The sequence below is a fragment of the Pagrus major genome, chromosome 15 (genome assembly GCF_040436345.1).
Source record: "Pagrus major chromosome 15, Pma_NU_1.0".
NCBI classification, from domain to species: Eukaryota; Metazoa; Chordata; class Actinopteri; order Spariformes; family Sparidae; genus Pagrus; species Pagrus major.
The window spans coordinates 25,846,260-26,387,484 of record NC_133229.1 but is presented as its reverse complement, the minus strand read 5'-3'; the positions used below and the strand labels follow the sequence as shown (position 1 = coordinate 26,387,484).

Here is a 541,225-nt window from a genome sequence, read left to right as displayed (position 1 = left end):
GTAACTTTTTGGATAACTTGTACTTTTAAGAGCATAATTATGAATACAATAATGCAGTATAGTAACTGTAACGGATTGCCTTTACATTCTGCATAACATTCTCTGTGTTTGCCAGGTGCATGTACAGTGAATTTGGTCAATATCACTGTGTCACACCCTGTAACTCTGGATTGGGAGGGGTTACATTCTCTGTCTTTTCAGCATTAATAGTAGAGGAAACCAGGTGCATGTACAGTGAATTTGGTCAATATCACTCCTTGCAATCCAGAGTTACAGGGTGCAGTCACTTTTCGGCAGGCCCTGCCGAAAAGTGACTGCAACCTGTAACTCTGGATTGTGAGGGGTTACATTCTCTGTCTTTTCAGCATTAATAGTAGAGGAAACCAGGTGCATGTACAGTGAATTTGGTCAATATCACTCCTTGCAATAAGGACTTACAGGGTGCAGTCACTTTTCGGCAGGGCCTGCTGAAAAGTAACTGCACCCTGTAACTCTGGATTGGGAGGGGTTACATTCTCTGTCTTTTCAGCATTAATAGTAGAGGAAACCAGGTGCATGTACAGTGAATTTGGTCAATATCACTCCTTGCAATCCAGAGTTACAGGGTGCAGTCACTTTTCGGCAGGCCCTGCCGAAAAGTGACTGCACCCTGTAAGTCCTTACTGTGCAGTCTGTGTCACTGTGCAGTCACTTTTCGGCTACAGGACTGCACAGTAAAAAAAACATTTCTCTCGGTGCTGCCAGCTGACCCGTAGTAGACCTACGCCCACTTCCTCTGAACTGATGCGCGTTCCCGTCGGGGGCAGTCGTTTTTCGGCAAGCAGTCTCTTCTCAGCACTACAACGGCAAAAAAGGAAGAACGTCTGCCATTGCACAACCCAAACAGGAGGAGACGTTGTTTTCCCCGGGCATAATCCCCAGGTAACAGAGAAACTCTACACTGTGAAAGAAAAGGAACCACGCTGATGGAGGAGGCAAAGACAATGAAGAACGGACGGGCATTCACTCGATGGAGAGCACCGGTGTTGTGTCAAATCTGTTCCCCATGTTGATACAGTATGTGTTCCCTCTTGCTACCGAGACATGAGATGGTTTAAAGGTGCAATTTTTAAGAAAAGTTGATTTTTGAGTCTCATTCCCAAACAGGGAAATGGGGGGTGTTCATGGTTGGTCAACCAATCAGGAGTCTCTCCTCTCCTTTCATTGTTTGAGACGGTAACTCTCGAAACTTAGATTATTAAAACACTGAGTTTTTCCTGCTGAAAACACATATATGTCATCCACCATGACCCATTATAGAGTCAAATATAAGCAATATGTGTCGAAGCATATAGACAAAAAGAAAAAGGAACACAGGAAGAACAATTCCATGCAAATAATTGTTAAACAAAGAGCAAATAACTCTTAATTATATTGCTAAATAAATCAGAATGTGATGGGCAGAATGGAAGATGAATAAAACAGCTACTTCAAACTGTGTGCTGCAAAGGTAGAAGCATTTCATGTTCAGTCGACTCGCTATGCAGGCAGATTTACGATCCCTGTTGTCATCTGCCAGGCTTCTGAGCTGAAAAAAGGGGGTTTTCAAAATCCATGCGTGGGTGTCGGGGCTGTTCTTCTTCAGCTCTGAACTCTTGGATGAGAGGAGAAACATCTTCAAGAAACTGAAACAAGTCTCCTCTGCTGCCAAGGATCGTGCCCCTGTTGATATATACATTTCCAAATTGCACAATTCCTGTTCACCTCAGATAAAGTAACGCTGCTGATCTCTTCACCATAAACCTTCCCTCTATTATGAATTTCTTGGCACTGTATATGTGTTGGATCCTGTCAGTGTGCCATAATGTTGATGCACTGCTTCCATTTGGTGAGGAAGAGCGAGTGGTTAAAGTGCCAAAAGACGGTGACAACACTGGTTTTGTCACAGGTTCATCTTTAAACCACAGCTTCCTCCTTCTCACTTCACTGTGAGACTGCTTTATCTTGATTTTTTTTTTTACTTCACTGTCTCAACATCCTGTTTCCATTGACCTTGATTGTACTTTGATCACAGCTACAGCTCAGTTTTGCATTTGCGGTCAGCTGCAGCAAGAATGTGTCACATAGTTGTTAAGTCGTAAAAATATCTAAAATCCTTCTGCACGCTCTGTAACTTTAAAGGAACAGTAGGTCTTTCCTTCACATGCAGGGAAGCAGAATAATGTGTTTGTGTTTCTGGACTTTCTTCCACTTTCTTGCATTTCTTTCGTATGTAAATGCATTTCCATGCATGCGCACGTTGCTTCAATTGTTGATACCAGTGGTAATGAACTAAACATAGACAGGTACGAGAGGCTAACTGAAAATAAATCTGTGTAACTGATGGTGATGAATCGATATCTCGTCCTCTTTCTCCTCGGCTGATTTCCATCTGTTTCCATCTTTTGTAAAGACATCAGCAAGTTAAAACAGCAGCATCCCATTAATCCCATTAATCAGCTGAGAGCTGCTCCTCATCTGGGGATATTAGCGAGTGAGCGGCTGATTAGCTTGGAGTAATGCGGCGTTCAGGAGGCTCTGGGGAAACAGATTGTTTCCCCTCTGTGTGAAGCTCGTCTCTACAGCCACCGTTGAGGCGAATACAGAGCTGTTTTATGTTCTCGACAAGCTCTCAGTAAAGGCTTTTGTCAGTTTGTACAGCACACGCTGACGTACACGCGACCAGACAAGCATGAAATGTGAACACACACGAGCAGAATTCATAGAAACCGAGACAAGCACTTACAGAAAACAGATTTAATTTGATCCGGTTCATTTGGACGTGGATTATAAATAAAAAACAGCTTTACAGCACATTTCCTGGTATTTCATGTTATGTATAAACACTTACATAAACACATATATAAATACTGAGGGCTATATTCACACTCATGACTATACAGAGAGGCATAAAGGTAAATGCTACAGTCATGGTGAGGCATCTGCTTCTCTGCTCTGGATCATAATTTTGGCTCACCACATGTATAGAGGTGCTACAGTGCATGGAGTGAAAAATGAAATGGATAATAAGATTCAACTAATCCTCTTGAAAGGATTTGCAGTCAGTACACTGGAGGTCTTTGCACTTGAAGGGTCAAAATCTGCAGCAAAATTTTAAAAAATCAGTAATTTCTTTCACTTACAGAATACGTAAATAAGCTGAGCAAAGTATTTACAGACAGATGTCCAAAGGCGTAATATAAGAGCACGATGTGGGCTGTACCACGAGACAAGTGCGAGTCCCACACCGCATAACAGTCTTTTTCTTTTTTTAAATCAGTCACAAGGGAAACCACAATATTGTCGTCAAGACCACCTAAACCGAGAGCGTGTAGAGACTGAGACGAGATCAACACTTTAAGGGATTAAGACCAGGTCAAGACCAAGCCACAACAAAGTCCGCCAGGGGAAACAGGAAATCAGATAAAAGAACTCAGAAAGTCACTGAACTTCTGGTGAACTGGGGCAGAGGGGACGCACGGTGGAGCAGGTCTGGTGGTGGACGAATCAGAAGCAGAAGTGAAACCTCTCTGGAGGTATTCAGAGTGCTGCATCAGAGGCTGGCGACAGGACGGCAGGACTGGGGCGTGAGGCACGGCCGGAGACGGGCAGCTGGAGGTGGATTACCAAGAGTCACCATCACCTAGCTAACATGCTAACAAGCATGAGTGAACTACATCCAAGGTCCTGAAGGAGATCAGTGTAATGCAAAATTAAAAGCATGCAGTATGTTTCATTTCAGAGTCGAGGTCACGGTTGTTGCTCTCTCTTGCAGTCTGTTTTGGGATTGAAGCCGGTCCTGTTTTTAATTATAAATCTGATGCTCGAGGGGCCAACACAGTTATCATGCTGCTGGAAAGTGTGAAGACAAGACAGAGCTGCCAGGAGGAGCAGAGATGAACAGGAGAGGAGGACACTTACTACAAATGAATCAAAACAAGGAGAATAAATGTGATCCCGCATAAAAAACATGTCTCTTGTTTTGACCCGAAGTCCTTTTCAGACATCAGATACCTAATGAAGAGCGCACGCTGAAACGCTGTAGAGCTGCATATATTTCTGGCAGCTTTAAAAGCAGCGTCGGCGGCGCTCTTCTTGTTTTCGTGCTCTCAGAAGAAAGGCAGCCGTGACGAGAAGGACGGAGACAGACAGTAAAGGTGAAAGAAGAAAAGTTTGTTTGTTCTTTCTTCCCTTTGTCTCGCTTGACAACTCTGATCTCCTCCTCTCTCTCCCTGTCGCCGTCTGTCTGCCTCTTTATCGTCACTTTCTCTTTGGTCTAATTTCACCACAGAGAGAGTCCCTGGTGGTGATTCTGACTCCTGATTCTCTTTAAATTACCTGCCGTCTGTTTCACATCCTGCAAATTCTCGTTCCTTTTCGTCCGGTCCATTTGTGTTTGTTTGGTGCGTTGGGTTTTTTTTCTTTTCATCTCATCATCTCCCTCTCTGATCCACGGCATAATTGTCGATTCGAGTCTCGTATGAATAATGTAAATGTTGTTTCTATCAGAAGTGCTGGAAAGTATTGTATAAGATGCAGCATCACAACTTCAGTATCTAATAGGGCTCCAGCAGAGATGTGGACTAGAATCAACTCGTGTTACTTGACCTGAAAATAAATGACTTGAGACCTCGTGACTTGACTTAAAGGGGCAATATGGTGTTTTGGAGACGACATTTAAACTCAGAATTTTAATATTTACATCTATAAATAAGGTAATAAAACAAACTCTGCTGCTGGTGAGACTGGACCTGACTTCACTTGACTTACATGGGACTTGGAATACATTATTCACCTGTCTGGACCCAAGACAGGTAAAAAAAAGTTGGGCTGTGCTACTCGGTTCGTACAAAACAGCCACCATATGGTGAAACTACTGTTCCATCAGACAGGCTGGCAGCTCCTCTTGTAATTTAAACAGATGATTTCTGGTATCTGTTTCTGTATTTAATTTAAAAAAAAAGTGGCATTTAAAGAGAATAAATGGTGAAAATGCTTCTTATAATGAGGCAACAGGCAAAGTTTGGTTATTAGCCTCACCTTTACTGCATATATAACGTTTCCGCTGGATTGCTCACACGGCGTTATCATGTGTATTATTAACAGCGTATCAATATTTTGAGGTAAAGTAAAAACTGATACCATCAGCGGTGAATCAAAGGCTCTTTGATGGAGTTTCCCTTCGTGCAGGGAAATTACTAAAAATAGATTTATGCTCACTGAATCCGCTGAAACCTGAGCAGAGCGTAGGAACAGCATCATCACAACTTAATATAGAGAACTGAACCGGAAGACACCTAAAGTTTCAACATATCTTAGTCGGATGAATATCAGTTTTGCAGAAGTGAAATACAGTCCACAGTCCAGTGTCTCCTTGATTTGATGGCTAACGGGTCCAACAGCAGTTTGTCAGTGTCCATCGCATTAAATGACTTCCAGTAATCGTTTTGGTCACCTAGAAATGTCTCCCTTCCCTTTTTTAAATACGCTGACAGGCTTTCTGATCCTTATCCTTCAGCCTGTCGTCGGACCTCGGCTAAAGATGATATTAGATGCCTTCAGCTGCAGAGTCGCCGAGCACTCAGCTCCCTTGCTAAATTACCACGCCGTTATCACAAACTATCACCATGAACTTTTCCTTACCACTCATAACCACGGAGCTGTCAAAATGATATAGATATCAGAGAGTGTCCGAGCTGATACAATTTGTTTCCAGACACTCTGAATGACCTCCGGGCCTCCGTATCTCAGAGCAATGACCCCGTCCATCGTCTCCTGACGCTGCCCGGATGTGTGGTTTGTCAGACAAACAGAAAGCAACACAGAGGGAGAAAACAAAACATATTGATGCCGGTGATCAACACTCCCACTCAGCCCTTTTGAAATTAAAATGTTCCCACAAAGCACACAGATAGGTTGGCCTTAATTACCAGCTTGTCTGACAACAAAAACAGGAGTGGGAACTTCTGATGAGATGATTCAGACGTTAGATCATGATGTTCTCTGTTGTTACAAACTGTATTGCATTTTGTCCATGGAAACTAATCACAGCAGCTACAGTAACCTTGTTCTGTCAGCCAAATGCAAAAAACACGCAGTGACTCATCAGGAGAACAACAAACAACATTTTAAAGAGAAGAGAAAGTCTAATGGCTTGGTTTCATCTGGGCTGCAGTATTTATGTTAGTATGTCCACATCTGGAAAATGTAGTCAGTAAACATCACACAAACATGTCAATTGGAGAGGAACACAAACAGACTCTTAAAAAATCGAGGACAGGGAGTTTACTGTTCATTTTCCACAAAACGCTGAAGCACAAAAAAACATTTTTGTATCTCAGAAAATCTCTCCGCTTGCCCTGAGAAGCTGTGGGTCAATGGTGGAGATTGTTTTGTGGTCCCAGACACAGGGAAATAAAAACAGAGCTCAGGAGTTTAGGGAGCAGGTCTCTGCTTTTACTATCGGAGACTAATTGGTTTTGCTGCCTGAGGCGGAGTGATGAGGAAGCTGAGGCGGGCGAAGGGCCAGACAGCCAGAGCCGGACCGAGCCCCCGAGGTGATTGACGGGCAGCAGGGAGGAGATGATGCAACGGGCGAGAGGTCTGCAGGACGGGGCTGAGAAGAATATTATAGCAGCTATTTAACAAAGTTTATTTAAGAGGTCTTCTGCTTGCTGCATACTTCTGTACTTGGGGAAACTCCCAACATTAAACCCTGGATTATAATGTTTACTTTCTTTTTTGTGAGGATTTGTGTGCGTGTTCTTGTACTTTGACACAGTTTTAGACCTTTTAAAGTGAGGACATTTTAGGAAAGTGGAAATTTTGGCCGAGCACAAACAGAAAACAGATGGAAATCTATTCAAATCCCCAAACAGAGAATATTACACTAAAGTTTAAGGGCAAACGGTGCCTTTACTTTCTTTGAAAGCTGCACTAAAAAAGTTTATTTCAAAGATTTTTCCTATATTTTTAAAAACACATAAAATATCCATAAAAATAAAACACGTCCAATGTAAAGTATGTAACGTGTGTTTGCACATGTTAGAAGATTTAGTGTTTTAAATGTGCGTGTTACATGTGAACACAGCAGATTTTATTCATGAAGGTTGTGTAAAATATTGAGGATGTGTTGAGAAGTGTGGTTCAGAACTACAATCTGTGTGTTAAGCAGGAAATGTGCTTGTATTTTACCGAAACTGGTCGAGCGCGTTGTGGTCAAGTATTAATGTGAAGACGTTACTGTAACACACATGACACGAGTTTAGCGCTAAAGGTCACAACGCAGAGACCACAGAGCTCGGAAAGGGCAGCTTCCCTTGGTTTTCACTGCTAAAGGGGAACCGTTTCTCTAAACTCCCTTTAAATTTGTTTGGAAGTTAGTCATGACTCATGTGTGATGTGGAAACCTGCCACATCTGGCACACAGGCGATGAGAATGGACTTTCCCCAATGAAAGAGGCGATGGCAACCGAGATCTCTTTAAGACATTCTGACAATGCAATTAAACTTTTTTGTGGAAAATCCATCTCAAACACAAAAGATTATTCGAAGCAGAATATTTTTTATCTGTCTTCAAACTGAAAAAAAACAAAACATAAGTTCATTTACTTTCAGTTGTGTCATCCACAGGTTTATCATTGTTAGACAGACCAAACAGGAGTTTATGCAGGAGTGTGTGGATCTCAACCATGTATAATTTTGTGTTTGGGATGTTTTATATTTAAAAGTTATAAAAGTAAATTGAATTATTTTTAAAAAATAATTTAGCGTCTCACAATAATGAAGCTACTAGACGTTATCCAGGTTTGCTGCTGTTTATAGCATCATACAGCCATACACAGGCTACTGTAGGCTGTATCCAACACCGTCTTTCTTTTGTTAACCACAAAACCAGGCGTTAACAGTTAGCTTCGACTCCCACGCTCGTAGACTGACACATCTCATCACCAAGCCGGAAGAGAGAACAACCAGACTCTGTCTTACCTACATCACTGTCTTGTGGCGGTACTGGCAGTAAAACGCTTACGGACCAGCCCAACCTACATACAAATATAAACAAAAAACATGAAAATCTACAGTGGGATGCCCAATGTCCGCTACTTGGACAATAAATCAATAAACAAATGCCTCTTCCAAGGAAATAAAATGTCAAACTGAAAGTGTATGGGGCCTTGGGTTTTAAGGGGTTTCCAAATAAACACAGTTTCCTCACGAGAAAGATGTGGGCAGCCAAGAAGACCCTATAGGGCCTAAACAGACGAGTCCCCTGTGTGCCATTCCCCACCACATCTAAGCCTTCACAAAAAGGGTGTCATCACACCCTGATTGGAGTCAGTCTCCCCACCCTGAGCACAGGTGATCTGAATCCCCTGCAATTAGGGAGGGGGGATTTTTTTAGAGGGGAAATCAACCCAAAACAAAAAAAGACAGCGAGACTCAAACAATATGACTCCTACAGTCTCTTAGCTAATGGTGTTTCTGAGAAATCTCACACTACACCCTCGGTTCCATCTAACACCTTCACCGCATCCAGGAAGCTTGGTAACCCAGAAAAGAGCCCTTTTCTTAACTGAACATAAGAGACCCAGCACAGCAACACTATGGCATAACAATTAACATCATATAAGCATTTCACTCAGTCTGTTATAATATTTAGAAATATAAATATTATGCTATTTATGCTGTATAAAAATGCCCTTTAAAAAAGTAAGAATGTAAGTAGCAGCTTGCTGTGCGGCAGCTGGTTTCAGTCTGGGGGGATTTTCTCAGTTTTACAGGACATGTAAAAGTTTCCTATTGCACTGACTCCTCCTCACTGTGCCACACACCACCCCCCACTCTTTGCTAAGTCATCGTGATGAATCAGAACCAATACAAAACAAGGCAGTGAAAGCATGCAACACATAAACAAACTGTAACAGCTGAGAAAATTATTCAAGCATGTATCGTGGTTTTTCACACAAAAAAGTGTGAGCCTACTTTCTTTCGTAAAGGCCAAAAAATGATTTACGAACTGTTAAACTTCTGTGTGGGGGAATTCAGTGAATGGAGACAAACTTTCCAACATGGAAAATGTCCGTTGGTCCGTGCTGCTTTTATGTCCTCACACTGTCACACTTTCAAACACATTTATGTTGCTTCCTCATAACATTTATTTTATTTTCTAAGTCATACTTTGAAAATAAAAAGAAGCAGTTTTTCAGGCCTCATCGTGTGAATTGTGACTGTGGCTTTGCTGACATCTGGTGGTTTCTGTTTCTCTTTTATGCTTTTGCAGTCGTTCTGGCATTTAACTGGCATAAAAGATACCAATTGAACGAACAGACAGAGTCATGTTGCTCTACTCTTCAGGCAAAGTAAACAAAGAATCGTACATCCTCTTATTCTTATCATGGTTTGGTCGAGAGGGTTGATGAAGTCCAAGAGGGGTTTTCCACGGTGTTCGTTTGAACCATAACGGACTGTTTGGAGAGTGAGAGGAAGCTATTAAAGAGGAGATCTCAATCAAACACCTGTTGCATTGTTCTGTTATAAAACGACTAGGGTATTGTGTTTTATTCCATTTGTAACCGCAACTAAACACACTTTTCCCTCCTGTCGTGTCCTCGTCTCTCCTCTCTCATGCTGAGCTCTTGAAATGGATACATGAAGGTACGTTCATTTGCACTGAATCTTGACAATGAAGGGAAACTAATATGAAAGCTGGCTGCTCAGATTGCCTTTTCAGTTACCTTTTAATTAACATGGTAAACTTCACTAAACAGTAAAATGAACTTTAAGTGGCTGCATAGCTATCTTTCTATCTGCCCTGGTGTGTGTGCGTGACGCTCACGGCCACGGACCACGTCATGAGGTGATGTCACTTGTAATCCCAGACTTCCTTAACAAATGGCAGGATTTTAAGAGTCGTTGCATCATAACAAACTTTGTGAAACCGCTGCAGCAAACTTTAAATCATTTGTTCCTTCTTGTAAACAGAAAAGGAGTTGTATGTGTCTGAGGTGGAGGTTGGAAAACACTTGTTATTCATTCTTCCATTCACGTTGTCCTTTAACAGTGCGAGGACAGTGAAAGTCCAGGCATCCATCAGCATTACGCACAGGTATCAGTGGTATCAGTGGTGTCAGTGGTGTCAGTGGTGTCAGTGGTATCCCTCAGCCTGGGATGTCATTTGAAAATGGAAGTTTGGATACGTGAACGTCAATAAATCAATAAACATATAGTATGTTTATTGATTTACTGAAGTGTAGTTACGGTGAACTCGGCCTGCATCATGATCAGGACTCACAGTGAGCACATGGAGTAACGAGCGGTCACTGACTTTATTTACAGGCTTTGATAAAGCTGTATGATCTCTGTATGTGCAGGTGGTGAGGATGTACCAGGTGAGCTGACTGGAGAAGGCAGAGAGTGTGTGTGTCAGGTCCTCTCTGTTGAGGAGGGAATGTGATGGTGGGACAACGCTGACTAAGGACATATTGATTTAAGATTTGAGTTGGCTGATATTTTTATGACTGGTTCGAATGTTTATGACATCGTGGATGTTTAATTAATGTTTTCATTGATTTTGAACGCATCTGTTCTCAGTGTGTGCAAGATTCATAGATGTAATGTCCCTTACTTCTTTTAAAAGTTCCTTGTGTACGATGGCATTGTGCATGCCCAGTGTAAGAGAATGGGTATTTAGATATCTTTGTTGTATATGGACCGAGAAATTTTGTCTTTCCAAAAAATATCCATGACTGGGCCTAACACGGATTTAACTAGTTTTCCCTCAAAATTTGAGAGAAAAAATGTTTTTTGTGTTTGCAGTGTTTACTTCAACTTTCACATAAACAAAAGTGTTGTAGCCTTTTTTTGTATTTTTGTTGAGTATAAATAATATAAAAGGTATAAAAACTAATATAATAAGATGAGGAGTGAAAATAAAAACACCACAAGAGCGACTTAAGGCAAAATTATGAGGTAAACTGACAGTGATGTGGTTATAAGCAGTTGCTAAATATGACACAAATATAATGTATTACTCTTTTCACCCACACACCCACACACACACACACACTACATCATGGTAATGCCACCGTGTAGGGAAAACCACCACAGCCTCATGATGTTGGTACTTTCCGTTTGTTGGTGCAGCCTTATGAACAGACAGAGCTGGTGTTAGTTGTTACCTGGAGGCCACACACGAGCCCTCAGGTTACTAAATTCTCCACAACATGATGAGACACATTTCAACAATCTAATCCTATTTCTACAAAGTCTTCATTAAGATGCATTTAAAGCTAGTAAAAAGGTCAAAAGGTCAAAAAACAACGGCAGCGCCTCAGCTTCACATTTCTAAGGCGTGCGTTGTGCTATGGTGGGCTGGTATTTGTTGTTTGGAGGAGCAGTTCAGGGGGAAATCCAAACTCACTAGGAAAAGGGCAAAAGAGCAAGGTTGTTTTTTTATCATTACACAATCTCGGCAAGTGCAGGGCTTCTCTCATCGTGTCTATTAAAAGTGAAAATGCTGAACTAAAAGCAGACATGTCTCAGAAGAAACCCCCATAAATGGATGAAAGACTTTCTGAAAAACACGTCAATCACAGAAACATCATCGTATGTTCCCAATGCGTAGTTCTCTAGTTGATGTCCCGGTTTGACACGTTTGTGTCTGGCCATAGCGTGAGACAAATCTTCTGTCTTCTTCCCTTCATCCCTTTCTTTTTCTCCATCTCTGTTTGTCTCACTTGCCATCTTATTTTTCTTCATCTGTCAAGTTTCACATCTTCATGCCTCGTATGCTAAAGGATTTTTGTGGTGCCAGTGTGTGACCCACCGTAACTCAGCTACCTGGTATTCATGACTAAGGTATGTGTGTGTGCTATGTGATGTATCTGCCTGGGCGCAAGGTAGCAGTAAAGATGTTGTTTGTAATTGTATTGATTGATTGTATTGAGTACTAGTTATTATCATTTGAAAGAATAACTACAATAATCAGTAGTGTGCCCTTGTGGTGTGGCATAGCAGTCATACTACATACTAGGCTTCTGCTGCAAATGATTTTGAAAAAGAGATCGAGAGCAACCGATTTAAACCTTCACAATGTGGAAGTGGTCTTTACTTTCTGTCCTTTACTGGTCCAAGCCAGGGCAAAATCTCCTGAACTAATATTTCTCCTCTCTAAGTAGCTTTGTCATGTTCACCACGATCACACCATGTAGTTGCCTTCTTCACAACAGACCACACATTATCAACCAATCACAGTGTGTGATTCCACCTCATCTCTCGCATAATCTTCAGTGAAGTCATCTAGAGGAACTGACTTCTTAATGTGATGGAGCATTTCTCTGAAAAGTTTGTAAGTATGGAAAGAGTCTCCGACCACAGCTGTTAAAATTCCACTCACACAGTTTGTGAGTGTCGTGGAAGCAGAAATAGACGAAGTGTTTTGCAGTAAATTAAGCTCATCAGTGAAATGATTTGAATATAATAAAGGGGAATGACAGAGCAACACAACAGATTTCTGAGGTGACGTGGGTGTCATTAGCGTATTTAATCACAGTTAGTGTGTTTGAGTCACTCCACATATCAGTGGACCTTGAGTGGTGGGTGTTTCTGTGTTACTATTTCCATTACAGTAACACGTGTGGTTGGAGACCACAAGGTGTCCATTTTGTGTCCTGGTAGTGGCAGGTCACTTGTGTTGGGTCTGTGTGTGCTGCTGTTAGTGGATGGCAGAAATGCTGTAATTTAACTACTTGTTGTGACGCTTTGTTTTGTGGCTGTTGCACTCCACTGTTGTGTTGGTCACCTGTTGCTGTTTTGTGGTGTTCTCTCCTCGTGGTGGTAGCCATTTTGTTAGTGGGACCGGCACCCACTGATTTTGGTCCTGTGCAGAAGATGAAGTGACAGAGGGGGACGAACTTGTGATAACTCGACACCGTATTGTATCTCTGGTATTGCACATTTCTTTAGGGGAGAAATGTTCGGGGGGGGGTAGACATTTCTAGTGTGTGTGTGTGTGTGTGTGCTTTAATTGCTCTGTGCTTTAATGAACCTCTGTGTTGTGTGTCTGTGTGTTTGGTTGACTGCGTGAGTGTAGGTTGTCCAGGGAGCTGATTGGTTCATGCCTCAAAGCCAGAAGTTTAAAGGCCAGCTCTTCACAGTCCCTGGAGGCTCTCCTTTCTCAACCAAACTGTCAGCATGTCTGTTTGTGTGTCAGACGTGTTTATAAATAAAACTTTCGCTGCTGGTGGTGCTTAGAGAAGTTTCATTTTGATGTTGCGCCAGGGGTTTCCCCTAGGCCCTGCTTGTACAAAGGAATGAGTCTGCAATCGCGGCTTACTTAATGCCTGCGAGTTACTTGACTTGTGTATTTGCTTATGATGTGTAAAGTCAGATTCCTTTTAAAAGCCTTTTGAGGTTTTCTAAATCTAACCTGTCTCTTCTGCTGATGTGTTTCAGCTGATGTGTTTCACTGTGCAAAATAAATACACATGTGATGTCTTTGGTAATGTGAGAATAGTTTGGATACAAAGACAGATTGTGAAAAATGTGTCCTTGATCTTCAAGGTTACTAGCTGTCAAATGAATCAAATGGCGTAAAAAGTACAATATTTTTCTCTTAGATGGAGTGAAAGTACAAAGTTGCATAAATACTTTGCACCACTGATAATGACTGTCTTTATGTCTGCCACTCAGTGTAGCCTTTGTGTAGAAACTGTAGAGAGTGTTTGAATGGAAACATATTGTCACGATGGGGGTTTTTCTTCGGACCCAAATGCAGAGGTCGGAGACAGGAAGATAGTGAGCCGGCATGGAGGAACACAGGAGAGCAGGCAAGCTGGAAGTAAAGCAGAACAATGCTGGAGATTTCTGCAGGAGCCAAAGACAAGGGCATTAGCGCAAAGGCAAAAATACTGAAAACACAAAATACTCTGAGTGTATAGAAAACACTAAATAGCACCACTCTGAAACCACTGTATGGGATGTAATAATCTAGTGCCGAAGTGGTGGAGAGACCAGGGTAATAAAGCCGGAGGGTGATGAGTTGATCTGAGACAGGTGTGCCACTCTGCTGCTGCCACCACGCCCACAGACACACACACACAAGCTGTGTCCAAATTCAGGGGCTGCATCCTTCACAGGGCGCATTTAAAAGCCAATTACGTCACAGAGCCGTGCGAAGGCCGTCCCAATTTGAAGGCTCCTCCAAATGCACCCCACAAATGCAGCCTTCTTTTCCCTCTTTTTGGAGGACGCACCGCTACTATCCTTCGCGGCCTCCCATTTCCCTAGATCCTTTGCGCGGCCCATTTAACAATGGTGGACGCGGCTTTCGAAGGTGGCAAAGGCCACATCCTTCGAAGGATGCAGCCCCTGAATTGAGACACAGCTACAGGTGAAGGAGCAGGTGAGGGAGAAACGAGGGGGGAATGTTGTGGCTTGATATTTGGTGTTATGTTTTGGTTTGCTTAACATCTCTCTCTCTCTCTCTCTGTCATACAGAGTGCACCAAGGGGCGGGGCAATCTCCTGGAGCACAGAGCACCTGGCACACCTGCAGCTCATTCTGCCCTAATTGGTTGGCTTCTTAAGCCACTCTCCCTTTGTCTCCTGTGCCGGATTATTCATTTGCCTTGCAGTGTCAAGCCTGTGCATCGTGTGACTCCAGCTGATCGCCTCGCCTCGAGTTATTCCTTCTGTGTCCCTTTGTATCGTGAGTTTTGTGCCTCGACACCATTTCAGTTGTACTTTTGTTCTTGAGTCTTTTCCCATTTCTATGGAGATTTTTAGTTGCTACTTTTCCTAGAGAGCTTTTGCGTTGTTACTTTATTTTTGAGTATTTTCCTGAGGAACTGTCCTCCCTCCTTTTGTTTAATAAACTCTTTTGTTGAACTCTGCAACTGGGTCCTGACTTCCCTGACTAGCCCATAACAGGGAAAGCAGATCACAGAACACAGAAAAACACAGAAAAACAACCAGACTGCCACAGTAGCACCGTGACGTAAGGGGACTTTTATGAAACGTGAAGGGATGAATGATATTCCTATACGTAATCAAAAGTATTTTTAAAATGACCCTTCTGGTAAGGTCTGAGTTTCAGTCATTAGTCATGGCATTAGTCATTTACACAGATGAAATTCCCGTGTGCATGTACTGTTCATGTGACTCAACACCTGGTTTCAGGTTGACTCAGAAAAATGCGTTGCCGCTTCTTTTGTATTTTTTCTCCAGTTTTTCACATGTTGAAGTTAAAGATTTAAGACTTTTTAAGATTCTTCTTAAAATTCATGTGAGTGAGCATGTCATGAACTGGGATGTTTTCAGTTTTTATGAATTGTGTACAGATCCTTGTGACATGGGGCCGTGCATTATCATGCTGCAACGAGGCGGTGGGTAAATGGCACGACAGTGGGCCTCAGAATGGATCAGAATCAGAAATGACGCTGGAGATGACTTCTGTGGCATTGTGTTGTGATCAAGATAAAACTGCACATTTTCAAGTGGCCTTTTTACTGCAGCCAGTCCAAAGCACACCTGTGCATCTTGATATGGTACACATGCCAGGTGGATGGACAGATTTGTGCTCAAAATAGGCTTCATATTTCATGCCTCAACAGCACCTGTGAGAAGGATGGTCATTACATGAAAACATTTGCATTATGTGGGACAACATTTTTGGTCTGCGCACAAGGGGAAAGTCGAGCACATTTGCGTACTTCTGCTATATTTAACCACACATACACTTATAATTACACACAGATGGATAGATAACTAGAAAGTCATAACATGACTTCCTTCCCTCTTTGAATTTCAGGCTAATATTAGAAGTGGACTAATGTATTTGTAGTAGTTGAGTTTCCTGAACTGTCTGCTGGAACACATGGTTGGCTGCTTATTTAATAAAACTTTCTTAACATTTTTCTCAGTCAGTAAAAAGAAAACTGCAGCAGACAGTTAAGGTATTTTGTACAATATATGAGACATGAGAACTTAAGAGAAAAAAGGGGAACTGTCATCAGTTCACGGTTTAGTTTGTGGCTAACCTGCAGAGCATGCAGTCATCCTTCCTCGTGAAGCAGCTTATGGGAAACGATATTTTTATTTTTTTTCTTTCTTTAACACTTCCTATGCTCACATGGCATTTGCATGTTTATTTGTGCTGTTCTGTCTTGTGAACAAATGTTGAGCCTTGTCTCAAGTACAAAAGGTACATCGGCTTTCTGCCAGCACACATCTGTCTGACACACTTCCTGTCATCACGCCACAAGTACGCCTGATCTTTAGCGGTGGAGAGAAATCATCAGATAACACAGACTTCCACAACAAATAAGAGCAGTAGTTTTCAAGCAGGAGAAGTTTAGTCTTTATTTATAAAAGCTAAATCAAATCACAGTGGAAGAGCTGAAAGAGAGTTCTGACACAGTGAATGCTAGATGCAGTTTTATAAAATATACATTTTATCAGTCAGAGTTAACAGATGGACTTATGACATTATTTAAGAGTTAGAGACATACGATGGCTGGAGAGCCCCTCACAGTGCAATGCATGATGGGTATATAGTGTTTGGTTAGTGACCATCAGTTGTACACTACTTTCCATAAAGCACTGTGGGACCTTCTTTGAGTCAACTACATCGAGTATAATCAATCTCACTATGCACTCGGTCAGCTCACTATATAGTCCACTACATGGTGGGCAGTGAGTGATTTCAGCCCGAGAGAAGTAAGCGTTTGTTTGAACACAACAACGGTGACTAATTTGCTAAAATTAACTGTCTATTAATAGGAAAAAGAGACACAAGGCTTTCTAATGATGTATGGCATGACTATACACTCGAATTAAGGTGTTAGTGTTAAATTTGGCTCATCATTATTATGATAAATAATAAGATCCAATTTACATTAGATCACCTCGGGGCACGACCCTTGAAGGGAAAGATAAACCAAATCACTCTCATAAAAAAGGTTTTAAACCGTCAGTTTGTAACTCTGATTAATAACTACAAGCAAAATTACCATAACAGCTGTAAGGATTTTGTCCTTGACAGAGTGGCAACATTCACTGTAGTACAATATTAAATAGACAGCATGTAGGTTCAAAGTGTAAGTCTTTTATTTAACACAAAGATGAAAACATACACAGTACATACACCGATCAGCCACAACATTAAAACCACTGACAGCTGACGTGAATAACATTGATCATCTCATCACAATGCGATGTTCTGCTGGGAAACCTTGGGTGCTGGTATTTATGTGAATGCCACACGACATGCACCACCCGTCCAAACACTGTTGTGGACCAAAGTACAAAGTGGCAGTGGCCCCCCAGCAGGACAATGTGCCCTGACACACCGCAAACGCTGCTCAGAAACAGCTCGGGGAACATAATAAAGGTGTTGACCGGGCCTCCAAATTCTCCAATTCTCTGAAATACATAGTTTGAATAAACAGAGACAGCATTAGATTGGTTGGTTGTATAAACCCTTAATAATCGGGTATATTAATAGATGTTTTGCAAAGCGCAGTGCATGACAAAATGCTAAACGTAACATAAACTCCAAATCAGATATGGAATAAAAATGTGCAACAAATATGTAGAGAAAAAACTGTAAAAAGCTAAAAATCTGTTTAAGTGCATATCCAATGTTAAATTAATGAATTAACATGTTGACGTCACTGTAACAGATCAAATGAATGGATTCCATTCATGAAATTATTTCATCTCTTGTAGAAAAAAAAACAAAAAACTTCTTCCTATCCATGTTGTGCCTCCACATCAGCAACACTGTGTCGGCGGTTCTGCATCGTCAGTGTAAGGCACTGCCGTTTTCTGCAGCAACAAATCCACAATAACAACACGGCATTAAAAACATTCTGGATGAGGACAGAAAGTATCATTTTATATAATGACATGCAAATGTGATTTACCAACTTGTAGCACAGGAGAATCACCGACAGCACGACAAGGATACCAACAGGAAGGATATACCAGTGATGGCGGGTAGTCCCTTTAAAAAACACATGACATTGCTATTTTCTGTATATTATATAGTTATCAGGCTTTCCAAAATGAATGCTGGTCAAATAAAGATGTTTATATTTATAAATAGCCTCTCTGGAGTTGCCTTTTAAACTTTTTGAATGGCAGCCTCTAAAATCTCTCTCACAAATGTATGAATGAAAAGTGGTTTGAGACAGACAGGAAGTGGATGTAACCCGTATCTTATACAAACAGAAACTAGTTTGCCGTTACCTTTACAGCCCCGATGTTCAGCATTTCCACTGCAGCTGGCTGTGAAAAGGACATATTCTTACATCAGAACACTGAGTAAAAGAAAATCAACATTTAAAAAACTACTCACATACTGTATGAGGCAAAATCTGACGTGTGATGAAACTCACTGGTACAGTTCGCCTCCATTTCTATCCCCTAAACAGAAAGAACAGACAACAGAGATTACTTATCGGTAAGATTATAATTGTCTGGAGCTCAACAGAGGGAAAATACAATTCTTGTCATCACACATAAGCAATATTATTAGAAATTAAACAGTTTATCCAGAGTATCCAGCTCTACTTTATGTGTTGTAGTGTGCAGTCCCTGTTTTTCACATCTAAACAGTTTAATACCTCAGAGGTGCAGCTTCGCACGTAGAGGATCTCCTCCAAACACTGATTTATAACGAGGTTCCTGTTGGTATTCTGCAACACGAGTGTATCCAGTTTGCTGATGTGGTTTGCCAGCACATGGTCCTTAAGTAGACACATAAAAAACAATAAAATCGTGACAGATATACAAACTAGTTCAGATTAGGTTTAAACACTGCCCCGCCAAAAAAAAGTCACATTCTAATATTTTGTTTGACCTCCTTTAGTTTTAATTACGGCACGCATTCGCTCAAGCAGCATCTTCATCGACACAAGCCAACGTAAAAAACCATCAACTACTGCTGAGGCTTTGCAGGCAGGATATAATGTGAGCAGTTAACGTTTCTGCAAACCACAGATACTTCCAAGGTTGACATTTGCACCACACGTGGCATTAAGTTTAAATGCTTATTACTTGGCTTTCACATGAACAGGTGGAAGGGCCTTAATACAGCGAACAAAGCAGCCAACACGCTATTTTAATGGGACATGATCGTATGATGTGATTGTGGCAAACGTAACAGGTATTTTAAGCCAAACCACAACGTTTTTCTAACCACAACCAAGTGTTATTTGTGCATAAACCTAACCAGAGCATAAGTACACAAACGTGGAGTTGAAACATAAAGAAACATTAGCTTATCTGTGGTTTTGCAGAAACAGATAACACTGTTCAGGCGACTGCGATGGATTTGTGTGATGTCTGCCATGAGAAAGGTCTATATACAGTTATACAGTATGAGATATTAGTGTTGTGGGATCTTTTCAACACGTCTGAAAACACAGAACAAAGCAGTTCTGGCTTGTGTAACTTACAGAGCCGTTGGTCCACCAGTAATAGCAGTTTGTCTCCTTGAACTCTGGGACAGAGTAACGTGTCTCTCCTCCATTCTGAGTCACGTTGCACTTGATGCCATGTGCACTGCAAGAAATACTCAGCAATCCCACTGTGGGGGAAAAAAGAAACATCTTGGTCTTTATTCTAGATATAATATTAGAATCTGACCTGGTTATGATGGTGATCCCTCACTTTTACAGCTTGAAATAAAACATATTCAAAAAGCAAAATGTGTCCTTGAAATCACAAGATTGGTAAGGGAGTCTGGGATAGTGACTTCACAAGCATTATTTTAATCACAACTGATTAATTGCTCTTTGAGTATTTTTAAGATTAATATTATAAATAGGTCAAAACTTTCCAGAGGAACTAAACACTGTGTTCTCTCGTTAATGACAATAAAGATGAGCACAAGTCTCTTTCTCTGGTGTGTGTGCTGTCACCTTTTCTTATTCAAATTTAATAACTGTTGTTGTGAGCTAGCGCAGTCAATAGTCACTAGTAACGGCAATATCCCAGACTCCATTAACAAATCGCGTGATTTTAGGAGTTGTTGCATCACAAGGGAAAACTTAACACACTTTGTGAAACGGCTGAAACAGATTTTAAATAATGTATTCCTGCTTGTTAATTCGGCATTAAATAAAAAACACTGAGATGTTTCTTTCCTTGTAAAAAAGTGCCCGTTTGTCGCGCATCACTGCTGAACTAAGCCTGCCGGTTTTTGCGTTTAAAGTGCGTCGTGCCTCCCTGCAGCTGTTTGAACTAATTTCCCGATTTACTCCAAATGTATTAAAGAATATAAGATATTTAAGATTAACATGTGAAATGTTGCAATTCCAGTAACTAATATAGGCTATTTCTTGTGGAGAAAGTCACCAGACTCCCTTAAAAAAACGCTCTTTTTTAGACTTACTGCGTTAGGAGGAACCGTATAAACTTAGTGAAACAATGTCTACAACACATTTTAATTATTTTGACCTACTTGTTCATTCGGCAAATGTTTTACATGAAGATATTTCTTTCTTTGTGTGGAAAAACGTTGTTTACTATCTCTATCTCCGCCCCGCATAGTGACGCAAAAAAACAACACGGCTCGATATTAAATAACATCCACTTTTCCAGTTTGTAATTTCATGAATGAATGAATGAACTTTAAGTGAGTGTGTGTCTGTCAAAGTTTTGTCCCGTTGATATTTGATATCATTGCTTTCTCAATTCAATTCTCACTCCACGTTGATAACTTGTGATGCAGCAGCAGGTTTCGGACTTTATGTTTAAATTATTCAGTACTTACAGAAGAAAATCACTCGCTGCATCGCACCTCTCGTTACTTCTGCCAGCTCTAGTTCCTTGAAGATGCCATGTTAGATAGCCGGGGGTGGGGGGGGTTGGTCAGCGGCTTCCCCCTGATACAACTACGTGCTGCGTGTTTCATATCAGTGTCAAACCCAGTGTCATCAGGAAGAGCAGATTTGGCGCCTTAAAGAGGAGGAAGTCACCAGACTCCCTTAAAAAAACGCTCATTTCTGAGACTTACTGCTTCAGGAGGAATCTGCAAACAAATAACATCCGCATTTCCAGTTATTAATTTTATGAATGAATGAATAACGGCTCGTCTTCAGAGACTCCTTTAATAGTCGTGTGTCTGTCCAGGTTTTGTCGCGTTGATATTTCATATAGGTCTTCCTTTCTGAATTAAATTCGCGCTCCAGCTTGTGATGCATCAAACAATGCAGGTCAGTGAAACAACAGCATGCAGGCTTCGGACTATTTGTTAGTTATTCAGTACTTACAGAAGAAAGTCACACGCAGCATCCTCTCAGCATTGCACCTCTCGTTGCATCTGCCAGCTCTGGTATCTTGAAGATGCCCCGCACATTTACAGTAAACGGTCCGGCTTTATTCTAATAACTCTCACGCCTGCGTAGCCACTTCCTGTCATTATCAGCGCAGTGTCACCAGCCAGACATTTGTCTCTCGTGAGTTTGTGGTTGTGATTTTCACTCTAACCTTATTAGAGACAGAGAGAATCTGTGATAGCACCTTTACTTTATCACATTATCCATGTGCATGACTTTCACACAGTCCGAGTTATGGGAGCCAATGAAAGCAGTAAAATCTGACGGACACACTTGAGTCAGCACTGATACATTTCTCTGGTAAAAAGACAAATGTTTTCCAGAGGAAATGAGCACTGTCTTTTCCCGTTAATGACAATGAAAAGAAGACTTTCAAGTCTCTTTATACGGTTGTTGCAAGAAGCGTGCATGTGTGTGAATTTTGGCATTTGCATGTTTTATTTGTGCTGTTCTGTCTTGTGAACAAATGTTGAGCCTTGTCTCAAGTACAAAAGGTACATCGGCTTTCTGCCAGCACACATCTGTCTGACACACTTCCTGTCATCACGCCACAAGTACGCCTGATCTTTAGCGGTGGAGAGAAATCATCAGATAACACAGACCTCCACAACAAATAAGAGCGGTAGTTTTCAAGCAGGAGAAGTTTAGTCTTATATTTTATTTATAAAAGCTAAATCAAATCACAGTGGAAGAGCTGAAAGAGAGTTCTGACACAGTGAATGCTAGATGCAACAGTTTTATAAAATATACATTTTATAAGTCAGAGTTAACAGATGGACTTATGACATTATTTAAGAGTTAGAAACATACAATGGCTGGAGAGCCCCTCACAGTGCAATGCATGATGGGTATATAGTGTTTGGTTAGTGACCATCAGTTGTACACTACTTTCCATAAAGCACTGTGGGACCTTCTTTGAGTCAACTACATCGAGTATAATCAATCTCACTATGCACTCGGTCAGCTCACTATATAGTCCACTACATGGTGGGCAGTGAGTGATTTCAGCCCGAGAGAAGTAAGCGTTTGATTGAACACAACAACGGTGACTAATTTGCTAAAATTAATTATTTCTGTTCATGAAGTCAACTGTCTGGTAATAGGAAAAAGAGACACAAGGCTTTCTAATGATGTATGGCATGACTGTGCACTCGAATTAAGGTGTTAGTGTTAAATTTGGCTCATCATTATTATGATAAATAATAAGATCCAATTTACATTAGATCACCTCGGGGCACGACCCTTGAAGGGAAAGATAGCCGATTCACCAAATCACTCTCATAAAAAAGGTTTTATTCCAAGTCCAAACTAATTATTATACACAGTACATACACCGATCAGCCACAACATTAAAACCACTGACAGCTGACGTGAATAACATTGATCATCTCATCACAATGCGATGTTCTGCTGGGAAACCTTGGGTGCTGGTATTCATGTGAATGTCACTCGACACGCACCACCCGTCCAAACACTGTTGTGGACCAAGTACACCCCCTCATCACAACAACACTATCTGATGGCAGTGGCCCCCCAGCAGGACAATGTGCCCTGACACACCGCAAACACTGCTCAGAAACAGCTGGAGGAACATAATAAAGGGCCCAAGGTGTTGACTGGGCCTCCAAATTCTCCAATTCTCTGAAATACATAGTTTGAATAAACAGAGACAGCATTACATTGGTTGGTTGTATAAACCCTTAATAATCGGGTATATTAATAGTTGTTTTGCAAAGCGCGGTGCATGACAAAATGCTGACCGTAACATAAACTCCAAATCAGATATGGAATAAAAATGTACAACAAATGTGTAGAGAAAACACTGTAAAAAGCTAAAAATCTGTTTAAGTGCATATCCAATGTTAAATTAATGAATTAACATGTTGACGTCTAACAGATCAAATGAATGGATTCCATTCATGAAATTATTTCATCTCTTGTAGAAAAAAAAACAAAAAACTTCTTCCTATCCATGTTGTGCCTCCACATCAGCAACACTGGGTCGGCGGTTCTGCATCGTCAGTGTAAGGCACTGCCGTTTTCTGCAGCGACAAATCCACAATAACAACACGGCATTAAAAACATTCTGGATGAGGACAGAAAGTATCATTTTATTTAATGACATGCAAATGTGATTTACCAACTTGTAGCACAGGAGAATCACCGACAGCACGACAAGGAAACCAACAGGAAGGATATACCAGTGATGGCGGGTAGTCCCTTTAAAAAACACATGACATTGCTATTTTCTGTATATTACATAGTTATCAGGCTTTCCAAAATGAATGCTGGTCAAATAAAGATGTTTATATTTATAAATAGCCTCTCTGGAGTTGCCTTTTAAACTTTTTGAATGGCAGCCTCTAAAATCTCTCTCACAAATGTATGAATGAAAAGTGGTTTGAGACAGACAGGAAGTGGACACACGTTAAACTTACAGTGTCTCTGTCACGGTCATGGTATCTTAGTCTCGTTGGTTAAATCCTCTCGTTAGTTTGGTTTGTATTTAAGTCCAGTCTTTGGATCAGTCACTGTCGAGTAACTTCCTGTTTCTGAGGACCTGCTGTTCCTGTTCCTGTGGGCTCCACCCTCAGTCGCCAAACCACAAAAAAGTGACAGACTAAATGATTTGAGCGGTGCAGGACGTGTGAATGAGATCAGTGTCAGTTATCACTCAGTCTGGTTTTTTTCGTTCTGTTCGTTAACTGTTCATACGTCTTCTGGGATGTAACCCGTATCTTATACAAACAGAAACTAGTTTGCCGTTACCTTTCCAGCCCCGATGTTCAGCATTTCCACTGCAGCTGGCTGTGAAAAGGACATATTCTTACATCAGAACACTGAGTAAGAGAAAAACAACATTTAAAAAACTACTCACATACTGTATGAGGCAAAATCTGACATGTGATGAAACTCACTGGTACAGTTCGCCTCCATTTCTATCCCCTAAACAGAAAGAACAGACAACAGAGATTACTTATCGGTAAGATTATAATTGTCTGGAGCTCAACAGAGGGAAAATACAATTCTTGTCATCACACATAAGCAATATTATTAGAAATTAAACAGTTTATCCAGAGTATCCAGCTCTACTTTATGTGTTGTAGTGTGCAGTTCCTGTTTTTCACATCTAAACAGTTTAATACCTCAGAGGTGCAGCTTCGCACGTAGAGGATCTCCTCCAAACACTGATTTATAACGAGATTCCTGTTGGTATTCTGCAACACGAGTGTATCCAGTTTGCTGATGTGGTTTGCCAGCACATGGTCCTTAAGTAAACACATAAAAAACAATAAAATCGTGACAGATATACAAACTAGTTCAGATTAGGTTTAAACACTGCCCCGCCAAAAAAAAGTCACATTCTAATATTTTGTTGGACCTCCTTTAGTTTTAATTACGGCACGCATTCGCTCAAGCAGCATCTTCATCGACACAAGCCAACGTAAAAAACCATCAACTACTGCTGAGGCTTTGCAGGCAGGATATAATGTGAGCAGTTAACGTTTCTGCAAACCACAGATACTTCCAAGGTTGACATTTGCACCACACGTGGCATTAAGTTTAAATGCTTATTACCTGGCTTTCACATGAACAGGTGGAAGGGCCTTAATACAGCGAACAAAGCAGCCAACACGCTATTTTAATGGGACATGATCGTATGATGTGATTGTGGCAAACGTAACAGGTATTTTAAGCCATACCACAACGTTTTTCTAACCACAACCAAGTGTTATTTGTGCATAAACCCAACCAGAGCATAAGTACACAAACGTGGAGTTGAAACATAAAGAAACATTAGCTTATCTGTGGTTTTGCAGAAACAGATAACACTGTTCAGGCGACTGCGATGGATTTGTGTGATGTCTGCCATGAGAAAGGTCTATATACAGTTATACAGTGTGAGATATTAGTGTTGTGGGATCTTTTCAACACGTCTGAAAACACAGAACAAAGCAGTTCTGGCTTGTGTAACTTACAGAGCCGTTGGTCCACCAGTAATAGCAGTTTGTCTCCTTGAACTCTGGGACAGAGTAACGTGTCTCTCCACCATTCTGAGTTACGGTGCACTTGATGCCATGTGCACTGTAAGAAATACTCAGCAATCCCACTGTGGGGGGAAAAGAAACATCTTGGTCTTTATTCTAGATATAATATTAGAATCTGACCTGGTTATGATGGTGATCCCTCACTTTTACAGCTTGAAATAAAACATATTCAAAAAGCAAAATGTGTCCTTGAAATCACAAGATTGGTAAGGGAGTCTGGGATAGTGACTTCACAACCATTATTTTAATCACAACTGATTAATTGCTCTGTGAGTATTTTTAAGATTAATATTATAAATAGGTCAAAACTTTCCAGAGGAACTAAACACTGTGTTCTCTCGTTAATGACAATGAAGATGAGCACAAGTCTGTCTCTCTGGTGTGTGTGCTGTCACCTTTTCTTATTCAATTTTAATAACTGTTGTTGTGAGCTAGCGCAGTCAATAGTCACTAGTAACGGCAATATCCCAGACTCCCTTAACAAATCGCGTGATTTTAGGAGTTGTTGCATCACAAGGGAAAACTTAACACACTTTGTGAAACGGCTGAAACAGATTTTAAATAATGCATTCCTGCTTGTTAATTCGGCATTAAATAAAAAACACTGAGATGTTTCTTTCCTTGTAAAAAAGTGCCCGTTTGTCGCGCATCACTGCTGAACTAAGCCTGCCGGTTTTTGCGTTTAAAGTGCGTCGTGCCTCCCTGCAGCTGTTTGAACACACTGTTTCAACCGATTTCCCGATTTACTCCAAATGTATTAAAGAATATAAGATATTTAAGATTAACATGTGAAATGTTGCAATTCCAGTAACTAATATAGGCTATTTCTTGTGGAGAAAGTCACCAGACTCCCTTAAAAAAACGCTCTTTTTTAGACTAACTGCGTTAGGAGGAACCGTATAAACTTAGTGAAACAATGTCTACAACGAATTTTAATTGTTTTGACCTACTTGTTCATTCGGCAAATGTTTTACATGGAGATATTTCTTTCTTTGTGTGGAAAAACGTTGTTTACTATCTCTATCTCCGTCCCGCATAGTGACGCAAAAAAACAACACGGCTCGATATTAAATAACGTACTTTTCCAGTTTGTAATTTTATGAATGAATGAATGAATGAATGAATGAATGAATGAATGAATGAATGAATGCCGGCTCATCTTTAAAGACTACTTTAAGTGAGTGTGTGTCTGTCAAAGTTTTGTCCCGTTGATATTTTATATCATTCCTTTCTCAATTCAATTCTCACTCCACGTTGATAACTTGTGATGCAGCAGCAGGTTTCGGACTATATGTTTAAATTATTCAGTACTTACAGACGAAAATCACTCGCAGCACCTCTCTCTTCCTTGAAGATGCCATCTTGGAAAGCCGGGGGGGGGGGTTGGTCTGCGGCTCCCCCTGATACAACTACGTGCTGCGTGTTTCATATCAGTGTCAAACCCAGTGTCACCAGGAAGAGTAGATTTGGCGCCTTAATGCGCTTTATTAAAGTGGTGCTGGATCCCCACCTAATGGTCTTTTGAAGTAATTACTATTACATTATTATTGTATTGACAGCTATGATGTGCCTGCATGCAACTTTCTTCACCCATCATCCCCAGAAAGAAAGAAAGAAAGAAAGAAAGAAAGAAAGAAGGACAGAAAGAAAGAAAGAAAGAAAGAAAGAAAGAAAGAGAAAGAAAGAGAAAGAAAGAAAGAAAGAAAGAAAGAAAGAAAGAAAGAAAGAAAGAAAGAAGCTGCAGCATGGGACAGGTAGCAAGATCTGATCTCACTTCCCCATTCCATTATCTAATGCAAACATTCACCTATACCACTGGAAGAAACAAATAGCCTACGTTTATTACACAAAGAAAGAGATCTCTTCATGTTTGCCGAATGAACAAGTAGGTCTAAACTGTTATGAATATGTTGTAAACAGAGTTTCACTAAGTTTATGTAGTTCCTCCTGACGCAACAAGTCTCAAAATTGAGCGTTTTTTTAAGGGGGTCTGGTGACTTTCTCCACTTTCTCCTTTCTCACAACTGTTAATCACAACTGTTTAATTTCTCTGTGAGTATTTTTTACATTAATGATATAAACAGGTAGAGTGTGTGTGAGAAAGAGAGAGACATTCATGGACATAGACATAGTAATGAGGCGCAGTCAATCAATCAATTCAATCAATTAACAAATCGCGTGGTTTTAGGAGTTGTTTCGTCACAAGGGGAAAACTAACACTCTTTATGAAACAGATGCAACAGATTTTAATTCATTTCTTCCTGTTTCCAGCTGTTTGAACGCGCTGTTTCACCCGATTTCCCCATTTACTCCAAATGTAGTAGCTCAGTGTCAGAGACTTTGGCTTGGGGACCGGAGGCTGGCCGGTTCAAGTCCAGCTGGAGATCACAATATAGAAGCGGACTCATAGCTGAAGAGGTGCCATGTCACCTCCTGTGTTACTGCCGAGGTGCCCATGATCAAAGCATCGAAACCCCCATGTGCTCCCGCGCGTGTGCCATGGCAGCCCACCGCTCCTAGTTTGCAGTGAGTGAGTGTGTGTGTAGCTAGATATGGGTCAGGTGTGTTTGCATGTAAAGATCCTACTCCTTTATAAGCTATTGGAAATTGAACTTTTACAATTCCAGTAAACAGTGACTAATATAGGCTACTTTTTAAGAAAGAGGAGAAAGTCACCAGACTCCCTTTAAAAAACGCTCATTTCTGAGACTTACTGCTTCAGGAGGAATCTGCAAACAAATAACATCCGCATTTACAGTTATTAATTTTATGAATGAATGAATAACGACTCGTCTTCAAAGACTCCTTTAATAGCCGTGTTTCTGTCCAGGTTTTGTCGCGTTGATATTTCATATAGGTCTTCCTTTCTGAATTAAATTCGCACTCCAGCTTGTGATGCATCAAACAATGCAGGTCAGTGAAACAACAGCATGCAGGCTTCGGACTATTTGTTAGTTATTCAGTACTTACAGAAGAAAGTCACACGCAGCATCCTCTCAGCATTGCACCTCTCGTTGCATCTGCCAGCTCTGGTATCTTGAAGATGCCCCGCACATTTACAGTAAACGGTCCGGCTTTATTCTAATAACACTCACGCCTGCGTAGCCCACTTCCTGCTACTATCAGCGCAGCGTCACCAGGAGCAAGACATTTGGCTCTCATGAGTTTGTGGTTGTGATTTTCACTCTAACCTTATTAGAGACAGAGAGAATCTGTGATAGCACTTTTACTTCATCACATAATCCATGTGCATGAGTCCGAGTTATGGGAGCCAATGAAAGCAGTAAAATCTGACGGACACACTTGAGTCAGCACTGGTGAATTTCTCTGGTAAAAAGACAAATGTTTTCCAGAGGAAATGCGCACTGTCTTTTCCCGTTAATGACAATGAAAAGAAGACTTTCAAGTCTCTTTATACGGTTGTTGCAAGAAGTGTGTGTGTGCGTGCGTGCGTGCGTGCGTGCGTGCATGTGTGTGTGAATTTTTTTAAAAGCATATATAACGTATTAACGGCAAACGTGAGATTTGACAAGTCCAGTTAACAGTAACTAATATAGGATACTTCTTTTGAGGAAGGAGAAAGTGGTCACCAGACTCCCTTTAAAAAACGCTCAATTTTGAGAGTCGTTGCGTCAGGGGAAACTGTACGAACTTTGTGAAACGCTTTCTTCAGCAGATTCTTAACTGTTCAGGCCTGCTTGCTCATTCGGCATATGTTTTACATAAAGATATTTCTTTCTTTGTGTAAAAAACGTTGTTTATCTTTAGTCTTTAGTCTCTCTCTCTTTTAGGACGCTCTATGTATCTCCGTCCTAATCATACGCGATCAAACCACTGAAGGGCTGAGTATGAGGAGCAGTGTGCACGTAGTGACGAACTGGACTTGTTTCAGTTTCTCGAAAATGCAGAATCCATCTACTTGAAACTGAAACGACCGTTTTTCAACAGATGAAGTGGCACACCACACTAATTATCACCCATATACAATGCAGTCCTCAAATCCCTCCACAGATAGCTCAGCACCTTTCACATCTCTTCTCACCTAGCCCCAATGACGCACTTAACCCAGTCCAAGTCAACAACTTAGAGTTCAGAAGTCTGCAAGTTGCCTACGATACAGTTCAAAGCTTCAGTATGTGACAGCGAGCAACCCCCTGCAAGTGGATGACAGTGAAAGCATCACTTTGAAAGCTCATCAGGGTCTATTTAATGTCTGCAAGATTAACTGCTCCATATGACGCTGAAACATGGCGGACGAAAGTAAACACTGGGTTGATGGTTAGAGACTTTTACCATGGTTAGTTAGTATTGTTTCCCTTCCTCTCTCTTGTCACTCAAATGCGGGAAACAGCTGTCAATGTGTTGCTTTAATGCTCTGAGTGATAAAATGCAAAACAACTTCTTTTTGGCGGCCATGTTGCTCCCACACACCGAAGTCGGAAGAGCAGCTTCCCAACTGGAGAAGTGGGATCATCGTTTCAAATTCTTCCAAGAATGAATCACGAATGTTTTTAGGTGAAGTAATTCAAAACTTTAATAAGACACACACAACATGTTTTAGTGAGAAACAGTATGTCATTTTGTTTACAAGAATGCAGTCGCTGTGTGAGCGTGAGTACAGAGCTGCGTACGTTTTCCATTTACTTTTAAGAGTTTGATGAAAACAACACGTGCTACAGAAGATAAAGGCTGAGACTTAAACCTTCCTGCTGTTTGGTAAAGAGTAACTCTACCCTAAGCTGTGACTAGCTGTGTCGCAGAATTAAACTTATATACAAGACTTTAGGTGGAGCTGATGGTTTTCCTCCTTCTTTGCTGTCTTTCTTTGATTCATGAACACCGTCTCTCACACACTGATGCAGTCACTCTTGTCTTTGAGCGGGTCGGAGCAGGACCACTCCCTCTCCTTCACCATCTCGATCGACAGCTCTATCTGCTTCTTCGCTGGCTTGGACGACGGACATCTCTGAGGTCTACAGGAGTCAGGGGAGGTGTCTGACTTGAGCACATCCGACTCCAGGTCGGAGTTTGGATCGCTCTGGCCCTCCGTGGCCTCCCTCTCCAGAGTGCTGATGGAGAGAAACCGTGGTCGGCGGTTTGTGGTCTTGGTGTCTGCTTTGTGTCTGGTGCTGTACACCGAGCTGGGCATGGGCCTGGCTTTGAAGGCCTGTCGTTCCTCTTTCGATCCAAGCGTCCCCAGCTCGGCCACAATCTTCGCCTCCCTCTTCCTCCTCTCTCTCTCCAGGAAATGGAAAGGCTGTGGTGAAGCAGCAGCAGAGGGCCGGCTTCTTTTGGTGTCACGCTTGCTGTTGTTACTGATGCTTCTGTTGGGTCGCTGAGTGGAGCGACGGCTGATGATTTCGTAGAGAGGCAGGTGTATGTGCGCCGGTGCCGGTGATGCTCTGAATTTTTTCTGGCACTCTTGGAGCTCCTCCAGCTCCCGTCTCAGCAAAGTGTTCTCCAGCTCGATCTCCGAGCGCGTCCGGACCTTGTGCTTCTTCCTCTGCTCCTCTCTCAGCATCATCTGAAAGGGTTTGGGCACGGTGACCTTGGAGGTCGACTTGTACCTGACCCCACTTTGACGGGACAGTCTTCCCTGCGGTTTCGGATAGTGGGCCTTGGGCTGGAATCGAAACTGCTTCTGTGTTGTCATTTCTTCTGGGCTCAGCAGGATGTCTCTGGGGAAAAAAAGTGGTGAATGAAATGTGACAGTGAAGTTCAACTCATGAAACTCAAGATAACGTCCTCTCTGCTTCCTCATATTAGATTCAAGAATGTGTCTGCTACAACTTCACAAACCTCCGAAAGGTTCGGTCATGGACCGTCCTTCTGGGATTGTCCACCTCCAGTTCCCCCATGCTGTCCGCTCCATAGAGCTCTGATTGGTCAGAACCACTCGATGTGTCATGGAAGTCCAGCTCCTCCTGGGAGTTGATCCTCTGGAGTTTCCTGGCAGGGCCACTACTGCAACGCGCAGAGATTTATAATTTAGGGAGGAAGAGGCAAAACAACCACTAATGATTACACATCTGCAGAGCATCTAGCCCACTTCGGTTTGAACAGCTGTTCAGCAGCTGCATGAAAAGCACTACTTCTTTAATATTATAACTAATCTGGACGAAAGTATGGGTGCACATGTTGACTGTACATTATTGCTAATTCTGAACACCAGTCTTGACCTTTTAAAGGTACTTTTGCCAGAGAAAAGTTGATTTTTGAGTCTCATTCCCAACTTTTCTTACTAATAGCGACGTTAAAACTATACAACATATTTAATGCAAAGTGCCATTAAATTGAAGACCAGCCCTCCAAACAAATGACTGAGTGGATGTGTGGAAATTAACACAACAGATAAAAATTACAGTGAAAAAGGTGTTCTTTTGATGACTCATCTGGAGGCAGGGTAGTTTCGAGACAATGCACAAGATTAAAGGAGATGTGGACTTTTTGGTTTTGAATATAATACACAGCAGGATAAGAATTAGTCACCCACAACCAATTTCCAACCGAGAGAGCTGCACGCCGCACGATATGGCAATTTTGCAATATGAATCACTTCTGCATGTCAATGTGGGCTAAAGGTTTTTTTACATCAAGGTTACAAATACCAGCAAAAAAACTGTCCAGTCATGATTCTTCCTAATAACAACCGTCTACCATCCAGACTCAAACCAGTGCTGTCACCCTCTGACCTGGGAAAAGTCATTGGATTGGCTCAATCCAAAGAACTGATGTTAATATTTTACCGATCACTTTTAACGCTCGTCTGGGTCTTACCCTGAGCAGCCTTCGATCCTCAGGTTCTGGTTCCAGAGTCGAGGCTTTAATTTAAAGGTGATCGCGCTTTTGCCATCAGGGCCCTCGACTTTGAAACAAACCTACCTGAGGAGATGAGGCTCTCAAGATCAGTCCCTTCTTTTAAATCACATCTTAAAACCCACTTTTACAGACTAGCTTTTTATGTGAAGCCATCCTTGTTTAATTCATTTTAGTCTTTCTATCCATTTTACTGTTCTTCATTTATTATCTGCTTCTAATTCCTCTTATGTGACATCGTCTTAGCGTCTTTTATTGCTTTGATTCCCTTTATTTCTATTGCTCTTATGTGATTTTTCCCTTTTTATTGACTTTTGTTTATTCATACTGACAGTTGTGCTTTCCCTTCCTGCTTTTAGTTCTCTTTAGTCTGGGCTTCTCTCTGTTTGTCTTGCCTGTTAAGAGTTTATTCCTTTATCTTGTCAAACCAAGATTCCTGCTTTTGCTTTGTCTGTCAAAACACGTTGTAAACTCTGATATTAAAGGTGCTATATAAATAAAATGCTGATGATTATTATCACTCAAACAGTCGAGCAGCTTCATATGAAAGTCCTAACATCAGGAACTTTTGCCTGTTTATTAATAGATCATGTCCAACCTGATCGACAGCCTGGCCTCTCTGTTCTCTCCTCTCCCCAGGCCTCCGTCTTCCTCCTCTCCTCGCCTCTCTCCGCCCTGGCTGATGTACATCCTCTCCAGCTCGGCCATGTTCCTCAGGTGGGCGCTCTTCAGCTCCTCCAGCCTCCTGTAGTACTCCTGGTTGGAGAAGTAAACGTGCTGCTCCCTCTGCAAGCCGTAGATCTCCATGGACAGAGAGCTGCGAACGCTCCTGCCACCTTTACCCTCCTCGCTGCACTCTGAGTCCAGATCATAGTCCTGAAAAGGTTGGAGGCTGTAAACATGCGGTGGATGCATCCAGTTTCATCAACATATAGGGCTGCAATTAATTGCAACTGATTCTTTTTGAATATTATTTTTAATTGTCATCCTTGAAAATGTCAAAAAAATATGATCAATGCTCATCGTGATTTCCCAGAACCAAAACGGACTTCTTCAGATTGCTTCTTTTGTTCAACCAACAGCCCAAAACCCAAATATTTATTTTCCTAAATGGAAAAGGAAAGCAGCAAATCCTTACGTTCAAGAAGCTGATGTCAACAAATGTCAGAGTCAGTTGATTGCTTAGTCTTTGCAGCTTTATCAACATAATAAACAATAAACACTTTTCTTTTTGGAGTCAGCTTATTGCATATTAACTTTTCTGAAAGGCTGTGATAAAAGAATGAGGGAGCCATAAAGGAAGTATGGAGGTGGTGTTCTTCAGCTCACAAAATAATAATTATTCAAACATGACATAATACAGGTTGTGGTTTCTGCACCAACACCAGCCTCAGAATGTTCTGCAGGCGTCTACTTCACATAATCACTGTTACATTTCCTAAAAGATCGAGGTTAACGACCTCAAGTAAGGATGTGGGCAGGTTGAATCAATTTATGGGGGGTTTCCATTTTCATTAAAATAAGTATGTGCATGTTAAAATACATTGTGACATAAATATCTGTTGATCTAAATCTGTTTTTTTAATAAATTAGTCAAATGACAGAGGTGTGTGTTGTGTCTGGATAAGAAATGTTTTTTATTTAACCATTTATCATATTAAAAACTGAACAGTTTGGATTTATGTAAATATGTTGCTGCACACTTATATATTAAATGATCCTACTTTGCATGAAACAGTAAGTTTTTAATAACATAAAAGACTGAAGGATTAGTAAGAAGTCTCACTTGCTTGGATTATTAGTTTAAACACTGCAAAAACTCAAAATCGTACATGTGTATTTGTCTAATTTCTCAACATAATATTTTACTTTTTATCTATTTATCTGCAGATTGTGTTTACTTACTACAAGCAAGAAACAAAGAAAGTGATCACCTGTATTAACTGTGTTATCCTCCATGAGGGGCAGTAGACCTCCCGTAGTTTGCAGCAGTGATGGAATGTAACTAAATACATTTACTCAAGTACTGTGCTTAACTGTAGTTTTTGTGGTCAGAGTACTTTACTTAAGTATTTCCATTTCCTGCTACTTTATACTTCCACTCCACCACATTTTGGAAGCAAATATTGTACTTTTTACTCCACTGCATTCATTTGATAACTTTAGTTACTAGTTACTTTAAAGATTACATGCTGCATCAGAGCTGTAGTAGTTCACTTTTAAATGAATATATTAAACAAAATACAAAAAAAAAGCACAGATTCTGAAAATCATATAAAATACTGAATATCAGATCAGCCAGTTAACCAGTTGATATACAAACATGTACAAATATGTAGCCTATAATTTACTTTTACTTGTACTTTTGAAACTTTGGTACATTTATTGTCAGATACCTTAAGACTTCTACTCAAGTACCTTTCATATGGGTGACTGACACTTTTATAAAAGTAACATTTCAATATAATATCTTTACTTTTACTAAAGTATGACTTTAGGGTACTTTTTACAACACTGGTTTGCAGTTTTTATATAGTTTACTATCTTTAAATCACAAAAATGTCATTATTCAAACAGGACATAATACAGGTTTTGGTTTCTGCACCAACACCAGCCTCAGAATGTTCTGCAGGCGTCTATTTCACATAATCACTGTTACGTTTCCTAAAAGATCTAGGTTAACGACCTCAAGTAAGGATGTGGGCAGAGTGAATCAATTCATGGGGGGTTTCCATCTTCATTAAAATAAGTATGTGCATGTTTAAAATACATTGTGACATAAATATCTGTTGATTTAAATCTGTTTTTGAATAAATTAGTCAAATGACAGAGGTGTGTGTTGTGTCTGGATAAGAAAATATATTGTTTAACCATAAAAACTAAACAGTTTGGATTGATGTAAATATATTGCTGCACACATATATTAAATGATCCTACTTTGCATGAAACAGTAAGTTTTTAATAACATAGAAGACTGAAGGATTAGTAAGAAGTCTCACTTGGATTATTAGTTCAAACACTGCAAAACTCAAAATCTTACATGTGTATTTGTCTAATTTCTCAACAAAATATTTTATTAAACTTGAGACACCAAGAAAGTAACATCAGTGAGATTTAGGAAACTCGTTTTTCTACAATTTTAACTTCGTCCATCTGCAGATTGTGTTTACTTACTACAAGCAAGAAACAAAGAAAGTGATCACCTGTATTAACTGCGTTATCCTCCATGAGGGACAGTAGACCTCCCGTAGTTTGCAGCAGTGATGGAGTGTAACTAAATACATTTACTCAAGTACTGTGCTTAACTGTAGTTTTTGTGGTCAGTGTACTTTACTTAAGTATTTCCATTTCCTGCAACTTTATACTTCCACTCCACCACATTTTGGAGGCAAATATTATACTTTTTACTTCACTGCATTCATTTGATAAGTTTAGTTACTAGTTACTTTATAGATTACATGCTACATCAGAGCTATAGTAGTACACTTTTAAATCAATGTATTAAACAAAATACAAAAAAGAAACACTGATTCTGAAAATTTAAAAAAAATGTTGAATATCAGATCAGCCAGTTAACCAGTTCATATACAAACATGTACAAATATGTAGCCTATAATTTACTTTTACTTGTACTTTTGATACTTTGGTACATTAATTGTCAGATACCTTAAGACTTAAGCAGTTTTTTTATATAGTTTACTATCTTTAAATCTTTAACTGAGGAATCTTGCAGGAGCCTCACCTCACTGGTACTGTCCTCATCTCTGACAAAGTAATGGTCTCTTTCTTCTCCGTACAGAGCCATTAATTCCTTGTTTTCCAGAGAGACTGATCGATACATCGCTGCTCGTCCTTCTTATTCTCCAAAAAGCAGACACTCGTCGACCCGTCTGAAGCAGATTTGTCCTCTCTGCACACTGACCCGCTGAGCAGATAGGACGGGTAAGTCAGAGCGGGACACCAGCGAAGATTAGCACAAACTTTACTGACACACACACGCACACACACACAAAGACTGAAAGCTTTATCCTCTTATCATCAGGAGGAGGTCGTGATTTTACAGTCATCAGCCAGATGGTCCATATGGTCCTGTGGCTTTTTCACTTGAAGACATGATTCAAAGTCAGATAGATGTCTGTGTGGATGCCCTCAATCTGATTTACAGATTAACTTTCTTAAATACAGCACAGTGCTGGTGTACAGCCTCCTGCACCTGTCACAGTTCGGTCTGCAGGAGTGAAGGTGAACAAGTTAAAGGACACAACAATGGTTAATTACATTAAACAAGACATCATATGAATATCTGCAGAGTTTTACTGGAAACTAATGAATTATATGAAATGTCTGGCACAAATAAACTTACAGCTATCAGCATTTTCTAAGATGATATTTGGATGTTTCACACAGTAGTTCAGGTTAGGCAACATATGTTTCTTAATGCATCTATGAATGCTCTCCCTGCATTTGTATTTCATTTGATTCTTGTCACTGATGATCTACAGAAACATTTATCTCAGGTAAAGAGTAGAGATGTTGTACCAGACACTCGTTTCTGCAGCACCTGGGCAGGTAAACACAAACACTACAGAGCACAATAAATATTAAATTTGATGTACAATGACTCTTGTATTCTCGTTTGTAATATATTTCTGAAATCTTCACTGTAGCAGTCTGAAGTGGGTGCACAAGCTCAACCGTGCATGTAAGGTGTAAATATTGTCTTTTCAAAACAGTTTTTTGTATTTTTTTTTTTTTTTTACATTTTTAACCAAGTCCCCATCTACTTCAGTTGTTGAGGAGAATGCTGCTACACTGTTTTGCTGTGAAGCTCCAGAAATGTTTTGTGGGCTATGAAACTTCACCTGACTTTCTATCAGCATGAGGGCGAGGGGATAATGATTTTGGGTGAATTTATCCTTTAAGTATTTTAATTACATGTACATTTTCCATCTAATTTTACTACACAAGTTCAGTGTTAAGGGTCTCATTTAATGCAATTTTTTTTTAGATCATCTTGAGTCAATGTGTATAAATGAAATAGCTACATGTGTGATTTAGTACAAGAGTCAAAATAAAGTGTTTTACTTTTATGAATAATGTTCATGTATTGTATGCATAAAACTTGATACTAAACACCTCAAGTTCCCCTCAACTTTAACTGTAATAATTGAATAAACACATAAAGTTTATGTATAAATCTGCTTTAAAGTCGGCAAATGATTATTTAAGCTTGATTTGCTAATCCTTTTTGACATATACTCAATTGAAAACAATAAAAAGACAATATTTTTTTTGTAAATATATGATTATTTTGAATTTGAAGCCAGCAACATGTGTCAAACTAGTTGGGACAGGAGTAACAAAAGACTTGGAAAGTTGAAGAAAGCTCCAAAAACACCTGTTTGGATTATTCCACAGGTAAACTGGTAAAAGGTGATGGCATCATGACTGGCTATGAAAGGGGCGTCCTCAAAAGGCTCAGTCGTTCACAAGCAAGGGTGGCCGTTGTCTGTAAACACAGGTCGTTCACAAACAGTCGGGTCCAGTCAGAATATCATAGTGATGACCCATCAGTGTCCACTTGCACTGGTGACCTTCTGGTCCAGTAGCACACATTGAACGCTCCCAAACCTTTGCCATCAAGTGAAGTGAAGCCTGGCCTCGGCTCAGCTGTGGGATTTTTGGGATTTGACAGATGAGGCTGTAGAGGGAGGAGACACACCAGGGCCGACTGTCTTAATCTGTTTACTGAGGTTTATCACCACTGTCATTACAAGTGTACAAGTCTTCACCTCGAGCTGCAACACTTCTCCCCATCTGTCTCCTGTCTCCCTCCATCTCATCTCCTGTCCATCTACCTAAGAGCCTGAGACAGCAGGGGACAGAGAGAGAGAGCTGTGTCATTAAAGCAAAATATCATCACATAATGGATGGTTTACAATAAGTCAGGAACACAATATTATTTTCATCATATATATGAATATTTTGGTTGATCTTTTAAGCATCCCAATGTTTCTTTACTTTGTGATTTGTATTGTGTTGATTATATATTTATTTGTCTCGTTTATATTTGCTGGTTGCTGCAATATGATTAGAAACATGTTCTTTGTGAAAAACATGCCAGTCATATTATTACTGGCTTTTAATCCTGAGGAAGGCGAGATGTGTCAAAACCTAAAACCTAAAGGATCTGAGTTATGAGTGAAGCCTGACTGTCACTGATACATCACTGTGATCCAGCACCTCATGAGAATGAAACTTTTTGTGTTCATGTCTTGTTGAAAACATCAAAATCCCAATTTTTTTTAATCATAATGCAACAAAGACAGATAAAATACATATAATAATGCTAATGACTTATTTAAAGAGTTGATATATGTGTATATGAGTTCAAGAACATTGGTTAGTTAAAGATATAATATATTTGAACATAGCATAATATTATTTGTTTTTTATGTAGGATACAAAAAATAGTTCACATTTACTGGACACAAACTAAAACTAATTAATGAGTTGATGTATACGTCTCTGTACATATGTGTGTATATATGTGTATGTATATAATATAATGAGATAAATGTTAAGTAAACATTTTGTAATCAATGAGGTACAGGTTTCCTACTTTTTGGTCTTTTATTGAAAATGTCTTTATTGAGTTTGTTATAAAGTTTTTCTTTTCTTTCCTTTTTAATTTTGTAATCCTTAATTTATGAATCAAGCTTTTATTTGACTGTTTTCTTTTGTTTTTACACAGAAAAATATATCAGTCAATAAATAAAATCATACACTTATCAATATTTTAGTCCTACAGGATCCATACATCCATATTCCCATAGAATAATAACACTATGTGGCCACTGATCAGTTCAAGGCAGCAACAACGTTGCAGTTCATACATTTGTCCTCACGGCAGAGCTGTTGTACTTTTTGTATATTCATCATTGTGATCGCAAATCTACAGTTTTCAGGCTGTAGATAACTTTGGGCTGTTTCAACCTAAGAATTTAAGTTCAATTGCTGCCTTAAATATTTGAGTTGACTTTACTTAGGTTGAATTATTAGTTTAAAGTCTTCTCTTAAGTTTGTGAAACACAGTTTTAAGCTTTCTGAACTTGGGAACACGTGTTTGATAAACTTACAACATTAAGTTGAATCAACAACTGCTCAGTCACACCGACAAATAACACAAATAAACTTTATTTCCTTTTACATTTTCCCAGTTTATAGAATAAGTTCTTCGTCCCACACAACGACCTGCTCCAGCTGATCCTATTGGAGATACTTAGTGTCAGCATCAGTAGAAATACATTACATGAAACTGCTCTCAACTGTGTGACGGTGCCAAGAATTAATTCAGTATGAACCTTTAAAAAACAGTATTAAAAACAAACAGCAAGTTTCCAAGAGAAAGGCCTCAGGAGAGTTTAAACTCTCAAACAGTGCATGCTGGGAAGTCTGCCAACATGCTAACTATGTTTCTTTAGAAACTTTTAATTAGTTGATTGAACTCTGTAGAGTACATCCATCCTACTCAGTCAAGACACTTCAAGTTAGAAAACTGAAGTGGTCTAAAAATCTAAACTAGAAAGTTTAAGTTAAATCAACATTAAATAATTAAAACTTTTATATTTATGTTAATTTGAAAAGAGAAGTCCACTAAATTGCATAATGACTTTTTACAGTGTAGATGAATAATGTGATCCTGCTGAACCATCTTAAAGAAATGTCACATTTTGTGGTTACAGTTTTTTAAAGTTGTGGTTTTCTGGAATTTTGGTGTTTTTTGTTTTTTTCTACTTTTCTTTTGTAACGTACCTGCAGTTCTCAGAACATCCTGATCTCAAAGTGCACAACAGTTGTCCACCGCATCCTCCCACAGACTCGTGTGTGTGTGTGTGTGTGTGTGTGTGTGTGTGTGTGTGTGTGTGTGTGTGTGTGTGAGTAAGAGTGAGAGAGAGTGAGAGAGAGAGCGAGAGAGAGTGTCAGAGTGAAAATGGCTGAATGGCAATGAGAGGACTGAGTATATCCCAGCATGCATTGGGCACCCACCAGCCTATTGGAGGGTTTGGGACTCAGGTCAGTAACTTAAATCTCAAGAAGAGGAACACTTGATTTATGTACAATAAACTTCCGCTGTGCATCAAATGTCTGGTTCCTTTCTCCCTCGACAGACGCGACACCACCGTGTACAGTGAACCGCACAGATTTCTGACACTGTGTAGTGTTTCTGTACGTCTGCTGTATGTGTGTGTCCAGTTTTTCCTCCGGGCTCCTCAGTGTGTTGGCGTGGGATGAATAGTGGCAGTGTTCAGTCAGAGTGGGGCTGAGTAAACAGTCATCACAAGCTTGGCGCGGCCGTCCTCCGCCACACGGAGCAGAGCGACTGCACCAAGCCGCAGCTCTGCTCTGCTGTTTGTGGGAGAAACGGCGGTTTTACTACACCACCAAATATCTGACGGCTTTGTGAATTTCATTCTGAAACACCCTGCATATTAAAATTCTCTTCAGCTGGTTTTGTTTTGTTCTGACTGCTGTTGTGACTGTTTGTAGGGCATCCACAAGATCACACAGTAACAACACACTTAAAGGAACAGTTCTCAAAAAAATTAAAATTCAGTCATCATCTCCTCACTCTCATGCTGATGGAAAGTCAGGTGAAGTTTTGTAGTCCACAAAACATTTCTGGAGCTTCACAGCAAAACGGAAGCCAGAAGCCCCGAGATCACAAACGGATTTGAAGAGATCTAAATCTTCCCTGTAGTGGCTGAGCTAAGAGCGTAAGTCCCCATCTACTTGGTTGGGGCGTGTGCTCCTGCCCCAAGCCAAGGAGTTTAAGTATCTCTGGGTCTTATTCACGAGTGATGGGAAAGTGTAGCATGAGATGGACAGGCGGTTCGGGGCGGAGTCAGCAGTATTGTATTCTTGGTCAGGATGCCTCCTTGGCGCCTCCCTTTGGAGGTTTTCCAGCCACATCCAACTGGAAGGAGGTCCCGGGGGAAAACCCAGAACTCACTGGAGAGATTATAAGTACTGTATCTCATCTAGGCCGGGGAACGCCTCTGGATCCCCCCAGGAGGAGCTGGAAAGGATGTCTGGAGCACCTTTCTGAGCCTGCTGCCACGGCAACTCGACCCCGGATAAGCAGATGAAGATGATGATGATGATATTTTGGTCGATGTTGGAGTTAAATTACTGCGTGTTCGAGTCCATTAGGGTGTGTGTGCAAACAAAATCACTGCTCATTTATAAAAAGCTTTTCATACTTTCATACTTTTTCTATATCTTTGTAGTTTTTTTGGTCTAGAAGCCATGTTTCCATGCTTTACACTGATGCTGATTATTCACTCTTTCACTCTTTGATATGGTTCGTATGTGATTTGTGCAACATCATATGATAAAGATTTATCTGGACAAGTCTTTGTACATGTACACCAGTCCATGTTTGACATATAAGAGTGTTCTTGGCTTAATTTGATTCATCAGATGCATAAAGTGGTTGAAATTCACCTTTTCGCTGTATAATCTCTGGGGTTTTTATGAATTCCAACGTAAAACAGAAGGGCACGACTTTTCAAGACGTTTGTGTGATTCTTAAGACACAATATCAGCATCAGAAGTGAAAATAAGATATGACTAAAACAGGTTTACTGTTTACTGTTAATCGTCTCATGGATTCATTCTGCAAAAAGATAAAATACTTTCATAAACATCACTTGGACTGCCTCGGTTATCTTTCGTGGTTATGGATGTGATTTCAGTTTTCAACAGAAATTCATTATCTTTCCTCGGAAGAGGCAGAAATGAGAATTAACTTGTTGTGATCAGATAAGCCGACTCCATACTCACAGTAGATTCAAACATCTGATTTTACCGGGGCTCTGGAGGTCAAACTAAAAGGATATTTTTCCTGTCGGGACCCTCGCAGCCACAACGCTTTCACACAGAAGCGGCACGACCACGACTGTCACGGAAAAAGGCCTGTGATGAGGAGGAAATCCCCCTAACCTCACCTCATCTGACCTCAAGTCACACACACACAATGACAAGTTCACTTGACTACGCAGAAACATAAGTAGGAGCACTTATGAAGTACCTGCACTCAGAAAACCACGTGGGCGCAGACGGACACATTTTGTCCTCCACGGGGACAAACACTGACTTGGAGAGGCCTCGGGGAGTGGAGCGTCTGCTCACCTCCCACTTCACAGCAGCTCTTCACAACCTGTTTGTTTTTTGAGAGGGATACTCCACCCTCCTGTCAACAAGCCCCACTCATTACGTTCCTCAAACCACTTCTGTTACACAGACTGGGCTTTGACTGTGAGACTGATTGCAGGCTGAATATAAGCTCAGGAAAAACATGGCAGCCGCCCTAAAAAAAGTAATGACATGCAATGATATGTAAAGTTAAATGAAGCTGTTGTTCTCTACTCGCTTTTTTAAAATCCCTGACAAGAAATAAATAATTCACTGTGACGTTTTAGGTGGTGTAGAAACTCTTTAACATACATCAAACTGCTTCTCTGACGTCACGTGAAGCTGAAATGTCTCTGAGTTGTGGCCACGTCGGTTATGTAACCGAAAATAACTAAATAAAGCAACTTTGAATCATTTAAATGAGACTAAAATACACAACATGTGTGTTTAATAACAAGCATGTTAATTCCTGAAAAACTGGCATTTTAAATCCATGTAATCCAACGTTTTATTCATGGACACACTATTATTGACGATCACAGAAGTACAGAACCTCCAAACAACAACATGAAAGTGCATTTGCGCACATGACTTTGTTTGTTTGGGTGACTTCACAGTTGATCCACTTGATGTTGAAAGATTTCTTCATATATGTGCTGAACATCTCACTCAGGATCAGACAATAATATCACTTTACTTGTACAATATTGGTGCATATAGTCTGTTAAACCCGCAACACGTCTCACCTGCCTGACCTTCTGTAGAGGAAGTGACCATCATTCATCTTCAGTCATGTAGTAAAACACAGAAGGTTGTTTCACACTGTTACTGTTTCACTGCTGCAATTTTAACACTAAATCAGTTGCTCAAGTGTTTCCTGTTTCCTGGCAGGCAGCAACGATGCCACTGAGCTTTGTTGAATCAGAGTGAGAAGTTGTGCTGCAGTTACGGTGACCTCAGCGGACCAGAATGCACTGCAGCTACGAGATTTTCTGCTTTTGTGTCATTATCACTCATTCATGTGTAACCAACTGAGATTCCAGCGGGGTGATATTGGCTCTCTGAGGGTGGTCAAAAGGCATTCTGGGAAATGTGGGAAATAGCCTTCAAACATATAGAAGAGATGGATGCAGATAAAGCAGGATCTGCAAACACTTCCTCCCAAAAAGAATTCCTGGAATGAATTTATCATCACAGATAACAACGCCATAAATAGATGCCCAATACAATCAGCTTCCCTCAAATACTTAAAAAATGTACGCGGTAGATTACATTTCTGTTTCCTGTCCTAAATACACAGGCAGCTTTCAAGTGAAAATGTTTCATCAGACTTGATTGGAGCTACATTTTCCTTCTACAAGTGATAATTTATACTTCATCACCATTGTCACTGAATCAGAAGCTTTTAGCAGCAGAGCTCCTCACTAAAAGACATCGTCACTCTCTGTTTCAAGGTTCAGATTTTTTTTTTTATCTGATTGCCGATGAAAAAAATTAAAAGGGGAATTCTGGTATTTTCACACCTGGGCCCTGTATTTACATATTTTCTTGTGTAAATGATTCATACTCACGAAAAGCTTTCAGATCAGTTCTGTAGATCGCCTCAGACTCTGACTGTCAGAGTTACGTCCACTAAAAGAGCTTGTTTTTGCCACTGACAGGCTGAGGTTGTTTATCTAAGTGTCTCGTAACATTTAGGAAATGATTGCTGCAGAGATTCTTGTTCAAGATTAAGGCTCAGAAAAACAAGGCTCATTCAAGGAAGAGGTCTCGCTCTGAAAATCTCTCGAGAGGTGAGATGCAGCAGGAGGACGACGGTGGAAACCTGAAGTCAGAGATGGAGAGAGGAGGTTGGAGTTCACCTTAAGGAACTGCCAGCGAGAATCTCTTTCCAAAGTCATGGCTGACTACTTAACTGATCTTGACAATCCAGATGAGGCAACAACTGTAAAAACTCCCCTTGCAAGATTTCAGAGCGAGGGTTGTCTCCTTAAAACGAGACTTGTGTTTCTGGTTACACAAAGGATCTTCCTCTTTTACAAGAAGGTCTATCTCAGTAGGAATCATTTCTGTTATCTGTGACAGACACTTTGAATAACACCCTGGACGTAACTTTAACGGTCGGGGTTGCCCCAAAGGATCACGTTGCAGCCGTGTCGCAGCCAACAGCTGAGGCAAACCTGCTGGAACAATTCCAACACTTTTGATAAGTATAAATCATTTACACATGTAAACAACATGTACACATCGAGCCAAGGTTTAAAAATACTTGAAATTCCCTTGAATTTAATTTACTTCCAACTTCTACTAAAATAACTAGTAATTAAAGTTACCAAATAAATGTAGAGGAACAAAAAGTGCAACATTTGCCTCCAAAATGTGGTGAAGCTGAAGCTGAAAGTAGCAGAAAATTGAAACATTCAAGTTAAAAGTACTTATTTATATTATACTATTACACAGCACACTTGAACAGAGATGCAGTCGCTCAGATGAAACAATACAGAGTCAGTTTGGAAACGTTAGGAACGCACTGTAGCTGCAAGCTGCAACAGTTTCTTCTTTTCCTGTTTGTGGTTTTGGTGTTTCTTTAACCTACATTTACAGGTTTCCATTGTGTCCAATGCAAAGAAACCCCCTGATCTAAAGAGCTCAGTAGACAGCAGTATGTGTCCCGTTTGTCAGCGTGTGAAAGTCAGCAGCTTCTTCGGCAGACATAGCACTTGCTCATGTTGGTCAGCTTTCAGCAGACGTATGTGCTTGTGGTTTTTATTTTCAGCTCTTACACTTCTTTCACAGATCACGGCGAGGGGAAATGACCTGAGTTCAGCTTTGTGTGTCCTGTAGTGATTTCACTGGATTTATTTTATTCCTGTGTGTTCATGTGCAGCATGTTCTGTCAAATCATCTGCAGTGAAACCAGAAGTAACAGTTTCTCACCAGAGTCACCACAGAGATGTGCTAATAGCAGGCAGTGATGTGGGATGATGCCACCAACAGCACACAGGAACGCTCACTAATGTAATTATAGTTTGAAGAAAGTCACCATGAAGCTTCACTCTTAGATTGTATCTTACACTTTAAAAAAAAACTTTTTTTCCAAATGAACCCCACACATTATTTAAAATATTTTGAAATAAGTTTTTACCGTGTTTCATGCTCCCCGTTCTCCTCCAGCTCTCCTCCAGCTCTCTCAGGTGCTGCTCATCAGGCAATTAGCCCCGCCCCATATTTAAGGGAGGGTGGAGGGTTGTGTAGTCTTTTCTCAGTTTAGGGAGGGAAGTTCTGCTCAGCTGGCCCAGACTTCCTTCATCTTTTTGTTCATTTTGGCCGGGCCTCCGGACTCAAGTACTTTTTTGGTTAATTTTGGTATTATTTGTAAATAAACATTCGCTTTCTTTTGCAAATTTGTTCTCTGGTATGGCATCCTGCTGGTCACAAGGTAGAGCCAACTGTTGGTTTTGTTGTGGCCGTAACAAGTCCCCATATATCCAAAACACAACTCAACACAGGTTAAAATGTACCATATTCGCAGGCGAGAAGGGTGCCAAGCCAGTGACCACTGCTCGAGACTTCAACATTTGCAAGCATGATATCACTACATGATTTTAAGGAGACTTACGGACAATTTACCACCGTGTTTGTGGCGACCAAAACATGTATTTTAAGCCAAAACATGATCCTTTCCTAACAAAGTAGTGTTAGTGCTTAAACCAGCCCAATCACCAGGATATAATGTGAACAGTTAACGTTTCTGCAAACCACAGATAAGTCCAGAGGTGGCGTATCATGTGCACATTAAATGCTTATTAGCATCAGGAGGTGGAGGGGACAGAAGTTTTGGTGGCGACCAAAACTGGGTGTTTTTCAGAGGAAGGCAGACCATCTCCAGATGTTTTTATGACAACCAAAACAGATATTGAGATGTTTTTCTGACCCTAACCAAGTGGTTATTGCGCATAAACCCAACCAGAGCATAAGCACAGCGTTGCGACCAGAGAGAAACATTTATTCTGACGATTTGGTTCAGTTTGAGATATGAATGCGTTTACTGACACAATCATCAGTTTTAAATCTGATTAGCAGCCATCTTAAACAAATGAAAGAGAGAGACAAAGGCTTCTCTGTCACTGTGGTTGGTCTGCAGAGAGAGACAGAGAGGGAGGGAGGCTCTGCTTGGCCTTTACAGAGAAGAAAGCGACTGATTCCTTTTCCCATTTATAGGCATCACAGTAGCTCGTCCAAACAAGCGGGGGTCAGATACAAACGTTTCAGGCAGCAGTGCGGTCTATCCTCTCAGCCCCATACTTTTCTCCTCTCCATATTTCACAGGAATGTTCGCTCTGCACAGCTTTTGTTTATAAATCTTGAATTTGCCTCCGTCCTCGGATGGCCCTCGCCGATGCACCGACAGATCGAGTGCAGCAGAAGTTCAAGAGTGTGCACAGTGTTTATACTTTTTTCTTTCCCCTTCCTCCAAACCAGACCATGTGAAGGGTCACGGTGATGACTTTTAGGGATATTTACTCATAAATCAGCGCTAATAATAACCGTGTAATAACAATTCTTTCTTGTGTTTAAGCAAATGCTTAAAGACTAAGTGTAGTGACAAAAAACAGCAATGAACTGCTGCTACTGAGAGGTAATGTCTGCGTATCCAAAGACTGATTTAGCTTATTTCTCATTTACTCTTGTGTCAGTAATACTTGCTAAAAATTAAGGAGAGTCAGTGATAGGATAGGGAAGTCAGAAAGTACTGAGAGATGAACAAACACGTTGGTTTTGGTATTTTCATTTGATACTTTAACAATAAGAAAAATATAGATCAACACCAGCTATTGATAAAAAACACTTTGAATTTAATTTAGCTTCAGTAGCTAGTCTGTGCTACTTCATTTTTCAAGATCGCGCCTTGTTTACAGGAGGTTTAAGAATACTATTAGTGAATGCATCGCGGATGGTTAGCGCAGCTTAGCATAAAGACTGGAAGTATGGCAGCTGGCTCTGTCCAAAGTTAACAAAATCCACCTACCAGCACATCAAAGGGCCCTGACACACCTTAACGGATGAAAATGGAAAAGGAAAGCCCCTCTTGGTGCGGTTCCTTCCACAGCTTGTATATCCACAGTTTCCCTTTTTGAATGACGAATAAAGATGTGGTATTTATGGTGTGTTCAGGTGCAGACTTTTGGCAGAGACACAGGCGAAGTGAGGTGACGCAACAGTCTGCCTTTGTGGCTACTCGTTCTTAGACAGTTTGCTGTGTCTGGGCCCTTCATCTCACTCAGGACGTTACTGCTCCCGACCAGTAGTAGTAACATCAGTCACATCACTCAAAACGGTTTCGCAGTGAGTGCACCATTATAAAACTCCAAACAAGTAGCATTGTGTTACACTAACCAGAACGTTGCTGACAGAAACATCTTCTTCTCTCGGTACTGAGCGTGATGTTCTGTGAGCTCTGATACTGTGAACACGGAGACAGCGTATCTCCTCCTGTGATGTCCCTCCATAGATACACTCTGTTCAGACACACCCACAGAAGTGTTGATAACAGCCTGAGAGCCAGAGAGAGAGAGAGGAAGTGGCCTATTAGAGGCAGTGGTTGAACTTGAAAATGTTTGTGCGTTAATGTTTGGGAATGTGCGTTTGTGTGACTCAGTGTATGTGCGTTGGGAATGTTAACGTTTCCCAGTGTGTGTGTGTGTGTGTGTGCGTCCACGGCCACACAGTATTCCCCCAGCAGCTCTGTTGTGATTGTGGGCTCTTGACAAAAGGACCTTGATGCCGTTCCAGCGTTGTTTCACGCTGCGGTCCAGTCGTGCTGCTCCTCTCATCTCTTCCCCTAATCTCCAAAACACAATCTGACTGCTCTGTTCCTGCTCTGATTAGACTGCCTGGCTCCTTGTTTTGTGTTGCTGGCAGAGCCACAAAGTCTGCGCCGACGCATGATCACACTGGACGTTTAAAAAATCTATTACACGCAGTACCTACGTCTGTGGTGCCTGGCTTGTGTCATCCTGTGTTTACTGACCATCACTTAAGGGCCATTTCACCCAAATAACTGATATTTTCTCATCCGCAGCTCACGGTATTTGTCCTCACTGATAGTTTTGGTCCGACTAGTTATGTTTGTGTACGCCTTCTAGATTAACACACAGAGCAGGACAGTCTGTAACACACATCACTTGACTTGTCATAAATACTGCAGCCACTCGATGGCTAACGTAAACAAATGCTCCAGTGACCATTTCTGCAAACCGCGGATACGTAAAATTTGCATGTTTCAGATGATGCGTATCAGATCAACATTTTTACGACACGTGTCAAATGATATTCAGGAAATATACCGTATGAATGAGCTGACTGTCGTGTCAGGAGGCAAAGGGCCAGTGTACACTGTTCAACCACTGGATCATTAATAATACATTCATTTTCACTAGTAATTGAGTTTAATTGTTGTTTTTCTAGTTTTTGTTTACAGTTATGTAACACACTCGTACTTAGAGGGAATGTATGTGCCGAAAAAGAGACAAAACGCTGCGTTGACAAAGTTAAAGATGAATTTGATTGCGAGCATTTCTTTTTTTTAAATTCCTTTAGATAGCGTGGTGATAGCATTACCATGAATTATTTTGTTTACGATAATCGTTTAGCAAAAATCTGATATCGTGGCAGCCCCAGGCTTAACTTAACTCGATCACAAGCACAGTGTTTCATGTCACATTTAAATTGAAGAATAAAAAAATACAGTGAAGGTGGATGGAATTAAACCTTATCTACCAAAAGCTTTGAAAAGGGAGGTGGTTCCCTGCTGCACTGCCCTCCTGATAAACACTCGGCTGCAATAAGTAGAATAAGTTGGGAAAAAAAGGAGACGGGAGCAGATTTTGTTGCATGAGATGATGTTTTGGAAGCAACAACACAGCATCCAGCATTTCTTGCGATGCTAATCTGAAACTAACAAAGTTTATCTGTAATAAATAAATTAACAAATTTGTTCTGGTCACTTTGGATAATCCAATTTTTATTGTATAAAAGGAGTTCCAATACACTTGATAAAATAAACTTTATTCATATATTTATATGTCAACAGTTAACGTGACAACATAAAGAAACGTAAAGTTTGAACTTATCTGTAGTTTTGCAGAAACGTACTTTGCCAACATTTATTCTGGAACATATCAGTGGTTGACTTTTTATAAACCCGGGTTACAAAGTGCATCACATCAACAACAATAGAGAATAAAAATACTGTACAAGAGAACTGACATATCACTCACAGAGCACATAAGATAATAGTACATACAAAGACAGCAGATGTACACACTCAGAGCACACAAAACCCATAATACACCTTTGTTGATCAAAGGGACATTCTTCTGGAAAGACACGTTTCCTATTGAATTTTCAAAATGTAATTTTTCTGTACTTTCTGCACCACAAAGGAAATTCCATTAATCTCCACTTTATCAGAGCGGAGGCAGTGAGGTATCACCTGATAAAACCCAAACCACCAACATAACTTGATACTGCTTTTTGTGATTTGAATTAAGATTTCTGGGGGATTTTTAGGGTAAAATCTGGCACTAACAGGTGCAGTATGTCAAATATATCAAAGGCAAGACAGAAGATTGGAGGCATGAAAGGGAGGAAGAAGCAGAAGTGGAGGTGGGTTTTGAGTAAAATTAAAATACTCTAATAAAACTATTTACTATTTAGAAATGAATCCTTCTGCTGCTCTCACAATATCAAGGGGTGACACAAAAATACATCTGTGTGTGAATTCAAGTAAAACTGTCAGTCATGCCATTCATAAAACCTCAACCACAGAAAGCATAAGTGAGCACAGAAGCTCACGCTCCAGGCAACACACCCACAATTTACAGTAAATCAAATTTCATTTCTGGGTAAAAACAAGATGTGATGAAAACATTACTTTGAAAGTGAAAGTGAATCTCCTCCTGCGGTAGTCGATCACAGAGACCATTTACTCCACTGTGCTGGTGTGTTTCTGTTTCCTGAGAAGTAGAGCCAGAGAGTTATGTCAACACACAAGCCTCACTCACTGGTAAATCGTCAGTGCCAGTAACCTGCCGCAGATGTTATGACATCTGTATGTACAGTGTTTGCTGTAAAAGAGCTGGTTTCATGCCAGCATATGAACTCATTGTCGAAGGCCAGTTTCTGGGAAATGTCTTGACTCTCCCAGCATACAGTGGGGTTAATTATGAAATGGAAATGCAAAATACTGACTAAGGTGTTTTTTTCCTCTGGTGATTAATCAAGAAAATGTCAGGTCTCTGGTTTTTATTCATGATGGATTGAAATAAAAAGGCCGTTTATTTGAATTAACAGAAAGAGTTTTTCAGAGCAGATGTTTTATGTTTCTCTCACTTCTGAGGCTTTGAGATAATGCTAACATCGCCATGCCATATATCTTCATCCCCACACTCCGAGATTGGGTACCAAGCCCCAATAACAACAAGGCCCAACACAGATACGCTTAACAGGAGGGCAGCTGACCTGAGACTGAAGATCATTAGAAAGCTGGAAACCTGGAACCTCCGGTGCCGACTACCATGGCTAAGTGAAAGTCTGCTAGAGGATGTGAATGCAGCACATGGTCCTACCATACCTACTAAATCCATAAATGAAACCAACAGGCTGATATACACCTCAGCAATGCTTGGCTACAAAAGAACAACAGGCAAAGGTCAAGAGAAGTTAGCCAGAAAGGTGTGTTGAAGAAAAGGCTACCAAGAAAGCCGATGACTCGATGCCACACACACTTGTAACTGTATAACTGTGGAAGACAAGTCTAGAGGCCATACCACGAAGATGCTCTGTCCCCTACAGCTAGCTCAGCCTCCATGACCTCCATGTCAGGGGAGGGCAGGCAGCACCTCACCAGCTGGATATATACTACGCAGCATTATAGCAGGTGATTCTCTCTTGCATTACCCGTGTTCCCTCGGAGTCAGCATTTTCTTGAAAAACATGCAGCACCTTTCTGCACCTCAGAGCAGTTTCATGTTTCTGTTTAGAGTCAGGCAGATATGGACCAGGTGATAAAAACACGTTGGTTTGCTTTTTTTTTTAAATACTCATCTGTTTATTCCTTATTATTTGCTTTGTCTTCTCCTTTTGAATAAGACATTCCTGTCTGGTAGATGGTACATTGCACGACCGGTTGGAATGGTCCTCTCATTCAGCATGGATTCACACCAGATTTAAAGGCAGAGCTGGGCGTTTCCCTGACAGGTGAAAGCACACAGGATGCAGTGTGATGTAATATGACCATGGCACCATGCATGATCCACCTGCATCATATTACCTCCACTGAGTGCCTACAGCTAAAGGAAATATGAAGTCGTGCAGGAATCAGTTGAAATGGTAAAACGATACAAGGATATGGCTAAAACCCAACCACTCCTCACACACACACACACACACACACACACACACACACACACACACACACACAGGGGACACAGAAAGTTGTTGTGTGAACGTCAGGTGGTTACACCTGACCTCAGGTGTCTCAGGAGCACAGGGTGGTGCTGATTTGTTTTGTTATTCGCGTGAGAGTCTGTATCACAGACAACAGCAGGAACACCAACACAAACTGAAGCACTCGGAGCAACACACCAACATTCATGACTGTGACATGTGATTTCATTTCCTTCATTATAGTGAAATACTTCAATTATTCCATTATTTTAATTAGATATTTTACTTTACGTCATTATAGAAAATCTTGTTTGAAAATGCTCCTTTTGAAAAGTCTGTTTTTATTTTTTTATAATGCAGTCGGTAAGAGTTTCATTTACCAACTGGCTCTGCAGGTTGTAGCGATCCCCTGCTGCTGATCTGATTTGTTGAAGTTACCAGGTAAAAGACAGATGGTTCGACCAATCACCTGTATTTTTTTGAAAGAGCCTAAGCCTTTTCTAAACAGTGTCTAGCAGCATCTTTTCCAGGTGTCAAGTTACTAGTTTGTAACCAAAAAACCATTGCCATTTCCAGCTAAACTTAATTCTCTCAATCGCTTGAGAGATGGAAACAGTTTAGTTGAATTTTGGGGAAAGAAAATATAACACTGCAAAAACTCAAAATTTCGAGTCAAATTCGAGTCTAATTTCAAGTCAAAAATATCACTAATACAAACAAAGCAAAATAAAGGGACAAAACATTGTTGTTTTTTTCCCTTTTTTTCACGCAGGAAACACTTTGTATTCATTGTTTGTGTACTTATTTTTGAAGTGGCATGTTTCTTTCCTGTGTCAATGTCTTGCTGAATGCTGAGATGTGATGGTGTCGCTATAAAAACATTTTGAGTTCTGCATTTTGTCCGTGTAAACCAGATACCATAATGATTTCCCTAACTTTCAAATGTCCTAAAGACGTATTAAAGTAGTTAAGAAATACACACAACATGCAGTGTTATAGGTAGACATGTATGACACTGAAGCTCTTCTTCACTTCTGACTCCATACTGCAACTTTTGATTGTTAACCAACACTCCTAAAAATTCACATTTTTTAGGCCGACACTGAATTTCAAGATATGAAAATTGTCTGTCTCCATTTCACCCCCTCTCTGTCTCCAGATTGCATTCCAAAAACATATGTGATAACCGTGGTTGAAGGCCCATCATGGATAATTGCATAGCCTCCAGGAGAGTGGGAAGACCGCAGATGCAAACAGTGATGTGAAGCGTGGTGGTGGTAATAGGAGGTGGTTTGCTAGGTGGTGTCTGAGGCATTTCCTCCATGAGGAGGAACTCTAATGGCAGCAAAGGTTTAAAATGTATGTTTGTTTACTTGTTTCCTTAAATGTCCATGTTTAAAAAACTGGGGGAAAAAAGTGAACTGAGTCTACAATGTAATGTAGAAGAAAGAACAAGAAATAAAAAAAATAATCTGTACTTGCCTCCCTGTTTGGTACATATCCTCTTTCTGGAGAGGATGTATTTGAAAATCCTGCAATATCAGTTTATGAGTTGTAGATATAGATCCTTCTAGACTCGATAAAAATAACCGTGTGTACTGTAATTCAGCTGTAACATTGAATTCAGTCATATATTGTCAGACACTTTCAGAGAACACAAAGCTGCAGGGAATGAAATGACAGTTTTAGCTACTAATTAATAAACTGAAAGTCAAGTATGCTCATGCCCTCACCTTTAACATCCTTTCCACGGCCAAGTTAGCAATTATAAATGATATGCAACGTCTGGTTAGACGTTGAAAATAAAGCATTTATTTATTCTAACCTACCAGGTACACGCACAAACATTTCATTTACAATGCACAGAAGGGAACCTGTTTTTTTATTGCTGATTGTATCTTGTATCTATTATTACTGTGTTTAGCCACTGTTACGGTAACAATTGAGTTTATGGTCCTGTTACCATAAACTCAATGATGCTGCAGCACGACTGAGATAAAGTTTAACTAATGTCTGTCCACTCAGTAACGAGACAACGACCTGCTGCTGACACAGTAACCCTCCGTTAACCCTCAATGAATTACAAAATCGCTATGGAAATGTTTTTTTCCCCTGCCAGAACTGAAAACAGAAAGCATTGCAGACATGCAAACACTCAAACGTTTTACATGCTTTAAGCTGGGATCTAATGAAATACATACACATACATTTTCCTATCCAAATCAAGGTCATTTGTGTGCTCTAAATCAGGCACACTGGACCAGGAGAAAAAGGTCAAGTTGATTTGCATCAACATGTTTATAAAACTAAACTAACCAGATTGAAAACGCTAAAGTGTTTCATATCTAGAAGGAATTAGATGAGTTGTTAGTCACATAAAACCTATCAAACTCACTTTCTATATTTAATTTCAGAATGTTTGGCTTTATTGTTTGCATATATTTCAGTTTCATCAGGACTAATCCTTTTTAAAGCATTTGCAATTTAAGTAAACCATCAAGTATATGTTTCATGCCTGGCACTGCAGCAGGCTAATGTAAACTATAAACGTATGAGTCACTGTTGTTCAATGAGCCGTGACTCATTGTGTGGTCTCCTCTAATCCTTCCAACTTTGTCCGTGTGTAATATGAGAACAGGCATCATTTACAGCGTCACTGAACGCTCTCCTTTCAGAGCTTCTCCCAGGTTAGTCCGGATAACAGGATCTGACGGGATGAGTCATTAATGACTGCAGGTTAAAGGAGGGTTTTTTATGCTGGTTTTTTTTGTGTGCCATGTTTGCTCTTTTTGTCACATGAATAGAATAAGCTTCATAGAAAGACGACTCGGTATTAAAACGTAAGGCAGAAAGTCAGAGACCATGTCAGTTTTGAGCAGGAAAGAGTCAAATAGGAAGAAAATCCCATTTAGATTAAAATGTTTTATTAGTGGAATATAAACATTATTTTCTTTGTTATATAAAGCACTTTGAATTGCCTCCGTGTATGAAATGTGCTATATAAACAAACTTGACTTGCCTTTCCTTAACTATTGTCATCATGTTTAGAAGGAGACTTATATTATGCTCATTTTCAGGTTCATAATTTTGTTTTGGGCTACTAATAGAATAGGTTTACATGCTTTTAGCTCAAAAAAACATCAGTTTTCTCATACAGCTGCACTGTGTTCCCCCTCTTTAAGGGCCCCCCCCTCCTGAATACCCAGTCTGCTCTGATTGGTCAGCTCACACACGCCTGAGCCAGTGTCTCCAGTCGCCTCTGTTGTGTTTTCAGCCTACAGTTAGCTTCACTTTTACCATGAATATAGGCATATATTATGCAAATGTGTGACATGGTGATGCAGTGTGATTTCACAAAGTCACAGAACTAAAGGCGGGTGTACTGACGAGGCGTTTCAGGAATAGTGTTTTCTGTGGGAGAGAGGAGCTCCTGTTGGTGTGGACTTGTGGGCTTTTCACTTTTTAAGAGCTTTCACATGCACAAGAACCTAAATAACAGGGAAGGAAACAAACAAAAAAGCAAAATAGGTCTCCTTTAATAGATGATATCTCATTTTAGAAATGAAACTCTACAGTGCAGTATCATTATTACTGGAGAACTTAACTGAGTGTTGCTCAATGTTAGTCATCCATGTTTCATCTGCGCATGGTAACATCGTGACTCACTGTCTCGGTACACTGCATATCAGTGTGTTTCATAGGGCAACTTGCGTGTTGCAGTCAAAGACGGTTTGGGAAAGTCCAGGTTTCAGCAAAGGTAAGTATCTACCACTATAATGAAGGGATGACTGACGGTACACTGTCAAATAAATCTTCCATCTAGAGTTCTATACCAGAGGTTTTGTGTCTCCTCATCTACCACTTCTTTGTCAAAATCCGGTGCCTACATTACCCACAATGCAGCTCAACAGCAACAGCTCAGTCTGAGAATCAGTGTGTTATGCTAGTAGCAGTAGCCTGAAGTCTTAAACCTTCACTAACTCTGAAGTATGATGCTTGATGAACTTTTTTCACATATGCAAAATCAGTAGTTCCCCTTTCCTTAAAACAGAAGATGTGACGTTGCGACAGACATCTGCACGTTGTGAGGTGTTCATGTGAGTCTTCACTCGCTGTGAATGGAAATTAATACTTTCATTTCTGCCTACTCAGGTGTACCTCGTGCTTGACTTGATCCTGTGGTTTCGACAAAGAGGATGTGTGCAACGATGTGGGGGGAGACAGACACACGCACTTCCACATGCAGCACATCAAAACTAGTCATGAGTTCCACACATTGAGATATCTGATCGTGTCCCATGACCCTTTAGGTCAAAGGCAAAAGAAACAATCAGAGGAGTTTATTCATCTTTACGCTCAGCATCTGAAACTGGCAGCAAAAACTAGCTTTGTTCTCTGTTTGTCTGCTGTGAAAACATATGATAATAATAATAATCTTTAACCAGCATGGAAAAACATCCTGTGCAGTGCTCTTAGGATGTGCAGTAGCTACTGTCACAGCTAATGATTAACTCCAGCTCTGGGAACATGCTTGGATAATAATCTGCTCACCATCATGCACACACAGTCCATCTGAGCAACATGTTCATAACAGCATGTCCACTACGAGACTGACCTCCTCCTCCTGCTCAGTTAATCTAAATAAGTCGTCATTTAAACGCTTAGATTGTGATATTTTTACTGTAATGCATGTTAAAGGTTCTCACGACACACTTATCTTCATGTGAGTCATATTATTGCAAAACAGCCATTTTGTCATCACTATTTAAAGGAAGTGTGTCAATGAAAAGAATTACTTTTTTTTTTTTTAGAGCAGAAGTTGAATTAGAAAGATCTTCTATATCTCTTTGCCTTTTTAGGCTTCTGGTGAATTTCTCTTATCCTCATTAATTTGCCGTCTGTATCAAACTTTCTCTCTCTCTCGCAATTTTTATGCAGCTTTCTTCACTTTATCTATTAATCAGTTATTGAACGCTGACCCTGTACAACCTTCCACTTCCCCGTTCAGCTCCAAAAGCCAATTCTCAGAGATTCAAACACATTTGTAGTACCTTAAAGAGGGAAGGAAGAAGTGCTCAGGTCCTAAAAAGGGACAATATCACAGTCTCAAAGCACTCTCTCTAGTATTGGAAGTTTTACTTGAGTAAAAGTGCTTAAAGTACTTTCAAAAGTAAAAGTGCTTATTAATTTTGTTCTCTTCTCTTCTCTTCTTCATATGACTAACAGGAGTGATGACATTTTATATCTAAAGGGTCAAAGGTCAACTCTCCTGTGACATCATCATGTTCTGAATGTTCCTCCAGCTGTACGTGCGTGGAGAGTGTTACAGGTATCATATGTAGTGAATGACAGAGAGTTGATGGTGTATTAACATTAACATTTATTTCCAGCTGGACGCTCTGATCAGTGATATGTTTTATCAGTCGTCCGTGGTCAGACGGCCTTCTGATGTGCCCGCACCAATCGGAGCAAAAGAGGGCTTGGATTGTGTTAGAGGAGCGACCAGACGGACACCCGGGACCCAAAGTCACAGGACCCAAGGACATCGCTGCCAGGATCTGGGCAAAGAGCTACAAGGCTGCTATTGTTGGTCGGAGAGGAACCTCGAGCAGACAAATGACAAAGAATTTCAACCAGCCCTCCCCTTACATCCAACTGGAGTTACTGTAGAGGAAAAATACAACAACGATTGTCTTTTTATTAATTAAATCATAACTTTTCCTACGAGCATTTAACTAGTCCGCATGTGTTGTTTCTCTGCAGCACTATGCCTCTGTGTTTCACTGTTGATTTTTACTGATATGTTTGTTGTGCCATTTGTCACACAGTACTTACCAAAGTATTTTCCCATGACAACATCTGTCTATCCGTGCATGTCTGTGACCGCACAGGTGTCATAGTTGATGAAGACTCTGACCCAGAACAGTCTCTGCTGCACAGAGTCGTCTCTGGAATTTCCCATCATGAGATTGGATGGATAATTCAGTTTAACAGCGATTTTTGTGGTTTAGATGACCTATATCGCTCTGTGTCATGCACTGATTTCCTGTGTTTATAGGTCATTTTAAAGGATAAGTTCACTCAAAAATGAAAATTCAGTCATTATTTCCTCACCTCCATGTGGATGGAAAGTCAGGTGTGACAAGTTTTGTCGTCCAGAAAACATTTCTGGAGCTTCGCAGCAAAACAGTGCTACAGCATTCTCCTAAACAACTGAAATAGATGGGGACTTGTTTGAATAAATAAATCAATAAACATAAAATGGCTCCATATAGCTCGTCCGGCGTAATCCAAGTGTCCGGAAACCCCAAGATCCAAAACCAATTTGAAAAGACATTTTACGTTTTAAAACAAGACCCCATACCCAGTATTTACAGTAAGAAATTGTCTATTGCCAGTGTATATTTAACACTTGCTGCTCCGCTCATATTTTCTATAAATACACTGCAATAAAGCTTTAATGTGAGACACTGCTGTATATTTGTGGAGCATGCTAATGTGATATATGTGGTCAGGATACATCTCACAAAGATTACCATGTGCTCAGCATGTGTCTACTCTGCGCAGCCTCAAATAGCCCCATTAAAAGCGTCTACGAGTTTCACTTCTCAGCAACTGCATCTTGATTTCCTTTCTCAGGAAGTTCACACTTTGACTCATGATGTCAGACGACATTCTTAGTATTCAGAGGCAGAATCGTGAGCCAGGAGTTTGAAGTGTTTCTTCGTGGGTCCGTGCAGGGCTGGTTTTTGGCACGGAAACATTTCACTGCACTGAGGTGTAGCACTTTACATTGTTACCATATGTTGTCACAACAATCATTTTTATTTCGTAAACACACTAGATGAGGGCAGTCAGACACACCTTTGCTCTACATTAGTTCAGTGCTTATCAGGATGATTTTTATAATGAGCACCTTCAGCATTAGTAATCTATTCTTTATCAGCGTGTCAATTAACTCACTGTAACGATGAGTCTGTTAAACTTTCACCCACTTCAGTGAATACTGAACTTACGTGTTTGTTTTTGTAAGACATTTAAAGGACATGTTGTCCAAACCAAACATGGCCTCTTGTCCTGAACAGTGTGTGCTTGTAAATTATTTTTTAAAATCTCAGACTGCAGATAGTGTGCAGGTGTTTTCTTTATTTCAATAGATTTAGAGTAATACCCTGTTAGACACTGATACAGGTAGACATCAGAGGGCAGCTCAGGATGCATTCTTCTGTCAGAACCCGACCAAGTCCATGAGAACCAAGCCTGATTTGAACTTGGTGGTTTTTTTATGCCCGAACCCGACTTGAGCCTGACACATTTAAGGTAAGATTATTTAATATAACATTTAGTATTTATATATATATATATTTTTATATTTATTTATTGCTATATTTATTTGTTTATTATACAGTATTTATTTATTTTTACACTATATTTATTTGTATGCTACATTTATTAATTTTTATATTATATGTATCTATTTTCAACTATATTTAGTTATTTTTATACTGTATTTATTTTTATATTTTTATTTTTTTATACTATATTCATTTTTAGACTAAAGTTTTTACACTATAATTATTTATTTATTATACTATATTTATTTATTTTTACACTATATTTTCACTAAAATAACTTGAAAGAACCATGTCATTGACGAGATCAAACTTAGACATCATTTCCAAAGTTTTGTCCGAACCCGGCCCGGCCTGGCCCATCGGGTCCCGAAAGGGTCGTGAAAGGTTCAGGTAGAGCAGGTATAGACTGACTCTCTAGTTCAGGACTAGTAAATTCCATAATTTCTGTTCCTATTTCATGATCTATATTTGAAAGTGAGTTTGTTTACTTTTTGATGAGAAGATAAGGTGTGTGTGTGTGTGTGTGTGTGTGTGTGTGTGTGTGTGTGTGTGTGTGTGTGTGTGTGTGTGTGTGTGTGTGTGTGTGTGTGTGTGTGTGTAAACATGCATTGTGTTGGGCCTTGGCTCAGTTACCCTGCAGGCTTTAATCACCCACACCATCTAGAGCAGAGCAGCATCTCATTCATTATATATACAGCCAAATGGTGACGAATAAAGTCTCATAAAGACGATGAATGTGGAGAAAATATGTCTTCACACAGAAGATAAATGAAGAGTTTTGTGCCAAAATGAAAGAAAATGAAGGATTCTTCCTCAGACTGACAGCTGGAATCGAAGTGGAACACATTATTTCATTACCACTGACGTTAAAAGTAATTTGCATTTCCTTGAATTGATCTCTAACTGCATTTTTGTCCAGTTGTGACAATAAATAAGGTTGTATTTGGGGTTATGCTGGGGCAGTCTATGTGGCTGAAACATCCTCATTGTTGCTGCTGAATAAAAGTCCAGTCTTTCTTATGCTAATCATCAGTCCAGCTCACATCATTTGTTCCATGTTGTATCAAGTATCAACAAAGCTAAGGAGTCTTCTTGTGAGTCACTGTAATGATGTGAGCAAACTCTAAGTGAGTTACCTCGATACACCTTAAAAACCCAGATGTTTGACCTGTCATATCATTTTTTTTTTTTTAATCAGTTGTTTCGTCAGACCCTTTTTATTCCTCACTCTCCTTCCCGGCACCTCATTAACATCAGCGTGCTTTAGCCCCATCTTGATTAAACCTGATACATGAGCAGCTGGGTGGCAGCAGTGGTAGAACTGCCAGGGTGTGCTCCGCAGACACCCTTGAGTGATCACATACACAGAAAACAACGCCTCACTGGCCACCTGAGACTCTGGGAGGAGGATGGAAGAGACACCTGAGTCCTGGCGGTCTGTGGGCTCCTTCACAGCTCTGCTCCGTGGTCATCCTATCCTGTCTAGTTAACGTAGTTAGCCAGGATTAGCTCTGATGACACTGTGATTGGTGCAGTGCTCTATTGTACGTGCAGCAATTAACCCTGGCCCACAGCAGGGTGTGGACCGTATGTATGCACATGAATGACAGTAATGTGAGAAAAAAATGAGGCAATTCCAACTGGGAGGGAATTACATTCAAGACTGCTGTAACTGGAATAATTTTCTTTTGAGGAGAATGACAGTAATCCATCATATCAACATTAATCCTATTTGGGACAAATATATTAGCTTGCTCCTGAAAGCATTAAAGAAAGAGCATGGTGTTATTTTAATTTTTTTTATATATTCCATGAAAAGACCAAAACCGCATTAGTCCATCTCACAAGACTTTCTGAGTTCCTTGTCCTGTGACAGGCAGCCCTAAGCCAACTGGTTGTTGTTGACGATGTACATCTTTAAAAACAGCTGTTCACTGTTTTTTAATAAACAGGAGGAAATAGTGCGCTTGTTAGGTATAATTCTCAACCACAGTTCATTTCAAAGTTGGCAAAGTTGTTTTTCTTGCTGTTCTGATACAACGGTTTATGAGCTATAGTTTCCACACTGCAGCAACAGTCAAAGGGGTTGGTGTGTTTACCGGGAAAACTACATCTCACAATCCGCTGTATCAGCTCTGCCATTGGCTTTTTGTTGTTCAAAACAACCGCGAGAAAAACACAGGCACAACCCGTTAACACCAGACAACCACTGAACATACAGTTGGGAAATAGCTTGCTATTTAGCTAGCTAATTCTTCTCTCTTTTGCGGTGTGGTTAAACAGTAAATCCATCGTTGCACACTGAACTCCTTGCTGTCCTCTGATTGTCCTGTGGACTTTGGGGGAAACCCAGGGGTGTGTGGACACGGGACGACAGCCGAGAACAAGCACGGCCACACCGATTTCCCTCTTCGTTGTTGTCCAGCAGACTACCAGGGCCATTAAAAGTCTCTCAACAGATTTTTGTCTGTTTTTTTTGATGGGAGAAGGCCGCCTGACAGTTGAACTTTACTACTTTTCTTGCTTTTTTTTCATCAAAAAACTAAATGGATGTATTTAGCATGGAGTACCACAACCACAAAGCCGTCGAGTCTTGGGCGGAACTTAGAAGAAAACAAGTGCGATCCACAACAAAATGAAATGAAATATCAATATAATTTTTGAAAACTGTCCCCTGTAATCCACTGAGGAGCAACCCTATATATGGCATTAATAACCAATGAGGTGAAATGCGTAACAGTTAACTTGACTTTACAAACATTTCAATTAGTTGCTTTGTTTCAGATTTCAGATTCTGACTGCAAACCAGCTCCATGTTTGGCTTAGGTTACTGCTAACTATCAGACTTTTTATTTGTTTGCTGCACCACAACATATTCATGCTTTGAACTACGTCATGTGACTGGAGCCGAAAAAACAAAACTACTGTATGTGAATTTCTTGGGGAATGCAATACCATCATATCACAGTTTGATTGCTTTGTTAGGTAGTTTGGAGAGAGCAGAGAACATTCATGACCTCACACAGAGAAACAACATCACCTCAAACAGACAGAAAAGTGAAAATACAACTTTCAGATTTCAGAGTGAGTTCAAGGATTGTATAATAACGTGTGAACCTCAGGATTATTATTGATGAGCACAGGCTTGGGTGTCCATTGTTTCCATGGGGTGGCCAGCTGTGAGTCTGTTCCATAGAAAAGACGTAAAGCCTCCAGTCCTTCACACAGCAGACCCCCTTTGTCCTGTACTGGGTCATTAGACAGCCTGGGGACTGGCCCCCTGCTGTTTGGAGACCCCACACCCATCAGAGACATACCTCCAAATTCCAACTGCCATCTGGGTGCCTCTTGTTTGGACCCTTCAGAGATTTTGACGACAAGTTCTGATGAAAAACACAAACCAACAAGAAAAAACAGAGACAATACACAAGCATTTTAATGGGGATGCAGCTTGAGTGTGATCTGTGAGATGAGATATAAAGCACTTCTCAATTTATGGATATAAAAGAAGAAAATACACGTAAATAAATAAACATATGGTTAAACATAACTTTAAATCATAATGATAGTAAACCAAAAGTGTTGTGGTTTATTTAAACAAACAAGCCTTCATATAAAATTTGCATCTCATACTGGACCGTAGCAGGTGTAACCGGATGTCTCAGTTTACAGTTGGTAACAGTCACTGTGTCTGTTTGTAATTTAGCAAACACAGAGACAAAAGAAATGTCAGCCTGATCACTGTTGTGACTAATAATCCTTGATGACTAGAGGGATACTCCTCTCCAGCCTTAATTACCTCCCGGCTTTTAGCTCCATAGTTAATGCAGAGAGATGAGAGTGGTATTGATCTTCTCATCCTGCTCTGCCAAGGAAAAGTGAATTAAGCGTATTTCCCAAAATGTCCAACTATTCCTTTCAGGGAAGATTGATTATGTTTGCCCAAAAGATACCCTAGATTTGTGGCTGGCCTCCTCAGAGAAGCTGCCAAAGGGGTGACACAGCTAACTCCTCCTTCAAAGGGTTGTGAGGTTGTGCGTCCATAAGCACATGTCACAGGCCATGTGGACATTTCTACAAAACCTGTCATGTCATGTTCACATCACATATACATTAACTGACTTTCAAATCGGGAGGTTCAACCAGACGTTGTTGGGATTTCAGGGGAGGAGGCTGCAGTACAGTTCAAGTCTGCGATGGTCATTTGTAAGCATGACACCTCGGGAAAATTTCCAGCCATTTTTGCGGCAAGAAATACCAGATATACTCGACGGGACGTTGAGACATCTCCAGTCGTGTTTGTGCCAACATAACCAGGTGTTTTTAATGAGACCTTGGGACATCTCCAGCCAGTTTGTTGGGGCCAGAACAGGTATTTTGAGCCAAAGCAAAGTGTTTTTTGTGCCTAAACCCAACCAGAACATAAGCATTATGTTGAGACAAGAAAGAAATAGAAAATCGGACCTAAAGACAGTTGCAACATAAAGAAACTTAGAGTTTTAACTTGTACTTTGAGGCAGGCCGAATGCAGTTGAGCTTTTTTGGCTTCAAAGCGCCACTGAAGCTGTATCTAGATATTTATTGTCAAAGCGCCCATGCCATTAATTTTGCAGGATTTTGAAGGTCCCATTTGTAAGAAAAGTAGATTTTTGAGTCTCATTCCTAACGGTTTGGGGTTTTAGGTCATACAATTTGCAAAATAAGGTCCAAGGGGTCCACCGGAAGGCCCGTGACTCAGTTCTACAAGTCGCAGAACTTGTTTGACAGACCTCCGGAAAAAAGAAATTTGACTTGTAAAATATGTTCAGAATCCAAACAGGTTTTCATTCGCTAACTAAAAGTCATTAGCCTTAAGCTAGCTCCTTGTCTTTGAGTACGTGGTGGGCGTGGCATGCGAAAAGTACGTCATCGCCATAGAAACGAGCCAGGTTGAGAACCAGGAAGTGTTTCAGTGAAACGAAGCTGAAATTTAAACTGGATATGAGCAACATTGATAAAATATAATATTTTATAATGACGCATCTGTGTGTGTGTGTGTGTGTGTGCGTGTGTGTGTGTGTGTGCGTGTGCGCGTGGCCCCGCCCCGCCAGCAGGCAGCGTCATCGCCGCTGCCTGGAGCCGTTGAAAGAAGAAGTCGGTCCAACAGTCTCCTGCGGTCGGCGGACTGAAAACACCAGACACTGACGGCGAAAACACGACGTTTACCCGCCGAATGACACACATGGATTAAATAACTTACCCCCCCCAGGTTGCTGGAGCGACTTTGGACCGACGAGGACGTCTGAAAACAAGTGAGTTGTTTTTTTAACCCGGTCCGGAGGAGTTTTTTCTGTCAGGAGTGACTACTGTTCATATCAGAGGCGACCATCTCACCGCTCCGAGACGTGAGTTGCCGTGTGTTAAGCCTGGGAACAAGGCTTACATGTGTGTTTAAAGAGCGGGGGACGTGTGGTTTAAACTTTTATATTTCCATTAGGAAGACGGGCAAAACTCAGGAATAAGTAGCTGCCGAACTCCTGAGGGGGAAACATGATACGCTGGAGCGATGTTTACAGCGTTATCCAAACCTGTGCTGAAGTCTGGAGGTGGGGAAAAAAAAGGATTAAAGGGTCGATAGAAAGTTAATCAACACTTAAAAAGGCAAAGAAAACACCAAACAATCACTGGTTTCAGGTTCTTTAATCTGACTACCTGCGACTTTTCTCTGTTTCTGTGTGATTTAAAGTTAGAAGTGATGATCTTCAGGTTATGCGACAACAAAATGGGATGGCAGGCATTTTTTTTTTTTCAGGCTGTTCGTGGTAAATAAATGAATACATGGGCAATTTATCACACACACGAAGCGTCCCTGAAACCTTAGAGACACAAACATCAACACATGGCGACGCTAATCCAATATTTGAATGAGATAACACAGAGTCAACTCTGAGCTGAGCCTTTGTCTGCTGTCGTTTTATACAATCTGAATATATCTATTAACTCAACTCCTATTCCTCTGTCTGTCCTCTGCTCCCTCTCTGAAGCCACGATAAAAGTTTCTGATCATATGAGCAACATTTTCCAGAGGTTTGCTGAACAGATGTGTGTGTGTGTGTGTGTGTGTGTGTGTGTGTGTGTGTGTGTGTGTGTGTGTGTGTGTGTGTGTGTGTGAAGTAGCTTGCTATGTTTAGACTGAAGAGCCCAAACCACACTTTGGATGAGTCGTCCTCATCCAGTGTGGGGTAAGTTTCTGTGTGGCTGGAGCTAAATCACGACCAGACACCAGAGACTTCATAAAGAAAAATACTAATTTTTGGATTAAATGATCGGCCTCTTTGGTTGTTTGTCTCCGATTTACGTCTCCGATCATGTTTATATCGTCTTGGATTCATAAGTCGCTGCATCTTAAAGCTTCCTCTTCTGCTCTCCAGGTTGTAGTCACGATAATGACTCCATTACTGGTATTTTCCTTTGACTCTCAGATGTGGCTAATCTGTTTACTCTGCATCTAATCCCTGCCCCTGCATGGTTAGTAGCTGGGATACAAGTAGACCGATACAGAACAGTATGTACATGGAGATCTTTTGTGACTACAAGAAAGAGATTCCAGGGAAGAGCATGTTTGCAGTATCAAGTTGCTGTGGTAGAGATAACTGTGTTTTTATTTCATTATCACCAAGCACAAACAATAGCAGCCAGCGCTGTGCTGTATTTCGTGATTATTCCATTTTAAATTCAGACAGCGTTGGTCAACTGGTTTAACAGAGGCTCTGTGGTCATGTCAAAGCCATTTACATTCAGCACTCTGCATAAAAAGCCATTAATTTCTCCACAGTGTATAAAGAGTGCTTAGTTTTAGATATTTTCTGACGGTCTCTCTAGCTCAGTGGCACTCAGTGAGCAGCTCCAGTTTCCAGCTCAAGGACACTTTGACCGTCACAGGATGTGCATTCACCTGTTGGTTAAATCAAACCTGCAACCTTTTTACATACAGGCCATTTTCTTTATCCAGTCTCATGTATGTCCCTCCACATTAGTATTCCAAACATTCTTTCTGCAGAGAGGAAGATCCGTTCTGGTGTACCACACTCGCTCAGATTGATATCATTCTTGCTGAAGATTTCAGGCAAACACTTAACATGGGATGGGATTAATAGGGTCTGGTGTTTTCACACGACACCAAATTTAATTGGTACAGCTCCGTGACATGCACGAAAGTGGTGTCACGTCATGCATTCCTCTTCCTCGTTGGATATTTTATCTCTTTTGGCACGTGTTCGATCAGCTCCATGTCCTGAAGATGGATATCTACCATCGACTATTTTAAGTTCTCCAAGAGTTCACATTAGAGGCCGCTATCTTTGGGATGTGGAGGAACATACGCCACTACGCATTTATGTCTAGATGGAGGGCATGCATAGAAAGATTGTGGCCGGAAAATAATCAGGCTATATAGTTTACGTGGGATAGTTTTGATTTTGACTTTTTGCAAAAGTTTAAACTCTGCATCCGACTGACTGAGGTGTTTATGGGGAGCATTTGTTAATCTGTTCGGGCTTTCAAACCAATTCTTTTCGGCTCCATGTAAAGAGAGGCTTTGTTCAAACAACAACATTTTTTAGTGAGCATTTAAAGGAGGAACCTGTAAAAGAAATACAATCTTCAAAAGTGTGGACAAGGTCTCATTCAGACCAAATCAGTCCTCCCATTCATTTTAAGTGTGGGTAGAGTGCTTAGGCTGCGGAGGTGTGAACAGTGACCCTGCACCATCAAACTGCAGTGGCCAGTCATATGAGTCAGCAATCAGACTGGCTGGTCAAAAACATTTTTAAAGACCAGGTGAAAAAAGGTTGAATTTATGAGTACCTCTCCATCGTGGACTGCCTGTGGGTTATCTTGAGATTTAGCAGCAGATGTAGATGGACGTGACTGATGACTTGTTGTGTGGTTGGAAACAACTAAGGAGGTAAAATAAGTATGTTGTCTTACCGATCTTGGTCAAGACGGACTTCCTGCGCAGTGTACACACAAGTGTTCAACATTTATTTTTGCCTGACATATATATTTGTCCGACTTTAAGGTGAAACTATCAAGCATTATATCAAACTGTTTCCTTATTACTATTGATGACATGCAAAAAAAATGTGTTTCTCTATATATTCTGTGTATATAAGAATATCAGGTTGTTTTTTATACACTCTAACATCAGTATCTGCCCCCACAAATTGAGTATTGGTCAGGCTGTAGTGAGATGACACAACACAAATAGGCCAAAACAAACCACATGCTCAAACATTTAGAGAAATGGCCCTGAGTTTCTGTAATGTTGCCCCAAACAACATTGAGCTGCCAGGAGATTGCACCAATAGGGAGGGGAGACAAACTCTGTAAACTCGTTGAAGATGGACAATGCCTCTCTGAAGGCGTTGTTGCTCTTCAGCCAGAAACTGGGTGCTTTCCAGGCGGGGTTCAAGGACCAACCGATGATACTTTCTCAGTTTCTGTAGTGCCTGATTTGGTCTGAATACCCCAGCACAGCTTCTAACGATCAGTCTCTTCACTAGTCTTCCTTTCAATTCAAGGTCATTAAATGTAGCACATCCTCAAATAGGAGATGTGGAGATTCCCAGGGGTTCTGCTAATTATGGGGACATCCCATCAGGTCTGTACTATAACCAGTAACCACACTGTCGTCATTCATGTTGACATAGAAATCTACACTGTCCTGTTTGGATAGACTGTCACCCAGTCCCTAATAGTAGTTTGAATTGTACATTGTGTAGTGAATGTGTTTAACTGGCTGGTAGCCCAAGCTCCTTATCACTTCCACCTTTCAGTAAGCTTACCTAACACATCTGCAAACAAGACAGGCTTTGTCTGTACATTTATAGTACGGAGCAACACAAATATGTTGACAGTTGAGCAGATGGGAAGGCTACAGTAATATAATGAACTTCCCCTTGTTAACTCCATCTGCATGTATTTTATTACATTTAGCAATAACATGAGCAGATGAAAAGTTATTGCACATCCGGCTGTGTACAGATACAGCTTTGGTTTACAGAAACACTCAGCAGTCTAACCAGCTCTCATGTTCCTCTGGGTATTGATTGCTTCCTTTGGTTAATCTTTGAAGGAATTTTCATTTCCTGTGTTTCCCACCAACACTATGTGTTTGTCGATGAAGCTCGGCATAATAACTCGGTTTCAGCTAATTCTAGTGGGCATCCAGAGCAGAGATACTCTTATTTGGCTCGCTGGGTTTGTCCAGCTTGTGTAAATGCTGCTATGACACCAGCAGACCAATAATCAGGAGGTAACACAACCAGCAGTGTTGTGAGCCCCTGATTATTCTTTGTTGCATTTTTTTTTTTAATAGCGGGTTATTGTCAAATGAAGTCAAGTCAACTTTATTTAGAAAGCCCAAAATCACATTCCCATTGCCTCAGTGGGCTTTTCAATCTGTACCGTGAACAACATCCTCTGTCCTCGATTCGAGTAAAGAAAAACTCCCCAAAAGAAAAACCTTTGCTCTCCAGACTTAACAAGAAGATTGATATCAGTTTTGTCTCTGTACAGTGAGTCAGTAGGGTTAGAGTGTATCTTAGCTGAGCACTCACTGAAAACAGAGGAAAACTGCTGACCTCCTCTAATGATTAAAAAATATTCCTCCCAGTAACTTTAAAGCTGTTTTTATTAGGCTGTTTTATCATTTTAGACCTTAAGATGGTCACCAATATACCCAAGAGTCACCTGGCCGCATCGGACTCGGTGTGCAAGGCCTCTGTGTATTAAGTTTTTTAAGGGATGACGGATTGAAAAAAAAAGGCTTGATGTGCAAAGGTCTTTACTACTTGCTTGCATTTGTATTGATCCATAATGTAGATAAGCAGATGAGTGTATTTCCATTATCTTTGTTGATGCAGCCTAGCCTGGAACGTAAACATGAGGCACATTACATCTGCTACATTTAAATTATTTCTGCTGTAAGGAACGTATAACCCAGTGTCATATTTTTCCCTACCCCTAATAGCAGCAGATAAAGTTGACAGAGGTCTGGAGCAATACTTCAGGATGCACTATTACCCTGCTTCCTGTCAAGATGTGAAACGGGCTTATTCATAATTTCACCCACGCTCTCCCCCTCTAACTCCATTCATTAACATCTCTTCTGGCTAAAGTTTACCAAGAAGGATGCAGAAGTCAGGATTGTCTCTTGTGATAGACTTTGGCCACTGTGATCTCGGAAAAAGACTTATCAAAATAACATAGAAGTTGTTAAGGGACTCGTCCAAGTTAATCCTGAATAGAGAGCCAGGCCAGGGAGGGCAGTTTTTGTTTCTTCTCTATCACTAATAGTGCCTTCAAGGAGTCTGAACCCAAGCGTGTGTTTCCCAAAGTCGAAGGCAGCTGCTGCTGTTAAAGTGCTTGGCTGCCACTGTTTTCCGAGATCCATTAAAAAGGGCTTACAGGGATATACTGCTGCATAGACACAACTAAACCGTAATGTTGCAGTCATTTTGCCGACAGCAGTAGCTCCTGACTATGGCAAACACATCAGTGGGTTTAAACTCTGTGTAGGCATTAATGACGAGGGAGAAAAAAAAAACTGATACTGGTATCTTGCATGTATTCAGCACATTGAGTGCTAAGTGCATTTAGGACAGTGACACTTGTTTGTTGTGTTGCGTCTGTGACCCAGCGTGCCATGAGGTTAAAGTGGTTTTAAAGTTTGGGTGTATCATTTTCTATGGGTAAACGTGTTCAACACACAGACTCTGCCAGGTCTACACTGGAAACTACCTTCACTTCTTGCATGTTTCCGTCTTTTCCACATTTTCCATTAATTGTACCTTTTTAAGATCATTGTCCTGCTGGGCATTGTGTGTCAAACTGGCCAAAAGTCCTACATTACTCACCCAATTTGGATGTGAACACCCTTAAAGTTCAAGGACAGCACTTAAACTTCATAGTCGTTATTTTATATTTCACATGTGTTGAGAACAATTCAAAACAATAAAAAACTAGAGCTGGGTATCGCCACTGATTTCCAGTTTTAGTTTGATTCGATTTTGATTTTGTTTTGAGGTATTTCAGGTACAATACTAATTTTGCTTGAATATCAACGACATTCTGAGAAAGCAGCTGTAAATTGTACAAGTTGGACTGGATATTGAACTTTGATACTTTATGGCACCGACCGAATTGCCTCGATACTATAGAGTTTTGAAAAATGTCTTTTGATACAAAATTTCAATACCTAAGGAGTTAATCTCATCAGCATCATGGAGCCAATAAGCATGCAAGCATGCTTGTTGTGCCAAGATCTAATAGTACTGGTGACTGGCAGTCTGGAGGCAAACAGGAAAAACACTTGGCTACGCCAAGAGACACAGCTCACCACGTGTTTGTGTGATGTAATCTTTTGTTAAAATGTATTTCCTAAAATTGGCATTGACAAAAGTATCGTTCAGGAGCCAGTATTAAAGTCAAGGTATCTGTGCTGGTATCAAGTTTTTTTTTTTAATGATACCTAGTCCTATGTACAAGTAACCCTCTAACATGTTGCATTATTAAAAATATTAATGTTTACACTGAGAATTTAATCAAAAGATTTGGTAAAAATCTGAAAAATTAATAGATACTGTTATGATTTTAGCAGCTAATTATTAGAAGTGCTGTGGTGTCAGAACAAGAAAGTAATGACATGTTGGCCTTTGTATTTGTAAGAAGAGAAAGAAAAATATAGAAACTTTACTTTAACAGCCTTCAAGGCATTCATAGTTTTCTGAGTTTACAAGATGTACCTGAATGCACCATGAAGTCCCGATCCCTGTTAGTGTTACACAGAGAGCAGGTCACAGAGACTGTCAGCATAGTTTTTATAACATGACTTATTTGGTCCAACATTTACTCACCCCCGTGGTGGAATGCCTCTCCAGGATTTACTCACCAAACAGGATATCTGCCTACTTGGTGAGTGTTAATTTCCAACCCTGTCACGCATGCACAGGGAAATATTAAAAGATCTATCTCTGGCTTTTATGAACCAATATTGGATCATTCAAATGAAGATCTGAATATCTTTCATGTCACTATTCTAACTCAGCATAGTTGTTGTATCATATAACTTCTTAGATGTCACGGGTCTGCAGCTGGTATCTTCCCGTTGAGTGTCCCTGGTACTTCTCTCTTCTGTGTGCATATGTGTGTAGTCACTTTCCAGCACACATGCAGAATGAGTGGAAAGGAAATGAGGAAATGTACTTCGGGCAGATTATCTCGGGGAGTAGGAACATTTGATGAGGAATAATAAACTGTAGGGGTGTTTGGCACAGTGTGACACAAATATGACAACAAGAAATCCCTCAGCAGAGCAGTCTTGAAGGAAACAATGACCATGTCTATAGGACACTGAATGAACATACTCTCTCCTGCGCAACTGGATTGGTCACAGTCCGATGGGAAAACTAAAGAACCTTTAATTTCAAGTGTAGCCATTGTCACCTGTTCCGCTTTTTGTTTCCACTGTTCTCCGCTGTCTTTGGGGACACTTTTCTGGAATTATATTTCAGCTCTCCTCAGGAAACGATACTAAATCTAGCTTCCATGCTCTCATTGAAAGGAGGGCGTACGTGCAACACCACAAATAATAATGCAGGACATGCGTATGGTTGCTGTGGTATAACTGTTAGATGATATGAAAATTGATGGTTATCATAACATTAGTGTTCAATTTGCGATATTATTTGTATTTTTAAAAGATTTGGAATTCCAGAGGGCAGTTTTTGACAGAAGTGTATTATATGAGAAGCATTGTGGTGCTACAGAGATCTCGGTCTACTAACCACGTTCTCTAGACATAAAGGGAACATGATTGTTTGGTACAGACCCTATTCATCATCATCATTTTTATATTTTTATCAATGAAGATGACACAAAAAGTACCATTCCTACTAAAACAGTGACTCGTATCACAATATCTGTTGAACTAACTGGGATATGATTTTTCTTGCATATAGTTTGGAGCTGCAAATACTTTTTTAATAATTGTTTTATTGGTTTGAGTAATTTCCTAAGAAAGAAAGGTCAAAATTCTCTGATCCCAGCGTCTTAAATGTGAATATTTTCTTGTTTCTTTTCTCCTCTATGTGAAAACTGACCATCTTTGGGGTGTGGAAAAAACAAGACATTTAAGGACGTCATCCTGGACTGATTTAAAATATCATAGGTAATAGATGTTTCAGCAATAAAGCAGATTAAAAACAAAAATGCAGCAAAGCTTGGAGATTCATGAAACAACCTATCCATTAGACGATAAACAGAGAATTTCAACTTTGGATTATTGTTATTTTTTAAGCATTAATGCTAACAAAAGCAGACACTCTTGTCTCCTCTAACGTTGATATAAGCTGGTTTTCATAGTCTCCTTTGATACAAAACTAGATATTGATTGATTTTGGACTGTTAGACAAAACAAGACACTTGAGTTTGATGTGAAGGTCACAAGTTCAGGTTATGGGCAGCTCCAGATTTAAAATTCAATTCCGTTAAATTTAGAGGAAACATGCTTCGTGAGAATAAAGATTTGTCACCCTTTTGTTGGGAGGCTTGTGATTTGTTAGCTGTTAGTCAGGGATGACAAAGTTTGGTTGATGAGGCAGCATACGGTGCTTGGGCAACAGGATGTGACTGCTGAGAGTTAGGCAAAATGCACAAGGATACAGCAGTCACAGAGGAACTAGTTTTACATCCAGCAATGTCACAAGCACAGTTTGTCTTTGAAACTTTGCAATCAAATAACAGACACTTGAAAGTTTTCTTTACGGTGAAAGTAGAAATCAAGGTTAAACATGTACAGAAATAAGTTCTTGCTGCTCGTGCCAGAAAGTAGGACACGCCAGTTCCCCGTTAGGTTGCAACCTTGTCTGCACCATTGTCTGCGCTCTTCCTCTCTCTGTCCTGTACACTCTTCCTGCCCTCAGTCCCTGAGGATGTGCAACATACTTATCTGTTTACAGTTCATAATCCAGATGTGACGACAGATATACAAGTTTTCTAATGTTTGCACAGGAACCATTAAGAACTCCTTAACTTCCGAATATTGAAAGGTTATCCAAGGCTCCAGCGTCATTATGTCTGACTTATGGTGGCTGTCTCCTGTACTTAATTACCTTGTTAATGCACAGGAAAAATCATAATCTGATCATCTTAATATCATTTTAATCTTAGTGGAGTGGCAGCAACACAATGGGGTAGACACTAGTGGTTCAACATATAGACACTTCAGTATCCTGTTTTGAAATGTGGTCATGTGTGCAGCTCATTGTGTCGTGTCAGAAGAAGGGAAGTGTGCTGGGTGGGTGTGACTCGCTCCGTTTGATGACGTGAAAATAGATTATTATATATTTTGAAATGTGGTCATGTGTGCAGCTCATTGTGTCGTGTCAAAAGAAGGGAAGTGTGCTGGGAGGGTGTGACTCGCTCCGTTTGATGACGTGAAAATAGATTATTATCTGGAAAAGCGAAGAAGGGCAGATTTTCAACAAGAGCTGAGGAAGTTTCAGGTGTTTCTGACTTGTTGGATATTTACTGAACTAGTTTCAGAATAAAATTATTTTAAGCAGCTGCAAAATTATCTGGGGAGTTGTCCAAATGTTCCAACCCTTCAACAGCTTAATGAGACTGTTGCCTCCCTCAGTCCATTAGTGTTAGTCGCATTATTACTGTGAACATCAGCACTGTGTGTTATTTTCCTGACGTGCACTTCATAGACTGCCTCGCATTATCTTATAAGCTGTCTGTTTTGATATTTTCTTGTGGTACTGTTTTGTTTTTTGTCCAGATGTACTCAGTATTACCCAGAGACAGTATTTTTCTGGTAGTCACTTTGCCTTCCTGTAATAACTGCTGTCATTAGTTGCCATTTTCCAAAGGCTGACGACCGCTTCCACCACAGCTGCAGTGAGGCTTTCTGTCAGTCTGTATTTAATGGATAAAATTAATGACTGCGGAAAATCAGCAAGAGTAAAGCCAGAAATCTCTATTTTTTTACTCTTAGATATGTGCTTTATCATCCCAAACAGCACACAGAAAGGCTGCATAAACCTTTACATTACAATTTTGACGTCCTAAGATCAGATTGCATTTTTACCACAATTGTGCCGGTTATCAAATTAATTGCCTTTTTAATATTATTTTGGGGGTAAAGGACGTCCAGTTAACACCAGAATCTGCAGTTCCCCTCAGCACCCTGGACCTCTACAGGCTCCAGGGGGCAACGATTTTGGTCCCAAACCCATAAATTGGTCAAAGCCGACTAGAGATTTTCATTGGTAGCTCAAGTGTGGCCTAAATTTATCAGGTCTGAGTATGCTCGGTGTTTTCCACACTAAGTTTAAACTTCTATATCACTGAATGTTTTTATAATACCCCAATAATATTTTGGACCTGTTGCAGGTTTAAAGGAAACTTCAAACAAAGTAACACTAAAATCCAGCCAACACAGTGGAGCAGAGTTTTGTTTGCGGTGACCACAGCATTGAAAAACAGGATTTCACAGAATAATCTGACAGTTTTCACTATTTTCAACAATGGCTGAGAAGTAGTTGCTGTTAATGCAGCTCCTGATTAGTAGATTATTTTAAGCAGCTGTTTATGTCTCATATCATGTCTCATACAGGGTGGTTGTACATTATAAACTGTTTGGATTTCTCAATAATGCAACTCATATCATAAATGTAATGCTGCTTTTATGATACCATAAATGGTAATCCTGACTATTTTTTGTATACTGCTCAAGTTATTAATCTTTGAAACTATTTTTACTATATAATCAAGACATTATACAGCACATGATTATTTCTGCAGCCGGAGATATCTACACACTGTCTTTGCTCATCAGGTCACACTGTGAGTCGTGTGACAGAAATACACTTGGCATGTTTGTGTAATGCATTAGCTGAGCATTGACATGAACAGACACACACACGTGTATGTACACACAGCTTTACGTTTAGATTACGTTAAGTGTGAGTGAACGAGTCGCGCCAGAGGGAGAGCTGACCTTTAGCTTGCAGAGTCAGAGTGACAAGTATTTGTTGATAATTAGAAATTCCTTTCTATTTTAAAGTGTGTGTGTGAGTGTGTCGTAGGATGGAAGGTTTTCCTTTTTTGCACCACCATTTTGTAATTTTCCCTTTAAAGACCTGTGTTTATTTAGAAGATTGAGTGATACTGAGTGAGAAGTGACCCAGGTGCAAACTCTGGTGTTATGTTCAGGAATCTCTCACGTGCTGAAGGCTGAGCCAGACACAATCAGCTGTAGGCGCACTGAGTCATCGCTAACCAGACCTCCACAATCAGCCAATGCCCTGTCAAAGCAACTGAATATTTTGGTTTCAAAGAGATCCATTATCCAGAAAAAAGAGACAATTATGTTAATTTTTTAAAAACTTATCGAACAAATTATGCCCTTGTTAAAGATGCCGTGGATCCTCATGCATTAAATGTTCAGACAGACCCTCTTGTGCTTTTATCTTGTAGTCTGCTGACTAATAATTAGCACTTAAAACGACAGAGACAGTTTCAGAAGCTAAAGATATCATCAGTCAAGCCCACGTGTCTGTTATAGCTGATGTGCGACCTTTAGCCCTTTGTGAATACTTGTGTTGACTGTCGATATTTAGTGGGCAGACTCCAGCTCTCTCCACTCCAGCCCTCAGGCTATTTATGGCGCTCTCTCTTTGCACCGTGTCGCTATTAGGCCCACATTCCCTCATGCCGTAACATCCTCTTATATTCTTCCGACCCGGGCCAAGTGGTGCTCAAAAATATCTCTTTGGTAGTTGTAATCTAGACAGGCGTAGGTTGGAGGACTATCTGCAACACATTACAACACAGGGGAAAGGGAAAGATAAATTGTGATATGACATGAGTGTTGTCTTTTTCTGGTTTTAATGGCTGCAGTACAGTAAAGTGATGTCATTTTCTGAACTTACCAGACTGCTCTACTTGTTCTTATACTTTATCCACGTAGTCATTATCTGGATGTGACAGACTGTTACTTATCAGTTGTGTTCATACTTTGTAAAAGTGCCAATAGTCACCCCTACAATATTGATGCAATATTGACAGTGAGATATTTGTTTAAGAAAAATGTCATTACATTTGTTTTTGTCGCCCAGTCGTAGCATTATTGAAGTGCTTTTGGAGAGATTTTGTTTATTGTTTGAGATTGTTTTAAGGCCATATTTCCAGCCCTAACTCAAAGTCCTTCACGTAATCCATTTAAGACCTGAAATTAGACATATAGCAATTAAAGCAACGTTAGGTAGAATTTAATTGTCTGTACATACATGCTGACTACAAATCAAAACAATGTCATGTCTTGAAGTAAACATTCATGCTCAGGAATGTTTGCTATGCGGTAGTCAGAGTCAGCACAAGCGTTGCACACAACAGTCACAGCACGCCAAGCCAACCTAACCTGAACCAGAGACAATTACACCTGGCTGGAACATGCTACCAGATAAACCTCTGCTCAAATGGTCTGACTGGGCTTTTGATCAGAACTAACAAGGTGACAACTTTACTAACAGCCAGACATCAGTGCAACAACACGAGACAGCCTTTTATTTTACGAAGCTGTCGCCAAAGAGCCTCTAGCTCCCTCACTGTCTCTTTTTCTCTTCTTAGCTTCCTCCACCAGCGTCCTCTTCAATCTTTTCACCTCTGTCACGAAGAGTATAGAGGCTGCTGAGCCTAGTTACATTCCCCAGCTCCGATTCTGGTGCCCACTTCAGCCTCAGGCATGAAAACCTCCTTTAAGCGGTCCAAAGCTCCTGTGATAGTGGTGTAAACTCCAACACTCCCCGGGCAGAGTTAGCTGACAGTGCTAACATGTAGCTACACTATGCAGCACTTACACGTTGCTTTCAGGAAACTCTGTACATCAGCGTGTCGAGGCAGAGCAGAGGGAAACCCAGAGGACCTTTTTTTCCATAAATTATAATCCAGTTTCACTAAAATCAGCGATAGTTGATGCTGTTTGTGTTGCACTGCTGTAAATCGTTATGCACTGTGATCCTACCTCCTCACTGAAGTTATATAGTGCAGAAACTAGGGAAACAATGTTGCTTTAAAAAGTTAAAACACATAGAAATGACTTCTAGATGCAACATAGTCAACAGAAACAGAACGTGAAACACCTTATTAGGCTGACATGCTGAAACTGTCATCGATGAAAGATATGAATAATGGTTCTTCCTTTAGGCCATTTGTAGGACATTCATGCTGACAGTATTTCGAGCAGATGCATTTTTAGCATGGCTGAGAGTGTCACATCTAATTCCCCTGAGGAATTTAAGAAGTAGAACATGAGAGAACCATTTTGTGCCCGATAGCTGGCAGGGAACTGGAACCTGTTAAATTCAGAGCCAGATCTTAAAACTCAACCCTAGTTAAGACTTTCTGTCTTGTGGAAGCACCCACAGATAAATGCCACAAACGTTTCATGTTCAGCACACAACTGAAACGGCTCCTAAACTTGTGCCTCTCTGATCAGTCAGACTTCTGTCAGTGTTGAGACCTGATGTGTCCTCATTGGTAGATACACTCCCCTTATCTGCTACCACACTCTCACAGCACTCAGGAATATGAGTCTGTCTCGGCTTCACTTGCTCTTTTCTGGTGACCTCTTTCACACTCGTAACTTTAGGACTTTAGGGAGGATTAATGCTACACCGAGTGTGTGTTTACTCAAGAGCTCACCGCAAACTCCGCACACTCCGCTCTCAAATATTAACAGGTTAGTGAAGATGATACACCTCCATACCTTTTGAGCCTCTTTCCACAGTTTGTCCCTACAGAAAAGCACGTTTGTACTGATCAGTTCAGCTCCACTAGTTTCATTCTCAGCTGCAAACAGAAATGGCAGTTAGCGTGACTATGAACCTGAATATTATTTCCAGTTAAGAGTTGCTGTGTTTGTCTACCTGCAGCTTTTAAACAGATCAGTTATGCTAAAGGCCCCCGTGGCAGTGAAACAAGCCAGAAATTATTAGAGATGTCAGGAAACCTCACACGCCTTGAACATATCTTTTTAATTCTTTGTGGCAGGTTGTGATGTGTGAGTTTGAGTGAATCAATTTGGGATCTCGGGGCTCCCAGAGAGTTGGATTACACAGGGCGAGCTGCATGAAGACATTTTATGTTTTGTTTTTGTTTTTTTATTCAGTCTCTAACACGAACATTAAGAGGTGTATAAAATAAAGCGTAGGAAGATGCCTGTGACATAAGTAAATATACATAAGGAATTAAAGATGGAGAGTCTGAGCAAGTCAAACAGTCTGTTGAGTCTGAGGAGTACTTTCCCTCTGTAAAGAAAGAAGCACAAACAGTGAAAAGAGTACGCAGGTCATATTTACATTAGGCTCACTGAGTGCATTTTGAAGCTATAGACACATTCCTTTTGTTGATTAACTCTTCTGCTCATATTGAACATTTTTGTGTGTTGGATAATCTCTCAGTGAGTTTTTCAGGCAGTTTGTACATTAACAGTGAAAGGTGATCTGTCCACATTACCTGCTGACCTCTAATATCTCACCAGCCAAACTAGTTCTTTAATGATTAACACAATCCAGGCCGGTGTATAAAGGGAGCTTTGTACATCAAGCTAAAGATTATAGTTGGGTTTATTTATTTATGTATATCATGTGTTGCCAGTGTTTTATCCACTAAAGACAGATTGTAGCATTATTTTTCAGAATTATGTTGTTTCACAATCCTGTTAGTGTCATTAATCATGACTGTTTTACATTCTGTTGGCAGCACATGTTTTACACAGGAGTGTACCAGCAAAGCGTGTACCTGACTAATGTTTTTTTTGCCTTCTGTATTTGGCCTCTGCGCTGTTCACACTCGGCATTAAAATGCATCTTGTTTTGCATTTTAGTTGGCAGTTTAGAAAAACATTTGGCCCTTTCAAACTGAAACACGGTTTCCCAGTTCTTTACCTGAGGAGAGAAACAGAAGAGCCCCCTGTGTAGCAGTGTGACCAAGTGGAAATGTCTTTTTTTTTTCTTTCCCACACTTAAATGTGAGAATCTGAAAATTGTTTTTGCAGAAGACCAGTTGAATTTTAGACATGGAAATAACTCCAACATGGATATACACAATCTAGTTATATCTGAATACAATACAAGGTTTCTGCAGTGATACAAGGGAACTAAGTACATTTACTTTAGTACTCTATTTTAGTACAATTTGGAGGAACTTGTACTTTTTAATTGTCTGCTACTTGTTCACGTACATTTTACTCCACTCAATGTATTTGAGAACTTTGTCAGATTTTAGTGTACTTTGATTCTGATTCTCAAATACAAAGTGGCTTTTAAAAAAGTCAAGGAAACCGATTACTTCAAAATTACCAAGTAAAGTAGACTAATAATCTTTCATTGTTAAAACTTTTTAGCTATTTGAATGGTCTACTTTACTTGGTAATACTGAAGATATCGCATCCTGACTTTTTAAAGTAAACTTTTAAATGTGTTGTGTAGTGCTTCTGTAAATGTATTTATTTTATTGGCAATTGCAGTTAAAGCTGAAATAATTATTCCTAAAAGTAATTATAAGAATGATTCCAAAATAATGAGTTTCAGATCTGATCATCGGCCAGGCCAGTAATCAGTCAACCCATAGTATACAAGTATACATATGTAAATATATCTACAAATACTTGTACTTTTGACAACACTGCCTTTAAACAGGATCTTGCACACTACCCAGTAATAGAGGCGGTCTTCGGGGTATGATTCACAGAAAATGGCAGACAACTGCGATGCCAGAACAAATGTTGAGATCTCTCAGCTCTCTGATGGATCTGAAGCACAGCAGACGTGCATGCAGCAGCATGTCTACATGAGTAAGAGAAGCTCGAGCTAAAAAAACTCTTAAGCCTGGGGAGGGAAAATGACATGGGCCAGTACAAATCTATGTAAACTAATGACAATCCCTGAAAACAACAGTTAGAGCAGGCTCTGGGATCTGTGGTGAGAAGGACATAGTGTGTGACTCTGTCTGGGTCTACAGGTAAACACAGCAGCTCCTCATGTTTTTCCACCTTTGCCTGTCAGCTGTCAGTCAGGACATTTTCATGCATATCAGCAACCAGGCTCCTGTCTGGTTTCTGCAGTAATCTGATTTCTTTGATATAATGTAAATAAGACAACTGTTTTTCAACAATAGTGATAACCAGGCTGAAATATAGAGGAATGCGATGTTTAAGTCATGTAAAGGCTCAAATTCAGATTATTAAAATGAAACTGACACTGAGCTTTGAGTTTTGTGTTGTAACTCTATCATCAGACTGAGCCTATCCAGACATGCCACATAAACTATCCACAGCATGCGTTCCTCACACTTTAGGAAGCTGATGTTTTTGTGTTGTTTATGCCTCCGTGCCGGTGATAGCCGTGGCTGGAGGCTTTATGTTTTCGAGTCGTCTGTCCATAAGTCCGTCTTGTTAATGTGATATCTCGGGAAAACCTTGAGGGAATTTCTTCAAATTTGGCACAAATGTTTACTTGGACTGAAGGATGAACTGATTAGAATTTGGTGGTCAGAGGTCAATGTCTCTGTGACCTCACAAACACATTTTTGGCCATAATTCAATGTCTAATAGGATAAAATGATAAAGTGATTTTATATCCAAAAGGTCTTCTGCAGAAACACATTCCTTATTAGGATTATCATTTATTTCCTCCAAGTGAGACTGTAATGTATATCTGCAGGCTGCATTATAGTCAGTGTCTCTTGCTTTTGCAGCTTCTTGTTCGGTCACATGTCTTCATTTTTAGGTTGCAACTAACTAACAACTATTTTGATTTGTGATTACTCTATTGATTATTTTCTTGATTAAGTGGAAAATCACTGTCTGAAAACTTCACACAATAGTGGAAAAATACCCTGTTGTAGTTCGATGTCTTCAAATGTCTTGTTTTGTCCGAGAACGATTCAAAATACTCAGTTTACTATCGTGTATGACAAAAGAAAGCATGAAATCCTCACATTTGAGAAGCTGGAACCATCAAGTTTTTTCTTCAAAAATGAATAAAAAGTTGTTCAACTATCAAAATCGGTGCAGATAAATGTTATGTCTACTAATGAAGCATTGCAGCTCTACTGTGTGTACGGTACATGTTAAGTGCTGCACAGCTATGTCTCTCTAACAGACTTGCAGCTCAGCTGTTTCAGTGCACTGACACCACATGTGAGCTGCATTGCCAGATCATATCTGGTAACATCGATCAATGACCTGAAAATAGAGACGATCACCTACAAACACAAAATGAGTTGTTCACTTGCATTTCTTTTTTGTTCTACAGAGAGGACATTTCTCTCCTTTGTTCATATTTGTTAGCTTTGTTAGCACATAGAGGCTATGTGTTTACCAACAGAAACTGTTTTTGGAGCTCCCCGTGATATTTGTCAAGTCATTTTCTTCAGGTAAAACAGTTCCTCACAGCTGCTGACACACTGTTCTCTTCCTATATTTGCAGGGTCAACCCTCACACGCTACCCTCCCTCTCACTTTCTTCCCCTCTGGATATTTTCTCCCCATTGGCTGCTGTTCCCCAGAAGGCGGACCTAAGTATGGGGTAAGAGAGCTGAGAGGAGACATCAAGACGACACAAGCTAAGGAGGCCCTCTGACCTGCACAGGTAAGATTGTACAATGTGTACTCACATCTTACATGCAGCATATGATGAGGTGACACATAGAGGTCATGTTACATTTGTCATAGGTCATTTTCACCTTTTAGTCTTCAGAGTTTTTTTTAGAATTATTGTGTCTTTAAAAGTGTTGAATTTTTACTGACGTTCAATCTGTGTTCAAGAAAATGAAAGTCTCACTATATTTCCGCTTGTATGAACACACACCTGACTCCACAATGAGGTATTCAAGTTTCTCCACACACTGAAACTCATTTAGATCAGATTGAACTCACTGACACACACACACACTCACATACACACAACCTTGTAATACCTGCTATTACCATTGTTTTCTGTTGTCTGAAACCCATCCCCCCACACAGGTGAGACTCCTCACCTCACTGAACCTTTTATCAGATGGAAACCACAGTGGTCAAACACAGCCTGGCATTGTCCAGTAGATTACTGCCAGATGTAATCTGTGTGCCACGGAGCTGCTTTCTGTGCTGATCAATGAGACTGAAAACTGCATCAAAGTCCATCTGGCACGCTATTGTTGCCAGGATCTAACCTGCACTGTCCTTCACTTGTAAAAAAATATTTTGTCATGCTTAAAGAGCCCAACAGGTAGCTACAAATACTGTTAAAGGATTATTAACTCTTTTGTTTGATTTTGGATAATGTGCAAAATGTTCAACCTCAGAGTATCGTTTCCAGATGAATTTTTAAGATCAGTTTATTGTTTTTATAACAATACAAGCATCTCAGTTTGAATTAGAGGCTGTTTTTAGCAAAATGTTTGGGACTAACGCTCATGGTGCAAAAGACAGAACCTTGTTTTTATACCCACAACATCCTGTTTTCATGTTGACACCAGTCATGAATGTGCTTTTCACTGCATGAGGAAATGCACACATGGCGTCAGAGAGTCAGAAAGTATGAGAGAGTATCAACTACACGAGTCTCATGGTCTGTTGGCAGAAATGTCCAATCATGTTGACTCATAATAATATCCGAAATTCCTCAAAGAAAGAAAAAGAGGAAAATTGGTTTAATTAACTCCTCAGTGATCAGTCTCCTTGGCTTGTCTGAGAACATTTTGTAATTTTGTATCTAGTTATCAGTACAGATTGTCCATATTTTAAGGAGTCTGTTCACACTTAGAGGGGCAATATGTAAGAATTTAAGTTTATGAAATTAACTTAGAATTATCAACAAATTGTGAATAAACAGCAGTTTTGACATAATGATGTATGTATTGTGTTGTAGAGACATATACTGAAGGTAGCATGCTAACCAGCTAGCCCTAACCCATCCCTGTCCAAAGCTCCAGTACTAGCAGTGTAAACACTAACACACCCCAGCAGCTCCCAGTTTGAACCGCTAGCTGCATGGCTAACTGAGCTAATTAGATAAGGCAGCTACTGTTAGCAGCAGTTAGCGGTTACCCTTATGATATGCTGCCACCTGTCTGTTTTGAGTATGAAGTTAACAGGTGCCTAACAATAGCTTGTAGTTTCTATCAGACTACATACACAGGGTTTCTATATTTGTAACCACATGTCTTTGCTGAACCACAATACCGGCAGGAAGTTTCACGATTTTAGTGTATGAACAGTCATCGCTCGCTGTGCATCCTAATCCGTCCTCTCACACATATTCCTTTTCTTCTTCTCCTTGTTTGTTTTTTTGCTACAAATCAGCACGACGCACAAACAATGTGGACTGCTTGGGCCACTTCCTTCCTGTATCAGTCATGTAGGTTGAAAACCTCAACTGCAAGGCTCAAGGTTGCAAGTAACAAGTTGTGTAATGTGACCAAGGTATGAGAAAAATCCTGGCCCTTGTGTACCCCTGATCTACATGGTCAACATCAACTGTAGCTGTTGTTTAACAAAAAAAAGCATGCATAAATTCATTTAAGTTTGAACTTGTGTTATTTGTAGGCATTGTTTAAAATACTGTGAGGAAGGAGGAGACCTTTTACGTCCGATCGTTAAAGTGTCACACAAGAACTCGTGAGGAGGCTGCTGATTTATAATTGAATTAAAATGAAGTTAAACTAATTCACCTTTAATGGAGGATGTTGCTAATGATTGAATTGTTTACAACATTAGTTTTTAACACGATTTGATCACTGAGCTGTGAGCCGTGTGGATTTAAAGTGAAAGAAACTATTGACTGTACAACAAGAGACATTGTGGCTATAGGCGGATGCAGTGCAGCCATAAATCTAGTCACTGTTTTGATCACTTGCAACTTCACTTGACCAAAACAAAGGACTTGAGACTCGACTTGGATTTGGAAGTTGAAGACTTGTGACTTGAGACATGATGACTTGAGCTCCTTGTCTGCGTTCATTTTATGTTTTCTTCTAGTATGGCTGTCAATATTTCAGTGTTTAAAATTTATGCAGGAAATATTTTTGGAACTGAGAGAAAATTGAGAAATAAGTAAGTTTTTATAGTTATTTGTGTCTTCTTTGATGGCATTTATTCCACTGAAATGACCTGTTTCAGTGACCTGAAACATCATTTACATGTGTACAAAAGGCCGTCTGAAACACACAAAACAAGCTTCCTGTATGTGTGTACGGCGGCCACAGTATTTGCAAGGTGTACTGGTGCTCCTAATCATAGTGTTTAGACGCACTGCTTCCAAAAATGGTTGCAAAATGCAACTAAATGGTTGCAGTCAGGAGCCCTGACTATAACCTTGTGTTTCTTTCTTTATAAAGACCAGCTGCTGCAGGTAAGACTGCAGTAACTTGGGTTGGAGTAAGTTACTCGATCTGGGACTTTACTTGCCTTAACTAAACAAAAATGACTCTGAACTTGCTTGAGACTTGAACCAAATGTCTTGAGTCGCATGTGTGATCTGTAGGTGTTGAGAGGGATGTCATGTTACCTGAAGGTCGTAGTTTTGATCTCTCCATAACCCACAACCAAGGTCATCACGTACAGTAAAAGTAACACCCACGTGCTTACAGCTATACAGCAGAGTAGGCACAGTCACATTGATATGTGGAAGATTTAAGTCTCACTACGATAATACATTTAAACAGATGTATTTATACCATGGCCACAGGAAATGGTTGTTTCTGATTAGACTGCAAGATAAACAATTAAATCAACTTTCTGAGTTTTCATGCATTACTATGTACATATCAAACAGTTATTCTCCATAATAAGTCAGCCAAAGATGTTCCTCTGAGCAGATGAACTACTCTCTCCCTCTTCTATTGTTTTGCAGTTTACGAGCGTGTTTACTACTCTTAAGTAAAAACATGCTGTGCTCTCTGCGTGACCACGTGCGTGCCGCATCTTCATCTATTTATATGTACTGTATATTTGTAACATCTTGAAAGGAGTGTGAATCACAGCAGCAACGAAACTGAAGGATGTAGTTTGCATTTGAATATAGAGGTGGGGGGAAACCCTACAGGCGTGCTCAGGTACATGTGTACTTAGCTTGGCATTGCTTATGGTTAATTAGACGCCCGGAAGCTGTGGTCTGTAGTCAACATGTTGTTTAGCTTCCTTCTTTAGATTCTTCCCCTTCCCCCACCCACTCATTTCCCAGAAGTCTCCTTGTTTGTATGGAGATGGCAGAGGACAGGAAAGCTCAATTATCCATGAGAAAAAGAGAGGGAAAGGAGGGGCTCCGAAGAGAAAAAAACTATGTCTGTGCTTGTCCTTGTTAGTAATATAACACTTATATTCCTTCAGGATTATGTTACATGATCCTGTGGGGATGTGGCCCGCCTTTCTCTCCGTTTTCACGGGAGCAAAATGTAAAAAAGAAAGGTTGGAGGTGGAAAGAGAGCAAGCACAGAAGAAGGGGGTGAGGAAAAAAGGTGGGGTAAACAAGGGATAGAGGGTAGGAAAGGAGAGCAAACAGGGGCGCAGCAGTGCAGAGTTGTTGCTAGGAGGCCGAGAGAGCAACATGATACAGAGGCAGGAAGGATACAGGCAGCGGTGGAGAGGAAGACAAACCCACTGAAGCATGAGTCGGTTATCCATTTTAACTTGTCAGGCAGAGATGGCTCACCTTTTTAACTGTTCAAGTTTGGCTTTACTGGCCAAGAAGGAATGAATCCGACTCCAGTTTACATTCCTGTGTGAGCTACACAGAAATAGACATGCACCTAGAACTAAGACAACAACTGAACAATTATATTAAAGGTAAAGGTTCAATAACGGTGGTGCAGGAGCACCGGTGTCATCCCCGGAGACATCTTGGATCCAAGCAAGCAAATGTAATCATAATTGCATATTTTATATTATATATATTAATTATATTACTTATATAGAAGTATCAGAGAGCAAAAACTTTAAACACACGGTATTAAACAAACAAAAGATGAAGTTTGATGATGTGGTAAAAGTAGTGTTGGAACTTGTTGTCTTCATTGATAAACAACCACCATTTCTGATGAAATCTGTCTATCTGAATCGGATGAGGTAACATTTAAAGTGGTATGCTGCTCGGTCACATTCGCTGCCTTTCCTGCTCACTCTCTGACAAGTTATCTGATGTTATCTGATGTTTCTTCAGAGCTCACAGCAGAAGTCTTAACATCATGTAAAAACTAAACTATTGAACTTTCTGATTGACTTTTCAATCCCTGGATGTGAAGTCGTTCTCTTTATTTGTGTGTTTGTTCCACAACATCTATAGTTCTATCACGTTTTGTTGCATTTCTCCTCCTTAACATCTGTTCTACTTTCTGTTTCTGTTTTGTTTGCGTCATGATATAAATCATAATCAGAGATTTCCAATGCCGGAAGGACCGGTTGATCCGCCTCCACAACTCCACTCCACATTTGCAGATTCTTCGATTAGTGTATTCACAGATAACAAATTGGCCAGAGGTATTATGTTTTCGGGTTGTCGTCCGTCTGTGAATGTAATATCTCAAGAATAAAATGAAGTTTTATTCTTTATATCCAAAAGGTCAAAGGTTAAATGCACTGTCACATAATAATATCCTGTTCAAAATGTTCTGAGGTTTTGCTGCTTTTTGTTATATATGATGATAAATGAAATATTTTTGGGTTTTGAGTTGTTAATTGAATAAAATAAGTAATTTTAGTTAAGTTGTGATGGGCATTTTCCACACATTTTTGATGCATTACGACTAAACAATCGATGATTAATAAAACAGTCACAGATTAATCGAAATTGAAAACAGTTATTGTAGCCCTGCACCAAACTGAAATATCTCAGGTATTTGTTGGATTGTCATAAAACGGTCCCCAGAGGATGAAGCCTAGTGTTTTTTTCCTTCCTGTTTTTAAGTGAAACATCTCGACGACTTTTAGATGGATTGCCATGTGTTGTGTGCTCCCATTCATGTCTCCTTCAGGACGAATTGCACAAACTTTGATGATTCCTTCAGTTTTCATTTAGTACCTGCTAAACTAATGACATTGCTATCAGCCTCAGCTTTAGTGCTAATTAGCTCATGTGAGCATGGCAACATTTACCAAACAAATGCTAAACTGTGATGCTTTTAAAGCATTTAAAGCTGCTATAAGCTGTTATAATTTTGAGCATGTTAACATCCTGTATTACTGAGCTGCTGGCATGTCTGTAGTCTCTTTTTTTTTTTTTTTTTCCTAACGAGGATTTGACTGAAAGACTCTAGTAAAAGTATAAAAACACGCACTGTCCCCAAATGACCATAATATCTCCCAGATGCTGAGACTTTTGGCTTTCAGAGCTCACCCTCTGGCCCGTTGGCTCGGTTTCAGAGCAAAAGCTGCATGCTTACTTCCATTTATGTTATCATCCATTCATCGGGTTTGCTTTATTCGTTTCAAAGGAGGCATCCTGGTAGCCTCGGGGTTTAAGACAATGACCACGTAGTCGCCAGTTGGCTGTGGATCGTTATTTATGTCATCCCTCCTCTCTCTCCTCCTGTTTCCTGTTGCATATATACTGCCTGGCATCTAAATAAAGGAAAAGCGTGCCCAAAAAGTTTTTTCAGATCAAAGTACAACAAGGATTTCAATCAACAGCTCATCAGTGACTTAATTAAAACCGTAGCGTGGTTCGAGCAGAGTGGATGTGGATGTGGCCGCCTCGCCTCGCTTGGCAAGCACAAAAAGGAGGAAATAACAGGGATTGAGAGGCCCAGAAAGTGAGTGGAAGACATTTTCAACGCAGACATTTTTAGTAAGAAGAAAAAGAAAGTGAGACATGGCGAAGAGGATGTTATCAGCAAGGATGTGTGAGACTGCCAAAGCAGAAACCTGAGGCACACTCAAACTTCCTGAAAGGCTGTATTGTCTGTTCGAACCCTCTACTCCCATGCTGTCCTCATTTCTTTCCCTTTTTTTGTATTTAATTGACGCCAGCTAAACAGAACCAAATCCAAACTGACCATCAGTAATCTAATAACTTGCCCTCTGACATTATAATGCTTCAATTATACCATATCATCAGCAAACAAAAGACATGTAGCAGTTTGCTGCAGTTAAAGCGCAAATGACTAATCTAATGATTCAAGGATTAACGAAGCATGCTAGCTTAGTTTATTAAAGGATCATCTCACAGCCTGACCCTATGTGAACCGTTTTATGGTGGATAATTGTGTAATAGTTTTATTGTATTTAGTTTGGACTGCAGCCTGAACTACCAGTTTACGCGTGCATGCAGCTTATTGATTGTGATGACTGCCAGAACACGCACGCACACACACACACGCACACATGCGCACACACACACACACCCTGCTGGGTAACCTGGATAACATCTGTTGGTTGTTGATTTTGAGTTTTCAGAATGATTATCTGTCTTGTGTGATGAGTGATTAGAAGGGATAGCAGGGCAGCAGATAGAAAGTAATTTGTAATGTTGATTTGTGATTAACAGGTTTAAGCCTTCTTGATAAGCACCACCTGTCTGAAGTGTATTTTACAGACGATAGCTCTAGTTATGAGCGATATCTGAGGGCTAACTATTGATCTCACTTCCTGGGATGCAGTTTGTTAGCTGACACTGACCTCTGACCTCACAGCAAGTAGAAATACAGCAATCACAGAGTCATAACAACTGAGTCCTGTGTGGGGATGCTAATTTTAAGCATTTATTTTTAATTGACAGTCGGATTATCGGTTCATCATTAAGAACGTATGAAATATGTTGGACGTTTTTCCATTAGAAGACAGTTTTAACCACTGACATGACCTATGTTCAATGCAAATTTCAGAGTAGGCGTTCCAACTGAGAATTTTAATATTTACAATATTAATGAGGTGATAAAACAAACTCAAAATTTTTTATTTTTTCCCGTAAGTGAATAAACTCAGAGGAAATAAAGTCCCCAGAAGACTGTCTGAAGCTAGAAAGGTGGCAGGGTCCGCCAAATATAAACAAGTAAAACAGTATAAAATTGTGTTGTCCTTGGTGAAAATGTTTGTTTATTCTCTCGTGGATGTTTCAGAACACGCTACAGTAGCTCTGGTTTTTAAAAATGGCGATCAAAGGTGGTTTTAGTTGGTCCTTGGCCATGATAACCCTGCTCCCAGCCCCTGGCTTAAGTAGTTATTTGTCTCTGTAATTTGTAAATTAAAAAATTGGTATGAAAACATTTTATTTTGATATATTTGATAAGCAGTGTTTCGTCCTGAACATTTGATCCATGAGGCGTCTGAGGCACAAGCTGCTGCTGTGTGTTGGTGTAATAAGGACAGAAATGTGATTTAGATTTCTAGATATTTCATTTCTTTTGAAGTTTCCACCAGCAGCTGTAAATAAAATACTAAAAAAAGGACAACTTCATGTGACTTTGTGTCACAGTCGTCTTGTGGTTGATATTTATCGCTCGTCTCTTCATTTTCACCAGTTTCTTCTTCTAAAGAGAGCGATGTGGTAGAACTAGACAACCTCACCATTGTGCCGCCCGTAACTGGCCATAAAAACAGAGATTGCGATCTTGTTTTTCTCTGAAACGGAAAGCACATGAGCATTAGCATGAAAAATCAATCGATTTTTCCATCAGGGCTGCTTATCGAGACTGACCAAGCTTTTAAAAGGCACCGTTGCGTTGAAGATGTATTGCAAACATGTTTACTACAGTAGTGAATCCATAAATGAGACTGACAGGGTTATTGGATTGCCTTATTTGTTATTATATTTATTTGTAGACCAATTTGGTTCAAAGTTTCAGAGGGATCAAAGTGACTATTTGTTAATGTCGGAATCAGATGCATATGAAAAGAGAGTTATTTATGTTGACTTATGAGTGGAAAATCCCAGCAACTCTCCTGACAGAACAGAGGACAGAAGCCCTGGTGGGAAGTCCTGTTGTCCCTTTACAAGCTAACCAAACATTAATGCCTTCTTTCAAATGAAAGTCCATCTTGTCCACCAGAAATAGAAATTAGATATTGAATGCAACTAGTGAAAAAAGGTGTTAATTTGTCTCTAACATTCTTATTTCTTTTTCTTAGTTTCTGCTCCGGTGGTGACCGGTGCAGGACACTGTCATGGCGCTGCCGCGGCGGAGGCTGAAGCTTATGGTGACAGTGATGATGGTCAACCTCTTCATCTTCATCATCATCTCCCGACAAAGCAGCCAAGACAAAAATGGACGTCACAAGGTCCAAATCCCCTCCAAACCCTTTTGGTCCAAACTGGTTCCCAGCGCAGCTTACTGGAACCGTCAGCAGCAGATTCTGGACCTTCAGAACAACCCAATCCTGGCAGCTAACTACAGCTCCACGGACATGCCAGATTGGCTCAACGACACCAGTTTGAACTCTGACCCCTGCCAGCCTAACAGCAGGGTAACAACTCAGGTGAAAGACTACAACTCCCTACCGCACCGCTTCAAGGACTTCCTGCTGTACATGCACTGCCGCTCCTACCCGATCATGGTGGACCAGCCTGACATCTGTAAGCAGCCGCCGTTTCTGCTCCTGGCTGTCAAATCCCTGGCGCCACACTTTGACCGCCGCCAGGCCATCCGTCAGTCGTGGGGGCGGGCAGGAGTTATAGCCAATCAGACAGTGGTTACTATCTTCCTTCTTGGCAACGCCACAGCTGGGGACCACCACCCGGATCTGTCGGAGATGCTGCACTATGAAAGCGCCCGTCATAAAGACATCATCAAGTGGGATTACCGGGATTCATTCTTCAACTTGACTGTCAAGGAAGTTCTGTTCCTGGAATGGATCCAGACTCGTTGCCCAGGTGCTCGCTTCATCTTCAAAGGCGACGACGACGTCTTCGTCAACACCTACCGCATCCTGGACTTCCTCAAGGGCCTCTCGGAGCCCAAAGCCAGGGACCTGTTTGTAGGTGACGTGATCACCAACGCGGGGCCACACCGAGACAAGAAGGTCAAATACTTCATCCCAGAGAGCATGTACGTCGGGACGTACCCTCCGTACGCAGGAGGAGGAGGGTACCTTTACTCTGGCGACATCGCTGCTCGTTTACACAACGTGTCGCAGCATGTAACGCTCTACCCGATAGATGATGTGTACACAGGTATGTGTCTTAGGAAGCTAGGGCTGGCCCCCGAGAAGCACAAAGGCTTCAGGACCTTTAACATAGAGGAGAAGTACAGGTCAAACCCTTGCGCCTACAAGAGTTTAATGCTCGTTCACCCGAGGACCCCGCAGGAGATGATCCAGATCTGGGCCTGGCTCAGTAGTCCTACCCTGAACTGCCAGTGAGACTCTACAGCGGTCAGTTTGGGACTGACTGAAAATATCATGATGTTGTTCTCTAAAAGTCAAAAGTGACGAATATTTTATTTTGAACAGGGTTATGACATAAAAGTTGGCAGCTTTAAGTTAAGATATTATTGTCACGGTCAGTCGGAGCCTCAGCTTGGAGGAACTGATTCATTGTACCTCTAAAACTGAGGAAGGACGCTTTGTTCAAAATGGCCACCATAGTATTTTGACTTGATGTCAGACTTCCATTGACGAGCTAACCCTGCTTTACTGTCAGACGAGCTTCACCCAAAGTGACGTGTCTTTGTCTTTGCGTGCACATATTTATATCACGACTATTTATATGGCCTTTGTAATGCTTTAACACTGTGTGTCAGCTCTGTGATGGAGCGTCTCAATGCTGTATTATATAAATAAGGAGACTAAGAACTGGGATGTGTCCACTTGGGACTGTCTTTGTTGTGTCAAGGGAAATGTATCGGGTTATCGACACCGATGAAAACATAACGTTTTCAGCACTCGTGAGTGTCTAAAATTTCAAACGAAAGCAAAAGAGTGAAGCTCTTGAACTTCTCTTTGTAAGACCCAGTGGTTCCCACATGCAGCCGTTTTATTGCTGCGAACTTTAAAAGTGCTTCCTGGTGAACACTTCCTAGTAATTGTTGCTGGAGGCTTAGTTTGTGCTGCTATTCCCAACCACACTCCCTGAAGTATTTACTTGTGACTTGCTCCAACTCAAACTTATCCCAGTTTCCCCTTATAAAGACTTTGGGAAACTTGTGTTTGGTTCACCGTTTGCATTTGTTGATTTACGTTAATTTATCATTTACATACAAACCATTTATGCAACCTTCAAAAGGAGCTTGTTTTACCTAAAATCCACAGGTTTCACTCCTTTTCCTCCAAGTTTCTCTGTTTTACCATAATTTGTGCTATGTGTCATTTCTTTAACTGGTAGATGTATCTCGTTACGACACAGCTTCAAATCATTATACGGCGTTGAAATGGAGTGTTTGGTGGAGTGAATACACACTTTGCTTTCAGACTTTGTACAGCTCAGCAGGTCTGGGCTTGGTTTTGACATGAACGGAGGAATCCAAATGCTGTCTAATTCTGCTTCAGGTTCTGAAAAAAAACTGCTCGTTATAAACTTTCAAGTGCATTTTCAGAGATATGTTTTATCTCAAGCTGCCAGAGTAGAGCTTCTGTTTTAAATACTTGCTATAACTTGCCTCATGAGTGTGTGTGCAGCTGTTGTGTGGAAGTGTTGAATGCTGTTTAATGTCGCTTTACTGTGTTATCAGTGGATCGGAGTCAAAAATGCTTTAATACACAGGTGGAACATCATGTCTAAGCTACCTAAGCTTTAATTACTTGACACATTACTTGGCTCTGACATCTTCACTGATCATCTTGAAGGCTTCATTTCAAAATGTTATATATCCATTTCTGGAGGAGATGAACCATTAAAGGGACAGTTCACCCTAAATACATATTTTTCCTTTCACTTGAACTGCTATTTATCCCTCTATATAGTTCTGGTGTGGGCTGCCGAGGTTTTGAATCATCATCTGTAGAGATGTCGGCCTTCTCTTTAATATAATGGACTTACATGGCACTCAAAAATACATAAATAAAACTCAACGGCAGTGTCTCTTTCCAGAAATCACAACCGGGTTACTCAAGATAATCAACAGACCTCGTAGGGAGCAGTTTCATGTAGGAACTATTTTCTCTCCATGTCACCACACAGAAGGAAGCATGCATCTACTCATGGCAGAGAGGCTAGCTAATGAAGCTAACTAAGCTAGCGAATGTTACAGCTCAACCTTGTAGGACACCGTTAATATTTACAGCACGCACTGAAAAACGCAAGAGTAGAAGCATGTTCAGTACGATATAAGTTTGAATAAATGAGAATAATTCCCTCCTGCTCTGCTCACGAGGGCTGCGGATTGTCTTGTAGTAACCGGGTCGTGATTTCTAGAAAGAGACACTTCTGAGTTTTTAAATTTTACTTTTTCCTCACTTTTAGCTAAGGGTGTCACAATTTAAATTCAAAATCGAAAATAAGCATTCAATCTCAATCATCAAAATCAAAAGCAGGATCGCGATTCTCCCAATAATTTTTTTTCTCCACCTTCACCTACTCCGTCCCCTACTTGAAGCACGTGCTGAGAACTAATCACGGTGGGTTTAACAGGTTAGGTAGCTTGAAATAGTGATCTTACATTTTATCAATATTTATTATTTAAATTTGACTATATTGCCTCTTTGTGGTACATTCACCCAAAAAAATACGGTGGTTATATCAGACTTAATACCATCTGACCTATATTTCTGACGAAGACTGTGAATGGGCATGAAACTAATGAACTATTGATTGTTAGACAACAAGATTTGATAATCTAACAATGGTATTGCTTTCAAAAAAATAAATGTTTCAATCAAAAGTTGATCATGAATCGTATCATGACACCCCTGCTTTTAACACCACAAGGGCAGACATCACTACAGCTGATATCTCCACATGTCAGCAATCCGCACCAAAACAGTCTAGATAAATAAACAGTGTTTCAGATAAGAGGAAAGATAAATCATGATAATTTGCAGCTCTGGCCACATTTTGTCAGAAAAATGGTGAATAACTCGTTTTGAAATGAAGTTCTTATTATTTGAAGGTTACTGCTCAGCTCATGGCTTTAGCACAAACGCTGTGTCTTTTACTCCTGCACATATTTACTCTGCCTGTATGTTACATAATGTCCATCTATATGTGAGACTCAGTCAGACACTTGAAACATGTTGAGAGTTTTCAGATGCACCTTTGTGATATTTCATGTCTCAGAGAGTTAAATGACTACAGAGGAGGAGACGCTCTTTGTGTCTGTCAACAGATAGATAGAAAAGGTCAGAAGAGTGTGTTTTCGTGAATGTATCTTTGCCCAGGTTTAGGGTCAGTCTACGCCGATTCATTTCATAGATATCATAGATTCATTTCAAGAAGTCTTCAGTATTCACAGAATGTCCCAGGGCTCAGTTAAGTCCATACCGAACATAAGTTGACTCCAGTCAGCTGTTTAGACTGACCGTGAACCTGGTTGTTACACTCCTGATCTGAGAGAAGAGGGGCAATGATCCTTTGCCTCTGATAGAGCTCCCCCTGCTGGTCAGGATGGTGATCTTTCAGCTTGTAAGACTGAGAGCTTTAAACAGACACTGACAACTCCAAGACCCAAAAACTGTAGTCCAAGACCTCATTTATTTTTTTTAATATTTAACCATCCATTCATTATGTCGGTCTTTCACTCTACAGATACTCAAATCCTCACTTATGGCGACTTATCCCTCCGTTTTACTGCTTTTTTTGTGGTTTCTTTTAGCCTACATTGGTGTCAGATAGTTCGGGGTTCGCCACACAAGAAGAAACACTTAAGACAATCACAGCGAGGCTCCTAAAGGTTGAGTTTGTTCATTTTTATTTGGGATCACAGACTCACTGGATACTATTTTAATTCCCCTCATGTGGTGGACTCCATCTATCTCCATGTAGGATTAAACAAACACTTTAAAAAAGAGACCAAATGCGAGCTGAGGACCAAGTAGAGGTTGTTTTATCTTGAAATATTTAAGTCCAAGTGTCGCCTTGTTTCTTTGGGTCATGTGTCCTCCTCATCCTCACCTGCTCACTCACCAATAACAGGTTACACTCTGTCCTCGCTGCACACAGTTTGTGGCTACTTGAAATGTTTACATGCTTTAAAAAGTCATGACTTATTTTTATAATTGTTACTTATGTTTGGTGACTGTCCGACGTTTCTGTCCTCTTGCCTTGTCCGTTTAAATTTAACATTTTATCCGTCACTGCGCTTTATATGGTAAAATTTATTTTGCATTTTTTTGTCACAGTTTTCCTTTGAAGGACCTTTTCCCGTTTTTCTTTCAGACGCACAGCGTAGCTGTGTGTTGTGACAGTCAGTGTTGCTCTGGTCTCGGTAGCCAGGATGTGTCATTTTTCAGAGCTTCTGTAGATGCTGGTGTTGTTTTTCAAGGCAGAACAGGAAGAAAGTTGGTACAGAAAGACATCATGTTACCATCTAAATGTAGTGAAATGTCACAGTTGTTTCAGCTCCAGGATTGTGATACACAGAACAATGTAAAGGGCAATGATTACTCCCGTTTTTTCCCAGTTATCATGTGATTAATACTTGAGTTTCTGGACAAATTCTTCTCTTGAAGTCACCCTACAAACAAACAGCTCAGTGTTGTTTCACTGCTGTCAGTCAGATTCTGAATCAAATATCTTTTATCACCCAGAGAGAAATATATCAAACAAATTATGTGCAAATGAATCCTTTTTTTTTTTTTCACTGTACATTTCGGTGTTAACTTCCTGTTACCTTGCATTTCAGAAACCATGTCATTAATGTGTTACACACACCTGCACTAGTCAGAGATTATTACCAAATGTATGCCTGATGTTTGTATGTATCGTATGTTCAAGATTATCCTTCAACCACGTTCAACCTGATCCCTTTTTTTTTTTTAATACCGAGAATGACTTGATTGTTTCAATAAAGTTATATTTTGCTGTTTTTGTATATCTGTTCTATGCATTACTATTGTAATACAAACAAATAAATTATGTGAAGTATCAAGTTCGTTTCCATCTATTCGGATCATGAATTACATTCATGGTTTATTCATTTCATTTCTTTTGTTTTTTGTACTTTTTTATAATAATCATCCGAGGAGTTGTCATTTCTGTTCTGAAACGCAGCTTTAAACCCCCCATTCACCTCTGATGTCCCACGTATTTTCAAAATAAGAGTGTTTTTCACATTGTTTTGGGCTCAATAGGATGAAGAAGACTGTATTGGTACAGTTCAGCCAGTGTCAGGTTAACATAAAACTTTTAAAAACACTACAAAAATGTGACCTTTATTCATATTTTCCATGTGTCAAGTCACTTAGTAGCAACTAAACAAGTGATTTCCAACATTTCTGGCTTGTAAAATAAAGTAATGGCCACTTGTGACCACACATCGCAGCTTATAATGAAAAACTAGAACCTCACTCAGTAGAGCGCAGCGATACCAGCCATCTTAAGATACGCCTGATTTCTTTTTTCATCAAGACCCATTAACAGATGTTTTATTCCATGAGAGATCTCAGAAAGTTAAAGACGGTGAGAAGATTTCTCTATCCGGATCCACACCAAAAGTTAATGGGGTCTGTTCTGGGCCGAGACCCATCCTCCATCCAAGTTTTGTGGAAATCTGTTCAGTACATTTTGTGTAATCCTGCTGACAAACCAACCAACAAACAGATTTTAAAAAAATTAATTGAATATAAAGTCACATGTAAACTGAGCTCTGCAAAACTCTCACTCATATTGGCTTGTGCAGTGAAAGTTTCTGAACAGCAGAGGGCAGCAGCTGCCTCTATAAACTGAATAAGAAGCACTGACACAACACTGCGTCCCGACTCCATCCTACATACTGATCTGATTCTAAGGCAGGTTAGTAGTTCGTTCATGTTAGTCAGTAACCAAATAAACTGTCAACAAAGCAACATGCATATAATTATGTGTGTTGATGCACACTGTTCAGTGCACATAGGAAATGGAAAAGATAATCATGGAAAACTAAATTTTGTATTAAATCCGAAGAAATAAAACATTTTTTTGATTTACAACAACTAATGTCACACATACAGTATGATTTCCTGTTTGTATAAAATGCTAAAGTATGTTGATTTTTGTGTGTACCAGCTTCTAAAATAATATATTATGACACTATATAATGTGAATATACTGTACACAGTGTATAGAATATGGATTTGGGAAACATCCATAACATATAAGACACTAAACTAACACTAACTTTGGTGTCAACGTCTCGCTGCATTTGGAAGCCACGGTGTCCAGGTTTATGAATAAAAATTGCATGTTAAACACTTTATTTTGAAAATCTCAACAACTTTATTTTGAAAATCTCAATAATGACAACAACTGTTTCAGTTTTTCGTACAAAAATTAGTTGAAAACAAAGATAACATGTCATTCATTCCTCAGTCAGTTCATCTGTTACACTAGAAGATGATCACATTATTCTCTCCATCGGGAGCTTGGAGTAGCTTTACTGAGATGCAGTGCCTTGCTCAACGTCCCTTCGGCAGGACAGATTTTGCGGTTCGAACTAGACTGCCGGCTAAATTGCAGCCCACCCTCTCCTTAACAAGACCATAGTCAAGCTTGAGGCTCTGTGAAACTGTACTTCAACACAATGCGTTCATGTTCACAGCGATGCTTAGCAGGTTTTGTCAGCTATTTAATAATTTACATATGGTGTCTTTAAATAAATGCTAGTTACCTCACAAGCTACGCCTGCACACCACTGACACACACAGAGAAAAGACATTTTTTTAGCGAGTACACGTGCGTAGATGACATGCGACCGTATATGTTTGATCAGACACAAACAGGACGTCAGGAGTCGAGCGGCTTTTCTTTTTTTTTTCTTTTTGTTGCCGGAGACAAACTCATTGCCCTCTCATCTCCAGAGTGTTCACACAGGAAAGATGGGACATTGTTGTCATGACGACCGTATTCCTATGGCGATGGAGGTCGTCCTCTGGTGCAGGTGTGGGAGTGCAGACAGGTTCTCGACAGGGATATACAGTGTGTGTGTTTTCACAGCGTCCTATTATCTTACTGAAAATGATCCAACGACCTTTTAAGGAGAAGACCATCTCAGAAGATGAATGTTTTTTGGGCTCCGGCTCGGTTTTAATAGATCTCGTTCCTCGCCAGCAGTGAAACAGAGTCTGCGTGAAAGTTTCTCAGCCAAAAGAAACAAAGCCTCCGTACCTGTAAGACTCTGCGTCACACAGAAGAAAGATCACATTAAGCCTGTGTTTGTTTTAAAGTCAAATTATTGTAGGAGTGTGTGGAGCTATTTAACAATACGTCACAAACTCTGTTGCATCAGAGCATATTTTACTGATTATTTCATGATGAGCCTCACGCAGCAGATCCAAGTGAGACCTCTCTGCCTTGATCTGCTTCACTGTATTAAAACTTAATAAGGTGACTGCTGATGAGATGATTCAAAACCTGAATCATCACAGCTGACAGTGACTCGAGTGGCATCACGGTGTATTTTTGTGCCTCCAACCTTCGAACTGTTTCCTTTTCCTTTTGGACTCCACTGTTGCATCCTGTTGGCAGACATGTATCTTCTCAGTATTTTCGAACTTCTGACACGTTTGAACCGTCCCTCCGGCCCTCCTCGTGCCACATCCTGCCCTAACAAAGACACATGCTTTACTTTATTTAAACACACATAAGGTTGGATAAAATGAGATTATTTAAAAGCAATAACAGATGTGTCAGGAGAGGTCGAGACGCCACTCTATTACAGATACAACAAAACATTTTTATTTAAAACTCCGCCCACCTGCTTCTCTCTGCAGGATAAAAAAAACACACACCAGAATCATTTGTAGCTGCTCTCTGATCCCAGGTCTGATCCAGGTCTGATCCAGGTCTGGATGAGACGGCGACAGCTGAGTCATTCTGACCGCTGAGCTCTTTTCCACTTTCTGTTCCAGCACAACGATTTTCAGAACATTTAAGTTGGAGCTTTTTACTGAAAGCTAGGAATTTGTTATTGAGCTCAGTCCAGTTAGTGAAGGCTTCTCTCTCTGCTCTCCTCCTCAGTGTGTTGTTTTTAACTTGATCAGTTTAGACTGTTCTCTTATACTCGACATGCAATAATCACATACTGAATCACATACTGAACATGTCTGTATAAACTGGGAAGATTGTTTTGGTATTCCTGAATATTCTGATATGTTTCAGGATGGTTGTTGCTGATGGTCAGTGCACACGACATAATATAAACTTTACAATCAGTGAGATGTTGAATGCAGCCTTTTTCAATTTAAAAAAATGGTTTTGCAATTTATTTGTTGTAAGGCTTAAAAAATTGCATGATTATGGGCGTGGCCGTCTGCTCGGCTTCACCTCAGCTCATTTGAATCACTGAACTTGATTTCTTGACCGTGTTTGTGGTTTTGGTACCTTTTGGAGAATTTTCCATGCAAATATCTGACAAGTATTATCGCCTGCTGTGTGGTTAATTGTGCTAAGAGACTGGAGCAAAGTGTTTCAGACTGCTGCTAGAGCTGAGAAGAGATGGGGGGGAAAAGAGAAGACACTTGAAGATAATAACCTCTGTTAATGAACCTCTGTCTCTGGTGAGTGCTGAGTTTGGTCAGATTCTGAGGTTAAACTGAACACAAACAGACACACGCAGCCTCGGTGCTGGTTGTCGCTCACTATCTTGCAGTCAATGTCCAGTAAAGTGTTCAATCTTTGGCAAATAAACCTGCTCAAACTCACGCGAGTAGCTTTTCTTTCACTGTGAACACAGCTAGCTTGGTAGCTTCCAGCTCGGTGGACTTGTTTAACTAGCTATGGTTACCCATTTAGATTAGTGGAGTCAAGCACTGCCAAGATGGCGACGGCCTCAACCACCCACTTTGAGCGTCATTCTGGCTCTTCAGAAGCCAATTGGCGACGTTACCGTGGCTCTGTCCACTGTCTTCACAGTAAAAGGTCGTGGGGGGAAATGTGGGGACAAATTTGGGACTTTAAACCAGCTGATAAGATATAACTCAGTGCATCCTTTTGTGCAACAGTAACAGTACAAAGATGGAAACAGAGCAACTATAAATAATCATAGGTACAAGTATAAAATTATTGATAAAGAGATCCAAAATCCACAAAATCCAAAAATATAAACAAGGTTAACAGAAAGGATCACAGGATGCTCACAGCTCAAGCTGCTTCTTGGTGACTTGGTGACTTGTGCATGTAAATGGTGTATGTTTGAGCATTTGTGCATAATTCAATTACATTGTTCTATTATGAAAGAGAGAGACTAAATGAACAGAGCGTCAGACAGATTATAACCTGATCAGGGACGAAAGTTTGCTTCCAAAATCTAACATCATTTTCATTTTAATGAGGCGAATAAATGAAGTAAAATATAAAATACTCAGAGGTGTACAAGTGTTTGTTCACTCCGACAGGATCTGAAGAGACGACTATCTGAAAATCAGGGCTGCCAAAGGTGATGGTCAAGACTCAACGGAGGAGAACCGACCACATCCTGACTCACAAATGACATCAGCACACTGCCGGGAAGCCAGGATGATAAACTGGAGCTAAAGTTCTGGGAAATTGATGGGAGCAGCAATTTTCTCTCTCACACACACACACACACAGACGGACACACACACACACACACTCTGATGAGCTGATCTGTACTTCATGGTCCCAGGAGGCCTCATTTGTCATCTAAATGAATGTAATCTCTCTGGGATGAAAGAAGCACCACCTATAGCTTGATGTCAACCATGAACACACACACACACACACACACATATGCAAACACAGCATACATTTTAAAGCTTGTGGAGGCTGAAGAAGCCTTTAGCAACAACTGCTGCCTGCAGATAAAAACTAAAGAGGACTCAGTGGGTCCTTCAGGCTCGATGGTTCTGTTTCCTGCTGCACCTCGTTGAAGGAAGTGGAGCCGTCATTAATCACACTTCAGACTCCTCCATCAGTCCAGCAGCACTCAGAGGAAACAAAAGGAGAAGAAATGAACATTTTTCATGCCTGATTCCACTTTTATACGTTGTGAAATGAAAACGAGAGTGTGATATTAAAGCGAATACTCCCAGAGTTTTGGGCTTTTTACTGATGAAACTCCCTTTATATTAAAGAAGTGAGTCTCATTCCTGGATTCCTCCGGCCCGTCACATTAAAATGTGTTTTTCTTTTTCCAAACTGGAACAAGCATGGAAGTGGAGGAAACAGTGGGTCACAGCGCCTGGTGAAGGACGTGACATGGAGGGAGTGAGTCACCGCTCCGATCCAAATCTCCTCTTTCCAGCTAAACCACCGAAATGCAGGAAATGTCTGTTTGTTGATGTTTAAATGCCACCAGGCGACAGGTGAGTGCTTCAGCCAACAGATACTGTGTTTGAGATTAGTATCAAATGCAGCAACTTGTCTTTCCACGATCACCTGTGACCATGAACCATACCAAAGATGTAGTTCCTGGGAAAGTTTGCATTCTGGTATTCCAAGTTTAGTTTATTTAGATATTCAAACCGTCTGGTTACGAGCACCAAACCTTGTAAACAGAAGTGACACAGACTCAAAATGAAAAGCTGTTTTGCAATTTCAAATTGCAGACTCACACCCAAGAGATTCACAGGAAACAATGCATGCATGTACTGGACATGATGCTGCAGAAGATAAATGAAGGTAGCTGTTTTCTGTTTTTAATCAATGTGATGCTATGAACCCTCTCAGCGCACAGTTCAGCTCCAGACAAACTACGACTTGAATCTTGATCATCTAAAGGCAAAAAACGGCCACCGCCTCTCCAAGAAGTCTTTGTAGTCTTGTGCAAAGAGAAAGATTGGAGAGTCCTGTGCTCAGCTATATATACATGAAACATAATGGAAGACCCCTGATTGTTGCATAAATTTGGCATTTATTGTCAGATTGTTTGTTTTGGAAGGTGGTGGAAAAAGGTCTCACTAAAAACTTGGATGGACGACTTTCAGGACGTAGCAGCAGTGCAAGCTTCAGCAAGCTCTGTGCACTTTCTTCATAATAATTTGTGTATTTGCCCTCACATGCAAAGTGATAATTTGCCTTTTGGAGACCGTTTGGACAAAGTTTTCTGCCAGGTGAACCTAAAGGAAGTCAGGTGATATGGTACTGACAGGGCGTTTGGAAAAATCACTAATACTTGTCTGCCTCTGTACAGTGCGTTACTTGCTGATGCTGACAAATGTACCACCAGTGACCAGAGGTGTCACCAAATCGACTTTGACTGAAATCTGAAGGAATATACCTTTAAAAGTCCAGTGTTTAGGATTTGAGGGGCTGAAATGGGATTTAATATTAATGATTTATGTTTTGATTGGTGTTTAATTACCTGAAAATAAGAACTGGGTCCTCTTCAATGGAGTCATCGGCATGTTTCTACAGTAGCCCAGAACAGACAAACCAAGACGAGGTGAGACGAGGGGTGTTCGGTTGGTTACAATCTGCAACCTCACCACACGATGCCACTGACTTTATTCCCCATGTACGTTTGTACAGACTTTGTTTTTGTGCTGGTGACAGCGCAGCAGAAATAAGAGAGCAAATTAAAACTAGATTAGCAAGTTTCTAAACATATCTGACAATATACAAATACACAAACAATACATTAAAGTCTACAGGGGAAATGTGGGTCTGTGTGATGGTTTGTTTGTGCATCGTGTGTGAAGAGTTGCCCGATAAATCCAAATGCAATCAGCAGTTTAATGAATGAATACACAGTGGAAATATTCATTATGTGCGAAAAACAAAGACATTAAACATATATAATAATACATTTGCTGTATTCCTGCAAAACAAATATAATTGCCAAAATAAAGAAGCGCTTAACTAAATAACCACTGTTTACAGTTATAAAAATAATGACCTGCTCAAACACAAACCCTTTGTGTTTACTGCTAACTGCTCCGAACGTCAAGATGAAGCCTTCTCTGCTCACAGGAGGGCACCGGGGGGGGGAAGAAGGGCAATTTACTGCAACACTGTGTTGAAACAGTGTCCTGGAGGTGGAGGTAGTTATGATGGATGATCCACCGCCCGGTTTTAATGAACGTATAGCTTACAGCTCTTCCAGTGTGAGTTTCTGGGGGAGGAGGATGTGCTCTAATTCTCTGCATCCTTTGGGGAGAAGAGAAAGGGAATAAAAAAGGGAGGAAATACAGAGGAAAGAGGCGCAGCAGTGATGGAGCCTGGGAAATGTGGCGTGATGAAGATGGAGGGAAAGAAAGAAGAATGTAGTCATTCGAGGAGGGAAAGTAAAAGATAGCGAGAGGAAGGATGAGGATACGAGCAGAGCGTCCCGGGAGAGCTGCAGCCGAGGATCTCATCACCCTGAGTCGTTGAGGAAGAGAATATTAAAATGCAAAGTTAGCTAACAATGTGCTTCTGACAAGCCTCCGCCCTGCTGCTGCACACAGGAGAGGGAAATCCTTACCTACAGTTAAAGACTGCAGGAGATCAGACCCATTTTCTGCCTTTATACTGAAGTTAACAGCACAACAGGAAACGAGACTCATGTTCCAGGATCCATGATGTTCACAGGTGAAATGTTAAAGGGTCTGTGACCTCTAATGGACTTCAACAGCATGATGAAGTGCCCGGTGCAGCTGCCACGGCTCCTCCTGTCTTCTTGAATCATGGTGCCTTTGAACAGACTCAAATAATAAAGGTTTTCAAACAGAAAGGAGAAAGTGTGCAGGAATATCACTGTGTGTTTGTTTTCTTTGACTTCTACTGAACACAAACCACAAATTCTGCTTTGTTATTTTATTTTCTGGTGAGGATGAGCAGAAATTCACCGACACTGTCGACCCAAATTGGCTCCTAAATAGAATTGAGGTGTGAAACAGTCCAATTATCCAGCGCTCAGCGAAATCAGTGCTTTTGCAGAAAATAGACACAAATCTTGACAGGAATCAGATTTGAAAGTTATACAATCATCCAGCTGCTTCCTTTGCTGTTTGGTCCAGTGCTCAGGCTCATTTTCATTCTCATGGGATGTTTTCTAATCTTGAAATCTTGCAGGAAAAAAGAAATCAAGCCTGGATGTAAAAATTTAACAATGCCGTCATTGCTCAGAGGCGTAAATCCCAGGGGGAACAGGGGGGACACTACCCTAACCCTAACCCTATTTATAGAGCACTTATCAAACCAGAGTACAAAGCACTTTACATGGAGTGAAATAAAATGCCAAAAAGTGTGATAAAAAACACAAGAAGAGCAAAATTATAATCTAAAATAATGAATAACAAACACCAAATCAAAACCGATAATAATGCAGGCAAACTGGATAAAATCAGGATGTTCTTCCCAATAAAAGTAAGTTTTTATCACTTTATATACAACTATGTAATTAAAACAGCAAGTTTTTAATTTTCAAAATTTTGCCACCCCCACCGTTTAACTCACAGTGGTATGATCCAATTGATCCAGTTCCCTCAAAGGTTATGTCTTACATGTCCTTACCTCTACCACTCATTTCAATAAAACACACCAATAATCAGTCACTATTTTTTTCCTGCATTAAGTTACAGGTCACTCTCCACGTTAGCTACTCGTTAGCTCATGTTTGCTCGTTAGCCACAGTAACATCAACCAGCTGTTTGAATTGGAGTCAATGAGAGAAGCTGGCACTGCAGTGAAGTTTCCTCAGCTGGAGTGTGAGCAGAGTTACAGCACTACCTTCAGTGTCCTGCTGAGGAATTGCTCTCTGAAAATATCATATGACTGCACCCTCCAAAGTTGGTAACAGACTTTCGTCCCTGTTTTCTTTGCTATGAGTGAATATTGTGTTGCAGGAGTGGATGATGCATTCAACGTAAACAATGTTTCCTCATTAGTTTGATGTATAACGTCATCGGAGCGACGTTACTTCTCCTCCAAGATGCAAATTAGTCGTATGGAAACATAATTCTCAGAGACAGGGCCGTCTTTCATCCGAGCGCAGCTGAAAATGCCAGATTGTGAGGGGAGTTTTTGTTCCAGAGCGGAGCACAGGGCAGTAAATACCAAGACCTGACGTTTCTGCACCTGGATGATCAACGATTGATCAGCTGGTATTGAGCAATGATTATCAGTTCCTTATGTGGAATATGCAGGCCTACTTTTGTCCTTTTGTTGCTTTTGTCGGGGTCAAGTTTAACTTTGAACTCATAGTATTTCCTTATCGCAACATCTTTAATTTCCTCTATACACTGTGGTATTTATTGATGACTTGAGAAATATACCCTGGATCTTTTTTCATCTTTACAGCTCCTCCATCTTTCTCGTCCTCTGCCAACATGAACCCTCTCCTCCTCTTTCTCCTCCTCTCCTCTTACCTCTTATCTCACCCTCTCCTCCTCTTTTTAAATCAAGTGAAATTCTTTAAACCACTTTAACCAGCCTGTGTTTATCTTCTCCCCGTGCCTCTCCCTTCTTCTCTTCCCTCTCTTCGCCTCAGATGATCTGACCTGCAGGGTGTGAGGACTGTTTGTCATACCATCGCTCTCTCATCAGGCCTCTCCACCTGCGTTAAATGGCCCTTCTCGCTGTATCAAACCAAACAAACAGTAAAGCGAGCTGTCTCTTGATCTCCCTCAGTAAAACCAGATGTGGTTTCTTACGCTGTCATGAAGGAAAAGTGGTGCCACAGAATCCTAAATGGAAAAACTGACTTCAGCCTTCACTGCTTTGTCTCTCCTCCTTCCTCTCCCTGCTCATCCTTATTCCTGGATCTCAGAGGATGACGTTCAGCCTACCTGCGGTGTTTCGTTTCAGCGTTACATGCTCCAAACTGGTCCTCTAAATCCTCCTCTTGACAGAAGAAATGTTTGATGGATCTCACAGAGAGGAGAGTTTGGCCTGTGTCAGATCTGTATCAGGTATCAATCAGGCTGCTGCAGCTGCTCTTATTTAAACAAAATCACTCCAGCTCTGAGTCTGTCTGTAAAACTGGTCTCCAGAGTGGATAAATGTGAAAAAAAATTCATTCGTTGCAACTTGTGGAAAACGATGAGATGCCAAACTGTCACCTCAGCCTCTCTGCGATCACACGTGCACCACTGCTGTCATTAGCTTAGCAGCTACAGTGAATGTTTCGGCTTTTAAAAGGGTGTAAATAACGTCTTTTCAAATCAATTAGGGATCTCGGGGCTTCCGGAGACTTGGATTACACCAGACGAGCTGTATGGAGCCATTTTATGCTTTTTATCAGTTGTTGTTTTAAAGAAGTCTCCGTCTACTTCAGTTGTTGAGGAGAATGCTTCAACGCCGTTTTGCTGTGAAGCTCCAGAAATGTTTTGTGGACTACGAAACTTCACCTGACTTTCCATCAGCATGGGGATAAGTAGATGATGACTGAATTTTTCATTTTTTGGGGAGAACTTGTCCTTTACAGGTAGTTACATAAAACAACTGTATTCTTTGGGTTTTTGTAGTGTAAAATACCAACCGTCTGAAAGAGGATGCAGGAGAGATGATTCAGCTGTTTTCAGGTTGTTCGGGTGTTTCAGCTTTTCACTAAAATGAAGTCAATTTACATAATTGATATTGTTTTGTGGTTTAATGTGGTGACATGCCAACCACAGATTGGTGGAAACTTACTTACACTTCTTACTTTATTTTCTTTGGTTTAATTTTCAATCAAGATTCATCATAAGGCTGTGCTTATGCTCTGGTTAGGTTAAGGGACAAAAATCACTTTGTTGGGTTTAGGAAAACATCATGTTTCGGCTTAAAACTTCTGTTTTGGTCGGCAAAAACACGGCTAGAAATTCTGCCGAGGTCTCCTTAAAAATATCCAGTGGTGTCACGCTTACAGAAGTGTAACACTAGCTACCACTGATGCACATTTGTCAACTTCTGTGTCAGCTGTCAGTAACTTATGTTGTGTAAACTGTTGTAAATTCACTTACAGCAGCGGGGCAGTCTATTTGGAGAAGTAATAAATTGAATTATTCTGATCGAGTTACCCAGGAGGCCTCTGTGTGCGCTGAACATAATTGTGTTGATTTGTTGTTTTTGTAAGAACTTCAAGAGCTCGAGTCTCAAAGGACCGCGAGGCGAGCCGGTGAAGTCAACAACTCACTAAGTGCTGATTTAATGTGTTTTTGTCAGAATGATAATGACACAATCATATGACAGAGCGACACATTTAAACACACGTGGTGGCGCAGAAAAGCAACAAAGAGAAACGCTGTGTGACAGCTGAAGCCTGCAGCGGTCCGGCCACCCTGAACTAATGATCCACGTCCAGAGCAGAGTGATCGCTCTGTGGTATTTTTGGCTCTAAATCTGTGGGAAGTCTCCTAAACTCAGGGGAACTTGTTTCTAGCCTCCATCATGTGTAATAATCTTGTAGCAGTGATATCAGAGTGCACACACTCCCTGGAGTCCTGCTGGGCTGCACATTGTGCCGTATGACCCTGTGTGCACAATGATGCTGCATAATCAGCAAAGAAGTCGAGCAAATATGTTTACCAGATAACAGAAACTAATTACATCACCTCAAAATACAAGCTCTCAGGCATCGCCTGAACTCGGGAAGACATTTTGCCAGGCTTCGAGCAACAGCACGCACTTGTGGTCGAGCGACAGTGGTGACCAGAGAAAGAAGCAGCTGCTCAGCAACAACAATGGCGGCTCCTGAAGAGATTAGCTCAGACGCTGCTATAGCATCAGTTATATCAGAATTAGAAAGTAGACACTGCTCATGCTAAAAGTTGGATTTACGAACCGGCTCTGCTGGAACTATCTCCTCCTGTAGATCTGATCGGCTGGAGTTCACCAATGATAGATGGTAACAGGGCACAGTCACACAAACGTGAAATCAGCAGTGGCAAATATTCGACAAGGGTGACTCCCCAGATGGTTCTGTGTGACAAGCCATCTGGCGCATCAGGTTACAGATGTGAAGTGCATTAACCTCAGGGTCAACCAACATCTGGTTTAAATTTCCCTCACTACTAGTTATCTGCTTATCTGATTTGAGTCACCTCTTAATGCTAGGTCACTTAAACTTGAGATTTGCAGAAATAATGCCACATGTCCCACCTCTGTGGACTTTGACATATTGTTGTTCACATGTCACTGTAGCAAATAATTGACAGGAGACGGTACACAGAGTACTGAACCTCACATGCAGTGGACAACGATGTCACCACAAACTGAGATCCAAATCTGAAAGAATTCGTGCAGCTGGATCGTTTCGTAACAAGAACCAGGACCCCTCAATCTGATCTTTGACCTCTGGCCTGCAGCGGGGGAGAGAATTTCCCTCCAGAGGTCGATAAGATGTCAAAATATTATTAATAATTTCCTCATATCTGCAGCTTGAACCACAATAACTGAGGATTTAAAACCTTTTCTCCAATATTAGATTCAAAAATGTTTCTTTAAACGCGGCCCATCATAGCCCCACAAAACATCTTACACTTGCAGTTTTGTGGCTTCAAGTCCACTGAACATGATTTAATATTACAGATAAGCCATAAAAGTGGTCGTAAAACAGGACTGGAACGAGTGGCCGTATCTGGGCTCATCTCCTAATGGCTGATGTCTGTGTCTTCGTAGCGGCAGAGAGAAACAGAGATATGAGGCGTTTTACTGGCTGAGCTGCCTGGAATGACTTACAAATACTGCAGACCACAGCTGAGCTGCTGTTTTCCAGAGGAGAGGGAGGAGAGGGGAGTAGAAATATCTTCTCTGTGAGCCGCTGAACCCCCAACCCCGGCACTGGATCAGTCCATGTTATTACACCTGCAAGCAATGAGTGGGCCAGCGAGATCCGCTGCACACTGGAGATCAACCGAGGAGCATATTATGCTTCCCACTGCCGCTCCTTCTCTCTTCATCCTCCTCTTTTTTCTTTCTCATGCAGCTCCTGCTTCTGCTTTTTATATAAAACCTCATCAAAGGAGGTTTGATGAGCCTGGACTTTCTGTTTCTGGGCTGAGTGTCTCACTCCGGGGCAGTTTGACAGTACAGAGGACTCTGTGCTCCCTGATCGGCTTTTAGTTTTGCTCTTGAGCTTTTTTGAAAACACATAAACTCACACTTGCTATTTGTTGCATCCTCCTTCTTCTCTTTTTCCTCTCAATCGCCCCCTTTTTTCCCCTCCATCCTTAAATTATTCACATTTATTCCTTGTGGAAACAGTGCCAAGACTATTAAGTCTTCCACCCGTCATTCCTGCCTTCAATATGTTTGGACAGCCAGAGAGAAAAACTCCTGATAATAAACTCCAGAACAAATCAATTATCCCTGTGCCAGTCTCACTGTGTGAGAGAACAGAGCGAGCTCTCGACAGAGGATCAGCAACTTTTCAGATTTTGCAGACTGTGCACAACAGACGCAGGCTTTCATGAAGAGAGGTGTTACGAAATATCTTATTAGCGATCATCAGCATGACTGCTGAATCAGCATATATTCAAACTCAGGATTCAACTTTTGTTTCACAGATTGAAATCTGCACCAGTAGTTTTTTTATATATACAACAACCAACGAAACATGCTCGATCGACAGAAGATCAGCAGTTACTTTGATAATAGATTCACTGTTTCAGTCGTTTATCAATCAAAAATATAAAACGTTCTTCGTCTTTTGTGGTTTTGTGGACTTTTAAACACTTGATCAGTACAATAAAATGTTTGCATTTCTCAAAACAAGGATACAATTTGTATGGTTCTCATTTATCATATCTACATTTCTATAAAATGTATCACACCTTCAGATTACAGGTATATGAGCTCATGTTAATATCAGGAGAGGATGCTCTGCCAAGCAGGTGACCACAGTTTGAGACCTCGCTTCCAGCTTTAACCAACAAAACCAGATATTTTTAGTGAGACCTCAGGACATTTTCCACCTTTGTGGCCACAAAACCAGATATTTTTTTATCTTTTCTTTACCCGAACCAAGTGTTTTTTTGTGCCTTATCCTAACCGGATCATAAGCACAAAGTTTCCGTGGTTTGCAGATACGCCAAGACTCCATAAATGGCAACATTTATTCTGGCGATTGGGTTGAAAGGACTGAGCCGCACCGGACCAATAAACACTGACGCTGATGGGTGACAGTTGATATTTTTTTCCCTCGTCAGCTGTTTTGAAACCAAAACATTTTTGATTTTGGTGGATTTTTCCGGTAAAACAGTGGGAGGCTGTGTGTGAAGGCAAAATGGAAAGATAATTGCTATTGCTCAGCTGTAAACTACCAACATTGCAGCTGGTTGAAAATCTGCAAAGTTCCTGTTTAAGTAAACAAATGAAGTGAAACTGTCGGACGCATTTTTCTTCATGAACTTGTGAACTCGTGACCCTTCGAAGATGCTGCAGCAACACAAACTGACACATTTCACAACTGTTCAGATCTGTTGCTTCACATCTTTTTTGCTTTGCTCTGATTTTGTATTTGCAGCTCAAACACAATTTGTTTGCCACTCCCTCAGCTACACATTATAAATCACTGTCTGCTTTCTGCCTGCTGGAATAATGCTTTACAGATAATACTATACAGACAGGAAGTGCTCTTTATCTCCTTGTTGACACCAAGGAGAGTTTAACTTCTCTCCCTCTGTGCAGCTTTCTGACAAGCCAGCCGGGTGGAGAAGAAACATGAGACAGGAGTCTAATATTCGGCTCGATTCAACAAGAGAGAAGGGAATTCACAGCCAGCGATACATAAACCCAACCGACATCTGATTCTTGTGTTTCTCACCCACTCTGTACCTCCGTTTTGAAGTGCAGACGCTCTCACGGGTTCTTGAACAAAAACTCTGTTTCACCTCCAGCTGAAGTTGACTTCTGTGTTGGCAAGCTGCTGCGGCAAACTCTCCGCTGCGTCGGAGATAATTACATGAATACCTGCTGACTCTCAAGTGTTGAGAATTTAATGGTTTCTGCACTTCTGTGTGAACAATTAGAGAAAAGAGGAGCAGCCTCGTGACTGACCCGTTCAAATTAGTAGAAATCGGTAAAAACGAGATAGGTAGCTCTTCCTCTTCTCTCAGAAACCAATACATATAAGATACTCTCCCATCCCAAAACAATTACTTGCAAAGGCCCCCAGGCTCTGGTATATGAATGCATGTCCTCCTCCAACTGAAGAATGTGTTCTCAGTCAGACGTTAAAGACAAAAAAACATTAATAACCGCTGAAAGCCCAGTAGTGTCAACCCACGTCTTCACATCTGGATGCATTTTCAGATCAGCCCCCTAATAGCTGGTGTTAATGCAAGATATTTATCAAAGTGACAAGTTTTCCCACCATTAAATGGAGTTTTATTTTCTGCTGTGGAAGTGGAAGTAGAGGACCATAAACAAACTGTCCTCTTTAAATGTCTTTGGTCTAAATTATATTAAGAGCTTTGTGCTTTTTATCATCACTGGTGACATTAAGCGCTCAGAAGTCATTGGTGTTTCTGATTGCCTGTCAGTCATTGACATGCTGCCTCTTTTCTATGATTCATGTGTTTCTGTGTTTGCTGCTCTTTAGCCAAGTCACGCTAACAGTCCAGCTCTTCCTAACAAACTGGTGCTCCGGCTGCTGGAAATATGACTCAAGTATCGCTGACTGTGTGAGGGATCTTTCCCATATTGACACCAGCTCTGACAGCTTTAATGAAATCCATGTTGGATACACTGAAGCTTTTTGTCTGCTGAGACCTGCAATATGGACACTTATTTATACTATATCAAGATGACAGTCTGCAGCCATTCCTGCAGCTGTGTACCACTATATAGTACTTTACAGTAGTTCGAGCTAAATGCTAACATCAGCATGCTAACACATCATGTCATGATTAAAGCTGCACTATGTAGTTTTGAGGAAGAGAAAGATCTTCATTGACTGATTTTTTTTAATGCTGAAACAAATTAAACAAACAAACTCTCCTTGTTTTCATGACTGAATAAACTGAAAAAAACTAACTTTATATTTGGCGGACCCTGCCACCTTTCTAGCTTCAAACAGTGTTCTGAGGACCAGATAAGTCAGAATCTGACTTATCCAGTCACAGCTGAGGCTGATGGCTCCTGGTGGCGTTAAAAGTCAGTCAGGGGATCACCAACATCAGTCGGATTCGTCCTCTGGGGACCATGAATGTCTGTACAAGATTTCAAAGCAACCCATGCACTTGTTGAGATGCCTCAGCCTGGAAAGTGGTTAACTGACGCACAGTGCCGTCCCTGGAGCCACGTGGCTAGCCTGAAAATGACTGCATTTATACACAGTGAAAATCCTCAAAGTACGCCTCAAACACTGCAGCAGATCGGCTCCAGTTAACATAGAAGCAAAACCAATAAAGAACACCAGTGAGAAGCAAAGGCTTTATTGATTTCAGCATACTTAAACAAGCCCTGTGGTGTTGATAAATTACTTCCAGCTGTGAATGTCCTAATGACTTCATCCAGTCACCCTGCTGCTAATTAACAAGCTATTTATTAAGGCAGACTGAAGAGTCTAATCTAGGCTGGTGGTGGTCGAGCTCACAAGGAAGTCATTCTGCACTCAACCCCGCCTGACTGGGTTCCCCCGAAGCCCCAAGACGGCCATTCAGAGACTAATTTAGCCTTTGTTCAGGTTGTGTGAATGGAAGTGGAGGGCTCTCTCTTGGGGAGAGTAACTGGAGAGCGACTTGTCTGCTGGACTGTCACTGTTCATTCAGAGAGCTGATAGTGGCTGACGCTTGTTCGCTAATGATCTCGCAGCAGCGTGCTGATCCACTGACATCTCTCTGGGTTGTTCCCTTTCAGTCTCTTTCATCTCTCTGAGCCAGGGGAGGTTAACAGTGCATGCGTGTTCCTGTTACACCATCATACTGCTGTGATTTAACACATTAGCGTTTCTCTGACCCTTCTCCTTCACAACGTGATTCCCAGAGGAAAGTGTGGATGGCTTCTGATGTGTTTAATGCCAGAAACACTTCAACACAAATATTTGATATTTTTGACGGAAAGTCAGGACATTTTCTAGCCATGTTTGTGGTAGCAAAAAATGACTTTTTCACAGGAAGTTGGGACATCTCCAACCTTATTGTTAGAGACAAAACCGAGTGTTTTTAAGGAGACCTGGGAACATCTTCAGCCATGTTTTTAGCGACCAAAGCAGGTATTCTGAGCTAAAACATGATCTTTTCCTAACCCTAACTAATTGTTTTTTGTGCCTAAACCTAACCAAGCCATAAGTGCAGTGTTGAACCTAAAGAAACATAAAGTTGCAACATAAAGAAATGCTAAGTTTCAGCATATCAGTGGTTTGCAAAAAACGTAGGCTGCTAACATTTATTATGGCGATCGGGTTGCTTGCTCTGTGCTTACACATTAAATATCCTGATCAATTTGAAGACTCACTACTCTAACTGTGTTGACCTTTAACGGATTTTTGTCATTTCTAGTTTGGGAGAAAAGAATAAGCACCTTGAACTCCTCACTGCGGGTCATTCAAATATTTCAGATCCGCTGCACTCAGCAGATGATGGGATTTCAAACCATGACAGCTTGAGTAAACATTTATTTTGTAATCATTGTGAAGCAATACCGGCCACTGCATATCTAGCCCGCTCTCACAGTCAGCATAAAAATGGGAATGTGATGTATTGCCTTTCACTATCAGCAGCTAGCAGACCGTATGTAATCAGCACCATGTTTCTCCTGAGGAAAAGTGATTCTTCAAACCAGGGATCATTGCGCAGTTTGTGCACAGTCCAGGCTCTTTCTGGTTGAATGCAGGTTTAATTTCACACAGACAAGGATCTGATTACCGCCCAGATGAGTGTAAATGGGTAATTTGCGCTCCCTGAAAAGCTGCTCCTCAGCAGAGGCAAAACAGATTAATTCAATTCTCATTTCAGAGTGATGTAGCAGATCGAGGTGCTTTGACCAGAGTGGTGTGACACTGCCACAAAGTCTTCTGTGACCCAGTGTCCATAAACTGTAGCAGAGGCACTGTCGAAACATCTTAATAGATATAGACGTGAAATTTGTGTCTTAAATGGAAAACTCACACTTTTAAACTGTTAATCCATTTGAGATGGAGATGGAGATCCAATTATTACAGGAGTTAGTGATTAAGTGAAACGATTTACATTCGTTGCACTCAATTCAAGTCAAGGGGGCTTTATTGGCATCGAAAACTAAGACCAGAGGTACATATATACAGACAAGAAAAATATAACTTAAAATAAAATAAAACTGTAGACTTTCAGTTAAAAAAACATGTCCAAAAAACAGTCTTTTCCCCTCCACCTGACTTGTTACTTCAGCTGAGAAACTATCTTTCTTCCAGAACGAATTTTGGCAGCGACAGCAGAGCAGGTGTGAGCTTGTTGCTGTCAGTAAACGGTGGGCGTATTGGAATATTTTTATGATTGCACCTGTGTCCCTTAGTCAAATGTAGCGTGTCTTGTGGCTGCATTGCATTCTGGTTGGTTGTTGATGGGGAAACTGATCCCTCTGTCTCGTCTTTGATGGATCTCTGCATTTATGAGCGTTGTTGCACAGTGTGTGTTAACTGGCTCCTCGAGAAGGAAACTCTTTGCTCTTTGATTCTGAGTAAATGTTCCTGCAAACCACGGATACGTTCACATTTTGTGTGTCAGGCTCCAAACCATATTGACCTTTGTACAAAACGTGCCATATCCCGGTCAGATTACATGTTTATGACCTGACCTTATTATCGGGAGGTGAAGGAACTGGTGGTGGTGTTAATCGAGAAGGCTGCCATGCCACTGACCGCCGCTCAAGATGGCATTTTTAACATTTGTAAGCGTGAAACCACTGGATATTTTTAAAGAAACCTTGGGACAATTTTGTGCTGACTTTGTGGCAACAAAAACATTTCTGACAGAAAGTTGGGACATCTCGAGCCATGTTTGTGGCGACCAAAGCTGGTATTTTAAGCCAAAACATAATCGTTCCCTAACCCTAACCAAGTCTTATTTGTGCCTAAACCTTACCAGACCGTAACGGCAGTGTTGTCGCAACATAAAATATAAAATTGAATCTCAAGAAACATAAAGTTGCAACACAAAGAAATGTAAAGTTGCAACATATCCGTGGTTTGCAGAAACGTACTTTGCCAAAATGTATTCTGGCAATTGGGTTGCGACTAACTTGGCGATTATTTTCTTCATCAATCAATTTATTGTTTTCTTGTTTGTATTGTGGTCCATGAAATGAAAACTGTCTAAAATGCCCAGAACAATTTTCATAAATTCATGTCTTGTTTTGTCCAACCAATGGTTCAAAACACAGAAACATTAGATTTTGCTAAAAGTTAAGACAGAGAAAAGCTGTGACGGTCATGAAATATTAAATGATTAATCCATTAGTAAAGTAGAATCGAGCACTTGACTCATCATTGCAGCTCTAACTGGAATCAGATCTGTTAATGCCATTATCACTGACCTACAGAAGAACAAGCCTCAGTAACTACGAAAGGGAAAAAGAGTATGCATCGGCTGCAGAAGCCAACATAGCAAACAGGTGATGGAGGAGGGAGAAAATAACTGTTGTGACCAAATTTGCATTGCATGCATAGTTGTGGCTTTATTGCGAGTGATCTAAGAGAAAACGGCCGCGCCCTTTATCCATCTGTAAATCCAGTCATCCAAACACAGAGGCTTCCTGTAACTGGGAGCGGGCAACAGATACCAGCAGACTCTCTCCGCCGTGAGTCAGGATGGTGCACTTCAAAGCAGATGATGCTTATCTGGCACTGCAAGCGTGGCACTCACATTTCCACAGGGAGACGAGCACAAAAAGGAATCTGTGGAAGGAGGAAAAATATGAGATGATAACTCGAGCTGCAGGGTGAAGATACAGATCAGTTACCTTCTGTTTGTTGTTTAGGTTTTGCCCTGTTGATCGATGGGGGATATATCTTTCTGGAGGGTTCCCGACACATCAGAATTCAAAATACCACAACATTTTCTCTTGTGACATACCGTACATAATGTACAGAAGAGGCAGAAGGTCCAGCTATCAGGGACTGGAAATCCTTGAGGCTGTTTGTGTTTAAGGATAAGGCTCGAGTTAGTCTATATTTATGTTATTGCCAACAAATCCCTTAAATCTAGTACAGTTAGTCCCTGTCTCAATACTTTATGATTTCCCTACAATATCTGCATTTCACAAAAAGGCAAAACAATTTCAGAGAGCAGCTAGGTAGTGTTGTTTTTGTCAAACAGGGGTAAAAAGTTCATTTGCTGGGCACTACTTTCAGCTGTGGAAAAATACAATCCTCCAGATTATAACCACTCAATTTGTTTTTCCACTGTGTGATTCTTGCTCTTCTGTCCCACACGAGAAAAGACAAATACAAAACCAAAAAAACTAGAAACATAATTTGTTCTTTTCAATAGCTGTTGTCTTTTAGTTCAAATAATGACATGTTTCTTCTCCCCAGTGAAGTAGCGTAGGAGGGTATGTGTATTTCCAGTATGTTAGTATCAGTTTCTTTTATACAATGGATAAAAAAAGGAAAAATCCAACTCTGCGGATACATCACCGTATCCTCTAACATATTCTGAGTTAAAGAGAGATAACTGTCTCAAATGTGACAATCAAAATCGTAACAACAGCCTGAATATTATAGTGCTGATAAGTTGCTGGCCACCAACAACCGTTGCACAGTGCAATGGTAAACATCTCTATAGAGTTTGCTGCTTTAAATGTCATCGACTCAAGGCAAGTGCATCAAGGCACCTTGAAGCATGTAGATCTGTTGTAATGGAGATGCTGCGCTGGGCTGACACACCCAGAATCAAGCTGAGTCAAGCCAAACCAGCAAGTGTGCATGAAAAAAGGGCGATTAGTTATATCAACACACAGGTGATAGGATCAATTACTCATCAGTTTTGGTATTTTCATGGGATTTGTTGACAATAAGAAAAGGGAGATCAAGTAGCTTTTTCACTTCCTTGGAAGACTAAACTCTTTTAATAGCCATCATAACCAGCTTTTTATGACCTCTCGAACAGCATATAGACCAATCGTCTGTGTCCTCTGCACGTATATTAAACATTATGTTGTATTTCTTGACAACAATTCACATTCTGCTTAGCAGTCAGCGACACACTGGGACTAAAGATTCATTCTGAAGGAGCCTGTTGATTGAACTGATTTCAAGAGAACTGAAAGTAGTAAAGTAAAGTGTTTTTCTGTTCTGTCAGCAGTGACACTTTTGGCTATCTGTGCTCCACTGAAGTGGTTCAGACTCACTTGGCGTGTATCTAAAGGACCCCGCTTTGTTAACAGGTCTTTTCAAGTGGCTCTGACACCAAACGCCAGAATCTCTGCGCTTGAAGAGCTGGCTTAGATCCTGCAGGACGTGTTTTTGTTGGATCGCCACAGAGGGAAACAGAGAGAAGTTAGGTGTGAAACTTGCTCTCTCGCTGCGCAGTGAGTTGGAGACAATATCCCGATCGATAAAAAGCCCACAAAAAGAAGAACTGTGGGACTACCGATAAATTCCATCTGTGCAATACGCCTACGAAGCCAAAGCTGCAATGTGCTTCATAGTATTGCAGAAGGCATTTTGTATTGAGCAGGAGCAGTAACTCTCATATGGATTTGGGACCTCTGGGGAGCAATGAAATCATTTGTGGAAGCAGACAAAACAAATCCAAAACAAGCTCACAAATCAAGAGTCATGAGAAGCAGAGATGACCTGTTTTCAACTCTAATAATTCAGGTAATCATCAATCATGGGAGTGAGACTGGATGTCCCGCTTTAGCTCGGATTCATCATTTCCTCTGGCTGGAGAAGTGACAGTATCCACAAACTGAATATATTTTGGTCAAATTAGGGCAAATCTCAGTTGGGGGCACGGCGCTCTTCTATATTTCAGCCCCGCTTTGTGTTTTTAGGCTGACGAGAATGTATTTGCACATGAAACGATTCCCTGGTAAAGCATTAACATTGTTTAAGTGATTAAGGGATGAAATGGCTTTTGCTGTGAGATTATGAGTATCTGCCTTCTCTGTTGTTCTCCAATTATTAAGCCATTAAAGCTGCATAAAAATAGAAAATAGAAATTTGGCAACCGGGGATGCGAGCAATCATTTCTTTGTGTTCAGGAATCAGACGAGAAAAAAAAAGGAAGGAGGATTTACATACAGGAGTCCACTTGACCTTTGCCACTCTCCCTCACTGTCCCTCTATAATAGACTCTTTCTTTCACACACCGGCAGGCCCGTCCTCCTCCTGTGTTATGTATGAATTGAGGCCTCCGCTGACATGTGGGCAGACACACAAAGCGTCATTTAGCACCGGGTCATTTGTCACATCAAAGCATTCCTTGACACATAAAGGGAGGCTCCCTGTAATCTGTCAGAGTAAAATGTAAACAGGCGACGCAGAGCAGCGGGATCAGCAGGCTCCCCGCTGTCAAATCGGCTCTGACCCCTAAACCCCGAAATGTTCTCAGTTAACAAACAGGCATCTGAATGAAAGCTGATCTGAAAAACTGCTTTGTGTGGAGACGGTGAGACAGACATGAGGAGTTTGATCTCAGATAATTCATCTGTGATACATTCTAGCGTTGAGCATGATATTGTGGAAGTTTTTGCAGTTCAGTTCAACACATTTCCTGTCATTTTTAGAGCAAATCGAAACCCATTCAAGCTGAAAATTGTTGGTTTACTTACAGATGTGGCTCTCGGGTGAATGTTTATAACTATGAAAAGGTGCTCATGAGAAATACTAGCACGGTGTTATTTTATATTCTGCAGGATCTCCCTGATGATTTAAATAAAAAAAAGAAAATATATAAACGAAAGAGAGAGGAAGAGAAAGAAAGAAAAATATAACCACCATCTCTCCTTCAGTTTATAACCCTGAGGAATATATAAAAGGATAAGATATCAATTTCCTGTTATTACGCCCATATCTTTTTGGGAGATTAAATTAATCTGCCTCATATTGTCTTTCCCTCTGCAGTGCTGGCCTCCTTCTTCCTCCTTCCTCCCTGCTTTTACGAGCCTGTGGTTACAACCAGGGAGTGTGAAGGATGTGTGATGGTGTGTGTGTGTGTGTTGAGGAGGGGGGTATAGATTTCTGATGGATGGTGGGTGTTTTATTTCCCCTCAACATGTGAAAAAGACCCCCCCGCATGCAGGGCTACAAGGTTAGCACTCACTTATTAATGTGACAGGAGCAGGAAATGGAAGTCTCATCCTCATTAGCACGGCCCTGAGGGGATGAGCTTTGATACTAGTGTCGTGGCTGAACTAAAAGTGTTTGTTTTTTTCATCCAAAAATGTTTGAAATGACTTTGCTAGTTAGGCTGATGTCTTTCTTTACCTAAAAACCCTTACACACAGGCTATATAAGAATATTTAACGGGGTACCGTGTAGTTTTTGAAGAAATTCTAACTCAGAGTTTTAATATTTACAATGTTAATGAGGTAATAATACAACCATGACTGAATAAACAAGCTTTTTGAAGGTCTGACATGATCTGGCAAATATAAACAAAGTAAAACAGCATGAAATTATGTTGGCCTCTCAGGTCAGTTTGTTCATTAAGTCACGAAAACGAAGAGAATTAGTTTATTTAGCACAAAAAAATGAAGATCTTTCTCTTCTGATTAAAATGTCTTCCCCCACAACTACATAGTGCACCTTTAATGATAACGGTCATAAAACAATATAGCTTGAAACTGTGCTTTGGGGACTATATACACAACCAATTGATTTATTGATCTTGTACAGTTGGCTGGTGACTCTGGAGTCTACAGGACAACAGAAATCAAGGGAAACCCCAGAGCCAGGAAGCATTTATCTGGAGACACAGTCAAGGATTAAATGTCTCTGATGGATGCTGGAGTGTGATAACAACAACAACCCAGAAATGCCTCATGAATCTGTAAACAACCTGTAAATGGCACAAAAATCCCACCAATGGCTGCTGCCCGGGGGCGTTTCTCCAGTCATCCAGGCGGCAGGCGAAATGATGGAGAGGCGGCATCAAGCTGGCCATATATACCTAGACCACGACCGGATGAACCAGGATTAGCCTTCAAAATAAAATCAATTTATCACAGATTGAACGAAAATCACGGATAGACATATCTCAAATCTGTCGTTTTATAGAAGAACAAAACAGTAAAACAGATTAATGATAAAATACACGCACATATATGTCCGCTTTTATAGATATTTCGTGACTGTCGTCAGTAATTATTTTATTTTTAACACCCCGAACAGGAAGCTGTTCGAATTCCCGTTAGCTTCACGCACTCACGGAGGAACAGAGCGTCAAACTATCAGTAACAATCGGACTACTTTGCTGTGGGAATTCCTGCCTCTGGCCGCAACACGTTTCTTTAACTTACTTTTTGGCACAAACTCAATTAAATGTCGCGTCTGGCTCGGGCCTGAGACTCAAAGCTTTGGCTTACCTGTGGAGCAAATGTGTCAAGTGGCGAGCAACGGTTTCCGCTCCTGCCGTGCCGTGTTGTGATGGCTAGCCGCCGTCGCTAGCATCCTAGCTAGCTGTATGGCTGGTGTCGGTACTGCCGCAAAGAAGGCGATAATTAGCTCGGCTGCTACTTTGTTGTAGACAGCTCGCTCGCCATCTCTCCAGCTAGCGGATAATGCTTCGGATACCACAGTGAGGTGAGTGTGTTAAGTCATGTTAAGTCGTTAGCCTAGCAGCTGAATCATCACCGGTTAGCGGAGCGCGGCGGCTCGGGCTATTCCCTGGATTCAGAGACATTCCTCCAAATATTCCATGTTTACAAAATGTTTATTCGCGTCTCGGGTTTTTTGGGGTGGTGTCTCCTAAGTGTGGCTTTTTCTAAACGGGGTGGTCAACGCGACTTGTTTTATTGTAATGTCACCGCTCCTCTGCCGCTGTGTCACATTACATAAATTCATATTTTATCACCAAACATCCCCAAGTTAGCTTGCCGCGCCAGGGAATAGCCCCCTCCCTCCCCGGCACGCCGTGCTGGCAGCAGAAGTCCTCCACACACATCGACAAAGTGTTACGCTGGCGATGTTAGATAAATGGGAGTCGGTTTAACATCTACACAGCTACCGGCGACAGTGAGGGGAAAGCTGCTAGACGGACAAAGCATCTCTGTGTCGAGGACGTGTAATGTTGGTGGAGTTACTTGGTTAGAAATCAGCGAGGACACTCCGGCTTCACAGTCCGTCTGTTGCTCTACTGACTGTGTCTGTTTTTTTCTGTCATTTACAGGAGGATTCACCAGATGGAAATAACGATGTGTGCACCGAGTGGATTACTCCTCACGCCTGTCGAAATTACGGGATAATTTTCATCATGCGCGCCGTCAAATCACAGCTCGACCACTGCTGCAGAGATTCAGTGTCCTTACATTTTTTGCATCTATCAGGGAGCTTTTAAAAAGACCGAGCAGCCACGACATTTAACTATGTATCTACGCGGGTTGGATATCCTGTAAACATTAGCGTGAATTCGTGCAAAGGAAGCCCAAAGAAGGAAGTCCAGGGCGGGATAGGTGCAGAGAAACTACCCCTTCCCAAAGAAACATGGCCTCGGTTTGGAAGAGACTGCAACGTGTGGGGAAACATGCCTCCAAATTCCAGTTCGTGGCTTCCTATCAGGAGCTGATGGTGGAGTGCACTAAGAAATGGTGAGTGTTTTTTTTTGGGAGTCGACCACAGTGCTGTCATTTACGCCTCATGAAAACTGTGCGTCTCTGTCTGTGCTGGAATGCCGAGCCTCGTTCCTGGTGGCCATAATTTACACACAGACACTTACACACTCAGTCTCCTTGGTGTGCAGGCATGTCTGCTTGCTGGGAGGGGCTGGCTGCCTTGTAAAATTGCTATGTTTCTTTTTTTTTTTCTTCCCCCTTGTGCGCTGATGTTGAATTTGTTTGGATTGAGTCTTGAGTAGGCAGGCTGAGAGATTTCCCCTTCAACCTGAGGGGCTGGGTTCGAGCCGCCCTCGCGCTTCTGAAATGTCCTTGAGCAAACCACTAAAACCCGTACAGGCTCCAGGGATGCTGTTGGCAAACTGATCTGACCTCCGACCTCATCGGAAGTAGGGAAACTGTGGGAGAAGTTTTAAACTTCAGTTAAAGCTTAACTGCATCGTCATTCATGGTATATTCACGGAAAATATGAGCTGCTGACTTGGAAGTCATTCTTGACAGCTTCCTTATAACACAACTTTCCTTGTTTCTCCCACTTGTCACTATTTTTGGTCAGTGCTTTTTCCAAAAAGGTCCAGTTTTTGTCTCTCCAAAATAATACCAATTGAAGGGATTGATTATTTTGACACTAATACCCTTTTTACACCAAATTTAGCACATATACGTAGGTTTTTTGACTCCTTTCCCATTGCCAGGAAACAAGTTTGCCTTTCTTTGTATATTCTCTTCTTGTATGTCATATTCATCATGAATGTGACAGAAAAACAGGGAACAGTTGAAAGCAGCAGATCAGACTACATCCAGAAGTTTTACAGAAGTCTTGTTTTTTTTCTGGAGCCGATGATGGAAGTTGCTAATCAGTGACACATCCTGCTTATTGCTCATCTTTGGTGAGAGCTGCACATCCGCAGTAGCAGCTAGTAATGCTTGGATAGTATCGGTAACTTCATAACCCAAAGACATTTCTGTAGCAGAGAATGAATGAACGATGTACACTGCAAGGAGGTGGGGCAGCTATAGGGTGTGTCTTCAGAGGTGAAGATAAGTTAGAGAGATAGCTGGATATATGCTACACTTGAGCCTGCAGGTATGTGTCCAGTAATGAGCGAAAAGCTGGGTCCTGTGACGAAAAGATGTGGCCTGCAGACATGGATTCTCAAGCAGCTTGCCGTAGGCGTGACTAACCCAGCCCCATGGAGCTTAGACCTGGGACAGATGTTAACGTGTTGGAGAATGGAATGAGAAAAATGTACATCTCTTCCCAGAGCAAAGGGTGGGTGGGCTCAGTGCACAGTCGGTAATATGCTTTGTGTTGCAATCAGAACACAGCTCTTTTATGTTATTCAATGGAGGATATATGTATGTAATAAAGCCATATGTTGTTGTATAAATGAGCTCTTCTCTGTTGTATATCTATAGTTTGTTATAACAGTGACATACAATGTAAATTTGGATGTAAATTTGTTTTGATTTTGTTCAAAAACTACTTTGCTGTGGATTATTTTGTTTACAAAGTCTGTCGTCATGTCATGTCAGCATCTGAAATGTCTGCCTTACGGCATGAAATACTATGCAAATGACTACCGAAGCAAGGAGTCACATCCTTTGTGAGGCTGAGAGTGTTGCGTCAGGGTCTCTGCTTGTCTTCAAGTGAATATTTTTTGTGTCTGTGTGCACGCCTCGCTCAAAGTGTGCGAGAAAGCGTTGGCGCACGGTTTCTGCCTTCCTTAGACTTCATCAGTACGGTATGTTATTGTTGCAGTGGAAACTTTCCATCTATGCAGACTGGAAACAGTCCCCGGAGCTCAAATGGGTCTCAAATCCTGAAGCCTTCAGAAGTGATTTTTGAAAACCCACGTCCCTTTCATATCTGCAATCAGTAACAGGAAGAGCGGCTGAACACTTGATTTGTGTCACTGTTGTTATGTATGTGTGCCTGTACATAAAGATGTGGGTGTTTTTGAATGTACATTGTGTGAAATGGGAAAGCATTTTGAACGCTTGGCTGACACTTGAAACAATCTGAAGGTAAGAAAGGTCAAGGGTCTGTTTAGCTGCGTCTTCATGTGTGATTCCCACGCCTCAGGGCTGGGCTTTACTCGATATGAACGAGTGCGTGCAACATTCTGTCCATCCACGGTTGAAATTAAACGTGTTTGTAGTTGTTATCAACCACACTTAAAGGTGCAGTTAAAGTTGGCCTTTGTAGTGAGATGGGAAATGTAATGTTTAAATTTGGGAATAAGGGCGATTTTAAATCATCTCTCCTGAAGGACGTGCATAGTGTCGCACTTGGCTTTTCACATGAACGTGACTGAAATGGCTTAAAAGAGAACTAGAGAGAAAAGTTGAAGAAGTTTGACTACATCAGAAAACAACTGTCTCAATACAACACAACCACAGTTGAGAGTTACAGATTCATGAGAGTCCAGAGACTGTGTACTACTTTGTATCATCCGTATGTGTGAACGCAGCGGTAGATCTGATCAGTCACCTGACTCCTCTTATCATGCGGATGTGGGGTGATGACATGAGCATCTTCATCCAGCCAGAATAAATGTTTTGGTGCTTGAATCTTCTCTGATGGTAACAATAACATTGATTACATGGTGAAAAGCTCAATAGGCTCGCTTTTATATAGTGCTTTTCCAGTCTACTGACCACTCAAAGCGCTTTACAACACTTGTCACATTCACCCATTCACACACACACATTCATAATCTGATGGCAGAGGCTGCAATTCAAGGTGCCAACATCAGGAGCAATTTGGGGTTCAGTACCTTGGCCAGGGATACTTCTACATGCAGCTTGGGGATCTAGAGATCAAACCACTGACCTTCCGCTTAGTGGACCACCTGTTCTACCTGTTGAACAACAGCGGCCCACATCTTACAGCAGTTTAGCTTAGTTGCTAATGCAGAACATTACAAAACAAAGCACAGACCTGCCAGATCACCTGATGCAATCCTCCCAAAGCACACTATACTGTACATGCGTCTTGAATGTTAGTGCGCTGAGATACGTTGCAGACTGTTGCCTTCATCAGTGGCTGTTCAGCCAAATGAAGTGGTGACTGTCTGCCTGTGAGCAAATCAATGATTTTACTACTTTAGAGAGCTTTCACCTTCTTTTTCCCCCCTCTATATTTTTCTCTTCTTCAAGCTAAAGATATCTTTTTTGGGGGCCATTAGCTTAAAAAATATTGAGGAAAGTGGTGGCAGAGAAGGAGCCTAGGATTAGGGGTGTTTCCTGGTGTATTTTGTGTTTGTAAAGTAATTTTTTGGTCTCAATCCGTTGCTCTAATTGCTGTAGTCGACTCCAATGTGGAGCAGAGGGGAGTTAGCATTCCACTCACACACCCATTTCAGACTCCAGAATCAATTCAGACTACCCATTAAAACATTAATGACTTCAGTGTTTGTGTTTGCCAATGAAATGAAGCACCACTCACACAGTGTTGCAGCGCTGCCCTTTTTGAAACTTGATACTTAACATCTTTGATGAAAAAACGAACAGCATTTTCTGTTGCTTTTCATCTGTAACAGGTAATTATGTTACTAGACTATCTTTCAGGTCAGGATTGGAAATCTAACCTCCTTGGCACACACAATAGGTACAAAATTGTAAACGTGTAGTTTAACCTTCTATAGAAATTGATTATAATTGTAGTGTTATTTGTAGTGTTATGTTCATTCACACACGTAGGTGCTCTACAGTGTTATCCTGCTCATTTTGTATAGTCAGTCTGTTTCCTTATCAACATAAACGAGTGGATTTGTCTAAAAGAAACAACAAACCAAACAAAGGCCAAATATCCGGTTAGCATTATTTTTTCCACTCATAACTGCTGCCCAAGCTCAGAGACACGTATATCATTTTCATTAAAGCTTCTACAAATATTAAACATACATACTGGTGTGATGGAGCAGTGCCTGCTTTAATTGTTTAGTATCTCACGCTGCTGCTGCTAAGCACTTGGCCAGAGTGGACAATTTATTGTTCCCCTCATACCCTCTTTCGTCTTTTATAACAGTGTCCAAGCACCGTATCTGTCTCTTTGCATATTTAACCCATGTGTTATTTGATTTGATAAGACTTCCTGTGCATTGTTGTGTGGAAAACTCTGTGGGTTGTGTGCGTGGTTGCACATAGGCAAGACAAAGATGCACAGAAACAGCACAAAAGCTCTTGTCTGTCTTGTCGGTTATTACTCTCTGATAACATAGAAATATGTAAACATATTGTGTCAGGCATCCAATTCTGTATTTTCAATCAGAGGTTTTCATTAGTTCTTGAATGCACCACACAAAGCAACTTGAAGCATGACTCCATGTATCTTGCTCAGTTTCTTAATGTGGACGAATGCATCATACAGTATCTGTGTGACACCTTATCTGCTCTCTGCTGGTTTCTGTTTTGTGTTAACTTGTGTGTTAAATCATTTTGATGTACTTGTACAAGACTGTGTTGTTGATGGACTGATGGCTGACTACTGAGCCCTCTACCATCGTAACATTTGGATTTACTATTTCCCTGTCATCGTATGCCAGTCTGGTAGATATTGCCCAACCCTAGTGCTTTGCGATAATATGTTCATATTGTCTAGAATAGAAGCTTGTGATCACACAGTCGTTGGTTTTGTCTTTCCAAGTATCAAGAGGGTTTAACCCCAAGAGTGAAAGGCAACTCAGTCTGAACTAAAGCATGAATGTTACCTTCACTCTGTTAGTAACCCCCTGAGGCTGGTGCAAGAATGTCTTTTTAGTCAACTTGTCTGGTGAAATAGTTTGAAAACATCGTCAAAAGCCAAGAGTGACATGTTGACACGTGTAGCAAGGATTTGAGAGTTATACACACTGGAAACAACACAGAGACGCTATTGATTACATGGTAAGCCTATCTGGTTACATACAAGCGTGGCTAATCAAGACTTCTTGCCTCGCTGCCGCATGACAAGACAGGGAAGGTTCAAGAGTTGCGAGTCTTCATATCAGTCAAGGACTGTGCAGAAACCCTGGAGGCTCACTAACAGACACATACACACCGTCAGTCATTTCATAGGTATTAAGAAACTCTGAACACAAACACTCTCACTCAAGTGGATTTACATGTCTCTTTCGAGGTGTTTGGTGGTCCCGCTGGGGATGCCCGTGGCGCAGGAATTGATTTATTTTTCAGCATTTAATCTATGAATCGTCATAGCAGCACTGCAACACGTGATATATGTGTCGTACATGTTTCGGCCCAAGTTATTCGTTATTCATGCAAACTCACCATGCTTTCATTCTTTCAATTTTCCACTTGAATTGAAATTGGCTTTGCTGGTTAGATTTCCAAATACAAATGTCTAACTCCTGAAAAGGAGATGATTTCTCAGCTGTGCAGTTGTTATATACTTAAAATGAGGGAGTGACCAATAGGTTTATTTCAGGGCCTCACCAATACCGATTATTAGTAATCAAGGTGACCAGTAACCAACAATAGAAATGTTACTTAAGGACAACTTTGCCGTTTTTTTCGGCACTGATTAAAAAAGACCAGTAATTTACTTATTAGATTTACATTGCACAATTTGTTCATTGCACAATTGCAGTGAGGAACACACCTTTTAACAAATCGGTAAACTGAGTTTCGATGAAAGATAAACTCTTTCGGTTGATTCCCACAACTGTCAGAAGGTGTGAATTTACTAGCATTATTCCATCAACATGTCCTTGAGCAACACACCAAATCTCTACCGGCTTACTCATTGTATTGTCACACAATCAAAGCGTTACTAAATACTAAAAGGGAAAACTGTGTAAATTAGTGTCAGTTATGCAAAACCACAGTGCAGGCATCAGGCTGTCGGTTGAGTAATGGCTCACTGTTTCACTGGAAGTGACCAGCGTGTGTCAGGCTGTGACATGTAGTCTTCTGTTGAACATGTGTGCGTTATGGCAAGCGTCCATCATGTCTCTGCCAAAGAAACATCTTCCTGCCAACTTTTCTGACGTGGCTCTCTATTCTATTCAAATTTGAAGGCCTTGATACATTCCTGCGTATAAAGTATGGCAGCAGGAGATGATTTCACTGCCAGGTAGCACAGTGCAGTTGTATGTGTTGTGCAGAAACTCCTGAAACCACACAATTTGTTGTTAATGGCTATAAGGTTTTAAAGAAACTAACACTCTTTCTCTGAGTTTAATAATTTCATTGTTCACAGAGGGTCTTGGTGTAGTTTGGTATTGAGGCTTCAGTCTTTGATTTACCTTGAAGTGTTTGGTTGTGTGTCTTTGTCCGAATGTTATTGTAAATATGTACTGATGCCAGAAAAATGCCAAAACAGCGAACAAACACAAACAAGTGTTTTCATAGTTGCTAGTTGAGTTGTTCTAATTTGTGTTCTCGCTTATCACTTCCTTAATTATAGCATTTGCCGATGATTTAACTCTGCCGATTGTTTTGCCTTCTCAGTTCAGCTTGCAGCTCTTTTTCTCCCCCCCCCCCTCCTGTAATTCAGCAATTGTTTTCTTGCACCAAACCCACTGCTGTCATCTGGGGCAGCTCTCACACTATCATTAATGCCTCCCCTCACATCTTTTTCTCTTTTCCTGCTTCCGATAATGTCACTTTAACTACTTTGCAGTGGAATCCACCCAAGTATAGTTGGTCTGTGCTGCAATTATGGACACAAATAGACATTTACACACCCACTTCCACACACACCAAGAGACACGAAACATTGCAGGGTGGCGAGGCAGTCAATGGAGTGTTAAAAGTGATGAAAACTCTGCTGGTGTGTCTATGTCTGCTGCTGTCAGGCGAAGAAACACATGGCCCTGGAGACTACTCATCATTTATCAGCCTGCAGAGCAGTGCTGCATCTGCAGGCTGATAAATTCATACTGCCTGAAAATCTAGTTGGTGCAGGTGGAATTTAGGATGTAAAAAACTTGCAGCAGATTTTGGCCAAAAATGTAATGTCCTCGCCCTGTAGTAAAAAACTGCTTTTCCCTTACTCTCCTATTCTGTAAAGCAGAGATGTGATCTCTGCGGGGCAGTAAACTCCCTGTCCTTACTGTAGTAAAAAAAAGTTAGCCTGTGGTTGGACATGGTGGTGGTAATTTATCATAACCCCTTGGGTAGAACTGTAATTTACCACTTCTGCAGTTACTGCAATGTGTGTGGGCTAATGACACTTCCTTCGCTACATGCTCCCAGCCACAAGCAGCAAACTATGTTCGATGATAAAATGAGAGAAGACAAAAACAGGAAAAGAAATTATAACAAAATGAAGAAAGCAGTTTTATTTGCCAGCAGCCACAAGCAACATTCGCAACTTTCCAAACTTCTCTTCTGTTATGACATTTTCCTCCCATTAAATTCGTTTGTAATGGAAAATAACTTCGATAAGCAAGTAATATCACTGCTGAAGCTACGGCCGCCTGACTGCTCATGTAACATTGCCTTAAGAAACAGACGTTGCTGTCCTCGCCAGGGCTCCTTGTTTCGCTGCTGTTGGTGCTCTTGTAGCACATGATGACTGTGATTCTGACTGTGTCGATCTCTCCTTGGGGCTGTTAGCAAGCTGGTATAGGAAGGAGAGATTTTATTATCTCAGTTAGCCCACTGAAAGGCGGCCTCCTTTAATTCCCTTCTTTATTTTAGAGCTGCTCCTTAACACTTGATTTTAATGATTTCGTCTGTGCCTGATCTCTTACTAAAGCTTCTATTGTGCCATCCTTTATGATGACAGTGTTTTCATCACTGTCTTGGTGTTGAAGGATGTCAGCCATTAGTGTTGTTTTTGCCTTGCTAATATAGAAGCCGAAGTTTGCACAAGAGTCTCACTTGTGTTTATCTGCCTTGTGTCTTTCTCATGAGAGTTACACCGTGGAAATACTCCATTAGTTTGCATAGAAAATGCGTTGCTTTGAGCTCTCCCCCACAGAGGCTTTTTCAGACGTACAGTTTATGTGGCTCCCTCGCCACTGCAGAAATCTAATGATAAGGGAGGAATGAAAGCTGTTGGAGATGAGCCAGTCGACTGAAGCAAGAAGACGAAAAGATGCATACTACTGCCAATGTGTACACTTCTCTTGTAGCCTCTAACACATGGACTTCATAGCTGATGTCTGTCAGTACTTTTTGACACTATGTATAGACAATGCTCATTAGTTTTATTGGATATAATTTCAGATTTTGGTCTCGAGGTCTCAGCACAGACTTATATACAATTTATTTTCCAGCAGCTCTCAAAATCTTTCTGTGGAGAGTTTTACCCTTCACCCATAGGCCAGTCCTGTCAGCAAAGAAACGTTTCATTTTCTTCTCCTGACAGCCGTCACCACCTAGAGTCCTTGTTTTTGACAGCTCCCTCTTCTCTGCTCCCTATATGCCTTCTCAGAGCTAAGATTTAGATAACTTTAATCTGACCTCCATCCCTCGAGGCAGGCGGAGCTTCGGAGCTTCTGAGCTTCTGAGCTTCTGAGCTTCTGAGCTTCTGATCCTCACTTTCATCCGTCCAACCAACCTGCTTTATTGTTTGTAACTTGCTGTTACAGAGCCTCTCTTCTCAGTCATGGCAGATCCATAACCACACTTGACCTCCAGTCGGTCTATCTCTGCTTTGAAGCTCGAGCGTGTCTACATGCAGTTTTCCTTTCAAGCAAAATTTGTACATTTCTCAAAAATAACACGAAGCTGACTTGAAACAAACTCGGCTGCGTACTGAATTTAAATTGCAGCTGCTTCAAAAAGAGTCTTCAGGCCCTCATTTGGAGTAATAAAGTCTGGAAATGTCTGGAAAAATATTGTGCAGTCCCGGTTCACACTCCACCAGATACCTTCTTTATTTATAGGTCATATGTAACATTAGATACTGTATGGATGCTAACAATAGTAAACAAACCTAAATCCAGTACGGCAATGGGGTGAGTGACGTGTCAATCATTAATGAAAATCTGGCCACTGAGCATATAGAAGAACTGTGGGGGTCAAACCTGGGAAAATAATGAAAGTGACACAAGTTTATTCAGAAGTCAGAAGAAACTGATCTAATAAAGATGTTTGTGTCATTCTTGATGACCCTTTGAAATGATTGATATTCAGATATTTAAAACTTGGTAATGGATGTTTACTGTCAGACAATCGAAGTCATGACAATCGAATAATATCATTCATGCACAAATGGTCACACACTTCATGCACAGTTTTTGTTTAATCTTGAAAGTTAAATTTTATTTAACATTTTACAGTTACAGAAACATGCCCCGTGACACATTTGGTCACAGGTACAACAGTTACAAACTTACAGTACACACTAGGGCTTACACGAATGCTAATCTGATGGCCAAATCTGTATTTATTTGTTCTCTGGTCCTGTGAGCATCGCAAGCTTAGCCCTCCCTATGCGAGAGCAAGGGTTCAACCATCGATTCCTGTCAGCTTGAGTTTTGAGGCTTTGGACGCAGGAACCGAAATGACAGCGGCTGATGTCTCCCTTCTTGCCCTGACCGCTTGTTTGAGGGAAGTATTGCGTGTGTCGCTGAATGTCGTGTGTGCCAACCCTCCCACTGTTGAATCGTTGACTAGTTGCAGGACAATCTCACTGACAGCCCGAGTACACGCACACACACACACACATATATATACACACACACACAGACAAACAAGCACAATCAAGTAAGCTGATTAGTGAGAACTGTAACTTACACACCAGACACTTGAGTCTGGCTTCAGTGCTTTCAGCGTTAACTCTGTGTCATTGACCCAGCTCTCGGTTGCCTCATACACAGAGACTGACTGTCAGTGTAGACTAGAACAACTAAGTGACACACACACCTCAATACAACTTCACATAGCTTCTGGTGTCTTAAAGGTCGTATTAATAGTTTTTATCCTTCTCAAAGAACAGCTTCAGTGCTGGTGATTGCAAGGGTTTCCAAAGGTGAAGTGTCTATTGGCAGACAATAAGTTTCAATATGACAGAAACAAAAAGCCAGACAACAGAAACTTCTCAAACCACTTACAAAGCATAATCCACTTCTTCTTTATGATTGTTATACAATGTTTAAACAAAATATGACTGAAGACACAGCTTCCACCACAGTTTCGGAGCTTAAATGAGAGCGATAATTTGACAACGAATGAGCCATGTTAAAAGTAATGAAACAGAGACAAAACAATAGAAGAGACGGGTAAAAGAAACGGGTAAAAGAAATAAAATCAGTGGCTGAAAATGAGAACTACTTGGTGTGCATTGAGGACATTCAATGCTTATCACTCCCTGTGATCACTGCATTACACAAGCTTGATGCAGATTATAAGTCATACTTTGCCTTTTTCTTGTCAGGCCCAGTATGTGTGGGTTTGCGTGGTGTGTGTTCAGTTTATCAGGCAGTCTGGGAAGTGACAGTCGCACAGATTGTGTTTGCACTGCTACATATGTCCTGATAGCAAAGGCCACAGTCTGACTGATGGCACAGCAAAGTGAGAGCAGCCCCCCTCTTTCTGCTCATTTCTTTCCCTTTTCCCTTTGTCATTTGTCTCGTCCCACTCTCAGCCATTCTCGTGATGCTGAATCAGAAATTGCCAAGTAGGTCAGGTATAAAAAATACATTTATAGCTAAGCTATTTATAATAGGCCTGTTACATCTGTGAGTAAACAGTATTTTGAAAGCATTTTAGCTGTCACTGTTATTTCTTTCATTTTTACTGTCTTTGCTAAAAAGTGGCAATGGCTTTGGTCTTTTAGTACTGCGGATCCCAGAGATCCCTTATCAAAGTGTGAGATTTGCTAGTGATGATTAAATTCCTGTCACTCTTTTTTTCAATTCAATTCCGGTCAGTATTTCTCCGTTTTAAGATCTTTTTAGATGTTTTTTATTGTAGTTGTTGTACTTTAAACAACGCTATAACACAACTGGTCTAGAAAGGATTTTCTTTACAAGAAAGAAAAGCAGCCAATGTAGTGAAGTTCACTTGACCCCCATTAATCTTAGACCCTCTGTCCAAGCAAGAAAGAGACAACATCTCTCACAGTACTTAATGGGGGAACCTCGGGCTGTGCAAGCCAAAAAGAGATCCCCAGACAGGACAGTATCTAAATGGACCCATTCACACCCACATTCATACACTGATGCAAGATGCCAACTGCTCATCAGGAGCAATTTGGGAGTTCAGTATCGTCGGTATCCGAACCAGCGACCTTCCGTATACTAGATGAGCTGCTCGACCTCCTGAGCTACAGCCGCCAGTCAGGAGGGATTGTGTCCTGCTGTTTAATCCAAGCATTAGCCATTGTTGATGCTGGAAACATAAAACTTGCATGACAAAATACAAAAAGCAAACCAGGCCTTGTTGTACACAAATATGTACAAATACCTTATAAATATAAACAGTCATGGGAAAGTAATTATAAGCAGCATTTGAGTGTATGGATAATGCATGTTTAATAGTCACATCACAGGAAGTACAATTTAAACTAAGGCAGTCTTGGCTATTTGTTTAATATGTGCTACGACATAGTAAAAGCATTTACAGCAACCTAAAAACAAGGCATGTGTAATGATCCACTGAAGTTGGACACGATTCCAGCCAAGGTGAATAAATCCCTCATTTTCATCTGGAAGGAGCCAGGAGAGTAATCGATTGACATTCAAGTGAATCCCAATGGGTTTGTCACCTCTTGTGACCCAGATATCTACATTCGACATCTTGTTTGCTTGTCTCACACTGCAGTCTTCAGTCCTGTTACACAGTATATTACAAGATAATAACCTTTCATGCCTTGCATTGGTGCAGTCTGTGGTGAGAGTCTGAGACATTATACATGGGTGTGCCTGTGTGTATTGCAGCAGCGCGCCTGTTTTAGTATGCATTGCAGCGCTGTAGACTGATGTTTCATCTTTCACAACTGCTGTATTACAGTACAAATAATCCACAATATCCTCTCCCCTAATGTCTGATGGACAGGTAGACAGGAAGTCTGTCGGCGGCTTCCTCCTCTGAGTATTGTCAGCATTTCGTTGGGATGATACAGTATCCGCTCTCTGAAAGGCACACACATGCAGACTTTTTCACTTCCCTCTTACCCTGACTGTCATTCTTTTTTTGTCACACCATTGTGATCAACCTTTACAGCTCGTATCTTTCAGACAAACGCACATACCCCTCAATCAAAGAAAGTTAAACAGTGAGACCGACAATGAATTCTTAATAGTCAGATCACACAACCCAGAACCATTCAAAGTAAAGTAGCCCAGTAAAATAAAACCCAAAATCTTAATACTGACTCCTGCTACTTGAAACCTACTGCAGCCTAATTTTATGGGTGTATGTCCTCTCATCTTTTATCCAAGTGCTTAAACTCAGATGTATGTTACCATCCCCACACACTGTAGTTATTTTAGTTTTTTATATGTCATAAGCCTCTTTTGTTCTCAGTTATTCTTCACATTATGATCACAGACATGAAGCAATAAAAGGCCGCCTTTGCAGGGCAGCTGCTAGGTCGAATGTCATGTCGTCATTTTCCTTTTAGCTAATTCAGGGATAAAAATGGAAATCAATATTAAGTGGTCAGCTTTCCATTTTGGAATTTGGAAGTTGCGAAGGTTACCATTGTGTTTTTAAAAATAGCCTAAATTATCACAGTGCTTATCACTCGGCCATATTTTATCACTGCACCGCTAAACTAAACTCAGCCCTTCCCTGCTATGTGTTTGGGTTTATAACACTCTGTGTGTGTAGTTAGTTTGTGTGTTTGTGTTTTATTGTGTGTGGTCTGGGGGCCTTCAAATCAAATGTGAAGTGGTTCCTTCCTCCTGCCTACAGGAAAGATAGAGCAGCAGCAACATCCTGACGCACCCTTTACTTCCACCCATGCGGACAGATGGACATGCACACAGAGCCATGAGCACATTTACTCTGCAAAACATTTTTTTTTGTTGAGCAAGCTTTATTTTTTCATCTTCGTGTAAAGTGGCACATATTGCCCTTGGATGATTTAATGTGCGTGAAACCACCCATCTGTTCCCCTGAACGCTGCAAAATCTAAATAGTTAACTGTACAGACACACTTCAGCGTGTCTTCCCGTCTTCCTTCCTAAAAAACCATCTGATGGAACAGATTCCCTTTGTTTTAATCAGTACAGCTCTGCGGTCTGCACCTGCTCTGCTTCACTTGCTTCAATCATTGTGTGTGTAACTGCAGCCCAAAAGTGTCTTTTTATACGTTTTTAATTAGCGCTGCACAATATGGTAAATAAATCACATTGCCATTTTTTTTTGACAGATATTGTGATTGCGATATGGTTCATGAATAATAGGAATGATCGTTTTATCATCACAGTTTTTCATTTTCACTGAAAAACTGTTGAAAACACGATGATGTGACATTTGTTAGAGTCTTTACTAAACAAGTAGGTGTTCTTGCATCTAGAGAACAAGATTTGTAGGTTGGGGCATCTCTGCAGCACTACAGTGCTAAAATGCTGCTTTTTCATGCATTCTACCACCAAAGTCTGATTTTGATTTTGCAATTGACCATATTGCGATTTTGATAATATTTCGATTAAGTGTGCAACCCTATTTTTAAGCAGATGGTTTTGCACTGAGCTGTGAGTGCTGTCTTAATGCTTCAGAGTGCTTAGCAGCTCTGTGGCTCTGCTCATACAGAGTAGACAATGATTGAGAACTGCAGATGCTGCTGAGATGCTGCCTCCGCTGCACAGCATGAGTAGACAAAGTGCACTACACACTCAACACACAAAAATACTTTGGAGCAGAATAGAGCTGACTGTAGAGTTGATGAACATGTCACATATCCCCTGTAGTAACTACAGGGCGACAGGTTCTTGCAGTACAGTTTGTTTTTCTTACCTGCTGTGACGCTAAAGTGGCTTTGAGGAAAACATTAAATATCCACATGCTCACTAATTTCAGTTTTCAGTGGATGAAAGCTTGGCTAAATGTCTTACATGTAAATGTAGGAGGGTTTATTTGTGTTTTGTGTCTGTCTCAGAGGGCACTCGTCTCAGCTCCTGCTGAGCTTGCTGACCCACTTTCACTCTTATCTGCCCTGTCTCATCTCTCCAGCCCACACACACTCTCACAGACTCTCTTCCATCACTTTATCATCTTCTGAAAACCTTGTGTTGATCATTTTTATCCTACAGTATTTTGTAGTCGTATCTGAGCTGTAGACCAAAGGCTGTTTTTAGGCCAATCAGACTCTTGTATCACCCTTTATCACACATATGCATGCTCATTCTTTCATCCCTCTTTTCTCTTTCATTTCTGTCTCTCTCATCCAGCTGCTGAGAGTGAAATAAGACTTTTTTTGTAGGGTACACGTGACATTTGTTAAACAAGCTCTCACTCAGTAGAATTAGAAACAAGTTTATATTGCCATATGTTGTTAACGTTTGAAGACCTAGAGAGATTTTTGGGGTGCCTGACCCTCCTGAATTTATTTTGTTTTTCCTGACTAACAGGTGAAAAACAGGTGTTATCCTATATTTCATTTGTAGGTGAAAGGTGATACAGAGGTAATTAGATCATAGCAGAGGACAGCGAGGAGAGATGTATTATCTATTGAACATGAACAACAAACGTAGCTTGACAACAGCCATTGCCCGTTGGCCCAGAGGAAGAAACTACTTTGGTTTCCTTGACGAATCAATACTGCAGAACGTGATGGCATAATCACATTCACTAAGGAGCCCCTGAATGCCCAAACAAGATGTGTGATACCACTCAAAAGCTGAGAAACTCCACTTTACGTGACTTTTTAAAGTATATGGATAGGATTAGCGGTTTAAAAGGTATTAAACATTTTAAAACAAAAGCTATTTTTAGCTGTTGGCAGCTCTCTTGGTCTTTGAGGGTTAAATAAACCTCCATTACCTCTTTTTTCCTTATAGCCAGTCATTACCCAAACTATACCTCAAATTCATGTAAACTGAAGGACTTTGTGTTATAATAACTTTTTGTACGAGTGAACACATGTCATGATTAACACACTTTCATAGTCTTTCTTCAGGGATCTCTGTGGCCATCTTCACCAGATTTGTTTCTTCTGGTCGGGCATTCCTCTCTGATGGCTCATTGATTCCTCTTGAGCACTGAAGGAACATGCAGCCCTGAGGTTAGAGCTGAACTCAAGAGGGAATGACACCAAAAAGTGTGAAGAGTCAGTTAGCCTGCAGGCGAATGGTTTAAATTTTTCTCATAGCACATGGAGAACTGTACAAAGGGAAGAAAAATAAGGGAATGGTAATTTGTGTGTGTGTGTGCTCTCTGATATGGCCTGTGTTGTTGGACAATAGCTTCTCTATGTGAAGCTTCTCCTCAAGGCTGAAATTGTTGCCCGTCATTCTCCCTCTCTCCTCTCTGCTCTGCTCGTTTTCCTCTCACTCCTCCTCTTTCTGTCCTTCTGTTTTCGTCTTTCTTCCCTCTCTTTTGTGTCTTCTCTCTCTCTCTGTCACACAGTCCGTCATTCTTTCCCCAGAATGACTGCTTTGCTGTTGTTCTTCAGGAGTCTTTGACACCAGGGCCCATTTGCACATAAACCAAGTGTTATGCTTGCTATGCCTGGAGTATGTGCACTCAAACCACTGACGGATATCTGAGACCCACTGATAGATGGATATTTCCAAAGATAGGGATTCATTATCACCACATGTTGACTGTATTTTTACGAGATGTCATAATGCCTTGCCAACCAATGTGTGGCATCCTCTCCTCTAATTGGAGCGAACAGTATTACAGCTTGGTAAAAACAGTATCGCTCCACCAATACTGGATTTATGAGGCAGACGCCACTATGTTTGAGAATTTAATAGCGATGTATTGGGCAATATAATCTTTTTCATATCAATTATTTATCACATTTTTCACAGAACATCCGAACACGACAGGTACAGCAATAACACTATGAGGGGTAGAAAGAGAAGACAAAGAAGAGAGGGGTAGGTGGGTGGCACTGACATTTTGTTGTTGAAGAATTTGAGACAGTCAGTGGGATGTTTTACTGGTGGAAATAAAACATGTCAGTGCTGTCTGGTGCACAGTATTTGTGGTGACACTGACAACTATATTGTACTTTGGTAGGTCTGTATTCCAATTTATTTGTATTTGATGCTGATGACGGCCTGGACGAAACATCGGCTGACGCAATAGAATAAAGTGATTTTAATTGATCCCTGAAGAGCAGTTTGCTCCCTTTCTTTTCCCCATTATGAGGTCAGAGGTCAGGCTCAATAACAGAGCATCAGATTTGTAGTTGTAGCTGGAAAGCTTAAGAGCACGGGGTAATACTTGCCAACACAAGAACTTAAACCTAGGCTTTTCTCTTGACAGACAATGTTATTGATTGGCACCTGATAAGTGTTCCACCCTGTTGTCTTTTTTCTTTCAATCCTTTTGGGCTTTATTGGATAGTGACAGCTGAAGAGAGGCAGGAAAGAGGGAGAAAGAGGGAATGCCAAGCAGCAAAGGGCCCTGGCTAGAATTAAACCCAGCCTTAGATGATGAGAGCCCTCTTCAAGGTGAGCCGGCTCTACCTGATTGTCTTTGACAAAAGCCAAGGCATGGTTTGACCTATGTACAATAATTCGGGATGTCACTGTATTTCTATGAAGTTATTTTATTAAGATAAGCCCGGGTCGGGTCCTGCCAATTTGGTTCAGGTTCGGGATAAAATAATGGGATGCACTGATCAACCTTTTCTTTTCCTAATCCTAATATCTCAGTACAGAGTATCTGCTGAGCACTGATCTGATACAAGTGCCGTCTCTTCCCAAATTGAAAATCTGTATGCCTCACTGCGTCAAAGTCATTGAAATACACCTGATGTAAGGTAACATGAAGCCAAGGATAGCTGTGGCAATAAAAACTGAGTTGGCAGCCTGGCGTGAAGGAATTAATGTAGAAGATAAGAGAAACAGGATTTTTTCTAATGACACTGACAAGGAAAATCAGTCTCGTCATGGCAAATGCTGAATGGCCTAAGTCAGTATCGGGCTGATACTGATCCGGGGTAGTCATACTAAAATATTAGTATTAATGATTAAAATTTTAACATAGAAGTTAATTTTTTATATTTAAAATTAATATTTCACCATCAGAACATTTTTGTCCCCCAACACCACACATACTCACTTTTACAGTATATGTTTGCACTAGGAGTGACAGACAAGCAGGTCCACACCTGCCAGCCAGCTAACTGCTGTGTGTCACAGCTTTGTGCGTCTCGAGTGGCAGGGAAAGGACAGGCAATCCTCAGTGATGTATTGCATCCATCAGTGCAGAGCTTCAAGATATCACCTATACAGATTTCCCATTCCCAGATATACTTTACACCTGCCAGTAAAGCTCTGTGATATGAGATGTGTTTCACTTGCATTTTGGTATATTTATGCTCTTTATTGTAAATCATGATGTGGAGCACTTTGTTGCTAAATGTCTGTTTTTCATTGTTGTTGTTGTAATGTTGTGGTTGATTTTGTTGAACAGTTGCCACAGAAACAAAAATAATTTATGAAAGGACTATAAACGAAACAAACTGACTGTGGCTGTGTTGATGATTTCCCAGGCTGACAAGAAGTAAGGGAGAATTTTGTTAGTCCCTTATTTGTCGTGGTATTCTTTCACATCAAGAGCAAAATAAAAGTCTGTTGTAATTTATCAAGCAGCTCCATAAGGCTTACTTTTACTGATTTTTTTTTTTAAAAGCGTCGATGTGTGTGTGTGTGCGTGTGTGAAGGTCAGCTACTGCTCTGTAAGAACATACGCCCTCGGTTTGTCTCAATATTTACAGCTGATTACTTAAATCAAGATTAAGTTACAAACTAATCATGATGAATATGCTGATACAGCTGCAGAGTGGACCATGACCGTTGCACTGTGGTTTTAAGAATTGAAGTATTTTTTTTTATATTCTCCTCTCTCTGCTTTTACATTTAATTCATTTTGGGCTGTCAGGGTACAGCTGTTAGTTATCATTGCAGTGCATCTCTGACCTGGATTGGGTTAGGTTGTCCTAACTCTCAGCCCCCTTCAGTGTTTCTCCTGTAACATAAACCTCTTGTATGTGTATTTGTTTCTGTTTGTGTTCTGTTGTGTGTGCTGCAGTCCACTGAGACAAAGTCAGGGTGTAGCTGTGGCTCATGTTTTATTCATACCATGAGTGGCTGTGCAGGTGTGTGTATGCGTTGTTGTTGTTGGTGTGTGTGTGTGTGTACGGCCAGGAGCTTATCAGGGTTTAGCTCAATGTAAAGCATTAAGATACAAGCAATGATCAATTGGACCGACGGTCTTATCGTGCTAATGTGTAGGTAGCAGTGGCACAGAGATAGGTAGATTGATGAACAAATACCTTTTTTGCCTTTTTTACTCATCTGTCTTTTCTCTCCGTACTCACAGGCAACCAGACAAACTGGTGGTGGTTTGGACGCGCAGGAGTCGGCGGAAATCTTCCAAGGTTTGTATTTGATAACTGGCATTAAAAAAAAAATAAGAACGTTTTTTTACTGGCAAAATAATGTTGTCATTGTTTGTCCCTCTGCCCTGCAGGCCCACAGCTGGCAGCCTGGCATCAAAAATCCCTACAGAGGAGTGGTGGTGTGGCCTGTACCAGAGAACATTGAGATCACTGTCACTCTTTTTAAGGTAGGGTACAGTTGTTTAATAAGCACTGAGACAAGTGTTCTAGGTTTAAGGTGGACTACAGTTGTTAACAGAACATGAGCATCTATATGCCAGTGATTAGTAGTAACAGTAATTAGAATGATGTCCGCTCAGAGAAAATTGGGAGATTTTTGCACCAAATGTTGATTTTCATTTTTAGGATTAGCTTGATTTTGATAGATGAGCGTCACTCAAAAGAGGCACAATGTGTATTTTGTATTACATGAAAGGCTTTCATCATGAGTAGTAGATTATTTTGATAATATATGATATAAAGCATGAGAATTTGATTTTTTTTTGGTCTGATTGGAGAATTAATCTTAATAAGAGCAGATTTGTTATAACAATGAGCTTCATGGGAACTTTTGTTTTCATTTTGAGAAATCCAAAATGCTGTTACTTGAATTTTTTAATGTTTTTGGTTGTTTTTATCAATGGAAGTTCCTGTATAGTAAAACACTGTAGTTGTGTCTGTAAATGACACACATGCACAGACAGTATGTGTCACCATGCCTGACTTACTTAAACATGCTGGGCCTCTGTGCTGACAGGCTAGCTCAGAGCCCAGTGTCTTGTTACCTCTCTCAGTTTCTTAAATAGACTTCATTGCTTCATGTGGACTCACTTGCAGACAGTGAAAGACAGGAGTCATGGTGACAAAAATCTGAGACCTCTATTAATCTCCAGACCTTTGGGCAGACCATGACACACTGAAAAAAAGTCCAACTTTCATGTGCACCGGCCGAGTCTATACTTGTTGAGCGGTACATATCAGTGTCTCTCTACTCTGGGCCCACTTCCACTTCCTGTCCCAGAGGAAGTAATAAAGCTGTTTTTGTAGTGAGACACAAGGCAAAGCGACTGAAAGCACAGTTCACCCACATCTGTTGGATAAAACCACACATCAAATAACATGGCCTCTGCACACTTTTTTTTTAGGGACACTCCACCTGTTTTCCAAAAGAAAGTCAGTTCGCTCGACTTACTCAGCCTGTTAAAATGTCTGTAATATACAAATATATGGCAGAAAGCCTGCACAACCAACAGTGGTTTTGAGGTTTGAAAGATGTAAGCATTTACCATCCAGGGAGCATTTAACAAAATATTCTGTTGGTTGCATTGTGGTGAATGTACGATCCAGAGGTTTCAGAGCTATCCCAACCTCTGCTGCAATGATTTTATCCATCTGTCTCTCAAGTTTCCAAATTTAATGGATGTGCAAGACTAAACTGCTTGAGGATTAGCCCTTGAATATCTAGAATAATGCTTGATATCAAGCTAATTTGGTAAAAATCCAATACTCAATATCTTAAAGTTTAGATATTGCTTCAGTCGAAGGCTAAAGCAAACACTGACAGTGATTTGGAGATGCTCTCATACTCCTGTCTGGCCTGAAGCACTGCAGCGAAAATAGCTGAGCACAGCAGGATTGAAGCCTATACCCCAGGGAGATGTTCACCACCAGCAGCCTGAGCTGAACTTTGTAAAAGGCAGGAACATACTGAAATTAATAAGTAACTTAACTGGGCAGCCCTCTGACTGCGCATCCTGTAGACAGCATCAATCCTAACAGAGACAAAGTGCAGTGTGGGCAGCAGCCAATTCTTAGTGCAACACTTAGCTCCTGGCTTGTGATTTTTTTTATAATATAGTATCTGCATTTTCCATTCCTGTAGAAGAGCTTAATGTTTGCTTGTACCAATACAGAGGTTTTAAATATTTTATCTATAAAGATCCTTGTTAATGTTAAAACATATTAACAACAATATGTTAGAAAAAAAATGTTAAGCTAATGTTTAGCAGCAGCACTCAAACACGGCAGACGGCAGCATAAACTGAGAATAAACTGAGATGGCTCATAATGTCATGCTCTGTTAGCTTTCAGAAGCAGTTTATGTAATAACAGAGGATTTCAAATGTAGAAGGATGACTTGCATGTGGGAGGTTGTGTTTGAGTGCTGTGCCAGACTGCAGGAATATTGATTTCCTGGGGTGTGTCACAGGCGAAGTCAGACAGAAAGTGCATGTCTTTCCTTGTGTGTGCATGCACGTGTAGTACTGCAGCCTCAACAAACGGTTATACTCAGTATTGATTTTATTGATCAGTCATTCTGTCTGTAAAAGGCAAAACGTAATATCAACACTATTAGCAATAACAGCAAACAAACATATCAGAGCCCAAAGTATATATTTTATATTAATGATATCGGTCAGAGGAATGCAGAAAATTTCAGAAGCTATATCTACTTAATGTTTCGTATTCTAACTTGGTTGGTGAAATTTTCACTTTAGGGGGTTAAATAGGTTCGATTTGCATGTCTTTGTGTGTCCGGCAGTGATCTGTGTAGATTCTCCAGGAGGGCAGTGAAGATCGTTTATGCCAGCACAGTAAGGCAGGGCTGCATGCTGTCTGGCTGCCTCCATTACTGTCTCCTCTCATCTTCTCACAGCTAAACAGGCAGGAAGTGAGATAAGACAGAGACACTAGTACAGTATATGAGCAGAGAGGCAACCTGGACTAAAAGACAGAGATAGACATCTGTAATTTTGGATTGGCCTAAAAATTGTATAGCGATATTTTTAGGCTATGTTACGATATATAACACATACCTTGATCTTTTGTTAGGACTAAGGGACAAAATCAATGTATCGTATACATCTCCCAGCCCTAACAGAAATAGACACAGTTGCCAGTTTATTAGGTTCAACTACCTAAAACTAATACACTCTAAGAGAGCAATCCTGCAATAAATTCTCCTTTTAATGAAGGTTATAATGTTGAGTTTTTATTGAAACCATTTTAGGGAGGTGTTGATTCGCCTGTGGTAGTTTATGGTGCTGTAGACGTCTAATGCATTATACAGAGAGGTGCTTCTGTTGCTTACCCTGTCCTCATTGAAATAAAAAGGCAAACAACAACAATGACTTTAAGTATAATGCAGTACAATTCAACAGAACCACAAACTGCAGCCTCTAAGATGACCTCTCTTAAATAATACAGAAACAGAACATTAAAATCTTCGTGAAGTTAGGATTCATGGCGGGGCTGTAGAGTGTATAAGTTTTTTCCGTAGATGTGCATAATATACTGGCAACCGATGATACAGAGACAGTCAGCGGTTGTTGCAACCAGGCAAAGAGTCAGTAGCTTATTATCATGTGTTGAAAAGTTACCTCATTATTACCAAACCCTGAACACATGCATGAGAAGGGAAGGAGGACAGACAAACCAGGTCAGTGGGTGAGTAGAGTGAGAACAGAGAGACTGTTGGCAGAGCTGATGAACTGTCACTCACTCTTACACTGGGAGTTTTCTGTGTTTGGGGTTTTGTGCTGTATAAGTCTCCTGGCATAGTTAGGACCAAAACGAGTTCTCAAGTTAATTAAATTGTTTCAGGATTTCAGTCAGAATTATTGAGTGCTGCTCAAGACCCATTGCATTACATAATTATTTCTATTTTAATTGCAGATTCGATGCTGCATCAAATGACCATATTGTGGCTGCAGTTTGCTCTCATATCCTGTATATTATTTACTTAAGCATATCTTTTTCTCTTGCCTTCACAGGACCCCCATGCAGAGGAGTTTGAAGACAAAGAGTGGACGTTTGTCATAGAAAATGTGAGTACTAAATTATCTATTTTCCTTTTGTCCCCTAAATCTTTCCATCTTTGTTGTTGCATTGACCTACTCTCTGTATAATTGTGTGTTAGTAACCTCATGACTGTTGATGACAACTGCCTTGTTGTCTTAAATCTTGTCTTGTTTATTTCTTTGTCTTGTTCATGACAACCAGACAAAGAGATACACTCCTTAACCTCAGCCTTTTTCTAGGTATAGCCTCTTCACACAGTAAATTACATATGCAGGTTCTGCCACCATGTGGTCAGGCTTAGCTATTACATCCTTATATCAGTGTGAATGGTGTCCGTCTGAGTAAACGACAAGTGCTGATTTGCATCGAGTTAGCATACATTTTCATGACCCCAATGACTGTTTGGCACAGGCAAGTATGTGAGTGAGGGTGTTTATGGTAGTAAATCTCATTTACAGGTCAAACAACCTCGGCTGTGCTTGTGAAATATCAAGTTGCAGCTTGCAGAAAATACAAATGAGGTTTTGTGGTTATGTACCAATTTACTTACTGATTTATTAATTTGTTCATTTGTTGTTACCACATATTTTTAACAATTGCACATTCATAATGAGGGTTGTTTTCTCGTGTTTGTTTTCTTTGTAATATTAGACTACTGCTCAAGGTAACACCAACGGAGGGAAGAATGGCTGTTTGCCAGGCAAGGACAAATGCAGGCAGACATTTAAAGAGACATATCATTATAAAGTAGGAGTCACAGAGAATGACCAAACAAACACAGGGAGGGTGGAGAAGAGGTGATTCGTCCTTGGAGAGACGGATTCAAGGACGAGGGAGGGAAACAGAGGAAAAGAGAGAGAAGGGGAAACTATTTTTGACATTTGACGGTGGCCTGCCAGGAAACTGGGAACTTGCTGTTCAAAAGTGATTTGCTGTGTTCCATGCATGTGCTGGTGCCAGTTCTGTGACGGGGTGTCGCTAAGTAATACAGACATGTTGGACAAATGAGGCTTTGTCCTTGCACACTGGCCTTTCTTGTTTTAGCCTGTAGTAGAACAGTTATTGAAAAACCTATGACTAATACTTTCTGTGGCATTGCTGTGATGTATCCTCTCCTGAACTCTTAAAGAAATATTATCTCTGAGAGTCAGTTTGGACTCTGGAAACACATTTCAGTATCACTTTACTGTCACTGTGATACAACTAAACCTTGCTCCATGACTCTGCAATATCAGAGATCACGCTTTGCCTCAGGGATCAGTGCATTTTGATCAGGTAGGGATTCACTTCAACCTGGTCGGTCGCTGCTGTCACACGTGCTTGTCCATGTTTGGTGACACAAATCCCAGGAGCAGCCTGACATCCCATTCAGGTCAAGCTCTTGAAATGATCAAGTGACTCTCACTGGTCATCATATTTGTTTGTGTTGGTTGAAGTTTTGCTGAAGCCTAGTTTGAAAGCTCACTAATAAAGTCTTTAGGGTGTTTCATTCAAAGGAACTGTTGCACGTTATGCCAGCTTTGAGTTTTATGAGAAATGCAAGCCTTTAAATGTGTTTGCCAAAACTGCTGTATTAGAAAAAAAATAGAATTCATTTTTAAAAAAGCTTATACTTTCTCCGACTAAGGTTTGGTAGGTTTCCTGTTTTTCTTTTTCTGTGTACAAGATTCAACCCTTCTGATTTTGTAGCAGCCGACTAAACCAGCGTTTGTCCGGTGTAATGTTAAGTGGAGAGAACTAGCAGCATGTGGCTAGTTAGCAGGAGCCCGAGGATAGCCGATTAACTCAGCTCTGTAGGTGGTATGGTGCTTATGTCTTGTTATGTTGTACTAGAGTTGAGAGCTGTGCGCACAGTGCCACAGTACTAATCATACCGACATCCATAAGAGAGAACCCTCACCATTAACAAGTTGGTTTCAGGTTTTACTGCAGTTCATTAGCGTTACACGCTGGTTTTGTAGCCTGAAGTGTGGAGCCCCATTTTGATCCACTACTGCTGGTTGCACTTAAAGTTACTGCGTCACACTGTTTATACAAACTCAAACCTCCCTGGCTTTCATTGTTAAACATTTGCAGGAATGTGTTTTGGAAAACTCACTGAATAGCAAAAATCTCGTACGTGGGCTACTTGAACTGTCACTTCTGTAATCTTTTCTCCAGTTTCACTCTGCTGAAGTCTTGATATTATTTTTTTCAATGTTAAATTAAGATTAAGAATAGGTTAAATTGAATTGTTGTGAGAAGTGAAAACACTATGTGTCACAGTTGACACGATGGACTGTAGTGCCGCTGTCATTCACAAGCTCTGATTATGTTCCTCTTGGGAGCGGCTCCTGACTTTGATTTTGCTGGCATCAAAGCTTTTCACAGAGTGGTAACACAGTAATAGATTTACTGCATTTGAGAAAACAGTAGCTGTTTTGTAATCTTTAAACTCAAGCAATGTGTAAGAGGCACTGAAGTGACATTTGTGAGAGTGACAAAGATGAGCAAATAAATCTTTAATGATACTCTCAACTACTAAATGCTGTGATGTGTAAACTTATTGACTGTGGAGTGAGTGGGGCATCGCTAGTGATCAACCAGGATAGAGAGGATTTTAAGAGAACCGGCTGAGTGCTTTGCCACTGTCACTTTCTGTACACGTCAAGCTCAAAGGAACGACAGCAGAAACTCCGCTCCACCTTTCTCTCTTTGATAGAAAGCTGAGAAGACAAGCAGGTCAGCCAGTGTTCTCCGGACAGAGCGTGGGAGAAAGCAAAGAGAGAGCAAGAAAGGGAGAGAAAAAGACAAGTTTGTGGGTTTGACTGTGTCTCTGCATACCTGACTAATGACAGAGAGATCAAAGCTGCACCATTCTCCTGACAGCAGGAATGGAGAGGAAAGAAGGGAGGGAGGGAGGGAGGGAGGACGTGGAGAAGGCAACCTTAGACTCTCACACTCTGTAGAGCCTGGGCAATGATGAAATGATTGCAGGAGCAAAAAGAGAGAATTGGTGTGAATTTAAGGTTGAAGGTTTGTTATGTATTTGTTTATTTACAAAATACTTTTAGGGGGTGTTCTTAATAATATTTGGTTCCCTTTAAACCTGTTTGATAGGTATTTTTAAATAATAAACAGAAGCAAACAGGTGAATAAAAAACTCCAAACCCTGTGGATGTTGATAAAAATCCACATATCTCATCATTCCAGTGCAGGGGTGCCAAACCTTTATTTCTTGAGAGGGCCAAAACTGAAATGTAATGGTGGCCACAGGCCTGAAGCAAACACCTATTGTATTGTAAAATGTTGCCAGGATCTCATTAATGGATTGACTCCAGTCCACTGGACTCCAGAAACCATGATTTATATTGCAATTTTTTTTAACTGATTTTTTTTTTCCTTTTTTCGTTAGAAACATCTGACAGGCTGAATTGAAAGGTGGGCCAACCCACGGGCCCCACTTTTGCCAACCTTGTTCCAGTGTCACGAGTATATTGTCAGGACTGGCCTCTGGCTCTTGGTCTTTTTGTCAAGAAAACTGTGATTGCAGCCTTTGCAATTCTCTCTTATACACTAAATGCCTAAAACCTTAGTACACAAGACAGTCATTACACTTCAAGGCAACATTTGCATTAGTTAAATCAATGGTGACAGATTAATCTGAGACACCCTCTGATACCGCTATAGTGAGTCATTTTTGCATTTCCATGCTACTTTAAGAAAACCTCCACAGTCAGTGCACATGCATCAGTAGCTTTTATATAAAAACTTATAAAGTTCTTGAGACATTTGATTCCTCCCTGACTGGTGCTCTGCTGTGTCAAATAATTATATAATTATTATTTTATTTGGTTGTGCTGCTGGTTCCTGGTTTCTCTCCAATAACAAGGAAGATGACTAGAAACTAAGAAACTATATACATTGGCCACAAGAGGGCAGTCTAGCCTAACATCTACGAAGACCCTCTCCCCTTCACTGTTAAATCAGTTGGATCACCCCCTTATGTCACCTGTGTTTGTCTGTGTATGTCTGTCAATAGGAAAGGTAACTGTGTGGCTGCATGTGCTTGTATGTCTGGATAACTTTATACCTTTGATCACACATACATCAACAAACATTAAATGTTTGTGTTTATCTGATCGTATTTTCTTCTGACTTTGCATGCGTTTGCATGAATGTATGGACAGCTCAGATGCCCCTGGTCACATATCACCCCCCCGCCTTTCAGGTGTCTAAGGTAATATAAAGTCAGGAGGGATGAATGAATGCGGTAGTGAGTGCTGCTCTGAGGAGGAGGAGGAGGAGGAGGAGGAACAGAGGAAGAGGAGAGGTGAGTTCTCCTGACCCCTCATCAGACGGCGGAGGAGAAAGGGGAAGAATACGCCATTGTGCCCGAGCGCCGGAGATGATGAAATTCAAGATCCCCGCGCTGTGGCTTCGTCTTAATCTGGGGGCCCAACCTCGCGCTAGGCTAATCCCTCCCCGTCGAATTACTGGCCCTGGTTAGATTGTATTTTGTCATTGAAAATGGCAGTGTCAAACACTACCTTTTTCTCTCCTCTATTTGTTCGTCTGCCAAGGCGAATCGCATAATCAAAAGATGGAGAGAGAGAGAGAGAGAAAGCGATGGAGAGCGAGAGAGGGAGAGGTGGCAGGCTGAAAATGGCTACACAGTAGTATCTCTAAATTGCATGCTACCCTTGCCTTTCACCCTTTTTCAAATAGGCACGTATTATCAAAAAGGTGGGCAAATTGAGAGTCAAAAGATTGGACGGCTATATTTGAAGGCATTGTGCTGACGGGCTCTTTTGTGTGTGCATGTGAATGAGGGGGGGTTAATGTGTGTATGTATGTCTGTGTGTGCGTTTTTGCATATCAACCAAAGCTGGAGATGACCAACTTCGCTCATCTTCAAAGCTTTGTGGGAGGATTTAAATAACCCAAACACACACACACACACACACGCACACACACATGCATAGAGGACTGTTGTATTTAAAGTGAGAAGCTATCATGTCTCAATACATTGAATATACAGTGATACACACTCAGAGGCCCACTCTCCCTGCTCTTCCTCCTCCTCCCCCATCTCTCTCCCTCCAAGTCATACTTTACCTTTTTCACTCGCATTTCATCAATGTCACTCAGAAAAAGAAGGCATTTCCAAATCTATCACCGCTCACACTGTTGACAGGCTGTCTGCTGCATGTTTCCACATTTTTTAAATATCGATTTTGAAATTGCCACTTTCAGGCGGCACAGCTTTTAAACCCCCTGTTTTATACCTACACAATCTCTGCATTAATGGTGACTGTTGCTTCAAGGGAAAAGATTTGACACAAACCTTTAAGAAATGGTTTAAAACCCGGTGAATACTGATCTTTTCTAGTTTTATTTATATGTGATATTTGGACATCTAATAATCCTGGATGTCCAGACAGTATTGTTGGTTTGTCAGCATGATTACACAAAAACTATTGAATAGATATCCATGAAACTTGGTTGGAGGATGGGTCTCGGCCCAGAATAGATCCCATTAATTTGTGGTGTGAATCCGGATGAAGAGAGATCCAGGAATTTCTTTCTCACTGTCTGTAACATTGAACGATGTTTTCCGATATTATATTATATGACTCATGGATCTTGATGAAAAGGTGGCTGGTGTCTTTGATTGAGTACAGTTTGATGTAGGTCCTAGATCTGGTGAACTTAAATTATGATTAAGCAGTTATGGGTGGTTTGATATTGGATTAGGCTTGATTGAATGAAAGGGGACTGTTGGGCCTCGGTGGAGGTATGCGCTCTACTCAGTGCCATTCTAGTTTGAGGATGATTGAGGGATTTTTTTTTAATCATTGCGTATTATAATGTTTCCGTCACCCTGACGGCCATCTTGTTACTGCCTTCTCTTCCCTTCTCTATCTCTTCTCCTCTCAGTCTCTTTCTCTCTTTCAGTCCTGTCTCTGAGGTGATGTCCTGTCTATTGTGGACCACATCCAACTCCATTAAGGCCATTTCCACGCCACATACCTCCCACTCACACACACTCATACAGCCACACACCATCACATACTGACACACACTCATCTCACCGCACACACAGTGAAAAACCATGACACCCAACTAATCACACACACACACACACACACACACGCACACACAGGCCATCCTACCTCACGCACCTTTGAGCACACACACACACACACACACACACACACACACACACCCTCTTTCTGTATTGTATCCATAGCCTCAGTGTGTATATGTCCCCCCCCCCCCCTCCTCTTCCCCTCTCTCTGTCTGGAACACATTACGTAGGCCAGTGGCTTGTGAGCGCTGACTGGGCCTCGGGGAAGAAAAACACAATTATTTCAGCCCTCAGCTATTCACGCAAAGGTGACAAAAGCTGGTATGAAGTATGAAATCCCAAAAGTTTCTCCCGTGCCGAGGCCGACAAATTGGGATTAATTTGCGCTCGTGTGCACGCGTGTGTCTCCAAAGTTTTCACCTTTGCTCGTTTCCCATTTCTTAAATAGTTTGGGAACTGAAAAGGCATAATTTATTGTGTTAGAAAGAAGAGGGTGTGTGTGTGTGTGTTCGCTCATGTTGTTCATGTGTGCTCACAGTGCTAATTTTAAATAATATATGCTTTATGGTTAAGAGCTGTGGAGACGTAAATTATTATGTGTGAGTGTGAGTGTGTGTGTGTCACTGTAGGAAGGAGGGGGGATTCTTAGTGTGGGATCACACATTCACACACGCTTTCCAAATTAATTTAATCTAATTAATCGCCCTGAGGAGAGGCAACAGATGCTGGCGATTACCCCCCATGCCTGGACCCCTCCCCATGCGGGCACAAACACACAACCATAAACACACAGAAAGCACACATTAGAGACGCACACACATAACTATCACAGCTCTAAATGCTGCCATTTTCTGCAGCTCACATGTATTATTTTGTTCACTGAAGCACATACAGTATTGTAGGCTGAATAAGAAAATTAACACACATACACACACATGCACACACATGCACACATACACACACACACAAACTATGGAGAAAATTACTTTATACAATTAAACTCAGCAAAAAAATTGTGTGTGTTTGTATCTTTGGTGTCTTTGGTGAGAAACTGCACTTGTGTCTGGAGAGCTATGTTTTTGGGTGTCAGTTATGTGTGTGTGTGTGTGTATGTGTATGTGTGTGTGTGTGTGTGGGTTGTAGGTGGCTGTGGAGGCCGGGTGGTCCCTCCTGTCGCCCTAATAGGCTTACTGGCCCCTAATCCACACCATGCCACCCCATCACATGGCTGGTCTGCTGACTAACTGCTACCACCGCCACCATGAGTGGTGTGTGTGTGTGTCTCTCCAACTATGACTCTGTGCAGGTGTCGTTTTTGTGTGTGACCATGTCTGAATGTGTGTGGGGTGGTGGCCATGTGGGAGACATTTGTATTATTGACACAGTTGGTTAGTAGATAATCCAGCTTCTCATCACAGATATATCAGTATCTGCGTATACCTTGTTGATATCAGCGAATATGGTTTAAAAGAACACAGTGCAGAAAATGATGCTTTGGGTTAATTTCGAGTGAAGTTTATACTGTTTAGTTTTGTAGCAAGTGTTTGACAACCACATTTGAGGGATTACTGCAAAAAATGTGTGTATATCGGCCGATATATCAAAATCAGATGTTTTTACTCCTTAATATCGGTATCGACTCCAAAAACTGCATATCTGATGGGCTCTGATGTAAACATATTACATCATTATCCTGATATGAGACTATAAATTGTCTTATTTTGTATATCATTATAATGTGATATGACATAATAGTTGTCCTGGTTTTAAAGGCTGCATTAAAGTAAAGTGATGCAATTATAATGTAATAATGTTCTAATGTTCCTCTACCCTCTTAGTCATTGTATCTACATTATTGAAATTGTTCATCAAAAATCTTATTATGGTAATATTTTGTGAAATTGCCAGTAGTCTTCCCAACAATATTGTCATCGAAGTCTTTGGTCAACTATATTCTGATATTTGATTTTGACACCCAGTCCTAGTTTTTATGAGGTGCTTTTGAGGAGATTTAAAAAATCGAGATATATTGTGTATCGTAATATCGTCTAAAAATTGCAATATTATTTGAAGGCCATATCACCCACCCCTACTGTATAGAAAAGCTTCCCTTTTTTTTTGCTTACCTCAATAAATCTACTCTTCTCGCACACATGCACATCCTGCTTTGTACGCGTTTGGCACACTATCGCTTGGCACACAGCGTATCTTCTATCTGTGTGTGTGTTTTTGCTTACATGCACATGCATGTGTTGTTAATTAAACTGATTAAACTGTTGCCCCTGATGATGTGCTGCTTTGCTTCTGTGCTTGCGTCATCGTTTTCATACGTTTTTTCTCACTCTCTGTTTGTGTGTGTGTGCAGCTTTGTATTTAGTCTCTACATATTGTTTTGTCTGCTTAACTGTTTTATCTTTGCTTTAGTCTCTCGTCCTTGTGTACTTGTATGCCCCCCCCCCCCCCCCCCCCCGCATGCTGTGTGTAGGAGACATATGTTTGCTGTGTGTGTGCAGTCTGTGTGTGTGTCTTTACGTTTGCATGTGTGACTTTGTATTTGTGTGTTGTGTGAGCGAGTGTGTCTTGTCCCACTGGTCCAGGTTGTGACCTCGGCTTTCATCTCCTTAGTCTGAGGCTCCTGCGGCCCACTGTGCTCCGCTCCCGGCCAACAACGCAGCAGATGTCACCAGACACTGCAACAAACACACACACACAGTCATATGTACACTATGTCACACGCACAGTGTCTCTCTTTTATATAAACACACAGGCTTCCGGATTGAGTACACAAACTGTATATAATCCCACACACGGACACACTCCCACCCGGTCACACACAGACACAGACATATATAGATACATTTCTAGCCCACACACACATGCAGAGTCTCAACCAGCCCAAACAGGTTTTTGTTTTGCCTCATACAGTGTGACGTTTGACCCCACAATAAACATCAAAACACAAGTGTCACCTGGGAAACATCCGTCTTCCCACCTGTGTGGCCATCGTACGATAGACCTAACAGCCAAAGTTGGTGTGTTTTGACTCGAGATGTTGATGATACAAACTGCAGTTCTTACCATGTGTTCAATATTTTGGCAATGGATGATAATGCATCTCACTTGGCGGACAAAAGGGGAGTGCTACTGTAAATGGGCCAGATTATTGTGATTGGTCAGTCAAAATTACAGCTCTGAATTAACGAAGTAGGTGTCGTTGTTATCCCCTTTTTAATTGTCTGTTTAGCAATGCTAGTTGTTGCTTGTCATGCTAACCGACCAGTTCATTTATGTTTACCAAATGGAAAAAAACAAATATAGCATTTATCTAAGGTACCTGATATTGGGTGTTTATAATAGCAAATCTTTGACATGCTGGTACCTCATGATCTCAGTGTCAGCGGTTTCGATGCCAGCTGGCAGCCTTTGTTGTAGAGATGCACAATATGGATTTTTCAGCAGATACCAATAACTGATAATTACCTGCTTTTCATGACCAATGTCAATAAGATAACTGATAATTTCACATATTTGCATTCGTCTTCTTGTTCTTCTTTTTTTCCTTCGTGCTGTGCTTTTTAAGTCAATGAAGATAATTCAGCTTTGTAGTATTGTCCCCCTCTCTTACTGAAGTATACTATGTGCCACTATGGTTAGCTAAATGACAGCAAAATACATTTCTTTCAATGAAAATGTCAGGGAGCATAATATTTATTCAATTGAAGCTCTTTTCTATTACAGTGTGATGATGGCTGTTGTCCCAGGCCAAGCCTGTCTGGGCCCTGCAGGGGCTGCCAGCTCACTATGTACAGCAGCCTTGTGCCAGTCTAGAAAACAGGCTGTGCCTCCTCCTCCTCCTCCTATTCCTGCCTCCTGTCCCCAAGCTGACCCAGAAAAGCCACACTGACTCATGCGCTCATAAACACACACACATTTACTTACAAACAAGCTTGCAAGTTCAGCAGAGGTGTCTAGTGTATCAGGTTTTATGGGGGTGGGGTAAAATGAGCCTCGAACAAGAAATGATGAAGTGAACGGGAGAGGAAAAGAAGCAGAAGTAGTAAGGAACGAGGCCGACTGAGATGCGGCCGTCTGTTTCTTCCATTTTCATTATTTGTGGACTTTGTTTAAACATTGTTGAATGTTCACATACAAGCTCCAGTTTTCTTGAATCATTTATTGAACCATTGTTGCCATTTTCCATGTCTGTCCATGCACCTCAATCTCCCATTTTTAACATAATTTCTGAGGACTGCAGTCCCGATATCTCATCTGAGGCTCTTAGTCATATGTTATTGGTTGCCACACCCTCTGTTATCAGTCATCTCTGAGGTCGTCCTCTATCACCTGATGGCTTCACATCCTGTCACCTGCCCTCCTCTCATCAGACCCTTCCTCCCCATCTTCATCCCCACCTCACCTTGTTTTTGGTGTCATGTCTCACATGGCGTTGATGGGTGGTCAGACAGTTCTGGTGCGATGTGAGGCGCGATTGGACAACGACAGCGGAACAGTTATTATCTCCATCTCTCGGTTATTTATTTTTCCTCTGTGCGACTTAAGATGGCTGCTCGTGATGGAGACAGGCCTGTGTGGCCCGCAAAACACTGCCCTCTGCAAATCCCCCTGTTTATCCACAAGCTTGACCCGCTGGGCCTGCGTGGGCGACTGGTTCGCTCGGTAGATCCGTGTGATGTGTGTGTGTGGGTGGTGGCAGCGAAAAGAATATGTGTGCGCATGCATGGAGAGGTTTGTGAACTTAGGTTAAACTTGTGTGCAGGGTGACTCGTTTGACATTATCTCCTCAAGATCCGCTTGCAGTGAGTACGTGCGAGTGTGTGTTTGCATGAGCATTTTAGAGCGTGCGCGCACACACACACACACAGACAAACACACACACACACACACAGGCAAACTGAGGCGACTGTTCTGCTAAGTGGCAATGAATAGGGTCTTGTGATGTGCTCTGATGCCAGTGCTAAGCCAGCCACTGACAGTTAGACTGATCCCCAAACATGTCTCTGTCTCTGTTTGGGATATAAATCTGTACTTGGAGTACCGCACCCAGAGAGGAAGGGGTCAGGAATTCGAGGTGACTTGCAGTAAAGGCATACAGCCATGCGTGTTGAGGAGATGTGGCGAATGACACATTCCTGCTCATATCTGCTATGTCACTTTGACATTTGTTTATAAGTTTTGTTTAAGCAATGGTGAAACAATATGGAATACCAAATCTAATTTACTGTATGTTTAGCTCCTCTTTTTAAAATTTCTTAAACGTACAGCATGCAAGTTACGTTCACTGACTTCTTTCCTCACTCTCTGATGGATCATCTGATGTTTCCCCTGGAAGTTATAGCGACAAGCATAGACGGGATTTCTGGGTTTGTTTTTTACACATTTTGATGTGAAATGTTGCATAGAAATCTTGAAGCAACTCTTGTTGTTGTCACTTGACAGGAGAAAAATGCCTGTGGAGGCATAGGGCGACCCTTTCCCTCCTTAATGCTTATTGGTTTTGAGGCATCTATGAATCTGCAAAATTGATTTTTCTGTTCCTGTTTCACCATTTCTAAATCCTTCCTAAAAAACGAAGAAACAGCTCATCCACAACATACACATTTAAAGCGTGTTTTGTTTTTATGTGTATGTCTCACATCTAGATGCACATAAACAGAATTAGGGAACCCTATTGTTCTTTCGTGGAAAAGGAATTTCAAAGAACAAGCGCTCACCCATGCGCACACATACACACACATGCACACACACGAAGGCACACCAGCTCCTTAACCAATCCCTCCACTAATTCCCCCTTGGTAGAAGGTGTTCATTGTTTCTCTTTCATTCTAATCTCTCCCTCTCCTCTTTTTAAAATCCATATTAGATTCTCTTTGAGTTGGCCACAATCAGAGGCACTGAAGCAGAGCATCACCCTGCTAATGCTCTTTGTCTCCCCAGATTTGTCACTTAGCATGGAGAGTACACCTTTGTCATGGAGCAGGGTGGGAGAGAGGCAGACTCTCACTTGGGGCAATTGTTTCTTGTCACAGGCCATCTTAACCCCCTCTCCCCCTCCTCTTCTCCCTTACGCAAATCAGCTTTGCTCTGGATTAGGGCCCTATCATAGCTCTGTCAGATCTCAGCAGCCTGCCTAAAACAGCTAAAACAAACAGATTCTTAAAGTGAGAATGCAGTCGATGTGGAGATTCGGATTCGCCCAAAAATCACTGTCATGTCTTTACCTGGAAATCATCATTTGATATCTCTGAAATAAAGAAGTTCCAGTCTGAGATCTTGTTGGGAGTTTTATCAACCAAACCCTTGAGCTTCTTGGCATCCTCTTCTCTGTTATCTGGTAGTGATGCTAGAACCAGATGGGATGGTATCACAAGACAGTCATCACAATACTTTGTCCTGCTTTGACATTAAAACATGCTTAAAGGGATAGTTCACCCCAAAACCAAAAAAAAATATTTTTACTATTACCCAAGGTGCTATTTTTCTTAGTAGATTGTAATGATGTTAGTTGTTGAGTTTTGGAGATAACATTCATAAAGATGTCTGCCTTCTTTCAAAACAATGAAACTAGTCGACGCATGGCCGGTGGTGCTCAGAGTGCCCATAAGAAACACTTGAAAAACAAAATAATGTACAGACCTTGTTGTGAGCAGTTTCATGAATGAACTACTTTCTTTCCACTAGGGTTGTCCCGAATACTATTTTTTTATGGTTTTATGGATGTCCAAATCCCAAAATTGAAAACCGAATACCTACCTGTCTGACGAATATCCAAATAGTTGAATATTCGGGTCCAGCCCTACCTTCTACCCAACGATACCCACCGACCGTATCCCCGTGCAGAAGGAAGCAGGCACCTACTAATGAATGAAAGGCTCTTGCTCATGACAGTTTGGGATGTAAACATTAATGGTGTCACCATCGGCTGAGCTGTAGGCACGCTTGTTCTGCTCAGTGTAACTCTTGGAGGATGTAGTTCGGTATAAAGACAATAGTTTCTATGGTCAGAAGAAAGGTCAAACACTTTTTCATAGATGTTCTGATACTAAAAGCCTGTAATATTATCAGTCTGTACCTGCTAGAGGTTATTTTATACACACACACGGCTCTGACATTCTTCATGCACTCAGATCTGTCCAACTTTATACGTGTGGACACAGCTTTTGCTGGACACACACCTCCACCGATGTCTGCCACCGCGGTGAATCTGCCGTCCTGATATCTGAACTGCTGCTTCATGCAGGGGGAGTAATCAATCCCACATACACGGCTGAGGTATTGGCTCAGTGGCTGTGTGTGTGTGGCTATGTTATTGGCCATTTTAGGCCTCTGTGATGGCCAGAGATGGTGAAATGGTGGGAAAAGTGATGAGCAGGCACTTCATAGACCAGGGATGAACTCCTGCTATAATCCTGTCGACCTATCTATCTCCCTCCCTCCTTCCCTCCCTCCCCCTCTTGGCTCCGTCTTTCTTTCTCCATCACCCCCTCTCCCTCATTTTCTCCATCTTTTCCCTTCACACTACTTTTCGTTCTGTCGGTCTCCTTGCTATCCACCTCTCTGTCTTTCATTTGAGTCTTCTCTACCCTTCTCTCCTTCCATTTCTTGACCACCCCCCTTCTTTTCCAAACCCCCCGTGTCCCTTTCTCTCTCTCCAGCAGAAGTGCAGAGCCAGGGCTTTTGCCTGCTGGTAATTTATTTTCCCATTAGCCCCCTGTCTGAAGTGCATGCTCTGGGTCTGAGTGTGTGTGGGGGGCACTGAGGGCCACCCAAAAGAAAGACCCGGAGAGTCGAAGAGAGGAGGGCACCCTGGACACACTGATAAGGCGAGCCAGAGAGAGGGGGGCAGCGTGGGAGGGACATAAATGAAGGGAGACAGAGAGGATATGAGATACTGGCCTGGTGTCCATCTAAGCATTTTTACTTTTATGAATTATGATGCAGACTAATTAGAAAAGCTAAATGAAAACGGCAGATTACAGTCGAATGATTAGCTGATTAGTCGATGCTCATAACAATTTCCCCGAGCGCAAAGTGACGTCTTCAAATGGCTTCTTTTGTTGGAAACCAAAATACTTTTCATTTACTATCATAAATGACAAAGGAAAACATTAAATCCTTATATTCAAGAAACTGGTACCAGTGAATGTTTTACATTTTTGTTTCAAAAATGATTGAAGCGATTAACCGATTTTAAATAATCTACCAAGTAATCTCTGAGTGCTCCTCTTGTTGGTAAACGGCTCCCGATCAGAAAATAATCTGATGTGACTCCAGATGTTTACTCCTCCAGAAGGTCTGGCTCTACACCCAGCACTGAGCAGCTGAGCAGTGGTTACACCCCACTCTCCACCCGGCCTTCCTCACACAAGACTTGGCAAACGTCTTGTGTTTTGTTTTGATTGAGAGAACCCTAATGACAAAATTTAAATCTGTCTTACTCTTCCCGCTCTCCCTGTCCATGTCTTAGCATGTAATCTAAACGTCCAGTGTAGCTGCAGTAATGTAGTCAGTATCAAGTGTGTATCAGATGCATCTGTTCAACATGTCAGAAATATATGCTCAAACAGCGCTTAAGTCAAGTGTGACCTCATTGGGAAGGTCAGGGAGTATGAAGGAAGCTAGATGATTATTTTTGTGGCTAGAGCGACTTGTGCTCGAGCTTTTTGGTGTCGAGATGATAGCTTTTATATCAGGAGGTTTCATTATGTTGTTGAACCTCTGGAATATTGCTGTTCTTTACTGTATTTTCTTGGTGTTGCAAGCAAGCAAGAGATTAGTCCCCAATAAAACAGTCTCCTCTCCCAGTTAGGATTAGGCCTTTTAAGGGCTGGTTGGTTTGTGACTCTCCTCCTTTCATCTACTGCCATCAGAGGCAACCCTGCATTAAAGGCATCTCTCTCTCTTTCTCTGTCCTTCCCTCTCTCTCTCTCTCTCTCTCTAACCCCATCCTTCTCTTCACTGTGTTTTCCAAATAAACACACACTTGGTTTGCCAGTTTCCTGCCTGGCAAACCAAGAGTATTGGCCACAGATGTAAGAGACAACATCTGATATGAAATCAGATGAAATTAGTCATATTAACAAGTTTTACAAGGTGATACCGGCAAAATAGCAGGGATTGTCATTGCCAACTCAAAGCTTTTTTAGGTATGTTAAGAGTGCATTTTAGCAGATAATTATCCTCTCTGTTGCAAGGTGGCCAAAAACCCACAGACTGGCTTTTGTCTTCAGTTGGAAAGTGTAAAATCTGCAGTCTGTGGTATTTATCAGCTCCAGCTTTGATTAGCTGTAATGCAAACATGACACCCGAGTGGACATGCTAATTTTTGCCCCTTTTCCAGTGCAATGTTGTGATTTGCTTTGAAGTTAAGGACGTTCGCATGTAGTTTTCTGTTTTTATTACTGTACTGGTTGTTGGTTTATATGTATCCTTCTGAATGACACCTAAGCATGACAAATATTGTCTTTAAATCTTCTTCTACTTGAGATTTTGAGTCTTCCCCCAGTTGTGAGTTTTTGTTTCCAGTTGTTGGTGCATAGTGGTTGTTTTGTTTGTCATCAGTGAGTCTCCTGAGTGTGTTGTACTGAGCATGCTTGTACTTGGCACCAGGCTCATGCCAGTCTGTCTAATATCCACTTTCTTAGTCTTTTTCCAAAAGGGCTCCATGTCAGGCGCTCTGTGTCATCCTAAACCATATTCAACCAAAAGTACGGCACGCAATGTGCTGTAATCTGCCATACTTTCCTTTAAAACGAGCCTAATCCTGCTCTTGTTGTGACTAATCGCTCTTCTCTCGCTCTCTTTACCCACTTCCGCTCTTGCTCTCACTTTCCATGAATTGTTTGTAAACCTTGTTGTTTTTTGTTGTGCACACCCCTGGGGACAAGAAGGTGGTCAGCAAAAGACATTTTTATTTTGGAGGCTGTAAGTTAAATCCGACCCACCGAGTGGTTCTAGTGAAGAGAAATCCTGTGGTCCTTTTTTTCTACTTGTGTGTCAGTGTGTGTGAGAAAGACTCTGTGTGTGTGTGTCCATGTGACAATACACATGAAAGCCATTTGCACAGTTCATCCCATTATTAAGACTATTGTTATTGTAATTCACATAACCGCAGTGATAGTATTGCATGCCTTTTATGTCCATTGTTGCCTTTTAAAAACACACACACATACACACTGCTTGGGGAAAAAAATAAATCCTCACATATAATAGTAGCAGATGAATAAATTCGGTCTTAATCTGAGTGAGTGTGTGTGTGCGTGTGTCTATAACGCCTATAGTGCGGTATTCATAGGTGGTATGTAAAAAGGCCTGCCTTATCAGTTATCAGGGGAGGCCAAATTGACACAGAGGAATCACTCCATTGTGTGCGGATTCAAAAAGAGATGTGAGCACATTGGATGTCTCCATTTCCAATAACTGTGACCTTGAGGCAAGAGGAATAGCACTGTGCCCCCCCCCTCCACCTTCAATCTGCTGACTGCTGAATTCAACCAGAGCCAGCTGATTTTGGGTGTTGGGGCTAATCGGTGCTACCTCAGGGTTATTCTATAGGGTAAATTGAGTTTGGCTTTTATTTTTTCAGAACGGATGAATACAAATTACAAAGGCCTGTGTACGCTGGAATATTTCAGCCCCCATGTCCATATTATCTGCGTTGAGGTTGATGTTTTGTTTCACGTAGCTTTACATTTAATTTCAAAATGAGAGGACAACAGCAGAATGTGGCCAGAAACTCAAGAACAGCCATTGTTTGTGACCCATATTCCAGAGTCCTGCTGATCTGACGGTCTTTCCAAAACACAGCGTCAAATATGTGACTTTTAAGATATGCAGTTTTATTGAAGTCTGAGTTGGAGTGGCTTGAGCCAAAGCTTTCTTTTCGAAGTCAGCCGATAGAGTAGGAACCGAGCCCGACCCAAACTCAACCCAGAAGCAGTTAATGTAAGCGGAAGCACCGAGTTTGTGTTACCCTGTTACAGCTTGCCTGTTTACCCTGATTACAGACTTATATTATGTAGATGATCATGAAAAGGCATTGTTCTACGCACAGATATCGGACTCTATTTTTCTGTTCTGTTTCTGTTTCGGGTTCCAGTCTGGTATCAGTGCTGTAGTCTGTGTAACTGACCTCAGGTTGTCCCTTTCCTCCAGTTTGGGATTATTTTGTTTTGTGGCAGCAGGCTTAAGTCAGATAATCATCTGCTTGACGTGGAACTTGTGATTCATCACTTATCACCATAGTTGTGATGCCAGAGCCATGTTTGTATCTTCTATCTTACTAAAAACATACTGAATATCATCACACTCACTTCAGTTATTGATAAATCGGTTGTCCCATACAATAGCCAACAGAGCAAGAAAGTTGTCAAAATCAAAATGAGTAATTTGGTAGTTGTGCTTTTAGGAACATCTTCAGCGTAAGAATAATGTTAAAATGTGAATTGTCACTAAAAGTGGTGGCACATGGATCAATATGGAACATCGACCATGTTAGTTAAAATTAGAAACCAATTAACTGGTGACCTGTGTTAAAAAGCCATTAGCTGATTGGTGTGTGTGTGTGTGTTGTGCTCATCATGTGCTAACACTGCCCAACTGTCAGCTCTGTGTGTGTGTGTGTGTGGGAACAGGTCTGTACAAAGAAGCCAGGTTCTTTTAGCACTCAGCCTAATTAATCCATCTCTTAGCGACAAAAGGATCCCTACGCCTGCCTCCTTCCTCCGGCCCGTCCCATTGGCATTTTGGGGCAGAGAGATTCAGCAGGACCCCCGGGCACCCCTCCTGCTCTGACCCCTGCCCCCCCACCAGGGGAGCATCTGTGGATCGATCCGGGGCCAGCTGGCACCAGAGGAGAGGGGCAGGACTGGTACTCGAACACAACCGTCTTGAATGGAAGTCATTCATTGTCAGTTATGAAGTTAATCAGGCAGTGCAGAGTAACTTTGGCCAGGTTTCAGGTTTGGTTGCTCTTATTTTTTTGTGCTTTTTATGTGTCTTGTCACATGTGGCCTGGTTTGTGTTGATGTAGCACAAACTGTAGGTCTTCAATGATAATCTGCAGTTGTACAAAGATGCAGCTAGGGGGCAGCATACAGCCATCACCCCTCCTTTTTTCTATCACGTTGCCTTTTCCTTGTCCTTCTTTCTGTCTTTCCTGCTGTGCCTCCTCTGCACACACACACGCACGCACGCACGCACACACACACACACAGGTATTTAGTCATTCTCTGGGCTCAGAAAGAGAGAGCATATTGATAGTCCTATCCTCTTTGTAATAATTTAAACTTCTGTATTGTCCTTCCTTTTCATTTTACACATTGTCACAACCTCCCAGTCACCCTAATCCCAGCTAACCCCCCTCCTCACCTTCTCTCAAACACGCACATACACTCACATGCACACACACATTGATTGACAAGCAGCATCCAGGGAAATGGAGCAGATTTCCATTGTTTGCTGTCCCTACTCAAATCTGTTGAAACGGTTATTCCATTCTTGTGCCGGGGTATTTGCATATCCTTAAGTATTTCTATTTCCAAGACCTCTCTCCCCCTTTTCCTCCTCATCCTCCCTTTTTACTAAATCCCCTCTTCTTAAGTGTTTGGTGCATTTGGCAAATTCATTCATAACGCATCTACATGCACTATTAGCTTAGTATAATAGCCAGGGTGTAATCTGCAGAGAGATAAGAGGTGGAGAGGGAGACTTCTTTTCCCCATCTCCCTCTTCTCCTGATGGGCTGTTCTTTGGACAAGTTGGGGTTGGTGGTGGGGCGATGATATGTCATTATGTTCCCCAGCCAAAGCGACAAGGCTCAAATGTCAGCACGAAATGTCAAGTGGCCTCGCTAGTCAGTCTCTCGGTTCCTTCTGTAGTTTTTTATTTAATTATTGGTGTGAGCAAGAAGCGAGGAGGTAACGATGGAGAGAGATAGGAGGGTTTGATGAGATGTATGGTGGGAGGAAAGCCAGAATAGAAACAGAAGGATAGAGGTTAGACAGATTCTGATCTTTGCCAGAGCAATTTTAGATTTTGTGTTGTTTCCAAGTGCACGTGGATTGAAGCTCTTGAGTAAAGGAGGAGAGCAGAATTTCTCAGCGGGTCTAGGCTTCACACTATCAACCTTTCACTGACCCTGTAGCTCCCACATGCCAACAGCTCTTCAGCCTCTAACAGCCTCAAAAAAGAAGGAAAGTCAGCACTGAACAGATACTTTCAATTAATTATAAATCAAGTTTTATTATTTTTTTAACTGCTTAAGGCCCTGACACACCAGGTAGGCCATTGTACCGTCACTGTACCCCATATAGCAAGGTTTCTTCTTGTGTTTTGCCTCCACCTTTTTGCCAGTGCCATTTGCAAGTTTTTATCAGACATATTCTTGATTAGAAGCGGCTATATTAGCCAGAAAATAAAACTCCGTCATGGGAGGAAAAAGTGAGCATATTTTCTTGGAGTTATACTAAAAGAGTTCAGGGTTCGATCAGATTCTGGCTTTTTGTTTTGCACTGAGACATAACTTTATAAATACACATTGATTGGCAATTACTAATCCACTTTTTTAAATTTTGCTGTCATGATACTGATTGCATGTCACAGCTTCAGCCATTTGTTTTGTTCACCTCTTGATTATTTTTAATCACAATAAGTTAAATTTGTTCATAGTTTGAATGTAGCACACATGCCACAAATGATCATGAGCAGTGAGAATCAAAGTCACTGTACACATTAACATGCTGTGTTGGTATGTGTTGGCTGGACCACAGATTTCTAGTGCCTATGTGAAGCTTACATAGTTTCTCACTATATTACCAATAGCTTTACCACTCTGCTCAGATACCAACTCTGTGTGGGTATGTCTATATGTGTGTATATGTGTATGTTTGAACGAATACCCTGCGGTCCTCAGCGATAAGGCTGAGATTGAGTTTTCCCCACAGAGCCAAAGCCTCTGAGATGTGTGTGCATGCATGTGTGTGTGAAGACATCAGGAAACAGGCAATGTAAAGAGCTTGTATCGCTTTATCTACCGTACACGGCAGAGTGTATGTGTATATGTATATGTGCTCTCAAACTGGTGTTGTGTGAAAGAGAGCTAGCTGCTCCGCTTTGTTCGGCATTGTGCGCATGAGAGGATGAATCCTCGGGGCTCGATTCACAGCTGAGACAAGAAGGTATTTATATATCTGCTGTATAATAACACAACTGTGTGTGTGTGTGTGTAGGTGTGTCTGTGCTGTTTTAAACATCCAAGCAGTAAAAAAGAGACAAAAAAAGGGAGAGCAAGCAAAATCTGACTATTTAAAGAAAGAGCCTGTGTGTTTCCACTGCCTGCTGCTTTCATTCCACATGTCCTGTGAAGGGACACGTGTGACACCAGTGTCTGATCCTTAACGTTGGATTTGGTTCTAACATCAGTCTCACGTCATGCAAATGAACACATATCAGTTAACCAGGAAAATGTGGCAGTGTCCCATCACAAAAAGGGGATCTGGGGGGAAAACAGAAAAGAGGGGCAGGATATGTCAGTGGTATCAACACAGCAAGGAGGTGAACCAGTCTGCTGTTCACTGACAGCGTGGTGCTTCCATAGCCAGACCTGCAGCAGACGAAACCCATCAGGTTTTGTTGGAGGGAGAGGGGGGGCAGACAAAAGGCTGGAACGTCCCCAACTGTTTAGTTTCCATATCTAGCAGTCAGTGACAAGGCTCTCCGGCAGTTCTTATTTTACATGCACTGTCCTCTGGTGAGCAGCTTACACACACACACACGCACACACACACACACACACACACACACACACACACACACACACACACACACACACACACACACACACACACACACACACACACACACACACACACAAACACACACACACACACACACACACAGGACCCTGTCACTGATTCTATAACTCTTATCACCTGGTTTGTGGCATATTCCCAAATTCCAATTTGACTGCTAGCCCCTGGCCCAGAGCACATCTCTGAAAAGAAGTACAGCAAAAATGGCTTCAGCATGGACCTTTGATAGGAAATACCAGACAGGATGTTGCAACCGAATTCACAATGAGGAGCGCAGGAGGGCACAGATTTGAGCATGTTCTGAATTTACCAACCAGCAGTGACCAATTACAACGTTATTTATCTGGATGCTGCAACCGCCAGTCATTAAAATGATGAAAAGAATCATTCTGCTTCACCTTCTGTACCTTTGTGTAAAAATGAACTTAAAACAGTCTTTTCCATGTAATCTGTGCACTGTCAGATGACTAATATGGGCCTGTATTCACCTGACCGTGCCTCATCTTTCTCTCCCTCTCCAGGAGTCTCCATCAGGGCGGAGGAAGGCCTTGGCCACCAGCAGTATAAACATGAAACAGTACGCCAGTCCAATGCCCACACAGACAGATGTCAAACTCAAGTTTAAGCCCCTGTCGAAGAAGGTGGTGTCGGCCACGCTGCAGTTCTCCCTCTCCTGCATCTTCCTCCGTGAGGGAAAGGCCACGTAAGTCATAGTCATCTTACTTAACACCTTTCCTAAGTAGAGGTTTGAACTATTGGATTTGTGATTCCTTCTCTGCTTATTGATTATTGTTCTTGGTGAATCCTGGTTTAGATTCTTGTCGTCTGATTTGAATAGCGAGAGATTCAAATATGTTCAAAGCGAAAGCTCATAATGTCCAAATGTCTTTTATTTTATTTTTTTAGCTTTTCTTAAAGTCATCTGCATGATCTTTTATGATCTCTACTCTGTGATGCCATTTAGGGTTCTTCTAGGTTTGGTTCAGCAGAATTCTCTCATCCCTCTCTCGTCCCTCTCTTACTGTGATGAAACAGGCAAAACTCAGGTTTATTTCACACTTTGACCCCGTAACGGATGCATAAATAACATTACACTTTCGAACCGTATGCCCCAGTTTGTTGCTCTGGCACACAGCGTTAGCAAGCTTAATAAATGCCCCAAAACAACATACATGAACAAGATTTCTTCCTTTGGAGTGGCAGCAAACTCAACATATATACCCGCCGATAACTGGGCGATATTTATACACACAAACAATAACAAGCAAGGCTATTGCCATGTCCTGTCACGCCTTCTCTGATGGATAGCATCTTGTAGCAGAGCTGCTATCCCAGGTACCACACCTGTACCCAAACAGTAACTCTCTCAAAAGGCCTTAAATGTACTTCATGTGACTGTCAGAGCTCCACCACACTCCTTCAGCAGAGAAACGGAGAGTCTGAAGCTACGCCTCCTACGGTCATTGCTCCCTCACTTATATATTGCAATATGTTGTGTAGACGGGTTGTAGTAACCCTTTACAAACACAGCTCTTTCAGCTCTTCTTCATGTCATTTCTCACCAGTTATGTTTTAAAAACGCTAGTAATAAAGTTTTGATTGAAAGTCTTTGAGATTTACACCAGACGTGATGTCAGACTAATCTGTCTGGGTATGTGTGTTGTTCTACTGAATAAGTGCCCTTGTAATACAAATATATAAGAATATGCACACATATAACGTATGTACACAAAAACGTACACACATTTGATATTCGGTCTTATATTGTTTGATTGTTCAAAGTTTAATTTACAGACACACACACTGCCCACACACACAGTGTTTGCAGCTTTTCACATATTCCTCTTTGATATCACCAACTTTCATTTGAGGACACACGCTGGACCACGGTGTTTGCCGTTTGTTATTCATTCTAATTTCATAGCAGCAACTTTCATTTAAAGACAGGCGCACACACACACACACACACACACACACACACACACACACTAAGCGAGAGCAGAGCAACAAGGCCTTTGTTGTGGCGCGGACGGCGGGTCGATGGCGCGTAACCCTTGTTAACCCTTCGGGGAATGATGTCAGCCACACAAACAAACTCAATCACACCAGTTCAAATGAGCCTCTGGGCCTGGGAAACACCAAACACAAAGAACAGAGAGGAGAATACATTGATTATGATGGAGCGGTGGTATCGAGGGACTGAGGGGGAGTACACAAGACTACATAAAATACAGGGAATACTGTAGAAGTTGATGCATTTGTGAATAAAGTGGTGGTGGGTGAAAATAAGACACAATGGGTGGATGGTAGAGAAGGAGAGAGGAGAGGTAGGGAAGTCTTAGGTGATTATGACAGTATGTGTAGAGATCTGAAGTGAAGAAATGAATGAATGGCGAAAGAGGTAGAGACAAAAGAGAAAGCTGGAGAGCTATGATAATCCCTATATGTGATCTAGCTATTGGCAGCTGTGCTGGTGGGAGCTGTGGGTTGAATTGTGTGTGTGTGTGTGTTCCTCCATCCTCTCACTGGCACACTGAAAATACTCATTCACCATTTATGTATTGTGTTTTTTCTCTCTCCTTGGTAGTTGTTAATCTATTTAGGGAGTATTTAAACTACTATATATATATATATATATATATATATATATATATGTATGTCCTATTTGTTTTGAGTGCTGTTTCTCCTTGTGAACATGAGTTTATGTTTGTGCTATCTGCAAATTGTGTTTTTATTGTCCAGTGATGAGGACATGCAAAGCCTGGCCAGCTTGATGAGCATGAAGCAAGCCGACATCGGCAACCTGGACGACTTTGAGGAGGAGAATGAGGAGGACGAGGAGAACCGGGTTAACCAGGAGGAGAAGGCTGCCAAGATCACAGGTGAAGACTGACACACAAAGTGCATTATATTTCTTTGACAGGTCACAGATGTATAGTTTCAGTTGGAATCAGCCATTAGATATTGGTACAGTAATATGCAAACTACTTGTCAGCAACTGCGCTTTTCAGTGAACACTCTTCTTCTGTACTGTCAGTTAAAGTGCTGTTAAATGTAAGTCGGTCTGTTACACCTGCTGTTTTGGCAGCTAGCAAATAAAGTTGACCATTAAAATGCTCAAAATGTCAATGAAAATTTTCCAAAACTGACTGCTTTGATGGATGAAATCTCTCCTGAATAATCACCCTGACTAGAATAACCAGGACCGAGGCTTCAGTGGGGCTTCAACTTTGCTTCTTTCTTGATTTATTTTGTTTCTCTAAGTTTATACTTCTGTGAGATTGGGTGTGTGTGCATGCTTGCGCAAATTTGTAAAGTAATGAGTTTCATTTACAGTGTTTTGTTAGCTTCAGGTTATCTTCTGTTGCTTAGGCTTTACTTTCCTCCTATCCCCTTACCCCTTGTTCCTTGCTTTCCTGCTGTGCTGGTCGATTCTTCGACCGGCCTCCCATACATACATGTTGAGGATTCATTCTATGATCTAATGTATGGGCCCGTGCTGCTTTCTGCTTTGCTTAATCCAACTTTTCAAAACGCAATCTCTTCATGTTAAGCTTCATGCTTTCTCTCCTTTCTTTTCCCTTCCCCGCTCTTTGCCTCATTTATATGTATATGCATTGAGCGCCTACAGCAACGCTTCACTAGCGTGTTTCTCTGAATCAAGTGCCTGGCCAAGCTGCCAAAACTCCCCACTATCATATTTCTCCCCTGGATGCTACCTATCCAACACCAGCAATACTAACACTAGGCTAACTAGTGCATACCCTGCAAAATGTTCTCTCTACCTCTTTACATGCAGTATGTAAATAATGAAAAGAGAATGTATTATTCCTAAAGAGGATGTCTTGTACGTCTCTATGATATTTTGTATGTGTATTGTTTGTGCATTTGAGCGTGTATGTGTGTGATTGTCTGTGAGTTCTGTTGTGCTACTTAGCAAGGTATCCAGCTAGACCTCTCAGCTATTGAAGCCTAGTGAATAAATGGAAAAGTAAAGTTAACATTTTTCAACTTTTAGCTGTTTACCTGCTGTTCATCGAGTTAGTACAACTTTTCAAGACAGCAGTTCGGGGCCCTGACACACCAGACCGTTGTCGTTAACTGTCTCTGGCCCGAGTTGTTGCAGTGAGTCCTGCACCGTTGGCACTAGTCAGCCCTTGTTGGCGGCTTTTCGGCAGATTGAACATAATGAATCTGTGGCAGAGCCCGTCAGTGGGAGAAATAGCTCTGATTGGCTGTTCAGCAAAGCAATCAGTGCAAGAGTAGAGCCTCCTCTACAGCACCATTTACAACTTTTCACCGGACATATTCTTGAATAGGAATACTAAAATGCTGCTTTATTATAATAATAGTTTGTACATCCGCAGTCCCGTCTTCCAGTTTGGTGGTATGGCCATCTACCGTAGTCTTTGTGGTTCGTTCAATTTCAGTTTTTTGGCGGAGACACAGGTGAGTTCTCTGATGTTTGTTTGGTGTGTCTGGGCTCTCAGCTGTTCTGGTAGTGCTGGTATTGTTTGAATTACAATATTGCAGCATTACCATAAAAGTCCATTAAGTACTACCCCTCAGTTAGCTAGTGAGTTTAAAATTAGCAATACCGTAACATAAAGCGAGGTCTACACTCAGTAGATATACAGTATGTACTCTTTCTATGTATCTATGTGTTTATTAAATGGAGTGTGTGTATGAGTGTGTGTGTGTGTGTGTGTGTGGATTTTTTCGATGGGTTGGTATTTTGCCTTGTTCACTGCTATTCTTCCTTCCTCCCTTCCTGTATGGCCCTGTCGTTTACAGAGATAGTAAACCAGTTGAATGCCCTCAGCTGCTTACATGGGGATGATGATGATGATGAAGGTTTCCTAAAGCGAGCACGCAAAGCAACCGCTAAGCCTGCCGCTTCCTCCCAAGGTCTTTTTTCACCTTTCTTCCACCTCTCTCACCCTGTGTTCCTGACTCTCCTCATCGTCTTGTGAACATTGTGTCTCCTCTACACTACCAATCATTACCACCATTTCTTTCCATGTACAGTATTTTTTTTTTTTTAAATCCAGCTTTCCTCTCTTTTTGTTTCTCTCTCTTTGGTTCATACCCCAAATCCCCTGATCCTCCTTTACATGGTATTGTGATCGTGTTGTGGTCTTACAATTTATCTTGGTCCATGTGGTGATGTGCTGTACAAAGTGTTGTGAACACATCAGTTGGTGTTCATTCTTTTGGTTCCTATTCTTTGTTTTTTTGACAGTGTGGCCTTCCCCGTTCTTTTACTGCAATTGGTAGTGAACCAAACCAGGGAAATGGAATCCAAATGAAATTTTCATAAACAAAAAAACATATTTTCTGGAAGACAAAAGTTGAGTTGCTTTGTTTTCAAATTGGATTTAAAATCAGTTTGGTTTCCAGTGGAACTGCACATTGGATCTGTGGTATTCTCATGTGGCCCTAAAATGCTGAGACGCTTAAGAGCGACAAAGTTATACCCCTTTCACTCTGGACAAAAAAGCCACTAACACCCACTAACATCTGGCTTTTGTCTTTAGTGGGAAAGGGTACAATTGGCATTCATTCACGTCTCAAATGACTCTGCAGTAGTCACTGTTGTTTATCAGCTCCGGTGCCGATCGGTTGTGATGGAAACATGGCACCTAAGTGGATGTGCTAATTTTCGCCCCTTATCCAGCGTGATGCTGTAAGGCAGTGGTGCATAAAGAAGAAGAAGAAGTAGAAAATATACTTTATTAATCCCCTTGGGGAAATTCAATGTTTTCACTCAATTGTTTTCTTTTTTTTTGTCTTTTTTTTTTTTTGTCTTTTACACACACAGGCCCATAATACATACACATGCACAAACAAGACCTATACGCATGCATTAGTGTACCTCTCCAGCTCTGGAGTGACTGGTCTAAGTGGGTCTTGAGCCGGCAACCCCCAAAATACTTAATTAATTAAATAAATAAATAGACTTCAGTCTGAGTTTTAAATAGAGTCTGAAGATAAACTGAAAAGACATCGAATCAAATCAAGTTTATTCATAAAGTACATTTTCAAAAACTGTGACGTGACACACCAGAAAAACAAAACAAACAAAAAAACTCAGAGAGGAAAACATATGCTAATTTTGGTGTAAAAATTGATGTTGGACGCAGTTTCGGGTCGTGTGACATGAGCAAGGGGTCTCAAACTCTGCTGTGAAAGGAGTAAAAGCTCCTCAGTGCAATTACCAATTAATGCCTACAATGAAGTCTGCGTCCTCTTAACTTTCTATGCTTAAAAACCTTAAATTCCCTGCCCTATGACTGGAAAACAAGTGAGCTTATTTCTCTCTGCTTGGAGAATCAACAGTCACAAACCAGTCTACACACTGGCACACGCACAGACGTAGATACACACCTATGCACATGTGCACTTGCCATGGCCTAAAATGGGTCATGAATGTTGTCAGTAAGTGACGAGGAAAAGTGCTGCACCTCTTATCAGCTACAGCCACTTCACATAGCCACCCTACATATAGACCAATAGCTTCACATACACACAGCACTTTTTCCTCTTTGCTCAGACTCCCACGCAGCGCTCAGCAGCCCTTCTTGGCATCTACCTCACACACATTTACGTTCTTTTCAAGCTGACCCGCACCCTGGCAGCATGCGATTGAGCTACAGTGACGATGATGAAGATAAAGTGGACAATTCTCAGCCTTTCCAGCTTGGATCTCCATAGCAACTCTATACTGCCTTCACTGTCTCCCGCAGTAACCCTCCATGCCATACCACACAAATTTTCCCAGATTGCCTCTGCTTCACATGCATTGAAGTGGAGCTGAGGTGGCAGAAGAGCACAGAAGTTTAGGCAGCGCTCTTCAACAAGACTGAATGGTCTTTATGCTGATGGTTCACTCCAAAGTGCAGATATTGGTATATTTGGGTTTGTGAGTGTTTGCATTCATTTCATTTTGGGAAATGTGTTGTTCTGTAGATGTTTTGACACTGTAATATGTAAATCGTGTGTATGACTTTGTGTTGCGCTCTGTGGCAACAGAGCTGATCAACAAGCTGAACTTCCTGGAGGACGAGGATCCAGACGCTCCTCCCACCATGAACATCAATCCCTTCGATGACCCCGATGACGACCTTCATCCTAACCACATGAACCCATTTGGTGATCCTGATGAGGATGGTATGTTCAACTCCGTCATGGTTTTATTGTGGTTGTTGGATTGTAATTTTGGCTGGTTTTAGAAATTAAGGTGTTAATTTTGGGGAGAGTCAGGAGAATTACAGGTGGTGCAAGTTGTAGGTTTGGATGTGCACATACCTTGAATGTGTGTAGTCATGTGTAACTACAACATTTTGGCTTCAGTGCTTTCAGACAGCTAAACCAATATTTTTGTCTGACCACCTGAGTAGACAGGTGTATTAGTATGAGTTATTTATTTTTGAGTGGCATGTTCCCACACACATAAAGCTCCCACTTTGCTGCATGTTTGCTTGCTCAAGTTTCTCTTTAATCTGTAGGAGACTAGGATTTGCTTTCTTGTTCAGGCTTTTTATATATTATGTTTTCTCCTGTGAATTTCAGTCTTCTTAACCTGTATCGTAACAAACCTTTACTGGATTTGTTTGTTTTTGGCATGGAATGGCATGTTTTTTTTATTCAGTAGCACCTGTGTGTAGGTATGTGTCTGATATTGTCAGTTCCTGTGGATCTGAGTACACAAAAATCATGACTAGTTGTCAACTTTTAAAGTCATCACCAACTATTTTGGTAACTGATGACCCACCTCTGCTGCCCAGCTCTCTAACCCAGTGGGTTACAAGCTCTGATAGAATAAATAAGGTTTTACTGGGTCATTAAGATTATGTCTTACCGGTCTACTATAGTATGTGTTTAATGCAGTCAGAGCTCTCTCCTCTCTGTCAAACAGAGCCCCCTGCCCAGCCGGTCTTAAGGCAGCGGGTTGAAGATGATTCCTTCTATGACCACGACTCCTCGAATCCGTTCGATGAGCCGGAGGAACCCGGAACACAAACTCCTCCAGGGAACCCCTTCGATGAACCCGAGCAGGACACGGACCTCCAGCCAGACCCAGAACCCCCGAAGCCCAGGCAGAGGAAAGGAGTGCGGCCTGTTGACATGAGCAAGTACTTGTACGCCAACACCACTCAGAATGAGGATGACGAGCTAGATGAGTAAGACTTGATTCCTTCAATATGCTTCTTTTCATCATCTTTTAATTATAATTTTTTTTTTATTATTATCAACTAACATGATGAACCCAGATATCAAAACTATTTTGTCCTTGGTTACTGATAGGTTGACATTGAAGAGGTGCAATATTTTCAGGTGACAAAAACAGACTTGTTTGATGAAGCAGTAATATAAAAATATGAGGTTTGGATGACTGTGTGTCATTGAGGAAAGAGAGTTTGCATCTTGCATGTTTTTGTCATGTTTTTCCACATTAATTTGCATTAGTTACACTTTCACTGGCATTAAAAGATACTAGACGCTTTCTTCACATAAACAGTGCATTTAACCTTGTGTTTGTCTGAATACAGAAGTCTCTGTTGTATTGTTTTGATAGAAGGATTTGGATATAAACACAAAAAAAAACATTCTGACGTGGTTTCTGATCCATGAGTTTACCATATTAGAAGCAGTCTGGAAGCATCCAGGCTGCCCAGCTTGGTTACTGTTGGCAGGCCAAGTCGTGTGAGACTCCTTATAGAGGGGTACTTGTAGCCCCCCCATCAGGGCAGAGTGACGAGGCAGCTCTTTCAACGGGAACAAGGGCCCTGTTGTTTCACTGCATTCTTTAACCTTGTCTCCCTCCTTTCCCTCCTCTGTCGTTACTTCCCTTCCTCCCTCCCTCCTTCTTTCCCCCCATCCCATACTTCACCTCCTTGCCGTCCTCCTTAACTTCCTCCCTAGTATCTGCTCATTTTTATTTCACCTCCTTCCTCTTTCATCGTGCCATCCTTCTTTCTCCCCTTTTTCTTTCTCTTGTGTTAGATCACCTAAGTGTATCAATACTGCTAATTAAGTTCAGTGTTTTCTCGTTACTTCAAAGGCGAGAAAAGGATGGTGGAAATGGCAAAAGTAAAAAACAAACTTAGTCAATAACTCAAAAAAATAGTTAATGCGCTTAATGGAAGAAGAAACACTTCTTTCAAATAAGTTCTGACGTTTAACTCAAATTTAACTCGGATGACTGATCAGTTCCAACTCTGCTTCGCTAAAGAGATGAGTCTCCTCATGGCTCCACATAAATCCAATGTTATCCTTTTCTCATTAAAACATGAAACAAACAGAAATGTTGTATTTCTATCATGCCTCAGGTTCGACTATAGTTACATCATCTCTGCAATGGTTTTCCAGTAGGAGAATTGGCACCATCTGCTGCTTATCTTGATGAACTAAGCATTCATTCGCATTTTCTTCTGCCGATTTTCTCAAAATTTGGGTAATTCGCGATACATTTGGGTGGAACCTTGCCTAATGACTTAGAGCTTGGACATGAATTTGCTCCTTCTGTAGTAGTGCACAGCAGGATGTTTCACTGCTTGTGTGTGACCTCTGCAGATGAGTTGTCGTACCTAATTTGTAAATGTAAACTTTTGGCTGTTGAGCGAAGCTGTCACACAGATAGCCGTATGTTTTAGTCCTCTGGGCTGTCTAAAGACAGACAGGTTATTGACTGGCATGTTTCTTTTGCTCTGTCTCTTATCCCAGGAGCAGTTCTCTGCAGAATAGAAAGTTCAAGAGGGCAGCGCACTGTTTTGACTGGAGTCCTTTCACATGTCTTTTAGCCAGCGATGGTCTGTTAAAGCTGCTCTAAAGACCTGCCCGCTTCTCTTTTCTTCACTTCCCTTCTTTTTTTCCCCTCTCCGTATCGCTCTGCGGTTAGACGGACACAGGGTGGCTCTAACCTTCTCTTTCAGAAAGATACCTAGTCAATCAGCTTTTTTCTTTCTCGCTCTCGCTCTCGCTCTCGCCCTCGCCCCCACCCTCTCCATCCAATTCTCTTGTTTGTTTAGGATTGCTTGTTGCATGTTGAGTGAATGTCTCAAGGCCGTGCCCCTGCTTTCAGTGCCACAAGCATGCCTGTATATTGATAACACTCTGGTATGTGTGTAAGAGGGCCTGTGCGATTGTGTGTGTGTGTGTGTGCGTGTGTGTATGCGTTCGTGCTCCTGCCTGTCTGTCTGTCAGTAGTCCACATTGGGCAGTAAGGATATGAGGTCACACCGACCTGACCTCAGTGCACCTGCATCTTCTATTACCACTTGTATGTGTTGTTCATTGTATTGCAGCAACCTCTTGTTTCCATTTAGCAATTTCCTCATGTTTAACTCAACAATAGGCAGCCAGAGCCAAAGATGGGTTAAAATAGTGCTGATGATCTCAAAAATTAATGGCTGGATGCTTTAAGGTTGTCATGTATTTTGTTTTGTGTACATCCACATGATAGTTTTCATTATTTTTTGCAATGTTGACAGTTTAAATTTCACTTCTTGTTAACAAACACTGTTGGCCTTTGAGGCAAAAGGTCAAACAATCTTAATAATGTTGCACTCTTCTGTATGTGCACATTACATTAACAAAGAAAAAATGCACTTCTATCATGACATCTTTTTGTCTGGCTCTCATCTGTCACCTGTCCTCTCCCTCCATTCTCAGATCCAACCCGTTCTACGAGCCAAGGACATCGAGCCCTACGCACCCCCCTGCTGGTGGCCCCTCCCTGGACATGAGCAGCAGCCAGAAGAGGAGGGCTCCCCCACCCCCAAGTTCCAGCGCTGGCCTCGGCCCCAGTCCGCCAGCTCCCAAACCCAGCTCTGTCCCAGACAGGGAGCGAGCCCAGCCAGTCGGGCCCAGCCCGGTCGCAGCAGTGAGAGAGCTGGCCTCCTCCTCCCCAAAGGTAACCAGGCACACAGACACATGTGACAACAAAACAAAACATGCGATAAATGCTTCCTTAAAATACAGTCTCAGCAGTGTGTTGCTGTCTGTTACTTTTGACTTGTTTTCCAAGCAAGTATTCAAAACAACCTCCCATTATATCATGAGGCAGATGTTAATTGTTGCTTACACACAAGCAGAACTAAAATGCAATCTGGAATTGACAAAATTATGGTTTATATCGGAACCATCCTGAGATACAGAAGCATCTGCTGTATCAAGCTATGGACATGTGATGTTGGTAGCAAAAAACTATTCAGGTTTCATATCTGATAGCCCTAAATAGGAGTCCTTTTTTGCAGTGATATTTGAGTAATGGTTGGAGTTGAAATATAAAATGTAAATATTATATAGATATAACATGTTGCTTCTAAGCAGTATTAAGATTATGGGGGGATCCAGCGTGGCTCAGCTTCTCTAGAAGAGATTCCATGAAATCCACAGTGTTATTCTCACACTGACTATTAGTGAGCACACGATCACATACGCTTAAAATGATGGATTTATGCCTTTTGATTTTAATTAATTTTCTTAGTTTGATTTCACTAACTCCTCCGGAATGTTTGTCCGATGACCAAAGTTTCAAGTAGTTTGCCAAATACGATAAATATCACGTAATTTGTATTTATTTAGTAGCACAGACAGCACATCTTTAACAAACTGAACCCTCATTCTCAGTACCATGTGTTTTTATAAGTAAGTGCCTTGAAGCATTCTGTCCGTGCGCGTGTATGTGTGCATGTGTTCACGCTTGTGTGTCCACATCCAGTGGTCCTTACATTAGCTTTTTTTCCGCCTGCACAATCCCATCTTCTGCCCCATTCTTTATGCTCATGAAACTCCGAGCTCCTCATTTGAATATAGGTATTTGTTTATTGGGGTGTTTTCGTATGTTTATTTATTTATTTAAATTAGGTAAATCATGGCTGGGTCTAATTAAATGGCTGATGGTCACACACACTCACGGCAGGAGTCAGACCACTGGTGGGGAATGATTGGCTGGAGGTGTGGTGACGGGTGGGGGTTAAAAATGAGTGTGTGTGTGTGTGTGTGTGTGTGTGTGTGTGTGTGTGTGTGTGTGTGTGTGTGTGTGTGTGTGTGTGTGTACGTGGGGGGGCCTCAATGAGCCTATGTGGGGCTTAAACACAGGGGGCTTAACTACAGCAGAGCGATCACAAGGGGGTGTTGACCCCCTGTGCGTGCACACACACACACATGCAAATACACTTCATACAGTTACTTATACACACACAGGCACACACAGGTCCCTCCTCCCCATGCAGCTGGCTAGCTGACTGTTTTAGTGTAGCTGGGCGGTGATGCTGGCCGTCCATGTAATTATGGCACAGTGCCTTTATCACCCAGCTGCAGTTGCCTGTGACCGTGGGTGAGGGGGCCTAAACCACTTTAATTACCCAAAGCCAGTGGCCTGTGGTGGGCCACACTTCGCCAAGAGATGCCCCTGCCTCTGGAGCTTGTGACGAGGGGAGGGAGGGATGCAAAGACTGAATTGTGGGTGAGGATTGAAAGGGGGAGGGGGGGTGCAGTGAAGGAGAATAGGTGGAAGATAGTGAAGGGTAGAGGAACAGTGGGGGGAAGAGGAGGAAGATAGCCAGGGAATAGTAGAGAGAGAGATAGGATGTTCACAGTAAACAAGGATAGGCCTACAGGGTTTGTTGACATATACAGCTAGTGTGAATAGGTTTTTTTTTTTTTTTTATTCACACCAAGCAGATTGACACACACGCACAGGCACACACACACACACACACGCCTCAGCCATGTGTAGGCTGTGAGATGACCTTTGAATGTATGAAGTCAGAGAGGATTAAGAGGAGACATTCCCACTATGAGAGGCCAAGACGAAACCAACACATCATCACACTATGAACGTGAACAGAGTATAGATGAGTGTTTGTGCTCGCATGCATGTATGTATCTGCTCTTATGGTTTTCTAGTATGTTCTGAGGCAGTTATATAACCTTCCCCCAAAACACAGCTAACCTCTACCTCTCTCGTATAAGACGTTTCAAGGTGTGTATTCTTCATTTATATTTATTTCTACCAGCTATTCATGTGGACAATTGGTGTGTAAAACCAAGATAAACACACATGCAGAGGTGTAATCTCAGCATGTGAATAGAAATTCATATATTGAAAGATGCTGTATTCAGCTATTCATTTACAACCTGCCCTGAAGGGTGTGAAAAGTCTCATACATGTTTTGTTAAATGAAATCTTGTCTTTGCTACCCAAAAGAGATTAGCATACCTTGTATGCCATTTACATTTTTACGCATTTATTCAGTGCAAAGGCAACATAAGTGCAGCGGTTGAACAAGCTTTTACTGCTTGACCGTCGTTGTTGCACCAGACAAATAGTTAAGAGCAGAAGGGTCAGAAATGTAGGGCTTGAATAATATTCCTGTGATCATGGACTAAGATTTTAAAGATAGGAAAAGAAAAAAGATAGCTAAAACAAGAAAGTTTTCTCTCAAGATGAGACAAGGACAGCAGCGGAGAGGAAGGATGTGGGAAAGGGAGTATGGATCGCAGAGAAATAATGATGTGAGCCACAGAAATACTTAAAAAAGGAAGAATATCATTCTTTGTCTTAGCTGAACTCTCCTTGCCTTGTCATTATTATTAATTCACTTGGGGAGATTTAGCATGAAACTTTGTCTTAGACGTAGTTTCATCCTCCTTGTCATTGCATTAAAACCACCCACTTCAATGCCAGCCTGTGAAAAATCGGGACATCTACAGGACATATGGTGTGCACCCACTTACTCTATACACAGGTATTACACATACAGATTGGATTTACATTAAGCTCTAACAAGAGCGCAAAGCTCTGGATTTTTGCCAGTGGAACACGCGTTCAGCATTGGCAATTTATGGACAGGATAAGATGACAATATCGAACAACTCAAATGCATTTATTGAAACATGTGGGCTGCCAGTTGTTGGGCTTTTCCTATCTTGAGTCCATCCATTGGGGACCTGTGAAAGCAATGCTTAGCAAATTTACATTTAGTACGCAGGATCAGTGGATAGAGATGTAAATGTAGTTGCAAAACGTGGAGCATCTACAGAGGTTTTCTTCTCCAAGCCCAGCAGATATTGTAGAGCACATACAGTTAATGCAATATCTGCCTTTGGTGCTTGTGTGCACGTTTCTTCTTCTCTCCTTGTTGCCTTCCACTGACAATACAAGGTGACTGTCAGTCCCAGGGTGAGCTCATATCCTGATGTTTCACACAGCAGTGTCTGGCTTAAATGAGGACGTTTGCAATGAATCGAGCATCAGTACTCTTTTTTTTTTTCTGTTTGTTTGTTTGTTTGTTTGTTTGTTGTTCTTGTTGCCATAATACTCACCAAAAATACTGGAGTCGGGGTTCTCTGGTACATTTGCAGCATTGCAGAGTTAGTAACCCAACCAAAGGAAGTGAAGGTTAAGTACCCTCTCTGGGTCACTCTCTGGTGGTGGTTGAAACAGAAGGTAATGCATGTCTTTACCTTGACTCACAAGCTCCTTCAAAGATACAATATGTATAATTTCTGTATTTTGTTGAGTTGTAAATGTATAGAAGGTAATGGTGCATTTCATTTGTTGCCTGTCGCTATAACTATAATAACGACCAGAAAACATGAACATGATCAACCAAGATCTCTCCACATTACCCCCAGTAACATAGCAGGGTACGAGCTCCTTTAGACTTGAGTGATAAGAGCAAATCAAGTTTTTCCAACAAAAGTCTAGTGATGGATGAAACGATGGTTTCAACTCCCATGAGTCCAAACTACTCACGTCTTCTGTTTTGTTTTGATTTAGAGACTCCTAGCAGCAGAAATGAGATACTGTATGTTTACTAAGAATTCACAACACCACTTTCATCTTTGAATGTACTGTACATACAGTATGTTACTCTACTTTCAGTTGTTTTTGTTTGAATCTGAATTCTGTCTTCAGGTTGGTGGAAGTTCAACTTTAGTCTCCATTAGACGCTTCACGTTTCTCATGCCCATGTATCTCTCCATTGTCCTGTCTGATAGATATAGATCCTCGAAGATGTCAAGTTTAAGTTTAGCATCTGTGAAGGAGCTGGAAGGATGGAAACGTCTGTGGGATTAATGTAAATGAACAGAGGGAGTTCCTGTTGGGCGGGTTGCGAGCTGTGTCTGGTCTGATTCAGTCCATCTCTTTTCCCTGGGGCTGATTTCACCCCTCCCAGTAATTCAGTGATCCCCTGCTCCTCCTTTTGTTTCATCTCCATCTCTATTCCGTAGTCAGGCCGCTCTACACTTAGATGCTCTGATCTTTGGATTTTCATCAAGTTTCCGCTTCATGAATTATTTGCCTTATTTTCATATAAGAAAAGTTGGAAGCTGGCATATGTCTGGGGGAGAAAGTTTGAACAAAAAAGTTCTATATTATCTTAATATTTACTCAGAAAGTCTTAGAAAGAGTTGGGCATCTTTGACTTTTAGTTGCTGGAACTTAATTGGTCTGACAGAGCATCAAAATCCTGAAACTGTTGATGCTTTATAAAATACAGGTTACTACAAAATAGCCGAATATATTTTGGGTTTGCAAGACCTTTTTAACACATTTTAATGTCCTACCCAATGCATTTTTGTAAGCTTTTCGTTGTTTATTAATTTTCTCATATTTCAAATGTGTCTCATTGCACAAATTGTAACAAAAAGGTAACAATTTATAGTCTTAACCATGATCTAACATGGTGTCTTAACCACTTATTCCTCTATCTCCCTTTCCTCTTTACACACACTCCTTCTTTCCAGAGGTGAGAAAGTGAACCAACACTAGAGGTATGTTTTCTTTCTCCCCTTCAGTTGAAGGGCTTGTGTGATTACTTATGTTAATCAAAGGGTTCAAATTAAATAGAGTTTTGCAGGTTGTGAGAGCTCCTGTGCCGGGGGGAGGCAGAGGCCAGAGCTCTCCTTCCTCTCCCAGACTTTGTTTTCACAGCCCCTCCTTCAGTTCAGTCTACCTCCAAATTGAAATTAGAATAAATTAACATTATTTAATTGAGTTCGCAGAAGGCTGCGATATTTCTTAATTAGCTTTCACCGGGGTTCGCGGCAGGAGAGGACTGCATCCGCACAGTGAAGTGTTACTGAGGTTGGTGTGACGATTGAGGGATGTTTTTGGAGGACAGAGGGGAGCCCAAGAGACAAGGACAGTCATCAGTCTTCTGATCTTTGCCCGTTCCAAGGTCTCTCGTCTTGTTATCATTACATCCAGTCCGAAGTTATTATTCCATCTTCTCTGATAACTTTGACATACCTTAAACAAAGAGCCTCACGTGGAGGACGTAAAGAAAGTAAGACTCATAGCTCATTGCTTTTAAACAGTGGTTAATTGTTATATGTTACTTCTGTTTAGTATTTGAAATTTGTAAATGTAAATGTCCTTTGCTAGAACAGGGCTTCTCAATTCTCTTTGCTTGCATTAAAAGAAATTAGAGTTGGCAAAAATATTGACATAATGATGTATTTGAAAGGGTTTCAGTACTCATTTTCTGCACGTACCAGCTGCACTGTCTTGCTCTCTCTTCTTTCTGACATCCTACTGACACGTGAACATTTAAAGGCCTCATTATGCAGGTTTTCAAATAGGGTGACAAATTACTTATAATTCAAATATCAAGTAAGATAAGAATAAAAGGTAGTATATAGAATGATATTGACAAGTAATCCAAAATATTGCACCTGATATTTTAGAGGCAGTATCACAAATGTTATTGAAGAGTGAAAAGTAATATTGCTCATGATACAAGTAAATCCAAATAAGAGGGTCAGTATTTAGAATGTCATTTTCATAAATCAAATATAAGTCACTAAATTTACATGATTTTCTTGCTTTTTCTTCTTATTTTAGTGGACCTGAACACTTCCTTGCTTGACCAAGGTTTACAATTATGGATAAAAAGTTTAAGTTAAACGTGAAAGAGAAAGCGAGACGAGAAAAATCTTCACCAATTGATTTTCATGACTGAATTAACTAAATAATTAAACTGTCCTCAAAGGAAAAAACAATTTCATACTGTTTTACCTTGCCCCTTCTAGGTAGCTAGCTGCCTTCCTAGCGTTAAATAGTGTTCTTGGGAGCTTATTCCTCTCGATGATAGCTTGTTTACATGGAAATATATCAAATCACTATTTCTGAGTTTAGATTTTTACTATTGTAAGTAGTAACTTTCTGAGTTTGAATTTCTTTTCCGAAACTACATAGTGCACCGTTAAGAACAAATTTCAAAATCTTCTGTGCAGTCTCGTCTAAATAATTTTCGTTATAATTCCAGTGTGATTTGTGTATTCTCTGGCTGTTGTTGGGTTAAAGTAAAGGACCAGAAGAGAGCTGCGTCTCAAATTTCAGAACCTGGAATCAATATTTGCAGGGAAGCAGGCATAGCGGTCCATTTCTGAGACCGAGGCATTGAGTACTCTGTGGCTCCCCTTGGCCACATTGGCCTTTCCATAAGCTGTGTAATATTAGGAGAGTAATCCTTGAGAGGCGCAAGACTAAGTCAGTACCTCTCAGTGTCTGCCTTTTCCCAGTGTGGACCCCTCCCCAACTCTTATTTGCAGTCTCTGAGTGGTCTGTCATTGGATCTGGTGGGAGAGAGGAGACCCAGTTTCTTCTGTCATGCAGTTTAGGTCCGATCGTTGGGCTTCCCGTTGTTGTTTCATGCTGCAGGGCATCGCTGTCATCAAGTTAGGAAGAAGAAAGGTTTAAGACATTACTGAACAATCTCAACTGTTTGGATCCCTTCTGGAAAGTCTAAGGGAATGTTTAGGAAGGTAATGTTGTGGGTCAAGTTCTGTAAGGGTCAGTTTTAGGTTAGCGTGTTGTGGATATGAACTTGATATGTGCCTGAGTCTGGGATAAAGAAGTGAGGGCCATGTTTAAAAGACTTTTCAAGAGGTTGTTCCCGCTCAAGGGAGAGCTGATCTCCTCTTGAGACTAACAGGAATTCTGACTTGATACACAGTGTTGATCCTGAAGTCTTACAGGGCAGACAATGATATGTGGAATCATGTTGAGTAAATAGATAAATCACATGTTTATATGTATTCAGGGACTATTCTAAATTCTATTTTATATGCAGTTGTCATGAAAAATAGAGCGCGCGTGTTTTGTGTACTAATGTGCAATCTTGTGTGTGTTGTGAGGGATATATTTTGATCCAGTTACTGTAATGCGGCTATCATTTTTCCACCTCTTCCTCTGTTGGGTGCATGTCGAGTTCACAAGTTAAGCACTGCGAAAGAGCTCACTCTCCTCAATACCCGCGCCGACTGGTGTAAAAGGGCCTTCCGCAAAGCGCCGCTTGTAATCTGCCTTTGGTAAGTCCTCCTTAGTTTTATCTGCCAAGGATTACCTCACAAGCTGCAAGCAGGAGAGAACGAGGGAGACGCAGAGCAAGAGAGAGAGAAATGAAAAGCAAGTCAAACAGAAAACGATGAAGATGGAACAAAATGAAAACAAATCGCTGTGTAATCTCTGAAAGAGAGAGACCTGCTTTAGAGTTGAAGGGAAGTTTCCCTCGCCACTCATTTAGAGAGGGAATTGACTAATCCCTCCATGATTGATGTCTGCTATGAGAGGCTCTATAGCAGACTAATAGGGCTTATGAGGATGACCAGAAAGTCCTTTGTGTGTGCGTGCCTGTGTGTGTGTGTATAAATGTGAATGAACCAAACCTTTTTGTCTTGTGTATCCTTCTATCCAGTGGTCATAGAGGCCAGGGGTTTGAATGACATGGCGGCCGAAGAAGGGGTAACTTTATCTTAATCTGGTCTTAATCTGCCCCGGTCCTCCAGGTGTGTGTGGGCTTAAACCCAGAAGGATCCAGGGTTTTGGGGTGAGGTTTAAGGGGGCTTCGGGTGAGGAGATTGGAGTCCATGCACTTGAAAACTCCTTCAACCCCCAGAAGGTCTGAGACCCCCCGCACACTCTTGAAAACCGTGCTCACTTAGTCATGCCATACCTTCCTCCCGTCATCCTTAAGTGGCCCCTGCTACATTTTAATTGAATTAAACCAACCGTTCTCCATAATTTAAAAAGGACCTTAGAAGTACCTTATGAATTAGTCTGAGTGATTTGTCTTTCAAATCGTGTGTGTGTGTGTGTGTGTGTGTGGGCACACATGACCACTCATGTGTCTGTGTTTGAGGAAAGGAGAGTGAGTGTAGAAATGATAAGGCTTTAATTGCCTCCATATAAAGCCCTCCAGCACCCCCTCTTTTGGACTGTTATGGTATGCAGGTGTGTGCTCTTATGTGCTATAAGAAATACTAAGTGGCATTTCCAACGCTTAACTCACTGATCACCGAGTGGGATCATTCCCTTTAGCTTTGAATTCAGCACTAGTAGGAGCTCAGTTGACCTCAGCAAGATTTGATCGTGTAGTCCTTGATCATAATGCAGCCAGAACATACAGTTCATACTGTACAGCGGGTTTGCACTCTCAAAAATGTCTTCACAATTGATCTTTTGTTGGAAAGGAGCATCAGAGAATTTTGACTTGTTTCTCCTTAGAAAATTAATCAAACCAATGCATTGATTATCAAAAAACTTGACAAAATTGATTATTAGCTACTACTTGGAATTGAAGGTTCTACTGTAACACCTTTTTCTGGTAATGGTAACGTCTGTCCTTCAGTTGGTTGTTCTGTTTGTGAAGAATTAACCCTGATATATTTAGTGATTCCCTGACTTTCATCTATAACCATCAGTGGGTCAAATTTTCTCTTCGTCCAAGAAGTTAGTGCTTAACGAAATATCTCAAACCCTGACGACTGAATTCCTGTCAGCCTTCGCCAACTGCGAGCTAACGTTAGCATATCAAACACAGCACTCTAAAAAAAGAGACATTTCTTGAGGAAAATGGTGTAGCAATGGAGGTTATTAGATGATTTGCAAATAAGGATTTTTTGATGCATGAGATGGTAACATCAGCACCACCCGTATTTTATCAAAGGGGGTGACAACGTGAGCACCTGGGTAACCTTTTCTGCTAAATGTTAGAACTTAAAGCATCGGTGATGAATCATAAACTACTGCCTCACAGTTAATCACATGTTGTTTTCATTCTCTTTATTTTCTTTATCGACATCTCCTTCAACTCCTGTCATCCTCCTACCTCTTTTCCTCTGCCCCCACCACACCCTTCCTCCATCAGTATGTGTGTGTTGATGCATGTGTATTCTGATCAGGAGTCAAAGGGGTGACTTTGTAATTATGTTCATTTTAATTGGCTGTGCTATCACCCCTCTCATCACTTTGGAGCCCACGCTGCGCTGGACAATGGCAGTCTTTAGTGGGGGGTTTGCACAACTGCTGTGTCAAGACCCCCCCTCCACACACACACACATACACCTTGTACACACACACACATTCACACAGCCTCTTTACCTGCAGAACATAATTCCTAAAGTGGCCTCCTTAATGAGTTTTCCCTGCCCAGGCTTAGATTAATTGATAAATGGCGGTGTTATCGGCGCGGCTGATCTCTGAATCCATTGCACCACTAATTTGTTTGTTGAACATGGCAGTTAAAGGAGATTAATACGTTATAGATTTATAAGAGCCACCCCCACCTTTCTCTTCCTCCTTCCCTTCCTTCTCCCAAAGCTTATTTATTTATCAGAGGAAGATGAGGAGGCGGAGGAAGAGTGAAGAGATGGGAGGCCTTCAGATACTTTTAAACACACATATTCCTGATTTAAAGGGTATTTGTAGTATGTTGAAGGCGTCATGTTATATATATATATTATTGATAATATGGCTGCTCCTTGAAACACAACTCGATTTCTGAGGCAGAGACGTGTTATTCTGAAGCTTTAAAAAATCAGATAATGCTGTGTTGGCTGAGTGGTCTTTCCTCGTCATTATTATTTTTTTATTGTGACCGTAATACTTACTGATTGGGACATTTTGCTGCTGAAACATCAACTTGTCGGCGCTCTCTGGTGTAATAGTGACAGTAGCTGTGTTTACATGAACCCTAATATTCCAAAAATGCCTCATGTGACCATTTCAGTCGGAAAAAAATCAGATAAGAGGGGTGGTGCAGTATTTGATGATCTGTTCAATAGGAAAAAAATAATGTCTACTTTAATAACCATGTAAATGCTTAATCTGACCATTTCTTTTTGGTTGGAATAACTATTATTTCTATTATTCTTTCCACGCATGTTACTTTAGGTGACGTTGCTTCCAGGATGCAGAACGAATGAATGAATTGAATTTTCTTAATTGAGCTGGGAAAAAAACGTCTTTTTATTCCTCATCTGTTATATTTCCATCAGAGAGATGTTTGACAATGGGCAAAACCACTTTGCGCGTCAGAAAAGTTAGATTCTGATTAAATGCTTTGGTCGCTTATTGAATCTTTATTAAGCGTCCATGTAAAACATTAAGTTGTAATCTCTAATCAGAATTATTTCAATCTGATTGAAGAAGCACTGTCTATGTAACCACATCTAATGTTTCTAAATGACCTTCAACATATCTTTGGCATCTATGCTACAATCTCTTGTCATTTATTGGTTACAGATACATGCACATATCAGCTGATATATTGCTCTAGCTCTGAGCACAATCACTGACAAATATGGTGCATTCAAGTCACATCAGATTGACTGTGGATCAAAGCTGCCAACACGGGTGGCAAACATGGCAGCAAAGTTCACCAGTGTTCGAAGTGTGAAACAGTAATTGGACCTCATGACAACACCAAAGAGCACCACAACAGTTGGCCTGACAGTCACCGTTTTGGATGCGAGGACCAACTGAGTAGATGCATAAAAACACTGTTATTTCTGCATATTAGGAAAGCAAGTTAGGTAGAGTGTGACAGACACTCTGACAGATGGTGTTTCCCGTAAAACAACAAATTCTCACTCTGAACCTCATGTTGTAACTCACACGATAGAAAAGATGAAGATGGGCTCACCATCAGTACAATCAGTGATTTTGTCTTGTTTTATTCCTTCTCCATCGACCCCCACCAACCCACCCTCTTTACCGCACACACAGATACACACACTCAATCCCAAACCTACCCACCCTGCGTCTCTTTTTTTCCCCTCAGCCAAAGCTAATTTGCAGAGGCGTGAGTGTGGGTAATGCTACTGCCGTTTCCATGACAAGCTAAAGCCAGCGCTTACACCGCATTATGCCCCTGTGTTACACGTTAGGCGAGCATGCAGGCGGGTGGGCACACTGCAAGCTGGCACAGTCACTCGTTTGTCTGCTGCCTCCTCCAAACTGCGTTATTTCATGATGTTTTTCAGTGAATGGTTTTTATTTCAATTTCAAAGCCTTGCCTGTCCTCTCCTGTTCTGCTTTTTTTTGCTGCTTTGCATGGTTATGCCTTTGGAGCAGAATAGGCCTTGGAAGCAAAACAGTCCTGGAAAAGGAAACCGCTTTTCCTGATTTTTGCATTTTACATCTCAGTAGCCAACTGCCGAAAGGCCTTCTGTCTTGGCCTGCAGGTTCACTGCGAGATGGGAAGCATATCTGCTTCTGAGCGAATCACGAGCAACCCCCCATCGCCATCATGATGAATGTATTTACATATTCTCCTACTTTGTGATATTACACAAAGCTGTGGTGTAAAGATGTGTTTCAAAACAAACAGTCCAATACTACGTGGAATAGCAGCTGAGTGCCTTGCTCAAAAGTTGCAGGTTCAGTCTGCGAGCTCTCAGGTGTAAAGAGTTATCACTCTCCCTCCACCTGTTCACACACACAAAATGAAGCCTGACTTAACTAAACAGTGTCTACATGCGCAGTCACACATCGTGCACACACTCTTTCTCTCACGGCTCTCTTTGGAAGGAGCCCCTCCTCACTGTGATTACAACAGTAATGCGATATTTCCTTTGTATGTTAATGTGTATTATTTTTCACGCTACACTCGCTCTCCTCTCCTGCCCCAGCCTTTTGTCCTCCCCCCCTCATTCCCTATTGTTCCATCCACTCCACATCTCCATTTACATAATTGAACTTTTGATTGGACTTTGCCGCCTCCCCTCTGCTCTCATGCAGCCAACGTTTGAAATCCGAAGCATAATTTCATGGGTAAGATGACGCCAGGCGATCATTCTGTCTCTTTCTAATGTGAAGACGTCGGACGCAGAAAGCGCAGATTAAACAAATTGCTTGTTTTGATTGAAGGTGCAATTAAATAATTGAGCATGTTGATAGTTGGAGCCCAGCCAATCAGATGAGCTCTGCCAGTAGCAGGATGGACAGGCCACTTAAGTGTGCTAACCTTTATCCTCTTAAATGTGAACAGGTATTAATGTTTTTCAAGTGTTTTTTGAAATGTGTTCCCTACCTTCTCTATATGTATGCTTTCAGTTCAGAGTGTGTGTGTGTGTGTGTGTGTGCCTGCTGTTCAGTATCAGTACATTAGAGTTGGAGTGTGTGTGCATGTACAGTATGTGTGCTTTTACACTGTAAACTCTGTTGTCATTTGAAGTGAGCCTGTGTGTTTGTGTGCTTTGCAATGTGTGTGTGTGGACTTTTTTTTTTTTTTTTTTTTTTTTGCCGTAGGCTCCTTGAGCGGATTACAAGTTTTAAAGAGTATGAGATTCAACACCTCCTCAAATCTGACACTCTCTGACACTGCTTTGAAGCCATGAAAGTGAGATTGGAGAGACACGGAAGCTCTTTTCTCTCCACAGAGTCGTGGGTTTATGTCATTGGGTTGAGGCCAGTTAAGTTTCCATTGAAGCGTCATGCCCCAGAGGGAGAGACAAAGCTGCCACTTAAAGCGTTTTACTTGTGTCTTTTTTAGGACTCTGAAAGGCCAGTTTAATGACCTCCGTACTCTTATGTCATCTAATTTAGTATAATGCTGTGTGACTTTGTTTACATATGTCCATCTTCATTTAGAAGACCCAGATTTTCACCCCAGGGTTTGCAGTCATCCACTCTGCTAAAGCGTATGTCTTACAGCTAAAGGAGGGCTGTTCAGTTTAAAATATTCTTATTTTTTATTGACATAAGGGTTCAAAATTATCTGAGTCGGATATGAGGTACAAAAATTATATATACATATATTCATAGTAAATTAAACTTTATTTGATAGTTATTTCACTGTTCACAAACAATGAAATGCTCTGTAAACCATCGATTAAGCAACTGTTTGAATTTAATTAAATATAAATTTAAAATTAATTATTGATGGTCATTTTAAAGTGTGAAGCATGAAACTGTCTAGGAGCATTTAAAACTTGTAGGGACTGTGCACACGGCTTATTGTGCTCAAAGTGCCAAAAACAAACATTTGAAAAACTCAACAGCAATGTCTCTTTCCAGAAATGATGGCCTGGCTACTCTAGATAATTCACAGTAGTAGCAAAATCTACTTGTGGACTGGAGGCTCGTGATTGTGATAGCGCTGGATGTTACAAACAAATAACGTCTTCTTCCTGTATTTTTGCACCACAAGCTGAGTGCCATCATATCATATTAGAGAGAAGGCAGACATCTCCATGGCCAATACTTTCACCAGAACAATCTAGATAGATAAAATAGAACTAAGAGGACAAATCTGTATTTGTATTTTGGGGTGAACTGTTCCTTTAACCCATGATCCCTAGCCCATCCTCGCCATGTATAATGGTGGTAAAGAGGGATTTACTGTTGGTATAGTGCAGTTAAACTCACAGTAAGTCAGTGGATGTTTGCTAAGTTGCTCTAAAAGATATTTTAAATTACTTCTGCCCTCATACAGTACAGCAGATATTGGCTTATTGCCCGAAACTAAAAGAAACAATTTCCAACCTCGCCACAGAATTGTTCTTTTGCTTAAGACCTAAGATCGACCTGTGACAATTTTCTAATTTTCCATATCACGGTTCATCCGCTTTACCCATCATCTCGAATCACATGCCGCCCTCCAAAAAAGAAAATCACATTGCTGACACCAAAAATCCTCCTCCTGACACCAGCACCAACAGGAACCTGGATGCTTCTATTCCCAGGTTTGCTCCTATCTTGTCATTCAGGCATTGTAGTGAGCTTAACCCCCCTTCTTTCTCTCTCACATCCTTTTCCCTTCTTCCATTTTTTTTTTTCTTTCTTTGCCCCGTCGGATGTATGTTGTTGACACTGAGGCATCAGGAATAATGGAATCGCTTGTCAGTGGCTTGTATTTTTCACCCAGGCTGTTAGGGCTGTGTATAATAGTAGCAGAGGAGGAGGAAGAGGGGAGGTTATGTGCCACTGATAGTAATGAAGGTTGCCTTTTCATTTTTTAATATGGAATGTTTGTGGGCCGAGGCAGTGCTCTCCGCTAATCCTACCCTCGAGCCGAGCTAGCTACACGGCTGTGTCAGTGTTACACACACACACACACACGCCCAGTGACATTCACACAGACAGATAAAAGACAAACACACACACGCATTACATATATGTGCACACCTTCCTCGAGGCTAGAGAGCAAACTGTTTGATAAGTCAGGGTGCATTTCTGCTCCTCATGAAAATTTCACTCCTCCCGTGTTTGTGTCTTAAGGAAATGCAGCCGGTTCCTGTAAAAGAAGATATGGTATTTGTTCAATATTTGATGGATATGAAAGCTTGAGAGCGTAGATGCATTTGTAAACCTTTATCTGGGAAAGGCCTTAATGGAACAGTCTGGTCTGCTGATTGAGGAAATGACATCTGGTTGAGTTGTGATGAACGTGCAGTCACTGCGAGTCTTTGGATGAACTCCATGTCGCTTCTATAAACTGGTTTGTCAGGAATGAAGAAAGAATTGCTCTCATTGACACATTTGCTTTGTTTGACAGAAGTTTTTAAAGCACCAAAAGTTGAGTAAGTTCATAATGTGTGTGGGGGAAAAAAGGGCAGATTGTGTTGCATAATTATTTGTGTGTGTTTTCTCTTGGCTTAGACACCTGTATGTCGAAGGGTGTGTGGGTAAGCCTTAAAGTCTGTGTGTCCCGCTGGCTAATGTATGTTTTTTTTTTTCCACTGGCTGTGTTACATAGGTGTGTATTTGTGGGTGTGTGTGTGTGTGTTTTCCGCCGGCTAGGGGTCTGCGGCACTGGAGTGTGCTGTGTGTCTAATTGCTTTAATAGCACCTGGTCTCTAATCCAAGGTAATTAGAGCGCTCAAATTAGACAGCTACTTTCAACCGTCACTTGAAAAAGCAGAAAGGGAAGGCCTGAAGGAAGACCACTCCACACTTAAACTCTATACACGCACACACACACACACACACACACACACACACACACACACACACACACACACACATTTTAGTGACACACACAAACATGGTGGCAAAAGCAGAGAATAACTAGAGAAACAAGTTTAGTTCAGTCGGCTGAATGTGCTTGTGTACTGAGAATTTAGAGAAATGTATATCTTTCCTTTTAAGTCAGAACACCCAAATTACACCAAGTTAGTCAGCAATATTTTAAGTTTATTGAAATTATTTGATGGGGTTAAAAAACAATTTCTTGTTTACACTGACCTCCCCCTTATCCACATACAGTAATAGCGACAGTGTTTTAATCGGTATTGACTCTCTGACTTTCTATCACTTTCTTTCTCTTTTCTTGCGTTGTTTGAGTGGCACACAGGCATTGTCGAGGCTGCCTAAAACGTGTCTGGAGAAGCTGTGGGGAAAGGTTAAGGCCCTCTTTTAAAGCCGGAAATGTCAAGTGTCCGCCCCTCAGGCTCCCGCTACCGTCTCCCTGTACTCAGACTGCCATAGGGGCCTGCATGTGACTCACACACACACACTGGTGCAAAGGTTAGGAGTTGCTATTAGAGATGGCTTCCAGTCTCTTTCATCTGGTTTGGCCCTTGTGGCATCTCAGCAGGCTCCAGGCTTGTGGTCACAGGTTAAACTACAACAATAGAAGAGTAAGAGACATCCAGGTGCTTTTGGATTACTTCTAACTGACTGCTGTTGCATTTATTCCATCCTTTTGTTTATTGCTGGCGAGATTAAAGGTGCATTATGTAGCTCTGAGGAAGAAATAGAGAAAAATCTTCATTAATTGATTTTTCATGACTGAATGAACTGAATAAACAAACTGTCCACAAACTACAACACAATTTCATATTGTTTGTTTTGTTTGTGTTAGCAGGACCGTTCTAAGTAGCCACTTTTCTAGCTTCAAACAGTGTCCAGAGGACATTATTGCCCTTTGGGGACCCGTTTTAATCAGTTATGGAAATACATTTGTTGTAAATGTAAATATTACATTTCAAATTTTCAAAACTACATAGTGCACCTTTTGTTTTGTTTTTTTGGCTTTTTTAATGATAGCCCTTTTAATGATTTATCCTCTACAGTAAAGGCTTTTTAATATTTCCTTCCTCTTTTTTATATTTTCTTTTTTGGAGTTCCTGGATTGCGTTTGTAATCACCCTTTTCTCCCATTTTCCAATAGCCCCCCAACACAGTTTTCCCCTACATTATATTAAATAGAACAGCCGGTCATCTTCTCTTTTTTAGCCACTTTTCTAACGTCAGAGTTAGTTTCGTGGGAACCTTATTGCCCTCTGAGGACTGCTTGTTCATTCAGTTTTGGAAATATGTTCAATACTGTTATTACTTCTGAGTTGTACTGAGTTTGGTTAGCATGGTAATTAAGTAGTGTGGTTGTACACTTGTAGGTCTCAGTATGAAGATTAATCACGTCTCTCCCTTTGAAGTAACATCATCAAGCCAGTCTTAATTTCCAAATAAAACAAAGTCTGTTTTTCTTTTCTTTCGTACACCCCTGAATAACATTGTTGCAGCACGTTGTCATGGCCTCTGCAAGAGGCTTAAATATGTTCAAGTCAGCACACCATCACCTGATAACACTGTTTTCCAAAATTTGTAATAACAAACTTACCAGTTCTTTGGCTCTGCTGCTCTTGCAGTAGATGAAAGCCACCAACAGAGGGGGTTGGTCGGCCACCACAAGCCTTGTTACACGGCTAAGGCTGTTTTCTCTGGGCCTTCACTGTGTGTTTTTAATAAAACTGGGTTAACTCATTATGGTGGGCTGTATCAGGTTGTGTTAAACAAGTCTTCACTCACTTTTCACTCCTAAAGGTTAAGTAAAGGTTTGATTTGCATAACCATCATGTGTTTTGAGATTAAACATCACCTGGTGAAATTAGCATACTGCCGCTGCCATCTAAGCTAATATTGTACAGGAAGGTACATGATCAAAACGGAGTAGACATGACGGTTTTGCTGCAGGGCATGACGTCCGGCGCCTGGTACTTTATGCAACTGTATTAAGTAATAAGAAAGTCTTAAAGTAGATTGAATGTCATTTAACCAAATTACATTGTATATTTCCCTTAATTTTTACACTTAGTTTTAAAAATTGCATCTCATCTGTGTACTGATATGAAAGCCTTTTAAAAGTTGAATCAAGCTTGTTGTAACTTAGACACACAGCTTAAACATATTGTGCCGTGTAATTAAGGATATCAGTCTTATTAGTCATCTGTTAATGTCATTGTCTTGCACACAATAGTAATATGCACTTGGATTTTAAGCATATTTCATAGTCTTTTTGATCGCCGGCCTCTAATGAATTTAATCAAATCTCAGTGACATTTTTGCCATTTCTCTCCAAAATGATCTGAGAGAATTAGCCCATATCTGTCGCTCCATAACCAGATTAGTGAATAGCCCGCTGAATAATCAAAATAGCATTGGTTCTGCTGGCCGTCAGAGGAAGACCAGTGTCTCCACGCCGCCATGGATTTGTGGGATTTTGAGTCTGGGAGAGGAAAAGGCTCCTAATGGTGAAAGCTTTCGACCCAGATAAGACTTCAAAGGCGGAGCTAATTAATAAGATGTTTACATTATCCACGGTCATACGCTGCTTTGTGCATGACCCTTCGTTATGGTGTGTGTCTGCGTGTGTGTGTGTGCACGTGCATGTGTGCGCTCATTGTATGTCAGTAAAGCAAGCTAATTGGATGGTTGGGGGTTGCTAAGTAAAACATTTAATTGAGAAATAAATAATGAAAGGAGCTCCAACGTGGAGGAAGAGGGGTGACAATGTGCATTCTTTAAAATATAACCATTACTGCAAACTAAATCTTTTGTGCAAAGTATACAGCGTTAATAGTACCGTCTTGAACCAAAAACACAACATCATTTATGTTTTATTTTAGATGACCCTAGGAAATGAAGTAAATTTCCAATGTGATTTGTTTTTAAAGTTTCTTGTTCTTTATACACCATACAAAATTTGCAGAAATTGAATCCGTAGTCTGGTGGGATGTGAAGGTGTAATATTTCAAAGATTAAATTCAAAATCTTTTTCTTCTTCCTCCTCCTCTGCCTGCAGCCCAGCCCTGTCCCGAGTCCGGTTCTGGGAGGGAAGCCCAACGCCAGCCAGTCCCTGCTGGCCTGGTGCCGTGAGGTCACCAAGAACTACCGCGGGGTGAAGATCACCAACTTCACCACCTCCTGGAGGAATGGGCTGGCCTTCTGCGCCCTGCTGCACCACTTCAGGCCTGACACAATGTATGAAGCACACAAACTCACACGCTCACAGTCAGAGAATGTTTCTCTTTCAAAATTAGGTTGAGAATTGAGATCATCCAGTCAAATTTGGGTGGAAACCAGACTGTCGACACCTAAAGAAGTAAACAAAATGGTGAAGAAGCAAAAGTTTTAGATCAAAGACGGTGAAATACTTAGAAGAAGACTCTTTCTCATTTGTCTCTTTGAAAAACTTGGTATCATATTTTGCACACAAGATCTGTCACCATGCTTTGTCTTCATATCCATTGTTCCTTTCAGTGTGTTTGATGTTTAAAAGTTGCAGCCATCATTTTCTTGTCGTTTTTGTGCTTATAATTCTTTAAAAGTGTTCTGTGTATGTGCGTATGTGTGAGAGAGTTTCCTTAAATGTTTAGTATTTAATGTATTTAACACTCAAAAGTACAGAAAGCCTGCAGCCCCATCAAGAGAGCAGACGTGAAGATAATTTATCAAAACCATGCTACGTGTGTGTGTACGTGTGTGTGTGTTTATGCTTGTGTGCCCTTCCACCCCGGTGTGTTATTTTTACATATTTTCCACTCTATTAGTTCTGTTGATTGCACTGCTATGAAATTGCATGTTACAGTTCTAATGCCATTACATGTGATGCATATTTAAACACAACACTTTCTCCGCTATCTCTCTCTGTCTCCCGTTCTCTCTCTCTTCCTCTTTTTTTCCCCCTCTGCCTGCCTCCTCTCCGACCCTCCCCACTGTTCTTCCAGAGACTACAAGTCGCTCAATCCTCAGGATATTAAAGAAAACAACAAAAAGGTAAGAGGCAGCCACCGCTGGGCCCTTCACGCCACTTAGCTCCCTCCCATCCACATCTCCATTTGGCCTTATTTAGAGATCTGCCATTAATCCCTGGATATAGTGTGCATGTGTGTTTCATGGTTTGATGGGGGAGGATGGAAACGCACATGAAGGCAGGGAAATGCCTCACAATCACACATATACAGAATGTTATAATGACAGTGTTACTAAGACGTTCCTCCTGCTGTGAGGTGTGTACGTTGCCATGTGTGCCCAAAGCATAACTTAGTCACCTGGCAGAGGTGAGATGGTATCTTAACTCAGCTGCCTGCTGGGAGCTTACAAAACTGCATCTGCTTTGTGTGTGTCGATGTCAGTGTGTGTATAATAAGAGCATATTTGTCTTGTGTTGATTAGACTGTTTTGTTTGTACGTGTGTGTAGAAAAAGGTGTGCAGGAGGCATTGTTGTATACCAACTGTGGTCCATGCTGGCTCCTTGGTTTAACTCTTCTTTTAACAAATAACAACTAAGGCTGCTCGGTATTGGAAAAAACTGACATTAAGATATTTTTTTCTGCAATATACAGTATATTGCAATACAAACAATACAAAAGGTTTCACCAGATTACTTAAATTAATCTACTTTTCCTTTGAGTTTAATCAGCAGCTCCTCGTCCTAGTGTTATTTAAAATTTAAAAAGTTACGTACTTAACTTTGAAGGTAATCTAAACATTAAGGGGTTTACTGATCGGTCAAAACCATCATTACCCCTTTTCTGTTCAAGGGCTTATTTGAAGCCAGTGCCTATCCTTGAACCAGTTCTTTACATTTCGACAGCCAATTACCTTTCCTCTTGAGCGTGGTTGCCGTCCATAGCAATCAATTGAGTAGCACAAATGCTTTTGAACGGCTATGTTTGGATGCCAATGTAGGCAAGCAAAGCCAGGTGCAACTCTTGTAAAAAGTCGATGTAGTCAGCCGTGCTGGGAAATCGGAGGCGTATACAGTGACAGAATGATGTGACTGTACAGTACCTCTCATTCCCATGGAAAAGCAAACCGTTGAACCAGCAATAGCACCAGCCCAGAACTAGCACTTGGTTCACATTGGTGGAAAGGTGGCATGTGACTCATTTGAATGTCACTCAGTTGCCCGGCTCCTCCCGGCTCCCGCTAGACAAAAAAGTTCATCTGCAGACTCTACACTTAAAGATGAGATGATACCTTCACATGGATCTAAGTTTTTTGGCCATAAAAACGCCCAAAATGTAGGCACCAACAGAGTACATAAGCCTAGCTAGCCAACCTGTCTACTTGCCATAAACACCTTTACTATGTCATAGCACATATAATAAATGGCCAGGCCTTACTAGACATTTCACTTCCTGCCATGTGACTATAGCACATGCGCACATTGCAATGTTGATGCTGACACCAGTGTTTCCCACACATATTTTACTTGGCAGTCCACAAGGTATATTAACAGCCTCCCAAGTATTATTGACGATCCATTTTTGCATTTTATGCTTCTACATCCAAGAAAACGATGCCGTCCCCAATCGATTAACTTGTGGACAATCTGCCCTCGCTGTTCCCCTCCCGTCTACTGTCAGTCACACATGCTATATAGACGGAGAGAGAGACGCTCTCTGGTGTTACATCCTTCCTGTAACCGTACTGATTGTGATGCGACCTCTCCTATTTAATGTAGGCCTACTTATGAAGTTGTGTTTTGAAAGGTCTTGTATTGTAAGTGCACCTGGTTGTTGCGATGTCGTTCGGCTTCATAATTAACAACAAGCTGCCTCAACACGTGGCTCACCTGCTGTTATTACAATGAAATCACGGGCGAAAAGTGTGTTTTCTTTGTAAAAACGTACTGCTGACCAAGAAAGCAGATAATGTTGCTGGTGGAGAGAAAACAGAAAGTCTACCAACGCAAGTACACAGCCATTCTGTGGGAAACACTGGAAACAATATATTGTGTAGCCCATATTACCAAGCACACATATGCCCTCACTCCTAAACCTTTCCTGAATAACCCATTCACACCTATTTTCCTCTTTGCCCTGTGTCATTGTATCTTCGCATTCACAGTTGGAGGTGCACACTCGCACACATCCCCGTCTACCCTCTGTCCCTCCGGCTCTACACGTGCACAGTCACTTTTTTTCCGTACACACTTGCAAAACACACAAATGCACACTGCTGTCTTTCCCTTTCACTCTGCTACTACACACTCGCACACGTATATACACACACATACGCCCTGTCCCCTCTTTGGCCCCGAGGGCTACACAGAACGATATGCGTCGGGTTCCTGCAGCTTGATTTCCTCTTCTCATACACACTCTGGCTCAGCGATAACCTCTGGTGGCCCTGTTAGGCATGAATGCTACCCTGTTGACAATAACCACAGTGGAGGGAGAGGGAGAGACCCAATCCCATATCTGCTAACTGCCCCCCACCCCCCTCCAGGTGCTCAAGTAGCCCTGAAGAAATTGGTTAGATATAAGTAATATGGGAATATGCCGTAGAAGGTGATACCTGGTGAATAGCTGCAACGCTGTACCAGCTTCTCTGTAAAGATCCACACCAGCTGCTGATGTACATTTGGCCAAGCGAGCTGTTCAGTGCACAGAGGAGACACAGGTGGATATCAGCTAACCGCCACGGTGGTCATGTAGCCCTCAAGAATCTGGGCACATACGTACTGTATGTGAGCAGCATTTGGGATAAACATGTTTAACAATGTGTTGGCTAGTGAATGTATGTCAAGTCCTTGATGATGAACCCTGCAGGGCTAGATTTGTACTTTTCTAGAAACATCCAACGGTTCCTACAGTCTGAAAGTGTCCTTAAAAGTTGAATAATGCATCATCAACATCAAGAAATGTCACATCATCATGATTTTAATTGTTTTATTCATTAACAATAAAAATTGCAATGCAAAATTGATTATTCCCACCTATCGTAGATCATATCACAATCGATGATCAATGATTTTTTTTCCCAGCCTATTGCAGCCCTTACTACACAGAAACAAACTAAATTAATTTCCATGTACAGTGACGGTAAGATCTGCAACTAAACTGATTTTCTCTCTATGTGAGATGTGATGTCTGTGGGCTCTTATACAATGGAAGCTGTTGGTATGTTTCCAGCTCCTTCACATGCAGTAATTGTTCATGTAACTCGACTGGTGTTGTAGGTGACTGTGATTGTGAGAGCCAGTGGGGTCAGGTGAAAGGAAAGAGAGGTAATGCACTGTGTGGTTTCATGTTGCACCCTGAAGGTGTCGAACAACAGAAGGGTGATCGTGATATTGCTTGCAAGGAAAGAGAAGCTGCTCACACCAGGCACAGGCTTGGACAGCATAGTGTGGCAGGTTCAGGACCCCAAAGAGCAAAAAAAATGACTGAAGAAGCAAAAATGGGAGATAGGGCAGCAAAGAAAGAAATGTTTGAAGAGGAAATCAAAATGTGTGAAGAACATATAATGAATGATGAAAAGAGACTTCTGTCGAACCCACAATGCTGTTATAGAGCTGCTTCATAGGGAGTTATTAGAATGTATAGAATTTATTGAATGGGCAGCAGAAATGGAAATGTATAGAAACGACAACTATCTCTGCTTTTCATGGCTAGTTGATAGACAAGCCCCCTCCTCCTTTCACAGTCTATCTGTGAAGAGTGATTGCAATGAGCTCAGACTGTGCTGAATTATGACAGATAAGGACAATCAATATTGGGGGTGGGTAGAAAAAAAGAGAGAGAAGTGAATATTTAGAGCATTTACAGCCTTTGAAAGGATCCATTATCAATGGATATATGTATGTATTCTAGTCTGTGGGTGATTATATTTGTGTCCACATGTTGATCTGTCTGTCTGAGGAGTTTGCATGTCGAGCTTGCGTGTGTGTTTGTACTGGGCGCTCCTCCGTCTTGTCTGTTTAGTCAGTGTGCTGTTGTGTGTGTGTGTGCGTGTGTGTGTGTAATGAGGCCAAGGAGAAGTCATTTGTCATGCCATCTGATAGTGTAGCACCAAGCACCAGGCTAAAGCTCCCTGAGCACAACCGTGAGGGGTTGGGCTGAGGGGAGGGGGCGTTGATGATTGACAACGATAGATAGCTGTCAGTCACTGAGAGGGAGCGGAGGGGGGAGCAGGGAGCAGTGGCCTGGGGCAGCCGACGGTGACATTTAGTCCAGACCCAAAGCTTTGTCAGTTAGATGATGGAAAGTGAGAAAACTAGATATTTTCCAAAATACATGATATCCATATTGGACAGAAATGTTGCTTTCAGAAGTCCGTGTTGAAAGGATCAACTCTATTGACAGGATCGTTTCAAATGTTTTTAAACAAACAGTAAGGCTGAATGATATAGTTGAAATAATTTTTGATTTTTTTTATAAGCCCCCGACTCCTCATGGGTCCCCAGAGTTACTACAGGGGGTTTTAATTAGTGTTTGATAATGTTAATACAGTTTTTTTCACATTAACATGAATCCAACATATTTGTTAAACAAAACATTTAATTTACACGTGATTGATGGTAGTCTACCCATAATTCCTCATGGTCAAGCATAACAACAAACTGGTCACTTACCTGTGTATGATTGAAACAAGTTGGCCAGTAACTTGTATTGTTGTCCCAAGTGTACGGACATTCTTGGTAGCCACAGTGGATTGTTTTGTAACTTATCGACGCTGACATACCCTCCACCTCAAAAACCACCTAGCATTAGCCATGTCTCCTGTTATATACTTTATTTTTTGTCATTGTCAACAAATCTGACAAAAAGACCAAAACCAAGTATTCTCTGTGCAACCAAAGCCTGATATATATTAAAACTCTGTGTCATAGAGCTCCATTATTGTTCTTCTTAATGAGCTAGGATTTCAGTGGGTGAGTGTCACAGACAGGGAACGGGTATAAGAAAGTATCGAGACAGACCAACCCATCACTGATTCTGATGTTGTCTTGTTATTTGTTGACAACAACAAAGATATAGAATATCGCCATCCATATCCTTTAAACTGCAGTGTGTCCATACTGCAGGCCAACACCACAGACAACACTTCAGGTCTCCCCTCTATAATCATCAGTGTCTCAGTATGACATGATCCGCGCTTGTCAAGCTGTAAGAGAAGATATAGAAAGAAAAAATCATGACACCGAGGTCAAAAAGACTGTAGCGCATGTCAAGACTAACACCGACCCTGAAACAAAACCCAGCTCGAGAGCCTCCCTCCTCACGCAGCTCTCACTTTCTCCCACTCTCGCTCTTTTCTCTCTCATTCTTTCATTCTCTCCCTATTGAGCAGCAAAGTTGTCGCTCTCTTTCACAGCCTACCCTGGGCGAGAGGGGAACAATGTAAGCACACTTTGCTCCCCTGAATACTTGTTAGAAACCCAATCAGGCCCTCTTATTCCCCATATTCTTTTTCTTTCTTTTCTCTCTTTCTTTTTTCTTTCACACTCCCTTCCTGCAAAGAGAAGGAGGGGGGAACTTAAACAGGCTCGCTGTAAAGGCAAACTCCTCTCTGTTCTCCCTTTTCTCTTTTCCCGCCGTCAGGTCTTTCTTCCTGCCTCGTCTCTGCAAGCACAAACACATACTTTCCATCAATAGAAAGGGACAAAAGAGGTGAGAGTGAAAGAGACTCATCCTGACAAAAGACATCATAATTGATTGTAAATTGAGAAACATCTCTCAAGTTAAATCACCTTCGTATTCTCTGTTTCTCTCCTATTCACTTGTCACCAAATACAGTTGGAAAAATTTGATATACTACAATAAAAAAGCTATTCTGAGCTGTGTCCAGAATCACTTCCTCGTTCACTTTTCACACAGTTAACACTCAATGAATAAGATTGTAGTGAATGGTAAGACTCGTAAATGATCACGATTTTGTACCATCACTGGCACGTGAAGCATCGCATTAATCTTGTTACAACAGGTTAACATTATTTCAGCTGTAGTTGCCTGAGATGTAGCTTTTGACTGACAGTTCAACGTTGGATCTCCTGTTAAAAGCACTACCACACAGTGCTGTGCAAGCTTAGACTTCACAAGAGCTTGCTCAAAGTTCAGTTCACGCAGATTTAAATGAACTAGTTAATGTTCAAAGTTCATAATTTTGAATTTAACCAAGTTCACAGTCCCGAAAATGAATTGATTCACGTCTATTTCTCCCATAGTCTCCTATATTAATTTAAGTCGTAACAAAGTAATACAAGGTTTACTAATAAGATTTTGTTTTGTTTCTGGTTTATTACATTTTCGTTTAGATAACTTCTTGTCTGTTACTGAATAGAAGACTACTGTCGAGCAATGGCGAGATAAATAGATAAAAGTTCAATCATTGTCAGATGATAGTCAATGAGTTCAGACTGTTTACCTGCATGCAACCAAAGCCTGCTCAGACGTGATTGGTCAACTGATCGACTACAATTGGAAACCAGAGCATTTCTGATACCAAAATCTTGTCCCTTGCCTTCAGTTTGTGCATTCATATGCAGATATCTGTTTATAAAGATTACCCTTGGGCGAAGCGCTCAGCTCGTCCTTAAATTTGAAGTTGCTCAGTGCCAATTACTGAGACACAGAAGTTTGACAAGCAGGGACTTAATGAAAATCATACATGCTCAGTAGACCCCTTCTCTGGATAAATAAAGGTAAGAAAATGTGAAGGGGGAAGAATTAGAAGGACTTATACTGAAGCAGGACAGGGCTGAAAAAGAGTAAGCAGGCTCTTCAAAACAATCCCCGAGGTAAATAAAGGTTAAAAAACACGGCGAAGGGTTTTGGAAGTCAGAGAGGGAGACGGAGAGAAAGAGGGAGCGATTGATAGACTGGGGAGATCTACGGAGGCAGTGAAACAAACGAGAGCTGCAACAGGTTGGAATTAGATCAACACTATCAAGCAGGCCAGATACAAGCTGTGATACCTGTGAGAGATGGATGGGGAGGATATGTGTGTGTGTGCAGGAATGGAGGCAGTGTCTGCGTGTGTGTGTGCTGTTAATCTATTTATTTACCTGTCATTGGCTGCGATAATGGTTTTCATCCCTTCTCTCTCTCTCTCTCTCTCTCTGTCTCTCTGTCTCAGTCTATCTGGTGATGGGGGATTGGGTTTCGTGTGTCGCTTGATAATCAAACCTGTATTTTCTCATCAGACTCTAATCAGACCAATTACACGCGTGACGGAGAGCGTGGGCAGGTTGATGTAGGGGAGCGATAAGGATACACACTCACACACACACACTTTGGGATTAAGCGCTCTGTCTTGGGGTATCTGCGTCTCTTATCGGGGACAACCATCCCTGACATGACCTGTCAGCAGTCATGCCATATGTGTCTCTCACGCACAAACACACATGAGAACATACACACATGGATCATACATACATGGCACCATGCACCAATTCAACCTATGTCTGAAAAAGAAGCCAGACTTCTGCTATCTCATCAACCATTGTCACCCTTCCATCCCTCTCAATCTCAATCCACATTCTTTCTTTTATTCAACATTTCTTAAACAGTAAACTCAATGTTTATTTCTCAGTTTTGTTCACTCGTGTGTCTTTTTTTGGCAGGCATATGACGGCTTTGCGAGCCTGGGTATCTCCCGTCTCCTGGAACCATCAGACATGGTGCTGCTGGCCATTCCTGACAAGCTAACAGTCATGACCTACCTGTACCAGATCCGGGCCCACTTCTCCGGCGAGGAACTCAACGTGGTGCAGATAGAGGCCAACAGCAGTCGCAGCACCTACAAGGTGGGCGACTTTGAAACCGACACAAACGCCTCCATAGACCAGGACAAGTTCTACGCTGAACTGAACGACGTGCAGCCCCGTCAGGCTAACTCTGAACCTGTCGCCTCTGCTGGGGCTGAATCTAATGGCACTAAAGCCGCAGAGGAAGAGGCGATGGAGCTGGGTGGGAAAGCGGAAGTAGGAGCAGCCAGCTTTTCAGCAGCAGCGCCTTTACAGTCCTCACTTCCTGTCCCATCACCACGCACAGCATTAGCAGCCTCAGCAACAGACTCGACCCACGCGGCACCATCAAGCTCTGAGGACAGGGGGAGTCTGCTCAAAGCCAACACTTTAGACCTCAGCGAGTTACCACAGAGGGTGGAGAGAGAGATGGAGAAGGAAAGACAGCAGAAGGATGAGGTGGGAGAGGAAAGAAAGGAGGGAAGTGCAGAACCAGGGTCCCCCACTAGGAGAGGGGCCGCCTTCTCCTCATCCCCATCCCACCAGAAACTGGGCTTCTCCTACAACAGGGATGCTGACCTCATCAAGAAGAAGAGGGCCAGCCTGCGTCACTCAGAGTCTGAGCCCGTCTCAGAGACCAGCCCTCCTCCAGTCAACCACACAGACGCGCCTCCCAAACAGGTAAACACCCGGACAAATAACAGCGTGTGCTGCAGCAGTTCTTTTTTTCTTTTATTTTATTTCTAATAATTGTTTGACCTTTTCATGACTTTATAAGACAGGACAGCTCGGAGAGAAAAAAGGAAGTGGGGCCACAGGTCAGATTCAACCCTGGGCAGTTGCGGTGATGACACAGCTACCGGGGCGCCCTTACATAGAGTTTTTTGTTTAAAAAAAATTGTTTCATGGATTTTCCTCAAGTACAAAAGTGCCAAAATGTTACCAAAGATGAAGTCAACTGAATTCCTACCGTCTCTTCAAAAGTGCCATCATATTTTTTTGTTTGTTTTTATTTTAAATCATTTTATCAGAGCTTTTCTTCAACAAGCTGAATGATGGATGGTTTTATTTCATTCTCATGCAGCCCGAATACATTGCAGGGATGAGGAAACAGGAATATTCTCCATGTTTTGAGTATAGTTTAAAATGTCCCTTAAGGGTCAGTAAGAGAATAGCTGTCTTGCAGCTAATTTTAAATCCTGTACCTTAAACAACCTCTGTCTTACATTGACTAATTCACATCTTGCTGCTTAAGTCAGGTATTAAGATTCTGACAGCAGGTACCTGCCTGGCCCCTAAATGGATTGTTCAGGTTTTTATCCTTGCACCCTGGCTTTGATTGAAACTTTCACAGCAACATCAGTCATAAGACAGAGGATGCGGTGAACATTCATTTCCTCCTGGCGCTCGCTAAGCTTCAAATCCCAACCTCATTGATGCCATTGCAGAGATGACCGTACCGAAATTCTCTCGTTCTGCATTAGATGTTGTCGTCGCCTGTCTCGTTGCCGAGGCCCAGACGCGTTGAGGCCGGGGCCCTTAACATGTGGCGACTTTAGAAGGCACCCAGGAGAACCCCCTGCTTTGACATTTCATTATATTTTTCATTATATTTCTCATCCCTTCAGTTGATGGCAGTTGGCGCCGTGACTGCTCAGGCGTGGCGACGCTTTGCGCAGAGCACACCTCATCTCGTCTCACACACGCACTGGCACGCACCTGTATGCGTGTGCGCACACAGTCACGCGGACAAACACCCACTGAATGCATTCCTGCCTGCGTTGGTTAACCCCAGATTACCGCTTCCTGTTTACAAGTCGAAAGGTCACGGGGCAGGCGGGGGGGCAGCAGGGGGGTTATGACAGCTATGACACCCCATTTTGATCTGCTGTTATCTAGTTAGCGGGATGCATCCTCGCCTGCACCCAGGCCAGATTTGACTTGGTGGAAGGATAAACATGTTTCAGTGTTATAAACAGCTTGGTTGTAATGTTTCTCTGTCTAAGCCAAATGTGAAAGCTCTGTTTGCAGCCCTTTATAATACAGCCAGGATTACTCTGCAGATAAAATTCTAGGGTGTGTGTTTTGCTTTCTTGTCAAAGCCGTCATGCTCTCCACACCACTGGACGCAGACAGGGCTGTGAGCCCAGCTGTAGGCTGGCCCCATAATGCCAAAGTGCAGACCCTGCATATCATGCGGGATATATCCTGCTCCTACATCTTTGACTGCTTGTCTTAATTATGTTCTGCCTGATCACTTTAAGAGGAAGATATGTGAAAGCTGATTTATAGTATTTTTTTTTTTTAGTGTTATATTTAGCCATCACATTTGATAGATTACACACGGTCAGTTCATTCATTTTGTAAGAATTATATGTTTGAGACAACATTGCCAGTCCAGACAATATGATTTGTTGCAATTTTCTTTTTTTTAAATAATTTAAAATCTGAAACCATCAGAGGTAATTTGGTATTTGGCTACGTTACTTGAGGTAATGTTGTATTTTCTCTTTCAAAGGAGCCAACACCTGCCCCTGTAAGTCCACCTGCAGAGAAGGTGAGTACAAACTGAAAAAAATATACTTATATTCTCACATTTGTACACTCAGAAACTGCTTTTAACCCCCAAACACTTGCAAAAGAGTGTGTAAGAGTCTACAAGCCCTCATTTCTTATACCATCACCTCATACAGGAACACCTTATTTATGACATAGTTTTATTAGTATTGAACAGTCATTAGCACTGTTTTATGTCCTCACAATCATTGTTTTTCGTTGCACACAGAGGGTGCTGTCTCGTCAGGAGGAGCTGAAGGAGAGAGCGAGACTCCTCCTGGAGCAGGCCCGCAGAGATGCTGCCATGAAGGCCGGGAACAAGAACGTCCCCAACTCAGCCGTCAATGCACCAAACAGGGCCACAAACGTCTGCGATGTAAGTCAAAGTTGTGTGTGTGTGTGTATGGATGGACTTTTCTGGGACTGAAACACTGACATTGCTCACTTTGATAGTGTCAGAGAGGTCAAGTCTGAGGTCATTTTTAAGACGTGAATCCCAGCTGAGGACGATTCATCTCAGGTCAGCCTTGGTCTTCAGGTGTCTGAGGAGGGGGCAGTTCGGTCTGACCTCTTCCGTGTGTAGTAACTAAAGCTGTCCGCAGTGTGAGTTGTGTGTCCTTGCCTCTTTGCTGCGAGCTCTGAAGGGTTGTGCAGCATCACCTCAGTGTTCCGAACAGCTAATAGAGTGACCAGCAGCCTCTTCAACACCCTCATGTCACTCCCACAGTTCTCTGTTCGCTGCTCACTACACTTGCAACATGCTGGAAAAGCCTGTCCAAACTGTCTCATCCTCTGGCAGTCCACTTTGTTGAACACTTTATGAAAAGGCTTTGAGAAGGAGAGAAGACTTTTCCTTATTAACTTCTGCTCAGACTCTCTTATGGGCTGCTGAACGTCACAACCTGAACTCGTCTCGCTGCCTCTTCTCTCTATATGCATGTCTCTCTCTTTCAGTCTCCCTCCTCGGTCATCTTGACTCTGCACAATTTTTATGACATCCCGACCAAATTTGCTGCCCCCTCAATTTCCCCCGAACACTGAGTAAATGTTGTACACAAACACCTGTCAGCAAAAGTACATTCATGGCAAACGGGGGGTTAGAATCGCTGTACCGAAGCAAACTAGACCTGAGAAGACGTGAGTGAAATTGCCAGGTCTGAACCGAGCACGCTCCACTGAACATAATATACTGTGGAGGGGGGGTGCACACTGATGGAACAGGAGTTACCCCAGGAAAGCACTGTGGTCAAATCCTCTGTGACGTTTCCAAATGTTTCAGAAAGGAAAGGGGGGGTAAAAAAAATATGGTCTTGTGAGAATTGTGGCGACAACGGATTTGAGGGTAAAATGAAATAAATACCCTTTGGTAATGAAATATCTAAAAGGCAGCAGCCGCATGCCCCTGCATTTACTGCCTGAATCCTTAAAGAGATATATGCCCTTGAATTAGATGGTTTTTAAGAGTGTGTGTTTGTGTGTGTGCGTGCTTATGTATATAAGTGTGTTGTCACTGTTTGTCTGCGTGTAGGCATGCAAATGTGTGTGTTCATATCTGCGTGCAGGCCACAGGAGGAACCATTTCAGCATAATCTGAGCAAGTAAATGAGGAACTTCCAAGGACTGGTGGTGTTAAAAGTCTTCAGAGGAAGAAAGCAAATTAAAAGAGTTTTTCAAAGCCGTCGCAGTGCCGATATATTTCCTTAGCGACAAAAAAGGTCCTCTTCCGTCCCTTCTTGTGTGGCGCGGCAAGATGGCTGACTTCACTTAGATTAGCTCCTTAAAGTAGCCAGACCCAACCCTCTGCTCTTTCTCTCTCCCTGTCCTCCTGATTTCCTTACTCATTTCCAAGGACAATTGGTTAATAACCCCCTCACACACACACACACACACACACACAAGCACACACACTGCTCCCATGCATAGGGGAAGGAGGGAAAGGAGGAGGGGCGAGAGGGAGATATTGAATTGTTTACACTTTTTTTAATAGAAAACATTGATCAAAGGAATAGGACTGGCCTCGAGGCCAATGTGCTGATAATTGTTAGTGATTCAGATTAGATTACTTGATGTCTTGTTTTGATTAGCGCGTGTGTGTGTGTGTCCATGTTATCAGCTGGAGAGGCCCAAGCTTTTCCCATTTAACTCTCCATCCGTCTAAGTAGGTGCTTTGCGGTTTAGCATGCATAAGGTATAATTTAATTCAATTAAAGCAGGCTTCATTCTTCCAGGGAAGTGGCTAATGTGGGGGCAACAGAATGATTTGGGCAGAGGGGAGAGGAGGGGTCTACATGAGCTGTTTTGGGGCTGCAACATTCAACACACAAATGACAAATCGGTCAGTTTGAGAAGCTTGTGTCTATTAACTAAAATCACGTCTTTCCCAAAGCTGTAGAAGTCATGATTTCTATGTGACAGTGGAAACATTCAGTTAAAAAGATATTGAAAGATTAACTGATAATCAAAATAATCATTAGTTGCAGCTCTGATTGTCCAGAACAGAATAAGAGCATCTTTTCTAATCGAGATGAGGACTGTAATATGAAAGTCATTTATTTGGCTCAGGTACAGTCACTGATGTAGAGCACAGATACCAGACCCAAACCTGTCAGGACTCTTTGAGACCCGACTGGCTGGGCAGGATCGGACAAAAACCTAAAAATGATGTCCGTCTTCAGGTCGGGTTCAGCCACGTCAATTGTTATGGTGCCTTCAGTTGTTTTTCTGTGAAAATGTTGTGTAATAAACATATAATGAAAAAATAAGAGGTAAGTGGCAGATCTGAAACTTTGAAAGCCACACAGATGCTATTTGATACTTTCCAGGTTACAATCATTCATTCAGTTTCTATTAATTGCAGATGTAAAAAAAATATATATTTTTAAAGATCGGGTCAGGCTCACTTACTACTCTTTTGGACTCCCCAGCCACACTCTACACCGTTGGTGACTTCACATTAAATACAGAACTTTTCATCAAAAACATTTCCATAACTCTCGTAAAGAGTAGTAAGTGAGCAATTTATCCAGAGGAATTAGGACTCCTCAACAAGTTCTGGTCCTCCTGCAAATGAGCATTTCTCTCCTTTGTTCAGTCACCAAAAATAAGAAGCTTAGGTCGGAGCATTGAGTTTTAATAAGAAGTACTTCATTTAACTGTCACCAGTTGAACTATAAACCCTCTCTCCCATCACACACGGCCTCCTCACACCTGTCTGTAATGTAAACTCTCTGTTTGTTCATAATTCTTTGGAAATAATGCACTTCACAGTGTTGTTTCAACTTATCAAAGTAAGGTGCATCAGATACAGATTTCAGTGGAGAAACCTTTGGATAATAAGTCTGCCATTACTTAATTTTCTTGTGCTGTAGACTAAAAATCATCTATATATTATTATTACAGGATCATCATCAGGTCTTTTGGCTTTAGTCTCTGCTTTTTTGCAATACTAATGATTCAGGAGCCAAGTTTTTTTCTACTGTTGCAGTCTTGCATCTCACTCAAAATGCTCAATATGGTAAATCAAAAAACTACAAACTATGTCTGTACCGGATGAGTGAAACTAAATGTAAATGTGAAAACACATCACACATCAACACAAGATGAATGTAGCTTAATGCAGAACTGTGTGTGTGTGTGTGTGTGTGTGTGTGTGTGTGTGTGTGTGTGTGTGTGTGTGTGTGTGTGTGTGTGTGTGTGTGTGTGTGTGTGTGTGTGTGTGTGTGTGCGCGTGTGTGCGCGTGTGTGTGTGTGTGTGTGTAGCCCTGTTCTCTTGACCTATGCTCTCCCTCCTGCCATCCCTAATTGTAGCCCACAGTGACTGGTTCTTTCATCTAAGGTCACAGGTTCAGTTTTCTCTCTTTCTCTCCCTCCCTGTCTTCTCACTCACTTTCTCTCTCTCTCTCTCTCTTTGTGTGTCCATCTTTTTTTTTTCCAACCCCATTTACTGTCTTTCTTTCCTTCTGTCTGCCTGTTCTTTGTATTTCTCTGCCTCATCTCGTCTTCGTTTTCTCTCCATCCTTGTTGTCTGTCCTACTTTCTGTGGCCTTTGATGGACAAGAAGCACTATTACTAATAGTTTTGCGCCCCCTCCACCTCTTCTTCCTCCTTCTCCTCCTCATAGGTGGCCTTCACAACATATCAGCAGTCAAAGAGCAGATGTCTTGTAATGTTGTAATGTCACCACCCCCTACCCACACAGCAGCCAGATGGGTAATTAATGAGCTTTCCTAAAACTATCTGAGGCCGGGACTTTATTCTCTCATTTTATCCTTATTGCAGACATCCCATTTGTTGTTTGTCTTTCTTATTCTCTTTTAGTTCTTCCCACTGTTATTACTTTAATGCAGAAGTGTGTGTGTATGTGTGCATGTGTGTGTGTCTATTCGCTTCAGGTCTTCTCATCCATTAGCAGATGAGAACAGTAATTTCACACCGGCCTGGCCAGGCTAATTATCAGGATCCACACTTGGTTTGGAGGAACTGTATGAATGTGTGTTTGTGCGCATGTGGTCGCACAAGCATATTCTCCTGTGTGTGTGTGTGTGTGTGTGTGTGTGTGTGTGTGTGTGTGTGTGTGTGTGTGTGTGTGTGTGTGTGTGTGTGTGTGTGTTTCTTTGCATAACTGTAAAGCAAAAAATATGTGTGTGCAAGTATGGAGCACCTGTGTACTTTTGCATTCTTTCAAGTGTGTGTGTGTGTGTGTGTGTGTGTGCGCGCGCTTGTGGTACACGTTTGAGAGTGCACGCAAATGTCTTGGTGTTTTCCAGGTAAGAGAGTTCCCCTGCTCACTGACTCGTTGTGATTCCTATAATTGGGTCCCGTTTGATTTTTGCCGACCAGCAACCCCGTCCACCTCCTCCTCCTCCTTCTCCTCCGCCGCCCCCTCTCCTCTTCTCAGGAGTGGAGGGGGACTCCTGCGTTTTTGCTGTTGTGACCTGTGGGTGTTGTCATCCACTCCCATCTGCTGTCTGCCCTCTGATCCTGACTTGACTGCATTCATGTCCTCATTTTCTCCTCCACGCTCCCTTTTTTTTTTTTTTTCTTTTCTTTCTTTCATTTGTGTCACTGGTGGCCAAAACAAAGCCCTCTGGCTGAACCTCTGCATTCCTAAAGGTCCTCAGTTGTCTGAGTTATTCTATTCATACTGTATTTCATCCAAGTGATTATAAAAAAATATGCACATTATAAGTGGCTTCTTGTTACCTGGCTGTTGGCCCTAATTACCAAACACTGGCAAATTTAGGCAGCTAATTATCATAGCAAAGACACAAGAGTTTGTGTTGAGAGGTAGACATACTTGCTAAGAGTGGCATTTTCTTGTTATACTATTCAATTCTGACTTCTATTAAAGTCTCAGATAAAAGAGGACTTTCCATAGAATAAATTACATGCAAAACACAATAAAAGATCATGGTTTAAAAGACAAATAAAGTATATATTGGTGTCTTACAAAGAGACAACTGTAATATTGTGTCCTCAACCGGGATTGATAACGCGTTGAGCTCAAATTGCAACTAAGAAGCTTTTTGTCAAACCAATATCAGAACACTGTTAGTATACTTACCTGCCCTATCTTTAGACTTGCAACATAACATAATCCTGTAATCATTACCTTCTTCAAGGCTGTTAAGTTTTCACCTGGGTTCATTTGTTGTTTTGTTGGTTTGTTAGCAGGATTACACAAAAGCTACTACAAAAATGATTTTCCATGAAACTTAGGAGGAGGATGGGTCTCGGCCCAGAATAGACTATATTTACTTTTGATGCAGATCCAGATAAAGTGACGGATCCAAGAATTTTTTCTCACTGCTGTTAACATTGCAATAATTTACATTTTTGTTAATTTCTCAGGGGATGATAAGATGAGATAAGAGAAGATAAGATATGACTTTTGTGATCCCTCACTGGGAAAATTCAAGTAATTGAAACAGGACAAAAGCAAGACAAAACAGAAATAATAAAAAAAAAAAGAATAAAATACAAAATGAGATCAGGCACATCTAGGTGGCTGGTATTGATGAGGGAGCACAAAAGGGGACTGTAGGGTCCTTGGCCGAGTTTTGCACTGTGCCATCCTAGTTGATGATGTTACAACTCAAGAATACAATATGTGTTTAAGAAACGATTGAAAGAGGCCACCAGTAAAGGGCTGTCTTAGCAGCAAATTTTAAAAAATGTCTATTTTGCAAATGCAAATACAGCCTTGTGCACTCTCCTTTTTTGTCCACACTTTGTCCTTTGCACCCCTCCTCCTTCTCCTCTACCTCCTCCTCCTGTCCTCTCTCCTTTTCAACTTTCTCCCAGCAGTAATAGTTTTTCTGCAGGTCTCATTTTGATGTGGCTGCCGTCCCTTTCTTCTCCCAGCTCTCCCTTTTTTTTCCTCTTCTCCTCTTCCTCTTCCTCCAGCACCCCCTCCTTTTCTCTCGCTCTCTCTCTTCTTTTTGAAGAAACTGCCCCTAATGAAACTAAATAGTTTGGTGTGTGTGTGTTTTGGTGTGTGCGTGTGTGTGTGCGTGTGTTGGAGTGTGAGGGTATGTGTCGTGGCTGAATTGGCAGGAGTGGAGATCAAAGGCAGTCTCTAAATTGAGTGTGTGAGCATGTGTGTGTGTGTGTGTGTGTGCATGTGTGTTAACGAGCAAGAGAAAGACAGCTCTCTCAATTGCATCACAAGAGCTGATCAAGCCATCAGAGAGGAAAGCTGTAATACACACACACTTACATACCTCTTCTGTAGACATGTACCTCTTTCTTTCTCTCTTCGCTCTTTGTCAAGTTATCACATGCCTCGTGTTCACGTTTGACCAAGTGGAAGTGCCAAATGTTTCCCACGTCCATCCTGGAGCCCTGTTCTCTCTCTCTCTCTCTCTCTCTCTCTCTCTCTCTCTCTCTCTCTTTCTCTTTCTCTTTCTCTTTCTCTTTCTTTTTCTTAAAGCCGCTTTGTTGGATAAAATATGCAGGAGTAGGTCCACAGACAAGAGAATATTTAATGTTCATTGCATATGAAATTACAGTAATCCCACTTTATTAGTGCAGAAAGAATTTGTTGTAGGATTTGAAAGCTTAAATTACTCCATGTGTGCATTTGTGAGATAGAGTTTAGCATTGATTTTTTAAATTTAGATTTGTGTGTACATACATTTAATAGTCAAGATATTTTGCCTTCTTATCGTATGATTTCTAGATATCACTGATTATGCCGGTGGGCCTTCGACTAAATAGTCACAAAACTTCACTCAAGAAGTCAGAAACTAAATGTATCTGTTGGACATTTGTTTGTATTTCCACTGCAGGTAAAGAAATGTGAACATTAGGAAATGCACACAAATAACAGATAAGAGGGGCATAATGTTTGTGCTTTAATACATAGTTAATATATTTTGATACAATACGCAACACGATTGTTTACAGCTCCTGTATGGGAGCTGCAATTAAGTTTATTTTTATTTACATTGAATATATGAATATGTGCGCACCCTCCGTGCACCCTATGTGAACGGGGAACTCTCTCTGGTATTCGTCAGCTGTTCTGACACACTGCACTTGCAGTCTCAATGTGGTCAAACTTGAAAATGAAAGAGGTGTTAAAGGAACAACACAGTTGGAAGGTTTTGCCACTTCAGCACTGTTGAGTGCTACAATCTCCACCCTGATAGTTCCTGGGGCGTTGGAAAATACTTCCAGGACAGCAGGAACTTTTGCAAATGAACTACAACTGGTACTAGGTCCCTGCAGCTGTGATGAAAGTTCCTGAATTCCTGGAAAAGTTCCTGACATTTTATGTTCAATGAAAGATTAAATTACACTACATGAACAAATTCACAATGGCATTTCAAAATGTAACATATGAAGTGACTACTTTCAAAATAGACAAGTCTGTCCCCCATATTACACCTAGTTAACAGTATGCTTTTTTAAAAAAACTGATTTTCTTACCATTCTCTGCTTTTAAAGGATCTTTTGCATCTTGTGTTTTTCTGTCACCCACCTTCACAATGTTCAGCTCATGTTCTCCGTCTCTTTCTTTCTACCACTCTTCTCTTCTCCTTCCCTTCTCTCTCTCTCTCTCTCCCCAGTAATTATCCTGTCTATTTAAAGGGCAAAACCTTCCCATCTTACTCGCCTGTCACAGGCACGACTTTTCTTTGTGTGTGTGTGTGTGTGTGTGTGTTGAGTAGTCTCCATGCTCTGCTCTACCTGTTCTACCTGTCCTACTGTACAAGTGCCCTTGTTAAACAGACACACATGCACACATACACAGAGTGCTGAGGACAAACTGTTAATTCAAACATGAAACCACAGTTAAACAGAACCTCAGAGGTCAAACACACACATTTATTTACTCAAAAAATGTCAGCTTGATATTCCATACACACACACACACATGCACGCGTTTGTTCTGTAAATTTGTGACACACATTCAGCGCATCAATATTTGTTGTATTCTTACAAATACAAACAATGTTCTCTGTAAAATACACACGATTTGAAGTGTTTTGCACTGTGCCTTTTACATGTGCACTCGTGTGCTGCTGCAGTGATGGTGTCAGAATTATATTATTTATATTTAGTGTTTATTTTAATAGGGATGTACACGGCATTTTCCAATTCACACAGGATACTAAACACAAAAACACATACACAACATTAAAAAACGCAAAATAATACAACAAAACAACCAAATGAAAAGCAGATTGACAGCTTTTATAAAAAAAACTGTTTAAACATTAATTTAGAAACACTTACACATCACATTAAAATTACTACACAAACTACAGAACACACCAACATGACGTCTCTGCCCAAAAACCATGCACACAGACAACCACACACGCATGTATACACTGACACACAGGTACACGTCCTGCGCTTCCACACCACTTCCACACTGACATCTCGCAGATTTTTTTATTTATGTACATATAACACACACACACACACAGACCCCTATCATGGGCACGCACCCGTCGAATCATAATTAGGCCGTGTCCTGGTTCTTTGATAGCCATGTACAGTGGCTCTTCTTTAATTCTTTATCAAATGCATTGATCGCTGTGGGCCTCGCATGCTCATTGATCCGCGCACTCCGTCTGGAGCCAGCCGATAAGCTCTCTCTCCCTCTCTGTCTCTCTCTCTCTCTCTCGCTCAGACTCTCTCTCTTTCTCTCTCTCACTCTCTCCCTTACTCTCTCTCTCTCTCGCTTTACCAAAAATTGAGCAATAATAGGTTTTAAAAGTGATAGATTTCTAAATCTGGTACATGTAATTTATTTTTAAAAAATGCATATATTGTTGTTAAATTAATCTTGATACCTTGTGGTACTATAGTACACAAAAAATTAGCCAATTGCTGGACTCTCTGGTTTTCAAACTGAAGACCACATTTCCCATAAACCCTTTTGCTTCCTGCCTCAAAGAATATGTTGCTGCTTGATTACTTTACCCGCAATCCTCTTTCTAAACCTGACCAGACACGTCATTCTTATTTTTTTATAATGATCTTCCAAAGATTATCTTTCATAATCAGTGTTGTTAATGTTCAAATCAAGTGTCGGCTTATTTAAAATATGAACAGTCGGAATTATGAGGCCCAAGTGCGAATAACTGAAAATCAGTACAGTACAGTGCAGTGTAATGTAAATGTGGACAGCATTGCAGCTTCAAATGTCTAAATGCTGTGATAAGTCTCTGTGCTAACTGCTATCGTAACCAGGAATCTAGGTTGAGATCTTTAGTACTTAATTCTCTCTTATATATTTACAGGATGTACGATCCTGGTTAGATTTTCAGAAAAATTGAATTGTTTTTAGATGTTGTATGTTCCGTTATTAGATAATTGGGAATACTAAGAGTATAATAAGTCGTATACATGAAGGCAGGTAGGTTAGCTGTTGTGTGTTTACTGTTGTGGAAGGATGGCTTCAAATGAAGTTTGAATGAGTTCTACCTGCATCTGCGTCATGTCTGGATCATCAGTCTGGCATTTGAAACAATGTTTTTGAGTGTGTGATTACACAGCTATGTGATTGTTTTTGTGTGTGTGTGTTTTGTTGCGCTTTAGGATGTGTGTGAGTGAGTGTGTGTGTGTGTGCCTGGACAAGATAGAGACCTAAAGCACCTCTTGACCGTGAATTAGCCTGTCATGACAAATGTCTGGAACTGCATGACTGGCTGCCAGACTGGCTGGCTATCTGGGAGGTTGGCAAACCCTTTTAGATAGTGATTGTGTGTGCATCCCTGTGTGTGTGTGTGTGTGTGTGTGTTGGTGTGTGTATGTGTGTTTATGTGGCATCACTCTGTGCCCACGCCAGGTCTCTGTACATGACCAGTGGTGCATGTCCTCCCTCCCTCTTTCTCCTTGCCCAGAAAAGAGCAACCAAGGCGACAACCTGCTCCCCCTGCTCAAAAAGAGCTTCCAGAGCGGAGAGGGTCCGCTCACCCCAACGCCAAACCCACAGTGGAGTCCTCTGTCTCAGCCTTGCACTCAACCGTTTAGCCTCTCTTCCCCTGGAGGTTCCCAGCAGTCGATGGAAGACACAGTACACGATTGTTCTTGCCGTCGCCATTTAAAAAAAAAGAAGTCTCTTCACCTCCTGAGTCTTCATTCTTAAAGCTGCGCTTCCCACTGACCACCAGCTGACACGTTTTTTCTCCTCCTTTTTCCTACTTCTTTTTTCATCCTGGCTTTGATCATGCAACGACGCGGCTGGTTGGGTTTGTGCGTTCTGCTTTTTTCAGAGTCGAGTCCCGGTGGCTTTTACATCCACTGGCTGTTAGTTTCCTGTGTTGCCAAATAAAATGGCTGTATGTGTTTGTTTTCCTTGTTACGCATGATATCCATCGTCACTTTCCAAGTTGGAAAAGGCCAGCGTGATCATCCTTTTTTTTTAATGTAATGTCCACTAGATGGCATGTCATCCCCACTTGGTCAACAAGTAAATGAAAAAAGTTCTGGTTTATTGCGTTCCTACAGAAAATTGGGATGTCAGTGTTGGCAACGGTTGGGTGACTGACAATCTCAATTGGTTCGACAGAGAGCTAGAATTGTACATCACCCAAAATAATGAAGGAAAACATTTGCCCCATTGTGCCCAACTACTCTCATATCTAATGTTTATCTTAGCTGTCTAAGATTCTTGTGCACTTGCAATGATTATGAAAACCAAAACATTAACTCTGCCACAAATTAGCCTTTCAGTTCCTGTAGTTGAATCTGTGATTAATAAGGACACATTCCTACAATTATAAAATCACACATGATCATACATATAGTATACACAGGAATATTTGATCCTAGATCTTGTCACAGATCACATATTGTCCTTTACACAACAAAAAGACTCTAGTATCATCTCCTCTACTCTCCCTCCAAACACATACTCATATTTCTAATCAGTGGCTCTGTAGCTGACCGAGCTAGGCGCTAGTCAGATGCATTTTCCTGTAGCGCTAATCCTAGCCTCTGGATAGACAAAGTCAATTTCCCATTTCCTGTCCCCAAAATGGCCAACAACAATATGGGATGTTTTGGAGTGTGTTGGGGCCCAAGCTGTACGTGTGTATAAAAATATATATGTGTACTCTATATGCATACAACACACACTTGCGCACTTAAATTGGTAGTTGTATCCATGTCTGTAAAGGCCAGATTGGATATCAGAACCAGCCTGTAGCCGGAAGGCCATCAGTGACATTACTGGTTATCATATTACATTTATAAAAGCAGGGAGATGCCTGCCTAGAAAAACTTAGTAAGAGAGAAAGAAGTGAGGATGGAAAGAGAGAAATATTGTAAGAAAATAACATGGCAAGTATAAAGACATAATGCAGAATTTATTTTTGTGTCATGTCACCAACTATCATTACTTTATTAGAAGACACAGATTGACTCCGGAAATCTTAACACCTCTTTCTGGCCTTCATCCTAACCGTTTTTGAGATTGTCTTGCAATTGACCTCTGAATCCACCGTCTTCTTTATGAAATCAGAGATCAGAGATCATTTCTATGAGCTTCTTCAAACAGTTATTTACACCCATCAATCCTAGCAGGTTTTTTTCTTGAACTGCTTCCTGTTCTCTGACTCTGTCCTTTCTCTCATCCATGCTTAAGAAACCCATTCTGATCTTCGTGTTTCCTTCAATTTTTCACCTATTTCTATGCACGTATTTAAATTCAAGATTTAAGAAAACACTGATTTCATCCCCATTTATTTTAGGAACAATAGCTGTATTGCAAAGATTACCTGTCTTGTGGCATTCCACAGGAGTCAATCTTAGGTCTTCTATTGTTTTCCATTTGTATCACGTTCTCAGGTCACATAAATATATACACAAATAGAAATATAATAATTAGCTATATTGTTCATTAGACAATGTAATCCTGGTCTTGTATTTAAGCCTGTTTACTGGATGTTGCGTTATGGATGTACCCCTTTAATTCTTCCTAAAGCTCTATCTGTCAGTGCCTGCTACAGGTAATCTAGTTGAGATTCTTGATGTTGAAGTGTTTAGTCCTGTTTGTGAATCAGTGCAAAAACACACAATATTTAGTTGTTGCAGGATGTCATTTGTCTTTTTTACCGACATATTTAAAACCACTTTGTAACTTGGTTTTTGAAAATGTGAAACAACAAATTTACATGTTTAAAGATCCTATTTTCTTATAATAATCCATAATTCTGTTATTTGTTTCCTGGAGCTGGACTGAATGAGATCTTGGGAAGTATTGTTATTTTTGACATTCAATACTTTCCTATAAGCAAGTATCAACAACCGCTTCTCCTCTTTCTACCCGCCTCACTTTTTATCTCTCTTTCTGTCTCTCTCTCCCTCTTTATCAGTCTCTCTCTAAGGTGTGTTCCCTTCTCCCCATGGGCATCCCCCTGGGCTCTCTCTCTCTCACACACACACACACACACACACACACACACACAGAGTGCATTAGGGTTGCTGTCATTTACAATACAGCCCCATTGTCCCAACCTAACAATGGCTACAAACAAACAATTGACATGGAAATGGAGAGATGTAGCTCATTAGCGGGCGCTGCTTGTTTTGTTAATGGATAAATGGGCGGCTTCAATAGGCCAGCCCTAAAACCCCTGCCTCAATATGGAGAAGCCTGATTAACAGGAAACCACAGGGAGGGAGAACAGTGACAGAGAAATGCAGCTTCACTCTCCCTTGGGTCACATGTGGTCGTGTATGTTTGGGAAAGAGGGGGTGCAAGGTGGAGTTTTCAGAGTGTGTTTGTGTTGTGTGTGTTTGTGCTCAGGTTGGAGTTGTGTAAGACGTGTTTGTGGGTGTGAGTGCAAGGTGGAGTTTGTGTTAACATGCCTCTTAACTTCTGTTGTTTTTGTCACACAGGCTTAAATGATGTATGCTGGATTTGAAACAGTATTTGTCATCATAGTCTCTTGCAGATTGAATTATGTGGTGAATATCTCAACCCAACAGCCTCAGTATGCTCTCTCATAACTTTACACCAACTGCTTTGGACTACTCCAATATTTCTTTTTGTGTCGCTTTAACAAATTCACGTTGTGATGGTCTACATACGTCATTTTGAATATCCTGTCATCCTCTGCCTGCTTACTGATGTACTTACAGCCTGTGCATTGAGTGCGCTTGTGTGTGCTTGGTTGGGTTGTCGTCAGTTAAGTGTTTGTCAGTTTACATCATCAAGGTTTTCCTGTTTGCTCTGTAAGTGTGTGTGTGTGTGTGTGTGTGTGTGTGTGTGTGTGTGTGTGTGTGTGTGTGTGTGAGTGTGAGAGAGAGAGAGAGAGAGAGAGAGAGAGAGGTGGTGGCCTGCGCTTATCAGTAGGATCAGATTGGATCGGCCTGAAAATGGCATTTCTGCCATTACTCTGATGGTGACGGCTCAATACTGTATGTCTAGTGCCAAGATGAGGTGTGTGAATGTGTGTGTGTGTGTGTGTGTGTCTATCTATACACTCCTAACTCTATAATGCACAAGATGTGTACATCCATTTTGATAACAAAACTTCTTATTGTGTATTTTGTACTAGCTGGCGTGTGGCTGTGATGTGGTGTATGTCTTGCATACACTTATTCAAAAGAATCAAGAATCCCTGCCCTCTGCCTGAATTTCCTTTTGTTCGTATTATTTTGCTGTGTTTGTGACATTTCCTGGCATCAGGGATTCTGGAGAAAGACAGCTGATGCTTGAGTCTCATTTCCAGGTCGTAAAATAAAGACGCTTTGGGCTGGTGGCCTGCCGACCCTGAACAACGGTATTTGACAACCAGGGAATGAGACTCAATCAGTTATCTTTCTCCAGAATTGCTTACTGGACTTGGACACGTTGGTATTAGAAGTCACATTTTCCAAGTTTAACTTTTATTCACATTGTATCAATATTTTAAGATTATTAACTTCATAGTTATTAATTAGGACCTTCTATATTTTCATCTCGATCATGGCCAAAAAAACTGATCGGGTCATGTGATATAAACCTGTGTGTGTAGCGACTTTAAAGCAACATTACGTAGAAATTGGCATTTTGTGCGATTTGGTGCCCCCTGAGACACCATTCACTCTTTTACAAGACACTGTACCATCAAAATGATTTTGAAGCTGTTATTTTAAGATAAAAACAAAGTAACATAATGTTGCTTTAATATTTACTTCCACAAGAGTCACTGAAACTCTCTTGTTCATGTTTTTGTTCATATTTTTGTGTGCAGGAGCGGGACGCAGAGCGGCGGAGACAGCTGAGAGAGCGAGCCAGGCAGCTGATAGCTGAGGCTCGATCCGGAGTAAAGATGTCCGACATGAGCCTGCTGGACTCGTCCAGCATGGAGAGAGGCAAGGGCAGCAAAGCTAGCCCTGCTGGAGGTCAGCACACACGCAGCTTTTTAACTTTTTTATGAACATACTTTCTGAGTTTGATAAGAAGGCCTTATATTGACGCACGCACTTGCTAACACCCATAAATCTCACTAATAGTCATTAACTGTAATACAAAAGAAAAGTCACACTAGCATGCTTTTAACATACACTCACTTTCTTCATCCACACATGCCATGACTCTCACATTTCCATTATGCTCTCTAAAGGGGTTCTGTTTAATCCTCAGAGAAAAACAAAATGCCATTTGAGTCCGGCCGCGGGTCTAAAATGCACCACCCTCATATTTACAACCGCAATTTACCCCCGCGACTCCTCCCTCGTCTTGTTCGCCCAGTAATTGTTAATCAACACAACACATAGTGCGTCCAAATTATGCTCAAAACACCAAACACTTCTAATGATGGCTTGCAGGGGTAGCAACTGCTGCCACACACATTTCCCACTGCTTTCCATTTCCTTGAAATTGGGGTTATTATTATAATGACCATTATTAGGCGTCTCTAGTTGTTTGTTTCAGATTCTTCCACATTACACCCTCTTTTGCTGTACTGTTCATGTAGATCGGGTACACTGCATGCAAATGAGAGGTGAGATTGAAGACGGGTGAGGATGACGAGTGTGTAAAGTTGAGAATGCAGTATCAGTACTATAGGTGAAGAGAAAGAGGGAAGAAGCCTCTTGATATTTTAAAAGTAGGAATGAACACAACATTAACACATGGCCTGTTAATGGTTGAGAAAGGAGAGATATAAGGGATGAAAGAAAGACATTTAAGTGACAAGTAGGGCTGCAACTAACAACTACTTTGTCAGTAAAATGTCAGAAAAATGTTAATCATTGTTTCACTAAGCCCAAGATGACGTCCTCAAATGTTTTGTTTTGTCCACAACCCAAAGATATTCAGTTTACTGTCATAGAGGAGTGAAGAAACATTTACTCAAAGCAGTTAATCTATTATAAAAATAGTTGGCAATTAATTTAATAGTTGACAACTAATCGATTAGTTGTCATAGCTCTGAACTAACAATTATTCTCATAATCAATTTAAAAGGTTCAGCATGTCTGCTTCAGAAATGATTCAAAGCGATCATCAATTATCAAAGTAGTTGCCAATTATTTTTCTGTCAATCAGCTAATTGATTGATCAACCAATCATTGCAGCTCTGGTGACAGGATTATATACAGAATGACAGGAAGAAGGACAAGTAGGTAGGTCAGAATATCCGCCTTTGGAGTTGAGAAAAGGGATGAGGGAAACAAATCGAAAACTAATAAACCCTAAACAAGAAGAAGTGAGATCAGCAACTTGTTAGGTGAAACGACAGAAGAAAGACAGCGAGGCAGAGGGAGGGTAGCACTTGATTTATTTGCTCTTTCAGCTTTTCTGAATTGGACTAATTGTTGATCTCATTAAAAATGGAGTTGGAGGAAAGAACGGAACAAGAGAGGAGGAGGAGGAGGTGAGGAGAAGAGAGAAATGCTGTTGGCTGTGATACACAAGGCCTGCCGAGCAGAACGGCTAATCCTAGCCCCCACACTCTCTTTTTCTCTCCCTCTCTCTGCCTTTCTCCCTCTCTCCCCTCAACACCATTCACGGTCCTTTAATGCAGCTCGGGCTGCCCCCTCCAAGTGTCTGCCCGCAAAGAAACTTTCCAAACTCCATCACCATGGCCTCCCATTAATTAGGCCCTAGCCAGCCACGCAGGAACAGCGCTTGCAAGCACGCTCCGCATCGTAGCTAGCAAATTAGAAAAAAAAACAAAAAAAAAACAGGAAATGCTGTTATTGTGATTCTCCCTCCTTCTCTCTTTGTTCTCGGTCTCTCTACCCACCAAGTAGTAAATAGCAGAGGAGGGAGCCTGCAATGTCAGACGCTGTATACCGATTGTTTTGTTTTAATCCATGGTGGGTTATCCATGCAGCTAGAGCTGCTCAGGTCTCCATTTGAGTTTCTGCTAACATGTTTTTTTCTCTTTTAGTCCTAATGTGGAGACACTGTTGTTTCTATTGAGCCCCTCAGGAGACTTAATGGAATATGTGCTTTCATGTTTTTTCGGTTTTTGTTTGCCTTACCTCTTTTATGTGGAACAAGAAAGGCAGGCAGCAGATCTCTGAATGAGGGGATTTAAACGGAGGTCTCAGTTTCACTGTGTGTGTCAGATATTTGTGAGCCCAAAGACATAGACAGACACTAATCAATCACAGTCCCTCCTCATCACTCAGGTGGAATCTGCTGCCATTTTGTGCTATTTATTTTGCTAAATATGAGAATTATTGATTAGTTGCACACACAATAACAACCCTGCAGAGACACACGAAGTCTAATGAGTGCACTACACATTGGGTGATGATCTTTTTGCAAACAGAATGAGTGTCATCATCCCATCAAGTGTGCTGGAATGCTTAAGTAGACGAAGGGGAGAGGACATGTTATGGTGGATTATACTTTTTGAGACGTTTAAGACGAGGATTACTGAATCGGGTCACTTCACATGTGCTCTTATCACAGACTGCTGTTAACACAAACTAACCAAGATTTTTTTTTCCTTCTCTCCTCTCCATGTCTTCATTTTGGTCTTTTTTATTCCGTTAACACATTTCCTTTCACTTCTCTTAAATTCATCCCTCTCAAATCCTTTCTGACATCCTCACTTCCTCTCCTTTCTAACACTTCCTTCCCTCTGTCCCACTCCATATCCACAGATGTTTTGGATGGAGTGAGAGGTCATCATGAGGATGATGCCGTTGATGGTGAAAGGGGTGAGGATGAGGAAGAGGGGAGGGCTGAGGAAGAGCAGCTCCATTTTGGTGGTGGTGGTGCTGCTGCTGCTGCTGCTGCTGATCATGATGATGATGATGATGATGATGATGATGATGATGATACTACTATTGCTGCTGCCACGTCTGCGTCTGCACTGGTTACTAACCCACTGCCACTGGAGGCTCTTCTTCCAACCACCTCCAGTACCCAGGGGCCCCTGGAGCTTACTAACCCTGGCTCTGAGCTAACTTCTCTGGGTAAAATCACTGGCTGCGGCTGTGCGGCGCTGCATGTCTTGTCTGCCTTCTTCTAACTAACTGTTTCACCTGCCTGGATCTTCTTTCATGTATTTCCTGCATGTTCAGTGGTCAGTTTTTCATCTTGCTGTCATACATACCCAAATTACTTGCAAATTCTTTATTTCTTGAATTCTCCTTTTCCATTCATAAAATCATTGAGAGTATGAACAGAACTTCTGGCATCAGACAACCACTTGAATGGGTCAATTAATTACTACGGGACCAGTTTCTCAATCACTCGAAAATTAACTCAGATATGAATATTTTAAATCTGTTACACTCTTTATGCTAATGATCTTTTTAGCGACACATACGACAAGATATCAATATCAATTTGTAAACAAGCATTTACCAGATAATGATCAGGCAAACCAAAATAATTTTGCTAAAGATTTGCTGCGATGTTATATCCCATCCAAACAGAACGAAAGTGCAAATGTTTCTCCCATTGTGTCTTTTTGATACCCCACCTTATCTCCTCCACCCAGTGAACAGATCTTTCCAAAGCAATGCAGTTTAAGCATTTATTTAAGACCAGTCATGTAGTCTAAACTGCCCTAATCTAAATTTTTACTTACTCACTTTGTACTATTTATTACTCTCTTACGCTCACACTTTGCCTCGTTTCATCATTCAGCCACTCGCTTAAGTGCATGCTGTCTATCTGTCAGTGCATCATCATGAATTATCCTCTATTCCCCCTCTGTCCCCTGCATCCTACTAGCTCCATACGCATTGGTGCTTCATATAGAAGGAGCTAACTTACGATACACATTTGTTGAGTGTCATGGTCTTGTTGGTGTTTTTCCCACATTCTCTTTCATGAGAAACTTCTTTAAGTAGTAATTAATAAACTCAGAAAAGTGCTCCCCAGACAAAAATAAAATCATATCTTCAGGAAAGCATTTGCTCGAATCTTCAGAGGTAAAACTAATTAATTTGTTTTGTGTTTAATTTATTTTATTTGCTTCCTCAATTTCCTGCCGATGTGAGATAGGTGAGAGTACAGTGAGGCACCAGAAGAAACAAACATGAAAACGGGCGAATGCTTCCTGCAGCTTTGAAGTGCAATATCTCTGCACTGTTTGTTTTTTATGTGTCTCCCTTTTTTCTTCTTTGTTGGTGGTTATTTTTATGTAGTCAGGAAAGAAGTGGATGGAGATGATTGTAACAGTGAAGTAGCTGATACCCCACTTCAGTCTGTAAATGTTCCGTTTTTGTCGCTGCCCAGATCATTCAAACCACCTCCTCCACTCTGTAAATGGTGCTTCTGTTTTAGTGTACACTGTTTGTGAGTCCGTTCATGTGTTTCTTCGTATGTCCTTGTCTGTTTGTGGTGACAAAGTTAAAGAGAGTGTGTCTATGTCTGGCATCTGTATGCATGCATCATTGGATATGTGTGTGTGTGTGTGTGTCACAGAGGGAGGTGACACATGAAACGGTTGCCCTCCTGTTCTTTCATCTTCCTCAGTGCAGTGGTCTGTCCTGGCAGGGGAGCTGTGGTTACCAGTCCCTGGAAAATAAAGCTGTACGGAGCTACTAGAAGGCAGAGAGAGAGAATGAAGGAGCAGGAAGGGAAGAAAGACTAGAACAGACAAATTAGGAATGGATGGAGGTAAAAGTAGGGAGAAGGTTAGGTTTGATAGATGGAATGAGAGGCAGGAGTTCTTAACCTAAAAACAACCATAAGTAAAAATTCAGTGTAAAGTTGATTAGGGTTTAGGGATTAACAGTAGCTAAAGTCATCAACAGAATACCGTTAGCAGCAGTTAGCTTCTCTGGTGATATGCTCTCCCTATTTGTTGGGAGTATATATCAAAAGATGTCCAATTCTTACATATTGCACCTTTTAATCGATATATCGATCTGAATCGATGGATCATTACACCCCTACTTGACGGATTTGACGTGTTTTTTAAACCCTTTTTCTAAAATAATCGCGTGGACTAGGCCTAAAATAACAGCCCTCTAAAAATTCTTATTTAGGTTATGATGTTAATTTTTTTACTGAAACTATTTTAGACAGCTGTTGATTTAACTTTATGGTCATTTTGGAGGCTGTAGTTTGTGGCAGTGTTGAATTGTTTTGCTTTATACTGCTGTAATCATTTTACCACCTACTTTTTATTAATGGGGATCAACTAAATATTATAAACTCTTGAGAAAGACAGTGAAAGAACAAACACTTAAAAGATGAATCATTCTCTCGTTCCCTCCATCTTGTCCTGTGCTCACTGTGGTGATATCACTGTACACTCAGTTCCTCAGCAGCTCTCTGCAGTACAAACAGGACTTAAGGCTGCAGAGTCTGTCCAGATCTCTATCTCTCTCTCACATCATATATATACAGTATTCTGTATATCTCTTCCCACTCATGTGTTGGTGTGTATATGTTCCTTATCAATGGCTTTGCCCAAGTGTGTGTGTGTACATGAATGCAAACTAAGTTGTCTCACCTTTCTCGTCTTTTTAACTTTCTAAGAGTGTCGGTGTGTGTGTGTTGTATACTGTCAGTCTTTGTTCATTTCAAATGTCTGTACTGTAGTTTCTTTGTAGTTGTTTTGCTCTTTTATATTCTGTTTATGTTCCGTCGTATTTTTGATGTATACATACACTCTTTGTACTCATTATCCTCTTGTTCTCCCTCTTTCTCTCTCTAGGTACAAACAGTAAGCATGTGGATCTGAAGCTGAAGAAGCTGGTGGACGTCAGCCCAAGAAGAGTCACTTCCCCTTCATCCCCATCCTCCACGTCCTCCTCATCCTCGCCCACTGCCTCCTCCACCTCCCCACTCAGCCCCGCAGAGGGACTCGAGGTACGCACATACTCACCTCAAAACATCCACCGGGCGTCTTTATTTTCTTTCTTTTTTCTCCCCACCTCTCTTTCCTTTTATCTCTCTCTCTCTCTTTCTGTCTCTCCACGCCATCAAAGGGTCATCCAATCAATCAGGTCCGACTGACCCCGGTTGTCAGCCGGCTGACCCTGTGTACATATCAGTCAGTCGGACCACTTCATGTAAGACCATAGTTTATCCCTCTCGTGTCCATATGAGTCCGTCTAAAGCCATGAGACACACACACTGGCATCATAATGCTCAACATAACATGTAGCAGTCCCCGTCTATTGACTATGACCTTTTCAGACAGTTGTTGCGTGTGTGTGTATAGGTGGAGTAGGGGGTTGTTGCTCAATGTGTCTGTATCTTCTGATGTGAATATTGAGTCAACAAGTAGTCAGCCAGTCTTAACATCAGTTTAATTGATTTTGAATGTCAAGTGGTATAAGGTGTGTGTGTGTGTGTGTGTGTGTGTGTGTGTGTGTGTGTGTGTGTGTGTGTGTGTGTGTGTGTGTGTGTGTGTGTGTGTGTGTGTGTGTGTGTGTGTGGCTGTCAGTACAAGTGAATCCCTCCATGCTTATGGCAACACAGGGTGTCTTTGATCATCGATTCACATAAACTCCCTCTTGTGTTCAAAGCCTAAAAGGCTTAGTCCTTTATGGCCAAAGGAGTGTGTGGTTGTGTGTGTGTGTGTGTTACCATTTGACCCTCACAGAAGTAGAATCACCATTCGGTTGACACCTAACCCCTGTCTAAATCACCATACTATTTTTAAATGAACTATAAACTTCTCCCGAGTCAGCGCCTTACATGGCTCCTCCACCGCCATCAGAGTATCAATGTGTGGGTAGTTCAGGGTGAACGTGATGTATTACATGCTCTCAAGTTAAAGGCCCCTTATAAATGCATTATATTTAACTGCTTATCTGGCCAGTCTTAACAGAAGTTAATGTTGAATTTAATGACGTAGAACTAGGGATGAGGATGCAACAGGTATGATTCTTTGTCAGACATCATGAAATAGTCATAATGTATCGATCAACGTATGCTGTGAAATGATACCTTGATCGGGTATTCAAAAATCAGTTTCCAGCCCAGCTCAGACTTCTTTTAAACTATGACTTGTGTAACTTGTTTTGAAATATAACAGCAGGAGGTAACCAGGTCTATTGACAAAACAATTTGCAGTTGCTTTAACTCCACAAGTCTTCTGTTTTATATTAGCCAAGCATCACTTTTTCATCTTGTAACAGTATTGTCTTATGCAGTATTTATCCATCATTTATACTCATCTAAAAATTTGTGTCATTTACTGTATTGTCACTAAAACGATATCAATTTGAAGCTGCACAAAATTAATATACTCAACACATAACAATTAATAAATGTGCATTAATATGTTTATGTGCAGTTTTATGAGTTTACTTTTTCTGTCCTTTAAATAAAAAGGATAAATTGTCTCGTCCCATGAGGATTGGGCATCCCAAAAGTCCTTCAGGCGGGTGGAACGACCTGCAGGAACATCACACACACACACTCTCACTCCCTCTCATTAGCGATTGTGTATATGCGCAGCCTTGGTAGCGCACGATAAGGGCATGCGACGCTCAGCAGACTGCAACGTTAGTCACGCAGCCCCCTGCATGCACATTCACAGACCGCACACACCAAAAGCACTGACTCACCACCGCCACCGCGATGATAGCAGAGATAAGAGATAAAGAGGGAGAGCGAAAGAAAGAGTGTAAAGAGGGAGGGAGGGGGGACCCCAATATCTGCTTGTCCCAGAGTGTAAATGGGAGACGGAGCTGTGGCCAAGTGGGCAGGTGTTTGTGATTGAGAGAGAGAAAGATGTTTTATAGTTTTTAAGAAGGTGTTGAAGGCCAGTAGAGGAGTTTTTTTTATAGGTGTTCATACAGGTCTGGTTGTAATGTGGCCAGCGTTTCTGCACATATTCAAATCTCACCAGTCATAATGTCCAACCAAAGTAAAGATAACATTTGTATTAATATTAAATAATATATTTTATATTGTATAATATTTGACCAGTGTTTCTCCCATTTGTCCGGGACATTGAAGCCTTCCAGGACACGTGGAACAGCATCAGTTTTTTTCAGGAACCCTGAATGTAACAGCGCTGTTTAACCTCCGCTCACCAAGTCAGATTCACAACAGTTAAACAATAAGTAATAATTGGGGAGACAGCCTCAGTGTCCTAATCAGTCTCCCCAGGGATTAACTCTTCTGCTAAATCAACATTTCCCTGTGGATATTGCAGGGGCTTGCAGTTTTTACCAGTCAACACACTGAAATGTAGGAAAAAAACCTGAAAATATGACAAGGACAGCAACATTAATCCAATAAATCCTTTGACGTCCAATTATCAATGATTGTTGCACTTCTCCTGCAAACAAACCTAAGAAATATTCATAAAATCAGTCACTTGAACGCCTAATTTCGATCATCAAATTCAAAGGCAGTATCAGTGATGAGAAGATGGACTCGGGACAGATTTGAGAAACCGAACTTTGTAACAAACTCATTGGTCAAAATGACCACAGTGACCATCACTGTCTGTTCGAGTGCTGTTGGAGTTATCGGGGAAAACATTTTTCCAACTTCGAAAGTTCACGTGAATGCCCTCTCAAGTCAACTTGGAAAAACGGAGAAAATTATGGTACACGAGTTGCCAAGTTGAAATCACATGATGCAGAAACATAGCGGACATCTGTGAACATTGGGTGATTGTAAGAAACTTTTACCAAAGTCATGTATTGTATAGTCATTATGCATGTAATACTGGAAACGGCTGTCAACGTGTTATTTGAAAGCTCTGAACAATAAAATGAAAAACAACTTCTTTTTTGCGTCCATGTTGCTCCCACATTCCCACATGACACAAAATGAACACACCAAAGTCGGAAGAACGATTTCCCAACTCCTTATAGACAAATCCTGTAACTAGTTAAGTCGCACATTAACATTAATGGAACCAAAAATTGATTTGGCACAGAAGAACACATTATTGCGATTGTTACTTGTCAGTAGAAGATGGGGAGATTCATTTTATTTTTTTACGAAATTAAAACAACATCAGACTCTCAAACAGCAGAGCGAGAGAAGGCCTTTCACTTTTCCTGCAATCAGTAATTTAATTGTAGTCTCTTAAACTTTATATGCACACAAACAGTCACGCTTCCACACATCCAGGCTCTGGCCTTATAATTTTAAATGTTTAATTGGGCATTTTGTATATAGCACTTCATAAATAAATTTGCCTCGATTTGACTTGACGGGGTTTGAAGAGGCTGGTTGAAGCTGACTAATAGACAAAACAAAGTGAGACCAGACTAATTGCTGACATTGTTTTTGAAAGTCAATAATCTGAAGCTAAACTAACAACTCCCCATCTACAGCTCGTTCCCCGCCCACACTGTCTCTATTAGCTCTCCTCGCTCCACACACCCTGCTTGACTATCTCCCTCCGTCTCAAGCAGTGGAACATGTTTGCCCTAATTGTCGACTTTATTACACGTTTCGCCGTCTTATTAACGTTGCCACAACGTCAATCTTAGCCCGAGTCGGTTTCTTTTCCACTCGGCTTGGCATATTTGGAGGCCTGGTAATAAAGCATTTCTGCATGCCATTCTTGATAGTGGGAGAAGCGAGCGTGTAGCTTTTTAACACATGTTCACTTTGAAAACAATAGCGGTTTTTTGCATTTTGCATAATCTGAATATATTTTCTGGCTCGGGGTTTTGTTGAAAGTCAAGTTAATTGCCTCCTTTTTGTCTCTCTCATGAGTGAGGAAGAGAATGGGTGTGTGTGTGTGTGTGTGTGAGAGAGAGAGTGTGTGTGTGTGAGTTAGTGAGTGACTGTGAGTGGGAGTGTGTGAGTGAGGTGTTCACACAAACTACAATGTAGCTAAATATCAACGTCTACCAGATTCATCTCATGGCCTGTCAGTAGGTACATTTGCGTGCATGTTTACAAGTGCACTAATGGGGCGTGTGTGTGTGTCTGTGTGTGTGTGTTTGATCACAATAATCACAGCAGCTGTGAAATACTGAAACGGCTGCCTAATAACAGTCTGAGAGCTGATCTAAGTGGCTGTAGAGGCTCACAGAATAATAGATGAGATGTTGAGAGGCAGCAGAGTAATTGCTGACATTGTTTTTTAAAGTTAATAATATGAAGTGTAATTCAACTACAGTGATTATTTAGAAGTCTCTTTGTACTTCTTGAAGTTTCTTGTGTTCATCAGTTGTTTTACATGTTGAGAAAAGGGCAAATAAACAAAACAACATGGCTTCACATGTACTCTATTTCCTCTATTGCAACACAGTTATTTATAGCAGTTATTTGTAATCAGACACCTTTTTGCACACCTAAACCCTTCATGTGGTCCAAATACTGTATCCTCAACTTCCTGTTTGCAGCCTATTGTATTCCTGCGGCATGAATGCACATTTTCTCTGCCTTTGACAGAATAACGCTGAGGAGCTGCGAGCAGAACGGCTGCGCAGAGCGACAGAGAGGTTACGCAGTCCCGTAGTCTTCAACAAGGATTCTGCAGTCAGGAAAACACAGCTGAAGTCCTTCAGCCAGTATGTGGAGAACAGACCAGGTGGGGACAATGCAACACACACAGTGATACAAACATACACAATACACACAGTATTTACAGAAGGAGGTATATTTGCACTCAGCAATGCATGATTTGCATACATCCAATTCACACCTGAGAGCAGGTAAATGGCAGGACGTGCACAGACGGTTATCTCTGTCAAAAGCAAATAAACGCTACTTCAAATTTCCACTCTTCTTAATACATTTCAAGCCATACGAACCATCCATAACGGCAGAATAAATCTCATGAAAAAGGAGAAAAGGTTTTATGTTTAAAAAAAAAAAAAAGGACAGTTACAGCTCAGCTCAGTCACTAAAAGAACTGGAGGTTGCCTCTAAATATGATGAATTCATTGCTTGTTTGACAGAAGTATATCAATAAACTAGAAATAAGTCTTGTGATATCTCTGTGATATTCACACTTACATGCTATGAATTAAATAAATCTGTCTACTTCTGTCTGTATCTCACTGTGAATGTCTTTACTTCCTGTTTTTCGTCCTTCATGTCCTTCGTCCCACCAGAGGTGAAGAGACAGAAGTCTAATCCCGAGGATCTGAGGAAGGCTGAGGAGGACCGAGGTTCACCGACGGAGCTCGATATTCGCAGACCGTTTGAAGAGGAGGTTTGTCATTTTCTTTCTGCCACATCATACTTGTCTTTGCAGAGAGTTGTTAGCACCTTCGTTAAAGTGAGTCACACCTGCTTTATAAAGCCTTAGAGGTGAGCTTGGTAAGGTGAAATAGGGGAGTCCAGGGTTGGTCTCTTTGTACTTCCTGTTCATCTGACTTCTTTCTGTCTCTACTGTCTTGTCTTCGATGAATCTCTCACTGAGCTCTTCTCTCGAGGCTTAAATTTCCCTCCTCTTCACCTCTCACACACACACTCTCTGCTGTCCTCTCTTCTCCGCAGAGACATCCGAATATTGATCTAACACACTGCCGTTTTAATTATAACAATGGTAGATATCAGCTGCTCTGGCACTTAGAGGTGTTCGTGTGTTTGCAAAGAAGTTACGTGCCTACGTGTCCTTCAAGTGTACACACACACACACTCTTCTCAGCCTGTGTTTGAACTTCCACGTACAAAGAGTGTGTCTATAAGAATGCTATTATTTCAATCAGTGTGTGTGGGAGTGTGTGTGTGCCACTGGAGACCATGGGGTGAATCTCTCTTCCCAAGCAGCCCTCTCCTACCCTCGACCCTGCACCCTCCACCCCAGTCCCATGCGTGCCCACACACACACACACACACACACACACAGACACCCTCCTCCTCCTCCTCCCAGTGCCTGGGCCCCAGGGTTAATGGGTGTTCAACCTTTCCATTATCCCGATCAGCCAAGAATTACCTGCTGAATGATGTTTGCATTAATATAATATATATGGTAATTTCCCTCCTCTTAATTACGGCTGGGCCGAGCGCGGCAAGGGGAGTGGGCTGATCATGTGTAAAATTGATTTGCCAAGGAAAAATATGGTGATAGAGCGAGAGCGCGCAGGGGGGAGGAGGGAGGGGGGAAGAGAGGCTGCTGGGAATCAACACACATTCACACAAATCACACGTGCACAGAGGTACACACTCAAACGCTGGAGAGAGTACAGGGGAAAAAGTGCTGGCCTGGGTGGAATGAAAAAAAACTTTTTCTCTCCTGCTCACTAGTTCTCCTTCCCATTAAGAAAAACGAAGTGCATCAGCAATAAAATGGAGATATTTTTTCGGATGCATCCTCAGTAGTGAATTTGAATAAACATTTCTCCTCACTCAGAGGAGTTTCTCCTGAGAATAGCAAGCAGTCAGGAGACAGAGGTGAAGAGGGGTCAGAAATGGAGTGTGTATTAAGTGCATATGGTTATAGAGTGATGGGGGTGTGTGTGTGTGTGTCTAAGTACATATAGTTATGGATTGGCTGGTGTTTGTGTGCATGCAGAGTTAGGAACGCTCATAATGATATCATAATAATGATCTTTATTTATGTTGAACCTTTGTTAGCAAGCTTACAAGATGCTTGCACAAGTAAAATGATGCACTATACAGAAAGAATAAAGTTAAAAGAAACAACATAATGCTAATACACAAAGCAAGTTTATTTAAATAGCACCATTCAAACACAAGGCAATTCAAAGTGCTTGACAGAGATATAGACATGCGTTGAGATAAGACATTAGAACATTAAGAAAATGTTATAATTGCATTTAAAAGAGAATAAAAAACAAAAGCAAGCAAATAAAAAGTTACGGACTAAAAAGAAGTTGTGAATCTAACTTATTTTAAAGCCTCAGAAGACAGTAATGTTTTAAGCCCTGATTTAAACGAGCTGAAAGTTTTAGCAGCCCTCGGGTTGTCAGGAAGCTTCTTCCACAGGTGGGAGGCATAGAGACTGAAAAGTTTTACAATATAAAACAAACAAACCAAAAATCATTATAAAAAGACCTAGCCCCACCAAAACAATGATAAGAAACCTACATAAACGAGAGATAAGAATACAAAAACTGGAATTTCGACTCGATCAAGCCTTAATAATTTAAAAAGCCTTTTTATTAAAGTGAGTTTTAAAATGACATGTAAAAGTGGTTACTGCGTTAGCAAAGCTGAGGTCCTCGAAGGCTGTTTCAGCGTCTTGGGGCTTGAATAGCAAAGGCCCGGTCTCCTCAGCTTTAAAGCTTTAATGAAGAGCTTTAAAAGTTTATTAAAAAGTTTTAAAATGATGTCTACTATGATGTTTACTATAATAAAAAATTATCATTTAAGATGAAAAAGCCAAAGCTCAGAGGGCAACAGTACAGTAGAGGTGTTGTTTACCTTGGTGACGTGTAGAAGGTAGCCTGCAGGCTGCAGCTTTTCATCTCACCTGTTCATTGCGGCTGCTGCTTTTTGTTTACTGATCGAACCATTGATCAGAATTTCCTTACTCACCATATTTTCATCTGTAAGGAGGTAAAATGAACCAAGTACACACAGACACTCTTTAGAAACCGGTATAATTTTAAGAGATTGATACAGCCTGTTTGATTTTTCTACTTGATTTTGGAATTTGCAGGCTTCACTACAGCCCTTCTGGTTGAACTTTCACTTCCCTACATGTTTAGGGCTGGTTATTATAGGTTATTAAGAAAATTCCTGAGAACTTGCAAGTGTTATCTTGATTGTTTCACATGTATTAAGATTTACGAAACAAGAGACAGCAACAGTTAGTCATTATTCGTATTTATTAAAGTAAGCTTCTCGAGTGAAATTCTCTCTCGTTTTATGCATGGAAGATTTGTGGACACACTGCTCATCTATTCATACATTTTCACTCTTCTCCACCCTCTGCTTTATCTCTTTCATTTCTTTTTCATTCTTCTGTTTTTTCCATCACCATTACCTTTCTGCGTCATTCCATTTCTGTATTTCTCTATTCTCCCTCATCCTGTCTCATCCCTCTGTCCTTTTTTCTCTGTTTAATGCTATATCGCACTACTCTTCCTTTTCTCTCGTAACCATTCTCTCTCTCTCTCTCTCTCCCCCTCCCTCTCTCTCTCTCTCTCCCTCCCGCTCTCTCGCTCTCTCTCTCTGGTTGACAGAAGGCGTTCAAAGACACCAGTCAGTATGTGGTTGGGGAGCTGTCTGCACTGGAGAGCGAGCAGAGGCACATAGACGCCCGAGCAGCTCGCGTGGAGAAGAGGCTGCGCTATCTCATGGACACAGGTACCCCAAGCCCAATTACACTGGAAAAACTGTTTTGGCAAATTGAGCGTACGCACGCACATACACACGCATGTGCACTCAGGGAGTTTGTGTGTGTGTGTGTGTTTATGTGTGTGAGAGAGAATCTTTGAAGCCTCCCCCCCCCCTCCCTCTCCCCTCCCTCTCGGTTGAATGTTGCACGACGGAGCGCTGGGTGGATATGAAAGGAGGGGATGGAGGAGGAGGAGGGTGGAGAAGGGAGGGAAAGGGTGGGTGGGGAGGGAGAGAGAGGGGGAGTGTGTCTCGGGGATGGGAGAAGAAGGGAGACCTCTCTGGGCTGGGGTGATAAGGGAGCCCTTCATGGGGGAAACGATAACTGGGTGCGATAGCGGAGCCCCAGCCGAAGTCTCCGCTGCAGCCGTTTGCCAGCCGCGGCCCCAGCCAGCCAGCCAGCCTCCACACTATTGAACAGTGCGCTCAGCCATGCACGGCTACACACATACACCCTCCTTCCCCTAGTACATATCTGGCCTTCATTGATATGCTGTATAAGGAAAGACGGGGGTGAGTTAAAGGGAGGAGAGAGGGAAATGTTAAAAAAAAAAAAAAAAAAATCACGAGACAACACAACATGAGCACTGACACAGTTCACAAATCCACGACAGACACACACAAATGCTTACACACCCGCGCATACAAAGTGCAATCTGGTTTGGCGTATGGAGCCAGATTCGGAAGGTTTTTATTTAAGATTTGGCCGGGGGTAAAGCCTTGTTAAGACATGAGACAGTGTGCCGAGCCAAAAGAGGGGCCTTGGCTCCGTTAAGTCCCTAACTGAAATTGGAGAATAGCATCCCATTTGTGATACTAAACCATCCCATTCCTCACCAAAGAATGCTGCTGGAAAAAAAAGACAACATGGATCCAGGAAGTGTAAAAATTTCTATGTTTGCAAACGTTTTGAACGTGTAGCTACAGTAGTAATTTAGTAGCAGCTCTCATGCTTTTTTCCTGATCTATCAGTACCCACCTCGGTGGATTTAGCCCCTAAAATCCTAAAAAAGCAACACAGGAAGGATAGAAGAGGAGGTTTTTAGAAAAAGGAAACTGGGGCGGTGGGATTTGCGCTCACCTTCCCCATCCCATTTGGGTCTTGATATCGAGACTATCTCCCCTCCGTTTGTTGTGTTCACTCTCCTCTTTTCGCCTCCCTCCTGCCTCTGTGCCCTCTTCCCCTGTCGGAGCGCACGCCATTGTGTCAATCTGAAGGGCTGTTTTTTCCTTCTTCTTCTTCACCCACTGATAAACCAGCCGCTAGCCAGCAAGACGCCAGGTTATTTACTTCCAAACACCTTCAGCCATAAAGATTTCTCTTTATATAGTTATATAAATATATATATACTTGGGTCCCCTCCTGAAAAATATGATTCACTAGAGAAGGAAGAGGGTGACAACAGGGAAGGCGAGGACAAAATAATAAAAGGATATCACGAAGAGAAAATTCACCTTGGTTGCTTTTCACCCCTTCATAATATCAGTGGGGAATGAAATCGAGAAAATGTGGTTTCCACACATCAACATACTGACGACTCGGTGATGTAGTACAATAAATATTAGTGATACGTTATGTATTATATACTTTAAAAAACCTGTAGTTTTCCAGTGCTATATTTGGTCAGTGGTGCTTATAGTTTTCTTTAACAGCAATAAATGGCAGCCATGTTTAACTGTGAGGCATCAGTCAATATTTAGGGCTCATTACAGAATTGAAAACATGCACCATCAAATTAGTACCAATTCCACACTGGCATTGCTTTTCAAAAATCTGAAAAAAGTTGCCGCATGATTTTGAGCCCTTTTCTCACTTCCTGAAAGTGTATTTCTGTTTCCATATCTCATTTTGCAGCACTTATCCCAGAGACTCATCCAATAGGTTATGGATTGTGCCTGTAGGCCGAGGTCTGGAGGCATCAGAGCGAGATGCGCCAGTGACAGGTGGTAACTAAAGTAACCTTTATCACCTCGGCAACTGAGGTCACCTTTCTATAGGCTGTCATAGATGATAGATATTTCTCTCTGGACCCAGAATGTCTGATTGAAGTTCTGGCTGATTGGCTGTAAGCAAAACATCCCGTATTGATCCATCACATCTGACTGGAGCCTGTACTTGGGGACATAGTGAGAAATTACCACCAGCTAACAGCAATTGTTGATATTTTCTACTCTCCCAGCCAATGTCCAGAGGTCCTTTAATGTCCCCTATATCTCATTCGATGTCTGGTTAAAGTTTGGGACAGATCAGCTCTTTCCTTGGATGGCAATTAAAGTTGTGATTAAAGTTCAACAGAACCTGCTGTTCACAGGCTTATTTAGTGCAAGTTGTTGGCACCATAAGTGTACACAACATGTATGCATGTTGGACACTTTTTTTTTTATCTCCTATGACTTCATGTGACCTGATACCTGGTTGTGAAATCCACCACCAACCTTTATCAACTTCCTCCACTAGTCTTGTGTATCTGCCCAAAGTAAATGGGACGAAAACACCAATATTTTCCCTGCACTTGTAATAATGAAAGTACTGCACTGAAATTCTGTCTTTTCCTGCTTGTCAGTTCGAGCACAACTTGTGCATTTGAACTACATCACCTGTCACACGAGACAGGTGTGTTTTTGCACAGCTTCTATGTTTTGACATCATCATAATCTATGTCTCTGTTTGCAGAAAAATCATATTTTGTCCAAGTAAAGTTGACTGAGCATGCAGGCCTTTTGCTTCACACATTAGCACACAGTTCATCCATTAACACCTGGAAGCAGCCCACTTCTTTCTTCTTTCTTCCTTCTTTGATCTTTTGTTTATGAAATACCAAACATGCACAGACTTGAGAGTTGAGGTTTTGAGAGCCTTTCTTAGAAAGGCTCGGACAGAAATAAAATTCAGCATCACGCTCCGCTATTTTAATTGAGCTGGACTTCAGATGTGATCTCAAAGGAAGATTAGATAATGAGGAACTCAGTGGATGTATTTAAGAGAGGAATCCGTCGCTCTTATTCATGTGATGAGAGATCACCTCTTAAAACAAAGTTTCCACTGAAAGGTTAACGGTACATTAGAGTTTGGTGTATTCTGAACAATTTTATATTTTATCCACCTATTTAAGAACGTGTATGTGTGTAGATCATATCTAGAACTATGTGTAGTTTGTTCATACACACAACTGACTCTCTAAGCAGGGTGGATGTCATAGCAGTGCATATGATCATATGATTCAGACCTCTTGAGGTAAGTTTGGGTGAGCTCAGTGTGCAGCGGTGCTGTGGTAGCGCACAGCGCTGCAGGACTGATGGGCAGATGTGAACAGACAGACCGACTGACCCATGACTGATTGTTCATCTCTCTGCTCTAGCAGCAGAAAGCCTGGGAAGATCCACTGAGCTCTGCTGGTCCTCAGTAGTCCCTTCTTTGATATCACATGCTTTGTCATTCCCTCGGCTGTGTTTTTCCCTCTCTTCTCTAAGTAAAGAGTTTGTCTTTCTGCTTATATATGCATGTGTAATGTTTGCCACAAGGAATGAAGTCAATTGTTTTATTCTTCCTGTTTTAAGTTTTTGTTCTTCCCATATCAGTATTCTTTTTTCTTTTTTCTCGCTTTGTGTCTTCCTCTTACGCTTTTCTTTCTTAACCCTCTCTGTCTCTCTGCATCACTTTTTATTTGCTCAGTTCCTTTTTATCCCTGTGAATCTTTATTTCTGTCTCCTTTCTCTCACCCCTGCTCTCTCCCTCCTTTTCCACACATCTCCTCCTCTCCTCCCCCTTCTCTCCCCCGGTTTGGGCACAATGCAGCTTTCTGCGGCATTTTCTATTACGCGGCGGCCCTCCCCAGATGAATCCCAAGTAATTGGGGTGGTTAATTTATTTACTCAGAGGCAGTTCACAGCACATTAAATAATAGAGATAATTGAACAAGAATTGTCAAGTGTCTTCTGATATCAGACACATTACAGGAGGGAGTGTGCATAAAACTCCATTTCTATGCCCCCATTGTTTATGGTAATTAAGTACACAGATTTATTCCTTGGTTGCCTTCCAAGCTTATGGCAAGCGCCATTGTTGTCTTCTATTAATATGTAATCAGTAAATAGTTTAATTTTCTAATCTGCGGTTGGAGAATTCACTTTCTAACAACTCTTAATTACTGCTGGGCTCTAATGAGTCTCGCCATGCCGACGCAGCCAGCCAATCAGAGGCCAGGCCCGGGTCGGGGGGGAATTTGAATTCCTGCGGCGCCCCCCCTCGACTAATGAACTTGTTATTCTTGCACCACTGGGAGCACTGTCCTTCACACATGCAACATTAGGAGGACGTTCACCTCCTGCAACACACCCAACATTTATAGGAGTTTATTGATTAAATGAGAACGAATATTAGTGCATTGGTGTATTCATTACACATACGTCATTCATTTTGCCTGGCTGTCCTAAAGATGTAGTATAAAACTTTTTTAGTACGATACAGCCAACACAAAGAAACAGCTTGAATGGCTTGAACTTTTGATGGCGTCACTACCATGCTAATTTCCATCTGTGTATTTATACCTATTCATGTAATGCTTCTGACCTTGGCATTGTTAGTTTTCTAAAGGTATTGTTGCTCAGAAAAAAAAACATATCAGACACTCCTTATTGAAAATTCAGCATGAGGTACGAAGAAGCATTCAAATGCGTCATGTAGCCGTTGTAGAAAATCCCCTGGCCCCATCTCAACCGCCCCCTACCTGGCCCCTGCACCTATTTACACACACCTCCCATTTCAAATAGCTATATAACCCGCAACAATGGACGCAATTATCCAAATAATGGCACTTAGCCGCACCGCAAAGCTGCCTCTCACCTACTGCGCATTTGATAAGAGATAAACAAGCAGAGAGAGGAGAGAATGAGTTTTAGCTCTCCCAGATTAACATATGTTTAAAAATTGCACTCGAAGCCGATAAGATTGACACAGGGTTTTTATGGCGCGCGCTCCTTTAATCTGCCTTTGTGTCTGCGAGTCGACGAGAGGAGAATGGCACAAGGAGGGATCCAGCAAGAGCTTAATGTACTTTACACATGCAGCCTATCCCCCTCCGTATCTGAGAAAGGGACAGACCGGACTGTCAATGCCTTCACGTTGGAAGGGGATGCGGGTCTTGACTTGGCGTGGAGGATTGAAGAATGTGAACGGCTTAAACATCAACCTGTGGCTCTAAACCCTGAAGCCCTGCAGGGACATTTTGATACATCTAATTGTAATTTTTGTTTTATTTGCCATTATCAGGGATTAAGTGATAATACTCTCATATCTTAAAACTGGAATCTGCAGATGATTTAATTTATTTTCCTTCATTTAAAGCCATATTCCAGGCTGCTAATGTGTTCTCCAATGGCGATGGGGTGCAGGCATCATTGTCAGAGTGTTACGTTTATATTTCCTTAGCACCGAATGAGCCGGCCTCTCACTCTTTTTCCCATGCCTGTCGTCCTAATCCAGCATTGTGGCAGCATCAGCTTATAGTTTGACTAAAGATTTAAGCTGGGCTACGTGAGTGGCATTGGGACTCTCACACACACACTCACATATACGCATGCACATCAAGCCCTGCTTGTCTTGTTGCGGCAACACAAACAGCGTGTGCAGCTTTAAGTATATTATCAGGGCCAGTTCTTTCACAAACGTATTGCTGAAGAAGCTTAACATTAATTATTGTAACTTTGGGCAGATTACATCCGTGCCCGCCTTGTAAGCGCAGGCAGACTCATCTTGACCTCCTATACGAGAGCTTAAAGACACAAGAATGGCATTTTACCAACTTTAATGGGATAACCAGTCTAATCTTTCAGCACTGACAGAAGAAAAAGTGTTTAGACTATAATACCCTCCCCAGTTCACAGACTCAAAGATGGAGGCAGAGAGGTTTTGGTGTTGGCTCTAATCAGTGTTGGCTTTGTTTTTCAGGTGCTACATTTTTATATCTGTTAGTGTAAGAAAAAAAAATGTTTCGTCAGTGCACTTCTGAAAAAGAATCAAGTAACATTAAGCTTCCAACAAGGCTCAACCTCCTGAATCTCCCAATAAAGGCAGACTTGAAAATAAACCCAGGCTATGCTGAAGGCTTGTCTATTGTGTGAATTGTGATTGAAATTGTTGAGCAGAGAGATTGCGACTATTGTTTATCCATAATCACAGACCCCAGCTCGTAAGCTAAGCTCATGGCAACTGAGATAGACACAGCCAAGAGAAGATGTGCTCCCTTTTTTGAAGCCTTTGGTCATTTTCTTGTTGTTGTTGTCAGGGTTACGAAAAGAGCACTCACTTTCAATCGAATGGTTTTGTATCAGACCACGGTGGAATGTGTTTGTGGTCATCTTGAATTCACTTCAGGAGCAAATGCGCCGTTCTTCCCTATGGGGAAGAAAAGAAATCTTGGGATCACTCCTTTAAAACCCATTGCCTTTTTCGTGCCTTTGAGGGGACAAAACAAAGGATTTGAGCTTTTTGTTTTGTGTGAAAATGTGTGTGTGTGTGTGTGTGACTCCAAGGTTCAACTGGGTCAGAACACAGATTAACACCCCCCCCACCACACACACATATACACTCCCATTCCCGCTCATGCCCTTAATCTCCTCGGCCATTTGAATGTTTGAGCAGCAAAACAATTTAATTAGTCAACTTGCAAGGACTCTGCACAAGCGACCAATTGCTGAGCTCCTGCCTCCCATGTGCTTTCTGTTTTCCTTCCACCCCCCCCCCCCCCCCCCAACCCCCAGTCCAGCACAGTGACACCACCCTCACTCCCAGATGTGCACCGCTTCTTTTTTCTTTTTTTTTTCTCCCCCACTTCTTTTCTCCAGCGCGGTGTCAGCCTTTCATACATTCTTTAACAGTGGGGATGAAAGGGGGATTTTTAGGAAGATTAGGGAACGGGATCCTCTAGGCATTGTCTGAGAATCTTCAGATAAAACGAGCTGGGTGGATGGAGTCAACGGGAGGGAGGGAGGGAGGGAGTTTGTTGGGACGGAGGCGAAGGGGGTGTAGCTGCTCGCCACGTCCCAGAAGATGCACAAGTTAAATTTGTAAACTAGAGCAGGAATTATTGTGGCTAGTTCTCATTTTTTCCCCCGTATCATTCTGTCTTTCTTCCTGATGATTTTGTCATTTTCCACGCTTCCTCTAAATCAGTTGAAATTGTCCTGCCTGGGCCAAGCACTCCTCCTTTCCACAGCCTGCCAGCGATAGGGCCGATTAACATTTTCAGCAGAGGGGTGAGTAAGTGGGGACGGTGGTGGTGGTGGGGGGGTCTGTTGGAGAGAATTGGGAGGTGGACAATGGCCGCTTATGATAATCTGCTCTTTATTGGAGCATCCCGCCAGTGCTTTCATCAGCCGCCTCTCTGCCTGAGACCCCATGCAGCAGCCGGTCCAACAAACCGTGCTGCAAGCTGCCAAACACATCGTCACAGACATACAAACACACAAGCACTGAATACACAAGTTACACTTTAACAAACACACACAGAAGACTGCACACTCAGCTACACACTCTTAAGCAGCACAGTGATGCACACAATCAAATAAACCGAAGCTGCAGTGTTTTATTTTTGTTGGATTGTCTTGTGTTTGTCTGTAGCTGAATGCGTCTTTCATAACTTTATCTTAAGGGTTAATTTATCGTTTTGAAGTGAAGCTGACACATTTTAATCCACCTGTTTTTGCTTCACTTATATTTTCTCGTATGTTGCTCCAATCTCTTAGGAAATCAACAGTTAAAATTAAGAAGAAAAACACACTGATGTAGCTCAGATTCATCAGGGATAATTATTTCTGATGTTGTTTTTTTTTTTTATCTGGTTGATTATTATTTAGTTAACAAATCGCAGCCCGATGACATAATTGAATTTCAACCTTGCAGTCAATTAATCAAGGCTTTCTTATGTTAACGGATGTGGTGGCACTCGACAAAGCAGGTTAATGACAGAGGTTTGGCCAGTAATTACACCATTCACTTGCTAACGCAGCTGCTCGCCATGCTACCGTTGTCATCACCCCCCCATACACACTCCTCCCCATTTCCCATTGTAATGAGCACTCCAGGCTACAAATACCAACAGCTGTCTTTCCCAATACATTTCCATTTAAATATCTATTTAAACACAGCAATTTTGCATTTGTGTATTGAATCAAAGCTTGAGCCATGGCCAGTGGCAGTAACAGCCTGGTGTTGGTGTCAGCTGTAATGTAATGCTGCAGGGGGATTTATTCAATACATTTACAAACACATTAGGGGCAATGTAAATTAGGGAGTGTATTAAACAAACCAAACAGTCTTCCACAGCTCTAAAGTTTTAAACAGTGCAGGTTTTTACCAAAATATTTCTTTTATTGAGCTGTTGCCCTCTGAGAGGAAGACGAGACAGACAGGGAGTGAAAAGACGATGAAGGAGAGGATGCGATGATTGTGTAACGGAGGGAGACGAGGGCAGAAACTAGTGAATCGCAGCACATGAGATGTATGAAGGATGACTAATGTTGTTAGCGGAGCCATTACTGGTCCTCAGATTAATTCATCAAGCAAATTCATCGTTCACCTCCCCTCTGCCTCTTGTCACAAGGCGTGTAATATGACACCCCTCAAATTTGTTCTAACATCTACCCCAGGGGGGGTCGAGCTCTCCCCTCCTCACACACACACACACACACACACACACACACACCCTCCTCCTTCTCTTTGCTAATGGAGCAGGCGGAGCCACTTATGCTAAAAAGATTGCAGCTGTCTGTCAGCAGGTTGAGGGGGGGTCCTCCACTGGGGGTTATCACTGCTCTCTCACACATACTCACACTTTTTCATTCAGAAATTTCTCTACCCGCTCGTCTCTCTCTCTCCTTTACTAATAAATATAACAGCCTTTTTAAGTGTTTTGACCTGTATGAGGGCCACTGTTTGAAGCTAAATGGGAATTATTATCTCAAAGATTTCTGAGAATTTTTTGCTATTAGTTCCAGCAAATTTACTGAGTTTCTGTACCAATCAGACAGGTTTATTGCAAAGTAGGCTCTCGCTATGAGGAATTTGCCTTGGTATTTCGGTGCATAACGGTTGCAATCAACATAGTAAGAGAAAAAGATAAAACAAGTATTGTGAAAGTCAAGAATCAGAATTTTAAAATAGAAATTTACAATAAATCAAATTTGTAATATGTTTCTGTTTTAAAATAAAAATAGCTCAGCAGTGTTTTTCACAGAAATCTGAAGTTATGTGCAAAACCTTTTACAAGTACAAGAACTAAACCTTCATAAAGTAATCTAAAATTGGCAACATTTTTGATTTAAATCATGAAATGTTTTATGAAAGAATAAGTTGGCAAGACTAAATATCTGTAATTTATAGTTTTTATATGTAGCCCAACTCTACCAGTGTGTATTCCCCTGACGGATGTTAAATCTGACTCCTGGCCCACATCAGAAACCCTGATACTGCTGTTTGTGTTAAGCTGTCCTAATTAACACCATCAACAGGTACTGAGGTTTACACTAGCACTAAATCAACTCATGTTTCTCCGCCCCTCTAAGCTCCCCAAATGGTTCACACCTCAGTGTGTGTGTAAACACATACTCAGGGAGCTAAACCACCTGGCTTAACCTTAGCTTAGCCCCACAGAGCCCCGGCTTATCTGCAAATTTCAACAGTGATTCCATAACACTGCTCTGAGCTCTGCAGCTGCATGTGGCAGAGAGGAAGGCCTCAGTGTTTAGCTTGGTTTTATGGGTGTGAGCTGGGAGTAAAAACAAGTCACAATCTGGAAGACGGGCTAAACCTCTATAGCTAATGCTTGCTCTAGAACGGGCCTGTACAGTATAATATATCATGATACATAGCCACATTTTTCTCTTCGCAGTACATTAGTTGATGACATTATCTTTGATGTTTGACTTAACAATAAAATGTATTTTCTAAAATGACATCAGTGCACTGAAAAGTCAACGATTATAAATTACCCCAGGCGTCTTTTTCTGCATTATGTAAAAGATCATTTTCATATCAACACATATCGGACAACATGTGTGCGGATACAGATGCTGTGAGAGGGTAATAAAGGCCAACAGTTCAAGTGCTGACATGCTTTTTACATGTTTGTCTGGTTTAAATATAGTATAAAAGGAGTAGGGATGGGAATCAGTGGAACCAGTTCCAGTTGAGAACCGGTTCTAAATTGTCAACTCCATCATCATCGTAGTCCTCCGAGCTTATGAATTCCTTTTATCAATGCCGGCATGTTTTTCTGAATGTTGCTAAACAATGATGTCAAACTTGTGCGTTTACGCTGCTGGAAACTTGCAACAAGAGGGAGTCATGGCAGTAGGCATGGGACGATATGAAAATTTCTTCACAATATTTCTGATTCACAGTATTATCCCAATATGCTTTAAACTCTTAAAATTGCACTAAAAAATACTGGAATCACTTTAGCTTACACGTTGTTAAGAAACAAAAGAAAAAAGTATTGCTTCACCTTTGTAGGAATACACGTCAGTGAGCTACACAGTTTTATTATATTCACGATTATCCCGATAATCGAAAGTCACCACAATCAACTTATCCTGAGTGTTTTTTATCACAATTCGCTATAAAATCTATATTGTCCCATCTTTACATGGTAGAGAGGAAGAAAAGGTCCAAAGTGTGGCTTCATTTCACAAAGAAAGATGACACCAGTGCTAGTTATTTGTAAAATGATCTTCCCAAGTAAGGAAAGAAACACCAGCAATATGCTGAATTATCTTTCTACCTGCTAAAACGCCAGGAATGCCATAATTTGACTATCCTTGCTCTAGTGCCACAGCTTTCAAACGAGCAACACGCCCGTTACAGAGGGTAAATATCCTGTGTTATAATAGCATTGGCAGCACACAGAAAATTGATCGGGAATCAATCAGAGAATCTATAAAGAATCAGACCAATAAGCAGAATCGATTAGGGGATTGGTATCAATAAAATCGTATGAATTTCCATCCCTGAATGAGGGCTGATTTTGGCGGGTTAAACTTCAGGTGTGGCGTTATTTGTTTAATTAATTAATTAATTTATTGATAACTGTGATTAGATTAAACTTAATTCAGTAAGAAATTCACAACGTCGATATTGTTTAAATTCAGTTTAACATCCAGTTCTGTTGCAGATTGTGTTTATTTCAAGTAGTTTTGTATCTTTCATTTCACAAATGTTTCACAGAAAAAAAAAATTATGTTGTTTTTCCTGGTCCATATGTACGTCTGCAGTAAAATAAAGTAGTAAAATTATCATGTTGAGGCCTTTAAAGACTAAGACGCGATTTAGTGTTTTTGCAGCAGTCAGAACAAAGTTACAAATTTCAGCTCAGAGGATCCAGAAAGGATCCAGCTAGATGGCATTGTAGACCCCCTCTTCATGTGTCCCCTGCTCGCTGTACTGATCATGTGAGAAAAAAGAAAAGAAAAAAAAAAGTCCCCTCAGCCCGGCCACACTCAAGCAGAGCAGTCAGAGGAGAAAACGAACCCAGGGCCTAACAAATACATGAAGGTTTGGTTTAACTAAATCCCACAGATAATGGCTACTGTGTCAAAGACTAAAGATAGCGGGAGGGGTGGTGGTGGAGGTGGTGGTGGCGGCGGTGGATGGAGGGGGGGGGGATTACTCCGGCGTTTTGCATCAGTTGCTTTCTGCTGGGTGGCCCTGCTTGTCAAAAAAAAAAGAAGGGAGAGACGGAGGGAAAGGGAGAAGGAGAGAAAAGCATTTAACGCGGCACATTGAGAAGAAGAGGGCTCTTAATGCCATCAAAGCAAGGGGAGAAATCAGCTATTAATTTATTCTGGCCCTCACACACACACACACACACACACAAGTACACCCACGTGAACACACACACACACACACACACCATGTACACCCCTTCTGTTGTTTCCTCCAATTGTTGATAATTTCAGGAACATCTGGTCCACACCAGTCTTGGAAGCTCACCAGGACCAAGGTTGACAAAATGTTACCACTGATCCCCTTCCCTCTGTGTGTGTGTCTGTGTGTATGTGCCTCTGTGTGTGTGTGTGTGCACGCGCACCTTAAATGATTTGTGTGTGGATTGAATTATAGCCCTGACGTGAGGAGAAATTTTTCACCCTTAGATTCAGGAGGAGGGGCAGATGACTGGGCTATTCATTGGCTGATAAGAACTGATGGGGAGGTTAATAAGCTACACACCCAGGTCATCACAGGCTTTTTACTGGGCTACAGAGGAGAATGGAGGACGATGATGATGATGAGAGGAGGTGTGTGTGTGTGTGTGTAGCCGGCTGTAAGTCGGTGGAGTTGGAAGGAGTGCATCTCTTCGGTATCTGTACTTTGACATACCTTTTAAAGGTCCCTCAAAGTTCTCTCTATCGCACTAAATTAGCTAAATTCGGACTTTTATGCAGGAGAGTGAGTGTGTGCTTTGCAGAGTAGTCGCACAGTAAAACTATGTTTCTTTTATCCATACATGTCCTGAATATTCAAAGCGCGTGACATTAATGTGAAGTTGCTAATTAAAGTGTGCACGTGGAGGAGCAGCTTCCCCGTACACCAGACAGTTTCAGTGGATAGCCAGCTCGATTTTTAAATGACGTCACAGTGAATTTCAGCTTCTTCCCTCTGGATGGAGGTTGATAATCCCAAAGGAGGAGAACAAAGTGGTGCAAAAATTTTTGTGTTCCAGCAGCCATCAGTCACATCAATAAGTCATAAAGACGCAATTTACCTTATTTATTCTTGTGGTTATTTATTTTAGTGTTTTTTTTTATTTTTATTTCTCTTTTTAAAGAGACAGTATATAATTTTCCCAATCAAAACAAAACACAAGATCTAAGTAGTATGGGATAATGGGAGTTGTTGTCTTTATTGTTAAATTACCACCATTGCTGATGAAAATCAATCTACTTGACTTAGACAGAAATGTTCACGGACAAAGGTAATGTTTTAAAGTTTTAAGTCTCGTTCAACAACTTCCTTCCTCACTTGCTGGCTCTCTCCTGGACGTTGTAGCGACAATACGATTGAATGAAACTCATCATTACCTTGATTAAAATTACAGATTTCTCTGTGTTCGAACATCGTTGAAAACATTTAGAATAATGTAAGTACGCAACTCAACAAGATATATAACAAATTATTATTACATATTATATCTTTAAGTCCTGATTAGTGGAGGACTGAGTACTTTTGTTTTATCATGTTGTGTTGTTTTTAAAGTGTATGTCAAGATGAATGCTCGTTTTCTACTGCAAACCAAAACTACCTACAGGTACAGATAAAGTAACCTTAACCTCAATTTAAAGAGGGGAGAATAAAAAAAAAATGTCCTTTTTAATCTTCGAACAGAGTCAGAAGACCGTCTATAATGGTATAGAGTATAGTACTGTACAGCTAACTTGATTATTCCAGACTGCGCATTTGTTGCATCATTATAAAGATGCGTTTCTCCTCATTTGCAGACATGCCTGATATTTCATCAGTAGTTTAATCATCCAGAAGGAATTTGCTTATAACTTGGTAGGATATCTACGTATACATGTTTCTAAGTCCAAGTGTATTATAAGCTTCAGTCTCTAAGTTAGCGACATTACAAATGTCTAAAATAAGCTACAGACACCAGTTGTGAAGTCAGATTTTAAACTGGGACAACACTTTTTCTAGTGGCTATAAAGTTATTATGTAAGATGCTGTACACTACCAGTAGGAGGAAAAAGTTTGCAGGAAGTGGAGTGTTTTCTCCCATCATAACAACTTTTAGGAATGTATGATTGAGGTAGAATTCAGTGTGAGGAGAAAATATATATTTTTTCATCTGTGTGTGATTTTTGTATGAAGTAGCTTCAGCACATTTTAACACCAAGTCATTCACAAACACAGCTCAGGCTACTTTCCTTCCCACAATTCCCCTGTGTAACCTGAGGCTAGAGGCAAGCACCCCCACTGAGCAGAAGACAAAACACTCAAACAGAAAAACAGACTAATCTCTCTTCCTCTCACTGGTCTCTCTCTCCTTCTCTCTCACACACACACTGACTATTTAAGCACTTCTGCTGTTGGATACCCGGCTTAAAACAAAAATTTCCCCTTCACCCCACCCTTTTAAGTACTTCAGGTCTGTGTCCGTAACCGTTGAAGTCGTTGAAGAAATGCAAATACTGATGCATTTACAGTAATTGCCTCTGTCAAATTTTAACGTCCTTTTAGCACAGAGGCGGAGAAACAGTGACACGTGAGTGAGTTAACATGCATATTCAGTTTATTTATGTAATCATATAGCTGAGCTCAAACAAACAAACATGGATGTGTATCAATCAAAATGCACAGGGATTTATAAGTTGATACACCAGAAAACAAAATAAAAAAATATCAAGTTCTCTTAATGGCTGATTCCTGACATGTTAATGGCTGTAGTGGTGCTGAGGAGTAACGTCAGTCAGGTGGAGCTGGAGATGTTTTCCCAGCGAGCATCACCGCTGGTGTCGAGGTGTTTGATTGAAGAATCTCTCCCACTTTGTGTTGTATCACTGGAGCTTAATAGAAGGCAGCCCCCGAAGGTCCAAGCAAAGGCTCTCATTCTGAAGACTAGAAAAAGGCACCAACAGGACCCTAGCATGGGGTCTCTCCTCTCTCCTCTCCCCCTCCATACCTACTCTTGTTCCAGGGCTAATAGGGAGGCGCCTATCACCCACTCACCTTAATAATAAAAGAGAGCCCCCTGTGGAAAGGAGCTAGCATGAGCTGGTGAAGATCACGCTGTTAATAGGATGATGCCTTTTTGCCTTTTGTCATGAGATTATGAACGGGGATAGCCTCTCCTCGCCTCTCCTCCCTGCTCCTCCACTCTTCTTTGCTCTTCCCACACACAGCTACAGGCGTCCTGGAGGGCCCCGTTGAGTTGGAGTGGAGACAGGCGTAACCGAGGCTTTGTTCCTCTGCTTGTATGGTAAAAGACTCGCTAATGAAATACCTTTTAGGGGGTATCGGCAGGTGAGCTCCCCAATCAGGCATTTCAGCAAAAACACACACAGGCGCACATACACTCACATATTCTCAGTCTCCTCTCATCTGCCCCCCCTTGCTATATTAATTACCTGAAGTGCTTCGGCCTCGCAAAAAGCTCTCGATTCTGCCGCTCTCCTCCCTCTCTTCATCCAACGCGACAGCCACAACGGCCTAAGCTAGCCTAAAGTGGGGGGTGCAGCAGAAAAGGGAGGATGATAATAGTTGTAATGAACACTGGTGACAATAATGAGAACGGTAATTGAGAAATGGTGTATGGCAGGCCCCCTGATTTTCCTTTTCCAGCCCCAAGCTAAGTGGGGACAGGTTGAAAATCATCTTATTTAGAGCTCAGTTAAATGGTTCTGAGAGAGCGCGGATTTCTGACGCTAAAGCTAAAGCAAGCTGACAAGCATAGAGTAGTGATACAGCGGCCTAATGGGTTGGGGAGTGTTTAAAGTCGCTGTTGCCGTCATAGTTTTTTTTTTTTTTCTTTTAATTTCTTATTGACGTTGAGTGGAGTGGTCTAAACAGCCTGTGCTGTACTGTTAGGATTATTGTTAAACACCTCAATGCTTCACTGCTGTTCTTTTCTTTCTCCAGTCTGCTCGCTCTGATTGTTTCCTACTGTCTGTGTTTCTGTATGTCTGGGTGTGAGAAATCGCTCCCTGTAGGACTGTAATGCACCAAAGACTCGCTGTTTGATCACCGAGCATGTCCGTATGTATGTGTTCTGCTTCCGTGTCGATGTTGTATGTATTTTTCTGTTTGTGTGTGCGTTTGTGTGTTTGTTGGACTCTACCTTTCTTGTGTGTGTCTTGGCCTTCTCGCCCAGGCTGTGATAGAGACAGGGCGGTCTGGGCTTTAACAGACAGAGGCTGCCTCCACCAGCCCATAGTCTGCCACTCTCTGATAATGTTTATTGATTTGTAGCAAAAACACAATTTGATGGAGTGGGGCGAGGGAGGGAGGGAGGGAGGGAGGGAGGGAGGAGATGTGGGGGTTGAGTTAAGGAGAGGGAGGATTGTATTTGTGTGATTGTCGCAGCTTGGCTGGTTCTGTTAGACAAACAGAAAAATACTCCAGAAATGTAATTTATTTTGTTCCAAGCTGAGCTCACTATATTCCTTTTTATTTAATAGACAATTAAAGATATAATATGTGGTAGGGCTGTCACGATATCAGATTTTTTATTACAGATTATTATTGTGAATATCGGTATATCGTGACACCCCTAATATGTAGCATTTCCACATTAAGAAATTTCCAAAAAACAACATCCAGAATATTATATAAGGTAACGGTGCGTTTCATTTGTCGCCTTTCGCTATGACTTCCGGGGAAACATCAGATGATACGTCAGAGAGTGAGAAAGGAAGTCAGTGAATGTGACTAAACATAACATGAATAAAACTTTAACACATAATCTCTTCCATGAATGTTTCTGCCTGAGTCACACTAGATTTTCATCGCCAATGGAGACAGCACTCCCATGATCCCACGCTACTGTACGACGTCATCAAACAACAACTTTTGTTGTCATCGTTCTGACTGAGTGAACCCTGGCAGCATCAAGAATGAAATACGCATCAGGGCTGTCATATCAGATTTTCACAACACGACTATATATTGTGATAACGATACTATCGCAATATCTGTAGAAAATGCTGAAAAAAATAATGATGCTCAGTCAAATTCATCTTTATCTGTGTTTACTGTGTGTTTTGCCTCTTATTTGCCACATAAATATGAGTGTAGTGACGTGGAGAGAGTCTGTAACCATAACTGTAGAAAATGACAAAGTGAGAACAGAAAGATATATACATATATCAGGATATTATCATGGGAATTATTAACATCAATATTTCACTTTTAGATATAACAGCTATAGTCAATATAGGTATATCACGACACCCCTAATACGTACGTTTAACTCGCAAGCACGCATTTAATTTAGTTAAAATGAGAATGTAGAGAGAGTTGAAAGAGGAGAAAAGCTTCAAGAGAGACCGCTGCATAAATGATTGCTCTTTGGCAAATACACTCCTCACCCCTCTGCACAAGCAACAGAAAGTGTGTGTGTGTGCAAAGTGAAGACCTCTAATATGAACATTTCATCTCCAGAGTGAGTCTATTATGTGAACTCTGTTTGCCAGAGCCCCCACCTCTTCTTCACCTCTAAGGTGGAGGAATGAGAGGTGTCTGGAGGTTGCTCTACTGTTAGCTCTGAGGTCAAACGTGTTTGCCCAAGGGTGTGTGTGTGTGTGTGTGTGTGTGCGTGTGTGTGTGTGTATTGGAGAGTTGGCAGAGGATATCAAGGAGGCGTGTGTGTTTAAGAGAGAGGAGGATGAGAGGAGGAAACATATTAGCAGGACAAACCTATCGTCTGTGTTTAACATGCTCTCTGAACACAAATGTTCAAACAGTGACATGATAGGCGCTGCGTATGTACACTCTCCTGCTCATTAAAAAAGGCTTTGGCAGTTCTACTTACTGCCGTCCATAGTTCATCTCCCCTTGAAACAGAGCTCACGAATCAGGGCTACACAATTACAGATGAAATTGTAATGACACTTTCGTTTGCAAGGTATTAAAAGCACCAATAACGATCATGATTATTGGTCTTAATTTTGGGGTTCAGTATCTTGCTTCAGTCTTGTTCAGTAAGGATACTTCGACATGTAGACTGCAGGAGCCGGGAATCGAACCACCGACCTTTGAATTGACGCCTGAGCCATAGCTTCCCAAAGACAACAAATACAGGACTTTTGATAAGAATTCTCTTCCAGTTCTCTTTTAGATATTTCATAGACGAATAGATTAATTTAACAGAGTTGATAATGAGAATAATTATTAATTGCAGCCCTACTGTTTTAATCACTAAGCTACAATGACATGCACACACCAGGAAGACTTGTAGTGCTGGCGTCAGTCTCTATGAACTGAGGCTCTCCACCTGCTCTACAGAGTCACATAAGTCCCTTGTGTGAAATATGAGAAATTAACTGTATCCAATTATAAAAATTAAACAGTGTCATTTCTTCTTTTATTGTCTGGCAGCTTCTGGCTACTTGGCAAATAAACAGTCCCCTTAAAAAATGAAAATCAATCAGTATTCACTCACCAGATGTACAATTGGCTTGCAGCATTAGGCTAGTCATCGAGGTAATAAAGAGAAGGACAGTTTGCTTATGTAAAGGCACAACTGCGCATTGATTTTACCGATTCATAATCAGTTTATAGTTGCATAAATGCAGGGGAGCCTTTTTTTAATCTTAGGACCAAAGTTGGCCTCATTTAATAAAGCAGTGACACTTCAACAGGTGTTAATTTCAAGCCGTTATTGTTCTTGGACTGAATGATACTTCAGTATTTTAACATTCATCCCGTGCTGGTTTCTTGTGATTATTAAACATGGAAACCAAAATTATTACACAAGATCATGCTTAATTAATTCAGCTTCTCTGCGTGTGTCTTTTCCAAAAATCACCATACCGACTGAAAGATTGACCTCCAGCATTAATACAGTTTGTAATTAGAAACAAATAATTATGCAGCCCCACTTATGATTATGGAAAAGCCCCAATTCACCCCTCTGCCTCCAAAACTCTCAGTCACACCCCACTCCTGCTTCTCTTGCCTCTTTTGTACGTTGTAAAGCAAGCAGTGGTTGACAAATGACACCGGTGGAAAAGGCAGTCATTGTGCCTCAGTGTGAGAGGAGGTTTTTTTTTTCTCTCTCTTTCTCTTTTTTCTTATTTTACTTTTCTCCTTTTTTCTATCAGGGGGGGAGGTAGCGAGGGAGGGAGAGAGGTGAGTGTGAATCGGTTAATGTGCTCCATTCAGCAGACATTATACACAGGTTCAATAAAGCAGGAATCTGCTCTATACGCTGGGACCATTGTGCCATTGAGGGCGGCTAAAAAGGCCTCGAACAAGACTCCCTGGAAAAAAATAGCCCTCAGCACCACTCCAGTAGAGAGCAGAGGAGAATAGAGGAGAGCAGGAGAAATCACATGTGCAATGTAGAGAAGATTGAGGGGGGGGTTGAGGTGGAGGAGGAGGAGGAGGCTGATTCTTACACATATCACAAGTGTTGTAATGTTGCTGGGTTGTGAAGTGCAGCAACTGTTGAACTGATTGGAAGAAACAGAGAGAGAAAGGCAGGAAGCTGTCAAATCTGATGATTAGATGTATAATTTGACAACCATAATCCAGCATGAAACACCACCACTGCAAGCTTTAGATGATGTTTTATGGGCACTGAAACCTTTCTTTCTACAAGCTACACTCTCAGTCTCTCTGTGTCTCCTTCCTAACAAGACACTCCTCCACTCACATTAATTAAATCAAGTCTTCAGTAGGCTACTTACGCACAATTCTCCCCCCCTCCGGTCCTCGCCACAGACCTCTCTGATTAGGCCGGCCCCTGTCATGCATATTCACATCGCCGCAGTGACAGCCTTTTAACGAGCTCTTACCTAATCACAGGAAACAATGTTCATCCTGTTCTTTTTATTCCTTCTTTTCTCATTTCCTTTCATGCGTCTTTGGCTTTCATCTTCCCTGATCCCCGCTGATATCAGACGGGCTTGACGGTCGGGTGGAGAGAGAGCGACGGGAGAGGCACAAGTGCGGCTCGTCCCTAAATAAACCGCAATTCAGAAAGTGACTTGGACACAGAAGAGAAGAAGTTCAGCTTCTATCTCCTCCCTTTCCCTCCTCCTCCTCCTCCACCTCCTTCTTTCTCCTCCTCCTCCTCCCCGCCTTTTTACATGTCCGATAGACAAATTGGATTAGCAGCTATTGGATTAAATGGCAAAATGGTGGGATAAGAAATGAGATGAACGTGCTGTGATCACAGCTTTTAATGTTTTTCTCTTTCTGTCTCATTCATTTTCCCCTCTTAGCCAAGCTCCCTCCTTCAAGGCACAGAGAGAAGTCGTTTCTCGCCGGATCTCCTGCTTATCCGGTCACCGTGTTTCATTGCGTTTTAACAAATATGTGCAATTCAGAAGTGTCCTGATGGTCAGAAGGTTGTCCCGTAACTAGAAGGTCAGAGTATTGACCGGTGTGGCTTGGCCCTGAAGCAATTAAGTCATTTTGCCATTCAGTTGGAAAATTAATTCGCAACAAATGTTTTAATCTGTTGATCATTCATGTCATTGATTCGGCAAAAATGCCACTCAAATGTGAAGATTTCTCCTTATCACTGTTTGATATAATTTTGAATTGAATATCCTCAGGTTGCTTTAACAAAAACAAAGATTTGAAGACGCCAAGTTTAACGAGTAGTTAACAGCCAATTAACTATAACAAACGAAACTCGGGTACTAAATAAGAAGACCTGTTATCAGGGAGTGCTGGAGTTTTGTTTATTTTTTATTCTTGCCACCATTGAGCACCCGATATATTTTTGATCAGTGCGCGCTGGTATATATTTACTTATTAAAACAACTCCTTGCATCTAGCGAGACCTAGCATAGCAGCATTACACACTTAATTAAAAACCAGCACAGGCCACCAGCAGCAGCAGCAGCAGTTTGACCACCTCAGGGTGGGTTTCATTATTTCTATCTACACTGAATGGAACAGGGGCCAAGATAGTTATCTTAATCTTATTTGGCTATAGAGGCTCACTCTGTCTTTTCACCCCATCTTCTCTTCTTTCTTTTATTTCCATCTTCTCTCTGTGTTCTCTCGCATGGATGTGTACAGACACACATTGACCCTTTCTAACCAGCCTCTCTTCATACCTTAAGGATGACACTCATCACACGGCAGCTCATGTCATTGTATCCCGGTTGTGTTTGTGTGAGAGAGAGAGTGAAACAAGAGAAGGGGGAGACAGGCAATCAGATAGAGGGGTTGTCGGGATGTGTGTATCAGTTGTATCTTGGCTGTGTGTGTGTGTGCGAGTTGATTGTATCTTGTGTGTTTCTCACCATCGCAGCCACACTGATAGCTGAGGTAACACCACACATGATATTAATGACGATAAAGTTTACTGTATGTGGGGAAACCCCGTGTATCTCCATCAGACATGTTTCACTAATCCTTTGATGTCCTGATCAAACATTGCACCGATGCCAAACTTACGGCTTCGGTCTCAGCAGATTTTGGCCTGTTTTTTTGCTCTGCCCCGCTCTGTGTTGAGCACTGAGAAATGGTGTGTAAGGCAAGCAGCAAGACCCAGAATGCAACCTGCCAAACCGCCAGATGCTTTGATCCAAGATGGCCCCCTGAGAGCCAGCATGGATCCACAGCTTCTCTGAGCCAAGGCTGGATTCACAGACACAGTGTCAGCAGTGCTTGCCAGGGATATTTACACCATTTGTCTTCATGCAACACAACATTCACCAGTTTTTTCTCTGTTGTTGTCACTCTTAACATATGCCATTTGGTGGGCGCGCTCATTACAGTGCAGCCAGTGGAGCCTTTTTTTTTTTTTTCAGAAAAACAGTCGTCCCAGTGGGAATCAAACCCCCAACCTGGCATCACAGCCTTGAATTAAGCATCGAGCAACAGACTACAGCTCCTCAGTAATCTTCTAGGTTAACTGAAACAGCCTTTGCCTTGAACTAATTTTACTGGATGTTGCCTGTTACTTTCATTACTTTCAATAACCTAATACAGTGAAGCTATTGAGCTGATTAAATTATGTAAACATTAGCGCTAAAAAAAAAAAGTTAATTAATTGATTAGTCAAGGCAAGTTTATTTAGACAGAAAACAGTTGTGATAATCAATTTATATTCTAAACAATTTATCAAACAAAAATTACAAACATTATCTCATTCCAGCTTCAAAAATATGGTGATTTTTCAGTAATTTTCTGGATTGGAATTTGAAAATATTTGGGTTTACGACAAAATGAGCAACTAAAAAATGCTCTCTGGCCTTTTTCACTATGTTCTCATATTTTACAGACTACAAGTGAAGTGCAATGAACATTTTTATGAATTTTATTTTAACTATAGTCATTTTTTAAGCAAAGATGTCACACATTTCCTGGTTCCAGCTTCTTAAATATTTAGATTTGCTGCTTTTCGTTGTTATTTATGACAGTAAATGAAGCATCTTTGGACTGTTGGTTGGACAAAAGAAGCAATTTGAGGCCATTATTTTGGGCTCTGGGGAATCGTGATGAACATTTTTACACATTGTTTGACATTTTAGAGACTAAACGATTTACTGATTTATCGTCAAAATACGATTAATCGATAATGAAACTAATCATAAAGGCAGTTTGTCTCCATGTCACCAAGTGCTTGATCATGGGAGAATGTTGGGTTTCGGTAAATTAAGAGTGTGATCTAAACCTGCTCTAATTCAAAAGAGTCATTAGATAACTTTTGTTATGAATTGAAGCTATATAAATAAAATTGACTTGACTTAATCATAATTATAGCACAATAAAATATTGACTATGAAGTTTTCTATAATCCAATCACTACTGTAAAATGTGTCTTATATTACATTTTAATGGGTTTTTAAGAGTTTCAGCTAACAAATAAACCTTAGACTCAGTAAATGTGACTTGAATCAGTCAGAAAATGCTGCAGACACACCGCCGTCTCTCCATCAGTATCTGGAGGTCAGAGTTCAACTCTGGAGAGGTTGAGTGAAGGGAGGAGGATGCTGAGCAGCTGTCGAGCGTCCTCCGCCACTCGTCTTCCCTCCATCGCCTTCTCTCTTTCTCTGCTTTGAATTCGCTCACCTGCTCGCCCTCATTCCCTCCCTCCTCCAATCATCCCCTTTCCCTTCCACATTCACCATTTTCTCATCATCTTTCCTCCTTTTCTCCTCCCCTACCTTTCCTCTGACCTCCCTGCCTTTCTCTCTTTCCTCTCCTCTTCTCCTTCCTCTCCCTCCCTTCGCCTCCCCTCCCTCCTTTCATAAAATGCGGCTGGTGGTTGGCTGGTAGCTGCTGGCTGGCTAGCGGTGGGGGATATAGCTTTATAATCCCTCCTCGTCTTCCAGCCCGCCTCGCCACAATGTCACAGGAGCTTAATATTTGCCATTATTATTTGCTTGTTTTATTTGACTTCGAGGCAGCACAATGACCTGTCAGCGCCGGCTTTATCCCCCCTCCGAGTGTCGTCCGTTTCAAAGTTGACTACAGTAATCCACGAGCCCCCGATTCCGCTAAATCCTGAAGCTTTCTTTCATTCGCTCTCTCTTTTTTTCCTCTGTCGCTCCCCCCTCCCTGCTCCACCCTCCTAAATGAAATTACATACATCTGCTGGCTCAGAGTATCACAAATGTCCACACACTCACCGGTGTCCGCGCACACATCCACACGCCTGCTGCCTTTTGTCGTCAGTGACGCTGCGGCCCAATACTCCCTCTCCTCTGCAATGAGCCGTGGTGTGTGTGTGTGTGTGTGCATTTCTCTTGGTTTTGGGATCATATTCAGACGCCCATAAAGCAGCAGACTTGTTGTTTTAAGTTGATAATGTGTCGAAGGTCTGCTGACAATCTTATACAAAAAGTCAGACAGCAAAGGCACAAGTATAGTGAGCTTAAAGCATTACATCATTGATGTTTTAGTTCATCAAAAAAGAGTCCAAAAGCCACATTTTCCAGGCAGTAAATGACAGAATACAAGATTTTCCTCCACTGTACAGCACACCAATGCCTTTCTTATTATTCAAAGGACCCCCAATTAATAAATAAGTGGTATGAAATGTCCTCTTAGTGTTAATTCTGTTATGATGCCTGTCGTAGCGTCCCAGCTATTAAACCTCCCTCTTGAGAAAGGGAGAAAAAAACAGCGAGAGATAATAACATAAGCCTTAAGACGATCTTTCATCTGGCGTCCTCTGTTTCCTTCCATTACTTCTCTTCACAGACGAACTAAGTGTCAGATTAATGCTGCTGTCGCCGTTTAAATGGCCTCTAGTGCCACGAAGCTCATATCCCAGTTCTAGACGTCAACAGTGAGAAGTCAACTGACCACAGCCGTTTATTCACACAGTGAGACAAAGAAAGAAAAACATGAATCACAAAAGAAAAACAAACTATTTTATAGCTTTAACACACACGTAACCATACTTCACCAAAACACCGTGATGCGTCCACAAGGGCTGCAGCTAACGATTATTTTCATTATTGATTGGTAAAGCTGATGAGTGATTCTTTGTCATTAATAATCTGCTGATTATTTTCACAATTAATTGATTAATCGAATCAGATTTAAATATGTTTTATTTGATATTGGATTCAGCTTGATTGAATTAAAGGGGAGTATCAGGCCTTGAGATGATCTCTACTGAGTGTCATTCTAGTTTAGGGCTGCAACCAATTATTATTTTCATGATCGATTAATCTGCCAGTTATTTCCACAATTAAATGATTAATCATTCACTCTAAAAAAATTGTGAAAAACCTTCAGCGCAATTCCCCCGCAGCTCGACGTGACATCTTCAAATTACTTCTCTAGTCCAGCCAACAGTCCAAAACACAAAGAAGAGCAGCAAATCCTCACATTTAAGAAGCTAAAACAAGAAAATGTTTGACATTTTTGATTGACAAAATACTGGAAATAGTTGGAAATTAATGTCTTTAGATCAACTAATCGATTAATCAAACTATGGTTGCAGCTCTAGTGTCTCCATCTCGTCCACTAACAGATTTTTTTCTTGTTTTTTTTGTCCTAACTAGGGCTGCACAAAAAAAAATAATAACAAAACAAAGAAACACCAACATATTTTGATTATTTTCACAGGTAATATAAGAGCAATATGATTCATATTTAGCATTACAATTTAAATTTCTCATTGAAAAAACAATTGAAAGACTGATGATGTGACATTTTGGGGCATCTGTACCAAACAAACACGTTTTCTTACATCGTGAGGACAAGATTCATAGGCCGGGGCATCTCTGCAACACTGCAGCACTTCAGTATAATGCTGCCTCGTCACACATTTTACCTTCATCAAAAATTGCAGCTTCTGCTATTCGGATATTGGATTGTTGGCAATATTTCAATTAATCGTGAAACTCTAGTGTCAACAGATCATAATTGAAATTAAGGGCCTATCTTACTGTTGTTTACCAACCTTAATAATGTAAAAAAAAAAAACACTGTAAAACTTATATGTAGTTGTCATGACACCTAAAATAACTGAAACTACCATCTGAATTATTATTTTTCCAGTACATTGATGCAGCCAACAGAGGCCCAGTTGTTGTCACACACACACCTGGAGGCTCCTCCTGTCGTTGTTGTAACGCTTGAAGTTTTCCGTTCAATGCACTGTGTCCGTATCAGTTGTACCCTGTAAGTAAGTTACAGCACAGAGCTTTAGCCCCAGGCATGGGCGAAGCTTACATTAGCCATGCATCTGAGCCGGTGCTAGCTCTCCTCTGTGTGTCGAGCAGGTATTACACTAAGCGTCAGAGAGAACCAGAGACGTGGTTTTTTTGAAGGCCCGCTGAGTGATTGGTGGGATATGTATTGCCCTACAGTGAGAGGCTCCACTCTGTAAAGGTGCTCGACGGTAATCGCTGAGTTAATCCCGCCCCGGTTGAAGCCGTATTGACGTTGTGAAGACATGGTGTGAAGTATGTGTATGTTTACACCAGGAACATAAGCGAGCAGTGTATTTACACACACACACACACCTACACACACACATATAAATATCTGGTGGACATACTGACTCTGCAGTGGCTAAAAGACTTAACTGAGTCATTTATCTGCTTCATCTCTTTTGAGTGCGTGTATGCCTGTATGCTTTATACTTACACACACAAAAGTTAAACTGACCTTTTATGAAAGATGTTTTTATACACTATTTAAGCTTAACAACGAGAGCCTGACTGGTATATCGTTTGCTGATATTTTCAGCCGACAAATCACAAATGTATCGTCACCGGCATATGAAAGCTTTCTTTTTTACATAATATAATCCAGAAAAAGATACTTAGGGTCATTTATAATCGTTGAAGTTTGGCACTAAGAATTGATTTAGCTGATACAGCTGATCTTTTGTTGTAAGCGGTGCTGGCTCAGGCGTGTCTGAGCTGACCAATCAGAGGAGAGGAGCTAAAACAGAGCGTAAACTGTAAATATCCTGCCTCCATTACATACGTATCTTTACGTATTTCTCTACGTATCCACATTTGAGGAATAACTGCAAAAAATGTGTTTTTATTTCTATATTATGTGTATGTTTAAAAATATCAACCCTGTGTTTGTCTTTGTTTATTTGTGTTTTTTCCAGGTAACAACAAGGAGGAAGAGGAGGCGATGATGCAGGAGTGGTTCATGTTGGTCAACAAGAAGAACGCACTCATCAGAAGACAGAACCAACTCTCCCTGCTGTACGTATATTTAAGATTAATCTGTGACCTTCACCTGCGTTATTATTTTATTTTACACCGACTACGTCCTGTTCTGAAGAACCACTTTAGTTAATTGTCACAGGATTCACGCAGTTTTATTGTAATGGCTAACTTGTAAACCATTTTCTTTTGGTAGAGTGAGCAGAATAGATGCAGTTTGTTTGTTTTTCTATATTTCTTCTCGCACTGAGAAGCATTAAAAACCAGGAAAACATCACACTTCTGTTCAAGCGTTTGATCAAACTCGTTGAAGCCACACAGGGTGGGAGTGTTCCTTCCACTCCATTCACCCCCTCTGTCTATCCGCTCATTGATTTACATGTGGACGGGATATGAAATCAATAGAAATGTGGCGATCATCACTCTATCGCTAGTCTCTTTGTATGTGGTCAGCTGCGACAGGTGGAGACACACACGCACACGCGCACACACACGCTGCCTTTTTTTTCTTCATTTGCGGCTGTTGGGATTTCAAAGTGTGCGAGTGGAGGAGAGATTGAAGTATTCATAATCACATTATATCGTGGGAAAGGGGAGGCTTTTAAAGTGGCCAATTGACAGAAGGGCTGATTATTAGCCCTTTCTGTTCTCTCTTTGTGGAGGCGAAGAAAAAAGGCGCCTGTGAAGGACAAATTCTATTAGGGACCGAATAAGCTCATTTTTTAATATGGCTGAAAGAGGAAAGAATTCAATTTGTGCCACACACACACACACATTTAACCACACACACTCATTGCATGTCCTTAGATGCACATTAATTTCTTTGTCTTTCTCCTTCAGCTCGTTTTGTTTTCACTCATTTCCCCCACCTGTCTTCTCTCGTTTTATTCACTTCTTTCCTCGCACACTCACACACATTCACCCAGGGCTGTGTCAGCGCAGTATGTGTATCAGTTATGTGCAGTAGATTAATGCGAAGCCGGAGAAGGTCCAGGCGAGTAGCTGAATCGATGTTTATTGCAGGTTTCTTTAAGTGCTTAATGATTTAGTCATTAACATATTGATGAACTTTGTTGTGTGTGTGTTTTTTCTCCTCTCTCTCGCTCTGCCTCTCTTTCTAACTTGCCACAGGGAGAAAGAGCACGATCTGGAGAGACGCTTCGAACTGCTGAACAGAGAGCTGAGAGCCATGCTGGCCATCGAGGGTAAGACTCACACACACACACACGAATACACACTCAGGAGGTCTTGGGATTTAATATGGAGTCTGCAGGTGTCACATAACAAAGATGTGTCTCCTCTCTCTGTCACAATGTCACAAAATCCTCAATTTTTTGTCATTACATGCATTTTGACAAACAAATACTTCCACTCAGATTAATCAACAATTGTTCCTCTCTTCAAAAAATCAGCTGGATTGTGAAACCGCAAATGTGAAGTGAAATATACAACGATCTGTCAAGGATCCTGCATCGTTTCCAGAACATCTAAAAATGTTTGTTTTAGCTGCCAAAATGGCGACTAGATGAGACAAACTGCAACAGATGAAGTTTATTTTCTTTTTTCTGGTGATAAAGGAAGGTAAAGCTCCTGTCAGGGTTGTTTGAGTTCTAGCAAAGCGTCTCCACCTCTATTGTTTTCTCGTCCAGCTGTTGTCCAGCCTTCATCAGGAGCCCAAAGCAGGATAATTTGAATTCTGCGTCGGCTTCTTGATGAGGATTAAGATGCGAGCTTTGCGAGGGGATTTCACTCCCTGATACTTGATCAATGCTATCTGTTTCCTAGCTACACCTCGACTAGCCGATGCCTGATTTGAAATCTAGCCGCGGCCACATTGGTTTGCGAGGTAATAAAAAAAAAAAAAAAAGAAATGCGGTTATATTATTGAAAGCTTGTTAACTATACCGCAGCCAGAAAAGCAGCCATTGTGTCGTATCAAAGTTGTCAGGGGGCCAGGGAAGTTTAATCCTCTTCGACTGCGTCCTCTTTGGCAAAATGAACCTTTTGCCAATCAATGCTAATTGATTTTGCCATTCGACATTGACCACCGCCGCCCCCCTCCTTTCTCCTCGCAGCCTTCGGACACCCATTGTAATTTCACCGGGCACCTGATAAGATACTGGTCCATAATAAATCAATTGTAATTAGCAAGAAAGGAGGTGGGCCGGGAAGGAGGGGGTCGAAGGGGGGGGAGCAGACATGCGTAGCCGATCAGGAGCTGCAGACGGCGCCATGCTGCCTGCGTCCAGGTTGATTTCCTCTGTCTTCGCATGGCCATTTTATTTATTTATTTTTATCGAGCTGCAGCGCATCCACAGCTCGAGTGGAAAGGGAGGAGTCCAGTTTTTTCTGGTTCAGATGACCGTTTTCTTTCTCTGTGTTTGTTTTTGTTTGTTGTCTTTTTTCATGTGTGTCTGTGGCTTTCCTGTGCATATTTTTCCTCATATATCGGACGTGTATCGTGTGTGTGCCTGCTCCTCTGTTTGTGTGTGTGTGGAAGTGAAAGAGCAGAGATAGTGTGTGAGGCGAGGTGGAGAGGTGGTGTGTGTCGTGTCACCGCGCTCCCCTCTGCCTTCATGTGGACTTGTTGGATTTGCAGCTGACTAACTTATCAGCCGGCCTTATTTTCCTCCCTAAGGGAGGCACTTAACATTCACAGGCTCTACCTTTCTGTAGCAGCCACAGATAGTTCTGAGCTGCTGGGGAGAGAGCTGCGTCCGTGTGTGTGTCTGTGAGTGTGGGTGTGTGTGTGTGTGTGTGAGAGTGTGTGTGTGTGTGTGAGAGAGAGAGAGAGAGAGAGAGAGAGAGGATCTGTTGGTTTGGATCTGCGTGTTTACATCTCACAGGTGTGTTTGTGTGTCCACTTGTGTGCAAGTCTTTTTCCATACGAGTGTATCTGTGAGTGTGTGTGTGTTTGTGTTTGTGTTTGTGTGTATACGGCGGCCATCTCCCCAGCTCTTATTTGGTGCTTGGGCAGGTCCATTGAGCGATGGTCGGGCGTGCGAGTAATTGCTGATTTGGTTGGCCAGTCGATGACACAGAGAGAGAGAGAGAGATGCACTGTGAGTCCGAGCAGAGAAAAAAAAAACACACATCACTGAGATACACCTGCCCTGACACACACACACACACACACATACATACACACCGCCCTCCCTCTCAGTCGACGCACATACTGTCTGTACAGGTCAATGTGCTCTACAGCGAACTGGCTACCAATGCTAACAGTTCCTGTCTATTGCACTTAGCATGAAAAGCTATTATGATATAGAAAAAATTACATTGAACTCTGACATGGAAATAAATGTCAAGAATAGTCTGTAAATGAATTCTAACATCTGAGATTTTGACGAGCGATAAAAAAGTTGAACTACCTGCTGGCTTTAGCTGCCGGGCCCAGTCTCAGCTACTGCTTCAGACCAGAACACAGAGAGAAAAAACGAATGACTCATGACGTTTTCTTCTGCGTTTGTATTGCTGACTTCAGCTGCACGACACTCAGACACATGAGAGGGAGGATGAGAGGAGGAGAGGATGAAGAGTGCTTTGAGGTGGAAAGACGAGTCAGGAGGAGAGGATTCCCTCTGAAATCATCTCTGAAGCTGATATTCTGCTAAACAACAAATTCTTCTAAACTTTATTTTAGATGTTTTATGAGGTAGAAGAGTCATTTTGGTGGAGTGAAACACACATGACCGAATTATAGAAACATATAGGAGTTGCAGAGACCTATGCAGCAGCAGGGAGGAAGTTTGTTAGCCTGCACAGTTACAGCTGCAGGAATAACCTTATTTTAAACTACTGTATAACAAATCAAAATTCAGTAATACTCTTTATGATCTGGGAAATGTAGTCATTTTATTGCTTGAAAACTGAAATAGCGGGTTATACAGAGATGCACCGATACATATTGTATCTGTAGAAAACCAACAAATCTAACAAATACATAAAAATTACAATAATAGGCAACATAATAAAGGATAAAATCCCCCACGAAATGAAAATTCAATTATCTACTCACCCTCATGCCGATTTAAAAAGTCAGCTGAGGTGTCGTAGTCCACAAAACGTTTCTGGAGCTTGACAGTGAAACAGCATTGCAGCATTCACCTAAACAACTGAAGTAGATCGAATAACAAAACTAAAATGGCTCCGTACAGCTCCTCCGGCGTTCTCCAAGTCTCCAGTAGCTCTGAGATCCCAAATTGATCCCCAACTCTTGCACTTTTAGCTTAGCAGCTACAGTGAAGATTTAGGCTTTAAAGCGGTGTAGATAACATACTTTAAAATCAACGGGGGATCTCAGAGCTTCTGGAGACTTTGATTACGCCGGATGAGCTGTATGGAGCAATTTTCTGTTTTGTTTCAAAGCAAGTCTCCATCTACTTCAGTTGTTTAGGAGAATGCTGAAACGCTGTTTTGCTGTGAAGCTCCAGAAATGTTTTGCGGACTACGAAACTTCACCTGACTCTCTATCGGCATGAGGCTGAGTAGATAATGACTGAATTTGAATTTTTTGGGTGAACCTATCCTTTAACATCAGAGTGGTCATGACTTCATCAGCACGATGTTAGAAGAAGTTTGGTGAAATGTGCAGCTGTTGCAGATTAAAACAGTCGGAGGTCGGGTGGAGGCTCTCGGACCAGTGTAGACGTTGTTTTCGAGCATGCTCGGTGATAACCACCTCCGTGTACCTGCTTGGTGTGATGCCAGGTGGGAAAATGCCATCTGTATGCCACACTCTCATCTCCCTGCCACAAAATTGATCCACTATGCCCTCTTTATCTGCTTACCGATTCACACCTATGTATGCACACACACAAAGCTGTGTCTTGGCTCCCTTCGAAGACCTGTGTGTGTGTGTTTGTGTGTTTGTGTGTTTGTGTGTGTGTGTGTTTTAAAGTGGACGCCCTCTCGCCATCTAAAAGGGATTTATGCATAGCCGGGTCCCAGAGTTTTTCCTGTTACGGTTTGATATGATAAGCTTTTTTATATGTTTAAAATCAATATGTAATCCTATGCAGGAGCTTATCCCTCTCCACACCCCCGACACACACAAACACACACACACAAACACACACACACACACACTTCCCATTTGTAAATCTATTTGGGCTTTGTAACACATCGGGGCGGCGCGCCACAGACCCTGATTGATTAGGTGCACTATGGAATCCTATCACATGGGCGACTTTTGATGATGTCGCCAACTCTTTCAGGGTTGCTAGTTGACTGGAACCGCCGATAACAAGTAGCTTCGTTCCACGAGTTTGTTGACTCGAGTTTTGGGGGAATTTAGGGAAATGTATTTGTTTGCATTAAGCTTGTTTGTGCGGCTTTTTAGGCTCCTGCGAGATAAAGTAAATGTGAATATTCTCGTCACTGCACGGAAGATGTGACTTTATGGAACAAGTGCCTCCTGTAGTGGAGCTAACGCGGTTTTATATGCTGGTTGTTGTCACATCTGGTGGAACAGGTGTTTTAAAATGTGCAGCTTAGTTTAGATTCGCGCTTCAGGTGCTGGATTGTCGACTGTCCAATCTGCCTGTGTTTAAGAAAGTTAGAAGAATAAACTAACTTTTTAAAGATTTTAAGAGACGTCTGTCTCAGAGAAGTTTTCATATGAATCAGTTTGTGAGTGTTGATGATCAAAACCGTTACATCAACAGTGGTTTTCTTGCTTTTTTAAGTGGTTGTCCGTTAGAGATGGGAGGATAAAAACACTATAATAAGTTGATAAGTCGATCGTAGTGGATTTTTATTATCAAGACAATCGTGAATTTCCTCACGAGTGACTTGAAGAAACTGTGAAGCTCGTTAACAAACAGTCGGATATTGATTTCCTGAAGAGGAACGGGCATCTTTCCAGTCATTCCAAGATACTTAACCGTGGCTGACAGCTCGGCCTGCCTGTAGAGTTTCCCACAAAAACAGTGTTTTATATCGGACGTGTGGAAATATTACAGATTACAAACTAAATTACGACAGGGAGATAATTTATCCTTTATTCATGCATGTAATGACTTATGATTAGATTATTGAAGATTGATTGTTTTTTCATTAAAAGGGGTGTTCACTAAAACAACAAAATGTCAGGTAAAGTGATTCCAGTATGTTTTAGTGCATCATGTTGATGAAGATACTGAATTTTGACACAAATGTTTTTATTTTTACTGCAAATAGTCGATATCGGTATCAGCCCGGACAAAAATCGCATCGATCGATCTCTAGTTCATGTTGAGCTTTGGCTAAACTCCCAGTACTTCTTACTAGGATCAATAGGTTTTGTTGACAATAAGGAAATTATAGAATATCACCTGACTTCTCCTTTAAATATTAACTGTTGACACAAAGAGAAGTTTAAACACTTTTGCTGTGAGATAACGAAACGTTTGTGTTTGACTTTTCATCGTTTCCATGTGACGTGGCAGAGAACCACTCTCCTCGTTGCCGTTGAGATAATTTCTATTTATCCGCCATTTTTCCCGGCCTGTCGACTTCCTTCATCTCTGGTGACACTTTTTGTCTCTTGACTCCACTTGGACCTCGGCCAAAACCAGCTTTCGGAGGCCTTTTATACAAGAACAAGAGGCAGAGAGGACGAGAAAGAAAACAACAAAGACAAAATGAAGGAGAATAAGTTTATAGATCGTGTTCGTAAACGTCTGAACGTACATGAAGCTGCGGATCAGATCTCTCTGATGGTGCGTGAGACAGGAAACGAGCGAGAGACGGATAGATGCCCGTCTCTCCTCGCTGTGAGAGAACGAAGCTTTGGACCAGTTTGCTCTCTTGAATAAATTTAGCGTCGCAGAGAGCGGGCGGGGAGGGGTTCATGGGGATTTGAACCAGCGCATTCTTGTGTGCCTTGTGCAGACTCACATGGTTACCGTTGGCGTGCACGGCGAGGGTTATCTGAATACGCACCCACCATGTGAGTTGTACACACTCCTCTAAGTCTTTAACCTCTCTCTCTCCCTCTCTCTCTCTCTGATGGGGGAGGCGGGGTTCATGTGGAGGGTGGTGGGGGGGTTGCTGAGTGGCTGCAGGGTGTTTTGTTTGTTCCTGGGTGTCTGGTTACCCAGCCTGCCCTGCTCTGGTGTTGCCTGGTCACGTCTCTCATCGGCTCTCTTTATTGTTTACCTTCCTAATGAGGGGGGCGGGACTCTGCGACATGTGATTGACAGCAGGAACACCCCCCCTCCACCACCACCACCACCACCACCTCCACCAGGACTTTGGCTTTTTGGCTCTGAAGGAGAAGGAGGGCAGGATTTTTTTTTTTTTTTTTTGACATACCTCTCTGTGTTTTTGTGGGAAGTTTTTTTTTTTCCCTCTCTCTTCCTGAACCCTCCTTCTGTGGGCCGGCCTTGTCGAGACAGAGGATTGTGGGAGTTATGGCAGATATGGAAACGCACATTCCTGCCTCACAATTATCTAAAGATGATGACTCACGCGATGAGTCATCTGCTTTTTCTTTTTCTACACTTCGACACATTTTGTCTTGATTTCTCTGCTCCCTAACCCGCTGCTTGTTTTTAAAGATGAAACAAAAAACATCAGTTCAGATGCAGGTTGGGACATATTTGGCAGGTCTGAAGTGTTTGTCGACTCCCCCACAGAAGCCAGAGGAGAGTAAATTTGCTTCCCTGAGAAAAAAAAAAAAAAAGAAAGAAGGAGGAAGAGGAGAACGAAGAGAGCCAAATATTGGGACTGTGTTCATTTCGCTCTGTGGTCGACTTCAAAGGGACGAGCGGGGCCAATGAAGAGAGCGCAGACCTTTCAGGACAAACACACTGGGCCCAGCGTGACACACACACATGCACACACACATGTACACACTGCCTGACTGCCGCAATTTGACTCAATGAGAGGGGGGGTATTTATTTTTAATAAAGCCACACTTATTCTGGGACTGACATTTTACAACATCCCTTTTATTCTCGATCAATAGGCGGTTAAATATTGATAGAGGGGTGAAGTTGCCTACGCGCCACAGAAGTTGTGTTTTGAATCCTCTCTGGGACGGAGCAGATTTATTTTTTTAAAATATGAAACGATGGAGAAGGAGGGCGACACGTTCTCACACTGAGCTGCGGAGGAGCTTCAGATTTCCTGCCTGAGATGTTTCTGTATCTGAACATCAGATCAGTTGGATTAAAGATGATGCTCGCCTGCTTTTTGTGGCACTTAAAACAATAAAGTTGAAGCTTATTTCATCTAATGAATGTTTTTATGTAATTGTAAAAAAAAAAAAGGAGCAGAAGTGACATCATTCTCTGAGCAGTCTTCAGGGTGAGGGGGTGAGGGAGGGGGGAGCGCTGCCCCGGTGTTGGGTGAATGTGGAGCCAAGGGCGCCAGGCGGATATTTGAGCCCCAGGGGGAGTGAGTGCTCTCCTGTGGGCATCCCCCCTCCTCCCCTCCAGGGAGAGGCTGAGGGGATTTGGATCGGGGTCCCACCTGGACCCTGTGGGGCCCTGTGGGGCCCCTTCCTGCAAAGACCCTGGAGAACTGAGCGATGGAGTCAGGGGATCACCTGTTTGTTTGTTTATGCAGCTGTTTGCGTGTGAGGTGACTTTTACATGTTTACATTTATTTAGATTTTGAATAATTAGGACTGAACGAGGACGGTTTTTAATCGTTAACGAGTGGAAACAAACAGAATTTCACTCTGTCGTTATCCAGAATAATTTTACTAAACTTTAATGTCAATAATTGAACCAAAATTTGAATCATTTTTCGTCTTTTTTGGTAAAATACAAATCTTTTTTTTTAATCATATCACCCATCAAGACAAAACTTTGACTACAAACACATTCACCAATTTTTACACCATTTCCTCTTAAACTCCAGGTTTTACAGTTAAGTTCTGAGTCTTTCTTGTCATCTGTGTTTTCAAAATTATGATTGACGTCTTTAAACGAGCAGCGTGTTCCTGTGGGAATGTGTTTCCTGGCATATCTCTGTGTGCATCATGACGCTGCAGATTAACATGACAGTCTGTCAAGTGTGTTTGCTCAGGTCAACACAATTTCACTGTGCAAACACGCACACAACCTGACCTGAGTGTGTGTACACGTCATATCTACACACTCTTCAATACGTGCAACTGGTCCTGTGTCCATCTGTGCAGAGTCCAGCAGGTTAAAAGAAGATGAACCAAACTGTCATGTTGAAGCTCTGTAGTCCTTAAATCAGACTCGGGTGGAGTCCAAAAGCAGTGTCATTAGAAATGTTTCTACTCCAGGAGGATCAGACTCTTTGTAGAAATCTTCATCTGTCTCATGAAGTCACGAGTTCCAGAACAAGATAATAAAAGTTGTCCTCGTGGTACAAAGTGTCTCAAAGGTTTAGTCAGAACAGTTTGTCCTCAGCGTCTCCTGCTCTGACAGTTTGTTCCTCTGTTGTCGTTGTAGACTGGCAGAAGACGGAGGCCCAGAAGAGACGAGAGCAGCTGCTGCTGGATGAGCTGGTCATACTGGTCAACAAGCGAGACGCGCTGGTCAGGGACCTGGACGCCCAGGAGAAACAGTAAGTTCCCCTAAGAACATCTAAAAACATGGCTCAGTCTCAGTGTGTGAATATCCAGGCGTCTGTGGAGAGTCCGTAGACGTAGTGAAATAATTGCATGTTACGTTGCGTCCCAGTCGTCCTGCATGCACACCTGCATGGGCGGGATCCCATCCAGATTGGCGGCTCCGTCCGCCAACAGGGTGCCAGGCGGGTGAAAGGTCGGAGCCCAGCCCCTGGCGCTAGGCCACTCCACGGGCATCCGTCGCAGCAACTGTGTTACCTGTGTGTGTGTGTCTGTGTGTGTGTGTATATATACCTCCACCTCCACCTCCTCCCCGCCTCCACCTCCCCAGACACATCTGACCTTTTGACCTTTGCCCTCCGCAGAGCCGAGGAGGAGGACGAGCACCTGGAGAGGACGCTGGAGCAGAACAAAGGAAAGATGGCGAAGAAAGAGGAGAAGTGTGTGCTTCAATGATTGTCATTTCAGAGAAAACACAACCAACAAATGTAGCCGATAAAAGAAATGTATCATTATTATTATTGATATGATTATTATTATTATTTGATGGTGGCTTTCCTAAACGTTTCTATCATCCTGATGTGGTTGTTGTTCCGGTCAGATTACCCGCAGAGACTCGGCCCTGCGACGCCTTTGCACCAACTTTATACGGACTCAAACTGTCCCACTTATATACGATTTTTTTTATTTTAACTCTCCTTCGCTTTACCAAGAACGGTACATGTATGTAATATAAATAAAAGAGTAGAGGCTCTGTCAGACAGTGTGATACTTTGCATGTAAAGATGCAGCAGCAGCAGCACAGCCTTCTCTGAGGTTTGAGGTACAGCACAACTGGGTTTACTGGGAGGGATTTTTTTTTGTTTTTTTTCTTCATCACGCTGAGATGATGATGATGACGATGATGACGGTGGCGATGTGGACTTTTAAAAGGAAAAAAAACGAGTCGTTATAATATCAGTCTTTTCAAGCTACTTCATTACTTGACTGTGTATCTTTGAATTATTTTAAAGTTTTTACTTGTAAAATATCTTAAAGGGGGAACGCATTACTGTTCATAAATCTTAACTTTTCCTATTGCTTTTTTTTATCGTCTTGGCTTGAAAGCAGTTTACCAAAAGAAAAGATGTTTAAGGAAAAAAAAAAAAAAAAAGAAAATCTCATGTTGTATATTTTCATCACTGCTCTGACCAACAGCTTCCAAAATCCTCTTTTTGTTTTTGTTTTTTTTTGTCAGGATTCATGCAGTCAAAAACAAAAAAATATATATATTATTTATTGTCTTTTTAAGCTGCTTCTCGTAAGTGAACCTACCATCACATTTCATTTCATGTGCATTTTTTTTTTTTTTGCTCAACAAACTTTTTTGGTTTCTATTTATTGTATCTGAAGAAGAGAAATTATGCTTCCATCACTTAGAGCTCCAGATGTCCTTTTACGTGTTGAACATTTATTATCTGTTTATTTATTCCAGTGTCATAACCCAAGTCTTCAATAATAAAGTCCTTATGATTTCATACTCCACAGAAAGCAGCGTGTGGCGTGTTTTTGACCCTCTGGAAAATCTTTCAAAGGTTTTTTTTTAAATGTGTCTTTATTTTCTAAAGATGGATTTTAATTTGTATTATTGCACAAACACCTGATCCAAAACATATCTCTGATTTTTTTTCCTGTTCCTTTTCTAAAACTTATTGAAATGCATGCACGCCCTCGGCTGCAGCGCTGCACATAAGTGGCCCCTATCACTGCATTCAGCAGCGAGCGGTGCGCGTTTAGCAATGCTTATTATTCTGCGCTGTGTTCAATTCCCCTGCGACTTGTGCGTGTTTATAAATTAAAATTGGCGTTTGAGGTTTTTTTTTTTTTTTTTTTTTGGTTTTGTTTTGTTTGAGGTCGGTGCTGAGCAGGTTCCTCTGAGGAAGATTAGAGAAATCACTTTGTACCGAGCAGATGGTTTTTTGTTTTTTTTTACTCCCTCTTCCTCGCTGGGCCGCTCCTGTGCGCGCCCAGCGGAACCCCGGAACCAACGATGGAGAGAAGTCGGAAATGATCGATGTTAATTTTCAGATGTTGAAAAATTAAATTTCTGGTGGGTTTTTTTTTTAGCTTTAACTTATTCTGAATCCTCCTCGTGATATAAAGTATCTGTGGTTGAACCCTCCGCTCCATCCCTGCAGGCAGCCTCCCATCCCCGATTTAAGCAGGAAAATAGGTTGTGACAGCAGACGTCCTCCCTCGGCCTTTCTGATACTTTCAAATTAATTTGCCGATTCGTTTCTTCTCTGCTTGGGACCGACCGTACGCGCACATTACGCACTCCACGTCCCCCGAGGCGCTTTGTTTTAGTTTGTATTATAGCGCGTTTATCACGGCTCTCAGTAATCTGGAGAATAAAGCAGAAGAAGAGCCGGAGCGGTGAAGGACGTTTTTGCTCGGTGCCGGCAGAGCGCTGCATGTGGCTGTGTGTGTGTGAGTGTGTGTGTGAGAGAGAGTGAGTGAGTGTGAGTGTGTGTGCGTGTGTGTGTAACCTCAATAATTATTCACAACACCTGTCACTTCTTCATGGAGTTCAACTTTTCATATAAATGTGTTTAAATATTTTCTGTGTTTTAATGTTCGTGCGTAAAACTCAACTTTTACGCACAAATTAAACTAAAAGTTTTGGTGTTTCTTCTTCTTAATAACAGTTTAAAATTCATTTAAGTCTGAAATCAGTCCTGGTTTTGTGAAAAAAATACTCCAAGGCCCAGAGAAATAAATCGTTCCAGGTGATAAATGTATTATTTTAACATTTTTTCTGGATGTTTTGTAGATTAAAGAATTAATAAAAAGGCAGAAACAGCCTCGTCTTACCTCTGCAGCATCGCTCGGCTTTCTTTAAAGCTCCTGTTGAAGCAGAAGGAGTGAAAATCATTTGGAGTCAGTTTCCTATTTTTCAGTGAATAAGAGCGACGCGCTGCGTAAAAAGCGGCGGTGCCTCGGCGCTGCTGTGCAGCTGAGGATCCTTCAGCTGAATGGATTATCTCCTGAGCTTTGATGTCTCCTGGCCTCACCTCACAGGTGCTGAGCGCCGCTCGGCCCTCTGCATTCACTTCCTTTCCCCGCCGCCGTCCAAAAAACCCTGCACCTGAGGGAGCCCGGGTCTCTGCGTGCAGCGCCGGGGCTCCTACAAGCACTGTGTTTTATGCATCATCGTTTTAATAAGCACCGACAACATCCCCGCAGATCCCCGCTTCCAATCCTGCCGGCTGAAGGGACAAAACTTTTCCCCCTCCTCTCCTCTCCGCCTAATCCCAGGCTTTACCAGCTCAGCATTAAGAAAATTCAACTGCAATTTGGGATTAGACAAAATACTCTTATTACAAAAGGTTGGTGCAACTTGATAACTTGATACTTGTTCAGGGGTTTATCTCGGGGTCTTACTCACATCGAGAGAGGAGGGAAAAAAACAAGAAATGTCGGGGAAATGTCAGAATAACGCGAGTCTTTTGTGTTGTGAGGGCCATATTTGTTGAATGGCCTTTTTGCATAATTTAACGGGAGCCTGTGTGTGTGTGCAGAGGAGAGGAGGGGTGATGGTATTTCGGTCAGACCCTCCACGGGCCCTCTGACTGCTCGGACTTCAGATGTGGTGGAAATAAAACGGTGCGTAAAAGTGTTTGACCTCCAGGGAACACAAACCATCAGCTCACCTGAAACAAACGTCACTTCATGACGCATCCCCGCTTTTTACTTCAATCACATGTTTGACCATCAGTCTGATTTTGGCCTCTGTGCGTAAAAACCACGGATAGATTCATATTATGGTGCGTTCAGGTGCCCTTCTCCTCCCGTTTGTAATACGCAGCATCACTACAGGCCTCCACACAACCTCCAACATCACTTTGTTCCCTTTTTTTTTTTTGCTCCGCCGACTATTGATGTCTAAGTTTCTCTGTCAAAGTGCTCTCGTGGATGACTTTTAAGTCCCATCGGCCCCCACTTTGATACTCCCCCTCCTCACACACACACATAAAAAAATATAATTTCCATCCTGCAGCCTCTCTCTCTCTCTCTCTCTCTCTCTCTCTCTCTCTCTCTCTCTCTCTCTCTGAACATTAGCTCGCTTTCAGCTCAGGCCTCATTTACAGAAGTTTTTTTTTTTTTTTTTTGCACAGATCCACAAAGGATAGCCGAGCCGAGCCGAGCTGTGCTCAGCTGCATCTCCACGACCCTTTACTGACACCCGGGCCAGAAAAAAAAAAGAAAAGAGAATAGTTTGTTTTTGTGTGTGACGGGTTAAAAACACATTAAAAACATCGACACAAAGTGCAGGATTTGATTCAGTGACCGCAGATTTTTCTTCTTCTTCTCCTTCTGTGGATTCTTCTTTTTCCTCCGCAGTGAGTTTGAGGTCTATCCCTATTAAACTTTACGTCAACCATCCTCAAATGTAATTCTAAATGGGGATTAGACCTCATTAATATTCATGAGACTGGTGTGTGTGTGTGTGTGAGAGAGAGAGAGAGAGAGTGTGTGTGTGCGTGTGTGGAGAGAGAGCGAGCGAGAGAGAGAGGAGGGGGGTGTATCACAATAAAAATCAAAATGGATGAATTTAACTTCTTTCTTCCGGTTTTATTTGTCAGGCTCACTTTTTGTTAGGGGTGACAAATGTGATCAAAGACGAATTATCACCAATATTGATTGATTGATTACAAAATAAAACACTCGTGAGGCTTTCCGGCCTTTTCAGGAGACTAAAATGCAGCTTTCTGAGAAGCTAAAGACCCTTGGGAACATTTCAAAGCCTCAAAAGAAGAATTTTCTTTCTTCTGCAACATTCAGAATCATGATTTTGATTCAATTTAACAACTGGTTTGACGTTTTAGAGGAAATGAAAGGACGCTTTTACGCACAGCGCATTTCCAGGACGCACGAAAACTGTCAGATTTTAGTTAGAAGATAAGAATTGACTTCCAAAGATGATGCTTCTTTTTCTTGTGAGCTGCATGCAAATATAAAATAATATTAATAATAATAATAATAATAAACTCTTCCTGTAAAATCGTCTAAATTCTTCCTTTTACGCACAGCAGATCTGACACTTCCTCCTGCAGGCCTGTGAAACATTCCCATCTTTCTACAAAAACCTCTTTGGTTCGTCCGGTCTCGGGACCAGGACCGAGAGGGGGAGGAGGGTGAGGAGGGTGAGTGGGGGGGTAAGTAAGTGGGAGTGGGCTCTCCAGGCTGCCTCTGCGCGCCTATAGGCCGCCCTCTCCGTCCGTCAGCCCGGGGACGCGCGCCGATTGGGTGCGGGAGGCGGATCCGCAGGTGTCCTCCGCTCATAGAGGCGCAGGGCGGAGAGAAGGTGATCAATCTCCATCCGTCTCCATTAGAAATCACCTTAACACTCTGACAGACAACGACAAGCCCCCTGAAAGCAAATGAGTTTGATTTATTTGGCTGTAAAAACACCCGGAACCGCACCGAGGACGCGGTGACGCCCGTGTGCTGCTGATTACTGCGCGTTTCTCCGTGATGCCGCTCGGTTGTTTGCTTTTGAACAAGTCTGTCGCCGCCGCCGCTGTTTGAGTTTTGTGCCCTGCAGACTTCCTCCTACTGCTGGATAATTTTACTGCTGCTCGCCTCTTGTGGCCCGAGAGCTCGGGAGAAGGGAAGGAGACCAACAAGGTAACGTCTGCTCTGTTTTGCTCTCACTTATTTACTCCAGATTCTTCTAGTTTTGTGCGTAATTTTACTCCACGACAAAAAAAACCCCCCGCACCATTAACGCGAGCAGCTGAGAGTGCAGAAGCGACAGAAAACTCACTTTTTAAACTGCTCACTTTAACATTTTCACGTTAAATTGTGACATGTGGCGCTGTGCGTGATTTCAATTTGCAGAGGGAGTGTGTTTTTTTTTCTTTTTCTTTGCGGGTATATCAATTAATCCGCCCCGTGGAGGACTCGAGACTTGAACTGGATAAATTGAGTCAACTTCCTCCGGTGTAGATAATTTTCATATTTCTATTCCAGTTCACTCCTGCGAGTTTTCTTTTTGAGAGCAATTGGCCATTAAAACGTTTGAACCACTTAGTAGATAATTGGAGAGGCGTGTTTTGGTTTTTGTTAATTTATTTTGCTGATAAGAGCCCTTCTGAAACGCTCTCTCCCCGGAGGTCTAATCTAAATTCTAATTGAGTTCATTTGCACCGAAGATCTCGTCCTTTTCACTCCGGCCTGGCAGGCTGGAAATGCGGTTTTCTAACAAAAAAAAAAAGAGAAGGAGGAAAAAAAGCCGCTGGAATACACGTTTGGTTAGTCCGGGGTTGGTTTTTGGTCAGTCAGGAAGCTCATTGTTAAAATAATCTCCCCTCTTCAGAGACACTAATTTAATTCACACGCTTTAAACCTCCAGGTGTATTTTTTTTTTTTTTTAGTTTAGATATTTCTTCAGTGAGGAGCAAAATCAAACTTTAGGATCAGTTTACTAAAAAAAAAGAGAGAGATCCATCAGAATTATCTGAGTTTTCTGGATGTAAATTTAAGGTTAGTTAGTGAAATACATGAAAAGTAAAGTAGCTGTTTATTGTTGAATTCGTGGATTGAGATAAACCAAATGTTATTTCAGAGAAACAAACTAAAAGTGTGTGATGCAGCCTTTATTTTTAGAGGCTACACTGATGTAAACATCACGGAAATGCATGGAAATTATCGCTACAGATTACAGAAAATATAATTCTACAATCCGCCTTTTAATCTGCTGAAAATGAGGAAGCAAAAGTAAAATTTGACGTTTTTTAAATGAAGTTTCGTTCCCTTCTTTTAAAGCTCTGCAGTAGAGAAGAAAACAGGTGATTTCCTGAGAAATTAAAGCAAAACAAAAGTGAATTTATCTGAATTGACTCCTCAGTTGTGTCTTTTTTAAAAGTAATACTGTGGGTTTATTTAGTAGATGTTTCTTCTGCTGTGGATTCAGCTGCTTCAGAGCCGAGCTGAGGATCCACAGGAGGCTCGCTGTGGTCAAAACACACACAAAGTTTGACGACCCGAAACAAACAGAATGAAGCGAGTTACAGCTGTGATTTATCTATAAATTATCAAACCACATCCATAATCCACCTTTTACATATGTGTGTGTGAGTGTGTGTCAGTGCAGGCCTTCAAATACACACACACACACATTTTTTCTCAGGAGGCTCCGAGTTTCAACTTATTCATTTTTCTTAATAATGAAATAACAAAAAATAAAAATACTCCTGCGTTTTGTCCAATTAAATAATTATGAATCAGATTTCTTGGTCAGATCTGTAAAATGCTGCATTACATAATAGATGTCAGTACACGAGTTTGACTGAATTATTAATTGCTGTTTGAGATAAAAGTTTCTCTGATTATAAAAACAAAAAGTAAAGTTCACATTTTCACTGCAAAATGTAGATATCATTAATAAAATACTGTAAATATTCTGCAGAGGTGACGTGAGAAAATAAACAATATGAATCATTAATAGAAACAAACAAATATAATCACGTGTTCATGATTAAATAACATCAGTTTCACAGTTTCAATTAAAGTTGTGTCAACCTTTAAATTAAAAACAGTCGGTTTATTTCTCTGCTGAGGTTTCAGGAGCCGCTTGACTCAAAAAAAAAACCCCAAATCCTCCTGGAGGGATTTAATGTGCGTCTCTGCTTCTGAATCATCAGTTTCTTCTCCACTTTATTCTCATTCTTACATCCTGCTGCCTCTAAATAACCACAGCATGATCTCCTGGGAACTTATGTAACGATGCTTTAATTATTTCTTGGTGTTTTTCCTGCAGTTTGGAAAAAGTAAACCCGAGTAAATATTTCTGCTTTTGTGTCATTTTTTAAATGTCTTGACATTATTTATTAGGGAGACAATTTCTGAGAGCTTCTTTCTCCAAACTTGAATCAGAAAAGTTTCCTGTATTTCTCGGGTGAAGCCTCCCTGGTAACATGCTCACTGACACTCTTTCCTCCTCCCGTCAGTTCTTTGGATCGGTCCCCTGCTCCGTCAAGCTGCAGCATCGGGGGAAACCGAACCACTGGCCTGAGCTAGGTGGAGCAGTGACCGCCTGTAGCATGATGTCCTACCTCAAACAGCCCCCCTACGGCGTGAACGGCCTGGGGCTGAGCGGCGCTGCCATGGACCTGCTGCACCCTTCAGTGGGATACCCAGGTACAGACGCACACACACACACACACACACACACACACACACACACACACACACACACTCACACACCTTTTTAAAGATGGATGTTTGGAGGAGTAAACAGTGACGAAGGCCCCAAAAAAACTGGAGTAAACTGCTCAAAACTTCTACTCAAAATGAGTTGGAGATATTTTAGTGTTTCACTTGATTTTTTATTTAATTTTGTGAATATTTGTGGTCCCCAAAAATAATGCGACACATTTCATTCCACTTTCCACATCTGCACTCACATCCCAACATCCCTTCTTGCTTCGAGTTGTGTATTTATATATATATATATATATATTTAAAGACAATTAAGATGTTTTTTTGGGTAATAATATTATTTTTAAAAAGATAATTTGACGGATGATGTGTGCCATTAATTGGCATTTTAGGAGAAAGTAGTTTTAAACTACCTGACAGTAAGTTTTTATAATCTAAAAAGAAAATAAACGTTAAATTATATTTGTTTTAATGTAGAAGTTGTGTATTTCTCCACGTTTGTAAATGAGGCACAAGTCGGTACAAGAGTTTATGTTCATAAATAATAATGAATACTTTTTTTTTCGTTTGAATGATGGTGAAATAATTCAGAAACCGTTTTCCGTGTAAATAAATCCCCTCAAAGATTTTAATTTTTCTCACCGATGTACAATAATCATTGTATTAATGACGTAAAGACTTTTTTTTTTTATATTAACGCTGTTTTTCTTCTCCGCCGCAGCGACTCCCAGGAAGCAGCGGCGGGAGCGGACCACCTTCACCCGCTCTCAGCTCGACGTCCTGGAGTCTCTGTTCGCAAAGACCCGGTACCCGGACATCTTCATGCGGGAGGAGGTGGCGCTGAAGATCAACCTGCCGGAGTCCAGAGTCCAGGTGAGAGCCGAGGCTGCTGCTGCGTTCAAATACAACTGTGAACACGGACCTGCCTGGGCCGACGTTTAACTCGGTTTAACGAGGATAAAGGAGGCCATTAGCTAACATTAATCAGGTGATGTAGGCTTATTATAAATGCAGACATTAGATATTAATTATTAATATATTATTATGACCTAAGATGGGGCGACATGGTCCTAAAAAGGCTGTAAATGTCTTCACAAAAAAAATCAACACTGGATTTTACCCGAGATTCCTGAACTCACCGGAAGCTGACGTTTTTACGTTGAGGTTAGCTTGTTTGTTGCCAAGTGACCAAAAAAAATAAGCGTAATTAATTCTCCTACTTTTTTTTTCTTTTTTTTTAAGTGTTAGTTTAGTTATTTCTTTGCTTTATCACTCTTTTAAAAGCAGAAAATCGATTTTAAAAAAAAAACGATTAAATATTAATTTCATCGAAATTGACCGATGATGACGTCACTTATTTTTAAAACAACCGTTAATGTTAGCTAGCTAGCTAGCTGGCTGCTAATATTGTCACAAATCTGTTTATAGTTTCAGTCATTTTGTAGTATTTCATGCTAGTAAATATTATTTAAAAACTCTTTTTTTTTTGAGGATTATATAAGTAACCTGAGAGCAAAATAAAGGTGTCAAAATGAGGCTAATTTGACGCTTGCTAGCTCTATTGCTAATGATTTGACCTGTTTTAAAGAGGATAATAATGAAACATAAGAGTCGAGACGGTGAGATTACGACTGGAGGTAAAATTACACAGAATGGTAGGTTAATTTAGTTACTGGGAGAGTAACTGTAACGTGTTACTAGATTACATCACATGTGAAGGGGGGCAGCTGAATGGGGGAGGTTGCGTTCAAGTGTTGTGGTTATTTACATTAACGGGGTTGGGAGGGTAACTTTTTAAAAATGTATTCCATTACAGTTACTAATTACCTGTTTTAAAAATGTAGTCAGTAATCCAAATATCACAATATGAAAGTAATGTAACTTGATTACTTTCCTTTAGTTTTGGAGTACCTCAATACCAAACGTATGCAGATAAACACGAGAAAATAAATATAAATATGACTTTTATTTAATCTTAATAACGAGATCAGAGTGATGTTGTGTGTGCACATGATTACAGACCAGTGATTTGTTCTTTATTTTAAAATTATAATCCTGTTATTAATCCCCTTTTTTACTGAATGTAGCTGTAATCTAATTACATCTTTTTTCTCTAAGTACCAGAATAGTTTAATTTCCTAATTATGTAATCTTCTTACATGTAATAACAACAATACATTTTATTTATATAGCGAGTTTCATGATACTCAGAGACACTTTACATAATCACATTCAGAATAAATGGGAAAAGAAACATCAGTGATTTAAAAACAACGTCGTCAGAGATTGAAAGCAGATCTGTAACGATGGTTCTGATCGGTGATCTGAATGTGTTCAGGCCTGTTCGGCCTTCTTCTGGTTCACAACTTTATTTCATACAAACAAAAACAGTTTGATGTAAATAAAACAACATTTCAAAACTAAGATTTCAGCTAAATCCGTTGTGTATTATGCAATTCAACCTCAGTGGAGTCTGTAATTTGATCTGAAATATGGGATCGACAATGAAGAGCCAACAAATGCTCCACAAGCAACTACGATGTCGAACAAATACTACTCTTGAAAGGCATTAGGGGGAAAACCAAGGCAGGCCTCTCTCACACACACACTTTGAGTTATTCTCAGAATGTGTGTGTGAAACAAAATGCTCTACATGATCCTACCCTCTCGGTGCTCTAGAGTTACCCTACTGTGTGGTGAAACCCAATAGCCTGTTATCTTAGAGCCGTCTACTAGGTATGAAATTAGACCCCTGGCTGGTCCGAGCCAAGGGGCCGGGGTGGAAATGAACCTTGATAGCTAATAACCCCCAATTTTCCTCCATAATGTACTCCCGGCGTGGCCTGGGAGTATCTTTCCCCTATGAAACGCCGAGGTTGTTTGTGTGTACGGTTGCTAACTCCTGGCTGCTGTTCTCGGTTGTAGGTGTGGTTCAAGAACCGGAGGGCCAAGTGTCGCCAGCAGCAGCAGAGCGGCAGCAGTGCCAAAGCCCGGCCGCCCAAGAAGAAGTCTTCTCCTGCCCGGGAGAGCACCGGCTCCGAGAGCAGCGGCCAGTTCACGCCTCCCGCCGTCTCCAGCACGGGCTCGTCCTCGTCTTCATCCTCCTCCACCAATCACACGGGCCCGGCGGCGCTCAGCAGCACCTCTACCTCCATCAGCACCGTCTCCTCCATCTGGAGCCCGGCTATCTCCCCCGGAAATGCTCCCGCTCCAGCTGTAGCCCCTCTCCCTGAGCCCGGACCCCCTTCCAACGCCTCCTGTATGCAGCGTTCAATGTCAGGCTCCGCCGCCGCCGCCACCTCCTACCCCATGTCCTACAACCAGACGCCGGGCTACGGTCAGGGCTACCCCGCCCCGTCCAGCTCTTACTTCAGCGGCGTGGACTGCGGCTCCTACCTGGCCCCCATGCACTCCCACCACCACCCCCACCAGCTCAGCCCCATGACGGCCTCCTCCATGTCAGGCCACCCGCACCACCACATCAGCCAGTCGTCAGGCCACCACCACCATCACCACCACCACCAGGCGTACGGCGGCTCCAGCCTGGCCTTCAACTCCTCCGACTGCCTGGATTACAAAGAGCAGACTGCAGCCTCCTCGTGGAAGCTCAACTTTAACACCACAGACTGCTTGGACTACAAAGACCAGGCCTCCTGGAGGTTCCAAGTCTTGTGATCAGGCTTTCCCCCCCAGCTCCCTCTTTCCCTTCCTGCTCGTCTGCTCTTTTATTTTCCAGATTAGCATATTGCTTGTTTTTAAAGACAAAAAGAGTTTATGAACCATAAGACAACAAGATAGCAGCAGGAACGCTCAACAATCGGACTTTGTTTTTTCCTCCCTCTCTCGTTCTTTCACGTCTTTTTAAAAATCTAAAAAAAAAAAACAGAAGAGAAACAATCCCTCAGAGTCCTGTGAAGAGATCAGGACGCGTTCCTGGTGACGACGAGTGGGTTTTTAAGACGCTCCTTCTTGGATGACCTTAAAGAAAAACCAAACTGTTTTTCCAAAACTACAACAACACACAAAAAAAAAGTCATTTCAAACCAAACTCCTTTGACCACCAGCTCTCTGGCTCTCTGGATGGGAGGAATATTTTCCCCTTCTGGTGCACCGACAGGAACTCTCCTGCAAAGCGCCTCCTCTTTACCTCCAAACCCAATCAAATCCTGTATAGTTTTTATTTCTGAAAAATTTGTTATTTTAGGATGACAGAGATTTTTAGTCAGCTGCGTCGAGGAGCTGAAATATGTAAATATGTATTTGGGTCAGTTACAGTGACCATGTTTAGTTGGTGTTTTTTCCGAATTTGAAAAATTGTTTATTACCACTTTGGGAGTTAAAAAAAAAAAAAAAAAAAAAAAAGAAATAAAAAACCTGTATGTAAATCTTTCCAAATATTCCAAAGAGAACAAATTGGCCATAAAGTTCAGCTTTTATAATCATTGTTTAAGAAAAAAAAAAAAGATATGTTTTGGCAGTTTTGAAATGTCTTGGAGAACTAAATCTAAAAAGAGAAAAAAAACAACAGATGCAGGACTTCCGGACTTTCTGACTCCAGCCTCGACATTTTCAGAGCAGACCTCCTTCTCTTGGGCATTGTCGTGATTATTGGACATGTTTGAACCGCAGCACTTGGCTTGATTATTGGAGTCAGAGCATTTTTATTATTATTATTTTAATTTTTTTTTTATTTTTGGAGAGAGAGGAAAAATTGTGGATTTATAGCTCCAAAAATGACAGTGAGATGTTGAATGTATCTTTAAGGCGACCACCCTTACATACATGTTCATCCAATAAAGATCCGTTAAGTCATATTTTTACTGTCTCCACTTTGATTCCCAACAGGGAGTCAAAGTTTTCTTTTTTTAGATGCATGTTCACCAGCAAATTACAAACTCCAGATTCCTGTTTTTCTCTCATTTGCATTAGTCATACTTTTATTCAAAAGCTTGTTGATTTTGTTTTTTGCTAATTATAACGGGGTAAATGCAAATTAGTGCATAATTAATACAAGGCGTGAACGCGTGTAGGCCCCGCAATTTCCATTTTAGAGAGCAGCCGGTTTAATCCTCTCTGTCTCCCGTCTTTAAATTGAAACACTAACATCTCCCCCCTCGCTTTAGGGAGAACCGAGTGTCTTTTTTTTTTTTTTTTTTTTAAACTGCGGCGTTAAAAAGCCCTAAATATCGAGCCGGGAGACATTTGATCGAGGCGTAATTGAATGCAGCGCTGTAATGGCGTGATAATTACTCCTGCGCCCTGAGTTGGTTTCTCCAAAATAACCTGCAGGAATTTCACTGCCTCTGATGCGGTAATTACGTAGGTGGGGCCAGGTTAGGGGGTCAGATGTAAGTGTGTGTGCGTGTGGTATGCCTCAGAGCTTAAACGCATTATAAAAGAGGACAGGAGGAGGTGGGGGGGGGAGTAAAAGAAGAAGAAATATCGCGTCAGTTCTCTGGCAAGGTTGTTTTGGACGAGCATGAAGGCCGCACTGAGAGCAGAGGAGGCAATGAAAGCAAAAAAACACATCTCATGCAAATTAATTGCCCCAATAAAACAGCGTCCTTGTGCAGAGAAATCACCCCCCTGAAGAGCAGGTTGTGCGCACTTTCCTCGCCTCCTCCGCCTGTTGTTTTTAATTAAGACAAATACGAGCGGGTTTCAAATCATCTCCAGTGAGAACAGAAGCAGAAATCGGACTCTGAGAGGTTTTTTTCCCCCTGAGGCCTTTTTTTTAATGCAGCTAACGATTATTGGCATTAAAAGTTAATCTGCTGAACTAATAGATTTTTTTTTCAGTCTAAAACACTTTAAACATTCAGTGTTTTCACGTGAGATAAAAGAAAATCTCACATCTGAGAAGGAAAAAACAGAAAATATTTGGAGTTTAAGCTTGAAAAGTGACCAAAAATGTTATTTTAAAAACAGTTTCAGCTGTTTCAACATTTCTGCGTCATAAAACTGATATATTTCTACTATTTTTGTTTTTTATTTTTTAATCTCTGGCCTGCAGTTTTCCCTCTTCAGGCCCCTAAAACATTTAAATCACTTCGCTTTAAAATGCCAACAGCTCAGGATATAAACACGCAAAGTTTTGAGGTTTGATTGATTTTGTTTTAGTGCCACACGAGCCCAAATGTTCGCGCGTCACGAGTTGATCAATAAGATCTGAAAGGGAAAGAAAAACGGAGCTCTGACAATTATTTTTCTCTGATTCTTCTCCGATATTTGCTTTTTCCCACCTAGAGATACATTTTATCTCTCAAACGAAACTGTGAGAATGTAAAAATCTGATGCGTAAAATGTTGGATACCACTGTCGATAATCCCTCCCATCAACCCGATCAGATTCTCATCCTGATCGATACATATTGTGGTCTCTCCCTGCCTGTTCAGAGCGTGTTTCAGCTGCAGTCAGCCGTGTGTTGTCTCTCTTTCTCTCTCTTTATGTAAATGAAGCTCGCAGCAGCTGAATAAATATCTGCCGACCAGGACATTAAACATGTTTGCGTCAAGACGCGCAAACAGCGCAGCGAGTGTCCACGAACAGCGGCGGATTTGTTCGGATTTGCATCAAACAAACATTTGCGACCAATCTTGTGGGATTGTTTAAGGAGCCTGCGAGAGAAAGAGAAGGAGCCACAGGTCTCACATGAGACAGCTGCTCACCTTCAAACGCACGGAAAAAGAAAAGAAGCGGCGAGAGAAGAGAGAGAGATCCGTTATTTAATGTTTCCTCTGAGGACGTGGAGCTCACTGAACAGCTGCAGACAAAATATAAAAAGTAAAAAAAAAAACAGGAATACTTTTATTTTCATCCTGACTAATTTCTTGCTTCGGAAGATATTTAGAATAAAAGAAAGTGTGAGTAATAAAGAGGGAAAGTTTGGGGATATTATGGCCTCCAGTCCTGAGATACAGAGTAAAAGTGAAGATGTTTGAAAGTCAACTGTAGGAGTAGTTTGAGTAAAAGTCTTAAAGTATCTGATGTTAAATGAAATGTAGCTACTTAAGTATCAAAAGTACATTAAAAATACAAATAATATAGAAAATAAATGTATATACAGCATTCATCTGATTATCAGAATCAGTTTTTGATTGCTGATAAAATAAATAATGTAAAAATGTGCAATGTGGCTCAGCTGCAGCACGTCGAGTACAAATACCTCAACTGTACTTAGTAAATGTACTCAGTTACATTCCATCCCTGTGGATTCACATTAAATCAACGAGGCTAAAATACTAAACCATATATTTCTTCTACACACTGTGTCAGTGAGCTCTGATGGGAGAGATGTGGCTGTTTTGTTTCCCAGCATGCAGGAAGAAAACTGCAAAGACAAAATCCAACGTGACGATCTGCAGGTTGTTACATAAACTTCTGGGTTTGTTTACCAGCTGCAGCTGCAGGTAAACCTCGGTCACGTCTTGTTTGAAAAGAAGAAATTATCATGTGATGTGACCGACCGAGTTCATTCTCACGTCACTTTGGAGCGAACATCTTTTCAAGCCTGCATCAGAATATTTAACCGTTTATTTGTTCTCACTCTCATTTACTTCTGTTACCTGCTGCAGCTGCTGCTCGTTTCATTTCTGGGGTAGAATTAAGACATTAGGACACAAAACCAGCTTGAAAACAACGCCACAAAAATGCAGAAGCGTTTGTTCAACATGGAACGAGTTTGACGATGGAGATGTGGCATATATAAATATCTAAATTAAGCGAAAAAACTACCTTTGGATTCACATTGCTACGAAGAATAACATCAATGTTTAGGAAAGAAAACAACCAACTCAAATGTCGTGTTTTCTTTAATATTGACAGTGCAGTAAAACACAAAATCAAACACACACGTCAGCTTAATTTACTTTTCGGTACTTCTTTTGAGCCCTACAGACGTATTAAATGTATGAAAACACACCTTGAATCAACAGGTACCATAAAATAATCTCTGGAACAAAATCCTGACGGATAAACCATCATGAAAGAAATAATTATCAACCTTCTTTTCAGAATAACATTATAAAAACAAGAGCAACATATATTTTTTCCTCACACCCACCTTTCTGAACTTCCTTTTTAATCTATGGACTGAATATTCATCAGGAGTTTGTCGTCCAAATGTTGAGAACTAAAGTAGAAAAGTAAATATGTCGATGCCGACGTGTTTGGCCTCGTCTGAGCTGCGGTGACAAAATTCCTGGTTTTACTGAGAAATGTTTTCCGAGTGATTAAATTGATGATATAATCTCAGTTTATCTCTTTGTTTAACACACCTTGTTTTTAGGATCAAAATTCTTGGAGTGCTTGGAGAAGATTTTAGGTCGACACAGAGTTCAAGCAGCACGAGGACACGACGTTTTTAATGCGAAGTGACTCATAATCAAAAGTGAAAATCTTCTAATCTGAGCAGAAACTACATGAAATCAGCTCTTTCATCAGCCTTTTTGTTATTTCAAGGGTGGAAAAGACTTCAAAATGCTGTTAAAAAATACAAAATCTGCAAAGAAAATAAACGTGAAAGGGTTTCCCATTCAAGGAAAGTCTGTCACGACTGACTTCTTAATAAAAAAAGCACGTTATTGGACCTGCTCATCACTTCAGCTCCTGTGTGTGTGTGATGAGTGTTGTTTTAACCCGAGCTGAGGGGTCTGACGCCTTCATACTCTGTTCAATAGGACGATCGATTGCACCACGTCGCCTGTTGTCAACTGTTGACCTTCTGGCCTCTCGCCTGAATGTGGGTGGACTGGAAACTGTTGACATTTTGTTCACACTTGTCCAGGAAGTGAACTGGAACCGAGCTGGACCGTTTTTGCATGAGTGGCTGCGATTCGTATCTAGGAAAGAGAGAGACAGAGACAGACAGAGAGATAAAGACGAGACAGAAACCGGACTGATCCTCCTTTATTATTTAAGTTTGTGAGGCCTCGATATGTCAAAGTGTGAGAAAGAGAGAGAGATGCGGAGGACCAGGAGATGCACTGATAGCCGCCTGCATGCTGGGACTGTTTTCTTGTCTTATATTTCTATGCAGGACTGGAAAAAAAAAAAAGCAAACACTTGTCTTTCATTGGCTGTTGACTGTCGCCAGACGTTGGCATCCTGGTGCGTTCATAGGCCGGTATGAGGAGTGAGAGGTGATACAGAGGAGGATTATATTTACCTGAGAGGTTAATCTGGGGTCAACTGTACACCAACATGGATGGAGTCCAGGCGAACGTCTCCGGTTTCTCTGCTTTGTCAGAAAAGGCGTTGATTTCTTTTCCCTTTAACACATGCAATCGGTTTTAATGTCCCCGTTTCCTGGTCTGCCACGTACAGATTCTTCCTAAAATGTCCCCAGTAAAAGCACCAACGACCTCTTGAGTCCAACTCAAAGAAGGTGAGAGTACTGTTGGTTCCTCTGAGGGGGATTTCACAGTTGAGTCCAGGCGAACTGGACTGAAAGCAGCTTAGTCACCCCTCTGACACAAGGCACTGAGAGCATTCATGAAATTCCTGGTGGGTTTACATACTGCAGGTTTAAGTTGAGCAGAGGACACAGTGAGGACGACACACCGTCTCTCTGTAGGGCCGAGCTTCTTCTGATTGAGTCCGCACAGTACGTTGACTTTTGAGGACTTTGGTTCATTGATCACCTGACCATGTGTTGGAAATGTGAAATAGACAGATATGATCATTGTGTTTGCCGGTGACTGCAGACCATACGTCTGCAATCGGAGCTGATTAACATTTCCCTAAACGTGAGACAATAGCAGCCTTTTGCAGTTTTGCTGCTGGATGGTTAGTTGGTTTTAACTTTTTGTCTGAACGTGACAAGATAGACATAAAGTAGTGCCTTCAGTTACAGACAAGAGACAGTTTTATAGAGGATTTGAGCAAAGTTAGCCGCAGAGCAAAAGATGTTTTTGCTTCACTGTTTTGTAAATAACTAATTATACTGAAGGTTGAGGTTCAGCAGTATCAAAGAACAAGTCTGAAGGTTGAAGGGATAAAATAAAGTCTAGAGCTACGCTAGCTGCTCTGTGAGGCCGGTAAATGCAATCCTAAATGCTAACATTAGCATCTGACAGTGATTAATCAATTTGTTGATCAACAGAGAACAAATCAGCTATTCAAATCAATTAATCAGTTAGTCAAGTTATTTTCTAAGTTAAAAATCTCAACACTCTTGTTTCAAATTCTCAACTGTGATCATTTGCAGTAGGTAAGAATTGGCCACCTGTTGAACACATACTCTATACCAGATTGTAGCTCGGTTAGCCGTGTAGTTAGCGGTCCTTTTAGCTGACTTGATTAGCAATGTCCACACTGAGAGCTCTAACCGCTAGCACACAGGAGCCTTGGACCGCTGGGGCTAGCTGGTTAGCATGCTAACTTCAGTAGATATCTCCTCAACACAACAGTGACGATTTCTTAACAGTCTGTTGATGATTTTAGTGAGTAAAATTCTACATATTGCACCTTTAACATCCTCGTATACATGTGATATTTTTGGGTTTAGTACTTTCCGTTTGTTGACATCACAGGGGACAATGTGATGGTCATTTTTCTCAGTTATGATAATAATTTGCAGCCCTAATGTCAATGTTAAAATGCTTACATTCAGCTGGAACATTGTTTACATTGCTCAACATCTTATGTTAGCATGTTGGCGAGCTAACATTTGATAGTTAGCCTTAACGAAGACCCAAGAAATGAAAATTCAGTCATTATCTTCTCACCCACGTGCTGATGTAAAGTCAGGTGAAGTTATAGTAGTATAGTCCATAAAACATTTCTGGAGCTTCACAACAAAACAGTGTTGCAGCATTCTCCTAAACAACTGAAGTAGCTGTGGACTTGTTTTAAAACTAAAAAACAAAACAAAAAAAAAACAGTCTCCTGAAGCCCTGATGTCCCACATTTACATGGAAACACGTTATTTACACCCTCAACGCACGGTCGAGATTTCAGCTGGGAAAAAAAAGTGTAAATAACATCACAAAGTCCAGTTCTGGTTGATGGGAGTGTAAACAGTTCAGAAGGTATTTGGAGGAAAAGGTCAGCTAAGTTATTACAGTTCATCCCGAGGGGAACATGAACGTCTGGACCCAGCTGTCGAAGCATTTCACTCAAAATCACACATGTGAACCTCATGGTGGCACTCGAGAAGAAGTCTTGAGATCGCCAAAATCTTGAGGATGTATCCTCTGGGGAGCATGAACGTCTGTATAAAATTTCATAAAAAAATATCCTCTGATGAGACACTGAACAAAATGATCAGAACTTCTTTAACAGTCAATCATTAAATTAAGCAGCTGTTCTGAGGTCAGCGGAGCAGCCGAACGCTTCCTTCCCTCTTTTCTTTCCTTCTTTGAAGTAGCTGATGGGAAATCAGACAAGACTGGACTGGTGAAAGCAGCTCAGGGTTTCTCTGGACAGAACCGTTCATACCTGACTTTGCTTTTTTCTTTCTGTCCTCCTGATGACTTCCTCACCTCCCTGTTCCTTTAGCGTCGGGATGGAGTAGAGAGGTATTTGAAGAGGGCTCGTATTATCTCATCTGGAAAGGATGCAGCAGACCCTCCTCCCAAGTCACAACTTGTCTTTTCTCTTTAAGCCCTGCAGACACGAGGAAATCTTAATGGAGGCCTGTTGGCCTGCAGGCTTCAGTGTTTCCCAGCGAGGACGTCGTCTCCGCGTGTCAACAGAAAGCTGTCTGACGTGTTGGCCACGTTTCCTCCTTCATTTAGTTCGTTCCTCATTGACAAATTTCTCTGGAAGCCTGAGGGAAGCAAGAAGGAAAGTCTACATCTGCATCCGTCTCCTGAGAGGCTGATACAAAACGTCAACCTTTCTCACGACCTTTGACCTTTCATTCATGAATCATAGATGCAGAAGGAGAAAAGTAATTCATTTGCTAATATTTTTAATTTCAGTAACCAAGCTCGACAGAGGATAACTCTAATGTACGATATGTTTGAGGTCCCACAGAACAAACTGTGTAATAATTATAATATAAATAATTGCAAAATTAACCGTATTCCCCCTTTAGATACTTTTTCTTTGGTTTTCTTACGACCTTATCAAAATCCAACATGCAGGAAAGTATTGAAGTGGCGAGCTTTACCTCAACTGGGCTTGCATATTTGGTGAAAGTGACACACAGATTATTTTTTGAAAAAAAAAAAACAGAGTAAGGACAAACATAAAGAAAAGAAGAAAATATATCTGTTAAATGTTAAATAATGCTTAAAAATAAGGTGTTAAGCAAATATAAAACTCGGCTGTGATCAAGATTTGCTACCTTTGTTTTTGTTTCTGCTGTTTTGTTCATGTATAGACGACTAAAATATGAGCTGCTTACGTGATACATAAAAAGGGCAGGTAACATAAGCTAAAGCTTCAGCCTACACCTTTTTCGGTCAATATATTTTTTGTTGCCGTCGTGTTTTTGTTATTTATTTGTACGTGCAAACTGAACTGAACAATCCAGGCAGTCCAAATATAAGAACATGAAACAAACAAGGAAGGAATATTAAAAAATCCTTTATTTCAGATGCTTTTCTGATGATTTAGCCACTTTGATAAAGGCTTTTATTTTTTTCCACATTTGCTATATGTTCTTACATTTAGACTGCCTGGCTTGCCTCTTTGTTTTTAAGTAGTTTAAGTAGCTTGCTAAGATATCAAGACAAAGCATATACAGTCTGGTTTTCTATCCGGTGATGTGACTTATTTTTGCGACAGTCTCTGTAAAGTCAGAGTTTGACACTTTATGAACAAAATGTTTAAAAAATCCATTAACAAAAGTCCTCACAGTCTTTTTTAAACACCAATCGCAGACATGAGCACTTGAAATATTTTGAATTTAACCACGTTTTTACAGCTGACAGAAGTAATGAAAATGTTTGGTAGCAGACTTCTAAGAAAAGGCATCAGTCCAAAATCATGTTATATAAGAAATTCTCCAAAAAATAGTTCAAGTGTGTTTTTTTAGCTGTTAAAAAATGGCCTTCTGGATTCTTAACAGAACATTTATCTTAACTTTAGTCTCAACAGAGTCCTTCTGTTTCTGTCTGACCTCAATCTGAGGTTGTTTTAATCACAGAGTATCAAATTATAATGCTTCAGGAAGCAAAAACAGATATTTAATACAGATATGTTGCACGGTAATTAAGTACTGTTCATGATGAAAAAAAAAAGTGCATCTCAATCACTGACTTGAGAACCGATAACTAAGAGAAACTCAACACTATTCTGCCTGACAATAAGCTCATTCCAATTACCCTCAGTTGTCAGTAATTACTTCTCTTTGATGTCTTTAACGGTTCCTGACATAGTTGTCTATAATATTTTGGGCATCTGGCTGGTGGAGATCAGTGAAACAAACCTATAAAACATACAACTTCCCCCTGAGGGTGAGCGGTATCAGTCCAATCAGAGCCATCATTAGATGTGATAAGACCTCCGCAGAAACACTGCACAGCTGTTGCACAGAGGAGAGGGGAAAAAAAAAAAACACAGATAACCTGGATAATAGCAAGTGCCGCGGGCTTGATTCATTTCCAAATGTTAACAAGGCCGTTTCACAGCTCCAGCATGCCGCGCAGTATGTTAATACCACTAATAAGCCTATCTCTGCGAGTCATCTCGGATGGCAGAGATTTGAGCGTCAGGCGGTGTTTTACAATAAAGCTGCTGGCCACATTTTAAATGAAGCATAACTATTTATGATTCTACAAAGCTGACATAATTGCTTAAAGGGTAACTGAGGAGAGCGTTTGGTCTCGTACTTTGTTTTCTGTATTATGAAAGGGGAGATTTCACTGTTTGCATGACATAAAGGCTACTGTGTAGGCCATCAGAGGGATGGGAGGAACTTGTGCTCGCCTGTTAAGCAATTTTGCAGCTTTTATTCGAGCTGTCAAGTCAAACAATCAGGAGATAATGCAGCCTTGGTTTGTAAATTATAAACGTGTCAAGAGATTCACTAAAGGCATTGACAGATGCCACTTATCTCCAGCAGGCTCTGCAGTGTGACTGTATCATCAGGAGGGAAATATAACATTTTGATGTTTACATAAGAGAAGTATTAGTATCAGTCAGAAATGTAATTCCTTTCACCCATCCCTCTCGCAGGGGATTGACTCCCCAAAAAACATACAATGATTTTTTTTTAAGCTAACAAAACAAAAAAAAAAAAAAGAGAGCAGAAAAGCATCCTCGCTGATCTTCTGTCCATTTCCAACATCGCTTCTTGTATATTTTTTGGTGGAAATCCTCTTAGAATGCAAAGTAAATAGATTACGATACAGTGAGGGATTAGGGCTCGCGCGGCGCTGTCAGATTAGTCGGTGAGCGCAGCGCGTCGACAGCTCTGACACGGCTATGGCTGCTGTTCAGGAAAGGGGCTCCGCGCGATGCTTTAAAGACGCTGGTTGGCTCCTATTCATGAATAAAACTGTGGCCCGTAATCTCGGCCAACACACACACACACACACACACACACACACACACACACACACACACACACACACACATCTATACAGCACACACACGCGCACACACACACACACAGAGGATGCCTAGAACATTCAATATCAGTGGTGATGGAAGTATAATAGAAGTCTTTATTTTTTCAGGCTGATTAATGGCGACGTTTAAAACATTTTCCGTCGTGTTTTTTAAAGGCACAACCCGTGTAACTGTTTTCTTTTAAGGTTCATTTAGTTCAGAGTTCACTAAGACAGAAAATAACCTGAACACACATCCAACGAGCTGCTCGGTGCTTTTGATTTGGCTGAAATATCAAAGAAATACTGTGACAGGTCTATAAAACGATCACTGTTTTTCAGTTTAAAATGTACCAATTAATACAAAACTCATGTATTTACATCTTTTATACAGTCATAAGCATTTGAAGTCCGTGTCCAGGTATATTAATACAGGTAAGTATCTACTGTGAATATAAAATTAAAGACAGAGAGAGCTTGTTACTGGTGAGATGTTGTTGTCTCTCTACAGTCCCACTGGGATCAATAAAGTGCTCTTATCGTATCCTCGTTTGTTTTTCAAACCATTCCTAAATGGACCACATGCAGCATCCCGGGGTGTTCATCTTCCTGAGAGAGAGAAAACAAAAACAAATGTTACGAGTTAGAAACCTGAGCGCCGCGTAAAGGCTTCACTAGTTGAATCTGAATCCGTACGATGCTGAACTCATTATGTCCTTTTTATCCTTGATTCACACCTGAACGCTGCGCTGACACATGCAGACAAAACGTTAACTTTAAGATTATAATGATTTCATATCTGAAATGTAAAGTCTCAAAGCCTTCAGCAGCCTTAATCTCAGATATTATGAGAATGAGGAACTTCATTAATGCTGCAACTAACAATAATTTAATGATTGATTAATCTTCTCGATTAATTGTTTAGTCTATAAAACATTAAAAAATATTGAAAAACACCCGTCATAACTCTGCAAAGTCGCTGGTCCCAGTATATATTTTGCATTTTTGCTTGAAAAATGATCATTAATCCATCATCAAAACAGCTGATGAACATTTTCTTTTCATCATTTAATTGATTGTTGTGGCTCAGAACTGCAGACTTTAATACTCAACTCTAGTATTTAACTACAGTGCAGTATAACAGTGTTTCCCAACCCTTTTTTGCTGTGATCCCTTAATATAACTCAATACTCAAGTCATTGAAGAGCTAGAATATACAGCTGTAAGACAAAAAAGCCTAATATTAGCTAACTAATAACATTTACTCAAGGACTGTACTTAAGAGGTACTTTAATTGAGTACTGTCATTTTATGCTACTTTATATTTCCACTCATTGACGTTTTGATAACTTGAGTTTCTAGTTACTTTGCAGACTGAATGCTGCATCAGACCCAAATAATCAATGTATTTTATCTGCATTTGGATTAAAACAATTGTGATTTCGGTAATCAGAAAAATGCCAATAATCCGTCAACCCACAGTATATATATAAATACATACATGTAAATATATGTATAATATACTATTTGTTGTGCTTTTGCTACTAAAGTACATTTAATATCAGATACTTTTACTCAAGTACTGTTCACATGGGTGATTTTCACTTTTACAAAAGTAATATTTTTAACTCTGACCTCAGAAATAAAACTTCTGTTTTACACATTTCTGTAATTTAAACAAAAACTGAATTATTTTTTATAAAGTTTGCACTGGTAAAATACATGGCAGAGCTCTTCTATTGGACTACATTAGATTGTGCAGATGTACCTAACAAAGTGGCCACTAAGTGTGGTCATAATATGTTGTAATGTTGTTACATCTGCTTATAATGACACTATAGTGTGTTATAAACCATTAATACATGTTTATAAAAACTAGGGAGTTAACGTAATGTGTCACCAGAGAAACATGGTTTTATGAGGCAGAATTGAGTTTCTTCTAGTTTCCTGAGGTTGGGAACCAGTGAACTGTAGCATACAATGCAACAACAGTACTACTGTATATACACTATAGTCTCTTTTCCATCTGATCCACAGACATGACACGATACAGTCTTGTGAATTCTGTCAACAGAAATGAAAATAAAAATCAATTTCTGGTCAATCAACTTACGTTCCTGTTGTCTCTGACACCTTCGCGGCTCCCTGCAGAACAAACTGAAACGACAGCAAATGTTGGAGGATGTTAGACGTTCATGTAAACCAGCTGTGACACTTTAAACAAGTACAACAACCAGACATTAGACATGCATAATCACACACGGCAGCCCTACAGCACATAAACACACGCGTGCAGCTGAATGCCTGAACAGGTTACATGCTCGCTCAGTGGGTCGGACACGTCGCCTTTTCTGGGTTTTAACGAATGTAAACCGTTGTCACTCATGGCGATCTCTCTCACTCTGAGCTCTGCGTTAATAAGGTTATGATTGACATTAAAACCCCGGCATGCCTTATACAGAAATTTAAAAACCTGATGCAAATTCCCTCCAATAGCCTACAGTCCGGATTATCAAATGACAGAGCGATTTGATAGCGAGACAATTGCTAATCACCCGAAAAATGGAATTATTAAAATGGAGAGAGCAGGAAGGAGGAGAGGAGCAGAAGAAGACGAGGTGATGTTTTCTTAATGGGTGTTTTTCCTAAATGACCAGTTAGTCATCTCAGACATCTGAGACCGGCAGAGGAGAGCACTCAGGCTACATTTAGAGAATAAAACAGGTTGAATGTCACCAGAGGATTGCTGCAAGGCTTAAAAACGTGACCTGAAACCGACATGTTGAACATGATGAGATTTAATATAATGAGCTGCCTCTCTCTCTCTCAGCTGTTACTGAGAAGAGGCTCGTTGTAGGTAATTTGGGTAGAATTAACGGCAACATTGAGGGTGATTTTCTTTAAGGTTAAAATGAAAGAAAGGAAAATTAAATGTATTTTAAAAGTCGGGTCGAAGGAGGTGAAGGCTGGTAGTGTGAAAGCTGGGTGAGACCGCTGCCGAGCCAGAGATCACCGTCAGAGATGGTGTTTGTATGAGTGAAACCACTGGATATTTTTGATGATATGTCGAAACATTTTCCAGCCGTGTTTGTGGCGCCAAAACATGATAACATGATAGGAGAACTTAATTTTTCCTCACTTAACCAGGTGGTTTTTGTGCCCAGACCTAACCACATCATAAATGTAAAGTTTCTACATATTGGAGGTTTGCAGAAACACTGCTAACATGTACTCTTGCACTTGGGTTCCATCTTCTTTTTCATTCTATGCGATCGTCTTTCTTGTAAAAAACCTGGTGCCTACATTACCCACAATGCAACATGGTCACCAACAGTTGAGTATCAGATTTAGATCAAGCCCCCAGGAAGAGTGCAAGTCTTTGAAGCCAACTTTCATAGTGGCCAAACCGTGTAGTTACATCGTCATGTGATGCACTGGGGCCTAAAACGACTTTTTTCCATAAGCTTACATTGTGAAAGCCGCACGATTAAATCATTCAATTTCTATTGAAGTTAGCCCGGCACTAAACCGGAAGTTAGCTGGCTTGGTCGCTTGAGGTCGTGGTTTCCTTCAACATGACGCTTCACAAACAAACCTCTACACTTCTTATGTATATCATTCTGAATCGGTGGCCATTAATCTGCAGGTTAAAAATGTTCCTTATCTATATTCTTGTGATTCTTCAACCGAGAAAAGTTAAGATCATGAATTCGATAACTCTTCACAGACACAACAGAGATACAGGTGCTTTAAGTACGACAGACAGACGGGCAGACACACCTGTTTGTCTCAGTGTCCTGAACACATCTGGGCTCACGGTCACACGTACGCTTTCTGGTTGTGGTCTCCTCTGATTGGCTCGTCCATCAGAGCTGAGAGACAAAAAGAAAACTGAGTTACATCTGTTACATTTTGATTAAACATTTACAAAGAAGTATATAATATACACCTTACAGAGGGGCAACTGAACATGAATCAGCTTGTCTTTAAAAAGGCTCAGTGCGTCAGATTTTGGGGCAGAAATGTAATGTAATATTCTGTTTGGGGCTTCTTGATCGGGCTTTATAATCTGTGCCAGCAGATGAGGTGAGATACTGAACCCTTTTTAGACTCAGGACATGAATATCAAACAAATACATAAAAACTGAAGTCACTCTCATCACATCACATTAACTTTGGCCTCCACTGAGCACACATAAAAATAACCTCCATCCTCCTTCCTCCACTGACAGAGGAGATACGTGATGAGTGAGAGAGGCCAGCAGCCATCAAAGGAACGTTGGGATGCTTCCCAGATTCCCGTCTCGTACTCGCTCACTTCTCCGCGAGCAGAGTCGGATTTGGGGAATGCGGGAATCGTGCGAGGAGCCCCCGAACTGCCATTGTGCTCGCATCCCTCTCCTTTCTCTGCTCTTTTCTCAGCGAGCCAAACGGGAGAACGCCTGCGCTACAATGCCTCCCCTACTCCATCTCAGCTAAGCTGTCATTGGCTTCACATGAGAAACAATGAAACTTCATCGGAGACCAGATTACAAAAAGAGGGGGGTTCGATATAAAAAAAAAAATGTTCTAAAGGAGGGGGGAAATTGTGGAATAAAAAAGGCAGAGGCTTTTGTCTCTTTTTCTCTGTGGCCATTATCTTTTGGGAGGTTTGGGGATCTGCTTTCTTAGCCTCTGTCAGCGGTGCAGGGGAAGACCTGGGGTAGTACGACCGGGCTTTTGGCTGCCAAATCGCCCTAACCCTCTTTACCACTCTTTTTTTCTGCTCTCGTTCCTTTTACTGTTTTTAAAAAGAGCTTAGGACGGAGCATCTCTCTCAGTCTCTTCCCCTCTCTCTCTCTCTCTCTGGACCCAGCTTGTTTAAATTGGCTGATAGGAAGGGATTTGGGATGGATGGAGGGGGCTTAGAGAAACGCAGAGTGGAGGGGTTGGAGGTGGGGGGGGTACAGAGAGTCATCAGTGTTACAGTCAAACAGCCATGAAAAGCCTATGAGGATGAAAAGAACAAGAGCGCTTTTTTATCTAATGCACACAAATCCCATATAAATACTCCAATATGTTAGTTGGGGTATGACAAGGAATGCCCCTCCATCACTCCCCCCCCATCCCACAATAATAGAGACATGGCTGGCTATGGCTATATTTGTATGTTTCTGTTTGTGTGTGTGTGTGTGTGTGTGTGTGTGTGTGAGACAAAAAGAGGGATGCTTTCAGTGTGTCTTTAGTCACACTGCTTCAACACGTCATTCATGTAGACGAGTGTATTAAACAATCAGTCTGAAACAGTGAGTTGTGTCTGCACTCTGGAGACTGAACCATGGTGAAAATGGACTCCGGTGGAGTTTTTAAAATGTGGCTCCGGGTTTCAGCGTTGGGATCGCTGGAAGCGTAAGACCCGGAACTGATGTGGCTCTGACATTTGAAATGTCACTGGGAGTGAAGGCTTTTAGGCTGCAGCTGGGTCATTTGACCACAGACGCTCTCATGCAATTCATGTACAGACAATGGTGAATCACTGTGGGAGAGGAGATGACATGTACGAGTAAAACAGGGAATCATCTGCACATAAAATCCATCTGGGGATTCATTTAGAGCAAGTTCAACTTCATATTTTGTTTTACTTTTAAAGCAACTATAATCAATATTTTGTACAACAATGAACCAAATGACAATGTGAGAACGACGTCAAAGTCGTCACAGCTTTACAGTGAGTTTCAGTTAATTGTTTAGCTGTCTGGCCCACAAGTTCACGCTCACTGCTCTCATAGTGTCGTTTTTGGCTGCAGCAGGTAACATTTTTGGTGAAAAAATACACAAAAATCAAGACATTAAGAGCATGTTACATTTGCATTTAAAGACAAATGAAAAAGACGATATGTATCTGATTTAAGCCACAGTAAACAGTTATGTTTTGAAGGGGCACTATGTAGTTATGGAGAAGAAATTCAAACTCAGAATTTTTATATTTAGAATATTAATGACGTAATAATTTCCATAACAGAATAAACAAGCTGTTATCAGATGAAAATAAGGTCCCCAGAACACTAGAAACACTGTAAAGGTGGTGGGGTCCGCACACAAACACACACTTTGGGTCACTACATTACTCTTACTCAGACTTCCTCTAAAAATCTGCTGTTTTCCATTTGGGGACAGAGCTTTTGTCCCCAATTGCACCTGGTGTTGAGTCTGAAAAGTGTCCCTGTGTTTGTGTTTGTGTGTGTGTGTGTGTGTGTGTGTGTGTGTGTGTGAGTAAGCTATAAACACACACACACACACAGTGAATGTAGCTCACTGTGTTGTGGGAGTGCCGGGGTATGAAGGTCCTGTTGCACTCTGGTTCCTCTCCGTCTGTCTGTCCCCGAGGCTGGAACCACACGACACACCATTTGTGCCTCTCAGTGGATCTTCTAGGGAACATAAACACACACAGACACACACAAACCAACACAGAGAGAGAGGGATGAGGATGAGCAACAGTTTTTATTGACCTAAGTTTAGAATACAAGGACAACCAAGTTTCTTTATTTTTCTCCTGGGGACTGTAAAGGCCACATCGCGTCATTTTCATTAAACCATTCATGCCCCTTTGTGCCCTGTATGGAAGCTTTTGAATTCGCTATGATCTCAACTCATTTATTCAGGTTTTTCCGTCAATTCGTCATCCATTTCTATATTTCATGTTCTTCTTTGTTTCCTTGACAAAGTCTAAAAAGATGGCTGTGAGATCAAAACGTTGCTCTGTTACATTTATTGGCACTGATTAGTGTGATTAGTATGATTTTTCTCAACAGCTGCCTGCACTTGAGTACATTTAGATGCCACGCGTTGACAATCTTGTTTCTGATAAACGCTTCATGCCAGTAAAGTTTCTAAAATTGAGACAAGAAGTCAGACAGTATTGGAGGTTGTGTGAACCAACAAAGCTGAGAGGGGAACAGAATCAAACGCTGCTTTCCTTCTACACACACCGGAGCTAACAGGCTTTCACCAAAACGACCAAGAAAGCAGCGGAGAGGAGGTGGAGAAGTGGATCTTCAGATAAAGCTCTTGTCTCTTTGCCCATTGAAAGGCCCCGCAGTCACATCAGCCTTTGTGAGGGGGAGACGGAACGATCAGGCGAACGTCTTGGCTTCTCTTCTTGGCAGAACGCTACTCCAAAGAAAAAGAGATCGAGAGGAAGAGAAAGAGGCCTTCCCTCGCACTTGTTCGCTACTCTGCCTCTCACAATGCCGTATCTATCCAAATCAACACACTTGTCAGCCAGACAGCTATAAGCGATTTCCAACGCTGTTATAAAAGGGACCATTGCTAAGCTGAAATGTGTGTCCTCTATTGTGTGTTTATGTGTACAAGCGAAGGCAGAATCTCTGTTCACCAGGATTCACAATGGATGCAGATAAATATGAGATGAGGTGCATAGAAATATGGAGTCTCTGCCCAATCTGATTCCAAGTCCAAGACTGATGCTGGTGAATCGCAAAAGACATCAACCTTAACGAACCACTAGATCTGGTATTGAGTCTTTTTTTTTTTTGCGAAAACGAGTGAAAAATAATGCGAACAATAGCAGAAGAGATGCTCTTCTTTCCAATGTTTCTTCTTTCCAATGCAAATCAACTTGTTTCTATGATTTTCTTGAAGTGAAATTAAATAATTCAGGGTGTTGATTGGCCTGGATTTAACTCCTGAGAGAATACAAGCAAAGCTGGTTGGTTTTCTGCGCTACCATGCTGTTAATTGCAGTTAATTCCAGGTGTGTGAGATTAATGATGATAACCAGATGAGCCACGAGTCCAGAATAGACAGTAGCCATGTTTCCATAAAGCATTTTTATGGGCATCTTGAAGAATATCGCATCAGAAATCTTATGGAAACAGCAAAATTCGACAGAACTTCTAATAATTCGCAAAAAAGTTTATACGCTTGCTTGAAGTTGTTTTTGTCTTTTGCGAATCAGAGTTAATGCGCAAAACGTTTGATGGAAACAGATTTGCCGAATACACTCTGAAGTAACCAACATTCAACGCACTGATCAGCTGTTTCTGCTGTCTGCGAAAACATGTCTGTAAGCAGCAGGCACGTCGTCTCCGGACAGCATGCAACACGGCCAATGCTAGCTGACATGCAAGAACAATTACAACGTGCCCTATCAAAAGTAATTCCTAAAGACCTCTCTCCATTTTGTTTCTGTGTTTGTTTACTTCCACATCCACATGTAACGTAGCCATGTAGCCTACACCGCGCCATCCTCATTCATTCGCTCAAAACAGCTTATGGAAATGCACCAGATTCGCATTTTTATTTTTTTAAATTTTTTTAACTTAAAATTCACATGACATTTTATGGAAACATGGCTAATGGCTGATGTCTCGTCTCCTATGATTAGTCTATAGTGATGATTGATTGTGTCTCCAACTCCATTTTTCGCAGCAGAATCATCAAGAAGTCAGAGGAAAACAAAGAATAGAAACAGTCACCAATGCCCTTAACAAATCTTAGTGACCAATCAAAGAAGGGGAGATATCAGCTACTGTCTAGTCCATGCCCACCTCAAAAGTCAATTTGGTGAGCCATTGCAAGCATGAAGGGAGGGTTGAGCTCACGCTTTTTACAGCCCCGTGTTTGCAGGAACACATTTGTGCACACCAAGCACATGTGCAAAAAAGAAAAGGGTCATTAAGTCACTGAATCTTTTCCGAGATGCATGGAGAAACACACTAAAACCCGAAATATCTGTAATAATATATATAATATCTCAACATTTAAGACTGTAAAATGAACAAATTGTTGTGTGTGTGTGTGCATGTGCAGTAAATGTGTGTATTTGCCTCCATAACAAGCAGCTGATCCAGTGCAGGTCATTCACTGTTTGTACAAGAAAAAAGCAGGATGTGTCGGGTCTCTGAGTTCGCTGCTTTCACATTTCTGTTTAACAACTAACTGATTATTACAAATACATCGTTCATGCAGGATTCGGCGTGACCTGCTTTTCATGTCACACCCAACTGCACACATACTGTACACATATTGACACAAACACGTATGTCTCCGAGGGCCTTTCTGAATTTGACCTGTAGTGTGTGACAATGACTGAGAACAAGCAAATATCTGTCTGTTGTGTGCGTTCAAACTGGAAATTTGTCTGTAGCTGCACTGTGGGAACTTTTTAAAAGCTTGTGACTGATGACACGAGTCTGTGTTGAGTCAATGTGGAAGGAACCAGACTTTATATGTTCAAAATATATAGAAGCAGCCACTTTTCCAACACATTCAAATAGATGCATTATGTGATGATACGACAACCAAACACACCTGAAGATGCTATTTGTATTTCAACAGCAGGTATCATCCTGATTAATCTGCAAAACACACTGTAATAACTGTATGTTAGGACTGAATTCTCTAATGAGTAACGCTCATACCGACTTATTTGTTAGATACACACAAACCCCAACAGAGAATAAACATTTATCAGAGAACAAATATTAGTTTTTTGTTTGCTTGTCCTGGTTTGAGGAGGCATGTTTAAAAAGCCTCTCCTTTGTGAATATATTTATTTAATTAAAACCAGAAATAACTTATATAATTTATTAGCTTTATAATTGTGGAACAAAAGTTAGCTAAAAAACAACACAGTGTAAAAATATCCTACTACAAGTAAAAGTGGGGCTGCACAATAAAACAGTCTTATTGCGATTATTTTTACAGATATTACAATTGTGAGATCATTCAAAATTAGTGGTAACAATCATTTTTGCATCCAAATTTTCATTTTCTGTGAAAAACTATAAACAACAACAATGTATTACATAAGCTGTGTGTATCTAAAATCTTATTCTGAAACATTATAAGTGATTAAAGCTGCCAGATCAATGTAGATGGGCAAAAAGTACAAGATTTACCTCTAAAATATAGTTAAGTATAAAGTAGTGTGTTCTTCAGAGCTGAGCTGAGCCTACTGGTGTGTGATGGCCATGCCAGGGGCTATATGCGTGTGTGTTTGTGTGTTTGTGTGTGTGTGTGTGTGTGTGTAAAGCGAGACACCTGTTCACTGGAGCCCTCTGCTTGAAGCGAGCCACTCATTATTTATAACCTGGCTTTTCTGCTCTGTTAATATGCTCTGTCTGCTTGTCTGCACGTTGACACAAAACTGCACACACACACACACACACACACACACGCATACACACACACACACACACACACACACACACACACACACACACACACACACACACACACACACACACACACACACACACACACACACACACACACACACACACACACACACTACTGAGAGAGGCCTCAGTTTAACAGTCATCACTACTGGCTGTGACACCGTGTCAATATCCTTCTCTTAAGTGTGTGTCTGTTTTCAAACACACCTTCAGTCAAACCATCTAACACGCCACACACTGATGGCTAACAGGCAGGAGTGTATGTTAAAAAAGGGGACGTAACTGTATATCTTTCCATTTTTTATAATCTTTTTCTCTTTCTGTTCTGTTGGAAGTGCTCCAACTCTTGTTGTTTTGTCTTTTTGTTGTGTTGGTGGACATCTGCTGCTTTACCTTGCACCTACATTTGACCAGTTTTATAATATAGCTTACAGCACTGAGGACTACCAGAGCCTGAGGAATATGACTAACAAATATCAAACAGAGGCGCTATTTACATAGCAATTCTGGCTAAATCAGTTTCCCACACACTGCCGGGATCAGCTGGTTACGTTATTGCTAATCCTGCAACACTGTTTTGCTGTGAGGCTCGAGAAATGTTTGGTTGGCTACAAACCATCACCTGGCTTTTCATAACTTTTCAGGCTAGGTAGATAATGACTGAAGTTGTTACAATACAGCTGCTTATTTACACATCCAGCAGTTACAGAGCATTAATAGCAAACATTTAGAATTGTTGATGTGCAAAATTCACTCTCTTTTAGCTCTGTTTTTGGTCTCCACCACCTCCCGAGGGTAATATCAGGCTCTTCAGCCGCTAAATGCTCCACTAAGTTCACCAGCTAGTTGCTATTTGGTGCTGATCAGTCAGAGTTTGCAGAGCTTTTTAGGCTGAAAACAGCTAACCCTAACAGTTGAAAACGACGTTATCATTATTGTTTAGATAGCAGATTATCTGAAAATGCATATTACATATAGTGCTTTTGAAATGTTTTACCATAGAAACTTCAAGCTAATGTACGGCTGCTTGCTTGCTTGTTTGTTCCTAGCGTTAGAAATTTAAAGGAGGCTGTATGAACAAATCAAAACCTTTTTTTAAACCATACTTATTTACAAAAGCTGGCATTAGAGACAAGAAGCTAATAGACAAAACCGGAAAAGGTAGAGAGAAGAAAAATGGGTGAGCTGCATAAGGTTAATTATTCATGCGTCCTTTATTTCTTTATTTTCTTCACTTGTTTATATTCTTTTATTTAATTTATTTACTTTTTTATTTTCCCCCTTTTTCTCTTCCCCGTTCCCTCCTCCCTCTCTTCATTTCTTTCCTCTGTCATCCCTCTTTTTTCTATCCTCTTCTGTCCCTTCCTCCCTCTTTCTCCGCAGTGCTGCTGTCCAAGGATAGGACGTGCTGCAGGTGATGGAGGTAAATCATCGAGGACATAATTAAGAGGCTTATGAGGAGTGTGCGTGTTACGCATCACATTAGAAAAAAAGAAAAGAAACTGGATGCAAACAGGCCTCATAGTTACACGAACGCTCATTTTCATTCACAGACAAACACACAGACACTCAGCCTCAGGGGTTTGACCTTATACAGTGGAGTTAAATACCTCTCTCGCCTCATTTGGTTGTGCGCACACACACACACACACACACGCACACACACACACACACGCGCGCACACACACACACACACACACACACTCAAGCACATTGCCTTCTGGTGTGATTTAAGCACCAATGAAGGACTCATCAGACATGTTCATCTAGTTCCCTCACAAATTTGAATGTTTTCTGCTCACCCGTTGGCCCTTGAAGCCTCTGTGAGGAATTGCATGTGTGTGTGTGTGTGTGTGTGTGTGTGTGTGTGTGTAATCAGGAACTCGGCTTGATCCCCTCTGGTATGTGCTTTCGGGAGTGTTTGTCAAAGGGCAGCAGCACAGCCTGAAGTAACGACAAAAAAATGGGCCTTCGCTGGTTTTCCTCCCTTTGCTGGTTACTCCAAAAAACATCAGTGTAATTCGTTTAATTAGTCTGATATTAAAGACTTTGTTTTACACTTTATATCGCAACACTTTTTACTCAGTTTGGGGAAAAAAATCTATATCTAAAAAGATATATATCCACTATTCTTGACTATGACGAATATGTTTTGTGCTTGTATAATGATGTCACTGTTTTTATGCTTTCCGTTACATTTTACAAACGCCTAATATAAACTTTACCCTGTATCGCATGTTTAATCATTACATTGGATGATATTGTCTTTGAAAAACAGGTTGTGTGAGTACATGAATATTACTCTATCCAACATGATCTGATTTAATTCTCCTTTGTGCTGTTAAATGAAGGTGAGAGCCTGAGAAAATACCCGGTGTTGGATGTCAGAAAAGTGTGTCGGAGTGGGTGAGTTACCGAGGTTATCATGAGTCCACCTCTCATTTCAGATGTGCGGGGAAATAACGGTTCACATTTGGTGTCTTTTTGGTTAGACATTATGATTATTTTCTTACCGCTGCCTGCGACGGCCGGGGCCTCGATTTCATTAGCTTTCCTCTTGGCCACATCCGCGAGCACCACCTCGCCCTTATCGCTGGCAACATAATGGAGGTCCTTTGAAGGTAATGCAAGAAAGAAAGAAACGTGAACGTTAATCTAAAATGAATCTAGGCTCGGATGACAATAGTTTTTTTTTTTTTGGAGGGGTGGGTGGGGGGGCGGTGTTTTGGCGGGAGAAGGAAGAAACAGATGAAATGACAGGAAAAAAATGAGCCGTTTGAAGCGCGACATCAGAAAGAGCACCGGTTGGATGAAATGCCGGTTCCTCCAAAAAACTTTGAAATCAGCCCCCTCCCCTCATACACACACCCTCGTCTCCCTGGTTTTGAACTAAGGGAGGATGTTATCTGTCACATTTCAAAAGTGGGAGAGGAGGCGAGGGACTGTTCACCTTTCAGAAACGCTGGTATTCTCTCTTTACGGAGAAACATATCCAGCCGAGCACATTACTATATCAGCCCGCGACAATATTGGAAACAGCGTGTATCCTCTGTATCTCCCTGTTTGAGTCTTGCAGGGCCATAAAGAGAGATAATATTGCTAAATGATGTCTGAGGGTGGCTGATTTAAAGCTCAAGGCTGCCATACTATTCATTAATAACCACACTGCATCAGACAGCTGTTCCTGTTTTAAAAGGCTCTCTGGGCTACGAACAAGGAGGAGGTCAATTCATCTGTTTAAATACCTCAAAAACAGAATTCTCAAAATGTAGTCTTAATAAATTAGATTCAATTCAATTCGAATCTAAATTGTCTTGTGAGGGACATGTTCTCCACACTGAGCCAATTCTAATTCAGTTTGGAGTAGGAGCTCCAGGAGTAATATCATCTTAAAATTAGAATAAAATGATACTGTTTTATGAAGCAAAATTGGTTTCGTTTGAAAAGAGTGAATCCTGATATGAACTTTTATACTGTATGACAGGTGAAAACTCCAGCAGAAAGGAGTTTAAAGGGAGGAAGAAGGATACAAAAGGGGTGAAAATATATGTGTATTATAATGTATTCTGTGAATTTGCAATAAAAAACAATTGTTCACAAAAAATACATATAAAAACACTTGGTCATCTGTTATGTTTTTTCACCTTTTTGCCCTTTTTTTGTTTCATACCGACCTTTATTTAAATGTTGTTTGTGATCCTGATGAAGGCCACAAGTCGAAATGTGTTCGTCTAACAATAAAGTTATCCCATGTGTCATACTACAAATGATGCTGGTGTTTTTTACATATTAAGACTTTGTTTTGGTTGTTCTCGATGCACCTTGGAAGCAGGTGAGATTGTGCCAGAAAAATTCCTACTCTGCTTCTTCAGTTTTTGGAAGCAAGCAGAGCAGCAGCATATCTGTGGTCAATTTGGTCAAACAGCTGGAAAGGAAATCAAAAAAACACCTTTAACAACAATCAACATATTGCCCCAGTTGCTCCAGTGAAGCCTGTCAATAACCAGCAGTAAAGGCTGGAAATGTACTGGTCAGAGCCCAGTGTGACTGTGTGGCCCAGAGAGGAAACAGTCTGAAGGAACACAATAAACATAATGTTGAAAACAGATTTATAGATTCTTTATAAAATGTTAACATTCTGTACAGTCTCTGTCCTGTATAGATGACTCAGTTACTGTCTTTTTGTTCATATGTCGTTGTTGTGTGTTGTTGTGTTCTGGAAAAATAATACACATTTATATAAATATATATTTTTTAAATAAATGGATAGCTATGATGACTTTATTTTGAACCTCAGTGAATTTTATTTTTAACTTTGACTTGTAAGAATAAACACTACACATACTGTCGCACAGCAAACCATTAAAAACATACAAAAATACAACATGCAAGAGAAGTTGCTCTCTCGACACCCAGACTGCATATTAAATGCAGTGATAAGAACATTTTGAAAAAGAAGCAGAAAAAAAGACTGAATTTCTGCAACACTCAACCTTTTAAATTGATTGAACAGAAAGTGAATCACACCCTCATCCTGGCACCCAACGAGGGGCGACTCAGGGTCGCAGGGTTTCCTCAGGCTGAGAGCAGGGCCTGAGGGCCCATCAAAGGGTACAGCGTGTTAAGGAAAGTCTTCCGCCTCAGCGACATCACAGGACATCAGTGCCGTGACTCAGGGCTCGCCATGGATAACCCTCAGCTGGCTAAAGCCAGCCCCCAGCTGAGCCTGCACCCGGCCCTAATACCCCCATATTGTAACCCAGCTTTTGTACCCCGAGAGTGAAAAAAAAAAGAAAAAAAAGAGGGGGGTGCTGGTTTCCAAAAGAGGTGGGGAGCAGAGAGGGATTGAGGCAGGGAGAGAGGGGGAGTAAAAGATAATGAGAGAGAGGTGCTGAAATTGAAGAGTATGAATGGGAACAGATTGGGTAATTATAGTGTGGTGCCTGCCCTCTGTGGCGACGAGTTAGGAGGAAATGTGAAAATGGCCGACAACAAAATGGCCTCAAAAGAAGCTAAATCGGCTCCCAGGACTGAGGTGGCTAATTCAGCCGCTGTGAACGAGGACATGGCCCCTCAATTAGATATGAGTGAGGCTTCCTAATTGATAACAAACAGAGCAGCGGAAGATTAAAACAGGCGAGGAGGAGAGCAGGCGGAAATGACAGTGAGGTGTGTGAGCGAGAGGGAAGAAAGAGCAGCGAGATGATGAACAAGACATAAAAGAAGTGAGGAAGGCGAAATTCACAACAAGGGTTTTTCATGTGAGAGAGAAAGAGAGAGCGAGCAGCGGGGAGAGAGAGATTGTATGACAGACAGAAGAGAACAATATGAACATTTGATGCCGGGGCGCTTTATTCCAGCTTAGCTCCTCATAATACTGTCTGAATCTGGAGAGAGGGACCCAGAGAAAGAATAAACGAATGAAATGAGAGAGGGAGAGACACAAACTGAGAACTAAGAGAGAGAGAGAGGGAGAGGAGTATCAGCCCGACTAAGAAGGGATAACAATAATACTGCATATAAAACCATCAGATATTACACCTCTTATTCCCCGACGCTCAAACGCGACACTAATCTTATTTATATAAGAGCTTTAGGGGTTGCAGCGCCTGATAAAGAGGGGCGTTTTAGTGGGCCAGTTTTGGGGAGTAGAGCGGAGGGGAGGGGGGGGTAGGTGGTGGACACTAAGAGCCCGATATTGACTGATATTTGGGTTACCTCCAAATAAATGAGGGATTAGGTTAACTGGCACACAGCAGCGCTTACAACACATTAATAGACGGGCTTATGTCTGCATGTTTGCAGTCTGTGGGTTACTGTCAAACAGGATCGATGGGGAGAACATATGTGAGCATTCAGCATGGATTTGTACTTTCTTTAAGGCATTATCACTGAGTGATAGAGGCTCAAACTGCAGCACACTGACTTAAAGTTTGACCTTTGGGATCTATGACCGCCATGTGTAGATGTGATTGTTGAGAATTTGTTCACCTTTTTTAGGGAAAATTCTTGTATACTTCTGTAAAGTTTTAGGATTATTTGTGACTTTTCCTGTCAACATCTCACAGAGGATGGGAAACAACTTGTTGCATTTGTTGTAGAGAGCTTATAAGAATAGTGTTGACAGTAACAGCAACATATTCCAGTCTTCCTTAAATATCAGCTCCTGCCATCGAACATAAGATTTACACTCTGACAGACTTGTTTGTTCCTCAGTCTCAGAGTTTTGCTTGTCATCAGGCCTCAATGTTCCTGTGTAGAAATAGCACCGATGGCTAAAGAGATTGACTACATCGATTACACTACAGCCACTTATTCATAATGTCTGATGTGATATACAGTATGTTGTAGACTTGGTTTTGTTGTCTGGTTAAATGTTTTGTATGTTTGGTTGAATGCTTTTTTTGTTATTCATGAGAAATGCTGTGTCTGGGAACACAAGTCAAATTTCAGAAGGAGTTTTTGACACTAAATCTAATCAAATAGGTCTAATTCTGCCTAGAGATTTATTATTAGAGATTTATTCTATATCTGAAATAACTCCCTAATTGCAAAGTTTTATAATATTTTGTTGATTATCACTCAAACTCATGCCACAGTATGTTTTTTCCAAAATGTTATTTCTCTCTTTATGCTGATATCAGCATCAGAAGGCGGGTGGAGAGAGAAGTCTTTGCTCCTTGATTCAGAGGGACGGACATCAAATCCTGATGAACACTTTTGAAGTTTTCAGGATTCAATGCAACCCCTGGAAATATCTCAGGCAAATGTCGCATCATCTGTATTTAGCCAGAACAATTAGTCCAGGAAAATCAAAGCAGATATGACATTTTGGTAATAAAGTGTTTCAAGGGGGAGTTTCTCTTTGCTAAAATCAAACAGTTGAATCAAAAAATGACTAGAAAACGGGCACAGAAATGCAAAATTGAAAATACATATTCATTTAACATTTAACGATTAACATAATCCCTGGACATTTGCTGAACCTACACTTGTTTTCTGACACACCTGTTATCCAGGAGCCTTGTGTTTGACTAACACTTCTATCAGATATGTGTGAAGGACTTAACGTTTTAATAAGGCTAATTGCTCATCTGAGCGACAACAATGAGACGTGCGATACCTCCTCCTCCTCCTCCTCCAGCGCCGCTAGGCCCGGCGTCAGATAGGGGAGGTAGATAGGGAGTGAACCCAACAGACACAGCTTGCCTTACTACTAGCGTATCTAACAAGAAACAGTACAAGCTCTCATTGGGGAACAAAAGAGCCGGCATCAGATTCGGCTATCACACAATTTGATTTAATTAACGAGCTACATCAAGAGCCAAAGACCCACGAAGAAGAAGAAGAAGAAAAAGAAAAAAGGGCAGGGAGGTGGAGAAAAAAAAACTTGTCGTCTGCTTGACTTGGCTGACGAATGACCTAATTGGTTACATTATCAACTCATTATCAAAGGCTAATTAGGGAGCTACAGAGCAGCGCCAATTATGAAGAAAAAAAAAAAAATGCAAACGACTCAGTAACCCCCTACAACTACCTCTACATACACCCCCGCAACCTCCACCTCCGCCTTCGCCAAAACACCCCCCTACCACCAATTCCTCCTCCCCCTCAATTTAGCCCGACACTAAAGTGTTTCATTCTAACAAAAGGTTGGAAAAAAAGGCTTGGAGGGCCTCTATTGTTAGCTAGGAAACAATGGGGCTTGAAGGGGTGGGGGTCTGGTGATAAAGGGTGGGGGTATATCATGCTGGGTATTTCCAGGAGAGGCGAGTCGTGCATGTTATCTATGTATGTGTGTTTAAACGAGAGCATTTTAATCAGGTCGATGGTGCGTTATTGAGTTCTGTGGGCAAGTTTGGAAGTTAAAAAGAGTTCGGTGAAGCTGGGGGTTGCCCTCATTAACCCCCTCCACCTCAACTCAATCGGCCAACCAGCAGGTTAAAGTAACAACACAACCTAATTAAAGCGAAGGGCAGAGCGAGAGGTGAAATGTCAACGTCCTCTTTCTCTCTGTCGCTCTCCACAGATGATGAGCTGCTGCTCTCTTGGTCGCTGAGGCAAAAAAAGTACTTGAAATTGCTCGTTGTAAATGGCCATTTATGGATAACTTTAGTCATTATCTTCTCACCCCCATGCAGATGGTTTTGAAGTCCATAAAACATTTCCAGAACATCACAGCAACACAGTGTCGCAGCATTCTCCAAAACAAATGAAATAGATGGGAACATGAAAAGGCTCCATACAGCTCGTCCGGCGTAATCCAAGTCTCCAGAAGCCCCGATATCCCAAATCGATTTGAAAAGACGTTATTTACACCATTTGAAAGGCAAAATCTTCACTTCAGCTAAGCGCACAATCAATTTGGGTTCCCTGGGCTTCAGGATGGAGCAATTTTGCTCAATGCAATGCTGCTGCACATCAAAACGTCACCCTACTTTCCAACCACTTGAGGTGAGTAGATAATGACTGAAAGTATCCTTTAACTATCTTACAGTTCATAAAAACATCTTTTTACTTGTATTTTATTATGTTTTGTATTTTAAAATCTCCCACTTGCAGTGACTAACTTTATAACATAATACATTTGAGGCGCGTCGGGTTACGGTTTCCTCAAATATCCATTGTTTTCTTTTACGATGAATAATTCAGAAAAGAGCAGAACAAATGTTTCATGACTAATGCCCATGAAGTTTTAGGAAGTGTTAATAATTTAAATAAAGATTTTGACCATGTAGTGTACGTACAGTACTGTATATGAATGTATGAACAATACAGCAGGGAAAATTTGACCAAACACTGAGGGCATAACATGTATTTTATTTATTAAAAAGATAAATATAACAAAGCTTGTGTACTTTCTGTTAAAAACAGCATCTAATTCATTCATTTCTGGAGGAGTAACTAAGAGCAAATAACAACACCAGGTACCGGTGATTCGATAATGCAAAAAAATAGAAATTCAGAAAGAAATTTTTTACAACACTACTGTAACTGGAACATTTTTGGACCAATCTGTTGACAGCTCAGGCTTGTTTGACCCAGACTGAATCGTCCTGATGTGGTTGACTCCACCCACAAAAGTCAGTTCAAACCCAACGCAGAAATATTATTCGCAAATACGATTCCATCCACCTTTTCCTTTGTGCTCATCTTCTGTTTCTCCAAAGTGACAGAACAAGACCTTCTCTCCTTCCTCTCTCACCCTTTCCTCTTTTTTCTTGCCTCGGTCATATAGCTTTCCATCTACACCCTCCCCCCTCCTCACCTCTCTGTCCCCCCTCTCCCTTCCTTTGCGCTCTTTCAAGGTCCACAGGCTCGACTCCACCTTTTCAATTCGGCTTCCCAGCAGCACTACTTAGTGGGGAGGTAATTGGAACCAGTGCTATCAGTGTGATTGAGGGAGCAAGAGTAGTGTGTGTGTGTGTGTGCGTGTGTGTGTGTGTGTGTGTATGGGGGTCTGTATTAATGTCTAGGGTGTTGGTGAAGCATGGAGCAAAGGGGGCCCCATGAAAAAGGGGGTCAAACACATAGAAGAGCATTTCAGCGTGGAGTGGAAGAAAGAGCGAGTTAGAGGGAAGATGAGGGGAGAGGAGAAGGCCGAGCTGAGGCCATGGAGGTTGTGAAAAGATAGGGGCCCATACTGAGATCACACCTGCTCTCTGACACACACACACACACACACACACACACACACACACACACACACACACACACACACACACACACACACACACACACACACACACACACACACACACACACACACACGTATGGGGTCCAGGTCAAGTGAAACAAGATTACAACAGTGAATGAACAATTAAAATAGGCTGTATAGCCTTATTCCTGTATACATTTCCTGCAGGTTTCTTCACTGTCACTCTCTCCACTAATGCAAAAAATGCCCACTAACTATTGTTTGATAGAAGTACAGTTTCGGTCTGTTCTACTTGTTTTATTGCCTTTATCCTCATTATAACCACATTAAGGATGGTAATTCATCAAAAATCTAATTTTGTTAATATCTTGAAAGTACCAACAGTCATCCCTACAATACTGTTATCGAGGTATTTGGTCAAATATATGGTGAGATTTGATTTTGCCACACAGCTGTAGTATCGATTAAGTGCTGAAGGTATTGCTATACTATTTTGAGGCCATATCACCCAGCCAATCAGAGGATTTTTGATGTTTGTGGGTTGAAATGCCTGACAGGAGGTCTCGCACAAAAAATAAATGGAAACTGGCTGTACTCCGTCTCTCGCTACGCATTTCAATTGAAAATAAAGTGAATAGAACTTTGTAAACTCTATGTTCTATGTGTTTTTATAACTCTTACTTATATTTTTCATGAAATTAATGCCACCTGGTCCCGAATAAGCAGTCTAAAATGGATGAATGGATTAAGCAGTTAAAAGTCATGAATTATTTGAAGTTAATTTAAGCTTAATAGCTACTGTAGCTGCAGCGGTGACAGTACTGGACGCACAAGGATGCCCGGGACATGTCACCAGTACTTTTTGAAATTATAAATTTTGTCCCCAAGAGCATAAATAGTTAGAAATGTGCTAAAGAATAGCTTGCACCAAGAAATGTTAACTAACAACTGAGATTAAATTGAATTTTAAAGCACCATTATGCAATTTCTTTCTGCCACAATTATCTACCCCCCATACGATCCACTCATTTCAACATTTTGTTAGTTTAGTTTTTTATTACTACCATTACTGTCGACAGCAGGGAAGAGACAAGACTTCTCAAAGCCTTCTAAGGCCTTTTCTGATGAAACTGCATTCACTGTTTTTCAAGACTTTTCATGACCTACAAATACATTTGGTGTTATATCTGATGATGGTCGCAAGAATTAAAAGTCATGTTTTTGTAATTTGAGAACATTTTGAGTGGCACTTTTTTCTTTCATTATATAAGCTGTTTATTTGGGCTCTCAAAATTATACATCCCCAGATGGAGTGACTTAAAAAGATCCCATACAGATGCATTTCTACCAAAATGCCCGCAACCTTTTTGTCAAAGTGTCATGTTTTTTGAAGACAGCAACTTTAATGAAATTTTCTTCCCACTCACCATGAATAAATCTCTGTCTTCTAAATCTACAGCGAGGAGGAAGGCCTTTTCAAAGCGCTGGTGTCTGCAGAGAGAAGTGGAGTCAGTTAAAGAGCAACATCCTGATAAAAAACAAAAACAATCATCAAACTTAAAACACATACTTTGGTTGAAAATGGATAGATGGATAGGTCAGCGGTACACATTTCTTTCTTCCTTTAGTCTGCACACAAACACACACCTCCATCCACACAAACCTCTGCATACAAAACTGTCAATAATTGAACTGAGAGTAGCGGGTCCTCTTCCTATTATCCAGAATTAAAGCTGGGAGAGAGAGCGCTGTATCTCCCGGTACAAAACACCTCAACTTTCCCTGTCTAGAGCCAACATGAAACAAACAAACACACGCAGAGAGAGGAGGTGTGGGGGGCTTCCTTCATTTGATGTCGATGGAGAGAAAAAGAATGCAGGTAGGTGATAAGAGAGGAGAGGAGGAGGGATGCCAAACAACGCTCCAGCTCTGCTACACAGGAGCAGAAAGAAAGAGAGAGAGGAAGCGGGAGGTAATTGCAGGATGGAGAGCAGTAAGCAGCAGTGTGTGGGAACAACAGGGTCTATTTCAGTCAAACAGGCATTTCAAAAGGCTCTCATGGCAGAAGGGAAAATGAAACAACAGTCTAAACAGGTGCACGTGAGGTGCTTTGCCTTATGAATGACTCAAAGCTGCATCAGTGCGTGTGCGAGGATGTTCAAAAGCTATTTTCTTTTTAGAATTTTCAAAATAGCAATAGTGAGCGATAAATAGGCAGCATTAAATTGTATCTTCAATGGATGTCATTTTCTGAAAGATGTTTTTGGACAGTATTTCTTCCTCTGATTTTACACCGTGTGCTGATCAAATAAATAAAATGTTCTGCTAATGTTTTAAAAATAGTGATTTATATTTAATTACAGGTCTGTAGCCTGATGGAGGAACGTACTGCTTATGTATGTATTTAAATGCATTTATTAAGAGTTTTCTAAATATAGCTGACTTTGACCTTTGACCCCACCTGAGGACAATGTTACAGTGGTAACTTGTAACATGTGATTGAATAACAAAATAAATGTAATTGAAATCTGCCTTAGTTACTGTGAAAAATGACAATAACTAATCAAGATGTTGGTGATTATTAAAGGGTTACACCTGAAGCATTTTGCTAAAGCTGATATGCAAAATCAAAATAGTTTTCTGTAGTTCTGAAAACCTTTTTGACGTGCAGGAGTGCCTTTGTTTTTCATATTATTGCTACTTAATAGTTGCTAAAACGGCAATATTTATTTTTTCAGATTATTTTGTTTTCCTAAGCCACCTTCTGTTTGCGTTAATACATTGTTTAGACCACATTAATTGCGCTGAAAATCATATAATAGTGTACTTCAAACAGACTAGACTAAAATTTCTACCTTTAAGAGCATTTTTAATGTATTGTTGATCTGCTACGTTGTACTGTTTTCCTCAGCCACTATACATTGTGTGTAAGTGGGCGTGTTTTGGAGGAGGCGTGGTTCGGACTCTGCAGCTGCTTTACTTCCTCTGTTGTTAAGAAATGGGCAAATTTTGTGGGAGGTGTGATTTGTAGAGTCTGCAAGCTGTCTCAACATCTAGACAGGCTCCATTCACTGGGCAGAATACGGTCAAATTTTGAGTGATGTTTTAGTCAGCTTTGTTGCCCAGTGAAAAAGATTTGTTGGAGAAGTAATCAAAAAGTAATCAACATGTCATAAGTTACATTACTTTGATGAAGTAATAACAATAGTTCACTATTACAGGGGTAAATAGTAACTAACCTATTGCATTTCAAAATAACCTGTGAAGTCTGTAGAGTTATGCAAAAGAAGATCAAATAAGGACCATGGCAACAGGACAGAGTGGGTGATGTTACCTGAGGAGGTGGTGAAAAAAGCGGCGGGCATACTTGCTGATTGGCTCCCTGTACTCAAGTATCACCATATCAGAGAGAGGGGCAGGTGGGGCATAAAACACACCCAGTGCTGCTTCTAGTTGGGCTACAGACAGAACAGAAACACACACACACGATAAAATAAATAACAATAGCATTCATGAGGTTTTAGTAGATGTGTGTTCACATCAAAGCACAAAAAATGTTTTTATTACTGAAGATAATGAAGCTGGTTAAATCCTTTGCTGCTCCGCAATTCTCAGAGACAGAGCACATCCAGACTTCACAAAGTGCTGATTAACAGCAAAATAAAACAGAAACTGAAATGTAAATAAGAATCAAAGCAGAATAAACCAAACATTCAGGCTAATATGGCTCATGAATGTTAAAGACTGCTAAGCTAACATCCCAACTTCCAGAAAGCTAAAAAACAAAACAGCCATTCTCTGGATTTGACTTCTCCAATGAGATTATTTCTAAATTTACAGAAATATCGGTGAAATAAAAGAAATTATTATCTAAGAAAAAAAAGTCAAATGTAATGTCTGTCCCAGTGACCCACCCTCTCTCTCTGCATTCAGCTCCAGCCTCAGCAGGTGGTTGGTGACCGAACTCAGGCCTCGGTAGCACTCGTCTCCCATGACGCTCCAGTCCATGGCCTCCAGGATGCCGAGCGCCTCTCTGACCTGCCCGCAACGCAGCCGCTGCTGCAGCAGCTCGCCTGGACCCATCTGGCCCCCAGTCAGAGCCCCTGTCACATGGAGACAGAGTTTGGTTTTCATTTATTATTTGATGAAATAAAGTAGAGCGAGGATTAAAAAATGTCAAAATAAAGAGTTAAATGCAGGATCCCACTGATTATTGTACCTTTTACACTGCATTGTTTGATGAAATGTGCATATTCAAATAAATGAAACAATGTTTTTTTGTAGACCAAAATCAATTTACAGCAGAACCAGACAAATTCAGACATGTCTACCATCAACAAAAAGAACGCAATGCATGAAATTTGTATGTATAAAAATGTGTGACGTATTATGTATTATGGCTGTATTATGAGATTAAAATGTATATCCAACACTGTCAACAAATATGTAAAAAAACATTTCAGGTTTTGTCCATCCACAGTAGAAGTGTGTTTTTTTATTTATTTTCATTTTATCTTATTTGATTATATTTTACACTTTTAGTATGAGTTGATATATCAACAACAATATTAAATTCATGCATTTTTGGTTTAATATTTGATGTATATTTATACATTTACAGCACTGCATTGAGATGTTAAAGCATTCTCCTATTTACTGGCCTCATTGTGCAAAATATGTACAACAAAATAATCTAATTTTCCCCCAGCTTTAATACAGTAGGAGGACATAATCGTCCTTGCTGCCTAGGATGATGCAGAATATCATGGAGCACTGACTTTAGCTGAGTGAGTGTCCATCAGATCTGTCTAAACTCTGAAGCAGCATTTGTTTGATTAAACTGGCACTGACTTGTCAATCAATTAGCTGGGAAGCCTGTATAATCTGTGGTGTAAACTCTGTGTGCATTAATACAAAATAAAATGAAGGTTCTCTCACCATCATCACCATCATCAAGTATATCTTAAAATACTGAGAGTACAGTATGTTCACTTACGTTCAGATCATTTCTCTACATTTTATTCAAACATATTCTGTGTGTGTGTGAATGTGTTCGTGTGTTAGATCTTCACCTGAGATCTGAGATGTCTGTTGAAGATGAGAGGAATGGCCAGAGGTGACTGATTATGCCTTTGTTTGTGTGTGTGTGAGAGTACAACTCTTTGAATAATGGAAGGGCAGCGTTTTGTACCCTTCCCGTTAGTAGCGGTGTCTCATTCTGTGTATGAAAGGGCAAAGAGGCATGTGTGGTTTTTTGTGCACTACTTGAGTACATATACGGGAAGGTCAGGTGTTGAATGCCAGGGGTGATTATTGCCTATTGTTAGTGGATCACGATGGTGCCACGGTCAAAATAATCACTGGTTTATTTTGGGAAAGGCTGACTGGAGAAGTGGAGCTAAAGCACCAAACAAGTATGATAACGAGTGTGTCCAAAGTGTGTGCCATACAAAATGCTGACATTAGCTAACCCACAGTTCTGGACAGTGTGGGTGATCACTGACAGCAGCACTGTCAGTGGGCCAGGCTGCAAGCGGGCAAAGTCACCACTGACTCCTGTTTAATTAATTGAAGAAGTTGTGTGTGTGTGTGTGTGTGTGTGTGTTCGTCAGTGTGTGTGTGTGGGGTGGTGTACAGGCAATTAAAATGACAAGCTGGCAATTAGCAAGCCCCCAAATCCCCTAAAGAGTGGGCTAATGTGGCTAATACATCAGCTGAGCGTGCTGCAGTTTGTGTGTGTCTATGTTCTTGTGTTTGTGTGTGTGACTGTGTGCGTAGGGGTCCTTGAGCTGGGCGTTAACGTCAGCTCTGAGCTAACTCTGAGCAGAGACAATGGATCATTGTGGCGGCAAGGACAAGTCTCCCACACCTGTATACGCTAACGTATTTGACCAGCGTCTGCGTAATCAGACACAAAACAACAGCGAGTGTGAGCAGGAACAAACAGCAACAGAGAATTAGTTCTCATAACAAGGAGACAAAACTACTGACAGAGTATTTAAGTCTTCTAAAATATTAAATAATTTGCCTTTAAAACTGTTATATTGCAATCAGTCTCCTTTGAAAATAAATAATTGTAATAATTTCTAATAGCTGCTAAACTAGTCGATAAAAAAAAGGTCGATTTAAGCTCAAATTGTTGCCTTGGATAGAATCGACTTCATAAAAGAACTTTATGAATGAGGTCCGCCTCCAAATTAGTCAGCACCAGCTTGTGCAGTGGGGGAGAGAACCCACTTTTTTGTTGCCTCGTTGCCTGCCGAGTAAATATTTTCTGCTTTAATTTGTAACCAAATGAACACCAATAAGGATACATCAGCTTGGGCTGTCAATCTCTTTCTTTTTAGTATGTAACAGTTACGTAATTCCTCTTAAATCATCAACAATATTTCATAAACTCCCATCCCGACCACAAGAAAAAGGCAATTTTCTTTGCGTGTTGTGCAGCACATTCCCTGGTCTGCCCTTCCACAGCCTATACCGGTGCAGGCCCAGCCGCGGCCAACGTGTGCCCAGATGAGATAACTCGGTGCAGGCAGGAGGGTGGGGGTGGGGGGGCACCGGGGAGGGCTGCCTCCTATGGAAAAAAGAGAACTTGGAGCTTGGCCAAGTCTTTCTTCCTCGCCGCCTCCCGACTCACTCCTTCTGTCATGTAGCGGGCCTTATGAAACAAGTCAATACAGAGAAGGAGCGCAAGCAAACAAACAAATGAGTTGGAGTGTGTGTCTGTGTGTGTGTGTGAGAGTGTGTGTGTGTGTGTGTAGAAGCACAGAAATAGAAGAATACACACACGTGTGTGTGTGGGGGGAAGAATTATCATGGAGAAAAGACGTGCAGTGACTTTCTTCATCAAAACCTTGGCAGACGATCAGAGGAGAGGAAGCTATTGTTGGAAGACACCCTCCCCTTTCCCTGTGCACACAGGCAAACGCAGTTGAATACACACAGTCACACACACGCACACACCCTCAAACACACACAAACTCAACTGCACACAATCTTCTACCTTCCTCCATCCACCCCCACACTCTTGCTTTCAAACTTCAGCAGAGAGCTGCGTGCCACTGTCACATCTTCTTTCCAAAGTCACAATTAAAGACGCCGAATGTGTGTACGTGAGTTTGTGTGCGAGTGTGTTCGAGGGTGAGGTGGCTGCTTCGGAAAAAATTTTGATTGGCAAACTTTATCTGGGGGCCCTGAGGGACTGCGCAGTCACTGTAAACGATTTATCGGAAAAATGCATCCCAGAATGCACCTGGGGGGCTCTTGCCCCAGGGCGATTATTGAATGACCTCTGAGAGCGTGACTCCTGCTAACCTTCCCGCCCGTCAACAAATTAACTTCCCTCAGCAGTGGAGAGGTCGAGCCGTTCAGCAGCCGTATTTACACAGTGGGGTTCAGATACAGTGTCAGATCCAAAACAGAGGCTGAGTCTCTGAAGGGAGGAGGGCACCTTCATCAGGAAGAGATGCCGACGATGCAGCCTGTCCCTGGATGTAGTGTTCATTAAAGTGTCGTTAAGGGCGAGTTGATGCGTTGTCGAAAGGTTCATACATTTCCAGCTTACAGCGGTCTACAGACTTGTGTGTGAAAAAGAGATTTTGTTTAAAGAACTGCAAATGTTTGCTCAACATATTTAACTTCTAGCGCTTTATGCATAAATCCCTGTAGGCGACCCACAGGGCAGGGCATTAATCAATGTGTCGATTAAAGGGTAACTCCACCAATTTTCCACATTAAAGTGTGTTAACAGGTCTTGATGAGTACGACTACATATGTGGATAAAGTAGTATGATGCCTTTTTTTGTCTCCAAGGGAAGCGGCATGTAATCTGAGAAATTGCCTCCAGTTATGTCACTTAGTGGTTAAGTTGTATTGTGGGTAATGTAGGCAGCAGGTTTTGAAAAGGAAGAAGAATGAGTGGAATAAAAAGGCTTTATCGATTTGATCACTACTTTTAAAACTGTCCATAAGGAGTCCAACAGTGTTGTAAGAGTGAAATGTACACCAGAGGACTGCTTTTCAAAACCTGGTGCCTACATTACCCAGAATGCAAATGATTCAGGATTTTGTTCACCATTTTCTGACATTTTATAGACTAAACAATCAAAAACTAATCAAAAATTAACATTAATCAATGAAGTTTACTTGGAGCCCTAATGTTAAGTTTTGTTTGATCTGATGAAGGTATAATATCATAACCTTGCAAATAAATGTATTTTTGCAAATAAGACAGTGTGCAGGAGTTTGCTTGCAACCTCTGCTCATCCCTCACCTACAAAACCTGTCTTATGAAAAAGATGTGTGAAGTTTTGTGACATTTTTCTGTTTTGAACCTAATTTTACCCACCTAGTCTGAATCTTAAGGCTGCCAGTGGTCCTCCGTGAAAGGCCAACATCAGGATATCAGTCCCCTCTGGGCCACCCTCCAGGCTCGTCCCCCACCACAGTCCCTCCAGGCCTCCACTGCAGCGCAGGTGCTGAGCTAGTCGTAGCGTAGCAGCTGAAGCTATCTCTTCTGCTACTAGTGCCATGCTAACAGGTGCCAAGCCCACATCAAAGCACATCAGCTCCCCCTGCCCTCCCCCAACCATGACCAAGGCCCCAGCAGGGTGCCAGGCGAGGAGCGTTGGAGTCACAGGACAGGAGGCCAGGAGAGAGACCCCTCGTCGCTGGTCATACAGGACCAGAGAGGAGTCACTTAGTCCCAGGAGAAGTGTGGCCTCATAGGGGTGACGTGAGCAGGAGACAGGATGTGATGGCAGCGGGATACGAGTAACGGACAGGCGGTGCAGGCGCTCTCGGGCACATTCGTACACACAGGTGTCAGCCCAGGACCCCTCTCTTGATCCTTGGGGTCCGTCAGGTAGCTCTACTGTTAGCAGCTGGTACGGCTGGAGCAGGCTGAAGCGACAGTCCAGGGGATTGCCTTCTGTCCGGACAGATCTGAGGACCTTTCAGAGGGAAAAAACGCAAACAAGCAAGTGATTCAGAGACTGATGTAAACTTTCAATTGAGAGTTTGTCCATTACAAGTCTAGCAAGCAAGTCAAGATGAAGACTTTTGACATTACAGGATCTGTGTGATGTTTTATATGTTCTATACTTCTGTATGTTTCCGTCTTTGGTCCTGGAGTGATCAAATTTCCCTACTGATACTTGAGGGGTAAGAGTCACTAAACAGTGTATAAGCAGCACAACTAGAACAGATTGCACTATTTAGTTGTTTTTTAAACATGTTCTCATTAGGAAATTGAAGAAACTGACTGGTAACACAACAGTTATTGAACTAAACTGTTTTTGAGTAGCATGAGGTAGAGTGCATGTGAGAGAAAGACAGACAGAGAAATGAGTCATACCATGGCAGCAGCGCCAAACCCCCTGGAGATGGAAGAAATGGAGCCTTCCACATTGCTCATAAACACACGGCTGTCAATCAAGACACCTAATGATAAGAGCTCCATTTTAACTCAAGGTCAACAACATCTTCTCCCTGAGCATGCCACGGCTTGGCACCCAGCACCCGGCGATAAACAACCCCCTCTGTTTACCTGTGTGAGGAGCCAAGAGCTCAACACTAGACATGGCGAATGACAAGAAACGAGCCCTTTTCAATATTAAGAGGATGATACATGAAGAAAGCTCTGAATTATTTGACCGATGGTCACATATCCAGAATTTGTATTATTCTTTCCTGAACCACAACCAGTTGGTGGGAGTGGGCACAATGGCCCCGCTAAGCAAGCAAGCATTGACACCGACGGAGATAGGCCGTGTCACGGGTGGTACTGTCGATAAAACACCCACAAGGAACCAGGAACAGTAGGTGGATGACAGGAGACAACAGCCTGTACTAAACGGCAGCCCAACAGTTCCACAGTCGCTAACAGAGCTTTTTAGGAGGGATTTCACCTTACCAAAGCCTCTATCAGAGCCCTGCATTGACCGTGGCAGCTTTGGCTAAATGAGCCCATTTCTTTTCGCCGTGCAGACAGAAAGAGGGATCTGCTGCCTGCCTGCCTTCCTTTCCTTTCACAAAGCTGCCCGGCCCAGTTTTTTGGCAGGGATTGCCAAAAAGGGACTTAGAGGGAGGAAGAGAGGAGTTTTTTTGCCTGCCCATGGTCTACAGCAGGAGAGAAGCAGATGACTGTCCTCCTGAAAGCTTTTTTTTCCTCTCCATAATCCCCCAGAGCTAGCTCCTGCTGCTCCCCAGGGGGTGGGTGCTGTGTGTGCCTGTGTGTGTTTATTTGCGGCAGCAGGCGTGAGGGGCTCAATTCATGTAAGGGGTGGGGATCCTTGGAATGGTGCGGTTCTCTGGATAGCTACATTTCGGCAGGGACAAAGTGACAAATGCATTAAATAAACTTGCACACAAACACATTGCAGGAGAGGGTCCGGCGAATCCTTCCCTAAGAGTGCTGTCACAGGAATCACAAGACCTACTTCAATTCCACCAACCCTGACCCCCCAACCACATCTCATCCTCTCAGCTTTTCATCCCATGCCCGGCTTGCTAGTGCCCGCTGCCCGCTGCGCCAGCATGCCACCGTGGCACCATCCGGGATGAGGGGCAGCTGATTCAGCTCTGCCTCCCCTGATAGGTGACCCTCCAAGGAAAGGAGAAGGGGGACAGTGTCAGCTACTCCTCAGAGGCAACAAGTAAATACTGCGTGGACTGGTTCAACCAGCAACAACCAAAAATTCAAAGAGTTCAAGACGAATTTATGTTTGTTTTTTTATTTATACATGATACTGGAATATCTAACTTTGGGATGAAACCTTAAAAAATAGCAAAAGCAAGGGGAAAATTTTACACGACATTGTGGGCATAACATTTTAGATTTGTATGAAAAGATAAAATATAACATATAAGTTGCGTCTAAATTAATTTACTTTTTACTATAGTCAGAGAAGAGGGAGGAGGCAGGCCTATGCGGGCACTGCAGCGGTGTGTGTTAACTCGCTGTCAGAGAGAAGAACGCACAGCTGGTAACTGTATGGATACTGCAGAGAATGAGTATTGAAACTGTTTCAAATATTGAGAATCTATATTTATCAATATTTCACTAGTGCAAACACTAGTAGAGACTATATTAGTTCAGGCGTTGCCTCATTACATTGGTTTCCATGACGTTTTATGGCTAAATTAAAGATACTTTCAATCAGATTTTGATATCAACATCTAAACTCTAGTAAAATAATTTGTGTCCTGACTTTTCCAAGCGCCTTGAGCTCAACTGGACCTGGACTTTAAATGTCCAGTTGGAGACCTTTTTGAATGTTTTTTGTGTCTGTAAGTGCAATATATAAAAAGGAAGTAATCAAAACACAGAAAACACATCACAAAAACTGCATATTCTCATACACATACACTACAGTCGGAACAGCAGCATTTTGACTCTGGGTCATTGTTTTTTTACGTCCAATGCCGACTGAGCAAAAAGCAAGCAAAAGGCCCACAATGCAACACAGCTGGTTACGAGATTAGAGCGTGGTACTCAAGATTTACATGGTTGTGAGATTTGAATCTTTCAGAACATAAACTCTGAAACTGCAAACGCTCATGCCACTGTAGGCATTATAAGCGATGAACATTAGGAACATCAAATCTGAAGATAGATCAGTCCCATGTTTAGTTTGCTGTGTGATGTTTTGGGTGCTTCACTATAAACCCAAAAACTGTGCTGTTAAACACCAGCAGGGAATGAGAGGGTGAGTAGAGAGGACAGTTTTCAGGGCATTGATCTTACAATACTGACTGAGGCTGTTCAGAACATCTCCAACTCTTTTATTACTTTAAAACCTCTGTTTTAGAGACTGTTGCAGGAATAAAGTCTAAAAAATACATTCTGGAGCAGCCAGTCTTCAAAAGAAAATGTGGAAAACGGACTTCTGAAATACAGCATGCATGTGTCCTTTTAATACATTCATAACGGCAAAGACTTGTTTGCCTGTGAACATACTGTTGGTTCTGAGAGCACAAAATAGAAAAATGATGAATAAGGTCAAGAGAAGGGAGTGAGCAAGTGAGTGAAAGGATGTGCAAGAGAGACTGAAAGAGAGGGAGACAGACAGACAGAAAGAAATATGCACAAAAGATGATGAGAAAGAGTGGGAATGGAGGTGAGTAAAGAGAGGAAGGAGGGGTGGAGACTTGGAGAGAAAGATGCAAAGAGAGCAGAGACAGAGAGAGAGGGAGACAGACACAGAGAGAGAGAGAGGCCTCAAGTAAGTAGCTTTCTCCTGGTTATTGGTTTCAGTGACTGGTCAAAACTATTCTTCTCCATTCTTCTTGTCTCTCTCTCACCAGCACCTTTTTTTCCCCTCCGTGGCGTGAAAGATAAAGCGGACGGGCCCAACTGTGTGGCTGGCCCTTGTTCACAGCAGTGGCCTTTTGAAGCCAATTTTCCAGCTCACGGAGCAGAGAAAGACAGGGAGAGACGGGTGGAGAGAGAGAGAGAGACGGAGGGACTCGGAGGAGAGTCGAGGGATGAAGGGATGCGGGGTGTGGAGGGGGGGGTTGTGGTGGCACTGGGAAGTTTTAGGTGTGTGAATTAGGGTTAGTGTTGAGGTACTGATGTGAGAAAATGCACAGGCACAGCAGGATTACTAACCACAATATTCCTCACACCTTAACTGTCATAATTGGTAGCACTGAACATAATTGTAGCACGGAGGGAACATTATTCACCAGACCTGAAACTGTAGCAGCAGTGTTTCCTCTGTGATTTTTACAAAGCACTGGAGCTTGGGGGTAATTCTGCACTTTGGATTCCACACCCGACCCTTTCATGGTCCAAATTATGATTGGAGTGCATTGCTGGAAATGTTCTTTCTACTGTACATGCTTTAATTCTGCAGCTTTTTATGTTTTAGAGGCAAAATGAACCATTTTACACTGTTAATTTAAACTCTAATACATTCACAATCATAGCATTCTAGCAGTTGGGGAGGAGATGACTTTTTTTAAATGCAACTATATATTCTTTCTATAGAAATTATTTCATTTAAGGATGTCTTTCATGGACAATCTGTTTAGTTTTCCTCTTGTTTTGCCTCACAGCACAGTGCTAAAGTCAAAAATAATTAAAAGACAACAGAAATCACACACGTGCAGATCAAACAACGGCAGAGAAACTGTTTGGTGACAGATAACAGGATAGTCATGCGCTTAAAAGACAAAAAAAAAGTATGTTCGTAAACATAAACACACATACAACTAAAAAAAGCATAAAACATTCATCTGGTGTTTTCTTTTCATTAAGATTATTAAATTCCAGGAAAAGGTTTGTGTGTGTATGTGTTGTTTTTGGGGGGTGGGGGGGTTAAAGGAGGGAAGCATGAAGGAAGGATAATTAAAAATGTTAACTGGCTGCATAAAAACGAACTATGTATGTGTTTTTCTCTCCTTCCCACCCTCCACCCCCCTGCGTGCCGTGGCTCCACTTATCAGCATGAGGAGAAGGGAAAGGGGGGGGGGCATACGAATTAAGACCACATAGGGAAAGAAATCAGACTTTTTTAAATGCCGAGAGACTGGCTAGAAAATTGGCTTAGTGCGGCAGATAGCGAACTGAACAAAAGGAACATATATATGAGCTTGAAGTGATTGAAGTAGCTGGCGTCTCCCGATGTGTGCCCGGCGTTTGATTCCCGCCACGGCTCTTACATAAACTGCTCGCTTAATTTCACACCGTGCATCTGAAAAATGACAACAAACGCTTTCATTAGAGCGCGATGCCGCAGCCCCACGAAGAGACTTTAATGTTCTTGAAGCGTGGAGGAAGGAAGGAGGAGAAGGAGGAGAAGGAGGACTGGGGGGGTTGGAGGAGACAGAGAGAATAAACTAGGTGAAGGAGTGTGATAAATGTGAAGAGCGTTCCAAAAACAAGAAGCGGAAAAAGCGGCGAACAACATCTGCTCTGCTTATTTCAATATTCAAGTGCCCCCCCTAGCTCACATCCCTCCCTCATTCTCTCCTGCGTGAATTTGTTTTCCTCGCATGCAATTGGTAACGCTCATCTTTCCTCCCTCTCTCCCTTCTCTCTCTGCTGTGGTGAATATTTTGCATACGCTTACCGAGGTACACGGTATGAGGAGTTGAGTTAAGCCCGGTTCGGTAATTTGGGATCTTTCATCTGCTTTCGGCACAAGGCCAATCCAACGTTGACACAGAATCGGGTCACGGGTTGGGTTTTGCCAGAGGCCATAAGGATGTGTGTCTAAGCATATGTGTGTGTGTGTGAGTGTGTGAGGATGTGTAGGCGTTCTCCTTCACGCTGTACCACAGCTTAGCTCTCCTGCTTATTTCATATGGTGATGCACGGAGGTGCAACACAGAGGTGCCACCCTTGAGGTGACTAACGCACCATCCCCAATCCCATCCACGACAACACAGGTCTCCACTCAAAACAGCAGCTTTGGTGCCTCTTTCACTATGTGTCCTCACTCTGTGTGTGTGCCTGACAGCATGTGTGTGAAAGTACCTGAGAGTGTGTAAAAATATATAAAAATCAAAACAGCAGGAGTTATGATTTGTGAGTTTAAGGCTTCAATGACACTGAAAGGTATTAAAAAAGCCTTTAAAGTTGAGCATTTTTGTGACGGCTACTCAAGTTACTCACAATTTAACACTTTGCTCTGTCTCATTTCTTTACTTGTTTTGTTTTGTCTTCAATTGTTACAATTATTTGTCAGATTTAGCCTAGCTTGTTCACTCTAAAGTCTTGTGAAACGTGCTTGTTATGAGAGCTGATGTCGAAAGCTTGATTTAATCTGAACGAGCCAGTGAGCAGGATCTTCATCATCACATTATCTGCTACTTGAGATGGCAGAAAGTGCAATAAGCAGGTGAACTCTTTCGTGTGAAAGCAATGAGTTAAGGGTCACATAAATGGCGTTATAAGTGAAGTCAGGACATTTCATTGATCCACAGTTAACTCTACATTCATCCATCCATCCATCTGCTGTTCTTAACTTGTCCGGGTCTGTGTTGCTGTGGCAGCAGGCTGAGCAGCCGTGTCCTGATCCTGGGAAATCTTAAGGTGTTTACAGGCCAGGTGGGTATGTCAGCCTCACAACATGTTCTGGATCTGTCCTAGGGTCTCATTCCAGCTAGAATTGCCTTAATTATGTCCGTGAGAGTTTAAGAAGCATCCTGACCCCATCATTTGAATGTGAAGAAGCAATGGTTCTTGTCTGAAGCTCCTACTACTTTGAATACAGAGATTGAAACATGAGAGTTTTAATTTTCAGCCTCAGCTTCCTCAGCACTACTACAGTCTGGTGCAACACACACATCACTGCTAATGTAGCATCAGTTCACCTGATTATTTCACGCTCCATCTTACAATCACTTGTGAAGAATACTTGCTCCCAAGCAAAGGGAAAGGTAAAGGCTAATTTAAACTTAACGTTAACAGATACGGACGGAGCCTTCTGTCTCTACTCTAGCCAACAGTTCAAGTGAGACGCGACCACAGGAAGGAAGAAGTTTTAAAATTGGCAGAATTGTTTGAGGAGATTTTATGGGAGTTTGTGAGAAGTTTAAAACATCTGTATGATGTCTCTTTACCCGGGCACAGAGACAAACATTAACTACAGAACAGCTGGGAGGAGACTGGACGGGAATTGAATGTGAGTTGGACGATGACGAAGGAAAGGTGGAGGTCTTTGTGAGACCGATTCTATTGCTTAACATCCATCCCAAAGTGAAGGACGTGTGGAAATATGAGGGCAGTGACAGGGAAAGGGAATATAAATGAGCCTTACAGTGTTGGTCTGGCCCCATGAGTTCATTAAGTTTTCTGGAAATTTCAAGAGCACACTGTTTGCACTCTACAACTCCACTCTTTATTTTAAATGCAAAATTTACTGGTGCATACAGCACTTTCTTTGAAAGTCAATAATGACTTAATTTGCCTTTAAAAACAGCCACAAAACCAACTGATTTGTAGGTGTGTGTGTGTGTGTGTTTGTGTACCTTGAGGCCTTCAGCAGGTGAGCAGCTGAGTAGGACCAGGTTGTTCCTGTGTGCGTCTGTGGGAGTCCAGGGCCACAGCTCGTCACTGGGCTCGTCCAGGTTCCACCAGCAGACCGCCACGTCCTGAAGACGGTTGAGACCAACGCGTCTGTGAAGCCTGCGCCCCCGCCCACTCACGTCCACACTCAACACCTGGACATAAAAACACATAACAAAAAAAAAAAAAGGAGTGTGTACTCTCAATGGGCAGAAGAGAGAAAAATCAACACTGGCAGATACACACGAAGAGTCAAAACGAATCCTCAGAAGAAGGGGAAGTTATCAAAGTTTATTAATGACTCACCCATTTGGATTCACCTACCTGAGGTCTCTGAAACTTCCACATCTGTAGCCCCAAACATCACTCTCTTGTCCTTCCCCCATTCTGTTTTTGTTGATGTCTAAGGTTGTTTTTTATCCTCCATTATTAATGTGTACGTGTGTGTGTGTGTTTTGTTCTGTCGGGCTTGTTGTTTTAGTGATGTGCATATTTTTTGGAAGGTCCGCCACGCTCTACGGGCCACAACAAAGAGACGCACAGTAATGAGCTCTCGTGGTGCTTGGGGCGAAGGGGGGGTGGGCACGCACACTCACTAAGAAACACACACACACGCATACATGAATGCATGCATGTATGCACACAAATACACATGTACATACAAGTAGAGGCACTGATGTAAAAAGTCTATCAACACACACTTTTATCAACACACAACGTGCAGACGCGCACTCACACACACACACACACACACACACCATTAAACAAACAGTGCTCTATCCAGAAGCACTTATAAAGCAGGTGAAATTGCAGGTCTTACACTGTGACCCCGCCTTTCATGTACACCACAGCTCATTCCTTCTTCACACACACACAACGACCAACACACACACACACACACACACACACACACGGCGAGTCCTATAATCATACAGGCCTTTCATACGCTCTATATAACCAGTCACACTCACAATAAACCAGCTACCAGCATCGACGGCTAAGATGCACACATTAGGAAACAGACACACACATACACACACACAAACATACACACGCGTGTCCATGACCTCTGTCACAGTGCAGAGGAATTGTTGATGTTGTAAAATCGGGACTACAAAAAATATTCTCCTCAGTACAAAAAAAATGCGTAAAAGCACAGAAACATGCAGAAATTAGTGAATCGACAAGCTGTACTGTATGAGTAGAGCAGATTTAAGGTTCAGTGGTCCATGTCTGCCCCGCTTGCCCCCTTGGGGGGGGGGGGGGGGTATTTGCTTTGGACACAAAAATACAGAGGCAAATTAAAATGATGGAAGTACATCTGATGATAAAGGGAACAAAGAGTTGCCCCAAACAGCTGAACGGGAGATCACTGACAGATTAGAAATGGAAAAGAAGAAAAAAAAAAAAATCAGAAAATCACTGGGGTTAATAACACACTCTATCTCTACCCCCCTGCATGCCCCCTCCATCCCTCCATCCCTCCATCCCTACCCATCTCTTCCCTCTTCTAGTCGTTTCTTTCTGCTGGCGTTTGCTGGTCAGCAATAATCAAAAACCACTTTCTGTGGGCCGGATTAGTTTAGCCCGCCACCCCCCCCTCAATGCCCCCCCACTCTCCCTTCTCCAGCTTAGCCCACTGGACCAGGGCGATGTGTATGTGGCTGTGCATGTGTGTGTTTGTTGTGGGGGATGGGTAGTTGGGCGTGCGTGTGTACACGTGTGTATGTTGCAGGTTGCATGCACTTGCACTGACAGAGGTGTGGGGTGTACAATATGGTGGTGGTGGTGGTGGTGTGGGAGTGTCTTATCAGGTCTCTGCTTCTGGAGACAGACGCACGGCAGGAACGATTGCTTTTATACACACCAACATGCACGCGCACACACACCCACACACACCTTAACAAAAGGGCCTGGCAGTAATGTGATAATGCCAGGGTTAGCGGTTAGCCAGCTAGTGAAGGAGGACACAGTGTAGTTTTGTTTTGGGAGCAGGAAGAAACGGGACGGCACATAATCAGACCTGTTACTAACACCTCCAGAAACACCTCCAGATCTGACTGCCTTCAATACTCACCTTTATGAGAGATTAATAGACAATAACAGGAAAGATGTAGAGTTGGAGGTGACCTACGCACTTTTAAACTCACACACTGAGCACCTGTTGTGCACAAAGATACAAAAGGCTCTTCATTTACAAGTCGTATCAAGCCAAATGCACAACATATTTGGGTATTAAATTCACATGGAAATTAGGGTTGGGCATCACTGAAGGCCAACAATCATCAACTACTGGACCTGTACCATAGTAACACTGTGATTTAAAAGGTGCCCTCTAGCAAGCACAGAAGACTAGCGTATCTCCTCAGAGTTGCTGTAAGGCAGGGTTTTGTGACATGTGGGAGAGAAAATGAAAAGTTTGTTGCTGCTCAATGCACTAATGTGACATCTCCATGTCCCATTTATCATTTTCTTATCAAACAAGCCCACGTCAGGGCCCGTCTGATCTCTCTAGCCCAGAGACAATCCGGCTCCAGAGTATAACCCAAGAGCAGCCGGTCAGGAGGGACTGCACAGCCGAAGACGTCATCATGTTTACCGGGGGACTACAGGTCACAATCCCTTGTATTAGCACTGCCACTAAGCACCAGAGGAGAAGCTGAAAATGTGATGAGACTGTTCTCTTGGCGAGGTGAAACAGTTGAAGGTTGCCATCAGAGCGACAGTGGGAAACAGAGTTGACTACAGTGTTGTGGTAATGAGCAACTCTCTTTTCACTGGGTTTCATAAGATTTAATACGTTTAGATGTTATAGATGTTTTAATTTAAAGCAACCATATATGACTTGTTATACCAGAAGTTTTTCATGATGGCAATCCTTGTACACTTACATTTTCTGTTTCCAGGTTTCCTTTGATCTCACCCGATAAATATGAAATTGATACTGAATTGATACTTGAAATGTTGGCCATCAGGTAGGATGAAGACAGGAGTTGGATATGGATATGGGATGACAAGTTAACACCTTTCTTTTTTTGACGCTTCTTTCTCTTGCTCTCCTCCTTTTGACTCTGACACTTTCTACTTTCTCTCTCACAAACACCAACACATTACTCAATTACTCCTCACACTCCATCAATGCGTTCAACTGTACCTTGATTTCAGAGGGCGAGAGTTTGTCTGTTCGCCTGCCAGTCTCTGGGGAGCCCTGGTTCTTTTGGTTGAGGTAGACTGCAGCCACTTGGCTCTGCTCCAGGAAGGACAGCAGAATCAGCCTGTCGCTCAGCACCGCTGGGAATGACATCACCACACTGGTCACTGAATGTCATAATGCCGAACAAACAACATCAGCCTATTTGTAGAGGTGACACTCGCCGTCTCCCTACACAGGCATAAATCAAAAAATATCAACGCACCTCTCCACTCAACAATTCAATTTCATTCTGATAGTTTTCTAAATGTTCTCCTCTGTGTTTTCACTTCATTACACTGCAGTACCATTAATAATTATCCCTCTTACACTGCAAAGTTTAGTTTAGATTAGTTTGGATTGGGAGGACAGAAGTTTCAGTCTTTCTCAGTCTGCCTCATTCTCTCTTCTTTCCCTCTCCTCTCCCTCACTACTTCTTTACTACTCTTTCCCCTTCACCTAATTCTCCCCTCTCCTCTCCACTGCCTCCTATACTCTTTGTATCTCTTTCATCCCCTGTTCTCTTCTCTCTTCCCCTGTCAGTGTACTGCAGGCTCTAAGGCCTTTTTGTGGTAGAACACACTTGATCCTGTTCAACTCTTCAGGAGCTGCATGGAAACGCTGATTAGCAATTAAGCCCCCCTCTCCTTCAAATTAATCTGTTTATGAAACCAATTAAATGGAAAGCAGGGGGGGTTGTTACACATGTCTCTCAGATATCCTGCTTTGAGTTGAACGAGTAAGGCTGCACCCCGAGATTTAGAAATCTAACCGCCAATTAACCGTGGCATGCGTGTATTTATATTTATAAACGTGCCGGTATTGGTATGATTACACTTCAAATCATCCTGTTGTGTGAAAATTTTCAAATTAATATGCAAATAGTCACGAGGGAAATGAACACATTGCTTGAAAATACAGAAAAACTCACCATCTTAAATCAGGTCAATTGAGTCAGTCTGTCCCAATGTTGAAGTTGGATTATGAAGCATTTGTAATGAAAACTGGTTCAAGGCTTAAACCATTACAAAATACAGCCATTAATGATGCCTTGGCTTTCCGCAACAACATTTAATGCAATAGTAAGCGTCTTTGTAATAGATTATAGACAAATCAAGTTAAATGCAGTTTAGTATTGATCTCTATGGGTGTCTATAAACGGGATTAGGTTTAATCCCATTCATTCCCAAATGAAGGAGGGGATATGAAACCAGGCTGTGGCCCAATCTGGGACCAGGTGGTTGATTTGGCATTAAGCGGCCAGACCTTCATGACCCAGCCGGACAACCCCCCCTTCTCACACACACACAGAAAAAAAAACACACACACACGTACACACGTACACACGTACACACACACACACACACACACACACACACACACGCCTACATACATACATACACACATGCAAGCCTACAGCCATGCTTTATGCATTCTACACACACATGCATGGAAAAACAAACCAAGAACATGTTAAAGCACACACACGGTCTCTTTCACATACATAGACAGACAGAAACGCACACACACGCTCACACACACAGAGTCCTCTAAATCCATTTAATGCCATCTCCTCAGCAGCATGTTGACATAAGAGGCCAATGGGCTTAACCAAAGCACATTTAAACATGGGTAAATGAAACTGGCTATGAAAAATCACTTAAGGATGCTTAATCGTGGAGCATATGTGCAGCTTGGCCCAGCCATCGGCCAAACGGAGCCCATAATACTTTGATGGTGTAAAATATATGTAATCTACTGCTCTGTATGATGCAATAGGAGCTCATGGTAGAAACTGGAAGGTAAGCGGCATTGAGGATGCAAAGTTTAAGAGACAGAGAGAAAAAGGAAAAAAGGACAGTAAGCCTGCTTCGCTTTGTCACATCGTGAAACAAAAACCAGACCTGGCTGTCGCTGCTTGTTGTCTAAAAGATGCGAATACACGCCAGGCCTCACATTCAACTGAGTCCATGCAAATCAAAAAGGGGATTTTCTTTCAGCATTCAAATACTGTGAACCTCTTTGTTTTAGAAAGTTGTCACATCTCGTTCCAAAAATGAAAACAAATTCTCTGTCATAACTCAGATACTTAAATCTTGATTTAGAGTTTGACTAGAGTGGAAACGATTAGTCGAGTAATTGGTTGAAAGGAAAGGATTTGGATCTTTTCAGTCACTTTTCAAGTCAAAATTAGCTTCTCGAATATGAGGATTTGCTGCCTGTTTGTATCATATATGACAATAGTTGAAAAATATTTTGGTTTTTCGACAGTTGGTCAGATAAAAAGAAATTGCTCCAAGAAGTTTGTGACTTGCATTTTTTACTACTTTTTGGCAATTAATCGAGAAAATAAAATTAATCTAAAACAACAACACAAGTTATCCTTAGATGTAGCCTTAAATTGATTTGAATAATTGAATAACTTCTACCTTCTACCTGGCCTAAAACACCACACACACATACATCAAACACAACTTGATTGTAAGTTCAAACTGTTTCAGTAATTGTACATTGTAAATGTGTTTGAGTGGTGTGATCTGGTCTGGCTCTCTACTCTAATTGTCTCAGGCTAATTTAACAAGTGACAGATGTGAGAACAGCCTCTAACCTACTACACCCCCCCAATCACTCACACTCACACACACACACACACACACACACACACACACTCACACTCACGGACACACACACAATCCCCGGAACCCACCCTCTCACAACCATTACTCTAATAATTAGTGCCTCTGAGGCTTTGAATGGAGCGCAGTGGGAGGTGAGTGGGTGTGTATGTGTACCTGTGTGTGTGTGTGTGTGTGTGTGTGTGTGTGTGTGTGTGTGTGCCTCAGTATGTGCCACTGTGTATATGTGAGTGTGCATGTGAAGCTTGTAAATGTGAGTGGACATACAGTAAGTGCTTGTTGGTCTTTATAAAAAAAAAGTGTGTGTCTGTAATTACATATGTACCCATGTGAGAACAAGTGTGTGTGCCTGTTTGTGTGAGTGTGTGCGCACGCGCGCACGTGTGTGTGTGTGTGTGTGTGTGTGTGTGTGTGTGTGTGTGTGTGTGTGTATGTGTGTGTGTGCAATACAGGGGCTTTATCAGGTGTCTGGAGACCCCAGCCGGAAGCATGGAGGGCGGTGTTATGTGAACAAATAATTGATACAGAAAGAAAGAAATAATTAGCAGATTTGGGCCGGTGTCCACGGCCTCTTATTCTCTCCTGCCAGGTCTGCAGAGCGAGGGAGCACCGTGTGAGGGGGGCGGTGCTCCCTGGAGGAACGCACGATGGAGGAAAAACACTGATGGATGCTCTTAAGGGAAGGCCCCTGGACACACACAGCACAAAAGGATTTGCCCGCAATTAGCTAGCAGAGTCGCCTCGCTCACCTGTGGCACCTGTTATGTGTGTGAGTCGGCGCGTGTGCGAGAGAGTGTTTGCGTGACAAAGTGGTGAGGAGAGTGGGGAGTGCGTGTGTGTGTGTGTGTGTGTGTGTGTGTGTCGTAGATGCATGTGTGGTGAGCAGGTGTAAGCACACAGTCTGTGCTGACAGTGTGAGAGAAAGGGTTGAGTGGCTTTAAAATAATGAACATTTGAATGTAAATGTCCCTGTGTTTGTTTGTTTGTTTGTTTATTTGAGTGTTTTTTTCTGTGTGTGCGTGTGCGCGCCGTGTGAGTATGTGTGTGCCGACTGTGAGCAGAGATAGGTGGTGGAAACAATGATGTTTGTGTCCTTTAATCTGCTTAAACCACGGTGAACCTCTGGAACATTTAAGTCACATCTAAACCATTTTTTAATTCAGTGAAATGCAACAATACAGGAGAAAGCATTTTTTTGCTGCCATAACAGGCATGATGGTTATGCAATGGCTCTAATTAGCATTAGCAGAACCAAGGTAACCAAAACAACAGTCAAAGATGTGTGAGGGCTTTAATACACTGGGTACCTGCTGGATTAAAGAGTGCAAAGAAGTTTCAAAGAAAGAAACAGACATGGTGTGATTAGTTATAGTGCCTGTAACTAACCATCAGTCACTGTGTTGGCTGGCAGTCGGCCCACTAACGTACGGTCGACACAGACTTGTTCGAGCTGAGGTCCATTCAGGGTCAGGGTCACCAGAACTCCACTGCTAAGCATCAACTGCAAGGAAGCACACATGCACACACACACGCACAAACACACACGCACACACTTTTAAGGTAGGGAATTTTTCTGTATCATAATCAAGGCTCTAAGGATAGAGAAGGAGATGTACTGTATGCTGTACGGTATAATAACAGTTAGTAACTTTCTACTCATCATTGTGTATCTTCAACAATGTTTATTATACTAAAAAGTAAATCTACTTTGTGTGCATGCTGCCTAAGTCATTGGTGTGTCTGTATTGACAAAACCATACTTTTATTGTACCCAAACTCATAACTGAGTTGGGGAAAACAAATATTTAGGCTTTCTGAGCCCACTGCATGGAACAATCTATAGACCGATCTAAAACATCAGAATATTGTGCCACTGAATGACTTCAAGGCTACTGTGAATCCCTCGAGTTCAGGTTGTTTGTGTGCATTTGATCATTTTAATGTCTCTGAAATCAGTGTGTTTTCTTGTTGTTGTTGTTGTTATTCTTTGCCAGGTCTCCCTTGTTAAAGAGTTCATTAATCACAGTCAAACTTACTGGTTAAATTAAGTCTAAATAAATAAAATACCTCCACTGTTTTATTTGCTTAAAGCAACGAGCATTGTCCAGGATAAGAAGTGAGATGAATTCATACATTTCAAACAATATAAAAGTCGTCTTTTAACCTGGGCAAGCAACATGAAATGAACCTTAAGGTATCAAAAAGAGTCACTTAATTAAGATGACATTATTTGAGATGTTTCCTATTAGCTTGTAATAACCTGGTAACTAGTATTAGAAGCTCTTTATCTGAGGCCTGGTCTGGGCGGACCATTTATCTTCTGCGGCTATCTGAACCTGAAAGGAGCTGTTTGTGTGTGTGTGCAAATATGTGCATACAGTAGGTGGTGGGCTGAGGAGGGTGTGTACCTGGCAGCAATGCTTTTTCCTCCATCTGGTGTGAACGCAGGTGTTGGTCTGCAACAGTTCCTGAATGGGTATGATAGATACACACAGAGAAAGACGGTGAGAAAAATAAAACAAACATAGGAGGTCAAAACACTCAATGACACCAATATCGAAAGAAAACTGTGTTTAAACATACAATTTAAATGTGATCGTTTTGTGAAAATGAGTGAAAATGTATGTTACATGTTCTGTGGCGACTGCTTGCCTCTACCTAAGTTGTCAAACAGTGACGTTTGGTGTCAAAATTCAGAAATTTTCCATCTTGTGCCGCTCATACTTGCATTAATTATCTTGGTTGTGCACAGTGCCGGACACTTGCCACAACAGGTGGTCGCTGCAGCAGTTCCTGCTCACGGAGGGGTTGGAGAGAGTTGAAAGAGGATGCAGGTAAGGACTGCTTGTGTGCTGTCTTGTAAGTGAGTGTGTGTGTGTGGTGTGTGTGTGTGTGTGTGTGTGTGTGTCAGTCATTCTTGCCACATTCCAAACCCAGCTGGGGTGATTGGATGGGAGGAGAGAGGGACGGAGGAGGAGGAGGAGAAGGAGGGTGGGGTGTGGAGGTGAGATGGGGTGTTTCTGGTTTCAGACAATGGTTACGGGTGAGAGGAAGGAGGTGGATGGGTGGGGAGTGTGTGCATGTGTGTGTGTAACAGCCACAGACAGGTTCCTGCAAACAAAGCTAGGTCTGTACTGCCACAAGTACAGAGGGGACGAGGGGGGGAGGAAGGGGGGGGTGAGTGAGGGGAGAGGAAGGGAAGGAGGAGGAAGAGAAGGAGGGAGGAAGAGAAGGGATGAGGGGGCAGCCTGCAGCCCCCTGATCCCCTCAAATATCCCCCTCGATGACAGAGCTCGGCCGAAAGAGAGGTGATGAGAGAGGAGAGGGAGAGGGGAGAACAAACGGGAACGACAGGGAGAGTGAAGGGAGAGGGAGAAAAGAGAGAGAATGCCCCTATTTGTTAATCAATCGGCCGTTTCGGAAAGGGAAAACTCTCAAAATCCCCAGAGGGAGGAAGAAGACGAGGGGGGTGGTGAGGAGTGGAAGGTTTAACAGAGGAGGCGGGTACCTCCAACTCCTTCAGCGAATCGCGTAGCTTCTCTGGTCGGCGGTTCCTGGGGGTCCACGAATAGCCTCGAGCTACGGAGGAAAAACACGAGAAGAATCTGAAGATCATGTGACTCGAACTTTTAAATGCAGACATGGGAGAAATAATTTTCCTTTCTAAAGGTCCTCATGGGAATTTGGAAGAATGTGGCACCAAACAACCGGAAAGGGTAAAAGGGTTGAACTTTATATCTGGGTTGAGATCTAAATATGAAAAGGGGCGACATGAGGAATAAAGGGTGGTGACAAGATGGTCAAGGTGGAATAAAGAGATGCAGATACATGAAATGCAATGCTGAATCTGTACTTGAAAGTATACAGAGTAATGGTCGAACATTTTGACCTCAGGGACAAATCCTGAGTCCAGATCAGTGCAGAAACGAGGTCAAACATTTGCTGGTTTAAGCTTCTCAAATGTGACAAATGATTTTCTTTGATTTTATATTGATGTAAATTGATAACAGTTTGGTTTTGGACTGTAATCAATTTACAAAACAAGCAACTTAAAAATGCCACCTTGAACACTGTAAAAAGTCAATAAACTTTTATTAATTTCTGCCAATTTATAGAAAAATGAATTGAGTAACAGAGAAAAACTGCAGCACTAGTATTTTAAAATTGAGAAGCTACATTAGAAAATCATAAAATGTTGTGTATGTAAATGTCAAAGAGTCCGGGACTTTGAAAGGCCACTGAGGAACCATTTATGGACTTTAACTTCAGGAAATGTAATCAAATAATCAAAACTTAAATCTAATTTATTTATTATATGTCAGTGGTGACCCTCTCTCTGGGTTTGCAAACATCTGACAACAGCATTAAAACCATATTTTAACTCATTACTTACTATGTAGAAACTAAAAAGTGATGTAGTTACCACTCTTATATTTCTCACTGCCATATTCCCAAAGCAGCAAAAGTCTGAAGTCTGCTGCTTACAGATTGATGTAGCTGCACTAAAGGAGTGAAAATACTCTACTGAAAGCAAAATGTCCCTTCAAAAACACACAAACTGCTCCTTGAGGAGAAGCAAATATTTAATCGTGAGGACTTTTGGCGCTCTTGAGTTGAGTTATCTCCCAAATGCAACCTCGCAGTTAGCAGCACATATCTCAACACGTACCACACCAAGGCCCCTTCATTTTAATTTCCCAGCTCTCCTTTTCCCCCTCCATCTCTAGTGGTTAAACAGAGGAAGGGAAGGATATGAAAAAAAAAAAACAGCTAATTGAATTTGTGCATCTGCTTCTGCCCACGCACATACATGAAGTTCAGTGGGAGTGAGAGAAAAAAAGGAAAAGGAAGGACTGCTGTTTTCAATATGGTGCAATCACTTCCCTATCTGTTTATTTTACAGTCTCCCTTTTCATCTCTGCTGAAACGAACCATTAAGAAGTGGGATTCTCTATTAAGAATGAGTGGGAGGACGAGGTAAACAGATGCATGCAAATGAGGGTGTGGAGGGTAGGGTAAGAGAGGGGGGGGTCAGGGGAGAGAGGAGGGAGGGGAGGGCAGGGGGATGAGTGTTCGTCTCCTGATAAGGGTGTTTGTATTCCACTACTGGGTGAAAAGCAGAGAGAGTGAGGGGAAGAGAGGGAGGGAGAGAGAGAATAGAGGAAGTAGGACAGTTGACTGACTAGGACGGCGATTTCTGGAAGATGGTCATCCACTGGTAAGATGATTAGGGCCCCGACACACACACACACACACACACACACACACACACACACACACACACACACACACACACACACACACACACACACACACACACACACACACACACATATATGGGTGGATATGAAGAATAAACTGTTTCTATCACTGCTGGGAACTCACCTTCACAGAAATGGAGTTTCTCATTGTAGTAGTGATGCTCGAGGGGATTGGCTGAAAGAAAAAAAGAAAGTCTATTTGAAGGGTGTGTTTTGGAATACATGTAAAAATAACACGGTGTTCAGGATAAATGATTCTGTCTTTATGATGCAGAAAACTAAGCTGGAGCTCAAACACCGCCCCCTCCCCCTCCCCCTTAGCTCCAAGAGAGCTAGTTGGCACAGTGTTACCCACAACCGTGCCTCGTGGCCCGGTCACTGTGAGCAAGAAAGTGGCCAGTCTGGTGGCCGGCCTCTCTGGCAGGCAGGAACACCTCCAGGATTAGTAGTATTAATCAGATAAGGGGGTGAGGGGCCAGACAGGCCCAGACATGGGCACCTGCTCTGGGGTTGGGTGGGGAGGTGCTGGGGGGATTTTGGCTGCAGGGGACCCCCGGAGCTGCTCCAATGAGCCTGGGTCTACCTCTAGTGGGGAGATGTGGAACTACACTTGATTTCACAGCCATTACAAGGATACTGATATACTGAGACCGATCCAGGAACCAATCAATGCAGTCTCATTGATATGCACTATGTTTTTACAAATGTGCATGTTAATGGAACCTAAATGTCACAGTTAGAGCAACATTGTACACTCATTTGCCAGTTTATTAGGTACACCTGGCTAAAACGAATGCAGTCTTCCACAGTCATGTGTTAAATCCTCACTCATGAGTTATTTTGGAGTTTGTGGTGCTGTTGTACTAAATTGTGCACCATGGAGCGTTGTTTCTCTTGTTTAACATACCCTCAATGATATCAATGGGGTGGACAAATACATGTGAACAGCTGTCAATAAAACACAATACAATTCAGCAGCACCATTAACCGCATCCTCGAAAAGAGGTGGGAAGTAACAAAGTACAAATACTTACTGTGCTTCAGCTAAATTTGATCACAAATATCTGTACTTTCTACACCTTACATTTCCAAAACAGGCTTGCTACTTTAGTTTTAATGCATCCGAGGGAAATTATCCATTATTTTTATGTTATATTCCAAACATCACAAGATGTACGGTAGCAAGACAAAATGACGTAAAAGACGTAACAAGACAGAAACCGACAGAGAGGGAAACTGGAAGTGTCTCGTATCTGTAGAGAACCTGCAGCATTATGCCTGGATTTTCTTATTTTCTCAGTTTGTTGCCGTGCTCGGGAAGCTTTACCAACCAAATGTTGGTATTTGACGTCCTGGGAATGAGATTCAACAATTGACTATCTTTGTCGTGCGTTTGGGATTACAATTTTTACCTTTAAATGTAATAGTCTTTGAATTATATTAACATGACGTGAGGTTAGCTTTGCACAGAAATGGCTGGTAGAAATGACCTTCAGATGGCTACTTTTTACTTTATACTCTTAGTACATTTCAGAGCCTGTACTTTATTACTTTTACTTAGATAAAGAAGTTGAATCAGTACTTCTACTTTTACCAGAGTCATTTTTACACAAGTATCTGTACTTCTACTTGAGTAAAGAATATGAGCACTTCTGCCACCCCTGATCGCGAGACCCTTCTGCGCTTAGCGACATGTGAATCAGAATAAGATGATTCTTAGCGGCTTACGTGATCACTGTCAGTCAAATCAAACCACGCCCACACAGTCTTATTTAGTCTAGAATAGCTTTAGAGAAATACTCAAGTTTCATACTTTAAATGCCATATTGACTGTAGGGACCTATGCGTAATAACAGCCAAAATACTGAGGAAGTTTATTGTTTTGAAATGTATTTATTTTTTACTGCCTGGCTGAGTTCACACACACTTTTCCTCTTTCATTTGTTAAAGCTGAATGCCAAGATGTCCGTACAAATGATCAAACATAAAAATTGTAATCCAATCTAATATAATCTACTGTATATGTAATCGCATCATGACCTGAGCTGATCGTTACACCGCCGTGAAAATGTTGTGATACTTTTGGATAGTGATTCTGCTCCCTTGCTCCGTCTCCCCTTCTCCTCCTCCTCCTCCCCCTTTCCTCCCTCCACTCTGATATCAAGCCACACTTTAGTAATCCTCCAAATGAAAGGATTTGGAGCGAGAGCATCGTCTCTCCACTGAAGATTGGAATGAAAGAGAAGGCAGCTTCTCAGATGAGAGAGAAGGGAGAGAACCCCATGATGAGAGGGAGAGAGGAAGGGACAGGGAGACATACTGTACACAAAATGAGAGGGAACCAAGTATACATGGTGACAGAAAGAACTGAGACAAAGAGAAGGAAGTCAATGAAAAGAGAGGCACAAACATCTGAGCAAGGCACATGAACAAAAGGTAAAACGTGTGCAGTAGATGGAGAGAAATACACGAAAAATGCACACAACTGATGGAGTAAAACAAAAAGAAGAGATATTTACTGTAAGAAAAATAAGAAGAGAGAGGCTCTATGGTGAGTTCATTAGGCTGCAAAGTGAAGTCCCACTTAAAGCTACTCTAATCAAGCTCCTCACCAATTTATTTTATAAATAATGGATCAATCGCGAAATCGATTATCGCCTGACTCTGCTGCTTCCCTCAGTTCACAGAACGTTTTGTTGTCTTTAAGCTCATTGTTTTGGTTTTATGACCCAAGACTTTACTGTTCTGGTTCATTCTCACTGCTCTCTTCAGCCCTGTTCCTGCAAAATACAGTAGCTCTTCTAATCCACTGTACACCACCTGCTCAACACCAAACTTAGTGACTAGCTGATGAACATAGTGTGGCATTTAGCAGCTGCAACTGTTTGCTGACAATTGCATCATATAAGATAACAGTCTGTTCACCCTGCTGCCATCTGCCAAAAGATACAGATGTATCTGCTGCCGTACCATCAGACTACAGGGCAGTTTCTTTCCTCACGCTGTGAGACTCATTTTTTTTTTTCCCCTGTGAATGTAGAACAGGACTCAAACATTGTATGATTGTTTTGTGTTTTTTCTAAACCCTTGTAACCTTGTAATATAAACTTATTAAAGTGATAAAATGCTGACATTGTGTTTAGAGCTTGTTGCATTGCCTCCAAGTGACAAAAAGAAAAAAATCCAGGTTTAATACATGTTAACTGGGAAGCAAGGGATTTTTAAAAAACACCTCAACAATACTTACACAAAATCCCACATGTAAAACTACTTTCAATTAAAACTATAAGCTGAACTAAATCTATTTCAGGAAGTAATACATGTAGTATCCCTTGTGATGGATGAAGTCATGACATTTTCCAAAGGAAAAGCAGTGAGAGCAGCCCACTTTAGATAATTCTCTAATTTGTATAAATATCAAGTACAGATATCCTTGTCCAAACACTAAATAAGCAAAGAAAGGGGCTACACATCTGGAGAAAAGATTTTGTAGGCCAGGACATCTCTGCAGCACTACAGTACTTCATTATAACGTGTGTCATTTTGAAAATGGTTGACTCGTTTGTACACATCAATTCAGAGAAGTCAAATTTTTAAGGTGTGGCACATCGATTAGGATACATGTAACAGCCCTCCTCAGGCCACTCGGTGTAAATTTTCATAAATAAACTAAAATGTACACACACACACACTCACACACACACACACACACACACACTCACACAAAAGGAAGGAAGAGACAGCTCGTCCCTACATTGCTAGGACCGCGGGGGAGCGATTTGAGCGCTTCCTGATGGTAAGGGAAGCCTCCTGGCCTGAGGCAATATGAGGCTGGACTACATGGGGCCTCTCGCTATGTGATCTAGGAGAAAGTCAACAGTTTAGTTTTCCTATCGCTGTGTGGCAGGACCCCGGGTCAACAGGAACACAGCTAGTGTAAGAGATAGAACCACGGAGGCCTAATAACCTGTGTGTGTGTGTGTGCTATGCGCATGTATATATAAGGTTTTAGAGTGTAAATCCTACATACTAATAGCCTCTGTGTGGACAAGTGAACACTGAAACACGCAGGAACGATAATTTGTGTGTCTGCGTGTGTGTGTTTACGGCTTACGTGAGCGTGGGAGGCAGCAGAAAGCCCTTCTTCATATATACGGAAATCACATACATTCCAAAAACAAGACAAATTCAACTTATCTTAAACACAAACAGACATCCAATATAAACACTATTTACCTGGCTCTCCTTTATCGTAGTACTGATAGGTGCCAATATCTGTATCTGTGGGGCGAGAGAGGAAGAGAGAGTGAGAGAGAGAGAGAGAGAGAGAGAGAGAGAGAGATGAACATCTAGCTGTCAGGGAAAAGCAGAAGACAGATCAGCAATTTCGCACCGTGGGATAAACAATCGCTATCAGCCAGTGGCCTGTCCCGTCTGCCAGCACCACGGTTTGAGCTGAGATAAGGCCCTGTGAGGGAGGGGGAGGAGGTGGGGGGGTCCGAGCAGGAATGGTGGGGGGTGCAGAGGGGTATTAATAAAGACAGGAGTGTGCCTTAACCCATTGCACCTGGGGGAGAGACGCTGATTTACACACATGCAACATATACATTTAAAAGTAGACAGACTCAGCAGTTGGCTATAAACACATATGAGCAACATGCACACATACTGATAGATACACACACATATACACACACACATACACAAACTGCTGAGCTGAGCCTTTTTTGTCAGTGTTATTCCTGCAGGCCCAAAACCATAAGCAGCCAGACTCGGATTCGCACAACACATCGTTTCTTTATCGCTCCACTACTGTTGCTGCTGCGGCTGCTGCTGCTGCTGCTGCTGCTCCTGAGGCCAGGTCACACTAATACAACAGGAGAGCTGATGGCAGACACACAAACGCACACAAACTCGACACTGTTAGGAATGGCATGATGTCACGTTTTCATTTCTGACAGGGATAGTGATACTGTAACCTTGAGGATTTGCCAACACCAACCTGATACCATACATCAATTAAAAGGCCGTTCTCTCAAAATTAGTTTTTCGCACTCTGAGCCAGAAAATCTCCATTTCAATAGCACTAACATACACTCAACTTTCCAGTTGTATTCTCATTTTTATTTTGAAGGATTTTACAGAGTGGTTTGTTCATATATCATCGATGAGCCCGATTTATATGACATTTTATTCCTAAAAACGTGTCAAAATACTTTTTTTATGGCTGTTGACAGTATTTCCTGATGCGTGAATTGATCAAAAAGAGCTGTCCATAATTCCCTCTTTAAAATCCCTTGACTTAAAGCAGGCAGATCCATTGATCAAATTTCTGTTCTGGAAATGTATGCAAATTAGCGCAGATTTCATTAGATAATGCTCTGTTTGCATATTTAAACTTAAAATGTCAGAGAAGTATACATATAACATTAGTGCGAAGGGTACGTTTGGATTTTTATGAGGCACTTGGTCATAGTAAGCGTGTTACCCTCACATGACAGTCCCTTCCGATGGGGACCCAAAAGTGATATCGCTCGCATCAAAGCCACCAGACTCCTTTGACAAAAACAGTAATTTAACCTTGTGGAACTTGGTTGTAACTGCTCGACTGCTGCCTTCATCGGTTAGTTTGTTTGTGTTTCTGTGTGACTTTGGTGTCAGAACATGTAGTTTTTTTCTCCCCTACCCTTCCAGTTTGTGTGCTATCGGACTAAATGATATTTGAGGAACTTTTATTGATCCATGTCTTTCTCAAAGATCTCCTCCAGACATGTTTTATCACATATACAAATAATCTGCTTTGAATAATTATTTGTGTCTGATATGGTTTCCCCATAAAATCCAGTCTTCCATAAATGAAACATTTAGAGCCTATGACCTTGCAAACTCTTTTATTTGAAAAATGTAATGATTAGAGTCCACAAGAAGTTTCCTACTTCACTAAAGTCTGTTCAATGTGCATGTGCACACAGCAGTTTCAAATTTCAACATCACGCTTATGTAAGTCGTTTACTTTGCTATGAATGGCTTCCAAACTGGATGTAATTTCACAAAATCCTGTTCAAACATAAAAGACTTAAAGTCAAATTTAAGGCGAGCACACAGAAACTTCGTGTCAGTTGCACTTTCTAGTATAGTATAATGTATAATGTGTTATAATGCACCTATAGCTCCTTATTATCATAGTTATAAACACTCATAAATAGTCATAACTTGGGTAACACTGTGCCAACTAGCTCTCTTGGAGCTAAGGGGGAGGGGGCGGTGTTTGAGCTCCAGCTTAGTTTTCTGCATCATAAAGACAGAATCATTTATCCTGAACACCGTGTCATTACTTTTCTTAAAGTGCCAAATGGCCATTAACACTTACTTATGATCAGATAATGAAGTATAATAGTGATTATAATGTGTAATAAAATGATTATTATGTATTGCAACTATGAGAATTTTAATACACTATGCTCCAATAGTGAGTGACCAGCAGTTATGAAGTATTGATACTTGACCTTATACATCTCCATAAAATGTTTTATAATTATTGTTATATAGCATTCTGAATATGTAGGATTACGTATAACTTTAGGCACACTACAAGGCATTTAAGTATATTTTAATGCATGAGTATTCATAAGTGCTTATAACTACGATTATACAGAACTATTGGTGCATTAAAACGCATTTAAAGTATGTTAATAATTCAATATAGACATGGGCTTCTTAGAAAGTGTTACGACTAGGTTTCATAACATCACAGTTAGGCAAACGACAAATAACCTTCAGGTTAAAGGAGACAAGTAGGTGAACAGGTCAAATCTCATTTCAATTCAGTGTCAGTGCAATGACTGAATAACTCTTTATCTATACTGTAATGATTTCTGTTGAGGTCTCCCAGGGCAAAGTAATTAACTCACAGACTGTGATGCTGCTGAGTGGCAAACAGCAGAAGGTTGTGAGAGACGTCTGCTGTGATGTGCAACTGTACGAACGTGATTAACACACAAAGAACGTACACACAAACCACACAGGAAATATTAGTTTCATAGCTTCAGACGGTTTATGAATCTATATTTTTGTTTTCGGGGTGGATGTATATGATGTAAAGACAGTGGTGATGGGGAGCGTCACACCTCAGCAACCAGGCCTCTACGCTCAGATGTATCCATCCACATTTTTCCAAGATAGCAGAAGACACACACAGCAGGAAAAAACAAACAAATAAGGATATGTCACCATCACCCAGGATATATACCCTGTCGTACCTTTGTGTATACACATAAACACACAACACAGTCGGGCTCTGAGAGACACTATCTTCGTCTAAAGCTCAGCAGACTGTGAAAGACAAGACAGAATGGAAGGAAGGAGAAAACAAGAAAATGGAGAAACAGAGTATTTCTGTCTAACAAAAGAGATGGACTGATAGGTGGCGAGCAGGAAAACACACAAAAAACTGTCAGAAAAGTCAAACTTACACGACACCAACAGGGTCGCACAAGGAAACATTGGTACATAATGTATGCATGGTGTGATTTGCAGATGACTTGACGAAACTGAGCCATTTGCACCTATGTAGAACCTCAACACGTGTGTGGTCTCAGAAAAAAAACAGATGTTTCACTGGTTTCTTCAGTTGCTTGTGGTCACGTTAACCAATTACACTCCAAACAATTTACAAATAGTTTAATGGCATGAAAACAATATAAAGAATGTCATGTACGATGCAATAAACAGCCACCAATAGCATGAGAATCTGACGAGAGAAGAGAAAGTGAAAACAGAGTATAAATTGGTGTTGACTGAGAGTCAGATTGTTAAAGAAGATACAGGTGAGGTGGGGAGAAGGTGTGAAAACAAAGTGAGTGATGACAGAGAGAGCCAGGTAGAGAATTATTGAGAGAGAGAGAGCGAAGGAGATTGAACATGGTGATAAGTGCTACCTTTGACTTGGAGTGAGCTCTTGGTGGACCACAAGTGCAGCTCAGCCAAGCAGAACGCCATCTGATGGAGGAGTGTAACCCGAGTCTGCAGAGAGGGACAAGAGAGCGAATGAAAGGAGGAGAAAGAGACAGGGCAGACCAAACACAACCACAGATGCATATCTTGACGAGACGACATAATAGATTGACATAAATAGGTTGAAGGGTCAAACAAAGCATGCATGTAGGCACACAAGCTCACACATGAACTTGTATGACCGCCAGTTACTACCTAACCACATACCCAGACTGGCAAAAACTGCAATTTTGTTGAAGTATAGCACAGATTGCAAAGCACAACAAGGCAGTCTGCTAAATGTGCTATTCCTTGCTGTAGATCTTTGGCTAAAGTGACTAGCTGCCATTACCAAGTAGCAATTGGCCCTATTGTTATCAAGTGGCTCTGATCAGGGCTATGAGTCCGGGGACGAGAAGACACGGCAGGCTGGGAAACGAGAGGCGTGAAGAGACAGAGGAGCGAGTTAGAGTCATACATTAGCAGCAGTTGAAAACGGCGTGAAGAGCCAGAATATTTTCTGATTTATGATTATTTATCATTTGAATTGTAGTGGACTTAAGGATAAAGTAGAAGACAATGGATAAGCTTAAGTTAAGCACAAGTAATGTGAACACAAAGGTGTGTAATGACACTGGACGGCATTCGAAATGTGAACAAAGCTTATTCACATTTATCAATCAGAACAGAAAGTTGACTTTTTAGTGGTTTGTTTTTGTATTTTCTAGTTCCCTCAGTAGTTAGTTTTTTTAACTCACTGTTCATCAAGTCAAATTTATTTTCAGTCATAATGTTGGAAGCCATTAGAGCAGTAGCAGTAGGAGTCATATTAGCGGTAAAAGTAACACTTGTAGTAGTAATAAAGGTATTTGTGTTTGTGGTAGCTGCGAGTTTTCCTTAAAAAATGTGACAATTGTGCTGCAACATTATACTCTTCTGTAGTAGCAACACTTCCTGTACCTGTTATACCTGTATTACTGGTTGGAATAATTGCTCTACAAGTACGGATGCCCATTTTTACCAAAAAACAAAAAAAACAACTATGTAACATAAAGACAGACAGACACGCACATGGACTCAGACTGACACTGAGACAAGGTCATGGTCGGCAGTGTTTGCACCTTCATTCACACATCACAGGTGAGCAGTGATGGACACACACTTTGGAGCTGACAGCTAAGACAAAGCAGGCAGCATTCCACACATCAGGTAGTGATCACAGGACGGGTTTCCGACAGGCGCTGGCTATTTCTACTTCTTTATTACAGGCTGTATTCTCTCAATTGGTTAACTTCTGTTCCTGGAGGGTTAAGCTGGTGCTTTCTTCTGGTCCCCTCTGTGGGGTTTCTCCCTGTTGTACTGATGTTACTTTATGTGGCAGGTGTTCTCTGTTCTGTCTGTGTGAGCAGTGACCTGACTGTGTATCGAACCACTTATGATGTTAGTGATAAAAAGATTTTCCTACTGTGGAATCGATAAAAATATCAATGACCACTGCCACCACTACTGTTAGTTTTACTACTATTACCACTTCTACCAGCTATTAACTAACATATAACCAACATATTTTATTTCAATGTGTGTCATCGAGCCAGGACAGGGACGAAATTTGACGGGTTCACCTTGGTGCCTTTTTCCCATCACTGCTGACTGGGCTGGAGCGGGTCGCAGGAAACTAAAGCCGAATGTTAGTGGATGCTGGACTTCAACATATATTTAAACGTGTGTTAGAGTTAATCCAATTCCGGGAAAGCAGAATGACAAATCTTTATCCAGTGTTTCCTCGTTGTCCAAAACAAAGTGTCTGCCGCCTTGAACAAAGACTGGAAAGTGTTGCTGATAATATTGTGGAGCCATACATTCAGATATTCCATTGTACAAGACTTGGTGTAAGTTACAGGCTAGTGCAGCATCTCTGTATAGTGCAGCAAAGGTGTAGCAGTATAGCTGCGTCGGACATTCATTTCTCTATCTGTGCAGCTAATGCTCTGCGTCTCTCCATCCTCTCCCTCACTCTTATTTTCTCTCGTTAACACTGAGAGGGGGCTCCTCTCTTATCTTTCCCCTCTTGCACCTCCTGGTGTGGGGGAAAAAAAAATCTCATTTTGCCACTCAACCCCCAAAACTACAAGTCCCAACAAAAATACATATAGATAACACCGGGTGCCATGGAAACGCTGGGGCTAGCATGGCATGGCAGCGACGGCGTAACGAGTTTACTGACATAAGAGGATTCTTTTATCCTCCTAACCAGCTTTTTTAGAGGAAGTCAGCCCTTTTGGAGGGAAAACCTCATTTCAGACAGCTTTCATTTAGTTATTGCCAGTCTGGCTAACCGAAAAGTTCTTGAGACCTTGTTCTGCACAGCTGTTGGGTCTCAAGGGAATTTATGGCAGAACAGAAGAAACAAGGGGGCTGACATAGATATAGAAAAATGCCACAAATTGAGTGAGTGTGTGTTGGACAAGAATGACATGTGTGTCCATGAGCCCTGTGGTCACAGCGCAGGTGATATATATAGAGAAACAGTAAAGGTACTACAAGAAAGGTTTACCTGGCAGTCTGATGCCTCTAAATGATCGTAAAAAAGACAATCAGCAAAAAGATTGGCTGTATATTTTTTATAGTTATTCAGCCTGAGAAAGAAAGCTGCTCTGTAGTCTGGCGGTACGACACTAAAACAAAGTTTACATATTTTGTCCAAAAGGGCTGCCAGAATCAACAAAACAATTAAAGATAATTTTAGTAGCTTCAACAAAAGGACAGAGAGGGATTGTTCAGGATTAGGTGTTCTTGATGTGTACTGAGGTGAAGTGAAAATCAGCCAAGTGGCTGTCATTTTTCTATGCTGTTACATCCTGCACATCAGCATGTTTGTCTAATGACTTGTCACTCCCATCACTTTACACAAATATGCAAATCCAAACATGTCACCGAGTACTTACATTCACTTCACTGGTGTATACAGAATTAATTTGGCTCCCCAATCCAGTCAGACCTCTCAGTTCATCCTGTACTATAAAACTGTTACTGTGACAGTAAAAGTAATTAACACTAAAATCTGGTGACCACTTTCAGTTATTTTGTGACAGGATGTCAAAACCGTGTCCACACGTCAAGGTAATTGGCAAAATCAAATATTGATGACTAAATTTATGAAGCATTTTTAAGAAAAATGGGCATCATTTTTTAAAATTTTTAAAAAATTTGTTGAAAACTACAACACTGCTCACACAGTCCACACACACACACACACACACACACACACACACACACACACAATCACACACTCCACACACAATCACAAACAATCACACACACAATCACACACACACACACACACACAGCATGCTGCACAGGTCCTGGACAGCTGCCACACTCATTCTGACTTCTGGTTGGGGTTGCCGTGGGTTACCTGCCCCCCCGCAGAGCTTTGTGGGGGTGTACAGCCAGCGTACAGAGGACTGTGTGAGGGGTGGGAGGGGGTCTAGGTTATTGTACCCTGTCTTTACACTAGTAAAGAGGCTGCTTTAACATCAAAGGAGGGGAGGGAAAACATACGACTCCTCTTTCAAAGACAGTCCACAGGAACTACGACCTTGTCTGCTCTCTGCATCTCTTTCTCTGCTCTTCTTTCACTGTCCCCTCTGGGTGGTTACTGAGTGTGAGGGCATGTGTGTGTCTGTGTGTGCAAAGGTGAACAAGAGCGACAGAAAGTGTCTTTGTACGAGTGAGCTGGTGGGATTATTTAGTTTTAGTTTTTTTTTAGTTTTTAGTTTTATTTATTTTGCATAATTTAAAAATACACAAAGAATGACAAAGAATACAAATAACATACAGTCCAGGGAGAGGCAGAAAACCCAGTGGGCTTATTTGAAGCCTCCATCTAAATAATGTTAAAATTATGTTATAATGTTATAAGGAAACAAAAGTAACATACAAAATACATTGTTAAGGACAGAAACAATGACCCATCCTGTCTCATCTCTCACTCTGTCTTGCTCTCAAAGGTCACAACTCAAACAGACATTTATTTAAGCTAACAGAATCTATCTCACATTGAGCTTTTGTGCCATACATGCTCTGAGTGTATTGTGTCCGGCTGGGTGAGTATCCAGGTGGATAAATGACATAAACATTGGTTTGAATCCGATAAATGGCAAGAGATACATATGACAAGATGATGATGGTGAAAATGAAGAAAAATAGAGAACCAGAAGTGATACAGTTGGTAAGTTAAAGACATCTGAAATCTTTTTAATTTCTTCCCACTGAAGACTCCTTGGCTGAGGTGAGAGGAAAATGTACGGTGTGGCAGGAGGGACAATCAGTGGACCATTAATTGCTCTGGCTGTTCAAAGAAAGCTTATAGATGGGATAAATGAGATGTTCTGTCCTCTTAATACCTCTTAATACACTTGGATTGACTCATTGTGGAATTTAGATGTTCATTAGTAGAAAAGACAAAGACGAGAGAAAAACATACGTTCTTCATACAGTAACATGCTCCATTATTTATTTCGTTGAGATGTAAACCACACTTTTTTTCTCACGACAATATTTTTTGTCATGTTAGAAAATGATTTGCGTTTTTCTGCACAGTATGGATGCAGGCAGGACATTTGACAACCTGACAATCTCTTCCAGAAACGCGTTAAATGTCTGCCGATATAATGTTGCTTTTACTGTCCACTTAATGCACACCATTCTGTTTCTCTCTCACAGTTTGTGTCTGCTCTGTTGACTTTCTTCGTCAGCAGTAAGTTTTATAAAGTCGCCCAAAAAACACACCTTGAGTTTTGGATTTTTTCAACCCGATTCTGCAGTTGAGCCACATGTGGAGGAAACTTGTCGATAATTATGTAACCGATCAAAACTATTGAAACCAACATGGTACCGAATGACATTGCAACAACCCGGCGCACTTACAGCATAAGTAGGCCGACATTAAATAGGAGAGATTCCATCACCATCAGTGCATTTACAGGAGGGATGTAATACCAGAACGTCTCTCTCTCTCTCTGTTTTTCTGCAGATAATAATATGTAAATGTCAGTGGGGAGGGGTAGATTAAGAAAGATTGTCCACTGGTTAATCAGTCACGGATGGCGTCTTTCTCTCGGAATGATAAATAAAGTAAAAAATGCTAAAAGGGGTCACAGGATACACTTGGGCAGCTGTTAATATACCGGGCTGGTTTGCCCAAGTAAAGTCTATGTGTGGGAAACAGTGTGAATCGTTAGCTAGATATATGTTGACCTGTATCAGGAGATTAGATTTGGGTCATGTCACATAGCCCTTGTAGCCAGTGCAGTCACAACTTGAAAAGGCTACTTTAATTGAGATAACGTTGGGCTACTTACAGTGGTGTTGTTTATGTTGGAACAGGTGTAAGGTCATAAACAAATGAGTTCAATTTTGGCGATCACCCCAGGGTCTATTAGAGCCTCGGTCCAGAACTGGGGCTTCACTGCAACGAGAGAGAGAGAGGGAGAGAGAGTGAGAGAGAGAGATGTGAAATGAAGGCAGGCTCACAGACATTTTGTTTGACATCTCAAGAATCCTTTCTCAGTCTACACACACACACACACACGCACACACACACGCCAGCGGCAGTGCTGTCAGCTAGTGCAGTGGTCCCATCACTGTGAGAAGAGTGATGTGGTAAATTACAGGGTTAAAGAGCTGCCATAGGGTGACTGACACAAGGCCATCACAACCTCGCCTCGTTCCCCCGCCCCCAGTACAAGCACACACACACACACACACACACACACACACACACACACCTTCATTACACATCACACACACACACACTGCCATTCTCTCCTCACCTGGCTCTGTGTAGGTTTGTCTGTCAGTTTTTCCATCCCTTTTCCTTTCCTCGTGTACCTTCACTTATCATCCTTCTGCCTACTTGTCCCTTGCCTTTTATCTTTTTTTTTCCCCTCGTCTTGTCTCCCATGTTTTTCTGAGGTTCCTCCTATTAGAAATGCATTAAGCTTTCTGACCCCGTCTGCAAGCTTTCACTCTCTTTCGGGCAATTTTTACTCTTCTCATTCTTTGTCTCGTCTCTCTCAAAGGACAGTATTTCAGTGTCTGATTTTCTTTTTCTCTCTTGCAGTTTTTACTCTACTCTTTATTGTCTCATCTGTCTCAAAGGACAAAGTTTCACATTTTCTGACTTTTTGCCACAACGTTTATCTCTTGTGACGCTCCCTCTCTCTAAGCTACTGCCTGGTCTTGTTTGGGCTCATGGAGAGAAACTTGGCAAACATGAAGAACATACAAAGAGCGGACAGAAAGTATATCCAGAGAGAGAGAGAGATAGGCAGGGTAATAATGTGTAATTGTGAGCATATGAGTGCATATTTTCCAATCTCAGGTGCCTTGGAGTTCCTGCCAAGTCTCAGTCACAGACTACCTCAACACACACACTCATGTATTCAGTAAACACACTCAGGAACTCAAGTCAGTGCTACATCGAATACACTCCAATCTCTCAGACTTCTGATATGTGAACTCATACGGCACAGAGGCACATACGTATGCATGGAAAGGCACATACAGTACGGTGCATACTCTCCTATCTTTTAACCTCGTGATACCTGAGGAAATGTACACATGCACACATTAACATACATATGAGACCATGCACACAGACTCCCACCAGCTCTTATCTTCAGTATTTTCTTGAGGGAGAAGTCCTCAAGCTTCCAGTCTCATATCAGAGAAAGAAAGGTGGACAAAATCTGACAACAACATCCCTCTGAAGAAAGAGTGAGAAAATGACGAGTGAAAAAACAGATAAAACAAAGAATCCAAGCTCTGAAAGGTCTAATGTACATCATGGGAGGCCTGCGACCAGTGAGACACCAGATAAGAGGATGTCTTTGTAGCAGAGATGAGACTTGTGCAAACTCTCATGGGGAAGACCCCAAACATAAACATCACGTAATAATACACTGCAGACCTAATAAGTATGTATCATTCGTGCAAGGAGTCTTACCTGCTTTGGGGATGCAATCAGTTAGTATAACGTTGCCATGGATTCAGTGAATAATGTTTTGGGAAACAACTTGAGTGAGTTGGCAGCATTAAAACTTTGCTGAATTAGCTCTTACAAGTTCTTGTTTGCAATGCTGGTAAAACTGCAATGTTTCTATTTAATCAGTGAGCAACACGAGGAAAGAGTTTGCTAGAAGCTGTTGCTAGCATTGATCAAAGATGTGTGTCTATTTTTCATGAATGTAACTGGGTTAGCAATCAATGAGCACGACAACACCAGACCTACCACGTTGTTTTGTGGTGTAAAAACACTGTAGTCTGTATGGGTCACTAGTTGGGCTTAGAGTTTTAGTCAAGCTCAATTCTTCTCCTTCCTCTCCACTCCCTCACTGTCGTCTGCCTGTCTCTTAGTCACTCTACTTCAGTGGTTTTGTTGAGGACCTAAGGCGTTACAGAACACGACCCGCTGAGAAGAGAAAAGGAAGGGAAGAACTGAAAACTATTTTCTTCAGAGTGAAAGTGCTGTGAGGCCTAGCGGCAGTGTATACACTTACCCACACACACTCAAACACACACAACCAGAGGCAAATACAGTATATCTTCTCAACTGTCCCACTACAAGACAGGAGAGTGGAGGGTGGGCAGAGCGGCGCCAGGCAGCAGGCCGAAAACCTTTCACACACACACACTTAACAAAGTCCCACAGTAGCCCATTGAGCTGACAGCAGAAGAAGAATAGAGGTGATGGACAGGCAGAACAAAATGAGGTAAAGGTAATACTATTCAAGAGAGGTGACAGGTACAGTCACTCTGTATGCATGTGCACATGTGTGCGTGTCGGAGCGTTTCACAGGACGTGTCAATCAGCAGGAAAATGAAGCCGCAGTGACATGACCGCTGGGCAAGTCTCTCTATCGAGTGTGCATGTGTGTGTGTGTGTGTCTCAGAATGTGGGTTTGCATGTGTGTACTGATGCATGCAAATGTGCATGTGTGTATGTCACTTGAGGAACCCTTTCAGGTGTGTAGGGCATGTGGAGGTGAAGAGTTGAAAAGTTCAGGTGTCCAGAGAGACTTTCTGAAAACTAAATAAATAAAACTTGGTAGTGAGGATCATTAACTATTGCTATACGCAGAATCTACTTTTCTAGGACAAACAAGTCCATAGGGCTGAAACTGATTACGATTTAATTTAGAGATTAATCTTCAGATTACTTTCTTAATTAATCTATTAAGTGTTTTGTTTATAAAATTGTCAGAAAAAACAAAGTATGCACATTATAATTTCCTAGAGCCCCAAGTTGTCTGCAGCTTCCCCACAACTTCCACAAAATCCTCACATTTGCATAGCTCAAAAAGACAAAGTTGGCATTTTTACTTTAAACATAACAATGTAATCAATAAAGAAAATGCTCATCTCAACTCAGCAACTCTGCAATTATGTTCATTAAGGTTTAATTATTTTGCCAGCTAAGGACTGTTTCACCCTCTTAAGAGGCTTGGACGATATCCAAACTTTTTTAGCGCAATACCGTCCCGCCCAAAAATCGCAATACACAATATTATCGTCATTGGGGTAGGGGGACATGGGGCTAGTTTTATCTTGCAATATGTAATAGTATATTACATGAAGTGTAGCTAGTCCGTCACTGTTTCCCTTCCCTCTAAACTCTCAATGGCCTGCCAGATGAGAAATAAAACTAATAAATTAAAATACAGTCAGAGCATCAGAATCATACAGCTGTTTGATATTGTGAAAAATATTGCTTATGATGGCGAATAGCATGATATTCGATAACATCTCATATCAGCCCAAGTCTCTATATGATCCTGTTTAAATTGATCTATAACGGCTAGAGCGTTCATGCTTTCTGAAAACTAAGGCTTCTGCCTTCTGTCTCATTGTGTTGTACGCTTGTTATGACGTCATTACGTTATGTTATGTAACGTTACGTGTGGTTAAAAAGTTGTGACAACATGCTGTGGCACCAGTGAGTTGCAGTTGGGGAGCAGAGAAGCATATATGCATGATAGTTGTCAGAGGGCTGTGGTGAGGTGTATATTGATTAAAGTGTATTTAATAGTTGTGAGCACATTGAGCACTTAAATATGCTTTAAGTAAAAACATCACAATAACCAAAATTCCAATGTAGGCTAGGTGTGTCGTGATACACGGATATTGACGATAACCATGATATTTAGAAATGAAATATTGATATTTTGTTAATAATACATCGCCTCATAAATCATTTATTTTTCTTTCCGTTCCTCCTGTGTCATAGCAGGTGGTGGTAAAGCACCTTTACACTGGTTACCACCTGCCATAAAATGGAAAAACTTTTATTTTGAGTGTAATTCTTTCAACATACAAGGAGACAAAACACACAGTAAACAAAGATAATATGTTATATATGTGATATGTGATATATATTAGTGAATGCTTTAGGTCACTACAATCTTCAAATGAAAATCCGATATCGTGATGGCCCTAATGTAGGCACTGGGGAATGCCCATAAAAATAAGCATATCTCAAAAAGTAAAATATGTACATAACTAAAATAAGTTATGAAGTGTTAAGAAATAGTTTATTTAAGTTTCTATATTTAGAAATCTTTTGGATCAATATGGTCTGTGTCTTTATTTTGTAAAATATGATGAATAAGCATTTCCTATTTTGATTTTTTTGGTATTTATGACATCGTTTCATTACTTTAATCATTAATTATGGTTTACTGACAAACAATCTTTTAGTTTAGGTTGTAGAGATTTTAGGGATGTGGGATGAGCATTTTAAGATAGTCAAATAAATTACATCACAATAAGCAAAAGTTTTAAAAAGGTAAAAATAAAAATGACTTGAGTTTTGCATAACAGGCCACATTAAAGTAGTTCTTACACATGGAAGACATCTAATTTTAAACCAATGTGTGCCTCTTCATCACACGTGTTTGTTGCAATTAGGAAAACAGTTTACAGCCCACTAAACAAAAAGTAATTCTTGAACATAATCTTGCAGCTTCAGTGCATCTATGTGCTTGTGTGTGTATGTGTATGTGCAACAAAGAGAGAGAGAGAGAGAGGAGAGAGACAGACTCAGGGTGACAGAGAGATGAGAGGAGGCTCTTCTAAGCAGATGTGTAAACGTCATTAGAGGAGGTAATGGAGGGAGGAAGGTGGGAAGTGGGTGGGGGGGGGGGGGGGGGCGTACTCCAGCAGAGGTATTTACCCAACGCCTGGAGCAGAAACACAAACACAGCAGCGGTAATGACTGAGACAGAGGCGCAGAGAAAGACGGAGAAACAGAGACGTTTGGTGGTGGATGTCTTTTCCCGACAAATGATCTGCCTAATCAAGAAGAGAGAGACAGACCTCTGGCTTAATCATGCCTACTAAATGTTTTATCAATCCAAAATTCCCACAATCAGGCCGGATTCCTCTCTGGTTGTCTTTCACTCCTGTTCAGCTAATAGGCCTAATCCTGCCAAGTGTTTCGCTAAAAGCCGGTTGCATCTGCCCTACAGCAATAACGCCCAAGGGCAGGAAAGACAATACTTCCAAACCTGCGGCACAATTGCTCGCTGACTTCAAAGGGATTCTCGGAGACTGTGTGCCTCTCCGGTGTCTGTCCCCTGTCACAGCAAAGGTGACACGTGTCACACTGACCGTGGTTTTGTTTATGTTGTTGGATTTTCTTCTATTAAAGCTGTTTGGTGCCCTGTTGTTCGCCCCTCACCTCCTGACCACAAACACACAAATAACCTGTAAACACACACGGACCCACAAACAAACACAATTGATAAAAATGTGTCTATTTGTGTGCAGACACATGGATAAAACTCTGTCCATAATTACAAATAATTAGAAATGCTTACTCAGTGCATGCACAGTACATTCATATTATTAGGGTATTTATTTATTTATGTTTTTTTCCACATCTTTAAACTATTACGCCTAAAATTACCTTCAGAAGTACACTTTTATACTCAAAGAGGTCAAAATGATTGTTTAACAAACAATGCTACCAATATTTTATAATTCTGTTACTGTCAACAAATCCTATGATGAGACCAAAAGCAACAATGTGTTAGTCCATCTTTTAATACTTTGACATCCTCACCTTATCTGTGACTCTTCCTTTACTGTCTATTACAAGCCTATTTCTTACAACTGAAATTAAATACAGTTTGTAATTTCTGCTGCTAAGGGTCGTTCAATGAAAACAGTAAGAAAAGACATAGTTTGATGACATCTTGAAGTAGTGTGGGATTATGGGAATTTTTGTCTTCATTGTTAAACAACCACTGCTGCCAATGAAACTCTATCCACGTGACTCTGGCAGAAATGTTCACAGATGTGGCGATACTTAAGTTTTATTCACATTACGTTCAGCGGCATTCACAGACTTTCTCTCTAACGCTCTGACACATCATCTGGTGTTTCCCGTTTTTCCCTGGAAGTTATAGCAACAGGTGACCAAATGAAATGCACCATTAACTTCAATGAAACTACAGATTGTTGGAAACATTTGGGATAACGTGAGTGCACAACTCAACAAAATATTCTAGACATTTTAATGTGTAAATATTACATATTATACCTTTAAATCTTCAAAGACAAAAAAGGTTTAATTTTCCTTAATAAAAGGCTTAGTTATTTCCTGGAAAAAAAACACTTGGTGCTGTAGATTTAAGCAAATGTGACTCAAACAGGAGGAAAGAGTGCACTTGGTGCGGCCCCTTTTTCAGACGCAAATTTGGTGTGCTGCTATTTATTATTATTTACGGCTCTCGGATGGTGTATGTCGGATTAAATCAAAATAAACTACAGTGCCCATGGTCAAAAATAAAGGAAAATGTCACTTAGTGCAACAATATGGCTTACTGATGGACTACAGGTGGAACTGCACCAACAGGAGACCACAATCAATGCTACACCTTTAACAACTTATCATCAATAATTGTTTTTAAGACGATAATATTCTGTATTCTTCTGAATTCTTGTATGGGTATACACAAACAAAAAAACATACAGCTCAGTTAAACCTTTCCACAATTGGTGCACACGCAACCATATATGCACTTTCAGATACACATGCACAGAACACACACACACACACACACACACACACACACACACACACACACACACACACACACACACACACACACACACACCTGTCAAGGGCTCAGGAAGACGAGGTCCTTTAAAGTTGTTGTCAGATGCACAGAGCGAGATGGACCCTGGCAAAACGAAAGGTCACGATGAACGTCCCCTAGACTTCTCAGCGGTCTTATTTCCCCGTCACACACTCACACACACGCTGTCTGTCACCTCCCAGACGAGGCCATGACACCTCGGACACCTCTCAGCAGGCTGTGCCTCCCTCTGCCTCTCTCTCTCTCTGACAGGTTGACGTGGCACAGAGTGGACGGACGTCGATGGCACTCGGACCAAGAAGTTTGTTCTCTTTGCTGTGACCTCAGCGATGGACGCTCGTGTCATATCTCCTGTCTAAAAGTAGGAATAAAATCCTTTCTAGCGTCTTTCCTTCACCTGGCAGCTGTGTCATACTTCATCACTGTAGTATGATCTTTAACGTGGTTTTCAGACTTACATTGTTTCCTATTTTGGGATTGCAATGACCTTAATGAGATTTCAAAAAATGTTACAATAGCAAAAGCAAACAATCATTTTCAATATCAATTATCATATTCCAATCCTCATCTTAAATTACCAGAAGCAAATGTCTAAACGTTTCTTCGTTTGATTGACCCACGGTCAAAAAGTCCTCAAGACATTTGATTGAAAATGGTGTTGAATAAAGAAAAGACAGCAAAATATCAAATTTGAGAAGCTGTAATCTGCAAATGTTTGGTAGTTTACTTGATAAAGATTCATACAAAGAGACAAAGGAAGGTAGAATTGCAACATTTAACCAAGTAGTTGTCAACTTTTACATTAATCGCAAACCAAATTAATCGATTCATTGGTTTGAGTGATTTGTTTAAGAACAAAAAAGTGAAAATACTGTGATTACAGCTTCTTAAATGTGAAATTTTTTTGGTTTCTTTACTCCTCTGACAGCAAAGCAAATGTCTTTTGGTTGAGGACAAAACAAGACATTTGAGGATATCATCTTGGACTTTGGGGACAAATTGATGAATTGAGAAGTTGACAGATTAATCAAATATGAAAATAATCGTTAGTTGCAACCTTAAAGTCGGAGTATTATGTTTTTCTCTTGGGCACAGCCAGGGTAGAGGATTCTGGAGGACTTGAACTGGTGACCTGTTTTGTTTCCCTCTTTGTTCTCATCTTTCTACACTACTTGACGCTGAACCAAATGCCAAATGCTATAACACTCAGTAAAAAGAATATCAAGTATGATTGTCATGTCCAACTCCTTGGTTAGAGAGCTAGCATTTGTTCTTCTTCAACATCAAGAGACACATTGAGGAAAAGTTCTCCCTATAATGGTGCAGTCTGGTTATTTGTCGCCTACAGTAAGGGGTCACTCAAGCTGCTGCTGAGGTTTGAAATCAGCAGAATGAAAGCACAAAATAAGACAATTGAGCACACAGACATGCATGTAAACACACATATGGCTATTCTCCATCTGTCAGAGAGCCTAAACACCCAGCCGTGCGTGAAAACAGCCCAATCCTGACCCAATACTCGCCTTTAGAGGGCACACACACACACACACACACACACACAGAAGAAGGAAATTCTACAACGCTGATTTCTGCTGTTCATACAGAACAATAGCGGGGCTCTGCCTCTACTGCTGGGTCAAGTCATGTCTTGTCAGACTCTGTATCCTCTTTCCATTGAGCCTGATGGTTACGAGTACCACAGGGGCCCGCACTGGGCCCCATGTTAAACACATTCGCCCTGCAGTTAGACCTGTCTGGCGCAAAGAGAACAGGCTCGTCTTTCACATCAAACGACCATACAACCTTGTCCCACGCCTACAATTCAAACACTGCGCTCAGGTAAATGGTTACAGTTGACTGAAGGAGGTACGAAGTTGACTTATTCAAGATTTTATGCATCCCAATTCTCCATCTTTCTTGTATTTAGGCTTTCTCATCCCGTCTGTATTAACAAAATGTCAATCATACATAATCAGTATCATCACTGCCCATTTCACTTTGTATACAAATGAAAATGTGAAATTAGTACTTTACTTGTGCTTTTAATACAACAGAATCGTCCCCAAAGACTCCTGTGATTTCTGTGCATTTAGTTATCTTCATTAGAGGCTCAGTGTGACAAGCACTTGAGGGCTTAGCAGTTAAAATAACACTTCACATTAAAACATCATCAGAGGGAGTAAAAGTCATTGCTCACACAGGGGAAGTGATTTTGACAGATGATGTGCGACTGTTGGTTTAAAAACCTGTAAAACTCACACCTTACAGACTGCGCTGAAGCTGATCAGACCACGTTTTTACAGGATCAAACAAGGACTTTTCGGTAATTAATAAACCTATTTTAGTAATGATGTCCCCCCAGCAAACAGATTCAACTCTCACATACGTCCTGAGCGTGTGAAATCATCCAAACGCACATCCAGCATGAGAGCAGTCCTGTGAAGCTCTTCAGTTTGCTACGTATGACTGCATGTGTGTGATGATGATCAGAGACAGTGCAGATGAATTAGTGTGTGACCACTGTGACAAATTTCCCACCACCATCCTTTTTAATGTGTGACAGGCCCTTCACTGGCTGAACACCCCCTCTCTCTCCTCCATACATGTACATAGGCTTAACTTCGTCGGGGCGGGCCGATCCCGCCGGCTCACTGTCGGCACGGCAACGAGCGCTATCCTGGCTAACATCTGCTGCACGACCCGGGGCCACTCAGAATGGGTCTTAATCCCCACACAGCCATGTTGTGGGGGAAAACATTCTTTCCTTTTAGTGAGTGCAGACAAACAGGGACAAGCGGTGTTGCTGGTAACCTGCAGGCAAACCGGCCTCTTGGAAGGACCCGGAATGTTGTCGGTTACGTGGCCCCCAATTGTGCCACGGCCCATTATGGCTGTGCAGAGGGGTGTGACCGCCAGCGTCGGCAGCGAGTTGCCGTCACTGGTCCAGTTGGATGGATTTAGGGTTTGAGGTTAATGAAAGGTGGTGCGAGTGGGCGAGCTGGGGTGGGTCAGGGAGGGTTTGTCAGCCAGCCTTGTTATGCTAAAACAACAGTTGCTTTGATAAAAACGTGAACCACCTTCCACGCTCTCCGATGTGAGTATGCTGCCACATCAACAGATCCAGGACACTGTTGCTGCCGCATTTCTGGTCATCCTTCAGTGAGTTTTTAAAAAGTGTGTGTGTTGCTGTCAACAGCAGAGGGAATGGAGAGTGAGCGTTCAGTTAGGACAGATGCAGAACATCAACATGTGGCAGTTTGGTGACCCCTTGTGGCCACTTAAAACACTCTCACATTCTCACTCACAAAAACAATCTTATTTACACATAAAAAACACTGAGGTACTCACACCAGTAACATTTAAAATCATAACACGACAAGAGAGCAACTCTCTTCTGAAACAAGCCGAGCCATGATCCTTCATATTACTGTGTCTGATAAAGATCTTCCTCAGCGGTGACGCACAGAGGAAATGAAGACACAGCCCCATCAATCAGTCCATCAACTGCTATGAAATATGTATTTGTCTTAATATGGGGTTTGATTCCATCAAACCTATTTCACGGACCATTTCCCTATGCAAACACCTCGGGGAGAAAGAGGGAGAGAGAGAGTGTGGCAGAGTGCGGTTGAGGCTCGTTCAGAGGAGAAAACATACCTCCGAGGATGGCTCTGTGTGTGTATATTATGAGATTTAATTGAATAGTTCTGCATCAGTGCCAAGAAGTTAGTTGGTGTGTTTGCAGAGGTCTGTGTTCTTTTCCCACAGCAAGCCAATACTTGGCGAGAAACAAAGTCCTTCTCAGGTTTCAATCACAGACAATCAGGGAGAGAAGTACATCAAGGCAGACTGGAAACATTCGTACGCCTCCGGGCCTTGTCCTAAAAGTGCCAAAGCTGCACAATAACAACAGCTCAAATGGATCTGCAGGCTATTTCTGGACACAAGCAATTCATGATAGCTCAGCTCAGCTAAGGGTTTTTTTGGAAGATGTGCTCTGCTTAGTGTTAAAATGGGGCCTGAAATACATCTTTGAATAGACAATGATAATTATTAAAGGGTACATAATACTGTATATGTTGAGTAATTAGATGCAACTTTTGTTACACGGAAAAAATAACCAGCAATGAATGAAGACCTTGCTTCCATTATTCAACTATCTGGGGAAGAGTGTAGTTTAAACATTCAATGGGTCTGCTATCGATACAGATTTTGTGTGAGGTGTGTTTCCACATGATAGGAGAGTTCATGATAGATTACGTTTTTTAAAAGCAGAATGAGTGATAGTGCACAAATACACACAATCACATTATAAAGGAAATATGAACAGCTTGAAAGCAAGAAGAACATTTTTGCAGTTAGCTATTTATTCACCTGGGGACAGATGCATAAAACTTAAACTGTGTGTAGTACGCACAAAGACCGAATATGCATAAGCATTCTTTCCGTCAGATCTTTAAAGATGTGCTTACGCCTGATTCTGTTTTATAAATCTCAATTACTGTAGAAACAGTTGCACCTGCACGAGCTTCATTTACACTCCAACAACCTTCTTAAACATACATTTGTACATCGATACTTGGCTTCACCGCTCATTAGTGCAACATCGTTTAACCTGCAGCGTTTCATCCGCAAGGTTCAACAGCTGTCATTACGCGCAACCATACGCATGACTGAGGCCATTTACAGCATCCACACATGCACCATAATTGCAGTGATATATCATCATTATTCAATGTCAGAAGGATGATGAATGATTGATTCAAAGTACATCATGACACAGACTTTACAAATTGCTGCGGAAATAATAGCTCCAATGTAAATAAAAGAATCATTAATTATTCAAAAGGCAGCTATCTTTTGAAAAACTTGTGTCTGCATTGTCCCAAGTTTGCCATGACTTTCAAGAGCACAAAAACACTGCATTGTTGTACTTATATTTCCTTGTTATATATATATATATATATATATATATATATATATATATATATATATATATATATATATATATATATATATATATATATATAGGCTACTTTGTCTTATTTTTCCTGTAGAGCTCTTTGAAACTTCTGTTTTTAAAAGAGCAATATAAACATACCTTAAGGAAGAAGATTTACAGCGATATAAACTGTTACTATATCTGAGGAAAAGGTGCTTTGGGTTTTAACAAATCAAAATCACTCAGTTACACATAGTTACCAAATTTCGGTGCAAAAGCCTTCCAGTCATAAGCCCAGTTCTTACAGGGAGGACTACTGCTGCAGCAACAAGTGTTTCTGAAGAGTCTTCACTTCAAAATCCATCAACACCAGTTTCCAAGTGCTATGTAAAGTGTCATCCAAGAATGTCTATGGTAAACTGCAGCCATACGCTGACACCTAGTGGAATATTGTGGTCACTGCAAATACTAGCAAATGACAGGACAGGGTCGTGAAGGTTCATTTGAAACACTACTTAAAAGTCTGCATTACATCATTGGTAAATAAAAAAAATGGAATAAAAAATCATTGGCTCCATCTGATCAAAGACAGAAATGTGACACAGGGATGCCAAAAAGTAAACAGTGTGATGGCACAAGGATGGAGAAAGTAGTGATGATGATGTGATTATCTGCTGTGTTTGTGTGTTGTTTATGTATGTGGGTGTGCGCTCGTGTGAATGCAACCTGCTATCTCATCGAGTCTGCTGGTACACTGTGAGGGTTATTTGGTCTAGCAAGGCAGATAAGAGGGTGATATTGAGGCCGGTGGGTGTGCTGGCTATCTGCTTCCCAGCCGCCAACGTAACAGGGTCACTCAGGTGCACTCTGCGGGGACAAGTGGAGGAGCAGAATAGGAGGAGATAACGTCGGAGAGGACCGAAAAGGTGGAGATGAGGGAGGCAAAATGACGAGGGAACAAAAGAGGAGGAGGAGATGGAGGGGACAAAGGATGGAGAGAGGGGTCAGCAGAGGAGACAGACACTGTCGAGAGAGACGTGCTGCTGTTCATGCACTTATCAAGATTTTCACAGCTCGGAGCATGACAGTGTACTCCGTATGTGTGCGCATGTATGCGTAAAATTCAGGCATTGCTGAGCTTTGAGCATGTTCACACTCTATGTGTATGTGCGTGTGTGTAGTTTAGGATTTGTGCATGTGTGAACTTTGCCCGGTCGCCTCGCTACTGTGGGGCTCCAGGTTTCGCCTGGTGGGTGGGATAAAACACCCACAATGCCGATTGTTTTCACAGCACACACACAGGGGATCAGGCCGGCATGGCAAACTGGCACCAGATATTATCATGTGTGCCGCTGCTGTTTTTGGTTTCATTCTGATTTCCTTTTTACAAAGACGAAGTATGCCTAATCCCCTCATGTCAACCTGACTTTGGAGGCTGCCAGAGAAGAAAATAAACATTGGGAGTCCAACTTGTCAAACAACAGTTACAGCAGCAACAGACTCTTTCAATCATGCGCTTATGTAAAGTCAAAACTGTCACAAGCGTTTTTAATAAAAACTTTAGGGGATTTTAGGTGGATTTGATGGATATGTGTGCTAAAGGCAGCACCTGATGCAGAGAGGACTGACAGGCTAATGAATATTTCAAAGACAATATTCTGACAGAGGAATATTGCGTTGAGTCAGACATTTTTTCATTTCTATAAATCTAAAACAAGCAGTAGTAGTCTGACATCTGTATGTTCTGTCCCTAGTGGACCTCTGTGCTCTTTGGGCGATGTAAAACTAGCTTATAGATAATTTGCTTAAGTGTTGCATGCACTGAAGCAAGCTCAGACAATACTGTAAACACAAAGATGGGCCTGTGCGCAACAATCAGAGGCCCTATAATTGTCTGTCTTGTAATGTCATGACAGTTATAACTAGAATGGCATTCAGTAGAGCACATACCTCTACAAAGGCCCAACAATCCCCTTTAAATCAATATCAAATAAAACATATTTAAATTCAATAGAATGGTATTTTTATTTGGATCAGCATGAAATTGTATTCACTCATCAATACCAGCCACTTAAATTCACCATATTAATCGTTAAGATCCATATATTATTCCCTGAGATTTTAAGGAAAATGTAAAAAAAAAAAAAAAAAACACAAAAAAAAGCGCCCTATCTTGCAATGTTCAATGTAGTGAGTGATCCAGATTCAGTAGTTATTGTGTAAGCCTGCTGACCAACCAACAGACCAACCAATAATAAATAAATGGACACGAGCAAAAACATAACCTCCTTAGTGAAGGTAATAAGAAGTACTAAGTTTGATCAATACGTAACTGGTCCAGCTCATCATAATGAAGAAAAAACAGAATATAATGTGAGGCAATCAAAGGACTTAAAAGGTTAACCACAAGGTCACAGTGTTCTTATAATCTTCCTCACACTCGTAGATATTTCTATTCTTCACTTCTGACAGGTAGCATCGTTTGGTATTTTTTATTTATTTATTTGACAGAAAACTCTTACTCCTCTGAGCTGACCTTCTGAAGGTTTCCAACATATAGTTGACCTTTTCTGAAACCTTAAACTTGATATCAAAACTTCACAGTGTCAGTAAAAATACACAAAGCAATGAATATGGGCTGGATATTTTGTTTTGTTTGAGTCTGAAAATAAAATGTTCTTTTTCATTATTATTATTTTATTATTATTTTATAAAATTGACGTGGCAACCTTGATTGTGTAACTTAGTTGCATGGGGAAAAATCACCACAAGCAAAACACGATTACTGTTCAAGTGACACTACTTAGATTACCGTTAACCATTGTCAGGAGGAGACCAATGTTCCTTCACATATCTGGACAGTGGATAAAAAGTTTAACTCACTCACACTAGATCGTGAAAAGAAGTAGATGACGGCATATTTCAAGACCCTCCAGATCATTACCCATGACATACAGGATTATGCCAGCCAACAGACAGCTGTGAGCACCTGTTTGTCCCATTACCACACCCATGACAGACACAAACATATAACACATTGGGGCAAAAAATGTAACTGGATCTGAGAGGAACACTGCCAGGCTGTGGCAGCTGCTTCAAACAGCTCTGAATAAGGCTTTCACACACAGAGCCTTTTGAGTAGGGAAGCGTCCGTGTCAGCCCCTGTCACTGGCAGGTGGAGACATGAAAAGCAAGGACAGTTTGGGGCTTTGGATGGAGAACTGGAGGCGGTTGAGTACATTTTGTTCTATTAATTTGAGAGAGAACAAAGGTGATGTTGAACAAAAAATAAAATATTATGATATGAGAAACCTCTCACATGGCAGAAACTGAGAGTGGAAATGTTGAACTGTTTTTATTGCAGATGTCTTAATGGCACAAAAGTCATTTTGTGGGCATACTTAATGGTATTTTAGAGTTTGTAACTTCCTGGAAAACAACAAAAATTGTTGATGACTCATCCTGCACTCTGGGGCTGATATTAATTTTCTTCCAATAAATGCTTTCTTAATTTTTATGTATAAAACGAATGAGGCAGCCAGAGCAGAATCTATCTAGGAACTGGGCCTGCTGGATTACTGTACAAAAACAAATTTATAACTTGTGCAAAAAACAACTTTATTCACTGATATGTGTAAAACTGGATCACATTTTTCATGAAGAAAGTATTTCCTCTTTTTGAGGAATTGAATTTCTAACGAGATGAACAATAAAATTGTACTTGGATATTTGGATAACTTTGCAAAACAATCCCATCATATCCTAAAATAAATTAAATGCCACAAGGATGTAGAGGATATGTAGTTAATTTGTGTTAGTGATGTTGTATTGATTAACTTGCCAAATTCCCTGCAAAAGGTCGGAGGTCAGAGACACCTAGTGAACAACAGCCCAGCTACTTATTGATCACGGGCCCCTAAGCTCCACTGTGTGTCTCAAGACATCACAGACTCCAGCTGTCCACTAAACAATAAGTCAATATGTCAAAGATTTCTTTTTTTAATCCAACCCATAGTTAAATATAGTAAGTGTGTGCCTTTGTAACATAGCTGGTTTCCCAATGGTTCACTTTAAAAAATGTATGCCTGTTCAAGAAACAAGAAACTAAGAAGTAAAGAATTTAAACTCTTGAGTTGTTGAATTTGGACTTTAATGTGACAATATGATTATGTTTTAGGTATGACTATTGGCAGCATCAGAAATTGCTGAATCTGAAGCGTGGGTACATTGTCTGACATTTTATGAAAACTCTCTCAACAAACAAAGGAACCTGATTGGCCTTCGACTCCTCAGAAACAGTTAAATTTAACATCAACATGAACTTCATGGTAAACACATGGACCCATGAGTTCATTGTAAGCTTATCAGAGAACAGGATGTCTTTGTGCTATTCATATCCAGACAACAACACGACCATCATATGATACTTTGATCCACAGATACAAAGCATATGCAAAATAGTAGAGATACAGACTGAATGCCTTAGGTGTTACTTTCACTGCACCACAAACATAAACTGTGTCATAATGGAATTCAAGCAAAATCTTATATATGGCACAATTTGCTGATGATAACACCTCACGATATACTGCTCAATGTAACTTTCACCAGGAGAGTCCCAGTTTTCATTGTCCTCCCCTGGTTTCCTCCCAAAGTCACAAGTCTCTTGGATTTCTTCTGATTTGGGACTACGTTTCTCCTCTCCAAGTTATCATGGACTTTTTCTGGCACTGTACAGTATCCAGTCTAATGTATGTTGCACTTCATCCTCCTCAGTGATAGAGAGATGGGCAGAGAAATGGACAAGGGAAAGAAATACTCAGCAAATATCAGAATTCCTGAACACGGGGATTCCTGTTTCTTATGCAGAAGGTTGTAAAGGAACGGGGCCATGTAGCACTGATGTCAATCACCATCTAGAAGCTGACAGATATAGGGCAGTGGTGTGCACAGACTCTCTAAGGGGCAGGGGCAAAAAAATTAATGAATGAAAACTGATGAATGTCAGAGATTCACGCAATTTAGAGGGGGAAATTGTTCTTCATTACTGAGAATAAAAAGTAACAATATTTAACTGAAAATGCTGTTGCAGTACACTTATTATTTTGTCATTTTCATTCTTTAAAACTCACCAGAATGGAAATGGAGTCTCGGAAACATATTTTTTTTCTGGGGAGGACACTAGACCCCACTTTCGTTTCAAAATCCTCCTATTATTGAGGTCTCAAGGTCGGCAAGTACATCATTTTGTGAGCATTTCTGTCTACAAATAACCCAAAATATTGTGTCTAATGTACAGACATTACAAAAGTCAGAAAATGACACCGACACTTGAGAAGAATCTGTTTCAACCATATTATCATTTGGTACAGTGTTCTTACTAAGCAGACAGCCAGCCAAGCCAGCCTACAGTGAGACCATAGTCAAGACGCCAGCCAGGTGTAACACCACCTCCTCAGCTTTTTGTTCAAGTCATGTAATGAGGCTGTAATGAGGCCATGAAATATTGATAACCAAGCTCACCTAACACAGGGCCTCTATAGGTGTGCTCTCAAGTCAAACAAGATAGCAGAAAGAAACACTTTACGCCTCCGTTAGTGAAGAGCCAAGGATTGGGAGAATACTTCGAACAGGATGATAATCTCAAACTCTTGATGTGCAAACACATTTTGTGATGCATGCAGTGCATTATTTAGCCAACATGTCCAGGGTATAAATCACAATTTAGCAATGATGAAACAAGGAAAAGATACTGGAAGTTTTTCAGTTAGTAAGGTTTTGATAAAATGCTTTGTTCAGTCTTTTCTTGTGCAACTGGGAAGACCAAATGTCTGGGTGATATTGAGCTTTTCAAAAACTTCAAGCATGCCTTTAAATGAATTCAAGACAGGTAAATCTAGCATTCTCACACACACATGCAAAAGTGGAGGGTGAAAGACAGACAGAGAGGTGGAGAAAGATGAGCCAGGTTACTACCATCAACTTACCTTGACTATTTCAGTGACGAAAACTTTTCGTGCTTTCTCCTGGTCTGCTCAGCTTTAGTGGTTTTTGAACTTAACAAAACTTAAAGCATGCCTTTCACTGCAAACATTTACAGCTAGCTAGCTAGCATGTTCGTTTTAGTTTGACATGTGAACGCCAGTCGCGCTAGTTAGCATTGTACAAACTTAAACCTGCTTTGCACTGAAAGCGTTTACATTTAGCGAGTTTCATTTCATACGGATAACTCATGCTAACGCCTTTAGTCGCTCTTCTGTCGGTTCATCTAATTACACATGTTGGTTTCCTAACGAGAAGCTAAGCTAAAGCAGTTAACGAGCTGTAATCTCGATGCTAGCTGGCTCTCTGCTGCCGCTGGGTACCGGTCGCTAGGCAACAGCAAGCGGTACTTTAAAAGGCTATGCTAACCAGCTAGCTCGTTAGCTCGCTCCAGCTCCAGCTGCTAGCGATAACCTGTACTGTACAGCCGAGGTAATAGTAGTAATAATCCAGAGAGACGTTTTGTGATATAACCTGTTGCGCCTAGTTTGTTCGTTTCGATAAAGGACAACGTTAACTATGAAAAACTACAACTACCAGTACTTCCTGGATTGTCACTCTGCCGTAAAACGGCGAGGAGTGTCGTGATCGACTGAGGATTTATATAGGAGTGCCGTCCGGGTTGAGCGAGAAGTGGGAGGGAGCCTGCACAAGCTATCGTGTCAAGCATGGTGAGTATAGCCAGACCATATATAGGTTATTCCCTTTTCAGTAATGGATTGTAACATAGTTATTCCAATTGGTAACAACAACTCTTAAAGTTTTTGCCAAGTTCGTCAAAGTTTTGTAGTCATTGTGACTGTAGATGTATATGTCGTGGCATAACGACACCAACCCCTCAGTGCTCAAAAGTTTATTTCATTTAAAACCTGTCACAGCTACCGTATGTTGGTCATTTTGGGGTATTGAATGAATGCTGTTGTAGTGTGTTGTAATGATGGCGATGAACTTGATAACCTATAAGTATATCCTTGTTTTGTTATGTAACAGGCAGGCACACAGTCTATTTTTGAACTGACCCTTCTGCTTTTGTAGATCCTGTTGACAAGAATAGACACACCCCACGTGTGCCGGACAATTAAAGTGTCACTTTCATACCTGTCCTCTTAGTGAAATCAATTCTCATAGTGCTAACAGCATTGTTGTTTTGCCTTGTGTCTTGCAGTCTGAGCCTATTAGAGTTCTGGTGACCGGCGCTGCTGGGCAGATTGCCTATTCCCTGTTGTTCAGCATTGCCAAGGGAGATGTCTTTGGCAAAGATCAGGTAAAGAAGGGCTTTTTTGTCTTGCTCACATAACACACTCAGTTCCTTTTATCTCATTAGGAAGTGTAAGGGCAGCGTCACTAGACTTATACAGGATACGGAAGAGCTGTATCTCACACGTATATCACAGGTTTTCCAGGTCAAATCTAGGGGTGACATTGAACACGGCCCTGTGGGAAATCTGATCAGTTTGCACTTGCTCGTGCATGTGCCTCGGACGAGCCAGGATTGCCCTTCAAGTCAATGAAACGGATCTTGTGCCAAGAGTCTTAGGCCACCTTTAAAGCCACTTGATCCATTTGGCACAGGCCGTAGTCACTGAGCCACATGGCTTAGGCCTTCACACTCTGTTCCCTGAGACAACTAAGTCCCCCACTGTCACGTCTTTATTATGCATGCGAATTATGATTGAGGTGCATTTACATTCAGTTCAGCATGTTTTATTCATTTCATACCATTCATTCCTCCTCCTCCTCCTCCTCCTCCTCCTCTCAGCCAGTCGTCTTGCTCCTCTTGGACATTACGCCCATGTTGCCAGTCCTGGAGGGTGTTGTCATGGAGCTGCAGGACTGTGCCCTCCCACTTCTGAGAGGTAACTATTTAAGAGTGGAAAATACTTTAAAATAAGATGACAAATTGTCTGTATACATTATCAATAAACTGGCATCAAATAGCAGTTTTAGACTTTTTTTGTAGAAGCTGTCTGAAGTTAAATTGAATTATTATAGATTAAAGATGGGGTTTTTTTTCTTCGTATTTTTGTTTTAAAAATCTGTATTTTCTAGAAGGTCTGCCTTTTGTCAGTTTATAGCTTTTTCTTCTCTTTTAATATCAGCACACACGCACACATGTTTTTGTGTTTTTGCAGTACACACACTGTCTGTGATCCTGAATCAATTCATAATGAAGTGTGTAATGTGTTTTTTATTATAATGTATATTACATAACCATTTAGGGCTCTAATTCTGTTTATTTACACATATGAATGTATTTCAGATGATTGTCTTGTAAACTCAGTTATCCTTCTCTGGTAGCTGTAGCTCTGGCCTTTGTCCTAAGCATGTGCCATCATCATGCCAGCATGTTTTGCAGTTTTGAGCTTTCTGTAGCCTCTAAATGTCAATGGGGCAGCAAGTGTTATAATGAGATGCAGGGGGAAAGATGTAGTGGACAGTTTTGTTTAAAGTGCTTTAGATTCTGCATTGTTGGTCCTAGGGATGAATGAATCTCTACATGGACAGTGTAAATGTAATGATCTGCGCATTGCTACAGAGCAAACACACACTTTTAATGGAACAAGCCAGGAATGTATTATTAAGCATCTGAAAATCCATTCTATGGCTCTTTTTACACAAAGTGTGTGATTTGGCCACAACATCAAGGACTACACATGCATGATAACATTTAATTGAAATGATTGAATATGGACAAACACAATCATAGTTGCTGCAATCAATAAATGTTGCAGCTGTACTTTATCTCCTTGTTTTAAGTTCATTTTACATTATAAGATCCTGTTTTTTTTGGCACAGGCACAGTTTTGTAGATGGATTGGAGCTGCAGGTTTTTTGAATCGGTCGATATCATTGAAGAATCCTGTGGTTATTTGAAATCAAGACTCTACTTATATCTATTTCTACACTTGCAGAAAATCAATCACCACCTGCTGGCAACTAACAGCTTCAGACAACTCTCCTAAATGTTGGAGAAGACGGATAGATTTTCCCTGTTTTGGAAATGAGCTCAAATGCTTTTACTCATACATGCGTCACTTTAAGAATTTTAAGACCGTCAGGACTTTTCGGTCCTTTAATTTCCCTCTCTGAGACACTCGATAAATATGCGGGTTGGTTTCCATGAGGTTTCTGGTGTCATCACTGTAACGCTGTCATGATGTCTGTCGTGAGGCGCCATTATGTGGCATCTCCATTGTGACCTGGAATTTTTCCTTTGAATTGGTGCTGTCCTTTGCTTTGTTTGGACAGGGGCTGTGAGAGGCCCCTGTATTAACAACTGTGCTGCAAAGACAACGCTTCATGCACTGAGATGAGTCTAGCCTTATGGTACAACACTGGTCACTCATGGGATACGTCCAAAATACATCTCCCAAAATTGTGTATGATTTAGAAAGTATGAAACAATTAGATCACATGGACAGATGAGACTTAAGCATTGTGCTTTATGTATTCTGATGTGATTCTTTTGGAGACTGTATGAACAAGTCTATTGTTCACATGATCTTTTCACAGGAATGATACCTGAGAAAATGTTTCTGTATTACTGTGGAGACAGCCAAGAGACAGCGTTGATAAGAGCTCATCGGTTACGGAAAAGATCCTTTTGAACAAACACAACCTTGTTCATCCCAGCATTTGGGGATTTGCCCAAAAAATATATTGGAGATTGTAGAATGTTATTGTAATACATGTTAAATTTATAATTTCATTTTCAAATGAAAATTAAACACAGAAGAACACAAATTATGTCCATTTAAGGGAAAGTTAGTAAAATCAAAACTTTCGCTCCGCCTTTTTCATGCATCTTCTTCAAACCCTTCTGGTTGAAAATCTCTCAATTTTTCAGAAAGACGCTGGTGTTATCAATGTTGCTCTTTTTCAGGCAGCAAATCATGTATTAGATATGGCAGGAATTGTTACCCGTCACCATGGTAACCAAGACGAAGTCTTGCTCTGGCTGCATCTGTCTATCCTAACCTTTTGTAAGCCTGGAACTATTACAACAGCGACAGTAAAGTCCATCTGTTTGAGGAAATGAATCATATACACGCTATACGATATCAACATTACAACCGGCACCAGTAATAATGAATTCACTCCATCTTTCCGCAGAGATTGTCCCCACTGACAAGGAGGAAGTGGCCTTCAAGGACCTGGATGCTGCCATCTTGGTGGGCTCCATGCCCAGGAGGGACGGCATGGAGAGGAAGGACCTGCTTAAAGCCAACGTGGCCATCTTCAAGAGCCAGGGCACCGCCCTGGAGAAGTACGCCAAGAAGACCGTCAAGGTAATGACACAGGATTTAGTTTAGAGACATGCACAGATGTGCAAATTTACATCTACCCCACTGCTTTGCTACTTGTGTTGAAGGCTGTTGAGTGAATGTGCCAAGGAAGCACATTGGACCCTCAATGAATCTTTTACAAAGATGAGTTTATGTTGTTATATCAGTTCTGTTTTGTGTTCATATGTGTGTTTCAGGTGCTGGTTGTGGGAAACCCTGCCAACACCAACTGTCTGATTGCAGCCAAGTCTGCTCCCTCCATTCCCAAAGAGAACTTCTCCTGCCTCACCCGTCTGGACCACAACAGGGCTCGCTCTCAGGTGTGCTCTTTTGGACTCTCTTTTGTACTTACAGTTCTATTCACACCTGCACTTGTACAAATTAGACTCGCAGACTTGTAGCTGCCACATTTGTCTGAGCTGATCTTGGAACCTGAATTTGCTTTTTTTCCTTTTATAATCCGGTCCTGTAGGTGGCGATGCGCTGTGGCGTTCCTGCCACCCATGTGAGGAATGTGATCATCTGGGGCAACCACTCGTCCACCCAGTACCCAGATGTGCATCATTGTGTGGTCAACATGTCTGGTAGCGAGCTCGGCTGCTTTGAGGCAGTCAAAGATGATGCCTGGCTCAAAGGAGAGTTCATCACTGTGAGTTAATGAGGATTCACTGTAATCTGTTGGACTGTGACATTTATACAGTGGTCTTCTTTTAACCACTCAAAAATGACAATTTACAGGTCTGCTAAAATATTTGAAATCACACAAGTGGTCAAAATAATTTCACATTTTATGGATATTTCTTGCTGCTGAAGAGATTCCAGCCTTCAGCCTTTATCACAAAACCTTCACAACTAAACTGAAACTAGCTGCACAACTCAATAACAGAAGATAACACTGTATGCAAGGTTCTCCTGCCCACATTCCCACTGACTGCAGCTGCATTTTCATGTAACGGTCCATGTTCTTTCACGCAGACAGTGCAGCAGAGAGGTGCTGCAGTCATCAAGGCCAGGAAGCTGTCCAGTGCCATGTCTGCAGCCAAGGCCATCTGTGACCACATGAGAGACATCTGGACAGGCACCACCGAGGTAAACCCCATATATAATTTATATTACAGTTGATGTGGGAATAAGTTCCCGTTGATGCATTTTCTCAAGAATAAAAAAACTGCCTGCATAACCTTCATTTTTGTGATATGGTGAGGTGACAATGAAAAATAAGGTGAGATATACTTTAAGATAGTAGCAGTCAATGCTTATTATGATTTCAATAATTGTTAGTATCACTTGCACTGTTTGTGGACCTCAAAGTTAACAAGAGTTGATAAAGGGTGTACCAACATCTTTGGCTTACTATCAAAGTAAAAATCAGGTTTGTGCACACAATTTCAATTTCCCAAATCATAAATACATAATAGAGCTGCAACGGTAATAATTGTTCAAGTCATTTTTCAAGCAAAAATGTCAAACATTTGTTGGTTCCAGCCGCTTAAAGGTAAAGATTTGTTGCTTTTCTCTGTCATTTATAACGGTTATTGAAGAGTCTTTGGCATTTGTACTCCCACAAAAAGAGGGTATTTGCATATTTATGTATTTCTGCTCATACAAGAGTTTTTAGTCGTGAGTCTACAGACTTTTATGTACCTGGCCTCAAGCATTTGTGGCTCAGAAATAAGATACAGTCCATGTTTGTACTTCTGATGTTCTTTTAGTTGGAAGAAGGTAAAAGGAAGTTTTGTTTCTGGTATTTCTGAATAAGTAACATTGTATCTGAAATCCAGTTTTAACCAGTTTCTCCTGTTTCTTTTCAGGGAGACTTCATCTCCATGGGTGTTTACTCATCTGGCAACTCATATGGAGTCCCAGGTGACCTCATCTACTCATTCCCTGTCCAGATCAAGGTGAGACTGATCTGACCTTTTATTCCCTCCTCTAGCAGCTTAGTTTATTTTGAAATCAAGTAATAATGTAGCAATAAACGACACTGTTTGCCCTAGAGCTCCAAAAAACAAAACTTATGAAAATATGCTGTTTCCTCAGGACAAGAGCTGGAAGATCGTAGATGGCCTGGCCATCAACGGCTTTTCTCAGACAAAGATGGACGCCACAGCAGCAGAGCTGATCGAGGAGAGAGACACAGCTGTGGCTTTCCTGGGAGTATGACTAGACCCTTCAAAGCTACCCGACCAGCACTTAGACAGCCCCAAAACTCCAGACTCACGCCTGTGATAAAGCACTCCACCGACCCCAACGGCATTACTCTATATGTGTGTATGTGTGTGTGTATGTGTGAGAGAGCGACAGAGTGAGTGAGTGAGTGAGTAAGTCAGTGCTTATGAGTGTAAAATTGGATTTATACTTGTGTAAAAATGTACAGCAGCTATGGAGAGTTCTCAAAGCTGTTGGTGATTGTTGTTAGTGAAGACAACATTATACAAATTAAAGAAAAGCTCAGTCATTTTCAGTATCGCCAGGCAAATCCATTTGCACTGTCAATCACAGAGTGAATAAAGAAGGTGACCAGGTTTACTTTGGCTTTAAGTGATTTAAATACCTGACATTAGTCTCCTTTTCAGTTAAGAGACTCTTACATCAGGGCGGCTGCACACTGACGCACAAGTATAACTCCACCTTAAGTATACAGTAAATACTGAAAGTACACAACATACGTTACCAGCTGTTCTACAATAATCTTTCTCTGGGGGGTGAGTGAAACATGGATGGTTGTTACATATAGTCAATGATGCATTAAGTCCTATCACACTGGAACGGATAACTTTTAAAGCTGAAACAATAAAAAATGAAACACTGTGCAGGGGATTTTGTGATTGTTTTTCATTTGTTTTCCAAGTGAGTGTGTTACTACCAGGGCCTAGGGGAAACCCTGGCGCAACATGAAAATGAGACTCCCCTCCCATCCCCCAAACACCACCAGCAGCAAAGCAATTTAAAGGATTTAACCAAAAACACATTTAGCACACAAACAGACATGCTGCTAGTCTGGCTGAGAGAGGAGAGCCCACGGGAACTGGAAGAGCTGGCCTTTAAACTCCAGGCTTTGAGGCAGGAACTAATCAGCTCCCTGGACAACCTACAATCACTCAAACACACCTGCAACCAATCACACACACTCAGGTAACAGAGAGGGTTATTTAAGCAGACAGACAATAGAAACGTATATACGACCTCTGGGGTCGTAACAGAGTGTCATATTGCAAGTAAACAATTATAATATATATAATATGCAGTGCCATTTCTGCAGCTGCCACACTTAAAAGGTTTAGGTGTCATATGCAAGCTGGGCACTTTCTGTGTGGATGCTCCCTCTGTGTCTGCGTGGGCTTCCTCCTACAGTCCAACAGTAGCATATTAGGTGAAGTGGCAACGTGTGACTGTGACTGTTTTTCTGTATCAGCCCAGTGATAGATGAAAAGACTAAATTTGAGACTCCCTGCAGAAAAATATGTCTTAAGACTACACTGCAGTTTTAATTATTATCAATACAATGTAACAGTGATGGACTAAGTACATTTACTCAAGTATTGAGATACAATTTTGAGGTACTTGTGTATTTCACCTTTTATGATACTTTATACTTTCATTCTACTCCATTTTTGGAGACAAATACTGTACTTTTCACCCCACTACATTTATTTGATAACTTTGGTTATCTTACACACTGCATGCTGCTTTTAACACAATATCTTTACTTTTATTTAAGTATGACTTTTGGGTACTTTTTTTTTTTTTTTACAACAAATACAAGAGTGAGGACCTGCCATACAGAAAGGCTCCGGTCCTTAAACAAACCTGCATTAGATATGTAGGGATAGATGGGCAACTGGTCAAACCAGGTATGCTGGGTGGAGGGGGGTTTAGCAGTAGTCTTTGAGTATCAGTGTAAGATGTTTATCTGAAGCTTATAAGACAGTAATGAGGAGTAAGTCAATACTGTCTTTCCCAGCAGGGATTACAGTTTTATTTTAGACATTGTGGGAAAAATCTGATTTGGATTGTCGTTCATTTAAGCAACAAAACTGTGCATCACAATGGTGACTGTTTAAAATACACCAAGGATGTGGTTACACAAAATTAAGACGTTGTACTGCAGAAACTGAGATACAGTGCAATGTCAAAGTTTCACCAGGCAGGGGCAGTATATCCTTGTTTTTAACTACCGAGCAGGACGAGGAATGATTTCCAGTATTTAACATTTGTAATTTCTTAAATTCACAATGTGTCTTTGCTGATAAAAACAAGGATGTGTCATTAAAAGGAATAAATAACCAAAACCAAACACTATTTTTTACATTTTGCATTTTGAATGCTGCCTAGCCAGTTTGATAATACTGGTTATAATGCATGTATATTTAAAATATTAACTGGTTCTTTCAAACTATTACAAATACAGAAGTATTTAGTGTAGTAATAAATACTAGTAATTTAGTGAAGTAGTAGTGTTTCCTATTTACACATTTTGGAGCATTCTTTAACCCGGAAATGCCAGAAACCGTAACTCACGTAGCACAATTCTATTGGCTGTTAAAGTTGCGTCACAGGAAAAGCGGCTTTTTCATTGGCTGCCATCCTCCTCCAACGTTTTCATTCGCCCCCCTCCAGGAATGCCTCTGTAGTGTAAAATATCTTAAAACTAATCACCTTATCTAAGTTCCTTATATTTACCTTTTGTAAGTTTTATGCAGCGGTTTCGAAAAAGAAACAGAAGCCCGGTGTTTTAAGGTGAAAACTCGTTAAAAAAAACAAAACACGTATTGTGTGTACCCCGCTGTGTGTCTCGTCTGCGGGATCGCTGTGGTCCTTCAGACCCGCAGGACCAGGCCGACCCCATCGACTTTTCTTCCGCCAGCATCCTACAGTCACACAGTAAGACAAATTGTTTTAAAATCTGAAAGCGTTTATCACTTTTTCCCTTTTTGACATTATCCCATTTCTCAAGCGAGATGTGTTGAGGGGGTCGTATCTTCAGGTTAGCGAACGGGCGGGTTCCTCTTTTTGGACATTTATTGTCGAAAACGGCCGTTTTCTTCCTCGCGTTGTGTTCACGGTACCACCGGACACTCGAGCTCTCTTCACGTTGTATTTTATGTTCCTCAAGTAAAGCATTGGTTGTGTTCACTGTCTCTCGGGTACACGCCGTCCTCTCTGTCCATCCATCCATCCATCAGCCATTCATTTCCGCAGCCCTCCAAACGTCTGAAGTTGCCCGTCAGGCAGGTCATCTTATTGGACTCACTCGTGTGTGTGTCACCGGTGAATCATTGATGGGTTACGAGCGGACTGGGTGTAAAAAAAAAAAAAAAAAAAATAGGGTGACTGAAAATCACCATAAGGTAATAAAAATGAAGGCAGTGGGCGAGGCAGAAGAAAAACACGAGCAGAGGTTGAGAGTCACAGCTAGGATTTGTGACGTGGTTTACAGTATTGGGGCTGGAAAATGAGCGGCGAGCAATAAAAAAAAAACATCCAGCTCGATCCGAACCAGGATCGTGTTCAGGGACGTTTGGCTGCCATCCAGAGCGATAAGTGGGATCTGATACATGTGTGTGCTTCTTTCTGCTCTTTGACGAGGACGTGAGGAGGCAGCCAGGACGTGTCATCCTCCAGAGACTCCTCAGTTGTGAATGGACTTAAAGGCTTGAACGCGTCTAATGAATGATCAGTTGGCTTTTAGGGGTACATGAAGGAAACTTGTGTGTTCATTTAAGGGATGTGTGATCAGTTTGCCCTGTGGAGTATTTAATTTGAAGCTCTGTTTTGGGATTTATCTTATTATTTTTGGTCGAGACTTGGCTGCAGAAACATGGCACTTTATGTAGAAGGTAAGTGGCGATGAAGAGGGTGCATTTAACTTTAATAAGCTTAGATGTACAGGTAAATGAAACAGTGGGTGTAAAGGACCATGTCTGTGTTTTTCACATTAATGCCAATCAATTCCAGAGTCAACTACAGTGGCTTTTAATCATTTCAGTAAACTGTTTAAATCAAATGACTAGAGGACAATTGATCGAATAATCGACTAGTTGTCAGCTGTTAAATTAAGTTGATCATTAACTATTTTGTCAACCGGTTAACTCTTTGATTCCAGCTTCTGAAGTGTGAATATTTTCTGGTTTCTTTCCTATGATATGATGATATCTTTGAGTTGTGGACAAAATGAGACGTTTGAGCACATCATCTTGGGCTTTTTAAACCATTTTCGGACATTTTATTGAGCAAACAACAACTTGTTTAAGCTTAACTTCTCGATTAAGTTGATTAACCGAGAATACATTGACAATTAAATAATAATTTTAATAATAATTTATAAGATTTATATAGCACCTTTTACAGACACCAGTCACAAAGTGTTTCACAGTTAAACAAAGTAAAAATAGAATAAAAACAACAAATAGATAAAAATTCAGAATGAAAAGGGAACGTTCTTACTGCTTTGCCTCACAGACTGACTGATCAGTCACATGTGACAACTATGCTGGGTTTCACTTCTCTCGTAGTTCTTATTTACATGTTTCCTTGCCAACTACATACTGTTATCTCGCAATGCAAGAAAGACACTTTCCTTGTGTACTCGAACATAATTACCACGTCAGACCTGGCTGATTATATTTACTTATTTGTGACTGACTCACTGATTGAAGTTCTGGTAAAAGATATCAAGTGTATTCACTTGTTGTAGTTTACTCCTCTGGTATGTCATTAATCAGCAACACCTCTGTATTTTTGTCTCTACGTTTCCCGTTACATGTCCTGTCTAATAAGCAGCCAGTCAGCCGGTAACTTTGCCTCTGCTGCCATGAATACAGCACTCTTGACAAACACTACCTGCCATTCAGTGTGCCGATGACTCTTGAGCTCTTTTTTGGGCACAGTTGCAGATTATAGTCAAAGTTTTTTTTGGTTGCTTTTAAGTCTTTAGGACCTCCAAAGGATGGCTGGTTATCTGCCAATTCGACTTGCTACTTAAAGACATGATAAGATGATTTGCTAAGTTAAGCAACTGACCGACAGTAATTTTGATAATTAGTTAATAATCTCAATTATAGCCAGACCGATACTTCATCTTCGGAGCAGATGCTGATAACGTTATTAGGGAGTAAATAATTTCTGATATCGATATATCAGCCAATATTCTTAGAACATGTACATAAATACACGGTTTTGCAATGATCCCTAAAATATGTTGTCAAACAAAGTATGTATAAGTATAAGTATGTAATGGAGGCAGGTTATTTTACAATCTCATGATAAACTTTATGGCTCCAAATGACTTCATCGCACCGTGAACAACAAGTTCACTGAGAATTTACACCGATACTGATATATCTGTGATGGGCAGTGATGAAATGTAACCAAGTACATTTACACAAGTACTGTTCTTGAGTACAATTTTGAGGTACTTGTACTTTGCTTGAGTATTTCCAATTTCAGCTACTTAATACTTCCACTCCACTACATTTTGGAGGCAATATTATACTTTTTAGCTTCCACAATCTAGGAAATTGTGATGGGCATTTGTCAAAACATCAGTGTGTTAACTAAAAACTAAAAAAACACTTTATCTATTAAGCAAATGATTAATGGATACAGCTTGCATGCTATCCTTAATCTGTTTATTATGAGTCATCTTGGCACATCAGTTGGATGGCAGATGTTTATCTGCCCTTCATGACGAACAGTGACAGTAAGGTATCATAAAATCTAAAGACTTTACTGAACATTAACCACATGTTTAACCAGAGATTTTGAAACACTCATATACTGTAAATCCATCCTATTTCCTTCTGCTGTCACATTCCACCAGAAAGCTTTGTTTCCTGTTGTTGTATTTTATCTGTGAGCCAAATACAATGAAGGTCACTCTGGTTAGCTCACTGTGCTAATCTGCTAACCAATGAGAAGAATGCTGATAGACAGACTTTTCAATGGCGTGCTAGGGGCAACTTTACGGTAGCATCAGAAGTTGCCCCTAGCACGCCATTGAAAATGATTTCGACCCGAAAACGAAAATACGGCCAATCTTAAAAGTGGCTTTTTCGTCGTAATTATGCTTTTACACGAAGGTTTGACTCAGGTACCTTCACAAAAAAAGCCTAGGTTGCATTTTGGCGAGAGTTTCACTTTAAGCGCTTTAGGTATCACCAAACACAGACCCAAATGGTTAATTTGGTCACATTTTTGTGTATCACACCCCCAAAGCCTCATGTGCTTTACAACTTGGTTATTCCTCTTAGATGAATGTGCGTCAGGTTGTTCTTTGTCAGCAGTAAAATAGTTTGGCCCGAGGTACTCGTGCCGGGTGACAGTAAAAATAATGAGGCTCAGAAAATTGTTTTGTTTACAGGTATAATTGCACTACTTTAGTCTAATTGGTCGTGTTTGTACAGCTGTGGTGGTAACTACAGAGCTGTGAAATGTTTGTTTTCACTCGCTTTAATTTGTATTATCGCCCGAATGATACTGAATATTAATAATTGACACTTCTGGTATAAATACATTAATTGGTTAAAGCTACTTGGGGTTTTATTTTTCCTTTTTTCTTGAGTATATTATATTTCTGTGTTATGCAGAAAGGGCATTGTTGCTCATGATAACAGGTACTAAAATGATTCCATATAAATACCTTCGACCTATTGCATCATCATGGATTGTAAGAATGAAAGCAACGCTCTCACGTCAGTACTTTATTTCCTGCAATCGAGTAATACATAAACTGACACAAATACTTCAGTACTACAGTATACATACTGCAACATCTCAAATTTAGATGATAAGTTAGGGCTATTGAAAACTTCATTAAAGGTTTTGTTTTTTATCTTGTAAAGGTGGTGTAAGTTACGTAATGAGTGACTCATTCAGGGCTGCCACTGGGGATTATTTTTAACATTGATTAATCTCACGATTAATTTATCAAGTATGTAAAATAGATTAATTGCTTGGTCCATAAAATATGAGGAAACAATGAAAAAGCTGATTGCAATATCCTAGACAACAAGCTGAAATCATAAATTGTCTTGCTTTGTCCAATCAAAAGTCCAAAAAAACCCCAAAATATTACATTTTCAATCGTGAAAACCAGGGAAAAGTAGCAAATAAATAAACATTTAAAAGGCCAGAACCATAAAATATTTTGCCATTTTTGCTTGAAAAATAATCGACCATCAAATAGTTGCCAATAATGTTTTTGCTGATGGACTCTTTACAGCTTTAGACTCAGTTTTCTCTGCTAATAGAAGGAAAGGAATAAAGGAATATTTATTTTTGATTTGGAAAAATTCAGAAATAAACAAACAGACAAGTACTAAAACCTTTTGGAGGGGCCACTTGACTTGCCTAATTTAGGGATTCGACTTAACTTGACCAAGAAAAAATGACGTGGGACTTGCTTGAGACTTGGACCATTTGACTAGAGTTACATGTCTGGTTTGAGTCAATAAAGGGAGTCGAGTTGGAGAAAGGGAGTCATTCTGAGGATCCAGGATATGTAAAAATTCAAATATGTCGCAACAGTTAAAAACCACGTCCCCCATCTTCCCCTGTCTCGCCCGCCCAGGTCTGAGTAAAGGAGTGGCCAAAGGAGGGATGGCTCAGTTCCAGGAAATGATGCGGCAGCAGCTGGAGAGTTCCATGCACACGGAGCTGGAGAAACTTCTGAACACTTCCACAGGCGCTGAGAAAGAGGTACACTCATACAAACTCTCTCTGTCTCCCTCCCTCTGTTTCTCCTCCACCATCTGGATGTGATTACAGGGTGGCTGGGTCACTCACGAACACTGGGAAAACACAAAAGTGACACATACTGTAGCACGGTGCCAATGAGGGTTCCACCTACGTAATGCAGACACAGACATACGTAAAGTTTACGTCACCAAATTGCAGTATAGGCGAGGTTTTTAAGCAAACATTCATCTGTTTCATCAGACTATGTCATGATATAGTGCGTCATTAGAGAGCCCAACTGAGACCCTGTAGATTTGTCTTATTGGCCCAAAATAAAATCTGGTTTTGGGAGTGGACACATCTCAGCCCACAGCAGCTAATTAATCAGAAATGAGTAAACTGTCTCCTAAATGGCAGCAAAAAGCCAAACTGAATATCATTTAATCTGTCTCCTTTAGTTTATGTGTACACACACACACACACACACACACACACACACACACACACACAGTACAAACACACAGGGATTGGCAGTTGCCTCTTTCAGATATTGACCAGGCACCCTCAGACTTCCAGGAGTCACAAAAGATGAAACGATGCACATAAAATAAAAAGTCAGTCAGTCAATACGGGTGTGTCTGTAACTTCATACACTCATTAAAGGTTGTTCACAAAAAAGCTGTTGTACTTGCACTTATAGTTATGGAAATGTAAAAGCATACACATACATACTGAGCTGTAGAGTACACACACTCTCTTAGTTACAAACTGGGCAGGTCTCCAGTGCAAATAGATGCCAAAGTGAACGTGAAGCAGACCACTCACATGGTTATTTATTTTGCTTAACCCCCAGGACTAGAGAGGCGAAGTCATTCCCCTTCCCGTGGACCATCATGGGGCACTGATTTCAGAAAATATATGTACAATAGTAGCGAATGGCGAGAGAGAAATACATTGTGCCATGAATTAGACATATGATGTTTGTCAAAAGATACATTTTTAACGCGAGAAGTCGCAGTTTGTCATAAAACTAATAAAATATAAGACTGTGAAAAGATGTTATTAGAAAGATTGCACAGCCAATAGTGACGTCGTCTCGTTGAGCGCTCACCAAAACCCATAAATGAAACCTTGTGGAGCCGGTCCCAAACACTAGCTAACTCATAAAACTGACTAACTCTCCTTTCGCTGTCAGTATGGCCAGACCTTGTTAAAACTTCTTCTGTACTGAGCTGACGGCCATGTTGAAGTTCACTGAGCGGTTTCACACAAAACTAAGTGGTATTTATGACAACTCTGACTTTCTTGACTTTTAAAATTATCTTTCAAATTGACAAACATCGTATGGGTGATTCATGGCTCAATTCAAACGGGATCAAAAAATTCCCCAAATTCCCCATGTTCCTCCCCATTGACTGCTGTACAGTTTATGGGGGCACACTGGAAGAGGCGCCAGATTCTCTTCTGTTTATAATACACATTATAGATACATTTTTGTCATTCCTCAAGACCTTAAACAACATTTTAAATGTCTTTATCATTAACCTATCTTCTTTTTGTCATTTTTCTTTTTTTGCACAATGATATTAAAACTAATAAGATACAAAGGCAGAAAAGGCTTCACTGGATCCAAATCACTAAATAATGGAGATAAGATTTTATAAAAAACATATTAAAGTGGTTTATAAAAATCATCTCAATTCAAAATACAATGGAGGGAAACAAAAAACTGTACATTATAACACGTCTTTTTTTAAAATGACCAAACATCTGTCGGAAACTTTCACAAAGTCGTACATCACATCCTACCTACCTTTGTATTGTACTCATACAAATGTTATGATCTTTTTGAAAACATTAGGTTAATACACATAAACCCAGTTATCACTATCAATGTATATCTCATGTAGCATAGAGACAAAACAAGATTAAGTGGTAAGATTTTGCTGCAGAATGAACTGGTAGCTTTAGTATATGTCACAGAAAAAAGGACTACATAATCACATTTAACCAGTTCTTGAATGATGATGATCAAAGTTATAATTGCTGATGAAACAAGTAATGCTCGTTCAGCAGCATCACATTTTGCTTTGTGCGTCCATTACATTGTTTCATTCGTCACTCAGTAAACATACTGTACATGTTTCACTTCAGCAAGCAGAGGTTTAACCTGTAATTACACATAACCAAACCCACAGTTTACATTTGAGGCTTTCAGCTGACTGTTTCATTCTTTATCACTATCCAAAAGTGAAGCAATACAAGTTTCATTTCCTCGATAACCAGCTCCGTTATAAGGAACTTTGGGTGAGGGGTCATAAAGTAAAAGGAATATAAAATAAGAGCTAAGATTTTTCCCAACTTTGTGATTGAAATCTGCAGTGGGATCAATGAATGCTCATCTCATCTCATCTCATCTCAATGAAAATGAGATCAATGAATGCAAAAATCTTAATAATTTATCTGAATTTTAAAAAAGAAGAGTGATTCACAGACTTCTGCGTAAGCTGAGCAGTGTTTTTCTGGAAGTTTGTTCTGCTGCCTTCAGTTAGAGAAAGTTGGTAGATAATTGGTCCACTTTGAGAAGCAATTACCCCATTTTTCTTTCACATTTTCTGGACAAGTGAATTAGGACTTAAGTCAAAGCAGAATAAAGGTTCAAACTAAGTTCTTGTGTTTTTCAGGTCTCCAGGAAAGACTTTGAGGGCTTCACAAATCTTTTCCACAGATTTCTGCAGGTGAAGGGTCCATCGGTGGAGTGGCTCAAGATACAAAGACCTCCGGAAGACTCGGTAAGTCTAGTTTGTGGATGGTGTTTTGTTAATCTCTGTGTTTCTAAAATCTATATAAAATGTAAGGATTAAGCCAAGAGCACACACACACAATCTTTTGTGTAGTCTTGTCAGGAGAACACTAAGCCAGAGGCAATCAAAAATACACCAAGAAGTGATTAACATTCAATAGAAAACAGGAATAATCTTCGACCAATGGGTTGTGTTTGTGGAGGCGTGTTGCTACGGATACATGTAAGATGATGCAACACGGTCCAGGAAGTCCAATTTGAGTAATTTGTTTTGAAATCTGAAGGTTTATCAGACGATTTATACGACTCAGGGAAGTTTCCACTGTGACAGTCGTCATATCCTTGATTTTAATGATTACAAGACAAACAGTAGACAGAATGACTCTGTTCGGATCTAAAAAGTGATTATCTGTAATCTGTGCCTGCATGTATTTGTTTGATCAATGCACAGTGTTTTCCTAGAGGCCGAAGTTACATGTTTTTGTGGAATTTTATGCAGGAGCCCACTGCGCCTTACATTGTAGTGGATATGGAGGCTGTATTTTGCCGGTTGATGTTTTTGAGCTATAGAAAATGTCTTATTACTTTAATTATTCTTACATAAATGTAAACCAATTGCGTCATCAGTCCACACAATCAGATACAACCTTTTATTTGAAAATGTTCAACATTACAACACTTTTGTCTTGTCTTGTCCTTGGTGGCTACAGATGCGGTGCACTGAGCAGCTTCAAAATCAAAATGAAAGCATTCATATGCAAGTTTTCACCTTGAGTTAGCGGTGGGTTTTTAGTCACACACTCAGATGATCAAACTCCCGTCCCAGTAACTGTCAGTCATCATGACAGGCTGTCATGAAACAGCTTTGAGCTGAAGCTGAGGCATAAAACAAGATGACGCCAAACGCTGTTCACTGTGAAAAATGAAATAATGCTCATCCATTACTTTTGAAATTCTCTGCCACATTTTTAACCACTTCCTCTTGTTTTCCTTTCCATAAAGAGTGGCAGGGATGACATGTTTTTGTAGGCTGACAAAAGATCGCTAGAGATAAAGATACGTGAGGCTATAAATTAAATACATCGTGATCGCATGACTTCACAGTCAACACCACTAAGCCTCTTACTACACAATACGAGTATACTCATCTTACTATAACTGATCAATCTACAAGTTGTGAGGTTAGAGTAAGAATAGTTTGCAACTAAAGTGCGGCTGTAAAGCTGTACCAGTGAGTGGATGCGTCCCCGTCTGATGACATGTTTTATGTCCCCGACAACTTCTTCGTCTCATTAAGCCGCTCGTTAGCAACCACCTTTTTAAAGACATGTAAACACTTGAAAAGTGTGGTTTTTCCTGGAGTGTTTTATGCTGTTGAACAAAACATGCAAATATCTTAAGCTTGCGTAAACCACAGACCTTGTTACAATTAACTGAAAAACCACTCAAAAAAATGATTGACGAGGAACCATAAGTGCAAAAATGCTAACTTACTTCCTGGATGTAGGACTCATTCCTGCGGCACTGTATTGCATGTTGCTTGACTTCGTACAGTACAATTATACAGTACGTACTCTGGCTACTTACTCCGCCAACACCCACAGCAATTAACATACAGAACATATTTGATCTTTTTAAGTTGCACCAATAGTCTGAAAGGAAGTTGTTACCAGTTCCTGCTTTGCAGAGCAGAAGCACCAGAAATTCCTGTCTGAAGTTAATTTGTCTGTAATTTTAACTGTCCTGTCAGGACATTAGTTACCTTCTACCACGTAAGTAATTATAAGTATTAAAAAAGGTGGGGTGTTATGTAAAAGGATTTTTTTTCTTTTTGGAATAATGGCTCCTTACATTCCCATTCAAAGTCATCTTTTTGTCATTAAGGCCCATCGATTGCTTGACTCTTGTTTCTGGGATTGACTCAGACAAACAAAACTGTAAATCATTCGTCTGCTTTATGGTGCACTATACAGTAAATCACTTAGGCAGTCCATTGTAAATTATAATTTCGGAGTCTTCTTATAGGAGTGCAAACTAGAATCTACTTAAATGTGGACAGAAGGGTTTGAACTTTTTATCCCACTCATCAAGGTGTAAAATGGCGGATTAGCTGATACCCGAGTAGTATCAGTGTCAGTGTCACTTTTGAATCCATTAACAAAACAGAAGCAAGAGGTGTATCACATCACAAAATGCCAGTTCAACCACTTCTGGGCCCAGAGGAAGAGCTTGGAATTATATCCCCCCCCTTGCATCAGAGCTACGCGGTTATTTCCAGTCAACATGTGTATAACTTGAGAAAGGATACTGCAGTTGTTGAAGTCCAATTCTTCTTTGATTTCTAAAAAAAAAAAAAAAAAAAAAAAACACTCAATAGACTGTAAGGGGTTTCGTTTGGACCCAATAGCAGCACAAAGACAGGCAGGTATCATTGGTAACAAACTTTATTGGCACATGTGCAGGAATCAATGGCAGTAGACAAAACAGTCTGTCTTCTGGCCGCTGGCCTTTAACAGTCTCTGGTGGGGATTGTAGATTAGGCTCAGCCGAACCAAACCAGGATGCTGGTGCTCTGTAGAGCTGAATCAAGTAATCACTGGATAGCCAAGGGAGCAGACAGGCAGAATCCAGAAAGGGACAGGCGAGGATCGTGGTCGGGGACGGAAGGCTGAGGTGATTTCCAGGAGATCGGTCAGGCAGGATAGTCGGAAGCAAGCAGGGTCGAAACCGGGAGATCAGGCAGAGAAAAGCTGGAGAGTCTGGTGCAAGCATCGAGAACAATCTGGCAATGAGTGAGTGTGGAGCTGGGGCTTAAATGCAGCCAGAGCAGAGCAGAGAGCACAGGTGAGTGGAGTTGGCTTGATGAGAGGGGTGTGTCTGATTGGCAGCTTGAAGCAGGCAGGTGCAGAGTGGTGAGGCAGAGCACCCTCTTGAAATGGGAGTTTGAATGGCTCAGTTGCATGATAGATGGAACAACGTGTCCCCGATGTCCTATTTGTTTGGACAAAGTATTTGTAAGACACAAATCAATCAGAACAGCAGGAACACTGGAGCCACCTATGATGACACAACATCCTCTGTGCATTTCAGGAGTCTGGCAAGCTGCAGTTTCATCACTATTTCCAACATTCACAGCCATAGAGAGATGGTTTGCGCTACAATAAACTCAGATTAATCAGGTTAAAATGCAGATCATTAAGGCGTGACACATTTGACACATTAATTCTGGAACAGTGATCAGAACTAGAAGGTGATACTAATGTTTTGTGTACCAAGGGGCGAATGGATTGCGGCTGCTAATAGCAACATGAATCACCCAGTCTAAAGGTCAGATTCACAAAAGATATTGCGCTTATAATATATCAGTTCCAACGCACCCATAAAGTTTTGCATCTGATTGCAATTAACTATGTGGTAAAGCTCAACAGACGCACTGAAATGACAGCTGGCAGCAACAGAGAGGAGAACAGCAAAGACAGGATTGGCTGATAGAAATTATAGTGAAAGAGTTACGCCACCAATCAACTGATTTGAGGAAGCAGGAAAGGCTTCAATGTTAACAATAAGGATGATGAATGTGAAAACCACATTGTGACCACAAACAATCTGTTGACACTAATAATTTTCTGCATGCTTTTGCCAAGCAGCAGCGATCTTTGCCATCCAGATCACCTGAACAAGTGTGAATTTGGCCTCACAGTGTACCACCTGCATCACAATGTTAGCAGTATTCCTTTGAGATATCTGCTGCTGTGGGATTCAGGAAAACAGACTTTAAAAAGCCTCACTTACCTCTGTAGATCATACAATGAGTATTCACTATCGCCCTGGCAGTAAAATAGACAAACTACAGTGGTCTAAGTTTCCTTTTGATGGTGCTGTGGGTCGTTCCCGTACGAAGTCAATCAAAGTGCCAAGTCATCAGTATTTCTTTGAGTATGCTGCTCAGGATTTCCTTGTTCTCCTTTACTGATAAAGCACATTTTGTAGGTCTCTCTCAGTCACAACGGATGCCTTCAGTGCTCTCCTTCAGTTTCCTGCACACTGGGTTTCCATGTTTTGTGTGAACTTCAAAGAACAAGATTGAAAGGTCTAACAGAGTAAAAGAAAAAGTGCAAACCTATCTTATTCGGTTTGATCTCAAGGGAGGATCTTTGAAGTCTGAACACAGTGTTTTGTGTCAGTCAAAGTGTTGAGCAGACAGAAGCAGCACTTGAGAGTAGCCAGTGAGTAAATTGAGCGGCAGAAGTACATGAGCCTGAGTGTTGGTTTGTTGGTGTAGACTGCATTTATAACCCTGAGAATGTTCATAGTTTAGCTTAAATCAACTGTGACTCAGTGTTGAACTCAGCTAAACAGAACAGTGTTTACTGGGAGGCAATGAAGCCTTAATTAAATGATTAACAAATTACGTACATGGAGAAAAAATAGTTGCATCTACAGACACAAAGAAATCCACAGTTCTTGATCCTGGTTTACTGTCTCACTACAGAAGTCTCTTTGTTAAAGAACGGGTTCATTCTTGATGTATTTTTTATTTTGTTGTGATGGAGACAGTATGACTCACAAGAGAACTGAGAGCACTGCAGCTGTGAATGGTTAGATCTGATTTTACTCAGGCAAAACAACATATTCTTACAGGAAAGAGAAAAGTGTAAAGAATACAAATTTCAGCTAGAATGATGTACATAAATACTATTTCATGACACTGAAATCTGCAGATATACCGTTGATTGATTTGAACATCACCCAGTTAATATGATAACATACTTAATCAAAGCCAGAGCCTGAGAGCCTGGAGATAATGATTACTTGACAAGTTTTTTCAGTCTGTGCAGCGCTCTGTTTGTGGTCTTGTAATTAAAAATGTAATTAAAATATTTATGGATGCATAATCCAACCCAGTCGCCAGAACAGATGTTGGTAATGTACATTTCTGCAAACCATGGATATGTTGCAACTTTACAGTTCTTAATGTTGGATTTTCATTTTAATGTTGTGATAATGCTGTGTTTATGATCCGGTTGGGTTTAGGCAGAAAAACCACTTGGTTAAGATTAGGAAAAGATAATGTTTTTGCTTAAAATACCTGTTGCACGGTGTTCAGGCATACAGCAATTACATTACTTGCCCTCTGCCCCCACCATCTTGGTTGGTTTTGACGGATGCTACAGAAATAAACTGAAGGTGTCTGCGCCGTGCAGCAGCAGCGCCAGCAGCAGAGTTGCAGCACAGAGTAGCAGAAGTCACATTTGTTGAGGATTTATTGACAAAGTAACAGACAGAAGCGCCTATTTTGCAATATTTCTGATTTAAACCCAATGCGATTAGGGAACCTGATAATGTTGATGAGGTTAAAAGAGTCGGTTACCTCACTGAGAAGTTGGAGGAGGTACGCAGCCTATCATCTGCAGCTGTTCATCTAACAGCTCCTTCTTGTTACATTACACCCACGGACTGAATAAAACCTCTTTGACATATTTAAAAAAGTGCAGAAAATGGCTGTTGTTTTGTTGTAGACACATTTTGATGAACGATAGCCATAAGTGCTAAACTCACTGAACACAATGCATTTCCTGTGACTAGCCGACTTCATAATAAGATTTAACGTGTGGTTTGTGTTAAATTATTTTGGGCTTGGGCTTTTAATAGCAGTAGATTAATACAGCGCTCAGATAGTGAGTATATTTTCTTGTAAAAACATTGGTGTTACAAGCTTATTGGTTGGTGTGACAATTGGATCACAGCAGCAACCCATCTGGAGATGTCTCGATGATTGTTAAAACACCTGGATATGTCGCCACAAACATGGCGAGTTATGTCCTGACTGTGTATATCAGCCTGGTATTAAACTTTGTTATTGGAAGGTTATTTTCATGCAGCACAGATATGACGCACATTGTTTTAATTTTAATCTACACCAGCTTGCATGAATTTGTTTCAGTGTCCCGTGATTGAATACCCTGACAACAAACTCTGTCAGGGATGTTAAATGATTTTCATATGTGACACATTGTATCTATCATTAGATGCAATGTGTCACAAGTTCACATATGAAAACTATCAGGTCTCTAAAGGCATTTTTATGAGGATTTTTAAAGGAAAGATGCAGTTTCTGAAGCTTTTCTGCTCTGCTAAGATCAAACTTTAAAGGGAATGAGTGAAAGTATGATATGTTAAACACTTTATCAGGCAGCAGCTCTACTTAATGTAGATGTGATAGTAACTGACTAAAACAGACTTGTCCCCACTCGTGGCAGTACACTAAGGTGTGCTCAGGGAAGGAAACCTGAATTTCCTGCTGTTTTGCTCAATTGGCCACTCAGCCAAATCCAACAGAATTCATTGATCAATAGGATGTTTCTGCCTCCTGTTTCCTCCGGTTTCATGCCAGAGATGTTGCTGTCTGGCATTTGTTGGCCGTGTTTGCTTCTGTCTCACTGAACATCGACAAAACTTCCTCAGTTGTTCGCCTGTTACTGCACTCTTAAACTGCACACACACAAACACAAAGCCTGATCTGTCTTTCCCTCTTCAGTCTGTAGCAAGTGAAGAGTAACCGCATCGCTCCCCAATCCGGAGCCGCCTCATTTATTTTTACGAAGCTGGAGAGAGAGATGGAGAAGATTAAAGATGGAGAGAGCAGCAGGCAAAGATGAATGGATTGCGAGAAGAGGAGGCTTTACAGTGAAATTGAGAGTTACATAAAGAGAAACAGAGGCAGAGAGAAGATTAGAGGTTTGGAGAGGAAAAGTGGCGAGACAAGTATTGAAACAGGGCACATTAAGTGAAATAGAAAATGACAGTGACACATAGTAATGAGATGGGGAAATAGGCTGAGAGTGTGTGTGTGAGATGAAGGAAAGAGGGTAAAGAGGCATCATTTGGCAGCATCCTATTCCTGTGAGTGAGAGTAAAGGAAACAGGAGAAAGGATAGTAAACTTTTTCTTTAACAACCTCTGCCAACGACAGCCACTGGAATCAAAATCTCCCCCAACCAAATTCATTATTCAGTAGCTTTTTACTCTAAAAAGCCAGTTTTGACACAGATTGCCCACTCACTACTGCAACTAGAGAAGATGACAGGCTGACCTGCCGCAGCAATAATTAATTGGTATATTTTGGGTGTTTTTAAGGCAGTGCGGAAAAGGAAAACGAGAGAAGAGTCGTAGAGTAGACACAGTTAAGGACATGGAGCTTTTTTCTTTTTTTTGTCTTTCTTTTCTCACCAGATAATATTCTCAGTAATAGTGTTTGTAAAGCTTTTGTAGAAGCAGAGAAGAATATTTCCAGCACACTTCACCTGCTTCACATTCCATGTTTATGAGCTGACTTTTATATAAGGAGGTAGTTGAGTTATGGGCTAGACTGCATTTCAAAATTTCTAAGCTTGACACCACTGGATATTTTTAAGGAGACCTCTTGGCAATTTTCAACCTTGTTTGTCAACGAGAAAATCTGATATTTTTAATGGGAGGTCAGGACATCTCCAGCCTTGTTTGTGGTGACCAGAACAGGTATTTTGATCCAAAACATGATCTCTTTTAACTCTAACAAAGGGTTTTTGTACCTAAACCTTACCAGAGCATAAGCACTGTGTTGTCACAAAATAAATTTGAAAATGTAACATAAACAAACATAAAGTTGCAACATAAAGAAATGCAAAGTTTCAACATTTCTTTTACATCATGAATTTTATGTATTTATAAATGAACATGGGAAGCTTTTTCCGCAATTTGACATATTGAGATTGTTTTGGTTTGCAAAAGAGAGAGAGCATTAATGATGAGCTACAAAATATGAAATCCAACAACAAAGGGCAGGCAAAGCAAAGTCTGAGGAACAAGCTAAAGAGAAATGCAAAACTGAAGACAAACCATGAGCCACAGACAACAAAGCAGGAACACAGAGGACACACAAAGATTTGAAACAGGCACGCAGACGCAGGAGAATCAGACGAACTGAGAAGAAGCGGGGGGGAAATACAGACTTAAATACACAAGGGCTACTGAAAAAATTAAGCACAGGTGTACACAGATAAAGGACGGCAAAAGGACAAAGACAGGAAGAGGAGAGCCACAACAAGATGCACGTTTTATTACAAAATATAACAGGAAATGACGAACCAAAAACCCAAACCATGACAGAGATAGACTGTTTTCATGATCTTTTCCTAATTAATCAATTACCTTAAAAAGTGTCAGAAAATAGTGAAAAATATCCATCACAATTTCCCTCCGTCTTTAGAAGATACTCAGTTTACTATCACATACTGGTTGTTTATCGACTGGCAGGTTAAGGTGACTGAACCTGCCAGTCAAGAACATCCTGCTGCTGGTTCAAAAGAAGTCCTTTGTTGCATTGGCTGTATGTGTATCATCAGTAAATCACTTTAATGGACTTCTTGGTTACATCATGGTTAAGTTAAAAAAAAAAAAACAGGTAACTTTCAGCCATTATTATACACTTCACATAATATCATACAGTAGATTGGTTTCATTATGAATATCAAGAACCCTTAAGGGGACTCTCTCAAAATATTTAACTATGTAATGATCTTAATAATGACAGGAATGTTGATCTTCACCAGACTTCACAGGGTGAAGGGTAGAAGGTAATAAGTACAGTAATAATTAAGGTGTGTGTGTGCGGGTGTGACACAACCTCTAAAGATTTGGATCTGATGCAATCAATCAGAAGGAGCTCTGTACCTGCTCTGTAAATTACAGGTTAGACTTCATTTCATTCCTGAAGTTACCTGAGAGATTTTCAATCTGTTGTAAATGTTTCCCCAGCAGGATACTGCTCACATTACTCACAGTTAGACTTCCCATGCAACCCCTAAGATTTGCATAATACTGTCCTGGTACTTGACGTCATAGTGAAGGTGAAGTGTGTGTTGGTGAACAGTAGACTGCAGCTATGCTCTGTTCAGCCTGCTCAACCATAAACTCACAGCATTTTGGGATTTGGCTGGAAATGGTTCAAGATCAGTCAACCTTTTCTTTTTTACATTAGCCTTCTGACTAAATAATAAAATCACCATAGAATATCAAAGAAGTTATTATCAGTTAACTCACACGTACATTTAAGCCAGATGTAATTGAGACTATAGGAGAGGGATTTCTCAGACTGCATAAATGTTTTCAAGGTGTTGGGTCGACATCACATGTGGCATGGAATGTGTGAAGATGTTTCACTTTCTCACACAGTTGAACAAAGTTTTGCAAGGCTATGAAAAGTGAAAAGTCTAGGGCTCAAAATAAAGGTTGGTTGTTCATTGATAAATTGGTCTGTAGATTGTTAGAAAACTGTGAAAAATCAAATCACAGGCACAAGATGACTTCCTCAAATGTCTTGTGTTTTCCAAACCGCAGAAATTTTCTTTCTTTCTTTTTAGCAAAAATGGTTGCCACAGAAGCTGCAGATCAGTCGTCTTTTGATTGATTAATCTTTGCAGCTCTTCATAAGACAAAAAATTAGCAAGGAAACATATCAAACTGTGCTTTGGCTACAGGCTACCGAAGCTATGGAAAATTAAGATGACGGAAACACTGATAAGAACGATGAAATGCAGGAAACACAGAATCCTTCATGTTAAATGTTGTGTTGGATAAGATGGTGAATAGGGAGGAAGAATACAATGTTCTTTCTCTGGGTTTCCGCTTGCTGTTTTGGTTTTATTTTGAATGAGTACACATACTCAGCATATGTACACAGGCTTACCTAGGCCGTTACCATAGCAACCAATGTAGATGGGTGTACAATGCCTTAGTATGTAAATCTGACCTGATCAGCAACAGTGAGGCCAGAGAGTCTCAAGGACTGACGTTCAGTGCAGTCATCTGTGTCCTACTGTCAAACAGATACAGAGTGACAATATGATACAACACGTTTGTGATTATAGAAAGTGTTTGTTCCTAGTTGAAGTTGTAATTGTTGAAAAATATTGTATATTAATAAATAACACTTAAACATATCTTTAAATCTGTTTATAACAACATTATAATTGGGTCATTAACAATCTATATTATGTTTTTAAACTGCTTATAATGAGTTGTAAGTCTGTGTCTGTGCGTGTGTCTGTGGTTAAAAGGAGATGAGATGAGGTATGGACAACTTTCCATTTTGTGATGCTGCGTCAGAGACAACAATGGTGTGGTTTTGTTGTTAAAAAAATATTTGAATGAGGGAGAGAGAATGGACGAATACGAATGTGGAAAAAATTTGGTGGATATAATGCACCAATGTCACTCAGTGACAACTCAGTCTGCCAGTGGGCCCTCACCATAAGAGTGGGCAATTTGTTGATTCAACTACAGGAGAAACTTGATGGTCTAAGATGGAAAAATATGTGCATCTGCGTCCGCAGTCTGCCAAAATTAGTTGGAAAATACTGGCAATCGGATACTGGCAAAAATCCAACATCCTGCATCCCTATTAGGAAGCAGTGTACTAACTTTCTAACAACTGTAGCTGAGTCAACAACACGTCTGTGCTTCCACTGCACTTCAGGGATAACAGTGTAGTTTGACTCCAGTCACACAGACTTCTTCCCTCCTCCACTGATGCTGATTAACATGTTTTGCAAACTGTATTTTACTTTATACCATTTTGAATCCTTCTGGCATGTACTTATGTCAATCCAAAACTATAATCCATCGTGTGGCTCCCTTTGCTCGAGATTAAATGTCCTCTGAGTCTTCTAGGTGTTCCCTCGTTCAGCTGACAGCAGAAAAAACACGTTACTGCAGTTTGCACTAGAACTGATACAGAGGTGGTTTTTATCCAGCAGTCTGGTTAAAGAGATGTTTCCTGCAGGCAAGAGTTAGTGTAACTTGTAGCTGGCAACACACACATACGCACATGCACAGGAGGAAAGAAAAAAAAAATAGCCCCCATCTGTTTTGCCCAGAAAGGGAAATGAACATCTGTGAGTGGAAGCTGTTTAACTCCAGGGGTACAGGGGTAGGATGGGGATCCCAGCTGAAAAACATTTTACTCAGCATACACATACTCATATATATACACACACGCACCAACAACCTCAACTCCATACATCTTGACTAGCGTAATCCAAGTCTGCAGGAGACCTGAGATCCCAAGTTGATTTAAAAAGACCTAGTTACACCTTTTTATAAGATGAAGTCTTAACTTTAACCGCTAACCTAAAAGCGCTAGCAGCTCGACCGCAAGTCAAGGGTGTAAATATTGTCTTTTCAGATCTGGAGACTTGGATTATGCCAGAAAAGTTGTAAGGAGCCATTTTACTTTCTTTTGTTTTTTAATGTTTTAAAACAAGTCCCCATCCACTTCAGTTGTTTAGGCGAATACTGCAACGCTGTTTTGCTGTGAAGCTCCAGAAATGTTTTGTGGACTATGACACTTCACCTGACTTTCCATCGGCATGAGTCTGAGACGACAATGACATTCATTAACATCTATCTGTATTTCTCTCCTGAAAGTCAGCGAACACACTTTGCAGCTCTCGACCATGAAACATCTTCTGTCCTCAGTTTTGATCCTGTCTCATCTGTGTGAAGGACAGAGAGTGAGCGGCAGCTGTGACGAGGATGCCTTTGTATTCGTAACCACAGTCTCTGAGGCAAGGGGGTTAGGAGTCGCTATAGACGGGGGAGGGGGGTAAATACCAGAGGGCTGACCGTCGCGGTGATTTTTTTTTGAAGAAACTAACTACAACAACACAATAGTGGAAGGAGACAAACACTTGGTGAGTTAAAGTCTTTTGCCGGGGACAGACGCTGTTTTTCGGGCAGAACTGTGACAAAGAGTCGGTAGGACAGACAGGACGACAGACACTTCTCCATGATAACTGCAGTATTTTTTTTCCACATATAAGTTGCCAAAGACACTACGTTACTGTTGTTTGGTCCTGTAACGTTGCTTTGTGGGACATTTCTCTTTTATTTTGTTGAGTGAAGGATCTGTTTAGTTATCAGACTGTGAACACCATCAAACCGACAACGCCCCCGCTCCACGCTGCCGTCTTATCCGTTCACACAGGTTCGGTTCGCCTCTGCTGCACCTCTGATACTACCTCCGGAGGCGCATCAGAGCCGCAGAGAAATTTCACCCCTCACCTCATCTGAGACTTTCACACAGAGGATGCGGAGAATTGGCGCAGGATCCCCGCACTGACGCACACAGACAGTGTGAATGGGGCTACTGAGACATTTATTTTATTTTAAGAATCCAGGCAAACTCACACAGAGCCCAATTAAGACGCTCACTCACCTCCTAACAGCAAAAAGCTGCTGTAACATCTGGTTAGCATTTGCTGTCCTTGAATGCTTCTCGGGGTTTTAACTTGATTTACAAAAAGTCCTTGTGAAGGGAAAGAAATTCATTCAGTGAGGAAAAGCATTGTGTTTCGGTTGAAAAATGTTCTTCCTGCTGTTTTACTTTTAGATTGAAATTGACATTACTGTGAATCTATATATCCCTGGTTCAGGTTTTATTGTTTTGACGTCTTTCATATCTTCCCTTGACTCTTTTCTGCTCTGTGGAAGAGAATGAAACAGTCAATACATGATGTGTGAATACGCTGATGAAAAAGCTGTAATATCGACCCTGTGATGTGGCTCCACACACACACGCACACACACACACACACACATACATTACCGTACGCAAATGAATTTTGCTGCCTCGACAACAGAAGTGCTGAAACTACATTTGAAACCGGCTGTGAAGTGCATTATGTCATCGTAATTACTATTATCTGCACCATTCATTCAAAAAACATGCCTCAAAATGTGTGATGTGGATTTTTTTTATCTAGCATTTTCCTTTCTTGATTCAAGAAAGCAATTTGTTGCAGCAGAACATGAACAATTTGTGACATTTTCACATCAGCCAGTTCAGCCATTACATTGCTCAGCTGGCAAGCAATAAGCTGACATTCAAAGCTATTAGAGTCTCTGTGCTGTATTTCCTGGATGACAAATTTTAGTTTGAAGAAAAGAATTAGTTTGCAGTAAGCAGTAAAATCAGAAGAATCCAAGAAAATAGACATATTACGACTGCTCACACACTCTTTATGGCTTTTCACGCTCAGGGTCAACCAGAGGCTAAGATTTGACCCTGGGATAACTTCACCCCTTTTCAAACAGACATTGTTAACCTAAGCTGAGGGCTATACGGTTCACACTGCACTTTTACTAGCCCTTTTGAAGCATTTGATGGGTATACCTGCTGTTTGCCTAACCCTCTCTCTCCCTCTCCTACAGATCCAGCCCTATGATAAGATCGCTGGTCGAGGCCTGCCGGACAATGTGGCCGACAGCCTGAACAAACTGGTGGTGGTGAAGCTGAACGGAGGCCTGGGCACCAGCATGGGGTGTAAAGGCCCAAAGAGTTTGATCAGCGTCCGCAACGAGAACACCTTCCTGGACCTCACTGTGCAGCAGATTGAGGTACAGACATCAATACTTGACTTTCAGGCTTTTGAGAACTGAGATTGGAAGAATTTCTTTGTAAGGTGTGATTGCCTTGAAGGTTCCTTGTTCAATAGCTCTTAAATAGAGACACTTGGCAGTACAATACTGCTAAAGACTTAAATAGATGGTCTGCTTGCCATTCAGAAAGAACCATAACTTTGCCATCAGTTATGTAAGACGTTTTTCCTGTTGAGCTTTTTTATTGTGGCAGAGATTCTTTATCTTGGTCCTTACATCAGGTTAACATGATAAGAAGAGCTTCAAATAATTTCTATGAACAGCAGGAAAAAGATCCTGGTTTCTCATCCATTTTTACTTGTTGATCGAAACTATTTAGATTTGCCCAGTGAGCTTATTCCCATTGAAATGGTTCAAAAGTACAAGATTTTTCACCCACTATATGAAGCCGTTGATTAAACGTTCAAATTTCATATTGATTTCCAATACTGGCGTCCAACTGAGAAATTTGGATATGGTTTCTTCAGGCAGCAAGAGGACAATAGACTATTATTTGCACATTGTACAAGATGAATAGCATTTCCTCATGAATTTCCTTATAGGAAATGTTTTGTACAGTGGAATTGTGATTGCTATTGCCTGTTGTTGACTTTTTTAAGCGTATCTGTATTTGGGAAGGTGGAGGTGAGCCTGTTGGGTTATCCGTTAATCATCACCATATTTTTTTAAAGAAACACCACATGGCAATCAAGCTCAGAGCGAATCTGATGAAGCAACATGGGTAAATGGTTTAAAGTTTGCTAGTAACAACATGATTAGTTGGTAGATTAATCGTGGCTCTGGTTGGTTTAACTGAAATAATAAACACCAGTCAGATGATCAATTAGTGGGGAGAGGGTTGTGCATGAATGAACAATAAGAGTCTTCCTAACTGTACTACGCTGAGGTTCATAACAATCTTGAGTTTTTTGTAATAATGTCAGTCTTGTTTTGAGATTGTTTTACATCCTCCAAGAGGCTGAAAAACAGAAAATAGACATTCAGAATACATTTCCTGGAGCTGTAACTTGGTTTTGTGCATTAAGAGAAAATGTCTTATTATTTCACAACTTCCTGTTAGCCCGTCAGGCACATTTTGATTTGATCTACTACCACAGGAAATGAGGGGAGAGAGATGACAGGGATAAGACATATTCCTCTGCAGATACTCTCCAAGGACGACGCATTTACATTCATAACTTCTCTGAATGCTTTTAGAAATCGAGACAGCTCAGTGCAGAATAATTGTGTTTTCAGCCAGACCTGCATGTAGAGTGGAGACAGACACATCATAAGATCTGCACTAATTTCATTCAGGCATATAAGCCAAATCAACTGTTTATGGATCTTCATTTCAGAGGAAATGATAGATATGTTCAGGCAGCTGTGACATTCAAACTTTCACTTTCTGTTGGTTCTTGCGAGTTGTTCTCATCTTAACATGTCCTTGCTAGGTTGTTTGTTTTGCTGTCATGAAGCCCTCCTCCTCAGCCCGTAAATCCAACAGTGTATGAAAGCTTTAATTTCACAGTCCATGAGCTTCTCTTTTCTTCCACAAACACAGCCGACAGGACTTATTTCCAAATCACCGTGGCTCACATTTGGCAGCGGGTTCGACAGTTAGGTGTTGCCTAACTCAGAGGTGTGGTGTGAAGAGAAGAAGTGGCTTTCTGCCACACTGGCGCACATGATGTGGCTGTGATGTCAGAATGGGTGGAGCAGGGAAAACAGGAAGTGATGTATTGTCTGATGTAATGCAAACATCTGCTCTGTGTACTGTCATGTTTTTCCCCCCGATGCAGTGATGTTTGAATAATGTCTCATTCTGCTTCCAGATTGAGTTTTCTGACAAGACATAAAAAAGGATTCAGGAGAAAAATTACAAACATGTCTTCCCCTCTATCTGTCTCTCCATGATGCTGCATGCGTATCATCCCCCAGGCACAATCCTTTATTACTTCACGTATCTGAAGTGCCCGGGGAGAGACACATGTTTTTTTTTTTTCTTTTAGAGAGCTGAAGTTCTTTTGAAAAGAGTTCAGTGTGATATCGAGGGGGGAGTTGTAGTGAAAGAGGATCTGTTGTTGTGCAGGCAGGCAGGTCTTGCGGGGTTGGCAGGGAAACAGAGACGGCTGTGTGCTCGGGGCATGTTCGTGGTTATATGTTCGTGAAGACATGACATGGACAATATTAAACATATTTCCTACATCAGCAGTACAACTAACGCTTACACACCTAATTATATTTGCCGATAGTCACATTCAATCGCAAGTTCAAACGGCCTTTTGGAGAGTAAGATGCAGATTAAAGTTTTGAGACAGCCTCGATATAAAGAAGTCTGTCAGACATGATGATGCCAGAGCTTCGGTGTGTAAGTGAGTTTATTTAGGAGACGTGTATGTGTTTCATAACGGCCCCAAGGGACGCTGCTCTTCCCCCCAGCACACTGCTCTCTGTGTCCATTTTCTGCTCAGGTCTGGTCAGATTACCTCCTGACTGAATCAGCCTATTTAGAAAGAGAGAAAATGGATCCCTCACACACACCAGGTCTCCTGTGTGAGAACGCCCCTCTCCGCCACCACACCGCCTCAATGCACAGTTATTCTGCAGCATTTCTGTGTGAAAAGAGGTACAGTCGCACTGAGAGCAGACGATTGGATACAACTCTGACTGGAGTGGCGCCACCTGGCTGCTGAAGGTTTACTGATTTCACCTGAGTGACTCTCTTGTTATGCAAGTTGAGTTAAGCAAGTAAAGGAGCGTTCGGTTCAAAGGTGGATCTTTCAGTCTCGTAAGTCTTGGTCAGGGTGTTCTTAAAGGTACAGGACAGTTTTTAAGATGGTCTGCCCACATTAAAATGCATCTGGTAACACTTTATGATAACAATCATCAATAAATTGTTAATTTTTAGTTAATTAAACTTTAGTTAATAGTAATTTGACTGCTAACAATTAATGAAATGCTTTATAAGCCATTTATCAAGCAATTGTAAAGGTTTATAACCATAATTTTAAACTTTCTAATGGCTATCCAAACACATAGAAATGGTTTATAAAGCAATGAATTGTTTATTAACAGTGGAATACCTATTAACTAAAGTGTATTTAACTAGACATTTACCATTTATTAACAAACAAAAAAACAAAAGCAGTTCAACACTTCGTTGCTACTCGGGACATTAAATCCTTGTTTTTTCAAAGGAAGTTTGGAATTGAAACGACCCAAGGGTTTTATGCAATTTAAACTTACCCACAGTGAGTGTTTTTCTGGCTGTTTTCTGTATTTTAGTCAACATATTTAAGAGCTGAATGTTGGCAATGTACGTACATGGATACGTTTCTCTAGGTTCAGTTTTATGTTGTGACAGCACTGTGCTTTACGGTCCGGTTAGGTTTCAGCATGTTGGGAAAAGATCATGTTTTGGCAGGAGATGTCCTTAGGTCTTGTTCAAAACACCCAGTTTTGTCACCACAAACAAAGCAGGAAATTGTCCCTAAAAACCCTCCAGTAGTGTCTAAACCCACATATCCACACTGTCAAAAAAGGCAAAGAATGGCTTTAAAGTGCATAACTATTGTTTTATTGTGTGGTGTTTGAGCCCACAATGTTTCCAGCATCAACACAGGGCTCCTCGCATCGTTCATTCCTACCCAGTTTTATTCAAACTCTCCATGTGTTCTGTGTCTGACCATGAAGAATCTTTTTAACATTTATAACTTTTTTTTCCACATCAATTCAAATCCATAAAACAGAGAGACAACTTCTACACATTTAATATTCCCACAGTTTACGGTGCTGCGTCATTAGCACTGTACTGTTTGCTCAAAATGTTCGAGGAGGTTTGCTCACCTTCACGGTCCTCGTCATCCATCGTCTCCAGCCTCTCCACACACCCACTGTCAACATACTACAAAGCAAGGTGTCATTTAATCCTTCTAGTTGGTGTTCCATTACATTTTGTTCTGGGGGGGTGTGTTAACATCCTGAAGAGTCATTACAGCTCTACAGAAAGGTGTCGGGAAGTTGTACATAGTCGCACGCTTGTTTAACTCTGCAAATAAGAGGTCAGTGTTCAGGTACATGAAGTTGATGTTTAGGCCAGCACCCATCCTGGTTCATTGATCACAGAAAGATGTTTGAGTTGTTTAAGTTTAATCATCATCAACTCTTCATTAACTTTCTCACGTCAGCTTCTCCCCACTGATTCAGATCCTATTTCTCGTCTTTTCCTCCGCTCACTTTAATTTTCTCTTATCTTAGTAAAATAAAAAAAGACAGTGCTTCGATGTCTCCCCAGGTATTCTATTCATTCTGATCACACAATCAAGTTACAGAAACATTGTCACGACACAGTCTCTCGGGCTGTTGTTCTCATTAGTATTCATCATGTCCATTATTGATACTGGAATTCAAAGGTATTTTGTTGTTGCATGCCGTTAAAGTCCCTGTAGTGTCGGCTAAGGTCACTCCTTTTACAAAACCACCTGCTGTAACTGCCTCTGAAAGTTGTGTTTAAAGACAGACTCTTAAGCAGATGATCAGTTTGTTTTTTGTCATTTATATTCTGTTGATACAAAACAAAACAATCTCTGATCATCTTTAATATATGCACGGAAAGAAAGACAGTACTGTTTACATCAGCATGTGTTTTCTTTTATGTCTTGCAGCACCTTAACAAGACTTACAACACAGACGTGCCCCTGGTACTCATGAACTCCTTCAACACAGACGAAGACACGAAGAAGATCCTGCAGAAATACACACACCACCGCGTCAAGATACACACCTTCAACCAGAGCAGGTAGGGGGACATACTAATAGTTATATCAACAAATACTGAGTGGATACTAGGGTTATTTTTCTGTCATATCAGATACTAAACTGGAAGGAATATACAAGAACATGTGTGTGCTAGACAAAAATCAGCATCAGCATTGGCAGATATAGCAGGCACTTTAAGTTAGCAGTATTGAGCCCAGACATATTGACTGACCTCAGCTTCCTCTCATATTGAATGGGTCTGTATTCACTGTCTGAGTAGCCAGTGGACCATCCCTTGCTGCGTGTTGCTCTAATGCAGGAACAGCAGCAGCTGGACAGGAAATGTCATGTAATGTATGGAGAGACCATTAATATTTAACGCCCAGCCGTCTCTAATTTGTCAGTCATGTGGAACTTGATTTTTTCTTTACTATCAGCCTTGAATTATTTAGTGCACGCATATGTTATGTGTGCCAGAAGGAGCGCAGTACAAAGCCATTTTGGACGGCAGCAGTGGTGGCCAGTGGCTATCAGCACAGAGGAAGTGGTTGAACAGTGGGAATGTCACTCAAAATGAGAACAAAGTATGTGGTTGAGGTTGTGATTGTAATTCATAAAAGGAATATTGAATTTAAGACTAAAAAAAATCCCTTGTTCTTCAACTCTAAACTCATTGTGATATGATTTAATATACTGATATTAAAAATAAATCCCAGTGATAATCAGTTAATTTTTCCATGTACCTCGGAAAGAACAACTGTTCCTTCTCAGGGAGAAATGTTGGATCCAAGACAGGAAAAACACTTTTGTGGACGTTACAAAATGTTCCGAGACTTTGGTCCGAGATGACATAAAATCTTTGAAGTCCATGAGCTCATATCAAAGCCACTCATCTGAAACATCTTTCCAGAACAGCCGGCTGGAATTAAACCTCCTTTAAAAAAGCCTCCGTGCTTCCACCGTGCAGCTCCTCTCACCTGACCAGCTCATCCGCGCTCTGAAATACCCTCAAACTGCCAAAAACACAGCCAGCTCCCACTCAGTGCTGTTCCTCTCGGTGAGGTTTGTTAACGCAACCTGACGCAGATCCTTCTTAGAAACGCTTTGATCAGTTTAATGCAGAAAGCGAAGATGTCTTGGACTCTTTGGCTCGTTGCCTCATCTGCCTTCTTACTTGAAAACTTGACTTGGTGACGATGTTGTTTGAAGTCCTGCAGTGATATGAAAGGAAGAAACTCCCATTGCTCCTGGCGTGCTACTTTGTTTTCATGGTTTTAACTCAGGCATGGAGCTCAAAGGTTTGTTTTATCTTTGTGCTGTTTATCTACCTAACTTAGACAGTCTGAGATTCACAGCTCCGCAGTGGGTGACTGAGATAAGTGAGTGTAACTACATACAGTCACAAACAAGAGAAGAAACATCATACCACAAGAACAGCAGGAAATTGTTCATATAGTGTCATAAAAAACGAAATGACACCTAAATGTGAAATTTAAAGAACAGAACTGGCAGCAAACCGAAACATAAGAAGCAGGCAGGGACAAATCGGAGACCTACACAAGTACACAAATACAAAAACTAGTGGACACCAATGAAGTGCTGAAAACACAAGAAGCAAACACTGATTAAATACTGTACACAGGGACTGATAATCAGGGACAGGGCAATCGCAAAGGAGGGAGAGACAAAAACAGGAAGCAAATCATGACACCGCTGAGTCGCCACTCTGACTTGAGTTGTTTTTGACAGACCTAGCAACTAGCTGGTGAATATTGTGCTCATCTTAGCAGCTCAGGAGTTGGTGGAGAACAAAACCAGAGCTAAAAGACTTGTGTTGTTTATCAGTTGGCCAGAATTCAACTCTAAATAAATGTTAGTGTTGCTCAGTTTGCCTACATGCTGTCCATAACACATGCTGAAGGTGATAGAAGGTTAATGTTGTGTTAACAGCTTGTTGCACTGCCCCCTAGTGGCTGTGAAATAAGTAGATTTAGGTTTTACATTTGGGTTTAGTCCTCTCTAGACCTAGATTACAATCAGCTCAATGGCTCTATGAAGCTAAAAACATTTTTCGGATAAACTGAACAAAGAATAAACCATGACATTGAGTTATCATCCAACTGAATTCTTGCTGATCTTACTATACTTCCTGTCCTTTTGTCCAGGTACCCTCGTGTCAACAAAGAGTCCCTCCTCCCCGTGTCCACACACCTCAGCATGAACGGACAAAGCGCAGAAGGCTGGTACCCTCCCGGGCACGGTGACATTTATGCCAGCTTCTACAACTCGGGCCTGTTGGACCAGCTGATCGAGCAGGGCAAGGAGTACATCTTCGTGTCCAACATCGACAACCTGGGAGCCACCGTCGACCTCAACATCCTGCACCACCTGGTCAGCCAGCCCAACGGCAAGCGATGCGAGTTCATCATGGAGGTGACGGATAAGACGCGCGCAGACGTCAAGGTATGTGGAGGAGGACTTCTTTATGCAGAAAAAAAAACTAAAACTATAAATTATCCTTTTTTGAAATCAATATTTAAAAAAAAAATGCAGTGTCATTATAAAGAATTCTTCATTATCTCTGATTCTCTGATATTCAGGGTGGCACGTTGATCCAGTACGATGGGAAACTGCGTCTCCTGGAGATCGCCCAGGTCCCCAAGGCCCACGTAGACGAGTTTAAATCAGTTTCAAAGTTCAAGATCTTCAACACCAACAACCTCTGGATCTCTCTGGCTGCCATCAAGAGGCTGCAGGAGCAGAAGGCAATGGACCTGGAGATCATAGTCAACCCCAAGGTGAGTGAAGAGGTCACCGAAAAATACAGTCATGGGGAAATGACTTGAACCGTACACACACTCCTGTTGTCACGACATCTGAAATACAGAGCAATTCAGTGCTTCACGTACAGATAGCAATTTCTCAGTTGCTGCACAGTGTGACAAAAATATAAATTACTGACATTTTATCAGTGAGTAAAAACAGTAAAAAACAACAAAACACACTGAGGGAAAACAGATGAATAAAAAGAGCCTAAATAATGGCTCCTTGTCACTTTAACCAACATAATTTCCCGTACATCTTTCACTTACACTTCTGATATTGAAGGCTTCATATAAATGAAGGCGCATTCATTAAGTCGTCCAGGCACATTTTAATGATAGGGACAATAGTTTCTAGTAGACGTAGAGGAAGGTTGTCTCTGCAGAGTACATCAATTCCTGATTGTGGTCACCCCGAAGGGGACCAAGGTCACTTGCCAAAGAGAAAAACATGGAGATCACATATGTATATTGTCACGCGTTTTGCGATCAAAATCTGAAGTTTTCCACACACAGTTTTCCTGGCAACACCTGAGACTGTGACTAAGAGCTGGAGAATCATTACAATCCCGTTATTGTTATGCAGTGGAAGCATTCACAACTCAAGTAAATAGGACGGACCTTAGCTTCGACTAGTCCGCTCAACTCACAGAGCCCTTCAGCTCAACTATTAGCCAGAAAGCAAACTTTATGCTCACAAGATTCAAAGTCAAAGAAAGAAAGAAAAGGGGTTGTGGAGTGTAGAAAATCAATCTTTACTGTTGATTCAAATGAGCTGAGGGCAGTTAATAAAGGATTTCTTCCTAAATTAAATGTCAATATTTCCTGAAATCTGCTTGAAAAAGTTTCTCAGAGACATAACTCAGTCAAATCTGAACACACACATATTTTAAGATTCAGTGGGACTTGTACTTCCAGGGGATATCATAGTCTCTGATGTCCATAATGAGTACACGTCCATAAATCCTCTCTGAAATCATAGAAAAAAGGAGCTCTTTTGAACTCCAGGACTTGCTTGAGGATCATCACAAGTTTTCTCACGCATCAAAGTAATCTAGTGATAGCTGTGTGTGAAGACATGGATATACACTGCAAAAAAGTTAAACAAATATAGGCTACAAAAGCTGCACTTAATTTGTAACCCACAGCTAACTCACTGACTCCATGGCAACAGTATACTTCCTGTTTACATCCTCTGATTAAGAGCAAACAGGAGGTGTCAGGAAGGTGAAGTTGTCTCAGTTTGGTCTGTGTCTAGTACCTCAGTCACGTTGGCACATTTCTAAGCTCTAATCTTGGTGTTCTTTCTCTTCATTCCCTTCCAATATACTATGTAGCACATCAGAGTGAAATGACTCATAAATGTCCTTGTAATAATCCTTTGTTGGATCATCCATATACGAGCCTGCAGCCTTGAGGGGACCAATTCAAAGAAGAGCCACACCAGGATGTCTACGATAGACACCGAGAATGAAACAATTCACTTTAGATAACCAGCCAGCCTCGCAGAATAAAATCATCTGTCAGGTTTAAACACGTCCATCCTGTCACGTTACAAAACAGAGCTGTGAATAGCAGAGCAGAGAGATATCTGCACTGCTCTCCTCTGCAGAGACCACCGCCTCTGAATAAATCATGTCTCGCTAAAAAGAAACCCGAGCATCCGGAGGAAACCCATATTTTAAAACCTCTCTGTGTTTCTGTCGTCCTGCACGGCTCGATTTTCGCTTTGTTGTCACGTGAGCTTTCTGCACACAAAGGAGAGAAAAGGAGCTTGAGACTGATCCAGTTTTCTGGTCACATCTCTGGTGGCTCATCTGGCCTACTTGGACTCCGGTTAAAGCTGTTTGTGTTTAGAGGAATGTGTTTGTGTGTAAAAGAGACAAAGACGAGTAACTGAACCCCGGTACAACAATGTATACGGGTGTTTAGTAGTTGATCAGGTCCATATCTTGACATTTAGTCTTTGAATTTTACATATTGAGTTATAAATATGTTGAAATATAATTTCGCTATTAGGGGATGGCAGAGGAGAGGTTTCCCCTGAATTTGTTTGTCAAAATTTAAATAAAAAATGTGACAGCCCTGATATCTATGTTAAGTTTGTATTAAAGACTAGTAGACCAGTTCATCTAAGAAGCCGCCATCAAGACGGACAGAATGCAGGCAGAAAATAAAACACTTAATAAAGACAGGTTTGTTTTTGATCAGTTAAGAAAAGGTTTAAACTCCCCCTCTGCAACAGTTTGAAATTTTGTTCAGGTTGGGCCTGTTTATACTGATTCCTCATATGAAGCATTTTTATTCTGTTTGGACTTTTAAACCGATTGTAATCAGAATATTGGGCTCTGTGTGAACGCAGCTACCGACGCATAGAGTTTGATTTGAATGAAGCAAAGACGTGTTGAAAGAAATTAAAAAGAAAAGTGAGGCAGCAAAAATTAAGCCAGCTGAATTAACACGGTGAAAAAGATTTGAGTAAATGCTTAATCAGTTATATTTTGTCTCTTTTTTTATTCTGATGAGGATTAGAGTGATTCGTTCGAGCGTCATTCTCAGGCTCCATGTTTTCCCTGCACATGTTTATCCTGTGTTGCCCTCCGAAGCTTCTCGGTGACAGAGCGATGCTGTTAAAAGCATTGCAGCAAACAAATGTGACTTGATGTGACTTGATGTTATTTTGGTTGTGCTCACACTGTGTTGCTCCCCCCCACCCCTGTGGAGAAGCACCCCCTCAGGGTATGCAAATCTGCAACCGGCGTAATAAATTCACTGCCTCATTCCTGATTATTGCTTTTCTCGGCCTATAGATGTGATTTTCCAGCCCCTGGCTACAGAGTCACACGCCGTGACACAGCGAGCGTTATGTAACCGGTGATAACCGTTCAGAGCAGTGTGGCTTTACATAAGTGTGTAGTCCCATCTAGGTAAGAGTGCAGCACTAAACCTGCACAGTTAGAAACACCCGGTTTCCTATTATACAAAACTTTGGCTCTATACATGTTAAAACTGTGCACTCGTGGTTCTGAGAGGCTGTTAAGATAAAAGCTGAATGTTGCGTAACTGCTTCTGTTACTTATATCTCAGACCCAGATCATTATATTAGAACATGTTGTTATATCACTGTTGTCCTCTGAGACCTTTAGAGTCTAATTTTAGTTTTATGATATTCACCTCTGTAGCTTCAGGAAACACAATCACCTCTTAAACTTTAAGACGATTAAGAGTCCACAGCCACGCTAGCAGCTATATGAAGCTTTGCTTTGTGGTAACATTCTCACGTTTAGCAGTATAATGTTTACTGTGTTCACCATCTTAGTGTATGCTGCATTCACATGCTCCTCGTAATATCCCACTTCTCCAGTTGGGAAGTCGTTCTTCCGACATGTAGGAATGTGGGAGCAACATGGACGCCGAAAAGATGTTGTTTTTGTATTTTATCACTCAGAGTGTTTAAACAATATGTTGACAGCTGTTTCCAGGATTTTATAGATAAGGAAGAGCAAAGCGAACGATAAATGACTCTACAATACATGGCTTAAAAGTTTCTTACCTTCAACCCAGTGTTTACTTTTCTCTGTGTTGACTTTCCGAGTTGTTGTTCCAACTTGAGAGAGCATTCACATGAATTTTCCCTGTTAGCCTGCCAACATTTGCTAATTAGCACTAATGGTGTGTTAAAATGAACCAATCACGTACCCATCACACGTAAATGCAGACTCCTAATCTTGAGAAATGTGGTCATTATTGTTATGGATGTTGTTGTTGCAAAGTAAATATGTATCGTCTGTCTCCCAACCAGGGACTGCAGATGTAAATGAGCTTATAGCTAACACTGGTACAGCTAAGAAGATGTGCACAGTCCCTGTCAAATAATAAAATACATAAAACAGTCTTGCAGGTGTTTTTGTACCAATTAAGATTCTGATGTTGAAGTCAGTGACTCACTCATTCAAGGACCACAAGTGTGCAGAATTTAATTGCAGTCCATCTGACTGTACTTGAAATATTTCAGTCGGGAGTGAAGTGGTGAACAGACAGAAAGATGGTGCATTCCCTGCGGCCTTGCTTTAAGGCAGAAACTTCCTGCTGATGTAGCTGAAAACTCGATGTCCTGGATGTTTGACAGCTTTAACCGAAAGAGCTGACAGATATTTGTGTTCACAGTGAATCACAGATGTTTTAGATAAAGAACTTAATGCTAAACTATTTGGAAGTTGCTGCACGTACACTGTCGTAAAGCAGGTTGCACAAGATTTACAATTCCAGTTGGTCATGAGTTGTTTAACAACACGATTCACCTTTTTTCTCTAAAATGATTTTAATGTTTAATTTGGAAACTGAACTCAATATTCAATTGGATTTTTGCAGAAGGATGGTGTGTGTTTGTTTGGTTTCTTGTGGTTCATTAATGCTGCAAGAGATGAAGATAAAAACAGAACAGTAACTTCCTCGTAAAGCAACAAAAACACAAAAACATGTGAAACAATCAGTAACTTTTCCACACCGACCAACATGTCTTCCCTCCTGTCCTTCTTTTGGTTATCAGACTCTTGACGGCGGTCAGAACGTCATCCAGCTGGAGACGGCGGTCGGCGCCGCCATCAAATGCTTCGACAACGCTCTGGGCATCAACGTACCTCGGAGCCGCTTCCTGCCAGTAAAGACCACATCAGACCTGCTGCTGGTCATGTCCAACCTGTACAGCCTGGACGCCGGCTCGCTCACCATGAGCCCCAAGAGAGAGTTCCCGACAACGCCGCACGTCAAACTGGGCAGCTCCTTCACCAAGGTATTTATAATATAATAATAATATAACACTATTCATCGTCTGCTTTTGCTGTAAAGTCTCTAAACCACATTTCCACATTTCCCTCTAAACCCAACTGATTTCCCATTTGGTCCAATTTTGTGGCAATTATATCAAACATGGTACATCATGGTAAATATTTTCATGATACTAAATTGTTAAACTTCTGTGGCCTCAAAAGTTAATTTCCCAGACGTCAGCATGATGTTATCTGGTATCGTTGAAGTAATTGGGATCTTTGGGGTTTTAGTTTTTTAAGATTTCCTCTGACGTCCGTCTGTTTTCAGGTTCAGGAGTACTTGATCCGCTTCGAGAGCATCCCCGACATGCTGGAGCTCGACCACCTCACAGTGTCTGGAGACGTCACCTTTGGGAAGAACGTTTCACTGAAGGTAAACATCTTCTCTCAGATGAAGTTTTACTGGAAATAAAGTCTCATCAGTTGCAAAAAGACTGTTACATGATTTATTCTGGTGCCCACACTGATACAAGATGCTGGAGATACACTGTGGGAATTAAAAAGGCCACAAACCACCAGTGATGTCTGACCCGCAGCTTTTTTTTGTGTCAATATTCATTATTTGGCAGAGATGAAGTGTGAAGAGTCATTCAGGTCAAAGATTCATCTTTAAAAGATTACACAAAGGTTTTCAATTATTAAATCAACTTTCTTTACTTGAGGAATAAACGCTGCTGTGTTTAAAGAAAAAATGATGATGATAAGAATGATGAATGATGTGATATAAAATAACTGGAAGCAACTTTAGGATGCAAAAAAAACGTGCATTAACATGTCAACACATGAGGACTGGGCTGTACAGCCATAAAATAACATTGTGATATTTTCAGGCTGTATCTCAAAACTTGACGTATATCTCCCTTTTCTGAAATCTCCTTAAAATCTCAGTTCTCTGTTCAGCTTCTTGTAATGTTGCAGCTTCTAACAGAATATTTGAGGTTTGAAGTTTGTACTTTTAGACACCTGCTGTATTTTTACTGTTTCATCACGTTCCCCTTCAGTTTTTAGAAGTCGTGTTAAATTACCGCTGGTGAAAACATTTCCAACGCTTCGTAATACATAAATATAAAGGATAAAGGATCAGTAGGAAATGAAATGTGTTTATAACTGAATTAGCGGAGCTTCGTTAGCGGCGATTCATAAATAATACTGCAGGAGGTCATCACTTAAAGACATGTTGTTAATGGAAGTGCAAATCCCTGCCGTGCTGGGTCAGACCGAGTCAAGCAGAGCCAGGACACTGATTGGAAAAGCCCCATAAGACAATTTTTAGTTTCATATCACAATATAATATCTAATATTGCCCAGCCCAACGACATATACACTACTCTGTCCTAGTGTCAAAACCATCAATGATAATCAATCATTTCTACAGACGTCACTTTGCAGCATGTGCATACGACTGATTATCAGCTCTGCCCTCCTGCAGCTGCACACACACCAGCAGCTTCTTCTCTGCCAGCGCTGCATATTTGACTCTCTTTTGTTTCATTTTCATTTCATAACGACTCTTTCACTACAGCTGCACAACAAAATGACTCGACAAGGACGTAACAAGGAGAGCGCAGCAGCTCTCAGTGTCAGACTCTTTGAAAGTCACTGTCCCTGCTGGCAGGTGGCTCTCACTGATTTATTGCTTTAATTAAATCCTGGTTTGAAAATGTCTTCCTGCCGTTCCCTCAGTCTGCGAGCAACACAAACTAAACTCATCGCTCTTCCTCCTCCTCGCAGGGCACCGTCATCATCATCGCCAACCACGGAGACCGGATTGATATTCCAGCCGGCTCCATGCTGGAGAACAAAATCGTATCTGGCAACCTCCGCATCATGGACCACTAGCGCCTTTTCCGACACACACAAACACACAGATACACACACTCCCTCATCATGTGACCCAGTTGGCTTTATCCCAGTCATGTGACCTTGTTTGTCATGTTTACCCGACACCAACAGATTGTGAAAGGAAGTTGCCTGGAGGCTGTGTGTGATTGCATGTGCAGTGCTCCTCTGCAGTCGATGGTTGAGATTTACTGCCCTCTACAGGCTTTTTATAGTATGATATAAACACTTCATAGTATTATTAATGAGCTACTTATATGACCTGTAGCCACGTTAGAGAGACGAGACAAATCAGATTTTATTTTTATTCTTTATTAACTGTAGTGATATTGACTGTTTGTTGGCCAGAAAATCAAACCTGCCAAAGTAAACTTAAAATAGATAGAAGATGATATTAACAGGGAAACTAACGGGACTTTACATAGAGAAACAAACCAGATGATTTTATCCCCAGTGTGCTCTTACAGCACTGCTAATGCAATCACATGGTGCACTTACATAGAGAGGAGAAGTCACGCTGTCTGAAGTTATGGAAGAGTTTAAAACAGTTTATTTCAAGCACACGTTCAGGACCTCACTGTGGCTCCACAATTCAGCTGTGGCAGGATATGATCAGGGACGCAGGAGGTCTGTCACAGTCGGGGGTGCCGAGGGGTCGGCCTGTACAATGACGTCATTGAAAATGGTGCGCGACGTTCATTTGAATCACCAGATTAACAACTTTCCAACAATTTGAGAACGTTTTGCACAACAGCAAACGGCAAACTCGAACACAAACATAGTATAGCAAGAAGATGAAAAGACTCCATTAAAAAATCGCTCAATTTAGTCCGTTGTTGCGTTTGGAGAAACTGCATAAACTTTGTGAAACGCAGTCTGTGACAAATTCTTAATTATGTGTGCCTTCTTGTTAATTCGGCATATATCGTACATTAAGCTTTTCTTTCTTTGCGTATAAAAGATAGTGTCCGTTTGTTCCAGTGATGTACATGTTTATTCATATAGAGCAGGGAAAGTGGCCCCGTTTTAATTATTTAGTCTTGTAGTGCCCTCGGCTCCTATAAAGTTTAACAGCAACCAACTGGAGAATTAGCGCCAGGAGTGGATGGAAAGGTGTGATACAGTGAGTTGACCGCCGTCTGTCTGCTAGTTTGGCTGAGGAGGCAGCTGATTACTACGATGGTGACAAAACAGAAACAATCAGCTGAAAGACGCTGAAAGGATCCAGTTAATACAAGGTGACTCTGTGTAACCATCCTGCCTGAAGTGAGGTTTGTGCTGAGAAATAAATGTAAAACTCTCTTCCAGAGACACTGTGACTTCCACATAATAGATCGTAGGTTTATTAACACCTCCAGAGTCCAGGCGGAAAAAGTTTGTGCCATAGAGGAGAAACTAATCCACGTGAAGCCTGAACCGCCTCTGTCTCTGCCTGTTTGGTGCCCTTATTTCATGACATTCCTGGATAAATGATTAATATCCAGGTACGATCACATGCCATGAAATTATATGTAACAATATAAATTATATCATTTCAAAGTAAAGGCCTTTATTTGTTATGTAGATGATGAAAATATCAACAATGTGGTGCATTATCTTTTTGTTTTTATCCGGTTTGTTTTCTCATATTTTGACCTTAATGTTAACGTGTGAAACCTCCTGCCTCAAATCATCAAGTCTGTCCCGTCGCCTCTGTCCATCCCTTCATTCAGCATCAAGGAGGTGCGATACACACTCAGATCCAGACATTTTTAAAAACACGTACACCGAGTTTCAGTGCGAGAATACTTGAGATGGGTCCGACTCGTGCGGACCGGAAGCCCCGAAAGCAATAAGTGTTGATCTGTGACGGTGACGAGGTCTCAGCCCAGCCCAGTTCTGCCACCTCAGAGCTGAATAAAGTGCAATATGATACCATGAGCATGTGTCACCTGTTGTGTCTGTCCACCCAGCAAATATGTTGTGTATCCTACAATATAGGTGTTTATCTAATGAAAGATAAATCTCTTTTTTTTTTAGCATTGTTTTATTTTGACTGTAAGAGACACTGTAATAATGAGCTCCTCACTGCCCCCCTGAGGCTGTAAAGAGACCTACTGGTACGACAGCCACAAGTGGGAAAAATGAACCCATCCATCCACACTCGAAAACAAACGCCAACAAAATTAAAAGTGAGATTTTTGCTTTATTAGAAGAAGAGAAGAAGACATCAAAAATCTGTGTGGCAGTGAATGGAGAGACACATTTTGTTTAACCTGTTTGATTTGTGCGACGAACACACTACATATGATCACTGACAATTAAAAAAATATTTTTTCAACTCAAGAAAGTCGCAGTTTGTTTTAAAAAAGAACAAAATATAAGATTGAAAATTCATGATTAGAAAAACTACACATCCAACAGCTCTTTCTCATGACTGCAGTTGGCAATATGACCAGATTTGTTGTGATTTGTCTTTATAAGCATATTGAGTGAGATGATTTAGTTCACTGAGCAGTTTTACACAAAAATAAATGCTATTATAGCTTCATTGGTATATCTGTGACGAGCTTTGACTTTCTTGACTTGCAAAAGTTCTTTAAATTGACAAACATCATGTGTGTAATTCATGACACAATTCAAGTGGGATCAAAAATTATTTGTCTCGTGCTTTTGTCTGAATTTTTGATGACATTAGGTCCCATGTGGCAAATCTGAAGGGGTGGGACTTCAACTGACTATTGGTTCTGAGGGGATTTCCACAGTTACACAACTGAAAATACAGACTCTTCAGTTCGTTTGACATCTTGGGAAACATGTTTGCTTTCATGCCGAGCCTCAGATGACCGGCTATTAGTTTTAATAATAACCCCTGATTATAACATTTCACTGAGCTTCAATAAGTTTCATGTTATCATAAAGAAACCACCTCCACATACAGTTACATAGTTACCTAACACATGTCACAATAATAATTTGGGTTTTTCCTCTCTGCAGCAGACTTTGATAAAAGGGGTGAGGCAGCCAGAATCTTCTTAAAATCCTCCATCAGGTCCTACACATTCAATAACAACGTCAGTCTGAGAAGAAAACAGTGAATGTTTGAAGTGAAGGACAGTAGAAAATGTTATCCAACCTACCTGGGTAAAAAAAAATTGTATTCTGCACAGGATCGAGGCACAAATCGATGTCAGGTCAGGTTTAGGATTTGTACACCTGCAACAAACAAGACAGGTGACGCGACAGTCAACTTGAATCTTTTTTTACGTTTGTTCTTGAACACTGGACCTAAACAGCTGCTCTGTTTCCATTTCTCAGTCATATGAGTCATCAACTGAAACTAAACTGAACTGAAAACTAAAATTTAACACTAAATACATGAATCAAAGATAATGAAAAACACATATTCTTCTTTTTTTTAAGTTAAGCTTTGGTTTCAGATCTGGTTAACAAAGCTGAGATTTACATTCTTCTCTGGTTCATGTACAAAGACATTTGTTGCTTAAACTTCTACGGAAGCCAAAAACAGCCCTATAGGTGAGATTTTTAAAAAAAAAGTTAATTATTGCATTATCTCAAGATAACAGAACTTTTTTTTCTTGTGTCAACAAGTTAATTTATCTCATTATCTCGAGAAATCAAACTTCAGTTTCTTAAAAGTATAGTTGTCAACTTCAAGATCACAGCATTAAAGAAATGAATTGTTCTCGGCTCCCGTAGACTTCAACACAAACACATAAAATCCAAACGCTGTATTATCTCAAGATGTTGTACTTACGATCCTTTTCTGTGGTTCATTTTTTACTTTTCACCACCACATGAATTGTCTGCTTCCTTTCCACCGTTGTGACTCTCATAGTTGAGTTTTGAACAGTCGTAGAGGTTTGACTGGATGAAGTTCGGCCCTTGACCGAATAATCACCAAGCGTTCCCTTAAAGTTTTGTGTTTCTGACTGCTGTGTGATACGCGTATCGCTCACAGCCCCTTTAAGGTTTTTGCTGATTTGGTTTGAGTAATTTGCCATCTTCAAAACGCACCTCCAGGATTATAGTGACTCAAAGTGTCTATTCTCTCTTATAAAGGCTCAGAACTGACACATGCTACACACTCTCCGCCCCACGATGCCACAACTGTGTGCTGCAAGATGTGCTGTAAGTGAAACTGAAAGCTAAAGCAGATGAATGCCCTTCCTCTTCCTCTTCTTCCAGTAATTCATCATCTGTTTTTAATTAGCTGAAGAATGTGGAAAGCCTTGTTCCTTCTGCCTCATCCATGTTGGTCCAGGATGACGTGAGATTAACTCGATGTAACCTGCTGCATTTATAATACTGGAGGAACATTTCATCGCTTCATTTTATTAATGCGTTTTTGAGTAGTTTTTAGTCAATCATCATGTCTGAAATAAGGTCTGTTGTTACCAGAGGCTTAAGATATTAACATGCTTTGGTCTATGCCATAAAACACATCATTAAATGTCCCAAAATGTAATTATGAAGCCCTTATGTGTCTTATAAGTGGCTAAACAAGACTACAGAAGTTGTCACAGACATTAAATGTCATCACACTGAACACGAAGACTGGTCAACTACTTTAACTTTAACTTTACAACTTGTACATTTATCGATATACAGAAAATATATCGTAGTTGTGTAGTAAGATGCTTCGTGGTGGTGACGTTTAAATCATGTGACCATCATGTAACCCTAACCCTAGCCATGTCTGTTTATAGAACGTTTGCTTTTTACGCTTAATTTACGCTTCAAAAATCACAAAAGAGGTGTTCATCCGTGAAGATCTGATTTGTCTGTGCGTGCGATGGAGCGATGGACGTGTGCACAATCGAAGGTGTGGTGAGAAATGAAATTGAAATGAAGACAAGCTAGTTTTTTCATCCTCCAGTGGACCTCCGATGGATTTCCTGTGAACTGATGTGAAGGTGTTGCCAAGTCGAAAAACAACTGTTGACATAAAGGCAGTGGAGACGCTTTGACGCAGATACAGCATGTGCTCCTAAAGTCCTGCTCCTCAGTTTTATTAAGAAAAAGAAAACTAGTGATTTGACACAACAGGGCCGATGGTCGACCACTGGCCTGGTGCGTCGGGGCCCTCGGAGGGGCCTGACCCTTAGGTTTGGAGCCACCGAACCAAACTACCAACTGAGTGTGAAGTATTTTAAATAATTTTTAAATTATGTCCAAAAGATAAAAATCATATTCTGATCATTTTTGAACGAAGTAATGATGATTCATGTTTGGTGAAAATGATCATTTCTGCTTTACAATTTTCATTTTCACTGTAAATCTCATTAAAATAATGATGGTGTGACATTTGTTAGAAAACCAACACGTATTATTACATCTGAAGGATTTTACCTTTATCAAAACATCACAGCCTCTGTGATTCAGATAATCCACTCATCATGATTATACTTTGATTAATTGTGCAGCCTGAAGAGACGTCACTTTAATAAAAGATGAAAACACATGAGCAAAGGTGTGGTGAGGTTTGAAAGTGAAAGAATTAAATGTGCGTAATGAGGGCAAACCAGTTTCCAGGAAAAGAAAGCGTTACCACGATGATTTTATGTGCTGCCAATATGTTCAACGCCTGACAAAAAGACATGTAGACTCACAACGTGCTCCTGATGTTGAGAAAATGGAAGAGCTTCAAGTTTTCCTGGTGTAAATAAAAAGCCACCACACGGTCAGATGTGTCACTTTTTACACTTTATTGTTTAAAGTTGTTACAAAAAAGTGTTTGCTGGAAACATTCTTTGCGTTCGCCTTTACAAGCACAACGAGGCTCCGGACAGGAGGAGAAGACGAGCGTGTGGAGGGAGGAGGGAAGGACTGACGGACGTGTGAGTGTGTGTGTGAGTGTGTGAGAGTGAGTGTGTGTGTGTGGAAACAGGGTTGAGATAACAGTACAGAGACAGAGTGAAGCCCTTACTCACACACTTCATCCACAGAGAGGAAACGAAACTAAACTGGGTGAAGGAAACACAAAACTTTAAATCCGGAATAGACTTTTTTTTTTTTTTACTCATGAGGTATCCTCAGAAGACCTTTACACTGTGTGTGTGTGTGTGTGTGTGTGTGACACAGGTCATTGTTTTTCTCCCTGAGGTGAGTTTTTAGTGTGTTGCAGTCCGAGGAACATGATCTGCATCTGAAGAAGTTCTGTGTGGACAGGTGAGCACATACAATCATCAAGAACACATAAATTACTCTCTCTCTCTCACACACACACACACACACACACACACACCTGATACCTGCAGAAGCTCGGTGTGTACTGAACAACGTGTTGTGGGTGTCTGGAAGTGACTGAAGTTTCTACAGTTCGAGTGTCTCGTTCTCACGTCGACGAACAAACTGGACGAAGCGCGGTGGCAGCAGGATGTGTGCGTGTGTGTAGAAAATATCAGGACTGTCCTCTGTCCTCTCTGAGTTACAGCGAGGAGAAAGAGGTTTTCCCAGTCTGTCTTTGGATGTCGAAGCTTGGATTTACATTTTTCGGAGCTCTTTAATAAAGACTTTTGTTTCGTGTGATCGAGTCGTTACCTTCTCATATGTGTGTTTTTAGTTTAGAGCTCATTTGTCCACTTGCTGCACGTGTTACTCGCAAAAATACACATTTCAGCTCATCTAGATCGATAAAAGATGCTTTCGCTGTACTGGAATAAATCAATCTCAGGTTATTCCTAATCTTCTCTCTCATCACTCATTTTAAATTTTAATACAGCCGCACTCACATCTCTTACTTGATCAGTTGTCTGACAATCACATCACATGATATATGGTAATATGCACTGGAATTGTTCCTCCCCCAGGTGATACTAGACCTTTGTAAAGATGGCTTTAGATTACTTTTTACATGTTGAATCTAATACTTTTGTGCTGTATGACCTGGGTTTCTAGAGATCCTGTGGCAGGTATTGAGAGGATTTAGTCACAACTTGGAGCGGTTTTGTGAATCAAAAATCAAAAATAATTACAAACACTTCATCGTTCAGCTGCTTCTGCCTTCTAAAAACAAAAGTCAGGGCATTATCACAAATCTACACAATGACTACAGCTCAGCGGGACAGCTCTCTTTATAGCTGGAACAGTCTTACATAATTATTTAAGTCATGATTATAATTTAAAGTTCAGTGTGCCTCGGTGGCCTCGGGGTCGAGGTGACGAACATTAACAGCAGCCTCTCTTGTTTACGTCTTGTCGGTGACCTTTGTTGCATGTCGTTCTCCATCATGTCTTCTTTATAGTCACTATCTTCTAAAAGCACACAAAACATATTTTGTTGTATTTACTTGTTATGAAAAATGTTCCTCTTTCCAATCATGATTTTAAAGTAAAAACGATTAATCATTACGGCTAAACTGGTCAATTTTCTATTACAAAAAAAGGAAATAGACAAATTTAAGTAGTAGAAGTTGACTTTTCTCTGAAAATCTGCTTTTGGGAAGACTAAAATAAAAAATAGCTGCATGCTGAGACCTTTGTTGGCCACCTCAGAGAAAAGTAATAATTAAACTGCTGACCTTTATTTTCCGGTCTCCATTCTGATAAACTCACCAAAACTCACTCAATTAAACGGCCCCGACAGGTTGTTAAGACGCCTGCGACTGCACACATTTTGATTAAACACAATCGTTAAGCCTCAGTGACTGGAACATATAAACACAACAGCTCTCATCGCAGTCGACAAAAATTAAAAGAGAACGGGCAGCCCTGTTATTTTAGCGCTCATTATCCCTAAAATGCTCCATGGAGACCAACTTCAATGCACTGTTTGGAAAGCACAAATTAATATGAAGCCCTGATGAGCACACACACACACACACACACACACACACACACACACATCCCTACGGAGAATTTTGTAGCTTGAAGCCGTGCGTGTTTGTTTGTGAGCATCAAACCTGAGTCAAACAGCTACAGTTGTCTTTTTTCTTAAAGGTGTTTTGTTGCTTCGTGCGTCGTCAGATGGACGAGACTTCCCCTTTAACATCGGACTCGTTATGGCTCAGGAAATCACGACTGGTTTGTAGAAACGTAAATCGATGTTTTTCAAAATAAAACACGCCTCTAGTAGGATGCACCATACAATACTGGCTGGAGGGAAAGTTTTCATTTCATTTAAACAGTCAGGACGTTGTGGTAAGATACCAAAAGTTATTATTTATTTCTCAGCTCGATGCTGAGATTAATACTCATCAGAATACTGTTTGTTTCTGGCAAAATAATCATTAATATTCTTACTCTAGCCCCCAAAAACTGCACTTTTTGTTTTCTTTCCACTTTCACTGGAATAAAAAGTATTTGACCAGGTCTGTTTGCAGTGTGTGTGTGTGTGTGTGTGTGTGTGTGTGTGTGTGTGTGTGTGACGTTAGCTACATCGCTGCGGTATCATGGCTAACCTGTGTTCAGAGAAGATTCACCCACAGAAACGTTTCACTCGGACTTTAAAGGGAGGGATCAGTCACTCGGGCTGTCTGAGCGTTTCACAGACAGGGAGGAGACTCAGTTTCCCATAATGCTTCAGGAGGTGTCCGTTCCAAATCTATTGCTTTGAATGTGAAAAAGGCCATGGAGAGTACAACTGAAGGGTTGACACACAGAGTGAGAGCACGCCGGAGGACGGGGGGTGTATAAATACGACAAACAGATCAGCGAGGAGGTGAACGTGGGGGGAAAAGACACAGAACGAAACCCTCAGAACACACCTAGAACTTTAACTCTGATTAACAATATACTGTATCTTCAAATTAAAATGCTATAAGTACTGAAGTTAGACATATCTGACAGATAAAGAATGAAGCGATGGTTCTCGGGCCATAAATAAACATCTTTGTTTAAATTAGCTCTAAGAGATGTACACAGATGTATATTGCAACAATAAACATGAAGAAGAACCGTATGTTTGCGCTACGGTGTGTTAGTAATTCTGAAAAATACTGTTGTTGAAAGTTCTTTCCGAGAAACAAACAAAAAAAGGTTTTACCCAGCAGTGTTCTTTGTTTGGTTTTTGTGTCTCTGGTTTCACATGAAAAATATAGAAATCTTTGTCGTCATTCATGAAAAAGCAATACAAAGGTCACTTAAATATGAGAAAGAGACAAAAAGTCCAGAAAAAAGTTATTGTAACCGCAGAGGGAAGAAAACAAATCAGGGCCGTTCCCCGTTTACAAAGCAGGGTCCCAAAGGATGCTGGGAAGTCGCCCCCTGCTAGTCGAGGGGTCCCTGGAAGATGAGTCTGACGTAGCCCTGCTCACCAGTCAGCTGGTGGGCGCAGAAGGGGCAGGCGGCGTGGAAGGTGTGAGTGCCGTGCGGCAGCGGGATCTGACTCCAGAAGGCCGCCGTCTTCTCTGAACAAACATGGCCGCAGGGGTTAAAGGCGTGAGTGGGCGGGGCGGCGTCGACGTAAAACCCCGCCTCGCAGCCCAGCCACAGCGGCACGTACGGCCCTTTGGCTCGGCACATGGGGCACTCCCTCTGGCGGCCGTCCCGGCCCTCCCGCTCCTCGAGGTGGTTGCCCCAGTTGTGGTAGCCGTGCACGTGGCCACACTGGAGGTAGACCCAGGGCTGCTTCTCGTCCGGCGTGTCCTTGCGACGCATCGAGGGGAAGGCCAGCGTGTTGAAGCCCACCGGGCACTGTGGGCGGGCTGCGTTGATTTCCTGCCGCAGCGCCTCCAGGTGTTTGAGGGTGGGAGTGCGCGACAGGCCTTCAGCTGTGCGCCACAGCAGGGTCGCACCACAGAGGTCGATGAGGGAGCCGTCGACCAGCTCGTGACTCTCAGTCTCGACCTGGAACACACAGAAGTGATAGAGATGAGCTGCTGCAGAGGGCAGTAATATATAAAAATAAATATCAAACAAGATGAAGAGCCACATTCTGAAATTATGATTGTGCCAGATGTGATGGTTATGTAACCAGGATTTTCGAAATACTGAGGTCGGTAGTCCAAACAGATCCTCCACCCCCAGATCATTTCTTTGTTCGGTAAAAAAATTCTAAAAATGTGGATACCCATATCTAAGTGATGAATCTGTTTTACATCATTATATTTCTGTGACATTTTGTATGCATTGCATTTCAAGTTAATCTATACTGGTTATGAAACACAATGAGACCATCAGCATCACTATTTCTGTTGAATTTTTATTGTTAGTCTTAGTGTTGAGAATGAACGGTGGTCTGATACGACACAAAACAAAGTTTCTTTCTCATCGCATCTTTTGTTCAAAGGGGCTGCCAGAAAAACACAGAAGTTCCTTGTAGCAGCTTTTATGTTCCTGAGAAGTTTACTCTGCTTCACCAGGACTGACTGTAGCATGGAAAAGCTCTTAAACAGTTGTGGCGGGAAAATGCCTGACAATCTAACCCAAACCACATAAAAATATATCACGCCCTGATTGGCTGTAATGGGAATGCCCCAGGCTGCTCTGAATCAATAATTAGGAGTCAGCCTCCACACCCTGCACCACAGGTGATCTGAATCTACTGCAATCAATCCAGAGGGATTTGGACATTCAGCTAAAAAGATGGTAAGTACCAAACATTGGGATGTTTTTTTAATTTATGTATTTATTACCATTTCTTAAAGCAATTCGAACACACAAACAAAGAACCACAAACATGATTAAACTGAGCTCTGACAGCTGCCTGCCTGCTTCAAACGTGGAGCTCTGAGCTTTGTAGTTCTCATCTGAGCACAGTAGGTGGCAGTATAACACTTTTCCACTCCCCTCTGACAGATGTGTGATTCAGGGAGGAGGCAGGGGACTGACAGCTGGAGGCAAGATGACATGAGGAAATTGAAAGAACAACGACGACGGAGGGGGGGGGGGGGCAGTGCTATCTTAAGGCTCGGGACACAGCGGGAAATTCCACATTTAGATTACCAGGAGACGACAGGGAGGAGCGCAAAAACAGTGACATGAAGGATGGAAAGACAGCAAAAAGATCGTGAACTATTTTTAAAAAAATGAGACACAGATGAGGGGAGGAACAACTCTCAGGGTACAGAGCAAACACATTTCTGATGCCTCTGTCCTGGTGACAGTTCTTTAACCTTCATGTGTCTGGGAAGGTTCACTGAGCACATGTGCAGTAACACACACATTCACATCTGCCCAGTAAAACCAAAGTCTTTTTTTCCTGTTGGCCAACAAGCTGCTGAACTGGAACGGGTAAGAGTTCAGAGTCTCGCTCCAGGGAAACAGTTGTTGTTTGTTTTTCCTCCCCTGCTCACATTTTACCAGCCGATCTCAAACCCGGCAACCTCTAATCTGTAGACTACCTCCGTGTCAACAAAAAGATGAAAATATCAAGCAATGTTTGTGTAGTCAATAAATAACCACACTCAAGATTATTGATCTGAGTACTCTGGGTTGATTCAATCTGCGTAAAAACACACACACAGACCATCGACACAGTTATAATTTAATTGCAGCAGTGAATCATTTATCAGCACAAAAGCTTTCATCAAACATAGCAGGAGCTCAGACACTGTACTCTGCTCATTTATTACACTTCACAACAGTGTGTGTGTGTGTGTGTGTGTGTGTGTGTTTGTGTGTGTGTGCTGCACTCTAAGATATTCCTAATTACGCTGGCTTCAACCTTGTGTCCATCTGCAGAAGGACAACCAGCTGCCCTGCATGCAAGGCCAAGTGAGTCTGTCCAAAAAACTGAAACGAACCCGCTCGTAATTCATCCTCACCTCATAATAACTGTTAAATATCAGCGGGTGTTTACTGCTTCAGAACAAACAAAAGTGTTCCTCGGAAACAGAAACGTTTCAGTTATTTTTAGCCTGAATCTTTTTTTCTCTCGGTGGGAGCCATGTTTTTCAAACCCAAGGACAGGCAGGATAACACACAAGGGATGTTGAAAAACCCCAAATTCATTCAAAGGACACCTCAAGTACCTAATCACATACACACACGCACACACACACAAACATGTTAGCCCGGATAGCTTTTTGGCAAACTTGCTGAGACGACTTTTTTCTCCCCCTATTTAATCAGAAAGTCCTTCAGCTGTTAACCTTCACAAACGCAGGCCAGTTAGAGAGCCATGTGCTTTACAAAGGCAGTGAGGGGAGGGTGCTGGATCACAAAGCCAAAAGACGTTTGTCATCCAATGTCAGAAGTAATGTAATTATGTTTTTTGATGGAGTGTCAGTAGGTCTGTATTCCCTTTTCCTTCTGTGTCTGTGTTCGATTGACAACAGGCAGGCTGAGCACCTGCAGGGGACAAGAGCCTGTGTCGTAGGTTACATATCGTTGGCAGACAGTATGTTGTTAGATGTTGTAGACGAGCACCTAACGGACTAAAGTGACGTTTGCTGGTACGTTTATATAATCTTTAATGTGCTGCAGCTGCAAACTTTGCGTTAGCAGTTCACTTTTCCCCACTGAATGATTGTTTGGTCCGTTGTTCAACAATTGAAGGTGCAGGACAAGACAAGCGCGTTCATGTCTGTAAGTTATATAATACGGAGACCGCAGCAGGGAAACCAAATTATCAAAGTCTGTGGCTCTTGTGTAGCTGCTTTCTGGTTCAGTGCGATTGTCTGCCTACGAAAGAACTTTGACGTAACTGCTTTTTGCAAAAATAGGGTTTAAAATGAAGTCATTTGATTGGTTTTATGGAAAAAAGTTACCAAACAGTTTTGATTCTCAACTCAACATGAAGCCTGAGAAACATGAAGTTCTAGTTTTTGGTCTCTGGTTGTTTCTTAAAGGAGAAGACAGAACATTTGACTTAAAGAGCAGATATGTATGCTTTAAAAACTATTTTGTCATCTGCAAATGAACCTTCACGGTAGATTTACTTGCTCTTTTTGTTCGCATTGACAACCGGCCATGTTGTGAATAAAATTGCTCACAAACTTGCCTTTATACTACGAGTGCTACTGGAGGATACCACTAGATGGCACACCAGAAATATCAGTCCTTCATTGTTGCCCCTGCTGCTGCGGACACGCTTACTGAAGCCGTCAAATCCCCATACTAGCCCGACACCGCCCCTCCCGTTCATGTGTATAGGGCATTTTGCGGACACGTAGCGTTAATTTCCGACGCTCCAGACGGAGGCAGGATACGCGAGGCAGACTTCATGCGTATGGGAACGTGTTGTTACAAGCAAGTGTCTGTTTGATTCTAGTTTTACTTTCTCATCAGTATAATAGTACCAATACAACAGACATAACCCTCCAAAATGTATGTGACAACATCAGACTCCACTGAGTGGTTTCCACTCGTGTTCATTCAGCATGAGAATGAAACCCCATCAGGTTCTGTCACCGTACATAATGAGAATATGTGATTTCCCATAGCCGACAATCTTAACTGTCAATCAGCTGTGAAATAATGAGTGGTTTCTGTAGTGGTGGATAATGCACACGTGGTTAACTCCCTGGATGGTAAAGGGCAGGTGGAGATAAGAGAGCTGTTAATTTCTGCTGCTGCCGGAGAGACTTGAGAACAGGTGGGAGACCAGATAAAGAGACGGATTAATGTGAGAACTGCCGACATGCTGACTGTGGGCTCGTGGTTGATGATGTGTGCGTTGTGGGAGGAAGAGAGAATGCAGAGGAGAGAGGAGAAACAGAGACCTAATTAAAGACACCACCAACAACCTCAATCCAATCAGACAAATGCCACAGGTGGCCACGCTGACGAGGCAGCGGGAGTGTTGTGATTGGCTAAGAGACTCTGACATCAGCTGGAGGATCCCCTTACAAGGTCCTGTTACACACAGCTTTGACAGCCGCACCTGTCGCCATGGAGACGGCATCTGGATAACCTCCTGGTGATGCGAAGCTGTGATCGACCTCCCGCCGCCTGAGTGACAGGGTCGGTAAGTTGAGTGTGAGACCGTGTGAGTTGGAGGGAGGGAATGGATCAGATACAAGGAAGGAATGAAGGGAAGGAGGGAAGGAGGGAAGAGAGACAGCTGCTGGAGGGCTGAGACCCAGAAAGGAACGAGAGACGAACAACTCCTGTTGTCGCTTACATGTTTTGGGCAGACAGTGTGTTGTAAATGGAGAATGAGAACACACGAGCATGTAAGTAACATTTGCTTACAAGTTGCTCGTTTAACGGTGATGGTTGTCAACTGTCAGCTGCCTGCATGTCCAAACGTCCCGCCTCTTTTTTGTTGTGATTAGTGAGGTCATCATCATCATGTAATCTTCTTAAAAAAGCCGAACTGTTCTCACGCACAAGCTCAGTTCTGTTCTGTTCCAAAGCAGCATTGTTTTATTAAGGTTAATCTCTGTGAACACACCCTGACAGTCAAAGCTCTTCGGTATCCGAATCTCTGTTTTGTGTTCTGAGCACACAGCACGCAATATGTGCAGTGAATATGGCGCCTCAGTGCATGTTTTGTATCTTTTCTCACCATCTTTCCTCGCTGCGGCGCTGAGCGGGTCTCCCGCAGTGTGAAGACGTTGCCGCAGACTGAGATCTCCCTCCAGACGCCTGGTTTGGAGTCCTGGGTGAAGCCGGTTCGAGGGTGCATCACCAGCACGCCGTTGGTGGTCAGCCCGTCCATCTGTCCATCAGACGTCTTCCACTTGGCAGCTTTCTCCTGAGGAAAACAAAGACACGGGGAAGATGTGATCTGGATGTTCATTATGCAGTCCTGAATCAAAGATCTTTAACTGATATTATTTGTCACAGTTGACAGAAATTCAGAAGTTTTACAGTCATTCATATACAGTATATTGGGACTTGGCCAACCCAAACATGTGAACTCAACCGGGTGTGAAGCAACATTAAAGAGAGGACAGGGAGTAGTGGAAAGTTCACTCTTTGTTCTTGACTTGTTTTGCAGCAGCCTTTTGTTGTACACACTACAGACTGATGCCAAAATGTCTGTATGACATGCTGCAGCTTGACAAAAGGTAAAAGCAGACATGACTGTGAAAAGAAAACATGTTAAAAGTTTTTCACAGAGAGTTTTTTGTTTTTATTTGTCATCTTTCTGACTTTTACTCTCTCACATTCGCCTACACAAGTCCCAAACACAGCTCACCCCGAGGAAGATGTTCTTGGAGGAGTCGAAGCCTGCGGCGTAGATGCGAGCGGTATAAGGCGGCGTGCGCTGGCACTTGATGCGGCAGGCGAAGCGAGAGATGGTACTCTGGACCGACTGGGTGTCTGCGTTACTCTGGCTGCCCGCCACCGTGTCCGTCACTACGAAGTCTATGGGACTCTCTGTCGATCGACCGATCTAGCAAAAAGAGATGGAGACAGTTCAAACAGGTTTTAGACAAATAACAAGACTTTGAGATAAAATAATAATCTATTCCTTCTGGGAATAGTCAGTAAAGAGTCAGTAAAAGTAATACATGCAGAAAATGTACATTATGGAATCAATAATATGTTTTTTGTTTTTAAGCTGCATGTAGGTAGACGACCTCGGCTTTTTCTGCTGCTTCACATGCATTGCTTGTATGAAAACCCCTCCATAACCTTGAGGACATTCTGTACTATCTCAGATCTATCTCAGCTCAGATATGGCCACTAAATGCACTTTGTGGAGAGATTATTCTCATGACTGCTGTCTCCAAGGTCAATAATGAACCTCAGCTTAATGATTTTTGTGTCTTTATGTTTTGACTCCATATGGGTTAGACGGATCGAAAAATTAGTGAGGTCACTTGCAGGAAATGTCATTTTTGTACCATATAGAATTGTAAAAACTGTGTCTCAGATAACAAGCTGTATACTCTGAGTCTTAGAAACCACAATTTGGGGACAGGAAGTATAATATTGCCATAGTTATCTTTATTTGCTTACATTTTAGCAAACTGACACTGTAAAAGTTTGCTGAATTTGCGATTAGCAGTTCCTGTTTGAGATTCATCCACAGATGTACAGACAACTATCACGGAAGCCCTTTGACACTGAAGAAAACTTGATGATTGTAATAAAAAGTGTCTTTTTGCGATGTTTTCCAGCTGGATTTATGGATCCAGTGAACAACCTTAAAATATGTGTATCATGTCTGTGTGCTCAAATATAACTCAAATATCTGCAATCAGCGCTTAAGGTTTTAAAGTATCATAACTGCTGACTGTGCTGGTAAAGCCACCTGCAGACTGCAAGGCTTTAAAAATCTCTTCATTGACATTTTTTTGGTCCCAGGCTGCTGTCATGCACAACTGATCTCAGACCAGGTGCACTGATTGAAAGATTATTCCAGTGGAATAGATAAGGCCCGGTTGTAAAACTCCAGTCCTGGTGGTAAAAGCTGAGGCTCGTTACCTGGAACATGTCTGTATTGCTGTCGTGGGTGTACTCCACCACCACCGTCTGCGCTCGAGACAGAGTGTAAGAGATGCTGTGCTGGTCTTTGTTGCTTATGGCCTGATGGGAAGAAAGAAGAGAGATAAGGAGAGGAAGACAAAAGATAAGACCTTCAGATGCTCTCTTGTAAACCCTTCACTTAAAAAAATACAGGGAGAACTTCACGTGAACATGTTTAAAGCAAAAACACCTCTGACATGTGCTCGCTGGTCGTTACAGAGAACAATAGATACACAAAGGAAGGGTGGGGTGGGTGAGAAGTTCAGTTATGTAGTCACTAGCTGGACTAAATGCAGCCTCAACATCTTTTCAGTTAGTCAGGACCACCCAACGGTCAGAAGGGTAATCACTCTTTGAGTTCTCAGCTGAAGGCCTGCGTGTGTCCACAGAGAGTCCATGAAGTGCAGATGTTAAACCAGAAAAGCAAAGGTCAGCTCGCACACGCACACCTTACAATCCCCTCGTCTTTTAACAGATTCTGGAGGATTTCTGGGCGATCTTATAACTGACGATGGAAACAGGCGAACATGTGCTTCCCAGGACGTTTTACTAGAAAACGCTCAGTTTCCCTCCACTGGACCGTTCACATTTATTTCTCGTATAAACCTTCAGCATGTTCCAGTAAAAAAACGTTGTTCAAATACCTCCTCTGCGTGCTTTTTCTGCTAACTCAGGGACGTTTTGCTGAACTCTGTCCTTTTCCTGTCATGCCGACGGGGCGTGTGTGTGTTTGATTCTTTAATATCACAGAACAAAAAGCAAACAGAATATCACAAAAGCCTTTGGTGGAGCAGCGCAGGACAAATCCACCGAACTGGGTGTGTTTTATTTGATGTTGTCAGACGAACAAAATCATGCACCGACAAAGACGACAAAGGAATGCTATCCTGTATTTGAAGCAAATGTGTTTTCTTTTATAATTCTGTGTGTTTTTAATAAGTTTCATGAACACTAAAGGCACATTCAAACATAAATCATCGTGTGCAGGATGAAAAGGTTGTGTTGTGCGTTTCACCTTGGCTGCCTGTGGAGAGCAGGCGACGTGAACTGTGCTGGGTTTCACCCCGTTCGCCTTCGGCCTCTTGCAGAGTGCAAAGCGGCTTTTACGTCGGCCTCGGTCCCCGTTAGGCAGAGAGCCATTGTACCTGCACATGCAACACATAAACAAGCACACATAAATATAAACACACAGACACACACACACACAAAACAATAGGGCATTATAGTCTGAGCAGCTGTATAATACACTGGAAAAAACAGTCATTGTGGAAAAATGCTTGAGGCATTTTGTTGCACTCCCTCCATGCCCCTAAGACCACATTCACACAAACACACACACACACACACATATAGCAGCCTATATTCTTCGTATGTGCTTTATTACAAAAGCACATCATGTCTCATAAACAACAAAGCCCTCCAAACATATTCCCCAGAAATGCTGAGAAAATAAACACACAAAGAGTCTCATTTATCCTGATACATGCTGGAGGAAAGGAGAATAAACAGAGGCGTTCCCTGAAACAGAATGGAGTCTCTGTGACTCCCGACAACGCTGACTGTGCTGTTGTGTGTCTCTGAGTGTGTGTCTGAGTGTGTTGCTTAATACAAGTAAGAAAACATTAATCATCTCCATCCACCGTCAGTTTATCAAACCAGGATATCTGGTGTTTAACATTGCAGAGTGTATTGAGACAGAATCACCCTGATGTTGCCCTAACAACAACACATACGGGTAGATTACTGTTGGTTGATTAACATCACGGAGATATGTGAAATCAGGGAACTTGTTTGTTCACGTTTTCAGATGTAACTGTGACGTTAAACCCATTAAGACTTGTTTGGAAACACCTCCTATAATCTGAGGGGGTTTTCCGAAAAACTTAGTCAAACTTTACTAAAACCTTGGAGCAGATAGTGAAATAAAACAAATTTAGATAGAGGTTTTTTACCTGGAAGTTATTGTGAACAAACATTGCGATTGGTTTTATGAATATACAATGAGATTATACGTTTTTTCCTTTCCTTTAGTGTTTTATAAATGTTCTTGTGCATGTAAAAGATCTTGAAGTTAAGAAGGCCAAAGTCCACACCAACAGAAGCTCCTCTCTCCTCGCCTCGTCAGTAGTCTCACCTTTATTTCGGTGACTTTGTGACATCACACTACATGTTCATGCCAAAAATAATTTTCTAAGCATAATTTATGCTTAGCGGCTAGTTTGGCATGTAAGAATTAATTTAGCACAGCGGCACTGTTGTTGTTAGCGGTGCTGGTACAGGCGTGTGTGAGCTGACCAATCAGAGGAGAGGCCTTAAAGAGAAAGGAGCTCAAGCACAGTGTTTCAGACAGAGGGGGAATACAGTGCTGCGCAGTATGAGAAAACTGATGTGTTTCTGAGCATTAAAGCATGTAAACCTACTCTAGCAGTAACTCAGAATAAAATTATGAACCTGAAAATGAGCATATGTCTCATGTAGGGTACAAACACACTGTACGTATATGAAATACATCGGCTGTAGTCAAACTGCGAGCAGTCGACATCCCTTTATTCTTTTTGCACACACATGTTTTAGATAAGCCATCACTAGTGTGAAGTGATATTCCTGCTAACAGAACCACAGCTTTATAAACATTACCACATGCATAAACACCGCTCGCTACTTTAACATTGTTATGACATCCAGAAGCCACATAAGTTATGGACTCCTCCGGCTTCGCTGATATACTGCGAGTATACTCCACTGCAATAAATAACAGAGCAGACATGATCAGAGATTAAACTGCTTCCTACGGCTTTTCGATGAGCTATGATGAGATATTATTTCTAATATTTTCTAAAAAAATCCAGCAAGTCTGATCAGCAACCAAACCAAACCAAAGCTATCTTTTAAGGTTTCAGAACTTTTTAGAAGATTTCCAAAAATGCGGGAATCCGGTGATAAGCTTTACAATCAATGGACGACACAGCAACAACGTCAAAGAAGCAGAAGCAGAACCAGGACTGCAGATGCATGTGTGTGTTATGTCTGAAAAGTTTTTTTTAAAGGAGAAAACAACAATAATGAGAAAACGCTGTGGCTACAGCAGAACTGGCCATGCTGCAGGACCTCAGCACAGCTGGAACGTGTCTCTGACCAATCAGACTCTTGAACTGAAACCACCCATTGAACCGAGTCCAGGAGAGCCGCCACAGACAGGTTGTAAGGACGCCCAGCCTGCAGCGAAATGTTTTTTTCTGAGAGAGCAGATCTGTTGGGATCAAACGGCGCTCGGAGGGTTTATGAGTAACCATGGTGAGAGAACAGAGCCGCAGCAACGTTTGGGAAGTGTAACCATGGCAAGAGCGTAACCATGGTGAAGTTTAGCCCGTATCCGGAGAGAGGGCAGGGCTGTCTACTGGCAGTTCAAGCCAAAGGTTCCCATGGGTAGCAGTAATGTGTGTGTGTGTGTGTGCGTAAATATATCCAAATATTCTCAAAACAATCCCAGAAAGGCCAAAGCAAAGCAACAAGTGAGTCTCTGTTAACATTTACATACAGGTTGTTTGAAGCAAAGTTAGGAAAAGACCCGTACTGTATTCTCCAGTTCCCACAATAAGCATTAAGCGTGTGTGTGTGTGTGTGTGTGTGTGTGTCTTTTCCTTCGTAACACTAGTAAAGTGAAGCTCAGTGAGCAGCAACAAGCTCCCATTTATACAGTAAACCTATAAAAGATAAAGACAGGTTCTGAGGATAATTACGGCCTATGGCTGAGTCTCTCTGTGTCTCTGTTTACATGTGTTAACATTATAAGTTTAATAGAGTAAAGGCAGAGGCTGCCAAATAAGTCAGTTTATTTGGTTAAACATACAGTATTTAAAGACAAAGAATTTAAAAAGTGGATAGTAAATGACAAAATTGACGTTTGAATGTGCCAAATTAAATAAACAGAGTGGAAGGAGAAGTGAGAGAATGTTTCTTTCAGTGAGCTCCGTCCATGTGTTAATATTATTCAAATCAAACTCAAGGGTGTGAGTATTTTGGTGATTTGCTGGGCGACTGAACAAAAAAAGTCATTATTTATTCCTCTTTTGGATAATTGTGGTTATCGAAATGTATTGTTGTATGTGCTGTGATTTAAGTGAAGAAAAACATGTACAGTATTCGCACCTATATTTATCTATATATATACATTTCGGACAGTTTACTGAACTTTAACAGTACAAGAAAAAAACACAGTCATTCAAACCAAAGTGCCTAATGAAGAAGTGCTTATTCCTGAATTTGGTAAGCACTGTTCCTGAATACATTTAAATATCAGGCACTATCATTACTGGCATTATACTGTCTTAAAAATTAATAACATTCTGCCAATTCAACACTGCTGCACTGTGCTGCACTTGAGGTTAATGGCATACAATAATATTCAACCCTGACACGTGAAAAATGCATAAACATTCACGTGGACACACAATTATGCTAACACAGACGTATAAAGGCAGACAGAAATGGATTTGGAGGGGGCTGCAGTGTGTCCAGTGACGTCACAGTTGTTTAAAAAGCCACATGTGAGTCCACTACGGCTGTAAACAGATCGTCCCCAGAGACGCTGCAGCATTCCTCTGGATTAGGCCATTAGCATCACTGGGCTTCAAACATGGTAATGTTGGGCTGGGGTTAGCGAGGAGGTCAGACACAACACTGCGCTATGTGTTGATGGGATTCTCCATTAATATCTGCATGTGCCAGTCTGTTCTTAGTCACAATTAAATCCAAGCGCTTTCTTTAAGCCTGCTGGGAGAAGCAGGTGGGTGGAGTTTTATCACAGCTGAACCGTTTAGTTAGCGCCGTCGTGTTCTGTACTGGCTTATAAGTGATTTCATGAACTGTCCTTCACCTTGTTAAGTAAAACTAACCAAAATACCCAGAATTACTGCGCACAGAAAGCAGATTTGAATGAGAAAAGTACAGAATTGTTACAAACATCATCAGTTATAGGGTAAAAGGTTTGTCGTCTTGTACTACACTAGTTTAAAGTTTAGCTGTTTACCACAGTTATCCTGGTTTCAGACTTTCGAATCACTGTCCGTATATCGATAGCCTACGTCGGCAAGTGAAGTGAAAGGAAATCAGTGTGATTATCTGGGCGTCACATGAAGTAAAGCAAGATGTTCATGACAACTGTTCAAGACTCTTTTCTGTTCTGTCATGTGGTTATTTAAGACAATGCAGTCACAGTTTTCCCTGCCGTTACAAGGCTTATGCAGGGAACCACTTCAGCCAAACAGTTGCAAAATTAATATGGAGAGCATTAAAAGTAACTGAATGACTTAATAAATGATCTAATGGTTGTAGTTGGTCCCCAGTGGACATTGTAAGCTAATTTTGCCTTGAAGCTATTTGGGTGTTGTTTATTTATTAGCTGTTCTACCGTTTACAACTTTTTCTACACAGTCATCGCCATAAAAATGGTGTGAAATGTCATTTTCTTTTTTTTATTGAAAAATGTCCAAGGGAATGACTCCCGAACTCCTCGCTACTTACATGTACCCACGTCTTCCACATACGGAGAGGAAGCCATTTTAAATTGGTTTAAGGTGACTTTGTTCTGCATCTGTTTCCAGTTCTTCGATTGTGGGAGTTTTCGTGTTTTTTTTCTGGATTGTAGCCATGCCACAACTTAAACGTAGAGTACACTGTGGAATTTCTGACCACTTCTCGCAACGGAGCATTGTCTTTATTAGTGATCCTCGTTCTTCTTAGCATGAGGACACTCACATGTGCGGTCAGTGGAGCAATGCACCAACAAAGACAAGGAAGAAGAAGTCTGCAAGCCAGCAACGTGGATGCAAATGATGCAACATTTTAAAATATTTTAAAAAAGGATGGATTGAATGCAAATGTTTTCTAAGGAGGGAAATGCACTTCACACAATGCAAAATACCACTGAGCACCTGGAGCTAGTTAGCAGTTTAGTGGGCAGCTTTTTTGATAAACAGTTACCTCACAGGCATCATCATCATTCACAACAGGCTCCTGAGCAACCAGATGCTAATGTAAATTAGTTAAGTTAAATGTGCCAAGTATCACCGTTTGCACTCTTTAACGCTCTGCTCTCAATGTTAGTAGCTCCATTAAAGCTGTGTTTTGTGTTTGGCTGAAGTCAGAGAGCATCCTATGTTTTCATGGCCTTATGTGGCTTTATATTACATAAATCACAGGTTATTGATAGTCAACTGGCTGCCCTGCTCCAGTGGCATAGTGTCAAAGTCACTTCCCTGGAAACCATGGTGCTAATGTCAGGGTTCAAGGCCCTTCACAAAACATACTGTAAGACAAAGTCACTACACTAAGAGGAGCGTTACTTACAGTACAGTGTGTGACTACTCACGCCATCAAGCAAAAAGGACCCCTACTGACCTATTAAAAAGGGAGACTTGACCTAGAATCAAAAACTAGGAGCGGAAAAAGAAGAGCAAAGCGGAAAAATGGGGTTCTCCCTTGTAAAGGCATGGAGCTGCGTTTACTGCTCACTGCGCTTTTTCCACGAGGGAAAATTTCCACGGTCATCTCCCTGACAATACGGCTCCAGCACAACCCAGAACAACAAACTGTGAGTCAGCTGTGAAACCAACTGTGTGCGTCTGAGTGAGACATGAAAAATGTGTGTGTATATGCGAGCGTGTGCGTGTAAGGAGTCTTTCCGACATCTGCATTCCTCTGTGGAGTGGGCTGGGACGGGGAGTGGAGTGGAATAGCCCTTTGGGGAATAAACAGGAGACAGACAGATAAAGGAAGTCCTTCACTGTCAGTTGTTATTGGAGAAAGTGAGCATGAGTGTGTGTGTGTGTGTGTGTGTGTGTGTGGTTATATGTCTTCTATGCTGAAGATGCAGGGTGGGGTGGAGGGTTTTTCCTACAGCTGAGTATGTGGACAAAACAAGTCTCTAGTGGGAGAGACAGCCAAGGTGTTGATGTTGGGTATCCGGCGCTGCTCCTGGCCAAAATTGACCTCATCTTATAAAATAGCAAGTAATGTGGTTCACCTCATCGGTTCCAAGAAATACTACATTTTAAGTAGGGTTGTACCGATCCGATCACGTGACTCGGAAATCGGGGCCGATCACGCCACTGAAGACTCGATCGGGACTCGGACGTTACGACCCGATCAGAGATCGGTTTTATATATATTTATTTAGTCATTATTTGTATTAGATTGTTGATATATGGGCTATTGGTGATTCAAAATAAAAAAAATAAAATGAGTATTTACTACCACCGTTTACGACATGCGCATGCGCAGAAGACCAGCACGCCAGTTTGTTTTGAAGCGGAGTGGCGAGTTGTGGCGCACCATGTCTGCTGTGTGGAAGTATTTTAAAGTGAGTGACGAGAATGATGCAGTTGCAAACTGTCAGATATGTAAATTTGGGATATCGAGGGGTGGTAAAATATAATAAAAAATAAGGGACACCTTGGATAGTTTTCTTCGATCTTTTTAATTTTTTAAATGTATTATAAGAGTATCGGATCGGGACTCGGTATCGGCAGATACTCAAAAATCAAAGGACTCGGACTCGTATCGGGGGCAAAAAACCCTGATCGGAGCATCCCTAATTTTAAGTGTCAGTGCATGACCCTTTGCAACTAGACAAAAATATCACACGTGTTTACAGTGTTTTCTGGAAAAGCATTAGATCTCTGCACTGTAATTAACCAATCAGAGTGCTTCTCAATCATCGGTCTACACTCCCTCAGGACACTTCAGCAGAACAATAGCTCTTTTCTCCTTGTCACAGATATTTCCATCTAAAGTTATGATTACCTCTAATTATATAATGTGCCATCATTGGCAGACAGTGGAAACAACAGAACAACACTGTACGTCTTTATCACAGTGCAGTGCTGTGTCCAAGTGCCTTAAAGGAAAAGTTCACCCAAAAATTTAAATTCAGTCATTACCTGCTAAACCTAAAGCAGATGGAAAGTCAGGAGAAGTTTCCTAGCCCACAAAAAAATTCTGGAGCTTCACAGCAAAACAACTGAAGTAGATGGGGACTTGTTTTAAAAGGTAAAAAAAAAAAAAAAAACGAAAAATTCCTAAAATGGCTCCGTACAGGTCGTCCAGCATAATCTAAGTCTCCAGAAGCCCTGAGATCCCAAACTGATTTGAACAGATGTAATTTGGACCTTAAGCTGAAAGCGCCCATCTGAAGAGGGTGCATGAGCGTGACGCACTTCGAGGATGTAAATAACATCTTTTCAAATCAATTTGGGACCTTCAGCTTCTGGAGACTTGGATTATGCCGGAAGAGTCGTATGGAGCCATTTTATTTAGTCCCCAGCTGCTTCAGTTGTTTAAGAGAACGCTGCAAAGCTGTTTAGCTGTGAAGCTACGGGAATGTTTTGTGGACTTCAAAACTTCACCTGACTTTCCATCAGCATGAGGGGGAGGAGGTAATGACTGAATTTGCATTTTTGGCCAAACTTGTATCTTTAAGGTCTAACAAATGCATTTACCTTCGTATAAAACATTTCCAAAATTCATGGATCGTAATGAAAAAAATCAGGTAAATTTAGGTGGCTGGTATCTATGAGTGAGTCCAAAAAATCTGGATCTAGTGCATTTAAAAAATGTTTTATAATGAATAAGGCTTAAATGATTTGAGGGGATTGATGGTCCTTGGCGGAGGTATGCGCTCTACTATATGCCAGAGATTTTAATGTGTATGCTTGTTGTCATTCAGTTAAATAGTTGAGCTGTGCAACACAACAACATCAAATTATTCAATCACAAAATGATTTTATTTACACCTGAGCAGCTCGTCTACAATACCTTTAAATTACTTCTCCTTAAGATCATTATTTTAGTTTCAGAGGAACTTTGTCAGTACCGTTGTAATTTTTTCAAAACCACACACTTAAGCTAATTTGATTAATGGAAGTCACTGTGAATAAAAATAAAAACAAAGGACGCATTCACAGAGGTCTGTTCTGGATGTGATTAGCATCATTTGTTGCTTACCCCAGCACAATGAGCTCTCCATACTTCACTGGCACTTTGGTGGAGGCGGTGGTGGAGATGTTTTCCTGCTCCGGGGAGTACATCGGGCTCGACTGATTGAGGCTCGGAGGAGGAGGGGAGGTGAGATCCAAACCGGGCGAGGGAGACAGGAAGGGGAAAGGAGGGGAAGGGAGGAGGGGGGGGAGGGTGCTGATCGAATGGAGCACGGGGGGAAAGGAGGAGAAGGAAGGGGAAGGGTCAGCTGAGCCTCAGCTCCACCCTCTCATGCTTCATGTGTCCGTCTCTCGCAGCGCCACTTGTCCTGCCCTGCAGAGCGACAAAGAGAGGATTAACACAAAGATTAGTTTGTTGGAAGAAGCAGGATTCAAATGCAATTTCTATCCCAAAACTGTGTTTTCTAAATTTAGATTTCAGCTGATGTTTCATTTCATGTATCTAAAAAGACCTCACAGTTTCCCTCACAGTATTTCAAGCAGCTGTGCAGAGTTTTGGTGTCTGACAAGCCTTCAAATTTGTGGATCTTTTAAAAGCATGGCTGTTTAGATTTGGCACTGATCTAGCCACTATGATTGGCTGCTTTAATGGGGAGGGATGGGACCTCTACACCGACACACTTCAAACTCCTAAGAATTTATAGCAAATTAAAATGAAAAAGACCTTCATCAGAACACCACAGACATGACGATGGTCGGGAGTACACGAGAATTATTCTATCTGCTGAGTGAGGTGGTTGTCTGTAAATGCTGACTTCACAGAATGACTCAAACACACACACATCTTTCTAAATACACAGGAAATCAGATGAGCAGAGAGAAATTTGTGAGAAAAGAAGGCATGAGAAGAAGAAGAAGAAGAAGAGGATGGACTTCCTGTTACAACAACTCAAGGAACTCTTGTATGAGTTTAAGTTCATGTCATGACCTTTCTCGTTTATGCTCCCCTCTCTCCCACTCAATCCACAAAAAAAGCAGGATATACAGTAAATATGATGTGCTGCCTTTTAGGAGGAAGATCATTACTTCACTTCCTCATATGAAGCTGAATATTTCTCCTACAATTCCCAGAGTGCCTTTCTGCTAAGAGAATGTAAACCACACATGAATAAAGCATTGGCAGTAAAGTGTTTTGATGATGAGTGGGGATGGGGGACAGTTATAAAACACTCACTGAGCACTGAAGAGCAGGAAGGCGGATATAGTCCCATCGGACCGAGTGGGAGAAGTTCATATAGAGGCCTTCCAAGTACATATTCAAGACATAATGTCAGACATAAGCATTATTCAATATGGACGAAGGCAATGTTTGTATGAGCATTTGTGAAGCATCAAAAACTGACAATATATATACAAAAACATATGAGCTGAGTGATTATATCAGCCTTGTTTATGTTTAACAGTCATCTAAAATCATTCACTTCATTGATGCCAAATGACAGCAAAGAAGGCTGACTGTCTCCTGTGTCTTAACCAAAAAGCTCCACTTGAACACATCGCAAAGACTACAGCTGTCTGATTAAAAGCTGCAAATAGCACTGGCAAAGAAGCGGGGGAGTAATATAAGGAGAAACTGCACTAAATTGGTAAAATCATGGATATTACAGCGACAGGCTCAAGGGGCTCTCACTTTTTCCGTTTCTTTTCTCCAATCACAGTAATTTCTCTCACTGACAGGCTGTGCCACAGATTCAACATGCTCAATCGGCCAAAAAGCCTCCGCTAAGGTCCAGTGCCAACGGTGCGGGACAAACTGCAACAACAAGGGCCACAGATGTTCGCCGACGACCCTGACGTTGACCAACATCCGACTGTCGGTCTGGCGTGTCAGGGCCTCGACTAACAAAAATATATTGAGATGCTTGTGTTCAGCAAACATTTAAAAACTATACCAGATGTCCTTTGATTGTTTAGCAACAACCTGGAAAATCTCCCCAAAACAAACTCAAATCAGTTTATCATCCATGGCAGATTTAGCTTAGCATGGAGATTGGCTCTGTCTGACGGTTTTTAAAATCTGCCTACAAGCACGATCGCCAACTCTGTCTCTAAACCTCTCTTATTAACCTGTTATATCTTGTTTATTTCGTACAGAAACTGAATTGTGAAAACAATAACGCATTGTTTAATTGGCAAAGCTAAGCCAACAAGGCTGCTGGCTGTAGCCTCTTACATAAGGGAGAGCCAAAGTTCATGTAGTTTTTTTGTAGTTATCACTGCTGACTGAAAAGTTTTACAGTGTTTGCTCCTCTTTGTCCTGCTGTTACTACAAACATGTCTGAGCTGGCTGCGACTCACCCACGGACTCTGCTAATTTATCAACACGTAACATTAAGCTCGTGAAGATCTAATGCTAATGGGGAATGGTGTTTTCTTAAGGCCACTAAAACAACACTATTAGATAACACACAACATACTGATGTGTAAGATCATGTTCCAAGGCCCTGTTTTTTGGCATTTTTGTTTTTACTAAACATCAGTTGGATTTCGAATGAGGTTTCTTCTTTCTTGGTGATGTTCTGGTTTCTGTTTCGCTCTTTCTGGGCAGTCATGAGAGTGATATAGATCTTCTTAGCAAACTCTCCAACACAAAGTAAATAAATATATTTCTCAAAATGTCCAGCTATAGTGTGTCGCTTCAATCTTTCTCTGTGATCTAACCTCCAACAAACAGTACACACGCTGCACAGCTCTGCAGAAATGAACACAATGCTGTCTAATGCCAGTACAACTCCTACAACACATTATGTCAATCTCTTCGACCAATCTGTCAATCACACCTCCAGCCCACATGCTCACTGGAGTCCTGTAAGGAGGTTACCTCTTTGCATGAATACTGTGGGTGCATACTCGCAAACGTTCCCACACCAAAACAGGAAGCTACAGGGTGCTTACAGTGTCGCAGCTGAGCTTTAGGGGTTGACCAATTTTGATACGCTGCGGTTGATTGTGGAGTTTCCATCTTTGGTCTCTAACAGCTACAAAGACTTTCCTTGCACATTATCTGATGAAAAGGCTTAAAAAGGACAAAACACTTTACAGTAAAGTATGTATCTGCCCAAACCACAGTGAATGATACACATCCAACGATGTTCACACAGCTGATTTGGTTTCGACTGTCCTATTTGAGTGCCCTACCTGCTAACGGAGAACCTACCTGCTCATGCATACTAACATTAAAACTGTTTCACAGCCTCACACTTGAAGAAGGAACACTTTTGAGTTTTAACTCTCGCTCCTGAAGTGTTAACATTGTGTTAGATCTATTTTCGGTGTATCACACCACAAAATCAGAATCTGTACAGCTGTTTATAGTTCACAGCTTCATCACACACAGTGAGAGGGAGGAAAGAGGATGGAGGTGGCGCAGTTAAGGGTTCAACACATTTTAGTTATAAAAGGTTGTGAATCTTTTCAGCTTTTTCTGATGGAGGAGGAGAGCGAGGTCGGGGTGGAGGGAAGGATGATTTATTCTGGATGGAGGCAATGAAATTAAAATGGAGGACCTGGAAGAAGGGGGAGGTAAAGAAGAGTGTGTTTAAACTGCAAAATGGATGTAAGCCTGAGCTCCACCTGCTCCACCCACAGAGGGGGTTAATCCCACATACTCACACACAAGCACACATGCAGCATTGTCAGTGCATACTAAAACACTTGCTCTTAACTGTGTGCATGTAAAATCCTCTCCGCACACACACACACACACACTCACACGTGCACACAGTGAGTAGTGCCGAGGGAGCTGTTGGCTGACTTGCCAGGAATTGATTTCCACCTATGGATCCAGACACTGAGGACTAGGAGCAAAATAAGTCTCAGAGCGGTGCGTCCTGTTATTGAACACATGTCCAGAGCGCTGAATTATCTCTCTGTCTCAACTCTACTATTAAAAACAAAAAAACAGCAGCAGCCTCTCCAGAGGCCAGGTCTCCCTCATTCTTCAATCAAACATCCTTCTTGCTTTCTCCTGTGAAGCTCAAGGACATCAGCTCACTCAACCCACTCTCCCTGGAAATGTTCATATTGGACCGGATTAGATTTGCATAAATATAACAGTTTCAAGGTATACCGCAGTATGAAAATTGACGGTTGCTTATCTATGATTTTGAATTTTGCCATATTAATGTTCTCAGTCCAGTTTCATGGGATGTTCCTTTAACTGTCATAGTAACTGATAATAGTAATAATAATTCTGTGATAACGTGATACCGTAAAGCCGTATTATTTTTTGGAGTGTTATGATCTTGAAACCAGTCTGAAGACCACTTTTCGAAGGTCTCGGCATCTCGGCATTGATTGCATTTTTACTCGTAGACAAAGAAGACTCTGGAATTTATTTCAAGACAACTGTGTACATGGTTATGGTTTCCATGGGAAGTCAAGAGAAAACCTGATGCTTGTACAAAAAAAGGAGGATGGTAAAACATGGAAAAGACGTGTTGAATAAAGATGGTGTTTCTAGCATAATTTATGCAAAGCAACCAAAAGCATGTTAAAGAGTCTGAGGTGTTGCACGGAAATGCTCAACATTAATCTTAAAGATTAGAGACCGGGATTTCCATCAAACTAATGCCAATTTTAATATTTAAAGCCCCACTAATCCACGTTTTATATAAACAATAATAACCAGTACAGAGACAATTTAATTCACACAGATTATGCAGTGAAACAACCCATGTCAACTGTTTAAATAAGGCTCTCATTGAGGAAAAACATGCATTGCTGATCATTAAAATGGCTCAGGAATTAGCTCAAAGTTGGCATCTCTTGTACACATGTGCTATACGTATGGGTGTGTATATAATTTTTTATGTGTGTGTGTGTGTGTGAGTGTGTGTGTGAGTAAGCTCTCAGCCTCTGCAACCCTGCATGACACAGAGCTCGGTGTGGCTGAATGCCAACTGCTGCTTAGCTACCGAGACACACAGTGCTACAACAATAGATCTGGAGCTCAGCGAGGCTGACTCCGCTGGCCGGGGTCAGGGATTGTAACAGCGTGCTGCTGACAGCAGGAACAGCAACCTCACACTTACAAAAGCCCCCGTAAAACTTAACTGCAAGGAGGCACGGACGACACCTGCCCTTCCCACTGGCTGCACAACACGTGACAAACAAACGTACATGCACACAGGCAGAAGAAAACATCCACAGAAACTGTAGCTCTCATGTTAACAGAGAATTAGGGTAACAGCTGCACTTCTCTTTTGAATGTATCGCCAGCTGAGCCGCAGTGCAACATGTCAAACTGTCCTATTTAGCGTACATGTGTGCCAAAGGGCGACACATCGCCATGCAGCAATCGCCCAGGTCACTGCTGCACAACGCTTCCATATTGGGTTTAAAGGTGTTTAATGTTTGAAAAGGTGAAGTGGTATCATGAGTCAAAGGGTGACACACTTTCAGGATCACAAGGCATGGCTCTGTGGAAACAAACAAATCAACCAGAGGCAGTGTTTCTCGGCTGGTAGGTCAGCAACCAAAAATGGGTCAAAAGACACTCTAACAGGGTCAAAGAGGACCTCAGACAGGGACGACAGTGCGCCGTTAACTAATCTGCTGAGTCTAATGTATGAAGAAATGTAGGTCCTAATACATAAACAGCCAAGAACCACCTTGAGAAACCACCTTAAGCTATCAGCTCATGTGACAAAACTTTCCGAACCTGACACCAAAAGGACAAGACAGATGATACTTGCTCGCCAACTATTTTGATAAACAATAAACCTTTTTTAGGAAATTTTTAAGATAAAGGCCGAAATTGTTGGACTTTTTAAAAGTGGATATTTTCTGGTTTCTTTACTGCTCATTGACACTAAACTGAATATATTTGGGTTGTGGACAAAACAAGACTTTTGAGGACATCATCTCTTGCATTGAGAGACACTGATGGACATTTTTCTCCATTTTCTGACTTTTATAAACCAAACAATTTATCATTTAAATGAAGAAATAATCAACAGATTAATAAACAATGAATAATCATCAGTTGCAGCCTTAGCTCATATATCATACTTAAACATGTAGTTTCACAGACATGTCCAGAGTAAGAGCTACAATGACAATCAACAAAAACATTTAAATTGTTTATTACACAAACAAATGAGAGTGCATTTCCATACAAGGTAAGTGCTGAAAGAGGTATGTCATAAGTAGGGCTGCAAATTCAATGTCAGAGATTAGTGAAAAATGCTCATTTTATTTTGCCAGAGCCTAAGATGGTGTATTCCAGTTCCTTGTTTGAAGATAAGATATCTAGTGTACCATCATATATGACAAAGAAAAACAGTAAATCTCAAACATAAAACAATAATCTTAATGACCAACGAAGATATTTTTTCTGTCAACCAACGAATTAGGTCACCTGCTTGTTTCAGTTTTAGTTATTTGCCTTGAAACCGTTTTTAAACTTCAGATAACTTGGCAGTGAGCTTTTGATATAAACTGGAAAGAAAAAAATAGTCGAAAATCCCCCTGCTTTACTGTAAACAGACGTAAAATAGGACATAAGACAACAGGAGATACAAAAAAAAAAGTTGAATCAAAAACTTCAAACAGCATCAAATTCAAACCGTGTCTACATCAGGCACGCAGCCTGGGGACGGATTCGGAGTTTGATTAGATAGAAAAGAAACCCGGGACCTCCTACACAGTGTGACATCTTCATTACTGGAAAGTGGTAACGATATCCTCCTGGTAAAGTGGGTCATCGGATCAATAAATAATAACAGACGCCTGGCACAGAATCAGAGAGGATGACATGTTTCTGGCTTTCTCTGGACCTATTTAATATGAAGCACACCTGCTGCTAGGTGAAAACACAACACATGGGAGTTGAGTTTCAAAGTGAAATTCTTATAATAATTGTGTTTTTAATCATCAGTTTCTTTTCTGAAAGGCGCTGGCATACTCACGTGTCTGCAAAGACTGACCAGCCGTCTCCAGAATGTGTTAAAACCTGCAAATTATGTTTTCAATTTTTCTGTTTTTTAAGGACCAGAGATTTTCAGGGCTAAAAATCATGGTGAGGAAATAAATGAGGTCCTCTCCTTACTTGTGGCTGCTGTGATCTTTGATACAGCCCTTCATCAAGAACGTCATCAGATACCTAATCATCTCAGTATTACTGGCTCACACCACAACCTCCAACGCTCTGAGGCTTTCACACCTTTCATGTTCCCTATGCGAGAGGCTTTGAGTTTCCCAGCTGTTCCATGCTGAGCAGCAGAAACACACGTTTCTTCAAAGCTTACAGTAACAATTGTCCAAAAACAGATAGTCTCCCTCCTCCTCTTCAGTCTTTTCATCTTTGCATCCCGTGTGACAAACAGCTCAATCCCTTTATCGCTGATAGATGTTAGATGAAACAAGGAGGGGCTTTAACTTCTTGGTGTTATGTCACTTTACAGTTAGGTGCTCAGTTACATAACAGTCCCGGTCAGATGAAGTTACAAGTGCCAAAGCCAAGTCTGCGATAAAAGAGGCCGAACATTTTCAAAGAATACTGAGTAATGTGTGCTGTCATGAACTGGGCAGAGAGGGATTTAAGACAGATTATTCACCTGGCACAACAGGATGCCACCTGTGAGATAATCTTCAACAGAGGTGCTCAAACTGTAAGGCGTGTCTCTACAGAGGTGTCAGGGAGAAGGGGAGGCAGAGGGTGAGATGTGAGGAAAAGATATTGCGTGAGGAGGAATGGGAAAGGTGCAGGCCGGGAAGTTCGTTACTGTAGTTATTGTTCTTGTAGCTCACTCACTGACATGACTAACAGCAGCAGCAGCAGCAGCAGCAGCATACTGTAACTCAATCAATTCTGAACAGGCAGACATGATACACACATTTTTAGATTCAGTCTATGACGTCCACTGCAGATAAATGTCTATAAATTCACTTAGAAATCACAGAAAGATGACGCTGCTCATAATTCAAGGACTTGCCAGAGAATCATCATGTTTTCAAAGCTTCTTCAGTATCAAATATAGCCTGAGAGATATGTGGGTTGGCCGATATTATCAGCCTGTCACAGATATATCTGTATCGGGCATATATGATGGCTGATATGAAATCTTTTTTAGGGATTGTAATCCAGAAAAAGATGCCTGGGGTGATTAAAATCGGTATTGGCTACAAAAATCAAATATCAGTCACTGGTGTCAAAGTAATCCTGTGACTGGCGTCTGTACCGGCATGAGTAGATTTCAAACAGGAGATGCTAACAGCTACTTTAGCAAACTCTAATGCTACAACAGTAAAGTGTTGTGAGTGATAAAAGACATTTACCTGGGAGGCGATATATTATCAGCCCAACATTGTGAAATGTTTATTATCGGCTATTTATTGCTATCAGTAAGAGGAAGACAACACTGTAATTTGCGATACATGTTACATGTCTACAATGTTAACACAACAAATCTTATTAGAGCTCTTTCATATTAAAACATCAGTCTTTGCTTGCTACATCTCTGTCTTTTTTACACTCAGGTGAGCATAAACTACAGGTCGTGAAGTTATATCTAAATTACAAAAATGTGAAATTAATTAGACTGAAAGAAAATTCATCTAGAATCAATAATTAAGTAGTTGTTATATAAAGCAAAAATGCTAAACGTTCACTGATCCCAGTTTCTAAAATGGGAGGTTAAGTTGCTTTTTTCTGTTTAATATCATTGTAAGCTGGATAACTTTGGATTTGACAAATAGTCTAACGGTTGTCACTTTGGGCTTATTTTCCATTATTATCCATTACTAAAAGATTAAAATCAGTTCAATCATGAAAATCTTTAGTTTCAGTGTTAGTTCATTTCGTAGAAGTGGTATCCTCTGACTGTAAGAAACAGGGACGGTGGGTGTTCGCCTACCTTTCAGTACAATTCACAAGGCTTTAATGGCAACATAGTGGTTCATGGTTATGCCAGTGCAATGCCTCTTTCCACCCACCTTTGCTTCCTGTGACACCGAGGTCAGCTTTCTATTTCTATTTTAGGGGGTAACCCAGGCCTGAATGGGTAAATTACTCAGCGTCAATGAGGGCAAAACAAAAGGGATTTTCCTGTTGACAAAACGCCCCACAGAACTCAGCAGGACACCAACTTAAGAAAACCAAAGTGGTTGGGTAGATGGTTAAGAGGTTAAATGTTCAGACACAGTAGGAGCGAGCATGCTCAGCTGATCTACCTCAAAAGCTTCCTTTGTCAAAATCCCACTCCAACAGGAACTCCAACCCACTTAACCCCTGTCCTGTTTGGAAAGCAGTTAAAGTCTTTGAGCTGAGTGGAAGAGAGTGGCCTCCAGGAACAAGCCCTCCAGGAAAAGACGTGATTGCTCTTTCAAACCCCAATGGAAAGTGAGGTGAAAGTGAAAAAGGTCTTCAAGAGTAATTTTGTCAAGGAAAGGTACAACAGCACATTTCCTTTATGACTATATGCAATCCATGGAAAAAGAAATGTTCATGCTCAACCGTCTGCTACAATGACAATGTGAATCACAGTCATCATATGGTGCATGATTTCGTTTAGTTTCTTGACATTACACATCCGATGCTGAGAAGACATCAAATGACAGAGTCAATTAGGGGAGTATTACAGTGTAAAATTTACTTTCGTCATAATGTAATGGCTATGAATGAACTGCACATTTAAAGACCTTTAATCAGAGAGGGGCGGGGGTACAGCCCTCTATGAGCTGGTCATTTTAACATCATAAAAAGGCTCTTGAACTACTACAAAACCACCTCAGCCATCATACAGAGCAAAAATAAAAAATAAGATAGCATCCAGCTGCATGACCACAGAGGTTATCTCTGTGAGGACCTCCAAGAGTCAATGCCTCAAACCAGAAACCTCAACTCCCCGTGACAAACACCAGCTGCTTGGTGGGCGAGTCAACTCGCCACAAAGTCCTCAGCTCACAAAAACCACACGTCCCTCAGCTCAAAATTGTATAATGACATCTCCGCCAGATTATGATCTCTCGTTTAGGAAAGGAGTACCTCGGCCTGTCAGCCAGAACCGAATGAGCCAACTCTCAATGAGTGGATGGGACTAATTGCTTCCTCTTCACCTCTGAGTACAGCTGACATGATGTTCGTCTCAGTGAGAACTCTTAAATAAATTGTTAGATCAGCAGAAAACACATTTTTTGGGGGGAAAAGGCCCTTCTCGACTAAATGTAAGGTCAGTTTGATGCAGAAAGCAGGACAAAAATGACAGAATGAAAAAAGCCTTGTTGATCTGGATATCGCTCGTCTGTTTATGGGCTTGAACGACGTAAAGAGCATGAGATGAAAGGCTCCTACAGTTTCTTGGAATGTCTTTTATTGTTTTTCCAAAATGGTGACTAAACCGGAGCATTATGCAGCACATCATGCTGGAGGTTTTACGGTTGTAGGAAAAGGGAGGACGGCTGGGTCTGACCATAAACCTCATCCTTGTAAGTGGTTCTTGTCTAAAAACTGTTTAGTCTTAAAAACACTCAATAACAAGTCAAAGCATGTGTGAACCCTAAAAATTATGGGTGAGTATTTTTGAGATTTCCGTTTGAGGCTGGGAGGCTGTGTGTGTGTGTGTACATCAGCAGAAATTTCTAATTCACGTGAATTGCATTTGTGTGTGCATATGTTCACATTTGTGTGGTCTCAGACGCTTGGGTCTGGTCTCCAGTGTGTAGAGTTGCATGGGCGGATCAGTGGTGAGGTATTGGTTTGCACACTGTGAGGATTAGACGCTCGATGACTCGGAAACTGATCTGTGTGGTGGAGAGGGAGCCGGCAAACCTGACGCCAGATTCTCCTTTCTCTTATCGTCCGCTCTGTCTCTGTCTTTGGGCGAACTTGTGTAATCAATGAACATGAACAGATGGCACTGGCAATGCAGAACATGAGAAGAAGGAGGAAGGAAGGACGGGAAGCAGTGTTTTCCAGTTATTTCCAGTATTTTTGTGAAACGTATTTAAGTGTGCAAACGTATGTGCGTTTGGCAACTTCGAACACTTCTTTTCTTCATCTGGAACTTGTAGATTGGCTCCTGAGTCATCAAGAGACATCTCTACATAGCTGAAAGCCTTTATTTTATTTTATTCTTTATATTGCGATCAGTTTTATGGTTGGTCAAAGAAATAATATGTGACATTTCTGCATTAAAATGTCTAAAAAAACTATGACATTTGTTATATATTGTGTTGACTTGTGTACTTACATCATCCCAGATGTTTCTGCATCAATAAAGGATAAATAAATGGTGGTCACCACACTTACATCCTGGCATCCCCAGTTCAAACTAAAATCTATCATTTTAGTCAAGGTTATGGTGAGTTTCATTTGGTAAACATAAACAAATGATTTCTGCTTCAGTTCACGTCAGATGAACTTTCTTTTAAGCAATGGTGGTTGTTTCGCAATGAAGACAACAACTCCCATGATCCCACTCTGCTTCACGATATTAAACTGCATCTTTTGTTTTTATTGTTTCAACTGAGAGATGCTTAAGAAATGACATACTGTGCATTAAAAGACATACGGTGTCATCTCTATACTGCTGCTATAACGGAGAACAGGAAACGACACAATTAAAAAGACAATGATTGATAGCGATGATCATCCTCGTGATGGTTGAAGCTAAATTGATGATGACAACACACACTTTGAGACAAAATCTCAAACCTGCCAGTGTTTGACAAAGTGTTGGTGTTAATTTCTGAGTCTGCTCACACTCTTTGTCAGTAGTGTGAATTGAATTCCAAAAATAGGGCTCCAACAGATTTTCCTTTTGTCCTTTATTTTTTTTTCATTGAACATAAAGAGTTTTTGTCTGATTGGTTGTGTGCTTCCATGTGACTGTAACTAGCTCATGATCTCTCCATCTGTCTGTAGCTGGCGACCGTTCTTCCCGACGTCCAGTGGGACATGATCAGACTCATTTCCATTCACACTCCAGAGCACCCAAAAACTCCAATCTACCGTCTCAAAATAAACCCACAACGTGAGTGCTGGCACACGTAATCCCTTTCCAATCGGAGGAACTATAAAACAGACAGTGGACCTTATGACTGCGGATGAGAACGTTATAGAAAATTAATGTAGCGTGAGTTACATCTCCTGGAGCTCAGCTGAGTGTACACAGACAGATAAGACTGCATTATCAATACAACCCAGAGTGGATTCCTCACATAAGATGCTGAGCAGGAGCTTGGCCAATAAAAACAGAATAATATTGTATTTCATGTGTGATATTTTATTTATCACCTAAAGCTGTACATGTACTGGACCAGGAACACAGGAATATTTCTGTCTAGCCTCAGAGATGCCTGTAGCTGCTCTGCTCCAAAGTAATTTACACACAGTCAGCGTGTCGATGCACATATACCGAGTCCCAATTCCCTGCCCACTCACAGACAGGCGCGCACTTCTCATGTTCAGTGGTCCCTGGAGACTTGCTCCAGTGTGTGTCTGTGTCTGTGTGTGTGTGTGTGTGTGTGGGGTCCGTTATTTACACCAAGATGGATGGAAACACACAGTATGGCAGAATCACACGAGCCCTCGTGACACATTGCTTGAGAGGAAGGAAGGAATAACGGTGGGAACACACAATAGATGGACAGCCACGCTGAAGTTGGAGGACACTGGAGACAAAAGGTGTTAGTTCAGTTTTAACTTGTCCTGATCAGTCTAATCATGACCCTTCAAAACACATAGAAACAGGGAGAAAAACATAAAAGTACACAATGTTCTATACAAAGAAGAGCAAACCAGTAGTTGTGGTCAGGCCTACATAACACAGAACTATCCCAAAAAACTGCGGCAAATACAATAATACCCATCACAAGTTTCAGGAGCCAATGGTGATGTTTTAAAAATACCTTTTTAGTCCAAACAACAATCTAAAACCTGAGAATATTTAGTTTTCTACCATGAAAGAGCAATAAATTCACATTTGAAAAGGTGGAAGCAGTATATTGTTGCTTTTTTTGTGTAAATAATGACTTAAGAGATCAATCTAGTCAAAAATAAATCGGCAATGAGGCTGCACGATATGGTGAATAAATCGGTTTGAGATTATTTTGACAAATATTGTGATTCTGATATGATTCACGATTACAGGGAATGACAACTTTTGCATCTTAATTGTCATTTTCACTGGAAATACTATTAAACTCATGATGATCGCCTTCTAATCGAGAATATGCCTGCAGGATTTCTCCCACCAATGTGCTCTGCCGGCGAATCTATGTGCTCAATTGGCCAAAAAGCCGCTGGCAAGGGACGTCTAGTGCAAACGGGGGCCACAGACGCTCACCGACAACCCTGACATTGAGGCACATCAGGGCCCTAAGAAACTTCTAGTAAACTAAACCACAGAGAAGATTTGAAGGTAGTAGGTCCAGTCATCATGTTTGCTTCTAGCTGCACCTTATGGCCAACTTTACTGGGTGCGACTTTGTTTTGTTTGCCTGAATCATGAAAGTTGAGCAGCTCTGTAATTCACTCTGGATGAAAGAGTTTGCCAAATGCCACAATTGTAAATGTGAATAAACAGCAGACATACTGTGCGACGATCAACCTGCTTCCTCAGGATGGTGCACACATGCTCTCTAACATGGCGGATAAAAATTAATTAGCTTGAGCCCATCTGTCGGCTTTTATCACCCTTTTTACTGAAACATATTACAGGACATCCACACTCTGTGGTGTCTGGGCTCTCTGGAGTAACCATTAGCCCACACCACAGAGCTTATAAACTGGTACGCAGAGCAGCCCACTTCCCTATGTGCTTTAACCAACACACCGAGTCTACACAGACACAGAAGTGGGCAATAATAAGCCAAGCTGAGCTACTTTTGTAGCTGTGACTATGACGGAAAAAAGAAGTAGTCAGTAACGAGGCAGATTAGAATAATCCACTTGGGCCAGATGCCAAGCACTTGACCTGAGGAAGCGTTGCCACAACAATACTCACACTCATCAGCTATAAACAGCAAGGCATGAAATATGTGGAGCGGGTCAGGAAAAGGACTTGAACATTAGAAACAAGGTGAGGAATGTAAACCCGAGCTGTGCTGTTGAAAGCAGATGAAGATGGCATCAAAAGCTGTGGGCCTCATACTTAACAAAACCAACACGAGCACACATGCTGAAACGTCTCCTCAGCTGCTGAGAAGCCAACACACATTACACCTCTCTGACCGATTTCAGCCGTGAACATCACAGGTCAACCGAGGCAACGATCCCCTTAAGAAAAATACACACTTTTAACTTCAAAAGTATGCTAAGTGCACACGGGACCAGGTCTATCCTGGTGCATGACAGCACCATTCGCACCTCTGCCATGCACTCCAAAAAAAGCAGACTGGCGTCAGGCCCTTCGGCGCCAAACTCCTGCTGAGAATTAAATTAACTCATCAAAACAAACTACTGGTTGCTGTGGAGGCTCCAAGAGACTGCCATCTACAGAGACCCACCAAAACAGGGTCCTCAGTTTGAGTCAGAGTGCCCTGGATGACTGGACTTGTGTCCTGTCTCAGCCTGTTTGGAGGCTCAGTGGACATGTCAGGTACTCATTTCACTGAGAAAAGTGGTGAATCTGACTCACAACAAACTAAAGTTTCCGCTGTTCACTGTCTAAGAGAAGCAGCTCAGGAAGTGTATTAAAAGCAGCGGTGGTTCCTGTTTTTGTTTGTTTTTTTTCCTGTGAATATTCTTTGAAATATGAATGTGAATCAGCATCCCAATATCCACCTTAGGCTGTCTAAGAGAATTAGAAAAGTGGCTGAATAGTAAACTTCATTTTGTGTGATGAGTGGCAGACATGTATTTCACATCCGTGCCTCATTCGGGTGTGATAACATACTATATGTTAAACGTTACAGTGCCATGTGTTTTAATATTCTGATTTGTTCCCTATTTTTCAGTCATGTCTCTGCTAATGTCACTGTTGAAAAGTATTAACCTAGTAGACATCAGTAAAGGAGTGAAATACAATCATTTAAGACTAAGAAAACAAGCAAATGTTTCAATTTAAAAGCCCATAACCAGTGAGTTATTGTGATTTTTGCTTTAAAAAGCACTTGAATTATTAATTTGACAATAAAACTGTTTACCTGATAGTTTTCCTCATCAACTAATTGCTCAACTTCCAGCGGTTCATGGGTTCAATTTAGTTTTACGCTTACGACTCCCTTTTGTTTCATTATAATTGAATCATAAATGTGTAAATACTGTGTAACTGGAAAAAGCCTGCAAGTAACTGCAGATGTTGGTTACTGTGGTGCTTTGTCCATTGTGTTTTTCTGTTTCCAGGTCTGCTGAATGTGCTTTGTCAGAGCAGCATACTGGTTTTCCTGTTAGCGGCACTGGGAGGAGGCTAACTGATGACAGAAGGTAGGGGAAGAAATAGGAGGTCCAGCGTTCGAATTACAGTCTCATCAATGATTCAGTGGGAAGGACACAGACCAGCGTATGAACACCGGCAAACAAACAACCCTGTTGGTGGAGACGCAGGCCCATGCGAAGTCTAACACGTAAGCATGTGTGGCACACGGGATCACAAACCGATGCATGTGGCGGGGCACATGTGTGCAGTCATGCACGCAAGGACATACTGTACACAAACCAGGCCGGACTAAATGCACATGGGTGTATGTTCATATTGGCATGCAATCAAAAACACATACACATACACACCAACAGCTTCTACAGCCAAGTCCCATCTCCTGATTGTTCAAAGCCCACAATGTGACCTTCCTAAAGCATGGTACTGCAGGACAGTGTGTGTGTGTGTGTGTGCGTGTGAGCTCAGATTAATTCAATCCTAACCCTAACCAAATTGCTTTTATTTACTTTAATGCACATTTATGAAATTTGCAGACAGGTTGTAGAGCTTTTTAAAGTTACGGTAACTAATAATTTGGCTACATCACTTTAAAATCAGTCGGGATGGACGTATGAAATGCCCAAAATAAAAAAAAATCATTATTGCAGTGCCGAGATCAAATCAGTCGGGATGGACGTATGAAATGCCCAAAATAAAAAAAAATCATTATTGCAGTGCCGAGAAAACATCAGGAGGAATAAAAGTTTTCTGCAGCTGTGTGCTTGAGGCTGATTCGTGTTTCCGTTCACCATCCGTTCCTGTTTGGGTTCTTGCAGCGTTGGTGATGGTTGCGTTTCTTTGGGGATTGAAAGGGGAACAGTCTATGTAGCACTAATTGTGCTGCACCTGGTCATAGTTTGTAATCATTAACTTCTTGTCCAGCCAAATCAGACGGGCTGGTGCTCAGTGCTGCTAGCATTCAGGCTTCAGCAGGGTGAGTTGGGTTTTGGCATCAGACTTCTGGCTTTATCGCTTTAAAATAAAACAGACTTCTGGAACTAAGTGGGACTTAAAGTTTATCTTTGGTGTAAACAACAGTTTCACGTGTTATGTAATCAATTTAGAAATGGCCAATTCTACTTCAGCGACTGTCTGCTGTTGCTGTGTTGAGCACACGGACTCTCAGAAGTTGATTATTTAATGGATTCTCAGCAACTAATGCCCGGTCTTTCTCTGCACTCACAGAAACAGCAGTGCTCCCTGGGGAGGCCACAGCCTGAACACGTTACAAACTTAACCGTTTGTACGTGTCTATGTGAGGATGTACACACAAGCTCATTTGAGACAGGAAGGTTCGAAAGTGAAGCAGGAAATGGCAATCATGCACGATGAGAAGGGGGGGGGGGGTTGATAATTACAGGTCTGTGTGAGCATATGAATATGTGTCTGTGTGGAAAAGAGAAGCTGCCAAATTATATCAGACGTTTCAGCTGCACTCGTCTGTATGAACTTCACGGCAAGGAAACCACAGAGATTGTGTCTTTCCTGAGAATCTTGCACTCATACAGAAACCCTCACAAAACTTTCTTTCTTTCAAGTTGTACGTTGCACCTCAACATGGCTTTCGGTTTCTGCTTGTAAGAGCGAAGGATTCTGATTATATAAAGGGAAATTACAAACAGGAACAGGCTGTGGTCTGAGTCGGGACAGAGGTGTCGAACACGCCCAAAACAGAAAGCAGTCAGCCGTTCTCAGGTTGCCATTCCGACATTATTAAAGTAGGAAGTTATCAGCATCTATGACCTATCTTGACACTTTTTGTTTACATCTGAGAGGTGAATCAGCAGGCTGGCACCTTGCATGGCAGCGGCACCGCCATCGGCGTGTGAATTTGAGTTTGAATGGCTGTTTCCGCTAATGTAGAAAAGCGCTGTATAAATGCAATCCGTTCACCAAAATAAAATACTGCAATGTTTCAGCTCTTTTTGTGTCGGCACATCCACGACTAGGCCTGTCACGATAACAAATTTTGCTGGACGATAAATTGTCCTAGAAATTATTGCGATAAACGATAATATTGTCGCTTTGAGACCATTTTTCAACTAATATAATGATAATGGCATAATAATGCAAGTACACCCTTTCAAAGATCAATAAACCTTTATTTCTAAAGAATATTTAACATTGGAATGTGAAGAAGACATTTTAAATATCCAAAATAAATAAAGATGGAGGCTGTGGCCAAAGCAATTGAGCCATGGCCAGCCACGGTTCCTTACTGCAGCAACAATGTTAGCACCATTGTCTGTAGTGATGCGGAGGCGTGACGGTACACGTCATGATGATGACGTATGTGTTTTTTTCAAGGTGTTTCCACGGTGTCCCCCTGTTAATCTAAACATGTACCAGCTGTCTGTTTATAATCATATGGATGCTGTTATAATGTGTTGTAATTGAGATCCTGACACACCAAACATCCTGGAAAGTGACAAAGTTACGTTTTTCTATCATTTACATAATTACATAATCGCCATCAGTAAACTTGACGCTGTCTGACTATTTCACTCGCGGGGTTCACTAAGTTCACTGAGTCTTGTCGGGAGGGCTGACCGTCACCATGACAACAGTAACTGACCGTCGCGCGACTAACACTTGGTGAGTTAAAGTTTTTTGCCGGGGACAGACGCTGTTTTTCGGGCAGAAATGTGACGAAGAGTCGGTCGGACCGGCAGGCTGACAGACGCTTCTCCACGAATAACTGCGGTATTTTTTTCCTCACATAAGTTGCCAAAGACACGACCAGTTACTACGTTCCTGTTGTTTGGTCCTGTAACGTTGCTTTGTGGGACATTTATTTTTATTTTGTTGAGTGAAGCATCTGTAGAGTTATCAGACACCAACACCATCAGATCAACACGCCCTCGCTCCGCGCCGCCGGCTCGGTTCGCCTCTGATACCTCCGGAGGCGCAGCGAAATTTCACCCCTCACCGCATCTGAAACGTTCACACAAAGGCGGATGCGGAGAATTGGCGCAGTATCCCCGCATGCAAACGGCTGCGTGAATGGGGCTAGTGACTGACAAGAGGGTTCTAGTGAGAGACACGAGGAAAACAAACAAGCATGCAAATGGAAATTATCGAGGCCGGCAAAATTATCGAGCTCATTTTAATTTATCGTATGATTAATTGATTTATTGATTATCGTGACAGGCCTATCCACGACATTAACTGACGTTTTCTTCCCTGAACTCCACCAACATTTACAAATAAGGATCCTATTCATAAATTCAGCTGGCTTACCGTTACGCTAATAAAGTTGCCAAATATGACTGTGAACTCCCCAACAGCTTTTTTGAAGGAAATGAACAGCTTCATTATGTTTCAGCCCCCCTTATTTTTCTGACTCAGGTGTTGGCAGCAGGAGCCCAAGCAAAGGGAAGAAAGAGACGAATACAAACTGAGTAAATGTGAAGGATAAATAAGGAAAGCAGTGAGAGAAATTAGACATTTGTGGCTCTTTTTCATGGAAAGGAACAGATGACCACACTCGCCCCTGTGCACGACCATAGAACTAAAATAGCTCCTTAAAAAAAAAAAAAAGTCTCCAAAGAGCGAGATAAAGACAGATGGTGTGATGAAGAGGCTCTCACAGAGAGAGGACTACACAACATTGTACAACCTGCACTCAGCTATTGTGCAGGTGGACTTTCTCTGCACATGTGCCTTCTATTGTCCTCTTTCACTATGCATAACATGTGTGTAAACACTATCACTCTGACGATTTTAATAATTTACAGTGTTTTCTCCACAGCCAGACTTTACATAATTCATATGATAATGTGGATGTGTAGCAACCCAGACAAAACATGTTATTATTACCGGAAAATAAAGAAGGACTTGACGTGGTTGATGTTTTCTGGTTGTTGAATTCACGCTGTGCCTTTAAACTCCATCTTGCGGTGTTAGTCCTAATGTGAAATCTGTCGCACTGCAAAATATTAATATGCAGCAGTTTTTGTTGCATCCCTTCAACCAAAAACAATCTCCTGTCTCTTCATTATTCATTCAGACCGCAAGTTGCACGATCGACAAAAGGATATATGCTATGTGAATGTTTTCAAGCTCTTGCCTCCGGCATGTTGAGTTAAGCCAGTGTTTTTCAATCCTGTTCATGGGGCCTCCCTGCCCTGCATGTTTTAGATGTTTCCCTTCTCCGAGTCCGACATACCTGATCGAAATGATTAGGTCGTTATCAGGCTTTTGCAGAGCTTGACGACAAACTGATCATTTGAATCAGGTGTGTTGGAGCTGGGCGACCCGCTCTGTGCGTGTCTAAAAAACATATATCCTCAAACGTGTGACGCCTCGTCAATTATAGCTTGATCTACTGACTACTAGTTGACTTGGAAAATCTTGAGTCGGGGGCAGCCTGGGAGAACTGCACTGAGCTCACGTTTTCTCAAGCAACACTATGGAAAAACTGGCGGTTTAATGTCCTCCCCTCCTCTTTCTTTCCCTACCTTGCAGAAACAAGGCCATAAAAACGTGCCCACTGTCTGACCCACTTTCCATGACAGACGTAATCTCCCACCACAAACTTCAGCCTGTTTACCAGCCCAGCAGAGAGTAAGCCGGACCAGGAGGCGAATGCCAAGCTCTTCACACACAGTGGGGGGAAAGCTGCTGCTCAGCTGTGCCGAAGATTACAACCCTTGGATCCCCACTGAGCTCAGCGGCCCGCCCTGATTAAACTGCACACTATCGGCACGCGCACACAAAAAGATACACAAACACTCAGCAACTCAAAAGTATGCCGTCATGACAAACATCCTGTACATGTCATTAAGGTTTACGAGTGTTGTTGATTTCTTGGTAGATTCCTAACAAACACACTCAACACCAAGGTGTTAACCACCAATGGCTGGCGAGTTGTTACAGGTTTGATCCGTTTCCATTGAGTAACTATGCAATAAAAGTAGGTTTCCACGCACTTCACACTTAGCTCAGACTACAGAGCGCAGCAGGTAGACTATCAAGGTTAAGACGCTTCCTTTAACTATTAGTTTTTGCTCACAAGTTAGTCGTTTGTTGCCTGAAATTAATTCCTACCCTCAATTAACTTAAGGGCTCTTAGGGGCATTAAATGGTGGGATGAGGGGGTGGTGGTGCTAAGCAGCGCCGCTGTCTTTTGATCCTACAACAAGGTTTGGAGGGAAGTCATGAAAACCGTCATATAATGCAATCTGTATTGCAATTTGCAATCACTGCATTGTAGATTTTTTTTATTTGTCCATCCTGAAATTTAAAACATAATAATAATAATGCTACTTTCATGGTCCGACTGGATCACAAAACTCCCTGAGCCTAAACAAGACTACACAAAACCTTGAACTGAAATAAGATAATCTAAAAATAATCAATGAAACTGGGTTTTTTTTTTTTATCCTGGACAGCAACAGAGATACAACATCCAGCCCGGGCCGAGACAGGGAGGCCTCTCTGTGTCCCCACAGACCGGGTTACTAAGGATACAGGCAGCACTGAGCCTCCATTAAGACATCAGAGCTCCTGTCTGACACCATCAGCTCCGATTTCCTCCCTGAAATTGAGACTCTGAACCATGCTGGAGAACACACACACACACACACACACACACACACACACACACACACACAGTCCGGCCGGGAGCACACCCAAATGCGTGTGTGTGCAAACACTGTGTTCCCAGCACTTAACACTAGAAGTTATCACCATTTATAGGACTGTCAGAATGCAAACTTTAAATAGTCCGCACAGAAATATAATAAAGCTTCTTTAGCCTGCCTTATAACACTGTTTTAGCAAGTGTCAGTGTTGCAACTTGACCCTTGTATAGCTCTCTAGTCAACACCAGGTCAGGCTCACTGTTTTAGATCTGACACTGACACAGACATTTCAGTGTAGCCGGCTACACTGGTTTTGTTTGCAGAAAGCTGATGAATCTCAGAGATAGTGTTGCAACAGAGGATACACATATGGAGTTTACTGTAAGTTTGCTGCACTGTGGCTGTAGTTTATCAACCTAATAATTCCCTCTATTCAGATTTTTGTGCGGGATTTTTCAGAATGCACACCGAAGAGTAAAAAAAAAAAAGGCAAAAGTTGTTTTTTTTTCTTTGTCTCACTGTCAAACTGCTGCTTTGCTATTTCAGCAGTTGTCGGACTTTAAAGGGAACAAGTATGCAAATGCAAAGTTTCAGTATCAAAGGATGAGTTCACCCAAAAAAGAAAATTCAGTAATGCAGATGGAAAGTCTGGTGACGTCTTTTAGTCAACAAAACATCTAGCGTTTCCCAGCAAAACAGCATTCCCCTTAACAACTGACGTAGATGTGGACTTTTTTCCAAAAAACAACCAAAAATACACATAAATTGGCTCCATAGAGCTAATTTGGTGTAATCCAAGTCTCTGGAAGCCCCAAGATCTCGAATTGATTTGAAAAGACGTAATACACACGCTTTTTCAGCCAAAATGTTCCCTATACCTGCCTACTAAAAGCGTTAGCATGCACCCAAGTGCGTGCACGAGCTCGATCACACATCGAGGGTGTAAATAATGTCGTTTCTAATCAACCTGGGGCATTCAGAGACTTGGATTACACCAAACAAGCTGTATGGAGCCATTTTATGTTTCTTTTGTCTTCCTCCCGCCATCCGACTCTCCCCCACTACTGACATTTTCAAGAGTCGTCTTAAAACACACTTTTGCTCATTAGTCTTTAGTTGTGTCTAATCCTGTGTCTCATTTAACTGTGCCTTCACTACTTTCATGATTACTGTTGTTGGTGCGGTTACAATATGATGGAAATATATTATCATTAATTATATTGCTGCCATTGTTTCTTTTGTTATCATTTTCAAATTATTATAATTATCACTGTATCATCCCTCTAATTTCCTTTTCCTTTCTTGTGTTTTCCTTCTTCTTCATCTGGATTTTCATACACACGTACGCGTTGTTTAGTCGTTAATGTGTAAAGCCACTGACAGAATAAAAAGCAATGGCCTGCATTTCAAAAACTTCCTGATTAATCACCGTGTTGACGAGCAGACAATGGGGGAAAAAAAAAAAAAAAAAAAGGCCTGCGGCATCTTGATGGAGCAGATGGAGTTAATGCACGTCTGTCTGTAATGTGACATTTGCAACACGGGGAGGGGAAGTCAGCGAGATCCCTATCAGCAAACCACACTTATCAAGTCCAGAAAGGAAAGGTGGGAGGGTGGGAGAGGAGAAGAAAGGAGAGGGGGGAGGAAGAAGATGGGAGAAAGAGAGAGAGAAGGAGGGGAGAGGAGGGGAGGGAAGTCATTAGCTGGCAATCAAGCTTTAGTAATGGCAAGAGTCTGTGCATTTGCTTAATTCCTTATCAGGCAATGTTCCCTTTCTCACTCTCTCACTCACCCCCCTCTCAACCCCAACCAACCCACAGCGTGACAGGTCAGCATGCAGGGCTGGAAGTGATGTAAAGTAATACCTCCATCTCTGAGACACACACACACACACACACACACACACACACACACAGATACAGTCAGTGCCCTATCCTTTGCAGAGCCTCTGATTTCCCTCTATGATAAAGACAGGTGCATGAGTATGTGGTGTGTGTGTGTGTGTGTGTGTGCAGACAACCTGAGCAGGACACAGTGATCACCTGTCATGATTTACCTGCTGGTGCTAAGGCGCGTGGACTCAAAAAGGAGCAGTTATTAAATGATGAGTTCACGGGACAAAGCAGGTGTCGGATAATAACAAGCTAGCCGAATTAGCCCTCTAACGTCGGTGTTGCGGTATCGCCGTCGTCAGGTGGCTTTATAAGCGTGTACTCACTGCGATGTATCCGACGAAGTCCTCGTATTGTCTCCCGTGTGGCTCGTCCTGAGCTGCTAGCTTGTCCACCAGCTGCTGCTGCTTCGCCTTGAGCTTTTTTCCCCCCTCAACTTGCTGAGGTTAGCAAGCTAGCTAACACTCCACCAACCGGCTTTGAAAAAAAATAAAAATAGAAGAGGAGATTTCGTCCTAATTTCACCTCTCTGGACTCGTTAACCAAAAAAAAAAATTTAAAAAATAAGTAAAAACGGACCACGTAGAAAAAATATGCCACAATGCAAAGCTTTATTTATTCTCCTCTTCTCGGAGTTGTGGCTCAGAAGCGGTGACCGTGAATGAAAATATCCACGGTGTCTGATTTTAAATGACAGGCTCTCCGCGCTGCGCTGTCCTTTGTTGTGAGCATCTCAACGTAAACAGAGCTGGTCTCCTCTGCCCGTTCTCTGCCTCACGGCGTACGGGCTGTGGGCGGGGACCCACGTCGCCGCAGAGGATTCTGGGACTGGTAGTTTTAAGCGCTGCTTAGCCATGGGGCTGAAACGCAGGTGTTTTGAGATTGTTTTTCTGAAAGGAAAGTTGCAGTAACCAATGATGGGATGTAATGAAGTACATTTACTCAAGTATTTTAATTAAGTACTTTATTTGAGATACTTTCTACTTCTACTCCATTACAACAAGTTACTTTCAAAATGCAATATATATAATAAAGTAATAAAGTAATAAAGTACTTATTACACTACTTTTTAGTCACTTAAAAAAAACAAATAATCTATTTAAAAACGAATAGTACCACATTTCTAAATTAATTAATCAACAATGGGATTTAAAACAAAAATACTGATTCCGATAATCAGAAAAATGCAGTATATTGCATCCAGTAATTAGGCGGGCTGATAATCGGTCGACCCACAGTAAACTGTACATACATGCATGTAAATTAATTTATAATTTACTTTTGATTATTAAGCACATTTAACAGCAGATACTTAAAGAAATAAATGAAATGAACTATTTGTATGGGTGACTTTCACCTGCACCAAAGTATTTTCACAGGATAGCTTTACATTTTCCTAAGCAAGTATTACTTTTTACAACACTTCCCAACAGTAGATACACATACAGCTAAAATGATTAGACTTATCAATTAGTCAATTAACAAAAAAAAAACCTTAAAAAGATAATAAGCAAATATATTTATGTTTATATATATAATTTTAAGGTTTGTAGTATTGGCCGGGCAAAAGGTGTCGATTAAAATGTTGAAAATAATCAGCAGATAAATCCACAATGAAAATAATCCTTAGTTGCAGTCATGTACAAAATCAGCTCCAACTCAACAAACAACAGTAAAATCCTTCTTTTACATGAATGCATGGGTCATAATAATCACTGAGTACTTTTGATACTTTGCACGCATTTCTGATATCTTGTCGTCATTTGGATATAGTGTCTGAATATGTCCGATAGTAAAAGTATAGATTAACATAAAACTTTACTTATTTGAAAGGTCAGAACTCCAAATCTTAAAGCCACAGAATACTTGAGTACTCTGTCCTGAACAACATCTGGGTGAAACGAGTGATAACATCTGTGAACCACACAGTGTTGTGATTTGACACATAGCAGACGGAAAGATGAACTCACCTTGAACACCGGCGAGACCTTCGGCAGCTCCTCTGCTCCACTGCCTTCCTGATGAACTTTGATATGAATGTGTGAGATTCAGGCTCCACAGACACGCGTGACTGTTTCTCCCTCATGTGCCCTTTCATGCTTGCTTGCATTCAAAACACCTGACATACCATGAGTGCTTGCATTTGCAGCCTGGGTGGATCCAACTGGGAAGAAGCAGCGTTTATGGAGTTGTTGCTGCAACCTCCATCTTTAAATTCCCTCTCCAAAATGCCACATGCCTTCTCTCTGTTGTGAATATGCAGATGTGTATGTGCTTTTTAAGAAATGATAATTAACTTTTTTTTCAGCTGTGAGTTTTTGTCAAAAATATCCAGCCTCTAATCAGAATTCCTTTAAAATGTCACTCGGATCCAGATCCACACCGAAGAATATTTGCATGCTGTCGGCCCGACCTCTGGCCCTGATGTTCCAAAACATTTCATTCATCTGTTTATTAGTTCTGCAAATAGCCTTGAGATATCAACAAACCACCAGAGCTTCACTCTGCTCAAGTCCAACAATCAGATTCGTGACTTGTACACGTTTGATGCAGAGGTGGAACACATAAGCAAAGTTTAATATACCATTTAAACCCATTCTGCTATAGAAATACTGCCTGTAGGGCGCCTGGTGGTTAATATGTAAACTATATATCGCTGACCTTGGTGTGATTACCTTTAATGCATGTTTCCTGTCTGCCTCTCTCCGACAAGAAAATTGTTTTAGGTAAGGTTCGACCCCCCAGCAGGCTTAAAATAACATATGATTTTGTGATAACACTTGATATACTGTAATTTGAAGATACTGAATGTGTACACCATTTCAGTGCTGTTGTTCAAGGACAAATATATTTAGATCACATTAGATAACTTTATTAATTCCCAGAAAGGAAACTAGTTTTATGGCCCATAATGCACTGTGGCCAAACAAGGTTTCAATTAATGATGCACCTGATAATGGGACCAATAAAAGAGGTAATGAACATGAACTGAAAGGAAAACTTAAAGAGTAACTCTAAGTCTGTTTACAGATCTTAAGAGGGTTTGTGTACGTGTCACAAGCTACGTGGCATACTGACATTTCTACATTATGTTCACATTACATACTGTGTCATGAGGTGGACGTGATGGTGGTGGGGTTACAGGTGAGAAGGCTGCCAAGCCAGGGACTGCAGTCCGAGACTGCGTTTCAACATTAGTAAGTGTGAAAACAATGGATATTTTTTAAGTAGTGAGGAGATATTGTTGACAGGAAAGTGTGACAGCCACATTTGTGGTGACAAAACAGGCATTTTAAGCCAAAATGCGATCTTTTCCTAACCCTAACCGAGTGTTTTGTTGTGCCTAAATCTAACCAGACCATCAGTGCAGCGTCGTCACAACATGAAATTGAACAGCGAACCTAAAAAAAAATAAAGTTGCATCATAAAGAAATGTGAAGTTTCAGCGTATCCTTGGTTTCCCATAGAGCCAACATTTTGTTCTATTTTTCATTTTCTTATGATCAAACTTGATACAACAGAACCAGCGATATCGCCCTTTTTTATTCCACGAATTCTTCTCCTTTTTCAAAACCTGGTGCCTACATTACCCACAATGCAACTTAGCTGCTGAGTAACATCACTGGAGGCAATTTATCAGATTACATGCAACTTTCTCTGGAGCCACAAAAGGCTTTATATTACTTTTTTCCACATATGCATTTGTACTCCCCAAGACCTGTAACTGTAACTTTAATGTGTAAAATTTGTGAAGCTACCCTTTAAAATGAACTTTAATAACAATAAACAGGAAGCGAAACCTTCAAAATTGTGTCAAAAGAAAAATAATCATATCTCAGAAAGCACACAAGTATCAAATGTCATTAAGAAGTTTCACAGCTGTGGGCACGAAAGCCCGTCTAAATTATTTGTATAAAACGACCTTTTCCTTGAGGAGTGAATCCTTCCCAGATGTGGAGCAAACAAAATCATTGCAATACAGTCCCAGCTGTGTGTTTATGTATGTTTCCTGGAAGATCAGTTTCACCAGATGTATGTAAGTGCGTGTGTTGAATATATACTCGGTTTGAGTAGGAGACAACTCCTCCAATGTGAGCGTGAGTGGAAAAAATCAGGTGAGGCCAAGAGCTGATTAAACAGAACTTCCCTCATGGTAACAACACACAGTCGCACACATGCACACAGAGGCAGACTTATTTTTATGCTGCTGAGACGCTGTAAAACACACACTTACATTTGCTAATAAAATACACGCCTGCTGCTCTGCTGAACGCCAGCAGTGAGTAGTGCTTTTTAACAAGCTGCAGACACTGAAAGAAGACTCTGCCTTTAAGAAACATAAGAAACCCATATGCCTGTACACACACACACACATGCATGCACACACACACACACACACACGCACTTGTATGCACACACCTTACATAATCTTTGCTCACATTTGAATCCCTGTTTGAACCATCCTGTTTACATTGCTATGGTTACAACACCAACACCTCACCAGGGCTGCGAGCAGCAGACACACCTTCCTTTGATTCCACGGGCGAAGGCGCTGCAGTCAGTTCACTTCACTCCTGATGGATGTTTTGACAAGTGCTTCTCTTTCCAATAGCCAATGAGCTGCACGTCCGTGTGAAGAGTCAGGAAATTATGAAAGAGATGCACATACACACGGTGAATGTGGTTGGATTAAAACCATCAGGTACACGTTGGATCCTGAAAGTACACTGTCGGAAGCCTTGCTTGAGTGCAAACCCCTGTTATTCTGTGAGATATCATCTGTTGCAGGTAGATTCTTTAACTTCCATTTTTACTGACTTCTTTTGAGTAATCAAAAAATGCATAAAAGTGCTATGAGGAGAAATCAGAAAAGAAAATATTGCATTAAAGTGAAAAAAACTTGATTAGAAACACAAAAAAGATCACAAATGAGGAAAGTAAAACCCCTTTCAAAGAAGAAATGTAATACATGCATTTTAAGGATTTATTCCAAATTCAATAGTGTCCTCTTGTGCTCATTTTTACAGTTTTTACTGTTGTTTAGATTTATTTGTGCACTGCATAATTTCCCACCAAGCAGCATTGCAGTTAGAGTCGTGTGAACTACACACCCTTTCACACCCTGAAGAAGTGTTGCACGTGAGCTGCCAGCCAGCTAATTTTTAAGATGTGCTGTCACTCATTCGTTTCAGCAGGAAATAACCCTTTCAATAAAGGCTTTTTATCCTTTTTGCCCTATGAGTGTCTCAGATTTTTCTTTTTTTAACCAATGCAAACTCTAAAGGGGATCTTTGTAACAATTTGCTGCACTTTACATGTATTAATCACTTTTTTATTGGTGATATGTGCCTCTCTGACAGAAAGCAACAGTAGCTAGCGTTAGTTTAGTTTTTTTTTGCAATGCATGTAATAACGACACTTTATTTCAATTATTATAAAATGCTTTCCATGTTGCTTAATGGAAAATTAGAAAATAGAATAATATTATAACAAGAGTAGGCAAATAATTAAAATGTAGGATGCATGTGAAGATGCATCATGACTCAAGTAAATAACAGCAGTTAACAAAGTGAAAGAAGTGGGAAACTGTTAAATGATATTCAACACGGTTTTAAAAAAGTTAATCGTAAACTATTTAGAATCGTGGGTCCAGATTGTAAATCAATCACAAGAATGTTTCACATCGATCAGTGTATACTGCTTTCTGCGGCTATAACTAATCAAAACCCAGGGTTAGTCTGATTTTCTGGACAAAGATTCAGGATTCAGGACATCTGACCATATTTTCGGGACTGTTCTGAATTTTTCAGGACGTCTGGTCACCCCAGATGTAGACATACAGTCTCTTGCTTTGGGTTTGCGTTTACGTAAACCTCTGCTGCACTCGCAACCCAATTGCCAGAATAAATGTTGGCAAAGAACGTTTCTGCAAAACCACAGATAAGTTCAAACTTTACATTTCTTCAGGTTCAAATTTCTGTTTCTCTTTCGTCCTATCGCTGTGCTTGAGCTCGGTTAGGTTAAGGCACAAAAACCACTTGGTGAGGGTTAGGAAAACATCATGGTTTGGCTCAAAAGACCTGATTTGGTTGCCACAAATACAGCTGGAGATGTCCCGAGGTCTCGTTAAAAATATCCTTTGGTGTCATGCTTACGAATTTTTAAATGTCGCGGCCCCTCGTCAAAAATATCCAGTGGTTTCACACCTACAAATGCAGAAACGCAGACTTGAACTGCGGTCACTGGCTTGGCAGCCTTGTTGCCTTTGACTCCACCACCATCCCCTCCACATCATAATATAAAAGTCAGGTATAAACATAGTGATGTTTTTCCTGGCAACTGGGATGAAGTGGAGATGAAAGGTTGTTTCTGTTTGCAAAAAGTTTTTGATTGGGACGTGCCTTGGTTGGAGCAGAGTTTCATTCCAAAAATACCATACCATAATAGATTTTAATTGCTCACATTATAGTTGAAGCTAAGTGAGCAGGTTTTTCCTGCTTCTGTGTTTGACATGACGCAGATCTGCTACTGAATGATGTGACAGAGGTTTGAACCATGGCCTCGGGTTTATGAGACGGTTTGTCAAGCAACTAGAACAAAATGAAGCATCTTCGAGCTCTAAAATAAGAATCAAAATACCTCTTATTCAGATTATTTCTACAGCTGAGGTCATCAAAGTTCTCACTTACAGCCACATCAACGGATCTGTTTTTACCCTAACTTACTTCACTTAATGCATTTCCCTAATATGATGTAAGTGCCCTAAATCTCAACAAAAGCATCTGCTCTGGTCCCATGTGATGCAGACAGTGGACAAAGTGTGTGGGATTGCACTAAGGGCAGCCTGTTCTCAGCGAGCATTTTATCCTTGTTGTTGTTGTGTGATAAGACCAAAACATAGCAACAGCTGGGGCTGCGTTCAGCCGCGCCGGGGAGTCAGGAGGGCTGCGCCGCCGAGAAGTCTTCGCTGGTGTGACAGGATTATGTGATAGAAACATGCTGTGCTCATGCGCAGCCAAATATTAAATAACGCCAGTGTCCCGTGTTTGAGGGGCCGAGCCGAGCTGCCATGGTGACAGTAACCATGCGCTGGATAATGTTTACAGAATGTTTAGCATATCACAAAGCAGGCACATGTGTGTGTGTGTGTGTGTGTGTGTGTGTGTGTGTGTGTGTGTGTGTGTGTGTGTATGTTGGCATTGCGAGACTGAGCACATTTTTAACTGTCAGACTTTAGTGTTGTTGTGTGTGTCTGAAGTTCTGTATTTGATTAACAAACTAAAGCCAATTGCTGGTATTATGAATGGATGTACTGTAGGACTGGCACGGCTTCACGCTGCTTCATTTTCCCAGTGGAAGTATTATAACTCCAGAGTAACATTTCTTTTCTTTGTGACCACATTTTAAGTGGTTTACCTTTTTTTTCTCTTCCCCTTTTGCATTCTCAACAGACATTACATAATTGCATAACAATTACATAAGAAAACCACAAACCCAGTTGCCAGATTAAATGTTAGCAAAGTCAGTTTCTGCAGAAACCACAGATAAGATCAAACTTTATGTTTCTTTGTTGCAACTTTGAATTTCTTTAGGTTAAATGTTTTATTTCTCTCTTGTCACAATGCTTTATGCTCTGGTTAGGTTAAGGCACAAAAACCACTTGGTTAGGGATAAGAAAACATCTTGGTTTGGCTCAAAGTTCTTATTTTGGATGACACAAACACAGCTGGAAATTGTGCTGAGGTCTTGTTAAAATTACCTGGTTTGTTGTCACAAACACGGCTGGAAATTGTCCCGAGGTCCAATAATAAACACCCAGTTTTGTCGCCATCAACACAGCTGGAGATGGCCCGACTTCCCATCAAAAATATCTGGCTTTTGTTGGTGCCTGTGACTCCACCACAATCCTTTCCCTCCTCCTCTCGACATGAAAGTCAAGTAATAAACATGTATCGTGCATGCCACTGTATCTATTCATGAAGGTAATCAGCCATGCATTATACATGTATATAAATCACATGGAATGATACACAAACATAAATGGTGTGAGTAACAGAAAAAACAGTGTATACCCTGGAGAACCCAAGACAAGCACATCGCTGTGCCATGTCCTCGCCTAAACTTTAAAATTAAATTTGATCGCAGTCTATTTGAAATATTTTTCCAGCTTCCACTTAAGCCACCTGTGATCCTAATTATAACTTCACCGCCTGTCTGTCTGTCTCTTTTACAAATACATGTAGGCCTACATATTCACATTGGCTCACAACTTCTGTAATATATAATCTGTACGCTCCAGTACGGACTATACTGTAATACACTCCAGATGTTGTTTTGTAGTTGGAAACACGGGAACAGCATTTCTTAATCTTTTCTCACATGATTGCAAAATACCCGCACCTGTCTGCCCACATCATGATATCTGACAACCTCCTAATAAACGCATGTTGTAAACTGGTTATGAGCGGTTTGAGAAGATAAACATGCCAAGACGAGAGGCAGACCAACTGGCAGGACGTTTTTCCGTCTCAGCTGTTGATAGTCCAGCTGGCTGTGCGGCGAAGACGAGACTGACTGCACCCAAAAGTGTCTCAAAGCTGCTGGATAAAGTCGTTTAAATACAAAAGTCAAGTCCTAAATTCAGAAGTATGAAAAGACTATGGAGCTTGATGAATCTGTCATGGCAGTTATTGACCCAACATTAGCAATTTGTTTTGCAAGAACATACATACATACATTTTTGGCCAATGCCCGCTGCACAGCTTTATGAATGGCAATGTCAGTCTGTCGGCTTGTTCATTACTTCTGTTCAGACAGATATATCTCAACAAATAATCAAAAGTTTTGTAGAAACATTCATGGTGCCTAAAAGATGAATGCAACTGATTTTTGTACTTGAATATTCTTGTAGCGCCACCAGCAGGTCAAACATTTTACACCTACTGTGAATATTTTCCACATCTACTTGATGGACTGGATCACATTTTTTTACACAATCATGGTTCACTGACGATGTATCATAATGACTGCTCCTCTTTGGCCCAAATTCACATCCTCAACAGGCTGATCGCATAAGTTCTCCTCAACCACCACCATCAGGTGAAACTTTTAGAAAACCTCGGTAACGTACAAAATCACAAAATACGTGCAAATGACAGTCAGTTCCGCCTCAGCTGCAGGTTGTTTTTTTTGCTAATTATCAATTGTAAGCATGCATGCTGTATGTTAGCATGTTAACATTAGCCTGTAGCTCATTTCACCCCATGCAGCTTCACAGCCACTAGCATGGCTGACTCTTGACTGTAGTATGTGTACAAAGTGATAAATAATCAGCCAACAATAAACTAATTAGTAAAGCAAGCTTCGTAGCTGTGCTACAATTAGCATTCCCATCTAAAAGACAGGCTTTTGATCAGAGCTCCACTTGGTACCCTAAAGCCTCCAGTGCAGTTCTGCCTTTTAATATTTCTGTATTTGATCCTGTACACACAGTATGATGCAATGTTGTTAACGTGCCATGCAACTATATGATAAAACGTCCCTGTAGGCTGTGACGCAGCTTCACCTCATATTGCTCACAAAATCTGCACCACATTTTACAAAATGAGTTACTCTGTTTTCTCTAAATCCCTCAAAAGACACTGACAGTCACCATCAGCAGTTCAGTCTGCTCCACAGTACAGTGATAATGACAAGACTGCTCTGGTTTGTTTTTTATTTAGTTTATGTAGAGTTTGAACGTGTTTTACAATGAGGTAATTGGGCAGTTTAGCTTGTTTTAGTTTGATAAAAGAGAAAAACTTGAATTCAGAAGGTGAATGGTTGTATTTTTGTGTTCAGTAAGGAAAAAGGTGCAAGAAAAAACATTTCTTCCTTGAACAGAGGATCAATCTATCACAGCAAATGTAAAATGTTCTCGTGTCTCAGTTAAAGGGATGAAATCATCACCCGAGCAATTAAAATCATAACCTTTATCGCCACACGACAGTCTGTAATACTCTCTTTGTTTCGTGCCCCTTTGTTAGGAGTTAATTTGAAGCGAGGTTTCATTTCGAGCTGATGTCAGCATGTATTCAAGAAAAAAAAAGAGAGAAAAGAATGGAAAATTTTGTAAATATAATCGCATGACGTGTTTTGGGAAATGATTAGAGGAAACGTAAACCAGATGTAGACAGCTGTGAATTAACTCTAAATGTTTCTGTAATTCCCCTTTAATTAAAGTTTGAGAATCATCATCATCACATCTGGATCGGATTCATCAATGAATGTTTGATTAATCATTTTGACTTCAGACTCCGGTGATCACAGTTTAATTGAGCTTTTTGTACATTCTGTCTGTATCATGTCACACGTAGGAGTTTACAGTACGGCCCTCTGAGACTTTAGGTGTCATTGCGTAATTACAGAGTTGCTGACTGTAATTAGGCAGGGTGTCTTCACTGAGCTCACCGACCACTGTAATTGGCTGCGGATAGACAAACAGACTCTCATTTCACACTAAACTGAAGAAGCGTTTAAATAGCAGCCTGTCAGCGAGGTGGTTATCTGTTTTCCAGTGTGTATTACCGCCTTATTTGACATGATATACTCTTGACAGTGTACAGAAGATGATCAATGGGTTACGCAGACAAAAGGAAATTGCTTGGGGATTTTCACAGCTGCAACTGTAACCAAGGGACGCACACGTACTGTATGTACATTGGAAATAGATACCCGGGGGCGTTGCTTGGTGGATACAGCTTGCTTCTTAGAGTAGAGTTTCAGATCAGATGACTGCAGGAAACTGAGTGTCCTGTTTTTGAAGAGTTTCCTGATTGAAATAGTAATAGTGAGTTTAATGGAGGGGAGATAATGGAGTTCGGAAACTTGCTGGAAACTCGTGGCAGCCGTGTTTGATCCCCTCAAGCTTTGACGTCCACAGGGGAATTCATCTTATTGTAAGAACACACTGTGTGTTCAGCGTGCGTGTTCATGAAGACACAACTCTGCATAGAGTTGATTTAATTCTTATTTTTCTATCAAATTCAATGAATGAAAACAATGAAGTGGTCTACTAACAAGTATTGCTTGATGTATCTCATTCATGTGTGCCGTGGAGCTTATAAATACTCTCTAGGGTGTGAAAGTTGTAGCTGTATGTCTGTGACTTGTGTTTAAAGATTTATTTCTTCTGTAGCTCGGGGCTGACTGACGCAGACAGTAAACTATTGAGAGGCGGACTAACGAGTTGAGATTTGTCAGCAAAAACATACAAAATTTAACAATGACAGCATTGTCCCATAAAGTGCAATCAAATAAAACCTAATTGACTGCAAACGGATATCATTTTAGCTACAAACAACAAGTTCGAAATTTAATTTAATTAGAAGTTCAATTTTTCTGAGCACATTAAAGACTTCCTGTCCGTGCCATCTTAAATTAATGGCTAAAATTGGCTTAAACATGTTACGTAAATGTTTTTGTTTGTCCTGAGGAAGGTTCACTCAAATCTGTTTATATATGACATCAGAAGTTTTGGTACATTAAGTAAATTTAACTTAATTAAAGTCAGTTTAGGAAATTAAGTTTTGCTCCAGTTGGATAGCGTTCGATCTCCAAACTGTTCTTTGCTTTTGATGAAATATTCTTTGACTGCAGTGTCAAATGTTTGCTGTTTGACAACAATAAAAACACTTTTTTTTTCCAGAGAAACAAAAATATGCAAACAAATTCACCTAAACATTTAACTTTAAATACGTTTCACTCAACTGTACAGCAAGCACAGAAATATTAACCCAGAAAACCACAAGATACACAAACATTAGATAACAAGACACACCCGCCGTCCACACACACACACACACACACACACACACACACACACACACACACACACACACACACACACACTTCAAACATCCAGGTGAAGGTCTACATTCAACTGAAGGCAGCTGGGTCATCAACATCACCATGGTAACAGGCAACACAGTGATGCAAGCGAGCATGATGTCACTGAATAAATCTGTCGTTGACGGCCTGCGGGTGTTTATGTTACCACAGGGATTTTTTGTACGTTTGGTATTGAGCAAAAATCTGGCACCGGCTCTGAGATGCAGAACAACAAGACGAAGGGAGGATTTCTCAACGAGCTTTAATTCTTTCATAATACATGAACAGAACTTCATCGGAGCATGTCTGCTATCACAGTGCGTACATGTCACAACACAGGAGTGGAAATGCTTTACATGCCCTTCAGGGGAGAGACGGCGGAGGTAGTTGACTGGAGTTTAGAGAAAAAGTGGAAATCCTGGCGACGAAAACTTTCATAAGATGTTTACATGTGCTGCAATATTATAATATTAACCAGATAAAGGCAAAGAATAGGGAGCGGCTACATAAACAGATCTGAACAAACTGAGTTCTTCAATTTCAGTCGCTTAATTATGGTCATTTTCACCTTAAAGACCCAAATGATTGGAAAAAAAAACATTTCACATAAATGACTAACGACTACTTGTCAGTAGCCCCGCCTTTAATTCTGTGACTTGTCACATATTTGAATAAGTTATGCCTATCAAGTAGTTTGGCACGTAAAAACTTTATTTATTTGACTTAGCACAGCTGCTCTGTTGTTGTTAGAGGTGCTGGCTCAGGCTTATGCGAGCTGACCAATCAGAGGAGGTTATTCGAGAGGCGGGACCTTAAAGAGACAGGAGCTTTTCAGACAGAGGGGGAATACAGTCCTGCTGAGAAAACTGATGTGTTTTCTGAGCATTAAAACATGTAAACCTATTCTAGTAGCAACCCAAAATACATGCTGAATATCAGATTTACACTGGGTCGAAGCTCATATAACTGAAACCGAAGCAGTAGTCTTTGAGTTACCGCCATTTCTGTATCATACAATATTTAGTCATTCGCCTTGAGGGGTTTAATAATTGAGAGTTTGACACTCACGGGACTGCGTGGCTGTGGTTTGACATCAACTCGCATCAGATTTTCAATAAATTATCCTCTATAAGTTCATTGGTGCACATAAATATTGTGACATCATCTTTTTTCCACGTGTCCCGCCCACTCTCAAACCGCTAACAAAACAACAGAGTCGTAAATCAAACAGAGCAGGAATCAGCAAGACTCTGATATGAAGGAACAACAGAGCAGTGGAAAAGATCTAATGTATCTGTGACGGTGCCTTCAGTAGTATAACTGCAGCGCATGTAAATCTTATGAAGTTTTGCTCCAAGAGGCTTCATTTTACATGATAATAAGTTGGTTTTGTGGGTCGATTATCAACTGGAGTAGATGAGATTTGGTAACACTTTATCATAACCATCATTAATAAATCGTACATTTATGATTAAGTAAACTTTAGTTGATTGTTTCATGACAGTCAACAAAGAATGAAATGCTATATAAACCACCACAAACTGATGTTTATAAACCGCTACAATAACTAACTTTATAAACAGTTTATAAAGCATTTCATTGTTGTTAGCAGCAAATTAAAGTTATATATGTAGTTTAATTAACTATAAATTTACCACTTATTAATGATTGCTGTTTGAAAGTGTTACCAAGGTTTTTAACGTTATAAACGAACATGAAGTTAGTCCTTGAAAATGTATATAGAGCACTTTAAAATCACCATATGACAATCTTATACAGATTTAACACAGTTCATAGTATTATATCACAACTGTCCAGAAATTGTCCAAAAAACAAAACAGTTTACTTCACAATACAACCGAATAATGTCCATTCTTTCACGCAAGCAGTACCAATTTTACCAGAGACTGTCCACCACTTTCAAACTCATTTAATAACGTTATTGTGTGATGGGAGTCGAGTGAGGCACAGAGGTGATCCCACCAGGATGAGGGATTCATCTTTCTGTCAACAAACAGAGCTACAGTGTGCATCCTCACAGTTTGGCAAGAAGTCCACGTTGGTGTCTGAACAGAACAAGAGGCGAACGCTCTCCTATTTATACCAAACAAGAGCACGATGTCCCTTCAAAATGTGCAACAGAAACACTGATGAATGAACAGCAGAGCAGCAACAGATTTACAGTGCAGGAACGCTCCTCTAAAGATTCAACATCTAACATCACACACATCAAACTGTACATACAGCTTTACCATTAGTGCATGACGCAAACCAATCAGAGGGATACACAGTCATTTAGATCCATTATTCATCCTGTTAATGGACACATGAATTCTTCATTATATGAATATGACTGGCATTACTGCAACATGTAGCGTAATGGCTACGAGATAGAGGGAACAACTCACAACACACCTAAACACAACACATGCTGGTAAATGTGTTTGGTCCTACAGTCGACCTGGGTAAAACATCTGATTGTAAGAAAATATTCTGATTTATCAGGCATGCGTCCAGATGAATGTAAACATTTCTAAATCTTAATGAGATTGGCACAATATGTGACGCTGGACGGAGTCAAAGATTGTCAGTTTTGAAGAGCTCGTTTAACATGTTGGGAAATATTTGTATTTCCTTTCTTGCCAGGCGTTACACCGTGTCCTAACTGCATGCCATAACCATGTTCGTATTAGTTGCGCGCTGGAGATCAGATGGGAGACACAACCCTACTTACTTCTTACTTAACTCAAGTAAGAGATGGTTTTTGAAAAGAAAAGATGGCTCATCAATTGATACCACTCTTACATCTGTGCGGTAGATGGCTGAAGCTGAGGAGGTGCTAGTTCACAGATTTTTTTTGCCTACCGTACCTAAAGACTTTTCAGTGTTATTGCTAAGCTAAGCTAACTGGCTGCTGGCCGTGGCTTCATATTCAGCTGCACATGAGAGTGGTATTGATCTTCTTATCTAACCCTTCGCAAGACAGTGGAAAAAGCCTATTTCCCAAAATGTGGAACTACTCCTTTAAAGATAAACTTGACTTAAATGCAAAACAATGGACTGCATTTGATTTACAGTTAACAGAGTACAGTGATCCGTTCTTGTAAATAGCCTTTCCAGCGCATATCGTCCATTATTTTAACATGTTTGTTTACACAAAGTGAATAAAAAGAGAAAACATAAAAAGATCTCAGCCAACTGACCCTATTCAGTCAGAAACCAGGCCTAGGTCTACTTTGCTATGTGGGATGGATATTACTGGCAAAAATATGGACTATTCTTGTATTGTATCTTTTAAAAAAAGTCCAATAACACAAAGTCAAAGTGTCTTAAAGAGTTATTGTAAAATAAAGCCTTGTTCTTTACCGATTGTTTGTAAAATCAAAGCTTTCTGACTCAAACTCAGTTCTTTCTTTCTCATCTCTTCTACACTCGCTCCAATCATCTCCAATCCAACCAGAAAGTGCTCTAGATTTCAGAGTTATTCCCCCATTTCTCCATTTTTCTTCCCGTTTCCCACAACGCCGACATCGCACCATCTCAAAGGCACATCTCCACGACATGCTCAATCAAAAACAGCATTCCTCCTGTGTGCTTTTATTCAGTGTTACTGTTTAAAGTGTGAGCAGTTTATAACTTTTGTGTAAAACATATGACATGACACAGACGGCTTGAAGAGACAAATCCATCCAACAGCCTCCACTCTGTCCAGCAAAGTGGAGAGTAATCAATAAAAATTATACAGTACTAATACTTTCCCATCACCAACATCAACCCCACCTTTTTTTCTTCCACAGGAGATACAGGCACAGGACACAAGGTAAACTGAAGATGGAAGTGAGAGTGACAGTGAGCACATGGAAACGTTGCCCGTCACACACCAGACAGGACGTAAATCTGAATAAACATAACAAGCAGGCAACTAGACAGGCAGCCTTGTCGCCCTGACATAATGTTAGCAGTTAACGTTTCTGCAAACCACAGATACGTCCGAGGTTGACATCTGTAGCAAACCTGGCGTTCACATTATATTCTGATCAGCTGACTGTCACATCAAGAGGTGGAGGGGACAAAGGTGGCGTTATTAGAGCCAACAAGGCTCGGAAACGGTTGACCTCACTTTGAGTTACACCACTGGATATTTTTAAGGAAACTGCAAACATTTCCAGCTGTTTAGTGGCGTCAAAACGAGGTGTTTTTTTCAGGAGACCTCCGGACCTTTCCAGCTGTTTTAGTGGTGACCTACACTGTCTACTTCTCAAGGGAAATTGGACCATCTCCATCTGTGATCGGGGCGACCAAAACAGGTATTTTAAGCCAAACCATGGTGTTTTCCCAGCTCTAACCAAGTGGTTTCTGTGCGTAAACCTAACCAGAGCAAGAGAAAATAAAGAAATACGTTTTTAAAAATCAGGTTTAACTTATCTGTGGTTTTGCAGAAACGTATTTAGCTAACATTTATTCTGGAGACTGGGTTGTGTGGGAAGCCTGAATGGGAATTTCCTGGAAAATGAGAAGCAATCAGCACTTTATAAAACTATTCTGGGATTCCACGTAATCCACATAATCCTCTCCTTAATTTGTTAAATCCTCTCTTTAACGTGTAAAGCAGCCGTTAAAATAAATTGTTTTCACATTTTCTTTTTGTGCACCGTCCTTTTCTGACAATTTTTTAATAGTTGACATTTACATATATAATTTCTCTATAACGCAAATTTAAGATAGACAACAACGTCCTACAGTTATAGTTGGTATATTCACCACTAAATCTCTCTATAAGCATTAAGACCGAGGGTAAACAGAAATAAAAAAGTGACCCTGAGTTGGTACGTGACCCATTCTGGGAGTGAAAAGCTTCAACAACCTGTACATAGAAGATAAAAATCTATAATACTTCACACTCATATCGTGCATGTGCTTATTCTGTCTTGTGTACTTCTACGTGCAGCATTTTGAAGGTTCACTCGCGCTTGAACAGGCCAAAGCACCTGTTGCAGGATCAGGCAGCCGACTTGTGTGTATATGTGTGTGTGTGTGTGTGTGTGAGACGGTTAATCTGGAGGAGGGAGACCACACAGTGACCCGTCCCTCCTCCATCCTCCAGCTCTCCGCTGCCATAGTAGTCTGTCCACAGACACGAGGCCCAGGTGAGTCGTTGGCTCCTGGGCTTCACCTGACAGCTCCGTCCCCACACTGAAGAGGTTCTCTGGGAGGAGGCTGTCACGTCCTCAGCTTTAGGATGACCGTGGCCAGGATGAGGAAGAAGGTGTTCCAGCCCAGGGTGACCGCGAAGCCTCGCCACACCATCATCCGAGACAGACCCCAACCTGTCGGAAAGATTCACGTTTATATTCAGTAGATACAGGAAGCCAAAGCTGGACGGATTACATCTTGTTTCTTATCTTATCTTGTTTGGCAAATTAACACCATTTTTATGATTTTTGAAGCGTTACACCGCGGCTCACCACCACCAAGCTTCCTACTACACTATACTATACTAAACAACTTCTGTGATCTCACTTAGCCACTTGTTAGTAACTGCCTTTTTTAAGGGGTATTTACTATATTAAGTACAGTTACTGTGAGGGGTATTTAGGGGTAATTCATGTCATAAAAACATGAAAATATCGTATCCTGACGTTATTCTATGCATCCAGCCTAAAACCAATTAAAAAAACCCAGCGACTGTCGAGACGAGGGAACTGAAGGTGTAAAAATGCTGACTTATTTCCAAGTTTTAGGACTGCAGCACTCGATGTAGCTCACACATCCCATTCTTATCATCTGTATTCATCAGTATACATGCTTATCCAGGCTCTAGTGAATGCATGCAAAAAGCAAAACATCAATATAACATACATGATGTGAATCAGTAAAAGGATGCAGACTGCAGTTACAGAGAAAAAAAAAAACGTTTCTGTTTATCCCCCAAACTGTATTGGGACACTTCTGCTGGTGTCTCGTCTTCCACCTGCACCTCCGCGATTTCAAACAGGAAGCGGCTCCTCTGACTTCCTGCGCGTGGCGGGTATCACGTAACATGCAACACGGAGGAGGCTCGGGGCTGTCGTCGGGTCTAATTGTTCAGAGACATTAAGGTCGAGACAAGGAGAAAGATTGGGAGACAGAGCGAAACCACTATACCTCACATTCCAGGAAGCTGAGTTACACAGGATCCAGAGCTGATTAATGATTTAGACGACCGGCTGTGTTGTGGAGAACAATCTGAGCCATGTGTGACCCTAACACACGCTAACTACACACCAGGAGCTGAAACATTATGAAACCAATGAGTGTTGTGTAACGTGTACCTCTGTACATGATACAGCGAAGGGCTTCTGAGGCGTAGGTCTGAGGAAGAGCCAGGCTGATGTAGCGGAGAGGATACGGGATACACTCCACGGGCCAGATGATACCTGAAGTACAGGACAGAGAGGAGATTACACCTGCTGTTAAAATACAGTGTATCAGGATGTACTGACCTGATGTTGAACCCCATAAAACATCTGAGCAATTTTCAGTCTCTCTTGTTTTTACCCTGACCTACAGTTTTCCTGAAGCCTCTAAAGTTTTTGCAAACTCAGCCAAATCAGGCGATTATTCGTTTGCACTGCACGGCCTAACACCCAGTTCAAAACACCATGTAGTTTATAATCAGTTTTCCTGGTTCTGCAAAGCCTACCGCTGATGATGAGGTTGGGGTAGAAGATGCCCAGGGCGGCCTGGTTGGCACTCTGCTCGTCGTCGATTGCGGATGAGATGACGAGGCCGAACGAGATGCCGGTGACGCCCTGCAGCACAATCAGGATTACGACCAGCACCAAGGAGCCTTCGTTAGGCATCTGCAAAGACAAAGAAAGAGAGACGGGGGCAGAAGAGTGAGAAAAGATAACAGACAAGGCTATTAACTCCAACAAAGCTGCAGTGGACCTAAAAGCTGAATAAAAAAATGAATGAGATAAGAAAGAAGTGTTTAACATTTGCAGAGTCATATGAATTATTTTTCGCAATATCCCCAGACTTCCTTAAAGAATCTCGCAATTTTAAGAGTAGTTGAGTGAGGACAAACGTACTAAATTTATAAATCATTCTTAAACTTCTCGTAAATTCGGCATTAATTTGCAATATATGAAAGGGTGTTAAATGTCAGTTCGTTGCAGCCTGTCTGCTTCCTGCTACCTGCTGACACATAGCAGCTGTTTGAACATACCATTTCAACTGATTTGACCAGTTTCACTACATTTTATTGATGGTAAACCTGTATCATTTGACAAAAACAGCTAATTGTAACCGATACAGGCTACATCTTTGATGCCTGTGGAGAAAGTCCCCAGACTCCCTTAAGAAATCGCCCAATTCTGTGAGTTGTTGAGGTAGGAGAAACATTTTAAACGTTGCAGAACACTGTCTTTGACAAATTCTTCACTATTTTGTCCTTCTTGCAAATTCGGCTAATGTTATTCATGAAGTTTCTTTCTTTGTTAGTCCCAACAATATAAGTTAATTTAAAGAAGCTGTGAAGTGATATCTTGACACACACGTGGAATTTTACAAATACATTAAACAGTAACCAATATAGACTACTTCTTTGTTGAATATGGAGAAAGACACCAGACTCCCTTTAAAAATCGCTCAATTTTGTGAGTACAGAAAAACTTCATACATTAATTCTTGGTTATTTGGGCCTTCTTGTAAATTTGGCAAATGTTACACAGTAAGTTGTTTCTTTATTCGTGTAAAAAAGTGGGGAAGTGATATCTGATCACAAGTGGTCACTGGAGACGCACTGTAATGCCAGGTGTGAACTGACCGACTCAGAGCTGTCAGCCTAAACGACTCCGGGTGTGAACAGAGCCGGAGAGAAAAAACAATCTGAGCTCCGAAGATTCGAGGTGAAAAGCCTCTTAACTTGAGTTGAATCTGGAGGCATTTTGTCAGACTGGTGTGTGTGTTGGTGCACTTGTCCTCGGTGTGTAAAGACACTATTCGTCTCCCCTGACAACATGCAAAAATAGACAGAGAGGCCACATGACTGCTTCGGTTGCCACAGCAATCAAGAGCTGTTGTCGTGGCGATCCCACAGTGATCCCTGGATACGGCCAACACAGGAAGTGATTTATGCAGCGGTGGTCGCTTTGGACTTCGGTACCTTAATTAACACACACACACACACACACACGCACACACTGACCCGACAGAGACTAGAACACACAGATAAAAAGCACAGGACTCAACACACAAACAAACACACACAGATGATATCCACCCGCTCCTGTCTGAGTGCCTTCTTCCTGTATTGATCCCATACACGTGTGTATTGACAATCAATAATGAACAGAGTCCCCACGCGCCCTCTGGTCCACTGTTCTCACTGTAAACCCGACCCCGCCGACCTTCACAAGATTTATTCCCTCTCGTGTACACCGACACTGAACGACACAAACGTGAGGCCGGTTTAATGTTTAAAATAAATTATTATTAACATAATTATGGGTCTAATGTACCGCAGGTAAAGTCAGATTTTTGACGATGTAGTGAAAATGTAAATGAGCAGGGTAATAGACCGGCTCTGTTTGCGACACGTTAACCTTCAACACGTCAAAGTGTCCACAAACCAAATCACATGCAGTGACCTTTCAGAGGCTTTTTAATGAGCCTTCCAGCCTCAGAAAACTGGCTTCAACAGCAACTTTGGTTGTTAAAAATAACAGGAAATATTAATGAAAGTGTTCCTGTGTGTGATCCGTATACAGTCAGCTGCTTTTATATAATGAAACAATTCTTTAGAGCTTTATTTCCCATCAGCCGTTTTATCACTTCTATTCACTTCTCTTCAATTCTGTATTCTTTGTTTTTTCGCTGCTGTAACATTTCCCGATCGATAAAGTCTCATCTTATCCGAAGGGTGTTTGTGTTTTTGTCGAACCTTGAAGACGAGCAGTATGAAGAGGAGCAGCAGGATGATCTGAACGCTGATGACGAACAGCTGAGAGAAGAGGTGAGCCAGCATCGTCTCCAGAGAGCTCACACCTGGTAGAGAGACGGAGAAACGGAAGAAATAACACATTTTTTATTCAGTTATAAGCCCGATATCAGAAGGCTTGTGACAAAGACTGTAAGTAAATGTTTAACAATTATAAAAACACAGCTTCCTGTGTAGTTATTGAACCTTTTAACGCTGGATAATTCACAATTCATAATGAGTAAAAAACAAAACAACTCCCTCAGTGCGTCTAAACATCTTCATGTCCTGTTCTGATCATATTACTCCCCCTACTGGTCGCATGTCTGCAGTTTATTCAGTACAGATGTAAAAATCCATCAATTCATATGAAATTCATTTCTTTCTGTGCATTTGAACATGAATTAGCGACATAACTATTTATTTTTTGGCTTATGAAGGCAGGCAGCAGCCATGACTACTTAGATTATCAAATTTAGAGGCGTTTTAATTATAAGAATAATTAATTATAATCTTTTTTTATATAGCATATAATATCCTATTATATATCCTGACAGAATCAAATTTTGTATATATGTATAAGTATTTAATTGTTTTGTATCAACAGGAAGTACCCTGATGCACATAAAATCAAACTGCAACTTTAAACGCCGCAAGACAAAAAGAAAGCTAAATGTTCTTTAAAAGATTCAACACTTTTTTCTGTTTTCCAAGATCTTCTTGGATCTGATTCAACAATATCTGCCTTAATTTAAGAGTTTTTGCAGCTGAGGAGCTCCTCAGGTTTGTTTATACACAGCAGCAGTGTAGGAAAATAATGTCCAAAGTGTTTTTACTGTGTTCATATACATAAGTATACTTCATTTTCACACTGTCTGCATACGGAAAATTCTACAAACTCGAAACCTGCACAGAATTAGGAAGTACAGTATTACATTAGAACAGTGTGACCTCGTACCTGCGACCCAGCATCGGTCCAGGAGCCCCTCCTTCCTCTCCAGGACAAAGGAGAGAGCCGTCAGACCCACAGCCAGGTAGAAGGTGATACTGGAGGGCCAGACAGGAAGAGGAAGAAGAGGAGGAGGAAGAGGAAGAAGAAACTGGAAGTTAAATGTTGTAAAAGAAGACAAAAACAGCTGATAATCACACTTTTTATTATTACCAGCAAACATTCTCGCTTTAGACAAACCGTACGTGAACTGGCAAAAGGAGATTGAAGAGTCAATAAAGTTTTGTTCAACTTCTCTAACTCAGGCAGCTACTGCATATTGATTGATAACTGATGTTACTGTATCAACCAGCCCGCATCATACTGACCTGAGCACAGCTCCGGGTGTCACGAACGTAGTGAAGTCTGTGTTCAGGTCGCCGTAGATCGGCTCTTCAAACTGAAAGACAACGGCAGCAAAAGATTCAAATTAGCTTTATTATACAGAATGTAGCATCGACAGAAACACTACGTAACACTATGCATTTCTATGTTATTATTACACTTCTTCTTCTTTTATTACTTGATAGCTGTTTGTTTTTTACCTTTATCGGCAGGGCGACCAGGTACGACATACTGCCCAACTTATTGTCCACAAAAGCCTGCAAACAAGAGCGACAGTGTTAACGAGCTTAACAATACAAGATTGTAACTTATGTTATATCAGATCCTGGCGATAACTCAGTAGTACTGTTTATCTTGTTATGTTCACTTTCAGTGTAATCAAAATCAGATATTTTTTTGCATTGGTACCTTGATGGATAACAATAGACATAGAAAGATAAAAGATAAAATAAGAAACAAGTACAACAAGTGTCACGTTATGTTTGAGTGTTTGAGTCTCCTGAACGCAGTAACAACAGTCACATCTTGTGTATGTTGTCGGACGTCTTTGTGTTGAACGATTTCAGATGGTATCTCTGTGAAAAATGACAACATCTGAATATTTGCATGAGGCTCCAGTCGACTGAACAAGCAAACGTTTATACCTGAAAGGCTTCGTGGAGTTTCTGCTGCAGCATGAGGGCGATTTGTCGATCTAGACAAAAGAGAAACAGCAAAGATGAACAACTTCAGCTTCTCAGATCCACAACAGATGATGAATGTATGTATTGTATGTGTGAGGATGTGTCAATGACTATATTTCCACTGTGATTCTGTATATATTTAAATATTTCTGGATATTTTAAGACTTGCACAGTGTGTGTTCAGCTACAGACTTTAAATTGCACCAGTAAGTTTATTGCCATGCATCGTGATTGCAGCTATTCAGTGCAAATGTAATAAAATCAACTGATAGGAAAGGTTTGCATCTTACTTGTAAAGTCCAGCCAGACGTGGACTGATCCTCCATCGACCACCTCTCTAGAAACCTGCCGCTGCATCATCCTGTAAAAATCAGGGACACGATGGTCATAATCTGAAGAACTTCCCTGAGTTTACAGCAGTTGGCAACAATAAGTAAAACTGGATTGCAAAATTACAAAAATGGCCTGGAGAGTCTTGAATCCAAGCTTCCTACAGGTGCATTACAGAACAGATTGCATGATAGCGAGATAGAGATGTAGCAGGACAGATTAATGTGACGATAAAATGGCAAAACACACCTTTTCACCAATAGTCCTTTATGTAAGTAAACTGCAGTTGTTTAGGTAGCATGTAGGAAAACCCACACACTCCAAATCTCTCTGTTTTATTCAATTATTTTATGACAGCATGACCTCCAGGCTAATTAGCAGCTAAGTCATTTAGTTTACAAAGCTATGTGACTACAGGCTAGAAAGAAGGTTAGCCTGGCTCATTATTTCTCTGAAAACTAATAAAGCAGCTCCTGTGGCCTTGTTGAGACATTGAAGATATTATAATTAATGCGATTTAGTAAATGTAACTGTAAGCTGAGCCTCGAGTTTCTTTCTGCTCCTGTCTCGTCTCGCTCCCCTAATTTGTGGCAAACCCTAGAATGTCTTTGTAATAACCACCATGTCTTGTTTCCATGTTTGTGTTTTGTAAGATGTCTATGAGCAGTCAGACATGCTTGCAGGCAAATGGCGTTCAGCCAGGGAAAGCTGTGGTTTTATCTTATCAGCTATGTAGAACATCTCTGCAGGGCTGCAACTAATGATTTCACTTCAATTAAACTGCTGATTAATCAGTGAAATGTTTTGTCTGTAAAATGTTATAACAATAGTGAAACATGCCTGTAGTCTTCAGATTGCTCGTTTGTTTTTCATCCAGCAATCTCAAACTCACAATGAAAAGCACACACATACCAGATGCCAGTGTTTCTAGAGGAGGCCTAATTTGTCGAATATGTCCGGAATTGAAAGGTAGCTCCAAAAACATACAGTAGGGGGCAGCATATCACCAGAGGAACCAACGACTGATGCTCTTTGCTACCTGTCCTTGGCCATACCGGGGCTGGATTTGGCGCACTGGCGTGAGAATGAACACGGATGGACAACGAACAGGGACTGAACACAACCTCCAAGACTGACAGAGGTCAGTTTGAAGACAGGAGATATATGGAGGCGATTTACAGGGATGAGAAGACACGGCATGCAGTGGCAGAGGAGAGAGAGAGAGGGAGAGTCATAGAGACTCCCCCTAGCATATATCTTCTAGGTGAAACTCGCCTCTCGCAGTACAAAGTGGTATTACGAACAAGGACAAGTTGGGGCTAATTTGTTAGCATGCTAACTTCAGTAGACATCGCTGCAAAACTGTACATAGACGTCTTTGACAGAACATCAACACGGTTGTTTCTTCGCTTTCTGTGGATAACATCAGTTCATTTTTTTAATGTTTTAAACTAAAATTCTGGACAAATCTTACATACTGCTCCTTTAATAATTTTCCTAACACATCCTCTGCGATCACCATTTACAATAATTAATAGACAGTGAATTAATGTAAACATTTCACTGTATGAAATCACATCTAGTCTACTAAATGACTCCAACTGAGCAGTTAAGATTATTTTCACATTACCAGGAGACGCAGCAGAAGAAACCTTTTGTTTTCCACAGGCAGGTCTGTCACATGAGCAGCACATGATTCATTGAAGACTAGCGATTGATTGGTCGGTGCTATGCCATGCTGCCAGGTGTGTTTGAGACAGGAAGGACCAGACTGTCCACCCACAAATCACACACACACACACACACACACACACAAAAACAGCAATACAGTGATCTGTGATTCACGCCTAAAACGACAACACGTCTTCTGCCCTCCAGGGTTGACTCACTCTCACATGACGGCAATGCTCAGGTTTGAGTTGGCATGGTTTAATTGCTGTGTAGAGTGGAGAGTGTTGCAAGAATAACAAGGTCTACATCTGCATTTCAGGAAATTCAAAACAGATTCAAGTTCCTCATTTTTCTTTTTACTTTCAGCTTCACTTTTAAGGGTCATTATGTATGAAAAACAAATAGTAATACTGAATCTTAACCCCCTCTATTTAGCATTTATAAGCAGTAAAACACTTAATAAATGGCTCGAAGCAGATACAAGGACTTTTTTAGGTGTTAACCATGTTTACACTAATACTTCTCATGGACCTCTCCCTCTACTGTGATGAGGGAGAGGTCCATGCAGCTGCAGCTGGCATGCTGTCTGTGCGTCACACTGCCGCTCTGCTTTTCTGTGGGTTTTCTATGACTGCTAAAACTCCCTTTGACGCACACAAACACAGTCTTCTTTAATCAGCGTTGGCATTGCAGGTGCGTTACATCATAAGCATCAGTCTGTGCGGTGATACGTATAAAAATAAATGATCAAAGGTGAGTCGTGCACAAGAACGATGCTGTTTATTAGGTGTCTGCAGGGGAGAGCAGAGCAAACACAGACACATAATACCGGTCATATCATGTGACTTGACATGTTGATCTCAAGTCACAAACAGGTCTGAAGGACTGAAGCTCCTGGCACACATTTACATGTAGACTTGCTGGAAAATCCCAGTTGGGCACTTTTCTGTGACAGTGTTTAGTACGGTGGCCCTGAGAGCTCAATGCATTGCAACTGAAGAGAACATGCAAACAGACAAAACACAAGCAAATACAGAAACAAGTAGCACAAACAAAAACAGAGACTAAAACGGAGAGAAACGCTTGTTGTTGTCATGGTTTGTGAGCTCTTTTGGTGAGACAACAAGGCTGTGTTCAAATACTCTTTCAGTGTGCCAGAAAAGATTTAGGATGCCGCAAAACACTGTGGGCAAAGTGTCAGTGCTAGTCTCAGACCGGTGCATTTGTCATTTTCACGCCCAGGGCCCACGTCAGTAGGTAGCAGTTAACTTGCGTCCAACGGGCATGTTGGTCTTAAAATGAGATGTGGTCAGGCGCATCGATGGCGCATTGCTATCCTGAGGCAGCAGAAAGTGTCAGACCAACAAAAACCTGGACTAATGTAATTTTTCCTGCTATTTAAAGGGCGCATTATTCCAACGATAAGATGCATCTACATACTGCAGGCTCTGCTTTAATGATTACACAGAATGCTTCAGCATTTATTAATTAATTATCAGTTGACGGACATCGGCATAGGAAATAACTTGATCTGTCTGTTTCTCTCACCTTTTTGTCAGGTAGCTGGTGAAGTTCTTTCCAAAGCCGATGACGCCCCAGTACTCTGCATTATAGACCCCAGCGAAAGCTTCCTCGTGGGACAAGTGCACCTATTGATATATGAAGAACAGACACAATATTTATATAATACACTATATTTTAATCTTCTGACCTGACTTTGCTACGGCAACACATTCAGATCTTTTTAAGGTTATTGAGTAGCTTCAGTGGAGAACATTTTAGTGACGGAGAAGGGAAATACTTATTTACTGAGATTACAGTTACATTATAGTATCTGTGTGAGTTAAACTTTATATTGAGGTCAAATAGAGTAACAAGCTTTCATAGATTTCTTGAAAGTGGAAGTCTTTGTTTGTTTTGCTGTGAGCAGAAGTGAAACTTGTTCGCTTACAGTCAATTTAAATATAACAACCGAAGGTCAGACTGGTTACTTCCTTACTGAATGACTGAACCATGCCGGGTACACAACATTGACTCTGAGCTCTTTGACATTTATAATTCAATGAGCCACTAAACAAATAATTTGATCGACATATGAAGCAGCAATGTGAGAATGAATTGTCATAATCGATCAACAAAACAAAAAATAAATTAGGATCTACTGACAGTTCTTGAAAAAAAAAGAAAGGGTTGACAAATACAGAAACTACTTGATTCCTCTTGCTCTTTAGCAAAACATGAGCAGCGTCTCCCAATGCTAAATAAATACCTGTTGCACACTGGAGTTGTCCAGGAAGGAGAGCAGCGATTGGCTGTAAGCGGTGGGGGAGGTCTCGTTGTTCACCACAGCGACCTGGATCCCCTTTGGATCTCCACCGACACACAAACAGATCAGAGAGACCTGGATGACGGGCAGCAAGAACTGGAAACACAACGAGCTGCGAACACGGAGTAACAGTCAGATCATCATGTTGTCATCACAACTTCTGCTATTAATTAGTAGATGTTATTACTAACTGCAACGTACCCCGGCAATCTCCTCATTCGCACCATTGTTTTGATCATCAGGGCAGCGATGTTTCTCCATTTTGGCAGAAAGTGTCTGGCTCGCACCTTCCAGTCCGCTGAACACAAACACACAAGCGCAAACTCTGAATAAATAGTAGGGGAACTCAACAGTACACCACCAAAATATCTATCACCCTGTAAAAACTGCATGTCAACATCTATATTTCACCACCGATATGCTGAATCAACCGCAACACAGAGACAAACTGTAACAACAAAACAATACCTGAATATTTGGGGACTTCCTCCGCAGCTCCTGCTCCGATCGCAAGAATTGGCCGGCTCTCGTCCTTCCCGCTCTCGAATGATTGACTGTTCTGTAACGGGCCGCCCTGCGGGCTGGACCCCCTTTTAGAACCGTTCTGGTCTGACGTCTCACACAGCTGCAGGAAGGCGTGCTCCAGGGTCTGCAGCAGAAGGTTAATGTGGATTAACGGGGACCAGAGAACCAGTATTTAGTCAGGGATGTGGGAAGTCAGTCACGGTTGAGTGTGCTGAGGGGTCAGTCTATATAAAGAGGTCATAGTAAATGGTGCATTCGGCATATGTTATAGCCTTATAGTTTCAGAGGGTGCTGCAGCCCCCTCAGCACCCCTAGGTAGCAGCGTCCCTGCCCTGACCAGTCCATACATCCCACAGTGAGTACTCACTGTTGCGTTGTGCTGCTTCATGACTGCATCTGGAGGACCTTCAGCCAGCAAACAGCCGTTCCTCATGAGACCGACCTGGAGAGATGAATGACAGGAGCGTTTATTGATAACCTCCCAAACAATTCAGCACCGTACCACATTAGAACAGATCTAAAAGTCTTGCACCTAAAAAATGTCCAAAAACTCTCTCCATAGTTTTGCTTGATTGATGAAACAACAATATGGTGGCAGGACCTTGCATGGCTCATTCCTTGGCAGTGACATGATGCATTGTTGCACTTCACCTGACATAATTCTGTCAAGCTGACCAGTCACAGAGACATAAATAAATTTGCACTCTTCCTCAGTTGACATGATCTTCCTCCACCCACCAATTTATTTAACCCTGAACGGAGACTGAACTGGGTCTGAGTGGTCGGACCGGTTTCAGGGGAGAATTTCTGGTTCTTTGTTGACATGTAGCTCCGTCAGGGGGGAGACTAAAATGACCTTGGACAAAAATCTAGAAACCCCCGGGTCAACACAGTTCAAGTATTGAGAGGTATTCTGCCAACAGCAAATATTTTGTCTTAACATCAAACCTTGACAAGAAAGTCATTAATCTTTAGTCCTTTTCTGGACTCTTGGGAGGCTGGAAAAGCTTCTTAAACAGCTTTTAAACCATCATGGGACAATAAATTCTCAAAAGAGACCAGGAATGAGGAATTCCTTTCAGTTTGCAGCGCTCGAAGGCAGAGTGACACATTTCTCTCAGTTGCGTACTGCATGAAGCTATAAAATTATTAATTAAAATTTTTATTTATCAAAAGTGTCAAAAACAATCAGATGAATGTACATAATCAGTCATAGATAAAACACACGTAGACACGCATCCACACAAAGCAGCTGCAGGTTAGAGACAGCTGTTTGTTCAGCTACACAAAAAACACTTCAGCTTTTCTGCCCGGAACGAGACGACATGCTGCCTTTTAAAAACATTTCGGTCTTCACGAGGTCACATGTGGTCGAGTATTATTGTGCCATAGAGAGAAGTGAAATTCTAGCTTCTCGCCACACCTCTGCATGTTTCTTTCAACTATTAAAAGTAGTAGCCATGTAATCTTGCAGGAAGACATTTGGGGGAAAATGCATTTAACGGCCTTTGTACGAATTCAACAACCGATTTGTTTTGCACCATCTATCAGCGGTCCAATACTTCCATCGAGGCTCCACAACCACAAGCACATACTCTACATTTAAACATGTGCAGGAATAAAAACGGATACATAACGTTTTAACAAGCAGACAAAAACACATTTTGGAGGTGTTGACCACTGACAACATCACTACAGAAGTCTCATCCTCACAGTAAAGCTGCAGACTTCACACATCCTCCAGCTCAGTGGTAAAGCAAGCTAAAAACATGTAAACGTGTAAATTTTGACTGTCAGGGGAAAACTAATGAGCATATTTCCCTGAACTTCTAACCAAAAAGAAAGAAAATGTGACTTGTCGGCTAATCTACAGAACAAACTTACATCTGTAAAGCTTGGTTTTATGGACTTTTCATGCAAAGAAGATTACTGGTGAAACAATGACCGAACTCATGAAAACTCGAGGAATTTATGCTCGACAGGCAGTGAACTACTGGGTGTTAAATGTAGTGTAAAAAGACCCTGTTGTTCTCGTGTGTGTTACCATAAAACTACGAGCAGTCGGTGGTATTTTAAGACTGAAATCTGAGCCTGTATCAGACTGTACTTCCCTGCTCCTTCTGTCTGTTTCTTGATATCGTCAGTATTTGCATGTTTGGCAAAGTCTTGAGCACCGATTTAAATCAGCAGCTGCACAAGTCCAATGTCCAAAACAGTCATTTTATCTATTGCATCAGGATCGGATGATAAAAACCATGTCGTCAGAGCCAATGAACTTTTATCAGGTAATTACCTTTTTATGTGCAATACGGTTCGACCATTTTTTATCGGCATGAATCAAACAAACCGTGAGCATGATTGTCACCAAAACATACTGCACTTAAAGGATAAGGCTTCATTATTGTGTCGTTTTGTTGCTGTTAACACGACCCAGGACCCCATGTGTTAGTCCAGCACTCTCATCTGGCTTTTCCACTGTCACTTTCTGCAGCGTGCCACGCTGATTTGTTTTTCAATTACCGGTTCATGCGCGCCAAGTTGAACCGCGCTGCGCTCAAGATCGCTTCCTCGGGAACGGGACCAAAGTGTTGCTGGCCCGCCACCAAATGGGCTGCGGTGACGTCCAGCAACTGCGGCCAACCCGTGACGACACCTACTTTTATCCCCTAAAACAAGTGTGTGTCGCATTTGTGAGACTCAGAAGATCAGAGTTGTTTTTAAAAGTCTGTGTGAATCTCAAACCGAATCTCTTTGGTTTCTCTCATGCGTCCCTGTTTGTCCTCTCAGGTGTCTGTTTGTTTTAGTGATTCGTGTTCACTTTCAGCTATTTCAGAAGTCGTGTCAAGTTACTGAACCAAACATTTCCTGGTTGGAGAAACACACTTAAACCCAACATATCTACGTCGCATGACTTCTGATGAAGAAACGCCTCCAGAGGATGAAAGAGCACGCTTCAGAGAAGAGGGTAATGACAGGTGTTTTTTATCAACACGTTGTTCGACCCTTGATTTCATTTGGGAAATTAACCTGCTCTCTCACTTTCTGGAGACATTTCTTCATCAGAAGTCTCATTTTGCTGCTTCATAATAAAAGGTTTTAAATAACTTTTATTGTGAAGGATTTACAGGAAATGAAAAATACTTATCGCCTAATTAGCGGAGCTTCATGAGCGACTATCCTTTGATAATAGTGCAGGGAGGAAAAGTGTTTACAGCCACTCCTTTGACCACTACAAAGGACAAGCATGTCATCGGTTAACGACACACCTTGAAGCAGGAGGCCAAATACAAATGCCTGTCTAACATGTTGCAGCTGAAGATGCAAATCCTTAAACTTAGGCTGAAATGTATTGTTTTGTTTACATAAGGAAAGGGTGAATAACTTCCTGAAAGAGTTTAGCACTGTAGAATTTAGCAAACTTTTCTCAAATAGAAGTAATTGTGCATTTATCGGGGACTATTTTCAGTGGAGGGTGGATATACATTTGGTGCTCTGGTGAGTATTTACAGCAGCACTAAAAATAAACTGCAGTGTTCATCGTAGCGAAGAAAAATGTCATTCACTGCACCGGTGCTCATTAGTCGGATCAATTCATCATTGTTTCATTGATAATTAAAAAAAACATCAAATATCACCAGTTTTTTACATGAAACTGATTCACGAACCAAAAAAACTAATGCAAAATAGAAATGAACTAAAAATGTCAGCAAACGTTTTGTTTTGTGGGTAAAATAAAGACACAAATGAGCTTCTATAGAAAACTCTATAGGATGTTTTCTTTTTTCATTAGACCTCATTCAATGAGAGCTTTTGTGCGTCCTGTCAAAGCTAATAATCTTCATCAACATGTTGACACAGCGCAGATATCAATGGACTCATTGTTTGTCTATGAAGGGGCGAAACATGAGGACCAGCGCGGACGCTTTGTTCTATTGATTTCGCAGCAGTTCCTCCTCAGTCTAATGCTTAATTTGTCCTTATGCGGTTATGTACACACATATGGGTTTTCTATGTGTGTGTGTGTCCATGCATGTATGAATTATCTCACCACGTTGGCTTGCCGGGCCTCCTCTATATAATGTGTGGTGATGATGACCGACACTTTCCCCGTCCTCACAATCTCCACCAGATGTTGCCAGATCCTAGAAAGGAGACGAAAGAAGAAACCAAACAAATTACATAACACCTGACCCGCTTGTTAATAGATTTTTCCTAAAATCGTAGTCTGGAAAGCTCACAGCTTCGCCGGCAGCGGGTTTTCTGCCAACCGTCTGATCTGATGAGGCTTTGTGGTGCGATTACACAATGAAACTGGAACAACACACCGAGAGAGGGCAGCGTGTTTTCAGAAAGGTTTTCAGACTCGCTTTATCAGAACATACGCTTTGTGAACTTTCAAGTTGTGATATTGAAGCCGCCTTGTTTCCAAGTCATGACATGACACTCTCAGATGAACACAGCTCTTGTGACTGCAACAACACAAATGGTCATTCTGCCACGATGAAAGCGCGATGAATGATGTTTGTGTGCAAACTCTGACAGCTCCAAAACTTTCAGCTGTGTTGGGGAGTGTTCAGGGTGACAGGAGTAAAGTTATTCATTACCATATCTCATACAGCAGCATAACTTATCAAACAAGATAACAATCTTGATGGTAATCTTGATTCCCATGTCTAGAAGATCCAGGCAATAAAATCATATCAACAGTGTGATATAAAGGATTTCTCCTGGGACTTTTGTCATTGATTAATCGTGTTGCACTTTAAACGTTGTCTTATTCTGGTGTTTAAAGGCTCACTAAGGCTCAACGTTAGATTTGCAAACAGATATGGATGAAGCCTTCTGTTTGTACTGTGCATTCGTTTGGTCCGTGTTGTTTGCTTGTTTTCAGAAAGCTTACGGATACGGACCGATAGAGCAGTGCCTCCAGCAGTCGTGGGGGACAGCGTGGCCAAAAGTTCAAGCGAGACACGACCGCAGGACAAGAGGAAGAAGTTTTTTAAAAATGGCAGAACCTTTTGAGGAGAGGTTACGAGGGTTGGTGAGAAGTTTTAAACATCTGTATGATGGTCGGTGGTGATCTGAGCAGTGCCCCCTAGTGGCTGGACTGTTTAACATCCATGCCAATGTGAAGGACACATGGAAGTATGATATAAGAATACTTTACAGTTAAAGGTATAATATGTAAAATTTCAACTTTTCAACAATAGGACCTTCGTTGAGTTATGTACTGACATCATCCCAGATGTTTCCAACAATGTTCAGATCCAGAAAATTCCTCCATCTCAGTCGAGGCAACGGTGCGTTTTATTTGGTTGCGTGTCGCTAAACAAGCCGGGGGGGAAAACCATCACATCATATATCACAGAGTGATGAAGGATGTCAGTTCACGTGACTAAATGTAGTGTGAATAAAACTTTAATACATTACCTCATCCATGAACACTTCACGTCAGATAGATTTTCATCCGATTCAGATTCAGTGCTACTCCACCACATCATTAATCTACTGTTTTGTTTTCATTGTTTTGACTGAGAGAGCCTTCGCAGCAGATCTAAACTTATCCAACCGTCTCTGCTCAATTAAATATTTCTCTGCTCATTTCTGCTTCAAATCCTGCTGATTTTCTTCGTCACGTGTCATCCTCGTCCCTCCCCAAGTTTGCCATGAAAATGAAAATAGGAAGAAAAGTAAGAAAGCCCCAATAAATACCCAAGATATTATTAATACTGACATCGAAATTTTGATATTTTATTTTGCCAGACTTATATAGGTCTTGTCATGAGTTCACGCCAAGACAAATATATTCTGTAAATGATTGTTGATCCATTTAGTTTCTATGAGGAGATGTGTTAAATGACGAACGTACGTATGGGACCGTTCTTCGCCGAGAGAGACGTAAGTTGGAGGACAGCCACCGTGGGAAGAGTGAGAGGATGAGTTTGTGTGTGTGGACTTGTGTTACTCACATTGTGGGGACACGCCTTCCTTTAGGAGACAAAGCAAAAGTCCCCCATAATGCAAACCATTTAATTTTAGTTGAAGACTTGGGTAAATGTTTGGGTCTCCACGACATTAATGTAAGTCAACGTAATGGCCTTTAAAGTGATGGAAAAATGACGGTGTTGTTTTTTTTTGTACATACTTCGCCCTGAGCACCGGGTCCACTCCGACCGTCGGCTCGTCCAGGATGAGCAGCTCCGGATTCTGCAGCAGAGCCGCTCCCAGCGACACCCGGCGCTTCTGACCTCCACTGCAACACACACACACACACACACAGGAAGCAGGTGAGGACAACAAGAAGGGCCAAAGGGCGACAAAGGTGAATCTTCTCCCACATTCCTAACTGTTTCGTAACTGATGATCCGCCTCGTTTGTACGCATGCCACTCACTCCTGAGGGAGGCGGAGAGGAGACGAACCTGCCTGACAACACGGAGGAAAACCACAAGAGCTGAGAGAGGGATGACGGGAGGAATTTAGAAAAAAAATATCCTTTTTTATTGATTTTATCTAAAAAAAAATATATATATATATATTTTTTTTAATATATCACAAATTAGCCAACTGATCCTACGTTGTATTAAAGATAATATAAACAGTGATATGAAGCAGAAACTGATGATGGGTGTTTATTCATACCAGGAATATCTTTCATATTATGCATTGTGAACAGTTTCAACAACCTTTGTCACACAAAGCTGCAGCACAACAAGAGAAGAGACACCTGTAACACAACAGGTCTTTCATATAACACACAAGGTCTGAAATAAAACTTATTTACAGTGAAAATCCTCTCAGTCAGGAGGAGTTTTAGTTGCAGGTCAGTAACATGACAGGCGGATGACATAAATATTGCATGAACTGCTAATGAACGCTGGTTCGAGGGGCCTCTTTGGGAACAGAAGGGTCTTTGTAACGAATCAGGGAGTTGAGTCAAGAGCTGAAACAAGAGATGCTGATTACTCTTCTTGCAATAACACAGACGAGCATAAAAGGGCTATAAACTGCTTTTATCGATCTCTATCAGTGCCTGAGAGAGTGGAGCAACATTCTCCGTTGCCTCTCACATCTCACAGCAGAAACATTTTCAAAAATAACTCCATGAATTAAGCAGCAGTGAAATGCCAAATACTCTATTTTTAATGTGTACCGCTTGATCGCTTCCTTTTATGGGCCTGAAAACAAGACTTTTTTGTCTTTGCACAACGTATTCCTCTGAGGAAACCATATAAATGTGAGCAGAATGAGCAGCAGTAAAGTAGAAAGTTTTTCTTCAGTACGAGCCGCCATAAATATCTCGCGACAGATATGATCATCTGTTCAATATTCTTTTCAGCATATTAACTGCATGCAAATATACTGGAAGCTTCACATTAGGTTTCCTCAATTGAAACTCTGAAGGACAATGTGGACTTTCACCTCAATGACAACACAAAAGCATGCAAACCTGTGTTGCCAGATTGGGTGGATTGAGACTGAAAGGTGACCGGGTTCAGTATGCACATTGACTTATAATATATGAATAGGGCTTGGCAATATATCCATATTGTTTTGTTACCGTGATGATGTATAGTGTTAGACTTTGTGGCTTTCTGGATTTACCAGACTTTTCTAATACTGACCCACCGACTGGTGGACCTCCAGTCTACCTCCTGAGCCACTTTGAATACTCCAAAGTTAATATTACAATAAATACGAAGCTTTCTTATTTTTTCGACTTTTGTTTGCCTCCTTTCGAGACCAAGTTGTATTGTTTTATGGCCACTTTATGGACAGAGGGATTATGTGTGTCTGTGTGCAGACATTACCACAGGTAATCAAGGTTTCAAAGTCCACAGGTGAGCCAACTGTAGACAGCTGTAAAAACACATTTACTGGCTTTATCTGGGGACATATTGCATCTGGCTTCAGTTGGATAACACTGATGACCACACCTGAATCTAACATCTCAGGTGCATCATTCAAAGGACTCATTCTGTTCCCAATCCCTGCGTATTAAACTCATTCTGTCACGTGCTACGTGTGTTTTTACCTGAGATTTCGGACCAGACTGCTCTTCTGAGGTAGATCCAGGAAGTCGATGAGGAAGTCCATGCGTGCCTTGGTTTCCTTCCACGTCAGGCCGTGGATTCTGCCAAAGAAGGTCAGAGTGTCGCTGATGGTGAACTCGTTGTACAACGCCAGCTCCTGTGAAACACAAAGATTTAAAAGACCGTGTGTAAACTCAAGTGGCTGAACAAGAACTTTACCTCTATAATAATAAGCCCTAAAACTGGCTTGGGCAATATCCAGAACGTAATATCACAATATTGTCCTGCCCAAATATTGAGAGAGACGATATTATCATCAAAGACAACATGTAGTCTCATTCAAAACCCTTGGCTCTCCATTTTAAAGCATTAGGTGCATGCAGCTACATCAGGCCAATTAACCTGTGGTAACCTCCACCAGCCTGGTCTCATGGGCTGGTCTCATCAACTGTCAACATGTGTTGCCTCTGCTGCCACAACAGCTCAGCGTGAATTTTCTTTTCAAAATAAAAGCCTGAAGATGCCATAACAGCTGTTCGATATTGTGAAAAATATCGCATTTGATGGTAAGTATCGCAATTCAAGAATATCTAATGTCGGCCAAAGCCTACACTCAATAGTAGCTTTTGGTCCTTGACAGTTACCGATACTGAGTTACAGACACATTCGAATCGGTACCAACGAATCATTAAAAGCCATATCCAGCCCATGTCTTCTGACATCTCTCCCATTATTCTGTATTTCTGCCATAAATTGATTGCTAAAAAACTAGACTTCTAATGTCGTATCACTAAATTCTTGGCGTAAACCCCAGCACAAAACTTTAGAAATGTGTATATATATATAATGTATATATACAAGTTAACTATCTGTTTTACTTCACTCTTCATCCTGCAGATCTGCATCTCTTGCAGAGAACTTTGACTTTGCATTTTCTTAGAGTACTTCCATCACTGAAAGGATTACTGCCCACATGCCTCGAGAAAACATTTAATCTTGGAGGATTAAGATCTTAAATAACAGTCCACGTACACATTTTTCTTTAAAACTAGTGAGTTTGATATGTTATATTTTGCTAGAGTAAATTAATTTGACAATATGAACACATGGACAACACAAGCCACGTTCACCACAGCTGCACTCTGGGGAGCAGGTGAGGAGTCACGTTTCCTCCTCTGAGGGTCACAGATCACTTCCTACAGGGACCCATGTGATGCACAGGTTACCCTCAGGAGGACATGAGCATGTGTGTTATCAGCCTCATCAGATATCCAGTGTGACAGTAATGAGACACACTCAGACACAGGTCACAGACTGAGACAGAGGCTAAATTAAAGAAGCCCCTGAGACTGAAGGCACTTAGTTCATTATTTAAAGCTGTAAGGAGCAGCTCCTCCATGTGAGTAAAACACAAGAGCTCAAAAACCTTCACTGAGTGACAGAATGAATAGACTTAATGCTCCCAGAGAGCTGAAAGGAATTTGACTTGGGAGTTATCAGGTTAAATCAGCTTTTAAGAAAGCAAAGACCTTTTCAACTCTACTTGAATCTGTGTCATGTTAAAGACCTTGGATTTGCATGGATTTGTAGCTGGGTTGGGTTTATTAATAAAAGAAAAGAGCAAGAACACCTGTATGCAGGTGTAAAAACATCTGTAAACCATTTTAAGATGTGGTGTTTACCTGTGGCATGTATCCGACCATCTTCCCCGGCACGTCGTGACCGGGAAACGCAGGCGGCTTCCCCAACACAGTGATGTGACCACGGGAGATTTTCAGAGTTCCCACGATGCATTTCAGAAGCGTCGTCTTCCCACATCCACTGGGCCCCAAAAGGCCGTAACTGCAACACAGAATCAAGAGCATTTCAGGTAAAACGTCTTTTTAGAGCATTTTAGAGGGTTTATATAAACTATATATCATCCAGAAGTCCAGAAAAACGCTGACTTTCCTTTCATTCTGGTGCTCAAACACACCGTCGCAGCTCTAACTGGCATGTTCAGACATTATGAATGGTGTTTGAATGGAAACTGCAGCTTCTGCTCACATACAGTCAGGCATGAAAGGAATCTAAAGAGAGTAAATACTGTTTATGTAAGCTCTTGTCAGATCACCTGCATGATACTTCTGCATTCCTGTTACAACTGTTGTCAACTTTCTCATTGAGTCTGACTGCTTTTGTTCTTCCTCATCTAGGTTGTCGCTGAACGCAGGTGTGTGTGAGAAAAGTGATCCTGTAATCTACAAACATCATTCCTTATGAAGCTCAGGGGCGGAGAAACAACAGGTGAAAAACAAAAGGTGTTAACTATCTGTTCTTCTGAACTTAGAGCTGGACTACAAGGTGAAAACACTAACTGAGAGAACGTAAAATCTTAGCAATGATGCCTTTAACATTGGAAAATGTTAGCCAGAGAGTTCAGACAGTTCAGACAGAGAGATAAACAAATAAATGTGGCATCAATCAAGCAGAACAGTGTGAAATCACAGCCCTGATGACAGATTTGAGTCACTCACATCTGTCCCTGTGGTACGGTCAGGTTGAGGTTGCTGAGGACCTTCAGTTTGCCGTACGACCGGCACACATCTCGGCACTGGATCGCAAAGTCCTCCTGTCCAGCAGGCAGAGCGGCCTCCAGGTCAGCCTTCATGTTCCCGTCCTTCAGCTGCAAGAGAGAAAATACTGTGAAACATCAAGAACGATCCCGACGACGGGCTGAGGGTGCAGACTGATTATTACAGCCCAGTCACCAGAATAAAATATCAGACATCGGGGCGCTTTCTGTTTTTCTTCTTTGGCGACAAAACCAGATTTCTTTTTACGTTTACCATCCATGTTTTCTGGCGACAACACCGAATATCATGACAGGACTTCAGGACATTTTCCAACAAAACCACTTCCTGACCCTGACCCAAGTAGTTTTTGTACCTTAACCTAACCAGATCATAAGCACAGTGTTGCAGAAACATAAAAAAACTGCATCGCCAACATTTATTCTGCCGATTGGTTTGAAGATTTTCAGATTTCACCAAATAAATTGAAACATTATGATGGCTTATGACGACACTTCAGCTTTATACAGTAGTAGGAGCTCTTGTCTGTTGAGCAGCTTTTAAGACCTGATGCAAGCTTGTCTCAGATGTGTCTTCAGAGCAAAGGAAGCGCTGCAATCATTCGTTGTAGTGCAGCCGTTACTAAAGTATAAAGAAGAGCAGAATTAGCCTCAACTCTTGTTTCACTTCCTCTCACATGGCACATATGTTACTCTTGTTTCTAGTAAAGTGCACTTTTCAGGCATCTCTCGAGTTGTAATACAGCCTTATCAGTTATAAGATAATATCAGTACAGCAGAGTGCAAAAACTTCCGCCAGGGCCGAACAGTTCCCTTTAATTTTACAGGGTCTATTCTGGGCCGAGACCCATCCTACATCCAAGTTTTGTGTAATCCTGCTGACAAACCAACCAACAACCAAACAAACAAGCAAACAAACGGACACGGATGGAAACATAAGAGGGTCCAGAGTTGTCTCTTCTCCCTCTTTGTTTCCTGCTTTTCCCAGACGTTATATCACACTCACGTTTACCTCGGCCAGAGGCAGAATCAGCTTTAATGGCTGAGGATTTTTTTTTTTTTTTACGCACACGAGGAATTTGGAAGGAATTTCCAACCGCAACTCCTCCTTTATTTTATAATCCTGCATAGGAACAACCTGCCACACATACTAAATACACTGAAATGCACAAATCCTTTGTTTAACAACCAGTTAGACAAAGATGTGCATGTAGATCATTCCCAAAATCCCAGGCTCTCAACTCATATAACTGAAGAGTGATCAAATCCAAAACTAACTCAAATGTTGGGTGTGTTTAAGCAGTTTTCATCAGCCGGAGTGGGAGAAAACATCAGCAAACACCTCAAGCACAGAGAGGAAATCGCTGCTGCCGACAACGATAAAACTTTTGGTGAAATCTTTCGTTTCTTTCGACGTTTGTAGCTCCATCAGTACAAGAAGTAGTGGTTTAAAAAGGCTGTACTGCAAACCATGGAGGTGACCAGATTAGTCCTTTTTTTCAAGAATGCAAAACTAGTTTACCCTTTAATCCAAAAATCTAAGATGAATCTCACTTCTGGCGCCACAACAATCAGAAACAACCCTCTCGTGATCTGATATTCCTGGTGGTTTCTTCTCATCTTGTCAGGCTTCAGCAGACGAAGTATTTGGGTCGTAAAAACAATCCCTTGCTCTGTAATCTCTAATAACGGCCTTCTTTCACGGGCCCCCCCCCGTCTCCAACTAACTCCCTCCTTTAATCCAGCATCCCCTCATTTTCAGTTGAGGAGATTAGGGAGATTGCATTGCGTAATCTGTCACATTTGGTCGGCCTCACCTTTGGCACTGTAGCCTACATCTGTAAAGCAAACACCAGGACAGATCTCACCCCTGGTCCTGCATGAAATCACCTGCAAGACACTGAGAGGATGAGATCTATCGGCGGCGGTCTGAGATAACGCTCGAAAAGAAGATAAAAGTCGCTGATGGAGGATAAAGAAGCGGATCTAAGCAGCAGACACTCACCCTGAGAGAAGATGGAGGGGAAAAGGGGAGAAGTGGGGAAAGGAATAAAGAGCAGCTGGAGATGAAGAGTCCACAGGCTGAAGACAACAACAAAAGAGCATGTGAGAATCAGATGACACTAAAATCTAAGCCAGGTAAATGCAAAGTGGAAGAACGGGTTCAGTGCAGCCGCGGATAGGTGCTCTGTTCTGAGGAACATCCTCCTACACACACAAACACACACTGACACACACTGACACACACACCCTCCTCCAGCCTGTAAGAAGTGGCTTTACTCACAACTGAGGAGAGAATGTAATGTAATGTATCTGCAATCAACTTTTTTGATCTGAAAAAATACTTAAAAAGTCATTTTGCACAAAAACAAAAGTCAGATTTACTTGACTTTTTAACTGTTTCCGGAATAATTTGGGATTTTTCTTGTGTAATTCTGAATTAAAGGTGCACTGACTGAATAAACAAACAACACAGTTTCATGCTGTTGTACTTTGTTTATATGTGGCGGACCCTGCCACCTTTCTATCCTCAAACAGTGTTCCAGGACCTGATTTTCCTCTGAGAGCAGCTTGTTTATTCAGTTCAGCTGAGTTGGTTTTCTCTATTGTAAATATTAAAGTTTGAATGTCTGACTCCAGAACTACACAGTGCCCCTTTAACCCATCTGAAAACATCACTTTTAGCTCTGGAAACTTGTGATTTTAACATTTTAACTGTATGAATGTTCAAGCCAAATGCAGAATAGTTAGAGACTCAGTCTGTAGTTTGAACACTGGCTGCTCACTGTGTCTCTGCAGGCTCTCCTGCTGGACTCTCTCCTCTGATAAGGACCTCAATCAGCCCAACACAGACTCTCTTTTCATCCATTTCTCAGCTCCTGCTCTGTTGATCAGGGAAAATTCCTACCTTGCCTGCCAAGTTGTTGCCAACTTGCGTCACCGCCAAGTGGAAGAAAAATGGGCTCGTTTGAATCCCTCCAGATTCAGAGCACACTGTCGACGAACGGCCTCTGTCGGGGCTATTTATAAGCCGAGCCTCGGCAGCCTACATCCACCGACCGACCAGCTGCTGTACTTTCACTTCTCTCTTTCACATCAGCGCGTCACACAGGATGTGATCTCTGCAGCAGCAGCGGCGGTGCGGTGCGAGGCGGTGCGGTGCGGTGCAGGGCGGTGCGCGCACGGCGCTCCCTCTCTCCTCTCTCCTCTCTAAACGTCAAACCCTCATCCTCCTTTTCCTTTAAACCCGATTATTTAACAGAATAACGTGCAGAAAATGAAACAGCAGGACTGTTAATGTTGCTGCGGCGCTGCAGAGTTTCTCTCCATCTCTGCTGCAGCAGCGGTGCCACAGACCGGAGAGGAGAGGAGAGGAGAAGAGAGGAGAGGAGAGGCCTGGTGGCGCAGGACGCTCTCAATCCTGTCGGTTTTCGCAAAGACAGCATCTGAAATGATCCGAGAAAAAAAAAAAAAAAAAAAAGCATCTTACCCGCTCCCCCATCTCCGTGCAGTCTGCAGGACCGGCCGTCGCATCATCCCGACCGGCAGCCTCCGCGGCCATGGCAGCAGAGAGAAGGGCGGGCCGGCTGGAGGAGCTCTGCAGGGGGAGGCAGCGAGGGAGGGAGAGGGGGAGAGAGGGGAGGATGGAGGGATGTGTTAGATACTGAAGTCTGAACTGTTCTCTGTCTTTTAAACACTGACAGCCAAGATGTCATTTAGAAAACAATGGATTTTGGGGGAATGTGTAGTTTATTCTCACCTGTAGTAGGAGACAGGTGTTGATGCTCCACTGTGACAAATATCCCTTCTGACATGTAACTTGATGTGTTGATGAGGTTGAGCATCTTCTTTTTATTTAATCAAAAGAAATAATTTGCCAGATTGGCAGTGATGCATGTAACTAAGTACATTGACTTTCACTTTACTTGATTCTTTCCATTTTCTGCTACCTTATCCTTCCTCTCCGCTACATTTTGGAGGCGATACTGTACTTTTTACTCCACTTTCTTTATCTGATAACTGTAGTTACCAGTTACAAGTGGTGGAAAAAGTACTGAGTTCAGTTACATTACTGAAATATTACTCAAAAAGTTTTAAACTGGTTTTAAAATGATACTTAAGTAAGTAAGTGTTTGAAGTAAAAGTCTCAGTATTAGTTACTTTATTGGTTTCTGTTACTCCCAACTCAATTATGATTTTAAAAGTAACTGAGTAGATTACATGGTGTAATGCATACTTTAGTAAGAGTAAAACTACAGACTTGAAAAACATACTCAAATACCACCTAAACTGACCTAATTACAGTAATTTCAGTGACTGTACTTAGTTACTTCCACCCCTGTTAGTTACTTTACATGCTGCAAGTACAAGTAGGCTGCCACATTTTTAAGTTGATGAATTTTATCGACAATCAGATAAAAAACTGATTCCAGTAATCATAAAAATGCTGAATATTGGACACATAGCAAACATACATGTAAAAATATCTCATTTTCTTTTACTTGTACTTTTAACACTTATGACTGATGGTCTGCAGTCATCCTCACCTTCAGTGTGCTGTGTCTGTTTCTTGGGGTTTTGTCTGGTTGCATTTCTCCTTCACCTCCTGAAGGTGTGCAGATGTATCAGGCTGGTTCGTCTCCAGAGAGGTGACACCGTCACAGCCTTTAATCCCCGGCATGTCTGATGTTGCTTCTCTCATCGAGACTCTGCAAAGAAAATCATGAACAACATGATGTGGGAATTATTTTTAAAATGTGGTTTGAGATCGAGATGTAGTTCCCACAGAAACCACAAGATGGAAGCACAGAGTCGCTCATCAATGTGTGATGTTTAAAGGAGCAAAGTAAGTAATTTACTTGGGTTAAGCACACTATGAAGTATCTACTTTAACTGATTTTAGCAGTGAGATTATTTAGTTGAGGCTGAATTGGTACAAATACGTATCTTAAACTAGCAGAAACAGCTTTGGACCTTGGTGCATGAAGCCTGTAAGTGCTGCTCACAGAAAGCACCCAGGTAGCCGTCAGCCTTCAACCTGAGTAATCATAAACATCCAGTTCACTTCCTAAAATCAATCTCTTTGCTTCACCAAAATACTTGTTTCTGCTCTAAGAAGGTTTACAGCAGAGAAATGTTTAATGAACTAGATTTAGAAAACACTGGACACAGGTAAAGACCACAGGTAGACTCAGTGAGGTGATGGTTAGAGATCCAGACCAGTCAGGCAGAGGACACTTCTGGCCCCTGTGCATGTAGGCTAACCTGTCAAAGAGCAGAATGTCTCTGACCCTGCTGATCCAAAAGCCCAAGAAGACTCCACAAAATTTAAGGTTTTGTTTTCTCCTCATGTCTTGCTTTAAAAAAACAGACTTACATCTGGAGAAAAACTACATTTGACGCTGATTTTTTTGCTTCAAATGTCAAATGTTGATGACAAACCTTTAAAAAAAATTATATCCCCATTGAGATTTTATAAAATACACTTTTAATTGGCTGAATAAAAGCCTTTAACATGTTGCTGCAGGGGTGAGCCAAGAAACAAAAACTGAACAGAGCTTTTTTCTTTTATTAATTACATTTTTTACTTATTTGGATTTGGATTATATAAAACTGTCTTTATTATATCTAAAATTATCATTATTATATATTTAAAAAAAACACTGGCTGGCAGGAAAGCTGAGAGGTGACGTAGAAACCAGTTAATGGATGGAAACCTTTACGCATGTCTCTGCCTTGTTGTGTGAATTCAGGGTGAGACACAGAAACATATCACGTTTTCTTGCTTCACATGTTGATGTCAAGTGTTGAGGGATTAAAATAAATATATCCCCACTGAGACTTTATAAAATAAGCTTTAAATTGGCTGAATAAAAGCCTTTAACATGCAGTTTGTAACGTCCTTCAGTGTCCACAGGGGGGCAGAGTGGACCAGTTAAACTAAACCAGCATGAGAGAGGGACACACACACACACACACACACACACACACACAGATGGAGGGAGGGGATGTTTGCATGCTCGGGACTGGACAGAAAGAGGGAGGGAGGGGTTTCTGTAAAAGCCAATGCCCGGGACACAATGTGGATCTCTGCTTGATTCACCGAAAAGCAATTAATGTTCGCGGGTCACAACCGGGTTAGACCGGGTCTATTTTTAGCCCTGTGTGGCCTCGGAGGCCTACATATTGTTGAATCAGTCACGTCAAGCATCGAGCGTGGCCCCCAGTCGTGCCACAATTTAAAAAACTGAATAACACTCGCAGCACTTATTCAAGCTGGGTTATGTGCTTTTAAATCTGGGAATAAAAAGTCCAAAGAGCGCGCTGCCTAATTGGGTGAAGGGTTGAGGGAAATCTGTCTGATTAGCCCTCTCCAACAGACGGGGATTAAAGCTTTTAGTCTGTAATTATTATAAAGCATACGTCAGCAGATATCCACCCATTTCCAGGCTGACAGAGGAGCGGAGGGATGTGCTGCTAGGCGGCTGTGTGCGCTCTCTGTCAGGCGTGGAGAGACCCAGGAACAGGAATATCCTCCTCCTGAGTCAGTGCCACGACGCTGACACACCACCGCACTCACCCCGGCAGGCAGGCAGGGCTGCCTCTGCTCCGATAATAAGCATCCTATGCTATTCTGCTCAAGATGGCGGTGCAGGCAGCGGAAAAGGACGGAATAGTGAGTATCTGGGAGCTCCGGAGGGGAGGCTGGTGCTGGGTTTTTGATGTGTTAACGTTACATTTCCGTGCGTAACGGCCTGTGGATTTGATTTAAGCGCACCGTTAGGTCGATTATCCGGCGCTTATTGTAAATGCGGAGCGCACCGAGGAGCGCGCTCCTGTTTCATCCGGTGGCCGCGGAGGAAATCCAATATGTTGGCGGTGAAATGCACCCGGGTTTCGTGCTCTCACGCAGCCCAGCTCGGCTTCTCCTCTCGATGTGCGCATTTTCACATCGCAGGTGTATGTTTATTGATCACGGAGGCTGGTTTATGACAGGTCTGCTGCCGCTGCTGGTGCCGCTGCTGCCACCTCGTCATTGTTGTGGAAGAGCCGCATGCAAGGCCACACCGTGTGTATTTATTGATAAACAGGCCCGCAGCCTCGTGTTGGCTGTTTTTAATCTCACTCGGGTCAGTTTATATCCTACCTGACAGAGCGATAAATGACACTTTGCATCCTGTGTTTTCTTTGTCACTGGTGTTGAAGAATGTGGAGGATGACCACCTGAACGACTCGCTGGGGAACCCCGGCCTCATCTCACCTGACAAGGAGGATTTGTCACGTCTCCTGGTAATGAAAGATGCCTGAACGGTCTCTTATAATGTCCGCGCTGCTCGCTCCGGGGCCGTGCGTAATCGATTCAATGTGTTTTGCATAGACGGTGCCGTTCAGCGGGCGCATCCGGGGCGGCATGCGGCCAGGGAAGAAGATCATAGTGATGGGCATTGTGGACCTGGAGCCAGACAGGTAAGATAACACCTCATGCATGCACGCACGCCTTTATCACAAAAGCCTGGATCTATATCTCAACATGCATATGCGTTTTTAGAGCTTTTTTTGTTGTTCTCGGGCCAGTCTGACTTGCACAGCCACTCCAGGACACATTGAGTAATGCGTGGGCAGTCAGAAGAGAATGGTGGCTTCTTAAGTATGCAGAGACAGGGCGTTCCCAAACCAGCAGGGAGAGAAAAGGGGGGTAAAAAGGAAAAAATGAGGAGCCAGTGAGGCAGAATTGTTTGGGTGTGTCCTTCCCCTACATGGAAACTTGTGTCAAACTTGGAAGAAAACCTCCCCATGACCTCATCATGTTCTGCTGCTGCTTCTGCTGCTGGCACAGCTTTCATGGCAAAGTTCATGTGAATGTCCTCCAGGCCTCAAAATTACACTCCTTTGTTGCAAGTTCTGCCCTGATCATCAACATATGGTTGTGTGTAAACATCACAGCTGCAGGGGAAGGAGGGCAAACCCAAACTAGCAGCAGGGATTATGCATAATTAACACACAATTGGTTTGCAGCAGCAGAATTATGCATTATGACTGATCCCAGATTAGTGAATGGACTCACGCGCTGCCCTCTGTTTCCTCCCCTCCTCAGCTTTGACGTGAGTCTGACCTGCGGCCGGGACTCGGAGAAGGAGGAGCCCCCGTACGACGTGGCCCTGAAACTCACCGCCCGCTTCAGCGACCGCCAGTTTCTGCGCAGCGCCCGAGTCTCTGGGAAGTGGGTGGGGGAAGAGGCGTCCACCGCCTACTTTCCCTTCATCCCTGATCAGCCTTTTAGGGTAAAGATGCTTTTTTTTTGTGCTCATTACAAACTCACACGGCTGATGATTCTGCTGCTACAGGTTGAAAGCTGTTGGTTCTAGTTGAAGACGTGTTTTCATGAGGATCGTGGGACGCTCTTTTCCTTTGGATCTCATGTTTCTGTCGTTTCATTGCTGTGATCTGACTCTAAAGAACAAGAGTCCTCGGTGACAGTATTTGATCTAAACCAGCTCATTTCAGAGTGAAAACAGCGGTGAATCTATTCAGCAGGTGTGTTTTTATTCATTCAGTGCGCCATGAAAGTGTTTGCACACTGCAGTCAGACAAGTACATCAAAGATGAACTCAGAGAGAGCGCCACAAAATCCAACAGATCTTCACAACAGAAACTGCAGTAGGAGCGATAACTCCAACTGCTGAGGCAATGTTATTTAAACCCCTGGATAGTAACCCAAAGTGACTCATGGCCAACCTATGAAAAGGAGACCCATTGATGAACACTGAATGGAGTAAGTTTACATGAGAAAACCACTCAAGTATTCAAGGCTGAGGTAAGCTTGAAAAGAGCCGGTTCATACAAAGTGTTTTTTGTCGAAGGCCGACGTGTTTTCAAAGCTGTTTGGAGGCCAGTGGTGCAAACAAGGCAGCCAACAAGAGGAGGAAAAGGAAAACACGAAGCAGAAGAGTGTACGGAGTCAGTGCAGGGTTGTAATATGTAGACAAAGCTGTAACCTGATGTGCCAGATGGATTGGCATCGATAGAAACTGTCTCGAAAAAGGGCAGGAACCTTCAAAAAATCCCCTCTGTCTGTCACCATCTATCAAGAGCTAACTATCAAACTCTTCATGTCGTTTTTGTCCATGTAAGCAGATGCGCAATGGATTCTGGCAGCGCTGTGTCGCCCTCTGACAGACAGGGCATCGCGTTGCCCGCTCATCATTTGCATTAAATTGAGGTCTCGGCTTCTTGAGTTAAAATGAAGACAGATTCAGCAACTGCACGGCTTGTTTCTCTCCTAAAAAGTCTCCAGAAACACATTTTAATAACTATTTTCGGCAGATAAGTGAGTTTCCAAATGAGTCGCCGTGTTGGCCCGGTTTGAAATCCCACAGCAGACATCCAATGAGTGGTGTCCGTCCAATCAGGTGCAGTCAGGAAGTGCATCGTAACATCATACTGTAGGTACATGACATAAAGATGTTAAAGCACTAAAACAGATCATTTTCATCATCCTCACAGACCCAATCCCAGTGCAACATACTTGTCTCTGTTCATATCACTGCAACTTGAATATCTTTGGGTTTTAGGCTGTTGAAATGAACAATTAAAGACCTCGGGGTCTTTTCTGAATCCTTATAAATAAAACGATTAACGGACTAATCCTCCCAAATCTTTAAGGGATATATTGATATTGAAAATACAATATTTGAGTCTTACAAGCGTGTTTCGATAGAATTTTTCATTTAAAATCCTGTCGTCAGCATTATAAACAGTCAGCTGCAGGAGAGAAACAACAGAGATGTTAATGTCTTTTCGCAGCACAGAAACAAGAGACAAACAGGAAATGTTTTCCACGCTACATCATATCTATCTACTGTCCATGCAGGCTGTATCCTGTGTCGTGGTCTGTTAACTGAATGAGCATCAGCTGCTTGTGTGTTGGATGGAGAGGGGGGTTGAGCAGCTGCACGTATGCACGATGAGTAACTCTCATTAGACCTGAGGACGTTTAATCATATTCCGCTCTAATAATTCTGAATATGCACACGGATGACACATTTGGTGTTGGGCTAAAAATATACGCACGGTTGTGAACTCACCAGCCTTTAACAACAGAGTCGTTCCCTCAAACTGCTCTTCATTTCTGCTTAGAGAAAGAAGCTTCAGTCCCAAATTTCTGCAGACAAAACAACCACCATGTTTGGCTTATTTTTAGAGGTGATCCCTGCGTCTGGTGATGTAACGTCATCTCCCTGATAAAGTGTCATTGTTTGTGGTCGGAGCGTGACGGAGCAGGTCAGCACCATCATGACTGTCGGAAGCTGCAGGCTGCAGATTAAAAGGCTGTCGTGCAGATTGCCTCCAAACTGAACTCATGAATTTGGAGGCATGTGGACGGACACATGATGTGCTGCGGTTTCTGTGTCTGACTCCGTGGAAACAATCTGCCTCAGGAAGCGGCATCACACCTACAAGTTTGTCTTCTTTGGCCCGAAACCAGAGAGATTTTTAAGCTGTTGCAGTTTTTGTATTTGGTTTGTTGAGGTTCAGTGTGCAGATACAAGAAAAACTAGGGCTCTTGAAGATCGGCCTGGTTAATTTATCAGACATGTTTGGACAGCTGATTTAAAGCATTAGTCCAGATTGTGATTTGCACTCGTTATGTAATCGACTCTACAAGCAGGATTAGCAGATCAAATGTGAGCACGCTTCTAATCAAACCCTTAAAACTTTGAGGTTAGTAACCGTTTCCTGCGTTTAGTTAAAGTGCTCTCGATATTTTTTTTAATTGATAATGAAAACATGGCTGTACCATGTGAAAGCTCAACTGAACGCTCAAATCTGCAGATCCACTGCAAAAACTCAAGATCTTACCAAGTATTTTTATCTAATTAAACAAATCTCTTAATCTAAGACACAATGACCTAGAAAAAAACATTCCAGTGAGACAAACAGGACTTGTTTTTGGATGATTTTTACTGGTTTCATTGGCAGATTTTTAAAAAAAATTATTACAAGCAAGAAACTGATACTGAGATACTGGAAAAAAAATAATTCATCAGCTCTTCAGAAAGAGACAGAGAGATGTTTTCGGCCAAAGCAGGCAGCTGTTTCCAGTGAATGAACCTCTGGAGTGCGACTGTACACCACCTGCACAGCCCCAAACTGTAAACACACTTCGGATGTGTAAATAAGCAGCTGTTATATTAAAAATAAACAAATAAAATACAAAAGTATAAGTAACCAAAAAAAATGACTTAATTAAGTAATCTGAGTAGTTGTAATTAGTTACTTCCACCCCTGTAAATGACGTTAGCCAGAGACTAAGTCTTATTCTCCAGGTGTGAAGACTGAGTGTAGGGCAGTGGATACGGCATCCTCTGTGGATCTGTTGGTTCTGAAAGCATAGTGGTGTGTTAATTAATGCGCTGCTGCGAGGTGGATTACTGTAGGACGGAGCCAAGCTAGCTGTTTCCCCCTGTCTTTGTGCTAAGCTATGCTAGGCTAACTGTCTCCTGGCTTCATATTCATCATACAGACTTCTCATCTGTTCTCCGAAAGAAAGCCAAAAACTGATTTCTACTGGAACTATTCCTTTAAGCACTTAATTCACGTCACTTCTTTAATCTCAACTTGCATTGTTGGCGCTTCTTGTCATCTGATCTTCTCCTTCCTCTCCATCTTTCTCTCCATCTTTTCTGTCGTCCCCTCCCTGCAGATTGAGATCCACTGCGAGCACCAGAGGTTCCGGATATTCGTGGACGGACACCAGCTCTTTGACTTTTATCACAAAGTAAAATCTTTGCCCTCTATCGACACAGTACGGATACAAGGAGATCTACAGATCACCAAGCTCGGTTAACTTCCTCCACTTCTTCCCGCTCTGCAAGTCGTGTGCGAAGCAAGGACTTGATCACAGATGACCGTGCACACACACACACGCACCTGTTACGTCGTCATCACCCATAATCCATCGTGCAACACTGCAGCAGCATAGCGACTGGAAAAAAGGCTCCGGCGGTGACAAGTTAGAGCTCATTCACTTCTCTCCATTTCCTTTTCTAATTAACCAGGATCTGATATGATGATGCTTTGAGGGTGAATGTGTTTGCTCCATTTTCAGGTTTTTCTCCACGTAGCCCCAGTTTAGTCAGATCAGGGATCTCACGGCTAATTATAGCACATGCATTTATCATGCTGAATTCATTAGGGAGGTGGAGGCAGGTGTGGAAGACAAAATAATAGGTACAAAAAAAATGTTACTCAGGAAAAGATATCTGGTACTTAGCAACTAAAATGAAAGAAAACAGTTGAGTAAAATCCTACAAATTTGGTGACTAGATAAAGGTTTTAAATCTGCAACTCGTGGGCGTATTAAAGTCTTCCAAAACCTTTTGAATAAACTGGAAAATGCATGTTGATCAAGCTGAAAAGGATGCAACAACAGTGGCAAACATGCTGCAAAATTTGTCAGTATTGGACCTGAGCAGTGTTAAGATGTTCAGTCTGAGCCTTGACTCATTCCCGAGGGCAGACGCATGATTCTTCATATCAGATAAAACTTCTTCAAAGCAAAGTGTTTCCGCTGTTTGACGCTTTCAGATTTCATTCCACTCACTCGACCCAGCTGGGTGTGTGTTTACCGTCTAGAAGTCGATCCCCTGACCACAACAGAGTGCAGCGTTACACCCTTTTTTTTCTCTCTGTGCTGGTGTATTTCCAACTCCGTGAGGCACTCCCCCTGCTCTCCCTTGGGTTTATCCCAGTTGTCATGGTAACACGCTGCAGTCTCACCGACCCAAATACCCAAAATGAGGATTAAATCACGACAAGATGTATCGGAACGCGTCCCATACCGCACGCGGCGTGTGTCGGCAGTTTTTAGCGATCGCTGCGGCTCACTCTCCTCTAATAGAAAGTATGAGTGTTTACTTTGAAATCAGGTTGAGAATTGGACTCACACTCGCAGAAAGCATTTTTGTTTTTAATGCAAAGCTCATCTGAATTGTAAACTAAACCAATATGCAACTTATTCTCATAAAAAAAACACACTTTCTTCAGTGCATATTTAGGAGAAGTGAACTCAACTCTAACTTAACTCCATTCAACAGTCAGTTGGTTGTGTGGAAGCAGAATAAGATCCCGATATTGGTATTTTGAATGTATAGTATTCATGTTTCTATAGTAGCATAGAAGATATAGTCATGCACAAAATGATTACTTAACGTCACAGTTTTTTGGTGGTATGGCTGGTGCTGTTATAGTCCATATTCAGTCCCACAGTCTTAAGTCTCATGTGTTTTTTATGGCGTCAGTGTTTCCTCAGTCATTCCACACCAGCGTCTCGTCGTCCACACCGAAGCGTTCCCGTCTTTGTTTAATGCAGCCGGCAGGTTTAACAAATACAGTCGTGTCTTAAATTCATCACGTGGTTTTGTCTCATCGACCTTTTCACTCTGCGCAGGATGTCTTTTCCTTTCACTGAGGTGGAGAGGAAGTTATAATTAAGTTAGTATTAAGAGTGTTATGTCTTACGTTGCTCTGTTTACACCTCCGACCGTATCAGTTGAACACTTTACAGTAGAAGTAGGCAAAACTGTTACGACGTAGGTTTTTGGGTACCACATTGTACTGTAACAAAGGGTTTATAATATGTAATTTATGGCTTTAATAATGAATAATAAATAATTTAGGTTGTAGATCACTTATGAGCTGTTATGAAGAACAACTTGTGGGGTTGCCAGATTGTGGAAAATTGCTTTTGTGTGTCTATAATTCTGCTCGATACAGAAATCGTTACGTCGAATACATCCGGTCCCAAATATCTCTCTTCTAGGATTGGTTTTCATATGAAAAGATCAATATATAAGCTCAATAATTTAGGGTAACTGTTATATTACCATCCACAGGGACACTGTAGAAAGTATGCTCAGACCAGATTTGAGTCAAAACGATACCCAGTTGACAGGAACTACCTCTCCTTCCGCCTGTCTTAATCATATGCCAACTTCGGCTCTATAAATGCGGAGACAGACTTCATTCTGTCATAAAGTTCAGTTATAAATGTTAGTAAATCATTAAGGAAGATTAGAATAAAGTGAGGATCAGAAGAAATTCTGCAACCTTTCAACTCAAAAGTTGTTCCTCTTAATGGCTTATAATGAATCTGTAAAACATTAATAATATATTTATTACCCATGGGTGAAGTCATTATTTACAGCTAATCCCTTGAAGGCGAATGATTAGAAAGTAATAAATAGATGAAAACTTGAACTAGGTTGAAGAAGCTTTGATCGTCTTTGGACAGATGTTGTAGCTGACAGATGTTCACATCAAACAGAAAATTAAATGCATCGTCTTAACGCTGCGTCACGGTTCAGATCCACTTCATGAGCAGCTCGACGAGTAAAGAAGCAAAGAGTAGTTGTTGGTACATGGTCTCACAAGGCTGCACAGAACTAACATAAAGAACTTAACAAGCTAATGAAGGTTTCCTGTCACCTTTTGCTGCTGCGAGTTTGGGAATAAGCCATGACGTCTGTGCAGAACAGTTGCACTGACTCCACTGCGGGGCACTCAGTAATTGATACTCACACTAATGAAGCTTCCTTTAGATTTCTGAGGAAACCACTTTGTTTAACATCTCATTACTCTCCGTGCATCCATCAGAACACAGAGAGGTTTCGACCGATACGTGCATGCACTGACTATTTTTTAGCTCCTTTCATGTAGCAATAAGTCGCTGCTCTGAGACTCTGAACTTTATTTCCTCCTGGCTGGTCAGAGGTCTTTGCTCCTCGTTTCTTTCGCTTGGCGAGCGCTGGTTAATTTGGGACACAAACAGGAAATGAGTACAGTTTGGTATGAGGGGGCAGTGAAAGGAAGCGAAGCCAGTGCGATGCATCGTTACTCCAGTGTTGCAACGGAACAAAACGTGTACAGATGATGTGTTACTGTGTTGACAGGGTGTGTTGTTTTTTTTTGTGTTCTTTCTATTAACTGGTGACCATTAATTTGTAACACATAATAACATGTTAATATACACCATGTGAAGAATATGACTCAGCTGTGTGTTTCATGGATGTGTAAATACAAGTTCATGTTCTGGAGTCAAGATGGCAGCAGTCAACGGCATCGTCGGCGGTAGTGCTGTTGCTAGGAATTACGGGGGAGGGAGATGAACAATTCAAGACTTCCTGAATTAAAGGGCTCAGACTAGGGAGCATTTTGTGTGTGTGTGTGTGTTTGTGTGTGTGTGTGTGTGTGTGTTTGCACAGTTTAATTCTGCATCAGCAAACTGTTCTTTGGGACTGTTGTGGGTTTTCTGCTCAGCTGGATGCGGTGCAGGTACATGATCAGATGATGGTACTTGAGCTTACTTATTTGGTACTGGTGCACTTTAAAAAGGCTGTTGGTGTCCACGTAAGGGACTCACAACTGCTAAGTATTCCAGTTTTGGTACGTGTGCTCAGAAAACCTCAACATATATTGTTTTTCTTCCCGAAAGTTCCTGATCTCCTGATGATCCCATGTCTTTTGAAGAACAATCCCTAAAAACAGTATTTTCATTTGTTCTCTAACCCTTTAAAAATGTAACTGAAAAACTGAATGTTATGCTCCTCTTGATTGTAATCTGATATGGAAATACTGTTCATGTTCACCTCGTTACTTCTGATCCACTCGTCATAAAAACAAGCCACCTTCAGTTAAAAATCAAGGCCGTCTGATGTAAGAGAAATGGTTTATTTGACCCTGCTTTTTGGACTTTGGATGTACATATTTATGAACGTGGCCTGTCGAGTAATCTGAGCAGAAAGCGTTTTGTTGTGCATGTAAGCTAGTACCTGGCATTTTCTATACGTGAACGATTGAGGTATTGCCAGTTTTTGCTCCAGTCACGCATGCTCTTTCTTTTTCTTTTTTTTTTTTTTACAAACTGTATCAGGTGCGTTTTAAGGGCAGATCTCCCCTTGTGGTTTTATTTTCCTTTGACCTGTTTACCTTTTTATAGCCTAGGGTTCCAGTTTAGTACAAATTAAAATCTTTAAACATTAGGATGCACAAAGCAAAGATATGGACTAAAGTATCTAAATCAGTTTTCTCCCCACAAGTAGAACAGCACAGTGACTTTCTGAAAAAGTGCTAACATGACTGTTGTGAGAACGACTACATCATGATGTTCATTCACAGTATGAAAATAAGTAGAAGTAGGCTGATCTGTTGCTAATGTGTCGTGTGGTTGTACAATCATCATCATTTCTATTTATTACAGTGTAAACCAGCAGGGTTGTGTGTGGTAATTTCATACCTACTGTATTGGTAAACGTACGATTTTATGCTGTTTATATGAAGGCATCTTGAAAGGTTTTTTATTAATAATAATGACAGTGTTTGTTTTGTTCTGGGCTCTGACATGTACAAAATATCACAAATTGTACTTTCCTGTATGACACAAGGAAACGTGTGAAGTATTGGATAAAAGCTTCTTTTCTTTTAACCGCAAAACAAGGTTAGGATCATTTTTGATTTGAGTGTTTTCTGGGATGTACCACGTCTGAAGATCACAGGGCTGTTGAGACTTTGAGCATCATGTTGGCCCCCTCTGTTGGCTGCTGTTTGATCCAGTGTTTCATAGCTGAGCAGCTTTTTGTGGCAAACAGAAAACAGGAGAACTTACATTCACGACGTGTTGCAAATTCCCAAAATACCCTGAGATGACCCTTGTCGAGAATGTCCACTGGACCAGTGTTTAGATGAAGACAGTACATTCCACCGTTGTGTTAGACCTCTACAAATGTTGTTGTTTTTTTTCTCTCCTAATGCTTTTGTAAAAACAGCTACTTTGCAAAACAATAAACTTCTCATCTTGGAAATGTTCTTGTGCTCAGATTCTCAACACTGACTATTCACTCAGACAACAAATAAAACATGTAGCTAACTTCCCTGACAAACTAAAGTGTGTGTGTGTGTGTAAGTTTTTACTGAGGGAATTAACCAAATAGTGACAGGAAATAACTTCAGTGTTTAAGAAAAGGAGGCTGTCTGCTCCCGTCATCTCTTTTCATATATTTAGAGCTGGTATAGATTAATATTTTTTACACTTTGAATCACTATTTTGTCCATAGCCTGTATTGTGTTTTGATCCAGGGTTAAATATTTTATTACAATGACTACTCCTAACTCAAATTATATTGAGTTATGTTATCACATATATTTTTAGGCTATATATTCTGAACACAGGTAGGTTTTAATATCTTAAACTTACTGTAATGCATGTAAATTATGGCAAAGTAAACAATTACAAACATCACAAAAGTGACTCAAGATTTCAGTGCAATCAAAATCTCTTCACCTACATTTACACATTTACAAATAAGTCATTCAACTAAACTAAATTAAATCATTTTTATTTATATGAAGATGTTCCATGAGGTAATTTACCATAATTGAAAATAAAAAAATGAACTTTTTTTTCATGGTCATAGTTAGGTTGAGGCACCAAAACTGCTTGGTTAGGTTTAGGAAAAGATCTCAGGAGGTGTATCATGTTTTAAAGATGGTGTCCGGTTAATTGTTGTTATACCCGGAAGACAAATTTTTGGCTCCATGAGACACTGAGTGACTTTTATAGGAATGGACGGACCCTGCATACATCTATGTGGGTGATGTTTTAATAAACTTCATACACAAAAAAAAGCTAAAGTCACTGTGTAAGCAGTAAGCTAGAAGGCTAATGTCAAGGCTACATCAGTGCTGTTGCGCGCGCATAGTGGTGGCAGGAAAAATATCAGAAACAAGTGGAGAGGAAATACGTTCATGAACAACAGTTATTGATGAATGAACTGGAGGAAACAGGTCGAATATCAATAATATAACTTCTTTTTAAAGTTATGAGGTGGCGGCATGCGCCTTTAACGTTAGTTTGTAGCTAGCTAGCTAGTAAAACCTAAGAAGAAGAAGAAGAAGAAGAAGAAGAAGAAGAAGAAGAAGAAGAAGAAGGGAACAAACTAATAAACTAACACATGGATCTTAATGTAACTTAATCTTAAAACATTTCTTAACAAACAGCTCTGGAAACTTGGTTTTAAGCTTCACCTACCTAGAAAACACCAGAGGGGCTTTAAGAACAGTGTCACACGACAGTTGGTGGCGATAGTGGTCCACTTGGTAACAGGTCGCCATTAAAACGAAGAAGAAGAAGGAGAAGAAGCAGCAGAAGAAGAAGAAGAAGAAGAAGAAGAAGAAGAAGAAGAAGAAGAAGAAGAAGAAGAAGAAGAAGAAGAAGAAGAAGAAGAAGGGATTAAACCATTAAACACACGGACCTTAAAACAATCTTAACAAAAAGCTCTGGAAACTTAGATTTAAGCAGGTCTTAACATATCTACAAAATACTACACTGATAACGATTTAAGAGCAGCGTCACACGACAGTGGGTGGCGATAGTGCGCCACTTAGTCACAAGTCGCCATTAAAACGAAGAAGAAGAAGGAAAAGAAGAAGAAGAAGAAGAAGAAGAAGAAGAAGAAGAAGCGATGCATTCAACTTGTGTCAACTAGCAAAGATTCCCGTAATAAACAATAAAATGTCGTGTTGTGCACCTGGGTGCAAGAATAGACATGGAAAACATCAAGACCTCCATTTTTATAGGATACCGTCGTCGAGGACGCCCTTTGATGCTAACCGCAGGCGTTTGTGGTTGCTAGCCATTAAACGGACCGACTGGACCGATGAAACCATCCGGAACTCTCGAATCTGCAGCGCTCATTTCATATTAGGCAAGTCTCTTTGAATCACACACAATGACAAAATCAGAGATGTAGTGAAATACATTAACCACACTGCTGATATTCTCAGCTGGCTATCTCATAATGTTAAACACCATTGACCAGCGTTAGCAACATTAGCATTAAAATGTAAACAAAACAAACTGCTCGTAGATGTTTGGCTATAGCATCTGTCAGTAAGTACAGGAATATTGGACATTTAGTACACAATAACTCACGACTGAGCACACTGTTAGCTTGTTACAACATAATAAGTGAGGATGTCTTCCAGGAGAATGCTCCATGGATCCAGAAAGTCCAGACTTTGTTCCCTCGGTGTTCAATTGTACGACCAAGAGACAGTGTACGGACAGGTAACCCTCTCCCTTGATCTGCTATCATCTCACCTTGGTGTTGGTATAACTTGACTGATATTTCTTGGTTGTTAATGTGTTTTGGTGATGGGCTCAATAGGAAGAAAAAAAGAGCAGAAGCTATCAGCAGCCCCTCTCTGGCTGACCCACCAAGCTCTCTCGCTGCAGCTCAACAGTCCTACAATGTGGAGCCAACAACAGACTCTCAGCAGCCTCCAGACTGTAAAGAAGAGCCTTTCACTGGTAAGAGTTTTGGCCCATAATGATCTATGCAGACAGTCTGTTGCTTGCATAGTTGTGAGAGTGGTTTGAGATGTCATTATTGTTCTTAATCTCAGTATCGGCTACAAATGTCAGCTGGTAAATTACAATAAAATACAAAAGATGGGTTACGGAAATAGTGTCACCATTCAGTTTGTCCACCGGAAAGTGGTGAAGTTAATTCTGCAACTACCAAATGTCCTGTGTCATGTGTGCTGGAGTTTTGACACTTATGCAACTTGACATCAGATGTCTTCTCTCTCCTTTAGATCAGTATCCTGTCTCCGAGGAACTGCCCCCTTCATGGCAGCAATGTGATATTAAGGTCGAACAGGTGGAAATGGTGATCATAGAGCACCCACTGGTCAAAGAGGAGCAGGTGGATCAGTGTATCAGTCCAGACATGGAGGCTGATACTTCCAACGGTGCTGAAGTCCGACTTCCCAAATCAGAACCAACCAGTGACTGTGAGCTGTCCCCATCTTCCGCTGCTGTGACTGTGAGTGTAAATGAAAGCATAAAGGACGAATGGAATGAGAGTGATGGTTCGTCGTCGCCTCAGAGTCACAGTATTGAAGTCTATGTGGAACTGGAAGAGCCTCCGAGGGAAGAAAAGACTTGTCGATTTTGTGGTAAAAGTTTTAAAAGGGATTCTCATCTTATAAGACATGTAGACCAGAGTCACAATGGACACAAAGCCTTTAAATGCCTGAAGTGCAACAAGGAGTTTGAACAAAGACACCACTTAATCGTGCATGTAAGGATTCACACAGGTGAAAAGCCCTTCAGTTGTGATTTCTGTGACAAAACTTTCAGTCAGAACTCAAGTCGTATTGTTCATATGAGGGTGCACACTGGGGAGAAGCCATATTTTTGTAAGAAATGTGGGAAAAGCTTTCCCTCAGGCAAACATTTCAGATTTTGCAATGTGCAGAATGAGGGCAAAAACACACCTGAGGGAGGGGACATAGATGAGAATCTCAAAGAGGAGAAGGCCTTTAAATGCTCTGAATGCAGCAAGGAGTTTAAACAAAAGCACCAGCTCGTTCTGCATTTGAGAGTTCACACTGGTGAAAAACCCTACAGATGTGATGTCTGTGGCAAAACATTCACTCAGAGCTCCAGTCGACTTGTTCACATGAGACAGCACACTGGAGAGAAACCATATTTCTGTGAGAAATGTGGCAAAAGTGTTGGTTTTAGTCAACACCTTCAATACTGCACAGGGAGACAAAGCAAAAACGCAAAAAAAGCCTTTCGTTGCACAACATGTGGCAAAACCTTTTACACAGACTCGGACCTGAAAGTGCACATGGAGGTTCACGAGTCATGGAAACGACACGTCAGTGAGAAACTGCAAGGACAAGATCCAGAAGAGAATAAACTTAAAGTGGTATGAAGGAACATCAGTGAGTATGTGACAGAAAATATTTTTTTTCTAAAATAAAATGTGCATTGAGTCATTCGGAATGGTCTGTTTCATCTTTAATCTCTCACGAAAGCAATAAATCACTAAATTTGTTGATTTAAGCTAGATAAAAAAATATTCACCAGTTTATGTGGATACAGTTGAAACATTTGGCTCCATCAGTTTTGATTGGAGACCCATGAACAGAGGCTTTGTCCCGGCTGCAGCGGCCCCGGGTTCGAGTCCCGAACCCGTGTCACCCCCTCTGTCATCCTGTTTCCTGTCATCTCTGAAGCTGTCCTATCAATGGAGCAGCAGCAGATAGGAAGAGACTTGATAAACGTATCAAGAAGGCCAGCTCCATCCTAGATGCCCAGTGCAGGTGGTGGATAAGCTGTCATTGCTGCTGGTGAAGGAGTCCCACCCCCTGCAGGACACTCACAACACTGGGGACAGACTGATACTACCCAAGTGTGTGAAGGAGAGGGATTGCAGGTCCTTCCCTCCTGCTGCTGTCAGACTCTACAATCAGCACTGCTCCCACTTGTGCAATAAAAACTGTATACATAACTGTATTGCACTAACTGGCCAATTTTCATACTCGTATTTATTACTTATTAATAACAATACACTGCCCACACTGTTTATAATTATATATATCCTATTTCTATTTCCGCTCTAGTTCTTCTTCTTACCTTTTTATTATATTGTTTATTGTTATATTGAACTGTCCTTTGGCTGCTGTGAGCACAAATTCCCCCCCGTGTGCGGGACTAATAAAGGAATTTCTGATTCTGACTCTGAAGCCATACAAAGGCCAAAAAAATTGTAATAATCTGTCTTTATTTCAAACCTGGAAGTGATGAAAGACCTGGTAGCTATTGAAAAAAATGTCTGATGATTTCATGAAAAATGGTGAAAAAAAACCCCTTCTCATTATTTTGGGGTCATAAGTCTTTATTTTTTTAGAGAGTTTCTCATTATTTTGAGATACTAAGTCATTATACATCGAAAATATCACCACTATAAAACGCTCTTCCTGCAGCTGCTCTGAAACTGATTTCTCACCTGTAGTTTGGGGACTACTTCTTCAGTGTGCGCATGTAGACTGTGACGCAGTTGACGAACACGGAAGTAGTGTTCATGGGCGGTGATGTTTTGACAAACTTCATCCTGAAGCAGCTCCACAGTGGAGACAGTAAGTGAAGTAGTAAGTGAAGTAGTAAGTTGAGTAGTGAGTAAAGTATGCCTCACTCCTGCGCCGTGAAGACCTGCAGGAATAAATCCAAACCTGGAGCTGCTTTGTCGTTTCACCGTCTTCCAGTGAGGGAACCTGAGCGGCTCAAACTCTGGCTGTTCGCCTTGAACATCGATGTAAACACTCCCGTGGACGAGCTGAAGAAACACATCGTGTGCTCGGAGCACTTTGTGCCGGAGGACTACTCGGTTAACAGACAGCCGAGGACCGACGCGACGCACCGTTTCCTGACGCCGACGGCTGTCCCGACCGTGGGCGTGTCCTCCTGCACACCTCCAGGTGTCACACAGGTGAGTGCTGATGGGCCACATCAGCATGTCTGTAAGAAATCTTAATAATGAACGCCTAAATCTTATCATTACTAATGATGAGAGGGATGTCTGGCTCAAGTATAAGAGGCAAACACTGCTGCAAAGATGGGATATTGTTGTATATTGTATAATAAACTATAATTAGCTGCTATATATTATTATCATAACATCTTAGACAGGTAACACGCCTAAAGGTGCACTATGTAGTTCTGGTGGTATTATTTTTTATTATTGTGATATGTTCTTACATATGAAGCTTAATATAAATACAACATTATTTATGTAAAGTGAAATCTTGAAGCTCTGTCTTATGATAATCATCTGGTTGCATAGTATGAATGGATGTATTGTGTATGGTGTAGTGCGCCGTGAAAAAATAACATAACAGGAACTCAGTTCATCCTGAAGGGGTTTTGTGAAGCCTCTTCTGTGTTTATGTGTTCTGAATATAGGTTGATGTATGACGCACGACAATGGTTGAAGTGTGGAGGAAGTTTTGTGTTTATCCTGCGGTGGATGTGGAGATGATGGGGATGTTGTTTTGAGTGAGATCACATGTAATCTTGTAACTGAGTATTGTTTCCTGCTATTATAAAGGATGAGGAGAGACTGCCTCTCTTCAGTCGTCATCAAGCGCTGCTGATGTGTGACACTCTTCTTCTAGAAAATAAATATTGTGACAAACTTGTGGCGGACCCTGCCACCTTTCTAGCTTCAAACAGTGTCCTGGGGACCTTATTTTCCTCTGAGAACAGCTTGTTTATTCAGTTATGGAAATTTTTTTTATTTTAAGTCCATGAATATTCAAGCAAAATGCAGAATTGTTAGAAAATCTTTAGTCTTTAGTTTGAATTATTTGTGAAAACAGCTCATTGTGTCTCTGCAGGCTCTCCTCTCCTTGTCTGGGGACGTTATTTACCTCTGAGAACAGCTTGTTTAATCAGTTATGGGAAATCTCTGAGTTTGTTTTGTTACCTCATTAACATTGTAAATATTAAAATTCTGAGTTTGAATTTCTTCTCCAAAACTACATAGTGCTCCTTTTAAAAGGGCCAAATTACCTGTTCCTATACAAGTCAAGAGAAGAGCTCAAAAACTCACAGAGTAAGACACTAAAGATGGTTGTATATGACATCAGCAGTGACACGATTAATCAGCAATTTTAATAACTGATTAATGAAAATGAAAATTACCTAGTTTGAGCTTCTTGTGAGGATTTGTTGCTTCTTTCTTTTTAAATGATAGTGAACTGATTATCTTTAGATCATCTGTTATTCAAGAGACCGAACGACTGAACAGTGAACAACTAAAATAAGACAAATCAACATTGAAAGAAACTGTTAAACTAAAGTATATGATCCACTTTTAGAGCAAATTCATTGTAATCATAGATGAAAGCTTATTTTCATGACTTGTTCATTTTGTCTCACAGGATTCAGAAAAAAACAGGATCAAGGATGTATCCATGGATTGTCACTCCTCTGAAGGTAAGACCTGAGGAGTAGGGACTGAAGACAACTAAAGATAGTTCTTCAGCATCACATTTTTGCAAGGATTTTTAAAATCTCAACTTTCAATATCTACATCTGCCTCAAAAATTCCTGTATCGATCAGGATATGATTCCCATTGTGTATGTTGGAGGTTTCACACTTGTGCAACTTGACATCAGATGTCCTCTCTGTCCTTTAGGTGCCCAGGAACTGCTCCCTTCATTGCAGCAATGGGACATTAAGGTGGAACAGATTCCTGTTCAGGAGGAAGCCGAGATCCAAATGCAGCCACATGTCAAACAGGAGCAGGTGGATCAGTGCATCAGTCCAAACATGGAGTTTGATGTTTCCAACGCTGAAGTCCGACTTCCCAAATCAGAGCCAACCAGTGACTGTGAGCTGTCCCCATCTTCCGCTGCTGTGACTGTGGGTGTAAATGAAAGCATGAAGGACGAATGGAATGAGAGTGATGGTTCGTCGTCGCCTCAGAGTCACAGCATTGAAGTCTACGTGGAACTGGAGGAGCCTCCGAGGGAAGAAAAGACTTGTCGATTTTGTGGTAAAAGTTTTAAAAGGGATTCTTATCTTATAAGGCATGTAGAAAAGATTCACAATGGACACAAAGCCTTTAAATGCCTGGAGTGCAACAAGGAGTTTGAACAAAGGTACCAGCTCGTTCTGCATGTAAGAATCCACACAGGTGAAAAGCCTTTCAGTTGTGATTACTGTGACAAATCCTTTGTTCAGAACTCAAGTCGTCTTGCTCACATGAGGGTGCACACTGGGGAGAAACCATATTTTTGTGCTAAATGTGGGAAAAGTTTTGCCACGAGCAATCATTTCAAATTTTGCAAAGTGCAGAATGAGTGCGAAATCGCACAAGACAAAGGGAACGTGGATGAGGAGAAGGCCTTCAAATGCTCTGAATGCAACAAGGAGTTTAATCAAAAACACCAGCTCGCTCTGCACGCAAGAGTTCACTCTGGTGAAAAACCCTTCAGTTGTGATTTCTGTGGCAAAACGTTTACTCAGAACACTAATCGTATCGTTCACATGAGACAGCACACTGGAGAGAAGCCATATTTTTGTGAGAAATGTGGCAAGAGGTTTGCCAGTAGCCATCATCTTAGATTGTGCACAGGGACACAAAACAAAAGCGTCGACAGATCCTTTCGATGCGCAACGTGTGGCCGAACCTTTCACACGGATTCAGACCTGAAGGTGCACATGGAAGTTCACGCGGCGTGGAAACGACACCTCAGTGAGAAGCTGCAGGGGCAGGAGTTACAAGAGAAGAAACTTAGAGTGGTGTGAGAGAGCATCAGGGTCAGTCGGCTCTTCTCATTGTTTTATTTTGTGCAGCTGTGCAACACGTCATATTTGATTGACCCGGCTCTGAAAGGTGTTGCTAGATGTACAATAATTATTGTATCAGTACGATGTTCAATCAATAATAATAATAATAATACTAAAAGTGCCAAAATGCACAAGAATTTGACCATTTAAAGTGTTTGAGTCAAGTTGTTTTGAATGAACAGTGAATCATTTCAAATGTTTTTGATTGTTGTATCTGAATATCTTCCAAAGCTACTTAAATCTTTTGGCCTTAAGGTTTCTGTACACGATGTTACAGAGTTTGGTCTGGCCCATTGAAACATTATGTGTGTTATTGGGTTACATAAATAACCACATCAGTAATGAACCAAAGAGATTTCCTTTTCTTCTCATAAAACGTATAAACATGTTCCAGTGGTTTGAGGTTTCACATTTTGTTAATAAAACAATAAAATATTAGAAGGAAAAGAAAACATACATGTTGGATTTTTTTTCTTCATAAAAGGTACAAGGTAAATTTTTGACAATGGAGTCTTGATGATGAATTTAGGGGAAGCTGCTCTGTAGTCTGGTGGTACGGCAGCAGATACCTTTGTATCTATTGTCAGATGGCAGCAGGGTGGACAGACTCACAGGGTGAGTGTCGTCTTTTAGTATCCTTCGGGCTCTGTGCAGACATCTCACTTCATCGATGTCACTGGTGCTGTGTAGACGGGCACCAGTGATGTTCTGGACCGTACATGCCAGTTTGTGATGTTTCCAGACAGGATGCCTTTCATTGCTTCTCTGTAAAAGTTGACCAGAATACTCCAGAATTTAGCTTTCTGCAGGAAGTCGAGCCTTTCCTGTGCTTATTTTTAACCAGGGTGGTGATGGTAACTCCAAGGAACCTAGAAACTATCACCAACTTACAGTAATTCATACACTGATGGCGGTGGCTGCCATGCGAGGTGCCGACCAGCACATCGGGAGCAGTATTCAGTATTTTGCACAAGGACACTTCGACATGCAGACCAGGGGAATCAAACCAGCCTGCCTGATGTAAACAGGGGTGTCTTTGCCTCCTTTTTTTTTTCTAAAATCAACATTCAGCTCCTTGGTTTTGCTGACATTAAGCAGTAGAAAACAATATAAGTACTGTATCTGTGCAGTGGGTGGTAATAACAAGCCCTCCCAGGCAGCAGGGGGCGCTGTGGAGGTTTCAGCCTGCGTGTTGTAAAGCCGAGCTGGGAGCATTAACCCGTTGTTGTCCTTGTGTTGCATCTCACTTTGCGGATTTCAGTTCCCGCGGAGTTTGTATTTACATTTGAAAAGTCCCGTGTTTCACCTCCACATTTCCCGGTAACGTGGACGCCGGTGCTGCCAACATGTCGGCGGGGACGCAGCTGCTCAGGCGGCTGGTGAACGAGCGGCTGGCGGCGGCTGCGGTGGAAATCTTCGGACTGGTCGAAAACACGATAGCGGAGTACCAGGAGGAAGTTATCCGCTCCAGGAGAGAAATCATCGAGCTGAAGGAGCAGCTGGAGCAGCTGACCGATTTAAAACCTCAAGTCATATTATTCACAGCAGGTTTGTGACGATCCTGGATGTAGCATTTAGCCGGGTTGCTAGGTGCAGCTAATGCTAATGTTGTTAGCATACAGGAGCTAACTGTTTTAGGGGTTAAAGGTCAATTGGAGGCCCCAGACTTGAATATTCCCACCAACTTTGGGACAAATTGGTCATGCTTTGGTTACAATCTAGCCATGATTTGACACAGAAAGCTCCCTGTTTATCTAAAATAACAATTCCACCTCTGACCCTTTCACATACTTTCTGAATCCTCAAAATTCATGTCTCAATACTAGAGACTTCCAATGTCTCAGACTTTTGGACCTCATTATATATGTTTAATATGTTATTTAACAGGTTATAACGTGTGTCCTCTTTCTTTTTAAGGCACCCCGCCAGTCACCAGGGAGATTCTGCCTCCCCAGCAGCCAGAGCAGCTTCACATCGTGCAGGCGAATGAGATCACTGACTCTTTGCAGGTGAAAGAGGAGCAGGAGGATTACTGTATCGTTCCACCCCGGACGGATGATCCTTCTGAGGATGTAAAAGTCAGACTTACTGAATCAGAAACAACGTCTCAGACACATTGCCAGCCGAACCCAACTTTCAGCACTACGACGATGAACGATGATGATGACGATGACGATGATGACGATGACGACGACGACGACGATGATGATGATGAAGAATGGAATTGCTCATCCGCTTGTGGTCCAGATCATGATTACACATCTTTTTTGGGGCCGGATCACGCCCCGAAACACGAAAAGGCTTGCCGTTTCTGTGGCACGCAGTTTTTCAAGTACTGTGATCTGGTCAAACACGTGGAGGAGATGCACATGGGGGAGAAGGCCTTTAAATGCCCCGAATGTGACAAAGAGTTTGCTCGTAGGGACTATCTGGGTGTGCATTTCAGAGTTCACACGGGTGAAAAGCCGTACAAGTGTCCATACTGCAGGAAATTGTTTGCTCAAAGTTCAAATCTATATGTTCACTTGAGGAAGCACACAGGGGAAAAACCCTATTTCTGCAAATCGTGTGGCAAAATGGTCGCCCACAGCTCTCATCTGAAGAACTGTGGTACGAGGGAGGTCAAAGGGAAGAAGAAATTTCGGTGTTTGGTTTGTGGTAAAAAATTTCACACAGTTTCAAATCTTCAGGACCATATTAATGTCCACGATGCCAGGAAACCCAACACTCTTTTGTAGCCTTTTCCCTGATCATCTCTGACCAAACAAAAAAATGTAGGTGTTGATTCACAGGTGATTCAAAAGAAAAACAATGACAACTGTTAGTGAAAATTATTTTTTTTGTGCATCACAACCTTTTGAGTCCAATGATCACAGCTCGGGATGTCATAATCTTTTGTTTCTTGTGCACCTGTTGTAATATGTGTTACTTCTCAGGGACACGTTGCATTTCTTTGTTAATTAAATAAAATATTTTTTCTATTTTGTAATGATGAAGAGCTTTTTGTGATACTCGTCGACCTCACGATGAAAAGCATTGATCCAACATTCGAAGACAGAAAACATCAGTGTTATTAAACTGTTTCCATTTTTTGGCACAAATGATTTATTTCTAGTTATTTACTTTTGCATCCTTGCTGACTATGCCAAATAGTCTGAATGTGTTTTTCTCTGCACCCCAAACATGATAGATATCATGTCAGATAGCATGCATCCAGGTTGATTACATATCCATTTTATATTAGCCTAAAACTAACCATAAAGTTGTCTATAATTGGGATTGACAGCAGCACAGGCTGCATCACGCTCTCTAGATGTCAAGACACCAAATAATATAATCTTTATTTACATAGCAACTTTCTTAACAAGGTTACAAGGTGCGTGTGCAGTGAAATAAAACAAAGTTCTGTGCAGAAAAGGTTTTAAAACAACATAATGCAAATACACAACACCAAAGCTAGTAAAACTTTAAACCAGACAGACAGAAAACATTCAAAAACAATCAGAAAGCCTAGAGAAAAAGACTCAGACCAACCAGCTACCTAAAGTATTGACTTTTTAAATGTCCTTATTAGACTAAATACTACTACCATAACACTGCTACTACTAATTTTAACAAAAAAAATCATAATATCAGTAAAAAAAGAAGTAAAGTTAACTGTTGTAGGCTTAAATTAGAGATGTAATACCAGCTTCTACCTGTAGGGGGTGCTATTGCCAACACGCCCAAAAGCGCTATAGAGAACATCGAAGATCGTCTATTTCGAAGAGGAGTCACTTCCTCAGTTTGCAAAATGGACCCCGGGCTGTTTCGCGACGAGCGACGACAGCACGTGGAAAACGGGACGCAGTGAGAGCTCTTCGCTTTTTTCCCACGTCTCATGTGATACTTAGGGAGAGCGATGACAGAGGATGGAGAGCGAGGCTGCGGCACCGAGAGACAAGAAGTGACGGCAAGACAAAGTGAATGAGTGTCGGTAAATAAAACCTGGCTGATTGTATTCATAGCTATCTGTTAGCTAAAATTAAATAGCATGTCGACGTTTGGTTGCCTCTGACGAGGTGGCTACCGCTGAGCTAAGTAGGCTGCACCTAGCTAGCTGCTGGTCATGTAAGCTAATCAGTTGTGTTGTAACAAGGTGCAGGAATGCGATCAGGGATGTGACGATAGTGTTTTAATCCTGTCGTGTAATTAATCGTCCCTAAATAGCTAGCTTGATATTAGTTTTTCCAGTGTTTATTAGCAGCCTTTTGTTGACATGGGTTCACGTTTAAATGTCCCATGTCATGGCATTGACACCTGTCCGTCCAGGAGCAGGAGCCAGCAGGAGAAAATGGCAGGAGGGTTAGTGGTTGTTTCATGTCATAAAGCCAGATAATTATGCTAATCTGTTAAATACAAGCGTGTTTATTTCCTTCAGGGGGCTAGTTCTGGTTTTTTTTTTTACTTTGAAGCTTTAATACAAGCCTAATCCACGAGCCTGAAGTGTCTGCTGGAGGCTTTGGACTTGGTTTGAACTGTTCAGTACAAGCAGCACAAAGCTGCGGATCATGTTTCCTGGATCAGGTAACTGGCTGCTGGACACTTTTTCCACTCCAGGATCAGCACCACAGGGGGGGAAGAAGTCACAGAAGCTGCTTATATCTCAATGAGATCTGACAAATGATTTTTTTTTTTTTAAAAGGAGGCACAAAAAGAGGATGTGTTGACAGATTAGATTGTGATAGAGATGTGTGAAGTTCAGATTTTGTTTTCTGAACATTATAATATGAGGAACAATCGTGTCTGCAGGTTCCTCTATTTTTAACACGCTCGGCTGATCGTCGCCTGCAAACCAGGAAATTCTCAGTGTGTTGACAGCTCATGCCTCCATGCTTGCTGTTTGCTTTTGTGTTTGAGGTTAAACTTTGTTAGGCATCAGGCTTCCAGTTTTTGAGCCAACAATAGATGAGAAAGGACCCAATGCCACAACAATTTGACTTTTGAAAGACTTATTCTGATTTGCAGAACCAGGCGCATGCATATGGACTCATCCCAGGAGGACTGAGCCCAAAACAGCTTCACAGAGGAGAATCTTGCCGACTTGCATAACACATGGTGTAATTGGTTATCTGTTCTGAACATTTTGTTTACTGTTCCTAGCGAGCGTTCAAACTAATTGAGACGACCTACGTCAGACCGTCTCTATGCTCACATGAAACAAGTTATCGTAACAGTTCATGATGAACTTACATCATTTCTGCTGTAAACAAAAGGATGTGAAAGGGTGCTAAATGTGTGAAGACGAGAAACATTGTGCACTTCATGTGGCGTTCATCAGAGGTTACAAAAGTCATAATATAAGTTCAAATAAATCATTAGTAAAATAATCAGTTCTTATGTAAAATTGTAGCCAGATCATCAAAAGGAACATTACAAAGTGCTTCAAATAAAAAAGAAAAGAAAAAAATGCAACAAATCATGAAATCTAGAGTGCAGAGTATGTAAAGCAAGAAAGAAACAGTTAAAAACAACAGTACTTTGGCAAGCAAGTACTTTATTTTCAGTGATGAGCTTTCAAATTCAAGCTATTTTGCCCAGGTGGAGAGTAAATCTGAAATTGAATATGGTACCAGTACATTCATTTTTTTAAAAGTAAGGAAACCCAAAACAAATAGGCAACTAATGAACTAAACAGATCAAACCAGATAAGATTGTGCGATTAGCGATTACTATCATCAACACCCACTGAAACATTTTCTCCGATTCCCAAAAAAGCTGTTTCTCATGATGCTGCTCTTCTTGTCCTTCTCACTTTCCTCTCCCAGGTGCATGAGGCCTTCAGGTCCTGCTAGGAGAACCCATGGAGCCATACATCATGCCCTTGCACTCCTCCTCCCCCCCTCCACTGGATGATGATGGTGACGGGGAGGCGGGATCCGAGGAGGACGAGTTCGGGGACTTCTCTGTTGGTGTTTCTTGCTCGCCTCCTGGCTTTGCTGATTCATCTGATTCACCATCCAGCCTCAGACAGCCTTCTCCCATCGTAAAGCCAGCCACCCACCAACCCAACAGCAGCTTTAATCAGCCGGTTAAACAATCCCAGCCCACGCCTGCTGTGAACTCGGGGTCCAGCGCGGGCCAGATAGACGTGGAAGGGCAGGATTATGACGCTGAATCATGTGTGCACCTCACAAATGGGTTCTCTGAAAGAGACCACGACTCTGGGACCCACACAGCCTCAGCAGGGGGTGTCTGCTCTCCCAGGGAGGAAACAGGGTTTGCTGATTTCACTGTGTTTACAGAGCAGGCGGCTCATCCCTGGTGCTGTGGGTTCACCCCCGTGGGCAGCACGGAGCAGTGGGATGGCAGAGCGGTAGGGACCGGACGGCAGGTTGTTATGGACTCTGAGCCCAGACCTCATTGTGCATATAAGGCAAAAGATAAAGTTTGCACTACGGTGAAGCACTGTGAGAAAAGAGATGCAGCACTACCATCACAGGACCAGCATCAGCCTCAGGAAGCTGCAACAGGTATGGATTTTCCATCTGAGGAGCCTGGAGACAGTCAGAGGGAAAGGAGGGAAAGGTTTAATTCTTTTCAAACCACAGAGGTGCAGGAGGATGAAGAAGACGGCAGAGAAGATCAAGACCACAGCCTCTCAAATCTTCCCCAAACATTCAGTGCATATGAATCTGCTTCAGAGGACATGGCATCCTTCTGTGATGATTTCTCATTTGAGGGTCCGTCTGTGGACGTGGAACCAAATGTCTCATCTCTTGGGTCAGCGGATCAGACAGACTGGGACCCGACTGATGACGAGGAAGAGGAACTCACACAGTGTAAGACAGAGAAGGGTTTTCATTACTGCGACCAATCTGCAACTCAGGAAACTTCGGCTACCTCCAACCAGTCACAATCTGGAACACACACAGAAGACAATTTTGCAGACTTCAAAGACTGTAGCTTTGAGCATCACAGGGACCAAGGACATGTCCAAACAGCTGATGTAGGGGTGCTGAGTCTGGGAAACCTCCCACCGAGCGACAGCTTTGCAGATTTCTGCTCAGCGCCCACGCAGGAGGATGAAGAGGGGTCGTGGGCGGAGTTCAAGGACCAGAGGGCTCAGGAGGAGGGAAGAACTTGGACACAGTTCAGAGAGCAAGTCAGCAGCCTGCAGACTGACGGGAGCGCTGAGGAGGAGGAGGAAGACAGGACGGGGCAATGTGGGGTTTCCCGGAGGAACAGCTGTCAGGTGGGAGACTGTTTGCTAAAACTGGCTTTGTTGTGGTTGCTTTATAATGATAATTAGCTGCCACAGAGGATATGTAGTTCTTATTTTTCAGAAGTTGTTTAAAGAAAAAGAAAATGCCAGAGCTCATCAGGGATTACCCTTTATGTGTTTCTTTTGCTATTACTCTATTTGCTATGTTTTTTTACAAATGACAACAGTTTTTCACATATTTTGCACATTTGATCTTAAAAATAAAAAAGTCCTCCTTTTTTTTCTGGCCAGGCGTCTCTGTCCTGCCGTGTCCAGCAGCTTCTCCTGGCCACTTTTCCAGAGGTAGAGGTCCCAGCTGCGGAGGCTGAGGAGGAGGTGGTCAACCTCAGTGTTCTGCTTAATGACCAACAACTACCTGAGACTGAGGAGGAGGAGAAACCAGAAGTCGGTCCCACATCTCAGTGGTGAGGATGACTTCCTGCCAATGGTGGTGATGATGATGGTGGATATGTTAACTAACAAAATCAGATACTGATCATGGGTCGCTCGGTATACTGATACTATCATAGTTATCAATAGAAACGCTCTTTAATGGCCTGACGTTTGGATTTACCAATGACATAAACATAGTGTTGCTGTTTCTAAACTAGTAGTTTTCTCTGTCTACTCTTTATTTAAATAATCTCAGGATAAATCTAAATACTGCTTTGTTGTTTCCTCACCGTCTCTCAGGATCCAGCGGGCAACGTGGTGGCCACACCAGGACCTCCACAGTGCAGTCGGCCTCCGGTTTCAGTGGGGAGGCTCCCACACAAACAGGACTCTGCTCAGGTGCCTTGGTGTGGAGACAAGGAACATTGTGAGTTTGGCAAAACATAAACACTAGTGTCTGTCAGTGACCCAAACAACATCGTCAGCTGTTACTGAGTAAAGACGGTGATAGTGCATCGTTGAGTCTTAAGTCTTCTATTAATTGTAAATTGCTTTAAAAGAAGTCAGTTTTATTGTGTTCATTTTGTGTTTTGAAAGGTGTTCATCGGCATGAAGAAGCAGCCGGTGGCTGTACCTGCTTTTGCATCCAGCCTGGTGAGTCAGCTGTAGGAAATGTTTGATTAATTTGGCCTTATTGGGAAGAAGAAGAAGGTTTCAGTGGTCAAACATTTTCAATTTGTTGCTCTTAACATTGACAGTTTGTGTTCCAACCCTTGTTTTTTTTAACTTCCTTCTCATTTTGTGACTTATCTCCTCCTCAGGGAATGCTAGAGCCCACCAAAGACTCTGTGCCAGCTGTCTGTTCTCCAGGACACACAGCGGTCACAGCACAAGCACCTCCGGGACCCCGAGACTCAACAGATTCAATGCAGGTAAATTAATTTCACTTATTACAGCTTCATAAGAATAAAGAACATCTAGTATGAAGGAAACAGTCACCGCTACATATCACTAAAGACGACTGTAAACTTGTTTTACTGTTGCGTTCTAATAACTGACACTTTTACATGCTGTTTCCCAGGAGGCGCCTCCCTCCAGCCAGCTGGACTGGAGCCGCCGTGGCCTTAGCAGCTCTCAGGACGGTACGTCCCCTCGCCGAGCCCCTCACTTCTGGGGCCGGAAGTAGACCACAGTATCAGCCATCCCCCCCCCCTACCTGGCTTCTTCTTCTTTTTCTTCTTCTTCTAATAAGCCAAAACTTCTGAGAGTTTACTCTGGACTCCTCCTCACTTCCTCCAGGGCATGTTCTGCTTCTTTTAATTTACGCCGTGTTTCCCCTCAGCAGTACTTTGTGATTTAAATGAATTTCCACACCACAGAACAGACCCAGCGTTCGGAAATCATCTTGTTGTCATTATGATTTGTCCAAACAAGAAAAAACTTCCAACAGACTCCTAAAACTTGGATTCAAACTAAAACAGATGTGCAGCCATTCAAACACATCAGTATCAGTTGTTACAGAACAGTGAAGGGGGAAACACTGTACTGGCTTCCCTTTTCTCCCTCCTTTGGCTACTTTAGTGTCTCGTCTTTACCTGCTGCTGCCTGTTGAATTTATCTCAGTATTTCAGTCCCAGTTGTTGTGGTGTCCAACACCTGATGTGGGTAAACGCTACTGAAAACAAAGTGTGCATACTGGTATTGTGCTACTTAATGATTTTGAAGTTGTTTTTTAAACTATAACACTAAAAGTCCGAGTTAAACTAATGACACATTTGCAAAGCACTAAACACTAAATATCAATCAGCTCACGGTGCATGGTCATAAAGCGTGTGGTGTTGAATTAATGGATGTGTTTATCCAAAAAAAAAGCGTTTTAGTTTGGAGGTTGAAGTCTTCCAGCTGTAATACTCACTCATCGCCCGGTGCATGACTTTATTACACGTTGAGACCCGGCTCACGAATCTGACGGCATCATCCGGTTTTTAGTTTTATTAGAAAACTATGTATCTGTTCATGTTTGGTAAGGAGAAATCAAAACAGACATTTTAAAAAGAAAACAACATGTAATCAGAGTCATTCTTTGCTCAGGAAAACAGAGATTTAATAAGTGTGAAATCAGTGTTTGCATAGAAAGGATTTGTTTCTAATATATCGTAAAACTTGAATGAAATGATTCTTTCGATTATGAATATACGGAGTGTGTTATATATCATTCATGGATGCTTCATATATGGATTTGTCGGTTAATGACGGATGTTCAAGGAGCCAAACCGGACCTCACAAATGTGATTTAGAAAAAAAATAATCACAAAACAAAAGAAAGATCAGGAAAACGCCTGAAATACAAATTCCACAAATAAGCTTTTGTGGAAAAACGTTGCAGATTAAAAGCTGCTAATAAAAGAAAAGTTCAATCTAAATTGGCCATCTGACTTTTTATTAGGCAACAAACTATGTAGCACAACACGATTTGCTGCTGCATGTGTCTGAAGTGGGAACCACAAAGACGTAAAGACTTTCTTTTAATGAAGAAAAACTTGCTGCTGCTCAGAGAGGTGACTAACGTGAAGAAAGAAACTAGAGTTGCTTCGAGTCACTTGACTGTCGGTTCTGTATTTGTCGTCGTCAGCTCTGGCAGGCTGACACGGTGTTTGTCGTTGGATGAGCCTGTACCAGAACGTTTCCTCGAAGGCACAGATGAGCTGAGTACATAAGAAAAGATTAAAGGAACAGTTCGACCAAAAATGAAAAATCAGTTATTATCGACACACAAAACATTTCAGTGGTGCAGCTTTCTCCTAAACAACTGAAGTAGATGGGAACTTGTTTAAAAACACTAAAAAACAATTTAAATTGATTTAAAAAGATGTTTTTTTACACCCTTGACATGAGGTTAAGCTCATGTGGTGCACGTTAATGCTTTCGGCTCAGCAGCTACTGTGCAGTTCAACTCAAAGGGTGTAACTAAATTTGAAATATTGGCTGTAACGAAGCTGTATGGAGCCATTTTTTGTTTTTCTTTTAGTTTTTTATGTTTTAAATCCATCGGGTGAGTAGATAATGACTGAATTTCCATCTTTGGGTGAACTTATCCTTCAACATTTAGATTCAACAGAAGCACCCGAGTATTAAAAAATAAATATCCGTGTCTGACATGTTTGTGTACGTCCAGTTTTGAATTTTACTCTCGACCCGTTCACAACAACCCGAACGAGTTCTGTGACTAGTCGACAATCAGGTAACAGAGCAGCGTTGTAGTATGAAAGCATGCACAGCAGGGGGCAGTGTACTCTGTGTAGGTGGTGCAGCAAGAAGGTCAAACACATGAACTGCAGGAACATTTAATTTTAAACTACAATCAGCCACTAACTCTGACAGACATGCACTTCATGTATTTAAAAATCCTGTTTTTATTATTTTTGTTTGTATAGTTGGTTAAATGAAATCTGTCTTCTGAGTTTTGATTTATCCTTGATGAGATTAACGTGTTAGATTGTCTTCTTTCATCATTAAAACAGGAGATAAATGTCGACAGATCAAACTTTATGCTGCTTTTATTGTTTCCCTTTTGTTTTTGTACTCCCTGTGCACTGATGCATTTACTGTACGAGCATGCTGAATAGGATAGAGGAGTGTTTATTTCCACTTCAGCGTGAAAAGAAAAAAAAAAATCAATCCTACCTGAAATCCACTTGTTAGTATTTCATTATGAATCAAACGTGTTTCTACAACAACTGTCTGTAACCGCAGTTACAGTATTTCATAATGAGTTGTGCCTTTATGCCAGCAATTGTTTTCTAAAAAAAAAAGTATTTTTTTTCAACCGGTGAATTTCTCTTTGGACCTATAGTTTGTTGACAATAATCTGTTTTTGTTTTTGTTTTTCTTCAGAGTTACTGCTCAAGTTCAGATTTAATGCACTGCAATAAGGACTTGTAGGAAATCCTTGTAAATACTGAAATAAATCAGTTGATCCTTTCTGTTTGGTTTTTGTTTCTCTTCCCTCGGCTTCTTCTCTTCTCTTCTCTCCTCTGTGGTTGAAGCATTGAAGCAACCGCACAGCTTGCTGGGATTTGGTGTCTGTTTATTTTGCAAGACAACGGATATAAACCTGGGACAGCAAACATTTTTATGACAGGCAGCTACTAGATAATTAAGATTGTTAAATATTAAATACTTTAACATGTTTTTCCCGTTAGCTTCCACTCTTCTGTTACGATCTGACACGTTCTTATTTTACTTTAACAACCAAATCAAAGTCAAGAGTCTGATTTTTTGCAGATAATCAGGGTGGAAGTAATACTTGAGCTAACAAACGACAACAACAGGCCGAGGCTCTTTCAACCATCTGTCACTAGAGTCATAATATTGGCATGTGAAGGTTGTTTCAGTGACGGCATTGCTAGGTGGAGGCCTGGAACAGAAGCCGGATAACACCGGCTTTGCGTTGCTTCGTTGAGCTTTGTTTGCTGTGTCTGTCTCTTTCTCGCTGCCTGGGTAAAAGGAGAACACATCGTTTGGAAAAAGATGCTCATTCTCCTTTTATGAATACAAAAACAAACCTCCCTGTCCCTCCTCACCACACAACAACCCTCAGCCACTGTCTCCCCTTGTTAGCACAGGCTGCTCTGCTCTCAACCTGGATTATTTTGGTCCCGAGGAGGAGATCCGACCCAACAGCAGCGGCAGCAGCAGCCGCAGCAACAGTCCTCCTCCAGGTCAGCAGGTGAAACTGCAGAAATGTAGATTTTTATTGAGTTTTGAGCGGCCACCAGTCCACCGTGATGGCACTAACACAAGCTCTTGTTGTGGGTGTGTGAATCTCGACACTCACTGAGCGCTTTGTCATGTTTGTTACACACACTCACATGTGAAGGAGTCGACCGTGAGCTGTATGAGCTGACCGTCAGCAAAGTGGAAACCAGCGCTGACAGCAGCCACATGGAGGACACTCTGAACCGCCTGATGTCCACTGCAGAGAAAACCAGCACTTCAGTCAGGTCAGCTCACTTTGCACGTTTTATTTTTTAGTTTTATTGTCATTTCAAAGCGTTCAGACACTGACGCAAAACTCGACGTCACACACAAGCTTCTCTCGCTGTATTAATAATGCAACATTTCCTTGTCTTCCTCGTGCATCTTCATTGCTGTGTCAGGAAACCTCAGCAGGATGGAGAGCTGAGTGCCGAGGCTGGCAGGGTGATCTCCGGACTGCCTAACCTGTCTTTCATGCAGGCAAAGGTCCTCATGTTCCCGAGCGTCCTCGTACCCAAAGAATAACGTTCCCCACCTTAAATACTCCATGTGTGAAGAAGCAAGAGACACTGTGGTCTGAATACTCCCCCTGCTGGCTATTATCAGCCCCCAGAACTGAGCTCTTTGATAGAAGAGAGGAAGAATAGTCTCATATTTATTGACTAATGCATTAATGTAAATGTATAGTAATCTGTGCAGAGAGTCAGTTCTGCAGTTTTATTCTTGTTTTACACCAAATATCACTCATCTTAAAGTTTATTATAGTGTTATTTGGTTCAGAGTTACTCATACATGCACATTTATTCAAAAGAAACTCGTACAGGAAGCTTGAGTAAGCTTGAATAACTGCTGTAATGTGTATTAATTTGTATTATATAACATGTCCACAGCTTGTTTTTAATGTAAAATGAATACAGATGAATGTGACATCTGTGTCAATGTATTTTCTGGATGGTTTGAGAGGGCCTGACTGTGAAATATGAAAGAATATTTATGTTTTTTTTAAAGAAAGTTGAATTGTCAGCCACTAATGCTTCATATGTGGCTTCTGATTCTAGTTTTAACCTGCTTTTTTTCCCACAACAGACAATATTGTTTCACAACCTACATGAGAGTAGTTTCAGTTGGGAAATAAAAGAAGTGAAACTTCTTTAGGATGTCTCTTCTTTGTTAATTAGGTCAGTAATAATACAACTTTAGTCTTCCAGCCACAACACACATCTGTGTCAGATACATTGCATATTGATATACAGTATTTATATATATTAA

The 541,225-nt window shown here is 41.3% G+C and overlaps 13 protein-coding genes and 2 long non-coding RNA genes across 20 annotated transcripts; 10 read left to right on the top strand and 5 right to left on the bottom strand.

Moving 5' to 3' along the window:
- Positions 1-64,379: 64,379 nt before the first annotated feature.
- Positions 64,380-92,035, top strand: b3gnt2b (UDP-GlcNAc:betaGal beta-1,3-N-acetylglucosaminyltransferase 2b). The gene is made up of 3 exons (XM_073481725.1): positions 64,380-64,519; positions 81,767-81,928; positions 90,382-92,035. Exon 3 carries the CDS (start codon positions 90,418-90,420, stop codon positions 91,609-91,611), a length of 1,194 nt encoding a protein of 397 aa, XP_073337826.1. The 5' UTR covers positions 64,380-64,519; positions 81,767-81,928; positions 90,382-90,417; the 3' UTR covers positions 91,612-92,035.
- Positions 92,036-115,808: 23,773 nt separating this feature from the next.
- LOC141009298 (uncharacterized) lies at positions 115,809-120,752 on the bottom strand. Its single transcript, XR_012180132.1, has 3 exons — positions 120,692-120,752; positions 120,190-120,276; positions 115,809-116,054 (listed from the first exon to the last, which is right to left on the bottom strand). It is a non-coding gene; the product is annotated as an uncharacterized lncRNA (long non-coding RNA).
- Positions 120,753-120,823: 71 nt separating this feature from the next.
- Positions 120,824-272,166, top strand: ehbp1 (EH domain binding protein 1). 3 transcript variants are annotated; one of them, XM_073481834.1, is made up of 25 exons: positions 120,824-120,908; positions 121,495-121,912; positions 140,348-140,405; positions 140,498-140,593; positions 144,179-144,232; positions 165,626-165,807; positions 167,847-167,986; positions 172,137-172,274; positions 173,023-173,287; positions 175,779-176,019; positions 194,432-194,610; positions 195,357-195,405; positions 202,986-203,789; positions 205,627-205,665; positions 205,894-206,040; positions 220,367-220,517; positions 223,236-223,292; positions 226,253-226,407; positions 230,920-231,058; positions 231,585-231,685; positions 234,627-234,750; positions 261,045-261,144; positions 262,237-262,310; positions 270,522-270,636; positions 271,006-272,166. In XM_073481834.1, the coding sequence occupies exons 2-25, from the start codon at positions 121,809-121,811 to the stop codon at positions 271,094-271,096; spliced, it is 3,603 nt and encodes a 1,200-aa protein (XP_073337935.1). In that variant the 5' UTR covers positions 120,824-120,908; positions 121,495-121,808; the 3' UTR covers positions 271,097-272,166. The 3 variants fall into 3 exon arrangements, with proteins under 3 accessions (XP_073337935.1, XP_073337934.1, XP_073337936.1); XM_073481833.1 differs by having other exon boundaries at positions 223,236-223,550; XM_073481835.1 differs by lacking the exon at positions 223,236-223,292.
- A 3,844-nt stretch (positions 272,167-276,010) lies between these two features.
- On the top strand, positions 276,011-283,659 carry otx1 (orthodenticle homeobox 1). Its single transcript, XM_073482091.1, has 4 exons — positions 276,011-276,310; positions 278,635-278,824; positions 279,567-279,718; positions 281,771-283,659. The coding sequence occupies exons 2-4, from the start codon at positions 278,728-278,730 to the stop codon at positions 282,518-282,520; spliced, it is 999 nt and encodes a 332-aa protein (XP_073338192.1). The 5' UTR covers positions 276,011-276,310; positions 278,635-278,727; the 3' UTR covers positions 282,521-283,659.
- Positions 283,660-293,445: 9,786 nt separating this feature from the next.
- On the bottom strand, positions 293,446-371,725 carry wdpcp (WD repeat containing planar cell polarity effector). 2 transcript variants are annotated; one of them, XM_073481536.1, is made up of 19 exons: positions 371,379-371,725; positions 353,649-353,755; positions 348,231-348,315; positions 344,530-344,574; positions 340,418-340,468; positions 338,541-338,611; positions 337,441-337,500; positions 336,419-336,533; positions 332,361-332,497; positions 329,170-329,361; positions 321,539-322,142; positions 317,103-317,291; positions 316,523-316,646; positions 314,616-314,679; positions 306,044-306,143; positions 299,642-299,756; positions 297,127-297,218; positions 295,460-295,503; positions 293,446-293,955 (listed from the first exon to the last, which is right to left on the bottom strand). In XM_073481536.1, the coding sequence occupies exons 3-19, from the start codon at positions 348,289-348,291 to the stop codon at positions 293,905-293,907; spliced, it is 2,115 nt and encodes a 704-aa protein (XP_073337637.1). In that variant the 5' UTR covers positions 348,292-348,315; positions 353,649-353,755; positions 371,379-371,725; the 3' UTR covers positions 293,446-293,904. The 2 variants fall into 2 exon arrangements, with proteins under 2 accessions (XP_073337637.1, XP_073337638.1); XM_073481537.1 differs by lacking the exons at positions 293,446-293,955; positions 295,460-295,503; positions 297,127-297,218; positions 306,044-306,143 and having other exon boundaries at positions 299,664-299,756.
- A 316-nt stretch (positions 371,726-372,041) lies between these two features.
- mdh1ab (malate dehydrogenase 1Ab, NAD (soluble)) lies at positions 372,042-378,530 on the top strand. Its single transcript, XM_073481542.1, has 9 exons — positions 372,042-372,104; positions 372,599-372,697; positions 373,193-373,289; positions 375,547-375,722; positions 375,917-376,039; positions 376,192-376,368; positions 376,695-376,808; positions 377,531-377,620; positions 377,760-378,530. Exons 1-9 carry the CDS (start codon positions 372,102-372,104, stop codon positions 377,880-377,882), a joined length of 1,002 nt encoding a protein of 333 aa, XP_073337643.1. The 5' UTR covers positions 372,042-372,101; the 3' UTR covers positions 377,883-378,530.
- A 1,580-nt stretch (positions 378,531-380,110) lies between these two features.
- Positions 380,111-417,829, top strand: ugp2b (UDP-glucose pyrophosphorylase 2b). 2 transcript variants are annotated; one of them, XM_073481539.1, is made up of 10 exons: positions 380,111-380,603; positions 385,291-385,418; positions 388,082-388,189; positions 401,452-401,637; positions 406,326-406,459; positions 408,585-408,882; positions 409,020-409,217; positions 413,791-414,033; positions 414,339-414,443; positions 415,802-417,829. In XM_073481539.1, exons 2-10 carry the CDS (start codon positions 385,320-385,322, stop codon positions 415,907-415,909), a joined length of 1,479 nt encoding a protein of 492 aa, XP_073337640.1. In that variant the 5' UTR covers positions 380,111-380,603; positions 385,291-385,319; the 3' UTR covers positions 415,910-417,829. The 2 variants fall into 2 exon arrangements, with proteins under 2 accessions (XP_073337640.1, XP_073337639.1); XM_073481538.1 differs by lacking the exon at positions 380,111-380,603 and adding an exon at positions 380,862-381,559.
- Positions 417,830-418,074: 245 nt separating this feature from the next.
- Positions 418,075-420,025, bottom strand: LOC141009735 (uncharacterized). The gene is made up of 3 exons (XR_012180152.1): positions 419,701-420,025; positions 419,029-419,104; positions 418,075-418,943 (listed from the first exon to the last, which is right to left on the bottom strand). It is a non-coding gene; the product is annotated as an uncharacterized lncRNA (long non-coding RNA).
- A 4,102-nt stretch (positions 420,026-424,127) lies between these two features.
- peli1b (pellino E3 ubiquitin protein ligase 1b) lies at positions 424,128-441,388 on the bottom strand. Its single transcript, XM_073482671.1, has 6 exons — positions 441,221-441,388; positions 433,233-433,362; positions 432,176-432,277; positions 430,941-431,138; positions 430,305-430,493; positions 424,128-425,698 (listed from the first exon to the last, which is right to left on the bottom strand). Exons 1-6 carry the CDS (start codon positions 441,301-441,303, stop codon positions 425,120-425,122), a joined length of 1,281 nt encoding a protein of 426 aa, XP_073338772.1. The 5' UTR covers positions 441,304-441,388; the 3' UTR covers positions 424,128-425,119.
- A 38,469-nt stretch (positions 441,389-479,857) lies between these two features.
- On the bottom strand, positions 479,858-505,320 carry abch1 (ATP-binding cassette, sub-family H, member 1). Its single transcript, XM_073481296.1, has 20 exons — positions 505,263-505,320; positions 502,299-502,447; positions 501,465-501,624; positions 499,785-499,939; positions 497,896-498,003; positions 495,799-495,892; positions 492,118-492,192; positions 491,694-491,874; positions 491,427-491,523; positions 491,169-491,337; positions 490,448-490,548; positions 487,189-487,259; positions 486,860-486,909; positions 486,416-486,472; positions 486,200-486,270; positions 485,841-485,929; positions 484,847-484,950; positions 482,603-482,762; positions 482,232-482,336; positions 479,858-481,247 (listed from the first exon to the last, which is right to left on the bottom strand). The coding sequence occupies exons 2-20, from the start codon at positions 502,430-502,432 to the stop codon at positions 481,141-481,143; spliced, it is 2,088 nt and encodes a 695-aa protein (XP_073337397.1). The 5' UTR covers positions 502,433-502,447; positions 505,263-505,320; the 3' UTR covers positions 479,858-481,140.
- A 3,327-nt stretch (positions 505,321-508,647) lies between these two features.
- Positions 508,648-519,217, top strand: LOC141008930 (galectin-related protein-like). The gene is made up of 5 exons (XM_073481293.1): positions 508,648-509,030; positions 509,561-509,644; positions 509,733-509,821; positions 510,450-510,636; positions 514,059-519,217. The coding sequence occupies exons 1-5, from the start codon at positions 508,998-509,000 to the stop codon at positions 514,200-514,202; spliced, it is 537 nt and encodes a 178-aa protein (XP_073337394.1). The 5' UTR covers positions 508,648-508,997; the 3' UTR covers positions 514,203-519,217.
- Positions 519,218-520,745: 1,528 nt separating this feature from the next.
- Positions 520,746-523,208, top strand: LOC141008926 (uncharacterized). 2 transcript variants are annotated; one of them, XM_073481289.1, is made up of 4 exons: positions 520,746-521,115; positions 521,396-521,477; positions 521,578-521,720; positions 522,008-523,208. In XM_073481289.1, the coding sequence occupies exons 1-4, from the start codon at positions 520,923-520,925 to the stop codon at positions 523,135-523,137; spliced, it is 1,548 nt and encodes a 515-aa protein (XP_073337390.1). In that variant the 5' UTR covers positions 520,746-520,922; the 3' UTR covers positions 523,138-523,208. The 2 variants fall into 2 exon arrangements, with proteins under 2 accessions (XP_073337390.1, XP_073337391.1); XM_073481290.1 differs by lacking the exon at positions 520,746-521,115 and having other exon boundaries at positions 521,212-521,477.
- A 1,091-nt stretch (positions 523,209-524,299) lies between these two features.
- Positions 524,300-528,037, top strand: LOC141008927 (uncharacterized). The gene is made up of 3 exons (XM_073481291.1): positions 524,300-524,694; positions 526,148-526,202; positions 526,406-528,037. Exons 1-3 carry the CDS (start codon positions 524,392-524,394, stop codon positions 527,518-527,520), a joined length of 1,473 nt encoding a protein of 490 aa, XP_073337392.1. The 5' UTR covers positions 524,300-524,391; the 3' UTR covers positions 527,521-528,037.
- A 702-nt stretch (positions 528,038-528,739) lies between these two features.
- Positions 528,740-530,551, top strand: LOC141008928 (uncharacterized). The gene is made up of 2 exons (XM_073481292.1): positions 528,740-529,110; positions 529,480-530,551. Exons 1-2 carry the CDS (start codon positions 528,909-528,911, stop codon positions 530,298-530,300), a joined length of 1,023 nt encoding a protein of 340 aa, XP_073337393.1. The 5' UTR covers positions 528,740-528,908; the 3' UTR covers positions 530,301-530,551.
- Positions 530,552-531,461: 910 nt separating this feature from the next.
- Positions 531,462-540,518, top strand: aftphb (aftiphilin b). The gene is made up of 10 exons (XM_073481372.1): positions 531,462-531,538; positions 533,370-534,796; positions 535,058-535,230; positions 535,499-535,625; positions 535,796-535,852; positions 536,020-536,130; positions 536,280-536,340; positions 539,824-539,919; positions 540,078-540,201; positions 540,358-540,518. The coding sequence occupies exons 2-10, from the start codon at positions 533,405-533,407 to the stop codon at positions 540,479-540,481; spliced, it is 2,265 nt and encodes a 754-aa protein (XP_073337473.1). The 5' UTR covers positions 531,462-531,538; positions 533,370-533,404; the 3' UTR covers positions 540,482-540,518.
- The last annotated feature ends 707 nt before the right edge of the window (positions 540,519-541,225 follow it).

Bases quoted from the DNA above. Each gene is read 5' to 3' on its own strand.
- b3gnt2b (XM_073481725.1), top strand. From the start codon at position 90,418: ATGGCGCTGCCGCGGCGGAGGCTGAAGCTTATGGTGACAGTGATGATG.
- ehbp1 (XM_073481833.1), top strand. From the start codon at position 121,809: ATGGCCTCGGTTTGGAAGAGACTGCAACGTGTGGGGAAACATGCCTCC. The intron at 121,913-140,347 runs GTGAGTGTTTTT...CCGTACTCACAG, and splicing joins GTGGAGTGCACTAAGAAATG to GCAACCAGACAAACTGGTGG. The intron at 220,518-223,235 runs GTCAGCACACAC...CCATATCCACAG, and splicing joins CAAAGCTAGCCCTGCTGGAG to ATGTTTTGGATGGAGTGAGA.
- otx1 (XM_073482091.1), top strand. From the start codon at position 278,728: ATGATGTCCTACCTCAAACAGCCCCCCTACGGCGTGAACGGCCTGGGG. The intron at 278,825-279,566 runs GTACAGACGCAC...TCTCCGCCGCAG, and splicing joins CCCTTCAGTGGGATACCCAG to CGACTCCCAGGAAGCAGCGG. The intron at 279,719-281,770 runs GTGAGAGCCGAG...TCTCGGTTGTAG, and splicing joins TGCCGGAGTCCAGAGTCCAG to GTGTGGTTCAAGAACCGGAG.
- wdpcp (XM_073481536.1), bottom strand. From the start codon at position 348,291: ATGGCGTTCTGCTTGGCTGAGCTGCACTTGTGGTCCACCAAGAGCTCA. The intron at 314,680-316,522 runs GTAACATCACCC...TTCTCTCTGCAG, and splicing joins TTTTTTCACCACCTCCTCAG to ACACCAGCGCTTTGAAAAGG. The intron at 293,956-295,459 runs GTAAGTTGATTG...TCTCTCTCTCAG, and splicing joins GTGTCAGAGACAACAGGAAC to GAAGATGAACACCCCGGGAT.
- mdh1ab (XM_073481542.1), top strand. The intron at 372,698-373,192 runs GTAAAGAAGGGC...TCCTCCTCTCAG, and splicing joins ATGTCTTTGGCAAAGATCAG to CCAGTCGTCTTGCTCCTCTT. The intron at 373,290-375,546 runs GTAACTATTTAA...ATCTTTCCGCAG, and splicing joins TGCCCTCCCACTTCTGAGAG to AGATTGTCCCCACTGACAAG.
- ugp2b (XM_073481538.1), top strand. The intron at 385,419-388,081 runs GTACACTCATAC...TGTGTTTTTCAG, and splicing joins CCACAGGCGCTGAGAAAGAG to GTCTCCAGGAAAGACTTTGA. The intron at 406,460-408,584 runs GTAGGGGGACAT...CCTTTTGTCCAG, and splicing joins CACACCTTCAACCAGAGCAG to GTACCCTCGTGTCAACAAAG.
- peli1b (XM_073482671.1), bottom strand. From the start codon at position 441,303: ATGTACTCCCCGGAGCAGGAAAACATCTCCACCACCGCCTCCACCAAA. The intron at 431,139-432,175 runs GTAACGAGCCTC...TCTTTTTGCTAG, and splicing joins GCAATACAGACATGTTCCAG to ATCGGTCGATCGACAGAGAG. The intron at 430,494-430,940 runs GTGAGCTGTGTT...TGTTTTCCTCAG, and splicing joins CCAAGAACATCTTCCTCGGG to GAGAAAGCTGCCAAGTGGAA.
- abch1 (XM_073481296.1), bottom strand. From the start codon at position 502,432: ATGAAGGCTGACCTGGAGGCCGCTCTGCCTGCTGGACAGGAGGACTTT. The intron at 491,524-491,693 runs GTATTGTTTTGT...GTTTGTGTTCAG, and splicing joins GGAAGTCCCCAAATATTCAG to CGGACTGGAAGGTGCGAGCC. The intron at 490,549-491,168 runs GTATTTATTTAG...ATATATCAATAG, and splicing joins ACAACTCCAGTGTGCAACAG to GTGCACTTGTCCCACGAGGA.
- LOC141008930 (XM_073481293.1), top strand. From the start codon at position 508,998: ATGGCGGTGCAGGCAGCGGAAAAGGACGGAATA. The intron at 509,031-509,560 runs GTGAGTATCTGG...CTGGTGTTGAAG, and splicing joins CAGCGGAAAAGGACGGAATA to AATGTGGAGGATGACCACCT. The intron at 509,645-509,732 runs GTAATGAAAGAT...TGTTTTGCATAG, and splicing joins AGGATTTGTCACGTCTCCTG to ACGGTGCCGTTCAGCGGGCG.
- LOC141008926 (XM_073481289.1), top strand. From the start codon at position 520,923: ATGTCGTGTTGTGCACCTGGGTGCAAGAATAGACATGGAAAACATCAA. The intron at 521,116-521,395 runs GCAAGTCTCTTT...GATGTCTTCCAG, and splicing joins CAGCGCTCATTTCATATTAG to GAGAATGCTCCATGGATCCA. The intron at 521,478-521,577 runs GTAACCCTCTCC...TGGGCTCAATAG, and splicing joins AAGAGACAGTGTACGGACAG to GAAGAAAAAAAGAGCAGAAG.
- LOC141008927 (XM_073481291.1), top strand. From the start codon at position 524,392: ATGCCTCACTCCTGCGCCGTGAAGACCTGCAGGAATAAATCCAAACCT. The intron at 524,695-526,147 runs GTGAGTGCTGAT...TTTGTCTCACAG, and splicing joins CACCTCCAGGTGTCACACAG to GATTCAGAAAAAAACAGGAT. The intron at 526,203-526,405 runs GTAAGACCTGAG...TCTGTCCTTTAG, and splicing joins GGATTGTCACTCCTCTGAAG to GTGCCCAGGAACTGCTCCCT.
- LOC141008928 (XM_073481292.1), top strand. From the start codon at position 528,909: ATGTCGGCGGGGACGCAGCTGCTCAGGCGGCTGGTGAACGAGCGGCTG. The intron at 529,111-529,479 runs GTTTGTGACGAT...TTTCTTTTTAAG, and splicing joins AGTCATATTATTCACAGCAG to GCACCCCGCCAGTCACCAGG.
- aftphb (XM_073481372.1), top strand. From the start codon at position 533,405: ATGGAGCCATACATCATGCCCTTGCACTCCTCCTCCCCCCCTCCACTG. The intron at 535,231-535,498 runs GTGAGGATGACT...ACCGTCTCTCAG, and splicing joins GTCGGTCCCACATCTCAGTG to GATCCAGCGGGCAACGTGGT. The intron at 536,341-539,823 runs GTACGTCCCCTC...TTGTTAGCACAG, and splicing joins CCTTAGCAGCTCTCAGGACG to GCTGCTCTGCTCTCAACCTG.